The 460,815-nt window shown below is 43.2% G+C and overlaps 6 protein-coding genes, 1 long non-coding RNA gene and 1 other non-coding gene across 11 annotated transcripts; 4 read left to right on the top strand and 4 right to left on the bottom strand.

The window, feature by feature from the left end:
• Positions 1-44,688: 44,688 nt before the first annotated feature.
• On the bottom strand, positions 44,689-88,980 carry LOC123378225 (cytochrome P450 27C1). Of its 2 annotated transcripts, none has more exons than XM_045031776.1 (9): positions 88,534-88,980; positions 79,119-79,309; positions 73,945-74,144; positions 69,690-69,899; positions 66,363-66,526; positions 56,101-56,267; positions 55,024-55,102; positions 47,494-47,697; positions 44,689-46,001 (listed from the first exon to the last, which is right to left on the bottom strand). In XM_045031776.1, the coding sequence occupies exons 1-9, from the start codon at positions 88,882-88,884 to the stop codon at positions 45,885-45,887; spliced, it is 1,683 nt and encodes a 560-aa protein (XP_044887711.1). In that variant the 5' UTR covers positions 88,885-88,980; the 3' UTR covers positions 44,689-45,884. The 2 variants fall into 2 exon arrangements, with proteins under 2 accessions (XP_044887711.1, XP_044887712.1); XM_045031777.1 differs by lacking the exon at positions 88,534-88,980 and adding an exon at positions 85,973-86,610.
• Positions 88,981-110,528: 21,548 nt separating this feature from the next.
• On the bottom strand, positions 110,529-148,949 carry ERCC3 (ERCC excision repair 3, TFIIH core complex helicase subunit). Its single transcript, XM_045032817.1, has 15 exons — positions 148,835-148,949; positions 147,828-148,033; positions 145,109-145,345; positions 143,327-143,376; positions 141,563-141,698; positions 141,211-141,369; positions 139,198-139,402; positions 136,532-136,846; positions 134,903-135,087; positions 132,508-132,710; positions 128,796-128,892; positions 128,483-128,600; positions 122,770-122,888; positions 112,314-112,466; positions 110,529-111,107 (listed from the first exon to the last, which is right to left on the bottom strand). Exons 1-15 carry the CDS (start codon positions 148,851-148,853, stop codon positions 110,973-110,975), a joined length of 2,337 nt encoding a protein of 778 aa, XP_044888752.1. The 5' UTR covers positions 148,854-148,949; the 3' UTR covers positions 110,529-110,972.
• Positions 148,950-151,410: 2,461 nt separating this feature from the next.
• MAP3K2 (mitogen-activated protein kinase kinase kinase 2) lies at positions 151,411-242,623 on the bottom strand. The gene is made up of 17 exons (XM_045032743.1): positions 242,276-242,623; positions 200,933-201,002; positions 194,975-195,114; positions 191,691-191,731; positions 187,828-187,927; positions 185,543-185,656; positions 184,470-184,569; positions 181,872-182,002; positions 180,282-180,361; positions 174,988-175,055; positions 170,501-170,593; positions 169,198-169,404; positions 168,357-168,505; positions 166,167-166,298; positions 163,872-164,001; positions 161,590-161,767; positions 151,411-160,286 (listed from the first exon to the last, which is right to left on the bottom strand). The coding sequence occupies exons 2-17, from the start codon at positions 200,937-200,939 to the stop codon at positions 160,061-160,063; spliced, it is 1,896 nt and encodes a 631-aa protein (XP_044888678.1). The 5' UTR covers positions 200,940-201,002; positions 242,276-242,623; the 3' UTR covers positions 151,411-160,060.
• Positions 242,624-242,805: 182 nt separating this feature from the next.
• On the top strand, positions 242,806-268,489 carry LOC123378633. 3 transcript variants are annotated; one of them, XR_006582683.1, is made up of 4 exons: positions 242,806-242,884; positions 251,125-251,224; positions 251,911-251,999; positions 260,416-260,658. It is a non-coding gene; the product is annotated as an uncharacterized LOC123378633 (long non-coding RNA). The 3 variants fall into 3 exon arrangements; XR_006582684.1 differs by lacking the exons at positions 242,806-242,884; positions 260,416-260,658 and adding exons at positions 249,854-249,914; positions 268,332-268,489; XR_006582682.1 differs by lacking the exon at positions 242,806-242,884 and adding an exon at positions 249,854-249,914.
• Positions 263,042-289,056, bottom strand: PECR (peroxisomal trans-2-enoyl-CoA reductase). The gene is made up of 8 exons (XM_045032680.1): positions 288,916-289,056; positions 285,255-285,388; positions 271,675-271,840; positions 270,460-270,541; positions 267,443-267,539; positions 264,749-264,859; positions 263,943-264,054; positions 263,042-263,808 (listed from the first exon to the last, which is right to left on the bottom strand). The coding sequence occupies exons 1-8, from the start codon at positions 289,043-289,045 to the stop codon at positions 263,720-263,722; spliced, it is 921 nt and encodes a 306-aa protein (XP_044888615.1). The 5' UTR covers positions 289,046-289,056; the 3' UTR covers positions 263,042-263,719.
• LOC123343467 lies at positions 272,290-272,368 on the top strand. The gene has a single exon (XR_006572254.1). It is a non-coding gene; the product is annotated as a small nucleolar RNA SNORD36 (small nucleolar RNA).
• An 816-nt stretch (positions 289,057-289,872) lies between the features above and the next one.
• Positions 289,873-314,515, top strand: TMEM169 (transmembrane protein 169). Its single transcript, XM_045031663.1, has 3 exons — positions 289,873-290,271; positions 305,759-306,194; positions 309,574-314,515. The coding sequence occupies exons 2-3, from the start codon at positions 305,891-305,893 to the stop codon at positions 310,194-310,196; spliced, it is 927 nt and encodes a 308-aa protein (XP_044887598.1). The 5' UTR covers positions 289,873-290,271; positions 305,759-305,890; the 3' UTR covers positions 310,197-314,515.
• Positions 314,516-322,951: 8,436 nt separating this feature from the next.
• Positions 322,952-404,630, top strand: XRCC5 (X-ray repair cross complementing 5). Its single transcript, XM_045032942.1, has 21 exons — positions 322,952-323,053; positions 332,483-332,596; positions 334,306-334,489; positions 336,870-336,918; positions 338,337-338,459; positions 339,436-339,624; positions 343,052-343,166; positions 345,056-345,194; positions 348,688-348,800; positions 355,952-356,014; positions 357,056-357,193; positions 360,106-360,196; positions 361,761-361,894; positions 367,407-367,603; positions 378,200-378,293; positions 380,387-380,456; positions 392,109-392,218; positions 392,727-392,823; positions 394,328-394,395; positions 401,274-401,345; positions 402,231-404,630. Exons 1-21 carry the CDS (start codon positions 323,033-323,035, stop codon positions 402,243-402,245), a joined length of 2,196 nt encoding a protein of 731 aa, XP_044888877.1. The 5' UTR covers positions 322,952-323,032; the 3' UTR covers positions 402,246-404,630.
• Positions 404,631-460,815: the final 56,185 nt, after the last annotated feature.

Genomic DNA, 460,815 nt, shown 5'->3' with positions numbered 1-460,815 from the left:
GATTCCACCACCTCCCTAGGGAACCCATTCCAGTGCTTCACCACCCTCCTGGTGAAAAAGTTTTTCGTAATATCCAACCTAAACCTCCCCCACTGCAACTTGAGACCATTATTCCTTGTTCTGTTATCTGGTACCACTGAGAATGGGAGGGCAGAGGCAAAGATGACCCCAAGGTTGTGTTCTTGGGCTTGGGGGAGGATGGGGGTGTTATCCACAGCAATGAAGACTGAGAATGGAGATGGCGGGGACCACAAGGGATGAGAGGAAAGATCAGGACTCTCCTCTCATCACACTATAATACCCGCGTGACTCCACTGATGTCAATGGGGTTACCCAGATATAAGCGAGAGGATGATCAGGTTTAAGCCATGTTGGCTAATAAAGTTCTGTCGTCGTAAAATGAACGGCAATTTTGTCTGCTCAGCATGTGTCCTGCATATTTGCATAACAATATATATGGAATAATACTGTAGGGCTGCTGTCACCTACGGTCCCTTACGAAAACGAGATGTGCATCCCATAGCCTACACCAGGGAGCCAACATTTTAAAATAAATAAATGAGAAATATTATTTAGAGCTGCCTGCTGAGGGCTCCAGTCACCTTAATTTCAGTTGAGTTGTGATTTATGGTTAAAGGTTTTATGCTGAAAAATAGAACAACCAAACCCTCATTCTTAGACATTGTCAAGGATACAGCTCTGCAGACGTCTCTCAGCTGGCATGGCAATTTGTCATTCTTATTAATTTTCAAAGGCTTCGACAACTAATTGCAACTAACTGCTATTGTTGATCTCTAATATTTATAAAGAATTGCATCCTGCTGCTTTTCAAATTATTGCTTGACACCTGCAATTAGAAAGTGACACACCATAGAAAACTGTATTTGACTGAACCAAAAGTCAAATTTTGCAAAGTGAATTGAGAGTTTTAAAATAGATGTGATTAAATACCTACACTGGGTGAAAGTATACCCCATACTAAAGGGCTCTTCAATCTAGTGAAGCAAAACATAAAGAACCAGTGGCTGGAAGTTAAATCCAGGCAAATTCAAATGAAAAATAAGGCACAAGGGTTGGGGGTTCCCCTGGGAGGGGAGACCCAGAGCGAGAGGGTACTGTGATGAGCAGAACCCCTGGGCAAAGGGCACCGGGGTCTGGTAGAGACACAGGGGCCAGCGGCAGGTAAGCCACCGGCCTGCAGAGGGCGCTCTGGGCTGGAAAGAGCTAATTCCCGAGATGACCAGCAGGAGGCACCATGCCAGTGAGTCATTGCCCTGCCACAGCCCCTTTAAAATCTATGAAGTTTAGCACAGTATATCACAGACCTTTTATCATTTTCTTCTTTAGTTACTTCTTTTAGTATAAATTACCCGGTTACTGGTAGCTGATTGGCTAACCTAAGCTATGGGTCTGTGCTACCAGCCTTTCAGTCTGTGGTTAACCAGTCTGTGGTCACTGAAATGGTGATGACAGCCAAAATAATTTCCAGGGGGCCACATGCAGTATCTATAGAAAGCTGAACAGGAGCTTGTTCCTGGCTGTGTTCAACTTCCAAATTCCCTGGAGCAGAAGTCTAAAGATTCTACTTGAAAAGACGGATTGTTGTCACATTGGAATCCAGCCCCTCAGACCCAGGCCCTTCTGGTGGTAGGTGGGTACGGTGGAGGTGGAAGGGAGGAGAGGGAGACCTTCTTTCAGCCTCATATCACAGTTTTCCATCTAAAACAACACCAATTTCACTGGGGGTTGGGAAGATGGAAATATTCTACGTGATACCATAAAACAAAGTCTGATATTTGGCCTTGGCATTAATTATTATTGCTGCTATTATTATCAAAGAGAGAGCTAGTGCACTAACTTTGTATGGCACTTCACAGAGATTAGAAAGACATGGGCCTGAAGAATCCATACTCACCAAAGAACAAACTGATAACAGGCTCAGGAGGTGGGTAATTAATGTAAACCAGCTCTATCAAGTGAATCAGTTCTGCAGTAAAACAAACTGTCCTAGCTACCATCCCGCCACCCATTCCCCCTTCAAGTCCCCTCCTCAAAATGCACTTCCTCCAGGACACGTACAAATCCTAGTGCTTACCTCATACAATCGTTCATTTAGAAAAAACACACACACAAAATAAAAACAAGCAATTAACAAGGCACATACCAAACTCCTCCACTCCGTCTCTTGTTCTTTGTTGTATTCCACCTCCTGTCCTTTGTCTATATGTTGCCTTTTTGGGGTTCAATCCTGAAAGCACTAAGGAATGTGGCCCAATGGGACTACTCACAGTAGTAAGCATTACACTTAGTAGTAAGTGTCTGCAGAACTGGATCTCTAATTGTAAACTCCTTGGGACAGGACATGTGTTCCCTTATTTGGCTATAAAGTGACTAGCACACATTTGGTGCTATAGAAATAATAATGAATAACGTGTCTGGCATGGGAACTCTGCAGAATCTTTTTAAAAGATAGTTTAAGTCCTGGATGGTGAGTGCGGGAGAACTAACCTTTGCTGAGGTGCTTGGGTCATTCTTCCCCCAGAAGCAGAGAGATGAGGTGGGTGAGGTAATATCTTTTATTGAACCAACTTCTGTTGGTGAGAGACAAGCTTCTGAGCTTGCGCAGAGCTCTTCCGCAGGTCTGAGAAATGTACTCTGAGAATCACAGCTAAATACAAGGTGGAACAGATAGTTTAGCATAAGCAGTTCACTCATTTTCAAGGTGAGGTGGCCTGTTAACACCTCTCCAGTCATTGAAGGGAGGAGGAGGAGGAGAAAAAAAAATTGGAGGGGCCAGCCCAGCTACAGCATCACTACATATGCCCAGAATTAGTCACTTTAAAGAATGTGGCAAATCTCGTGCAGTCTTCTCTTCTGTACTTTGGAGCACCTGGCTCTTAATTTCACAACAGTCCATAAAACAAATCTTCCCGAAAGACAGACAGTTTTCTTCACGAGAGGGAGAATCTACCACTCCCCTTAGTAGTTTGTTCCTTGAGGTTAAATATTAGTGCCTTATTTCTCATTTAAATGGGTATGGCTTTGACTTCCACCCACTGGTTCTTGTGTTGCCTTTCGCTGCTAGATTAAAGAGCCATTTGGTACCCAGTGTTTTCTGCCGGTGGAGGTACTTATACACAGTAATAAATCCTCTTTTTGATAAGTGTCTCCAGTGTCTCACTATACAGCTTTTTTTTTCCAGCCCTCAGATCATTTTTATGGCTCTTCCCTGCATCATCTCCAAGTTTTTGACAGAATTTGGACTTAATGTGACTTACCTTTTCTTAATTCACCTTGTTACTCCTCGCTACATCTTCCTTGAGCCATAATAAACCATTCCTCTCCTGCATTGGTATTTATACCCTTAAATGGATGGTTTTCATATCCTCCCTTGGGGGCCTGAACCTGTAAACACTCAATACCATGCACAGTGCTTGCATTAGGTGTTGCCCCATTGACTTCCAGGAGGAAGCTCTACTGTCAGTAGGGTTGGCAGGAACACGCTCTTTGAGTTTCAGCCTGCTCCCAATGGGTATGTCTACACCGCAGCTGGGAGTAAGCCTCACAGCCCTGGTAATCTGGACTCATGCTAGTTTAGCTCAAGATAACACACTAAAAAATAGCAGTGTGGACGTTGCCGTTCCAGCTGAGACTTGGGCTAGCCACCTGAGCTCAGACCGGGGAGCTGGGTGAGTTTGAGAGCCTGAGCTGCCTGCCAAGCCCAATGTCCACAGTAAAAACAATGAGGAGTCCTTCTGGCACCTTAGAGACTTAGGGTATGTCTACACTTACCATTTAAAGCACAAAAAGTCCCTTTTTTGTGCTAAAACCGCAGGAGCGTCTACACTTGTTAATGACTTTTTGCGGTAAAACTCAGAAGTTTCACCGCAAAAAGAAAACCACCTTCATGGGAGGCATACAGCTCTTACTGCTGTTTGTTTGGTTTTTTTGCACTGCTGTGAAAGTGAAGACATGTTCTAGCAGACACCTTTTGGCATCCGCAGGATATCCCACAGCTCCAAAAGCAACCGCTCTGGCCAGCATATCCGCAGCGCTGACGCACGGACGTCCACCCCTCCCCGTGTAAGCCCCGGGAAGTTTGAAGCTCCCTTTCCCTTTGTGTGTAGATGTGGCGGGGAAAGCAGGCAGACAGCAGGAAGTTTTTCTAAAAATGCCACGGAAGAAATAAGGAAGTAACGGGGCTCCTGAGACATGAAGCAGGGAGGCACGGGGCACTGAGCAGGGACCCAGAATGCCTTCCACTCACCACCACCCCTTCCCACAAGACCTACCGAGAGAGCTGCACTGTGGGGTAGCTGACCTACAGAGCTGCTCTCATCGGGTATAAACACTCTCTGACGCCGGAGGAACTGAGTGAGTACCCAAAGCAGCACTTTTCTTTCACCAGTTCCCTATCACCAGTGAAACTTATAGTGCAAAAACCCTGTAAGGGTAGACATACGCTTAGGCCTTCTCTACACTACCAAGTTCTGTCACCAAAAACTGCCTTTTGGCGACAAAACAGCAAGAGCGCACACACTACCATGGGACTTTTGTCGTGAAAAACGCCCAGTTTTGGCAGCCAAAAACGTCCACCCCATGAGGGACTTTTCTCTTTTCCCCTCCCTTTATTGTTGACAAAGAGCCAGTGTAGACATTGCTGATTGTTTTGTCGACAGAACTGGCTTCCGCCAGTATCCCACAATGCCTGCCCTGATTGCTCTGCTCAGTGTTTTGGTCTCTGCTGCCCCGCAGGCATGCACCCCTCCCCTTTCAAAGCTCCGGGAAGTATCTGTGTGCTGCTCCCTTTGGGGAACAAAGAGTAAATCACTGGAGTGCTCCGGTTCCGTCCAGCACTAGGGACCCAGCAGCAGGCAGACTGCTGCTGCAGGGGGAGGGGGACAGGCTGCCGTTCCTCAGCATGGAGAGCTCACAGAGCTGCTCATGATGCTGCTCTTGGCAGCGGAGGGGGCTGTGGGAGAACTCGGAGAGAATCCCAAGATGCGCAATGATCAGCTCGTCCTTCCCACAACACTGCACTGTGGGATACATCCCCATGGTGCATTGCTCACCCTGTCAATGATGGTGTCCTCAGTGTGGACATGATCGGTCGACAGAGGGAGCAAGCGTGAACCCCCTTTGGCAATTTTTGTTTTGTCAACTTTTGGGTGTCGACCTAAGTTTTGTCAACTAAACTTGGTGGTGTGGACAAGCCCTAACAAATTTATTTGGGCATAAGCTTCCATGGGCGATAACCCACGTCATCCGATGCATGCAGTGGAAAATCCAGTAGGCAGGTATATGCCCAAATAAAACCTTATGCCCAAATAAATGTGTGAGTCTCTAAGGTGCCACAAGGACTCCTCGTTGATTGTTTTTGCTGATACAGACTAACGGCTGCCCCTCTGAAACAGTGTCCACAGTGCTATTTTCAGCGAGTTAGCACAAGTCTGTCGACCCGGGCTGGGAGGCTTGCGCCCAGCTGCAGCGTAAGCATCTCCATTGAGGTCAATGGCAAAACTCCCATTGATTTCAGTGGAGCAGGATCAAGCCCTGAGTCACCATTTAGGCAGCCTCGGCATAGCTAGCTCTTTTACTACAGAAGGGGTGTGGGATGGAGGCTTGAGCGTATATACAGCAGAGAGTCTGAGCTGAGAGCCTTCCCCGGTGAGTCAACGGCAAAACGCCTGTTGACTTCAGCAGGGCGGAATTTCATCCCTGAATTTTATGCCAGCTTAATTATTGACTAGCTGTTGTTGGGCCACAGATAAATCCATTCACCTCAGCACCTCTGTCTGCAAACTGGGGATAATAATGCTATGACCCTGCCTCATAGGGATGTTATGAAGATTAATTAGTGAATGTTTGTACGGTGCTTTGAACATGGCACAGGAGTTACCCTTAAAGCACTCCAGTTGCACCTTATATAAGGTTATCTCAGTGTTTGCCATATCAAGAACCGGAATACTGTAGATCCCGAGCTAACATTATCTAATTAGCTAAGGCAACTGAAAAGTTTTAAGGGTCATCACTGGAAGGGGAGGCTATTCTGGATCTTTCCTCATATGGTTAACACATTTTGTTCCTATTTTCTGCTTTCCCTCCACATGATTTCTGTTATTTCTGCTGTTGCAGTAACTGGAATAAAATACAGTATTCCAGGTATGGCCCCTTGAAGCCGTTTACAGAGAATCTCTCAGCAATGCCTCTGCTCTGCAATGCCTCTGCACGTGTTGCCCATAGCTGCAACAGCGTTTTATTTTTTGTGACCTAGCAAAGCACCTAAACACATGGTCAAATTTAAGCATGTTAGTAATAATGCCCTTCCTATTCAGTAAAACACTTCAGCACATGCTTAATTCATCCACATACATGACCTGTTATCACATGGGAATAAAGCACACACTTAAAATTAATCATGTGAATAAGTGCATTGCTGAATCAGGGCCATACTGCATGGTATCCTTATAAATAGCACTGCAGCATTCTACAGTAATGATCCAAAGTACGACAGCTGATAATAAAGATGCTGCCAGGGGCAGCTCTACCTTTTTGGCCGCCCCAAGCAGTCATGCACGAGAGGCGCCCCGGAGCCGCAGACCTCCCGCGGGCATGACTGCGGAGGGTCCGCTGGTCGCGCGGCTCGGCTGGACCTCCCGCAGCTGCGGACGATTCGCAGGTCCGGCGGCTCCGCTTGAGCTGCCGCAGTGATGCCTGCGGGAGGTCCAGCCGAGCCGCAGGACCAGCGAACCCTCCGTAGTCATGCCTGCGGGAGGTCCACTGGAGCCGGGGGACGAGCGCCCCCTCCGCAGTCATGTCTGCGGCAGGTCCGGTCATCCCGGGGCTCTGGTGGACCTCCCGCAGGCATGACTGCGGCAGGTCCGCCAGCCCAGCCTGCCGCCCCCCCGGGAAAGGGCCGCCCCACGCGCGTGCTTGCCGCGCTGGGGTCTGGAGCCGGCCCTGGATGCTGCAATGGTTCTGGCTATCAGTGTAGAATACAGGAGTATATTTTTATAAGGCCACTCATCTAAAATCATGGATTGTCTCAGGGTAGATAGCACAATCTTTAAAAAGTTGGTTCCTTTTACACGTTTTCTTTTCTTAAAAAAAACAAAACAACCCACCCTAAACCCCAAATTTTAAGGGACAGCATCAATTTAAAATCACATCTCGCTGAACATGTTTTGTCTACTCTTATTATAAGTAATATCTAAAACCACTAAAACTTATTAGAAAGGAAAAAAACATTTTTTTCTGTTGGTTTAATTTGTGTATTCGACAACATTTTGTGTCTGGGGAGTGTCACAGTTTCCTTACTATGAGAGTCTGAAGCTGCAAACACACAGGAGAGTAACTTTACTCACAAATAGCCTCATTGAAGTCAGTGCGACTACTCATGTGAATAAGACTTGATGTTGCAATATGGGGTCAAAGGGAGAATATGGAGCTCATTTATGATCAGGCCCTCAGCTGGTTTTCCCTGTAGTTTGGATGAATCATTCACACAAACCACAGGGCGAAGAAAAACATTTTAAAAACAGGCAAACATGATGGTAAAACCACAAATACTGGCAGAGGGTACCTGAAACCATTTGTTTTTAACTGACTAGATTTCGAGTTGGTGTCTCTTTAGGTCCCAATCCAGCAAATCACTTAAGTATGTGCTTAATTTTAAGCACATGAGTAGTCTCATTAAAGTCATTGGAACTACTCACCTGTTTAAAGTTAAGCATGTGGTTAAGTGCTTTGCTAGACTGAGGTCTGTATCATCATCTATATTCTGTACAAAGCAACAAAGAGGTGCCACAGGACTCTGTCGCTTTTTACAGATCCAGACTAACACGGCTCCCCCTCTGACACTTGACATCTGTATTCTGCAATCCTCAAACAATTTTATTCCCTTCATTGCACAAACTATTTTTGTATTTCTCTTTTTGGGTATGTGCAAAGTTTGTCCTGGGCACAAGATATTGTTTTCTAGTTTGAACTGCTTCAAAACATCTTATTTTTAAATAGTGATCTCAGACACACACCCAAGTGACATATATTTATCTTTTCTGGCTTCAAGTTTTTTATTACAGCTTGCTACATTTTGAGCTCCAAACGGTGAGAATGAAAATGTAGCTTTTTTCCCCCTGTGGTGGCGAAAGTCTGTGTAAAACCCTTGTATTAAAAAAAAAAAAGACAATGGTAGCGGTTGCTAACATTCACACTCTTGGAATGGTGACATTCCCTGCTGTAGTTGAGATTAATACACAGTAGTGCTGAGATATCTGTATTGTTTCACTGAACAAAGATGTCTGGCTTTGTTCTCTCTCTCTCTATATATATATATATACACACACACACACATATATACACACACAGTTTTTTAAAGTTACAGGTTGTTAAATAAAGATGGTTATTCGTATATAATTATTAGAATTTAAAAAATGCAAACATTCATACTGAATATTATTCTCAAGGAATAATTCACCCAGCTCTAAAAATCAGTCATGAAGTTTAAAAACACTTAAATCAAACATACTCAGTGATGTCACTATGGAGATGGGCTTAAGCCCTAATATTTGGATTTGGACCTGTGTCTGGGTTTCAGATTTCTGCAAAGTTGAAGGGTGTTCAGATCTGGAGTGTTGGTTGAAGTCCATATCTAGCCATAACATTGTAAGAGAATGGGCCAAACTCCTCTCTGGTTTAACTCCATTGTCTTACTTATGTTACACCATGAATCTAGCTCAATAAAACTAACATCTAGGAAACAAACAAACTTGGAGTCTATATCATACATTAAGTACTAAAACCAAATTAAATTCTGATTCCAAGTTTGTTTTAAACAGACTCCAATAGTGGTTATGTGTTCCACATGCTCTATAGTGACCCTCCTCAGATAGTGCATTTTTCCTGGACAATATCCCGTATGGATTGGCCATATTGAGTCTTACCCTTCCCTTCAGCCTTGGATGGTTATTTCTTTCAGGCAAGGAGGGTGTCTGCTTCCCCCTTATCTGGTTTATTTTAACATTCCTTTCTAATCCAGTTTGGCGGGGGAGGAGGTAGCATTTCACAATAACCCATTGGCCCTTATCTTTCCAGAGATTATTCCTTGGCTGGCAGCATTCCTGAGAAGAATTATGTGGTGTCAGTCAGACACCTCATTAGCATCTCAAACTTTTGGAAGGAATTTTCATTACATTTCTGATCCTAGCTAAAAAGTGGTGTCATAACCCATCCATTCATGTCTTGGAGCCTAGATTCAATAGCATGTCACTGATGTACATTTTTTTGCTCCTTATCCTTAATTAACTTCACAGCTATCAGGAAAGCACCAGCCACCCCACGCTGCATGACTCCCCCTCTTTAGCTCTGAAGTTTTAAGTGCAAGACTTATTTGTACCATTTGAAAAAGGGATAGTGCCCTAATTTCCCATAGAAACTAAACATGGGGAAAGTATATCAGGTTATCCAATCCATCCCATGGCCACTGCAGGATTCTTCCCTATTTTCTAGTTCTTTGTCCAGCAAGGAGTGATGGACTCACAATGGACAGTTTCTCTGGGAAGACAAGCAGCCACATTCTACACACCCTGAAGCCTCTTAATTGCTTCCACCTTCAGCCTTAGCAACAGTGAATTACCGTAATCCATAGCCAGAGAGTTTAAGGCCAGGAGAACTGACAGATCACCGAGATCATCCACTCTGGTTGGTGACAGCTTTAGCGTCATTGGCATCTTGTTGGTAGTGGATCCTCTGATATCTCACTACTTGTCTGATGTCGATGTTGAAGAGGAGGGGAGTACAGCATGTATCCTTGTAGGTCTCTGGAGGTGAGGGCCTATCAGGAAAAGGAAAGGTTGCCCATTGCCACTCTGTGGGTTCTGATGGAGAAGAATGATTGGAGCCAATGGAATGCTGTGCTGTCTATTCCAGCTATTTCATGCAGGCAGGACTTTTATACCCTGTGATCCACTGGGTCAGATGATGCTGAGAGGTTAAGTAGTACAAGCAGTGACATATGTCCTGTACTGATTGCCATGAGGAGGTTATCCAGCAGTTCTACAAGGGCTCACTCTGTGTTACTTCCCTCTCTGAAGTTTGATTGTGAAGCAACCAGGATGTCAGCAGGGATCATAAGTTGTTGGAGCTTAGTTTTAACCACTTTCTAAATGATTTTTAAGCATTTTGTTATTTATTATTAATTGTTGTTGTTATTATGGATTGGGAAGTTGGAGATCGGGGAATAGCTGGAGAGATTTTCCAGCTAGAGTGTTGGTTTCTGAGAGTGGGACTCCTGTGCTTTACAGGGAGGTTGGCAGGTTCGCGTTTCTGAAGGAAGCACTGATACGCAGATGCTGCTCACAAATGAATTGGCTTTTTTCACATACTACATCGTTTTCCAAATTGAGTCTCATTTTATTATTTTGTGGCCATATTTCTAACCTCGCTAGAGCCTTTCATTCTGTGTGTCCATCCTTGCTGCTGTTCTTAACACGTCCTCATTTAGTATTGTCTGCAAATGTTAACTCCCTCTTCCAGCTCATTATGAAAAAATGGTGAATAAAACTGGGCCTATCACAGAAAACCTTGACACTAGAAGGCTCATTTTCTCAAACCCTTCTCCAGTTCCCCTTTCACTTTGATTTTCCTAGTCAAGATGGCTCTGACAACAAAGAATCAAGTAAACACATACTAGGACCAGCTAACATACATCCACGTGTTTCAAAATGAACGAATAGGAAAATTAATGAGTCTTTTCAAGAATTCACTAATTCATGATTCATTCATAAAATATGGAAAAAGGGAAAACATAATTCCATTGAGCCTTGTAAAATTCTACTCATTCACTCATCCAGGGCAAGTAATTTTTTAGATAGGCAAATAAAGCATCATGGGGTTTTTTTCATTAGCATCAATCATCCTGGCAAAGGGCAGGTAAGCAACTCTTGTGCTTGGTCTGGTACATTTTCATGACAGTTTTGGGAGGCTGTTTCCACTATTAATTCTATTAATTATGTATTTATTAGTAGTATATAGAGACAAACAATGTGGTCTAGTGGCTTGTGCCCTGGAGTGGGACTCAGGAGATCTGGATTCTAGTCCCAGGTCTGCCCCTAGCCTGCTGGGTGACCTTGGGCAAGTCGCTTCATTTTACATGCCTCAGTTTCCCCATCTGTAAAATAGTGATAATGATACTGAGCTCCTTGTAAAGTGCTTTGAGATCTACTGATGAAAAATGCTTGGTATTATTATTATAATAGAGTGCAACCGGGTTATAAGTATCAGTTATGTGGCAAGCCACTATATATGTGATCTATCTATATTCATGGATATCTAGTGCATGTGTTGTACAATGTACCCTCTGCCCCCCACAGCAGGAGGTCTCAGCACTGACTGAGCTGGGAGCATGTAGCCGGCAAGCAGAGAGGAGGTTTCTGGACTGTAATCCTGTTCTATGTTCTTTACAGAACAAAGCCTTGTTCCTGGTGGTTTGTCTGAGTGGGTCTGACACACAATCCAGAGCGCACAAAGGAGACTCAGGTCCAGTTTCCCAAAGTTGTGTAAAGTCGCAAGGCAGACTTCCCCAATCTTGAACAACCTCATACTGGGCCAGTGAACAGGAGAGGGGGTATCTAGGCAGCAATAGAACAGTTAAGAAAAGTGTCAGTTGTTTAGGAATGGACCATGTCTCTGCTCTTCTCCATAGATTTGTTTGGAGAAGGAACCATCTTGCTAGCTCTTCTTCTGTAGTAGGCTGACCAGGACCAGATAGCAAGTGTCAAACATTGGGACAGGAGGTGGGGGGTAATAGGTGCCTATGTGAGAAAAAGACCCCAAAATCGAGACTGTCCCTATAAAATCGGGACATCTGGTCACCCTATTCTGTAGCCACAGGATAGACCTGGTCAAAAAGATGTGTCTTGTATTGTATTATAAAAGACGTGAGATGCTAGTTCTTCCCAGTTTCCAATGGTGGGAGAACACCTGGACAACTGGAAAGTTATCCTGGCTTCTGGTAGGGGCAGTCATGGTTAAGACAAAGATCAGTCAATGGGGCTCTGTCCATTGACTTCAAAGGGCATTGGATTGAGGCCTCAAAAACCGGCTGGAGTTCTGTGTTCATATCACTGGCATGACAGATAAGTGAAAATCAGCAGATATTGTTGTAATGATGCTGGCTTTGGTGGGACCTAAATGAGGGTGTCAATTGAGGACAAATTGCTTAAAGCAGGGCAGGTACAGCCCAAGGCTTGGGTTTTTCCCAAGGCAAACCAAACAACCAGAGAGGACTTTGGTTTTACCCCACTGGCTAACCACAAGTCACACGAGCAATTCCCTTAGACACTCCAGTTTCCCAGTATCGCCAGCAGTGCCACTCGTTATGGGGATGAATGGTTATGAAAACCAATGTCCCACTAAAAGAAAAAGGGATCTCCTGGTCCCAAAGGACCAAGCCCCAGACCCAGGTCAACATATACAAGATCTTACCCACAAATCACGTTGTTACCAATCCTTTAGAATCTAAAATCTAAAGGTTTATTTATAAAAGGAAAAAGATACAGATGAGAGCTGGAATTGGTTAAATAGAAACAATTACATACAGTAATGGCAAAGTTCTTAGTTCAGGCTTGTAGCAGTAATGGAATAAACTGCAGGTTCAAATTAAGTCTCTGGAGTTCATCCCCTGCTGGGATGGGTCATTTAGTCCTTTGTTCAAAGTTTAGCAGTGTAGCAAAGTCCCTCCAGAGGCAAGAAGCAGGACTGAAGACAAGATGGAGATGAGGCAACAGCCTTTTATAATCTCTTCCAGGTGTAAGAACACCTCTTTTTCCTTACTGTGGAAAATTACAACAAAATGGAGTTTGGAGTCACATGGGCAAGTCACATGTCCATGCATGACTCAGTTTGCAGACCGATGCAATTGTTCACATTAGTTTGAACGTTTCCAGGAAAACTCAGATGTGGATTGGCGTCTCACAAAATCCACTATCAGTTAAGTGTTTCTTGATTGAGCACTTAATTTGCAGAATCAAAATACATTGATATACAAGTTCACAGCCAATATTCATAACTTTAACTACAAAAATTATACACACGCACACACACAGACAGCATAATCATAATTAGCAAATCATAACCTTTCCATAGACACCTTACACGACAACCTTTGTATAATATTTGCTGCAAATATATGACAATAGTCGCAACCATGCTTTATACGGTCACTGGTTATGCCAGTAACGTCACAATTGTATATTAAGAATTTCTTTAGAGCAATTGACAAGGTTTCACATCAGAGATGTCCAGCCCAGGTAAGGAAGTATGGATGTCCATAGCAGGTCCTGCTGGTATTCTGTCATCTCTTCTTTCCTTTACAGGACACTCATAGCTTCATTTTACTTGCTCGGTGACAGAGCAGCAGATGAGCACTTCCTTGGATTTACTCATTATTCAAAACTAGCTAACAAATTGATTTTGTGATTAATTTTTTGGGGCAACTTTTTGGTTTGATTGTGAGCAGTTCTTTGCAAGAGTTCCATATGCATCGTTTACTATGCGAGATGTGTCAGCTAGTTGTGGTTGCTCAGATGAGTCATGTGGTATTGTTTCTATTTCCTAATTGGAGAAGTGCATAAGCCCTTTCAGCACAAATACTTGCATGTCTATATTTAACATCTGGTTTCTGCATAAACGCTTACATGTGACTTTGAAATTCTCATTGGATGAACACTGTGTCAGCACAACTCAAGTGAATGAGCATTCATGGAGAGCAAACACAACAGAAGCACAAGTAAATTTTCCATGACTTCAAGTGAACATGTGTTTATAAAGCACCTGGTCCATAACTAGAGCTGTTAGGCACTACAGTAATACAAATAATAAACAATTATAATAAGGCAGCTTTTTGCGGTATTTACTGAGCTCTAACTAGAAACTTTGATCTCATACTGCAGCATCCAGAATTCTCAAGAAAGAGACCTTGGAGTCATTGTGGATAGTTCTCCGAAAACATCCACTCGATGTGCAGCGGCAGTCAAAAAAGTGAACAGAATGCTGGGAATTATTAAGGAAGGGACAGATAATAGGACAGAAAATATCATGTTGCCTCTATATAAATCTACGGTACGCCCACATCCTGAATACTGTGTGCAGATGTGGTCGCTCCATCGCAAAAAAAATATATTGGAATTGGAAAAGGTCTAGAAAAAGGCAACAAAAATTATTAGGGATATGGCACGGCTTCCGTATGAGGAGAGATTAATAAGACTGGGACTTTTCAGCTTGGAAAAGAGATGGCTAAGGGCAGTGGCGGATTAACAAATTTGGCGCCCCTAGGCCTTCAAAAAATTGCCCCCCCCCCTGCCAGCTCACCTCTGCTCCCCCGTGGTAAGCCTAGGAGGGAGGGGGGAGAAGGGGAATTGTGGTGCGCTTGGGGGATGGCAGCGGTGGCGTGGAGGTGAGCTGGGGCAGAGAGCGGTTCCCTGCCCCCACCCCGACTCACTCCCCGCGCCCGCCGGCCCCAGCTCACCTTTGCTCCGCCTCCTCCGATCGCGCTGCTACTCGCTTCTCCCTCCCTCCCAGCGCTTTCACGCAGCGAGCCTGGGAGGGAGGGGGAGAAGGGAAGGGCGGCCCACCTGGGGAAGGAGGCGGGCCAGGGATTTGGGGAAGGGGCAGAGTTGGGGAGGGGTCACAAGTAAATTTGCCACCCCTGCAAATTTGCCACCCTAGGCCTAGGCCTTGTTGGCCTAGGCAATAATACGCTGCTGGCTAAGGGGAGATATGATTGAGGTCTATAAAATCATGACTGATGTAGATAAAGTAGATAAGGAAGTGTTGTTTACTACTTCTCATAACACAAGAACTAGGAGTCACTGAATTAAATTAATAGGCAGCAGGTTTAAAACAAAAGAAAGTATTTATTCTACACAACGCACAGTCAACCTGTGGAACTCCTTGCCAGTGGATGTTGTGAAGTCCAAGACCATAACAGGGTTCAAAAAAGAACTAGATAAGTTCATGGAGGATAGGTCCATCAGTGGCTATTAGCCAGGATGGGCAGGGATGGTGTCCCTAGTCTCTGTTTGCCAGAAGCTGAGAATGAGCAACAAGGGATTGATCACTTGGTGATTCCCTGTTCTGTTCATTCCCTCTGGGGCACCTGGCACTGTCGGAAGACAGGATACTGGGCTAGATGGACCTTAGGTCTGACCCAGTAGGGTCATTCTTATGTTCTTATGTTCCTGCCTACTATTGGCTAGGGATATTTGTCAACTGTGTTCAGGAATGCCTCCTACCCAATGTGTGTGTGGTATGTCGCTCGGTTACATTTCATTTGTCATGTTAAAGTTTACCATTCTGTTCTTTTTTGCTTTTATATGTTCAAAAAAATGTTTCAATGAGAAATTTTAAAGGTTATAAAGAAGTAACACACACGATGCTAGGAAGAACTCTTCCTTAAGAGCAAGAAACAAGGGGAATCATGGGTGGAAACATTTAATGTTGGAAAGGTGCTAAAAATGCAATGGCCCAGGGTTTTCTCTCTCTTTTGTTCCTAACACTGTTGAGCGGTGTTGAAGTACACTGTTAAAGAATTGCTACTTTGCTACTTTTCACCTCCGGGGTGGTTGAATTTCAGTTGAGGCAAGTGCTCCACATACATAGTAAGGCTTTGACTGTGGTGTTTCTAACCTCACGCGTTCATCTTCAGGTCTAAGTGATCTGTCAGATTATACTCGTAACCCTTCTGCCAGGTGGAGCCAGCAGCAACAAGGGCCAAGTTCAGTATCTGGGGGGTCTTCTTAACAGTATAGCACAGAACAGGCTCAAGCCCCCACCCAGTAATCTGGGAAAATTAACCACCCCCGCATGGTGGCTCTAAGGCCTTGGCTACACTTGAGAGTTACAGCGCTGGTGGTGGCTTTACAGTGCTGTAACTCACTCCCCGTCCACACTGGCAAGGCACACACAGCGCTGTATCTCCCTGGCTACAGCGCTGCTTGTACTCCACCTCAATGAGAGGAATAAAGAGTATAGCGCTGCTCCTGCAGCGCTGGGGTGCCAGTGTAAACAGGGAATAATCTTACTACGCTGTAACTGACCTCCGGAACCTTCCCATAATCCTTTTAAGTAAAGATAACTCTCTTTGTTTTGTTGTGAACTCTGGGCTCCGGGACCTGCTTATCAAAAAAACAAACACAGCTACTGTTTGCTGTGAATGAGTTCCCTTTGGAACGCCCACAGCTAATGTTTGCTTGAAGAGAGGGGGGAAGGAAGGGGCTTGAGGAGAGAAACAGCTCGGCGGGCAGGATGGGGGGGTCCGTTTCGGAGTGGCTGCTTATCTGGTCTGTGAGGAAAAAACAAAGAGGGCTATGTGCTTTCAGTGAGTGAGAGAGGGGTGGGGGAGGGAGTCAGAACTTGCAAGGCAGCTGCTGACAGAGTGTCGGCTCCAAAAATCCACTCTCTCTCTCCCTCACGCTCCCTGTCACACTCCACCCCACACCCCTCTTTTGAAAAAGCACGTTGCAGCCACTTGAAAGCTGGGATAGCTGCCCATAATGCACCGCTCCCAATGCCGCTGCAGATGATGCAAATGTGGCCACGACAGTGCGCTGGTAGCTGTCAGTGTGGCCAGACTGCAGCGCTTTCCCTACTCCGCTGTACGAAGACAGGTTTAACTCCCAGCGTTGTACAGCTGCAAGCGTAGCCAAACCCTAAGAGGCAATACCTCTTCTCTTGCAAGCACTGAGTCAGTGTATAGCAAAGAAAACTTCTAATAATAATAAAAAAGGAACCCAGCATTAATTGGGAAAATGCCACAAAGGTGATTTGCAAGCAAATAACCATGAGCAAAACACCCACCCCAGAGTCCCTTGGGCAGAGTCCTTCACTTCAGCGTCTCACCTTGTGGTGTGAAAGTCTGACAAACAAATGTTCCTTTAACATGCCACTCCCCTCCCCCTCCAAAGACCCAGAGTGCACAGATGCATTTGCATGAGTTCACCTCCCACCCCAGGGCAGGGGGAAGGCATCGAACACAGCCACAGCAGCTGCCACTGCACCCTTCACTCTGTCGCTGCCCGCTCCTGCCGCTGTACCAACGTCCACTTTACCGCTAGCTGCCATGCCATCAATCACTCTGCCGCTGCGCCATCACCCGCTGCGTTATTCAACTCTAGCCTCTGTGATGTCTCGAGGTCCCCCCACGGAACAGGGCTCTCAGTGATTTCAGCAGTTAATGCAGGAGCCTCACTACTAAGGCAGGTTAGCCAATCTTTTTCACTGGAGACATCCCTAGCCCCTGCTTAGTGAGTGCAGTTCAGCTGAGGGTGACCACCCACGATCATGGCATGCCAAACACAGTTCTGTTGGCCTCTACTCACGCAGCAAAGGTAACAACAATTTATTACCCCTGCACCCAGTACCAAAGTGATTTGCAATCCAATACCAGCCAAAGGTGGTCATTTGGGCAAAGCAGCTCCATCGTGCTGCTCACTTAGGCAGAGTGGGTGTGTCTATGCCAGTGGTCACCAGCTCGTCGATTGCGATCGACTGATTGATCCTGGAGACTCTCCCAGTCGATCACGATCTCCGGCCGCAGCGGTGCAGTGGGGCTGCCTGCCCCTGCCCCATGCCGCTCCTGGAAGTGGCCAGCACGCCCCCTTGGCCCTGCGGGGGGCGGGGGGAGGGCGGAAGGGGTCTCCGCATGCTGCTCCTGCCTGTAAGCACTGCCCCCACTGGCCGGGAACAGGGATCTGTGGTCAATGGGTGCTGCAGGGGCGGTGCCTCCAGAGAGGGGCAATGTGCCTGGCCTCCCCGCCCAGGGGCACATTGGCCCCTTCCGAGAGTGGCGTGGCCACGTGGTTCACTACTGGCTGGCGGGGGGTGGCCCGACTCGTAATAGGGAGGAGGTGCCAATGTGCCTGAGTGGGACCGGGTAGGCAGGGAGCCTGCCTTAGCCCTGCTGCGCCGCCGCCCGGGAGCCACCTGAGGTAAGTGCCCCCCAGCTGGACACCACACGCCAACCCCCAGCCCTGAGCTCCCTCCCAGAGCCAGCACCCCATATCCTCTCCTGCACCCCAACCCCCTGCCCCAGCCCAGAGCTCCCTCCCAGAGCCAGCACCCCATATCCTCTCCTGCACCCCAACCCCCTGCCCCAGCCCTGAGCTCCCTCCCAGAGCCAGCACCCCATGCCCCCTCCTGCACCCCAACCCCCTGCCCCAGCCCTGACTCCCCTCCCAGAGCCAGCACCCCATATCCTCTCCTGCACCCCAACCCCCTGCCCCAGCCCTGACTCCCCTCCCAGAGCCAGCACCCCATATCCTCTCCTGCACCCCAACCCCCTGCCCCAGCCCTGACTCCCCTCCCAGAGACAGCACCCCACATCCTCTCCTGCACCCCAACCCCCTGCCCCAGCCCTGAGCTCCCTCCCAGAGCCAGCACCCCATATCCCCTCCTGCACCCCAACCCCCTGCCCCAGCCCTGACTCCCCTCCCAGAGCCAGCACCCCATGCCCCCTCCTGCACCCCAACCCCCTGCCCCAGCCCTGACTCCCCTCCCAGAGCCAGCACCCCATGCCCCCTCCTGCACCCCAACCCCCTGCCCCAGCCCTGAGCTCCCTCCTGCACCCAAACTCTCTCCTAGAGCTTGCACCCCGCACCCCTGGAGCCACCTCCCACACTGTGAACCCCTCGGCCCCAGCCCAGAGCAAGGTATTTACGTGCCAGATATGCTAAACATTCATATGCCCCTTCATGCTTCGGCCACCATTCCAGAAGACATGCTTCCATGCTGGTGATGCTTGTTAAAAAAATAATGTGTTAATTAAATTTGTGACTGAACTCCTTGGAGAAGAATTGTATGTCTCCTGTTCTGTTTTACCCGCATTCTGCCATATATTTCATGTTATAGCAGTCTCGGATGATGACCCAGCACATGTTCGTTTTAAGAACATTTTCACAGCAGATGTGACAAAACGCAAAGAAGGTACCAATGTGAGATTTCTAAGGATAGATACAGCACTCAACCCAAGGTTTAAGAATCTGAAGTGCCATCCAAAATCTGAGAGGGACAAGGGGTGGAGAAGTCTTAAAAGAACAACACTCTGATGTGGAAACTATAGAACCCAAACCACCAAAAAAGAAAAATCAACCTTCTGCTGGTCACATCTGACTCAGATGATGAAAATGAACATGCGTTGGTCCACTCTGCTTTGAACTGTTATCGAGCAAAACCGGTCATCAGCATGGACGCATGTATTCTGGACTGGAATGGTGGTTGAAGCATGAAGGGACACATAAATCTTTAGCGCATCTGGCACGTAAATATCTTGTGATGCCGCCTACAACAGTGCCATGCGAATGCCTGTTCTCATTTTCAGATGACATTGTAAACAAGACATGGGCAGCATTAGCTCCTGCAAATTGTAACCAAACTTGTTTGTCTGAGCGACTGGCTGAAGTAGGACTGAGTGGACGTGTAGGTTCTAAAGTTTTACATTGTTTTATTTTTGAATGCAGTTATTTTTTGTACATAATTCTACATTTGTAAGTTCAACTTTCATTATAAAAAGATTGCACTACAGTACTTGTATGAGGTGAATTGAAAAATACTATTTCTTTTGTTATTTACAATGCAAATATTTGTAATCAACAATAAATATAAAGCGAGCACTGTACACTTTGTATTCTGTGTTGTAATTGAAATCAATATATTTGAAAAATGTAGAAAACATCCAAAAATATTTAAATAAATGCTATTCTATTATTAACATTGTGATTAATCACACGATTAATTGCGGTTAATTTTTTTAATTGCTCGACAGCCCTATTTTAAACTCCTTTACCGTATCTGTTTTGACTGGAATGTGTGTAAGCTCATCCATCTTCATGAGCAGGGTTTATAAACTCTGCTAAACTTATGAAGAAGTTCATCAAAGGCCCCCAAATTTATGAAGCAATGTATAAACCCCAGTGAGATCTCCTTCTCTCTTTTCTCTCTCTCTCTCTATATAGCTTTTCTAAAACGATTGCACTAGTCACACAGAGGGCAAATTAATAAAACGGATTTGGAGTTCCTAGACAAAGTCAATTTTTAAATAACGATGTCCCAAACATTTTTTAAATGTTAAGTGACTTTCAAAACAGAAAAAAACAACATTCATTTTTCAGACTCTCAGATCTCTAAAACATCCTGTCCAATTAGCCAGAGATTTTCTCACATGTGTCCTTCTTGTGCAGGAAACCACACCGAGAAATGTGAGGTGAAAAGAAGAATACACTGAGGAAGTTGGGGCTAGAATTCATAACTGTGAGTTGTAACTTTAACCCTGAAGTCACTGCAGCAGCTCTATAACAGAAGGTGGGGATTCAGGAGGGCACGGTAAAAATCAGAAATTTGGGATTAGGATTAACAAAGAAAGGCAACCAAGATGGCATTGGCCTGTTCTTAAAATGTTTTATATTCTCTGCCCTGTTATGACTCAGCCCCTGGCAAAATTGTTGCCTTCTGAAATTACTCCTATCAAATTGCATATAAACGTTAGTTTATTTCTGTTTGGTTTTACTAAAACTACAAACCTTCTCTCAAAATCAAATGGTTTATATGAGACTCTAATATTGGTGTACTATCCAGAAACCAGATCTAGAATACAAACTAACTCTGTATGAACACTGAAGCATTCCTATTCACACAAGAAAGCGCTGACATTGTGTACCACTGTATCAAATGCTTTTACATCTTGATGTGTCCCTGCCAAATATAACAGATAATATTTACAGAGCCTTAGACACACTTCACTATTTAATCCTTCATGGCCTCATGTATACAGACATAAGGGTCACCAGTGCACTATGATGAATACATTTCTTCTAGATGGATCTCCACTTCATCACTGAGCTCTACGGAACGGAAACAAAAGAATCAGTTTAAGAATAAACCAACGAAAGGTATTTTATGGCAAACAAAGCCTGCCCTACAGGCAACAAGCAAGAGTGCATTGTTGTGTCTTCTTTCTAGTTACGGTGACCTGATAGCAAGTGTGAAAAATCGGGATGGGGTGGAGGGTAATAGGAGCAGGGGGAAGTCTTTGTTTGTGCTCTTTGTTTTGGGGGTTGTTCGCTCTTGGGACTAAGAGGGACCAGACATCAATCCAGGCTCTCCAAATCTTTCTGAATCAGTCTCTCATGTTTCAAACTTGTAAGTAATAGCCAGGCAAGGCGTGTTAGTCTTAATTTTGTTTTCTCAACTTGTAAATGTTCCTTTTTTGCTGAGAGGATTTTATCTCTGTTTGCTGTAACTTTGAACCTAAGGCTAGAGGGGGTTTCTCTGGGCTATAGGAATCTGATTACCCTGTAAAGTATTTTCCATCCTGATTTTACAGAGATAATTTTTACCTTTCTTTCTTTAATTAAAAGCTTTCTTTTTAAGAACCTGATTGATTTTTTCCTTGTGTTAAGATCCAAGGGGATTGGATCTGGACTCACCAGGAATTGGTGGGGGAAGGGAGGGGGGATGGTTAAATTCTCCTTGTGTTAAGATCCAAGGGGTTGGATCGGTGTTCACTAGGAACTTGGTGAAAAAGCCTCTCAAGGCTGCCCAGGGAGGGGAAGGTTTTGGGGGGACAGAAGTGATCCAGACACTGAAATTTCTGGATGGTGGCAGTGTTACCAGATCTAAGCTAGTAATTAAGCTTAGAAGTGTCCATGCAGGTCCCCACATCTGTACCCTAAAGTTCAGAGTGGGGGAGGAACCTTGACAGGAGCCTTTATAAGAAAAAGCCCCAAATATCAGGACTGTCCCTATAAAATCGGGACATCTGATCACCCTATTTCTAGTCCAAGCTTCAAGGGGCAAATTCTCAGAGTTGCCCACTCTCACAACTTGAATGTAATGCTTGCAGTAACTGGCGTTTTCTTAAAGCTCCACTTTTAAGTTATGTGAATATGTGAAAAACTTGGCGCTCTCTCTCTTTTTTTTTTTAAAAAAAAACAGTGTCTAGCCATGAAGTTGTGGAGAACCCCTTGACAATGTGAACCCTAAAGGCTCAAAAATGAGAAAGGAAAAAACAGTACTTTTAAAAAAACAAAAACAAAAAAGAACCTCCGTTTTTAGATCAATCTCATGGATTTTCAGGATCTGACTCATGATTTTCCAGTGGCTGGGCCTGGCCATACTGAAACTGATGACCTGCAAAGAGACAAGGTAGGAGAGAAATCCTTCCCCCAGGCCATGGAGAGGACTAGTCTCAGTGGCACAAGCAACTTCCCCCACTGTGCATGGGGATGGACCCAAGAATCCTCTAGTCTCCATCCCACCAGTACTGGCTTGCCTGCAGCCATTCAAAGACTCCCCCAAATTGCTGGGCCCCATGCTGAGCAGGGTTTGCAAATCCCCTTTGCATCCGCTCTACTGCTTGTGCAGCAGAAACACAAAGGTTTCTTCCACTCCTTTGGCAACATTAACACCTAAGTGCCTTGTGTTCATTCCTATTCCCTCACAGCCGGAATGAGTGGATTATGAGGAATTATATGTTCCATTCGATGAAGTGGGCTGTAGCCCACGAAATCTTATGCTCAAATAAATTTGTTAGTCACTAAGTGCCACAAGTACTCCTGTTCTTTTTGCGGATACAGACTAACTCTGAAAGCTTACATAACCAGCCTCACCAGTTAAAGAGGAGAGACTAGAGCTAGGCAAAGTTTTTTGATCAAAACTTTTTTCCCCCGCAGAAAAAATAATAATGCATATTTGGCAACACCAAAATGTTTTGGGAACTCATGTTGATTTTGCTGAATTGTTTATTTGGCAGGAAAAAACTGTTTCAACATTTGCAACACAAAACGGTGTGATTTTTCAGTTCAAGATGACTTTTTGTTCTTTAATTTTATTCTTTTATTTATTTATTGTTTAAAATTGGAAAGCAAAACATAAAAATGTTTTAAGGCAAAACAAAATATTTTGATTCAGGTCAAATGAAATGTTTAATTATTTTTAACCTTTCGATTGTTGAAAGTTTCATAAACAATATTTTTATCTAGGACAAGTGTCTGAAAAGAAGGCCACTCTGTGGCTAAAGAAATCAAACCCAGAAACATGGAGTTCCTTCCATCCTCTCTGTTACGATTTTCACATTTTACACGTGCAGTCTGTTTGCAGATGCCTCTTAGAACAAAGTATTATTTTGGGGCTGTGCAGAAATTCTAAATGGCTCATTCGGAGAGCTCTGGATTTAACATAAAAAAAACCCCAAACCCAGATTATCTCGCGTCTGATCTTTTGGAATTCCTGGATCCATTTTTACATATTCTGGCTTTAGAGATTTGTAAGGCAATGCTCCCCAGTAGAGTTCAAAACATCCCACTTTGGGTCTGATCCTTCTCTCACTGAAATAAGTGGAAGGCCTCCCACTGCACAGGACTGGACCCTCTGCCAGTAAGTTTAATACAGTCATTACGCTGGTCATATCCAGATCTGAATATGAAAACATAATATACTACAATATGTCCATTCATTTCAGATTCCAGGTTACTGGTAACAAAATATAAACACAAGCAGCAAGTATAACAAAAGAGCAGAATTTCAGGGGCTATGAAACACTCATCAGTTCTAGGACAGGATGAGAAACCAAACTGCATGGACGAGAATGATCTTGCAAAGAATTATCATCAGGGTGTAGATATTCTGACAGGTCTTCTGAGATCACAAATATGTTGTCACCTCTGGGCATGCCAATAAGATTCCACTTTACCAGGGCTTAAGTAGTCAATGTTCAGCAAGGGGACTGACCCCATATTCCCTTTCTGTCTTCTTCTTACCCACCCCACTGAATTTGATCCCTACTTAAATTGTTCAAAAAGCAATAAAACCACCCACAGACATCCAAGGATATTATTTATATAGGCTCAGAGTACATCTGAAAGTGGATCCTCTGCCTAAGGAGCTTTTAACTCAAGCAAGAGATACAACTATGTAGGAGTCAGTTGCAAACCTTACCAATATATAGACTCCCTCTATTCATAGCTCCATAGTGACATGACAAATCTAGAGGTCACGAAGTTGGTACCTACTGAAATTACATACACCTATACAGAAGCCTTTTTTGGGGTGGATGAGGGTTGACCTTGTCATTAATGTACTGCTTCCTCAGGGCTATTTGATTATCCCATCCATGTAATACATGACAGGCAAGCTTGCATTCTCCTGTTCAATTCCACAGGGCTTCTAAAGAATTTTCAAATATTTAAACAAATGTTTATCTATTATTTGTATTATCACAATTCTCAGGAGCCGTACTCACGGACTAGGATCCCCCAAATACAACAAAAAGATGAGGTGACTTTTGTGTGCACATCATGTGGAGTGGAACATTGCCCTAAACGTGACTTGATAAAGCTAAATCACAACAGCTCCTACACATGTTTAACATTCTTAGTGTTGAGTATTTAGAGTTAGGCAAAGTTTCCCTCTCTTCTGGCCTCCATTTCCCTCAAAAAGCAGGATCCTCTGGCCAGATCCTCAGCTGATAGAAATCAGCATAGCTCCATTGACTTTAAAATGAGGATCTGGCCTTCTGTGTCTTGACTGAAGCCCAAACGACCTTCACTTTGTTTCCTTCACACTCAAGACTCAGCTCTGATGCCACCTTCTTTCTAGCTATCCAAAGGCTGGCACTGCTGTCCATTGGTTTGGCTACAGGACGCACTGTTAAGTGACATGCTCCCTTCCCCAGTAAAACAAACACACTGTCCTGACAGTTCTACCAGCTCATGGAGAAAGTAAGATACTAGAACCAGGAATCAAATCTTCCTCTCCTGAACAAAGCAGTGCAAAACTCCACTTCTAGTAGGCCAGAATCATAGAAATTAGCAAAGGAAAGGATCCACTAGGTGCCCTAGTCTAACTGTTCTCAGAGACTATGATCTGCAGAGAATTTGCTGCGGTTGCTACATTGCATTAAGGAAAATAAAAAGTTATTATTTAAATGTATTGTAATGAACTGGCTATTGTGTATATACGTAGGGCTTCTGCTTTGGGGGTTTATTACTTTCATTTTGGGGGATTTATTTTTAGCAATTTTTGAGTTTTATGTCGCTGTCCATACATCAGTGGTTTTGGGAGGCTCTTTTTTGTATATACTGAAATGAATATATCGTGTCTTACACACATACTGTAATACTGTGTATTATATACATTACTCATTTACAATCGTACATACCGTAACGTTCCCTCGTGCCCTTTAATGTAGTTCTGTTTTGAACAGCACCATGTTAAAGTGCACTAAGGAACCTTTCGTGCGCACCAGCAGGGTCTGCATCAGTGGTTCTCAAACTACTGTACTGGTGACCCCTTTCACATAGCAAGCTCTGAGTGCGACCCCCCCTTATAAATTAAAAATACTTCTTTATATATTTAACACCATTATAAATGCTGGAGCCAAAGCAGGGTTTGGGGTGGAGGCTGACAGCTCGTGACCCCCCCTCCCTCCAAGTAGTAACCTCGTGACCCCCCAGTTTGAGAATCCCTGGTCTACATGGACCAATTAATGTGCAACACAGTGCGCTTGAGAAATCACATCTTCATCATCTGCATTTCTTCTCTGTGTAGAGAGGCCCTTAGCTGTGTTACCATGTTCTTAAGTACATACGTAAGCATTTTGAATCACTCTTCACACTCAGGGCTGGCTCCAGGCACCAGCCGAGCAAGCTTGTGCTTGGGGTGGCAGATTCCAAGGGGCGGAATTCTGTCCAATCCTTTTTTTTGGCTTCGCCGCTTCGGCCGCCCCTGCAGGATTTTTTCTTTTTGGTTCGCTGCTCTGGCCGCCCCGTAGGGGGCAGCAGCGCAGAGGAGGGGAGCGCCCTGCTGGGAGCGGTGCCAGGTCTGTAGCAAACCCGGGAGGGCAACCTGCGTCCTTCTCTGCCCACCGACCGGAGCGGCACGGAGCCCTCCCGGCAGGCAGCGTGGCGAGCGCCCTGCTGAAGGAAGCCCTGGCCGCCCCCCTTCTCTCTCTCGCCCCCGCTAGCCAGGACGCGCACTTTGCTGCCCAGTGTACATCTGCAGGGCTGGGAGACCCCTGCACCTGCGCTCCGGCCGCCCCGCAGGGGTTTTTTTGTTTGTTTTTCCCTTCGCCGCTCCGGCCGCCCCGCAGGTTTGGGGTTTGTTTGGTTTTTTCCCCTTCGCTGCTCTGGCCGCCCTGCAGGTTTTTGGGTTTTTTTCTAGTTTGTTTTTGTTTTGTTTTTTTTTGCTTGGGGCAGCAAAAAAGCCAGAGCCAGCCCTGTTCATACTTGTACATAAATACTCTGCACTTATTTGTACTACATACATGTTAAAGGCACTTAAAGCACAAAACCCTTTTTTAATCTGCAAGTATTTTTTTTCAAAATAGGTTTTTGAAACAATCACATCCCTCCTAACCGTCTCACACGCGCCCATGGTGTGGAGTGGAGTGAATACCATGAAGCCTGTCAACCTATGGATTTGGTACAGAATTTTCAAAGTCAAGAACCCAAAAAAATACTGATTGAAAGAATTGAACCAGGGTATGAACTGGAAGGATTCAGGACCGACACCAAACAATATGAGCAACAATATTTTCATAAGTTAGATAAAAGTTTCATACATCTATAACCCAGATCCCAGATGGCTGTTGTAATCACATTTTAAACTACAATACCGAGCAGACAGGAGAGAAGTGAAAAAGCATCGCATACTGACACCCAGCTTACATCTCAAAATAATACTAAGCTCACTAGTGAGTGGTTAATGATTCATTTGTTTCTTGTACAAATGTGGTATTACATATCGAGAGAGAAGATGCCTGTTTTATACAGCTTCTCTGAAAACAATTATAACAACAACAAAACTCTTTTGTGTTACCATAACAATCATGAATTCTTGGATTTGTGACACTGTCATAAGGGTAGCATCTGTAGATATGATAGTGAAGGAGAAAACTATTGAACTATGTTCTAAGTGGGGCTAAAGATAAGTGGTTTGTGATCAGTTTCCACATGTGCTTTTTTTTCGCCCATAACATGCTGTCACTATCTCCTTTTCAACCTGGACACAGCTTCTTTTTGCTGCGTTTAGGGGTTTTGAGGCAAATTCGACTCGCTGCCTTCCTCCATAAGAGACACACGTGAGCCTTCAAAGGCTGCAGCTATTGGCAGTAAAACTGATTTGCTGCAATGACATTTAGAAACTGCTCTTTGTCTACACTTACAGCTAAACCATGGCTAGCACTGATTCAGCTAAACCAGTTGCTGACAGCCAATTGCTGAAAGGTTACTATTTGGTAGCAAAGAAATGCCTGAAGTTGTTCATTGTGATCCTTAAGGCCTTGATTCAGGGCTTGGCTATACTTGCAAGTTAGAGCACATTAAAGCAGCCCCAGGCGCCCTAACTCCCGATGTGTCCACACGGGCAAGGCATGTAGAGCTCCTGGACTCTGCAGCTGGAGCGCGCCTGGTAATCCACCTCCACGAGAAGCATAAAGCTTGCTGTGCCCTGGCTGAAACCCCCCAGGCATCAGTGTGGATGAGGTGTTGCATTACTGCGCTGTGATTGGCCTCCGGAAATGTCCCATAATCCCCTGAAGTCAAGTGGCCATTCTTGCCATTGTTTTGAAATCAGCTACAGGCATGCGGATATCCCCTTTCAAAGCTCCGTTTCTGACAGCCAGCATGCTTATCTGCTCCAGGACAAAGCAAACCATTAGTGTGGAATGCTGCTGTTGTGAGTGGGAGGGGAGGGGGGGTCTGCTGCGGTCTGAACTTACAAGACAGCATGCTGACACACTGGCCCCCAAAACACACTGTCTCTCCCTACACATACACACAACACACTCCCTGTCACACTCCACCCCCCCCATTTGAAAAGCATGTTGCAGCCACTTGCATGCTGGGTTAGCTACCACAATGCACTGCTCTTTGTGGCGTTGCAAGAGCTGCTAATGTGGCCATGCCAGTGCGCTGGTAGCTGACAGTGTAAACACACGGCAGCATTTTCCCTGCTGCAGTCTCCAAAGGCTGGTTTAACTCCAGCACTCTACATCTGCGAGTGTAGCCATGCTCTCAGGAAAGCATTTAAGCAATTTTTTTGAATTGGGATGTTTTCTTGGATCCAGGCTTATAGATTTTTATCCCATTGTGACGCATGGCTAGAAAGGGTTAAGCATCCTGCAGAATAAATAACCCTCAAAAGACATGTGGGGAGATAATGTTTGTGGTTTTGTGTATTTACATCAATGTAACCAACAGTGCCTGTCTACGGTGTATTCTGATAATTCAGAGGTCAAAAGAAATCCTATCATTTAAATGAATTGTAAATAAGGGATATCTCTGTATTCATCTCTCTTTGAAACGTGTAGCAAATAGTCTGTGAATGGTGGAGGAACAAGCAAATGGCCTTACATTAATTCTATAGCTAAGTACCGGTAATGAACCTCCTTCAAAGTCAGGCTAATTACCTTTTGTTCCCAGAGGAACTCCAACTTGTCAAAAAGACATGAAATTGTATAAAAGATCCTTGAGTCCTGATTCTGTCATCTCAGATCTGCTTAGGCTTCATCAGGGGAAGTTTGAGTCACAAGACTGAGGTCCCAGTTATGCTGGTGTGGCTTGAATATGATATTTGGACATTGGACTATAAACTATGAACTATTTCTGAAAGAACTCTTTGCAACTACAAAGCTCATCATCTCTGCTATGAATTTGCACCTCAATGAATTGAACTCATGTCTGTATGTATATCAATCTTTTAACCATACTCTCTCTCTCTTATGTTTTTTAATAAATGTTAGTTTAGCTAATAAGAATTGGCTGTAGCACGTATTTGGGTAAGATCTGAAATGTTCATTACGCGGGGAGGTAACGTGTCCAGTCCTTTGGGATTGGTAGAACCTTTTCTTTTATACGATGAAATAAGATTTACAGAATTTTTCATCATATTTGACGTGGGTACCTGGATGGTGGCCTGAGGCTGGATCTCTTGAAGGGAACTGTGTTGTTTGGACTTCTGAGTAACCAGTAAGGTAATAAAGAAGCTGTTTTATGCTGGCCTGGTGAATCTAAGTATTGGAATATCCACCAGCTTTATGGGGATTGTCTGCTTCATTCTTTGCAGTTCACCCTAATTGAGTGACCACAGCTGGCTCCCCACTAGGAGCCCTGGTCACAGTGGCGTAGTCATGCTTGGATGCACATTACCATGGGTTAATTGGGTTTTTGGATCAGAACCACATGCGTGTCAAAATTTAATTTTGATATTGGAGAGTTTAAAGGTTAAGAGTCAGTTACAGTGAGTGACCCACGATCAAGATCCTGACAGAAAAAGCCTGGACAAATTGTGCTTACAGAGAGGGCTGTATTTTAAGCAGGAGGCCCCAGAACAGGAACTGAAAAATCTGTTAATTGCCAGTGATAAGGAAGCAGACCCCCGTGAAAATGCTTGCAGTGAGAAACCAGCAGCTAGAACTTGAACAAAAGCAAAAAATAACTGAGATGGAAGGAGAAGCTGCTGAAAGAGAACACCTGGGTTTTGAACAGGAACAAAAAATGGCAGATATTCGATTGCAGGAACTAGAAAGAAGCTAAGGCAAAAGTGGACAGACTTAAGCTCCAACTCAAGAGAATAAAGGAACAATAGGAACTGTATCATTCTGGAAAGCCAGCTCCTCTCAACAACAAAGATGGGGCTAGAATCTATCCAGTTTGTAACAATGTTGGTTTGTTGTTTGACTCTAAGCAGTTGTCTGTGTGTAACCAAAATTACCCCAACACTGGCACCTTTTATGTAAATGCTTTTAATGTGGGTTCAGGTGAAGGTAACCCCATAACTTGGGCAGAGAATGTAAAAGTCAATGGTAAAAACTGTTTAGGGCAAATTACAGCTTCTAACATCACTCTTGTTAAAACAGATTTTGTCAAAGAGGAAGGTTATTTACCAAATCAGAGTGTGAATATTGTAAGCCTCTATGAGTTTACTGTACGTGTGGCTTTAGCCAGAATCCATCTTGAATGGAATGGTGTTAAACATGGAGTTATAGCTGGTGTAAGGAAGTTATTGCCTAAGGATCTTTTGATTGGGGACGATATTAAAGCTTTGTTCAGTCAGGTTGACATAAGTCACAGGAAAGAAATAATCCTGAATCTGTGTCTACTAGGGGAAAGGATTTGTCTAGGGAGGGTTTCTCCGAATGTTTGTATGAGGAAGGTAGCTGTTTATCTGTGCAAAGAAGCAGTGCGTACGTGGAAAAAATTCCTAATTGTCTGTCTGGTATCTCAGAAGTGAATCAGGCATTAGATAAGGCTCAGGAAGATGTTTCTCTAGAGCAGATTAAAGTTAGTGATCAGGTTAAAGCCCTAACTGAGGAAGAAAAGGGTAAATTTTTTATGGTGATGGAATGTAGGCTAGTAAAGCTTGGGAAAGTAAGCCCGACTCAGGTAAAAGCGATGTGCTTAAGGTAGCTCTGTGTAATAAGGCACTATTTGTGGGGGGAAAGCAGTGTATCTGTTAAGGGAGGGGAAGGAAATGAACGTTTAGATGAGCATAGGCTGCCTTCTGAACTGATGGATTTGTCTAATCAGCAGTTTTGGAAGGCAAGGTTAGTGAAACATGAGTATCCCTATACCTTACCTGTTACCAGTGTGGAGAATTGTGACAGTGAAGGAAATGTTCCTGTGTCTGTTAGGGGTAATTACTTGCCCATGAAGGGAGCTACTCCAATCTCCAGGCAGCTGTCTGTGAATAGCCATGTGTGCTGCCACAAAGGAAAGGATATCCCAGGCTGTTTGTCTGTTAAGGGGAATGTTTCTCCAGCTCTTTTCTGTCTGTAAAGCAGACAGAAGAAGCCTCTTAGCCTATGATGGTTGAAAATTTATCAGTTGACCCAGAGTTGATTCTGGATACAACTAAAGCCCAGGAAGGAAGTGGTCCTGAATTTGTGTCTGCTAGGGATGATGGCATTGCAACTAGGTTGCATCCAGTTGATGTCATAAATAGCTCCCAGGGACCAAGCGATTCTGGTGCTTCTATTTTGCCTGTTGCTAGTGTGCTGCTGGGTAAAGATATGACAACCTTGTCTGATTGGGGTGATATCACAGCCAGGGCACAAGGAAAGCATGAAGGTGATTGGATGATGTTACCCACTGACAGTGTAGAAACATGTAACAAGGAAGAGAAAGCTTCTAATCTTGTGACTATGAAGTCTAGCGGTTTACCTGAAAGGGGGTTTTGTGAAAATCCTCCCGATGAGCCAGAGGTGGTTCTGGATGTATGTGAAACTCAGAAGGAGTTTGGTGATTTGTCTGTTGTGCCAAAGTTGGTTCTGGACATAAATAAAGCTCAGAAAGAACCTATTGCAGTGCATGACATTGCAGAAGGAAAGGAATTTCTTGGTGAAGTCTTTGAAAGGGAATTGTTTCCATTGACTCTTAATGGGCCATTTTTGATAGTAGTCTCTTTTCTGAGGAAAGTGTGTTGGTGCCTAGTGGCCAAAGTCTTTCAAATGAAAATGAATCCACTGAATTTGTTTTGAAAAAATCCAGTGTGGGTAGCTTTGAGGAGATTTCAGATGGAATAACAATTGTTAGGGAGTTTAGACAGCCCTATAAGCTTAACCAGCTTGTCGGGGAGACAATGGTGTTGGGACAGGACAGTTCATGTAAACAATCTGTATTTCTGGTTCAGAGGGAAGACTGGACAGCTGAATCTGCAGAGCAGGAGGACAGTTGTGCAGTTAACCTCTAGATACATACAGGGGATGGCAGGGAAACTCATCTCTAGATATTTTGGATATGACTTGTAGTCTCTTAGTGGACTTAACATCTGATCCCATGTGGAAGCAGGTTGATAGTGGAAGGACAAAAGAACCTTGAGTCTAACATTCTAGTGAAAATGGATGGTATCTCTTTAAGACAGAGTCCAGCCTTGGAATTGGTAATGCTTGAGTTGATGCAAATTACCTGACTGACTAGAAGAACAGGAGGACTTGTGGCACCTTAGAGACTAACAAATTTATTTCAACATAAGCTTTCTTGTTAGTCTCTAAGGCTATGGCTACACTTGCACTTCAAAGCGCTGCCACAGCAGCGCTTTGAAGCACTAAGTGTGGTCAAAGCGCCAGCGCTGGGAGAGAGCTCTCCCAGCGCTGTCCGTACTCCACCTCCCTGTGGGGAATAACGTACAGCGCTGGGAGCCGCGGCTTTGACCACACTGGCACTTTGCAGCGCCGTAATTTGCAGCGCTGGAGAGGGTGTGTTTTCACACCCTGCTGCAGCGCTGCAAATTTGCAAGTGTAGCCATGGCCTAAGTTCTCCCTTCCTGTACTCCTGTTCTTTTTGCGGATACAGACTAACACGGCTGCTACTCTGAAACCTGACTGACTAGGAGGAGAAAGATTTGCCCATAGCCATTAGCAAAGAGGACACACCCAGCCACTCAATGGATTCTGTTACACAAAAGAGTTCATATTTTGACCCTACTGACAGGGAGGAAGGGAAGGATTAAACCTTGCAAATAAAAGCCACGGGTTAACCCTAAAATACCAAAACCCAAGGAAGTGGTTAAACTGAAAGCCTATGTGAAGGAAGACCCTGAGGTCAAGAGAAAGCTACAAAAATTCAAAAGGGCTATTGAACAAGCTGACCTAAAGAATGATTTGTCTAAACCAAAGGCTTGGCATGACAAAAATAATTATAAATGTACACATGTGACAGAACTGATGTTAATGTTATTGCTAATGATTGTAACTAACTTGTTGCTGAAACCAAGAACTGTAAAAATGTACAACGTGCCTGGTCTTTTGGAAAAGCCCTTGAACATGTTAAGAGTGGTACCTAACAGAAACCCCTATAATTATGTTGTTTGGTTCAACAAGAACACATTTTGCATTAAAAAACCTAATGATGTTGAGGCTTCACAGCTAATGCATAGACACGATTCTAAAACTTTCCACAGCAGAAAAGCCTCTACAAGCTTGAACTGCTGTGCAAAAGGGAAAACTGAGGTACCACGCCTCACAGCCTTCAGGGCTGAAGGCCAAAGTAAGTGCTCTCTGAAGAACATTAATGGCTATGTTAAGTCAACACATAGACCAAACCCTGGAATCACTAAAGTGTTTCACAAAGTATGGACTAAGTTTTTGGCTGGGGCCAAAGCAGGCCTCAATAATTCGGCCTTACAAAGAATTCAATATAAACACAGCCCATATCAATGTTGGAAGGTCCTTAAGGTGTATCCAGAACTCTAATTTCGTCCTTCCACACCAGTCTCATGTTAGCAGTGTGACCCGTGGCTAGAAAGGGTTAAACATCCTGCCGAATAAATAACCCTCAAAAGACATGTGGGGAGATAATGTTTGTGTTTTTGTGCATTTACATATGTATGAATAGGGTCGACAAAATGTAATCAACAGTCCCTGTCTATGCTGTATTCAGATAATTCAGAGGTCAAAAGAACAGACTATCATTTAAATGAATTGTAAACACAGGATATCTCTGTATTCACCTCTCTTTGAAATGTATAGCAAATAGTCTGTGAATGGTGGAGGAACAAGCAAATGGCCTTACATTAATTAATTACCTTTTGTTCCCAGAGGAACTCCAACTTGTCAAAAAGACATGGAATTGTATAAAAGATCCTTGGGTCCTGATTCTGTCATCTCAGATCTGCTTAGGCGACATCAGGGGAAGTTTGAGTCAATTCTGAGGTCCCAATTATGCTGGTGTGCCTTGAATATGATATTTGGACATTGGACTATAAACTATGAACTATTTCTGAAAGAAGTCTTTGCAACTACAAAACTCACCATCTCTGCTATGAATTTGTACCTCAATGAATTGAACTCATGTCTATATGTATATCAATCCTTTAACCATACTCTCTCTCTTTTGTTTTTTAATAAATTTTAGTTTAGTTAAGAATTGGCTGTAGCACATATTTGGGTAAGATCTGAAACATTCAATAACCTGGGAGGTAATGTGTCTGATCCTTTGGGATTGGTAGAACCTTTTCTTTTATATGATGAAATAAGATTTACAGAAATTTTTCATCATATTTGACATGGGTACCTAGATGGAGGAATGAAGCTGGATCTCTTTAGGGGAACTGTGTTGTTTGGATTTCTGAGTAGCCAGTAAGGTAAAAAAGAAGCTGTTTTGTGCTGGCCTGATGAATCTAAGGCCATGGCTACACTTGCAGATTTGCAGCGCTGCAGCAGGGTGTGAAAAAACACCCCCTCCAGCGCTGCAAGTTGCAGCGCTGCAAAGCGCCAGTGTGATCAGAGCCCCAGCTGTACGTTAATCCCCATAGGGAGGTGGAGTACGGACCCCAAACTCGCGCTTCAAAGCGCTGCTGCGGGAGCGCTCCCGCGGCAGCGCTGTGCAGCGCTAAGTGTAGCCATAGCCTAAGGGTATGGCTACACTTGAGAGTTGCAGCACTGGTGGAGGCTTTCCAGCGCTGCAATTAGTAACTGTCCACACCTGCAGGGCACATCCAGCGCTGCAACTCCCTGGCTGCAGTGCTGGCTGTACCCCTGGGTCTGCTTGGGGTATAACGATTGCAGCGCTGGTGCTGCAGCGCTGCTCGTCAAGTGTGGCCACACACCAGCGCTGTTATTGGCCTCCAGGGTATTAGGAGATATCCCAGAATCTTTTAACTAAATTACTCTCTTTGTTTTGTTGTGAGCTCCGGGAGCTGCTTATCTAAAAAACAAACACAGCTCCTGTTTGCTGTGATCAATCTGTAACTGACTGTGAACAATCAAATGAGATAACCCACTACCTTGCTGTGAATGAGGCAGGCAGGGGGATGAGTGTTTGCTTGAGGATAGAAACAGCGGGGTCAGGGAAGAGAAAGGGAGTCCGTTGGAGCAGCTGCTTATCTGGTCTGCAGGCTGTTTGCAGTTAAGAGTACGGGGTCAGGAAAATTTTCTGATTTTGCAAGGCAGGGAGCTGATACACAGTGTCGGCTCCAAAAATCCACTCTCTCTCTCTCCCCCGGTCCCTGTCACACTCCACCCCACTCCCCTCTTTTGAAAAGTATGTTGCTGCCACTTGAACGCTGGGATAGCTGCCCATAATGCATCACTCCCAACAGCGCTGCAAATGCTGCAAATGTGGCCACACTGCAGCGCTGGTAGCTGTGAGTGTGGCCACACACCAGCGCTTGCCCTACACAGCTGTACGACCAGCGCTGTAACTCCCAGCGCTGCAACTCTCAAGTGTAGCCATACCCTAAGTATTGGAATATCCACCAGCTTTATGGGGATTGTCTGCCCCATTCTTTGCAGTTCACCCTAATTGAGTGACCATAGCTGGCTCCCTACTAGGAGCCCGGTCACACCCATCTTGAAACATCATCCACTATAACTTCAGCACTTCATAACACCATAAAACTAATACACTTTATTGGCGTTCTACCTTTTTACTAACTCCTAGCTTTTCTGTATTATCAAGTTCAGTTTCTAAATTTATCTGCTTAGGATAAATGGAACTTTTCTCTGTGAATGAATAATTCTGGATTTGTCTATTTTAATATATGATTTACCTTTAAGACATTCTAGGCTCTAGAAGACATCTGAGAATTCTCTAAGAGCTATGCTGCCTGTGTTTTTGTATGCAAGTATGTGGCATTTACAATGGGCACTTTTTAAAAAATGATTTCATGACTAAGAAAGCTTATAATTCTAATTGTGGTGGAACATCAGCATTTACTACTGGAAATGTTAGTAAGTGATTTTTTTTTAAATTATAACAGTTACTGCCCCTCTATTGGTATTTTATATCTTGCATATGAAAGAAGCACTTTGCATTATGTTTTCCTTAGCTACAGTACTAAATATGTTCCTTGATACAACTTTAGATAATGTTTTCACCTCTTAGCTCATAGAGCCAATACTACCTTATGCTTGTGTCCGGTTTAAAGGTTACAACTCTGCCATTAATGTTAGTTGATTTCCTGCATATCTAGTTTTCTCTTTTTGAACTGATACAGCATGAACTATCTACTCACTCTGTATCTGCTCACTTACAGCCTGAATCAGCATTTCACTAATTTCAACAAGCAAAGGGAAAACCAAACCTTATTTGGTTTGATTTTCCAGTGTTCATTCCCTAAATCCGCTCTCTCCAAGTCAACTGCTCCAGCCTCCCTTATATATCCAAAGCTACCTCAGTGAGTTGGCAGATCCCATTTAACTATTTCACAGCTGGGTCAACACTTGATAGCAGGTTGGGGGGCGTTTCAGGCAAACACTGCCAAGCCTGTCAGAACAGCCTCCATAACCAATTCCGTAACACAGTTTTTCTGCAACACCTGCCAGGGAGCCAATAACAAGGCAGGAACTATCTTTATTTTACATTTTGTACAGCATTAAGGGCCTTGTCAGAGCTTAACAATTAATAGATTCTAATAATGAATACAACATTCTGAGGGACCTAATTTTCTCCAAGCAGCCCCCGCCCGCCCCAGACCTGATGAGAAAAATGTGAAGTCCTGGTGCATCATATTTGCTGCAGCCTCACCCTCTCTCATGTCACTTTATTTATTCAGATGTTGGTCCACCCCCCACCCCACCCCCGCTGCTCAGGCCCCTTCCCTCCTCCCCTTTTTCAGCCCTGTTCCCACACAACTTTGTGCAGAGAGTTGTGTGCTTGTTTTGCATGCATAGTTCTGTATATACTGTGCAAAGCCCCATTTTGTGCACACATGTGGAAAAGTGCGTGTGCAAAGTAGGCACATGGTTGCACACACAATGATGCTTGTGGGCCTGATGTATGAAAATAAGTCCCTGAAATATTTTGTATTCAAAATACAAGGATGCCACAGCAATCTCGTATATTGGAGAACTGAACTCATCTGAAGTACAGAGGTTTAGATCTGGCTACAGAAGGGAAAATAGTATTCGCTACTTTTTTTGGTTTATTTTATGTACGGTTTTTCTTCTTAAGGATATCCTGCATCAATTGAGCAATGGAATACTGTGAGGACAGTGCCACCTAGTGGTACTACAGGACCACACAATGTTATTCCTCAGAAATTACTGAAAAAAAATCTATACTATACCTTTGGAGACAAATTACATTTTGGACAGTTGAGGAAGTTCTCAGATGAAATCCATTTTTTAAAATATCTGCACAACACTTGCATTTATTTTTTCCTTCTTATCCGAAAAGAAGGGGAGGAACAATGGCCCATTGGTTGAGGCACCGGCCTGGGACAGGTGAAACCCAAGTTCAATTGCCTGGTCCGCCACAGACTTTGTGTGTGACCTTGGGCAAGTCACTTAGCCTATCTGTGCCTCAATTTCCCATCTATAAGTGGGGATGATAATGCTTCCTTACCTCAGGGGTCCCAGAGAGGAGGTGACCACCACTGAGATAAAGGTGCCATCCATTGAAACATCCTGAAATGAGTCCCCAATGATTGAATTGGTCATAGGATGCATAGACAAAGACATCCAAATGGAACATAACTAATATATACCAAACAAATGAATCTATACATACACACTCACACGCAAACTTCTTGGGCTGCCTATCATTTTTGTTTGATTAATTAATACTACCGGGAGTAAGAGGGGGGTAAAGAGATAAGAGGAGGCTACGGTATCAGGTTTAACACCTGTGCAAACCTCCTTTCATGTGTATGGATGTAGAATTACACTATTATAGTATATTTATTCCACTACATTTATTTATTGACTTCAATATGGTTGAAATTGGAGCATCACAATCTAAATCTGTAAACCAAGGGTTAGGATTCAAGTGTGTTCTATTTTGGACCAATCTCCTAAAAAATTTTCTCATACAGTTTCCAGCAAGCAATAAGAATGCCTTGCTTGATTATATGCAATCTATAGGACACAGAATCGATATTCAGAAATCAGACCATCAAGTCTAGTGTCCTGGCTCTTTCACTAACCAATACCTAGGAAAAGCTGGACTGATTCTCCAGTCTTGCATCAACATTTACACCTGTTCAAAGAGACGGGAAAGTGGTACCATTCTAATTTTGTAGCATTTTACATCTTCTTTGCATAGGAATAAATGACTAAGCCAGGTGCAGGACAGTAGAGAATAAAGTCCCTTTTGCAAGCTTCCCTTGTGAGCTGTGGGTCCTAAGTGTCTCTGAAAATCAAGCACAAGATGTATCAACTGTTGGGCACCCAAAATTTGAGGCACAATTAGTTAACACTTCAAAAACATGGCTGTATAGCAGTAAATTTATGTTGCATTCAACATCACTTAGTGGGAAAAATTATAAAAAAGTACTTTATAACTGCTTCTGATTCTGCCTTTTGGGCATTTTAACAAGCAGTTATATGATATTTGTACACAATAGTGGTAAATGCAAATAAGGTGCTTACTTGCACACCTAAATTATTTGAAATTCTTGTCCTTAGGTTATTGTTAGTCTTAAAAGATAATAGCCTATTGAAATGAATGCTGTTCAGAGCTGTTGTTTTAGATTGCCTAACCACTATGTTGGGTCATCTTTGAAAAGTTGTCTTTAAAAGGACTAAAAATGCACTTTAAAAAAAAATGCATGCATCCGACGAAGTGGGTATTCACCCACGAAAGCTCATGCTCCAAAACGTCTGTTAGTCTATAAGGTGCCACAAGACTCTTTGCTGCTTTTAAAAAAAAAAGGAAGCTTATAATCTGCAAAATCTGAATCTGATGTAGAATCAGATAAACACAACATTCAGAACAGATGAGCTCATGGGCTGTAAGTACATAAATTAATTACTATATGATCCTTCAGCAAGTTTTCAACTGATGATCAATGTCAGCTCACTACATTAACCAAGCCCACAAAGTTTTGAGTAAAAGTTTGACTTTTCATCTGAAAAGAAAATTATCTATTTACCCTAACTAAAAAGTAAAACTGAAAAATATTGTCTCTACTAATTAATACCTGATGCTTCAGAAGGAGGTGAAAAAGCCTCCCATGTAGCTAGATGCAAACTCTGTTCTTACTTCCATGCATACAAGCAGCCATTTTCTGCATGTCAGTGGAACCTATGCAGTTTGGGGCACTAAGAATGCAGGGTCTGTTAAGTGTCTTTCAGGGGAAGCACATACTCCGCACTGTGCAGAACCCAACTCTGTGGGGATTCCTTCTCTGGCCATGCATGGGGTGAGTTTGAGATCAGAGTAAGAACAGTTCAGAGGATGGGCATGTTGAGGACTGGAGGATCCTTTTGTCCCTTTCCTCCAATCCTTTCCTGCCCTCAATAAAATGATGGGGTAGTGCCATGGGGTGTACACCAGGCATTAGGCTGGGGTAAGTTTCATGGAATGGCTTCACTGTTGGTTCACAGTCTTGTAGGAAGTATTTTTTCTGTCCTCCATAGATCTCCCTAGAGTTCACCCAAAATAATCAGTTAGGATACAACAGACTAGATTTGCTCCTTAGCCCAGTGGACCATGCAATATAAGATAGAATAAAATGCTTTTGTGACCCTTTTTATATTTTTATACCTTAAAGTATGCAGTTTGATAATTCTGTATAATTTAATCTTAAATTATTCACTACAAATTTTATTAATGATTATAAACTCATAATGTCTTTTCTGGACCACTGGTTAGAACTCTAGCTTAGGATTTAGGGAAAACCAGGTTCAATTCCCTGCTCTGCCTGTTGCAGAGTATGCACACCCTGTCTCGTTTTGGGGCAGGTCAGGGTTCTGATACTACCGGGGTTACAGTCTACCCGACTATCCCTGGGCTGAGAGCAGCACGACCCGATGGCCGGAGTCAATATGGCTTCCCTGGGGAGCAGGGCTGTGTGGCCTAATGGCCAGAGTCAATATGGATGCCCTTGGGGTCAGGGCATTGTGGCCCAATGACCAGAATCAGTATGACTGCCCTGGAGATCAGGGCAGAGTCAATATAACTGCCCTTGGGGTTCAGGGCTTTGGGTCCTAATAGCCAGAGTTGGGGGGGGAAGGAGGGACTGATGGCTGGGGTAGGGGGACCCAGGCCCTCCCTGCTCCACTGGATCCCGGCCCAGGGCCCTGTCAGTGTCGAGTATGGTCACCACCCTGTCAGCAGGGATCCTACTGCAACACACTGACCTTCCTCGGGTGGGAGATACCACTCACACGATCTCCCTGGGCCACTTCCTACCATGTCTCCTGAAGCTGGGATCCGTACTTTGTTCGGGGCCTCCAAGCTCCTCAGTATAGATAGCTCCCTGGGATTCTGACTCCAGCTGGTTGGCCATAGGCAATAGGTCTCTGGTCTGGTCCTCAGGATCTCTGGTTCCCGCAGATCTGAAGTGGCTCCTGAGCAGGAGCCTCCACCAAACGTCCTTCCTCCTTGGTGGTCAGCCTAGAATGAGCTGGGCTGCTCCCTTTTATACTGAGGCAGCAGTTGGAACTGCCCATCAGAGAGCGCTGGGCATGCTCTACCGCCCATAGTGTGGGTGTGATGGTACCTCCCATAAGGCTTTATGGAAATATGCTTAGAATGTGTTTTATGCTACATATGCCATATAACATATCTCCGTAAAGGTTATGCTCTACTGACTGTATTAATCCTATTTGCATGCATGGATCATTTTTGTATTCAAAGTTATGAATGTTGGTTGTGTACTGGCTTGATTTCTAAATAACTTTAGTAAAGCATTTGGTCAGTTCCTGGAGAAAGGAATGTTGAAAATAAGTACCTAATCAAGAAACACTTAAAGGACAATGGATCTTGGAATGCTCCAATCCACATAAGTCTACTTGAGGACGTTCAAGGTAGCCTGTAAACAATGGATGCTACCTGTAAAAACTGAGTCATGCATGGACATGTGACTTGCCCAGGTGACTCCTAAACTCCATCTTGGAGCTAGATGTTGCATAGGAGTGAGGAGGGGGTCTCCACCCAGAAGAGAAAGTCTATTTAAACCCCTGGGAGACCCCTCCATTTGGTCTTCAGCTGGCTAAAGAAGGAGCCTCTCCACCCCACAGGATACTTGGAAGAAACTGGAACAAAGGGCAGTGATTGCAAGGGCTGTGAATGATTGCTGGACCCAGGCTAAAAGGAGATTAGTCTGTAAAAGGGAGCATTCTGGAACTGGTGAGGATCTTATCTGTATTCAGTTTGATTAGACATAGATTTGCACGTTTTATTTTATTTTACTTGGTGACTTACTTTGTTCTGTCTGTTACTACTTGGAACCACTTAAATCCTACTTTCTGTATTTAATAAAATCACTTTTTACTTATTAATTAACTCAGGTATGTATTAATAACTGGGAGAGCAAACAATGTGCATCTCTCTCTATCAGTGTTATAGAGGGCGAACAATTTATGAGTTTACCCTGTATAAGCTTTATACAGGGTAAAACGGATTTATTTGGGTTTAGACCCCATTGGGAGGTGGGTATCTGAGTGTTAAAGACAGGAACACTTCTGTGAGCTGCGTTCAGGTAAACCTGCAGCTTTGGGGCAGGTAATCCAGACCCTGGGTCTTTGTTGGAGCAGACTGGAGTGTCTGGCTCAGCAAGACAGGGTGCTGGGGTCTCGAGCTGGCAGGGAAAGCAGGGGCAGAAGTAGTCTTGGCACATCACGTGGCAGCTCCCAAGAGGGTTTCTGTGTTCCAACCCGTCACAATGGGGTTAACCCTTTCTTGCCTAGTGTGAGGTATGCACACACCGTCACACTGCCCTAGACTTCCTGTGTGACCCTGCATGTCACTTAGCCGATCTGTGTCTCAGTTCCCCATCTATAAAATGGAAATTCCCTACCTCTCAGGGGTGTTGAGGGGATAAATACATTAAAGATTATGAGGCAATTGCATACGAGGGAGATGGGAGCCATACGAGTCCCTGCAGAACTGAATTCCACATATTGGCTATGTGAAGAAATATTTTCCTTTGTTACTTCTGTGATTTTGATTGATCCCTCTTTTTAACATTCCAGAACAGCATAAAAAGAAAGCAGTTACCTTGTTCCACTTTACCCTTCCAAATGTCAATACCCGACTTATGCCCTATCACAGAGGGTGCAGTTTTCAAGCTTGCTCTGCTGGCCAAGTATAACCCAACAGGCCACAGCCATAACTACACCCTGTCCTCAAGAGTCTCAGCAATTACTCCACAACCACCTTTTTAAATTAGAAAGCATCCCCTGCTGTAGGTTTATCTATTAATGGTCCGAATAACTCTGCCCACAGCCTTAAAACAAACCGTAGTGTCCCAACTTAAAGTCCTTGGTCAATCTCTTCTTTTCTGTGCCCGGTTCAACAGACATTCTACTCCTGTTTCCTTGGCATGGGCTCCGAGTTCCTTCATAAATGAAGCAGTCAAGCAAAATGATCTCTTTCCAGCCAGCTGTAATCACAGCGTTTTCATATTCCATACTTGCCCTCTCTGGGCCGACTTTCTTTCCAAGTGGTTTCAAGCAGCTTCCCAACTATTCTCTTTTTGACCCCTGTCCTGGTAATCACTACAGGAGCCAACTTCCCTCCTGCAGCTCTATTCAGTGCCTTCCCCATGTCTCCTCTTCCAGCCTGTTTCTGGGATGGCTGTTCTGTATCTTCCTCACTTTTTTAGGTACCTGGGTACAGCTCTTTTCTTATCTTCTAATTCAGGTGTTGCCTGGCCCCTCATTAAGCCCCGCCTACTCATCAGGGGAACTGGACCTGCTGCACTTGAAGGGGCCAGCCACCCTGTGACAAGCCTCCTTTAACATTTATTTTAAGCTAAATAATGCTAGAGTTTATTCTCTCAGCCCACTGTATAAATCCAGCAGACAATATTTAAACTGAAGCAGTTAAACAAAAGAAGTCCTTGAACAATATATGTGGTGGTGTGACTTTGAAAAGAAATAAACTCAAGTTTCTAAGAAAGCATTACAATCAAGAGGAAAAAATTACTTCAGTGTCCTTTAATTTGCCAATGCCCCATTAGCAACAAATTCTTGAATCATGATGCTTATAAGTGATTCATTTTCAAACTCTTTGGCTGCTGGTATCTACTTCAGCCTCTGTGTAGCTTTAAAATGCCAATTTTCTATAGTGATTAGAAAATTAATAACTCAATATTTATTTGTATTTATTCCAGTAACTGTCCAACATATGAAGATGCCATTAATGTGAAAGATCTCTCTTCCACCTCCCTCCAGTATGTTCAAACCTTTAAGATACTAGAAAAAAGTGCCAATGTAAGCAACAATTTGAAATGAGAACAGGAACTCGTACATTCTTTATAAATATTTTACTATATGCAACAGCAAAATTAGACAGATTCTTTATCAAAAACAAATCAAGCTTTTTTAATGAAAAGAAATTATGGAAAAATTTTAATCAGTATTTCTAGAATGCCTCTTCCCTCTTATTCTGTGAAATATTATCTTAGAATTGGCACCATGTAACAAAATTATTAGAATACACCAATCATTGGTCTAGACTGGTGGTGATGTGACAGTGCAAAATGCAGGCCCCAAGAGGAATTCAAATTTGGATCCAGAAATTGGCCCTTTGATCATCAGGTCAACAGATGTTGGGAATGGAATGGAGGCAGCATGCTTAACCCAGTGGGTGAAGAGGTTTTGTGCCTCTGCTAAGCAATTCCTTCTGGATGACACTCAGATACGCGTAGATTGGCTCTGGAGGAAGGTTAGTCCAGTCCTTGTCAGAGAAATGAAGGATCAGTGCAGAACTGGGGTCACTGGAGGTGATGTTGGGAAAGAAAATAAAGGGGCAAAATGGGAAGTCTTAGAAAAAACCTTCCCAAAACAAACAAAACAAAAACCAGCAACCCAACACACAAGACAGGGAAACCTTGCAAAAAGAATTCTAAAGACTGCCTGCAGATCTTATGGTACATAAAATGCCTAAAGCAGCTCAAAGTTCTTCAAGAAAATTAATTGGGCCACTGTGCAAACTTAAAATTCTGACAAGATCAGATTTTTGATCGGTAAGTCCATTTTACATAGTAGATCGATGGAACGGATAAATGTTGCCAAATCCTCACAAACATATAACCAAAACACCCAGGTTAGAACAGTGAGTGTCTCTATCTACAAAGCTCAGAAGTATTATTCAGCAGACAACCAAAAGTAAGAACAACAAAGAATATAATTTTGCTTTTAGCCCATGTTAACCTGCTTTTGATTGTCGGATGGGTGAAGACGAAAAAATGAATCCCGATTTGAAAATTAGCCTCACAATGTTTTCTTGAATTTAATAACTATGTAACATGTAAGAAGGTTTATGAACATAATTAAATAAACTACCTCTGCACAATCTCACATTTTAGTATCAATATTCAGACACGTTTATAGCTAACTATACACATTTTTATATAGTTAATTTGACTATAGAATATATAGGTTTTAGCTCTTTTGCAAAATGGTTTAGCTCAAGGCATAAAATAGTTCCAAGGTAAAAGGTTCTCTCAAATAAGGATATTTTTATAAATGTAAAATTGGTGCCATAATGATCAGAAGCCACATACAAGAGATATTTTCCACTAGCTGTCAAAGATAATGTAACTTTAAAGTATACACTTTTTAGACTGTGCTTTCGTGAGCTAAAGCTCACTTCTTCGGATGCATAGAAAGAAGAAGAAGTGAGCTTTAGCTCACGAAAGCTCATGCTAAAATAAATTTGTTAGTCTTTAAGGTGCCACAAGTACTCCTGTTTTTTTTGTGGATACAGACTAACACGGCTGCTACTCTGAAACCTGTCACTTTTTAGACTGGCCACTAGATAGTCAATTAATCTAAAACCAATAAACCTTGTAGCAGTCACATATCCATCCTACAGAGGGCAGGCACTACATTACAATGAGATTTTCCAGTTCTTACTTTTAAAAAGAGACTATCAGGATAAAAGTTAAATGTGTGTGTTTTTGTTGCCATTTTTTAAAACATCTCTGTTACTAGGAATATTTTAGGTCATAGGAAATGGAAATATGTAAACTAATGTATTTCCATCATTTTTCTTGTTTATTTACTATTTGCATGTTACTCAAATGGAACAGTGAAAATCTGATTTCACTTTCTGTTTTTCATGTGGTAACATAACACTGTTTGGGTTCATAACTCTGCAACATGGTGTTTAAATATGTTTTTAAAAGGGTTTTTTTTTTGTTTTTTTTTTACAAATGCTTTTAATTTTACAGACACATTTACATAAGAACAGCCATACTAGGTCAGACCAATTGTCCATCTAGCTCAGTCTCCTGTCTTCCAACTGTGGCCCATGAAATGCTTCAAAGGTAATGAACAGAATAGGGCAATTATTATTTCTACTCACTTTATGTTTTATAAAAACATTTTTAAAAACAGATCCTAATTGTTAAGTCTAAACAAACCAGCAGCATCTTCCACATATTTTTACAATATCTTTATGTTTCAAACAATTGCATTAATTTTATTTGGATGCATATCAGGTAAATGCTTTTTAAAACTAACTAAAAAGGGAGAATTCAAAAAAGGCATTGAAGACAACAAACAGAAAATGTCAATCAACATATCTATATACAGGTTCGGGAACAGTATATATCACCACACAGACACACAGGAACGCTCGTCTTTCATGACTTAGCAATCTAACAAAAGCACAAGACAATATGCTACGTCTAAACTTGATATTGTTGTTTCAGTGAATCTATTGCTATCATCCAAAACTTACTCCAGGGAAAAGGTAACTCCCAGTGCAAAAAGGAAGTATTTAAGTTTATATTTCCACACAGTTCCATGTGAACTTGTGGAATTTTCTTCTATGAGCGGGATAAAATCTCTTGCATATTTCTAGAAGTAGGTCTGCATCTAAGACTTAATCATTTTGAAGAATGCCCACAAGCCAATGGACAAGAGAACGATCATCATATTTCAATCAGATGCAAGTCAATTTCCAAGAAGAGTACGCTAAAATTTCCTAAACATTTGCATCTCACTTCCTGTCAGCAAATTTCACATTGATGGAGTCTCCAGGAGTCAAAAGTCCATGGGTTTTGGCCCTGACTGGTTTAGTTTTGGGAGAAATTTTGATCTCAAAATTTTGAAGCAGCTGAAAAGAGACATATGTTGATATTAGAAAGTTTATAAATCGACAAATACAATTTTATAATTCTAGAAACAGAAAACCAGTAATACTTCTTAGAGTTCATCACTACCACTAACTTTGCTGTCTGTGCCAGTGAACCTGCTTAACACGATTACTCTGTAGGGAAAATGAAACATGGCTCCAGGATGGAGAACATGGTTGACAACTATGCTCTTCTGGCACAATGGAACTTTCTACAATAAGAGAAAAGCTTATCTGTGCAAGAGACAGAGCTTTTTCGGAGGCTGGCCTAAAACTGTGGAAAGAACTCCCACACGAACTAAGGACTATCCACCTTCTCTGAGTGCAAGGCACATATGATGTCTGACCTTGCCGTCACGAACAAATATATAGCGTGTGTATATAATTAAAAATATTCCAAAACAAAATACTCCACTGCACACACTTCTCCCCCGGGCAGAGGATGGAACAGAACATTACAGATGTTGGTCACATTTCTTAATGCAAGTGCTCAGATAATAAAGTGATGAGCATGATACAAGAACCTAGATAGAACAGAACAACAATAACAGGCTGTCATTCAATCAAGGTGAATCTGCTGATATTAGACCATTGCATTGATGCCGATGATACATCCACTAAAGCAGCATGAGAAACAGCAATGGGAGAGACAGCAACTTTTTTGAAATGCTACAGAGCATTACACAAATGACTGTGGAGCACATCCAAGTAGATCAGTTGTGACTGTGAAGTCATGGTGGTAAAAAGATTGCAAACCCTTGTGTTTTAATTGCTCAATCTGATCCAAATCTTCTGGGTGATTCTTGAAGATGGATACATAAAGTAGGAATTGATGGGAAAGCCTTCTCTACCTCAGGATACAATACAAAATAATCTATATAAGATAGCAAAAGAATACATGCAGAAGCCTGAAAAAGAAGATACAGGAAACAGAGAAAACAGAGATAGTGGGTGTTTGATTTGAATGTTGGTTAGTATGGTCTGCCTCAGTCTCAGGATTACAAACCTATTTCACTTTCTGGTAAATGCTCGTCTGTTCTCAATACAACAATGTTTTAATCAAAATGCTATAACTGAGTAAAGAACCATCCTGCCATATGCCAAGAGAGCCTTTCATTTAAAGGTTGTAATTGACTTATGAAAATCCTTCTATACTAAAGTAATTTATTTCCTTAGTAATCTTACATTGGATGGATTTTGCTTGTACTACAACTGGGATTTACAATATTTATTTCTGCAATGTAGCTTTTTATTGACATGCTTACTTCTAAGCACGTGTATTCTTAATGAAAAAGAATGCAGGATCGGGGCCTAGTTGGCATTCTTTAAACAAAGCTTTTCTTAAATAAAAAGATGTCAAATAAAATATATTTGTCAAATAAAAAGATGTCAAATAAAAAGAGGCAGTTTGCATATTAAAGAGCTGATACTAATATATTTTTATCTCTTTATAACACTGTCACAGATTCCTCACCTGAATCAGTGCAAGGTGAATTTCCAGTTCTGCAATTCTTTTTCCTATACAACTGCGAATGCCATAACCAAATGGGATGGAACCAAAGTTGTCCACTCTGTCCATGTTGTCTTTCCTCAGCCAGCGCTCAGGTCGGAAATCATTTGCCATTGGGAAATTCTCTTCCTCATACGATGTAGCATAATGACAGAGTGCTAACTGGGTCTGAGAAAACAAATGACATCTTATTTTTAATTAATTCTGATACATATAGCAGTAATAATGATAATTGAGTTATAATTTCTGTAACATGAAATATGATAGGTAAAAGATGATGTAAAGAGCAGGTATCTCAAAATTAGATCTCTTTCTCATTGGCTCAAATTAGATCATCTTCAAAAACTTTTAGGCTCAGTAAAAGATTCCTCATGAGCTTGCATAAACAGAAAATACATAGGAGAATGTAATATAATAAACCCACTTATGTACTGTTTTTCTCCTATATGTATTGCCTAACACAATCAAAGGAAAAGAGGAAGAAATGGTTACTCACCCTGTGCAGTAAATGAGGTTCTTTGAGAGGTGCGTCCCTATGGGTGCACCACTGTAGGTGCGGCAGCATCCCCTGCACCTGGGATCTTCACCAGCAGTGCCCGTTAGACCACACGTGCGCACCTCCCCTCTCTCACACTGTGTGCGGGATGTATATATAGTGCTGTGCGGTCTGACCACCCCCAGTTCATTCTCTGCTGCAGAGCTTATATTTTCGTCTCTGAAGTAGAGGGGAGGAGGGCGGGTAGTGGAGCACCCATAGGGACACACATCTTGAAGAATCTCAGTTACTGCACAGGGTGAGTAACCTTTTCTTCTTTGAGTGATGTCCCATGGGTGCTCCACTGTAGGTGACTATAAAGCAGTGACCCTAGTTGGAAGGCTGGGGCTTCAGAGCAACATGTACTGTCGAGGATAGGACAGCATGTCCAAAGAGAGTATCTGCTGCAGCATCATGCGTAATAGCGTAGTGCCAGGAAAAAGTGTCTGTTGATGCCCATGTGGCAAACTTACAAATGTCATCAATGGGGACATTATTAAGAAAGGCCTACGAGGAAGATAATGATCGTGTGGAATGTGTTCTGATTGAGGTAGGAGGTTGTCCATCATGGAGTTCATAAGATAAATGCATACACTGTGAGATCCATTTAGAGAGGCATTGTTTTGATATATCAGTGCCTCCGGATCTTTTGGTGGTGGAGAGGAATAATCATGGCGATTTCCAGAAAGGTTTAGCCCTGTCCAAGTAGAAGGCTCATGTGCGCCTCACGTCTAGGGTTTGTAGAGCTGCCTCCTGTTGATTACTGTGAAGCAAGGGAAGTGTATTGTTGATTGAGATGAAAAGATGTTGGGACCTTAGGTAAGAATCTTGGGTGTGGGCGTAGTTTAATTTTGTCTTTTCACAACACTGTGTATGGTAGGTATACCACGAGGGCTGTGAATTCGCCTTCCTGCCTAGCAGAAATGATGGTGAAAAGAAAGATCATTTTCATTGATAGGTGTATGTAAGAACAGGTTGCCATTGGTTCAAACGGGCACCTAGTCAGAGAACGTAGGACTAGGCAGGGGCCCAGGCTGGGGTCGAGTCTTCTATATGGCGATAGAGATTTTGAATATCCCTCAACAAGCGCTTCATGAGCAGCTGTGTGATCTCAGAGTGGCCATCAATGGGGGAGTGAAAGGTAGTGATTGCCACCAAGTGTAGCCTAATAGAGCTACTGACCAATCCTGGTTGTTTAAGGTGTAGAATGTAGTCAAGAATAAGTGGCAACAGAGAGTGTCAACCTGACGTGAGGTGCATTAGCAGTGAAATCTAGTCCATTTTTGAGTGTAAGTGTGTCTGGTTGTGTCACGCCTGCTATTCAAAAATATCGGTTTGATTTTGTCTGAGCAGGTTATTTCTGGACCCCCAGTACCACAGAGGAGCCAGGCTTTGAGGTGGAGCATCTGTGGATTGGGATGGAGAATGTGTCCTGTGAGAGGAGCCACAGTTTTAGGTAGAAAGAGATCGGTCAGCATATCATCATGCATAGAAGGTAAGTATACCAGACCTGTTGTGGCCACGTTGGAGTTATTAGTATGACATGAGCTTGATACGCCTGTATTTTGTGAAGTACTTGGAATAGGAGAAAGGGAGGGAAGGCATAAAGGAGTGGTGCATCCCAGGTTATGAGGAATGTGTCCCCCAGCAATCCACGCCCCAGTCCTGCTCCGGAACAGAATTGAGGGCAGTGGGAATTGTGTTGAGTGCCCAAGAGATCTATCATGGGACGGCCCCATTGGCTGAATATGAGTTAAAGTGCTCACATATCCGGCTCCCCTCCCACTCATGATCATGCAAGAACATTCTGCTCAATGTGTCTGCGGTTGTGTTCTGGAGTTCTGGGAGGTATGCGGCTGAAATTGAGATGTTATTCTGGATACACCAGTTCCACAATTTGATTGCTTCCGAGCATAAAGAGTGGGACCTTGCTCCACCCTGCCTGTTGATGTAATACATGCAGGTGAGATTGTCCGTCATCACTCTTATGGTATGATGTTTGAGAAGAGGTAGGAAATGTCAGCAGGCATTGCAAACTGTTCATAGCTCTAGGAGAATGATGTCTAAAGTAGATTTGGGACAACCATCTGCCCTGCACTGTGTATTCGTGTAGATGCACTCTCCAATTGATTAGGGAGGAATTGGTGTTTAGTATCATAGTCGGTGATGGTTGTAGGAAAGGAACCCCAACAAAGACATTGCTGGGCCATGTCTATCACAGCGGTGAATCCTTGACTTGCCTCGACATGGATAAAAGTTTGTGAATTATGTGTTTGTGGGGGAGGTATACGATACAGAGCCATGCTTGAAGACATCGCATGTGCAGTCTTGCATGCCTGACCACAAACATGGTCACTGCCATGTGGCCTAGAAATTGGAGGCACATTCATGCAGAGATCTGGGGGCAGACCGGTGCGGCGGATATCAGATCTGTTATAGCCGAGAATCTGTGAGGTGGTAGGAAGGTTCTGGCATGTATGGCATCCAACTGTGCACAGATGAATTCCAGTTCTTGTACTAGCATTAGAATGGACTTTTCTAGGTTCACGAGGAGGCCTAGCTTTGTGAACAGGTCCATTGTTATATGGACAGCTTAGAGTGTTGATTTCAAAAAGGGCCTTGAGGAGACAGTCATCCAAGTATGGAAAAATGACAATTTCTTGTTTCCTTAAGAAGGCCACAACTACTACGAGGACCGTGGCATAGAACCTTGCAGGTTCAAGAAGAGCTTCACTAATCTGTAGTGTGATCTCTGAGGAAGAGGATGTGTGGAGAATGTCCAGCAGTTTATACTGCTGGTCTTTGACTTCCTCCAATGGTATCTGGAGGGAATCCACAATCCTATGGAATAGATCTTGAAAGTGCCTGAAATCATCGGTAGATGTAGGGGGTGGAGGCATAATCGCCTTGTCAAGTGAGAAGGAGGAAAAATGTAAAGTTGGGGGAGCCGCCTCTTCCTGCTCTTCCTCCTGTTCTTCCTCCTCATTTGGTACTGGTGGTGGTTCGACTTCCTGAGGGTGAGAGACTGATGGAGAAGGGAGAGGTTTAGGTCTCTGGCTTTGCTCTCTGGGAGGGTTCCTGAATTGTGCCTGTAGCCCAAGGGTCCCAATATGGCCAGTTTGGTGGGAGTGGCACATGTGGCTGCATCCACAGTGGTCCCTGCCAGGATTGGGGGCCAGAGTGAGGATAAGCCAGTGCAAATTGTCCAGTCGTCGAGGGAACAATGGAGCCCTCCTCCTCCTCCTTCCTGGGGAAGTGAGGTGCTGTCCTCGGCGAAGAGAGGAAGGAATGTTGTGAATTCAGGGAGGAAGACAGAAGTGGGGGGAGATCCCATCAAAGAAGTGGAGACTCGGGAGTGTCAGATATCAGCAGGTCTTTAGAGTATCTGAAGTCTTGTGGAGTGGAAAGGAGCATCATTGGTGCCTTTGTACTACACGATGCTGAAGAGAGGGTGAATGTCCCTGAAATTTCAGAAGATGGCTCCAGAGACTTAGCCGATGACTTGGCCACTGCCGAAGACTTGCCTGGTGCCGAAGATTTCAGTGTCAATGATTTGGTTGGTGTCGGTTACTTGGCTGGTGTCAACGATTTTAATGGTGCTGAGGACTTACTTGGTGCCAAGTGCCAGAAACAGTGTCAGTGCAGTAGCTCCAGCAAGCAGGCTGCCTCAATCCCCAGAGCTGGGAAATGGCATTGAGGTCTGAAGGTCTGGCCGGATAGGGTATTTAAACCGTTTCTTTGAGCCTGTACCAGAGGTACTCAGACAAGCCCTGGAGCTACGTCTCTTATCGGATGAGGCTGAGGCCACCAACCTAGCCAGGGACAGTGTTCTGTCAGGCTGAGCCTCAGAGTGTGAGGAGGAGGAAGCCTGTTTCTTGCCATCTGCACGATCACAGGATGACTCTCTCTTCACAGGGCATGGAGAATGGGGGTCGGCAGAAGACTTGGCAGAGCATGAGGGCCTCTCTGGGGAAGAGTCCGGGCCCGGATCCAATGCTGGATGTAGCAATCTCTCCATGAGGAGAAGTTTCAATCTAATGTCCCTGTCCTTTCTGGCTCTGGGTTTCAGGCAAGGCAGTGTCTCCAGACAGCAGATACGCTGCAGGTGGCTGGCGTCACATGAAGGCGGCCCCACATGAAACGCACTCTTAAACTTTCCAGAGTAGCAGCCGTGTTAGTCTGTATCTGCAAAAAGAACAGAAGTACTTGTGGCACCTTAGAGACTAACAAATTTATTTGGGAGAGACGGGTATAAGGGTGAAGGGAAAAGGCTTCCCGGTTGGGAAAGGTGGGAAGTGAGAAAAACAGAAACCTAAACTATGAGAAGAACTGTAAAGATGAAGTTAAAACCAAAAATATATATATTTTCTTTAGCTAGAAGGAGAAAGAAGAGGAGGAAAATACTAACTACACTATCAGGTAAGGCACTCTCTATGAGGGAATAGGAGAAGCGGGCTCTGCTAGTGGATTCTGTCCCAAACCAAAGGTGGTAGTGAAGGAAGTGGGGGCAGTCAGACTGCACAGTGCTACATATACATCCTGTGCACAGCGCAAAAGAGGGGAGTTGCACATGTGCGGTCCGATGGGCACTGCTGGTGATTAACAGATTAACTCTTAATTCACACCAGTGTAACAGTGGAATTTGGCCTCAGGAGGTGACACAACAGGAGATAGCATGGCAAAGAACATACATCACAACTTATAATATAAAAAGAGCAATGAACAGAAGCCACATGTGTACATCTAAGAGCAGAATTTAGCCATAAGGGTTGACACAACAGGCAGTTGCATCACTCCTTCAGAAACATTATGATCTATTTTGCCAACATATATCAGAATTAAACCAGTGGTTTTAAATACATGATTCATGAACCAAACCCACTCCCAGTGCGATGTATTTTTATGGCTCACATGCCATACTCAGATTCTGCAAAATCTAAGCTTTCATTTTTTTAAAAATTAAATTTTTAACCTAATGATTGTGAAAATAACTTTCCAAACACGAACCAGGTGTAAATCAGTGCAATTCTTGAATCTGCAGACATTGTGAAAAAATAACTTTGAGGGATATAGATTCCGCAGCTCCCTCCTTAACCTCATGGGTTGTTAACATTAAAGTCTATTTATGACATTGTAAAGGTCAGCAGTAATTATTTAACTGGTGTTATTTTAGAGCAGATGGGATGGGGAAGGCACAGAACTGGGAATTGTGTCAGGAAGAGAAATGCAAGATGGAGACGGGAGGAGACAGACACAAAGGCTCATATCCACAAAGGGGGCTGGACCATGGGTCTCCCACCTGCCAGGCGAGTGCTCAGCACACCAGGCTATAAAATTATTCTCACTCTGTCGGGCACTCTGACGAACTATTGATTTAAAGCGCAACAGCTTGAACAAGAGGGATTGAGGGAGCCCCACATCAAAATAACCCATCACTCAGTGGTTAGAGCACTGTCTGAGAGGGGGGGGAGAACCCTTCCCACCTCCTTTCTCCCTATCAGGTAGAGGGGGGAATTCAAACTGGGTCTCCCACATCCTAAGTGAGTGCTCTAACCACTGGGTTATAAGGTTGGCACCACTCTCTCCTCCTCCTCTTCCTCCAGTTGTTTGTGTGGAGTGAGACAGATGCCTAATTCATTCTCACAATAAACGAGGAGGCCTGACTGCAGCAGAGCGGCTCCTGTTTGTGGATCACTAGCAGAGATAGGTGCCTCCCTGCAGCCCAGATTTAAGTGCCTATCTCCATGAAATGGACGGAATTTACGGCATGCCACTCTTGTCAGAATTTCCCATTGGCTAGCTTTAGGCAGCTCCTTGCCTAGTGTGCTGGCTTTTGTGGATCGTATTCTTAGACACCTATCTCTCCCCATTCATTGTATAGGGAGCCTAGGTGCCTAACTCAGATGGGGATCTCATTGTTCCAATGATTTTCCAGGTAACACCTAAGTTCCTTTGTGGATTCAGGCCAAGACAGTGGAAAAGGAGAGAAAGAGAAATGAGAATGTAGAAGAAAGGAAAACAGAGATTAGAAATAGTGGCAGTACTAAAGGTGATCATGTTACCAAGAGAGATGCTGAATGCAAAAATAAATAATAAAGAATGTTAAGAATGCAAGGGTCTGATTCTTTACACTAAGGCCCTTTTACTTTGCTCTGACAATGTAAAAGGGTTTTAAAGAGGGAGCAAATTACATTTACATCCATCTAAAAGGCCACTTAACTCTTCTACAGCAGTGTCAGAGAGCCTTAACGTGAATGAGAATCAGGCCTTCTAAATTTAGTTACTTTGTAAAGGCATATTCTACTCTTCATCTTGTGTAAATCTCCAAATGGTATCAATGAGAGTTCCACTGTGAACTGAGGGTAGTTTGTAGTCCTAATTTTATACCTTGGCTAGGACCATAATTAAAACAGAAATTCATCTCTCCTGACAGAATGAGTCTGATACCCCAAATTACACTAATTTACAAAAATAATAAAATGTGTGCACTAGTTTTGAAACCTAATCACAGAATCCTAATACAAATTTATCAGCAGCCCTCTTTGTTTCTAGGGTACTGAAGAGTAAAGCCAAAACTGAAAGGGTAAGAACCAGTCCTTCTAATAAGGAAAACACTCACATTTACATCAGGATTTAGGTAAAAAACATAGTCAATGATTAATTTTTTTTTTTTCAAATGAGCACTATTATAAATTCCTCTTTCCTGTGCTCCCATCTTTGGTGATATCCTGCAAAGTCACACAAGTGTACTTCTGTCTTAATGGACGACTTTCTATACATAAAGACACACATCTGTCAGGATTGGTCTGGGTATATTTATCCTGCCTCAACATGGTAGGGATATCTCTATAGGAGATAGGGTCAGGGACAGAAGATGATCTCTTGAAGTCCTCTCCAGCCCAACATTTCTATGAAGAAAATCTGTTCCTCTCCCTCCATAAGACCATCACACAACTCACCCCTTTAGGTATCAAGTATCCTCCAACAACCAAGTCTTCTTGTGTCACTCTACCATTTCCTGGCAATACTGGGAATAACCTACAGACAAATGTTAAGGAAGGATTCAGCATCTATAATTTATAAAATTTACAAAGGATCCAGTTTACATACCACTTAACATACACTCAGATTGAAGAGAATTGTAGCAAGTATGGATTTTGTTGGGGACCAAAAGAGTGTGGGGCACCATGGTCTATTGGTTTCTATAAGACTAGTTGCTAGTATCTCTGTAGTTCTAATTTTGGTTCTGCCAGAGAAATAATGAGAGACAAGATGGGTGAGGGTAATATCTTTTACTGGACTAAAGTATCTTTTCCGGACATGAAGAAGAGTTCTGCATAAGCTCTAAAGCTTGTCCTTTTCACCAACAGAAGCTGGTCCAATAAAAGATATCACCTCATCCATCTTGTCTCGATAATATTTTGGGACCAACACAGTTACAACAACATTGCAAACAAAGGTGAAATAATGGGTAGCCTTAACATGATAAATCAAGCTCGCTGCCTCAGTTTCTCCATCTGTGAAATAGGGATAATGATACTTCTGTCATTTTACTTCCATGAGCACAGGGACTGCTCCTGGCTAGCAGAGCTAGCCACCCCTAAAAGGGAGAAGTAGGTTATGCATCCATGGCCTCAAGAATTGTTGCAGTGGCCACACTCTCCCTATACTCTCTGAGGCACAACTTCTCCAGAACTCCTGCTGAGGTAGTGTGGTTTCACAGTCCCTCACAGTGACCAGTGCTCTAATGGCACAGTCAAGCTCTTAATTATCTATCTTACAGGAACATTGTGAGCGTTAATTAGTTAATATTTATACAGCACTTAGAAAACATAAAGCATTATATAGGTGCTATGTATGATATTAAATTGCTCAGAATGCCTAGGTATACTGGTGATACAATGAATAAAAATAGTAGCAGCCACAACCACCAATAGCAGCAACTGAATACATATTTTAGCTTGGACACAAGAGTTACTATAACCAGAAAGAAACTGGCAGACAATTGCAAGTTGATAATTAAAAGTTTCACTTACCTCAGGGTTTCTTTGAGCAGGCCTCTAATCATTGGCAATTTGGGGACATCATCTGAAGTGGGAACTTGATCTTTTCCCAGATTATTGACTATCTCTTCATACACAGATTGCTGAACTTCAGGATGCTTTGCCAACAAGTATGTTGCCCAGGACAAAGTGAAAGAAGTCTAAGAAAGAAACCGCCAACATCATCAGGAAAAAGAAAAAAATAATGAAAGTAGCTACAAATATTTAATTCAATGCCAGGAAAAACAAGCAGGTTTTCAACTAAGGATTCACTATGTACACACACAGTTATAAAACAAAAGGACTATCAGTAACATCTGGGTTTCAGGGCATCGAATCAGTCTACATCATCCTCTACCTCAGCCCTTTTCCACCTGGAAAAACACCAGAACTATCCCTCCTCCATATTTCTACCAGTGAAAGATCAAAAAGCGACAGGAAAAGTAAACTACAAAATGATATATGTAATACAAAAGCTATAAACATGAATGGATGAAATTAATAGCTAGTTCTCAGTTATTGCTGTGCTTTTCCTCCCAACAAAAATATTCTGCAGGAGACAGAATGATAGAATGCTACGCAGACCATTTCCACCCGCTGTCAGCATATGGCATTCTCCTCACAGAATCCTACTAACGATAACATTGATATTACCATTTCTAGGATTATATCTCATCATTTAGTAAGTGATGCTGCAACACTATGCATTTTCCAGCAATTGGAAACTACTGTAGCACTAATATGACATAATTCTACCTCCTATGGAAAGTTTTCCTGTCAACTCTTAAGGGGAATGTGTGTATAAATCAGAGTTTAAAACAACCCAGCATAATTCACCTTTTTACTCTCTTCATGAATAAGCTGTTTCCATTAAAATGGCATATTCAAAGAAAACAAATCACACATTTATGATACTAATGATCATGAAAGACTGTACGGAATTAGGCATTTAAAGAGACACTGGCAGATTAAAAATCATAAATCCCGAATGTGGCTTGCCCTGCATAACCACACAAAGGCAGGGATAGGACATAAGAACAGGAGCCATGGCCCCATCCTTCTCCACACCAGCTAAATGAATGAAGTTGGTGCAGGTGCGTGTGTGCGTGGGAGACCACATGGTACCACATCCAAAAAGAAGATACTGAAGCCTCTTTTGAACCTCCTTCCCTCAGAACTCCTATCCACAGACAGAATACCTCCAAGACTGATTGATTCAGTGTCCCTTGGCAAGCATGGCAGTTTCCTTTTTTATAAACAATACCTTAGATTACTAAAAGTGAAAGAAGATTTAATCTCTAATTTATTTTTCACCATTCATGTGGTCTGAGTTTGCATTTTTCTCTGCTTATATAATGAAAATAGATTATTCAGCTTCATTTTTGTAGATAGTTACCAATCAGTTTTACTTTCAGGTTCTCATGCACTAGCATAATGTTGGAATTTTTGGGTTGCCAATGTTGGTGGCACCAGGCATGGCCCAGTGTTAACAGAAGGGTGGAAAATGACAGTGCCAATGAAGGCTCCCTGTATCAGGCCTCTGCTTGTCCGAACCGCTTCCATGTTTAGACTTTAATTAACCCCACGGGCCAGACGGAAAGAATGGAATGTGTGGCAACTAGTTATCAGTACCAGGAGGCAATTATACAGCCTGCTTGCACCTGGCTGAAGGGAGTGAAACAAAATAACCGGTCGGGAAAAAGTTACTAACGAAATGATGTATTTTCTGCCAAGTATGATTTAACCTGTTTAGAGTAATTGCTACGTTATAATGTATTTGCTGTATGGGAACTAAAAGGGAGGAAGAAAAGGGCGGGGGAAGGGGGAGCTGGGCATTGGGGGGGTAATAGAAATGCTTAGCTAAAATCATGTATAAAGAAAGAGAGCGGCTTGTATGGGGTGTGCTTGATTTGAGACGTGTGTCTCCAAGCATCCTGCTATTTGAGGTCTCAAATAAACCTTTTTTTTGCTTCTCCACCCTGGTGTGTCTATTGGAGTGAGGCACTCCGGGCAACGAACCACTGTTGCTGTCGCCTCGGGCCTTTGTGCCGGCAACAGTTTTGGCGTCCCTGGGTGGGCTCGAGGCAAAATTGTGCCTTGCCCGGACTCCTCCAATGGCCGGTGGACGATGGTCACAGCCGACGCCCAGCGCGCACCGGTGCCTTTACCGGGGGCCTCGGCAGAGACGCGTCAGGCTGACCTTGGAGGACACAACGGTGCAACGCGCTCAGATAGTGGAGAAGCAGCTGCGGGCGACGGTGAGGAACCGGTCCTGTGGATAAGGTAGGAACAGTCCAGTGGTGTGGACTTTTGCCTGAGGCTGGGGACGCCCAGCCGTTGTAATTCCCACTAGACGAGAGAGCGTCCTATAGTGGGTCAAGGGCAAGCCCGTGGTATGGGGCAAGGACAGAGTACAGGCAGGGCACGGTGTACACCCTTAGAATGCATTCTGATGAATTGGAGAGTGTTTGAATCAGATCCATTGACTAAAAGCAAACTGAAAAGGTTTTGTACAGTAGACTGGCCTCAGTATCAGCTAGAGAGCTAGGAAAGGTGGTCACCGGAAGGATCACTTAATTACAACACGATCCTTCAATTACTCCTGTTTTGTCAGCGAACAGGTAGCTTCTGAAGCTGTTTGTATGTAGAGCTCTTGTAAAAATCCCTCATCATATGCCCCAGAGCTGCACTGGGAGGAGAACTGTCCGTGGGAACGTCTGTCTCTGCTGGGCTCATGCCATTTGAATTTATTGACTGTGCAGCAAGATAAAATGCATCGTGGTAATAGGAAATAATGGTCTTGGTGTGTGTGTGTGTGTATACCAGTGTGAGTGTCTCTCCTGTGTAAGTGCCCTGTAGGGAGAGATCCATAGTTTATGTGCCGCTAGCGGGGACAGGGCACCCTCTGTGTGTGTGTAAGTGGAAAATGGGGGAGGGACAGTCTAAACATTTTAACTCACCCCCTAAGGGTACCCCAGTATGTTACATGTACGTACATTATGGTCCTGAAACCTGCAGGTATTTAGAGAATTGGAATTTTTATATCTAAACAATGTCCATTAGAAGGTATCTTCAATCTAGATAAGATCATACATCTCAGAGGAGCTTTTAATCACAAAGAAAAGTCTCTGACACAGTGTGAGCAATTTGTCTAGGAACGGGTTAATTTGAAACTCGGCTAACCCCAGAGATAAGGAGAAAGCTGCTCTGTGTACAAGGTCAAGAATCAGTACAGACTATGTTAAGTACAAAAAAAAAAAAAAAGAAAAAACTGCTTTCAGCCCCAGCTGGTTGTGGAAAATAGAGACAGAGGCAAACCAAAGGCAATACAAGTTACAGAACTGAGATTGCATTTGCAAAGCTTAACGGTTCAGTGAGATCCAACAGTTTTTGCAACTCCGAAGCCGGACAGGCAGCTGACCTGAACTGGAATCTCTGAAAGAGATGCCGCAGGAAAGTCCAGGGTGTAAAAGAACAGCCCTCCCAAGAGCGGAAGCATGTTGGAAATTCTGGGAAAAGCTGTATACAGGATAATCTTCCGTCCACCTATTCCCCTTCTCTGAATGTTATATACAGACATGAACAGTCTGGACATGTGTGAGTATTAAAGTGGCTTAAGGCTTGGGGCATTCATGTTCTTCCTGAGTGATGTGGGAGTGTTCCCAACACTCTCCATTGTTGTTTTATTATTTTTAATGAAGCTTTACAATTTGGTTATATGGTGTGCTTTCTCTATCCACCCTCCCCCCACCGTCCTGCAGTGTCAGTTTGATCACCTGACATGAGGAATTGATTGGTAACAGAAATTTGTCACAGTTTGGTGAGCAATAGAGAATGGGGGAGCCCTGCAGAATTTACACCATCTATCTGTTTTGCCCTTGTTATTTTATGTTTGCTTTGTTTGGTATTGTTGGTGTTATATGTTGAGGATTGTATGATTAAAGGTGTGCCCACTCTCAGCCGCAGTAAGTCTGAGAACTGGAGGGGGGTTTAGCATTCCTCTCTCGACCCTGGTTGACCGGGAAGGGTGGCAGGTGGATCTACCCCCAGTTGTAGCAGGACTGGGCAATAAAGTGGTTGGAGAAAAGGGAGGACCCGGGTAGTCTTGTAAGTAAAAATGTTTTAGGGAAAAGACCAGAAGGGTGGGGGCTAGTTGTGAAGCCCAGCCTCCTAGCTAACTGGTAGTGGAATACGTTGGTACCCATGGAAAGCACGGTTCAGCAAGGAAGGCAGGATCGGGCCCAGGCAGACAGGTAACAGACGGAGAGATTGGAAAACAGGTTGAAAACTTTTCGGGTGTAGTGAAAGAACAGAGTAAGTAAGTATACGCATAGGGGTTCAAATACTCAGAAGAATATTTGGAATGGTGATCTGAGTTGGTAAGTGGCTGTTGAAAGGACAGGCAAGTGATTTAAGGCACAGTGAAAAGTTAACTCTATAGTTGCTGGAGGGAACAGCAGTTGAACTTTGTAAACGTACTAAAGTAAAAAGTTCTTGGTGTCTTTGAAATGTTTGTAAATAAATTCAGGCAAAGAAATTATTAGATTGCAATCATTTGGCTATGAACAATTTTGTTAAATTAGCTGAAGAATGTATACAGTGCTATGTAATTAAAATTGTATTAGGCTCTAAGAGCACTGTGAGTGATGATGTTTTCTTTCAGTGTTTACAAGCAGGAGTTACAAGTACAAAGCGAGCCAGCGAGCATCTGTATTAATGCAAATTATCTAACTAATAAGATAGGAGCCATTAAAACAGGGGCTGCCTATAAAACACATACAAGAAAATATGGGGTAATTCCCTTGTTTTGCCTAAAATCAACAAGAGTATTTGTATCTTTTTAGTAATGATTGCCTGCCCAGAAGGGGTAGACCTCTGTTTTTGTCTTTCAGATAATCAAAGAAAATTAATGCCAGCTGAACAGCATTCAATATACCATGCATTTACTAATGGAGTAAAGAATTAAGTTTTGTGTTCTATGTTCTGTCTTGTGGTGTTTGTCTTGTGGCCAGAATTGTTGTGTTTAATATTTTCATGGGATGGTCTGGTTTAAAATCAAGTGAAAGGGTTGGATTAAAATGCAGATACTTGTTTTGTTCAACTTAGAATACAAAGTGTTTGGATACATCAGGAAAAATGTGATATACTAAAGTCTAGTACATTTCCTTAAGAGAAAGAAAAACTTTATTGGCCAAATCTGTTAATTGAAAGTTTTTTAAATTGATTGTTTAATTAAAGTTATTAAAATTTGCATATTAACAGTCTTTGGAAGCAAGGACATGAAGAGTTAACCCACTCCCCATATTGTGCATGGGATCCTTCTGGCTACCTCAGACTTCTAGCCAGCGGGCTGGGGATGGTGGAAAGCTATTGGACTAGAGGTTATATTAAGTGAACTTCTCAAAGTGGGTGTGCTTGTCCTGGCTTGTTGTTCTAAAGCTCTGTAATAAGGTTAATTTAGTAAAAGGGTATATGTGGCATACATTAAATAATAAGTGTATGTGTTCATTGTTAACAAAAGGTGTATAAATGAAAAGTAAAAGTTTCCTTTGTAGGTTAAAAGAAGCCAAAAAGGGGGGCTTGAATATACCCAAGCACCTGTAAAATCTGCAAAGACACTAATGCAATGTGTTAGGTTTCTTTTCTCACAGGTAAAGAAGCACTATCCGAAGACCCTAGCAGCCCCACTACTCCTTGAAACCAGAAGACCGGATCAATGTAAAAGACCACCAGCGAAAGACTGCTTTGGCTCCATGCTGGAACGGCCCTTATTAAGTCCTGCTGACTACCAACACCGCTGTGATGTGCCAAAGACTGAGTGCTTGGACCCATGATTCTTACTGCAAAAAGACCCCTCCACCTCAGAAAAATTTTCCTACTGATGATTAGCCTATTCCTTTTTCTAGTTCTATTGTGCTTCTGGACAGCAGAGAAAAAGGACAAGGTGACGTGCTGGTTAAACCTCTCCCTTGTCCACGAACAAATCTGCTGTGCCTTTGAATTTTTCTATAAGAAGCAAAACCATTACAGGGTGATGTACTCGTAATCCCTCCCCTGTAGAATGCTGAACTACAACTGTTTGGGGAAAGGAGGAGAAACACTCACTCCACTAACATTGCCAAAGTCCAGGAATTCCTGACCACAAAGGACATTGAGAACTGACCCTGGTGAAGAAACAAAGAATTACACACTGGCAGGAATAAACTTGTGGGACCCATGTTTGGGAATGTGGTATTAATTGGATTTTGGGGTTTATTCTACAGGCTGCGCCCTGTGTTTTGGATAAATCCTTCAGTATGTATTGCCCTCCCTAATTGGATTTTAAATGACATTGCCTTTATTCAGTTTTCAGATAACTTTTACATACCCAGATTGCTCACAAGGGGCTGCCATTAGATTAGCACAACAAAGAGCCTGGGTTATTTCCTCTGAAAAAAGAGGAAATTGGGCAGATCCCTGTGGGCTGGGGCTAACAGTGTAACAGCCATTTGGAATATTCTTAAAGGCCAAGAACATGATAAGAAATTGGGCCAACCAGAAAGGGCCACTAGCCTTATTTCTGAAGTTCAGCTAACCCAAGTATAGGCTGGAGTTGGTGAGTTACATGTCATTTCCACCCTTAGTTCTATAACCCAGAAGTTACTGACACAGATGGTATTGAATATCACTGAGGCTGGGAAGGTATTGCAGTGGGATCTAGTATGTTTAGAAATTCAGGATTTCCTGAATGACCAGCTGATGGCCATTCAGAGTGATCTTGAGCACCAGATTTGACCCACTGCCCTTACAGACATATCAGGAGTACCATCTATCTGTGGTCATGAAGACATACTTGGACACTTTCTGGGTGGAAGTGTGGACATTCACAGTGCTCCTTCCAAGCATATGGACCGGTTAGGGTGGGTGTGGGCTCCCACATACCGAATCCTGCTGGGTCCATGGGGAGCATGCATATGGGACTGAATTATTCACCGAGACATCTGGGAAATTAAACCACTTGGTATACCTACCTGATTTATAGTCAGTGCCCCAATCCCTTAGTTGTTAAATGAACATTCCACTCTTTTGTCCATGCGTTCATTCTTGGGTTGGGGTGACTAAGCTCAAAAGAGCAGTTGTACATATTTCTGCAAAGCTTCATTGTTTTTTTGTCTTTAAAGTTTGAGAAGACTCAGCCAAAAGTTTGTTGAGTATTCTCAAAGGGGGGAATTGTTGGTGGCACCAGGCATGGCCCAGTGTTAACAGAAGGGTGGAAAATGACAGTGCCAATGAAGGCTCCCTGTATCAGGCCTCTGCTTGTCCGAACCGCTTCCATGTTTAGACTTTAATTAACCCCACGGGCCAGACGGAAAGAATGGAATGTGTGGCAACTAGTTATCAGTACCAGGAGGCAATTATACAGCCTGCTTGCACCTGGCTGAAGGGAGTGAAACAAAATAACCGGTCGGGAAAAAGTTACTAACGAAATGATGTATTTTCTGCCAAGTATGATTTAACCTGTTTAGAGTAATTGCTACGTTATAATGTATTTGCTGTATGGGAACTAAAAGGGAGGAAGAAAAGGGCGGGGGAAGGGGGAGCTGGGCATTGGGGGGGTAATAGAAATGCTTAGCTAAAATCATGTATAAAGAAAGAGAGCGGCTTGTATGGGGTGTGCTTGATTTGAGACGTGTGTCTCCAAGCATCCTGCTATTTGAGGTCTCAAATAAACCTTTTTTTTGCTTCTCCACCCTGGTGTGTCTATTGGAGCGAGGCACTCCGGGCAACGAACCACTGTTGCTGTCGCCTCGGGCCTTTGTGCCGGCAACACCAACAATATACTGGTAAAAACAAATTTATGAAAATATTTCTGTTGGTATAACTCTACAAAATTGGAATCAGAGAGCAAATTTGACATGACAGTGACCTTTTCAGCTTGTGTTTATTTGCAAAAATAGGACACAATGCTGAAAATCCTGTCCCCAAATGTGTCTACTCTGCAATGTAAGCCCAGGGTTAGTAGAACTTGAGTTAGCAGACAATGGGTTTGTTTACCTAGGGCTTGAGCATCGATACTCATTTGTAACCCCAAGTTAGGAATTGTTGAAACCTGGATCCCAACCTGGGGCTCCAGTGTCTATACTGCATTATGTAAGCCCAAAACCAACCACCCATATCCCTGACTTCCTTGAGCCCTCCCAAAATGTGTACACTCTAGCCCTTTGTTCATAGTGCAGTGTGGGAACACCGGACTGGCCACCAAAAGACTGTCAGGTGGACAAAAAGCGTTGGCTGGTCGGATTGTGTAATACTTTTTGCGGACTCCCTGGGCATAAGTTCAGGGGGGCTGCATCTACACTTGAACCATCAGACCCAGCTTGACTCAGGTTCAGACACTCTGCCCCAGGGGTGCCCCTGGGTCATAGCCCTGGGTTAATGCGATTTGTGTGTAGATGGAAGGGAGACAAGGCTTCAGCCAGAGTTCAAATCCTGGGCTTACATTTCAGGGTAGAAATAACCCAAGAATCCTCCTTTTAGCCTTCCGTCCCTATAACATCCTTCACTACAGCTCAGTTCTGGGCTGCTCCTCTCTGAAGAGGCTGATAGCTGTGCCAAACTACATACAGGCGTTATTGTGATATAAACAGTGTCTCCTTTCAGGTTCCCAGCTCCTTCAAATCCTCTTCAAAACTGGCTCTGTGCTACAACAGCCAAAATGCTTGGAAACCAAATAACAGCTTTACAAATGTATTCAAAATTTTTAATAATCCTTGTGAGCTCTTTCAGTTTCCATCATGTAACAAAACCTGAAATGCCAGCAGTGGGGAAACAGGGCTCCCTCCATTTCTATCATGTACCAGAAGTGGGGGGAGCCAGAAGCACAGATTTCTCATATAAAGTAATCACTGTCAGTTGAGAAAGCTGTATAAATGCAAACACAAAGTCTGTTGTCATGAACTAGTACACTGCCCTTTTGGTTTAATGAAAACTCTCTCAGCCTAAAAGTGGAAAATTAGGGCTTTGAAGGTCTGGAAAACTAATGGGATGAATCAATTGTGTTTTATTTAAATAAACAACAATAAAAAGCTCACCAAGCTCATAAGCCTCTGGAAAACTTAATCAATGAAGTAATTCTCAATACAGAAATAAGCCCTTACATATGCTTTTTGTTCTGAGGCTAATAAAGTTTCTTTTTTTCCCAGCCATCCTGAATCCCTCCAGACCGCTCTCACACCCAGAGAAAGCTGAATCCAATTAGCAATAAATGAGCTGGATTTTTATTTCAAGCTTACTGGCAAACAAGCGTGTATAGGGTTGTATATCTTCATCAAACCCTTCTAGGCTTGATCCAAAAAGCTTGCTTAATTACAGTCTCCAGCGCATGGCTCATTTATATCTCTGTGGATGAACCCAATCCTAGAATGCAATTCTCAGCTGTGTTGAGCCCATGCTGTGGGGCAGAGAAGGCATAGGTGGCTCTAAAACCACCTTTATGCCACCCCAATCTCTAATCCATGGGGATGTTCTAACTTGGACTGTCAAGAATGGTTCCTTAGGCATTCTGTGTATCATACTCTAGCCTCGCCGCCCCCCTCCCCAGGCTCCATCATGCCCCGCCCCTGCCTTGGAATGCCCCCCCCACACCCCATCATGCCCCCTATACCAGGAGAGTTGGCAGAAAGATGGCACAGAGGTCAGGCTTCCTCCATGCTAGTGACTTCACATCATCCCCTTACGGTTGGTCTAAGGTCCCCTTGATATCAGGCTAGTGGCGCAAAGGGACTTTAAGAAGGCCACATATCTTATCTATAATGTCTCTCAATGATTAATTGTACATATACCAAAATCCATTAGCAAGTTCTAAATATACCTTTTTTTTTAAATAGAGACCCTCAATAGAGTTGCCTATTTCAGTTTTTCTGACAGGCCATTAAATATTTATTCCATCCCCAAACTAGAAAAGGGAATTGAAGAAAAACTAACAAATACATATATTTCTATTAGACTGTGAAGTAGTGTCCTATAGGAAATGGTGGAAGCCCCATCACTTACAAAGTTCAAAATCAAATTACACTGTAGAGAGTACATTTTGGCTTCAGTGGCCGGACTATATGAACTAGTATGTATTTTCCATTACTACTATGATTCCATGATTCATACATGCAATTTATGATGCACAAAAACCCTTACATAGCACTAGCACTAGGTTGCAAATGGAGTGGATTTATACAGCAATAAAATTGTCCAAACAGAAAATGATATAATAATAAGCTTACTGTGTCCACTCCTGCCAGAAGCATTTCAGTCATATTGGCATAGATCTCTTCCACCGTAAGCTCTTTACTCAGTAGGAGATAAGTGAGTAGCCCACCTTTTACTTCTTCTCCTTGGTCCAACTGGGACTGAATATCCTTTATCTTGTTGTCAACGTGGATTTGACCTTTTAAATTACAGAAAATTTTAAAAAAATCCCCTAATCATTGTTCAGCCCCTTTTCTTCCCTCCCTTCTTTCCGATTTATACTTCGATGATTACAAACATGGCACCTCAGGTGTAGAGATGGGTGATGCTAAAGATGAGGTCATACCACAATGCTTAAACCACCCCACAGATTGGTCAGATGCTGACTTCATAGAAAAAAGAACCATAATTGGCATATTCTTGTATGAAGACCGCACATACATACATACATACATACACACACACACACACACACACAAAACAGGTGAGATAGTCAATAATCTGGGAAAAGATCAAGTTGTTTGGTTTTGGAGGTGGGTGTTCCACAAGGAGAAATGGTAGAAACCCCATCAAATGAATTCTTTAAAGCAATCAAAAATGTATTATAGGGAATAATTTTATATGCGTAGGGGTATGGACTTGATTTCCTGATAGATCTTGTGAATCTTTAATTTTAGTCCGGGGGAAATTCTGTGGGAACCACCCTCCTCACAGAATGCCCGTGCTTTGCATGGGTGGGGGGATGATGACCATGGGTGCAGTTGGGGGGAGGGCTCCCCCCACCCAAACAGAGGTGAGGCATGGGGGAAGCACACGGGGTTACCTGCCACTGCCCCCTGCCCCTCATTTCTGCAACTGCAGAGCTACCCAGCTGAAGGAGGCTGCGTATGGGTTCCGCGGACTCTGCAGTTGAATGCCGCCTCTTGGATCCTAATGCCAGTCGTGCTCCCCTTCTGTGTGCTGAGAGCCTTCTTGTTTTCTGTGCAACAGTGAGTGACCATGGTGGGACAGGGTGAAGGGGGGCTGAGGGGAAGAGGCAGTGGGGAAGGAAGAGGAGGTGGAATAGGGAGGCGGAAGGGAATGTGGGAGTGAGGAGAGTGGGATAGGGCATGGGGCAATCAGGGAGGGGGATGAGATGGGGAATCACAGAGGGAAGCAGGAGCCCGGCATGTGGCATCCCCTTGGCTGCATCTGGGGCTTCCCTGTTAAGCAGGCACATGGAACCCTCACCCTGACAAGCCCTAACCCCCTACACCTAGACCCCTCTGCTGAGCCCTTCACACCCAGACTCCCACCCCACTGAGCCGCAACCAGCTGCACCTGGATCTCCACCCCATCAAACCCCACTCTCCCAGCAACTGGACCCTCTCACTGAACCCCCAACACTCAGACCTCCTCCGCCAAGCACCATCTCCCCATACCCGGACCCCACCGCCGCCTCCACTGAGCCCCCTACATTCAGAATTTTAAAATCATATTAAAATAATTTTGGGGGGGTGAATAATTTTTAATTTATTGGTGCATAATTAGCTCAGGAGTAATTACTATAGGTCAATACAGCTGCAGCCATATGACAGATTTATATCATTAATAATCTGAAAGAACCTCAAATCTTCTCTCAAAAAGTATACATTTGGGGGAATGTAGAAAAAGAAGATTCTGCTACAATATGAATGAAATAATATGCAGTCACATGCAGTTTCTAGCAGGGTGAAAAGATTAGAGGGTTTTTGATACCCCTACATTTTAAATGAGAAACATGAAAACAGAACTCCACTTCTTCAGAGTGATTATAGGCTGCTGAAATGCTTGTAAATAGAATGTTTCAAACCATATGCCATACTTTCCCTTACTTTTCTTCCCTCATTTTTTTAAGTAGTAGGTATGTTTGCATGAAATGCACTCAGTATTTCTTAAGATCTTATGAACTGATTCCTCATTTTGTTCACAGTCAGTTGAAGAGATGATGGTTTTGTCACAGAGCTCCTGTTCCAAAACTCACTGAAGTCAATGGGAAAAAAACTTCCATTAAATTGAATAGGTTTTGAAAAAGTGCTTAACAGATTATTCTAACTTCAAGTGAGGAAGAAGCAACAGAACAGATGAAAATAAATAATGAACCAGTAATGTAAAATAAGGGACTAGCTAGACCATATTGGCAAAATTGTTTCCAAATGGAATATTTTTCAAACTTTTACGTAAGAACATAAGAAGGCCATAAGAAGAGTGCAGTGACAATACCAGCCCGGCATATCTCAGTAAACGAGATCTGCCATTGCTTCTGTGGTGCTATCTACAGAGCAGCCTGCACAGCCACCCCATGCGGTTGCCACCCAGTCTACATCCCCTCTCTCTACGAGGAGAGCGCTGCCTTGCTCGAGCAGTATGAGGCATCTGGTGACCCAGATGTTGCTGACCCTCTGATCGAATCATTGGACACTGCTCGCTGAGCCAGATGGGAGGAGATGACTGAGAGGATGAGCTTTACCCGCTCCAGCCACAAGTGTTGGAGTCTGCTCTGATGCCTTGGAGCAGCACAGCAGCCACCTGCACTCTACCGACCCTCAGTGACACCCAACCAAGTAGCTGGACACCTACTTAAAGTGGCTAGAGCACCTTTGGAGAAACAGGTGCAAAGACAAGTGAGGAACAAATGATGTGTGTTTAAACATGTACACCAGATCAGAAGCTGCCCAGAACCATTCACTGTAACAGAGCTGGAACAGACACTGGATAGCATCAAGTGTGGAACAGCTGCAGGCTATGATAACATATCTCTAGAATTCCTGAAAAATCTAGGCCCCCATGCTCAGCTTTGGCTTGTGAAATGAAACAGGTGAACAAGACAAACAAGGTGGATGGGTAAATGGGGTAATAAAACAAATAAGCTTTAGCAAAAAAACAAATGTCAGAATATCTTTAACCTCTGGATAATAAGCACAATTTCACAGAAACACAGCAGATAGAGATGGAAAAGATCTATTGGGCTGAACAGTCCATCACTTGGCCAATAAAGGATTGTTTCCTAGAATACTTTTCCTAGTTTTCTGTTCAGTCTACTTTCAATTATCTAAATTAGTGAGGCTTCCACCACTCCTCTTAAAAGATTACTGCACCACAACCTAGTAGATCTCATTGTGAAGAAGTTCTTTCTGATACGTATCCCAAATGTTCATCTAGTTTCTCTTACTGTACCACCCTAAATAATCCTTTAATACTTCTCACTGTAGTTTATTCCTACTTTTCTTCCTCTTCCCCAGTTTCTTACTATAATTTTAGGGTACAAATGCAACAAGCTCTGTTCAAATACAGTGACAGCAGCTACAGAGACAAAGTTGAACTTTTCTATTATTAAATCTTACTAAATTTGAAGAGTCCATCCCAGGATCTGCAGAACTCTCTCCAGGGTTTTGGAATAAATGGACGAAGCCATTTGGGAATTGCCCCTGCATACATAGTTGTCTTAAACATGCTAAACATCAACTCCAGAGCCTCAATGTATTCCACAGTCTTCTCTGGGATGTTGTTTTCCAGGCAGCCCAATCGGGATTCATACAGAATAGTTGCCACACCTGCACAGGAGAAAAGTCACAGAATTTACAGTCCCTTCATTTTTTTTTCTTTATTTATGGTACAGAATTAAAAGGTAAAAGGAACATAACCAAGTTTGCAAAAACATGGTTAATTAGTTTGACTAGCACTTACTGGAGATGGTTTAGGGATAAAACAGTCCCTTACAGAGGGTAGATTAAATGACCTCCTTATGTGTCCTTTCTATGATAAAGGAAATAACTTTAACATCTCCTTTATCTCCTTTTTAATAGATGGGTCCCTTATTTGACCCATGTTTATATTTTCCTTACTTTCTTTAAACAAAACTAAAACAAAACCAAACACCTACACACATCACTTTTCTGTAGACTCATAACTAGAGCTTTCAAGAAACATCACAAATTATTATAACAAAATTCATACTCAATATTGAATAGATTGCTCCAGAATGTAAGCTTTCATTTTAAAAAAAAGTTTCTCATTGTGAAGAAAACGTGGAAGATCTGAACTAAGTATAACTAAGTATAACCAATGAAGGGTTGTTTTACTGAGTTTCCAGACGGACGGAAATAATAGCTGTGAGCGGCATGAATTGTCCCATTCATCTCAGTCAGGATGTTATTCTGTGACCTAAGAATGGCTGTTCATTTTTTTAACTGTCACTCTCAACCAACTGACCTCCTTATCTGGATGTTTCTGCTAAAATGATCAGCAGTGAAACAATATTGACAAAAATATTTAATATCTTAAATGCACATTTTTAGGTGAGTTAAATTCTAGGTCTAAATTATTTCACAATGTAAATCATTGATATTATTGACTTTATATCCAAGGTAAGAAAGTGCAGGGTAGAGGAAAGGATGAAAATTCAAAGGAACTTAAGAGAATTTAACTCACTGATCAATTAGAGGGAGTCTGTAGCTCAAAAGGTTAAATTGCTTTAAGACAGCTGGCACTCACCTGATGCTACTATTCAGATATTATCTAGTTAGCATAGACCCAGATTATCTTACCAAGTAGTCAGCTGTTTGAGACAGTGGCTTCATAGGTCAGCAATGCTGGAAGTGGTTACAAATCTCAATGAGTCAGCTAGTTCTCAGCAAAGAGTGCCAACACTTTAAGCATCAGGCAGTCACACAGTGCTTTATTATGCATATGAGAGAGAAATGGGATTTTCTTAAGATGGGTGTTACGTGATGTAATATTTTGTATTATTTATAAGACTAGCTCATGCAGAACTCAAAGACAACCACACCACAATTTATCCAGGAATTTAAGGATATCATCAAATCCTTCCCTAAACAACTCCAAGAGCATAGGCACCGACTCCGTGAGGACTCCAGCCCTGGAGCACCCACAGAAAAAAAATATTGGGTACTTAATACCCACTGGCAGCCAGCTGGCCCTTTGCCCCCCAGCAACTCCCGTCCAATGGCAGCCCCGCCAATCAACTCCTCCCCCTCCCTCCCAGTGCCTCCCACCCACTGCAATCAGCTGTTCCACAGCATGCAGGAGGCGCTGGAGGTAGGGGGGAGGAGCAGGGACGGGCGCACTCAGGGAAGGGGGCAGAACTGGGCAGGAAGAGGTGGGGCGGGATGTAGACTTGGGGAAAGGGGTCTGGTGGGGGTGGGATCTGGGGCAGAGTGGGGGGGGGTTGAGCACACCCCAGGCCCTGAGGAAGCCGGCGTCTGTGTCCAAGAAAAACTCTACAATTTCATCCCCCACAAACCAACTCCAGGGACCTTCTACATGCTTCCCAAGATTCGCAAACAAGGGAATCCAAGCGGACCCATCATATCTGGCCATGGCACTCTTACTAAAAGAACATCAGGACTCATAGAAACATCCTTAAACCATTCATCACACAAAGGCCCAGCTTCCTCTAGGACACAACTGACTTCCTCCACAAACTCTGCAGTATTAACAACCTCTCTCAGAACACCATCCTTGCCACTATTGATGTCACCTCCCTATATACTAACATCCCTCACAATGACAGCATAGCTATCTGCCCCAAATATTTACAAGACATTGGACAAACCTTATATATCTACCCCAAACACATCGCCAAACTCATACATTTTATCCTCACCCATAACCATTTTTACATTCAACAACAAACACCTCGTCCAAACCATGGGAATAGCTCTGGGTACTAGGATGGCTCCCCAATACACCAACTTCTTCATGGGCCACCTTGAAGAATTATTTCTGGACAGATGAACTACGAAAACCAATGATATACCAAAGAGACATCAATGATATTTTCATTCTCTGGACAGATGACTTAAACTCCCTTATAGACTTCCACCACAACTTCAGCGACCACCACCTATCCATTAAACTCTATCTGGAATACTCCCATATCAGCATCAACTTCCTGCATACCGCAATCAGCTTCAATTCAATAATGGAACCCTACACACAACTATATACTGATCACCACACCTACCTTCATAGATCCAGTAACCACCCCAAACACACCAAGAAATCTGTTACTTACAACCAGCACTCAGATACCACAGAATATGCTCTGAGGAGAAAGTCTGGGATACACACCTTAACACACACAAAACTGCTTTCAACAAACAAGGACACTCCACCAGAAAAGGAGATTGTATCATAGAACAGGCCACCCAAATACCCTGAGAGAACCTCTTTCAATACAGAAATAAAACCGCCTCTGACCACACACCCCTACTTGTCACTAGCGCCCCAAATTGGAACCCATATGGGGTGTCATCAAACAACTACACCCATACTCAATGGGGACCCATCCTGAAAGAAATCTTTTCTGAACCCCCTCTTCTAGCCTTCCAACAACCCCCAACCTCTCCAAGCTCATCAGAAGCAAGCTCCCCACAGGCCAGGGACACACCATCTCAAAGTAGCACCAGATCCTGCCAGAACAACAGATTCAAAACCTGCAGACATACCTCCACTGCTACAATGATCGACACCCCCGACATACACCTTTCAAGATCCATGGGTCCTACTCATGCCTATAACAACATGTAGTGTACTTCATCCAGTGCACTCAATGCCCCAACAGAAACTGTGTGTGAAACCAGACAATCATTACACTCTCCAATGAACTCACACAGGAAAATGATAAAAAATAAAAACACCCTATCACCTAAGGGTGAACACTTTTCATAAAGCGATCACTCTGTATCTAACCTATCAGTCTTCAACCTCAAAGGGAACCTGCACAACATTTCAAAAGATGAGCCTGGGAGCTTAAGTTCATAACTTTGCTAGACACTAAAAATCATGGATTGAATTGAGACACAGGATTTATGGCTTATTACAACAATCTATAACCCACTAACAATGCCTTCTCAGTTGCTTCCCACCACCACTTTCTTTCCTCCCTATGACTGGAGGGGTGTCAACAGGCCACTTCACTTTGAAGGATCCCTGGAAATATGTGTTTACTGCTTACGCTAAACAATCTGTTCCATCTTGTATTTAGCTGTGACATTCTAAGTTTCCCAGATCTGAAGAAAAGCTCTGTGTAAACTCAAAAGTTTGTCTCTCTCACCAACAGAAGTTTGTCCAATAAAAGATATTACCTCACTCTCCTTGTCTCTCTAGTTCATGCAGTGTTAGTTAAAGAACCACATGAAACTTTAAAACAAAAACGAATAATTCAACCACTGCTGAAAATCGGATATTTGGGAAAGGAATAAAACAAATGTTTAAATGCATAAAAACAATGCTACATAACAGTTACATAAGAACATAGGAATCGCTATATTTGATTGGACTGGAGATCCATCTAGTCAAGTATCTGTCTCCACCAGTAGCCAGATGCTTCTGAAGAAAGTGCAAGAACTCCACAGTTAGGCAGATGTAGGCACTGAAGAAAAATACTTTTCCCTGTTGAAACTGCAGACAGAATTTAGATAGGCGCTGGTTAAGTGAAGCATTTGTAGGATCAAGCCCTCTGACTGTTTTAAATTAGCTTGAGTGTGGAAGTGGCAGTTTATGATAAAAATGCCTAACTGTAATCACATGGTTTAGAATTAATTTTCTTTCCAGATATTATATGGTCTGTCTCACCTTCCATGGAATACTTGAAGAAAAGGTTGTTAACATTGGTCACTGTTTCCCCATCTTCCTCTTCACTCCTGAGTGTGTGGATTCTCTTAATTAAATCTGTGATGACTTCATTGACTCCTTCAGAGAAAACAGCCACATCCTTGGGTTTCAGGACCTTCTGTCTTAGTACACTCCTCATTTTTAGCCATTGTTCCCCTTCCCTAGGAGAAATAATTTGAAATATCTATATATAATTCTTCCTGACAATCATTAGCTGGGCAGGAAGTTCATGAATTAAATAAGAGTCTCTCATTAGCAAGTGATAAACAAATTCATTGGTAAAACTGAAATCACTACTGGAAAGGAGTATAGTGGACACTGGTCTGTCAAGTAATATGTTCTTATGTTTCTCATTCTATATTTACTGAAGGTGGCAAGTCATTCCGTTGTCTAATTCACCTCACTGTTACAGTACACAATCAAGTTTGTAAGTTAATTAATGTGTACTGGTTAGAGCTTTAGGACTTTATCTCAGTATTCTGGAAGTGCCTTCAGATAATTGTTAGTCACACCTGCTAAATACATAGAGTACCTGACTAACAAAACAGAGATTCTGGTTTGCAGAAGTATCACACATATTCTCATTAAAATTAACTTTTAAATATATATTTATCTTTGCTAATTTGTTTTCTTTTATACAGATTTGGTGCTTTTCTCCCAAAAACATCCAGCATAACCAGATTTCATGGACCACTGGTCTGATTTAATATACCAAATCCTGTTATTGGCATATCAAGCCAGTTATGTTTATTCCAAATCTAGGGGAAGTTTTCTGAGAGAAAAGTTTACTTTCTGTGAGAAATGGTACTTTTTGAGATCTAACAACCTATAGTATGAGAAGTTCAAGACAGACCATTAATACATTAAGAATAACATAATTTAGAACAGTAGTTCTCAACCAGGGAATACGCAGACATCTATCAATTCATCTAGATATTTGCCTAGTTTTACAACAGGCTACATAAAAAGCACTAGTAAAGTCAGTACAAACTACAATTTCATACAGACAATGACTTGTTTATACTGTTCTATATACTATACACAGAAATGTAAGTACAGTATTTATATTCCAATTGATTTATTTTATAATTATATGGTAAAAATGAGAAAGTCTGTAATTTTTCAATAATAGTGTGCAGTGACACTTTTGTATTTTTATGTCTGATTTTTTAAGCAAGTTGTTTTGAAGTGAGGTGAAACGAAGTACACAAGACAAATCAGACTCCTGAAAAGGGTACAGTAGTCTGGAAAGGTTGAGAACCACTGACTTAGAGTATGTGAGCTGAACAGGCTCATGCCAGGCTCAAGTCAATGTGTCTGTATAACGTCTGTAATGTGTATAACAGCGCTTCTCAACCAGGGGTCTGCGACCCCCCACGGGTCTGCGAGCCCTTTCCGTGGGGCCGCAGGGCCCCATGGCTGTAATCTGGTGCCCCAAATCCCAGCGCCCCCCATGGGGCTGAAACTGAAACTGCGCCCTCCTTGGGACTGAAGTGTCCGTCACACCCGCCCCACATTCCCCCAGAAGCAGCTGTGGCTTTCCCGTCTGCTGCTGGAGCCTGGGTTTGCAGCTGCTCCTCAGCTCATTCTGACTGCACATGCAGCCGGTAAGAACCACCTGGGTAGGGGGACCCAGTTTTGGGGCTCGCAGAGCCCTTGGGGAGCAGGCACCGCAGGAGGAGCCCTCCTGGCATACAACTCCTAGCTAACCTCCCTGCAACCTGAGCTAGCTCCCTGCCTGCACACAGCCCCTAGCTACCCCTGCATGCACCCTGAGCGGTTTTCAAACTTTTTGAGCTGAGTCCCCGCTTTGACTTATATTTTTTGGTTGTGGCCCCCCACAACCCAGACAGACTGGGTGGCCTGCTGAGGTGAGTCACGAGGTGGAGGTGGCACTCCCCCTGTGCGGAGCTGGCCTGAGCTCTGCCAGCCCTTGCCCCCTTCCTGCCCCAAAATAGAAGTCAAACTATGCCTATGCCCAAGGGTCCCCCGCTGGGCCCTGGAGTTTTTATAGCATGTTGAGGGGGCCCTCAGCAAGAAAAAGCTTGCATGCACTGTCATTTGGCCTTTCCATGACTTCCAGTCCACCAGCATTGATGACTTCTCATCTACTCTTTCTTCCCTTTCCTCCATTGATATGGTTGTTGATTCACTCCATTCCTCTCTCTCCTCCACCCTTGATTCTTTTGCCCCCCTTTCCCATTAATCTCACCCGCAATCCCAGTTGTCTTTTCACCACTTTTACTCATTCCTCAAACTCTCATCTTCCTGCCTCCACTTCTCTCTTTGCAGAATATCTTGCTGATTTCTATCAGGAAAAAAATGATAAAATATGATGTGACCTTTCCCGACTCCTCAACTTGCCTTCCTTTCCTCCTCCTTCAACTCTCCTCCTTCTCTCTCTGTCACAGATGCACAAATTCTTTTCTGATCTCCTCATCCAATCCCTCCACTTGCCCAGTGACATCATCCTATCCCATCTCCTGATCTCCCTTGCGCCCACTTTCATCCCCTACCTGACTCATCTCCGTAACTGCTCACTATCCTCCATCTCTTTGCCTTGTCAGCTGCCTTTGATACAGATGACTATGTTTTTTTTCTTGAAGTTTTATCCTCCCTTGGCTTCTGTGACTCTGTCCGCTCCTAGTTCTCCTCCTACCTCTCTAATCATTCCTTCAGCATGTCCTTCGGAGGCTCCTGATCATCCCCCTTCCAGTTTTCTGTGAGGGTTCCACAGAGTTCTGGTCTCCTTCTCATCTCCCTCTATATCTTATCTCCAGATAATCTCATCCACAAACACACATCCAACTATGCTAATGATTCATAGATCTCTCTCTCTAGTCCAAACCTGTCTCTATTCAAATTAAAATCTCAGCCTGTCTCTCTGACATCTCCTTATGGATGTCCAGCTGTCAGTTCAAATTCAACATGGCTAAAATAAAGCTCTTAATCTCCCCCGCCCCAAACCCTTTCCACACTACTTCCTTTCTCGATCACAGTGGACTAACACCACCATTCTGTCTATCACTCTGGCCCATAACCTGGGTATCATCTTCAACTGAGACCTCTTTCTAGGTCCTCACATTCAGGTTATGTCTAAGTCTTGCAAATTCTTTCTGCATAACATCTCTAAAATACAGCCCTCCTATCCATCCACACAACTAAGACTTTTGTTCCAACTCTCATCTCACCTCTCCATTACTGTAATATTGTTTTTTCTGGCCCTGATATATGCAATTTTGCCTCCTTTATATTCATTCAGAATTCTGCAAAGATCATTTTCCAAGCCTGTTGCTTTGACTATGTCATTCCTCTCTAGAAAGCCCTTCACTGGCTCCCTCTTCTTTATCATATCAAACATTAGCTGTTTATCTTCACTTTCGAGGCCCTTCACGACCTATCATCATCCTACCTATTTTCTCTCATTCAGCATCGAAAGGCTGACTCCCACCTCCAACTGACCATTAAAGGCAGCTTCTGTTGCCTATTTGCTAAATTTTCAATCTTCATGCTGCCCCTCATACCTGGGATAAGCTCCCTATAGACATCTACAAAACTAATTCATTATCCTTCTTTCAAACCCTCCTTAAAACTCTCCTTTCCTGTAAGGTCTACAAAGACATTTACAACAGTTAGGCTGCTGGTGTGCTGAGACCACAGCCTACTTACCATGCTGACCATATTATCTCATTGTTTCCTTGTACTCCTTCATTTGTCTGTATCTACTCTTGTCTTATAGTTAGATTGTCAGCTCTTTTGGGGTAGGGACTGTCTTTTTGTTTTGTGTTTGCACAGCGCCTAGCATAATGAGGTGCTGGTCCATGACTGGGACTCTGACGTGCTATGATAATGGAAATAAATAATAATAATAATTAAGTGGCACCTTCCAAATCTTACATTATGGGCCCACTGTTCAGCAAAACAAAGTAAGAACATAAGAACGGCCATACTGGGCCAGACCAATGGCCCATCTAGCCCAGTATCATGTCTTCCGACAGTGGCCATTACCAAATGCTTCAGAGGGAATGAACAGAACAAGGTAATTATTGAGTGATCCAACCCCTGACATCCAGTCTCAGCTTCTAGCAGAGGTTTAGGGACAACTGGATCATGGGGGCTGTGTCCCTGACCGTCTTGGGTAATAGCCTTTGATGGACCTACCTTCATGATCTTATCTAATTCTTTATGGAACAGAGTTATGCTTTTAGACTTCACAACATTCCCTGGCAATGAGTTCTGCAGGTTGACTGCGCATTATGTGAAGAAGTACTTCCTTTTGTTTTCAAGTTACTGCCTATTAATTTCATTGGGTGACTCCCATTCTTGTGTTACATGAAGGGGTAAAAAACCACTTCCCTATTCAGTTTCTCCCCATCAGTCACGATTTTATAGACCTCTATCATATCCCCCCAGCCCTTACTCAGCTCTTTTTTAAGCTGAACAGTCCCAGTCTTTTTAAATCTCTCCTCGTATGGAAGCTGTTCTATATTCCAGTCATTTTTGTTGCCCTTCTCTTTACCTTTTCCAATTCTTATATACACCTCTACCTCGATATAACGCTGTCCTCGGGAGCCAAAAAATCTTACTGTGTTATAGGTGAAACCGTGTTATATCTAACTTGCTTTGATCCACCAGAGTGCGCAGCCCCCCCTACCCTGGAGCACTGCTTTACCGCGTTATATCCAAATTCGTGTTATATCGGGTCGCGTTATATTGGGGTAGAGGTGTATCAACAAGGAGCCATTATTTTGACTCTGGCCTATATTTTAACCTTGAGATTTTGGTGTAATGTGAGTGTTAAATGCATTATCAGGCTTTCACAATATAAAGCCTTTTGCTACTGCAATTTTATCTCATCAAAGTAAGAGAATGGCCATGACTCACAAAAAGATTGGTTCCCTTTTGCATAAACACATTACATCATTGATTACTGTGAATGCTTCACAAGGACAATTACCCTTATACACCCTCCCACACACAAGCATGTTACATGCAAGCTTTCAGAGGCAGATAACTCTTCTTGAACCAATAATATGCTAAATGAAAAAAACACCAGGCTGATTTATATGGTACTTCAGAAGATTAACATGCTTTGATAATACAAATTAAGAAGGGAAAAAAGTGACTATACTTACGCAGAAATAAGTCCTGTAGCTCTCCCTCTTAAATCCCTGTACTCTTGCCAGGATTCCATGTTAGCTCTTTGTGGAGTTCTACCTTCCGCCCGGAGCACCTGGGCAACCATGTCTCGATCTGCAATAGACACTACAAACTGTGGACCAAAGTGAGACTTGAAGATCTTTCCATACTCCTGGGTGTGTTTTTGCTGCAACATCAACAAATCAGAGAAGAAAAACATTATGAAAAAAAAAAGAAGGCAAAAGAAACGGATACTTTTGTCATAGAACATATCAATTTGCACTGACATAAAATGCCACCTGGTCTACTGAGGGGAGAGTTTGCAGTGGTAGCACTTTAGAAACAGAATAAGTTTTTCAGGAGCAAACCATAGTTCTGAATATCAGCCATCTTCAAAGATACTTCATTACTTGAAAGACAAGAGTTGAAGACCAGCCTGATGATCTAGTGGCAGAACAGTGAGTAGTCATCTGTTGGATCCAGATCTAGGTCCCAAGCTCTTCAATCAAGCAATAGCTGGAAGTGTTACCAGAAATCATCATCACTCTTGAAATACTCACTATGACCAGAAGGGGAGGTCACTGCTGTGCAAGATCTTTGAGGCTGGAAAGACCCCCAGACCTCCACAAGACACAAAGGGCTAGCTACACTGAATATTGAGGAGGTGAAAGGACTTGTGGAGTAGGGAAATGTGAAGCTCATGTCCAAAAGAGTGACACAACATTTTCTTCCCCACATCAACCTGTTGTGCAGTGCTCCATTATAATAATAATATATATAAAAAAAAAAGATCAGCCCTGAAAAGATCAAAACAAAGGATGGAAGTAAAGGGAGGTCAGAAGCATAATCATGAAGTAAATTTGTATTTTTTTATTTTAAAAAGGCTCACTTGTCCCTCGCCAATAAATGAGCCAATTAGTGCGTTTTTTATTCTTTACAAAGTCTACATAATGGCCTTGCCATTAGGGGCTGCCAGCACAACTGCGCTGCATTGAAATCTCCAAATTTTAGAGTAGATTTATTATGACACACATCTCAAAAAAGACATACATTGTCACGTGGTGGAAAAAAAGAGGTGGAGGATATTCTACTTGCCTAGCAAGATATCTCTGCTGAGTGATCCATGAATACTAGCTGGAGGCAAAGAGCAGGCAATTAAGAAAGAGGAATTGAGAAACATTCAACAATTAAAAAAATTACCAAAAAGATTTCCTAGGAGATTATTTTACAGAGCGATGCTCTATCTTTCCCAACAAATAGAAAAAGATTAACAAATTTCATTCAGAGATGGTCTTGAAATGAAGCACCCATCTCTCAGGAATTCATTTTGAATATATCTCAGGACAGATTAGGAACTAAATGTAGGCCAAGGTGAAGCCACAAAACCACTTTAGGAGATAGTAGATATAGATAATAAAAATCCATTAGTAGGAGAGGTGGTGTAGAAGAACCAAGAGTTCTGAAGAAACTCAAATGTGAAATTGCAGGACTACTAACTGTCATCTGTAACCTATCATTTAAATCAGCTTCTATACCAAATGACTGGAGGATAGCTAATGTGACACCAATTTTAAAAAAGGGCTCCAGAGGAAACCCCGGCAATTACAGACCAGTAAGCCTGACTTCAGTACCAGGCAAACTGGTTGAAACTATAATAAAGAACAAAATTGTCAGACACATAGATTAACATAATTTGTTGGGGAATAGTCAACATGGTTTTTGTAAAGGGAAATCATGTCTCACCAATCTACTAGAATTCTTTGAGGGGGTCAACAAGCATGTGGACAAGGGGGATCCAGAGGATAGTGTATTTAGATTTTCAGAAAGCCTTTGACAAGGACCCTCACCAAAGGCTCTTAAGCAAAGTAAGCAGTCATGGGATAAGAGGGAAGGTTCTCTCACGGATTGGTAACTGGTTAAAAGATAGGAAACAAAGGGTAGGAATAAATGGTCAGTTTTCAGACTGGAGAGAGGTAAATAGTGGTGTCCCCAGGGGTCTGTATTGGGCCCAGTCCTATTCAACATATTCATAAATGATATGGAAAAAGGAGTAAACAGTGAGGTGGCAAAATTTGCAGTTGATACAAAACTACTCAAGATAGTTAAGTCCCAAGCAGACTTCGAATAGCTAAAAAAAGATCTCTCAAAACCAGGTGACTGGGCAACAAAATGGATGATGAAATTCAATGTTGATAAATGCAAAGTAATGCACATTGGAAAACATAATCCCAACTACACATATTAAATGATGGGGTCTAAATTAGCTGTTACCACCCAAGAAAGATCTTGGAGTCATTGTGGATAGTTCTCTGAAAACTTCAACTCAATGTGCGGCGGCAGTCAAAAAAGCGAACAGAATGTTGGGAATCATTAAAAAAGGGATAGATAATAAGACTGAAAATATCATATTGCCTCTATATATGTCCATGGTATGCCCACATCTTGAATAATGCGTGCAGATGTGGTCACCCCATCTCAAAAAAGATATACAGTATTGGACTTGGAAAAGGTTCAGAAAAAGGCAACAAAAATGATTAGGAGTATGGAATGGCTGCTGTATGAGGAGAGATGAATAAGACTGGGACTTTTCAGCTTGGAAAAGTGTCGCCTAAGGGGGGATATGATAGAGGTCTATAAAATCATGACTGGTGTGGAGAAAATAAATAAGGAAGTGTTATTTACTCCTCCTCATAACACAAGAACTAGGGGCCACCAAATGAAATGAATATGCAACAGGTTTAAAACAAACAAAAGGAAGTATTTCTTCTACACAACGCATAGTCAACCTGTGGAACTCCTTGCCAGAGGATTTTGTGAAGGCCAAGATTATATCAGGGTTCAAAAAAGAATTAGATAAATTCATGGAGAATAGGTCCACCAATGGCCATTAGCCAGGGGATGGATCACTTGATGGATCACCTGTTCTGTTCATTCCTTCTGGGGCATCTGGCATTGGCCACTGTCAGAAGACAGGATACGTGGCTAGATGGGCCTTTGGTCTGACCCAGCATTGCCGTTCTTATATTAAGAAAATTTACAATTTACAGGACTGGAAAAAATCCACTATCAAGAGAGCAAATTTAATTTGAGTAGTATCCCTTAATCTTCCACTATTGTACTACATTCTTATAACATACGTACATTCAGTTATACTCTTTATGGTGAAATTTATATGCTAGAATTCAATAAAGACAAATTTGGACTAAATTTTGAGGAGTGAAATCTAATGAAATATGTGTTCTTTCCACAAATAATAGAAATAGAAGGTAACTCTTCAGGGCAGGAATCTTGCCTTCCATTGTGACTGTACAGCCTCTAGCTCATCTGGGGACATTACTTGTAAAAAATAATAATAAAATAATAAACAAAATTGTGTTTTGTGCTTTACAGGTATATTGGCGATATGGCTGAAAGGTCTGTTTGATATTTTATGTCACAAACCCTTTAATTCCATTTTTGTTTCTTGTTACAATTATTAAAAATATCCTACCTTGTTTCCCTACTCCCTCATGTCATGCTGTACTTCACACACAACATTTGAATTGTCAGAGTCCAAACCCTACCTCCTCACCTTTGTTTTCCTTCTCTCTGAACCTATGGATGGAACACAACAGCTCCAACTCCACTGAACTCAAAACTCTTTTCCTTTACCCAGAGTTGCTGTAGGCACTGCTGCTCTGGCCAATTAAATTCTGGAATCAGGTTACTGAGAACAGAACCTTCATTGTAAAAAAATGCTTAAGTCCCCCCCCACACCACCCCTTCTGCATATGGAACATTTCTGTGTCTCAAAGAACATAATTTAAGTAGCTGCAATGGTTACCAAGAGGTTTCAGATTAATTCATTCCTGATGTTCACTCTGTTGTTAAATTTAACAGGGTGTTATTAATCCAGTTACAGAGTGTATGCAAACAGGCCATCATGATTTGTAAAGTAAAATGTTTCGTGAGACTCTAAACTGAATAAAAAATACATAAGATATACTGCCCCACACCTTTTTTTGCAGTTTTTCCTTCCACAAATTGTATTGGATTAAGGAGAAAATCCTGTATTGTTTAGTGGTTGTGAAAAGTGTTGAAGCATATAGGCATGTATTACTTAGGATTTTTCCACCTCTAGTTTCTTTGATTGTTATTTTCAAAAATTGTCATAGCACTAATAAATATTTTAGTTGCTAAAATTAAAGCAATATATTGCAGAGCAGGTATAACCCTGTTGTAATTTAATTTTTGTATGTGGCTCAGATGTCTGTCTTGTACGCACACACACACACACACACACTATTTTTTGCTTTGTTTCTTTCAGGGGGAAGTCAGTTGTTTTAAATGGCTAGTACTCCATTCAAGAAATTCAAAAATAGAAGATTAAAGTTCGGCTGCCATTGACCTCACTAAAGATTAAGGAGTCTAACTCTAGTCTATTTTTTAAAATCTTAACGGAAAGAAACGTATAATCTTTACTCTAAAATACAGCAACTTGTTTGAATTTTCCCTTTTTGCCTTTCCTTTCCTTTTCTGGGAATTTTTAGTCCCTCTGCTCCATTCTGATTTTTGTTTCCTTCCATCCTTCACGTTTCTATCCTGATACCTTGTGTTTTCTCAGCAGCTTCCCCTTCCTCTCCCCTCTCTTCCTTTTTTATCTTCTCTGCTCCTTTTCCATCCCCAAGATCACAGCTCTGCTGCTGCTTCTTAGACCTGGTCTACACTTAAAAGCTTTAACTTATGGCACAACTTATGTTGTTAACGGGTGTGACTTTTTACCAACAGTTAAGCCCTAGCATAGGTGCAGCCATAGTGGTATAGAGCCTTTATGCTAGTCTAGTATATTTTGTCCACCAAACTGGAATAAGCTATACTGGTATAAGCACTTTTACTATGGTACAACTGCATCTATATAACAGGGTTTCTGCTGCTTGAATTGAACTATGCCAGCATAGTTAAGGAAGCAAAACTTTTAAGTTTAGACAAGGCCTTATGGGCTAGAGTGCATCTGATCCCTCTACCTATAATGCAAGGAGTTTGGTCACTCCCCACCCAGTTGCTACTGTAAAGCCAGTAATCAAATTTGATAGAAAATGAAGTATATGCTTTTAATTTTGCCTTCTTCAGGGGTGGTATCTTCAGAGGGCACACAAGTCCCTTCCCTACTGCAGTGGTTTCAGTGTCAGTTCACTCTTCTTCCTCCGAAGAGTGCAGAGCTCCTCTCTTCCTCTGAAGTTTCTCAATTCAAGCTTTTCCCTTCTTTCTGCTCCATCCCTTTCTGTTCCCCTTCCCTCAATGTCTAACAACTCCACAACTTTCCTCTGACTGTCTCATGACCCACTGGATTTTGCCCCTTTCAGCTCACCTGCTCCCCATCGTCTTGACTCCACAAGGGAAGGAGGGTACTCATACGACTGTTGCTTCCACCACTGCTTGATGCAGCACACCTTTTCTCCCTTCTCTATATGGTCCCTCACTACAGTCCCCACACAGCCTCTTTCCTCATGTGGCAAGAGCACAGAGCAGGAGCTGATGGAGAAACCAAAGAGAGTGTAACAAGGGATCAACCAGGGAAGAAAAAGAGGAAGTTTCAACTGCTGATCTCTCACCTACCCAGCAATTAAGAGTGAGCAGGAAAGAAACAAAATTCTGAATTCAGAGTGGTAGCCATGTTAGTCTGTATCAGCAAAAAGAATAAGGAGTACTTGTGGTACCTTAGAGACTAACAAATTTATTTGGGCATAAGCTTTCGTGGGCTAAAGCCCAACAGTGGAAAATACAATAGGAAGATTTTTTATATCTAACACACACACACACACACACACACACCCCCCATGAAAAAATGGGTGTTGCCATACCAACTCTAACGAGATTAATCAATTAAGGTGAGCTATTATCTGCAAGAGAAAAAAAACGTTTGTAGTGATAATCAGGATGGCCCATTTCAAACAGCTGACAAGAATGTGTGAGTAACAGTAGGGGGAAAATTAGCCTGGGGAAATAGTTTTTAATTTGTGTAATGACCCATCCACTCCCAGTCCTTATTCAAGCCTAATTTAATGGTTTCCAGTATGCAAATTAATTTCAGTTCTGCAGTTTCTCGCTGAAATCTGTTTTTGAAGTTTTTTGTTGAAGAATTGTGACTTTTAGGTCTGTAACTGAGTGACCAGGGAGGTTCAAGTGTTCTCTGACTGGTTTTGAATGTTATAATTCTTGACGTCTGATTTGTGTCCATTTATTCTTTTGCGTAGAGACTATCCCGTTTGGCCAATGTACATGGCAGAGGGGCATTGGTGGCACATGATGGCATATATCACATTGGTAGATGTGCAGGTGAACGAGCCTCTGATAGTGTGGCCGATGTGATTAGGTCCTATGATGGTGTCCCTTTAATAGATATGTGGACAGAATTGGCAACGGGCTTTGTTGCAAGGATAGGTTCCTGGGTTAGTGTTCTGAATCCTGACCTAGCAAAGCTGGATACAACACTGAAGAGCCCAGAATTGAGATGGAAAGCTATCCTCTGCTCAAAAGCCTGAGGTTAAGTTGTTTTGGGCAGCATGGATTCCTACGGTGGGTGGAACTACAGCAGGAAAATTCAAAACCTATCTACAGTGACATCCCACCCTGTAGTGTATTGTAATGGACCATCCTTATGTGATGCCTAAAGTCAAATGTTATCTAACAAAAGGAAACAATTGATCAGACAGTATTTTTTCAAGCAATAATTACTCTAAAGGGTCAATACCCTGTGTTACAAATGTCTAATTTTGTACTAGGCATGAAAACCCATTAAGTCCTGTCCCTGAAAAAGAAACACACACTTGTATTTTTCATACAGTTATTTTCTTGAAATGCAGGTGCTCACCCTAAATCCACTTGTCCGAGGAAGATGCAGATGGGAGGGAAGGGAGCCCCAGCATAGGAAAGAGTGGCTGCTTAAAAAACAAAGATAGAGGAACTCCCTCTTTTCAAAAACACATTCTAGAGGCTATGTCAGCAGCATGCTCTAATTAGCGCACGTCTCTCCTGCAGCTCCTGGGAACTGTGCAAAGTGGCACGTTGCAGGCTGGGGCCTATCAAACGCGAAGGCGCAGGGCATGGAGATGACAGGTCCCAACCCATAAGGCATTCCATCTTCGCTCTCTGACCCAGACAGACCAAGATGATGGCCCATTGTCCAGGCTGCTTGTCCCACAGGCCAGACTGTAGGAGCCCTGGGACTTCCCTTTAGCCGCCCACTCCAGACACTGGTCCTCTCCCACCCAAATTAAGTATCTGGCATCAGCATGTGGTGCCTCAGCTGCCCTAGCCTATGTCATTGCTTGGCCCACCTCAGAGTGGTTTATCATGTCTGGATGTGGGGCTTTAGCATGCATGCAACTGTGCGCCCAACATGAGTGAGCACACAGGCAAGCTGTGGCCAACGGGCCGCCAAGCCTGGAGTCATTCACTCCCCCTCCCTTCTTAGAAGAATCATAGAAGATTAGGGTTGGAAGGGACCTCAGGAGGTATCTAGTCCAGCCCCCTGCTCAAAGCAGGACCAACACCAACTAAATCATCCCAGCCAGGGCTTTGTCAAGCCGGGCCTTAAAAACCTCTAAGGAAGAGATTCCACCACCTCCCTAGGGAACCCATTCCAGTGCTTCACCACCCTCCTAGGGAAATTGTGTTTCCTAATATCCAACCTAGACCTCCCCCACTGCAACTTGAGACCATTGCTCGTGTTCTGTCATCTGCTACCACTGAAAACAGCCTAGTTCCATCCTCTTTGAAACCCCCCTTCAGGTAGTTGAAGGCTGCTATAAAATCCCCCCTCACTCTTCTCTTCTGCAAACTAAATAACCCCAGTTCCCTCAGCCTCTGCTCCTAAGTCAGGTGCCCCAGCCCCCTAATCATTTTTGTTGCCCTCCGCTGGACTCTCTCCAATTTGTCCACATCCCTTCTGTAGTGGGGGGACCACAACTGGGCACAATACTCCAGCTGTGGCCTCACCAGTGCCGAACAGAGGGGAATAATCACTTCCCCCATCTGCTGGCCGTGCTCCTACTTCTTGCCCACTACAAGGAAGCCTCCTCCCCCCACCACTAGAAGGGGGGCAGCCCCTCCCCTCTACACAACCACCCCATCCCACACATGGGGTCCGTTCCCCCACTGTCTGACAACAGGGGGCGCCAGAGGGAGGGCAGCTGTCTCGGGGACGTGGGGGAGCCGCGCCATTGGCTCGCTTCGGGCAGCGCGAGCCCCTTTGGAACGTTGGGGAGCCGCGAGCCGCGACCGTTGGTTTGGTGACCCCACCCCCATTCCACCTCCAACTTTGGCGCGCGCTGCCAGGCCCTCCGCCCCCCCCAGCCTCAGAAGGGGTGGAGGGAGGGTTTCAAATGGCCCGCCTGCTGCTGAGGGGGATGGCTGTGTAAACAGCGCAGCAGCGGCAGCCCCGCCAGCCCTCACGCCAATACACAGACAGCGCGGACATATGCACACAAACCGGCCCGATACGTGAAGGGTCTGCATGCGCGGGGAGGAGGGGGGAGGTGCGAGCGAGGGATAGTTGAGACAAAATGGTCTCTCTGAGGGAGTTCTGGGGAGATGTAGGTGAAAAAAGCTGAGGGAACAACCGCCCCGCAATGTGCTGTACGAGTGTGCGGCCAAATTCTGCCCACAGAGACATGTGCGCACCCACAGCACAGTGTGGACGCTGCTCCAAGCCTCAGGGAGGTTGCAATTCAAATTTTCATTTCAAGTCACAGAAATTCTGCCTTGTGGTGTTGACACTGTCTCGTCCTGGAAATGAAGAGAGTTGGTTGGTTTTCGGTAAAATCTGAGGGAAAATCCTCTCGTGTTCCTCAAAGGGCGAAAAAAAGCACCCCTTTGCCATATATTATTGTGGCTGGATTTCTTCAGTTCTACGTGTAATGTTAAACAAGTCAATCGTGCCAACTAAAACCCCAACTAAAGTTGAAAAGACGCCCGAAAAAGGGAGGAAGAGGAAGATGCAAAGGAAGTCCCACGAGATGCTGGGTTTGTGGGTGATAGAGAAAGTCCTCATATTAGATGAGAGATTTGAAAAAAACACCACAAGAATCAGCCAGAAATCTGTTCTCACTAAAGCAGATTCTAATGCATTTTTGCAGACTCTGTTGTCTATGGCTGAAAAGCACGTTTTAAATAGTATTCTCTGATGGAAAGAAAGAAGAAAGCAAGGGTTTAAGTCGCCAAACACTTAAAACACTCATTAAATGAAGACTGAATGGGGAGAACAGGGATCTGTAAACAAACACTCAACTCTATCATAACAGCACCAACACGATGTTGTAATGACAAGCAGGATTAACTGGATCAACTCATTAATTAAGCAGCTACTTTATTTTCATTTTCAATGGACATCCCAGAGTAAATCAAAACATGATTATTTTAACTAAATTGTACCTGGATTTCATGAATGCGACCAAAGCCGTCCTTCCAGAAGAACTCAACTAGGTTGGAGAGGGTTTTGGGTCCAGGCATTTCTTGCAGGCTCTTCACGTTGCAGTGGTGGTGTTGAGTGGGTTTCAAGAGTCCCTCTTCCCCCTCTGAAACTGCCACCATCTCCTCCTCTTTGTCCTCTGCTGCTGCTGCTGCTGTTGTAGTGTTATTTTGCACCTCCAAAGTCTGGCTGCTAGAACGTTTGGTCAGTTGGTGAAACCCGCTGACAAAAATCACACGAAAAAAGCAACTCCTTTTCTCAGGCTCAAGCGCCTGTTTGCAACTGCTGTTCAAGACTTTGGTGAAAAGAGACATTGTTTTCTTATATTCAGTAAAAGCTCTATTCTGTTTCTGCAGCCGCTTTTTATTTCATTGCCGTTTCTCTTCTGCTTTAATTTGCGCAAGCAGCAAGTCTCCAATCTCTTAATGCCTGAGCATCAGTTTACACAGACCATTATTAAAGGCTCCCTCCCCTAAAACAGGAAAAGGGGTGGTGGTCTGGAATGAGACTTGAATAAAATGAGCCTATTGTTTTGTTTAATTCAAATCCGATCAATTTACTAATTAAATCTGCTCTGAAGCAATCAAGGTTTAGATTCCACCCTTCCGCCCCCTGTTTTGGCAAAAATCTCTCATGGATTACAGTTTTCTCATTCATTAAAAGGTGGTGTTAAGATTAGTAAATGATTTTTTTTCCTGACAGCTAGCATTTCCACATTTCAGCAAACACTAAGTTCTTTTAATAAAACTTATATAACTACTACTCAATGTGCAATAAAATACAAGAACGTTTTTATTCATATATAAATATCAGTCCTTTTCTACAGCAAATATGTTTGCCAACAATTCCTGTGATGATAATCAGGTTGCCCATATGTTTTCTTTGTTCTTGAATTTATTGCACAAGTGTCTCTCCTCAGTATGCTGTACTTTCCTCCAGAAGTAACTTCTGCATGTTTTTGTAGAACAGTTTCAACAGAACATTATCTTGTAATTGCATGTCATGCTCAGCCACCCTTTGACTCTCAATAAATATGTACACATCTATAATGAATTGTGATTATTTTTTCTGCACAGGGAATTAAAGTTAAAACTGGATAGCAATTTCTTTTGCACAATTTTAAAAAGAATTGAACCAACAAAAGCTTGCTAAAATCAAATAGTGTGTAATAGCTATTTTTTATAGCTACCTTGTCTTAGTTTCTCACATCTCTACTATACAACAACCTGTTACTGAAAAATAATAATAAACTTCCACACTTTATAGCACCAATATTAAGTAGTAACAACACTATTTTTTTCTGCAGTGGAAATACAGTGCTGTCTCTAAAGCAATAATGTTCAAGACTTAATCATTCTATGCCAGTGGTTTTCAACCTTTTTTCATTTGTGGACCCTTAAAACATTTCAAAAGGAGATGCAGACACTTTTGGAAATTCAACCTGTGGTCTGCAGACTCCTACCATAGAAGTCTTAGACTGAAAACAGACTGAACAGAATTCAACTATAAATGTTGAACGTGCTGGGCACAGCATCAGCATTTGAAGTAGAATGAAAAAGGGCGCTAAATGGTGGGCTTCTATGGTAATGACAAAACTTCCGGATTTTGACCTGTAGGTGGGAGTATTCACATACTTTTGATTGATCAGAAAAATGGAATGCGTTTTCTGGCATCTGAAACTTTATTTTCATAGTCACCTTTCATAGACCCCTTAGAGTCTGCTGCCCTCTCCCTGGACCACTTCCTACCCCTGTCTCCTTGAGCTTCCCAGAGTAAACCATTCCAATAAAGTCTCTGACCTGCACACTCTATCCCATTTCTTCCTTGTGGGTTTGCACAGTCTGTATTGTCAGGTAACAAGCAATGAGCTCCTGGGTAGTAGCAGAGAAGCCATCTGCTCCCTTCCACTGCCCTGCCTCTGAACTGCTCTGCTTCCCTTTTAAAGCCCTGCCTCCAGCTTATGCAAGTTTTGCAGGTGTGTCTGGGCAGGGCCACCTGGGCCCAAAGCTGTTCCTTAGCCCCGTTCTCCAGTGTGAGGTTTGTATATCCCAGGGATTGGCAACCTTTGGCAATGTGGCCCATCAGGGAAATCCGTTGGTGGGCCGGGTCAGTTTGTTTACCGGCAGCGTCTGCATGTTCGGACGATCGCAGCTCCCACTGGCCACGGTTCACCATTCCAAGCCAACGGGGACAACGAGAAGCTCAGAAGCAGCGACCAGCACATCCCTCGGGCCGCACTGCTTCCCGCAGCTCCCATTGGCCTGGAATGGTGAATTGCCGCCAGTGGGAGGTTGCTGGAGGTAAACAAACCATCCTGGCCTGCCAGCAGATTTGCCTGATGGGCTGCGTGCCAAAGGTTGCCTATTCCTGGTATACCCTGTCACAGGTAGGCAGAATAGAATTAAGCAATTTTGAATTTGCCTAGAACATTGTGATAAGTATCTACAATAACAGCACGAGAGTATTCAGACTTTACAGCAAATCTTTCTCTTCCCTGTATAGGATAAAGAAATATACCAAATATCATCTGAATATGGCCTCTTAAAATACATAGTGTTCTACAACATGTAAGGGTAAGCCAAAGAAACATTTCCAACTATATAAATCTTATAGATCATTTTATTTACTAAAAAGAGTAACAAAGATCATAAGGTCATTACAGTTTTAGTACACAACGGGAGGGAACATGATATTCTAAGAAAAGTTCTAATTGTAACAAATAAATAAAAAATTAAGAGAAAAATACCCTATAGCAGCACTAGATCTAAAATATTTGGAAATATATTAGTTAAAAAACCTATTAAACTGGATTAGTCTAAATGAAGATAAGCAATTCAAAATAAAATAGGAATTACAGATATTCCAAGGAATAGTTATGTACTTCTCCAAAATTCTTGCCACAAACATCAATAGTAATTACACTACTGAGTTCCTATGCAAACTAAGAAAAAAATGACAAGAAACCATTGCTGAATAAACCTTGAGCTTGCAGCACTTTTTCATCAGAGTACAAAATAGGCATCCTGATTTCCGGGCATTTTAGGTACTAGTTGTAATCTTTTTTCTAATGTGTCACAAGTTGATATCTAGATTGATGCAGCAGGTAGATTGCTGAACACTGAGGGTAGCAAAGTGTTACAGTCTGCCCTCCAATCTTCTAGTGGTGGAGGTGTGCACAATATGTTGGACTGTCAGCATTGCTGCCCCACAATTACTGTGGAGATTGGACTAAATCAATTTTTGGCATTGTGGCAGCCACTCTGGCTGTTCCAGTCAGTAGCCTATTAAGTCTAGTCCAGAGTCTGTGTCCCAAGTTGAAAACAGATGTAAGTTAGGACTTCTGAAGTTCATCAGTTGCTGCCACTCCCCAAGGATATAGCTGTCCTCTCTTATATGCCCATTGATCATCTGAGATTGGCACTGGGTTGGCAGCACTAGACATAAGTGCATGAATGGCCACCACAAAAGAATGTTGTGAAGTCAGTCATGGCAAGTCAGTAGGAACTTTAGGTGCAGATGTTTTCTTCTGGAGGCAGGCAGATCTCATAGGAAGCACGTGTTGCTTATTGGCACCTATTTGAACCATTGTCAGCCTTTTGTGCAGCAGGTTATTTTATCCATTATAGCCCTCCATGCAGTTTTAAGGGAAATAGCATATCATCAAAGTTTTGGGGGAGCTATATGAGCCAAAACATACAAATTGGACATTAATGTTTGCAGAGGCGCAGACTTTCTACTGTGCCAGGGGGTGCTCAACCCCTGCTCTGCCCAAGGCCCTGCCCCACTCCACTCCTTCTCCCAAGACCCCATCCCTGCCCCACCTCTTCCTGCCCCCGCTCCGCTCCCACCCAGAGCACTCTCCACCCTTGCTTCTCCTCCTACCTCCCAGCACCTCCTGCATGCTCTGAAACAGCTGATCCGCAGTGGACGAGAGGTGCTGGGAGTGGTAGGGAGGGGGAGGCGCTGATTGGCGGGGCTGCCATCTGGTGGGAGGGAGAGGGAGGTGCTGATAGAGGGGCTGCAGGTGGGTGCTTAGCACCCACCATTTTTTTTCCTGTGGGTGCTCCAGCCTCAAAGCATCCACGGAGTCGGCACCTATGAATGTGCGTCTAAGGCAACCACTAATGGTATGGTTGGCTGTATTCAGCTCCAAATCAATGAGATGCATATGCTGACTTTTGCTTCAAACTGCTGCACAATATTTTGCTGGATTGAATACCAGAATAATAAAACATTTGCTTTTGCTCCCCCAGGAATTTCTTGCTAACTTCTGGAGGATCAAGGCAATGTAGAAGGTGATCTATTTCCTTAAGTTCTAGATGGGAATGGTATGTTAGACGGTGGCCCAGTTTGATAAATAAGTGACAACTCGCTGGAAGGAAAGTGGACAATCCTCAACACAGACTGTAAGGGGTTGATTGGCCAGGTGACTGTTCAGATGGAAGGTTGTAGCTAACATCTTAAACTCATTTAATGTAAGTTTCCACTGACAAAGGTAAGTGGCCAGAGCATTTATATCCTGGCTGAGTAATCCTCTGATAACGTGTAGATCATTACCCACATCATTAAGACAGACGTCATCCACATGTACATACTTATTGACCTTAGTTGTTGGTAGGTCATAATTATATATGTTGAAAAGGAGAGGCACTAGAATGGGTCTTTGAGGAATCTGAAACTTTGTCTCTAGCTTGCAGGATGAAACTCAGGATGAACCGCACCATGGGTTTACAAGGAATAGTCTGCAACAACTTGGCAGTCAGCTCCACATGCCAGACAGTATCTTATGCAGTTGACAGATCCACCTGAACAGTGCCAACTTTCTTATCTGTCTCGAAGGCATCTTTGATGTCGTGTTATATGAATGACTTGATCTTGGATATACCATCTGTGTCTGAAGCCAACCTGAAAGAAAGGCAATTGTTGTTCAATAACCTTGTTTATATGCATCAAAATCAGTCCATCCATAAATTTGTATGTGACACAAAAGAAAGAGATGGGTAGATAGCACTTCGGATCATCCAGCAGTTTTACTAGACTCGTAATAATGGCTGGTTGTAGTAACTCTAAACAAACCTTTAACTCAGATCTCGCTGAACTGGTGCTGTCCATAATGATTTATCTTCAATATGGAACAGAAGCCACAAGCATTATAGCTGCAGTGTCAGCCACTCTTCTTAACTTCATTACACAATATTTAGTGTCTCACATCTGGATAGGGTGACCAGATGTCCTGATTTTATTGGGACAGTCCCGATATTTGGGGCTTTTTCTTATATAGGCTCCTATTCCTCACCTCCTGTCCTGATTTTTCACACTTGTTCTCTGGTCACCCTACATCTGGATATTATGCCAAAGCCCCTGTTTCCAGGAAAGATGCTGGTCACTGTTGGATACGTGTTTCAGGAGTATCAGCATCATTGTACTTTGTACTACAATTGTTTTGTTAATGAAATAGGATATTATGCCACAAAATGGCTCCATCAGAACAGTACTGCTCTACAGTCACAGTAAACTACTGCAGGGGTAAGCAATACAAGAAGCTAGTTCATGCAATCTATGCCCGTGCAAGGATTTCCTTGGTTAAAGCCTGATCCAATGCCTACTGAAGTCAATAGTCTTTCAGTTGACTTCAATGGGCATTGGGTCAGGCCCTTAGAGTAGGGAGACCATTAGAAAGTTACTACAGACTTACAGAGAGAGCAAAATACTGTCCATGGGAAGTGAGACACAGTAGAGAAACTAAAGGAACTTATGATAACTACTGTTTTTCATTATTTGATTCAAAACAAACTGGTTAAGCTCACTGCTGATGTGTAACAAAGTGGACAGGATGCTACTTCATCACAAGATGGCATTCCAAGTGCTTTTTTCCGCCCCCAGAGTAATGCTTCAGACTAAGTAAAACTGTGCCCACATGGAGAAAGAGATGATCACTACAGTATTTGGTTTTGAAAGGTTTCACCAATATATTTATGGTAAACAACTTGAGATAGAAACTGACCATACATCCTTACGATTATTGTTTTAAAGCCTTTGGGTAAAGTACCCTGTAGAATAACAAAGACCATTGTTCAAATTACAGAGATAACAGTTTAAACTAAGACACTAACCAGGGTTCATTCACCAGAAGAGAAGGGTAGCATGGAACAGGATTTAGAAGCCAAAGTGCACATTCATTGAAAACCTACTGATCAATTAATAAAATACAGGAGTTGATACAGAAAACATATGAAGAGGCAAAATTACAAATTCTCTAAAACAGTGGTGGGCAACCTGCGGCCTGTCAGGGTAATCCGCTGGCCGGCTGCCAGACAGTTTGTTTACACACGCACGGCCGCCTGCAGCTCCCAGTGGCTGCAGTTCGCTGTTCCCGGCCAATGGAAGCTGTGGGAAGCAGCAGCCAGCAAAACCCGCGCCACTTCCCGCAGCTTCCATTGGATGGGAATGGTGAACCGCGGCCACTGGGAGCTGATGGTGGCCGTGCAAATGTAAACAAACTGTCTGGCGGCCTGCCAGCAGATGTGTACCAGCATCAGGGTGTTTAAGGCATAAATATTTAAATAATTAAAAACACGCTGGAGCAAAGGAACAGGAACTAGGCTCTCTCTCTTCCCACTCGTGACCACTGGACTATAGCATCATTCTCACTCTGTCTTTTAACACTAACTAATTGAAACACATTTTAGTGATTACAACAAACATTTCTTCCCATTTCTAGTCTTTCAGCTCTTTTTCATATCAATACATGATGCTACCTTGAGCCTTGAAAACCCATTATCACAGTCTTTTTAACTTAAATAATACACTTTGTCCCACTGTATTTGTCTCCAACTTTTGCTGACTTTCATAAACAATGTTATGTAACAGGCAGAGTTGGACTTCTGTTACCTTGGACAACGCTGGGCATGGCCCTTGGCACAACACTAGTGGCTCAGTCTTGCTTAGCCTTTGATATTTAATGGGATCACAGCACAATCTCATATGGCATACCTCCTTGATTTAAAACCTGGCTTGTATTTAGTTTAGGGCTCCTGGCCTGTCTCCCCAGCCCAGGAAGAACTAATGCCGCACCCAAAATCCTTTCAGGCCTTTTTGTCAGGATACAGTGTATTCTTTGCACACAATAAAACAGTTCAACGTAAGTTCCACATGTTGTTCAAGAAAGCTATGTTGGCCCGGTGGGTGTCCGAGATCAGGATGCCCACACACCTAGAATGGAACGGACATGAGCAGCACATCTCAAAGAACAACAGTTATGAAAGGTAGGTAACCGTTTTTTCCCCAAGGCTGCTGTTGAAGCACACTGGACCTTGGGCTACACCCTTCCCCCACTTATTGAAAAAACGACCTTGTCCCTTTCCTTTTTTTGAGGACCGATAAGTAAATGTCCTGGCCGGTGTGGAACTGGGAAACAACTTTGGGCAGAAAAGCCGGATGCGGGCGCAGCTGGACCTTGTTCTTGTAGAAGACCATATGGGGTGGCTCCGAAGTGAGTGCCCTGATCTCGGACACCCGTCAGGCCGACGTAGCCATCAAGAAGGACATCTTCCAAGAAAGGAGTAGGAAGCTAGGGTTTCAAAAGGAGGGCCCATTAACTTTGAGAGTAGCAGATTCAGGTCCCATGGGGGAACCGGATCTCGGACGTGTGGGTACAGGCGCTCTAGACTTTTCAGGAATTGCGCCATGATGGGATGAGTAAAGACTGACCTGCCCTGATTGATTTATTTTATAATTACATGGTAAAAAGAAGAGAGGAAGCAATTTTTCAGTAATAGTGTGCTGTGACAATTGTATTTTTACGTCTGATTTTGTAAGCAAGTAGTTTTTAAGTGAGGTGAAACTCAGGGGTACGCAAGACAGATCAGACTCCTGAAAGGAGTACAGTAGTCTGGAAAGTTGAGAGCCACTGAGTTAGGGCACTTGCAGCACTTTTTGAGGTGAGTGCAGCTGAGGAAGAACTGCTCTAATCTAGCACTCAAGCCTCAAACTGGTGGATATATCCCAGTAAAAAATGTGTGTAGACATTTACAGAATTAACTTTCCCTCCTTACCTTACTGAGGGAGCCAGGAATATAAATGACCGTTGGCTTTTGAATGATCCATGCTGTCAGAAACAATGCAGAAAAACTAGCTTTCCATGCAGCTGCCCCATGATGGTAGGAATTGAACTTGATTTCCCACTGTATTTTTTGACATCCCTGCAGTTAAAAAGCCACGTGGTTAGAAAGCCCTGCCTTCTGCTTTTTCTGAATGTCCACACACTCCTTCCTGAGAGGAGAATTTTTCAGGCAGTCTATGCAGATGCCTCCATCATGGAGTTCTCGGCATACTTTCCCATTTCGCATGGGTTTGCCTGTTAGTGTTGAATATGAGTATGAGGTGAGAGCAGAGCTTGTATAGTCAGTTATGAAAGCAGCTTTGGTTTAAGAAAAGACTGTTAATATAGATAACCTTTAGGTTTCTGCACCTCGTCATCTATCACATGACAGCCACTAAAGTCTAAACCAAACATTTTAACAAAAGAAGAGACTAAAAAAAAAAAATTGAAGAAAAAGAGGAAAGAAATTCAAGTCCATAGCAGTGGTAGCATTCCATGTGACTATGTTCAGTATTTAATAAAGAACATTAATTGATTGCAACAAGAGAACAAGAGAAAATTCAACTTTGCACATGGATTTTTTGTAACAGGTCTGGAGCCTGACCCTTCCTATGCTTCTTTGTTACTTTTTTCTAATGAAGTATTGGTATTTGAGATATGGAGGGATATAACTCATAGAGAAGACTTTTAACATGTCTACATAGCAGCAGCTTTCTCTGTTCCACTGTGCCCTTCCCTATTTCTCTTCTTTAAGTACAAGTCACATGAATATAAGTAAAGCTATGAATACTGCACAGTAATTAACTAATCAAAGGATTAAAAGGCAAAAATTGGGAGGTTAATGAGCCTGTTCTCCCTTGGAGATATTCCTAACTCCCATTAACAGCAATATGAGTTAAAAACAAACTTTGAAAAAAACAAACTGTTAAAGTCCTAATCCTGCAACCCTTAATCCAGTGGCTCCCGAGGGATGTACTGGCCGCCACTTCCAGCAGCTCCCATTGGCCTGGAGCAGCAAATTGCAGCCACTGGGAGCCGCGATCGGTCGTACCTGCGCATGCGGCAGGTAAACAACCCTGCCAGCCCGCCAGGGGCTTTCCCTGCACAAGCGGCGGAACAAGCTTAGGAACCACTGCCTTAATCACGAGTCCATTTACTTACTCAGTGGAACTACCTGTGTGAATACAGGATTCCTTTTATGAATTGAGGGCATAAAATTGGGGTTATGGACTTGATCCTGCTCTTACTGTAAAGCAATGGCAAAACTCCAACTGATTTCAACAGGATGAAGTTCAGGTCCCCGTATTTGTAAATCAATCACTTTTGTACTATATACTGAAACGTAGGAAACTAAAATATTGCATTTGTCTTGTTCATCTGAGCCCTAATGTACTCTTTACTATGACTATATAGTTTTGTTTTCACAAATCATCGCCCTCAAGTCATATTGAATTCAAAGTTTAGATTTTGTTAAAATGAAACATTAGAAAAATACCTTAAGACCAATACAAATATTTCCATTAATTTGTGCATAAAGCTCCCAAAAGAAGAAGTTATTTTAAGAAAAGTGAACATCCGTAATGTTTGCAACCCAAACATTGCAGCATATTTTCAGAGCTATAAAACCTGTCTATGAACAAAAGTAAAACAGATTTAACTTATTTTCATTGTACACACTGAGAATAATGCAAAAAGTAAACAAACAGCATAAAAAGTGAAAATAAAATTCTTGACTGTATTTGTTATTAGTAACATAAGTAAAAAAGCATTTATTTACAGAATATGATTTTTATTTTAGTGTCCCTTTTAAATAATTTTAACTTTTTATTTTGTGACAAGCCCAAACTTCTAAAAATGTTCTCTATAGTTTGTTTTTTATTACTTTTAGTAAATATGTCTATAAAATTGTAAGATTTGTACATGACAACTATTTTCAAACTCAGTTGTAATTAGCAATATCTGCTGCTCCACTATGGAGAGAGTTTTTATTTAAAGGGAGACTATTAGCTTAAAATATAGTCATTTTTAAATAGTGAATTAAAAGTAATTTCCATTACTACAACTGTTTCTAAAACCCACAGCAGATTTTTGTGGCTTTACAATCTCATTTTCCCATTCCAGTTTGAGGTTGGGAAGGAATTTTCCCTCTGGTCAGATTGGCAGGGACCCTTGTGGGTTTTTTGTTTTCCTCTGCAGCATGGATTGCCTGTAGGAGCATCTAGACACATCTCATCTAGTCAGTCCCCTGACATTGCAGAGGTCTTGGCCATTGGGCATAGGCGCCGACTTCCTCTCCTTCCCCTGGGTGCTCGACCCTCCCGGCCCTGCCCCCACCCCACCCCTTCCACGAGGTCCCACCCCTTCCCCGCCCCCATTCCAACCCCTTCTCCAAAGTCCCTGTCCCAACTCTGCCCCCTCCCTGCCCCTATTCCAACCCCTTCCCCAAATCCCGGCCCCATCTCTTCCCTGCCTCCTCCCCTTAGTGCGCCATGTTCCTGCTCCTCCCCTCCCCTCCGGAGCTTGCTAACGCCACCAAACAGCTGTTTGGCAGCGGCCAGGTGGGAAGTGCTGGGAGGTAGGTGGAAAAGCAGGGACGCGGCGTGCTCAAGATGGGAGGAGGATTTTCCCTATGGGTGCTCCAGCCCCAGAACACCCACGGAGTCTGTGCCTATGATTGGTGGTGACTTAGTTTCTCCTGTTCTCCAGAGTTAAACTAAAGAATTTCAGTCCTCAAGTCACTGAGCTTAATACAGGGATACTTTATGGGCCTGTGACATACAGGAAGTCAAACTAGATAATCTAATGATCCCATCTGGAATTAAACACTAAGAACATTAAGCACTATGAAAATGATGTGCTTTTGAAAATGTTATCCTTTGTGATTACCTTTCTTCTAGCCTTCTATAGAAACAGGATTTTGCTTTTCCTTCAAAGGCTAAAATAAAAGAGAGAGGAGAGAATTTAAGTTATAAAAACTCAACAAACGTCAACAAATAGTTTAATGTGGAAGAACTTGATTTAACTTAGAGAACTCCCTTTATAGGCGTGTGAGGAAGAAAACATGTTTTTTCACAACAGTGATAGTATCTCTTGCCTTAGGTCCCACTCTTCCAGTTTTTGCTCAGGCAAAAGTTTTTTAAATCAATGGGAATTATGCTTGAGTAATGTCTGCAGGATAGAGCCCTTTGTGGATGTTTCCCTAATTTCAGGTCGCTGGTTAAGATCAAAAGAGAAAATGTAAAATAGAAAGTCTGGATTTCATCAACAAGCTGTTCAGCTTTCATTCTTCTCTGGCTAATTGTCTCTCAAGACTCTCAATGTGGTTAAACCAGTGTTAAAAAGAGGAGAAATACCTATTTATTGGTTTTACTTAAAGTTGTAGTCTGTCTCTTAGTAACATTCACTTTTCATGTCTGTGTTTGACAGTCCTGGAGTTTTCATTTTAATTTGATCTCCCTTCCACAGATTTATATTCTACCACCTAGAGTGAATGTACTGAATAGTTCTACAGCTTCCTGTCAAGACTGCATATGGTCCTGTGGCTTTCATTTTAATTAAATGGAAAAAGCTGAACAACGCTAATGTGAGATCATGAAAACATCTGATGGATGGCAGTACATGAATAAAAATTCACAGATGTAAACCTGGAACTGTGAAAGATAAGACAGTTCATATTCAGATACAGTGAGAGCGTTTCGTCATAACATTATAGGAAAGACACTGGAAAAAATGGAAAGTTGCACTAGAGACTTGGGTAAGTTGTTCCAGTCATTAGTTACCTTTGATGTTAAATATTTACATATTATATTTCTAGTCTCATTTTGTCTAGGTTAGGCTTCCAACCATTGAATCTTTAGATTTTGATTGAATGGCTTTTTCTGCTAGACTTAAGAGCAATCTATTATAACAAATCTCTTCACCATGACAATACTGGTAGAGCATGATCAAGTTTCCTTTTAATTTTCTCTTGTTCAATCTATTTAGTTTATTCTTCTTTAGTCTGTCGCTATAAGGCATGTTTTCCAGAACTTGAATAATTCTTGTAGTTTTTTTCTGAACTCTTTCACATTTTTCAACTTTTTTTTTTGAAGTAGGGACAAAAGAACTGGACTCAGTGCTGAAGTAATGCTCTTACTAATTCTGTATACAGAGGTAATACCACCTCCTTACTCCTATTTGATATCTCCCCATTTATACATCCAAGAATGACTCCCACTCTTGTAGCTACAGTATTGCACCGCAGGCTCTTGTTCAATTGGTTATCTAGCACAGCCCTTAGGTCCTTTTCAGAGCCATTGCTTTCTAAAATATAGTCACCCATCTTATAAATGTGACCCATATTCTTTGTCCCTAGATGCATCACCTTGCATTTGTGGTTGTGTTTAAACACCTTATTCAAATGATCCCACCCTTCCAAATGATCTCGATCAGTCTGTAGAACTGTCTGCCCCCATGGTTATTTACCTCTTCACCAATGTTTGTGTCATCTGCAAATTTTATCAGCAATGATTTTATTTTCTTGCAAGTTATTGAAGATACTCAATATCATTGGCCAAGAATGATCCCTGAAACAATCCCACTAGAAATGTCCCCCAGTGAATGACAATTGCCCATTTAAAATTACTTTTTGCAATCTGCCAGTTAACCAGTTTTTAATCTATTTAATATGGGCTATATCGAGTTTGTATAATGCTGTTTTTAATCAGACTATCAGGTGGGACAAAATCAAATGCCTTAAGTACATTACGTCAACACGATTACCTTTATTAACCAAACTTGTGATTTCATCAAAAAACGAGTTTGCTTGACAAAACCTATTTTCCATAAAACCATGTTGATTGGCATTAACTAAGATACCATCTTTTAATTCTTTACCGATTGTGTCTTGTATCAGCCTTTTCATGAACAGTCAGAAATGACTTCTTGGGTTATCCACTCAGCCCTCTCTGCATTTATAGAACCTCTTCCTAAACCATTTATTTAAAATCTTATCTTTTCCATAAATGATAATAAAATATCCTATTTAATCCAAGCCTGATTAGCAGAATGATCCCTTTTACAATCAAACTGACAAACAGCATGAATTTCACAACAAACAAACATATAATTTTTACTGTAAGGACACCAGTTTACAGAAAAGAGCCAGGATAATTAGAAACACTAGGAAACTAGTACACACACAAAAGTTGTGCAGTGAAAAGTATTTATTTGAGGAGTATAGAATGGGAATGGTCTAGCAATTAGAGCAGTTAATGGGAAGTCTGTTCTATCCAATCTGTGTATTTATAATGCTCTCTCATCATTGTCTCATCTAGGTACCAAAATATAAGACAGCAACGCTTCAATCCAAAAGGATTTTTGCTCTTCACCCTTCTGTTGTTTATTTTGCATTCTTAAGAGGTTGTAAGGCTCTGACCCATTCTGATCTTCGGTTGTAAGAAAGTCCATGGCCACTTGGCCAAGAGTTTCACTTTGGGCTCTGACAGCTGCATCTCTCTTGTACGTACCTATCAGACAGTCATGTCCTCTTTACTCTTCTACTTGTCACTATGCTTCTCTAACATTTACAACTCTCTCTCATAGAGCAACCTCTCCAGCTACCTACATTTTTTAAATTTCTGTTCTCCAAAATCCCTTAAATTTGTTGGGAATTTCCTGGTCGTGTAGTGCCCAGAACTGAGATTATTATTCCAGGTGTGGCTTCACTTTCTATTGCTCATTTCCTTCATACAGAAATTCAAAATATAGGCCTCCTCACAAACAGGAGATACAATATTGCATTGCTCTCACCAACATGCCACATGACAAATATTTTAATGATCAAATTAAATTGATCAGATTATTATTAAAATTATCAGATTAAATGTTATCACCAAGGAATGGTCAGATTAACAAGAGTGTTTTGTTTGTTCTTGTTCACAGCTCATTATGACAAATCCTTGAAAAATTGTACTATTTACTAAATTAATACAATTAAATATTCCTACAGCATCCCTAGTAAAACACTCCTGTCCTGAATTTAGACAGGTATTCACCTAGCTATATTTATGCCACACAGATAAACTTGAGTTGCCTGCCAGGACATTACCTTTGCAAGACGGCTTTTGTAAGGACAAAAAGTGCAACATTAATCAACTATTATTTTGTACTGAAGAAAACAGAATGGGCCTTTATTACAAAACAAGCCCATGTGTCACATTAACACTATCTTAAAGTCCAATAGTCTAAAATAGTATATAGCATTATCTTCTATTTCCAGAGCACCAAACTAGTATTATTTCTTATTTTCCTAAATACTGATCTGTTTGGCTCATTATGGAGGTATCAAATTCAGCTCCACAATTAAGGATGAGTTGAATTTTACAATTAAAGCAGAGATTTGACATCTTTATGTATAACCAAATGAACACTTACTGAATATAGAATGAATTTTCTGAAAATTGATAAGTAGATCTAATTAGTTTAGAATTAAAATTAATTTAAAAATAGGTCCTTTAAGAAATTTGGATCCTGCTTGTATCCCAAACGATCTCATCAGAACACCAGACTAGCCTCAAACTTTTCATATAACTTAAACTCACTAATCTTGTGACTAGGCTATATGTGAAGAAGTTTTACAATTAATGGTAATTTTTTCTGTTACTCTGAATAAGAAAAGTTACTTACTTCTACAGCAACTGGAATTCTTTGAGATGTTGTCCATATATATATATATTCCATTTCTGGTGCACATGCATTCAAGCTTGGAGCATTTGGGCCAGCAGTAGTCGTTGGGTCTGCACATGCACCCTGATTGTCCTTGCATTCCCATACTGAAGGAATAAAGGGTAGTGTGGGACCAAGTGCCACTCAGTTCCTTCACCACTCTGAAGTGGGACTCTGAAGCAAAGTGGAATAAAGGCGGGTCATGAAATTTTATATATAATATATATGGACAACATCTCAAAGAACTCCACTTATTGTACAGGTAAGTAACTTTTCTCTCTTCTTTGAGTGCTTGTCCATATATATAAACTCCCCAGCAGAGATTGAACTAAAGTGATGGGGGCCCTGAGTTTCACTTAAAGATAGACTGTAAGAAATAGCTCTGCCAAAGGAAGCATCTGCTCCGGAAGCTGTCACTGGGGTACAATGTCTGATTAAACATATGTATAGAACCCAAAGTGGCTGCTTTACAGAATGCTTCTCAAGGAAGCAGACAAAGCTGCATGTGAGCTAGTGGAATGGACTCTAATATCTGGTGGATCTAATTTAGCTAGTTCATAGCAGAGTGTAATCCACCCTCAAACCCATTTAAATAATCTTTGGGTGGACATAGGATTGACTTTTATCTTCTCAGCAACAGATGAGAACTGTCTAAGAAATGAAGTAAAAGGTATCGTTTGCTGTAGTAAAAAGGCTAAGGCCCTAGACACATCAAAAGGTATGTAATTTAACTGAACATAGAATCATATAACTGGAAGGGACCTCAGGAGTTCATCTAGTCCAGTCCCCTGCACTCAAGGCAGGACTAATTATTATCTAGACCATCCCTGACAGATATTTGTCCAACCTGCTCTTAAAAATCTCCAACGATGGAGATTCCACAACCTCCATAGACAATTTATTTCAGTGCTTAACCACTCTGACAGTGAGGAAGATTTTCCTATGTCCAACCTAAACTGCCCTTGCTGCAATTTAAACCCATTTCTTCTTGCCTACAAGAACTAGGGGTCACCAAATGAAATTAATAGGCAGCAGGTTTAAATCAAATACAAGGAAGTTCTTCTTCACGCAGCGCACAGTCAACTTGTGGAACTCCTTATCTGAGGAGGTTGTGAAGGCTAGGACTATAACAGCGTTTAAAAGAGAACTGGATAAATTCATGGTGCGTAAGTCCATAAATGGCTATTAGCCAGGCTGGGTAAGGAATGGTGTCCCTAGCCTCTGTTTGTCAGAGGATGGAGATGGATGGCAGGAGAGAGATCACTTATGCATGAGAGGGATCCTGGACTCTGTCCCCCTCTGAAGCAGAAAGTACTTGACATTTCTTCTTCCTATCAGTCACAAATAAGACTACTGATTGGATGATCCCATTTCTTGAAAATCAACTGAATAACTGACTAGTGAATTGTCCATTCATGCTCTGATGAAAAGTATCTGCTCAAATCATCCACCAGTGTTCTGCAGCCCCATATGGCGAATTGCTGAGAGAGATATCTGATGCTGAATGCACTAATTCCATAACTGAACTGTTCCTTGGCACAGAGGAGTTAGAGTCCCTCCTTGAGGGTTTGTATAAAACATGGTAGTTGTGTTGTCTGTCATTAACTGACTAGACAGTCCATGTAAGGGCTCCATGAAAGCTTTGCACACTACTGAGTTCTTGAATATTGAGTCTCCATTTGCCTTGTACCTGATTTGTGATCCAAGTGGGGTTCCTCTACCCAGTAACAAAGCATCAGTCACTATGGTCTTGGTTGGGATAGGTGGGAGAAAGGGACTCCCATTCATACCTTCTTATGGTTCTTCTACAATGAAGAGAGTAGAAAACATCTTGTGGCACCATCAGAGGTATGTCTACGTTGTGCTAGCTCAGAATGTGCACTGATTTCAACCAGTCCTGCATGCAACAAAGGTGCAGTCTAGCATGCAGCATGATAAAAATGCAGGAGGCCATGTGACCCAGCAGATTTAGACAAGTTCTTAGTATGGTTTGAGGATTTGTCTGAAACTGGGAGACAAGCATGGCCATAGTCTGGAACCTGCTGTAGGTTAAGCTCTGGCTGTCTTGGGGTCTATAATGGTCCCTATAAATTCTTGCATTGGTGTAATAATGGCCTAAAAGTCAACAGAGAAGTCCAAGGGATATTAATAGCTAAAATATGCTTTGGATGGAGCTCTATTCTTCTGATGAGCCGGTCATCCAGGTATAGAGAGACAGTTATTCTCTGTCTCCTTAGGTGTACTGCTACTACTGCTAAGACTTTTGTGCATACCCTTGGTGCTATAGAAAGGCCAAGGAGAACTCTATATTGGTAGTGGTTTTGATGCAACATATCTCAGGAATTTCTTGTGACCCGATGTATGGCGATATGAAAATAGATGTCCTGCAGGTTGAGAGCCGCAAACCAATTTCCTTCATCTGGAGATGGTATTATGCAGGCTAAGGTGTCCATTCTGAACTTTATTCACCGGATAAAGGTATTAAGTGCTCTCAAATCCAGAATTGGCCCTTATCTCCCTTTCTTCTGGGTATGAGGATATAGTTTGATTAGAAACCTTTCCCTCGGTTGTATAGAAATCTCTTCTATTGCTCTGAGAGACAGGAATGAATCTACTTTCTGGAGTAACAATCTCTCATGAAAGAGGTCTCTGAATAGGGATGGAGAAAGTGGAGAGGAGGCAGGTGTAGAATGATACAGGAATCCCTAAGCGTGAAAAGCATCATCTGTTTTCGTTCTGAACAAATCTGAATCCTCAAACAGAAAATTCTCCACTGTTGATTGCACTTCTCTTGGGATCCCAGAACTTTTCCCAGCATAGATGCATGCAAAACATCCAGCAACTTACGAGGAGCGCTCTATACCTTCTCAAGCAGAATCAAGCGATTGGACTACTCTCATCATCTGTTTCTGGAAGCTTTTATAGTCGTCCAGATGAGACTGCGCTAAAGGGATCACTGTCTCAACCAGAGACAAAGAAGAGTGGTTACTGGTGCCTGAATAGCCTAATTTCGAGGTGGTTGTTCTTCCTTGAGATGCTGAGTATTATGAGGGGATGCTTGAGGTTGTACTATTTCTTGCCTCTGAGTAGCTCTCTGAGACAGTATGCCCATAATAAGGACCCCCGTGGTTCCAATATGGCCATACTGTAGCCAGTGTTGAAATGGTCAGATCCAATAGCTTTCTCTCTACCTAAGAGGAGCCAGCAGCCAGTGCTGACATAGGTGGTGCTGCACACACCTCAGTAGTCTCTGTATTTATTCAAAAATACCTTCAATTAATGGTATTGAACAGTAAGTAATACACTCCCTAGAAGACCCTCTGGTACTCAACTCAGGCTGTGAAATCTCCTTGGATTGGGAATGAAGGGATAATTTTGATCTCTTCTTTACAGAGCTCTCTTGAGAAGAACTACCTCTACTCCTTTCCATCTCAGTGCTCAAGAGGGACAGTCCTACCCAAATCCATGGAAGTCAAAGGAGCCCTGCAGTTAACGGATATTGAGCTTCCAGGGGCACATCTCTTTACCACAAACTGATGTACCAGGTACAAAGGCTGACCCAGGTCTGAGTCAGGCCACATGGAGAAGTTTAGAAGAAACATTTTAAGCCTTGCTCCTCTGGCTTTTAAAGTCCTTTTAGAAAAAGGAACTGAGGACAATGCATTTACTGGGGATAGGGGACTCCCCCAAACAAAACAACCACCGAAAAAAAGATACCTTGTGTGCCCATCAGTGTGACATGTCCTGGTAGCGGGAAGGTTCTGGTCAAAAATATATACAAGGGAAGGAAAGAATTTAAAAAACTTTCCAAAATCTAACTAAAGCTCATCAAAAAGGGGAGTGCCAATGGGCAACTACTCAATCTAAATAACTAAACTAGAAATTAGTGTATCCAGTGAGAGTGTAGCATGGACACTTGGAGCTCTGTCTCAAACCCAAAGGTGGGGAGAAAGAACTGTGTGGCGGTTGGTCCTGCACCACCTTTTATGCCCTTGAGATGGAGCATGAGGGCACTCAGGGCATGTCTGCACAGACCCAGTGGATACTGCTGACCAAAAGATGCAATCTCAAACTCATAGGGTGCATGTGTGCAGAGATTGGAAGGACTATTTTATATATAGAGAGATATATATTATATGGACAAGCACTCAAAGAGCTGAAAGTTTCTTCAACAGAGGCTGAAGAATTATTTTTCTACAGAGAATTCCACCAAGATTCAAAATGGCTGCTATCTCCCATTAATAGGACTGAAGCAACCACGGAGGAAGAAAATGGACATCCTTCAACTTTACAGACCTTTGGACACCAAAGGCTTCCTGAAAGAGAGAGTCTCTACTTAGGATTGAGCACTATCTGATTGTGGTAATGGAGTTTAGAAGAGTTTAGAGTTCACAAGACATTGGTTTGGGAGATGCCAACGTTAACACAGATCACAATATAAAATGTCCTGCCCTCTTCACTTTCGGTTTCACAGAGGCAATGGACACACCCACCAACACAGGGGGACAGACCCAGGACTGGATATATATATATATATTAGCAAGGCAAGAACTATCCTGTTTAGATCACTTCCTTCTTCAGGCAGAGATCAGTACTTCCCCCAGCACATAACAGGAAGCTATCACACCATCGCTCACCACTGGAAACTTGGGGCCCTGCTAAATTCCAAAAATTGCTCACAGAAAATTATTCAATTAAGATCCTTGGGAGAATTAGTAAAACACTGCAACCAAATCCCTGAAAAGAGTCATGGGCATCAAAGCAACCTTCCCACTACATTGCCCCTACACATCTATCCACCCAGATTCTTATATTGACTTCCATCACCTTAGTATCTGAGTTGAGTACACCATTGACATGTGAGTTAAGGGTATTCTGCACCTTACAGGATGGGCCCAGAGCTGAAGCAATTCCACTGTGTTCCGTTCCAGTCTTCTCAAATGAACTGAGCATTTGGGTGCATGGCAGAGAAAACAGGAAAAAAATTAAGATTATCTCCAACTATAGCAGAGAACATTATTCACTTCTTCCAGTGAGCTGTTCATCATGCAGGTCAGCTGAACATCTGAATCAATAAACCAGGTACAATACAGTCCAACCAGCCTTCAGTAACTACCCTATGGACCAGAAAAAGTAGGTTACACAATAAAAGCTGTCTTAAAGGATGAAGGAAATTACACTAGAAACTGCATGGGGATACTTTGAAGTGTTCACTTTAAAATGTGGAAGAGTCACTTGAAGGTGATCTTTTAGTGAAAGTTTTTCTGTACATCAGTAAGTGACCTATGAATAGGCATTCTTCAGACTGTTAGAAACAAGAATTCTGAAAACCTGAAAGCTTTGAGTAATCAGATTTATGGAACATTAGCAGGCTATGAGCCAGATACAGTTATGCACAACTTTAAACAAGGGAACCTATTGTTTATTTTAAAACGTAGCAATGTTCTCTCTAAGCATAGAAGAATACACACTAGCTGTTCACCTCTGAAGACCTAGATTCTACTCTTGAAATGAGTGGCAGTGGTTTGCTTAATTCTTACCACACATGCAGTTGTGCGTACTATTTCTGTGCTGAAAACAGTCTGAACAGCAGAGGTCTCCATGCATAGTGTCATAGCAGGAGGGCTAGATGTCAGGACCAACATGCGTTGTCAAAGCTGCAGAGCACATCTTTTGCTCTAGCCAGTGCTATAAATGCGTCATGAGGATTAATTTAACTAGTAAATTATAGTCATTTTCACATTTGGCATATTACAGCTTTTTCAAAGTTTGTAACAGCAGAAAGTGGTTCTGAAGTGAACCTGGCAGAGATAAGTGTCCCTCTAGGAACATTGACATAATTGTCTGTTTAATGATCAAAACATCCCACTTCATTATTCTGTTCTGCTAAACAAATAATTCAACAGACTGCTTTGTGTAAGGCCCAAGACAAAGAGAGCAGATATGAGGAATGAGCAAATGTTCCAGTGCTGTGCCCTTGCTTATTGTCTGAGGAATTCAAAGGGGAAAGGAATTAGCACTAAGATAGCACACACATTATTCCTATATAGATATCTTAACTCAAGCTATCCAAGCACCACCATGACTGGTTCCAGGCTTGCCACATGGAAGGAAGACACAGCACAGGGGAGGGAGAATTGAGCATTGTGAGATGAAGTTGCGAGGACTAACAATGAAAATAATTTGAATTGAACCTGTTGAGTTCAGTTCTCAGATCTGTCCGGATCTGTGCAGTTATACAGATCCTGGGAATATCTGTGAAACATTAGAAGCATTTGTGTGAATGTGAACAGTTTGCATTCCAAGCACATTAACCAAAAATGGAAACACCAGCATAAATAGGGTTTTGGTGTTTATCTCCCATAAGGAAATAAGTCCATCTCTCCGTTTTATTTCCTCAAAAGAGCCCCCTGCTCTGTAGCTACCTGAAGACTTGGCTCCTAATATACATCCCCCATCCAGCATAGTAAAGCTAATCCTAACCTCAGATCTGTGAACTTGTGGATCAAGGGCAGCGTTACATTATAGGTTGTTTACAAAAATCCTACTCCTACTCACAGAAAGGAGCTAATAAATGCAATATCAAAAGTTTTGGTCTTATATCATTAGTGGGCTGTTTGGTGGGTTTGTATTTAAAACAAATTTCAGGAGTTTCATGATTACATTTGTCAGGCATTTTCACAGTGGTAAAAGCAAATCCATCATTGAATCAAATTAACAAGATTTCTTTGCCAGTATTGCCAAGAATCAAAAATACCTGTGTTTTAAAAAAGGGCTCTCTCCATCGCAACCCAGTTTCCACCTCTCCCTGTAGCAAGTCAAAATGCCACCTTTTTATGCAAAACTAATTTCCATGGTAATACGCCAACGTTAAACAGGGGATTATGTATGGGTGCAGTGTATGATGTATACAAGAGAAGATAAACTGTAGTAAGAACCCCAAAAATACAGGTTAAATGGATTGCTTATTAATTTTTAAATGTTTTTCCCAGGTTTACTCCAGTGACAAAGTCCCACATCAGGTTTTTTCTCTTGAAGCTTCATGACATGTTGAGCTAGTTTGTCATCAATTTAAATTAGGTTAAATTAGGAGTACAAATTACTCAATTCTCCATATGTAAAAAATAAACATAATAATATGTGCACAATGAATGATTTTTATTCAAGTTTTATTGAATCTTTTCCTTCAAGCATTTTAGACTTCTCTATGTTTTTTTCAACTAGAATATTTATGATATAAATAAAATTTTAAACACTGGTACAAACTTGATATACAAAAAAATCACATTTGCAGCATTTGCTTAAAAAGTGGTCTTTAAATTCACTTGATAAAAATAAAGGTTTTATTACCTTGGGAACACCACACAGACATAACCAGGGTTCAGTCCTTCTATAACATCTTTCACTGTGGTGAGAGATAGTTCCTTCAGTTTTTCAGCCTCACCCATTAGCACAGATATATAGATGTATAAATAGTTAGCAATATACCCACACATTAAAGAGTCCTTTAAGGGTCTATAAGATTTATGCTCCATATTCCACTGTATGGAAGGATAAATAAGTCCACAATTTGACAAAATGCATCCACATCTTACATCATTTCCTGAAACGTTTGAAAAGTGGATGGACATGTTTATTTGAAGATGCCTTGCTCCGTGAAGTGTGATATTCCATATAAACTGCGTCATCTGCTCCAGACATAGAGCTCATTGTGCCAAAACGACGGGACACCTAGAGTAAGAGAAATCGCAATTGTTCAGTTTAACTATATACATAATCTCCTTAACCCACTGATGTAGCTAGACACAATGCTGAATGATCAAATTAATATATATATTATTAGGTTATATATATTTTAATTAAATACTAAAACACTGGACACTTAGTGGATGATCAAGAATTCTGCATACCTAAGTGCGTAGGTGAGTATACCCCTGCTTCTGCACCAGGGATGCTCCTCAACCAAAGCACTCACAACACACTACAAGAGTAATGTGCATCTCTAGTTAAAGTTGGTATAACAAAAGCAATGGCTCTATAGAAGAGATACCTCAACAGATTCACAATTCAAAGGGCGTTCCAGCCCAATGCCACCACAGTTAGTGGTCAAGCCTGAAGTCTGAGCTACACTCCTATCATGTCCCCTTAACTCAATGTATTAGCAAGCCTTAGGATTGTCTATGCAGGGATGCTAAGGGAAATTAATCCATATTAATTTTGAAAGTGGATTAGTAAAACCGTATTAAATGTCATTCAGACTAAAGTGGCCTTCATTCAGTTTAACTGAATTAACTTCAGAAGTGAATAACCAAATAAAGGCCGCTTGAATTCTGAGTGAGGGTGTTCATACAGGGATTTAATGTGGTTTTAACTAACCCACTACAAATTCATGTTTGGTTAATTCATATTAATTTTCCTAGATCTCCCTGTGTAGAAAAGCCCTTAGTGTCTAGTGTTTATTTTTAGGGAAATCATGTTTTATTTTCTATGAGAAAAATAAAATAGCATATACAAAGATTGAATATCCTTAACAGTCAGCCCTATTTGAAGTACTATACTCTGGGGATGAAGTCTTGGAGCATGAAACCTTTCAATCAGTGTGACAATACAAATAAACAAACTGCACTAGGCTATTTTAATGTGTATTTCATAAAACTTATCTCCATAAAAGAAATTTGCCATCTGCCACCAATGTCCTAAAAAGTAAAAGGATACTGTAGAGGTCACACCTGTTCAAGTGTCTCATTTCTCTCTACTACCTAAGCTAGCAGTTACTCTTATCGTTAACTAGTGTTATAGGAGCTGAAAGTAAAGAATTCTATTTTTCAATGTTCTGTGTATTGGCACTGTTACGCAGAAGCAAGACTAAGTAGCAAGGGGCCAGTTCTGTAGCATTTGTAGTTCACGATTACCAGAAGCTAAGCGTTCTTCATTTACCTGAGTTGACTTTGAGCCATACTCTCCTGCTACCACCTCTTCCTCAGCATCCAGGTCAGATGCTTGCAGGACTTTCTGAAGAAGCTGCTGCTGCTCTTCTTTAGATGAAAATGAAAGTTGTTCTTCTTCCATTCCTGCAAGCTTTGTGATTACCTAGGAAGCAGAATGTGGTGGAGGATGCATTTTCTCAGTGTTCAGTTTAGGTTTTTTTTTTTTGTTTTTTTTTTAAAGTTAGCGTCTCCCCATTTCCCAAGAAAATCAACTATGCCCCCCAGTGGACCTTACTGCATTTATAGCAGGGGTTGGCAACCTTTCAGAAGTGCTGTGCTGAGTCTTCATTTATTCACTCTAATTTAAGGTTTCGCGTGCCGGTAATACATTTTAATGTTTTTAGAAGGGCTGTTTCTATAAGTCTATAACAGGGGTTGCCAACCTGTGGGTCCGGAGCCACATGCGGCTCTTCAGAAGTTAATACGTGGCTCTTTGTACAGGCAACGACTCCAGGGCTGGAGCTACAGGTGCCAACTTTCCAGTGGGCCAGAGGGTGCTCACTGCTCAACCCCTGGCTCTGCCACAGGCTATGCCCCCACTCCACCCCCTCCCCTTAGCCTGCCATTCCCTCGCTCTTCCTCCCGTTCCCCCCAGAGCCTCCTGCCACAAAACAGCTGATCAGGAGGGGTGGGGAAGGAGGGGGAAGGTGCTGATTCACGGGGCTGCCAGTGGGTGGAAGGTGCTGGGAGTGGGGTTTGGGAGCTGATGGGGGAGCTGCTGACATATTACTGTAGCCATTTGTCAATGTACATTGGTAAATTCTGGCTCCTTCTCAGGCTCAGGTTGGCCACCCCAGGTCTATAATATATAACTAAACTATTGTTGTATGTAAAGTAAATAAGGTTTTTAAAATGTTTAAGAAGCTTCATTTAAAATTAAATTAAAATGCAGAGCCCCCTGGACTAGTGGCCAGAACCTGGGCAGTGAGAGTGCCATTGAAAATCAGCTCGCGTGCCAAAGGCAGCACACATGGCATAGGTTGCCTACCCCTGATTTATAGCATATTAGCAGTCCATCAGCTTTGCTTCACAGCTAGCACAAATATACGTAGGCTTGGAAAGATTACATTTTTAAATTAGTAGATGTCAGTAAACCTCAATTCACCGCACATACAAAGTGACAGAAATATTTCCATCAATGATAATCGAAATTTACAGATGGGCAAGGAAAAAAATGACGTTTCAGAATGTAGAACTTGATTTAAGAATTTTACTTTGTTAAAACACAAACTGTCAATATCATGTGTCAATATATACAGTTATAAAGCTTCTAACTTTTGACTCTCAACATCGACTGTCATTAAATTATTGTCTGACCCCTCCCCTCAATTTTATACAACTGGGAAAATTTAAATTGATAAAAATAGGGAAAAAAAGCTTCAAAATAAACCGAGAATATCCATCAAAATTATTTTTAAAAATCGAATTCTGCCAAGTCTAAATACACATAATACAAGGTGAATGATACCACACACCTGCCTTGTTATATTCTGTGCTAAAGGAACCGAATGTAAAATGTCATTTTGATAAGAGGCTAGAACAAAAGCACATAGCTGAGGATGAAGGCAGGCTTATTTCAGAATGTTCAGCCAAACACTTAACATACCACATTGACAAGGAAACTGAGCAAAGCACGTTTAGCTTAGTAATTATATTTGAATTAATAATAAAGAGCGCAGAAAACTGCTTTTTAGATTACAGTTTCTTCTTATGGACTGACCCACTTTTGTTTATTCCTCTCGCTTTCTTCACTATTCTACATTTTCATGAGGCATAATCCCCAGCTCTCACTATGAGAATTCTGACATGTGCATCCCACCCTGATTTGCCTTCACCACCAAGGGTACGAGTACAGTTTAGCACATATTTTAGTCTCCTATTTAGTCAGATATCTGGGCAAGTACAGTAAATGTGCTATCTGCTGGTAATATATCACCACTCTACTTCAAAGTCCTCCTTTCCTAGAGGACTCCAAAGTCTCCCAGCTTCTGCTTCTTAGTGAAAAGAGAATGTTTACAATATACGACCATTCACTGTAAATTCCATTTCTTTCACAATCACTGCAACATCTCTCCCCTCAGTAGGCCTATCAGACTCAAATACAATCTCTGTTTAAACCCAGAGTAGAAAGGAATCGACATTTTCCCCCCCATTTTGATTACTAATCCAAATTTACTGCTTTAAAAAATTATGCTAGTCCTGGGTGCACTTATGACTTCCCAGAGTTTTCAGCCACGGCAGGCTGCAAGGCAGACCTTCAAATTGGGTCATACGGATTTATCATCTGGCTTTTTCCTCTCTCATTTCAATCTAGATATCCTCTGAACACCTGAGTTCTCTTGAACGTCTACAGTTAAGAGGTTAATGCTTGATACCATTAAGAAGCTAGGACACCAAACTGTGATCATATTTTATAAAGCTTTGGTTTATATAGCTGTTTAGAACATATAATTAATGCCAGTCACCATGGTTTATGGAAAATAGATCTTGTCAAACAACACTATATATACATATTTATGAAATTACAAAGGTATAGTGTTCATGTAATATATTTAGACTTCTATAAAGCATTTTGAATAAGAAACTGGAATGATATAATATCAACATGGAACAAAAATGGATTAAAGACCGGCTAACAGACATATCTCAAAATGTAAACAGAAATGGGGAATCATTATCAAGGGAGTGTATGTTTCTACTGAGGTTCCACAGGGATCGGTTCTTGGCACAGTCGACAAATACTTACATGGGGAACAACACTTTGATAATGGGCTCTTCAATCTAGCAGACAAGGGTATAACAAGGGCCAATGGCTAGAAACTAGACACATTCACACTAGAAATAGGGTGCAAATTTTTAACAGTGAGGGTAATTAACCACTGCACAACTTTTGCAACAGTTGCAGTTGATTTAAAAAACCTCCAGTGAGGGAGAATCAAGATTGAACAATAGAGTCTCTCTTTTAGAAAAAGATCTAAACAGAAATTAATTCAGGGAAGTCCCTATGGCCTCCGTTACACAGGCCTATCTAGATCACAATTGTCCTTTCTGGTCTTACAATCTGTGAATCTATGAAAATGAGCATCTGCTAAGATTGTGTCCAGCTTCTAACAAGAAAAAGTGAAGAAAGAAGAAAAATGATTTTAAGGTGTATTAATCTGTCCCTTGCGATGGTTTAAAAACAAAATGATGTGTACAACTAAAGAGAGACTCTTTGCTTTTCAACAGTATACTATACTTGTTTCAAGCTGGCCTGGTTCATGAAGTGAGCCAAGTTTAGAAGTTATCACTGATTCTTTGGTCTAGCAGGTTTTTCTGCTATTGGTCCAAGATTTAATATAAAAGTCTTACATTTGTAGAGCAATATTTTTCAAAGGGAATATACTTTAATAAGATAAAACATGAGACAAGTGCAGTTAACTCCCTGGGTTCTGAGCAAGGAATCATGACAAGAGGGCTCTATTTAAAAAGCAAGTGCACTATACAAAATAGCAAAAAGATGAAAAAAGCCACAATTTTTTTTTCCATACAGACAGATATAACACATGGAACTATTTAATAAATGGCACATAAAACTATCCATACATAGCAAGTGTTTCCAAAAAACTAATCTTTTTTTTTTTTTTTTTTTATTTCTCACGGTACCAGCCTTCAGTTTGGCACCAACCATTTGGCACTCTCACTGTCCTAGTTATAATGCCAATTTAAGGCTCCTAAAACTAAGGCTTACTTGCAAAAGGAAATCTCTCTGTTTTGGCCTTTTTTAATTAGTTCCATAATCCAAAGCGTTCAAATACAAGTAAAGCGATTTCTTTGAGTCTTTTTGGCTATAACCATGAAGGCCTGTTCGCTATTAGATCAACACTAATTTGCAACTATCTGGGTAAACTTGATACGCCACAAAAAAAGGCTTTCATATGTAAAGACTGCGGTGAAATTATTTCAGTTGTGAGCCCTGTTCTGAAGCAGTCCTCTTAACTCGTCATAGACTATGAAAAAAATGATTCCTCTAGATATTTTATCTGTGTAGATCCCACTCCAGGTTGTGCATATACCTCGTGTGTGCAAGGTCAGAATCTTTCAATAGTAGCGTCCACTGGGCTACACCTACTTCCCTCACCCGAGGACAAAGGGCACAGCAGCCACAACCGTCCCACAGTTCCCTCAATTCTTAATATCAATTAAAGACTGTGAAAAAGCAGGGATGGAGGATGGCTCATGGGCAAAACACTGTGAAGAACCAGAGTTATTGTAAGACAAATATCAGGGGGTAGCCAGGTTAGTCTGTATCCACAAAAACAAACAAGGAGTCGGGTGGCACCTTAAAGACTAACAGATTTATTTGGGCATGAGCTTTCATGGGATGCATGTAACACAAATCATTTTTTCTCCGAGTATTTGATCCCGTTCCAAGGCTCTGCTTATCAGTCACCATCTGGAAGGTGGGACTGAGGAGTCCAAGCTGCCACTAAATCAGGATAACATTCCCCTACCATATTTGGCACCTGATCTTTCCAACAAGTTGAGGGCATAGTATTTAACCAAAGTAAAGGGGTTCTACAAGTGGCTGCCAGGCATATCTCATATGGAGAGGTTTGTAAAATAAGCTTGCGCTCTAGTGGAATGAGCTTTAACGTCTGGAGGAAGTATACCAGCCATGTGATCGCAGGCTGAAATACCCTAAATGGATAACTCAGTATATGTCTATGTTGCAATTCAGAAGTGTGATTGCAACATGTAAACATACCCAAGTGTAAAGGTGCGGGACTCACCCCTGTGGCGCCTCCTGCTGGTTTCCTGGGAATTAGCTCTTTTTCCAGCTCCAGAGCACCCTCTGCAGGCCGGTGTCCCGCTTGCCGCTGGCCCCGTGTCCCTCCCAGGACCCAGTGCCCTTTTACTTGGGGTGCTGCCCCTCCAGGCAATACCTCACAAATCTGGGTCTCCCCTCCACAGGGAAACCCCACCCTCTATCCCCACCTTGCCTCAGCCTATGGGCTACGGCCAGTCACCATCTAGCCCCTTTTCACTGGGGCCAACTGCAGTCTGTATAAGCCAGCCATCATAGGCAAGGAAGGTTTTGACCTGCTGCCTTTCCCTGCAACCCAGTACCTCCAGAGGCCTTGTACAAGGTCCTGCAGCCTGGGGAGTTGCTGGCCCGGAGCTCCCCCACTCCTCTGGCCTTTCCCCAGCCCTGCTTCACTCCAGTACCCTTTAACACTCAGGCAGCTAGGTCCATTTCCCTCCTCAGCTAGAGGGAGACTGCCTGCTCCTGGCCCTCTGCCCTCTTATAAGGGCCAGCTGGACCGTTATTAAGCCCGCTACAGCTGCAGCTGCTTTCCCACTGAGCCCAGCTTTCAGAGCTGCAGCCCTCTCCAGGGTTGCTTGCACCTTTCAGGGCCAGAGCGGAGTGATCACCCCGCTACACCAAGCTAGATCTAAGATAACTAGAATAGCATTATTAGAGAAGATGCAGCACCATGGGTGGTGGCTGCTTGAGTAGATACCTCAAGTCCTGGGTGGGCAGGGCTTCACTGTTGTTATTTGAGCTAGCTATGATCTAACTACATCAAAGTTAGCTCAGGTATGTCTACCACCGCTGCAATTGCACCTCCCAATTGCAGTGTAGACATACACACAGATGTTCTCTGGAAAGAAGGCGTTTGCCTCTTAGAAGCACTATTTATGGCAACAGTTTGGGAGTCTGTCTGAAGGGCTTTGTCCTATTAAATTACTACAGTAAGACCCTAGAAACATTTAAGGTGTTAAGTTTCTTTACCCCTGGAGAGAAATGGGGTTTTGGAAAGAAAACGGGGCGATAAATATTGTTTTAAATGAAAGTCTGACAACTTTGGGGCTAAATGTGGGATGAGCTCTCAATGGAATGTTGTTTAAGGAGGGTCGCCCATGAGAGTTTGGAATTTGCTGACCCTTCTGGCTGATGTCAAAGAGGTGATGGGGAAAAGCCTCTATGAGGCTTGAAAGGACAATATTAAGATCCCACATTACAGGGATGCCTTAATTGGTGGGGAAATATGGAGTAACTCCTTTCAAAATCTAGATACAGTGGGGTAAGAAAACTGACCGTGACTGGAAGAGGGTGTTGTCATGCCAAAAGCACTGCACAGTGGACCTGAGTATTAGTAAGATCCATTGAAATGCCTAAGGGAGACATTGGTCCCACAGTATAAAACGATGTCTTGTAAGGATCCCAGGCTCAACTCTCCTCTAGAGCAAAAGACTGGACAGTATGTTTTCTTTTTGATGTCAAGCAAACCTATAAAGGGATTTCCCCGCTGGTGAAATATCTGTCTGAGAAGGGAACTCTTCAGTGACCGTTTGTGGTTAGTAATGGATTGTCCTCTTAGGAAGCCATCACTGCTGGCTCCTAGGACATGAAAAGCTACTGGGGTTATTCCATGGAGTTGACGTTATGTCCATAACTTGATTGCCTTCAGCCACAGGTGTGATGAGGAGGTACCTCCCTTGGTTGCTTACAGAATACATTGCGGGTGTGTTGCCTGAGAGAATCCATACTATGGAATTTTTTAAAACAGGTTGGAATGCTATGGAAGCTAGTGAGATGACCTGTAATTCTACAGTTATGTATAGATTCATGTCCTTTTGGGACCATACCCCTATTCTATCTAGATCTGTATACCACATTCATCCCCACAGCATCTGAGCACCTTTCAATAGCAGATTAAAAAACATGAATACACATCTCTCATGTGTTTGTTCTCTTATCCTGTCCCCAGAGTGGTAAACGTGCAGTGGAAAGTCCCTGTATCGCGAGGTGGTCCAGGTGTGCACCCAGCCTGTTCCTGACTGATGTCTTATCAGTCTTTGTAAGAGGGGATGGAGAAGGATACCCCCCTTCTGAACTCGCTTGATGTAACTGAACTGGTGGTCACATAACAGATTGTGAACTAGAACCACAAATGTGTGTGGTCATTTGATGTCTTGTGGGGTGATAAACGGACATAGGTGAAATCTGACAAGTGGTGTCAGGTAGGTGCATGCTGACATGTGGCCGCCAAATCTGAGGCAAGTTCTGATTGTGGCTGATGAGTTCACTTTGATGTCTAGAGAGAGTGAAATGTGTCCGTGGGAAAGTAAGCTTCGGGTAACTTGGAATCAGCTAGGGCTCCTATAAACTCTGTGATGGGTTGGGAAAGCCCTGCTGACTACATAGGTGACACAGTTCTAGGCCATGGTGGCTTCTTGATGAGACCAGCCTTTGACCAAACAATTGTCTAAATACGGATAGATGGGAAAGGTTTGTCTCCTTAGTTATGCTGCCGCAACAAGTAGGCATTTTGTGACGACTACTGATGCTATGGAGAGACTGAACAGTAGCATCTTGTATTGGATCACAATATTGAAGTCATGTCTTGGAGATAGACAGCCACAAACCAATCCTGAGCTAAAAGGAAGGGATAATGGCCGCAATCATTTTCAGCTTGAAATGGCATAGATATTTGTTCAGTCTGATCAGGTCTAGGATAGGACAAAAATGCCCTTTTCTCTTCAGAATAAGGATATTTTGGGATCTGAAGCCTCTTGCCCTAAACTCCACAGGTAGCTTCTCAAGGACCCCTAGATGAAGCAGGGAAACTACACCTCTATCCTGATATAACGTGGTCCTATTAGTATTCAGGAAGTGGGCGGGCGAAGCCCGCCCACTGCTAAAGGACCTCCCCCCAGCCTAAGGGGAGGATCCACAGGTCTGGGATACTAACTAAGTACGTGGGACAACCAATGAAAAAAAACCAGGATTGGGAGTGAGGTCACAGGGCTAAACGAAGGGAACCTGCTGGGGACACCGAGCAGAGAACCCCAGACAATGCCCGCTGCTCCCCGAAGGCGTCAAGGGAGCCAGTGGACGCCGCCCAGAGGAACTCTGCCCGGATGCGTGAACGGACAGAGGATCGGAAATAGGCCCCACAGTCACAGGAAATCCCGTCGGCCAACCTCCTCTCCCTGGTTTTGTAGATGGCCAGTTTGGCCAGGGCCAAGAGGAGGTTGACAAGGAGATCCCGCGACTTCGTGGGGCCACAGATGGGGAGTGTATAGATAAACAGGTGAGGGGAAAAGTGCAACCAAAAACGCAATAGGAGATCCAAGAGGAGCCGGATAACGTGGTCATGGGGAGCCAAAAATCCCTATCGCATTATAGGTGAAACCCTGTTATATTGGGGTAGCGGTGGCAGGGCTGCAGCGGTGATTTAAAGAGCCTGGGGCTCTGGCCGCGGGGACCTCCAGGCCCTTTAAATTGCCGGTGAGCCCCGCTGCCGCAGCCCTGGGGTAGCAGCAGCCGGAGCCCTGGACCCTTTAAAGCACTGCCGGAGCCCCCACGCTATATGTGAACCCATGTTATAACGGGTTGTGTTAAAGCGGGGCAGTGGTGTACTTCTTTTAGTTGGCTTTCCTGAGAAGGATTCCTGAAGAGGGATGAGAAGGGATCTGGGGGAGAGGGGGAGGATTTAAATAGGTTCTAGTATTCAGTGGAGACAACTTCCAGACAACTTGTCAATTGTTATTCCAGTTGGGCTTGGTACAAAAGAGAAAGACGGCACCTGAAGGTGGAGTTTGAGGATGACTCTCATCCAGTTTCAGTGTGGTTCTCAACTCCTGCATCAAATCTGCTCTCTGGCAGCAGGTGTAGTCTGAATAGTGACTACGAAAGAGATTTACTTCTTTTGAGAGAGTCGCATCTTCTTCCTAGACGGGTACTCAGAAGGCCATTGTTGAGAGTAGCTGGGTGTCCTTCTGTCTAGTTTGCCTTTTGTATCTGAATAGCTTGCAGTTTAGGGGTGAATGCCCAGTGACCATAGTGAGACTCTGGAGTCCTTTAGGGCATGTAAAGCATCATCAGTACATCATATTAATAAATCTGTACCCAAAACTGAGAAGTCTACTGTATTCTGTTTCTCCCTAGGAATACCAGAGGCATGATGCTCTTTTACATAGTAACTGCAGTGGCCCTATGTCTAGCCATCGTCCTGATGCATCCATGGCTGCCTGTAACTTCTTTGCCATTAGTTTTTTCAGTCATAATAGTTTTTAACTCCACTCTATAGAGTTAGGGCAGAAAGAAAGACATTATGTCCCAGGTTACATCATTCAATTTTACAAACAAAGCTTTAGTTCACTATTTGTAGCTGAAGTGATGCTGATGAATAAGCCTTCCTCCCAAAGAGATCTATTTTCTTTAGGGTTTATTTTTGTCCTTTGATGTACTCTTAGACGGCTTCATTTTTTCATGAACTGCAGAGTCCACTAAAGAATACATTGATGGGAGGGTGCATAATTGCTCAAAACCCTTTTGGCTACTTGGTACTCTTTTTTCCTGCTCTTTTAGCAGTTGGCGGTAATGTTGTTTGCGTTCGCCATAGAATTTTTGCAGTTCTAAAATGCTCTTGTTAACGGGCAATGCTATTAAGAATATATTATGTCAAATTTCCTTAGTCAATGAGATCTCTGTTTCTGGTTCATCAACGATCCAGGCAAACAGCTTCTGGAAGGGTCTAAAGTCAGAAGATGAGTCTTGGGGACAGGATGAAGGATGTTGGTCAGGTGGCTCAAGATCTGTCTGTTGAATGGTGGGGAGAAGGAATCAGAACTGCTTCATTTACAAATTTTTGAGAGCTATCTTTGATAGTAAGGACTCAGAGGTATTATTCTAAGTGTGGATGCTGAAAACAAATCCCGAGAGAAAAGATACCAACCACTGAACCATTAATTTGGGCAATATGGTTTCAGGAAAAAAGGCTGTTCAAACTGCAATTCAATTATGACGCCTTTCATGACAGCATCAAGCAGAACTGATGAAGTGGAGGCAAGGAAAAGGTCACAAATGAAAAAAAAAAAAAAGAGAGAGTAGTGTTCTTAAGATATAACCAGAGGAAGTAAAATATACCAAGATAATCACTGGACTCTGATGTACACTATACACAATATCACCTACAGCAATGAGGACTTTAACCAACTAGGGACACAAAGCTAGTTTACTTGTGTCTCTATTCTCCACACTCTCAAATGGGAGGGCTTCCAAAACTTACATGTTAAGGAAATCCCATTTTTGTGGAATCGGACAATTTTCCCCGTAAGTGTTCTTCCTCTGGCTCCACTCCCCAGTTGTTGCCTGCTATAAAGTCAGAATGCTTTGCCTTGTCAGATGCTGTAATTAATGCTACCTTAACCTGTCCTCTACAGCAGTACAGGTACCACAATATAGTAATGTTACAGCAACAAGAGCTGCCTGTAAGCACCAACTGATTAACTAATTGCACCCTTCATTAACTTCAGGAAGTATATGAGGTACATTAAGACTCCAAGATGTGTGAATTTGACATTATACGCACAAGTCATAAGTGTTCTACATTAAAGGGACAAAATTACTGTACCTTGAAGCTGTAACCTTGATCTACCAAAAATCTTTGTCGTTTGGTTGAATATGCCATTTCCTGAGTATCTTGGGATACAAGGGAATAAAAGAAGGCATTGTATTCCTCCGCAACCGTCCCTAGGAGACAAGAGGTATTGGACAATTAGCCTATATGAGTAAATTGAAGGATAAAAAGAAAACAGCCAGAGCAGGAATGTAAAGTTATTTTTAAAAAATTGCTTTTCTGAACATACTTTAAGTAAGTGATCATCTACATAGCATGGAAATTCTTGTTGAGAAATATCGATAGCTTGAAAAGAATATGGGAAGAGGCAACGGGAACAGGGCCGGCTCTAACATTTTTGCCACCCCAAGCAAAAACCAAAAAAACCCAAAACACACACACACACACAGAAAGGCCACTCGGACTACTGCCCGAACTGCCGAAGCCGCCTCAAGAATGGACGGACTGCCGCCCTTTAGCATGTGTTGCCCCAGGCACCTGCTTCCTCCGCTAGTGCCTGGAGCCAGCCCTGAACGGGAGATATTGGAGACCTAACACTTGGAGGAAAATATTGCTTGTTGAATTGTGTATTCCAAACAAGGTAAGAACAAAAAATTCACAAGGGTGCTATGCAGGATAATCTGAAGAACAACTTAAATTGTGCTTGTGATACAAGTCAGGAAATAGTACAGCAGCAAGACACCAGAGGAAAAGTTTTATAAATGTAAATGTAGAGATTTACACTGACATGGCACAAAACCAGATGAAACAATAAGATATTTAGCTAGGAATTAGTAAGGCTATTCAAAATTCTGAATAACCTAGGCTATATAGCTGTATATGGGTAATAGATTTTATGGCTCAAACAGCACAAAGCAACTATTTGAGAATCCAAGCCCCCCCTACCCCCCACCAGTTAGTACAATAGTGCAAATGTTATATCTGTTTCAGACATTTTCAAATCCATACTGTTCCATCGTGCAATCTAAGCAACAAAGAACCAAATCCTGAGTATACACTAAGACAGGGGTGTCAAACTCAAATGACCACAAAGGCCACACGAGGACTAGTGCATTGACCCGAGGGCTGCACCACTGCCACACACCCCTCGCTGCCTCTGGCCCCGCCCCCACTCCACCCCTTCCATTAGGCCCCGCCCCTTCCCACTCCTTCCCTGCCCCATTCCAACCTCTTCCCTGAAGTCCCCACCCCAACGCTACTCCAGGGGGTGCAGAAAGGGTGCAGGGTGCGGCGGGGGCTCAGGGCAGGGAGTTGGTGTGTGGGGTGCAAGAGAGTGAGGGGTGCGGCTCGGGGTGTGGGGTGCGGCGGGGGCTCAGGGCAGGGAGTGCAGGATGCAGCAGGGGGCTCAGGGCAGAGAGTTGGGGTATGGGAGGGGTTCAAGCACACACCGGGGCCAGGGCAGACTCCCTGCCTGCCCTGGCCCCCGCACCACTCTGTTCCGGGGAGCAGCTGGAACCATGTCCCTGCAGCCCCTGGGGGAGGGGGAAGGGCTGGGTCTCAGGGTTTGGTGCGTCTGCAGCTCTTGCTGCTCCTCCAGGTACCTCCCACGAAGCTCCCATTGGCTGTGGTTCCCTGTTCCCAGCCAATGGGAGCTATGGGGGGGGGGGGGGGCGATGCCTGGAAGAAGGCAATGCAGGAGCCCTCTGCCTCCTTCCCCCTCCCCCCCGGACCGAAAGGGCGTGCTGCCAGCTGCTTCAGCGCCACAGGGGGCAATCCTGCGGGTAGGCAGATGGGCGGGGAGCTTGGCGGGCCACATGCAAGAGCCCCGCAGGCCGTGTGTTTGAGACCTCTGCACTAAGGGCTGCACTTTCTAATTTCAAACAGAAACAGTGCTCCAGGTAACTGCTGTTTAAATACAAGGCACTTTAGGTATGTTTTTCAAAAGCACCTAAGCACTGAGGAAGAGAAGTTCTGTATTCAAAAGCAACCTAGGCACTTAGTCAATGGGACTTAGATGGTTTAAAAAATTAGATATGTGCATTTACAGTAATGCTACAATAATTTATTTGTGGTATATTTTTACTAGGATTATTGGTCAGGAGAGCATTGAGGAATGAAAAACTAAAGGAAAGTGAATTAGAGGGAACTTTACCTGTAGATAAAAATGTGTCTTACTTGGAGTCCACTTGGAAATCAGATACTGAATCTAATAGGGATTACCCAAATGAAAAGTAGCACAAATACATGTAGTATATTTCTTCTAATTTATAAAAATATATGCACCCATCCTATGCTTTGGGTGCTTACACCATGGACTGAAGGGCACCTAATATAAAAGGAATACCCATAAATATGCAACTTGCCCATTTCTCCTCAGTAGCTGGAGGGGAGGGGAGCTTTACAGCATGCCAGAAAGGTTAAGAAACCACACTCTGCAGTCCGGTGTTCAGGAATGAGATCCCAAGTCACTGACCTTCACAGAAATGCCCTGACAGCACCTACAGTTCAACCACCAACAGTGACTTAACTGTGGGCCGGGCAAGGGAAGAAAGGGATCTCAAGTAAGGCTGTCTCCAATTATTTAGGGCCTTGCAAGGCTCAGCCAGTTCCTTGAATTCCACTGGAAGCTTACTGCAAGGCCTGCAGATCCCAGGGCACTAATCTGACATGTTCCCCATGTGCAATTCCATTCACCAGAAAGGACAGCATTTTGCAGTAGCTTCAGCCTCTGACTAGTCCCAAGATGTAGACCCACACCGAGTGCATTACAGCAATCTAGTTTCCAGGTGAAAAAGGCATGGATAATTGTGGCAAGGTCTGCACTGAAGATAAGATCATACTTCTTACATGGTAAGGATGGGAAAAGAAGCACTGTGCACACCACAGTCACTATCCAGGCATCCAAAAGCAGTTCCAGATGTGACAACCATGCTGTTACAAATGGTCGCACTTTCTCAATGAGGGCAGCCAGCAAGTTCTACTAAAATTCTTCTGGCTGCCTCCCCCAGCTAACTAACATTCTCTCTCTCTCTCTTTCTTTTCAGGATTATGTTACAGTTGGCCCCAAGTTCATCTAGGCACAGTGGTACCTTGCAGGAAAGAAACCTTGAAGTAAAGGAAGAGTTGCCTTCAGCTATCTTTATTTTCCCAGAACAATACCAGAGCCATTCAAGAGCAGCTCAACCACTTCTGCGAGGGTCCACAAGTGAATCCAAGTCTTATGCTTCAAACCATCAAAAGGTAGCTTACAGATGTAAGAGAATAAGCATAATGTCTTCATCCACTGATAGGAAATAATCAGCTAATGCAATCAGTGCAGTTTTGGCACCGGACTTGTAACCCAACTGACTTGAGGCCAAGGAAATCTGATCAATCAAGAAACTGAGCACTGCTCCTCTACCACCTTCTCAATGACCTTCCCCAGATGGGCGATGGATACCCAGTCACCGTCAGCCAGAATGTCAGTATCAAGAATTGGTTTCTTGAACTCTGGCCTCAATAGCTGAAGACCACTGGCATCTTTCCCACCACATAGGGACACATCAACAAACACAAGCGAAAATGGACACAGTACTCTCCAGCTGGCCTTCACTTGAAAATGGAAGCACCAAAGCACTCCAGCACCTCTGTAACCTGAGCGGCACCAGCTGTAATCCAAGCAAACATGACAGCATTTCCCCCTGCTGGATGTGGTTCTGTTTCTGCGTCAGCAGACAACTCATTCTGAATCAGAGCAAGTTTGTCTGCAAAACATGAAATTTTTCACATAAGTCAAGCTCAGCCTGGGTGGTTACTGGCTTTACCAAGAGGTTGGTCACTTAAAACAGTTCTGTTGTGATGGAGGGAGAAGAAACCTGTCTTTACTTCCTGCAGAGCCAAAACATACAGTCTTAACGTCTGCACATCATAGTTGGTCAGATTCACATGAGATTTCCACCAGCAATGCTCTAGTTGTCTCTCCTCTTATTTAATTTGTTATGGATCATCAGAACCACAGTGAGCTGTGAGAACACAGTTGGTGAAGTGGATATTTAGGGACCACAGAACCAACAATGGTACACTGTGACCATCTAGGCCAAGCAGTAGTTAGATTCCTCTTCCTTAATTGTGGATGCCTTCATTCCAGAACAGCAGCCAAAACTTAACAAGTTTTTTAATTTACATTTATTTGAAAAGGAAAGCCTTTCAGGTCTGAAATAAACGTTCATTCTGATTTTCAACAGATTAGGTTTGAGGTGCAGAGTGATAAGAAGTGTTAAGCGCTGAGCTGCTCTGAGATCTGCCACTCAGAAATTTCTCAGCTCAAAATCCACAGCTCAGAAAATGGCAATTTCAAGTACTAAGATTATGCAACTACAAAGAATACTTGAAAATATACTCTCGTTGTCTTGCAAACATGTTTATCTGGTTTTTAAAATGTGAAAATTATGCTGGTGGAAGGTACCAGTCAGTCGTCCATCTTGTGGTTGAAGAAGAGAGGATATCTGAAGCACTAAGATCTGGTTCATGAGTTCAGAGGGGGCCTCAAAAGTTATGTTCCATGAATGTGCCATGGTATGGGGAGCCGTGGCTGAGCCCGCAGGTCCTCGTGACATAGTGGCCTTCAGCTTTACTGGGAGCTAATCGGCACCCAGTGCTGCAGTAGATTTAAGCCACCAAAGCATTCTTCCATCAAGTATAAAATGGTAAGAAGCCCAAGATGTGTCAAGAAAAAAAGAGTCAATCCTAAAATTCTCTAAGTAGGAGGGAAGAGATCCATTTGAGACACCCGCATCCCACCCCACCCCATGCCACCCAGAACCACATAGCTTGAAAAAAGCCCTTACCCAAAAGGGAAGAAGAATGAATAGAGGGTCCTACTCAGGAGATGGTGGGGAGGGAGAACAGTATGCCGCCTGGAAGGGAGGCATAAAAGTACATCAAGGGGAAAAAACAGGATTTGTTTGTTAATCATTTTCTGAAGTTTTGGTGGCTCCATGCCCATCCACACCTGTCCTCTACAGAACAGAAAAGCACCAAGCAGCACTAGTGCAAGCTTTCCCACACCACTTTGCCAGTCTCTAACCGCTGCTCTAGAGGGACTATCTAGACAAGTGATAAGATAATTTGGTCTCCACGAGCAGACAAATACTTGACCTCTGCAGATACTTTCAACAATATTATCAATTTGTGCTCATTTTGACAGTGGTATTGGTAATGCTGAGAATTGCCATTAGGAACTGCAATGAGACTCAATCTCCAGAATACTGATTAAATGTGCTTCAAGAGAGCACTCTGCTGCTGCTCAGAATATGCACATGGGGCTTCCTGAAGAAAATGGACCTTAAGTTCTTAAAGGAAAGGAAAGGCAAAACAAAGAAAGACGAGAGAGCCAAGCAGGAACAAGGGGTGATCAAGTGTTCCAACAGGCAGACAGGAAAGGATAAGAGATAAGACCAAAAAAAAATGAAACAGAGAAAGATAAATACATGGCTAAGAACAGGTAAAGGAAGGAAAGAAAAAAACCCAGGATGAGAAGTAGAGAACATGAAAGAAGCAGAAAAGAGATGGTTCCTTAGTGCAGCACACTTTAATAGCTACTCTTCAATTTTCATCTTGCATGTAATCTTGGGTCAAGAGTGGCCACTGCCGACTATGGCAATCTGCCTGCTTAGTTATATGGATGCTTTGTGTTACACCAACATTTGAGTGTTCAACCTAAATTACTAAGCATTCCTAATCTCGTACCAGGACCCAAGACACAGAGCCCAAGAACAACCTCATTTACCTTTTTTGGCTCTCAGCACTCGTCCCAATCTTTGAGCCTCCTGTCTTCGAGACCCACCATGGGACGAAATCTGAATCAGAACATTGGCTTCTGGTAGATCAAATGATGTGTCACCTACCTACAATACAAAAGCAGCCTCTGAGCAATAAGCTGGTTTTCCCACATTAAGAAATGAAGACAATGAAAAATACAACTTTGGTGATGCAATAAGAAGTATGTCGAACGTAAGTTGGCACATGTAACTTACTGCATTTTTAAATTGAATTTGCATCCTTCAACCTGATGCAGTATCACAGTGAATGCCTTCACTTACCTTGGAAATAAAGATAGTGTTGATTTTTGGATTGTGCTTGAAGTTCTGTAGAATCTGCATTCTCTCTCCTTGTGCAGTAGGACCATATATGTAAGGTCTAAGATAGAACGAACATTGAAAGTAATCAGTTCTCAAGGCTTCTCAGAACTATTATCCTTAGGTTAGGATACCACAGAGGGGAGTGCAGTATAACCATTTAAAATTTCAGATCAGTTTAGAAATAGGAGCGTTTTGGGTTTTGTTTAAAAACAAAAAAAGTTGTGCTGCTCATCTTTAATCCTTTGGCTCTTTACTGTAACCCTGCCCAAATGTATACTGAATCACCACCTGGGGCAAACCCAAGCTGTCAGAGGCAGACATCTTTTCACTTTCTGCAGAAATAAATCCTGACAGTGGTAAATGCTTTTCATTTGATGTGCTCTGACTGAACTGTGGATCAGTGGACTGAAAACATTTGCTAATCCTAGATGAAAGGCTGAATGCAGCTGTTAAAATAAAAAGGTGGGTGGTTGGTTTTTTTTGCTCAAATCCAATGAGCCAGCATATGGACAGCTGTGCCCTTCTCACTTCTTCCCACTTGAGTCCTTAAGAATCCAAGTTTCCCTTTTAATTAAATTCTCAGTGTGTCAAGCTGGCTGTTAGGTATTTTATCTGGAAATGATGTCTATGTTTTGAAGTCAACACCTTTCTCCTCTTCTCCAGTTACCCAGTTACGGTTTGTGACCAGAATACAATGTCCACTGGGTTCTATGGAAAAGAGCAGCACAACCCGGGATTTACAATGGTGGAGGAAGCTATGAGACTCTTTGGCATACCTTGCAAGCCGACACTCAAAGATTAAGATATATGTGGTCAATTCTTACTTTTGTCTGCAATTTCAAGATGACAGCAGTGAAGTTCAGACTGTACAGGTTATCTCCTTACAGAGTCCGAAGGGAAAGTGATAATACAGGAAGATTTTGTGGGACTGTTGTACATATCCTGACTTTGTACCTGTACAGCTGGATTTCTCCTGGATCTCCTTTGTTCCACACAGTCTCCCAACTATCTTACATTAGCAGCAGTTTTCCATAACACCGCATATAACTTGACCCCTTGATTGAGTCCCTCCCACTTTAAAGTTAGCTGTGAATCTGCAGTATTTGCTGCAAACTCCAAGGCCTGACTATAAATGCAAGAGAAACCTGCAATAATGTGTAGCTGCTGCTTTTCTATCTCTTCCCCATTCTTTGGAGAAGCTTGTTAACAAGCACCTTCAAAAACCAAGAGAAGCAAGTTTCATAATTCATGTTAAGAAGTTTTTTCCCTATTTTTTTTTAAATAGGCCCAAAAGTTTAGCTTAAGTTTACATACTGCACACATCACCATGGTATCTGAGCACAAGAACCCAACTCATAGTATGCCAAGGCCTTCTACATCCCCTGGGTATTGGCTGTTTTCAGTAAGAGACGGCATTAACGTCATTCTAGTTTTTGTGCTGCCAAATCTCCTCTAATCCAATTCTTCTACTTGGTACATTTTAGTAACAGTCTTTTCCTAGCCAAAGCTGAAGTGGCTCATAGGAATGAGACACAAATTGTTTTAAACAATACTGTTGTTGTACAGCTAGTGAGACCCTGTAATGCTGCTGTAGTTATCAGTCTGCCAGTACTTCTATTTTTAGCCTTCATTTATAATTTCATTTTAGGATGTGAAGGTGATATTCGTCCCAAACAAAATTAACACACAAAACATCTGCTGTTGATTGAACTAAAATTAAAAAACTTGTGAAAACTTCACATGTCCATCAGGTGCTGCTTCCCAAGGCTGTAAACAGAGAGCTTGTCAAGCATTTGCCTCTACTGTTGTAGCTAAACCAAAAAAATGGGATGTTGGGTGTTTAATCTCCCCTTGACTCCCATCAGTTGGGTGTATCGTGATGAACAAGTTATAACACTTCCCTACCCAGAACAAACAAAAAACATCTAATAATAACGTGAAAACCGATCCTTCCTCCAACCAATGGGAAGATAATGAGCCTCAAGGATCAATACCTGTGTCGTCATAATCTGTCTTCTATAAAGCAATGATTTAGATGTATTGACGGCTTTCATATAAACTATACTAGCTCTTGCTCTGGATGACGCACAGAATGATGGTCAAGATGCCAGGATCAGCTCAAGAGACTCCTAATCTCAGCATTTAACATGAGCTTTAAGGAACTCCGCCTTTTCTGCCCTATGCCAATCCCCCATGACTGCCAAGCATTGCAATCCTGCCTTCCCTGTGGTACTGACAGTTGTGTAACCTTGGGCTCCACTCCAGAGCCAAAGAGAGCGATTTGGAAGATGGATTTTTAAAAAAGCAATTCCTCCTCCCCCCCCATCTTCCCGCAACTTAATAACTCTGCCAAAAACCTTCAGTAGTTTTACTTACAATGCTTCTCAAAACATCTTTACCAGTCACTAAGCTACAAGACTGCCCTCTCCCGCCCATCTCTCTTTTATTCTTTACTCAAAGACTCATTATATTTATTATCTTATATGGAACACTGAACACAGTTATTAACATTCCAGAAGCATCATTCTAGCTAATCTCTGTCCAGACAGGTTTAAGAATAATGAAGAAAGAGACCACGAGTTCTGAATTTGGAAGTCATCCAGCACTGTTAGCCCAGCTTATTGTTTGAAGTCACAGTGAGCTGGTGTTGAATGGCTATTGCACTGCCATTCAAAACTCATCACAAATTTGGGAAAAAGAGATAAGGGAGTTTGGTTTTTTTTGTAAGAAATACTGTTGGAAACTCCTGGACAGCTGAAAAAGTTTACAGGGCTAAATGCTCCTCACCATTTCTGCCAAGAAAGGGGAATAGAAAAGCCATGATTTCGACTCATGATTGAAAGGGTAAGGCTGGCTTCTCCACATGCTCCATGGAGGAAACCCTTCCATGAGTATTAGGCAGGGAAGAACCAATCTCCTTTACTATTCCCTCATTAATCCTGCATGCACTTTGATGCTAATCACTTGGCAAGTAAATTTTAATTTTTACCTCTGCTTTTGCAATTGAACCCCGCCTCAAAGAACAATTCCAAGGCAGCGGAGGAGCCCAGAGGAGCTCCTACAGAAGCTGTGCTGCTGTTTAGTAACTGTATTACAGTCGTGCGTGGAAGCACAATGTACTAGGCACTATATAAACATGTTGTAAAAGCCATTGCCTGAAAGAGCTTAAAATCTTAGTTTTAAGACAAGACTGCCACAGGCCTGGAAGGGGGCAGAAAGCAGGGAAGGCCATGGCTTTCTGTGGGCCTTGAAGGATTCAGGGGCTCCCTGGTACAAAATTTCCTTCTCATTTCACATGGGGGCAGGGAGACTAGTCTGTTACATGCACAGATAGTTGACCATCCAAATAGCCCCTTATTTAGTCACTTGCCTACAGTGCTGTTATCCTCAGCTCATTTTACTGTGACTATCAGCTCTCTACATAAGTACTAGTTTAAAATTCCTCTGTAGCCACTACAGAAAATGCACATCTAATCTTATCTTAGAACGTTACACTTGGGAAAATATATTGCAATACACATTGAAATTTACTTGAAATGCTCTTCAATGTTTCCTATCTTTATTAAGTTTAATGTTTATTATAAAAATGCCTGAAGTGACTGAAATTTGTGGAACATTCATTTTCCAGTAAGGAGAAGGAGGAGAGGTGCCCTCCTCATTCACAAATACTTACTTCCCCAGTCTGATTGCATACTCCTTCAATGCAAACACATTGTCAGCAAATACAATGATCTTGTCATTCCTTCGCTCATGAAATTTGATCAGGAACTGGCATGCTCTGAATTTATTTGGGTTCATAGTGTAGAGCAATATCCGCTTCTTTGTTTTGATAGCCACATATTCTCTGTAAAACTCTGGAGACATTGGGCACCAAACCTAGAATTTTTGAAAAAACAAATTATACACAGTAATAATGAGTCATTATTATTTTATGAGATTCCATTTGTAGTAGAAAACAGATATTCATAGATTTTAAGGCCAGAAGGTACCATTATAATCATCTAGTCTGATTTCCAGCATAACCCGGGCCAGAGAATTTTACCCAATAATTCCTGCAACAAGCTCATATATTTTAGACATCCAATCTTGGTATAAAGATAGTCCTCTTCTAGACTTCCCACCACTAGTTGAAATCATCTCTTAAATCACTGTCAGCTGAAAGAGACATTTAGCCTTCATTAGCATATAAGTGTAGCAACTCACCAATCTGTTTTTAACATGTCCATGCCAAGTTCCATTTAATTTTAATTACTATTTTCCAGAGATTTTTTTCACAAGAATCCATCACTTCACTGGTGCACATGTAGATTCTGCAGCTCCTGAACTGCTTGCATCAACTAACACTGCTAGCTCAAATTAGTAGGGTTCTAGAGGCTTTCCCCATTTATGGTCTTTCCTTACAATACATTTTTTAGCATTACATGATTTTATATTTAGTGAGAGACCTTTATTTACTGTCATATTATTGCATATAATTAACTGAATTTGAGGAACTCGCCACAAATGCAGTGGTATTATCTGTACACCATAGTTTAGAGTAGAAGTTCATCTTTTTTTTTCTATTCTACATACCATGCTCATTACCATCGATTCCAAGCACCCAAGAACAGAACACTTGCAAATAAAAGCTAAGAACAGATGATAACTACATTGTAAATGAAAGCATAGTCTATAATCATTGTTTAATAAATCAAGTTTAAAAACAAATCTGCCATTAATTTAAATGAACATTTGCATTATGGCATGGAAACAATATAGGAGACACTACTGAATAATTACGTGCTTCCTTAGTGGTCATTATTTTCTTTTACTCAAATCCCGTCTTCAGTGCACAGATTAAACAAGTGGACTATACAATGGGTTTAGAGGAAGTTTCCCTTCCCACCAGGTTAGAGTCTAACAACGGAACTACTCTGGATTAGGCTTCATAGCTCCTGCACATCACCTACTTGAAAGGGGTAAGAAATTTTACATCAAGGAGTATTTTCAGCTAGGACCAGCAGATGTATGAATTTGCTAGGGGAGAAAGGAGAAGATAGAAATAAAGGCTATTTCTTGGCAACAGAATAATTTAAACCACAGGATTTAGGAATTACTGCCACCGAGTACACAGGATCTTTCCCACTAAGTGACTTATGCACTCGTTCAAGAGTAAAACTAGTAAAAATGCACTTCCATCCCCACTGATCTTTTAATTTTAAAATTTTGCATGGCATGCACTCCAAAGTATAAACCTGGCACAGCATCTGGGGACAAGTTTACTGCAAATCAGAAACCTCTGGAAATAGAGCTAGTGGAAATACTAAAAATATTAGATAGGAGCAGCATTTACCTTTAACATGCTGCAGCTACTACCAATATAATTTTACATTCTGTAACTCACATACTGAAGCAGTGAATGAGCAAGTGATATATGCAGTGAATATGATCTGCTGTATCATTGGGTAGCACTGCCCTCTACTGCCACTTGGAAGATCTCGATTCAGGAGCAACCAGGTTGCTTTCTCAGATCAGAATCGATAAGGCAAGCTATGAAATGACACACTACATGAATGTGAATAAAGTTCATACCGATCACAGATGTTTGTTACTTCCCAGAAACCACCATTACTTTGTTGGTTGGTTGTTGAAATAATGTAGATTCTAAATTAAATGTCAAAAAAATCTAACACTCTCTTGAAGAATATGAACTCACACAAAGCTGCAAGTACCTAAGAAAAGTTCACAACAGGGAACATTCTTTGTGAGTTGTATGACATATGTAATGCACAGGAGGTCAGCCTAGATGATCATGATGGTCCCTTCTGACCTTAAAGTCTATGACAGGGGTGAGCAAACTTTCTGGTCCAAGGGCCACATCTGGGTATGGAAATTGTATGGTGGGCCATGAATGTTCACGAAATTGGGGCTGGGGTGCAGGAGGGGGTGAGGACTCTGGCTGTGAGTGCGGGCTCTGGGGTGGGGCCAGAAATAAGGAGTTCAAGGTGCGGGAGTGGGCTCTAGGCTGGGGCAGGGGTGCAAGAGAATATAGACTCTAGCACTTGTGGTAGTAAAAAGCAGAGCATCACCTCAGCACACTGGACTTTAGCAATGTAGCCATTGTTCTGCAGCTCCATCCAGTTGGCTTCATAGAGTTTTGGTCCAATCAGGAAATTCAAGTCGACAATTTTGTCGTCTTCTCTGACGAGCGTAGCAGTCAGTCCCAGTTTGCAGTGAGCTTGCACAATGGTGAGCACACGTCTGAACATTTTGGCTAAGAAACACAAGATGAGATTTCCTTTTGATTTCATAAATGGGTTAAAAAGACACGCACTGCAAGTGGGTAGATTTTGTTGTATTAGCTATACGCCAGAGATGAGCACCGTATAAATGGTTAAGCAAATACAGGATTCTAATCTAATATTACTCCTACATTAAAACCAAGCACTAGATTGGTTGCAGCTTTTGACTTATACTTAAGCACTTTTACTGCACTGTACAAACCTTAAGTAGTCCTCAGACCACAGTATTATCCAACAGCATAGATCTTCGTTAAAGTGGCTGCCAATGAGCAATGGCTATTTCCGTATTTTACCATTTCTCCCACTTCTGTTAATACGCAAAAATTACATGCCAACCACTTCAGTAAAGGTATAGCAATCAGAGACTAGGTCTACACTGGGGGGGGGGGAGGGGAAGGAGGTCGACGTCGACCTAAGATATGCAAAGTTGACATATCTTAGATCGATTTACCAGGCTGTGAGGATGGCAGCGAGTCGACCGCTGCTGCTCCCCCGTTAACTCCGCTTCCGCCTCTTGCACGCAGTGGAGTTCTGGAGTCAATGGCAGAGTGATCGTGTCTGCTCTAGACGCGATAAATCGATCCCCAATAGATCGATCACTAGCCACTGATCCGGCAGGTAGACATACCCAGAGACTTGGACTGGATTGGTGGGGCATTTCTAACCAGCATTATTTTCTGTAAACTGAAATGCTCCATTCTTTCCTTCCAACACCATATATCCCTATCTGGAAGTCAACACACCAATCTCAACTATCAACAATTATTTCAGAAACAAATAAGCATGGATATATTTCCTCCCAGTAAAATACATACATAGACAAAGGGATCCCTAACTTATTCATAGGGGCCTCACTTCAAGAGATTGTATCAGGACACCTCCCTTCCCACTTCAGAGAATGCAGACCAACTCCTCTCCCACTTGTGGTGATGTAACAGCCACATGGCAACTTTAGCAACTGTTACATGAAAAGTAAATCGGAATTAAGTGTACTTCAGGAATCTTTTTGGTGAAGTTTAAGCAGCTTCAGAAGAAAGCCTGCATCATGTGACCATCCATTCTCTGGACCAAAGCTCTAGAGATGACACTTCTTACTTCTGTAATTAGGAAAAATAAGTACTAACATTACTAGAATGCTTTCCCACTGGTATAAAGAATGGTAACACGTGTACCCTAATGAGTTGAGAGGTCTTTGGAAAGCAGTCTTCATATAAATACTGCAGTACTGAAAAAACTTGTACCAGAGCCTATGATCGTCTACATGTATTAAGCCTCAAATACTAAGCTATGAATTTATTCTAGAACTTCAGAACAACATTATGAGAAAGCCAGAAAGAAACTGCATGGCAACAATAGCGCAGCATTAACAATGGGTCTGGGGGGAGGGGACTATTTAAGAATTTGTACACTCCTTACCAGGTATGGTGTGCACCTCATCAAGTATCATAAGGCCCCACTCTTGACTTTTAAGCCATTCCATTACTCTCTCTGCCTCCCAAGACCTCTTAGTTGTGTGTCCCAACATAGAGTAGGTGCTAATGGCAACAGAGCAGCCGATAGGCTTGTCCTTGGCATCGGACGTGAATCGACAGATTTGGCTGTCATCTATGGTGGACCACATTTTGAACTGGGCTTTCCACTGCTCCACAGAGACAGAAGAGTTGCCAAGTACCAGGCAACGCTTACGGACTGTACATGCAGCTGTAACTCCAACTAAAGACTTGCCAGCACCTGCAGGAGGGGAGGAAAAATAAGAGCAACTGTCACCAGTAATCCACCTGATAGACAGATCCCATCATTCCTTGGATAAAAAGGGGGACGGGAGGAAAACCACTGTGGAATGGTTGGCCAGGAATCGTCCTAGAGGAGGGGAAATTTCTCAGTAGCCACAGCTTTAAGACTATAACAGAAGCAGCAGCCTTTACATATTAGCATATGAAACCACACATCTGTGTTTGCTGCTTGTCATATGCTTATGAAAAAGCTCAGCAAAATCACTGCAATTCATGTTCTCTTTGCAGCAAAATGAACTGCTTCCAATAGTTTCTTTGTTCCAAAGCTCTCCCGTCGGTGTAGAACCATCTTCACTAAAGCACTACAGCTGTACAGTACGGGCCGTACGTGTAGACAAGCCTTTAGATTAGACCAAATGGCTTCAGCAAGCTGCTAGTTACTGACAGGGTCTTTGTTGCTTCTACAGGCTGAGCCCATTGCACACTCCAGGAGCTACTTGCATTCCTCTATTCCCCACCCCTACAAGCACCCTTTCTGCCACCCTCATAAGAGCATAAGAACGGCCAGACTGGATCAGACCAAAGGTCCATCTAGCCCAGTATCCTGTCTTCCGACAGTGGCCAATGCCAGGTGCCCCAGAGGGAATGAACAGAACAGGTAACCATCAAGTGATCCATCCCGTCACCCATTCCCATCCCCTTCTATTGCAGAGACTCCCTGGCAGTTTCCCACCCACCCCCTCCGTCATGCCAGGGCTCTGGGTACTCCCAGACTCTCATGGATCACTAACTGGTTAAAAGATAGGAAAACAAGGAATAAATGGTCAGTTTTCTGACTTGAGAGAGATAAATAGTGGTGTCCCCCTGGGGTCTCTACTGGGCCCATTCCTATTCAACATATTCATAAATGATCTGGAAAAAGTGAGGTGGCAAAATTTGCAGAGGACACAAAATTACTCAAGATAGTTAAGTCCAAAGCAAAGGGTTACAAAAGTATCCCACTAAACTGGGTGACTGGGCAACGAAATGGCAGATGAAATTCAATGTTGATAAATGCAAAGTAATGCACATTGGAAAACATAATCCCAACTATACATATAAAATGATGGGGTCTAACTTAGCTGTTACTACTCAAGAAAGATCAGAGTCATTGTGGATAATTCTCTGAAAACAACTGCTCAATGTGCAGCAGCGGTAGCCAAAAAAAGCTAACAATGTTAGGAACCATTAGGAAAGGGTCAATAATAAGACCGAAAATATCATAGTGCCACTATATAAATCCATGGTACGCATACACCTTGAATAACGTGTGCAGTTCTGGTCACTCCATCTCAAAAAAAAAATATATTAGAAATGGAAAAGGTACAGAGAAGGGCAATGGAAACGATTAAGGGGATGAAACAGCTTCCATAGAAGGAGAGATGAAAAAGACTGGGACTTCTCAGCTTGGAAAAGAGACAACTAAGAGGGGATCTAATTGAGGTCTATAAAATCTTGACTGGTGTGGAAAAAATGAATAAGGAGGAAAAAAATAACACTTTCACATAAACACAAGAACCAGGGGGCACGTGATGAAATGAACAGGCAGCAGGCTTAAAACAAACAAAACGAAATAGTTCTTCACACTACACAGTCAACCTGTGGAATTCATTGCCAAGGGAAATTGTGAAGGTCAAAACTATAGCAGTGTTCAAAAATCAATGAGCTAAGTTCATGGAAGACAGGTCTATCAATGGCTGTTAGCCAAGATGGTCAGAGATACAACTCCATGCTCTAGGTGTTCCTAGCCTCTGACTGCCAGAAGCTGGGAATGGACACGGAATGAATCACTTAATGATTGTTCTGTTCTCTTCCTTCCCCTGGAAGCACCTGGCATTGGCCACTATCAGAAGACAGGATACTGAGCTAGAAGGACCATTGGTCTGACCCAGTATGGCTGGTCTTATGTTTCCTGCTTTGCCATCCTTATTTCTTTTTTGGAAGATAAATCATTCAGGGTGTCAACATTTTAAAACTCTATTGGGACAATCAGTAGAACGGAGTTGGGGGAGGTATTGTTATGCTGGAAGGTGTTAATGGCTGCCAGCGGCTGGCTCTTTGATCTATAGACATGTGCAGACCTAGCTGCTAACCAGATGCCAGGGGCTCTGTGTTGTTCTCCCTCGCCCCCCCACCCCCGTCCCTTTCCTGTTTTTTCCACAAAAATCAACAGGGTTATGCCCAGAACATTCCTTGAAACTCTCTGGAATTGATCAGCTGTAGCAGTCAAAAATTGTGTTACAAACAGAGAAATGCCATCTAGTTGCATGTAAGGCCTTGCTTCAATTCAGGCAAAATCCAACTACTTACCACATGGCAGGACAATAACACCAGACCTAGCACGCCCATTCCCAAACATCTTCCTTAGACTTTTCTCCTGGTAAGGTCTGAGAACAGCTGTGGGCTTTAGGTCTATATTAATATCAGGATTCACTGAATCATTTCTGAAGTCATACTCTGCCAGCAAGGGGTACTCCAAGTGGATGCAACGCTTCTGAAGCTCTTCAATCATTTCCTGGAAAGGAAACAAAGCTTTTAACAGCACATTCTAAATTTCTGAAACCTGCTGAGGAATTTTTTTTAAAAATAGCCAGTTTATATATACGAGCTGTATCCAGGCAAGTTAATTGTTCTTTTACACCCTTTGCTTGCTCTGTAACAGCAGGAGTTAAAACCTATTCCCAGAATTTTGCTGATGATCAAAGAACAAAACAGAACAATTTAAGTATTATTGTATATTAGGGAGGAAATTATTGACAAATGGAAAAAAGTGAGATATTCAAATCTCTGAAAGTGTTATTCTGTAGGGAAAGCGCTTGATAATGTCCTTTATAGGATTGACAAATCAACATTTTGAAGTAGCAAATCCCTTCTTCAAAACACAAAAAATTCAAAATACAGCATATCTGATCACTGTTTTTAACTGAAGAGCCACAAAAGCTACACATCTGGCAACTGAGAAATCTTCGCTCCCCAGTAACAGTTACTCTACCACAACAGCATGTTGCTTTTAATTGCTATCTGAGACATTGAAAAAATGACCCGAATAGCCTGCCGATTTTCTTTAGGTTTCCAATAAGGCAACAAAAGACTTGCCAAGTCTACGATAAAACTATAGAAACTTCACAAAAAAGCTTCGCAAGTAAGTCTGATCTAATACAGTCAATTTATATACAGCACCTGCTACCTGTTAAGCACCGATATGCTCCATTCTGTACATGACAGAAATATAAAAAGCATCTTTGTCCAAAGATTTTATAATCCAAGAGATTTACACAAAACACTGCAAGAAACCCAACAAAATCTGATTCAAACCCCTGCATGATCTCACACCTCACTACTTACACACTCCTGGGATGGGGAAGGCACTTGACAAACAGAAATGTGTCTAACAGAAGAAATAACATTAAAGGTTCCACACCCACAAACAGGAACAGTGAATCTTTTTACATAGACCTGGTTTGCATAAGAAGAAAGAATGGTATTGTAGCTAAGGCACTAGAGTGTAACTCATGAACTCTGTACTTGGGCAAGTCACTTAAGCTCCAGGGACCTCAGCTCTGCACGAGGGAATAAACAACGATCTCTCCTTCACACAAGATTGGGCTTTTTGAGGATTGAGGTTGGGATATTCAAATATGCCCAAGGGAGTTAAGCACACAACTCCCTTTTAACTTCCATAGGCTCCTCTGAAAATCATTGCCAAATTCACTAGTATTTGTGACGTGCTCGGAAATTACAACAGTGAGCACCAAAGGAAAGTCCACAAGATCTTACCAAGCGCCGCAAACATATGGGGTATGTATGCAAGCCACGTTAACCTACACTATTCAGCAACAGCCAACAAGGTAAATTTAAGGACAGTCTCACAGTTGCCAGAAGCTGCTGGGGCTGGAAGGAGACGTGAAGTCACACAAAGCTCCAGGTGGAGTTAGGATCTGTCTTCACACTATATTAATATTTTCAAGTAATTACCTCACTAAGGTTTGGTCAGCATAATAGTCCACGAGGCACCTAACACAGAGGCAGCACATTCAATCCTGCAGAAAGGGAGTCCCCGTTATGCCCTAGCAACTGCCCTGCAGCCTGTCAGCATCACTCACACAGCAGCCAGGGAAGGGGCAGCGTCTAGTCCCTCCCACCAGGCTGGAGAGGAAGAATCTGCAATGTGGGACTTTCGGAAGTGGAGGAAGAAATCTTTGTGGCTCAGAGGGCTCCCCCGATAGAAAAATCTTAGAGCATGGTATTTAGCAACCCCACATCCAATTGCCTGCAGTGGGACTCACTAGGACCATGGGTGCCAAGGGGTTAACAGATATCCACCTGCTTGACTTCAAAAGATACAGTCTGCGTTTCTTCCTCCTCCTCCTCATCTTTGTCCATCTGCTCGTAAAACTCAAATAAGTCAGCCGGGACATCCGATTTATTCTGAGCATCTGTCCCTTGTGATGTTGAAGGACCTCCGTCACTGGATTTTGAAATCTGAAACAGGAATTTAACAGAAGCCATTAGAGATTCTCACTGAGCAATGGCTCATTAATGAAGCACAGAGCACTTGCAACATTTACAACAGAAGGAAGCATGCAATGATCACCACTGCAGATATTCAACAGCATGTACAGCCTCACAAAGAGGAATCCAGCATTTTAGATGGTGACCCTCGATCCCAACGTACTGCTGATTTACTCGTGAACGTCTCCGTGATGAGCTCTGTTTCTTCTCCCTCAGCGTTTCTCAGCCGACACTCTCTGATGACCTGGTCCTGAAGAAGCTGCTGGATGACTTCAGGGTGGGTGCTTTCTACAAAATACCTAGATGGAAAGAACAAACAAGAACTATACAAGCAGCTCCCAACAAGTTTAAAGCACGTTATGCCAATCAACAGAGAATCTGTTGGAGCACCCACCAGAACACTGGCACTGACGTTTCAATCTACCTGACAGTGATTCCAGATGGAGTCACTCAAGCTGTAGCATCTTTGCCATCGCTTGTGTGTGTGAAGGTTAAAACAATTGTTGCTACTACAGAGAACTTTTCACAGACACCCTCACAGCAAATATTTAGCTGCTAAAGATTCCCTTGCTTGAATAATCCATTAAAAAAATTAGATAAGACCAGAAAGACTCCAAAAGCACCATTTGGATAACCTTGAAAATCTCCCCAATTCACAGCCCATCTCTAAAAGGAGGCAATTCTTTTGAAACCTAATGGGGGTGGGGCCAGGAAAGGAATCTGATTACACCCGGTGAGCTGCCTGAGCCCTTAGTATTAAGGCAGAAGCTATGAAAACCTTATGCTGCGAGCCCTAGAAGTGTTCTTCCCCTTGAAGCTTGCCAATAAAGATGCTCGTTGGAGAGTCTCGTTAAAATTTGAGCCTACAGAAGCTGAAAAGAGTTTGAACTGGAGAAGCAGAAGGTGGTTCAGGAAGGCTTCTAAAACTGCTATAAAGAGTTTGCTAGTATTGAACATAAGAACAGCCACACTGGGTCAGACCAAAGGTCCATCTAGCCACGTATCCTGTCTTCTGACAGTGGCCAATGCCAGGTGCCCCAGAAGGAATGAACAGAACAGGCAATCATCGAGTGATCCATCCCTGTCGCCCATTCCTAGCTTCTGGCAAACAGAGCCAGGGACACCATCCCTACCCATCCCGGCTAACAGCCATTGATGGACCTATCCTCCATGAATTTATCTAGTTCTTTTTTGAATCCTGTTATAGTCTTGGCCTACACAACATCCTCTGGCAAAGAGCTCCACAGGTTGGTGGATCTGTGTTTTACCCAAAGGGGCAGGTTAAAAGGGAGGCAACAGGGACAGGGCACTGGGAGTCAGGAGCCCTGGGTTCTATTCCTGGCTCCGCCACTGACATGCTGTAGCATCTCAGGCATGTCACTTCCCCTCTGACCCTTGGTTTCCTCATATGTAGGATAGAGAATAGATTTTAAGGCTAAAAGGGACCATTTAGATCATCTAGCCCAGTGGTGGGTAACCTGCAGCCCGGCTCATCAGTGTAATTAGCTGGCGGGCCGCCAGACAGTTTGTTTACATTTGCACAGCCGCCTGCAGCTCCCAGTGGCCACGGTTCACCGTTCATGGCCAATGGGAGCTGCAGGAAGTGGTAGCCAGCACGTCCCTGCAGCCCACGCTGCTTCCCACGGTAAAACAATCTACCGCAGTAAAATAAACATGGTCAGCTCAGCAGTCTGAGACGACAGATTAACCAATCAATTAATGTAAATCAGCGCTTTTGGTTTGAAGACTCTTTCTAAAAAAACCAAAAGCATAACCATGCTAACACAATGACCACCACTAGAGTGAACATAGAACAGTCAAACTTAAAGCAAATAACTACTATATTAAATCACAGCAAGCAGGGTTAAAAAAAAAATTGATATGCCTCCCACCCCACCCCTCAAAATAAAAGAGAAAAGCTGCTTACCTGTTGTGTTTCAGCACTAGCTTTACCTTTCCATAGCTGACAGTACACAGCTACAAACAGACAAGAACATCCATTAGGAAAAAGCAATTCAGATTCAGCATACTAAAGCAGTGGCTGATTTAGTGACAGCACAGTCTTTGTGTGTATATAGAAATACATACACACACCCCTGGCTGTGATACCAGAATGGTTCACCAAGACTAGTACAGGATCAATAAGAGTCAGAACAAATGCGAAGTATACGGGAGAACTGAAATCAGTCAAACTCTACACGCACAGGATTGCTGAGAGCTGCTGCAAAATTGATGGGTATCAAAGATGAGAGGTCTTCAAGAAATTTCACAGCCTATTATGGATTACTCAAAAAAAACCCCAAAAACAAAAAAACCCACACACACCTGTCTTAGTTACCATCAAGAACTGGATGCTTTGAAAAATCTGAGCAATTCCTCCCCTGGATACAGAAGAGATGGGAACTCATCTATCCCACAATATAGTGTCAGAGACTCCAGGACAACAGTCCCATTGTCAAGTCTGGAATCTTTGGTAATATCTGTCCAAAAAGCAGTTTGGTCACAAATATTTAAGGCTACGCCATGATGTCTTTCACACGCTTCTACACTCTCACAATCCATACCCAGAGAGACCTGGAGGACCCAGACAGGTTATGGCTATTTGCTGATAACGAGACTGGTTACAGCAAGTGCCTGGCAATGCCCACAATAGTTTTTATTTGTATTATCATAGCACTGAGGAATACAATTCAAGGACAAGGACCCTGCTACGCTAGATGTTATCCAAAAACAGAACAAGAAGACAGTCCCTGCTACGTGCTACGGTTGAAAGGCATAATCCTTACTAAGGAGCATGTGCTTTTCTTGGCTTAAAAGAAATTAAATTTTTATCATTTTCAGAGAACTGCCTCCCACCAACCAATGTATATTAACTTCTATTATTATGCAATAACTACAACATGTTTCATTAACGCAAAGCTATGATTGCTCAGTTAAAATAAGATTCTTATAGCAATGTTAACTCTGCCACACTGCACAGCTTGTATATTCTATGGAAGACTTTCTATCAAAAAGACTTAGTTCCTAATTCGTGATTAAAAGTAGTGTAGAAAATACACTCTTATGGTTAAATGCGTAGACTACTATATTTCTGTTAATATAAAAAACACATTCCAAAAAACATACAGGATGTACAACACAGGTGTGTTAATAGATCTGTTGGAACCTTGACTTTGGCATTTCTGACTTTGATTTTAATAGAGCAATCTCAACTATGCATTAACTTACTATTAAATGCAAAAAAAAAAACACCTTAAGCAACTCAGACACTGTTCAATAGTGCAGGTTTGTACCTTTTGACAATGCGAAGTTTTAATGCATATAGCAAGGGTGATTCCAGATTTGGGGCCAGATGCTGCAGCACTTACTGACGCCAATTAAATTATTTACATGAACAATGGTTACAAGATCAGACCTTTACATGAAATTTTCTGTTTGTGGGTCAAACCTATTTATAAGGTATTTTCAGTATTTAGGACATGCATACATGTTGCATGGAGAAATCAATCAGAAAAATGCAATTTTTATGTCCAGTTCCAATCTGTCATAGCCTGAAAGCTATGTTTCTGACACTATCCTAAGGGTAAAGGAAGAAGATAGGATGAAGAGCGTGCTTCCTTGAATTCTGAAACAGAGCAATAGAAGAGAACAGGAGTATTAGAGACATGAAAAGACAACGGAGAATGACTCTCCACTGAAATGGTCTTACCTTGATAAACTGAATTATTCCATCTGGGACACCAGTCTTGCTCAGCTTTTGCAAATATTCAGTGATGTCACTTGTTTGTAAACCAACACTGACAGCAGCATAAAGCGAGTAAGCAGTGAGTTTGTATTCGTGTATATGGGTTGGCCTGCACACAGGTTCAGCAATAGCAACCAGAAAATCCTGAGCATATTTGTAAACAGGAGAAAAGGCTTCCAGGAAAACATGGCCATCAGGAGCCTATAAGACAGCAAAGGAAAAATATGTTAAAGAAATAATGAGGTTGTGTGAAAAAGGTAGAAAGCCCTCTCTACTACTAGGATTAAGGACAACTATGCAAAGAGACCATTGTTATTTAACTGACAGTACATCATGGGGCATCAAAAAAGTGCTGCTGTCTCCGTGTGAGAGCCACATATGGAAGAAACCTAATCTTACATTCAAGATGCAAACAAAAAAAGTCAGCAACAAACTCGAGGCCACCTTGAGGTTCATCTAATCAGTTTCACTATTACCAATTTCCCCATCATAGAGCACCAAGTGAGAGAAAAAAGATGTTTAAAAATAGAAACATGTGGCTGTAACAGGGTGAATAAAACTGATGATTTAAAAAGTCAGATCTTTTAAAATTAAATACAGGCTCATTGTTAAAATAACAAATCTATTTAAAATTAAATTTAAAATTGGCAATTTTTGTTAAGGCCTAAACCTATTATACTCTGTTAAAAACGTTTGCAGATGATACAAAATTACACAATATAGTTAAATCCAAAGCAGACTGCAAAGGGATCTCACTAAACTAGATGACTGAATTTCATCTGCCATTTTGTCACCCAGTGTTGATAAATGCAAAGTAACAAACATTAAAAAACATAATCCCAACTATACATCCAAAATGACTGGGTCCAAATTAGCTGTTACCACTCAAGAGATTTTGGATAGTTTTCTGAAAACATCTGCTCAACATTCAGTGGCAAAGAAGCTAACAGAATATTAGGAACCATTAGGAAAGGAACAGATGATAAAATATCATAATACCACTATATAAATCTATGGTGCACTTTCACCTTGAATTCTAGGTGCAGTTGTGGTCGCCCCATCTCACAAAAGATATATTAGGATTGGAAAAGACCAAAAAAAAAAAAAAGATTAGGGGTATGGAACACCTGCGTATGAGGAGAGATTTAAAAAGACAGAGATTGTTCAGCTTGGAAAAGGGATGACTGATGGGGGACAGGAAACAGGTCTACCAAATCATGAACGGTGTGGATAAAGTAAATAAGGAAGTGTTAGTTACACCTTCACATTATACAAGAACCAGGTGTCACATAATGAAATTAATCGGCAGCAGGTTTAAAACAAATGCAAGGAAGTACTTCTTCACACAACACACAGTCAATCTGTGCCATAAGACACTGTGAAACCCAAAAATCATAACTGGATTCGATAGAGAATTAAATAAGTTAATGAAGGACAGGTCCATCAATGGCTATTAGCGAAGATGGTCATGGAGGCAACCCCATGCTCTGGGTGTCCTGAAACCCCTGACTGCCAGAAGCTTGGACTGCATGACAGGGGATAGCTTACTTGATAAATTGCCCTGTTCCGTTCATTCCCTCTGAAGCATCTGGCACCGGCCACTGTTGGAAGACAGGATACTGGGCTAGATGTACCATTTGTCTGACCCCGTATGGCCATTATTACTTTCTTACTGAGGAAAGCAAACTTGAAGTTTCAGGGCATAAACAGATGGCCTGCAAGAGTTGGTTGGAAGGTTCTCCCATCAAATACCCTTGCACAACTAACCAAAATTGGTCATATTTCTTTGTGTTCCCCTTTACACAGAGGAAACAAGCTGCTGCCAGAGGCAGGGTATCAACTATACTATGCTAATTCTGCTTTATTCCAATATAGGGAATCAAATTACTGTGTCACTTAAAAAAAATCACATTCTATTTGCTTCTATTATCCTAACTTGATTTGTTTCTTCTCTCATTTACACTGAAATGTGCAGACTCTTCCAGAATGCTGCCTTGCTTCACCCATACCTTCTCTTAAAGTGACATTATCAACTCCTTAATTCTACCTACTTCAGAAGTTTTCTATAGGATTCACTCTACAGATCCCTGAAATTACATCCCCCTACACACACATCCTCTCATGCCATTCTAAACTAGGACTGTATCAAACTTTAAAGTTTGCTCAGAAGGTTTTATACAGGCAAACTCACACCAAGGTTTCTATCTACCCGCAGACACAATACGTTTTGTTCCCCCCTGCCCCCATGCCTCTCTACTAGATTGCAGTAAGCAAAGCATATTTTGTAACAGCTACGAATCCTCCTGTATTCCCAGGTTTTCTCTGGGGAAAAATACTGAAGGGACCTTCCAGTTTTAACTTTTTACCTCAAACCTCATTTGTACCATATTACAGAGAAAGGCATTTGTCTAGATAACATGAATCCCTCCTCTAGATCTCCAGTGCATCTTGTCCTATGTCTGTTAGCAATCTAGGGCAGAGACTGTCTCACTGCCTATGTTTTACACAGCATCTGTCCGTATTGCTGGGTCTTAAGCAAAATTTTCCTCCTCACAGTGTCCCTTTCTAAGTCTATCTAATTCAAACTCACACCTAAGCCACCGCACAGTACTACACTTCATTCTCCTTTGTTATTTGCCACAAACAAAAGAAGTCTTTTACAAAGCTGTTTGATGGGACTTACCACCCAGAGTGGACGTGAGCAATGATCAGCCTTTAGAAGCATCTGGAGTCTGTAGTCTTTTGCTCCATACTCATCCACTTTGATCCCAGACTCTTCCACTTGCTTCCCTGCTGCAGATGGAACAGCTTCCTGAGACTCTCTACCAGGAGTTTCGTCTTCATCATCATCGTCATCATCGTAATGACGTTTCTTAGATTTCTTCTTATCTGAAAACAGAGTCACAAAAATTAAAATATAAATTTATCTACACCTTGATCAGTTACAGTCCATCACAGACAGCACAAGGCACTGTCCAGATCTGTAGCCAAGCGAGGCAGACATCTATTAAAAAAACCCAAAACCCTACATTAAGAGATACTTGCTGGGAGCTTATGGATATGGGGTTTGGTCCTGCTTTGAGCAGGGGGGTTGGACTAGATACCTCCTGAGGTCCCTTCCAGCCCTGAGATTCTATGATTCTGTGATAGGCATCATGGAAACTTGGTGGAATGAGGCTAACCAAGGAGACACAGTAATACAAAATATATGGAACGACAGGTCGTGCTGGTGAGGGAGTGGCACTGCACGCGAAAGCAAGCATAGAATCAAGTAAAGTAAAAATCTTAAAATGAATCAAACTGTACCACAGAACGTCTATGGCGAGAAATCCCAGGCTTGAATCAAAGGGCTACAGCAGTAGGTAGATACTACTGACCACCTGGCCAGGGTGGTGATTGAGAAGTTCAGGGAGATGAGAGCTTACAAAGGCAGAAAACGCTGGAAGAATCTGAAGGGCAACTAGCAGGAGACACAAAAACTAACACCAAAAATACTTGTTAAGTACGTGCAGAGCAGGAAGCTGCCAACCAGGCACTGGGGTCCCTGGAGAATCAGGGGCTCAAGGAGCCCTCGAGGCAGACAGGGGAGCGGGGCCGCGCGTGGGGGGGGGGACCTGGGAGGCGGGGCCGCGCGTGGGGGGGGGACCTGGGAGGCGCTCACGGGGAGCGGGGCCGTCAGGGGGGTCTCACCTCGCTCCCGCCGGCCCATCGTCAAGGCCCCGTCACCGCCCGACCGCCGTCATCCCCGCGAGCCCCGCCCATCCGGCGCCTGCCCCTAGCGTCACTTCCGGGACGAGGCGCACCAGGGCCCCGTCACCTAGCAACCCCCGCCCCATATAGCTCCGCCCCCTTATCCCATGCCCAGTCCCTCCCTCACATCCTGACCTTTCAAATACCCCCAATACCTGCCTCCCATCATCCCAGCCCTCATGTCCCCCCCCATTGATCTCCAGGCACCGCCCGTGCAAATCCCAGCAGCCCTCGGCACCCCCACTCCCCAGGGACCCCCCCGTGCAAATCCCAGCAGCCCTCGGCACCCCCACTCCCCAGGGACCCCCCCGTGCAAACCCCAGCAGCCCTCGGCACCCCCACGCCCCTGGCACCCCCCGTGCAAACCCCAGCAGCCCTCGGCACCCCCCCCCCCCCCGTGCAAACCCCAGCAGCCCTCGGCACCTCCACTCCCCAGGGACCCCCCCGTGCAAATCCCAGCAGCCCTCGGTGCAAACCCCAGCAGCCCCTACGCCCCTGGCACTCCCCATACAAACCCCAGCAGCCCTCACTCCCCCACACTCTCTGGGCACCCCCTGTGCAAACCCCAGCAGCCCTCAGCACCCCCCCTCTCCAGGCACCCCTGCAGCCCCTCAACAGGGGACAGCAGACGTCTGTTTTAAAAGCCTTCGAAATGTGTAGGGACCATCCATTGTGCAAATTGTTCACCCCCAGCCCTAGTGATTATTTCCATTATCCTCACCCCCAGCACATTTTGTCAGGCACCAGGGTACTGGAACAATTTGAATGGAAGGGTGGGGGGGTGCTGAGGGGCCATTGAAACAAACTGTAAACCCTGTATATGATGGAAACCATTTCAAGCCCGGGGTGCAGCAGCACCCCCAGCTCCAGCACCTATCTCAGTCATGCTCAGTGCATTCCATTCCATTGAAAGCTCTTCCAGGTAAAGCCCATGTGGCCTTTCATCTTTGTACAGCACCTAGCACCAGAGGGCACTTCCCAGAAACAGCTCTTGTCTGATTTACAGCAGAGCTTTTTAGAAAAATGTCACATCTCGATTTTAAAATGGCCAGCGATGGAGAATCCACCCCCACCGTTGGTAAATTGTTCCAGTTGTTAATTACCCTCAGTGTTAAAAATTCACACGTTTTTTCCAGTCTGAATTTGTCTAACTTCAGCTTTAAACCATTGGATCTTGTATACCTTCGTCTGCTAGATTAAAGGGCCCATTTATAAAATAGATGGATAGACTCGGAGCTTACTCAGCAGATAGCTACTGTTTCTACTGAACTGTGAGGATGTGAAGCATTATATTAGTGAAGATTACTTAAGAGCTCTAGTTTTGCTCTCAATCATTTTTAAAAGTTGCCCCTTTTCCACATTAAAGTTCTAGTTCTGAATGACAGCATACTTTGAGCCAACTCCCTTATTACTTCCTTTAACTTTAAAGAGATGTTACCTCCCCTTGTCTGGTATGGTCATTAAAAATCCCTCGGCATTTTTGCAGAAATAATGGTTCCAGACAAAAAAAAGTTAAATTTAGGTGACAGGTCCCAATCCTGCAATTTACAATGCACAGACATGCTGCTGCAGCCCCATAGAGCCCTGTTGATTTCAATGGGGCTTCATACAAGTGCAGTAGTCTGCCTGTGTGCACTGAAAACTGCAGTACCCTTGCCTTAGAGAATATCAGTTAAAACTAAGTCAAAGTGATATAAACTCACTACATTTTAAAAATACTTTTAGACTTATTGTCAAGCTCTGGGACAATCACGAGGTTGCACAACATCAAGAAGCTGCAGAATATTTGCAATTTCTCTCCTAACAAAGTGACTCTCCTCCCCAATTCTGAATATAGCCTGAATATTCCCTTGTTTGTATAAAGAAATACCCAGAAGTCAAATAAAAACACACATGGTAAAGATGGCTTTCCCCCCATTCTACAACAGGAGTGTGTCCTTGCAGATGGTACACCTCTACCCCGATATAATGCGACCCAATATAACACGAATTCGGATATAACGTGGTAAAGCAGTGCTCCGGTGGGGGTGGGGCTGCGCACTCGGGTGGATCAAAGCAAGTTCGCTTTATAATGCAGTTTCACCTATAACGCAGTAAGATTTTTTGGCTCCCAAGGACAGCGTTATATCGAGGTAGAGGTGCATTTCACATATACATCTATCTCCTGGAATTTACACGTGTCAAACAACCTTTGTTAGGCATGAGCAGGAGTTGAATACTGTGCTCCTGATTCCCATCTCAGCTACACAGGCCGATTTTTACTGTATAACAAAAATCAGAGGCATTTGTTTTACAGTATGAGGGTGATCATTTTTTATTTCAATGATTTTTTGCATTTATAAGAAGACTGCTGTAGATTTAAACATTCTAGCTAATAGATGTTGAGAGATGCTTTCGGTACCATTACTAGCATGTTATATTTTGCTTTACTTAGAACAGAATTGTCTAGTGTTGCAGGCAAATGTAGTATGTGAACTGTGTAAATTTGCTGTCTTGAAAACATAAATGAGAGGAAATAAAATTGGAAATAAATATTTTGTTTTATTAACACTCAAAGTGCCATTATCTATATTGTTCCATAGTTCATAAGGTTACATCCAGTAAACCTCTGCACCATAACCTTTCAAAAATGAATAAAAATTTGGAAGAAAAAGCAATCTTTCATTGTGCTAATTCTTGCAGGTCCTCATGCATGATCAACCTAAACAAAGATGTGTACCAATATACAAATTTCATATAAACAAAGTCATTGGTCAAACACAAAATATAAACATGGCTTCCTTTACATCAGATACAAAAAAACCCAATCCAAACAAAATAAGCCATTTACCAGCAAGAAAATAAAACAGGTAAATACATAAAAAAGTAAAAAAATCAAAAAAGTTTTTTATACATTTTTACAAGCACAATTTTGAGAATGTAACGAAGTCAAAATGTGCATGAAATTGGAAGAAACTACACCGTACCAGGCAATTAGTAGGTCCTTTGTTTGACAGAGTATACTGGCTCTTTTCCTAAACTATGGATTTAGAGACATTCAACAGTGCACTGTATACCTAGCATGAGAATTTTTTCTTGGTATCACTTTAAACATTATACAGGATTTTTATTTTATTTTTTTTAAGCCACAAAAATGTTAATCAAATTGGAAGTCAAAAGTTTGACTGGTATTCTTGAAAGGAGTAAGCCACATTTTTAAAGCATGTTCTTATCTCATGCGCCAATCAATTAGCAATACAGTAACATGCTTTTATCTTTTCTAATACCAGAAAACTAGAAAGGTAAAAGGATAAAGAAAGAGAAGCATTAACATTAAATGTAACACAAGGAACAGGAGATGGAAAAATCTGACTTTTCTAAGATTGATTTTTTCCCCCCATTTTTTCAAGTAGCTCTGAGAATTCAAAGATTGCTTTCCCCTTTTCACAACAGTGTATTTTCTCTATCACTGACACTTTAGCATTTTGGTTTTTTTACAAAATTCTTATAAGAGAAATCACACTGTTGTCCCTCCAGAGTGTTTTAATATACTTCTAAGTACAATTCATGTCCAATTTTGGAAATACAAATACATTTTGAATGATTAAAAACAAAATTAAAAAAATATTTTCTGAACATCAGCCAGCTGAAAATATATTTATCTAGTAAATTATCTCTCAAAGCTTTTATATATTTAATTATTCTAACTAAACATAGTACCCTTAAAAAACAAGTTCATAAAAATGTAGAAATGAAACTGTGGAATAAGACTACTGAGTTTTGTGTGTGTGTGCACGCATGCGCACACACACACACTCAGTTCATACATAGAATTACAAGTATACTTTAAAGTTGGGGTAGTTGTTAGACACATGATGGAACTAGTAAGCAATGCTCAACTCCTGAGTTCCTCACCCAAGATATAACCATAGGCTAATACACTTTTACACAAGATATTCCATTTAAAGCAGCAACAGCAGTGCAGTTACTGATAGCAACATCTCAAAAGTAATTAAAAAAACATACATCCAAACAGTAGTACATTGCACACATACGTGATTCTCATACGCTCATCAACAATTGGTCAGAGTATTAAATCAGTGTACAAATTAAACATTTTCAAAAATGTGCAAAAAAGTCAACATTGATAGAAAAAAACACCTTTGTGTACATACATTACAAACTGTGCCCAGCATTCAACTGAGAGTAAAAACATTTACAGAGAGAAACTGATAGATTAAATATAGAGAATTTAGCGGCTACATAAAAATGTACATTAGATCAAAAGGGCAAATTTACATATTTATTCATAGCATTGTGAAAACTAAAAAGCCAGCTTTCAAACTTATCCAAGTCTCCAACATTTATTTACAATGATATTCCATTAAATGAACTGTGACACGTCTGAGATGGCAGACAAGTTTTAATAAACCATTTACATTTTAGACTGAATGACATCAAGATTTAAACCAGTATTAGGGAAAGATAAATACTGTGAAACTGACAGAAAATGCAATGCTTGTCTTTATATCCTCCTTTATATATTCTTGGGCGAGTGGGAGAGAGAAGATCTATTATTGGGGGGGAAGATGCAAAACTTTCTGAAATATTCCTCACCTTACGTTCAATGTAAACCCATATTATCTTTCTTCTCTCCTCCCCATAAAGAGCCTGGTCCTGCAATCCTTACCAGCAGGAGTTTCACCAGCATAATGATTGAATGATCAGGTCCAAATTTTCACTAATTTGTATCCAGTTTTTCACCCCTTTTAAAAAAACTAATGGAAAAAAAACAAGAGCTAGTCAAAATGAGCTTACTAAATCCAGTCCTTTCAATACATGAGAGGTCAACTGAACTACACCTTTTCTTGCTACAGATTTTTCCCAAGGTGTTGCTAATGGCAGAACTTAAATATGATCCAAAAAAAGGTACTGAAGTAATATCAAAGAAAATTTCAAACATAAACTAAACAGAGGTTAAATGCAAAAGCACTCTTTGTTCCTGATCTGGAGTTTAATGACTTAGAAATCCTATCTTGGGGGAAATTCTGCTCCCTTCAGTGTGCATTCATGGCTCTCCCCTTAAGGGCAGTGTAAGTCCCACGTATCTAGGGGTGAGATTTGGCTCTTAGATTAAAAGGACTGCTTCCCCCAACAATCTCTGAAGTGTCCTTGTTTGCTATGGCACTACGAGCAGTTCAGATCATAAATCTACTTTTCTTCATGGCTTTCCTTAAATGCCCCCAAGCTCAAACTTGGCTATAAAGAATGTCATAGGAAAGGAATTTAATCACCAAGTTTGTGCATTATGTTAGTGATGTCAATAAGATTGTGTAGAGTTTTGTTCCAACTTTTCATTTTAATGCTGGAATGAATTCTGCATCTCAAAACAGCAACAATGAATATCCAAACCTATCCTTAAAAATGGGCAGTGCTGGACATAACTTCTACTAGTACCTGGTCTATTTAGCAACAGCTTACTGGTAGATAAGGATGAGTAACAGTACTAATCTACGAAACATCACTTTTAGCTCTTGTAGAGGGGATAGAAAAGCTTTGGTTTCTTAAGTGATTTGACACTGCATGAATACAAGAGAGAAAGTTCCCAGCAATAAGAAATGGTATGGGCAATAATACCTTTGCTAATCCAAAAAACACCATATGAACTTGCATTCAAGCACACAAAATATGCTTTTTTATATTCATGATAAAGTTTAAAGAACTAGAGGATTAAAAAGCTAACAAATAAATTTAGTCCTAAACAACTGTAAATCTGACCAATTTGCTCAAGTCTCTCAAGCTGCAGTTTGACATTGCTCAATGTTGTCTGAAGGAATGGCTTACTACACTGCACTGTACCTTCTGCTTCTAGCAGGAAAGCTTTCATTCAAGACAATGGCAGGGTTAGGATTATTTAAAAAGAAGAGAACACAGTATCATTGGAAACAAAGGTAGCGTATTTGAACTATCTGCTAATTTGTTAAGAACAAGCCAATACTACCGTACACTTTTCTTAGCCAAACTTCATTTATTATAGTACAGTACCACGTATAGCAAGTGGCATGTCTAAGCCTATGATATTGGGCAAGTTATCTAGCCTGTGTCTCAGTTTTCCAATCTGTAAAATGGGGATAACACTAACATCCTTGCTGGAATGTTTGTACAGTGGGAGAGCACTGTAGGTGCTAAGTATTTTTTTATCATTTAAAAACAACTGTAGTAAAATCTCAACCTAAAACTCTGCTACAGATACTAGTTAAAGTACAACTTTTGATGCAGTTAGTGATTTCTGCCTTGGAACCTTGCATATATTTTTAAAGACTATTTTGGTGGCACTGAATGATTAGACAGCCATATGATTTAAATATGGTGTCTATACATAAACAAAATTAAGGCATACAGATAAAAAGGCACTAGCTGAAGAGACAGCTGTTAAATTATTTTTCAATATTATAACCAAAAGGACAGTTTAACTCAATTAGAAACGTACCCTGAACTATTACACAAAAATTTTGCCTAAAACAAAATGGAAGGAATTATGTATGCAAAAAGTATAGTTTGTGGTTTTAGATTTAACCATACTGCTACTGTAGATGCGCTGCAATTCCATTCACAATTCTTTTTTGTAAAGTAAGGATTTTGTTAAAATTATCAACGGACATCATTTTCCCCTCAGGAGAACCAAAGCACGCTTTTTTTTATTTTTTAAAACAACACTAAATGTTTTTTTTAAAACAACACTGTGCCAGCCAGCAGCTGTTTATATTTTTTTCCATTTCAATCAGATAGAAACCAGCTTATTAAAAAAATACACAGAAAACTGTAGTTTAATTAATAACCTTGTTTCTGACTGGCTGAAGTACAACCCAGCCTATTATGTAAGCTAATAAGAATGCAGCATATCAGAATTATGCAGAGACTAACTCACTGTTAAAACCAATTTACAGATAAGTTGTTAAATATTTATTACTAAACAGGTGTAACAGAAATAAAGTCAGTGTACTAAAAAAATAGTTGCCAGATCAATAGCTCCTGATTTGAAAATAAGCATTTCTACTCTCCCAACAAATCTTAACACTTATTTTCTGTAAGTCCAGTTCTGCTTTGGTATTTACATAGGAGACCATAACCCTGTGACAACATTCTGTCCCACTGACATTTTCTCATAATTGGACTTAGCACTCACAAGTTAATGATTCTAAATTACTGTAATGTTAGTTGGTAGGTTATTCAAAGTGGCACAGAGAAATCTTGCTTCATGACCCTCATCTTCAATGGGATTTTAATCATGCAGCTCCATGCACCTTCGGAATTACAGACATAAAATTTTATTAGTTATAGTGCCAGTGGTGTGCTAGATGCTTTATAGACATGAAGGGACCTACTGTACCATAATTAAAAGCAGATAATGCAAAAACCATTTTACCTCAACATGACTTTACCAAGTTTCCAAAAATGCAACATGCAAAGGAATGAATGTACTGCCTGATTCTCAAAAGGTAGAATTTGACTAGCTTCAATAATTCCTATTTCTAGCTCAAAATATACATTTTTAATTTATATAGTAATTGTTTAAAGGGTTATACATAAGTAGCTTAGGTCAGTTGGGAGGTTCTCCCCAGGGTAAAAAAAAATAAGGACTGAACTGTGAGTCATATGATGAGATCTTAATCATAAACAACAAAACTGGTAAAATTAGTCATCATTAAAGAGGTATTATATTGCCTCAGTAGCTTTCTGATATGTCCAATAATTTACAATCCAGATGGAATTATATTTTAAGGGGAAAGCTATGCCTAAAAGTTTTAAAAAATTTGTATTATTCTGCAAGTTCTCTTTTCCTGATCTCAAACAAATTTACCATTGTCAAGACAGAAAGCACTATCTTTTAAAAAAGGCACAAAAGCAGCAGTCTTATTTTGTTTTTTTTCCCCCAGTCACAGCTAAGAAATGACACTGCAGTATAGAGAAGCCAACTCTGCCTTGCAAACAGGGTATATTTTTAGAAAACTTCAAGCTTCAGAGAGTAGTTTCTTTAATTGATCCAAGAGTCTCTTTAAAATTTCTGAGTGCTGCAGTTAAACCTGATTAATTTTTCCCTTTAAAGTTCATTTTTTGTACTTTTTGGTAATATAACTTTCTTACCCTTTCAGGTACCACTGACTATTATATATGTACATTTTCAGCTTGGTTTTTGGTACCTTCTTAATTCATTTGAAATCAATTTCAGATATATGGTTTGTACATTATGTAAACTATTAGTCTACAGTAGAACCTCAGAGTTACAAACATCTCAGGAATGGGGATTGTTCATAACTCTGAAATGTTCATAACTCTGAACAAAACGTTAAGGTGATTCTTTCCAAAGTTTACAACTGAACATTGACTTAAATACAGTTTTGAACCTTTACTGTGCAGAAGAAAAATGCTGCTTTAACCATCTTAATTTAAATGAAATAAGCACAGACAGTTTCCTTACATTGTCAAATCTTTTAAAAAAACCTTTCCCTTTACTTTTGTAGTAGTTTACATTTAACACAGTACTGTGCTGTACAGTATTTGCTTTTTTTATTTTCCCGTCTCTGCTGCCTGATTACGTACTTCTGGTTAAAAATGAGGTGTGTGGTTCACCAGTCAGTTCGTAACTCTAGTGTTCATAACTCTGAAGTTCTACTGTATTTTAAAGACAGTCTCTACATAACTTTCCCTACTGTCCCCACTGCCACTAAATTTTGCTTATGAAGCAAAGGTCCTCTACAGCACAAAGGTTCATGCAGATTCTTTCCATTGGCTTCTTCCATAGCTTCCATCAAGTGACAAAGAAGCCAAAGAAAGTGAACATAAGTTTACTTTAATTTTGGCCCATGGGTTTTCCCAGACTGAACTCTCATATCATGCATGTAAACCCTGCACTGCTGCTTACCATGACCAACAAAATGACCAACCAGATAAAAGTCACAATAATCACAGAAAACAGACAACTGGAATAGGCCACTTGCCCAAAATATTGCAATAGTGGCCCCAGTAGAAGAACAACTGATCACCTATTACAGGTAAATGGATTAGGATAGACCCAGACTCCTAGTTATGCTGCTGATACAGAACTTAGCAGCTAAATTAGAAAAATTAAAATTCAGAAACCTCAAGAGTCTGTCATGTGAGCCAACACTGTAATTTCTCATTGTAGCACCGATACATTCATTTCTTAATTTTCACCCACCTCAAGCTTTTGATAGTCCTAATAAGGACACAAAGCAGAGTGGACTCTTGGGACCATTATACAAAGCCTTGTCAGAATGGTTTGATGTCCAAAGCATCAACACATTCTGTCTTTACATAACTGGGAGGGAAAGATAGGCAACCAGTGAATCAGCCATACTAGCAAGAATCAAACTTAAGCTATATAGGTCAAAGAATTTATTTCCAAACTCTCTCTCAAATTCTGTATATTGTATACTTTTATAAAGATGGGAAGGTTTGACTTCTTTCTCTAAAGTGAAGTCAGTTAGTAAATGCTTCTCATTAGTACTTTTCAGTGGAGCTGTTCAAGGCCTGAGATTGTGTCTCCGAATTTTACTCTTTCATTGCCCTGTTCTAGAGATGGAAAAGATGAATAAACATTTTATAACTGTCTGAGATCTGGCACAGTTTGATCCTTCTGGATTGCGAAATTACACTCTTACTGTTTAGTTGCTTTGTTCCTTTTACATCTTTGGTCATTTTTAATGTAAAACTCAGCATGACAGTATGCCGCTGCTCTTTGTTTAGTTAGACTTCATTTTCAAAATTCATCTACTATTGCTGTGTCACACAAGCAGCTTTAAAAATATTCCACGTTTTCTGTATGGTCTGTCCCTGATGTTTCTATGTTGATTGCTTTTAAGGCTTTCCCTAGGAAAGAGGCATTTTAAAGTTGTTTTTATTATCATTGCTGCTTGAAAAAATATGACCAAAAAAGTCTTGAAGTGCTTTGTTGTCATTTGACACTAATGGAATTGGACACAAGGAATTAGAATTCATTTTATTTCAGGGACTTTTTCAAACATCCTAATAACTGGATTGTGTTATTAAAACAATCGCATTTAAAACAATTTGAGAAGGATTATTATATTCAGGTGCATGACCTTCAAAAATACATTCCTTCTCAGTCTGACAATTGTTCTGAATCTCTTATTCCTTGCAGTTCATTTTGATAGTCAGATGATGCATAAAGTAGATAAGGATTAATTTTTTTCTTTGCCATTCCTTGGATGGAGAAGGACTTTACCTCACACCGTTTTGTGTCTTACCATCACTTAAGGAAAATGACCCCCCCACCCCTTTAACTTATATGGTAGGCATATCTTTGGCAGCTGCAGGGGGTATTATTTCTATTTAACTGTTGATCTTTTTGGTTATTTTTTGTTTCTTCATTATGGAGACTACCCCCTGAGCTTTGCAGTCTCTAGGAGTTTGGATCTATAATCTTTGATTTACCTGTAATTCTTGTTCTATGAAGGTAATAAAATAACTTTATAACAGCTCCCACCAACTACTGATTTAGAGTTATGTTCCTGCCTTATTTTCTTTTGGTCACAAAGGAAGTGTCAGGCAGGTGTTCTATTATGCAGAGCACTCTCTACTGAGGGTTCTAAGTTCTTTGAGCTTTCTAATTAATTTCCAGAACTGTGGGTTCATGCCTCAAGTGTGATATTCAGAAACTGATTAACAAGCTAAAATATAACTTAAAACCCTCAGCAGCAACTACCTACAGTACAAAGAACAAATCACAGATAATGATTTTCTTCTCCCTGCATACTAGCTGCTTATGTATTTTTCCCTGCATCCTGAGACAGTCAGCGGTGTTAGAAAAAGTTACAGTTCTTGACAGTCCAAGTCATATGTCTGTTTTCCTCTTAGTTAAGGAATGAATATGTACTAAAGTGCTTTATCTTTGTGAACCACATCAGTACATTACAGAAACAAAAGGTTCTAGGTCCTGTTGGAGGGTGAGGGAGAGGAGAAGAGACCCTCATTCTAAATACAAAAATTTAGATTCTTGTTTATAATCTAAGTGAAACAAAGAATCAAGAGAAATATGTTTTCTCTCTTGTCTTTTTTCTCCTTTTTTTGTAAAAAAAATAAAAATAAAAGTGCAGTCAAATAGAAAATAAATGCAGTAGATGCAAGCTGAGTTGAGGCAGGCTGTTAGTGATAATGTGCAAATGTGTGTCTTAGCAGTTCATCTGCAGATGGTCGCAACTTGGCCTCGATAAAAATCCGCTTGAGGAAATCCCGACTATGGTCCGAGACATGAGGTGGCAGCTGTGGATTGGTTGGCTGGGTGGCAATTTTAAAGATGGCAGCCATTGCTTCATACTCTGCCCAAGGGGGTTTCTCAGTGAGCATTTCCACCACCGTACAACCTACACTCCTGAAACAGAGGTGAAAGTAAAAGAGCAAGTTACAGACAGAATCATGTTCTCCCCCTGTGGAAACAAAAGCTACAACATGGAAGCTTACTGAAATGCCACAAATGCAACATTGCAACTCAATTTCAATTGAAAAAACAGACTTATCACGTCTATAATTACGCACTTTATTCGAAGGTCACACTAGCCACTGCAAATCACAACTTATGTCCTGCTCCACATCAGCCAACCTGAATGCAACTACTCCAGTGGCAGATGTTTATGTGACTTGCTCATGTGACCCTGGAATCCATCTTGTGCCTATAATTTTCCACAAACTGAGACTGAGAACTTTGTTTGGACAGTAAAATTCCATCCACACAGGAGAGGGTACAAAAGACCTTTGGAAACATCTCCATTTTGTCTTCATGTCCTGCTTCATTTTTCTGGACTGAATTTCTAACAAGGAAGCTCTAAACAAGGACTGTCGATCCCCAAGCTATTTGGCTAACTTCCAGATAGAATTTTGCAAACTAGCAGTTTATTCCATCACTAGCAGTTTATTCCATCACTTCAAACCTGATGTAAGAACTTATGCATATAATCATTGCAATGATTTCCTCAACCGCTTTAACTACTTCTTTTCTTTTAAAAATAAATATTTAGATTTTAGCCACTAAAGGACTGGCAACAGCGTGATTAGTAGGTAAGATCTGAGTTACATATTGATCTGGCGATGTGGCTGATCTTGAGAGACCAGAAGAACCCTGTTTGATAAAATATGTTGGTGCTTGTATTTTGCTTGATAGCTAAATAAACTCAACATGTAATCCACCCAGTTAACATATAGTAGAGACCTTTAGTATATAAGGAAGCAGAAGGAAGAAACAAAACTAAAACAAATTAGATTCTTCACCTCAACATGGTAGTACTCATGATATGGTTTGGGCAAATACTACTTAGGTAACTTTCATTACTCACTGAACTGAATTAATTGGACATTTTCCAATGCTCGTGTCCCTCTAGTATTTAGAAGTATGCCAGATAGGCCTAATTTAATGTGAGCTTGGTCCAAAGTGTTCTCTTGTGGTCCTAAGTCAGCACAGTCGCTGATAAACAAAGACGCATCTTTTTAGTGTTAACTGATCTTCCCACCCCCAAAATATATTCTTTGTTGCCTACACAGCTTGTTTTTAACTTGGGCAACCAGGAACACATAATGAGAGCGCTCACACTTAGAATAATGAAAATTTAAATTTTGCTGTGAAACCATCTCCTTTGGGGTAATGTGTAGCTTTCTTTCATTAGAATAGCTCTTTGACATACCAGATATCTGCTTTTCTCCCATACCCTTCTCCACTGATAACTTCGGGACTCATCCAATATGGAGTCCCCATGACAGATTTCATTCCCGTGCCAGAGAGACAGATAGTCTGAAGTCGTTTGCTGGCACCGAAATCACCTAGTTTCACATTGCCTGCTGAATCCCGCAGAATATTTGCTCCTGGAAGAAAAAAAAAATCTCTGCTTTATATTCAGTAAAAGCCCATCAAACTGCATGAGAGTGAATGGCATCAACACACACTTCGTTTAACTGATGCATTATAACGACCCAGTATATTACATGGTACAGAACTTGCCCCTGGCCTCAGAATTGTTCTCTAGAATCTGAGCTTTCATTTTAAAAAATATTTCTAGCCCTTATGGTTGCAGGAAAAAAAACAACCCTCAGAAATGTGAACCAAGTGTAACTGATGCAGTGTCAACTACCTGCATCTACAGAGTCTGAAAAATATAGTCCTGAGGCATAACCTGCCCCATTTGTCTCACTCAAGTCTCTGTGGATGCTACAATTCCACAGCTGCATAATTTGGCATATTTCCAAAATGTCATGGAATTCATCATTTTGCTGCAGCCCGGTAACCAACATATTTTTGTGCGTCCCCCTGGGCTGCCTGCACTACCTCTTGCTCTGCAGCTTTGCTCGTAAGGGGAAGTTAATTTAATTGAATTACAGTGCATGCTCCCTGCAGAGTTCGCTGGAGCCAGAGCTAGAGTACAGCTTGCATCTAAGGACCAGGGGAGATGGAAGTGTAGTTTGGTAAGCTAGGAAGCAAGAGAGTAGGACAGCTAAGAAGGTAAACTGCTAAAGCTAGCTGCTTCCAACTTTGACTCTTATGAGAAGGAGGATCTGAGCTGAGTTCTCTGGGCAACATCCTGGGATCTGTTTCAGAGCGGTAGCCGTATTAGTCTGTATCAGCAAAAACAATGAGGAGTCCTTGTGGCACCTTAGAGACTAACAAATTTATTTGTGCATAAGCTTTCGTGGGCTAAAACCCACGGTGCCACAAGGACTCCTCGTTGTTTATCCTGGGATCTGAGGCCCAGGTAGTGGAACTAGGCCACTCGGAGAACATAATAAAATCCCACCACTGACGATCATGAACAAATTTTAGATTAATGACTATTTTCCACTCTGAGCCATAGCTGTGTGTGTACTGGCAGTAGTGGTGGGGATGGGGACAAGAGACTATTTCATTGCCTTAGAATAAAGCGATGTTGCTGCAGAATTTAAGAGAGTTCTTACTGTGGAATATATGGAGCTGGATTCTAATCTTAGATGAAGTCACATTTGAATTAATTTAATGTACAAAAAGCAAGTCAAAATTCAGAGGGCAGAATATTAGGGGCACCTCCGTCATCTGAGAATTTGCGGGTTGTCTCCATGTCCTTCAAAAATTGACCAATTTGGGGGAAAAAAAAGACTGGATTAACTCAGTGCTTCTCAATCTTTTCCATTATCAGAGTGCTCTATGGGTCTTCAGTTCTCTAACCAGGACTACCTATCTCCCCCATTTGGCAACATAATAATTGCCCACAACTCCCTAACACTCATTTGCAACCCCTGGGAATTACGGAGGTCCTTTCTACAGACTTTCTGAGAAAGTTATTGACTTGCCAAATCCATCTTACATTAAGAATGAACAAAAGGGAACTGGGTGGGTAAGAAAGAAGTGAAGTAAGGAAGGAAAGTGCCTAGAGCACTCAGAAAATCTGCATCTTTATATCATGTTCAAACTGAATGACATACTTTTATGTTTGCAAATTTATTTAACTTGGTATAAGCATGATAGATTAAATCTTGTCACCTTGAAATTTACAAAAAATTATATTGAAACATAAACAGGAAAATAATGTAGCAATTTTAGAAGCTATGATACGGTTATGTCCACCAGATTTAATCACGCTCACTAAGGGTTTCAACATTGTGTTCTCTGGATTGTTGCTCATAAACAAACGTTTTGAAAAGTCCTGATATTAAAAAACAGTCATATACCCTTATTAGTATCCTATTACTCACTAAAACATTTTCTCTTAGTTTACAACATTGGCAATTTTCAGATTTGAAAAACATTACGAAGACTGGACTATTGACATAAATCCTGATGAAACTACTTGAAGTTAAACCCATATTCTGGCATCACAAACTTAGCAGTGACCCTTTAATTTTATTGCAATAATTTCCTTTTGGTTTATGAAGTTTCAAATGTTTCAGTGTTGCTTATTTGGATTAAAGAAAGCAGAACTCACATCTCTTCTTTAATTACCTTTAATATCTCTATGTACAATCATATTACTGTGCAAATAGTAAACTCCCTCCAAAATCTGCCGTGTGTATTTTCGGGTCACATTCTCTGTGAGTGCTCCATATGCTTTTAACTGGTCCTTAATGGAACCCTGTGGCCAAAAAGAAAAAGTATTAATAACTACTGCACTTTTAAGAATGATAGAATAATTTATCTTTTAACTATTATTAAAAAAATAACTGGATTGTATGAACTTTGTACCAGAAATTTAAAGATGCAAGGCTCTATAACTTCTTTGGATCAGCTTAATTCACATAAGCAGTTATATCTCCAGCTAAACCAGTGTTTCTCAAACTGGGGTTGCCGCTTGTGTAGAGAAAGCCCCTGGTGGGCCAGGCCGGTTTATTTACCTGCCCCGTCCACAGGTCCGTCCGATCATGGCTCCCACTGGCCGCAGTTCACTGCTCCAGGGCAACGTGAGCTGCGAGAAGTGGCGCAGGCCGAGGGACTTACTGGTCGCTGCTTCCAGCAGCCCCCATTGGCCTGCAGCGGCGAACTGCAGCCAGTGGGAGCCGCAATCGGACGGACCTGTGGACGGGACAGGTAAACAAACCGGCCCGGCCTGCCAGGGGCTTTTCCTACATAAGCGGCGACCCCAGTTTGAGAAACACTGAGCTAAACTAAATGATTCAGCCTTTAACAGGAGCATAATGATACACAGAAATGTTATCAGACAATGAATTTTAAAAATACCAAGTAGTGTAAATGCCGCTGAGCCACTGTACTGGTAATACAGTAGAGTATTTTCATTCTAAGCATGATTTTTTTAGAGATTTACTAGTTACATGATGATGCTGTGTTTGGCACTGTACATGACACAGCCATTGACTGTACCCAATCTATCTTACACTCGGAGAGACAAGAAACGGACAAGAATGCACTGGACAACCCAGAGCATGACATTTATGTTATCTAATAAGTTTTAGGTCTCAATGAAACAACACGCAGAAACTTGGCATAAAAAAGTCTCAGCCTATAACTGATGTTTTTCTAAATATCTTAATACAATTTGGGTTGGCCATTTTAAATTACACACATTTAATGGTTTAAAAAGGAACAGTATCAAGACAAAAACCCAAAACTATACAGGTCTTTAAAACTGCATACTTTGATACTCTGTCCTCCAGATCTCAGAAAATCTTACAAGTCTCTAAAATGAGATCCTCATCTCATCTAAAATCATAATTTTTCTTCTGTGCAGCCTTACAACAACAAACTAGAATGCAGCAATTATTTATGAACATTTAGGGATACATGAAACAACTGCATCTTACTATACTCACGTCTGCTTGTTCTATTTTGTGAACAAGTGAAAATCTGCAGTTTTCAGAAAGCAAAATATTTCCATAAAGGAGCAGGCAGATAGGAGGGACAGTACAACACACGCCTCTGTGCCAACAAAAAGACAGTTGCAAGATCTAATTTTCAACTTATCGCTGGCTATTATTAACTAGTTTTTGCCCTCACAACATCTTTATCTGGCTGACACAGTGACCCAGTAATAGTGCCCAATGCACTAAGAGAGAGACTTAAACCTTAGAACTCGAGCTTGATTGGTCTCTCTCCAAGTGAGCAGGAGTCCTATGTATGGCTATTGTGATACTCCCTGCATAGGCTTGCTAATTGGTTCAAGAGACAGCTGTGTATATCCCTCATCCGTTAAAGCATCTCTAGAACATGGTCAAGCTGGAGGTGGATGCAAACTTAAACAGGAATGTTGAACTTGAGATACATGATTAAAAGTTGTTAAAGAAAAACTCACAAAACTGTTTTTAAAAGACATCTGTTGCAAGAAGTAGTCTGCCAGAAGCATGCAAATAGTGTACTCTTTAAATTATTCTAATTCTGAATTAATAAGCAATTATTACTGTAGGCAAAAGTCAAATGTTATAACGCAGTTGTCTGTCTTTGGTTAACCATTATTATCAGACATTTCCTTTATGTCTGTTTGTGCTCCTGCAAATCTTATCCATTTAGATCATTGGTTCTCAAACTTTTGTATTGGTGACCCCTTTCACACAGCAAGCCTCTCAGTGCGACCCCCCCCTTACAAATTAAAACCACATTTAACACTATTATAAATGCTGAAGGTGAAGTGGGGTTTGGGGGTGGAGCCTGAGAGCTCACAACCCCCCTTCTGCCCATGATAGCCTTGTGACCCCGAGAGGTCATGACCCTCAGTTTGAGAACCCCTGATTTAGACGCTCGGCACACATTCTGTAGAAATGATTGCCTGCAATGAGCTCTCTTGCTTACCCCTGGCATGTATTCCATGAATATAGAGAGTGTTCTTTCAGAGGGATCCCTCAAGCAGCCATAATACTGAACAATTCTTTCATGTAGCAGGTTTTTCAACAGCTGAATCTCACATTCAAGTGCATTTACCTCCTGAAAAGAAAATATTCAGTAAAGCTTACTATAGTTAAGAAACAAATCATCTCTCACAACTTTTAGATTTCTGTTAACAAGACTGACTTTATGGAGAAGCTTTTGGGGAATCTAAATTAAGTAGAGGGTTTACTCTGCAGTTTGTGTAAAGTTAACACATTTTCTTGTTAGAAAACATCAGCATTAGAATGAGGGAGAGCAGATCTACAGCATAATCTGAGAAATGTTTGACTTCTATAAATTCTTTAGGGATATTTTCCAGTTATTTCAGTTTGTTTTGATTTCAAGAATCATTCTCAATCTCTCATACTCAGAAACGAGAACCTGTCAAAAATGTCGAAGAATTCAAGAGCTGTACTGTAATATTATGTTACAAATTTTCAGTTGGATGAAAAATTCTCAAATAAAGTCTTTCTTCAGGTATCACTGGAATTAGTTCTTAAAAGCTTATCTCAAGTTACGCCAGATAAGCAACACATTTATAAATCTAAACTATAGTTCACAATTACATATTTTAGTTTTGTTTTTCCTCCCAGACATATTTTATTTTATTATTTATTTTTATAGTATGGAAGTGGTTAAGGGTGGAAAAGCCTGCTGCAAATTTCCCTATACAAGTTCATTAAAAATAGCTATGATTTAGAATTTTAAGCATTCCAGAGATCCCATGTGGAAGCCTTTCATCAAAACTTGGTATTTATCCATCACAGACCACTTGTAATACTCCAAAATTAGAGGGAGAAAATTGTCTTGATGTTGCCACGGGTGTGTTACAAGAAGTAATGGCAAGCTTGGGTATCTTCTGAAAGGTAACTACTGCAAAAATGGCATCATGTGGTTCTATGTTTACCATCTCTATGACTTCCAGAGCAAATTGGTTATTTTTACAATAATTTGTTTTTAAAGCATCAGCACTAAAAACTATAGCTGCAAGTCAATCTTTCTTCTGTCTAGCTCCTATGCCATCAGCAGTAATAGAGTCTACAGCTGGAAGTCAGCCAGTCAATTCTGCAGATGATGCATGAGCTGGAATGGAATCCAGCCCACTCTCCCCACAACTGTATTGGCTATGGAATCCTAACGAACGAAAAGAAGAATTTATTTTTGTCAGTAAAATTGGCAGCTACAACTTGGAATACAAACAAAATCTGGGCAGTAACATGGTGCCATTTTTACATTGTCTCTTTTCTGACTGTAACTGTATTTAAAGGACAAATTCAGATTAGACATATGGAAACACTCAACAAGAGCACTAAAACAATGCTCTTGGGAGAGCAGTATAGGGGACCAATTATAGTAGGTTCATTGGCGTTGGACTTTACCTATAATGTCAATTTGTACATAACTGCAGTCATATCCATTAAACAGTGTTCATCATTATAACATTCTCTATTGGTTTCATTATAAAACAAAGCTAATGTATGCTAGGTTCCTATACTTTTCACTTTACTACTTGAAGTAATATTTCTGTAGAATGTACCTTCCATGTTAGATTACTGTTTAGCTTTATAGTCTCAGGCTGTGTTGAATTTGATAATACATGTTAGTTTCAAAGAAATATATTCAGGGGCGGCTCTAGGTATTTTGCTGCCCCAAGCACGGCAGGCAGGCTGCCTTCGGCGGCTTGCCTGCGGGAGGTCCCCGGTCCCGCGGATTCAGCGGCACGCCTGTGAGAGGTCCGCCGAAGCCACGGGACCAGCAGACCCTCCGCAGGCATGCCGCCGAAGGCAACCTGCCTGCCACCCTCACGGCGACCAGCAGAGCGCCCCCCGCGGCTTGCCGCCCCAGGTACACGCTTGGCGTGCTGGTGCCTGGAGCCACCCCTGGATATATTTGAAGATGAAATCATGTGCTAGATAACACTATTATTATTAAACTGACTTATTTTCATTAAGATTTTAATGAAACAGAATGTCTTCTTATCGTACAGACTCAGAAGTACACATCCTCAAACATTCATAAAATGAAGTGAAAGCAAAAAGCAACATCAGTTTAGACCATACAGAAAACCATTCTTACAGTGATACCTTTACAAATATTTCTTTCAGGGTCTCTTACCTTGCTCGTCTCTGGACTGTCAGGGTCAAATTGAACTTGTTTAACAGCCAATTCTCTTCCGGTGTCAGCATCATAACAGAGGTATACTCTGCCAAAAGCACCCTGACCCAGCAGTTTGCCAAGTCTCCAGTTAGTTGGCGCTCGTGGTGCTGAAAATATAAGTATGTATTGTTTTTAGAATGAGTTTGTTATTCAGTAGTTCAAGAAAAACTGGAACACAAAAATAAAACTCTTGAAAAAAGACTTTTAATTTTAAATCTCCATGTAAAAAGCATGGATTTATAAAACTTCCTCTAAATAGAAAAAGTGATCCTGTCAGTGACCTAATAACCTATATTATCTATAAAAGTACATCCAAACACATAAGTACAAGATACGCACATCTGAGGTACTTACTAAGTATCTGAAAAGGAGACTAAAATACATTTATTCACCCAAGTATTTTAAGAGTACCCTTTAAAAACAAGTCATGATCTACAGCAACTACAAAGTATACTTATCTAGTATAAACACATACACCCAACCATACTAATTAAGTCCCCCGTTTATCGAAACAAAAAAATTCGACCCATAGCAGCAAGAGTAAATAAAGTTATTTGACTGGTAAGCATCTTACTACTTCAGGTCCAGATGTATACTAACATTATTAAATGTTAAGAAAATCTGTAGTGATTAGTTATAATATAATGTAAGTTATAATTATAATGTAATACTGTAATATTATGGGTATGCCTTTAATAACATGTATTTTAGTAATTTTGTCAGTTCTGATGTATTATATATTTAACAAGATTTTTTTTAAATTTTCCTTTGAAGATTGTAATGTGCCTTTTTAACTTACAGCGGCTAGGTGGGCTGATGTCCATTACTGACAAGGTAGGATTGTCTATGTCACTTCCCCTTCTTCTCATTCGGTTCTCCTCATACTCTGGAGTAAAAGTGCTGCTCCCACTGCTTGTACTCAGGGAGTGATCGGTGGGGCTGAAACTGACTGGAGACCGGAAGCTGTTCCCCTGGGTCCTTCTGGCCCTTGGAAAGGTTTTACGACCTGTAATGATGCACAAAGACTACTTATAATACTGTACCATGAAGAATAAGTACTAAACAATATGTGTATGCATACTGCATGAAGTGTGCACTGAAAACATAACAGTTCAAATCTTCCATAGAATATGATGGAATGATAATGAAAGTTACTGGTTTAGCCTGCTGAGAGGGAAAGTGTGCAGAATGCCTACATGTAGATATCAGACAAACTAGCTTAATGACTTATTCCAAGACTGGCTAGCTGGGAGCAATGCATAAGTAACATCTAAAATTCCTGCAAATAGTTTTGTAATTAAGTGACTCTTCTACTGGTGGTTTGAAGAAAATTGAGACAAGTTCCAAAGGGAACAATACTTCCATCTTTACTGCTATGAGAGGCTATATGTATTCCTGAAAAACAGACCAAAGATACACTAGAGTTCTAATGGTCCATCTAGTGAGGTATCCTCACACAGAGGATGTTTAACTTCAGATGAAGATGAAAGACAGTCCATAATGGACACTATGGGTATCACCTGCCTGTAGAAGTTTCTTCCTAGCTCCCATCAGTTAGTGGTTGACATACCCTGAACCATGGATTCCTTCCCCTCTTTTTTCTCTAATGTAACTCATTATCCAAATGTTTAATCTTGTTTTGAAATACAATACCTTCCAGCAATTAGTTCCACAGGTTAATTATGCATTAAGTAAACAAGTATTTTTGAGTTTTAAATTTATTGCTTTTCAATTTCATGACATATCCTTCTTCTCTTTTATTATTAGAATCAGTAAACAGGAGTGACAACTTAGCTACTCTATGCCATTCCAGATTGAGTAAGAGCGAAGTTTATTCTCGGTAGTAAAGAATCACAATTACTCATGGCATTCATTATATGTTCCGTATAGTTTCTGCATAGGCTTTTGGCAGAGATGGTTTCCATGTTCAGCTGCTCCCATGATTCCCTAATGCTCTAATCTACATCTTCACAGGAGCTGGGGTAGCTCAGAGAACACCTGTTTGCTTCTCTTTTCCACATTTTCTGATTATATTGTTAACTCTTTCAACTTAATTTTTGAAAAAAATAAATATTGAAAATGTTACAGTGTCCCACACTCACCATCATTGTAATCTTGGTGATGATATGAAATATGATACCTTCGGGGATAAGTCCCGCCTTTTCCAAATTTCTCAAATATTGGGATATCATAGTCTATGGGGAACAAAAAGAAAATATTACCATACATTGCAAAATTAAACACATGAGGAAAAATTCATAAAACAAACCAAATTTTAATCGGTCTTGCATCACAAGTTTTTAAAAAAGCAACCCTACACTTCACCCTTAAGTGGACAGTTGTATAAAGAGACTTGTAAACTGGAAGGCTGTGCATATAAAGATAAGCAAATTAACATTCAGCCTACTAATCATGTTGTTTTAGTCCCTATAAATGATAAAACAGTAAAATAATAAAAAGTAAATAAATTTCATTAGATATCACATCCACTCAAATGTGCTACCATCTGTTTCTAAGCAGGCACAAAATTACAATACCATTCGAACAGAAAATTATGTCTTCATATATTTTTTCCTTCAATTGGCAAGTAAGCTTTTTATATAAAACCCTTAGTTAGTAAACTATCTGGAGTGGCAGCATTGTTTATGTGAGAATTTTCTGCAAAAAATGTTAAAAGCAATCTCCTGTTTTTGCTGAATGGAAAAAAGATTCATGGCACTTTCTGTAAAAATATCTATAAGGCATCAACAGACTTTATGTGTATGGAAACACTGCATCTCTATTCATTTAACGTTCAACACATAAGAAGGGTTTGTCCTAGCATCCATGGCTAAACCCCTCCTGCACTGGTGTATCTAGTTGTCTGCCACCCACTAACCCATAGGTCACTGCATGATTCCTATCATAAGCAGGGCTGGTTGCACCACCTATTAAAGTTGTCCAACACTTCCCATTATAAGACCCTTGCTTTTCAGTTTCTTATACGTTGCCAAAAACTTTAACCATTTGGGCTGACATTTTCTATGCTGGTTGTCTGCCTCGGGTTCAATTTGTCTTGAAAATTTCTGCCAAACGGGTTTAGATGTTTCTGAGAATGAGGCTGGGAAAATATATATTGTTTTGACCATGTTAAAAAATTCTGGTGACTTTTTCTTGGAAATGCTCTAACACCTGCATGCTTTGGAACTGGTTTCTGAAATTTGGCAGGGGGTAGGAGTGACCTTTGTTTCAAGGATGTCTTTTTGCCATCTGGTAAAAAGCCACTCAGATCTGGCTAAGTTATAAGCCTTTACAAAAAATTATGGTTTTCACGTACTCGGTTGAGACTTGCTAGCTAGAGCTTTGCAGCTAAAATCTCCAAAGATTCCATTCTCACTGAGCATGCTCCAGCTTCTCAGCTCCTAGCACTGACCAGACTTCACATGCACCATCCTCAGAGATTGACTGAGCATGCTCCAACCCAGAGCTACAAAGGCTCAGAAGGATTTTTCCTGTACTGGGTGCTCTAGGCTGGGTATGGAAACAGAGCAAATAGCTGGTCTCTCATGTGCTCTCAACAACTCTCCTGCCAGAATTCAGGCAGCGTAGAGGATGCAGAAGGGACAAAACCCAGACCATGAGGGAGAGAGAGAAGTAGATTGGAACACGGGGCCTGGTGAGACAGGGATTGGAGATGGAGAAACTGGGAGAAACTGGGATTGGGAGCTGGAGAGGAGACAGACTGGGAATTGGGAGCTGGGACTGAGAGCTGGTGAGGGAAAACGGGAGAGGGTAGAAAGCGGAGCTGGTAGCCAGTTGTCTGAGTAGGGAACACTGAGATTAGACGAGGAGCTGGGGAGACTGGGACATGGAGCCAAGGAGGAGGGGGTGGGGATGGGAGGCTGAAATTGGATGAGGCGCCCAGGGAGAGAGACTGGGAACCAGAGGTGGGACAGGAGAAAGATATAGATTGTATGAAGAGCCAGGGAAGGACAAAGAAGGGGGCTATCTGGGCAATAAGACTGGGGACAAGGAGCTGGGACAGGAAAGGAGGAACCGGAGCTGACCGAGCAAAGAGACTGGCATTAGAAGCCAGGAGTGGGGAAGAGTCAGCACTGGGGCAGGTTGGAGGGAATGAGGCAGAAGGGGTCAAGCTTTGAGGAAGTCGGCCAACAGAGGACACTCCCCTCCAGAGCCTGGAATGGAACCCAAGATTCGCGAGTCTCACTATTTCTGCTGTCAGCAAATACTTGTGAACCCCACTGCCAAAGTATGTCTCATCTTCCGTTGGTGCTGCTCCGCATAGAGGATGACAACCTAATACTACTATCATTTACTCTGTTAGCTCAAGTGGCAGAGATGTGATGATCTAAAGGTTCAATATCACGACACCTGATGGAATTAGTGTGCGTGTTAAGTGTAATTTCATAGGTTTTTAAAAAAACAATCTTTAAAAAAATTCAGATTGCAGAGTCACACATACAAAAGTTAGGAAATGCCAGAATTAAGGTTGCCTGTGCAACCTTAATTAAGCCCCCTTATGTATATGCATTATGACAGTCCTTAATTAATGATCATATACTGGTTTTTCCAGAGGACTCCTGCCTCATTCAGTACACCTGATGGACTTACTCCGGGGACAAATTAGGGATGTGTAACGAAGCAGGCTGTTGGCTGTAGGACTATTGCCTCATTTGTTGCAGAAGTTGGAAGGTCTGCAGTGACTGAGGCAGGAAATAGCAGGAAGAGAAAGGAAGATCCCATGGTTAAGACAGTTGAATGCTGCCCCAGAAAATTTTATTCTATCATTGTCTCTGTCACAGAGTTCCTGTCTGATGCTAACCAAGTCACTTAAAACCAAGCTCTTTTCACAGGTGGCAACTGATTGTGTGTGTTATTTTCTGGGTGTCTGCCTTGAGACTCTGGAGTCTGATTTGCAGAAGTTCTGAACACTCACAACTGCAATTCAAGTCAACTGGAGTTGTGCTTCAGTATAAAAACTACTACATAATACTAGCTACTCTGAAAAATCAGGTCCAAGCACCTCAAATTAGGCACCCAAAATTAGAGAATATTTTTAATCTTAATCCGTGCTTCAGCTCCCTGTGTGTAAAATGGGGATAATACCTTATCACCTCACAGCAGTTTTGTGAAGATAAATTAATAAATGTTGTGAAGCACTTGAATACTATCATGATAAGTGCCAATGAAAAACCTATGACAAAATTAATAATCCTGTCTTCGCAGAAGGGTTTGAATAGTGTGCACTAAGTAAAATCTAAGACTATATACTGAAGAAGATCAAACGAAATATTGAATAGCTGCCCATTAATTGATCATTGTCTAGTCTGTGCATTGAACGAGGCATGGGACATGTGGAAAAAATACTGAAATAAAGGCTCAGACAGGTTAAATAAATCACCCAAGGTTACACACCTATTCACTGGCAAACCGGAACTATGGTCCAGGTCTGACTCCTAGTCCTCTGCCACCTGACAAAGATGTCTCTCTTGCTTTTGGATGAGAGGCAAAAATTATCTGGTTATCCTGTGACCCAGAAATCCTTTGGTGCCAACTGGCAGACAGTATAGAGGGTTGCACAGGGATCCCTTGGGTATTTGCATAATAGTTCACCAAAGGATGGTATGTGAGGTCTCTCTTGAGAGCCAGCAGCCACTGGTCATTACAATCAATGCAAAAATATCTGTACTATTTGGTTAATACTTAAGGAGTTATGCATCTATACTGAAAATTATGTTCTTAAGGTCTTGGAATTAAGGCAGGTCACCAGGTGGTGACACACCTCGGAAATGTTCCTTTCAGGCAGGAGGTAACAGACACTTATCTCCCCATTTGGCCATCTGTGTATTGTATGCCTGAGATGTATGCCTATCCATACACTGAGACAAGTGCCAGTTAAGAGACTGCAAAATCTACAAGAGAAGAAATCGACAAGAAGGAACAAACAGAAGGGGGATATTCTGTTTATGAATAAAGCAAACTGACAGCATTCTTTTCTCTTGTTTCATGAAAGGAGGGGCATAGCCAGTCAGGCTGTAAAGCACTACAAAGATTCTGGGTGAGCAATACTCTACAAAACGTGAGTATCTTGTTAAGTTTAGGCTCTACAATGTGTATTCTGATTTTATTTCATTTGTAATAAATTTGTTTTCAATACTTCTACTTGTTACTACTTGATTTTCTATGCTTTGTTAAATAAACTTATACCTGATTTCACTATAAACAAATCTAAGTGCTATGTATGTGTTAAACACAGCAATGATCTGAGCTGAAACTGGTAAGCTGAGGTGTTTTGATTCTTTGGAAGCAGCGAATCTGGGTGTGCCAACCACTGACCTGTAGAGGGACAGTGGGGCCTGTGAGGTCTAGAGGTGAGTGCTTGTGTGGCCATGGCTGGTAGAGTTGGGGAGCTGAGCCATGACAAACACAAACAAGGTTTCCTCACACTAAGGGAAGGTGACAGCAAGGTGCCGGAAAACCCTGGGTACCCCAAGGAAGCATCACATATACTAGGTACATGCATCCTGAGACATGTTACTTACAGCTGAATGTATCTGATAAGACGAAATGGGCCCAGTAGTTTACCTACCTGAAAACTCCTGGTGGTTATCTGGATAGCTCTGTGCTCGTGGCATCCGAGATTTGGGGCAGCTATCTCTAGAAGTGTAAGACAACATTTCAGATGCTCTGTTACTGGAGAGTCAGTAGTCAGGCAAGCACTTAAGTCTTACTGTTTTATAATTGTTGAATTACACAGCAAAGTATGTGCTATCCCAGTCTCCTGCACTTGTAAACCTGAATGGGACCCAACTTTGAAATACCAAAGCTTGTAGATATCAATTACAATGGATGGATCTTGCTTGGGATAGGGAGGAAACGAATGGCACTGCTCGTAAGTACAGTCTATTAGTAGACACAAAGCAGTGCCAATGAAGCCACACAGGAGCTCGTGCCTTGCACCTTCATGGATAAACAAAATCAAAACATCAGTTACAGGATATTAATTTATCATGAATTTTTGTAGCCTGTTTAAATATTTTTGCCAAAGAAATGCAGAGTCTCTTGCAACTCTTGGATTTCCTTTTTCCTTCTGTGAAGCTCAAGTGATTTCATAAAAAACTTTAAAAGCAATTAAGGGTGTTTCATGTGGTCAAATAATTTCTTACCTAGAAATTTGTCTTTATGTAACTCCCAGCCACCACACAGGAATGGATGGGATTCCAGTCAGACAGAAAAACCAATTGCAGTAGAGCACTTCCATAACCATACCACCCCAGCATCTTCCTTTTCCAGATAAGAATTTCTCTAGTAGGCAACAGAAGCAGAAATGGAGACACAAGCCTAAACCCCTGTTAGGAGTCCTCGAACAAAGTAAGAGGCAAACTAAATGAGGATGACAAGAGGGTCTCTGGATTGGTTGAGGCGAGTCAAAAAAATTCTAAGCAAGAAATGTTTTCATAGGATGCTTTCAGTTTACCAATCAAGGTTACATTTGTTTTCTTAGAAAAAAAATAAAAAATTAGGCAATCATTAAAATAGGGTAAAAACTAAGGCTGTTGAATAATCGTAGTTAACTCATGTGATTAACTCAAAAAAATTAATCGCACTGTTAAACAGAATATCAATTGAAATTTATTAAATATTTCGGGTGTTTTACTACATTTTCAAATATATCGATTTCAATTACAACACAGAATACAAAGTGTACAATGCTCACCTTATATTATTTTTTATTACAAATATTTGCCCTGTATAAAACAATAGTATTTTTCAATTAACCTCATACCAGTATTATAGTGCAATCACTTTATCATGAAACTGCACCTTACAAACGTAGTTTTTTTGGTTACATAACTGCACTAAAAAAAAAAGTGAAACTTTAGAGCCTACAAGTCCACTCAGTACTACTACTTGTTCAGCCAATCGCTAAGAGAAAAAAGTTTAAATTTACAGTATATAATGCTGGTCGCTTCTTGTTTACGTCACCTGAAAGTGAGAAGAGGCGTTCACATGGTACTTCTGTAGCTGCTGTTGCAAGGTATTTACGTGCCAGATATGCTAAACATTCATATGCCCCTTCATGTTTCAGTCACTATTCCGGAGGACATGCTTTCGTGCTGATGACGCTCATTAAAAAAATGTGTCAATTAAATTTGTGACTGAAGTCCTTGGGGGAGAACTGTATGTCTCCTGCTTTGTTTTACCTGCATTCTGCCATATATTTCATGTGATAGCAGTTTCGGATGATGACCGAGCACATGTTGTTCATTTTAAGAATACTTTCACTGCAAATTTGACAAAATGTAAAGAAGATACCAATGTGAAATTTCTAAAGATAGCTACAGCACTCAACCCAAGATTTAAGAATCTGAAGTGCCTTCTAAAATCTGAGAGGGATGAGGCATAGAGATGTTTTCAGAAGTCTTAAAAGAACCCTCTGATGTGGAAATTACAGAACCCAAACCACCAAAAAAGAAAATCAACCTTCTACTGGTGGCATCTGACTCAGATGATGAAAATGAACATGCATCAGTTCGCACTGCTTTGGATCGTTATTGAGCAGAACCCGTCATCAGCATGGATGCATGTCTTCTGGAATGGTGGTTGAAGCATGAAGGGACATATGAATCTTTAGTGCATCTGGCATACAAATATCTTGTGACGCTGGCTACCACAGTGCCATGCAAATGCCAGTTCTCACTTTCAGGTGATACTGTAAACAAGAAGCGGGCAGCATTATCTTCTGCAAATGTAAACAAACTTGTTTGTCTGAGTGATTGGCTGACCAAGAAGGAGGACTGATTGGACTTGTAGGCTCTAAAGTTTTACATCATTTTGTTTTAGAATGCAGGGGTTTTTTTGTACATAATTCTACATTTGTGAGTTCAACTTTCATGACAAAGAGATTGAAACCTCGTACTGATATAAGGTTAATTGAAAAATACTATTTCTTTTGTTTTTTACAGTGCGAATATTTGTAATAAAAAATATAAAGTGAGCACTGTATACTTTTTATTCTATGTTGTAATTGAAATCAATATATTTGAAAATGATTAATTTTTTTAATCGCTTGACAGTCCTAGTAAAAACCCTAAATACCTAAAATCAAGTGCATAACCTTTTACACACCAGCTACAAAGAGGATATTTCAAGCACTGATGGAATCTCTCTATACCATACATAGGTTTTCTTATCTGTAAAATTGAGATAACAATTACTTAACTCAAAGGGGTATTTATGAGACTAAATTAATTAATATTTGCGAAGCACTGATTCTCAGATGAAAAGTTGCTATAGAAGTGCAGAGTATTCAGCAGTAGAAAGCTATTTTCTTCTAAGGAAATTGAGTACACTCTTATTAGAAAACAAACGCTATGAGGGTATGTTTTTGAGGAATGGAGATCTATGGATTCAAGTTTTCCTGAGAAGTCTGTGAAGCTTCTTGAAACATCTTCTTAAACATGGTATAAATAGCCACAGAACATCTAATCTTTCCTTCCACTGGAAAGAATAGTAATCTCTCTCTCCTTCTCTAATTGGATTAGCATAACTAAACAAATTCATCCAGTAAGCAATCTTTTGCCCCTAAGTACTTCCAAGCTTCTGGAAAGTTAAAATCTCAAACGTTTTCAAAGACCCTTTTGTGATACTTTGATGACAATTAGCTTACAATTTCATGTCTTTCCCAAAAAATGGACATGAAGAGATATATGCCTTAACTCTAAAGTCTTTAACTACTATACAGTTTGCAGAATCCAACTACTTAAAGTTTAAACAACGAGGAGTCCTTGTGGCACCTTAGAGACTAACACATTTGTTTGGGCATACGTGGGTTATAACCCACTTCATCGGATGCATATGATGAAGTGGATTATAGCCCACGTAGGCCCAAATAAATGTATTTGTCTCTAAGGTGCCACAAGGACTCCTCATTGTTTTTGCTGATACAGATTAACACAACTACCCCTCTGAAACTTAAAGTTTGCGGTCTAAGATGTATCTGACCTTCAACTCCAAGATAACCATATTCCGTATGCCCCTGATATCAAGCTAGATTTCAGAGTGACTGATATGCCTGTTGCTGTGCCAATATTTTGACTCATGGGACTCCAGTCTAGTTCTGAGTCTACTTAGCATGTGTTCCTGGACACAGCGGTTTTTCCCTACTGGTATAAACATTTGAGAAGCTGAGACAGATCAGAAGCCCCTGTTATTGCCATTCTCTGTCCTATGTTCCATAAGCACAAAACAAGCTTGGAAATGATGTCTTTCCCCACATTTTTTACCCTTTTCTAGCCCTGCATTGCTAGTACAGGAAAGGAGTGCTGTTGATGTTTTGACAGTAAGAACAGCTTAGAGGAAGAAGTTCCTGCAGTGCTTTGGACATGGGAGGTTAGTCTTTTACCACTTTTGGCTCCTGTCAGAGTGGAACAGGAAGACAGCAAGACTTTTGAATGGATATGTATAACTCCATGAGCTCTTCAATCATCAACAGTTAATTACTGGCATGATCACAGAACTCTACAGCAAATCAAAATTAAATTACAAGACAACACAAAGGGAAAGCATGGACATGTTTAATTTCTGATGACAATGCAGAAATTTTGCACCATGTGCTGGGTTGAAGAATTTTATTTATTTGAGTTATCTGATGTCTACCCATACCTTAAACCATCACCACAAAATTTAAGTATATTTTAGGGGGTTTTTAAATGTATCATTACAAAGTTTTGATTCAAACTTCCAATTTCAAATAGATTAATTTTTACTTTCCCACAAAAGAAAATAAACGCCCTCTCCCCAACCATATGGGGAGATCCTCTCAGATCATCCTTCAGTTTCCAGCCCCTCCACATATGGATCCCCAATCAGTTTAAATGCCGGAAAAGATGGACTTTGCAGCATGCGTGGAAGATAAGTCCTTCCACAATGATGTCCTTATCAAATAAGGAAAGGAAGCACAAGGAATTTACCTCAACTATGACTGGCTATTCTCCCAGTCTGACTGGTTCAACATGGGAACAACCATCCATTTCAGGTTGGTGGATCTGTGGTTCATAAATGTGTACTGATAATTTTAATTAAGTACTTAGATATTATAAGAGTGGCACAAAATGACAAAACTTAAGTAAACTTAAAACCAAACCAAGATAACAGTTAATTGTATCTGCTTGTTTCGCCTGTACAATGGATTTCTTTCAGAACAAAAAATATTAAATTAAAAGAATAAAAAAAAATCAGCAAATAAAAACAATCAGTTCATCTGGGAAATGTTCAAATTTTGTTTTATTTATAATATTTGGGCACGTAGGTGGAACTGAAATGTTCAGTAAAATATGTGCGAACAATATAATCCTATGTGCTGAATGGATCTTTATCTGCAATGACTATATACAACTATCACTCACCTTCCCGTTTATGTTTGACTGTATGCACTGATTTATCATCTGTGCAGTAATATTAAGCACAGTGCTGGGTAACCCATTAGTAGAATGGAAGTTTCTTGCAGATTATGTCAATATCTAAAGTGCATGTTTAAGGGAGTAGTTCATGGCTGTGGAATAGACTCAATTTACAAACAAGACAGCAATGGCCAGATTTACAATAAATCTGTGTGCAACAAAAAGCAGCAAGTCCAGAAACTGATGTTTTAAATTTCACACATCTTCAAAAACAACAGGCTGATACGGCACTCTTCTCTTCTGTGCATCAGTAAGCAGTTAAATCCCAGTAAGTTATATTGTTCTTGCTTTTGTGTGAGTGTATGTGCATTTGAAAAAAATACACCTAGAAATTGTTTCTGAAGGTTGAGTTACTATGTTCTGTGGTAGGTACTTTCAAGCAATCCAGCAGAAAGAAGTGCTGAATGTAAGTAGTTCTTACCCATCTAAAGGACTGTCAAGTGAGGGACAGCTTCCTGAGCCCGAGTTTTCAGGACTGCTCAAGGACAATGGATCCAGCATCTAGTAAATAACCATAAGAAAGGGACTGAATCTTTTTTTATGGTTGATGGTTCTTTACATCACATTTTATAGCGCAAAACCCAACATACTGCTCATAAAAATCAGCAGTTATAACTGATGTGGCTGAAGTCATATTGTATGGAGTCCTGCTTGTTGAAAAGCACTCTGGTGCCCTTCTCCCACCTAATACAAACATATTGTTTGTATTTACGTATTTAATTTACAGTGTTTAGGAAATAGTAAATTATAGCAATTATGTTAAAAGAAATGTATGTAGTACACACACAAAGAGAGGGAGTGTTTGCAACACCTATATTAGATTAACAAAATTGCTTGGTCTCTATCTCAGCCTGAAGTTTTTTGGAAAACATGAGCAAAAAAATTAGGCTACTAAAGGATAGTTAGCTGTGGCAATGTTTCAAAAAAATCCTTTTGTTTTTTAAAGAAATGGCTCCAGGAGAAGGAACTTGAAATTTGGAAAGGAGATGGTTATGGGGTCAGAGATGTGTCTTTTGCTGCGTCTGTGACAATCCAGGTTACATGCCCTTTTGAGTGGCTGGTCCAGAGAGGATAACAGTCTACTACTTCTACCAGCTAAGTGAGTTATTCCTATAGCTTAAGTGGTAGAGGCACATGCTATAGAGCTGAAGGTCCTAGGTTTAAACACTACTGATGACTCATGCAGGTGGTTGTTACAATTGCACGTGCTATAAATATTTTACATTTTGGAGTGCCATACATACTATCCTTGGTCTCTAATTCCCTGTGAGCATCTGTGTACTTGAAACGTCTGAAAGGCATCAACTGACTTTGTGCAGGCCAATGGTAATGTTTTTTATTATGTACAGAAATGGGCTGGATCTGATCAGAGGATTGGTAGGCAGTGTTGCCCAGTGGACAGGGCCCTGCACTGAGGGTCAGGAGATACAAGTTCTACCCCCAGTTCAGACACTGACTTGCTGTGCAACTGACAAGTCACTTTCACACTATGTTTTCTCTTCCACCCTCTCTCACCTCATCTCATTGTAAATTCTTCATGGTAAGTACTGACTCTTACTGCTTGTGAGGATAGAATCTACCTGTAGGGGGTCCTGATCCCAAATGGGGCAATGAGGCACCACTGTAATAAGGATAAATAATTATGGCCCAGATTTGAAAGGCACTACATATCCCATTTTCAATCCTCTGAGCTATTCAGACCCCAACCACCTTTTCCATCAGTATCCAGACAGGATACCGATATTCAGAGAGCGGGATTTCTTGTAGATTCTAATAGCTTCATTCTGGTGGAATAGTTGAGTAACAGACAGATCAGAGGGACAGAATGACACGCCCCTGTGCACCTGCCAGAAGAAGGTGGTAATGCTTACTAGGTTTACAGTACTTCACTTTCTTAAACCATTATACAAACATTAACTGAAAAGCTGAGAGGTGGTAATTGGTAGGTCAGTCAGTCACCATGCCCACAGTGACATTTAATCAAGTGGAAATGAAAAAAATATATATTTACTTGATCCATGCTTTCTGGAATAAACTCGCCTTCACTATTGATACTAGTGAATGATCCATTTCGTACCACCTGGTGCAGCTCATCTGGAATGTATCCCGGGGGAGGTGAACTTCTATCATGTGTATTAGAACCTTTAAAAAAAAAGGGCAGTTTATTGGAGAACACTTTGCTTAGACTGGAGATTAAAAACAATCCTCTCCTGCAAAAAAGCTTACTATGGTATTTTCTTTCTTTTTGTAAAGCACCAAGTTTGCTTCTACATCTACCATGATTTATTTCACAATTTTTAAAGCTGACTGTTGCTCTCATGGAGCCGGATACTGCAAGGTACTGAACTCTCAATGGCCAGGGATTAAAAAAAACACAACCCAACTGGGCACCATCAACTAAAACTTTAATGTCATCTCTTAAAATTTAATGTATTTAATGTATTACTTTAAAATGTATTAAGTGACAAAATAAAGCCCCAATCCTGCTCGATGGATGTGGACTCTGCTCGTGCAGAGCAGCTTCCAGGATCAGGGCTGAAGACAACAAATTAAGAACTACTAAACATCATGCGTTAGGACTGCTTAAGAGTCAATCTATATACTGAAGGACTGAAAAAATGTATTGAGATACTTGAGTTTTCCATGATTAAAATTAAAATTTCCATTGTTGCTTATAGCAGAGAACAAGAACAACAGTTCAGTTTGTATTCTGCCCTCTGTATTCTGGAAAGGGTTGCAAAATGATTCTTTGGGATAAAACCCCAAATTAATTGACTTATATTATATGAAAGTGTGTGAAAGGGATGAATCTTAAGGTGCCTTTCGGCCATCTTCCTTTCTCCCCAGAGATTAATATATATTAGTTTATGTTTTCAGTGTTATCTTTAAGGATAGAACTTACTTTAAAAAAAAAATATATGAAATTCTCCTTCACATTCCTCACTAACCCAAAATTAAGGGCAGTCATAGGCTTCCCAGGGCCCAGAGCCAGCTGTGATCACTTTCTCCTTTACAAAACACTCCTAGACCTTTAGTCAATATTCTGTGTTTCTCCCGCAATTTTTGGTGCCCTTAACTTCATTAGAAGAGAGACAATATAATTCTAAACCTGTAATCTGGGAATTGTGTCCATCTACATATCTGTCTCTGGATAAAAATTTGCCTCTGTCAACGTGCAAGTTAATCTGGTGCGTTCTAAATCTTGCATTTAGAATGCCCCATTTTCCGCTGTACAGCACAGGCATATAATTCATTAATTCCCAGCACACCATACGACTGGATCTAGATTTCATCAGAATGGAGTATTTACTGACGCTAACTTTCGTGATTTTATTGATAATCTCATGACGTTTTACTTAAAACCCCAGCTCCTGGTGTCTTATGAGGATGTGAGAATTTCAGCTTTCACTAAAAACAAAAAACAATGTTTTTAACCATCATCGCTGCAGAGAAGAGCTTGAAAACACAAACCCTAAAGACTTAAAATCCAGAAGGCAAATAAAAATAATTCAAAATGTATTATTTATTTAAAAAAAAAACCTCATGATTTTTTGTGTCCTGACTCATTTTAAACCTTGCAGTTGGCACTACTGAATGTTGTAAATAAAAAGCACATTTCAACTGCATCAAACCAGATGTGACAAATTGATACCTAAATACAGGTCTTTATATCACATTAACATTTGTATTTAATATGGTCATATTTAAAATTTTAAAGAAAAGATGGTTCAATATCCAATCCCAAAATAAAGTAAGCATTTAATTAAGCATCCAACTATCTCCTTAACACAGATGAGTTACAGTGCCACACTATTTTCTTTTGTTTGTAATAGTGCTATACACACTGCAAAATATGCTTACATGATGTGCAAAATCAAAATTTAATTTACAATTAAATTGACTGAAACAAATGTTACTTGTTCAATTAATTCTTTAGCCACAGAAGAAGTGAAACCAAGGAATCCACATAATTAAATTTCACACGTTAACCTCACACTTCAAACTGTGCATTGGAGAAAAGGTTAATTAGCCCAATGTAACACAGCTGCTTCTCTTAGAGCTACTTTAAAAGCAGCATGAACAATCTAAATCATCAAACATCATTTTTAAGACTGGAATCTTACAGTCAGGAAAATGCATTGCCATTTACATAAAGATGGCTTTGTTCAGAAGCTCAATCCTGCATGTAATGAAGTCAAAGGGAGTATTGACACTGACTTTAATGGATAGAAGGGATGAGTCTGTAAATGAACAATAAAAAAGAAATCTATAGATGAACATTAGGGAACAAAGAATTAAACCCATTTGCTAATATCCCAAATCTAATTCTATTACTGGGTTCTTTCAACTATGGATTAATTCTTGTTTTGTCAGTGTTTTCTGTACTAAACATTTATACAAATTAAAAAAATTCACCTTTAATTTTTCTTTGATTTTTACAACTAAAAATTATCACCTAGCTCATCAGCATGAATAAACCTCAATAAAAGAAATATAGCATCAACTAATCAAACAGGATTAATAGAGATACTCTCTCAAGTATGAGTCTGCAGACAATTTAAAATGAAAGCTCATACACTTAAAATCACAGGAATATTAATTGCTTTACCTATTACAGACAGCCTGTTTTTCCTCTCTGCCACTCCAAACACTGTATTATCCAAATCTTCCAGTGATGTCAATGGTTCCATGTTACTTAAGACAGGAACCTAAAAATGAAAAAAAAAATATTAAAACAACAAATAAGTTTAATTCTGTAGCCCCGAAAGGAGAAGAAATAAAGAAAAACACGCTACAGATTTCCAAAAATTCTTTATGCTATGAGAAATGTTTCCATGCAATATATCCTTTTTTTTTTTTTAATAATATACGCTGAAGGAAAAGAAGCCAATTTGCTTCAAAGTCCATATATTTCCTATCACTTCAGTAGTTTATTCAAACATTTCTACAATCACGTCTTAAATTACACTGAAATAATAAATTATGTTTGTTATAAGTAGGATTTTTTTCAAACTTGCAATTTTCAGTTTGTGTTAAGAAAAATACACATTCTCTTTTAGCTCATGGGATCTGATGTTTGGATTTCAGCTTGAAAGAATCACTATACAAAATAATTATTTTTATTTATAATGTGGTATAACTCAAATGAGCAAATTATTATCAGGGCCTTATTCTGTTAGTAATGTCCACATAAAGTGGTATTGTGGGACATGACACAAACCTACTATATCTCCACTGTTACCATTTGTTGTGACAGATGCATTTGAACACTTATTTTATTTAAAGAAAATTTGAAATTATTAAATTTAAAAAAGTTTAAATAGCAGTTTCAAATACTGCACTAGCCTCTGAAATTGCATACCAATGTTGGCGATTTTACACATTTTCCTATTTAAAAAAAATATATCTTTTGCTACTGTATGAAAAACCCACACAAAGAGGGTAACTCGAATAATTTAACTCTCCAGGGGAATACAGTGAAACTGACCAAATATGAAATGTTACATGCATAAAGTAAACAAACTGAACAAACAGAAAAACATTCTCTCTAATCTCTGAGTAATCTTAGATGTTACTTGTAACAATAATAGATAAATATTTCACACAGAAGTGTAATTTTTAAGTAGGCAGTGTCCCACTGAACTCTTTAATCTAGAAATTAATAAATATACTAATTCGTACCTGTGAATTTCCATGTATTACAAGCAATATCTTGAGGCTCTTCATGTGAACACTACGATCTAGCAGTTCTACAGCTTTGTCCAAATCATCCTGTGTGGTTAATGGAATCACCAGCTACAGAGGGAGAGAGAAAAAAAAAAGTAATCTTAATAAGGGACACAAATTAGTAGTATTGGTATAAACCCGATACTGTATGTGACTAAGCCACCCCCCCCCAAAACCATTTTTTGTAAATTAATTAACATAAAATACTATGATAATGCAGCATTGAGATGGCTAAGTCAGGCACTGAAGAGAATCAGGAAATGATGTTAAATTTGAATCACAATTTTAACTTTGCCTTCTAGTCTGTAAAGCATTATGAAGCAGGCATTCATTACAAAGTAACAACCATTTCAAAATATATAATGTATAGCATCTTCTAGTATATTTTCTTCCTTCTCTCACACAGAAGTATCATAATAAATCACTGTACCTTCCCCCCACAGAGCTCATATAACTTCTTTTCTACATCATTATGTATTTTGTCATCTCACGTAATATACATTCAAAACACAATTTTTAAAAACAGTGTATAAATGTTGTTTATACACATTCCCCAATGACTTATCTATTAAGTAATTACATTACTCAAGGAAGGGTGCCAGATATGAACATTCCTACATGGGATAAATACAGGCCACACTCGGAAGGCATGAACTGAATTAATTATTTGCCTAGGCCAGGGTCACAAATTGCCAACTAAAATCCACTTAATTTATAATTTAACATTTTTTAAACCATAACCAGATTTTAATCAAATTGGAATGGAAATATCTCCTGTTTATATAAAGAAACTGCACAATACTGGTCTATATCAATGGATTTTCCCTGCCCACAAGTAACTATTGTAATGAAATTTGCGGAATGAAACATTTTGCAAATTTGGTTATCTAGCAATCAATTAATCTCCATGTTACAAAAAGAAAAACACAATCAAATGGGGTGTGGGGGGGGGGGAGGGGAGGACATTTTAGAATAAAACCAGAAATTAAGCTATTAATTAGTATTTGTATTACGTTAGTACCTAAAACCCATAATCAGGGATTGGGACATCATCATAATGGTCACTGTAGAGATATAAATTACAGTAAAGACTGTCCTATCATAGAAGATTAGGGTTGGAAGAGCCCTCAGGAGGTCATCTAGTCCAACCCCCTGCTCAAAGCAGGACCAACACCAACTAAATAATCCCAGCCAGGGCTTTGTCAAACCTCAAGGAGGGAGGTTCCACCACTTCCCTAGGTAACCCATTCCAGTGCTTCACCACCCTCCTAGTGAAATACCTAGTCCTACCTCAAAGATCTTAATTATGATACAAGTAGTGGACAAAACCAAACAAATGGTTAGGGAAGAAAAGGTAAACAGTAGTTTATAATATTTATTTGCTTAACAGTGGTAGGTTGTTTCTAACGCACTTCTCCTTTCTCATTTTAACTCAAGAGGAACAAGAGGAGCAGAAAATTCATTCATATGCCCAGAGGCAAATTATCCTTTTGTGGGGCCCTGGGCCAGAGCAAGTGGGGGCCCTCCCCATTCCTTCCACCAGCAGTAGCTCCCTCTGCTGCCCCCCACCCCCGCGCTCCTACCAGCAGGAGAGCCGGGTGGGTGGGCAGAGCGGGTCGTGGTGCAGGTGCACCCATTTTTCTGAGGTCCCCCAGTTGGCTGTGCTGCCCAGAGGAACTAGGGGGAAGAAAACAATTAAGTCCAGAAATGAGACAGGAGGTCTGGCTCTTTACTCAAATGTCCCAATACTAATAATATTTTACACTTACATAATATTAATTTTTAGATCTCAAAGCACTTTACGGTGAGGGTAAATATCACCCACATTTTACAAAGGAAGAGGAGGCACAAAGAGAGATTAAATGAGTTGCCCAAAGTCACATAGCAGGTCAGTGACAAAGCTGGGAATAAAAATCAAATTCACCCCTCCCACCCCCAGTCTGGTGTCCCATCCATCAGAGCATGCTGCCTCCCTACAAAATCTTGGGCTGTGCCCTCTGCCTTATCCCTGTTTAGACAAATCCCATTCACCTGATGGAATGGTGCAGTGGAGAACCCTGCAAACTCATGACAGAAGTGACTAACCTTGGCCCATCTGCAGCTTTTTATACAGGAGTGCATCAGGCGGCCTTCAGTCATTATGAAAATACGTTGGACTTCAGTTTTGAAATGTTCAGCTGTCAAAACCATTAATACATTAAAATATGAGAAACTGACAATTTAGGAAGGCAGAATATTACCTCATTATTGCTGTAATGCAAGTCCATAGGCTGTCCAAAAGCAACTTTAGCTTTAGATGCAAGATCTTCTAGTTTCACAGGCCTGGGAAATTGTAGAATCCTGTAACACAACAAATAATTTTTGGAGAATTTTTTCACTAATTTGAAAGGGTCATTGTTTATTAATGAATTACCCATGAGCAATCTTATAACAGGAAAAAGAAGAAACAGTTTACAAAATATTTGCTGCCTTTCTGGAACATTAATATGCAGAATAAATTTTAAAAAGCATCTTTTGTGGTAAAAATTAAAGGAACACTCAGACATAAAATTAGGTCCTGCTAGCTGTGCTTTAGTAACTTACATATTGCTCTATTCTGGTGAGCACACACGGCATTAAATATTCCAGAATCCTGCTCCACGTGTTCCAGAATGGAGGATTCTTGTAAATTTCAATAACTTCTGTTTAACAGAATGAAGTAGAACAGTGGAGGCAGCTATCACTGAGGCTTGATCTGCACAACATACTTACTTCGGTATAATTACGCCACTCAGGGATGTGAAAAATCCACACCCCAAATTAAGTAATTATACCGACCTTAACACACACACACACACACACACACACGTAGACAGAGCTATGACGGCAGGATAGCTTCTCCCACTGACATAGCTACTGCCTCTCGCAGAGGTGGAGTTAAGCCAACGAGAGAGCTCTCGTCCATTGGCTCTGAGCATCTTCACCAGATGTGCCGATGTAAATTTGTAGTGTAGACCTGCCCTAAGAAAAACAGGATGTAGGCTAGTAATGAGCTGACCAGCAGGAGAGTTAGAATTACATCAGGGGTAGGCAACCTATGGCACGGGGGCTCTGCATTTTAATTTAATTTTTAATGAAGCTTCTTAAACATTTTAAAAACTGTATTTACTTTACATACAACAATAGTTTAGTTATATATTATAGACTTATAGAAAGAGACCTTCTAAAAATGTTAAAATGTATTACTGGCATGAGAAACCTTAAAATTATAGTGAATAAATGAAGACTCGGCACACCACTTCTGAAAGATTGCCAATCCCTGAATTACATCAATATTACCACCTTCATTTTAACTAGCTAACAAATTTTCTAGAATCAGGAGGAGAGCTTAAAAATACCATCCACCCACCTCCGTTTTTGAAAGATATGATGTAGTTAAATTTCTGAGACCCTCAACACTGAGTGTTTCTTTAGGTAAAATTCTCTTAAAATTTTCTAAAATGTGGGTTAAACTCAAACTAAAGATTTCCTATTAGCTGAATGCCACCAAAACTAAAAGATCCTAAATGTGTGTCACTCTCAGAGCTTCCATTATGTACAAATATCTCTCAAATAGAGGCTATTAAATTATTTCAGCAGAAAGGCCATATAACAGACTTTTGCTTCATCTCTATTCTAAGTTACCGAGGCAGATATTAACCACAAATCCTGAAGAGAAATTCTACTTGAATTTTATGGATATTACACTGGAAAATTAACAATGGCTAATGGTCCCTTTTATCTGGGTCTTCATTAACCAACATACCAGTAAGAACATTGTTTTCTTGGGGAAAGGAGGACAGAAGCTAGGTCATTAAGAAAAGTCTCTTTCCTTTCTCACCTTAGTCAATTGTGCATTCAGCGAGCTTGGAACTTTGCTTACTAGAAGACTTTGGCTATCAGTTTAGAATGGCATATACATTGTCTTAGGAACTCATGAATAGCTTCGGACTCCTCCTTTCTGCCTCCTATTTTACAACAATGTAGAAGCACCATTCAAAATATTTATTTATTGCATAACCCCACTGTTCCACACCATCCTGGTATCTTTGGATCTGCATGTTCTTACACAGAACATCAGAGCTCAACCTGCATATTGGACTTGGTCTGTCCAGTATCACCTGTTTGCAGTTGTAGATATGTTGATCACAGGATATGAGAGGCACAAGGTGGATAAGTTAACATTTTTTTTTAAATTGGCCCCACTGCTGTTGGTGAAAGCTTGTCTCTTTCACCAAAAGAAGTGGGTCCAATAAAAAAATGTTAACTCACCCACCTTCTCTCTCCAATATCACCTGGGCATTAGCTTCAAATCTCTTCTATCTGGCCTGAAATAGTCTTATTTTTAAAGGCAGCTATAAGGATGTATTTTGCATTACATAAAACACTCTTCCATGAATGATGTGCTAATACATTTCAATTACAATTTCAGACACAGTGAAGTCTGGTAATGGCCACTAAGAGTACTTCTATTTTTCTAGTATCAGAGGGGTAGCCGTGTTTGCTGCTTTTACAGATCCAGACTAAGAATCCTGTGGCACCTTATAGACTAACAGACGTTTTGGAGCATGAGCTTTCATGGGTGAGACTTGCATCCGACGAAGTAGGTATTCACCCACGAAAGCTCATGCTCCAAAACGTCTGTTAGTCTATAAGGTGCCACAGGATTCTTTGCTCTATTTTTCTAGCCATTTTAAAAAATGGCCACACTGCATTCTGATTAGCATGGAAGAACTTGCGTTGATAGATTTTACAGGCCACTAATGACTGGTAACCAGTAGCACAGGCTTTAGTGTAATTTTGTTTTTTAAAAAGGAAAAGAGAACTGCTGCATTTGCTATTGTTAAAAATGGGGTTCTCTTTGAAGGAGAGTGGGAGACCTCCACATAGGGGAGATGGAGTCATACATCTTAGCTTTAATTATGCTTTTTAAGCTTTTGAATATATCTCTCTCTGCCCCCAACATGAAGTTGTATTTGAACTGATTGGTTTCTACTAAACTTCAGAACAGCCCAGTTACAAATCTCAGAAGACTTTCCTATAGCAGAATTGCCAGTTAGGATTTTCCCACAAAATAAGTCAGTACAGGAAGGGCAAATCAAAATATTTCCTTTTCTTGCTAATGTAGGGCTTGATCCTGGTGACTTCATTCATGTGAATAAAGTTATTCATCAGAGAGCATTTAAAGAATCAGGTCCATTCTTTGGAATTTACATCTAAGTAAATCATATTTGACAATTCCTTGGCTAATCAAAAGGGTGTAAAGCTAACTATGCAATGAAAAAAAAATCTAAATCCCACTGTTCACTCTTACAAATATATGAACTTAATAAAGCTTAGGGCTGTAGGAAGTCTCCTGATTAGTCTGGCCTTCTGCGGAAGTGCATGAATTGCTCAACTCATTTCTCTGCAAGTTACATTTAGAGTTTGTCTACACATTTCTGGTAATGGTGTTAAAACTGCTCTGGGTCAGTTATTCCTTTGACCTCATGATCAACTTTTTTTTCTTAACATTTAAATCAGACTTGCTCCCTTTTATATATCATTGGTGCTAGTGACTACAACACACAGCATCAGACCCCAGCTAGGATGGCTGGCAAATATGGTAGCCTCAGTAATCCCTATAAAATTCTTTGTACTGATAACAAAATAGCTCTGGTGATCCAGTTTAGATCTGGCACTCACTTCATGTACCATGACCAACCATGCTTCAGCAATTCCTGACCACATATACAAATCTACTTATACATGAGGCAGTTTGTGTAATTAATCTATGCTAGAAAGTTCTATTTTAAAAGCTAAGGTATGAAGGAGATTTGGTAAGACATTTGCTAATAAGATACTTTTTTAGTTAAGTATAGTTTGGGGTCTACATTTAACAGCTTTCAGTTAATTTTGTTTAAATTATACATTTCTATTTTCTGCTTATTTGTGCCGACTAGTCTACTTCTCTTAAGCCATGTGTGTACATCAATTTTTATCCAGTACTTTTAATGGTTTCTTTGGGACACTAGCAGAGAAATAGCAATAGAATTCGTAAACTAGCAACAGAAATGCATTAAAATAGTTTCTTTTCCTGTCTTACCTTTTTTCACCTCGGTGTTCGAATTTGACTCTAACATCATTCTGTAATGAGAGAGATAAATTATACATTTTTTTAAAAAAGGCCATAATAGAAACCATTATAAATTATTAGTTGGTGACAAATTCTTACTCAGAAAACCATAAAAATACATGTAACAGTCTCAGACATTTTGTTTAATCTTTAGAGGGCCCATAAGGTTTAATTACACTATTTTCTTGCTTACTGAACATTTTGGCAGAAACTAACAGATAAGTGGAAGACTATTTCTTCTGCTAAGGTATCAGAGATGATAAGTCCGGAAATCCATGAGGATCAAAAGGATGGTTTTGAACTAAACTAAACATTTGTGTGAGAAAAGAACATACATTGGCCAGGAATGGCGAACCACGGCCACTGGGAGCTGCAGGGGGCCGTGCCGGTGGACAGTCAACGTAAACAAAATGGCTCGTGGACCGCCAGCAGCTTACCCTGATGGGCCGTGTGCTGAAGGCTGCCGACCCAATTTACATTTAGCTGTATTAAAATGCATATGGTTTGTTTGTGCCCACTTTACCGAATGCTCCGAATCAGTGACCTTTGCTCTTCCTTATTTACTGCCCCCCAATTTGTGCGTCATCTGTAAACTTTATCATCAATGCTTTTAGGTCTTCTTCCAGATAATTAACAGAAATATTAAAATAACTGAGAACAGAACCCTGCAGGACCCCAGTAGAAACACACCAGCTCAATGATTCCCAATTCAGTTACTTTTTCAGACTGATCAGTTAGCTAGTTTTTAATTCATTTAACGTGTGCCATTTTTATTTTAGATCTTTCTAGTTTTTTAATCAAAATGTCATGCGGTACCAAGTCAAACACCTTACAGAACCCTAAGGATATTATACCAACACTATTAACTGTATCAACCATAATTGATTTTTTTTTAAAATAAGATTACAAGTTAGTTTAACAGGATCTATTTTCCCTAAACCCATGTGATTTGCATTAATTAGATTATCCTCCTTTTATTATTTATTAAAGGAGTCCCATATCAGCCACTCCACTATATTGCCCAGGATCAATGTCAGTCAGACAAACCTATAATTTACCTGGGTCATCCCATTTACCCTTTTTAAAAACTGGCACAACATTAGTTTTTTTCCAGTCTTCTGGAACTTCCCCAGTGCTCCAAGACTTATTGAAATTCAGCATTAATGGTCCAATCAGCTCCTCAGCAAGCTCTTTTAAAATTTTTGGATGCCTGTTATTTGGGTATGTTCATTTAAAAATGGCCAACTTTCCATTCCACTATTATCTCTGGAGGATGTTAAAGAGTGTTATCATATGATGAGACCATATCATCCTGTTTTTCCCCAAATACGGAACAGAAATATTTATTGAACCACGTCTGCTTTTTCTGCATTATTATTGATAATTCTACCATTTCCATCTAGTATACTTTGTTCCTAATATATTTAAAAAAAACCTTTTTATATCTTAATATATGCACACACTTTACAGCTGCCTTCACTTCCCCTCTAAACCAGGTCAGTTTTTTTTAAGCCACTAAAGCCTTCTTCCTTGATTATAACTCTCTGGGCAGCTAGCAAGATGTTAAATTATTCACAATTATCATTCACATGTTTTCTGATTAATTCTTCCTCCCAGCTGATTTGGCTCATAATTGTTTTCAGCTTTGTGAAACTGGCCTTGTTAAAGCACCAAGTACCCATATTACTGGTTTGGACTTTATTGTGTTTGTATATTAGGATACAAGCTTGTATCTAAGCTACCATTAATTTTTAGTTTTGTAATCAGTTCCTCTTTATCTGTTAGGAAAAGGTCTAAGAAAGAATTACCCCTATATTGGCTGCAACACTTTTTGAGTTAGGAAACTGTCATCTATAATTTTTAGGAATACCAAGGCTGTTTTAATACTGGCAGCACGAGAACTCCAGCATGTCACTCAAACTGAAGTTCCCCATGATCACACAGTTCTTTTCCCTACACACTGTAAATAGGTACATACGGAGGTTGTCATCCTGGTCCCTAGTGTGATTGGGAGGTCTATAGCAGACACCAACTAGTACCCCATCTTGTGCTTTATCTATTAGGATATTGATCCATAAGCATTCAAGATAATTTTCTTCCAAGTTATCAGTGACTCAGAAACAGATAATGTCATTTATGACAGAGTGCCACTCCTCCTCCCTTTTTGCCTGCTGAATCCTTCCTAAATCGGTACTACCATTTTAACATTACAATTGTGTGAATCAATCCATCAGGTTTCAGTAATACCAGCATCAAATTTATGCTCATAAATGGAGAAATCCAATCACAATTCCTTGTTTTGTTACAAGTGGAATATCTATGGCTTTTAAACCATCAATAAGGAATGATCCCCCCCGCCTTCTTCCAAATACTGAAGATAAAATAGACTAATACAAATACATGTAAAAATTCAAATGTCTTGATAGACCACCAATTCAGGGTGCAATCCAATAAACATCCATTTAATTCCATGGGATTATCATCATGAGCAATGCTATTCTCATGCCCTTATACAGAATGTGATCTACTGTATGAATGAGAAAAACTGACTTTTTACTTCTTTATGAAGCTCACAGAAGCCCTGAAATTTTTTAAAATAAATATAAAATTTGAACATTCTGACTAAAAACTCCTCCCCCAACTCAATTGTTCATCTTTATCAATTCTCTATTGCAATATCACCATCTCCACTAGTTCTCCAGCTGCCCATAGTGTCTCTGGGAAAAAACACAGTTCACAAGACCTGGTATTTCGAATGTCAAACGAATGGAAAAAAAAAATCTTTCATACCTTCTCTATGTATTTCCCCCACTGCAAACATCCTTTAATATGACAGTTTAAATACCTGGATAGTCCAATTCAGTTGTATATGACTAAATTCAGTCTAAAGAAACAATTCAAAGAAGGGATGGCAACAAACCTTGTTTTAGGATTTTTATTTTAAAAGCAAGTCAGCAAAAAAGACTGATCCAAACCAAAGTGTGATCTTGACAATTAGTGTAACACTCTGATTATTGACTTTAAAAATTCAATTAGGGAGAAGGAAGGGGATGCTTTACTTTACCAGATACATTTAGTGTGCATGTGTTTAGAATGTGTCCTGAAACACTACTCTTCATTTTTGTAACTAATTTCAAAAATATGCAGCATCCACACTCATTTAACACTGACTTTGGTCTTGCAATTGGAAAATTATAGAAGTCACAGTATGATATACATTGTTCATTGTGTTAGACAAGAATGCTGAAAATTACCTGTTTTTTGGGTGAAGATGATTTTGGTTTTCCTGTTTCTTGTACTGGCAATGCAGGACGACTAGCCTTATGAAGGACAGCCAAATCCTGCATGATTGAATTCAAAGCTTGCTGCTCGATTGAATTCAAAGACTGATCATCTGTTTAAAAAAAAATATATAGGACATTTTAGACGTTCAAATCATTGTTTCACTTGAAAGCTGCATTTAAAAATTGATTAGGAAAATAAACATGTTTCCTAAAAACTTAAGAAATGGCACACATTCATCACAGTTAGCTTAATAAAAAAAATAAATGATGCTGTGGCTAGCATGTTGCAATCACAAACATATTCTTTATTTAATTTGTTTCCTGGAAGTAACATCATAAGCAGGACTTAAGGAAATAAACAACTTTTATTGTTAAAGAACTTAAATTTTATTTTTTTTCAAAAATTTAAAGCAACTTCTCAACAAATTAGGACTAACAATTCAATTCACCTTGATACAACTGCAGACGATAACTAGGAAAAGCGGGTTCAAAGGCTATTTCATGTAAAACTCTTAGAAAAATGTGAGAGAAAAAATTAGATCTTCAACTTGTAAAGATGCACTATTATGGTAGTCCTTTGTTTGTAGCACAGAAAGACCAAAGTTAAGAATTTACTCTGGGTATCATTCTTCCCCAACCTAAACCAGTAGAACTCAGGGACATCGAAAAAGCAACACATTGGAACTCTAATTAGAAGAGACCTTTGCTACTGAACACTTGCTTATTGCTCTCAATGTTGTTTTTACATTAGGTTCACTCTTACATTACAATGTTGTTTTTACATTAGGTTCACAGTTCATTAGGTTACATTAGGTTCACAGTTCAGCACTGCAACTGCAGCATTCTAAGGCAAAGGGGGCAAGCAAGGTTTCAAAGACAAAAGAGGTAACCTCAGTACGTTTGAGATGGGGCGGCTCTAGGAATCCCGCCGCCCCAAGCAGGGTGGCGTGCCGCGGGGCGCGCTCTGGCGGTGCCGGTCCCGCGGCTCCGGGGGACCTCTGCCAGACGTGCCTGCGGAGGTTCCGCTGGTCCCATGGCTCCGGTGGACCTCCCGCAGGCATGACTGCGGAAGGTCCGCCGGAGCCGGCTGCCGCCCTGCCGGCAAAATGCCGCCTCAAGCGCGCGCTTGGCGCACTGGGGTCTGGAGCCGGCCCTGCATTTGAGGGAAGGGACAGTTAGAAGCCAGTCTGGCTGGCAATGGGGCAGTTAGTGAACCTAATGTAAAAACTACATTGAGAGCAATCAGCAAGTGTTCGGTAGCAACCGTCTCTTTTAATTAGAGGTGTCCAAAGTCAGAATTAGTCCTACAGCCACATTTAAGATGGACAAACATTGGACAGTAATGTGTTTGGAGGTTTTGGGCGGTGGTTGGGAAACGTACCCTTCATTACTTCAACTCCACACCACAGTGGTTGCTCCTATGTACACTGGCCTATAGTTTACTCCAAATGGGTCCAAAGATAAATCTACACTTGGAGGTGGTGTAAGGAAAGAAATAATATCCCACTACTCACACAAAAAATTATTAAACGGTGACATAATGAAGAACTCCTCTCTAGATTTTCTTGATGCTGGACTAATTAGCTAGCTTCAGGGCAAATTCTACTGCAACGTTCATGTAGATAGGTAGTGAAGAGCTCCCACTAGAATCTAGAGAACTGCTTAAATGGATTATGTATGCACATGACTTTATATTCCATATAACTAAAGCTATTTGCACAGCAGGGAAAGCCTGGGAGACTGGTAGAAGAGAGAGAACAGTTACATATATTAAAACTTAGTTCTTCTTGGAAACACATGTTAAATGTGCATAACCCTCCTTTGAGGACAATATAAAGTCAAACAATTGTATGAATGACCCCATCAGTCCTTCAAAAGGTGAAACACCTGAGTTTCTAATGTTTTAATAGAATGCCATTCACTGTAGTCAGCCCTGTGGAAGAACTCTATTAGGTTATCAAAGTTAAATATTAATGGCTGCATTGGTCCTATGCATAAATGAATGCCTGGTTCAAAGATTCAATTTTATGATCCTTGACTAGCAGTCTTGTGAAATGCAATTTTGTTATAATGTTAATTTTGCAGAAGTAGGAAGCAAATATGACAAATATGTATGGTGACTCCTCAGTTACAGGGTTTGCAACTGATACCGTTCATTTATGCCAACATCACCTTACACAAGGAAAGGAAGAGCTGTGGATAATAGTGATTCAATGTTCATCTAGCTAACTTCTCTCTTCTTTAAAATAACGGGGATTTACAGCAGCTCAATATTTCACTGTCAGTCTTTTTAAGTTGTGGTTTATGCTGAACACTAAAAAATGGTTGAAAAGAATAAAATACAAACTTTTATAATGTATAAACGACTGTTTAATGTAAACAGTAAATATAATCCAGATTTTTATTTTTTTAAATTATCCAAAGACCTTTGGCCATGAATGCCTAAAATTAGTTAGACAAGGTAAGTAAGGTAATATCTTTTATTGGACCAATTTCTGTTGGTGAAGGGACATATTTTTGAGATTCACAGAGCTCTAAATAAATATTAATTATCTATTATTGCTCATTGATCAAACTGAACTCAAAAATAAAAATCAAGTTATGGTAAATTCACTTATTTAAAGATAAAAACACTGGCAAGTTCAAACATACCATTTCCTGTCTTTAGTACTGCAAGAATTGTAATAAAATATTGGTAACAGTACCATATGAGTGCAGTAACACCACAATTGTAAATGTCTGCACACAACTGAAGATGTTAAAAATGTAGCTATCATTAGCCAATAGCAGTAATGAGCTACCCAAGAGTTTGTGTGGGATGAAGGATGATGGTTCGATACATTTAAATAATTTAAATCTAGTTTACAGTCATTATATCAAAACAGCTACACCTAGAGAAGTCTTCCACTCCTAGAATTAGGAACATTCTAAATCATATTTAAAATGAAAGAAATTAATGAACTCCCACTTTTCAAGGAATCTTCTCTCCCTCGTTTTTGTTAGTAATCACTGACGGATAATAGTTCTGCACTAATAATAATATTTTTCTATTTGCATCACTACAATTTAACAAGGCCATCTCTGAACATCACTACTCCTAACAATTCAAGTATCAGGCTTCCCAAAATGTATCTGTTTTAAAACAGACGAATGCATGTATGCCATACAGAAAGAAGAGCGAGACCAAGCAATCTCTCCTGAACACTCCATTTCTTACAATAGACCAACATATAAAGGAAAACATTGAAACTTATTTTAATACTGAATTTCTAATAAACCCATTTCCATGGTTCTCCCTGGATACAACTATGTTTATCTTAATGGGACACTGTCAAAATAAGTAGGTCCAAAATTTTACTTGGAAGTAACCAATAGAGAAAATCTGCATTCATAATAACGGTATAAAACCTCTAAAATTTTCCTACCAAGGGAAAAATTAAGAGCAGATCTGCTTCTTACTGCAATACTCTCAAGCAAACCAACTGATGCACACTTGCTCTTTACTATGATTTAGGGCAGAGTTTATGATGAGAATCCTGGACGTGGATCAAAGGATTTGAAGCACATCAGCAATGTGCTTCATCAGTTGAAGCAGCAAAGAGTCCTGTGGCACCTTATAGACTAACAGACGTATTGGAGCATGAGCTTTCGTGGGTGAATACCCACTTCATCGGATGCATGATGCTTTTACAGATCCAGACTAACACGGCTACCCCTCTGATACTTCATCAGCTGCTGAACTACCTGAAGTCAGCTTTATCAGGCGATGATGACAATACAATTGTGTGAGATGTCACCTCCTTGTCAGCCCTTGCTTCCTGCTCCTTGAAGGTCTCCTCCAGTGGTTGTGGTTGAGACGGTGGAAGTAGAAGCTGGGGAGAATCTGTCTGCCAATGTGCCTTATGACAGCGATTCAGGGCCCTTGTGAACTATTGGTGATAAAGGGCCTGGGATCCCAACAGGGCTACTGTAGGAGCCCAGAGAGCATAGTAGGAGGCATCCACCATTGATCATATCAGGTGCACAGGGGTCAAGGTAGAAAAATCATGTCTTGGAGGATAAACAGGAGAATGCTTTACTGCAGGGGTAGTCAACCTATGGCACGCATGCCTGATTTTCAGTGGCACTCACACTGCCTGGGTCCTGGCCACCGGTCTGGGGGGCTCTGCATTTTAATTTAATTTTAAATGAAGCTTCTTAAACATTTTAAAAACCTTATTTACTTTACATACAATAGTTTAGTTATATATTATAGACTTATAGAAAGAGACCTTCTAAAAATGTTAAAATGTATTACTGGCATGCGAAATCTTAAATTAGAGTGAATAAATGAAAACTCGGCACACCACTTCTGAAAGGTTGCCTACCCCGGTGTAGCAAGTGGGCCTGGGTTCCCCTACCAGCTACTGAGGAAGTGGCACATCCACGCTGCTATCCGCAAAAATGGTCCAAGGATATATGATGATGTTCGTCCATCGTTTTCGAAGAAGACCTTAACATCTATCAGGTTGTGAGCTGTCCACGGTGCGTCCGCAAATGGCTGGTAAGGCCAATACGGGCACGGAATGTTCTGCCACGTCGGGCAGACATGCGGATATTCATGGATATAAAGCGGATGCCCACGGATTTTCAGGGCTCCATGGGTATGATCTCCCCTTGAGAGTGGCCGTGCAGGGGAAGAAGTAATCCCATCCCTCACCAACCCGGAAAACTAGCAGCTGGAGCCAGGTGAATGGCAGGGGCACTTCCAGCAGCACTGGGGAGATCAGACTCACCTCCAAGAATCTCCCCTGGCTGCAGGAAGCGTTGTGGCTGCTGCCTTCAGAGCCCAGCTCTTAAGGCAATGCAGAAGTGAGGGTGGCAATCCCACAACTGCCGTACATCAGCTTTGTAACCCCCCACAACCCTCTTTTGGGTCAGGAACCTCATGGTTATAATGCCACGAAATTTCCAGATATAAGTATCTGAAAACATGAAATTGACCAATTTTAAAACCTTCTGGCCATGAAATTGATCAAAATGGACTGTGAATTTGGTAGGGGCCCTACTTATGAAGAAGAAGTATGCTAGACTACTGTATTTGATAAAAATAAGAAACAAAGTTTTAACTTGAGGACACTAAATGCAATTTAACATCTAATACATGTTGTAATTTGACAAAATCCCTGTACTTCCAAATTTCAGTGTGTGCAGAAACAGTAGCAGCATGAAAAGCACTATATTCCTTAAACCTTCCTGGCTCATTAATTTTTTTTTTTAAAGTACCAGATTAGGACTAACACTTACACAAAAATCAGTTATATCATAACTCCCAGACAAAGAATACACTAAAATAGAGTTACGATTGAGAGTACATATCAGTATTTTAGGTTAAAATTAGGATGGTGTAATCATTCAAAAAACTAAGCATCATAAACCCCAAAAATTCAGGTTAAATGTAACAAAAAATCCAAACATTTTGAGGTACAGAAATGCATAGTTAGGACACCTAAACAGCCTTAACGCCACCTTGTAGTGAAACTAGGCATCAAACGTGCTTATGATTAAGGCATTTGAGTGTTTGTAGTCTCAGATTAGATTAAAATCATTTTTAAAGAAAGATTTTTGCCCCCCCCGTGGTGTCATTAAAGAGTGAACGCTGTGTATCCTAACAGCACATTTCCATACTTTAACATATTTCTTTTAAATTTATTCTATATCCACAGAGGAACTACTGTAATTTTGTCAACAATTTGCAATTTTTTTTCATATACAAACTGGTTGAATGCCTGCTTTAAATGCAAGCCTCAATTCAAATTTAACTATCAAAGCCATGACATGCACTTCCATAATAAAAAATAATTTTAATTACATAAGTGGTCTTGTTCTTTTCACTAGGAATTAAGCCAAGGTAACAGTTTAATTGGATTCCACTTATAGGTAACTTACCCATCATGGCAGCCAGCCTGAAAACCTGAACTTCAGGGAAATGGCTGTCCCATTAGCATTCATTTATTTTCTAAAGAGAAAAACAATTTAAAAACACGTAAGTACTGAAAACTTAAGAGTACACGTTTAAAGTGTAAAAATATGTACATGTAAAGTATAACTATTTTCACTAATGCCTATATTTTTTGAGAGTTTTAAACCACGTCTGAAACGCGAAGTTTTAATCTAACATAACATCTACAACTACAATTTAAAGACCAAATTATGAATCTTCATTTCAGTTGTTATTTCTACCTCAACATATGGATATGAAAGCTGAAAATCCACTAGAGCAATGACCCCAAACTTTTCACGCTGTGCCCCCACCCCCCTCCTTACCACTGTCCGCACCCATAGCTGGGAGCAAGGTTGTGACCCGGGGGGGGGCGGAAGGGGGGCTAGGGGGATCAGACAGCAAGTGTGAAAAATCAGGACAGGGAGTGGGGGGGTAATAGGAGCCTATATAAGAAAAAGACCCAAAACTCGGGACTGTGCCTATAAAATCGGGACATCTGGTCACCCTGGGGGGGCTTAAGCTGCAGACAGGAGTAAGGGGGCCGAGACTGGGGCTGCAGCTAGGGATGGGAGCAGGAACAGGGCTGAGAGAGAAGCTGCAGCTGGGGGTTGAGGCTGGGGCCAGAAGCAGAGCCACAGCCAGGAGCTGAGGTGGGGGGGGGGGGGGGAGAGCGAGGTTGGGTGGCGTCCCTCCTCATCCCCCATGGGGGCTGGCCTGGGCCCTGCCACACACCCCTGAATGTTCCTCTGTGCCCCCCTAGGGAGGCATGCCCTATAGTTTGGGAATCACTGCACTGGAAGTATAGAAAGCTGTATAAATGCTTATGACAGCAAGTGCCAAAGGAAAATACTAAGTATTAAATGGAGTGAATTGATATCAAATGCCAATATTTGGCAGAAGGTTCAACAACTCATTATCTCCACATTTCTCCAAAAAAGAATTCTTCTGCTGGATTTTCTTCCTCCTGGATCCCCTCCCACAAGAGGGAACAATGTGTTCCTCCACACAGTGTTATAATCAAGACTTTAGACCAAAAAAAAGTCAGGAAATTCAGATTTATTGTTCACCTTAATTTGGTCCCCACTGCACAAATATAATATTTTCACATGTTTACAGTCACAGTCATAATAAAGTATTTGTATTTACATTTCTCAATTTCTTTTAAAGATATTTACACACAATTTATAAGGAAAAAATGCAAATGGATCACTGAATATAGACACATCTAGTCAAAGCACTTGGACAAATGAAGTATGATGGCACTAGAACTTATAGCCAAATCCTAATCCTTGTCACACATGAAGAGGAAATCATCCTAAAAACATAAAGGACTACCTTTGACTCTCAATAGTTGGAAAAATCCCAGGTCAGCTGTTTACATAACTATATGTTCATACATTCAGAATCCCCCAGTCACCTTACAGCCCAAGATAAAAGCTGTAGAGAAAGCCAAGATAGGATAATAGTAATAATGTAAACAATCCAAAAAAGAGTCATGGCAAAGTATGCAGCTTCTGTTTAAAAGTATAATTATCACCATATCTTAAACCACGCTAGGATCAGGAGAAAAATCAGAAAAGCACACTTCCTAATTGATCTGCCAGAGTACCATCTCACGCAACATAGGCAAGGACTGTCTTTTTTATCTATGTCTGTATATCACTTAGCACAACAGTGTCTCATTCTTAGGTGCTCTAGTAGTACAAATAAAACAACAGACTTCAACCCTGGAAACAGAACTGGCAAGCACAAACACTCTTCCACTTGTGGCCTCCCACTGACTTCAATGATGCCATGCACAAGTGCAGTGGTTTATGTTACAGGATCAAGCACATAAAAAGACATCCACACATTTTTCCTTTTAATTTACTAAAGCATCTGGCAACATTTAAGGCACAAAATTTTATTTTCTTTAAATGAAAAGAAAAAACGTTGTTTAACTAGGAAGTTTCTATACAAACTGAAAATAGCTTGCTTTCATACAACTGCCTACTTTTAAATCACTCAGCTTGATGGGATCAGAGTTCAGACGCCAAGAAGAGACTTTGAAACACAGAGGGACTGTGTCCTTTAGGCAATGGGGAAAGTAATTACTCTCTAGGTGCCATTCTCCCTGGCAGCAAAAGACTATGGTCACTGCAAAGAGTGGCGTTAAGGAGTTCTGAAGGGAATAGCCCCTTGACCCTTTCTGTAGAGCAAGTATCACAACGGCATAGGCTCTAGAAGGAGAATGGGGAGTGTAAGTCAGGTCTTTATGAACTATAGAGCTACTGAAATGTACAGGAATCCTGAACAGGAGGATGGTGCCCTGATAGAGCGACCTCTTTTTATAGAGCTGATTAAAAGCCCTGATCTTTTTAACAAGATTAAGTAGACCAGGTATTTAGGAATGTTTGCTGCTGTTGGAGAAATAGGATGTTGCTCTGCCAATAAGGAGAACTTTTCCATTTTGCAGCGTATGTGACCTTTGTAACATCCTTTCCATTTTGTAGGAGAATGTTTTGGATATCTCTAGAACAAGCTCTTTCGATGATTGTCAGCATCCAGAAAGTGTGAAGTAGAGAGGCCAAGTTTGGATGCTAAATGTTCCCATTGTTCAGGAAGATAATGTTTTGACTCACTGGCAATGTTATTGGAGGCTAAATTGAAAGTCTCATGAAGGCTGGGTACCAGAATTGTCTGGGCCAAGCTGGTGCTATCAAGATCATTAGAGTCTTGTTTGAGTTTCCAGGAATGGAATCTATATATGTACAACATATTTCAAAGAATCACAATTACTGTACGGTAAATAACCATATTTTTTTACATGTAACAACTGCACTCAATTTGTCACCTTTTTTGGTATTAAGATTCTCAGCACTTACAGAAGATGGTGTTAAACACAGTCTCTGAATGTAGATATAGCAGCATCTAACAAATGCTGCAACAGCAGAACATGCTCATAGTCATTTTAAAAGCTTATGCTAAAGAAGGGGAAAATATATTCAAAGTTTAACCTGACACTCCTAAAATACAGATCCAGATGAGTCTCGGAGCACATAAACTTGTACTTTCTTGTACCTTCATAGTGGGTGGGAATGTGATAAATTATACCAAAAGAGGAAAAAGACATTTTTATAAATAAGAAATTGTTATAGTAAAACTACAAAAGTTGACATGCTGACTTAACAGCATGTAGAATATTTTAACAAAAATTTAAAGTGGTTTCTAATTGCCAATGTCCCTTTAACAAGAGCTTATCAATCTGAAGCAATGATTAGTTCGATTCTATTCTGGTTTTGACACCATGCCCATCACCCGGACAAGATTTAGGGCTAGTCTACACTGGCAACGCTAAAGCACTGCCATGGCAGCAAATGTGCCACGTGTGGTCGCAGAGCAGCGCTGGGGCACAGTTTACACTGGTGCTTTACAGCGCTGCAACTTGCTGCACTCACAGGGGTGTTTTTTCACACCCCTGAGCGAGAAAGTTGCAGCGCTGTTAATTGCCAATGTAGACAAGCCCTAAGACATAGCCACTATAGGCCCACATCTAGCATTCCAGTGTTATCAAAATCTCAGCTTTCATTTTCTAAAAAAATATGTTGATAGTCCTGATGGTTGTGAAGAAAAGCTTGAAAACATGACTCAAACATAGCAAACACAATGTCTCACATCTACTGACAGTCTAAAACAATAGCTCCAAATTGTGTGAGCTTCCCCATGCACCTCAATGGGATGTTACCTCCAAGACCCACTGCTCTGGGGGGCCCAGACAACACCATTCCAGCAGAGGACTATGTCTGGCAAGAGGGGGAAAAGAGTGCAGCAGTAATGTCCTGGTCCACCCACCCAAGCAGATACACACTAAATACTGGGTGAAGCCCCCGGCTGGCACTCTGCCTCTCCATGGTAGGAGAAGGGACACCTTCTTTAGCCTTTATTTCTAAGGGGAGGAAGTTCTTGGAAGGAGGAGGGGTTCATGCTTCTGCCTCTGGGATATGAAATGGATCACCACCCCCAGTCCACGTGGAGGGGAAGGAACACGGGCATAAATATGGGGTCCTCCTGTCACAAGTTGCCAAGGGGGCCCGGATTGCCTTTATCCAGCTCTACCCCTCGGTATCTGATCACCTTCCAGGAGTTCATTAAGTGACATGACTACCATGTATGGTTCTCTCTTTCTCATCCCTCAGATGGAAAGTAAAATTTGAATGGTGGCTTGACAAAGCCCTGGCTGGGATGATTTAGTTGGGGGTTGGGTCCTGCTTTGAGCAGGGGGTTGGACTAGATACCTCCTGAGGTCCCTTCCAACCCTGAGATTCTATGATTCTAATGTTTTTCAAAAATAATTTTTATGTCTGATATACAATGTGATGTTTGTAGTAATGCTCAGATGCACAGGATTTTGTTCCGCACTTTGGAGGAGTCCCATAAAAGCTCTATCAATTTGTTATACTGTTCTTTAAAATAAAATAAAATAAAAAAAAAAACAACCCCAAAACACCATTTTGCTCACTATTTGTTTCAACTTCCCTGAAATGGAAACTGGGTCCTTTTAATAAATGTCATCTATTTTAATTAGTTGTGTAATTTTATTATAATAAAGCACCAAAAATATGTTCTATACTCGCAGCTGAAATGCTATATTTCCCTGCCAACTGTGCTGCTAAATTAACCCCTCCATACACTTTAAAAAAAAAGAAAAGAAAAGAAAAGATTATATCCCATCTCTTCAACAATGAAAGCATCAAAGGTATTAGCAGGATCTGAAATAGGAAGAACTGGGAGTAAAGAGACACAGGACTGGAAGGAGCATAGGGAGCAAAAGAGAAAGAAAGATGACAAGACCAGAAATGAAGCTGAGATGAGATTATAGCAAAGACTTGATGACAAGGACAGGTAGAGTGATTTGAGACAGAGGATACCCAGGACGGTATTTCAAGGAGAGGGTGTTGTGGTAAGAATGGCAGACAAAGAAGAAAACTAACGACTGCATTTTGGTTATATTGGAAAAGGGTAGAGTATTCATATGCAAGGATGCCAGAACGGAAGCTTACACTGGCCAAGCAAGAGGTGGATAACTAAGGTTTGGAGAAGGACAGTGGCCAGAGTGGTGTAAAAGAGCCTTAATTTAAATGAGATTCAGCTGTTTTATTTACAGCCTATTATTAAATATTTGTTCCCAATGTGGATACTTATAGATTGCAATCAAGTCACCCCTTAGCCTTCTCTTTGTTAAATTAAATAGATGGAGCTCCTTGAGTCTATCACTATAAGGCATGTTTTCTAATTCTTTAATCATTCTCATGGCTCGTCTCTGAACCCTTTCCAGTTGATCAACATCCTGCTTGAATTGTGAACAGACCAGGACACAGTATTCCAGCAGCAGTCATACCAGTGACACACCTAGAGGTAAAATAACCTCTCCACTCCTACTCAAGACTCCCTTATGTATGCATCCAAAGATTACATTAGCCCTTTTGGCCACATCACCACATTAGGAGCTCATGTTCAGTTGCTTACTCATCATGACTCCCAACTCTTTTTCAGAATCACTAATTCCCAGGATACAGTGGCTCATTAAGTATGGCCTACACTAGGGGTGGGCAAACTTTTTAGCCTGAGGGCCATTATCTGGGTATGGAAATTGTATGGCAGGCCATGAATGCTCATGAAATTTGGGGTTGGAATGCAGGAGGGGGTGAGGGCTCCGGCTGGGGATACAGGCTCCAGGGGATGAGGGGTCTGGGGTGCAGGAGGGTGCTCCAGGCTGCGACAGGGGGGTTCAGAGGGAGGGGGATCAGGACTGGGGCAGGGGCACCGGAGGGCGGGGTGCAGCCTCCAGGCAGCGCTTACCTCAACCAGCTCTTGGAAGCAGCGGCATGTCCCCCCTCCAGCTCCTATGCGGAGTCACAGTCAGGTGGCTCTGCATGCTGCCCCATCCACAGGTGCTGCCTCTGCAGCTCCCATTGGCCACAATTCCCAGCCAATGGGAGCTGCAGAGCCAGCGCTTGGGGCAAGGACAGTGTGCAGAGCCCCCCGGCTGCTACGCCCCCTACATGTAAAAGCAGCAAAGAATCCTGTGGCACCTTATAGACTAACAGACGTTTTGCAGCATGAGCTTTCGTGGGTGAATACCCACTTCTTCAGATGCAAGTGGTGGAAATTTCCAGGGGCAGGTTTATAATGCAAGCAAGAAGCAAGCTAGAGATAACGAGGTTAGTTCAATCAGGGAGGATGAGGCCCTGTTCTAGCAGTTGAGTGAAAACCAAGAGAGGAGAAACTGGTTCTGTAGTTGGCAAGCCATTCACAGTCTTTGTTTAATCCTGAGCTGATGGTGTCAAATTTGCAGATGAACTGGAGCTCAGCAGTTTCTCTTTGAAGTCTGGTCCTGAAGTTTTTTTGCTGCAGGACGGCCACCTTAAGATCTGCTATTGTGTGGCCAGGGAGGTTGAAGTGTTCTCCTACAGGTTTTTGTATATTGCCATTCCTAATATCTGATTTGTGTCCATTTATCCTTTTCCTTAGAGACTGTCCAGTTTGGCCGATGTACATAGCAGAGGGGCATTGCTGGCATATGATGGCATATATTACATTGGTGGACGTGCAGGTGAATGAACCGGTGATGGTGTGGCTGATCTGGTTAGGTCCTGTGATGGTGTCGCTGGTGTAGATATGTGGGCAGAGTTGGCATCGAGGTTTGTTGCATGGGTTGGTTCTTGAGCTAGAGTTACTATGGTGCAGGGTGCAGTTACTGGTGAGAATATGATTCAGGTTGGCAGGTTGTCTGTGGGCGAGGACTGGCCTGCCACCCAAGGCCTGTGAAAGTGTGGGATCATTCTCCAGGATGGGTTGTAGATCCCTGATGATGCGCTGGAGGGGTATAAACCTGCCCCTGGAAATTTCCACCACTTGCATCTGAAGAAGTGGGTATTCACCCACGAAAAGCTCATGCTGCAAAACGTCTGTTAGTCTATAAGGTGCCACAGGATTCTTTGCTGCTTTTACAGATCCAGACTAACACGGCTACCCCTCTGATACTTGACACCATGCAAGGCACTGCATTTAGCCGTATGGAGTGGAAATCCATCAACCTCATGAAGAAACTTGCACAAATACAGACAGACATCATCTTCCTTTCCAAATGCAAACGGATGGACATCATACCAAATGGACTAAAGGTAAAAAATCCACTGCTATCTACATACTACACAGACCACAGTGAGAGATTATGCCGTACTCTGTCAAAGAAACTGAGGAACCACCTGATCAGCCTCCTATACAGCAAACAGGAAAACATCAAAAAAGAGCTCTCCAACCTGGAGACTCTCATTAATAACCAAACTTCCATACAAACGGACTTCCTTAAATAAGACAGGAGATCTACATCACTCACTTCACCTCTCTACAAAGGAAAAAGGACTGTAAGCTGTCTAAACTCCTACCTGCCACATGGGGCCACAACCGTGGTACCCCTAACCCACCCAGCAATATCGTCAATCTATCCAACCACACACTCAGCCCAGAAGAAACGTCTGTCCTATCTCGGGGACTCTCTTTCTGCCCTGCCACCCCCACCAACATGATACAGTTCTGCGGCAATCTGGAAGCCTACTTTCGCAGTCTCCGACTCAAAGAATACTTTCAGGACAACACTGAACAGCGCACTGATACACAGTTACCCTCCCACCAACAGCACAAAAAGAAGAACTCCACATGGACTCCTCCTGAGGGTCGAAATGACAGTCTGGACCTATACATTGAATGTTTCCGCCGACGTGCACAGGCAGAAATTGTGGAAAAACAACATCGCTTGCCTCATAACCTAAGTCGTGCAGAACGCAATGCCATCCACAGCCTCAGAAACCATCCTGACATTATAATCAAAGAGGCTGATAAAGGAGGTGCTGTTGTCATCATGAACAGGTCTGACTACCAAAAGGAGGCCGCCAGACAACTCTCTAACACCAAATTCTACAGGCCACTTCCCTCAGATCCCACTGAGGAATACACTAAGAAACTGAACCATCTACTCAGGACACTCCCTACGCTAACACCGGAACAAATCACCATACCCTTAGAGCCCCGACCAGGGCTATTCTATCAACTGCCCAAAATCCACAAACCTGGAAATCCTGGACGCCCCATCATCTCGGGCATTGGAACTCTCACTCTGGATATGTGGACTCTCTGCTCAGACCCTATGCCACCAGCACTCCCAGCTATCTCCGTGACACCACTGATTTCCTGAGGAAACTACAATGCATTGGTGACCTTCCAGAAAACACCATCCTGGCCACCATGGATGTAGAGGCTCTCTACACCAACATCCCACACGCTGATGGAATACAAGCTGTCAGGAACAGTATCCCTTATGATGCCACAGCACAACTGGTTGCTGAGCTCTGTGCCTTTATCCTCAGACACAACTATTTCAAATTTGATGGCAATATATATCTCCAGATCAGTGGCACCGCTATGGGCACCCGCATGGCCCCACAATATGCCAATATTTTTATGGCTGACCTGGAACAACGCTTCCTCAGCTCCCGTCCACTCACGCCCCTTCTCTACCTATGCTACATCGATGACATCTTCATCATCTGGACCCATGGGAAGGAGACTCTGGAAAAATTCCACCACGATTTCAACAGCTTCCACCCCACCATCAACCTCAGCCTGGACCAATCTACACGGGAGGTCCACTTCCTAGACACTACGGTGCAAATTATTGATGGTCACATTAACACCACCCTATACCGAAAACCTACCGACCGCTATGCCTACCTTCATGCCTCCAGCTTCCATCCCGGGCACACCACAAGATCCATTGTCTACAGCCAAGCACTGAGGTACAACTGCATCTGCTCTAACCCCACAGACAGAGACCAACACCTACAAAATCTCCACCAAGCATTCTCAAAACTACAGTACCCGTACGAGGAAATAAGGAGACAGATCAACAGAGCCAGACGTGTACCCAGAAGCCTCCTACTGCAAGACAAACCCAAGAAAGAAACCAACAGGACTCCACTGGCCATCACATACAGTCCCCAGCTAAAACCCCTCCAGCGCATCATCAGGGATCTACAACCCATCCTGGAGAATGATCCCACACTTTCACAGGCCTTGGGTGGCAGGCCAGTCCTCGCCCACAGACAACCTGCCAACCTGAATCATATTCTCACCAGTAACTGCACCCTGCACCATAGTAACTCTAGCTCAAGAACCAACCCATGCAACAAACCTCGATGCCAACTCTGCCCACATATCTACACCAGCGACACCATCACAGGACCTAACCAGATCAGCCACACCATCACCGGTTCATTCACCTGCACGTCCACCAATGTAATATATGCCATCATATGCCAGCAATGCCCCTCTGCTATGTACATCGGCCAAACTGGACAGTCTCTAAGGAAAAGGATAAATGGACACAAATCAGATATTAGGAATGGCAATATACAAAAACCTGTAGGAGAACACTTCAACCTCCCTGGCCACACAATAGCAGATCTTAAGGTGGCCGTCCTGCAGCAAAAAAACTTCAGGACCAGACTTCAAAGAGAAACTGCTGAGCTCCAGTTCATCTGCAAATTTGACACCATCAGCTCAGAATTAAACAAAGACTGTGAATGGCTTGCCAACTACAGAACCAGTTTCTCCTCTCTTGGTTTTCACTCAACTGCTAGAACAGGGCCTCATCCTCCCTGATTGAACTAACCTCGTTATCTCTAGCTTGCTTCTTGCTTGCATATATAAACCTGCCCCTGGAAATTTCCACCACTTGCATCTGAAGAAGTGGGTATTCACCCACGAAAGCTCATGCTGCAAAACGTCTGTTAGTCTATAAGGTGCCACAGGATTCTTTGCTGCTTTTACAGATCCAGACTAACACGGCTACCCCTCTGATACTTGACCCCTACATGTAGGAGCCAGAGCAGGGACATGCCACTGCTTCTGGGAGCCACGCGGAACGGGGCAAGCACCCGACCCTGCTCCTCAGCAGGAGCTCGAGGGCTGAATTAAAAGGCCTGACAGACCAGATGCAGCCTGTGAGCTGTAGTCTGCCCACCACTGGCCTACACTATTTGTTCCTAGCTGTATATAGTTACATTTGGCCATATTAAAATGCATATTCTTTGCCTGCGCTCAGCTTACCAGATGATACTGCCTCTGTGACCTGTTCTCTTCATTATTTACCACTCCCCCAATGTGTGTGTTTGACAAACTTTATCAGTTATTTTGTTTTCTTCCACATCATTAATAAAAATGTTAAATAGCATAGGGCCAAGAACTGATCTATGTGCGACTCCCCTGGAAATACCCGTTTGATTATGATTTTCCCATTTACAATTATATTTTGAGACCTATCTGTACGCCAGCTTTTAATCCATTTACTGTGTGCCAAGTTAATTTTATACCATTCTAGTTTTTTTAATCAAAGGTATTCAATACAAAGTCAAATGTCTAAGTCTATTAGACTAACACTATTACCTTCATCAACCACACTTGGTATCTGTTTTTGATGACATTACAAGCTAGACATGATCTATTTTCCATGAACCCATGTTGGTATGCATACATTATATTACTCTCCTTTAATTCTTTATTAAGTGCCGTATCACCCACTCCATTCTCTTGATTGGGATGATTGGCAGATAGAAAGGCCTATAACAATAGCTTTTTTTCAAATGTGCTGGATCTTCCCGTATCAATTGTCTGATTCATATTCATTCCTATCTACTTCCCCTTTCTTTCATTTGTTATATTTATGTAGCTAGATATAGATATCGTTATATCTGCCTTAAATCAGTTTTTTTTTAAACCAATACACCCTTCCCCATCAACTGTGGCTTTTTGAGCATCTAGCAATATATTCTTAAACAATTCCCAATTATCATTCACATTTTTCTGATTAAGCGCTCCATCCCAGCTGATTTGGCTCATAACTGTTTTCAGCTTTGTGAAATTGGCCCTTTTAAAGCACTAAGTTTATGTATTACTGGTCTGGACTTAATTTTGTTTCCACATTATAAATGTGATCAAGTATGACAAAGTTTGAACTCTAACATTTGTGGCAGAGGTGAGAATGTTTTCATTTACTCTTTACGTTGATTGAATTCGTAATTTTATCAAGTACAAACTAGTCCAACGTTGTTCTTGGCTCTGATTTACAAGCAAGATAACTACATTTCTGTATAAGTACTGCCAGATCTCAGAATACCCTACAGAAAGGAATTCTTACTGTATATCCAAGTATGACATGATCTATTTGTCTGTGTCCACTACTGTCTACAAAACAGACATGTTTCCCATTCAGTTTCTGCAATGGACAACATACTTTTTTTTTTAGTTTGGATTTTTGCTTTCTTAATTTCTGATGCATTTGAAAGTTACCCAACAGCATGCTGATCTCATATTACAGGATCTTAAAGGAAATATTTAATGGGCTTATCTTTATCTTCACTAAAATCGTGCTTGATTACTATGCTAAGATCCATACCCATATATTAAAAGGGGTTTTTGGTTTGTTTGTCCTTTGTTGTTAGTTTTTTCTGGGTTTCGGAGGTGGGGGTGTTTTTTTTGCACTGCTGCTATATTTTTGTTTTTAAAAGGAAGTCTAAACTAAGATGCCATGACCTTCTGGTGATCTTGGAAGGTCTTCTGCTGAAACTTTCACTGGGTGGCACTACTGCCAGTTCTAACTCAATCTTATGGCCGAAGAGTCAATCTATTTTCTTTGGTTTGGTAAACATGAAATAATGAAAGCTCAGTATTTCTGTAGCAGAAGCTTCAGTGCATTAATCTTATTTCTTCAAGAAGCCATAGCTAAGGATGTTGAAAAACAAACATCCTAAGAGTTGTAAGCCATACACCCTGAAGCGTATGTATGTACAAGATATTTCTGTTATTTATATTACAGAAGAACTCAGACACCAGTCAGAACTGAGGTCTAATTACACTATGCTGTACAAAGTGAATACACCTCAACAGTTGTTTCCGGTTTTAGAAGTATTACTGATTGCAACATATTCCCCATTCTTAAAATGAGGCATAGCACTAAAATGGTAACATCTCTAAAGTCAGAATGAACTAAGTTCACCTACTTATTGAAAAGGCAATTCCTGCCCCCAAGGAGCTTATAATCTATGAACATTAATTTGTAAGTAATAAGAATATAAATTAAAATTGAGATCTGACTCCCTATATACATTTAGTGCTACATACAATTAGGACAAAAGGTGTTTCACTACCATAATTTAAGTATGAATAGCTACATTTTGCTCATGGATTGAGACACAGTTTTGACAGCCCACCTCCATATGCACCTGAGTCTCAAGTACAGGGTACACAATTCAATATCCAGTATCTAGAATTTTACAATTATTCTTTTACAATTTATGCTTAAGTTCTATGACCCACGATGGGTTGAAAGTCTACCATTTTGGGGGAGCAAGAAAGCCAGAAATATGAATTCCTTGTACATGCTACCTGTAAAGAATACTTATTGTAGACTATATATTAATTACTGTAGGCTATATTTATTTATTATTCTGACTTTTTAAAAACAAACAAACATTATATGCAGAACGAAGAGAGAAAATTCAACGCAAGTAATTTTTATAATTATACTAAAGATAGCAGTACTAGCTTTTTCAGGACATTCTGGTAATACAAAACAATCTTTCATTAAGCATTTAATCATGTTTCCAGGAAAAACAACATTTTTTATGTCTTGCAATACAGCTAGTTATTAGACCGATACATTATTCTAAACTTGCTTGTGCATTCACATAAAAATCTGATGTAGCAAGAGAACTGTATACTTCCAGTTTTGCTGAATGTGTTTTTGGAATGGGAAGTGTTCTCAAAATAAACTTTGTTAGCTATAGATGTGCCACTATAACAGCTATCACATCCAAATAAATTATGTTAAAAGAGTGTTAAGGTTGCAGAAGTACATACTCAAGTTAGGAAATGTCAAAATTAAGGTTGCCTACAAAACTTTAATGCCTCCTGTATTTGTGATATGATCTTTAAATATATAATCACTTACTATTTTTTCCACAGTACTACTGCCTCAATCAGTGCACAGGTTGGATGATGCTCAGTGAATGGGTAGTTATTCAGAATTTATTTTTAATCCTCTTTCAGAGTGTGGCCCCATGCATCATATACTGCACATCCTTAAAAGCCTGCTCAGAATACAAAATTAAGTGTCCTTATAGGCTTTTCTATGGTGATCTTATTTTAGAATCTTAGTTCTTTACAAACAATTTATCGTCACAACACATCTATGAAGTGATGTGGTATTATCCCCATTTTACATGAGGAATCGAGGCAAAGAGATGCCCAATGTGAGAAGCCTAGGGAAGGCCTGATTTTTCATATTACCTAGCTCTTTTCAGGTTCAGTAGGAGCTGTGCTGACTGACTTCAGTTGCGAATGCTAAGCACTTCTGCAAATCACATCCCAAGTGTCTCAAGTTCCTTAACATTCTGAGAAACACCTGGATCATTTTAGCTGAAACTTTCCAAAACAAATTCAGCTTGAGGCAAACACTTGGCATGGAAAATTTCAGCCTTAACGGTTAAAGTTTGGCAAAGTTATAAGCAACTCAAAACAGGGTCTTAATAATGGGAAGCACTGGACAACTTTTACTATTGGCATCACTACCAGCATCATCAATAATAGAGTCATGCATGAATGTCATGGCCTTTAAACTTACATTAAAAGTGATGTTTATCCTAGATATGTTATCACACAATATTTTACCATTTAACCCAGTTGCAGATTCCAACTTTCACCATCCATCCAAGTTATTAGTACAACACTGAAATTTACTGAATCAGTCTCAGTCAGATGCAAGATTAAAATGGTACTTTTATTATTTTTCTCATTAAAATTACTGTAGTGCCTACAAGCCCGTGTCATGGACCAGAACCCCATTGTGCTAGGCACTGTACAAACAGACCACAAACATTGTCCCTGGCCCCAAAGAGCTTACAACGCAAGTAAAAAACAAGTGTCAACTGCTGGATACAGACAAACTACTCTGCTAAACAACCAATCAACTGAGTACTGAGATGAAGGTGACCTAAATGAAAAAAAATTCTTCCAAGTATTTGTGAACAGGACACGCCTTGACACTGACTATCATGCCCCTAGTTACGGTTAGTAGTGAAGAGCTCAGTGGTTTCTATGGCAGATGCAGGCATAGCAGTTATCTACTACTATAGAGGGCGCACAGAACAATTCCATATTGACAGCCATAGAATGCACACTAATCCCTGACAGTGCATGCCACTAGAGCAGTGGTTCTCAACCTGTGGTCTGCAGACCCCTGGGGATCCACAGACTATGTCTAAGATTTCCAAAGGGGTCCGCACCTCCATTTGAAATGTTTTAGGGGTCTACAAATGAAAAAAGATTGAGAAACAATGCAACAGAGCACAGGTAAACAGAGTGTGGATGGTGCAATGCAAGCCTTCACCCCCTAGGAACAACTCAGACGGGTGTTCAGATGACAGAGGAAAGTTTTATAGTCATGGGCGAGTGGTGAAGCAACAGGTGTGTTGATGCTGGTGGTCAGAGTCACAAATCTGCATTATCAGCAGCTTACGACTCCAATTATAATAGCTTTGTGGAAAGTTAGAACTCTATGCAACAACCCTATCACCAGCCAATCTGAGAGAGGCTCAGCACGTGATGCAACAGAACTGACCAGGTATTGGGTTAACATTGCCAGTGAAACCAGACTCGCTGACAAAGGGCAATTCACAGAGATCAATACAGGGTACACATTCTTCTGCTGAGGTTGTCCATGCTCAGAGCCATGACAATCAAGTAACGGCTTTGCCATTAGCAACTCCACTGCTTTCAAGGTTGAAAGTCTACCTAACGCCATAAGTGATCGGCTTATGGTTCTACAGTTGCCATTGAAACGTAAGTGGTATGTTACCATCATCAGCACTTACGCTCCTACCATGACAAATGCAGATGATGAGAAAGAAAAGTTCTACAGTGATTTAGAAAAAACCCTCATGTCTTCATCGGGTCAGATAAGCGGATTACCATGGGGAACTCTAATGCCAAGGTTGAAAGAAATGTGATAACTTGGCAGCCTGGCATCAGACAGCATGAGACTGGGAAGGAGACTAGCAATGGAACTTTTACTTGGTGTGTCAAGCAGCGATTAGCTATCACAAATACCTTTTTCCAGATACCAGACAAAAAACAAAACATTACAGATGCAAAGATCCAAACATTGGCATCTTATCGACTACATTATCATCTGGCAACGAGAGCTACAGTAGCGTTATTTCATCAGCGGGAAAATTCCATTGTTCTCTTTCGTGGTGAATGAATCTACACAAAGTATCCAGTCTTTTGTTTTAGAGGAAGTACAAGCTTGGGATGTTTACAAGATGTCTTTCTCATACCATGGAATCAAGACCTCATATATGCACTTTCCCTATTCCTCTGATACCCTGGGTGATATGGAAAAAAAATCGTAGAATGAAAGACCATTCGTGATTGATGATGTCTGCTGACAAAAATCTGTCAACTTATTATGGGCTCCTGGGAGATGAAGAGCAATTCAGGTTATCCCATAAGTTGATACCACATCCATAATTTGATTGCTCCTTGGAACATAGGTGACAAACATTCACCTCTCCTGCTCCCCCCCATCACCCCCTACAATACACTGGGGATGTGTTGTCTGTGAGGACACGTATGATGGAACTCCTTTAGCCTGCAAAGCATTTTTGATTACCTTATCTTATTGCCTTGAGTTGCAAGACATTTATATGGAGTCTCATCTCTTCCTGGGACCACATTCTCTGTGTTTGGAAATGGTACAGGTGAGCACCCCCACCTGTATGCATCTGTGATCAGTGTCTTTAGAGGTGCAGGGGTGGAGGAAGAGTACCGTTATCCAAACATTCTGGGAGTCTGTCCACTAGTTTTGCGATGAAAGGATAGGAGCTGGGACTACAATATGCACGTCCATATGAGCTCTCTCAGGGCAATACACGGACCTCAGCTAGCCCTGTAATGGGCGTAGGTGAAGTCTAGCTAGTAAATGCAAGCCAACATATGACCTGTTTGAGATAGAGTCTCAATGTGATGGATTTATCTTGAAGCTCGAGATGATTATCTGGCTCTGCGGCTGAAATTCCTCCTCTGGAAGGTATGCCTTTGCTAATTTGGAGTCCATTATAGCTCCTATGACCTCTATCCTCTGCAAATGGTTGAGCAATAACTTTCTGTAGCTCACTATCAGGCTCAACTCCCTGAACAGGTTGTGAATGGTGTTTAGGGCTGTGGTGATGTCCTCATGAGGCCTGTCTGATCAGCCAATCATCTAGATATAGACAGACATTAATTACTTGCCTCTAAGTGTGTGGCCACCAAGGCTAGGCATTGTGTGAAGACTCTTGGAGCCACAGAGAGCACAAATGGCAGTATCTCATACTGATGATTGGACCTTACTACAAAATGCAGATGCTTCCTGTGGGCTTGATGGATCACGATATGGAAGTATGCATCCTTGAGTCTAGAGACATTAACCAGTCTTGTCTTGAGCCTATAAAGAAGGAATGGTGGAGGCCAGCATTATAATTTATTTTTTGTATTATCGTAGTGCCTAGGAGCCACAGTCATGGACCAGGACCAGTTGTGGTAGGTGCTGTACAAACAGAACAAATCTGAGACGATGTATATAATTCTTCAGTCCTTTCAGATCAAGGACAGGACAAACACCCCATCTCTATTTGGAATAAAAAAATATCACAAGTAGAAACCTTTTCGCCTGACTTCCAGAGATGGTTCCTCTACAGCTCCTAGGCAAAGCCGGGAAGCCACTTTTCAGTTGATTTTTGTGAGAAAGTTCCCTGAAGAACGATGGAGAAGGTGGTGGGTAGGACGCAGGGATTGGAATTGTTGAAAATAGTCTACTCTGTCTAGTCTGAGACTGGAATTTAAAGTGTTTCCATCTCAAGACCAGGGTATTGTTACCTAGTGATATCAGGGTGGCCCTGGAGTCCTTTAGTGGATGCAAAGCCTCATCTGTTCAGTTGCTGAATAGGTCTGTGCACTCAAGGGCAAGTCCTCTATGGTATACTGTACTACTTTTGGTGTACTGGATGCTTGGTGCCACAAACCTTCCTCAGTGTAACTGCCACAACCATGGACCAAGATATGGTGTCAGTGTAGAGATTTTTAAGCTAAGAGTTGATGTTTTAATCCCTCCCTGGCTTCTTGAGGAAGTTTGTTGAAAAATGGGGACCCCTTACCCCATGTAAAGAATTCATACTTATTGACTATAACTTGGTATTTTGCTGTTCATAACTAGAAAGCAGCAGAGAAGTAAGTCTTTCCCCTCACCCCTTCCCACTACCTGGAGAAATTTAGCTTTTTCAGATCTTCAGGAATGGCTATTGGAATATCAAGTTGTCTACTTTCCCTTAGACTATAGATATCACAGGGGCAGTTAGGTATATAACTGTCTGAAGTCCCTCTGGAACACTAGATAACTTTTTTCCACTCTTTTCTCAGTTGGGGCAAAGATAGACGGCGTTTTCCAGAGCTCTTTTGCTGGCTCCAAAATGTCATTCTTAACAGTCATTACTATCCTGGCCAGAGCACAAAAGTGCAAGATATCAAATAATTTATGTGCCTTTTCTTTGATTACTGAATTCTCAATTTCTAAGGCATCAGCAATTCAAGAGAGCAAGTTTTGAAGGCTCTGAAACAGTTAGGTGCTGGTATCAGGGACGATGAAACTATCAAGAGATGATCATGGATTTTTAGAAGAGATTGACGGAAACAGGTCTGGTGGTTCAGGATCTTTCAGTAAATCATTATTTGAGGACTTCAGTAACTCAGCCAGAGGTTATGGGTCTATTACAGGAGTCGAAGGGTGAGGTTCTGTGGCATGAAATGTGCAGGAGGGCAGACTAGATGATCATGATGGTCCATTCTGGCCTTAAAGTCTATGAATCTAAGTCATCTTCCTTCCTATCCTGTTTAATAGGCACTGGCAGAGCCTCAGAAGGATGTCTTGAAATCAAGCCGGTAGGTGAGTGAGACCTTCAAGTTTACAGATAGAATGAAACGGAGACACTCTTCTGGATATTCTTGATGGTGGCCCCCTATAGAACTATATGGCCATGGTGGAAAATAAGGATAGGAAAGTTGGTTGGCTGATCAAGATATGGTGGAGTGGACTGTTGCCATGGCTAAGGATAAGCTGTGGCCCTGAAATGCACCTCCATTTGGTGAGCAAAGAGAAGGTTCTGCACTGGAGGGAGAGGGTGAGAAAAAGTAGACCTCATCTAGAAGTGATGCTGATCTGAGAATGTCAGTACCACTAGTTCAGACATCAGGGCTGGTGCCAATCCAACAGCTCTCGGTATTCATAGAATCATAGAATATCAGGGTTGGAAGGGACGTCAGAAGGACATCTAGTCCAAGCCCCTGCTCAAAGCAGGACCAATCCCCAACTAAATCATCCCAGCCAGGACTTTGTCAAGCCTGACCTTAAAAACCTCTAAGGAAGAGATTCCACCACCTCCCTAGGTAACCCATTCCAGTGCTTCACCACCCTCTCAGTGAAAAAGTTTTTACTAATATCCAACCTAAACCTCCTCCACTGCAACTTGAGACTATTACTCCTTGTTCTGTCATCTGGTACCACTGAGTACAGTCTAGATCCATCCTCTTTGGAACTCTGTTGAGGCCAGTAATGGAGATATAGTGACTTCTGCCAATATTGAATCAGTTGGAATCATTCAGAACCGATGCTCAGAAGAGTTTACAAGTCCTGAAATTGTCTGCGCTATCACTAAGGCTGCGAGTATGTCACGGAAGTCATGGATTCTGTGACTTTCCAGGACCTCTGAGACTTTTGCAGCGGCTGTTGCAACTGACCTCCGGATCGCCTGAGCAGCTCGGGCAGCCCCCAGGCCAGCCACATCAGCCACTGCCAAGGCAGTCCTGGGCCACCCCCTGACCCAGAGCACCCAAGCAATAGGTCTTCATTATTTTTATTCTTGCACACTATATGCAGAAATTCAACAGATTCAGTTTCAAAAAAAATTAAAGGAAAGTTATCTTCTCCTCTCCCTTATAGTTTGCTCTCTCAAGAAAACACATGCCTCACATTTTGCGCACCTAACAGGGTAATAGTGGCTTCCTTTGAATGTGGAAACAGGAAGTGCTTGGGACAGTAGCAAGAAGCATGGGACAAAATGCTTCTCAGTTTCTGCAGAGAAAGAGAAGCACAGAAGATATACACATGAACTTTCTTTTACATTTTACAAGGCTAACAAAGTTCTGCTTCATAAACCTGCAACACCAAAAATATTTTAAAAGGTAATTTAGAGGGGCCGTCAACTTCAAATGTTTACATTTTTAATTAAAAGTAGTTTTAAAGTCTGTTTCTCTTTGCAAATCTTCCTGCCAATTTATTGTTTTACAAACATGTCTTCCTAGTTTTTTAAAAACACATTTGTCTCCCTATTTGGTCCTGCTTTGAGCAAGGGATTGGACTAGATGACCTCCTGAGGTCTCTTCCAACCCTAATATTCTATGATTGCTGCCTGAAAAATCCACATAAACAGGGGAAACTGACTACTGAAAAAAAGAACGAGGAGTACTTGTGGCACCTTAGAGATTAACAAATTTATTTGAGCATAACCTTTCGTGGGCTAAAACCCACTTCATCAGATGCATGCAGTGGAAAATACAGTAGGAAGATATATAGACACAGAGAACATGAAAAAATGGGTGTTTCCATACCAACTGTAATGAGAGTAATTAAGGTGAGCTATTATCAGCAGGAGAAAAAAAACGTTTGTAGTGATAATCAGGCAGCTCTCTAATACCACATTCTACAGGCCTTTACCCTCTGATCCCACTGCAGGTTACCAAAAGAAACTACACCATCTGCTCAAGAAACTCCTTGAAAAAGCACAAGAACAAATCTGCACAGACACGCCCCAAGAACTCTAACCAGGAGTATTCTATCTGCTACCCAAGAGCCATAAACCTGGAAATCCTGTACGCCCCATCATCTCAGGCATGGGCACCCTGACAGCACGATTGTCTGGCTATGTAGACTCTCTCCTCAGGCCCTATGCTACCAGCACTCCAAGGTATCTTCGAGACACCACTGACTTCCTGAGGAAACTACAATCCATTAGTGATCTTCCAGAAAACACCATCCTTGCCACTATGGACGTAGAAGCCCTCTACACCAATATTCCACACAAAGATGGTCTACAAGCCGTCAGGAACAGTATCCCCGATAATGTCACGGCAAACCTGGTGGCTGAACTTTGTGACTTTGTCCTCACCCACAACTATTTCACATTTGGGGACAACGTATATCTTCAAGTCAGCAGCACTGCTATGGGTACCCGCGTGGCCCCACAGTACGTCAACATTTTTATGGCTGACTTAGAACAATGCTTCCTCAGCTCTTGTCCCGTAACACCCCTACTCTACTTGCGCTAGATTGATGACATCATCATCATTTGGACCCATGGAAAAGAAGCCCTTGAGGAATTCCACCATGATTTCAACAATTTCCATCCCACCATCAACCTCAGCCAGTCCACACAAGAGAGCCACTGCCTGGGCATTACAGTGCTAATAAGTGATGGTCACATAACCACCACCCTATACCGGAAACCTACTGACCACTATACTTACCTACATGCCTCCAGCTTTCATCCAGATCACACCACACAATCCATTGTATCTTAGAGCTTGGCTGTAGACAACTGCATTTGCTCCAACTCCTCAGACAGAGACAAACACCTACAAGATCTCTATCAAGCATTCTTACAACTACAATACCCGCTTGCTGAAGTGAAGAAACAGATTGACAGTGCCAGAAGAGTACCCAGAAGTCACCTACTACAGGACAGGCCCAACAGAGTAACAGGATGCCACTAGCCATCACCTTCAGCCCCCAACTAAAACCTCTCCGGCGCATTATCAAGGATCTCCTGAAGGACGATCCCTCACTCTCACAGATCTTGGGAGACAGGCCAGCCATTGCTTACAGAGATCCCTCCAACCTGAAGCAAATACTCACCAGCAACCACACACCACACAACAAAAACACCAACCCAGGAACCTATCCTTGCAACAAAGCCTGTTGCCAACTTTGTCCACATATCTTTTCAGGGGACACCATCATAGGACCTAATCACATCAGCCACACTCTCAGAGGCTCGTTCACCTGCACATCTACCAATGTGATATATGCCATCATGTGCCACCAATGACCCTCTGCCATGTACATTGGCCAAACCGGACAGTCTCTATATAAAAGAATAAATGGGACACAAATCAGATGTCAAGAATTATAACATTCAAAAACCAGTCAGAGAACATTTCAACGTCCCTGGTCACTCAATTACAGATCTCAAAGTCACAATACTCCAACAAACAAACAAAAACTTCAAAAACGGACTCCAACGAGAAACTGCAGAATTGGAATTAATTTGCTAACTAGACACCATTAAATTAGGCTTGAATAAAGACTGGGAGTGGATGGGTCATTACAAAAGTAAAAACTGTTTCCCCATGCTAATTTCCCCCCTACTGTTACTCACACCTTTTTGTCAACTGTTGGAAATGGGCCATCCTGATCATCACTACAAAAGTTTTTTTTCCTCCTGCTGATAATAGCTCACCTAAATTAATTACTCTCATTACAGTTGGTATGGCAACACCCATTTTTTCATGTTCTCTGTGTGTGTGTGTGTGTGTGTATATACATCTCTTCCTACCGTATTTTCAACTGCATTTCCATCTGACGAAGTGGGTTTTAGCCCATGAAAGCTTATGCTCAAATAAATTTGTTAGTCTCTAAGGGTACGTCAACACTACCCGCCGGATTGGCGGGCAGTGATCGATCTATCGGGGATCGATTTATCGCATGTAGTGTGGATGCGATAAATCAATCCCCGATCGCTCTCTCGTAGACTGCTGAACTCCAGCTCGGTGAGAGGTGGAAGCAAAGTCGACGGGGGAGTGGCAGCTGTCGATCCCGCCCCGCGAGGATGCAAAGTGATTCTAAGTCAATCTAAGATACGTCAACTTCAGCTACGCTATTCTTGTAGCTAAAGTTGCGTATCTTAGATTGATCCCGCCCCCCCCAATGTAGACCAGGCCTAAGGTGCCACAAGTATGCCTCGTTCTTTTTGCTGATACAGATTAACACAGCTACCACTCTGAAACCTGACTACTGAAAAGTAGTTGAATTGCATGTCTGTGAAGTGTTCTCTAATGTGAAAAGTCAAGTTGAAAAAGAAAAACGTTTAATCTTTCAATACTAGTAATCTTTAGGTGATACTTGTAACATAAGATTTAAAAAAATAAAGGAGGTCAACTGTTTTTTTTTTCCAGTTAGCTAACACTCAAGTATTAATAATCAGTTTGCATCTGAAGAAGTGGGTATTCACCCACGAAAGCTCATGCTGCAAAACGTCTGTTAGTCTATAAGGTGCCACAGGATTCTTTGCTGCTTCAAGTATTAATACGTGATTATACTCTAAAAATGACATGAGTTCCAAGTTTATTTCCCCAATGATTCAGTACCAAATTGCTTCCAAATTGCTTATCCTGTGATCTAAAAGACAAGTTTTGTTTTGTTTTTTCCTGCTGTATACATTATCAGAAGAAAATCTGCAAGACAAATCCTGCCCTTAGTTACACTGCTTAGATAGGTTTAACAAAGCAGGATTTGACCTTGTAAATGTAACTTTCTGTTGGTGTGAACCAGAAGAAGAATCCATCTCTCTCAGCTGCGTTGGAACTGCAGTGCTAAGAGAAGTTAAAAGCAGTAAAAATTTACTTTGTCAGAGAACCAAGAACCAAATACAAGTATGAAGACAACACATCCTCACTTTGCTTCTTTCACACAATTTCCCACAATCCATCATCTAAAGTCCTAGAGGCAGGTTCCTTGTTTTGGTATTTAGAGACATGTATAAATACACTTTTGGATATTGTTTTAGATATACTTTTTTTCCAATTGATAAAATACAAGAACACTAGATAGGATTAGGAAAAAAATCTATGGGCAAGTTGTCCCATAACTATGCAGTTAAGGCATTATCTGATGCCCTGAAGCAAGAATGTTAAAATCCCTATTCATTTTTATCAATTCTAGTATAATGTAAGCTTTCTGGCTACTGTTCTGATTCCTCACACTGATTCACTATTCCAAAATGATTTTAGCAGCCAATATTCTCATAAAGCCCTAAAGTTAGAAATTCATGCTGCAGCATGCTTTTAGAAGGTATACAATATTGTTCTTGTTCTAACTTATGGGGTCCACTAGAGTGGAAGCTTAGAGTTAGAAAGAAATGCTATATACAATCACAACACTAGCTTCTCAAATTTCAAATGGTGCACAGTATTCGTTTTTCTAGCGCTTGTGGTTCCTGAGATCTCTGGAATGGTCACTAGTCTCTTGGCCCAGAAATATTATTTTGGCACTGGTCCACTACTTCAAGGAAATCCTGGACCAGTGTCATTTTCAATCCATAGTGTGTTTAGAGTTGCATCAGGAACTGTACGATGCATCCATTTTTTACAGAGTTATAAAACCAAGTGAAGACGCATGCTATGGATTAAAACTCTGCAATACATATTTTAAACATTTGTAAATTGGGGTTTAAATTTAATTTCTCATTTGAGAGTTTTATTTGGTGCGCATGAATGGTGCCAAACTGACAGTTCTGGAGTCTCAAGACTTTTATTCACAGAACAGTTACAACACAGGCCATAGCAGTGAATAAAAAACCCTTAACCCTGATGTGAAGGGAGTTCTCGTAAGGGAGATACGGTAGTTCTTAAGAGTTCAAACCTTCACTCTCAAAAAAATATTAACTAGGATGCCAAATGTGGAAATGGTTTGTGAAGTGGACATCAGCCCACTAGGAAGTGGGCCAAGACCACAAACCCATTTTATGCAGGCCAACAAACATCCACCACTATTGCACAACAGACTGGGCTAGATTTTAACCAGGATAAAAGCTGAAACATTCTACATCTGACCACCAATCAATTAAGTATTCAATGCTGCTTTTTTTTTTAAATGTAGTATTTATGTATTAGCAAATAAAATACACTTCAGGATAGTGCATCCAACCCCTCAAAAGCTTGGAAAGAAGAAGCTATGGGAAAAGACTTGTGCATTCCTTTCCACCTTCACATTGCCTACAAAACAGTCACCAACACGCCAATGTTCCATTAGGCTTTCCCAACACATACCTTAAAGCAACACATACCCCCAACTTCAAACTTACATTCCAGTGCAAAATCTTAAGTGCTCACATTTGCTTTTATATCAGTTATATCAACAGATCAGCATGTATGAATGACCCTCACACTTTCTATGTATTTGGAAGTTACTTTGCCTTAACATTGCTGACATTAGCTTGCTGTTCTGGCTAAAAACTAAATAAAATACTTTACTGTCATATACTCCCAACACATCTATGATTCTAGGATTCAGTACGACGAACAATGTGGCCAAAGGACAGGGTCCCAGAGCATTTTAGATTTCTTGCAAAAGTGGTACAAGGAAAAGTGAGATGCTGCAGTGAAAAAAATACCTAAAGGGATGATTTAAAAAGTATTACTCTCTGTATCGATTCATTTTTCATCTAACCATGAAAAATTCAAATTGTGATCAGTTTATTCTATGTTTTGGTTTTTGCCATTTCAATTAGATTTTTACAAAATAAAGGATTAACACTCCTGATAAAAATCAACTCTAACATCATAACACTGCACCATAACAACAGTGACACAGTGACATTAACCTGTCAATAACTGGACAATTAATAGAGTGATTTTTTAAAATCAACCATATTCAAGCAGTCAATCTGCTTTTCAAAAATATGTAGGGTACTAATTCCCCATCACTCTGTGATAAAACATGTCTGTTGCTTTCTTTAGATCCCTGAAGGAGTTGGTAGGGATGTCAACATTTTAATTTCCTTTGTTACTGTGGTTGTCACCAGAGTCAGATGTTCTAATTTTATATTCATTATCTGAGTGTTTGCCAGTTTCCAGCTGCTTTGCTGTAATGTAAAATCTTCACTCCAAGGTGAAATTCTGGCTCCAATTTGCATAGATTTGCCTCCATAGTGCTGAAAACTGTCAGCATTTAGATGGTTTAACCTTTCTTAAATTCTTTCTGCACCAGCAGCCTGTCCAATTGCTTTAGCTTAATCATCATCTACTCTGAGTTAACTCATCATTTGTATCTAAGATGACAAACCTCCTTCCATGCTTTCCTTAATGACCACTGTTGGTATTTGTTTTGTTCTGTTTTTGGACACGATTCTCTATCAGTATTGTCCTCAATCGGCCCCATCAGGACAATTGTCTGACTTCATATCCCTTCCACTAAGGCCAGGTCTACCCTAGAAACTTTTGTTGATATAATAATGTCAGTTAGGAGTGTGATTTTTATGATGCTTTATAATGGCAAAAGCCCTATTCTAGGCACCAACTAAAGGCAAACACGTGTTTTGCTAGTATAGCTTGTTTGCTATACCAGCAAAAGCACATTTTCCCCCAAGAGAACCTGCGTCTATACTAGGAGGGTTTGCCAGTACACCTATATCAGCAAACTTTTCTACTGTAGACTAGACCCAAGTATAGAAGTCCCGGGGACAGGGTGTGTTTGGAAAGGGTTGTGGAATAGCTTCCCACATCATCATCCATTTGTTAACTCACCCAAGTGAGGGAATCCAACTCCTATTGCACCTGTGCTTCTGCAAAGTGGTCCCTTCATAAGCACCAGCAGTTTGAAACAGATTTGAACATCATTATTCAAACCATAGCTGCTATCTAACTATTGTTACTGTGCTTAGCAAGGGAGCATTTATTTGGTGTCCTTTGCTGCTGTGCACACTCGACAGAGATGCAAACTATGAAGGGGGTGCTGGGAAAGAAACACGTGACAAAAGAGACAAAAACCAAGGTCTGCCGGAAGCAAGGCAGTGGCAAGGAGAGAAACAGATCCCCATGTAATTGGACATTAGCATACGTAAAATAATTTCACACTCAGATTTCACACTCAGCTCACGCCAGGAACTAAACAACTTAATCTCTTGGCAAGTACACCTATTTTATAAACATACAATATTTGACAAATGTGAACATGCAATAAGAGACTTCCAACTTATATGCACAAGAGATGAGTTAAGGGTGCATATGCCATCTTAATTTTGACATTTTGTGACTTCAGCGCTTAACTCGTGTATGTGTGTGTTTTGCATTTTCTATCTTTACTGCTGTTTAAAAATAACTGCAAAATGGTTTTCAAAATCCGGAATCTTCTGGCTAGATGCCTCCTTCTGAACAAAGGCGTAGTCTTCCCAATTACTTAGGAAACATACCCCTTAATATACAATTTGTAAATAAAGATTAGGGGACCAGAGATTAGAATATCACACCTGCCTCTAAGCACTGAATTTACCTGATACTAGTTTAATAATGTCCTATTTAGCCAAATGCTCAAGATTGCTGCTGAAACAATTTCCTGTAACTGCTGCTGAAACAGCCATGTAAAAATTCAGTGATTCAGTTGAGTGTAGTTTATATTTACAATTACTAGCCCAACTTCACCAGGCAAATACCTCATGCCCAGGACTAGAACATAGGTCTTTCTTAGTTCCTAGGGCTATTCCTAAACCTCTAGATCACAAAACTTTCCACACAAGTCAACCAACCTCTGTGCATTGGGATTTCTCTAGATTAGGACAATATTTACAAGTATAACTACACTGATATACTTATACCAGTCAGAGCAATCCCTTAATGTGGACATACTGCATTGGTGCAAACACAAAATCAGGTAGTGGGATTTTCAAAAGCACTCCCTATTGTCCTAACCATTGAAGTCAATGGAAGTTTTACCATTGACTTCAGAGAGCAGAGTTAGGCCAGCACTAAATGCTTTTGAAAATTCCACCATAGATTCCTGAAACATCTGTAATGTTGTCCTTATTCATCAGCTGAATTTAAAATCAGAAATATAGGGCTGGAAGGAAACTCAAGAAGTCACCTAGGCTATGGCTACACTACAGCTTATGTCAGCACAACTTATGCCACCCCCTGACTGACATGAATTACTTCAGCCTCTGCAAGAGTCAGTGGCGCTTAAGTCGCTGTAATTTATCAGGCAAGAGTAACTATATTAAGTAGCTTACAATGGTAAAGCCACACCACTGTAAACTCTCTAATGTAGCTGTGTCTGTAGTCCAGCCCCCTGCACCACGGCAGGCCTAAGCAGACCATCTCTGACAGGTGTTTGTCTAACCTGGTCTTAAAAACCTCAAATGATGGGGATTCCAAAACCTCCTCTGGTAACATATTCCAGAGCTTAAATATCCTCATAGTTATAAAGTTATTTCTAATATCTAACCTAAATCTCCCTTGCTGCAGATTAAGCCCATTACCTCTTGTCCTATCTTTAGTGGACATGGAGCCCAACCGATCATTGTCCTCTTTATAACAGCCTTTAAGACTTATCAGTTCCCCTGTCTGTCTTCTTTCCTGAAGACTAAACATTTTTTTTTTAAAACCTCTCCTCACATCATTTTTGTTGCTCTTCTCTGGACTCTTTCCAATACAGCCCCATCTTTCTTTAACTTAGAGAAGTTCAAGATAAAATAAATGTAAATGATCATAGCTATCAAACTGAAACCAGTTTCCTCTGGAATAAGGTTATGAACTACTCTTCAATGGTGAGTCAAAACATCACCATTTTTACTATAATCATACTCAGAAAAAGAATGTTACAATGGTTTCTCTTTCCTCTCAGAAGTTGCTGAACCATTTTATCCTCAGAATTATGAAAAAGAAAAAGAAAAGTTCACGTTAGGGCACAGATGAAGCATGGAAAATTTAAGCCTCAAAGGTGATTACAATGACTAGCTGAAGACAAATTTATGACAAGTCATTTTGCAACAAGAACTATAGACAAAAAGGCATCCTTTAAAAGTGAAAGTTAAATACTACTGAGGAAAGTAGAAAGGAGCATAAACTCTGGCAAATGAAGTGTAAAAATATAAGTAGGAAGGCCAAAAGAGAATTTGAATAGCAAAAAAATTTTTTTAAGTACATCAGAAGCAGAAAGCCTGCTAAACAACCTGTAGGGCCACTGGATGATCGAGATGCTAAAAGAGCACTCAAGGACGATAAGGCCGTTGCTGAATTCTTTGCATCGGTCTTCACTGTTGAGGATGTGAGGGAGATTCCTAAACCTGAGCCATTCTTTTTAGGTGACAACTCTGAGGAACAGTCCCAGATTGAGGTGTCATTAGAGGAAGTTTTGGAACAAACTGATAAACTAAACAGTAATAAGTCACCAGGACCAGATGGTATTCACCCAAGAGTTCTGAAGGAACTCAAATATGAAACTGCAGGACTACTAACTGTAATTTGTAACCTATCACTTAAATCAGCTTCTGTACCAAATGACTGGAAGATAGCTAATGTGACGCCAATTTTTTAAAAGGGCTCCAGAGGTGATCCCGACAATTAAAGGCCGGTAAGCCTGAATTCAGCCCCAGATTTAGTACCAGAATTCAAACTCGCTGAAACTATAGTGAAAAAATAAAATTGTCAGACACATAGATGAACACAGTTTGTTGGGGAATAGTCAACATGGTTTTTGTAAAGGGAAATCATGTCTCACCAATCTACTAGAATTCTTTGAGAGGGTCAACAAGCATGTGAACCAAGGGGATCCAGTGGATATAGTGTACTTAGATTTTCAGAAAGCCTTTAACAAGGACCCTCACCAAAGGCTATTAAGCAAACTAAGTTGTCATGGGACAGAGAGGGAAGGTCTTCTCATGGATTGGTAACTGGTTAAAAGATAGGAAACAAAGGGTATGAATAAATGGTCAGTTTTCAGAATGGAGAGTAGTAAATAGTGGTGTCCCCCTGGGGTCTGTACTGGGACCAGTCCTATTCAACATATTCATAAGTGATCTGGAAAAAGGGGTAAACAGTGAGGTGGCAAAATTTGCAGATGATACAAAACTACTCAAGATAGTTAAGTCCCAAGCAAACTGCGAAGAGCTACAAAAAGATCTCTCAAAACTGGGTGACTGAAATTCATCTGCCATATTGTTGCCCAATGTTGATAAATGCAAAGTAATGCACATTGGAAAACATAATCCCAACTATACATATAAAATGATGGGGTCTAAATTAGCTGTTACCGCTCAAGAAAGAGATCTTGGAGTCATTGTGGATAGTTCTCTGAAAACATCCACTCAATGTGCACCAGCAGTCAAAAAAGCGAACAGAACATTGGGAGTCATTAAGAAAGGGATAGATAATAAGACAGCAAATATATTGCCTCTATATAAATCCATAGTACTCCCACACCTTGAATACTCTGTGCAGATGTGATCGCCCCATCTCAAAAAAGATGTATAGGAATTAGAAGAGGTTCAGAAAAGGGCAACAAAAATTATTAGGGGTATGGAACTGCTGCCATATGAGGAGAGATTAATAAGACTGGGACTCTTTCAGTTTGGAAAAGAGATGACTAAGAGGGGATATGATAGAGGTCTATAAAACCATGACTGGTGTGGAGAAAGTAAATAAGGAAGTGTTATTTACTCCTTCTCATAACACGAGAACTAGGGGCCACCAAATGAAATGAATATGCATCAGGTTTAAAACAAACAAAAGGAAGTATTTTTTCACACAATGCACAGTCAACCTGTGGAACTCCTTACCAGAGGATGTTGTGACCCTCCCCAGGCTGGTGCAAACGAGCGAGTGAGTGAGGTGGGGGAGAGGGAGTGACGGAGGGAGGGGGGGATGGAGTGAGCAGGGTGGGGTCTCGGAGAAAGGGCAGGGCAAGGGTGTTCCGTTTTGTGCGATTAGAAAATTGGACAACCCTATGTGAAGGCCTATACTACATATAACAGGGTTCAAAAAAACTAGGTAAGTTCACGGAGGATAGGTCCATCAATAGCTATTAACCAGGATGGGCAGGGATGGTGTCCCTAGCCTCTGCCAGAAGCTGGGAATGGGCGACAGGGGACGGATCACTTGATGATTCCCTGTTCTGTTCATTCCCTCTGGGGCACTTGGCATTGGCCACTGTCAGAAGACAGGATACTGGGCTAGATGGACCTTTGGTCTGACCCAATACGGCTGTTCTTATGTTCTTATTCACCCATTGCTATAATAAAGTCCAATTGCTTTTGCTCAATTTTTCCAAATTTAAGATATCTAGCACTGAGTGTTAAATATAGTCTATTTAACACACACAGAGTAAATATACCCTTTTATTTGCCCTCCATAAAATAATCTTTTGTTATTGTGTTTTTGGTTTTTTTGTGTGCAAGAAGTTAGAAAAAAGTTACTCTGTTCGAATTTTATTGGTCAGTTTGCAGCATTATACTTTCAATTTAAGAACATAAGTATGGCCATACTGGGTCAGAACAAAGGGCCATCTAGCCCAGTAATCTGTCTTCCAACATACATTACATTTTACAAACAATAATCTTCACCTTCATGATACTGTGTTGAAATGTGATATCACAAATACTACCATTTTGAGTCCAGAGGATGTTCAGTAGTTTACAGACCTGATATGTCAAAACAAGCCCCAGCAAAACACACTGTTACACTTAATTAATAACAGGAAATGTAATCCTATAATGTATAAAAGTCAGCCTATAGTCAAATTTATGTAAAATAATATAACACAGATGAAGATGGTTAACAAATACCACTTGTAACTACTAAATACATGGAACTTCCCTCAAGAGGATTTCTCCAAGCATATGTATCAATACTGCAAAGTTTTCATACCACATCTGACTTGAACCAATTATTTATAAACAGTAGCTGAGGAAAGGTTAACAGAGAAGGAAAACCCAAGAACAGCGCTGGCAACATGCATGAAGGAAATTTACAGAGTGACTGATTTTCTAGCCCCCTAAAGCACAAACGTTACATTTACAATAAAACAAAGCATGCTTCTGTATCTAGCTACAGTCATTTTTAAAGATTCAAAGCTCTAGACTCTGAATAACTTTCCTAGGGGCCACATGAAAGAAGCAGAGATAGAATTATAACCAAATTTTAAAGTCTATTTACCTCACATTTTTACTTTAATAACTACACATCTACATATTTGTACAAATATTATATTAAATTGTGTATATATAAATTCAATGTGTGTTTATGTTAGGTTTTTTCCCTCCACAAGAGCATTAAAATATCTTAAATGAAAACAGCATTATTGCAACATTATATGGTGACAAACTTTAAGTATTGAGGAAGTTCTCTCAAACCTCATTTGTCTCCAAAATATGCACATTTACATGTATGCAGTGTTGTTGTTGCCATGTCAGTCCAAGGATATTAGAGGGAAAAGATGGGTGAGGTACAGTAGAGTCTCAGAGTTACCACGAACACCAGAGTTATGAACTAGCCAACCACACATCTCATTTGGAATCAAAAGTACACAATCACACAGCAGCAGAGACAAAAAGTAATAATAATACAGTACTGTGTTAAATGTAAACTACTAAAAAAAATAAAGGGGAAGTTTAAAAAAAATCGACAAGTTAAAGAAACTGTTTCTGTGCTTGTTTTATTTAAATTAAGATAGTTAAAAGCGTTTTTCTTCTGCATAGTAAAGTTTCAAAGCCATATTTAGTCAATGTTCAGTTGTAAACTTTTGAAATAACAACCATAACATTTTGTTCAGAGTTACGAACATTTCCGAGTTATGAACAACCTCTACTGCCAAGGTGTTCATAACTCTGAGGTTCTACTGTAATATCTTTATTGGACCAACTTCTGGTGGTGAGAGAGACAAGCTTTCGAGTTTACACAGAGCTCTTCTTCAAGCCTGAAAAATTAACTCAGGTATGTCTGCACAGCAAAGAAAAACCTGTGGCTGGCCCATGCCAGCAAACTCAGGCTCACAGGGCTGTTTCACTGCTGCAGAGACCCTGCAAGGGTCTTAGAGCCTGGGCTCCAATCCGAGCCTGGAAGTCTACACAGCAATGAAATAGCCCCCCAGACCAAGCCCCATGAGCCCGAGTCAGCTGGCATGGGCCAGTTGCGGATTTTCTTTGCTGTGTAGACATTGACTCAGAGCATCACTGCTAAATACACCTCTACCTCGATACAACACTGTCCTTGGGAGCCAAAAAAATCTTACCGTGTTATAGGTGAAACCGTGTTATATTGAACTTGCTTTGATCCACCGGAGTGCGCAGCCCTGCCCCCCCAGAGCACTGCTTTACCACGTTATATCCAAATTCGTGTTATATCGAGGTAGCGGTGTACAAGGTGGAACAGACTGTTTGGCATAAGCAGTTAACATATTTCAAGAGACCATTCAAGGTCAAGTGGCCCATTAGCACCCCTCCAGTCACAGGGAGGAAAGGAAGGAGTGCAGGGGAAGCAGCTAGGCAGTGGTTGTTAGTGGGTTACATATTGTTGTAATAAGCCATAAATCCAGTGTGTCTACGCAGTCCAGGGCCATAACTAGGGAGGAGTGAGCGGGGCAGCTGCCCAAGGTGCAAAGCCACAGTGGGGCAGTTCCACAGACACAGCATCACCACACAGAGACTTCTAGTCTCTGTATCCACGCAGCCTGGCAGGCCAGGGGCTGATCACACGCCTGGCTCTACAGCCCCCGCCCCCCCCGAGCCATGTCCCCTCCTGTACAGATCCTGCTCGGCTCTGCCCCTTCCCTCTCATGTAAATTCTGGTCCCACCACTGGCCAAGAGGCCCCACCCCTCTACCTGCTCCTCCTAGGTAGGTGCTGGCCTCCCCTTGTCATACCCCTGCTCCTCCTCAGGTAACTGCCAGCCCCACCTCCTTCTCTCCCCCCACCCAAGACCACACCCCTGGCCAGTTCGGAGGCCAGAAGCCAAAGCCGGGCAGTGCAGGGCAGCTGCTATGCTGGCTAGTGCCATGGTCTGGGTGGCCACAGCACTCCCCCATCTCCTCCTCCTGCTGCGTCTGCTGGTGCCTGGAGCTGTGGATGCATCTGAGCTCCAGGCTGCTCTTCGACTGCTTGCAGCCAGTATGAGCTGCCCAGGCAGGGGGACCCAGCTCCAGGGCCATCAGAGCCCTTGGGGAGTAGTAACCACAAGGTGTAGGGCCCAGAAGCCCAGGCCGGAGTGAGACAGTCTTGGCTGCTGTGGGAAGCCCTGGACCCTCCACCTGCCCTGGGCAGTGCACCCCGGCAGGGACACAGGCTGGGGGCTGCTCTCAGGGACCTTGGCCTCCCTCTGCCCCTCAGCTACTGAAGTGAAAGGACCCCCCCTTCTCAGCAGGCCCTGCCTGGCCATGGGACAGGTGGCAGCTGCCTGGCTACGGTGGGGTGGGTCCCTAGCTTTTCACCCCGCATCACAAATCCGCCTTGAACCTGATCTCTCACTAGGAGCAGCAATGGCCCAATGGCTTGAGCACAGGGACAGAAACAGCCTGGGTGCTGTGCCTAGCTCTCCTATTATTTGCTCGTGACCTTCTGATTACTCGATTTTAATCAAAGTGGATGCTGATTCGGAGTGACCCTGTTTTTTGATGATCACAGAGCCTGATTTTAGAGGTGCTAAATCACCTATAAATGTCACTTTTGGAAGCTGCTGCTGTTCAGTGCAGTGTCTCTGGAAATCAGGCATAAAGTGTCCCAAGTTAGGCATCCAAAATCACTGACCACTCATTAAAGTTTTGCTCTGAAACTCCAGCTCAGTTATCCCATCTATAAAAGGGGAATAATGCTTGAAACTTCTGTCAAGACCTGTGACATCTACTGATGAAAAGTTCTATTTAAGTGCAAGTAATAGTATCATAACTAGGATCCATACACGAAGTAGTTCTTTTTTGAACCATCTTCCAAGGGTCCAGGAAAAAAATAATTTGCCTATTACAGGTGATAGTAGGTATTAGTTAAATTGTTTTCAAACATGCCTATATAGTAGACTACTTATCAGAGGGCCTCTTACAAACACTTCCCATCCCAGACTCCCTTTCCAGATCTCTCACCTCCCATTTCCTACAGAAACTTAGTAATGTTTGGTTACCTGAAGAAGTAATGTAAAGGCATTGTTAAAGATACAGGACAAAAATAAGCTTGCTTTAGTTCTGTAGGTGGGTATGCATGGTTTCTTCCTATCTGCTCTTTAATTTTAAAATGTTTCTAGCCTTTACAGTTATGAAGAGTGTTCTGAACATAAACGTGATGCAGTGGTGTCATGCTGGGTTTGCAGAAAGCTCCACTGCCCCAGCTGCTGCTCAGAACTTTCCCAAGCAGCTGCACAGTGAAACTTGGGAGATTCTGGCTACTGTCACTGATGCTGTATAGAACTCTGTGGGCAGTAATGAAAATGAGCTGCAAGGGAAAGCTATGTGAAACCCTAGCTTTGTATTTGTTAGTACCATATCTTTCCCCACAAACCACCTTAATCTCTCCACGTCATTTTGTGGTCTTGAATCAGTCTTCTTGTGTGTTAGAAAACACGAACTCTTCTTTGAAAATCGTCCATCGGGATCCCCATTCTGAGAATAGTACACTCCCAGAAAGCTCTAGTAAGCAGCAGCTATGGAGGGTGACTAGCGCTTGTTAATCTGCTAAGAAAAAGGATTCACACAGATAATTGTAGGAAGAAAAATAACTTACTCATATGGATCAACCCTCTTTGATTACCTTCCCCATTTTTTAAGTCTCCAGTTAAGGATTGAAGAACTAATGGAGTGAACCTAAACACAAATCAGACCCCTCTTGCTCTCAAAACCAGAGTGAGGGAGAAGGATTGAGAAAGCACAGGGACATAACCAGGGTGGAGTGAGCAGGGCAGCCACCCAGGACGCAAAGCCACAGGGCACAAAAATGACAAAAATGGTAGGAGGTTTGTCGTGGAACCGATACACTCCGTCACCCTTTGGAAATGGGGCAGATGTGCGTTACAGCCCCACCTTTGTGTCAGTAGTACAGCCCTAGCTATCGGGGCAGTGCAGCCTAGTGGCCAGAGGCAGTAGTGCTGGTGAGCTGGGCCACCACCCTGGGAGGGGGCGGTGGCCAGGATAGGAGGACCCAGGCCTGCCCTCTCCACCGGGCAACTTGCCGGGGATCTTACCGAAACACAACCAGCCTGTCTATGGTTCTACAACTGCTTCCCTGCAATGTTTCCCTGGGTCGCTTCCTACCCGTTTCTCTGCAGTTCACTGTCTCCTGGTCTCCACAGTCTCTCCCATCTCTGCGGGATCCCGAGCCTGTGTGTCGGGGTCTGTCTACGTCTAGCTGGCCTACGCTTCCTGGAGTGCAGGCAGTCCTCCCCCAGGAGTCAGCAGTGCACCTCCTTCCTCATCAGCAGTCAGCCCCAAATGAGCTGCTCTGCTGCCTTTTATATCCTGCCTCCGGCTGGAGCACTGCCAGCAGAGCCACGGAGGCGTGGCCTCCTCGGCCTAGAGAGGAGGACTAATCTCTGCTGCATCAATGCAGGGCTGATGCACTCAGTCACAAACCCTCCTCAAGTTGGATCTGGGAGCTGTCTTCCTTTCCCTTCTTCCCCTCCCTTCCAGGAGAAGTCATCTGCATTTGCACTGGCTTTCCCTGGCTGGTACAGCACATGGAAGGCATAAGTTGGAGGGAGAGGTACTACCCCATGATTCGCGCTTTGGTTTCCTTCATACTATGGATCCATCGGAGGGACACATGGTCAGTTACCAAAATAAAGGGGTTCTCTAAGAGGTAATACCTTAAAGTGTTGACCGCACACTTAACGGCGAGGGCCTCTTGTTCTATCGTGGAGTAGTGGGTCTCCCGGGGTAACAACTTGCGGCTGAGGTACAGGATTGGGTGCTCCTCCCCCTCTAGTCCTTGTGACAGCACTGCTCCCAGTCCTACCTCCGAAGGATGAAGGGTTTGGGGAAGTCAGCCAGGGACACCACCAGCTCTCGTAGGGCTTGGAAGGCGGCCTCACAGTCCTCTGACCACTGGACTTTCCGTGATTGGGAGTTTTTTTGGCAAGTCGATCAGTGGAGTGGCGAGCGTGGTGAAGTTGAGCACAAATGGTGGTAGTATGCAGCCAGCCCTAAGAATTGCCCTACTTGTCCCTTTATCGTGGGGATGGGGTAGCCCAGTAAGGCCTGCACCTTTCTTATTAAGAGTCATAGCTTTTCCTTACCCACAGTGTAGCCCAATTAAGTCACCTCCCTCTGGCCTAAATGACACTTGGCCAGGTTCGCGGTGAGGCCTATGACTCCCAGGGCTTGCAGTGCACTGATGAGATGTTGGAGATATTCCTTCCAGCTCATGCTATAGACACCAAATCGTCGATGTACACAGCGGCATACAAATTATGGAGGCTCAGCATTTGGTTCATAAGCCGTTGGAAGGTGGCTGCGGTCCCATGCAACCCAAAAGGCATCACGGTGGACTAGCATAGGCCAAATGGTGTAGGAAAGGCCATCTTCTCTCTGGAGGCTGGTGTCAAAGGGATCTACCAATATCCCTTGGTTAGGTCTAACGTAAAGATAAATTCTGCCTTTCCCAGCCACTTGGGCATATCTCCAACCGGAGAAGGGGTAAGCGTCAAACCAAGAGATTGATTTCAGGAAGGTGAATGCTATGCATAATCGGGCTTGGGGACCAAGACTCTGGGGCTTCGCCACTCACTTCTGGACTCCTCCACCACTCCCAGGGCTAACATTTTCAGTTCCTTCTGCACAACCATCCACATCTTCTTGGGGAGCGGACGGTGTTCTCTCTCTCTTTCTGGCCAGGGGTGGTGGCGATGTGATGGCTTGTCCCATTCATTCTCCCTGGCCAGGCTGACAAAATGGTGGGGAAGGCTGATATTAGCTGTTGTATCTGATCCTGCTGTTTGGGGTTGAGCTACTGGATGATTGCCACCGGCCCTGGTTCAGAGGGTCTGTCGGCCAGCGGCTCCAACTCGGGTTCCAGGGGGGGATACAGTGCAATCATCAGGCTTTCCGGATCCTTCCAGGCCTTGAGGAGGTTCATAGAATCATAGAATCTCAGGGTTGGAAGGGACCTCAAGAGGTCATCTAGTCCAACCCCCCTGCTCAAAGCAGGACCAAACCCAACTAAATCATCCCTTCCAGGGCTTTGTCAAGCCTGACTTTAAAAACCTCTAAGGAAGGAGATTCCACTACCTCCCTAGGTAACCCATTCCAGTTCTTCACCACCATTCTTCTCTTCTGCAGACTAAACAATCCCAGTTCCCTCAGCCTCTCCTCATAAGTTATGTGCTCCAGCCCCCTAATCATTTTTGTTGCCCTCCGCTGGACTCTCTCCAATTTATCCACATCCTTCTTGTAGTGTGGGGCCCAAAACTGGACACAGTACTCCAAATGAGGCCTCACCAGTGCTGAGTAGAGGGGAATGATCACATTCCTTGATCTGCTGGAAATGCCCCTACTTATACAACCCAAAATGCCATTAGCCTTCTTGGCAACAAGGGCACACTGTTGACTCATATTCAGCTTTTCGTCCACCGTAACCCCTAGGTCCTTTTCTGCAGAACTGCTGCCCAGCCATTCGGTCCCTAGTCTGTAGCAGTGCATGGGATTCTTCCGTCCTAAGTGCAGGACTCTGCACTTGTCCTTGTTGAACCTCATCATATTTCTTGTTGAACCTCATCATACTGGTAGACCTGTGTGTCCCCAGTAGCCATATCTCACAGTCGACAGGCCCAACCCGTCTGGTTACCTTGAAGGGGCCCTGACACTGGGCCAGCAGCTTAGACTCTGAGGAGGGTAATAACAACAGGACTTGATCTCCAGGCTCAGAGGTCCTCATCTTCGTTCCCCTGTTGTATTGGTTCTCTTGGGCGCGTTGGGCCCACAACAGGTTCTACCGTGCCCCGGTACCCAGGATAGGGGAACCTGGGCCCGCCCTCTCCACCAGGTCCCAACCACCAGCAGCTCATCAGGGATCCTACCGAAACACGCCAAGCCCATCTATGGTTCTACAACTGCTTCCCTACAACATTTCCCTGGGTTGCTTCCTACTGGATTCTCTGCAGTTTGCCGTCTCTGGGTCTCCACGGTCTCTCCCCTCTCTGCGACATCCCAAGTCTGTGTGTCGGGGTCCATCTGCGTCTCGCTGGCCTACGCTTCCTGGAGTGCAGGCAGTCCTACCCCAAGAGTCAGTAGTGCACCTCCTTCCTCATCAGTGGTCAGCCCTAACTGAGCTGCTCTGCTGCCTTTTATATCCTCTCTCCAGCTGGAGCATACCCAGCAGAGCCGCAAGAGTGTGCCCTCTTCAGCCCAGAGAGAAGGATTAACCTCTGCTGCACCAGTATGGGGCTGATACACCTCATCACAGCGTGCAAACATGCTTACTTGCCCTGGGTGCTAAAATGTCTAGCTATGGCTCTGATGCAATCCATAATTTTTAGTGTCCAGCAAAGTTATGAATTATCGATATGCTAAGGGACTTGAACTTCTGCCCTCACCACAAAACCTAATACGATGCAAACATGTGGAGAACTAAAAGAGTTTTCCCACCAACTCCACCTCAAAGAATACTTTCACAACAATGATGACACTCTACTCACAGTTGCCATGCCCCCACGGATATCATAAGAAAAAAAAATCTAACTGAACACCACAGAGCGGATAAAACCACGCTCTTGATTATTACATTGATTGCTTCAGAAAAAAAACCTGACTGAAATCCTTAATAAACATCACATCAACAACAATCTTTCCAACTCCAAGAGGACAGCTACACAGGCCCTGAAATCTAACCACCAGACAAAAGAGAGCACCACTGTAGTCCTCAACTATGACAACTACATTAATGAGGCCAACCAACAAGTCTCCAACACCACCTTCTACAAAGAACTAAAGGTGACTTCAGACCACAATTTCGCCAGGAATTTAAGGATATCAAATCCTTCCCCAACCCACTCCAAGAGAAACTCTACAAACTCATTTCCCACAAACCTGCTCTGGGGAACTTTTACATGCTTCCTAAGATACACAAACAGGCAGACCCATCAGATCTAACCACAGCACTTTTACTGAAGGAATATCTGGACTGTTAGAAACCATCATCAAACCTCTCATCACTCAAAGGTCCAGCTCCCCCAAGACACAACCGACTTCCTCCATAAACTCCACAACATTAACAACCGTTGTCAGAATACCATTCTTGCCACTATGTACATGTCAGCTCCCTATACATTATGCACTATAAGATTTCTAGATACTTGAACAGTCATTATCTCTAAAACAAATTTCCTTTCGCACTTTCATTTAGTGTCAGAGGGGTAGCCGTGTTAGTCTGGATCTGTAAAAGCAGCGAAATGTCCTGTGGCACCTTGTAGACTAACAGACATATAGGAGCATGAGCTTTCGTGGGTGAATACCCACTTCGTCAGATGCATTTCTCAAACAAGAAATCTCTCAAACAAGCTGAGACAAACCCTATTAAAAAAGTGGATATTTTCTTCACAGTAGCCCTCCATTAATGTCACATAAACCAAAGACGCAAAGAATTTCATGAGACAAACAGGATATACATATTTTCTCCAAATATAAGTCGATTTGTAAAATACCAGCTTGTCATTCTGCTTTATGAAAACCTAGATGGCCCTTTTACTCTGTATTTAGTGACACTAACAACTGACATTACCAGTTTGTTTCAATATGTCCCATGTCCTGGTTGTTACTGAAACAAATGTCTGGGGGGGAAACCAAGTATTAGTTACAAGATGTTCACATTTTTAAATACTGTGTGTGTGTGTCTGTGTGAAGACAGAGAAAGAGAAAAAAAACCTGAACTCCTGTAAGAAACAGTGTATATCAATTTCCCATATTTCTTACTATGTTGCTGTTAACGAGGGAGATTTTTTTTAAGTCTCAGAGAAAAATTCTATCAAAAATTTCATCATTGCAATGTAGCGACCAGTGTCTTTCCTAACAACTTCTTCATTTTCTCCCCCCTCTAATAAAATTAATGAATCACAGAATTTTCTGCTACTTTCCCACCCTTTTCTAACAAGTGCTGCTCCACAAGAGAATCCAAGATGTTTTGCAAGACAAGTATGTAGACATTCATCTTACAAATACTAATCTTTTGCCACATATGTAGCAGTGAATTTCTGAAGGCCTCTTGTACTCAGCAAAATACTGCATTGTTTTAAAGAGAATCTCACAATTTAGGGCTATTTGTGTACAGTATACCATACGCTCCCCTTCTTCCAAAGATGCAAGACAGACTTCCCTTATCCTCTTCAACATTCCCCACAAAATGAGCTTTGATGATACAATATCCATAATTGCTTACCATCTTTCAGGCTTTGATCTTTAAAACCAACAATTTTGTAGAAAACCTTTAAAAATTTGTTTGTCGAGAAAAAGAAAAAGCTAAGGAACTACCTTACATATATTGCAATGCACTTCGCAACTGAGAGGGGAAAAAAGAACCTGATGTTCTCTCTTTTCCGACAAAAATACCTGGTGATTGCCAACCAACATAATCAGCTACAGTGCTGCCACCATCATAGAACACTTAAAGGAAGGAGACTACGTATCTCAATGATAAGCTTTTGACAGTATGCTAAGTGACATAATTAAATATAATTTATTTATTTTTTATAAAAACACCCAATTCCATCAAGGCTCTACAATTATAATGTAAAACTGCTATTATCTCCAATTAACACACACAAAAGCCGCAAACAACTAATGTATTGTGCTATTTCATTTAAACAGCTTTGTTACTTGGGCCTGGGTAGCCCTGTTACTGTTGGTTTGTTTGTTTGTATGTGGTAATTCACAAGATACTGGTCACTTTCCAGGCATTCAGGAAGGAGCAGCTCTGCTGTGAGGAACTCAGCTCATCAAGACCTCCCGCACCACCTGACCCCAACAAGCAATCCCCCCAACTGATGTCTCCAGACTCTCTACTCCTCATTGTCTTCCGCACCCACCTCGACTGCTCAGTGTGGTCCCCCCCAAACCCACCACTACAACTCAGCAGCTCAGGGGCTCCCCCCACCTCGGCAGCTCACGCTCCCCCGCCACACACACTCAGTGTCCCCCCCTCCCCTACCAGCTCAGGCTCTTCCCCCCGCCCCCGACAACTCAGGCTCCCCTCCTGGACAGCTCAGAACCCCCTCCAGCAGCTCAGGGTCCCCTCCCCCACACTCAGGGTCCCCCCGCCCCAGGCAAGCCCCCTCCCGACCTCGGCACCCCCGGCCGTCGCCTCCCCCACACCTACCTGGGTCCCAGCCGAGCCCCGAGTGGGGGTGAGGAAGCCGCTGGTGCCCGAGCCCAGGGAGCCCCCCCACAGCTCCCTGCCCCGCTGCAGGCCCGGGGGACGCGGGGGGGGGAGCAGCCAGGTTTCCGGGCACGGGGGGGGGGGAGGTCGCAGGCAGGACCCTGCAGCCCGCCTGCGCCAGCCCCCCGGCGCTGCGGGACTGGGGGCCTATCGGCGGGGGCGACGGGAGACGAGGCCGGAGCAGGAGACACCCGGGGAAGGCGGGCGGGAGAGAGGCCGGAGCGGGGGGGGAGCCGAAGATGGGGAGCGAGTTGCCGAAGGGGGGGGGCGCCCGCCACCCTCACGCGGATCGAGGGCAGAAGGGGGGGGGCGACCCTTCAACGTGAGGCGCCCGCGACCGCCGCTACCGTCCCCGCTGAAAGCTCCACCTCCTCCACCCAGAAACTCGTGACGTAAACCGCAGGGGCCGTCAAAGCCAGCGCCGACGGGGCGGGGAGAGCTTGAGGAGAACGTCATCCCGCCAGACAAGAGCCGTCGACGCACGCGAGCACGCACAGGACGCCTGCCCGCGCGCTCATCACAGCGCGACCTGAGGACGCTAGAGGAGAGGTAACGCGGCCCCCGGGGGCGCATGCGCAGTGGGAAAGCCACCCGTTGTTCCGATTCCGGCGCATGCGCCTGAAGAGCGGCGCGGCGGGCTTCTCTCGTCGCTTCTTCATATGCAGGGTAGTTGAAAGAACCCGTCTTCGCAGCATCTCGCTGTGCGCATGCGCAAGTGGACTACCTCTGAGGAGGCAGAATGATGCGCTGTGACGCTTGTGGGGGCCGAGCTCTCTCCAGCTGCCCCTGGGCCATCATTGGCCTTAGCCTACTGCTGCCAAACCTCGTGCCCCTGCCCCTAGAACTATCGGGGAATCTCCACGAGCTGTATAGGAGCTCTGACACACAGTGGGGCAAGGCTGCTGCCAGGCACTAGCACTTAGTTGGCATCAGGTTTGGGGGAGGGAGGTGTTCCCCCAAATTGCAGAGACACTCCACAGTGTCAAGTATCAGAGGGGTAGCCGTGTTAGCCTGGATTTGTAAAAGCAGCAAAGAATCCTGTGGCACCTTATAGACTAACAGATGTTTTGCAGCATGAGCTTTCGTGGGTGAATACCCACTTCATTGGATGCAAGTGAGGGGGAGAATAGGAACGTCAGGCTGGAGGAAGAATTCATTCACCTCTGTTTCTCCAGGGTTGTAGGCACTGTTTGCTGGCTGTGCACCATCCTATCTGCCCCCTTCTGTGCCACTGGCTGAGGGGTGCATTGTAATTAGGCTTGGATGGAGGAGATTTTTAAAGGTAAACATCAATTCCACCATACACACATGCTCCAAATGATAAACAAATATTTCCATTGGTAATTTAAATTTACAGCTAGGCAAAATAACTAAAATGCTGCATGAGGACTTATTAGAGTCAAACTCTACTGATTTAGGCTTTTGAATGAGGCTTGTTCCAAATTGACTAGCAAATGAATAGTAAAAACAGGTATGGTTTGTTGATTTAAGAATATTTACTTTGTATATTTTGACATGATGTTAATTTATGTTTTAACAGTTTATAAAGCTTTAATTTTTTGACTCCCAGCAGTTACCGTCGTTAAATTATCTGACCTCCCCAATTTCCCTCAGCTCTGAAAATCTAAATCTATCAAAATTAGAAAATGCTTAAAGCCCATAATGTCATGCAGCTATGAACATTTAAATAGATAAAAGTTTAAAAGAAATGCTTCACCGTTGATACCCATCAAAATTAAAGTTAATTTTTGTTGCCAACCCTAAGCATAATGTAACAAAGAGGCTCAAAGAAGGGAGCTTGTAGGGGGAGCAATTTTTCACCACTAAGTGAGACGGTTGCCAATCACACTGACCAGTACTGTCTCATGGGTGAAGTCCACCTTGATTGCACTGGCCTTGTTAGCACTACACAAGTAATCAACTATTAAGAATAGGCCACTTCCACCTTAATTGAATTGGCCTCGTTAGCACTGACCCCCCAATTGGTAAGGCAACTCCGATCTTTTCATATATATACTGCTTACTGTATTTTTCACTCCATGCATCTGATGAAGTGGGTTTTAGCCCACGAAAGCTTATGCCCAAATAAATTTGTTAGTCTCTAAGGTGTCGCAAGGACTCCTCGTTGTTTTTGCTGATACAGACTAATTGTTTCTTTATACTCCCTATTTCATGACTTGGAGTGTAAGCTCTTTGCAGCAGGGACAGTCTTTTTGTTCTGTTTGTACAGTGCTTAATACAACAGGGTCCTGATCCATGACTGTGGCTCCCAGGAGCCACAATAATACAAACAATAAAAATTAATAAATGCAAACGCCCCCAAATGCAAGGCAGAGTGCACAGAATCTTCCACACAGAGAGCCAGCCAACTTTTCACATTGCTCCTTCACTGTATTTTCTGTATATCTCACAAAGAGATCATTACCAATATAGCTGTACTATCAGACAATACAGGTTTCCCAGTAGAAAAAGAAGGTGATTCAGGTTTAAAGCCATATATTTAAGCAGTAATACCAGTCTATTACACACATCTCACTTTCTTCTTTCAGGCTGGGGGACAGATGTCATTTTGGTCAAGAGTAGCATTTAGTGAGCTAAGAGGTCAACCATCTCTATCCTCTGATGACCAAGAGGCAAATTCAGTTACAGGCAACCTAAGGCCAACAGCAATTTGTTTCTGGACTCCTTGTGTCAAATTGTGCTATCTCGAGAGAGAGAAGATTGTGACAACTGCACATGAAATTACGGGAAGTTTTCAATGACCTCCGAGCAGTGACTTCCTCAAAACCTGTTGTTGAGATTACAAGGCTTCAGCTGGTTATTGCATCATTATTTTGGTGTTTATGTACTGTGTCCCCTGGTGCTTCTGACTTTGCTATAGATTTTTGAAAAGGAGATTAGTTTGTCAGCTCATTGCAGAAGAAAAGTTTTAGAGCAATACTGAACTTTACCTTCTGAAGAGATCTGAGTTATCTAAATTAACTGTTCAGTATGCAGGCCAAGATCCATGAAGGGGGAAAGGTGTAATGATGCTGAGTCTTGCAGCACCTACCTTTTAGGCACTTAGAAAAATCACAGGAACAACAAACACTTCAATACACAAAGCCTAAACTAGGTGCCAAACATGCGGCTCTTTTACAGTTTAAGTGCAGCTCACAGAGCGCCCCCCCCCCCCTACATCCTCCATTCTCTGACTACCAGATTGGACAGGGTGAAGCTCGGGGCTTCTGCCCCGCGGCTGAGTGGTGGGACTAGGGCAGAAGTGGGCAAACTACGGCCTGCAGGCCACATCTGGCATGCAGACCCATCCTGCCCGTCCCTTGAGCTCCCGGGCGGGGAGGCTTGCCCGCTTCCCTGCTGTCCCCCTCCTGCTGGGCAGCGCGGCTGCGAGACTCCAGCCTGCCCCAGTGCTCTACACTGCGTGGCGGCATGGCTGGCTCCAGCCAGGCAGTGCAGCTGCCAGTCCTGGTGCTCTGAGCGGCATGGTAAGGAGGCGGGGAGCGAGGGGAGGTGGGGTGGATAAGGGGAAGGGGGTTCTGGGGGGCAGTCAGGGAACAGGGAGTAATTGGATGGGGCGGAGGTTCGGGGGGGTGTCAATCAGGGGACGGGGGGGTTGGATAGGCGTAGGAGTCTCGGGTGGGGCTGTCAGGGGGCAGGGGTGTGGATAGAGGTCGACGCAATCAGGGAACAGGGAGAAGCGGGGGTTGGATGGGGATGGGTCCTGGGGGGCAGCTAGGGGTGGGGGGTCCCGGGAGGGGGCGGTCAGGGGGCAAGGAGGAGGGGGTGTTGGATGGGTCGTGGGTTCTGAGGGGGGAAGGCTGTTTGGGGAGGCACAGCCTTCCCTATCCGGCCCTCCATACAGTTTCGGAAACCCCGATGTGGTCCTCAGACCAAAAAGTTTGCCCATCCCTGGACTAGGGGCTTCTGCCCTGTGGTGGGGTTTTTCTCCTGAAGGGAGGAGGTCTAAAGGCTTTAGCCCCAGGGGGGCAGGGGAGTTGGGGCACACCCCAGCAGATGCCACCCTGTGGAGCAGTTTGTGTGTGTCTTGCGGCTCTTGAACTTCTGAAGATTATTGCATGCGACTCAGAGGGTCAGTAAGTTTGGCCACTCCTGTTCTATACAACGAAGGGGGAGAGAGAGGTGCCTTAGACTGTGATCCACAAAGGCAGCAAGCTACCCAGGGAGCTGCCTAAGCTAGCCAAGGGGAGACACTGACCAGAGGGATGTGTGCTAAGCCCTGCCCTTTTCTCAGAGGTAGGTGCCAAAGTCCAGCTGTGGGGAGGTGCCTAACACTGCTAGCAATCCATGAACTGGCAGAAGACAAGAGATTTGGCCACCTCAGTTGTGTTCGGGGCCGGAAACAAAATGGCAGGGGAGGGAAGAGGAGGATCTCCCTTATAACCTTTAGCCTCTAGTGGATAGGGTACTCAGCCTGAATGTGGGAGACCTCCTAATTAAGTCCCCCTTCCTCCTGAGAGGGAGAAGGGATTTGAACAGGGATGTGCTACCTGTCAGGCTAACAACTAGGCTCTGGAATATTCTGATGTGGGTCTCCCTCAGTCTTGCTGATTGAAGTTGATCCACTTTAATTAATTAATATTAATTGGGCCATTATAAAAGTTATAATGACTATATGGCCTAGTGGTTAGGGCACTCACATGCACGTTCAAATTCCTTCATCCCCCTGGCCATTTTGTGTGAGCTCACTTAAGGGGCCCGCTCCAGTTAGCAGCCTCTGACCACACCTACCGGATCGGGCCTCCATACATAACTTAGGTGGGTAGGCACCTGATTCCCGGTTTGGGAATCATCCTGGGGCTTAGGCAAGAGATGGGCACTTGGATGCCAGTCATGAGGCAGTACTGCGCATGCTCAGGCAGGAGCAGTGTCTAGAATGAAGCTGCAGTGTGCATGCCCAGAGGCAAAAACTCAGTCGCCGAGTTTTAGGCACCTACAGGGTTTGTTGGTAGCCAAGCAGGAATTTTATGAATCGCAGTGATGCCTAAAAATGGGACTTCAGTGCATAAGTACCTTTGTGGATTGCACGCATCCTTAGATACTATCATGATAGCCATTGTAGAAATCCATATTTATTTTTCATAAACATTTATGTTACTATAACTCCCACGTGGGGCTCTATTGTACTGGGCATTGTATACGCAGATGAGAGACAATTCCTGCCCCAGAGCATTTACAATCTAAAAGACAGGAGGAGACAAAGGATTGAGCAGGGATGGGACAAACAACATATGCACGAACACAAACAACTTTTTTAGTTACATGTGTTATTGTTTCAGTGGGGTTTCCTCATATAAGGGCTACTTGCATGTCTAAGAGGATTACAGGATAAGACCATCTTATTTTTATGTGCTTTGAGATCCTTCAAAGGCAAATGCTGTTGTGAAAGATAATTGAAATAGTTAATACGAATGTCTCTTTAAAAGTGCCAAATAAGTATACAACTGATGAGCATCCAAATGAGAGGCATGAAGCTCTGAATCACACTAATGAATAAGCATCCCATTTAACACTATTTTGTCAGGACCCTGAGAATTAAAGAACAGAGGGTGCACAAGGGTTCTGCCAAGTCAGGCGGCTTCATCCCACAGCAGGCAAAGCGTTGCCAGGCATGTTCCTAGCATGCTGAGATGATGACGATCATTGATCAAAGCTCTGTTCAGAACTCTTAACTAGTCAGTAAGCAAGGTGACCTTTTGCACTAAGTGACAGGAGAAGAGCCAAGAGAAATGCTGACTTGGTGTGATGCTTCTGCACCGTCTCGTACAGTGTTTCTCAGCAACCGCTAGCAGATCAATGAGCCACAGCTGCCTACTGTGCTTTGAAAACACATCCAACATTCCCCCTTTTATTCCTGTTCCAGCCCACAGCCGTTTGTCAGTTTTAAACGTCTTTAGAAAGGAATTTCACTGAAGAGGAAATAATAGCTGGAGGGTGGGGTATTGAAGGTCACTTCTACCATCTTAGAAGAACTCTAGCAAGGTTGGAGAGAGCTCATCATTTCACCTTTTCCCCCTTTATATCTGGCTCAAATCATGCAAACCCTCCAAGCATACAGCAGGTGCCAGTTTTGCTTGTCAGAAGAAATAATCCCAGGAGCTCAGAGTCTGTGGTGCTGGGAGTGGTATAAATACCCAGAACACATCTAGCTCTTTAAAAAAAAAAAAAAAAAAGAGAGAGAGAGAGAACACATCGCCAGCATGGGCTAGCACTTTCAGAATGACTTCACCTATGCCCCAGCAAGCTGGGTCTATTCCAAGATCTCTGCATTAGGTGTGATTATTATTTATTAAACAACTTGTTAGCACAGACTAAGTCTCCTGGACTTCCTCCCTTCAGTGCAACTTCCTGATCTTTGATATGGGGAGCCCCTGATTCAACCCAGGGGTGGCTCATCCTGTAATCAGGGCTGGCTTAGCCACAGGCTCTCCAGCCCCCAGGCAAGCCACCCTATTACAGGTGTATTGACAGGAGTGTCATATCTAAGACACAGGAAGTAATTGTCCAGCTCTATTCAGCGCTGGGGTGGCCCCAGCTGGAGTGATGTGTCCACTTCTGGGCACCAAACTTTCAGAAAGATGTGGAGAAAGTGGACAGGGTCCAGAGGAGAGCAACAAAAATGATAGAAGATTTAGACAATCTGACCTATGAGGAAAGGTTAAAGAACGGGCCATGTTTAGTCCTGAGAAAAGAAGGCTGAGGGAGGACCTGATAGCAGTCTTCAGATATGTGAAGGGCTGTTATAAAGAGGACAGTGATCAGTTGTTCTCCATATCCCTTGAAGATAGCGCAAGAAGTCGTCTTAGCGTATGCGCAACGTGTCTCAGATGGCACATGACCAAGCTTCATCACCAAATTTTAGTCTGCTGGTGGGATCATTCGCTTCCCCAGCCCAGGCCGGGTTCTGATGGGGAGTGCGACGTGAACGCTGATCCATGCCCCCACGGACAAGGAGTAATGGGCTTAATCTGCAACAAGGGAAATTAGGGTTAGATATTAGGAAAAAACTTTCTAATTACAATGATATTTAAGCACTGGAATAGGCTTCCAAGGAGGATTGTAGAATCCTCATCAGTGGAGGTTTTAAATAAAAGGTTAGACAAACACCTGTTAGGGATGGTCCAGGTATACTTGGTCCTGCCTCTGTACAGGGGACTGAACTAGATGACCTTTTGAGGTCTCTTCCATCCCTACATTTCTTTGATTCTGAGCTGGTGCAGTGGACTGGAAAGTCTGCTGAAGCTTTGAATTCTTTGAATGTGAAAATGAATAAAACAATGGACACAGGGCAGCCTGTTATTTAGGTATTAAATTCAACACCTGCAGAGGCATAGGAAGCATTAGGTTAGGGGATTGTAGAATAAGTACTAGCCGTTTCTACAAAAGTAACTGGCAGTGAAATAGTCAGTTTGGCATAAACAGGAGTGGCAGAAGCTGGAGGGGGTGGGGAGGGTTGCCCCTGTGTAAACTCATGCGCACAGGGGTGGGGCTGGAGGCAATAGCAGGACCTGGCAGGGTGTTAAGTTGCTGCCACGGAGCCCAGGATTTGGCCACGGAGCAGGTAAGAACAGCTGGGATCCCCCTTTCCAGCCTGGAGCTGGTTGCCCATCCCTGCCCCACCAGGTCTCTGTAGCTCCCCTCTCTCCTCCTCTCTCTCTGTCCCCCAATTCACAGTGTTTCCTTGCACCAGTTGGTTTCCATTCATGTGGGAGTCTGTGTTGAGATCAGGAGTATGTGACCCTGCCACAGCTAGCACTTCCTTCTGATTCTGGAGGAAACAAACTGCTGATTGGTGATTTCTCGGATCTCTTCATTGGTACTGAAGTCTGTCCAATCAATTCCTGGAATCTTTCATGGGAACTTAGTTTCGTTTTGGTAGAGCGCCAGCTCTCACAGTGGTATGTTAGCACTGAGATTACATTGGAATGGAAAATTCTCAGTTTTGTTCTGATGCTATCCACAACCTCGCCTGCTGCACTTTGTTGTAGCTGCCAGTCCCAAGCCTGGATGAAATGGGGAAGGCTGAGTGCCGAGTAAACCAGCTAGCCTTTTATAAAAAGATTCACTGGCTTCAGAAATTGAACCAGGCTACGATTCTGGTAAAGATGGTTGCTCAGCATAGAGCACTGCTGACCCCTTGTGCTGCATGAAGGTTCCTGGTGAAAACCAGTCAGTGGAAGCCAGAATCCTATAAAGTTTGATTCTGGCAACAAGAAAACACTTGGAAGTGTTTGTGTCTGGCCTCTACTGCATTGTTCTTCATCTCCCACCACAGGACACATGTATTTCTGAGACAGTCTGTACCCTGTGTTCACCCCTTTTTCAAGTCTATGATAAATTTTGTACAAATCATGCCTTGTAAGGTATCATTTGAAAACTCATAATTTGCTGATCATTATTGTTCTGATAAAATATGTGGGGCAACATTGTATGTAAAGTTATAAGATTCTACTGCATAATGTTACTAAGACATATGCCAAATCTGGGGAAGCAGCCACAAACCAGTTCCTCAAAGACAAAAAACAAACTGATGTCTCAGGCAGGTGTCGACAAAATAAAATGGACCATTACCTGCTTAAGTGACCATTCTTTGGCAGGAAAAAAGGTGCGATCAATAAATTCACATCTTGGCAAAGCAACAGCTGGAGATTCCTGTATCCACAGACCTTCCCTCCTGAACCCCAGCTGGAGAGGATTCTCAAAAAAAGAGGAAAAAGTGTAAGAATGGGGAACAGATACCAAGTTATTCCTCCTTTTCTCTCAATCCACAGAAGACACACCCGAGGAACAAAGACGCAGCTTTGGACTGACTGAGGGAGGGATCCTGTCTGAAGGGAATTCAGCCAGTAAGACGGCCGCCTGAAGCATGCGGTGAGAGCGACTTTTGCTTTGGATTCATTTAGGCTTGTTAAGTTTAGCTGCATTTTACCTTTTATTTCTTTGTAACCAATTCTGACTTTATGCCCCATTACTTGTAATCACTTAAAGTCTCTCTTTCTATAGTTAATAAATTTATTTTATCTAAACCAGTGCTTGGATTGAAGTGTTGGGGAAACTCCATTTGAGACAATAGAAAATGATATGCACAAATCCTGTTAATAAAACTATCGACTTTATATGAGCTTGTGACTTTACATGTGTTGTCCAAGAGAAACTGGGCTGTACAAGACGCACATGTCTGGGGGAAAGTCTAGGACTGGAGTTTTGCTAGTGGTGCTCTGCAGTGTAATTCAGGAGTGGCTGGCCATAGCACTCATATTGTTAAGCTTGGCCAGGGACTTTCATAGGTTTACACCCCTGCATCCCACATCTATCATCAGGTGCTTTTACCCCAACAGAGGACCGACAGAACATAAGGTGCAAAACAGATAAAGTTTATTAACAAGGTAAAAACTAAACAAGGTGGGACTCAGGACACCCAATTTAAACAGATAGACATAGAACAATCCCTCGCCTGTTAACTCCCCAACCAGGGCTTGAAGTCCAGGGCCAAAAATATTTACAAGAGGTGGGAATAAGACATGACACGCTGACACAGTACCATCTCTTGTTGACAGGTAGGGCACGTCTCAGCAGCAGAACAGGAGGACTGGCCACACAGATGGAGAACCAGATCCTGGAACTGGGCATGCAAGGACTTCTTCAGGTAAGTAGCTCTTCTTCCTGGTCTTCTCCCCAGCGCTGTCCCTGGGTGAGCTGAAGGTGGATAGCTGATGGACTGCTATCCTGAGTGGAAGTAAGAAACTCCCCCCAATATGCTGCAGATATTACACCAATGGTACAGATACCTGGAGGTAATCCCACCTCTGGACTGGCTACCCCCGCACGGGCTCTGAATGCCACTAGAGCAAACAAATTCTGCTGCCACCTCCAGTACAAACAGCTTTCACTGCTGCCTCTAGGGCGGACAGCTCCGAGTGACTGGATTGTTGGCTTTATATAATCTCCTGTTGCTGGGCAGATTAGCCAGTCACATAACCCCCTATCTGTTCCCAGTATAGCAAAAAAAAAAAAAAAAAAAAGCACCAAAATGAAAAATGGTGCCAAAGCCTGGATGAAGAAAGGGAACCAAGATGGTTGCCAAACAATGACCTAGGCAATTGAAGATGGCCTGATAGGGAATAAAATGATAAAACCAAAAGTTCCCTTACAATCTAGTATAGCTGGGAGTAATTTACATGCTGGAGGCTGGGTGTGAGCAGACCAAGAGTGGTAGCTCTCACAGCGAAGCACCTATTGAATTCCAGGGATGTGTGGGTGGAAGCCCATCCACATCTGAAAGATCTCCCCCAGCCTAAAGGGTGGAGCTACTAGACCAGGATTCAAATGAAAGCAGAGGATAACAAATGATAAAATTGGAGTGAGCATGAGAGTCCTGGGTTCAAAATCAGGGATCTGGAAGGGGCCTCTGAGCAGAGAACCCTGGACAGTGCCCACTGGTCCTCAAAGGTGTTAAGGGAGCCAGCAGAAGCAGCCCAGAGGAACACTGCCCGGATATGTGAGCTAAGGGAGGAGCGGAAATGAGTCCCACAGTCACAGAGCACCTCCCCATTCAGCATCCTCCTCCTGGTTTGGTGGACAGCCACTTTGGCCAATGCCAGGAGACGACTGACAAAGAGATCTTGCAACTTCAGGGGCCATGGACAGGGTGTGCGTAGATCAGGTGGTGCGGAGAGAAGTGCAGCCAGAACCTCAGCAGGAGGTTCGGGAGGAGCCAGAAAAGGGGCTGAAAGCTGCCATACTCCAGGTAGACGTGTGCCAGGGTCTCCCTCACACTGCAGAAAGGACAAGTGTCAGGGATGAAGGTGAATCGTGCCAGGTGAGCACCCAGGCTCACTGCTCAATGGAGGAGCTGCCAGCTCACAGCAAAGCAGTGTAAAAGGCAGCCCAGGTTGGAGAATTGAGGGGACAACAGTCCCCTCAATTCAACAGTCCAGATTGTACCCTGGGGAATGTCACAATTTCTCACTAGCTTCACTTCCTGACACATGCAGAGACAGACCATCCCCTTCAGCTTCCTGACCCACACACCACCCTTCTCCATTCAGTGTTCACCTGCTGAGATTACTGCCCTTGCCCATTGCTCTGACCACATCACATAGGTATCCCCAGGGCTGGTCTTAGGGAAAATGGCACGCTGGGGGAACATGTATTTTGCTGCCCTTTCTTTGAAGGCAGCTGCACGGGGGTTGGGTGGATGGGAGGGCAGTTCCCTGTATGCTGACTCCTCCCCCAGCGGCAGGGGAGCGATTGGGGCAGCCAGGGGAGGTATTCAGCAGTGGATCAGACCCAGACCTGGGAGCGACCCAGACAGGGGAAGAGGAAGTCCTATTCCTGGCCGGGGCTAGCAGCTGGAGTCTGGCACATGGTAAAAGTCCCCGGCCAGAACACCCCCAGCCCTGACCCTCCCCAGCTCTGGACCCAGCACTCGGGTGTGAAAGGGGCCTTGGACTGGCTTTATGTTTGTGGTGGCAATTGACCAGTGTGCCCCCCTGCCCACAGCACCCTGGGTGGTCACCCACAGCAATCGCCCACATTGCCCGCTTATAAGGCTGGCCCTGCATATCCTCTTCTTTGAATCCTTCCATTGGCTCCCCATTTTTCACTGCATCAACTCCTTGTCCTCGTGTCCCTTCACAATTCTCTTCCTTAACAGTTATCTGTTCTCGTCTCGTCACAGTCACCTTCCAGCAGCGATAGCAGCCTGTTTATCTCCTCCTCCAATTATCACCTTTGGGCTTTCTTCCACACCAAAACATCTTCCTTTCACTAGTCCATAAAGGCCCTTCTCTTTCCTTCCGATGCCACTCTCAGAACCCTCTTGTACCCTGACACCTACAAGAAACTGACCAGCACATAATGGAGGGCAGCTGCACAGGTTTGTTTAAATCCTCCCCAAAAAACCCTAACAAGCCATGGCTGTATCATCTCCTGGACCCCTGTGCATGTATGTTGTATCCTCTTCTCCCTTTTTTGTCTTCTTAGATTGTAACATCTTTGCTACATGGATCATCTGTCTGTATACTTACATGACCTTAGTATCTGAGCACGCTCCTGAGGCACAAAGAGGCTAAACGTCTCAGGAAAGCTACCATACTAGTCTTCTGAGGGTCAGTCTAGTGCTTTAACCACAAGAAAATCCTTCCACCTCTTGTCTATAAGTTTATACCAACAGCATAGAACCCACATCCTCACTGGATCCTTTGGACACTATCCCAGCATAGATAAATAATAATGACCCCTGATTTTCTCATTGGCCTAAGATGCTCCCCAGTTATCTGCTGCTCCCATGGGACCATCTCCCTTACAGACAGTTTTCCCCCCACTCCTTTGCCTTTTCCTGCTAAGGCTTAATAAAGTTAACAGGCGCTTGTTTATATAATTGCCCGAGTGAGCTATACAATGTGTGTGTGGGGGGGATCTAGATCCTTACATTACAATAGGAGGGATGAGAGAGACACTAGAAAATCAAGAGCATGATTGTTCCTTTTAAAAAAAGTAAGTTGGGCCAACAAATTCAGCAAGTGACTAGTGATTTTGGGCACTCAAATTGAGGGGCCTCAACTTCCAAAAGGGCTGAGCACCCATCCTTTGAAAGTCAGGCCCCTTTAAAAGTATCTTAAGTTGAGTACCCAAAAATAGAGGCATACAATTATTTTTGTAAAATACTTTTGAAAGTGTTGGCCATTGATCTTATACCAAGTGTTTGAACAAGCAAGGCCAAGAAAGGAGAGAGGTGTGATGGAGATAAATGTAGCAATGGCAGGGCAAGAGATACCTGAAAAAAAGAGAGAGATCAAAGCTTCAAGGCAGCAGAGAGGGAGTTACAACGTAGTAACTGACTATTTATTACTGTGGTAATCAGTACAACTTGTATTTATGGAGGATTCTGCAGTACCATGGCTCTGGGAACTGTATAGTTAATGGTGGAAACAGAACCATGACAACTTAAGACAGTTGAAAGTTAGTGAACCTGTTTCTTTAGCCTAGCCAGGAAGAAAGAAACTCTACATCTCTAATGGCAATAGGCCGAAAGCACAAGAGCTTGGGACACTGGTACAAGAGACCCTACGTACCACTTAAGCTCAGGAGAAACAAAACAAACAAAACAAAAAAATGGCTGATTTAGATTGTAATATTTGGGAGGGAAATAAAGTGATGGGAAATAATGTCATCATTTAGGACCTTGAAAGGGAATTCTTGAGCTATTTCTATGGGGAAAAAAAACACATTGTAAATCAGATCAGGGAGAGGCATCTCAGCTGACAGGTTTGTCTGCTCAAGTCCCATAACGTAAGTTTATGAAGCAGCTCATCTATCTTCAGCCAGAGACTCAGCCATACTCAGCAATCCGGAATGCTGGCAATGTTGATTTTTTTTATTAAGATTATTTTCCTTAATGTCAGCCTGCAGCAAGCTGGCCTAGCTACCTGAGACAGCGCAAGAGTGGATGGTCGTTAGAAGGGGATGAAATTATTCCATTGTGGCACACGCTATGCTCTGCTTCTTTGAGATTATACAGGATGTCCTACTTGTCCATTCAGAGACTAAACACTGCTATAAAAGTTGGTCAAAAGCAGCTATTGCCTCATCATACTCGTTAAAAATTACATACACTGAGGCAGACACTTCACCTTACTGCTGACTTGCATTGAGAACCAGAACATACTCCCTGAAGCAATCATAATGATAATCATTAACCTCTAAAGAATGAAGTTTTTACAACTGGTTCTTCCTTATTGTCTAAATAAGTATGCAAAATACTGATAATTCAGGCTGGTGGAAAAGGTAACTGTCTCTACAGTGTACATCAAGTATGATTAAAATATAGCTATTCATGGAACCATATTAGTTTCAGGGTTGGGTGAAGCACTCCTGCATATTCACACACAATAATAAGAAATATCAGCAAGGAAGTAGTTTATCAGTTTGGTGAAAAGACACTAACTGAATAAATGGATGCTTAACTGGTGTCATGAGGTGGAATAGGTCAAGAGAGAAAAGCAGAGGTAGACTACAAGAGTAAAGAAACATAGGGGAGATCATTTCTAGAGAAGAACGCCAGAGGTAATGTTTACTCTGATGGCATTGCTTTTTACTCACTACAGTTCTATGGCACAAGCAACATTCATAAGCAGCGGCTGGTGCGTGGTCATTTAAACCCAGGGGAGGCTCTAGTAATTTCGCCGCCCCAAGCACGGCAGCATGCCGCGGGGGGCGCTCTGGCGGTCGCCGGTTCCGCGGCTCCAGTGGACCTCCTGCAGACGTGCCTGCGGAGGGTCCGCTGGTCCTGCGGCTCCGGTAGACCTTCCGCAGGTACGCCTGCGGCTGCTCCACCGGACCCGTGGTACCAGCGGACCCTCCGCAGTCATGCCTGCGGGAGGTCTAGTGGTCCCGCGGCTCCGGTGGACCTCCCGCAGGCATGACTGCGGAAGGTCCGCCGGAGCTGCCTGCCGGCAAAATGCCGTCCCACGCGCGCGCTTGGCGCGCTGGGGTCTGGAGCCGGCCCTGTTTAAACCTCAGTAAAAATCTCCCCCTACCATTTTCTGTGGCTGCCTTCACATTCCCTGCCAGGATATGATTAGGTAGCTCCAGAAGAGCTAAGCTAGCCACATACAGGACAGATATTTTCACCATGCACAAATACATTTTCCTTCTCAGTGCCCTTTGACCAAGAGTGACTGTTGCCAGAATTCAGTGTGGTAGCTGTGTTAGTCTGTATCAGCAAAAACAACAAGGAGTCCTTGTGGCACCTTAGAGACTAACACATTTATTTGGGCATAAGCTTTTGTGGGCTAAAACCCACTTCATCAGATGCATGGAGTGGGGAAAAAACAACAACAGTAGGCAGGTATATATACACAGTCCATGAAAAGATGGGAGTTGCCTTACCAAGTGGGGGGTCAGTGCTAATGAGACAATTCAGTGGAAGTGGGCTGTTCTCAACAGTAGAATACCAAGGGAGGAAAAACCACTTTTGTAGTGGTAATGAGGCCAATGTAAACAGGGCGGCCCATTTCAAACAATTGACAAGAAGGTGTGAGTTTTCTCCATACTAATTTCCCCCTACTGTTACTCACACCTTCTTGTCAATTGTCTGAAATGGGCCGCCCTGTTTACATTGGCCTTATTACCACTACGAAAGTGATTTTTTCCTCCTTTGGTATTCTACTGTTGAGAACAGCCCACTTCCACTTTAACTGAAGCTTATTTTAGCCCAAATAAATGTGTTAGTCTCTAACGTGCCACAAGGACTCCTTGTTGGTTTTGTTGCCAGAATGGCATAGCAGCAGATCTGCAGACTGATTTTTAATCTCTGTTTCCGCATCTCCAGCTGGCAATATAGCCAGCAGGCTGCTTCAGCATCCTACTTTCGTAACATGTTTCAAGACCCCCAAATAAAGTTACGTTTTTCTATCCCAGTTGGGAAAGGGAGAGAAATGGCCAAAACACTCAGGTGTGAAGAGTGTTCCTCCACTGAGGAAAGAGGCTCCAACCCCCAAACAGTCAGACCACTAGACTAAAAACAACAGGAAAAGAAGCTACGGTACTGATATAGTGAAGTATGCATGTGCCTGTGTGTTCATGACACTACAAGCTTCAGCATATACCAGATGTCAGATCTAACACTGTTTCTCAAGTACAAAATTGCAAAGGGAATCAATGTTCCCCCTATTTGAGGATGCATTTTAAGTGATGCTAATGTTGTATTCCACCATAATCACATAATATTCCCGCTCCTCTATATGTAGATTCATACAGTGCAGTCAAAAAAATCAATCAGCAGATCCTTTGAGTACAGAGGATAAGGAGTCATTTTATATTATGCAAAGTAAGTTACTTTCTTTTTGGTTTATGGTTGACTCTCTCTGTAGATCAGCAGTTTTCAAACTTCATTGCACCGCGAGCCTCTTCTGACAACAAAAATTACTACATGACCCCAGGAGGGGGGACCGAAGCCTGTGTGTGCCTGAGCCCTGCCACCTCAAGTGTGTGTGTGTGTGTGTGTGTGTGTGGGCAAAGCCTGAGTCCACTACCCTTCATGGGGGGGGTGGAGCAAAGCCAAAGGGCTTCAGCCCAGGTGAGAGGGCTGTAACCTGAGCCCTGCCACCCAGGGCGGAACGGCTTCAACCCCAGGCATTGGGGCTCAGGCTTCAGCTTCAGCCCCAGCAAGTCTAACACCAGCTCTGGGTGACCCCATTAAACGAGGTCCCGACCCAGTTTGAGAACCAGGGCTCTGGGATACTGTATAGGCAAGTGGTTTAGGTTCCTAAAACAAGCTTCAGTTCACTTCCAATCAGCATTCTTTTGTGGATCCTAGAAGTTCAGAAGCCAAACGTATGCGGAGGGGAAATTGCATGAACTCTATACAGGGATCTTGTGTTTAGTTTTAATTTCTTACACAGGAATAAATGAAACGTAGAAATATGGTTATCTTGGCAAGCTAAGAATTGCACTTAAGCAAATGCAGTTGATCACATCACTGGGTTTTAGTCAACTTAATGACCGGATTTTCTTCCAGGAACATTCTCCAATTGTTTACCTTATCTAATACTTACTGTAGGAAGGACACGCCCACACTGGCAGGTTTGAAGGAGATGATTTCATCTCTTTACAGGTCCTTCCTTACTAGTAGATCAATGAGTAACGACTTTCTCAGAAAAACAGTTATCAGTATGAGATTAAATCTAATACAAAAGCTTCTTGGCTTTATATGCTCAAACCCCTCCTCCCGCTCAGAACCAGTATTAATGTTTTTGTAACATTAAGGAACTCAGGAAGTTGTTATATTTTATTACCAAAACCAAGCAGCTTCACTGTGTTGGAGGCAGACAACCGGCAAACAAGTCTTACACAGAATCCAAGATTAAATGTTAACCAAGACCCTTTTGCTTCCATTTCGCACCAACTGCCTGCCTCCAGTTGTGGATTTCTGCTGTCACAAACCAAACAGAACAATCCATCACCTGTTTTAGTTTGGCCATTGTGGCAAATGGTAATAGACATCTTGAGACATTTGTTTTAAACTGAATGCTAACACCACACATATATACCATGTTAGTGTGGTAGATATGGTAAACATGTACTAAAAGTTATGAAATTTTAGATTAAAGTTATCCACTTCACTAATCACGCAGAAATGTGCATTTTTGTGGCATTATAACCCAAATGAATTTATCCCAGCTGAGTTAAGACACTGCTGGAATTATGAAAATGCAGAAAGTGACACTTAAAAGCCTTTCAGTTGATCTTTAACTGGCTAAGAAAATGAGTGCAGACATCAGAGTTTCTCCTGCAACAACTGAAGACATCTCAAGCACCTACACGACAGAACAGTTTCTTAAGCTACCTTATATGCTCGAAGTTACATGTTCTTGCAGGTGAAGATACAGTCCTGAACTCTGGTCACTGCTAGTAAGAACAGGAAGCAATGAGTTTATAAAATAGTTTTAAATAGTTACACACTGCATGCCCAAAACTTACAAGAGTAAGGATTAAAGTGATGAGAGGAGATTCAGGTTTAGAGATGCACTTCTCTTTAACCCACCCTATAGTTCACATTGGTTAGTGCTCCCAGACTCTATTCTAAGCCACTGTGCCTAGTGAAGTTTTCTACCCGTAAATGTCAAAGCTTGGGAAAAGTTTATTGTGACGTACGGCTAGAAAGGGTTATACAGCTTGCAGGCTGAATGACCCAAAGCCCTCCTTTAAAGTCACCTTAGAAAGGTATGTGAATGATAATTGGGGCCATTCATGCTAAATAGGCTAGAACTTTGGAATGCTAACCTATATTGTTAGAAGTAATACCAATTGTGTGTATCTTAGATACTACCCATAAACAGACAGTTTCTGTCTGTCACTATAACTATTGATTCAGAGATCAAAAGGGAATATTAATATTTGGATGAATCTTGGGTAAAATAATGTCATTGTCTATATGTCTCTTTGAAATTTGTAATAGACTGCCTAATGGATAAATTGCCCTATGTTAATTTGTGTAACTAATTACTGGTGGTGTTTAGAAAGCAAATTATTACATCAAAAGCCTATTGTTTAACCAGGACTGTGTGGTCAAGTGGATGCTAGAACACTGTAGAAAAAGGTCCTGGGTCCTGATCCTGTTAATCTCAGATCTGCTTAAGCTTCATCAGGGGAAGTTTGAGTCACAAGACCGAGGTCTCAGTTACGCTGGTAGGCCCTGAATATGATGTTTGGACATTGGACTATAAACTATGAACTATTTCTGAAAGAACTCTTTGCAACTACAAAGCTCACCATTCTCTGCTATGAATCTGCACCTCAATGAATTGAACTCATGTCTGTATGTATATTAATCTTTTAACCATACTCTCTCTCATTTTTTAATACATTTTAGTTTAATGAATAAGAATTGGCTGTAGCATGTATTTGGGTAAGATCTGAAACATTCATTAACCTGGGAGGTAACGTGTCCGATCCTTTGGGATTGATGGAACCTTTTCTTTTATATGATGAAACAAGATTTTCAGAAATCATCATATTCGATTTAGGTACCTCAATGGAGGCCTGAGGATGGATCACTTTAAGGGAACTATGTTGTTTGGACTTCCGAGTAACTAATAAGGTAATAAAGAAGCTGTTTGATGCTGGCTTGGTGAATCTAAGTATTGGAATATCCACCAGCTTTATGGGGTTTGTCTGCCCCACTCTTTGCAGTTCACCCTAATTGAGTGACCATAGTTAGCCCCCACTAGGACCCCGGTAAGATTTATAATTAATTTATTCTATTGTATGGAAGTTGACATACAGAAATCATTCACACTCTGCAATGGTCTTCAAGGGCACTTTAAACTTCTAAGGAGTGTGAGACACACTGGTGCCAACTGGAAAGAATTTACTGTTCTGTATCAGCAAGTGTTAGCAGGCCTGACAAACTCACTCCACAATACACTGCTTTCACAGTATTTATCCATAAATAATATAATGGAAGGTGTAATGGGGTCATCACCTGCCTCTTGCAAGTGCCCTCTTCCCTGGCTGATAGTGCCTGCAATCACAGTTCTTTTGAGCAGGTCTTAAGCAACTCAGCACTCTGAGCCGCATTCACTGTCATCCCCCTGCCCCCCCATTTCCAGGGTATACAGTCTTGGGCTTTTTTCCCACCTCTGGTATGGGGCTGTAGCTCTAAGCTCTTCCTAGAGGTCCTGCCTCCTTCAACAACCTAACCAACGCCCCTCTCAGTACCCACAGCTGGTGTCCTTTCAGCAGTCCTCCTTGGGCTCAGTCTGAAACCAGACCAGCTGGGCCCATCTCAGTGCCCTTGCCTGGTCAGGCCACGTTCTGGGCTCAGTCCACCTGCACTGACCTGCCCACGATCCTGCTGCTCATCCATCCAGCTAGGCACCTAGTCCTCTCTCTTCAAGCTCCAGGCAGGAACTGAACTCTCTGCTCTGCTGCTTGCCTTTTATATGGCCCTTCTGGCCCCTGATTGCTCGCTCCAGCAGCCCCTCTGACTGGTTGCTTCTGTGCAGCCATTCTAGGCTGCCTGGAGGACTTCTCTGCTACTCTATTCTGGGGAGGGGGTGGGGGTGGAAAAGCTGTGAGGCCTCCAGACCTTGTCCACCCCATCACAGGTCTCTAATAAAACCTTATGTCATACTTATCCTTATAATCACTGCATGAGGTATGTACGGATGATATTTAAGGAGTTGTGTATATGTAATAAAAGTATGCTTTTAAGTCTGTCACCGACCAAAGCGAAAACAGTTTTCCTGCAGACAGGGGTTAGGCGGTCTATTCATCTGTCTATCTCAGTTCACACATAAATGAAGCATTGTAAACTAACACAACAGGGGCTCCATTTACATATGAAATCAACAGGGGGATGGGACGACACTGGTGACGAAGTCTCCGGAGTTGTCCTGTTTGTGGGAGGCAAAAAAAGAACTTTGAAGATTACCAAAATATCTCCTGGCATTCTATTTATTGTCATTCAGTGAGGAAACTCACTGTGGGGGGGAGGGGAGGGAAGAGGGGCTTCATGAATGCTTGGATCTTGGTTTGTCTGAAACTAGCTAGCTCTCTAAAAGCCTGAACCTTTGGTGCAAAATCTACCTTATTATATAGGAAAGGTAACCATTGATAAGTGTAGATCCAGATTTGCATTTTATGACTGTTTTAGGGGAAACCATTTCTGTTTTCATTATCCTTCCCCACTAGTTCTTAAATCTTAATCTTCGACAGTGAACTTATTATTGTTTTCATTACAAATATATCTCCGTGCTATGCTGTTCTGTAGGAGTTGCTCCTCAGTTGAATCAAACAAGCTAGTGTATACACTGTCCCCTTGGGGATAGCGACCCTGGTAATTTCTGTGAGTTGTCCACTGACGGGCTGGATACTACAGGAAATGCTTTGGGCTCAGGGGCACCTATTGTTAACCTGCAAGGCAAAGTAAGGGCTGGCAGAGCCCAGAGGAGATTGTTTGGGTAGCTAATAGACTGGTGTCAGGGAACTGGCATCCAGTTAAGCACCCGCACTAGAGGCAGAGGGATGACAAGATGACTCTCAGTCCTGGCCCCCTGAGAAAGTGTCACAGAAAGTACATACACAGAAAGATGTGAAGCATAAATCAATAGTATTAACCAGTGCTGCTCTGTGAGGTGGTTTTGTTGAATTAGATTTGCAGCCAGCACACTCAACATCACCAACTTTGTATGTTTTATTGATTTTGAAAGATACAGAAGTATTGTCTGTATTATCGGGCACAGATAGCATTGCCTCATTCCCAGTGCAGTTCAGCTGTGTGCGCACTTTAATTAACCGTTCTTGGGCAGCCCAGGCTATGAGCTGAGTACCCAGACTGATGCAGCCCAGAATGCTAGTTCCATGCAGAAACTAACATTCCCCAGCGATTCAAACTCCATTCTTTCCAAAGTCATCCACAATAAGGGCTTCAGCTGACATTTCCCACTCATTACAGGCTACGGCTGTTTCTCTTTCAATCACTTCGATACTGCCTACGCTAATATCCTGCCTAAGATGGAGAGTGCCTGCCTCTCCTGGCTTTTTATTCACTAGATTTAGAGCAAGATTTTGGCCACATCTACTGGGGATTCCTCATTGCTTCTTTCATGTGGAAGCTGTTGAATGCTGATGTAATGACGAATCGATCGTTCCCAAACCTTCTGAGGCAGGGGGAGTTTTCAGAGGAGAATATTCACTATATAAGGATTTTATGGGCTAGCTTACAAATAGATGAAGATCAAGGCACTCCAGTGTATTTGCATCACGAGCAGGAAACCCAAATTTACTTAGAATTACAAAGCAAAGGTAAGTGTTAGATTGTCAGCATTTCCATTGGGGATGGGGTGGAGTCTCATGTCTTCACAGCTTTGATGCAGTCTTGCCAGAAAGCATCTTTCTGAGGGCCTTGGAATTGTCTCCTTCTGGTGCTGAAGGCCACCTATTATGATCTGGGAGAAGTGATACCAAAAACAATCAGTTCATCTGAAAAACTAGCCCTCTATTCTTATATCGTCCCACACCCAGTCACCACCCTTCCCAAGTTTCATCACTGGAAGACACTATCCCATCAACCTATTTTTACCTGGTATTTCCCAAGTGGAGGAATATAAGCTTTGACCAGCATCCACCTTCACAGTTTCCCCAGTTATAAAGGACGCAGCATGAGAGAGCAGGAAACACACTGTAGGCGAGACCTAACAATGAAGAATTATGCCATTTACTCACTCAGATTTCTGGGGATTTGTGTCTGTTACAAAGTATGTAATGGCTGATTTAGGTGTGAGACACCTACTGAGGCATACTCATTTTGTGCAGATACCTGGGGATATGGGTCATCAGCAACTTTAAGCCAAGTTCCCAACAGCAGCCATGGCTGCCACTTAAGTAATATGGCTTAATACAACAAAATTTTTAAGTTGAGCAGCAGACTGTCACTCTCTACCTTCCATACTGAAGCCAGAAAAAGATTTAAAGAGGCTTCATTATTTTGTCAAAGAAAAGAGTGTTCTTACTGATCAGCCGTTTGACTGGAAGATGGCTTAATCCCTTATGCTTTTACTTTCTGACTTTACTGTTCAATACTTTCAATTCTTTTCTCATTTAGTCAGCTTCTGTCGTAACTAAGCTGAGAACTTATTTTACCAGGAACAAGTACTTACAATATCTTTTACATTCTCAGAGTATGTTTGGATAAATCTCCTAATGGGATGATTCTTTTTAAGTCTTCAAGCAATTCTTTGCACACTACTGGACCTTTCTCCAAGCTCTCCCTTTTCTAACACCCTCACCACCTCAATATTAATCCTTTATTGTCCTCCATATACTATAATGGTGTCAGGACAGAGGTACAGGAGGTAGAATCAGTGAACATGTTCTGAAATGCATTACCTCCTCAGGAATTCCCAGTCTCTTGGCCGGAATCTTTTGAATGTAGTTTTTAAACATCTCTTCACCAAGTTCTTTATAGTTTGCAACAGCGGTTTCTGAAAATATTACTCCCTATATTGAAAACAAAAAGCATCGTCAGACCAAAGTATTGTTGCATAAATTGAAATTCTGAAAAGTTTAAAACTTTGACACATTTTTACCATCTAAACAGCACTTGGCTGTGAGTTTTTTAAACTGGGCTTGGACAGAATAATGAGACACTTTAGTTATAATACAGGTAGCTACTAGCATCTTCATGATTATAACAGTGTCATTCAAGTCATCAGTTATTGTTACGCTGCTCTTTCCATTCAAAATCCTAGTTTTCCCAAATTTGTAATTAATTCCTCAATCTCAGCTCAACAGCTCCAAACATTGGGTATAAAAATCTGAACCCAAAAGATTCTTTCTGGAATTACAAATATTTAAAATTTGCTTTCATTGGAGGAGAGCAAAATAATCCAAATAGGACGGCCAAAGATTTCTTCTTCTCTTACAGATCCCTACACTGGCTGTGTGTGTTCTGGTACCAAGCAGAGTCCCAGCCAGATTCAGGGCCCCATGTTTTAGGTTCTGTATGGATGTAGAGAAAGACTGTCCCTGCCCTGAAGACTTTCCACTCTAGATTAAGAAGGTTGTAGCAGGCAGAAGGGATGGGGGAGGGAAGATGAAAGTAACAGCAATTGGAACACAGGGTCATATGACCAGCTATGTGCATAATTTGCACGGTTCAAGACTGTTGGTTTTGTAAACAGGAGAAATGTTCTGAATTCCAACCAAAATTTTCCATGTCATTAATCCATAGTGTGGCTATTAAGGTGATAGGAGTCTTAGAGGAATGTGGACCACAGCTTTTGGGGAATTAGGGGAATAGTGTTTAAATGCACAAGCAAGTTATTTCCTTTAGAAACACACTTTGCTTCCCTCACACATGTTTCCTTGGTGCCCCTGCCCAGATTCTGCAGTGAAATGTTCTTGGGGGTTACCGCAGAAGTGGTGCGCCCATACAGGATAGTTGTGCATATCTGTGTGTCTCCTGACTACAATACGGATTTTCATAATTGACACAGTAATGAAACCATTACAGGCTAGCCAGTAAATAACTGTTCTCTAATGTTAATATATAATTTGATATATCTGACAATTATAGTAGTGTGCACTGGGTACATGACGTATTAAAATACAAGCACTGTGTGAATTAAAAAAATATATGTTTACTTATCCTAGATGCTGCTTGGCATATGCAATAATGTATAATTGATATGATTAAATGGATAATTATTAAGTCTTTTTAAAAAGCCAGACATGCATTATGTCTTATTACACACAAGCTATGTTAATTTATTTCCCCAAGAGTTAATAACCTAAGAAACTAGGCAAAAATCTAAACATTTAAGTCGTTCAGTAGTTCTCATTGTAAATATATGATCAATTAAGCTTCACAGGAGCCAGAATGCAGCCTTTACCCAAATGCAGAGACCTCTGAGGAAGCTTGAGTTTTTCTACCTGAATGGAGCTGCACTGTGTGCATCCAATTAAACAGCCCATCTCAATACTAACAATACTGCTTGTTTCTGGATAGGAAGCTTAACTGGACACACGCCACCCCATACAGGCAGAAGAAGGGTCCCCTTCAGGCCTGTTTCCCAACTCTGACTTCTGTAAGGAGAATGCAACATGGATTTTGAATGGGAAAGTACTGGGGAAAATTCTGCTCCTCCCACATCTCTCTCAACAAAAAAATAAATCAAATCTACAGAAACAGACTGTGGTTTAGGATGCAACTTACAAGAACTAGAACTGAAGCAACATCAGCATTCAAAGCTAGGGCTGCCACGTCTCTTAATTCACAGCAGCATGCATTAGGAATAGGCAGTTAGTCTTTCCATAACATAATTTCAACCAATTACTCAATACATAATTAGTTCCCCAGTGATCTGGCAAGCATGTTCTAGCTAGGCTGTACATTGCATTCCTGTCTGTGTGTGTTTCATTGATACGAATCATGAAAGCACCACCACCACCACCACACACTCTTCTATAGTGAATTCTTTTGCACTCTCCAAACATCCACGTTTGCCCCAAATAATTTCCTCATATGTAAAATGGGGTTATTTGGGGCAAAAGAGATTAAGAACCTGTTTGACATCCTAGAGAGAGAGATTGTGTGTCAGAGCTGGGGACAGAAGCCATTTCTCAACTCCCAGTCCCTGCACCATGATCACATAACTGTCCTTTCTATATAGGACATCTCCTCAATCACACACTCGTGTACCCTCCATTGAAATTCTGAGCACTGTGTACGTTTTTGAAAGCCATTTTTCCCCCACTCCCCAAGTATCTTTCCCCTAAAGAAGAAAAGCAAGGGAAGTGCTAACGTAAGCACAGAAGTAGAAGTGATTTTACTGACCCCATGTTCCTGACAGACAGACCATCCAGTCAGTGCAAACAGACTCAGAGGACCCTGAAGATGTTAAGAACCCTTCAGAGTGGTGGTGCTAAATGAAATTGAGAGTTCAAAGCAGACATTGGGATTTAGCCACACAACGTCCACAAATTCTGCATTTCTACCCACCACCCCAGTTGGCTTTGAAAAGTCTTAAACCTGGGACTATACCATTGATAAGTTTGATCATATTGTGTGTTGTTACTTACAGGGGCTACAGAGTTGATTCTCACTCCACTGTGGGCCCACTCTATGGCTAAACTCTTGGTTAGGTTATCCACTGCAGCTCTTGCTGCTCCAGTATGTCTATCACAGAGAAAGAAAGGAAAGAATCAATTTCAACAGGTAACACTGTGTTCTCTCTCACTACCCCACTGAAAAATGCAAGAAAAATGTAAGTAACATAAAACAGTAACCACAGAGTTTATGGCTGGGCCAGTCAGAGTTGCATCTTCCAGCTTACTAAGCAAACTCCAACAAGCTTGTTCTCCTAAGGAACAGCGAAGAGCCAAGAGGAAGCTCTGCTGAAAGACTACAGGTCATAAGATGGGTGTGTGAGATAATTCTATGAGGGAACCCCAGCGAACAAAACAATTACACAGCTGGACAGGTAAATCAAGTGCAACTGAAACCCAGAAGTTAATTTGCCAATAGTTGTGTGAATGTACAGAAGCACAAAACACGATTAACAAGCCAGACAGTGCCCTGATGAAACCTGTTTCCATCTTAGTTTTTACAGTAAATGAGATGGGGCTCAGGCTCTCCAGTTCTGGGTTTATTTCCCAAATGTGGTACTGGTATATTCTCAGTGAGAGCTCACACATCGGTCAATTCCAGAGCAGAGGACTTCAAACTGAAGTGCCTGTCCCACCTTGTGGATCTCTAAGTTATCTTTACTTTGACTTGCCGGATTCCAGCTCTTAGACAGTAAGTGAAAAAAATACAAACAGAAGTATAGCAAGTGCTTTATGTTGGTTTGTCTATGACAAGAGGCTCCAGCAGTGCAGCCTCTGCTGGAGCTGCGTTATGATTGGGAGCTAGCTACCTATGAGCTCTGCGTGTGTGACTTCTACCTATTGTTCATGCTCCCCTCTGCAGAGCCTTGGCATCTGTTGCTGCTGAAAGATGCAACAAGAGAAGGAAAACCGCTGAAAGTAGATACACACGATCTCCTGCTCAAGAGAGAAAGCACAACAGTGAACATAAAAGGAGTCAGCTTGTACCGATCAACCTTACTCTGGTATTCCCACTCAGGATTAGGGGCAGTAACATTCTTGGTCCTGTCTACTCCACAGCTTTCAGCAAATAAAACCCTGATGCTGTACGTGATAAAGTCACTCCAAAACAGATCCACATGGTGGGGATTGGGGAAGGCTGAGTGAGGCTACCTGCGAGACAAGGTCAGAAAATGCTAGGGATGCTCTGTGAGGGGGTGTACCAACCCTGCACTGGGCCACCAGGACATGACCAATCACTGTGGGCCCAGGATGCCATATGCTCCAGGTGGAGGGGACAGATAAAATGAGGCAGCCCAGGTCAGTCTGGGCTGGCTTGGGAGGAGGAAGAATGTGTGCTGCAGGCTCCAGCAGAGGCACCAGCAACTCCCCAAGCAGTGGGAACCGTGGACCCGGACTATGCTGCGGACGACCAGCCAACGGCAGAGACTGACTGGGATGCTGAGCCGCTGCCAGCCGAGGAGATTCCTCAGATGAGCCTTGCAGTAGGAAGTGATCCAGGGAACGTATTAGAAGCCGATGATGCTCCAACCTTTACCCGGGAATTTCCCAGCTTCATAGGGCCTTGGGTTGGAACCCGGTGGAGTGGGGTGGGCCCTTCCTCTCCCCTGCTCTGCGCTTGCCACTGGGTGTGGCTACTGGGGGCTAAAGCCATAGGTTGACTGTTTGCTCAGCCCTGCTCTAGGGCTACAGACTGACTGACTGCTCTGTCCCGCTCTGCCCAGAGTGTCAGAGCCCCTCGACTGTTATTGCCTGCCCCAGCCAGGAGGCTTAGGGGCCTAGGCTATTTGCTTTGCTCTGCCCCGCCCAGGGGTTGCAGACTGATTGTTTGCTCTGCCCTGCCAAGAGGATTAAAGCCCCCCAACAGCTATTGTTTTCCCCAGCCAGCAGGCTTGGGAGACACAGACTGAGTGTTTGCTGGGCCCTGCCAGGGCCCCAAGTCCTCCTCATCGAAACTGCCTGATCCAACAGGGAGTCCCAATGATTGTGTGGCAAGGTGTACCAACCCCACACTGGGCCTAAGGGGGCAGGGCCCCCTGTGACACACTCCTTCCCAACCAACAACCCCCCCACGACCCAAGATCATGCTACAGCTAGAGAACAGGTAAACCAATACATCCACAGTACGGGAGGACGGCAACACTCTCTGCAGAGTAAGACCAGTGCAGAAGTTGCGTACACAGAACTCACAGGCAGCTCTCACCCACATCACAACTTTAACAGAGGCTTCGCTTTGGGGCTACATCTAAACTGCACCACAGTGCAGACTATAGGGCTGTGAACTGCGGAGTGCACCAAAGTGTTGCATGCTAACTGCCCCAGGTGAGTGCTGTTGGTGTGAACTAACACGTACAGAAGCATCCTGTTTATTCAATCCAATAGAGGCTGGGGCCAGGCTGGATAATCAAAAATTCAGATAATCTGGAAAATGGGAAAGTGCGAGGCTGCAGCACCATCTAGTGGCCTGCTTCTGTATGCACGTGCTGGTTGTTCGGTTAATACGGAGAGCTGGATAATGGATGGTCAGTTAAATGAGGTTCTACTGTACCTAGTCCCAGTAACGCAGTCTTCTTTCAAACAACACTACTAATTCGTGCCAGCAGCATCCACATAGGGTAGTTAGCATGCAGCCCTTCCTAGCGTGCTCTGCAATTCACACCTGTGCAGCCCACACTGTGCCACAGTGCAGACAAGCCCCTGGTTTTATATAGTCCAGCTGGTGTGGAACACAGATTCCATCTATTGCTGCAGCTGCTTCTAAACTCATGATAGATCCCTGCACATACAGCAAATACCTACAGAAAGACGTGTGGAAACAGTGTGTCAAGGCAGAGCAATAACCACTCTTCCAAGCCTCCGTTGCTGCCTAGCGCATGAATATTTTCTGTAAGAATAGCCCCTGATCAAAAAGGAGGCCCTGCTGGGGTTGCTCAGCTGAAAGTGGTTAATACTGCTAGGTCAGAAAGGATAGGGAAGGAAAATAATCTTACGACATGCCAGGAAACCCCTTCCACATGTCAGCTACAATGTTGACAATGGCTCCTCCGTGCTCCCGCATCCAAGCATTGTACACTGTATGAGGGGAGGAAAATAACCTACTCAACATCTATCTCTTTTCAAATGATTTTTCCTAATGATTAGAGCACACAAGTGGGAGTCAAGGCTCCTGGGTCTAATCCCAGCTCTGCCACAGACTTCCCGTGAGGCTTTGCACAAATCACCTTGCGTCCCTAAACCACAGTCCCCACATCTTGAAAATGGGAACAACAGGTATGTGAAGTCAAGAGCAATTCATTAGTGTTTGCAAAGAGCTTTGAGAACTTCCGGTGGAAGGACCAGGATCTTGATTCCCATTAAATTACTTTGCAATCATAATTAATAACTTGCACTTCTCTATCCAAGGATCACAGTGTGTGAACTTTACATTTAGCCTCACATCCCTGCTGTGAAAGAAGTATTACTTCTATTTTAAAGACAGGGAAATCAGGCGTTAGAGAGGTTAAGTGACTTGCTAAGGCCACATAAGTCTGTGGCAAAACCGGAAATAGACTTTTTGGCTCCCAGGCCTGGCTTTAGCCATAAGACCATCCTTCCACTCTTTTCATAACAGACATAAAATATATACCGTATATACTCGTTCATTAGCCCATTCGTTTATAAGCCGACCCCCCAAGATGGTTAGGTAAAAATAGCAAAAAAACTGTATGACCCTTTCATAAGCCGACCCTATATTTCAGGAGTTGGCAAACTCTGGCTCCTGGCCGTCAGGATAAGCCGCTGGCGGGTCGGAATGTTTTGTTTACCTGGAGCATCTGCAGGCATGGAGCCCCTCAGCAACCTGTGACCACGCGGTTCACCATTCCCAGCCAATGGCCAGAGGTAGCTGAGGGGCTCCATGCTTGCAGATGCTCCAGGTAAACAAGACAACAATGTACTAGATGTTCAATTCAATGATTCCATAGACTTTAAAATCATCAGATGTTGGTGTAGACCCGTTTATAAGCCACCCCCGCTCTTTGATGTGTCACTTTTTTACCAAACATATTTGGCTTATGAATGAGTATTTACGGTATATTTAGTTTAGGATAAGATTAATGGGAACAGATATCCACGGTGATGCAACTGTGTGTAAAGAGGAGGTTGGGGGGAGAACAACAGGCAGCCTTTTGAACCTACTGGTATTTCTTGCCACATCCAGTCCTCACCTGCCTTGCAGCAGTAGAAGGTCCCACTCAGATTAGTTTCAATGACAGCATTCCAGCCCTTTGAACTGATGGCTTCAGCAGGACTGGGGAACTGGCCCCCTCCATTGTTCACCAGGAAATCGATCCTGCCATGCAGATCCAGCGTGGATTTCACCAAAGCTTCCACCTAATAAAAGCAATTAAAAATAATCTCTCTAAGAGGTCACTGGGTTAGTCTGTCTATCCCATTTTAACAGCGTATGCTCCCCATCTACAAAAAGAATGTGCCAACGCACGGACCGGCCTTCCACAAGTTCTCCTAGGCAACAACCTTGCATTCAGTACAATTCGGTTTCTTACATGTTGTACAGAACATGCATACAAAGTAAGAACAGTAACAATTTCTCTCAGATTCTTCCAAGGTTAGTGTTACTACTTCATGCTGTTTTCTATAATGAACAATGTCTTAACATGCCTTTGCCTGAGCTAGACTCCAAACCTGGCATAGCAAATTAATGCCAGTTATGGATTTACCCTTTCCTAGCTCAATGCAGTTAGAGAGCTCTGTTACTGAACTACTGATACTGCTCCAGACACCCCTAGAAGTCCTGGCTTTTACATAGTGAGGCTTGGGCATTGCAAGGATGTATGAATTTCTTCACCTGAAACTCAACCATGAAGAGTAAACTATACGAGCTTTTTAACCCTGAGCAATTGAATAAAAAAAAAACAACTATACTCAGGCTGTGACAGCTCAACCTGACAGCTCCAGTTAACAAAGGACTGGGCTGTCAGTATTTGGATGGGAGATCTCCCAAGAATAACCCAGGTGCTGGAAGTATTGAAATAAAGGGGAAGCTGTGCAGTTGGAGGTTATGTTTTTTGATAAAATGTAAAAATGAGGCATTCAAAGTTACTAAAATTCCTATGGCACTTTTCCTGGCCAAATTCCACATAAGGTAGTTACTGATGCCTTCCAGTACTTCAATTCACGGCCATTCTGAATGGATACAATATTTTAAATTCACTTTCTGTTCTAGAAGCAGCCATATTGTGTTGCGGGTTATAATGGCTACTGTATCACATCCTCAGAAAGTGTTGCACTTCAGTAGCTGAGGAAGTAATCTTCATAAACATATGTAACTTCGTTGTCTAAAGGACCTTGCTGCTTGCTAAGGGCAGTAATACATCAATCAGCTTTCTCAAGTGAAATAGGAGGCTGTATTGACTACATCCACCACAGACGATCTTCCTGTGTCATGTTGCCTGGTATGGGACACGGCTAAGAATGCCAATCTCAGGTCAGACTGCCAAAATACAGGGCAAGTACCCCAGACTGGTGGTATATTCCAGAAGATTTCACCAAACCAAATAAGCACTTCCAAAATACTATACAAATTATCATGATGCCACAGAGAGCCCCCTGCAGGCACGCTAGCCTCTCATGCACCACTCAGACAAACCAGACGTCTGTGATAAATGATTATTAAACTCATAAATCACATATATTAGGTTCTTCCAGCTCCAGAGAGCTAGCCACTTACCCCAGGTCAAAATATACTTCAAGATTTCACCCTAAAACCATGCTGGTAACCAATCCTTTAGTAAATAAAACTAAAGGTTTATTAATATATAAAAGAAAGCACAAGAGTTGTTAAACGGTTAAAATGAATCATATCCATTACAGCTGATTTCAGAGTTTGTGTATCACGATCGTAGTAGTGATGTTAAATCTGCTAATTTGCAATTAGTCTCTCTGGTTCACCCAAAAGATTAGAGGGTCATCAGTCCATTGTTCAGAGCTCCCCTTTGTTAGAAATCATAGTCCAGAGATGTGGAGCAGGAAAGCACTGATACTGCCGTGCTTGGGGTGGCAAAAAAGCTAGAGCCGCCCCCATGGGCGCGAGGGAGAACAGGGAAAGTACCTTGAACTTGACAGAGTTCAAACAAATGAATACAAAGTCTAACAGGTGATTAGATAAGCTGCTAGTCACTGAATAAAATATTCAGTCTACAGCACATTAAAAAAAAGTTAAAACTCTGTAAGTACCAACTTTTAGCTATTACTATGTACGAGGTGAACATTTTGCCCAAAGAAACTCATCTCTTACTGTTCACCACAGGAATTGTTAACATTATTCGTGATTGTTTCAACTGCTGTTCATCTTCACTGACAGGACAGGAGACTGCGGCGGGAAAAGTGTGAGCAATACAACTGGGTGAGCTTTTTATTCAACAGAATAAAAACAAGGAAGTAAGATGACAATGACAATAAATTTAAGACTAGAGCTTAATGTCCTTACTTAAGTAGGCGCCTAAAATTTCTCAAACTGAAACTGGAGAGTTTCAGTTTGAAATGGGCATCTTCACCTTTTGTCCTGAACTGTGTGTAGTGTTGCCATATACTGTGCAACAGCAGTTATGTTCCTCTTCAGAAGTAGCTGCATTTCAGTAGCAGGTGAAGTGACTCTTGTACACACTTTGGATGACAGGTATTATACAGTTGAAAGTTTATATCCCCAAGTAAAGACTTAAGATTGTAAGTTAATGGCATATTTACATCTGCATTATTAGAGCATTAAAAAGTTTAGAGTCAATTTAGTTATGAACTACAACTTACTAAACATCACAATGAGGGGCATTACTTAATTCAGGTTTCAGAGTAGCAGCCGTGTTAGTCTGTATCTGCAAAAAGAACAGGAGTACTTGTGGCACCTTAGAGAGACACAAATTTATTTGAGCATAAGCTTTCGTGGGCTACAGCCCACTTCATCGGATGCATAGAATGGAACATATATTGAGGAGATATATACACACACATACAGAGAGCATGAAAAGGTGGGAATTGCCCTACCAAATCTAAGAGGCCAATTAAGTAAGGGGGGAAAAAAACCAAAAAAACAAAAAAACACTTTTGAAGTGATAATCAAGATAGCCCAGTACAGACAGTTTGATAAGAAGTGTGAGAATACTTACAAGGGGAGATAGATTTAAATAGGGACTGGGGATGGCTGAGCCATTACAAACATTGAATCTATCTCCCCTTGTAAGTATTCTCACACTTCTTATCAAACTGTCTGTACTGGGCTATCTTGATTATCACTTCAAAAGTGTTTTTTTCCCCCCCTTACTTAATTGGCCTCTTAGAGTTGGTAGGGCAACTCCCACCTTTTCGTGCTCTCTGTATGTGTGTGTGTGTGTATATATCTCTCCTCAATATATGTTCCATTCCATGCATCCGAAGAAGTGGGCTGTAGCCCACGAAAGCTTATGCTCAAATAAATTTGTTAGTTTCTAAGGTGCCACAAGTACTCCTGTTCTTATTACTTAATTCAGATACTAAACAGCAGCCTTCCCCCATTATTAACTAGAACAGACATACAGGAATACCAGTGTGACTGATACCAAGTAACATTGCTCTAATAAGGTGAGCGAAAACTGCTGTAACAACCAATGAGAATGAACTTTGCTGTAGGAAAGGAGATAAACAAAGAAATGACTGAAGTCTGAATTAAATCAAGTTTACTAGTGATTGAAAGCCAACTTGATCTACGCTGTGGGCAAAATGCCACATGCCTAGTGACTGATGCCCCATGTGTTCCACTTTGGTGTGACACACTGGAAATCCTGCAGCAGTTTAGATACATAATCAAAAACTTCTAAGTAAATACATATGATCAGTCCAGTAGCTTGTTATCGAGATACAAAAGGGATGGGAGCTATGCAAAGACCTTATGTAATTTGAGTTTAAGTTCTGTTTCCCAGAGGAGTACCGGAGGCAGATTAGAATAGCAGGATAGACATATTTTTTAGATATTTCTCCTAAAATGGTAAACTATGAAACAGTTATTTTTGACATTTAAATGGTCATGTTTAGGATATCAGAGTAAACATCCCATTGAGCAAAATGGGGTACTTCAGACCTCTCACAGTTATTGTTTCTGGCTGTCACTCTGGAAGAAGGACAAGGTGGGTGAGGTAATATCTTTTATTGGACCAACTTCTGTTGGTGACAGACAAGCTTTCAAGCTTGCACAACACTGCATATTAAGGAAGAAAGCATTTGTACTGGTTACACTAAGAGCTTAACAGTTTAACTAATGGTCTAATTTTTTTCCACTGATACTGTTAAACTGGTGCAAGAGGCAGTTTGAACATTTAGTTTAAGTTCTTTAGCTTTAAGCCAAACCCCAAGTATTCCAGTCATAAACCGATATAAGTGTCTATACATGGTTTTGTACCCATATAGCTAAATCAGTTTAAAAACCAATTTAGGTAAAGAGTGCAACTTTTGTGTTTAGACAGGACCTCAGACTATGTCTTTCAGAGCTAGCTGAAGGGGACTAGAAACGTTATTTGAAAAAATAAAAAACAAAATAGTTTGTAGAACAAAATCCTGCAGCTGTGGAGGGCACTGGGCCCTACTTACAATCCACCTTGCCAGATTCAAGGAGTGGGAATAACTTATTCTAGACAAAGTCATATCCATCCATTACACAAGGTCTTTCATGGAGGAAGAAAGTAATAAAACAGAAGGGGAGAACTGAACATTTTAAAATAAACTATTTAACTCTCCAACACGGACCTTTTGGGGATTTTAACCAAAACAGATCATTCTAGTGTCTACTGCCTCACCATTTTGTCAGCAAAATAAAAAATATAAATAAAATAGTCCTATTTTCTGTGTGCCAGCCTTTGCTCTCTCTGTCTCCAGTCCAGCTCAGAAACTTCCATACTTTCACACTACAGCTGTCCTCTAAATAATTCACCAAATGAAAGCACATTTTGATATCATTGCAGGGTTTCTTCCGGTTACGGTAACCACAGCCAGTGCAGTGAGAGAGAGAGATTTATCAGCAGAACCAGTTACAGCTCACACGGGGGAAAGTAAGAAAGGGTTCTGTATTGATCTTGAATTTGAAATTCTCCCTTTATAGATTTTCAGTGTCCAGCTAATGGAAACTTCTTCTCCAGAAGGAAAAGTAGAGATATACATTGGATTATTCAATCACCTAAGGCAGTGGTGCTCAAATTTTTTCAGACGCACCCCGCCTTTACCAGTAATGGAATCTGTCCATCCTCCCCTCCCCAATCCCTCCAAAGCCAAGCTGGGGGAGAAACTGGGGCTGGGGATGGAGAGGGAATGAAGGCAGCGCCAGGCTGGAGCTGGAACAGGGGGCAGAGTGGAGCAGTGGCTGGCAGCAGAGCTGGTCTGGGGGCAGAGCGGAGCTTCGGCTGGGGGCGGAGAGAGAGTAAGAGCAGAGCTGGGCCTGGAGGTGGAGCTGAACGGGGTTGGGGGAGAAGCTGGTCTGCAGGCAAAGCAGGGCTGGAAGCGTGGTGCTCCCTCCTCATCCCACATGGGGGCTGGCCCCAGCCCCACCGTGGGCCCTCCCGAATGTTCCTCCGTGCCCCCCTTGTGGGGCATGCCCCACAGCTTGGGGACCACTGACCTAAGGGATCAAAAAGAAGAACTAGGAGACCGGGGTTCCAGTCTCTGCTCTGACACTGAATCACTTTGTGACCTTGGACTAACCACGTCACATTGTGGCATGTAGTTTTGTCGTCTGTGAAACGGAGATAATAAACTGACCTACTTCAACAGAGAGGGGCATGTGTGGAGATATGAACATTAGAGAACTCAAGACATATTAAGAAACTCAGTGAGTAATTGATAGATCATAGAAATTAGGGTTGGAGAGACCTCTGGAGGTCATCCAGTCCAACCCCCTGCTCAAAGCAGGACCAACCCCAACTAAATCATCCCAGCCAAGACAGGCCTTAAAAACCTCTAAGGATGGAGATTTCACCACCTCCCCAGGTAACCCATTCCAGTGCTTCACCACGCTCCTAGTGAAATAGTTTTTCCCTAATATCCAACCTAGACCTCCCCCACCGCAACTTGAGACCGTTGCTCCTTGTTCTGTCATCTGCCACCACTGAGAACAGCTTAGCTCTATCCTTTTTGGGACCCCCCTTCAGGTATTTGAAGGCTGCAATCAAATCCTCCCTCACTCTTCTGTAGACTAAATAAGCCCAGTTCCCTCAGCCTCCTAATCATTTGTGTTGCCCTCTGCTCTCCAATTTGTCCACATCCTTTCTGTAGTGGGGGGCCCAAAACTGGACACAATACTCCAGATGTGGCCTCACCAGTGCCAAATAGAGGGGAATAATCACTTCCCTCAATCTGCTGGCAATGCTCCTACTAATGCAGCCCAATATGCCATTAGCATTCTTGGCAACAAGGGCACACTGCTGACCCATATCCAGCTTCTCATCCACCCTAATCCCCAGGTCCTTTTCTGCAGAACTTCTGCTTAGCCAGTCAGTCCCCAGCCTGTAGCAGTGCATGGGATTGTTCCATCCTAAGTGCAGGACTCTGCACTTGTCCTTGTTTGACCTCATCAGATTTTTTTTTTTTGGCCCAATCCTCCAACTTGTCTAGGTGACTCTGGACCCTATCCCTACCCTCCAGCGTACCTACCTCTCCCCCAAGCTTAGTGTCATCTGTGAACTTGCTGAGGGTGCAATCCATCCCATCACCCAGATCATTAATGAAGATGTTGAACAAAACCGGCCCCAGGACTGACCCTTGGGGCACTCCGCTCGATACCGGCTGCCAACTAGACATCGAGCCGTTGATCACTACCCGTTGAGCCCGACGATCTAGCCAGCTTTCTATCCACCTTATAGTCCATTCATCCAATCCATACTTTTTTAACTTGCTGGCAAGAATACTGTGGCTTTCCCCATATCCACAGAGCCAGTTATCTCATCATAGAAGGCCATCAGGTTGGTCAGGCATGACTTGCCCTTGGTGAATCCATGTAGGCTGTTCCTAATCACCTTCCTCTCCTCCAAGTGCTTCAAAATGGATTCCTTAAGAACCTGCTCCATGATTTTTCCAGGGACTGAGGTAATAATAATTGGAGATATACCAATCTCCTAGAACTGGAAGGGACCTTGAAAGGTCATCAAGTCCAGCCCCCTGCCTTCACTAGCAGGACCAATTACTGATTTTTGCCCCAGATCCCTAAGTGGCCCCCTCAGGGATTGAACTCTCAACTCTGGGTTTAGCAGGCCAATGCTCAAACCAACCAGTCTGTATTTCCCTGGATTCTCCTTCTTCCCTTTTTTAAAGATGGGCACTATATTTGCCTTTTTTCAATTGTCCAGAGAGTGCAGAGAATCAAAGATTAGCAATTGTGGTATTTGTGTATCAAGACAACGGGAGGCCCTTTCACCTGAGATGAGGGAAGTACAGTATGTGTTATCAGCTGCTATTTTAAACACAATGGAAATCCCTTACTCACTATTTGTCAAACCACATTCTTTCACTACAGACTCCATGCATGATAGATATGGAGTATTTTTATACCAATGTGGGCTAAATCTAACTGTCAGTGGAGAGAGTTACAGTAAAGCTTGAGGATTTTAGGTCTCTTGGAAAAGGAAGCCATTCCTGAATGCTCAAATGAGCTACAGTGCTCAGCATTACTTCAGTGACAGTACACAACTTCTCCTTCCCAAGGGGCCTTGTCTGTTCAGTATCCAATCAGCGTCTCATTCCCGTTTCCTCATCCACGGAAGTTTTTCCAATCCTGAAGTTGGGGACACTGACACAGTCCTGAGAATGTTAAGAGCACTTGGTTGATCTCAAGCACACCAAGAATCCCAGCTTAGCTATGCTTGGAAGAAAGACCTGGTGGCATTGCAGGTACTAGGATTCTCCCCTTCACCCATGTAGAGGCAGTGGAGAAGCAGGAGCTTGGCAGAGAAGGCCATCCCTCTCCCATGAAGGAAGAGGAGAAAGAAGCCACCAAAACTGTCCTGGCACCTGTACCCTGATTGTGCAGGTGGTAGAGAAGGAGTCTCAACTCCTCCCCTTTTCCACGGCTACACAGGAAATGTGGGGAGGAGGACTCTTCCTCCAAACATCACGCAGACAGGGAAGAGCCTCTTCCCCTCTCAGCAGCCAGAAAGAGGAATCGTGGGGCTCCTCCATCCCTGCGGCCTACAGTCTGGGGTACAAGAGCTAAATAGTGATAGGTTCCTTGGAACTTGGGGAAAGGGGTTTGGCCTGACACAAGGGATACAGAGCCACTTAGTTTGGATCTTGGCCAGCAGAAGCTGAATGCACTCTCCCTCCCCTCCCCCTCGCATCTGAAACAGCAAGTGTGGGATACTGACTAGTATTCAATCCAAATCACTAAGATCACTACTGCCTCATGACCTCAGTGAGCCCATACTGGTCACCACATACGCTCTATTCCAAAGAGAGGCATCAGAGACCCAAATTTGTTGTTCCAGATGAAACGTCCCTTCGCCCATGAAAATACAACAGGGAAACCCAGGTCTTTACACAGGCTCTTTACACAGCCATGTTCCAGAATTCCTTTTCCCAATAGCCTTAACAAAACAGACTTGCTACACTTTACAAAATACTGTATGTAAAACAACTAGAAACAAGACAGTAAAGCAGCAGCATTGTCTTTTTAATTAAAGGAACCTGACAGGTGAGGCACTATTTATGAAAGGCCTTCACCAGCAAGCAGTATTATTTTTTGCATACTTGGTGAAAAGACATCTTAGCTAGAAAGCAAGAAGGCCCCTGAGGATAAAAATTAAAAGAAATATCAAAACTTGCATTCATTAAATTATTCCCCTGACGTCTAGCATAAATCTCCTCCTGCAGCGCTCAATACGGCTTCTTCAGCACTTTGTAGGCTGAAGAGAGCCCTGACAGCCGAAATGCAAGCGCTACATGTGGAGAGATGCAACCTCAAAAGCTTTGTGTGATGCAGTTTCAAACGAGGCAGACAAGATAGAGCGAACACTATGTCATCTTCACACTAGATGTTCTATTAGGAGATTTAGAACAGCAGAATAAGATCTTTTGGCGATTCTGAAAGCAGTTTCATCCTCCTTAGAGCTCCTCTACTCAAGAATCTCTGCTCCAGTTTCTCTGGAGTTACAACTGAGATAAAATTCTTACTTGTCTTTGGAGCCATGAAGGGCTCCAGAAGAGAAGAGATGCCTTATGTGACACTGTATGGAATATGTAGGGCACTTTATGATATTGATACCAATATTATAAAATTGCAAGGAATCTGACCAGATATACTGTGTGAGGTGTCTGCAAAAATGTTATAAATTTCCAAGTATAATGATCCTGTTTATAGGTGTGTATTACCTTCTTTATGAGTTATAGCTACGTATGGTATATCTGTATTTCCAAACTTGTGCTGTATTTCTAGGTGACACCGCCAGATTGGCATCAGCATGGCCTAGCCTGTTCAATGGCCCATCAAGGGTGATCAACTGTACAATAAACGCGTTGAAAAAAAGCCAGAGACTACACCTGCTGAGTCCGCATGCCTATGGTCAAAGAACTCTAAGGCTTTTCCATGTGCTGTGAAGCTTGTGTTTGGGATACAGGAAGTACAAGCCTCATGGCTAAAGAATACAAAAGGCAGCAGCAGCATCTCCATTTTGTCTTCATTTCTGCTTCTTACCTCTGGAGTAACTTTTCTACACACTGAAAAAGCTTTGAACAAAGGACTGAATGACCCATCCAAGCTGTGGATGTGCTCCAGAGGGACTTTCAAACCAGCAAACTCACCAACAGTGCTAAGAACCTGATACATGGACTTTGAATCTCTGTATGCAGTTGAGTGCTTTATCATTTAAAAACTCTCTTCTTGTTCTTTCATTTTTCTTTATAATAAACCTTTAGATTTAGACACTAAAGGATTGGCTGGCAACATGGTATTTTGGGTAAGATCCAACCTAATATTGACCTGACAATGTGGCTGGCCCTTTGGGGCCAGAAAAACGTTTTGTATAGTGAGCAGAGTTTTTTAAATAACATCTCACTGTACTGGATTCTGTGCTGACTGGAAGCCAGAATGCAATACTTTACTGCAGGGGTCCCCAACACAGCGCCCGCGGGGGCATCTAAATGCACCCACGTCCTGGCCGGCGGTGGAGCATCCGCCGAAATGCCACCGAATTTCTGCAGTGTTTCGGCGGTGATGCCTCTCGATGATGTCACTTGTTGGTGGCAAATGACGTCATCGAGAGGCGTCGGCGCCGAAATGCCGCAGAAATTCGGCGGCATTTCGGCCGGTGCTCCACCTCCACCACGGTCCTTCGTCTGGCGCCCGCCAGACGAAAAGGTTGGGGTCACACCTTGCTCCTGTACCTGATTTTTCTGGCTTTTTGTTTTGTGTTTTTAAATAGGAAGGTTTACTTTTCCAAGTGTTTAATCTGAGATATCACAAAGATGATGAGATTGCAGCCAAAAAAAGACACCGGTCTTGTGTTTTTATACTGTAATACAAAATGATACTTAAAACTGCTGTCATGAGTCTTTTATCTCAGTCTCAGCTCTACTCAGGACTAGTCCACAGGGCCACAACCTCTTCCCAAGAATCCTCCATATCTGCACTGGATCCCTCCTCTGACAGCGCCACATCTCAGCCACCATCCTTCAATTCAAGGACAGACAGGACTTCTTTTAGAGCTTAGACAGAGAGATTGCCGGTGAGCACCCCAAAAACCACTTTCACCGCACTCCCTGCAAGGTAGCCAAATGCACTGTAACCAGTATTTACAGTCAGTGTTGGCCTGAGGAAGTACCCTGGTAACCTCCACTCACACAAGTCTGATTTAGAAACTGGAGCAATAGGTTGCTCAAATATCTGTTTGATTTTAGGAAAGAACTAAATGGTGATAATGTAGTAATCCTTGGAAAGTCCAGAGGTAGAGAATGTTAAACACACAACTTAAATGGGAACCCATGAATGCAACCCATGAAGTTAGTTAAGAAGAATTATAGGCTGTACCTAAGGACCATAGGATGAAAGTTTCATTTTCTTATTCAGGACTTCTCGTGGATATCAAAATGTATTTGAAATCAAATTATATGTTAGGGAGGGAAGTACATTTAGTTCTGCTGTCCATAGGTCAAGGAGGATGCTGAGAAGTTAGAGAGGGTCCAGAGAAAAGCTCATTAAAAAAAAAAAAAAAGAGTTCAGAGTGATTTGATCCCAGTCTGCGAGGATCTACATGGGGAGGAGATATCTGATACAGCGTTCTTTAATATGACTCGTTATAACTTTGTATGCTAATGTCTGGAAGTTGCAGCTTGTCATTCATACTAGAAATATAGCACAATTTAACAGTGAAAGTTATTAATCATTAGAATTAAGTATTTTGAACAAGACTGATGCCTTTATGAGAGATGTTCTAATTCAACCAGAAGTTATTGAACTTGATGCAAGAATTTTGCCCTGTAATTCCATGGCCCATGTTATGCCAGATGTCAGGCTAGAGGACCACAAAAAATAAAAACTAGAACTACCTATATCTAATGGTTACTGAATATAGCTGCAAGTAGGGTCTCTGGCATTCTTTTCCTACCTCGATGGATTCACTGTGGCATCTTGGATAAGTCACTTCTCTGTACGTCAATCTTTAAAATGAGGGGAAATAACTATAGTAAGAACTGCTGCTAGAAGAGGGCCTCATCCTCCCTGATTGAGCTAACCTTGTTATCTCTAGACTGATTCTTGCCTGCATATTTATACCTGCCTCTGGTAATTTCCATTACATGCATCTGACAAAGCAGGTATTCACCCATGAAAACTTATGTTCCAATACGTCTGTTAGTCTATAAGGTGCCACAGGACTCTATCGCTTTTTACAGATCCAGACTAACACGGCTACCCCTCTGATACTATTTGACTCTGGTATTTCTATTCCCCCTATTTACATTGCCCTTGTAGCTTCAACTGCTGAAGTTGACTTTTGCCATCTGTCCTAACCTATTACATAGCATTGCTGCTGCTGGTAGATACTGAGCTGAAATTCACTGGCTAGTGAATTGATACACTCTGGATAGCCCCTTAGGGCCCAGCTCTTCTAGTTGAAAGGCACCAGGTACATTGTTATAAATCTCTTATGGCATTAGTAGCTGTTTTATTCTATTCTTTTACGCTGATTGTTTTATGATAGTAAAACTGACCAGATGGGTTTAAAATGTATATAGCTATTGAAGGGGAGGTATGTGCTTTTAAATTTTGTTGCGTTTTGAGGCTTTGAGTGGTTAGGAAAATTCACCAGATGAGTCAAGGATCGCCATCACAGATCAGGAAGTTTAGCTGTTTTCATGAACTCGTTCAAGACTGTGTTAGAATAAAGGTCAGACTCAATCATTACATTTTTTAATGTTTATTTATAAGTGTAACAACAAGCAGGCATTCATTCACCTGCCAGATTTCAGAGAGATCTAGAGACTGGAACACAGTTCATCTTCAGTTCTAAATTACTAAAGCTTTCTCCAATTTTAATTGGATATTAAGGTCAGAATCCTTACAAGAGAAACAGATTACCTGTCTCCGCCCCCCTCTGCTCTCAAGCAGGCTTTATGACATCGTCCAAAGTCTTCAATCTCTTCTTAATTCAAAAGAAATTGGCAATCTAGTATTCAGCCAGTTAGTTAACAGCTAATCAAGCCTGTGTCAGTCACTTTTGGTCTGAGCCCCATGATCTACAAGCATGAAGACCTGCAGCCATGAGAAGCATTTAGGATTTTCAGCAAGTTTTGGGTCACACAGAAGACCATTCAAATTACAAGCATTTTCCTGCTTAAAGAGTCGCCTAAAGGAGGTGACTCTCCTCTTACACAGCTGTACAGTACATATTCCAAGCCCATTATCACAGTGATTTTCCATCAGCCAATGAAGAAAGATTAAATTCCTTTGGCCTACCTAGGAGCAGCATCGGGGTGCTGTCCAGACAGGATGCTGCAGAGCAACAAGAGGCATTCCAATCCCCAGTCCAGGGAGGAGTACACTAGCTCCATGGCTCAACCACTTTGATCACATGTTTCTTTTCCCCTCACCAGGATGGCCCTTTATAAGACTTCTGAAAGAATCAAATATTGCTGTATAGCTCCTGCGGTTTGACAGGTAAAGAGTCTACATTAGCTATTGAACAGAGGCTTACCCAACCGCAACATGCCTGATTTTACCCTGACCTGAGGGGAGTAGTCAATGTTTGACTTCTCTGTCCCATCAGATGTTGGCAGGCCGTCTCATGAGTCAAGAAGACAGCAGCTGACCATAAGAAACTGCAATGGGTATAAGTGGGGCTAGATGTTGAAGTACAGTGATTCTTACTCACAGAGATTGTTAAATAACCATCAAATCCGAGGTCTCAAAGACATTTTTACCAGGGCATATTTGCAAGGGCCACTGTGGGTGTGATGTTCCTCCTCTCCCCACACACATACACACTTCTCTGGAGCACTAAGTAGAACCAACCCATTAAGGATCAGGAGGGCGTATCCAGTATAATAATTTCCTGCAGTAACAGACAACCTCCAGGAAATGGTTAATTTCAGTCCTTTCTATCCTCTCTTCCCCTGCATCTAAATTTTTGTAACAGTAAAATCAAAAAATGCTACAATGCATTTACATGATCTATGGTATTCATTCTTCTGAGCAAGATCAAAGAAGAGCCTTTGAGGATTGAGACAATTTTAATAGCCTCAACACATCTTTAACATTTTAAATACAAGAGGAATTCATCTGGATTACCTCTTCTTCTCTGCGGATGTTGCACTGTATGGGGGTCACTTTGACTGGATTTGAGGAAGAGATTTTAGCAGCCAGCTCTTTCGCAGCAGTTTGTAACCTGTCAAGTTTACGAGAAGCAATAACTACATTGCAACCTGTCAAAACAAAAACAAAAACCCTTTAGACAGAAGTTGTTCAAATAGGATAGTTTTATTAGACATTTAATAAGGTCAGAGATTTCTTGCAAGACTGACAGCTCATTAATAGCTGCCTAGAAGTTAGAGATCAGCAGTCAGTGTAACTTTCTGGTCTCTGTGGGTTCACATTTCTTTCCCTCATGTAAGTTCTGGAGGTAAGAAGGCTCTGCAATCAGAGCCAGGCTTATTTGCAGGGTCACAAAGTGCTAGAGGGAAAGTGATTGAAAATGTGGCTGCAATTTGCTTCCCTCTGCTCCACAACTACTGACGTTATTAGGGTGGCCTGTAAATTGTTGAATCAGCACAGCACCCCCAGTTATTACTTTGTCGTCTGTGCCCAGGGCTGCCCGATCTATGAATTAAGAACCTCAGAATTGTTAATTTAAAAAGTGTTCAAAGGTATTTCAACTCCTTGTACCAAACAAGAGCCGATTTACTGGAGCTCAGTGAGTAGTATGTGAAACTAATGCTCAGAAGAGTTGCTGCGTTATGGCCCTGGAGACCAAACTTCTTTACTAGATAAAGGTACATTATGGAGAGCAGTAGTGCCAGCTTCCCATATGCTGCTCCAGCATCCTTAACACCCTGAGCTGGAGGGAGTGGGAAGAGAAGGGAGCTCAGTCTTCATAGACCATTTAATCCTTGGCTTTCAAAGCTCAATGTGGGGAAGCTCAGTTAGTGCCAACTGTAATGTTATTTTGCTATGTGTGGACACTTGGTCACTAGGATCTAGACTGCTGCAAGCAAATTAGATTCACATAGACTGCTCGAGGATTCAGGGCTACTTTAAATCAGCATTGAAGGTTTCACTCTATGAAGTACTCAAACCAGGCCAAATTCATTCCTGGTGCAACTCCACTGATTTCTGTGGAGTTACACCAGGAATGAATTTGACTTTTCATTATTTCCTGACATCAATACAGAGGGAAGTACGCCAGCAGCATGCCCCTAGAAATGAGCATTTCAGTCACCCGGTGCTATTGTCTTATGTTAGCAGACTTAAAAGTCCTGCTCAGACGCAAGTCTCCTACCTCTTAGCATAAGAGCACCGGTCATGTTCACAATAACCTGATCAAAAGAGTCAAGTTATTCATGAGCTTTTAGTACAGCTTAGAGCAGTAGAGCTCAAAGTCTTGTCATACCAGAAGTGGCACTTCTGATCACCAATTAACAGGTTATACTAATTCAGCAAAGAAGTATAAAAGATGAGCCAATGAACAAGACAACAAAAAATACTAATTCTCTGTATAACAGAACATCTAAATAAAATATGGCATTTATATTTGATATAAACTGCAATACATTCAAAGTAGTGAATAGGAATAATCAGCTAGTTTCTCTTTATGATTTACAAAAGAAAAAAAAATCAATGGTTATGAGTATATAAGACAGTAGATTCTAGCCTGGACCTATGCCAAAGCAGCACAACGGAAGGCCTTGGGCACATATCCTGATTAAAGGCACATATCTTGCCAACTACATGGATTAGAAATGAACAACATTGGAAAAGTTGTTACCCCAAGATTTCGGCTGATGCAAAGCATTAAAAAGGTCCAATCCTACAAATTCTTTACTATCAGGAATTGTGCTAACTACCAAGACTGTACCCACTGAAATCAGTGAATAGACTCATAATAGGTACTATGCCCAGTAGTAAGCATTTCAGGACTAGGCCCTAGATCTCTAACAACAGGCATTGCAAAATATCGGCTGTTGAAATACTGTGGAAATGTGTTGCAAAGGGGCTTGACCATGGACAACTACAAACAGATCAGGGACAAGTACAATCTTCCAAGTAGTGGTCCTGGACCAGTGATTAAAAAAATAAAGTCCATGACCCACCTGTGCCAACAAAATGCATAGTGTAATACCAATACACTTTGGCATGACCATTTACATAAGGCATGCCTTTTCTCCAGGTTTACCGGTGAGGTGTCAGTTCTAAGGCACTCAAGATTTAAAGGCTGTTGCAGCAAACATAGGAAGCTCAGGCCTGGTCTACACTGGGCGGGGGGGAATATCGATCTAAGATACGCAACTTCAGCTACGAGAATAGCATAACTGAGGTCGACGTATCTTAGATCGACTTAGAATCACTTACTTTGCATCCTTGGGGCGCGGGATTGACGGCCGCCACTCCCCCCTTGACTTTGCTTCCGCCACTTGCTGAGCTGGAGTTCAGCAGTTGAGGGGAGTGTGATCAGGGATTGATTTATCGCGTCTACACTACATGCGATAAATCGATATATCGATTGCTACCCGCCGATCCGGCAGGTACTGTAGACGTACCCTCAGAAACTGAGGTATCATCTAGCTACCAAATTTGTACTGATACAACTATACTGATCTTTAAACGGGGTGGACTTGATTTAATCATGGATTTCTACATAGAAATGCATTCTGGAATATGCTGCTCAAACAGTTTCACTTCTGTGTCTACTGTCTGTCCCTCCCTTCTCACACTGATCTCCAGATTTCTTCTTGTCCAGATCTATTCTACCCTCACCAATCTTCTATTCACTGAACTTTTTGAAACTTTGCACTTTTAGAGAGAGGTAAGGGATTGACTCTGTGTACACACATTTGCAGAAGAACAATAGGGTTGAGGTCTGTTATTTCTCACCTCTCTATATTAATTTATTTAAAAACATTTTTGCTGTTAACAAGCATGTTCTTTGGAGATACAAATCCACAGTTTGAGAACTGCAAAACTAAGCATCTCTGATGGTATCTTCTAGACTGGGCACTGAGTCCCATTGGGTAGATAGAAAGATTAACCTAAATCATCTATACAGAAGTCCCTGGAACCCCATAAAATTGGGTCCCTTATCCATGAACTATTAGAATTATTTGCAAAACTTTTCTTAAACATTACATGTCTCCTACTACAGAATAAGAATTTATAATCCCTATTCCATGATGAGATATCTTTGACCTATAATGTATCTTAATTAAAACTATCTTTAGATGGCTTTTTGAGGAAAAAGCCTTTTTATCAAAAACATCCAATTTAAATAAAACATCTTTTTTTAAAAAATCATTGATTTTTATCCACCCTGTTTTTAAATCAATTACCAAATTAAGCTTAGTTAACTTAAGCCAGTTTCAGTGGGTGAATAAAGCCATGCTTGTGCCAAATACAAAGTGGGAGTTTGTTATCTGGAAACAAAAATTGCACCAGTTTCCCCTCCAATCTGTGCAATATAAACCTAAATGACACGTTGAGGAGAGGCAGAATTAGGGTTTGTAAAGCATCTGTGACAAAAGGTGCTTAAGTGGCTTCCTCCCTCTCCCCTCTGGGGATCCCCATTTTCTTCTCCCACAGGGCCCACCTTGTGCACCGACTATTTGGAGGGGTCCCCTATTCTTCTCCCCCACCTCCTCAGTGGAGTGTCCCCCCCCCATGCCAGCTTCCCCACTGCAAGGTCTCCCCCCATTCTTCACCCTCCCTCGCCCACGGAGGGCTCTCGGGCCCCCAGCCCCACCTAGGCCCAGCAGGTCGGCGGTGATGGCCTTGCCGATGCCCGTGCCGCCGCCGGTCACGATGGCCACCTGGTGCCGGAACAGCCCGGCAGCCAGAACCCCGCAGCGCGCGCCGCTGCCCTGCGCCGCCATCTTAGCACAGCGCCCCCCTCCACCCCGCCCTCCCACGTGACCCCGCCCCCCCACGTGACCCCGCCCCCAGACACTGGCCAGGGGCTGAGGGTGGGAGGCTGCTGCGGCGGCAGAAGCATCTTCCTCGGCCAGATCCCCTCCCCCGTCCCGCCCCTAGGCCCTGGCTGGGGACAGCGTCCTCTGTTCCCCGCCCCCCCAGGCAAGCCCAGCGGGGGGAAGGAGTGTCCGGCGCTGGGGGCAGGCGCATCTCCAGCCCTCCCACCCCCCCTGCAGACCGGCTGGGGGCAGGAGCGTCTCCACCCCCCACCACTGCAGATCAGCTGGGGGCAGCAGCATCTCCAGCCCTCCCACCCCTCACTGCAGACCCGCCGGGGGCAGCAGCATCTCCAGCCTTCCCACCCCTCACTGCAGACCCGCCGGGGGCAGGCGCATCTCCAGCCCTCCCACCCCTCACTGCAGACCGGCTGGGGCAGGAGCATCTCCAGCCCTCCCACCCCTCACTGCAGACCCGCCGGGGGCAGGAGCATCTCCAGCCCTCCCACCCCTCACTGCAGACCCGCCGGGGGCAGGAGCATCTCCAGCCCTCCCACCCCTCACTGCAGATCAGCCGGGGGCAGCAGCATCTCCAGCCCTCCCACCCCTCACTGCAGACCCGCCGGGGGCAGCAGCATCTCCAGCCTTCCCACCCCTCACTGCAGACCCGCCGGGGGCAGGCGCATCTCCAGCCCTCCCACCCCTCACTGCAGACCGGCTGGGGCAGGAGCATCTCCAGCCCTCCCACCCCTCACTGCAGAACCGCCGGGGGCAGGAGCATCTCCAGCCCTCCCACCCCTCACTGCAGACCCGCCGGGGGCAGGAGCATCTCCAGCCCTCCCACCCCTCACTGCAGACCAGCTGGGGGCAGGCGCATCTCCAGCCCTCCCACCCCTCACTGCAGACCCGCCGGGGGCAGGAGCATCCAACCCTCCCACCCCTCACTGCAGACCCGCCGGGGGCAGGAGCATCCAACCCTCCCACCCCTCACTGCAGACCAGCCGGGGGCAGGAGCATCTCCAGCCCTCCCACCCCTCACTGCAGACCCGCCGGGGGCAGGAGCATCCAACCTTCCCACCCCTCACTGCAGACCAGCCGGGGGCAGGAGCATCCAACCCTCCCACCCCTCACTGCAGACCCAGTTGGAGACGGAAGCATCCGGCCCCCACGCAGACCCAGCTGCGGGGCAGCAGGTAAGTTTGATTTCGCGTCAGGTAATTTTTGCTATCTCGAAGGTCGTTTTCTCTTCTGCATTTGACTCGGAGTAACTGGCCCGACTATTTACTGCCCGCTCCCTCCCCCGGTTGCACCTTTGAAATTTCCAGGGAGGGGAGGTGCAGCAGCCGAGTTCTGCCCCGTTGTAAGTGCTGCTGCGGTTTTAAATACGGGGGGAAGAGAGAGGGAGAGGCACCACACCTACAAACTCTTCAACAAGCTGCAGTGGGCGATCTTCCCTGCGTGGGAGCAAGGGCGGCACATTCCACCTTGCTCCTTATGAATTGTCTTATCCGCTTGAATTTACAGACAGGAGGTTTATTATTTAAGTCTATGCGGATGAAGTCTATAGAGCATCCCCGCTCTGGGTGGGAGGACTCCAGGCGCGCATTTTGGAGACATGTCACCTTGCCGACTCGTGTATGCCTATGACTACGGGTTCCTTCCATGCGTGCACGTTGGGGAAGGGTTGGTCCTTGCACGTGCGAATGGCTTATGGATCTTGGAGAGAGGGATTTCATCTCCCAGGCACATGTGCATGTGATGGTACCTTGCTGGCATGCACGTTGGAGAAGAGTTCCCCCATTGCATGTGAGAATTCCATGTCTGCACGCAGGTTGCAAAGGGGTTCTCCTTGCAGGCATACTGGCATGTGAGCAAACTTTAGACAGAAGGGCGTTTTTTAGACTGTCCCCCCAAAATAAAAGGGTCTCGCACTTCGAATATAGCAAAATAAATGAAATGGGGCTCAGCAAACCCTGCCCCATTCTCCTGGGCACCCGGGCAGGGCTGTGCAAAGAACTGCAGAAGTCTATTGCTGCCTCTGAAATAAAGGGGATTTATTGCCATGCGTTCGGTGAAAGGCGATATTGACTACGGATTGCATTTGCTCCCTTTTCCAAAATTGTGGTCTTGTCCAGGTCACTCAGACGTTGGGCTTTATTGATTGAGCTGGAGATAGTCGCTTGCTTTATTGAGTGGAATAAAGAGACTTGGTCGGATGGATATAGATATATATATATCCATCCGACCAAGTCTCTTTATTCCACTCAATAAAGCAAGCGACTATCTCCAGCTCAATCAATAATATATTTGTCTTTTGCTCCTAGCAAAAAATAGGTCTCACCCAGCAGCTGAGACTGCAGTTCTCTCAGGCACTAGGACAAACCCACTCAGCCCCCTCCCCCTCTTATTCTGCTGTCTGATCTATTCTTAGCTCCATGTCTCCCCCTTTGAAGCTGGTGGATTCCTGCCCACTCCCTTTGAAGAGGAAATCGTTTTTTAAAAAAGCAAAAGGGGATTATTTTCACATGCATGCATAGTCCCTCTTAAACCAAGGAAAGGTTTTTTTCAGAGGAGAAATCCTGGCAAAACTCTGGGTGTGTGTTTGTTTTGTAAATCTTATTAACCATAAAATAAAATGCATTGCTCTGAAATTGTATTTCTCGGAGCTTTATCCTTAAATGACCTTGTGCTTTTTAACAATTCTTATGAGTTTTGCAAAGCCTTCATCATAAGATATAAAATGCTCACTAAAAATCAGTGCTTGCATTTATGTTGTGTGCTTAAAATAATATTTTATCTCAATTTATCTCATAACTCCTTACTTTCAAGATCATTCATACACATCCCAGCTGAGTTATGCACCTATCAGTCTATAGCTTTCTCCAAGAAAATAGCAGCTCCTTAATGTTGCGTGTTGCTCGAGAGGGAATGATTTTTTAAATTATATTTATCTTGCTGTATCTTCTCAGTTATTTTGCATAGAACTAGAGAAAGGCAGCTTCCAGTTTTCTCTTACTTTGAATTGATTCTCCATTATTTTTGAATGATTCCCTAATTTTGTGTGTTTTAATACATGTCAAGAATGGTATCAGTTTGTAATACCTAAGCCCCATACTCTGAATGGAAAATTTTCTCTTCAGAAACAGCCATTGGAGTGATGAAATCTAAATATTATTGAAAGTGGTATCGTCCGATCCTTTTAAAATGACTCGAACACAGCCCCTTTTGTGCTGAAGAAAAGGCACAGCTCTGGCATTATTAAATAGTTCCCTCAACAAGCCCAATATCAGTTACTCAATTGCTGCAGGGAAAATTCAGCATTATTTTGAGTTTTGCTCAACAAAAAATAAAGGGACAGATCTTTCCCAATCCAGCATAGATCATTTTCATTTTTAACCAGTGTTGGTGTGCCTGGTAGATCCTGTGTGTTGAATAAAGTGCACAGATTGGTTTCTCTAGTCATCCTATTAGATGAGAGCACAAAGATTGAAAACATTAACAATTATCTCTGCCTATTTTTCCCCAATAAGAGGTTACTTGGTAGAAGTCGTATGTACTACTAATTAAAGAAGTATGCCAGCTAATATCTCTGTGCCTCACTTTCCCCATCTGTAAAATAAGGATAACGATTATTTTCCTGGTAGGTGTGGTAAAAATTAACCCTTTAATAATAAAAGCACTTATAGTATAGCACCTTTCATCTGAAGATCATAAACTATAATATGAAAGAGTGTATATATTCCCACTTTCCATATAGGGAAACTGAGGTACTGTGTTTGCAACAATGCCATTGTCATTCAGCAAGTCAGAGACAAGCAGGCTTGGAATAGAACTCCAGCCTTCTGATTCCTAGTCTATGCTGTACCCGTCAGACCATGCTGCCTTCCAGATTCATTAATGTTTCTATAGCATTTTGAAGTTCTAAAACGCTGTATTAAAGAGCTCCGTTCAGGCAAAGTATGGATTGCTGTGGATGGCAGTCTAAGACATTCTTTAATTATCTGCCACATTGCCATGATCTCGAGGCCATATAGAGCCCCATTAATTGCCGGTGGCTGCCGTACATATCCCAAATAGACTATAAAAGACAGATCTCTAATTAATCCCAGGGAGGAACATCTATGTTTGCAAACTAGGTCTTCAGCTTCTGCTTGACTACCAAGCCACAAACCATTGAGTTAAATCTACACACCGCTTGCATGTTAGTTTTATCAGAGTGAAGAATATCAAATGCCTTCCCTCTCCCATCAAGAAAAGTTATTTACTTTTTACTGAGATTTGCAAGAGTTCTTAATCTAATGTTAGAAATGCCATAGTTTAAACGTTTTAAAAAATTACAGCAGTGTTTTGTGAGCATTTGCCTTAACTGTGCCCTGCAGGGACCAGTTCTGTGGGGTAGTGGAGAGCTCCACTCCTTGTTCTCCCTTAGGAGACTGCCATTTATGAAATAGAAATCTACCCACTAAGACCTGGACCAAACCCACCAATGTCTGTTCATGTTGCCACCACAGGTAATGACTTGGGTCACTACCAGTGCGTGTTGTGTTTGAACCAGTGCATCACTGCAGAGATAACTCAGGCTCTTACCCAGGTGTTGCCTCTAATCTGACCACCGTCCACACACAAAAACCTCTCATCTGGGTTTAGAGGTGCTTTAAACCCAGCTAGCTGGTACAGTTAGGCGATATGGGTTTGAGCCTGGGTTCTGCTTTAACCCAGGCTGGTAACACACCCACTTTGCAGTGCCGCTAATCCTCCGGTGCCTTCCCACAGTTCCCACTGGGCCATAGTTTCTTCCCCTCTATGAACACCTTCCTTCTGTACCAGAAGTCACCTTCTAGTTTATGTACATCAGTTTGGCATTTAAACCCCACATTGTATTTAGGCTGCTGTATTTCTACAGCACTTCCACAGTATTTGAACAGTCTTTGGGAAGGAGATAGGGGAACGCACCAGGGAGGATGCAGTGGAGGAACCAGTGTGATCTCCTTAGCAACGTACCATGCTGCCAAGATGCCTTCCACCAGGTCTCGTGCCTTGCATCTGCCTCCTGTTGCCAAAATGAAGGTTGCATTAAAGCCAACAGCTGGATCAGGTCATCATTCACAGTAAACTCTAGACCTCGTCATGGGTTGCAACAGAGGCGGAGGACCGGAAGTTGTTTACATTAGTGAGTTGGCAGGCTAAGAACACTTCCACACAGGTCTGTCCTTCCTGGGCCAAAGTTCTCTTACAATACACTGTGAAAGAATTCAGAGAACTTAGTGCAGTGCTAAGAACCAGGGGATAGCCTCCCAGAAGTCCTAGCCTACCTCCTCAGGTGGATGAGTGCAGCACCAGCATGGATGCAGTCACACAGGTGTGCGACATGTTAAGCTTTTGCAGTAGGGCCTCTCTACCCAGGCTAATATAACCCGGGTACTCAAACCTGGTGACAGTCACCCAAGCTGACTGCAGTGAAGTGATATGCTCTGTGTCCTACTGCAGATCCCCTGAGCCATCCAGTTCCTACCTTTAGAGGTTCTCTCTAAATATCCTAGATGATATTTATTGTGTGACATGTAAGCAGTCCTGGATCACTCCCTGTGGACGCGTCCAGTTCTGTCAGTTTATCCCATGTGGCTGTTCAGTAACTCTTTGTGGGCCAATCCCTGATGCTGCTACTCAGTGGTTACGCAGGCAGAACTCTGAATTGAAGTCAGTGAGCGTATTGGCCTTGTGTAAACATTTTCCAAATAATCCACCTCTACATTTGGTGTTAGACAGCGGTCTCCAATGGACCACACAGCAGTGACCTTTTGCTTTATAATTCAACAAGGAACGTCTTCTTCCTCCATGTACCTTTCCCCCACATGGGTTCTCCCACACCTTGCCTTGTCAAGATAAGGACTTGTAAGTCTCCCACCCCTTCATTCCAATAACCACATTCCAGCCCTTCCCCCTTTTCCAAAGTTTTCTAAGTGGCTACAAATTGTGGCTCATCCTCTGGTTGGGTTAGCAGAAGCCATCATCAAAGTCCATGTTGCATTATGGGTCAGCGAACCCTGGGTACAACAACTGGCCATCAGCAATTCTTTCTCTTACGTATTTGTGCGTGCACATGTACACCATTTCGAGGTGGTTAAGACTTAAAGGTGGGGTGGCTGGGGGGGAAAAACAGCTGCTTCCAAACTCTGCTTCCATGTAATCCAGCAAATAGCATTGCCATTGGGCTGGCAAAGGAAATTCTTTCAAATGAGCACTCAGTGTCTGCTGGGTTAAACATGCAGGACTCAGAGCCCACTGAAGTAGGAAAATGGGGAAGTGTGTGGGTGTAGGGGAATGGGTGGAATTGGGGTGAGGAGAGGAAAACGTGTCTTCAGTTTGTTTCCAGAAGAAGTGTAAGCACAGGTGTTAGGTTGCGATTTTCAAAGCAGTCTAGCACATCTTCTATTAAAATGATTTATATTACCATAGCATCTAGGAGCTCTAGTCATAGACCAGAACTCTATTGTACTGTGAGATGTGTGTCTAAATCTCTTAGATTGCTTTGAAAATCTCAAACTACCCCCCCCAAGGTTATTCTAATATCCAAATCTCAGGTCTCTTCAAAAGCTAATGTACATGTGTCACTCGTTGAAACTTCTGGCACAAGATAATACATGGTAGAAAACCAGTCTCATTCCTGTGGATAAACTTGGAAGCTTTGCATTCTTTGTCTGAAAATGTTTCTTTCTCCTCTCCTACCAAATCTGGACAAAACAACCTCGAGGCTGGGGTTGGAATACACTTCGGTACATACTATCTTTAGAGGTAGACAGACGGTGTTCTGGGATTCTCCATAAGGGAAAGTTTTATGCAAGGGAATTTAACAAGGCATTTTGTTTGGCTTTTTTTAAAAAAAACGTTTCTTGTACAGTGTGTGCCAGAGTTCAATAAGGCTGCTGTGTGCAGCAGCGTTATCCCTTCACATTTGGGAAAGTTATGGAATAATGGAGAAAAAAGAACTAATTCATAAAACAGATATTCTGTAAAGCACCCTCAGTGGAATGACTTAGACAAATCCTTTGAAAATGTCATCCAGAAACAACTGAGTGATACTTTGCAAAACTCCTTTTAAAAACGTTTTGGCTGGAATGTATCCTATAGAATGTTACTAGCAAAGAGTTAAGTCTGTCACAAAAAGGAAGCGCAAAAGAGGCCCAGTTTACCGGTCTGAGGGTATGGCTACCCTTGCAGCTGTACAGCGCTGAGAGTTAAACCTGTCTTCGTACAGCTGAGTAGGGAAAGCGCTGCAGTCTGTCCACACTGACAGCTACCAGCGCACTGTCGTGGCCACATTTGCAGCATCTGCAGCGGCATTGGGAGTGGTGCATTATGGGCCGCTATCCCAGCGTTCAAGTGGCTGCAATGTGCTTTTCAAGAGCGGGGGTAGGGGGGAAGAGAGAGAGTGGATTTTTGGAGCCGACACTGTCAGCACCCTGCCTTGCAAGTTCCGACCCTCTTCCCCACCCCTCTCTCACTCACTGTAAGCAAACAGCTTTTTTTCATCACAGACCAGATAAGCAGCCGCTCCCCGAAACGGACCCCCCCTCCCTCCCACCCACCGCGCTGCTTCTCTCCTCAAGCCCCTTCCTTCCCCGTCTCTTCAAGCAAACACTAGCTGTGGGCGTTCCAAAGGGAGCCCCCCTGCCTCTGCTCATTCACAGCAAGCAGTAGCTGTGTTTGTTTTTTTGATAAGCAGCTCCGGAGCCAACAACAAAACAAAGAGAGGCATCACAACAGAACAAAGAGTAACCTTCACTTAAAAGGATTATGGGAAGCTTCTGGAGGTCAGTCACGGCGTACTAAGATTATTCCCTGTTTACACTGGCACCCCAGCGCTGCAGGAGCAGCGCTATACCCCTTATTCCTCTCGTGGAGGTGGAGTACAAGCAGCGCTGTAGCCACGAATGTGCCTTGCCAGTGTGGACGGGGAGTGAGTTACAGCGTTGAGAGTCGGGAGTTCTGAGCTCTAATCCTAGCACTGTTATTGATTCACTCTGTGGCCTTGAACAAGTCACCTGAGTGTCCTCATGTGCAAAGTGGGGCTAATAACAAGCATCTCTCAGCGGTGTTGGGTGTCTCAATTAAAGAATACCTGTAAAGTGTTCCGTGATTGTCAGCTATCTTACTGCGTTTTCCCCTCTGTTCTGCTCCTTAAACTGATATGTTAAACCATATGCTTTGCTCTTTGAAATTCTGCTACAAGATCAACCTCTCCTGTGATGCCTGCTGGGCGTGGCCAATTAGCAATGGCCCGAGGGAGGGTCAGTGGGATTCCTTATCACTTTGTTTTGAAAAAATATTAAGTTTAAGTGATTTGGAACCATCAAGGTATATACAGAGAGGAAGGATGGTCCAGTGGTGAGAACACTAGCCTGTGACTTCAAAGACCTGTGTTCAATTCCCTGCTCCACTACAGAATTCCCATGTGACCTTGGGCAAGTCACTTAGGGCTTGTGTAAATGAATGTGTAATTCACCACAAGCTTGGGTGTAAGTCCATGTTGCACTTGCCTGTTGGGCGCTCAAGCAGGGGTGCTGGAACAATTTGTATAGTGGGGGAGCTGAAAGCCATTGACCCTAACTGTATATAATGGAAACTACTTCAGGCGAGGGGGTGCAGATGCACCCCAGTTAGGGTTGCAGGCGTCCAGTTTTCGACCAGCACACCCAGACGAAAATAGATCCTGGTGGCTCCTGCTATTAAAAGTCCGGTTGGCGATGCAGCGGGGCTAAGGCAGGCTCCCTGGCTCTGCGCAGCTCCCGGGAAGCAGCCGGCATGTCCGGCCCCCTAGGCACAGGGGCGATCAGGGAAGTGCTGCGTGCTGCCCCAGCGCTGGCTCCGCAGCTCCCATTGGCCGGAAACCCCTGCTTTACCTGTAAAGGGTTAAAAAAAGCCCATAGGTAAAAAGAAGGGAGTGGGCACCTGACCAAAAGAGCCAATGGGAGGGCTAGAACTTTTTAAAATGGGGGCGGGGAAACTTCCCCTTTGTCTGTTGTTGTTGCTCTCCGGAGAGAGGAGATGCAGAGCAGGAATGGGGCTAAACTATGCTGTAGGAAGCTTTGAGCCAGGTATGAAAAACCATCAGATTATACCTAGGGACTACTTATTTGAAATCCCCAAATATGTAAGTAGATCAGGGAATGTCTAGGAAGACGCGATTAGGTTTCTCTCTTTTTTCTTATTGGCTTGTGGACTCCTCTGTGCTAACTCCCAAATGCTTTTGTTTTGCTTGTAACCTTTAAGCTGAACCTCAAAAGAGCTATCTTGATGCTTAATTTTTGTAATTGTTTTTTTTCAGACCTAGCAAAAAGCCTAAGTTCCAAATGTATTTTCTTTCTTTTTGTTTTTAATAAAATTTACCTTTATTAAGAACAAGATTGGTTTTTTTTGTGTGTGTCCTAAGAGGTTTGTGCACATGTTGTTTAATTAGCTGGTGGCAACAGCTGATTTTTTTTCCCACAGCTCTTCCCTGGAAAGCGGGGAGAAGGGGAAGAAAGGACTTGAGGGTACCGCACAGGAAGGAATTCCCAAGTGCTCCTTCTTGGGTTCTCAAAGGGGGTGTGGGTTTTTTTGTTTGTTTGTTTTTTCAGTTGGGTGGTGGTAGGATCTACCCACCCAAGGTCAGAGAAAAGCTGTAACCTTGGAAGTTTGTGTTACTGAATCATCTCCTGGAGGTTTCCGTACGCATTGGAGTCTCTGCGCATCCCCTGCTGTCTGCCTCCTCCGATGAGCATGCCCGCATCTCAAGGGCATGTGTTTGTTGCAGGGCAGGGGGAGGAGCAAAGAATAGCTCAGTGGTTTGAGCATTGGCCTGCTAAACCCAGGGTTGTGAGTTCAATCCTTGAGGGGGGCATTTAGGGATCTGGGGCAAAAATCTGGGGATTGGTCCTGCTTTCAGCAGGGGGTTGGACTAGATGACCTCCTGAGGTCCCTTCCAACCCTGATAGTCTATGATTCTAAATTTAATACCAGCCTGGAGTGGTCAGTATTAATTTTTTAAATCCTGGCAGGCCCCCACCTTCTGCACTCAAAGTGTCAGAGTGTGGAATCAGCCTTGACAGCAGGAGTGGGGTAGGGGGCAGGGCAAGGGTGTTCAGTTTTGTGCAATTAGAAAGTTGGCAACCGTTCCCTTAGCTCCAGCACCTGTGGCACTACGTGTCTGTGTGGACTCTGCTGCTGTGCACTAAATGTTCCCTACTGCACTTTGATCTAGCCTGCTTTGAAAGAGGAGTAAGTCAAGGCATGCTAAGGGACTTTTTAGTGTGCACCAGCCAATGTTGCCATAAGTACTGATGAAAAGGACTTAAGTATAAGTGCCAAGTACACATTGCAGAAGTCCTTATAAGTACAGGGTGTGCTGTGAAAATCATGCTTATGCATTTATAAGTAAAAGTACAAGCAGAAGCACAAGTACTGTCCACTCCCATATTCCCTGCAATTGTCTGGTGAATGTATGGACAACTACCTAAATAATGTGAACACATAGTGGAAGAGAAAGAAGAAGAGTAACAATGAAATGTTATTCATGTACGTGAACAATGGATTAACAATGAAAAAATATCTTCTAAATGTAAATACATTTATTTACACATATACACACACGCCAACGTGAATGTGGGACAGTTGCGAGGGATGTGATTGTTTCAAAAACCTATTTTGAAGAAGCACTTGCAGAGGGGAAAAAAGTTGCTGGTATTTTAAATACCTTTTAAAGTGTACTTAATACAAGCACGAAGTACATAGTATTTAAAATTCTTAAGTACAAGTATGTAGTGTGCTTCAAAACAGGTATATTTGTTCTTGGGTGCATGGGAACACTGGCAGCAGCAGGGTCCACTTAGAGTTTAGACATGAGTGTGGCAGGCTAGTGCAAAGTATATTTACACCCCAGCCTGCCGTGAACTAAGCATTCGTTTAGACAAGCCCAAAATCGCTCTGTGCCTCAGTTCAAAATCATCTGTCAAATGGTGATCCTAGCACTTCCCTACCACATAGGGATGTTGTGAGGATTAATCCAGTAAAGATTGTGATACAGCTACTGTGGTAAACAGGGGCCAGATAAATACCTTAAATAGATAAATAGACCTAGAGCTGGCATATGTAAACACCGGAGCTTATTACTGTTACTGTCTTCCCTCTTATTGTTTTGCATGTTCTTATCTGAACATGTTGCATCTTATCTGAAATTAGACTGTAAATTATTCAGGGCAGAGATCTTATCTTGCTATATGTTTATACAGCATCTAGGAAGGTAGGTTCCTGATTCTGCTTGGGACCTTGGCGTGCTACAAATAAGTACGAAGGATTAGTCCAAGAGGGCTGGAAGCACTTAATATACTGGATGTATTTATCTGCCTTACATTTTCTGCGACTATAAACATAAATAAATACAAAACTGATGCTAGTTAGTGCCCACTGCTCACACTGTCGTCTCACCTCAGCTCTGTTATGAACAATCCCCAAAATGCTATGGCCAGAACAGAACCCTGTTTTTAATGTACCAGGGATCAAAGGATTTTCTTAGCTTTCTGAGAGGCTTTTTCTCACTCTGTTTTCGTGAGCAGAATAATATCTTTTAATAGAAGTAGGATCAAGCCTTTCCATTGACTTAAAATGGTACAGGAGCAAACCTTGAGACTCTTGTGTGATAGAGTCTAATGCTGTCATGACAGCCCTGATCAGCAGTGCTTGCTACTGTGGGGCCCACCCGGGGTTCTTCCGTCTGTGTTCACACGGAGATTAATAACAAATTTCTTGGCTAATAAATTGCTGCAAGCTAGCTCTGAAGCCCTGGCCATTGTCCTCTTCCTTACCACCTGTTGTGGATGATTAGATTCATGCCTGCTCTTGTGCTCCCATGGGGAATGCAGTCTACACTGATATGTGTATGGAAATTATCATGCTCAACCTACACTTTGAGGGATTTATAGACCACGATTAAATCACCTTTAATCTTCCCTTTGATAAGCTAAATAGACTTCAGCAGCCCAATCTATTGTTGTGGCTCACCCTCTCCAATATGTCAGCATCCTTCTTGAAGTGCAGATGCCAGAACTGGACACAGTGTCCCAGCAGCAGTCACGCCAGTGCCAAAAACAGAGGTAGAAATAACCTCCCTACTCCACATTCCCCTGTTTATACATTCAAGGACAACATGAGCCCTTTTTGTCACAGCGTCAGACTGGAAGCTCAGGGTCAGCTGGTTATCCACCGTGACCCCACATCTTTTTTCATCATAACAGCTGAGGGCGCTGCATTGGTTTTTGCCTTCAATTTTTGTGTGCGCTTAACCTAGGTCACAGCTGAATAAACTTAAAAAACAAACCAATCCCTCCTCCCCAAAGCCCGGTCTGTGGTTTTAGGGCTGTTTTTAATTTTTACTGTCAAGTTTTGTGTGGGTTGCTGTTCAAGGGTTAGGAGACTTTCTGTCTCCTCTTTGAGGCAGTGTGTGCTGAAAACAGGCTGAGAACCTGGAACTCCCAGATTTTAATCCCAGTTCAATTTCTTTCTGTCTGTTCAGTTTTTTGGGGGGCGGGTTGCCCCTCACTGTGGTATCTGAGTGGCGCCAGGCCACTGTGCTGCAGTGTTACCCATCCCTAAGTTAATCAGCTGCTCTATGTGCAGTGTCTTTCAGGTGCAGAGCATGATCTAAGCTTTAAGCATTATGACTGGACTTTGCAGGAGAACCTTAGAAGGGTGTATTTGTGTGTCCCAGGCAAGTCTCTGAAGAATAGCACCACCTGTGTGAATTTACTCCCAGCCATTTGTCCCCTCAGTATGCGTTTTTAAAAATGCCTCTTTCAAAATGTAAACAAGTTCCTGTGGACACGGACAGCTGCCGAAGTTAGTACCGGTATGTCGAGAGCTGTCTATTTGCGCTCTCTTTGAAATCAGGGGGTGGTTTGAGCTGGAGGGGAAGAGTATTTCTTTATTCTTGGATAGTCCATTGTTCTTTTATATTGATTAAGGTATGAAGTGTTAACACCTACTTAACTAACTTCCCAAGCACACTACTACTCTATGGGCCGGTCTACACTGTGTGTGGGGGGGTCGATGTAAGATGCGCAACTTCAGCTACGCTATTCCCGTAGCTGAAGTCGACGTATCTTATTCCGACTTACCTCCGACTTACCTCCCGTCCTCACGGCGCGGGATCGACAGCCGCGGCTCCCCCGTCGACTCCGCTTCTGCCGCTCGCCCTGGTGGAGTTCCGGAGTCGACGGGAGCGCATGCGGGGATTGGTTTATCGTGTCTAGATGAGACACAATATATCGATCCCCGATAGATCGATCGCTACCCACCGATCCGGCGGGTAGTGTGGACATACCCTATGTAAATAAGACATTCCACAATGCAGAGAAGCAGCAATGTCCCCAGGAAAGAATCACTCTTTTTTTCTAGATGCTTTGTATTTTTAACCTCCACCCCTCTTTGTTTGTTTGTTTGTTTGTTTGTTTGTTTTATGTGAACCCTCCACAGGCTCTTTCACAAGGCACGGAAGGGGACAGGAGAATTGCTATATGATTTTTCTTTGCCTCTATTTAGGATTGGGCGGTGCTATTATCCCAAACTCTACCTAAAATCAAACTTCACCCACAAAAGACACCACACTAGATTGGGATGCTAGATTGGGGTACCACTCAGAAAAGACTGCACTTCTTCAAAATATTGTCCCTATTCTTTCTTACCTGCTTTAATAAGGATTGAAATGATTTAAATTAACATTGTTAACTATACTAAGGTGTAAGAGTCAACCCCTCCTTGAGATGACATGGGGCATTTCAACACCTCTTGGAGCTCGTGTTTCAGGCTGTCTGTAGACTCAGGCATAGAACATTGCATTGGTTTCACTCTGCTGACAATTTGAAGGTTCTGTTTGCAGCTGTAATGGCCGGAGACTTGTGCCAAGATTTGCAAAAGTCCTGATGATTTTCGGGTGCCTAACATGATGCATCTTTAAGTGCCCTGCTGAGCCTTATTATTGGAATGCCTCTTTACACACTTCCTGATGGCTAATGAAAGTTTATTTTCTATATGTAAAACTTCAGTAATCTTTTGATTTTCAACTTTTCAAGTCACTCAGAGGCAACTGAACACAGTCTTTCCTCAGGTATTCAATTAATACAATTAAAGTTTTACTATAAAGCTCTGTGTATGAGAGAGAAGCATAAATAAAACTTTAGATCATGTATTACAAATTTTAAAATAACCAACCCCACCCCATCCCAACCCAAATCCTCAAAACTTGTGCCTTGTATTTGTGGGAGGGGTGTTTTTTAGACCATATAACTGAGTCTAAAAGTCTTCAACTTTTTCCCAGCATTTGTTTAAATAAAACAATTTCTTCACATTTAATGGGCTGTAAATTATGATGATGTCTTTAAATTCCCGTTGAAGGACTGCTTCATCCGTTAGGCGGGATTTTAATTCACAGTCATGTAGAGTCTTCTAATCATTTAAATGTTCAACCTAGATCTGCCTTGCTGTATTTAGATCTCCACCAAAGTATCTATGCCAGTGCTATCTATCATTTCCTAGATTCGATCTAGTCGAGAATTGCATGGATCCTGTGGATTCAGGATGGATGTATGGATCATCCATTGATTGTTCCAGACAGGGAACAAAGGGTAGGAATAAATGGTAAATTTTCAAAATAGAGAGGGGTAACTAGTGGTGTTCCCCAAGGGTCAGTCCTCGGACCAATCCTATTCAACTTATTCATAAATGATCTGGAGAAAGGGGTAAACAGTGAGGTCGCAAAGTTTGCAGATGATACTAAACTGCTCAAGATAGTTAAGACCAAAGTAGACTGTGAAGAACTTCAAAAAGATCTCACAAAACTAAGTGATTGGGCAACAAAATGGCAAATGAAATTTAATGTGGATAAATGTAAAGTAATGCACATTGGAAAAAATAACCCCAACTATACATACAACATGATGGGGGCTAATTTAGCTACAGCTAATTAGGAAGGAGATCTTGGAGTCATCGTGGATAGTTCTCTGAAGATGTCAAAAAAGCAGTGTGCAGCAGCAGTCAAAAAAGCAAACAGGATGTTAGAAATCATTAAAAAAGGGATCGAGAATAAGACAGAGAATATTTTATTACCCTTATATAAATCCATGGTATGCTCACATCTTGAATACTGCGTACAGATGTTGTCTCCTCATCTCAAAAAAGATATGCTGGCATAGAAAAGGTTCAGAGAAGGGCAATTAAAATTATTAGGGGTTTGGAACGGGTCCCATATGAGGCGAGATTAAAGAGACTAGGACTTTTCATCTTGGAAAAGAGGAGACTAAGGGGAGATATTATAGAGGTGTATAAAATCATGAGTGGTGTGGAGAAAGTGAATAAAGAAAAGTTATTTACTTGTTCCCATAATATAAGAACTAGGGGCCACCAAATGAAATGAATGGGCAGCAGGTTTAAAACAAATAAAAGGAAGTTCTTCACACAGCGCACAGTCAACCTGTGGAACTCCTTGCCTGAGGAGGTTGTGAAGGCTAGGACTATAACAGGGTTTAAAAGAGAACTGGATAAATTCATGGAGGTTAAGTCCATTAATGGCTATTAGCCAGGATGGGTAAGGAATGGTGTCCCTAGCCTCTGTTTGTCAGAGGGTGGAGATGGATGGCAGGAGAGAGATCACTTGATCATTTACCTGTTAGGTTCACTCCCTCTGGGGCACCTGGCATTGGCCACTGTCGGTAGACAGGAGACTGGGCTGGCTGGACCTTTGGTCTGACCCAGTCTGGCTGTTCTTATGTTCTTATCCACCAGGATGCAGCTTACACTGCTTGCATGTTGAGGGCCTGTTCCTGCGTCCTTTACTCAGGCAAAACCCCCATCAAAGTCAATGGCATTTTTTAATATTAATAGTGACTTGATTAATAGGCCCTGAGTTTTTGATGTGGATTGGTAGTAAAAAATTTTCAAGACAACCAAAATACTTCATTGTAATTTTTTATTTTTCATGGCGTCGTCTTGATTTTTTCCTCCCTCAACATAAAAAACTCACATTTAAAAAAATCCTTACACTTGTTACTAATAGAAATGCAGATTATTAAATTGCAGGGTTTTTTAAAATCAGGTTGACTTTTCACCATGTATCACATCATTCAATTACTATTTGCATTAACCTCACCTTGCATAATAAATCTACGGTTTGTCTAGATTAAAGTAATTTGCACCATAGTTTCACTGCTGCAATTGTCCCGTCCAGATCCTAAAATAGTCAGTTTTGTGTATGTTTATTGTCAGTTTCACCTTTTTGTTCTACTGCCAGTGCTTTTGTTTGGTTTTGCTGGCATTGCAGAGGAATGTTAAAATCTCCCAACAAATCATGCTTATTTAGTCCGTTCCTATTAAACACCCAGTCCAATCCTGATGGCTTTTGTTTAAATGTGGAACATACATTTAAGCCTGGTTCATATTAGAAAACTTGTGTTGGTGTAACTAAATCGATTTTAAAATCAATAAATGTAGATTCACACAAGTCAGTTTAAATCATGCTTAAACCAATTTTGCTTAACATGGTAAGTTAGCTGCAAGTGCCTCTTTAAAAATCCGCAGTAACTTGCTCTTATACATGGAGTTAAATGTGACGCTCTATTGATTATTTATTTGTCCTCTTTCTCGCTCTCATTTTAGGTTGGAAATGGAGGATGTCTGTTGGATGCTGTGACTAGGATGCTTTTGCAAGCCAGAGCATCCCTGCTAATCGTTGCCTGATCGATGGCTCAGAAGTGCAGGAGCTGATAGATTTTAAACACCTCCTCAGAGATGCCCGATGAGACGCTTCAAAACAACAGCGGGATGGAGGAAGCAGTGCAGAAGGAGAACAAGGCTGGAACACGCAGCCCGCACCGAGGCTCCCTGCGGAGAGCTGTGGCTACGGCAGTGACCTTTGATGGAGAAGCCACTATGGACAGAAGGAAAAAGAAAAAGAAAGAGTCCCGTCCAGAGTCTATTATAGTTTATCGGTCGGAGAATGAAAATAAGGTGGAGGACGAGCAGGCAGATGAGGAAGGAAGGGAAAGAAGTTCAGAAGAAGGCTCCAAGTTCTTGGGAAATTCCATGACAGATGGTACGTATCCTCAGAAGCTGCAGCTGGCACCCAGATTCCACTAGCCATTGAGCCACTGACCAGTAAAATATATTGATCCATGCGTAAATAGGGGCACTGACTCTTGCTTGTCTTTTTTTTAAAGATATGGGGAAGAATAAAACTTCTGGAAGTGCATCCTCCTGTCTTGTGGATGAGGGCTCTGAACCCCCCAGGGCATCCAGGGGACTTGAGGGCACAAGCCCTTTCTCAGGTGTAGCGTTTATTAGGGTAGATGCTGCGAGTTATTTTTTGGGCTTCTGTACCTTTGTTTTTTTTGAAAATTCAGCATTTTCAATTTACAAAGCGAGGGTTTTTTTTTTAATGGAGTCAGGATGGGTGGGCTGGTGGAGGAGCACAGAAGGAGAATCCTGAACCTTCTTTCCAGCTCCGCTACTGACTTTTGTTGTGACCTTGGGCAAGACACTTCAACTTCTATTCCTCAGTTTTCCCTGTCTCGTAATAGCAGAGAGGGGGTTTGTGAGGCTTCAGACATGAATGCTTGAAAGTGCTTTGAAATCCCAGATTAAAGGCACCAGGGGTTATTTTTTGGTCTGTTTTCTTAGCCACTTATTTGTTTGAATATGCTCCCCATTGGTCCCCCTCTTTTTAAATCTTTTTTTTTTTAATGTAGCTGCTAATTTAGGGCCTGATGCACAGAGATGTTGAGCACCCTCTGCTCCCATTGGCTTTGGGATCAGGCCCTCTTCCCTACTTAGAAAGAACTGCATGTAAAGCAAATGGATGGGAAATCGGGCTCCAGGTTGATCAGTTCTAGAGGCTCTTTCTGGGATAGTGCCATAGGGAGAGGGCACTGGCTGCAGCCTCCTGTTGATACATTCTCAGCATAGCTTCCTCTTTGGGAAGGGACTCCTTGTCACGGTCACCGGTGAGCACTTTCAGAGCTGCTTTCACCAAGAAGGGCGGCTGGAGATCTCTGCACGGGGGCGAGTCCTCGCCAGGTGTTCCAGCCCTACTCATCTATTCAGACTCATAGCTGATTTGGGAGGAGAGTGGTGGTGGGTTTGTGTGTGTGTGTGTGTGTGTGTGTTGGGGGGCAGGGGTTAGTAAATAAGGAAAATTGCTGTTCATGTATATTCCATCCCTTTCCCTGCGCGGAATGCACTATTTGTATTCACAGCCCAGTTAGATCGCTGCATCTCAGACCTACTGTCCTGCTGTGTTTTCAAGCCTAAAAGGGTTGCAGATAGTGGACGCTTCTGTTTTTAAAGTATGTCCCATTGTCCCTTCATTGATGTCATAAATTCGTCTATTCCCACCTCTGCCCATGCCTTCCTCTGACTTGAGCCAACCACTCCTCCTCCGCCCAGTGTCCCACTCAGGCAGTAGCTCTGCTTGGGCTGGTCAAGCCAGCTCACAAGCCCTATATTCTTCCAGGACTGGGCTGGGGATGGGACTTTTTCTGTCCCTCACTGTGGAGCTCCATCTCCGAAGCGCTCTGCCAGACACCCATGTTGGCTGCCTTTAGATTATGCTGCAGGTCCCAGGGACTTCCGTTGTCTCTTTCTTGCCCATATTTGGCCCCTTCCTTTGTTTTTTTGGTATTTCTGTACAACTTCCTGCCCCTTTCTTCCCCTACCTTTTACCCATGTGGACTGGATCCTTTGTGGTGTGACTGGTTTGCCTGGGTCTGTCCATGTGCCACGTTGTTTGATATTGGGCCATATTTGGGCTGATTGACTTTCCCTGTAATTCTTTTAAAACGTCTCTCATATGTTGATGGCCCTTGGAAGGAAGCATTTGCAATAGGTGCCTTACAGAGCAGTGAAATAAATATCTTTAACCGGGACTCCCTTCTCTGTGGCTTCTACAATCCTAGCTCTCCAGCAAGGAGAGATTGCTCCCACCTGCCTTTCCATAGGTCCAGAGAATGTAACCACCACCCCTGTTCTTCAACACTGGATTCCCGTTCACTTCATGAGCTATGTCGGATTAGCCAGACTTGTTTTAAAAACTATCTGTGGACTTGCTGCAGCCTAAGTAACAGACCTAGGGCCAAATTCAGAGTTGATGTGTAAGGGCATATAACTGGGACCCCTGTAACCACTGTGTAAGGCAGGGGTGGGCAAACTGCGGCCTGCAGGACAGATCCGGCCTGCAAGCTCCTGCTGGGAAGCACGATCTGGGGATTGCCCTGCTCCGGCACTCCAGCTGGGCTGCAGGGTCAGGGGCAGCACCACGTGGCTCCTGGTAGCCGCGGCATTGCCCCGCTCCGGCTCTTATGTGCTCCAATGGCCCCCTCCGGCGCTCCAGTGGGAACTGCAGGGGCGGTGCCTGTGGATGGGGCAGCGTACAGAGCCACCTGACCGTGCCTCCATGTAGGAGCCGGAGAAGGGACATGCCTCTGCTTCCGGGAGCCGCTTGAGGTAAGCACCCCTCGGAGCCTGCACCCCTGAGCCTCTCCCCATGCCCCAACCACCTGCCCCAGCCCTGATCCCCCTCCCGCCTTCCAACCCCCTCAATCCCAGCCTGGAGCACCCTCCTGCACCCCAAATATCCCATCCCCAGCCCCACTCCAGACCCCACCCCCCCAGCTGTAGCCTACACCCCTTCCTGCACCGCTGTCCCAGCCCGGAGCCCCCTCCCACACTCTGAACTCCTCATTTCTGGCCCCACGCTGGAGCCCGCACACCCAACCAGAGCCCTCACCCCCTCCCACACCCCAACTCCCATTTCCTGAGCATTCATGGCCTGCCATACAATTTCCATACCCAGATGTGGCCCTCGGGCCAAAATGTTTGCCTACCCCTGCTGTAGGGGGCTCTGAGTTGGTGTAACTTAGAAGGCGTAAGAATGGGGGCTGCTTTAACTTCGTCTTATACCCTTTAGTTTGATCCTTTTCTTGCTACACTGTATCCCTTGTCATGCACATTATACCAACTTAGCCTTTTCCTCCCCCCACCTCTGACTTTGGCCCACTGAGCATATGGTAGTTGGTGTAGCATACATGTTGGGGGGACCAGAAGAGAGAGTACATTGCACCATTTTAGAGTCCCCTCTGAATCCGGCCCATCGTCTCTTTCCTCTACTATCTCCCTTCTCTTCCTTTAGCAGCTGCCTCCAGTTTTTCCTTTTACACAGCCCTCACCAGTACGGAGCCTTCTCTACTCCTGCCATCTCAACCAGCGTCCCTGGGTAGCTCCACATTTTCTTCCATTTTCCTGCGTGATCTGCCTGCCTGCATCTCTTAGCTTCCCTTTCCCTGCCTTTTTTATTATTATTATTTACCATTATTTGAACTCTGACTGTATTGTCTAATGTCTTTGGGGATTTTCATGAAACGTGCTTCAAAAAAAAAAAAGTTATGTTAATGTTGATGAAATTTCTCTCTCATTTGAAGGTGCCTGGAGCATGCCCTTAGACAGCCGATATGTTACTTTAACTGGAACGATCACAAGGGGGAAGAAGAAGGGCCAAATGGTGGACATCCATGTTACGCTAACAGACAAAGAGCTACAGGAGCTGGCAAAGTCAAAGGAGCCTCGAAAAGATGAGACACCGGAAGGGAAGAAGACTTGCCACGTTGGATTGGACAGGGGCCCCCATGTCCTGCTCTGGAGCATCATCTGCCTTCCTGTCATCTTTGTAGTGTCCTTTGTGGTTTCCTTTTACTATGGGACCATCACTTGGTACAACATCTTCTTGGTGTACAACGAAGAGAGGACCTTCTGGCACAAGATCACCTTCTGTCCCTTACTGATTATCTTCTATCCTGTCATAATCATGGTCATGTCTTTCTTCCTAGGCTTGTATACGGCCGTTACCCAGATTGCATGGTCCTTCGGTGGCTGGTGGCATGCCGTGAGAGATATGGAGAAGGGATTCTGTGGCTGGTTGTGTAGCAAGCTGGGCCTAGAAGATTGTTCCCCATACAGCATTGTTGAGCTGCTAGATTCTGATAATATCTCAGGTAGTCTGTCTGGCAAAAGCTCTGCACAGGGTGTTGAGACTTCAACAGTCTGAGGCTTTGTCCTGCCTGACTCTGACTTTCTTGATCACGTGTATTATAAATGGTGCACCAGACAAAGTACTACACTGACTTTATCTTTGAGCACACACGTAGAGAATGAAAACTTGGGAGTTGGTGGAGAGGAGGGGAGGTTAAATGTGCACGGAGCACCAAAATGCCGAATGGGAGTCTAGCATTTGTTGTCAGGTGAAAATGCATGGTTATTTCATAGGGCTGCTTAGCTGGTCTGTTTAATATTTGGTTTTAGCAAATCACAACTGTGTGTAATTGTGAGAAGATCCAGGCGTGTCGGGTTAAGGATGGAAGCTGTATAGGTATGTTGGGATGAGCGGCAAAAGTCCCTCACTTCTGCAAAAGGCAGTTCTAGTTTTAGCGTGGAAAGGATGGACCATATCGTGAATGTAGGCCTAGCTAAAGAAGTCTGTTCTCTGATCAATCCCTGTGCCCAACACCTGCTGAAATGAGGTGCTCATGTGGTGCTAGAGGCTAGATTGCAAAGTGCATGGTGTTACTTAGAAACCGGCATGTTGGGAAAGGTGTTTCACTAGTTCACACAAATGCAACAAACCTTGCAGGTAGTCTGGCTGCTGCAGCCAAGAATGTATAGTGGCTTGAAAGGCAACCTTGATACTGAACATCTGGTTTGGTGTGCAAGCAAAAGCTCAGGTTGTGCCTTTCTTAATCCTAATTATATAGCAGCATAAGAAAGAAGCATCTCCACTGAACAAGAACCAGGAGTTTGTACTTGTGAATGCAGTGTGTGTTTGTGTGGAGCAGTAGCACATGTATTTAGAGCTGCACAGATGATGTGTGCAGAGGGAAAGTCTTTCTACATGGATATGAGGCAACAGAATGGCCTATCTTGCTGTCCTGATACGGCAGTGAATCTGCCCCTTGGGAATGGGAGATCCTGAGCCTGCGTCATTTAGCGTTAATGCAAAATGCATTCGTCTCTCCGGCTGGAAATCCCACCCCCATTTCTTGACTCCATGTCTCCATACAGTTAACTATACTGAGTGGTGATGGACTTTAACCTTCATATTAAGTCTGTCCCCTTCCCCCCGTATTTCATTTTCATGGATGTTTTTCTTCCTCTGCATCACCTCCTGGAGGAACATTTTTAAGGCATTTAAAGACTGGCACAGAAGTTCCCTTCTGATTCCTATCTTGACTGTCCAGTTTTGGACTGGGAAGATGGGTGGTAGTTGAGTTACAGGTGTCCAGAAGATAGTTGTAGTTTATAAGTAGTCTGCACACATATACCTCTACAGCCGTGGTTTTCAACCTTTTTTCATTTCTAGACCTCCTAAAAAATGTTGACTGGAGGTGCAGACCCCTTTGGAAATCTTAGACGTAGTCTGCGGACACCCAGGGGTCCGTGGGCCACAGGTTGAAAACCACTGCTCAACAGCAAAGTTGGTGCTCGTGGAAGACCTGGAGCCTGATCTCTCTACTTCCGCATCCCCAAGGTACAGACGTTAAAGGCAGCAACCGATCAATCTTCTCCTTCACTGCATCACTCCCAGCCTGGAAGGGCCCACCAGTCACATGCATGGAGATAAGTGATTCATAGTCTGTGTGCAATCTATTCAATCAATGTGGCCTTCATGGGTGTATGCACTTTTCACCCCTACCAGAGGGCTTATCTGCTTTCATCATGGGGTTGCTGAAAGCTTGTTTCTCACACAGTGGGTTTAGCTGGGACACTGACCTTCCCAGCATGGCTTGTTTAAAACTGTGTGTGTATTCTTGACCTCTTTCTTCAGCAGCTCACTGCTAGGTGCTGGCGACAGGCCGGATAGGGTGCAAAGCAGCCTGCTTTAGGTACAGCTGTATTTCCACATCTGTGCTTGCTCCAGCTTCACTCTTCTGAATCTGGTGCCCAGAGAAGTAAACAAACGACAGCACATTGGGTGGCGAAACAGCAAAACCAAATGTGTGCCAAAGCGATAGGGAACAAAATCCCTGGAGCAAAGAGATTAAAGCCGGCCACAAGCAGAGCCTCTTGGCTTCCGTGAATAGCATCATATGTTAAAGAGAATCTCCTTGTCTCTTTTCACATCAGACTAATCTCAGTAGACTTTTACTCCTCCTGACACTGATCCCTTTTTCCAGTTAGAGGGGAACTGGGCACTGGTCAAACCCCTGCTTACTTTTATAGTTGTTGTGACAAGGTGTGGGATTCCGACTTGGAATTGTTTCTTGCAGGGTCATGGGAAATGAAGAGAATGCAGTTGGCTCCTTGGACTTTTCTGTACACAAATCTAAACTGCTGGGCACACTTTTGTGCCCAACACCTGGGAAGCCCCTAAACATTTGGGAGATTTCTGAATGTGTAGTGCCAGTGTCTTTTAAATCACGGTGGAATGTTCAGCTCTGAAACGAATGCTCCTTAACTTGGAGAGAGTAGCTGTAATTATGGTAGGGAAGGCAGAAACTCTCGACCAAAGACATTTGAACCAACTCTGGACTGAAGCACAAATTGTCCCAATCTGTTATTCTTCGGCTTTATCCCTTCAGCCAAGGATCTCAAAGCACTGTGAGAACTTCTGTGAATCCTTGCATTGCCATTGCCAGGTGGGGGTGATATGCCTATTTTATAGGTAGGGAACTGTGGTACGTAGGAAGTGAGTGACTTGCTAGAGATCCCCCAGCATCTCACTGCTCTAGCCATGAATGGAACACGTGAGTCCTGACTCCTAGTCTCCTCTAACAGATATGGTCCGTTTGCAATTGTCTCATACCCTAGTCTCACTTTTATTAGCAGCTTCTTAAAGACAGTGGGTCCTCGCTGGTAGGAAACAAACTTTTGAGACAATAGGCAATACCAGAAAATCACAAATCTGTGCAGCATTGGGGCCAATTCAAGCAAAGGTGGTGCCTCCCACAAAGCTGTTCTCCTGGAGTCGTTCTCCTAGGGGCCTGACCTGACGCTTTTTCCTGTCTTCTGACGTCAGTAATAAGAAGTGCAAGAGGTAAGTGGCTGAGCCTTGGCAGTCTGTTTCAGTTGGTCCAGGGCCACTGATCCATTCTGAAATACCCCACAGGTGCACAGCAGTCTGGAGTGGAGGAACAGCTTAAGTTGTACAAAGCTGGGAGAGGGTTAGTCATGTGAACTCTCCCTTATGGGATGCTGCCAGCCTCCTATCCGCCTTACAAGATGCACCAGGCTGATTCAGAAGGCTGTTTTGTTTACTTTGGGGCTGCTGCATATAGTTCGCAGTCAGTGCTGGGGGTGGGAAGGCAGGCAGGCGTCATTGCAGGTGGAGAGGGAAGAGCAGAGCAGTTCATCTACTATTCAAGTCAAACAGTGAGTGCTCAGAGCTGAGTCAGCAGCATAAAGGGCCCTTTAGCTCCCAGAGGGCTTGGATGGTAAATACTAGACACAACACAGCTTTGTACAGTGTCAGTTCTCTGCTCTTGGATTCACCGTAAAGATTGCAAGCAGCCTGCTGGAGAGGAACAGCTGAAATCAAATGTGTGCCTCTTACTGCCACGTAAACCCAAAAGAGGGTCAGACGAACTGTCCTCCCCATACATACATTACAGCTAGGCTGCTGGACATGCTGAAATTGCCCTCTGATGCCTCTTTAATGGGTTATATATGTAATCTGTTTTCTACTTGGGTCTACTTGGGTCCTGTTGTCCTCAGTGGGCTGGTCCACCACTGACTTGATTGGGAGCAAGTTTGGACCCTGGGAGACTTCTGGTGCTATTTGTAGTAGCTTTAGGACTTTTCTAAAACCAAAACACTAGACTGTTTGTTTTTCCTCCCACCTACTTGCCTAATGCTGCAAAGTATAAGCTTAAGAACCTGATGTGATTGGAAAAAAAGCACAACCGCTTGCTGCATTCCTCCCCTCGCTGTTGAAAAGCTCATGAATATTTTTGCTTATGTGCCATTGCCAAACTGCAGGGATCCCCAGGAATCAGTCCCAATGGCTGAATGCGTCTCCGGCTGCCCCTGTTTGGATGTAGGCTTTAATGTAATGGAACAGTCTCTGTTGATTTTTGACTGTGCTTTCCCCGTCCCATCCTGGCTGGCCCGGTGGAGAGTAAAGATGCATCTGGCTTTGGGAGAGTGACACGCTCACCTTCTTGCTTGACTTTGTATTTAAATTAAATAATCACACAATGCTATTGTTTTCTGTGCTGATGAACGATTATAAATTGTCTCTGTCTAGAGTCCAAAATTAATGCTGTGTCTGAAATTATTAACACGTCTTTGCATTGATCCATTCCTGTATGGAACCAAGACAGTCTTTGGGTGCTGACTTCCCCTCAGCTTTTACTTTTTGTTAAACAAAAATGATCACTCTTTGATTTGATTTTTCCTTGCTGGTTATCCACCGGGCTCAGAGCCAGCTTAAGTGCACCTCTCTCCAGTGCTGAGGCGTTCACGTTCATGCTGTAGCCTGCCGCTCCTGCAGGGAGGTGGTGTAAAGCTATTTGTTTCAATGACTCAAAGATGAGTGGCAAAGCACGAAGAAAGCGTGTGCCCTTTACCGCTCCTTTGTGGTGTCTAAAGACGGTGTGGGAGTGGGTGATTCCTCCATTTTGGAGATACCAACTCTGGACTTAGTTCTCTTTGCTGGAGGAAGTGGTAGGAGCCATCAGGTTAAAACTGAGTGGTTTTACTTGAGGAGAGAGGCAATAAGAAGGCACCGATCTTGGGCTACATCTAAGCTGCAAGGGCAAATTTGTTTTGAGAATCCAGTTTAAAAAAACCCTACACGTTTGGCAAAAGTCACACAAAAAAAATCCAAATTATTCCAGAAAAGAAGTCTTCTGGCTGGAAATTGCAAACTTATTCACATTTCCCACCACCATTTTGCACAGCCACACCGGTGATAGTTTTGTGGGTTAGCACTGGATTATATACACAAAGAACAGAATCAAGACAAACTTTGCTTTTGAATCTGAAGCAATTCTGGCAGCAAGTCAAACAATACTGTGTATAGCTCCCCTCAGTTGCATTGCCTAACTCGCTGACTATATAAGGCTTCTTCCAATGCCCAAAACAGAAATAGAAACATATTAGGGTTTATATTGATGAAAGGCTATTTATAATAATTAAAGGCTAAAAAAAGGCCACTCTGGAAGCTGGCCATCATGTCAAGCTGCGTCAGATCCTAAAATATCTTACTTATGGGGTGCACAAACTAGATAGTTGATCCTATAAAAAGTACTTCCCCAACCTTCATCCTTCCAGCATAATTCCAATCAACTGCTAGTAGCTGGAAGACAAGTGGGACTTCCAGAGTGGGTTCATCCATTTAGCTAGGAAGGAGATTTATGCACGGCCTTTACAATGCAGAGGTAGATGAAGAATCTCTCTCCCCCTTCCCTCAGCTGTCTCACTCTGATTTGATGAATGTGGGACAAATTCCTCCTCTGAGGATTAATCTGTGGCCCTAGTGAATGTGTGTATGCCTGCAGGCTCACTGTTGGTGGGGGTGGGGATGGTGGGACTGAGAGGATTTCATTTATGCTGAACCAAATGCAGAAGCTTGATGGCATTAATGATTTTAGCCAGGTTGCACAGAAAGCCACACTGCGCGAAAGCATTTCCTAGGAAAGCAGCAACTGCACCTGGATTGCTAAAGGCAACAAACAATAACCTACTGCATAGACACAGGAATGCAAGAGAGCTACAACTTACCTGGTTGTGAAACAGAGCACACAGAGAATAAGAGGTGTAGGATGGTGCTTCTTCGGAGATAATCTAGTTCTGGGTAACATATAGCACTATTACTGGCCAATGCCTTGCCTCTAGGCAGAATGTAGCCCTGCTGTCCAAATTGCAGTGTACTTTGGCCCCATATTTATTATCTCTTTCTCACCTATTTACCTTGTCTGTTCTCCTTTATTCCAGATTCACCCAATCTATTTGCTATTCTTTTGGAAGGTTTCCACTCCTCCGACCAACCTGGAGCCATGACAGTTGATAAACGAGCCCTCTTGACTTACTGTTTAAGGACCCAGTCCTGCAACCCTATTGAATCCACAGGGGCTACTCATGAATAAATAAAATCAGGTGCCAAATTGGTGGTAGCAATATAAATCATAGTAGCGCAACCATATGTTGGAGCAGATTTAAACATCTAACCCAGCAAAATCTACCTCAAGATGACTTTAATGCCAGGGACAGCTGTCAGGCTGCCACTAGCTTTACAATGAGTAATATTTTGTCTTTTGCAATACTAGAGTAAAAGTGTCTTTCATCATCTCCATTAGAAACTTTTTGTTAATCCAAGGATTTAGAATTTAGTCATAACAACAGTACTCTGAGCAGAAACCCGCTGTATCTGGGCTGTGCCGCAGGGAATCTTTTAAAACCAAATTTTTAAGAAGTAGGAAATCAGGGTAGGGCTGTTGGTTGTGGTTTTTTTTTTTTTTTTAAGTTTTGGGTACTTTTCTGCAGTTGTTGAATTTATAAATCCCTTTGCTAAACTTGGGATCCTACTACAAAAAATGTACTGGCTGGTGAGTATGTTACTAATCCTCTGCACAGGAGAAAATGCTTGATCTGCTTAAATGTGATCATGTTGCCTTCCACGGGCTGGCCTACAAAGAGGAAAAACAACCCAGCATAAGCTACAGTGGCAGCCAAAAAAGCATGTTAAAAGATCTTTAAGGTTGCAAATCAAGAATAAAAAATTTAGGAGATGCCAGGTTTAAGGTCAGGCTCACATCATTATAACTTGGGAGGTGGTCAAGATTTTCTCCCCCATGTATCGTAGTGCCCTGGGCCTGCCATTAGCTGCTTGCTTCACCATGTGAAACCTGGGGCAGACTCCCAGGTCATGTCTTCTGCAGGCCTTTGTAGTTAAAGCTCTGCCCTGTAAGAGGACCCATGCCGGTCTCCTAATATGATCTGATGTAACCTTTCTGTGGAAGGTTATTTATGTCAAAAAAGTTATTGGACTCTGTCCTCCCAGACTTTAACACTCCCCACCCCATTCCCCCCACGCGGAGTTCTGGCTGCAGGAATCCTTAGTCGGGATCTACATTATGTTGTATTGCTCCTGCAGGGAGAAAGGCAGAAGAGCTCTCGCTCTTCTCACACTGAACCCATTCACACTTGTCGAGGGCTGCCAGGCCCAGCTGGGTCACAGCTGCAGCTCACTGGAGAATGCATTCCTTCTTAGAACAAAACAGGGAGGCTATTTTCCTTGCTCCCTTGGAAAGGGGCTGAATGAAGTCAAGCACTGGGCAGCCACCACATAACTACTGCCTTAAGCTGTGTTTATTCAAGCCAGGCCTTGTTTTCCTGGGGTACCAAGAAAGGACCAAAGACAGAAATGAATGAGAGCACCTTCTGTTGAAGGTGACAAGAGAGTAGGATTCCCAGTCCCTTTGTTGCAGGCAGGATTATCTGGATTGCCCTGGCTGCTGCTTCTGTGTAGATTTCACATGTTTATTATTTATATCTAGAGCCTGGCATTCTGTAAAATGAAAATAACCAATTAATCAAGTCTCTTTGGCAGGCATTATAAACAAAAACATTCCAGTTTCAATCCAGGCCAGAAATGCTCTGGCATCCCCAGATGGAGCCTATTAATCAATCCTGATGACTGCCTACAAGGAGGGCTCTGTGTAGACTTGGGGGAGATGAGATGGAGAATTGAAGCTTGATTCAGAAGTGGTTAGAAAGGGTTTATTTGGATGGTGTAAATAGACCCCAGAAGACGTGCAGCGAGGTGGTTTGGGTTAATTGTATATTTCACTGAGATATTTATAAAATCACATGTATGCAAGGATGAAGAGACAGTAACAAACGCCTACTGCAGAAGAAAGAAGATTACAAATGGGGGCAAGATGACATGGTTTCAGCTTTTTAAATTGAGTCAATTTCACCAGCCTTTCAGCACATCTGAGCCAGAGCTCTGGGCCAATGCCTAGAACCAGGGTTCAATCGGGAATGGAAGGAGATGGGTTCTGAGCCAACATCCGGAAGAAGGGTTTTGGCCCAATGCCTGCAGCTAGATTCCTAGGTCAACTCTAGGGTTCGGGGGAATACTCGGGCCCTGGTTCAGAAAAAACACCAGGATATTGAGCAAATGCTGGAATTTCATCCTTTACTCTGGAATAGACTAACTGAAAATCAGGACCTCATTATCCTCTTTCAGATCCCTCCTTCAACCTCTTCTTTGCTGTGAGTCTACAAAAAGCTTGACAATGGTTAAGAGGCTGGTGCACTCAGACCCCTGTGGATCATACGGACCAATATTGTCCCATAGTTTCCTTGTATTTCCCCATCTGTCTGCCTCCATCCGTTGTCTCTTCTCTTACGTTCTCAGGGCGATGAACCTGGGCAGTGAATGAATAAAGAAGGCAGTGTGTTGTTTCCCCCCATGCATTTGTTCCCTGGGTTTTCTCAGCACCTGTGACATTTTCACTACACTGCCTAGCTACCCTGTATCTTTGAACAATGGGAGTGTGCGGGGGTGAGGGAATCCCTTAAGCACCAGCATCCTCAGAGCAGGCTGACACAGGATTGGGGCATTGGTGGGAACTCTGTTCAGAGATCATTGGACAGTAACACAAGGATGCCATATGTGATGGACATGGAATTGCTAAGTATTAATCTACGAATTAGTAACCATTTATGAAGACTGTATATGACCAGGCTAGTGAGGGAAGTGATTGTATATTGGGTTATTAGAATTTCCTTTATGACTGTATTGCTTTAATTTATTAGGGGTCTGTGGAGGGAGCAATACAGCAGATCTAGGTAAGGACACCCCAGAACACAATTGAAAGACCACTGGTCAAGCTGTTAGCTTCAAGAATCTTGTCTCCAGTCCCAAGTCAGCTGCAAGTTTTGTTTTGCTGAAGTTAGGCAGCTAGAGATCAAAAGAACACAAAAGAGCTAAAAAGTCTTTCTCAGGGGGCAAAAGGGGGTTACTTGTCAGCAAGGAGACAGGCAGTGACAGAGACTCTGTGGAGGGCGTCTAAGCAGGGGACCTTCCCAGAGCCAGGGAATCAATTGCTGAAGATGCAGACAGAATGTTTTATCGCTTTTAAGATATGGGTTTTTTTTTCTGAAATGCTTTCGTTCTAAATCAGGGATCCTTTCCCTTAAGGAGGCTGTGTGGTCACCGCTTGCCTCTGTCATTGCCGCAGAGGGGACAGGACAGCAGGGTCTGCACTGAAGTCAGATCTGGTGAGGTCAGTCAGATCTCATACACAGAGAACTGCAGCCCGGGCCCTGGTCTGAGAGTGGGAGACTCACCGGACTTCACTCAGACTCCCTAGAGCACCCCACAGTGGGCGAGGGGACTGAGCTCCTGGGGGCTCAATTTAGGGGCTGGCTCCAGCCCTGGCCCTGCTCCATTTCCCCCTCCCCCTTTCCCTCTACACCTTCCCCCCTCCATTCTCCCCTTCTTCTCTCCCCCTTTCCCTCTACACCAGGGATCGGCAACCTTTCAGAAGTGGTGTGCAAGTCTTCATTTATTCACTCTAATTTAAGGTTTTGCGTGCCAGTAAAACATTGTAATGTTTTTAGAAGGTCTTTTATAAGTCTTTAATATATAACTAAACTGTTGTAGTATGTAAAGTAAATAAAGTTTTTAAAATGTTTAAGAAGCTTCATTTAAAATTAAATTAAAATGCAGAGCCCCCCCAGACCAGTGGGCAGGACCTGGGCAGTGTGAGTGCCACTGAAAATCAGCTCACGTGCTGCCTTCCGCACGCGTGCCATAGATTGCCTACCCCTGTTCTACTCCTTCTCCCCTTCCCTCTACACTGTCCCCCCTCCATTCTCCCCTTCTCCTTTCCCCCTTTCCCTCTACACCTTCCCCCCTCCATTCTCCCCTTCTCCTCTCCCCCTCTACACCTTCCCCCCTCATCTATCCCCTTCTCCTTTCCCTCTTTCCTCTACACCAGGGGTGGGCAACCTGAGGCTGAGAAGGAGTCTGAATTTACCGATGTACATTGCCAAACAGCCACAGTAATATGGCAGCAGCCCCACATCAGCTCCCCCCACCTCTCCCCTGCCCCCGTTCTCAGCACCTCCCACCAACAGCAGCCCCACCAATCAGCGCCTTCCCCTCCCTTCCCGCACCTCCCAATCAGCTGTTTTGTGCAGGAGGCTCTTGGGGGGGGGGGAAGAGCGAGGGCACAGCAGGCTCAGGGGAGGGTACGGAAAGGGGTGCAGGGAGAGCAGAGCCAGGGGTTGAGCAATGAGCACCCCCCAGCACATAGGAAAGTTGGCACCTGTAGCTCCTGAGTCGGTGTCTATACAAGGAGCTGCATATTAACTTCTGAAGAGCCACATGTGGTTCTGGAGCCACAGATTGGCCACCCCTGCTCTACACCTTCCCCCTGTGACGGGTTGGATCACAGAACCCCCCCCCGGGAGCTGCCACCTGATGTGCCAAGATTACCTCTGCTCCTCGTTTCCCTGCCAGCTCAGGACTCCAACACCCTGTCTTGCTGAGCCAGACACTCCCGTTTTCTCCAACAAAGTCCCAGGGTCAGAATTACCTGCCCCAAAGCTGCAGGTTTACCTGAAAGCAGCTCACAGAAGTGTGCCTGTCTTTAACACTCAGATGCCCAACCCCAATGGGATCTAAACCCAAATAAATCCATTTTACCCTGTATAAAGCTTATACAGGGTAAACTCATAAATTGTTTGCCCTCCATAACACTGATAGAGAGATATGCATGGCTGTTTGCTCCCCCAGGTTTTAATACCTACTCTGGGTCAATTAATAAGTAAAAAGTGATTTTATTAAATACAGAAAGTAGGATTGAAGTGGTTCCAGGTTGTAACAGAACAAAGTAAGTCACCAAGCAAAATAAAATAAATTGCGCAAATCTATGTCTAATCAAACTGAATGCAGATAATTTCACCCTCAGAGATGCTTCAGTAAGTTTTTCCTCAGACTGGAAACCTTCCAGGCCTGGGCACAATTTTTTCCCCTGGTACACTCTTGTTCCAGCTCAGGTGGTAGCTAGGGGATTCTTCATGATGGCTCCTCTCCTTCCTTTGTTTTGTTACACACCTTTATAGCTCTTTTGCATAAGGTGGGAATCCTTTGTCCCTCTCTGGGTTCCCACCCCCTCCTTCTCAATGGAAAGACACCAGGTTAAAGATGGATTCCAGTTCAGGTGACATGATCACGGGTCCCTGCAAGACCCCAAGCCTTCATTCCTCCCAGCCTGAGTCACAGGAAAGCCTGCCTGCAAACAGAGCCAGCCAGTCAATTGTCCTGGTTAATGGGAGTCATCAAGATTGCAAACCACCATTAATGGCCCACACTTGGCATAATTACAATAGGCCCTCGGAGTTCTATTTCATATTCATAGTTTCAGATACAAGAGTGTTACATTTATACAAATAGGATGATCACGCTCAGTAGATTATAAGCTTTGTAATGATACCTTACAAGAGACCTTTTGCATGAAGCATATTCCAGTTACATTATATTCACTCATTAGCATATTTTTATAAAATCATATAGGCTGTAACATCATACCCCCCTCCATCCTCCCCGTCTCCTCTCCTCCTTTCCTTCTACACCTTCCCCCATCCATCCATCCCCTTCTCCTCTCCCTCTTTCCCTCTACTCCAGGGTGGGCAAACTACAGCCCGGGCTGCATCTGGCCCTTCAGACATTTTAATGCAGCCCTTGAGCTCCTGCTGGGGAGTGGGGTCCGGGGCTTGCCCTGCTCCGCGCAGCTCCCAGAAGCAGCAGCATGTCCCCTTTCCGGCTCCTAGGCATAGAGGCAGCCAGGGGGCTGCAGATGCTGCCACCACCCCAAGCGCTGCCCCCGTAGCTCCCATTGGCCAGCAACCGTGGGCAATGGGAGCTGCAGGGGTAGTGCCTGCGGACAGGGCAGGGCACAGAGCCGCCTGGCTGCACCTCCGTTTAGGAGCCGGAGAGGGGACATGCTGCTGCTTCTGGGAGCTGCTTGAGGTAAGTGCCGCCTGGAGCCTGCACCCCTAACCCCCTCCCATGCCCCAACCCCCTGCCTCAGCCCTGAGCCCTCTCCTACCCTCTGAACACTTCGATCCCAGCCTAGAGCACCCTCCTGCACCCCAACCCAGAGCCTGTACCCCAGCCGGAGCCCTCATCCCCTCTTGCGCCCCAGCCCTGATCTCCCTCCCACCCTCTCGATCCCAGCCTGGAGTACTCTCCTGCACCTCAACCCCCTCATCCCCAGCCCCACCGCAGAGCCCACACACTGAGACGGTGCCCTCACCCCCTCCTGCACCCGAACCCCCTGCCCCAGCCCTGACCGCCCTCCCACCCTCTGAGCCCCTCAATCCCAGCCTGGGGCACCCTCCTGCACCCCAACCCCCTGCCCCAGCCCTGATCCCCCTCCCATCCTCCGAAGCCCTTGATCCCAGCCTGGGGCACCCTCCTGCACTCCAACCCCCTCATCCCCAACCCCAGAGCCTGTACCCCCAGTCAGAGCCCTCACCCCCCTCCCGTGCCCTAGTCCCAGCCCTGATCATCCTCCCTCGAACCCCTGGTCCCACCCTGCAGAACCCCCACCCCCACTTTCATCAGCATTCAGGGCCCACCCTACAATTTCTATGTGTCCCTCCTTGGGCCAAAAAGTTTGCCCACCCCTGATCTACACCTCCCCCCCCCCATCCATCCCCTTCTCTCAACTTCTCGCCTCCCCTCCCCCCTCTCTCCGCCGCCCAGCCTAGCCCGGCTGCAGCCCGTGCGCGGCGCGCTCGCTAGGTGGCGCTGTCGCGCGGCGGCCGCGGCTTCCCCTCACGCTCGGGCCGGAACGCGAGCGCGGCGGGGCCGGTTGCCGGCCGGACGCGGAGAGACGCGGGACCCACCGGGTCGGTTAGTGGCGCGAGATGGCGCGGGGAGGCGGCAAGGTAAGGGCGGCAGCGGGGGGCCGGGTCCTCCCCGGTCCCATAAGGCTTCGGGCTCCGCTCGGGTGAGGGCGTCTCAGGGGCTCGGGCGCCGCCGCCCGCAGCGCTTCCTCCTCGCTCCGACGGAGGGGGCCGGGCGGTCCCGCTGCGCTTCCCCTGAGCTGGGCCCGACTCCCGCCTCTGCCCGGCCGGTGACCCCCTTCCCCCCCCCAGGAGCCCGCCTCTGCCCGGCCGGTGACCCCCCCCGCCCCCGGGAGCCCGCCTCTGCCCGGCCGGTGACCCCCCCCGCCCCCGGGAGCCCGCCTCTGCCCGGCCGGTGACCCCCCCTCCCCCCGGGAGCCCGCCTCTGCCCGGCCGGTGACCCCTCCCGCCCCCGGGAGCCCGCCTCTGCCCGGCCGGTGACCCCCCCCGCCCCCGGGAGCCCGCCTCTGCCCGGCCGCTGACCCCCCCCCCCCCCCCGGGGGCCCGCCTCTGCCCGGCCGCGGTCCCCCCCCCCCGCCCCCGGGAGCCCGCCTCTGCCCGGCCGCTGACCCCCCCCCCCCGCCCCCGGGAGCCCGCCTCTGCCCGGCCGCTGACCCCCCCCCCGCCCCCGGGAGCCCGCCTCTGCCCGGCCGCTGACCCCCCCCCGCCCCCGGGAGCCCGCCTCTCCCCGGCCGGCCCCCCCCCCCCCCCCCGGGAGCCCGCCTCTGCCCGGCCGCGGACCCCCCCCCCGCCCCCGGGAGCCCGCCTCTGCCCGGCGGGGGACCCCCCCCCCGCCCCCGGGTGCCCGCCTCTGCCCGGCCGCTGTCCCCCCCCCCGCCCCCGGGCTCCCGCCTCTGGCGGGCCGGGGTCCCCCCCCGGCCCCAGGGAGCCCGCCTCTGCCCGGCCGCTGACCCCCCCCCGCCCCCGGGAGCCCGCCTCTGCCCGGCCGCTGACCCCCCCCCGCCCCCGGGAGCCCGCCTCTGCCCGGCCGCTGACCCCCCCCCCGCCCCCGGGAGCCCGCCTCTGCCCGGCCGCTGACCCCCCCCCGCCCCCCCCCGGGGGGAGCCCGCCTCTGCCCGGCCGCTGACCCCCCCCCCCCCCCCCCGGGGAGCCCGCCTCGCCCCGGCCGCGCCCCCCGCCCCGCCCCCCCCCCGGGGGAGCCCGCCTCTGCCCGGCCGCTGACCCCCGCCCGCCCCCCCCCGGGGGGAGCCCGCCTCTGCCCGGCCGCTGACCCCCTCCCGCCCCCCCCCGGGGGGAGCCCGCCTCTGCCCGGCCGCTGACCCCCCCCCGCCCCCCCCCCGGGGGAGCCCGCCTCTGCCCGGCCGCTGACCCCCCCCCCCCCCGCCCCCCCGGGGGAGCCCGCCTCTGCCCGGCCGCTGACCCCCTCCCGCCCCCCCCCCCGCGGGGAGCCCGCCTCTGCCCGGCCGGGGACCCCCTCCCGCCCCCCCCCGGGGGGAGCCCGCCACTGCCCGGCCGGTGACCCCCTCCCGCCCCCCCCCGGGGGGAGCCCGCCTCTGCCCGGCCGGTGACCCCCGCCCGCCCCCCCCCCCCGGGAGCCCGCCTCTGCCCGGCCGGTGACCCCCACCCGCCCCCCCCCCCGGGAGCCCGCCTCTGCCCGGCCGGTGACCCCCGGCCGCCCCCCCCCCCCCGGGAGCCCGCCTCTGCCCGGCGGTGACCCCCTCCCGCCCCCCCCCCCGGGAGCCCGTCTCTGCCCGGCGGGTGACCCCCCCCCGCCCCCCCCCCCCGGGAGCCCGTCTCGGCCCGGCCGGTGACCCCCTTCCCCCCCCCCCCCCGGGAGCCCGTCCTCTGCCCGGCCGGTGACCCCCTCCCCCCCCCCCCCGGGGAGCCCGCCTCTGCCCGGCCGGTGACCCCCTTCCCCCCCCCCCCCGGGAGCCCGCCTCGGCCCGGCCGGGGACCCCCTTCCCCCCCCCCCCCCGGGGAGCCCGCCTCTGCCCGGCCGCCGCCCCCCCCCCCCGCCCCCCGCGGAGCCCGCCTCTGCCCGGCCGGTGACCCCCCCCCCCGCCCCCCGGGGAGCCCGCCTCTGCCCGGCCGGTGACCCCCCTCCCCGCCCCCAGGGGAGCCCGCCTCTGCCCGGCCGGTGACCCCCCTCCCCGCCCCCAGGGGAGCCCGCCTCTGCCCAGCCGGCGACCCCTGTTCTCGCCCCCTCTCCTCCACCCCCCGGGGGTGCTGGCCTCTGCCAGTGTAAGCACTTTTCAAATGTGGCCCCGGGTGAGTGATCCATCCAGTATATCAGAGCGGTAGCCGTGGCACCGTATAGACTAACAGACATACTGGAGCATGAGCTTTCGTGGATGAATACCCAGTTTGTCAGATGCATGTAGTGGAAATTTCCCCTACATGCATCTGACAAAGTGGGTATTTACCCGCTAAAGCTCATGCTCCAGTACCTCTGTTAGTCCATAATATGGTGCCACAGGACTCTTTGCTGCCATCCAGTATAGGAGCCTGTCTCTGACAGTGGCAGCACTAGATAGTGCAGAGGAAGAGTGCACAAAGCTTAGTAATGGGCAGTAAAAAAGAGACAAGGTGGGTGAGGTCATATCTTTTATTGGACCAATTTTTGTTGATGAAAGAGAGCTCTGTGCAAGCTCAAAAGCTTGTCTCGTTCACCAACAGAAGTTGGTTCAGTAAAAGATATGACTTCACCCACCTTGTCTCTCTAATATCTTGGGACCAACAAGGTTAGAACAACACTGCAAATGACACACACAAAAAGAGCATTAAAAGAATTGTCCTTATGCATCTCTGGCAAATTAAATTCCTTAAAGACATGCTATCAGCTTGACTTTTTTTTTAAATAAAGTGTTTGAAAACATAGTTTTCACAGACATCTCCTTTTAAATAGAATGACCTGAATTTTTAAAGAATGTCTTTGGACAAGTAGTAAAAAGGGGGAAGTTTCTTGCTGATACTTAGAGGGGTATTTGGTGTTGCTCTCAGGTCCACGCAAAAGGTGTTTAACTCTCCCCCCCTCCTCCTCCTGCTTTTTCTTTGTGCATGTGCCTCCTTTTCAGTTTTCTTGTTACTTGTACTGGCAAACACCCTCATGCAAGTGAGGTTCCCCTGCAGAGCACTGCACAAGAATAATCTCATGCTGGTGCATGAGGGAGAAAATGCAGGTGACTACACACAAAGTGCTGTTAAGTGCACAAATAAACTGAACAAAAAGGGTTTTTCTTTAATCTTTCACTTTCAGTAAAGTTAAATACAACTTATTACAATAGTAGGTACGAAATGTGGTTTTTCAAGTGTCATTTTATACCTTTTCCATAAAAAAGACAGCAACAGCAAAAGAACATTTCAAAACATTTCTACTGCTTCTTTCTGCTCCACTGTCTCAGAAGCCCCAAAAAGATGAGGATAAAAACTTATTTTTGGCAAACTTAAAGTGAGATCATTTCCCAGCAGTTTTTGGCAGTGTTAGATTTGTTACAATCTCCTCTCATGGAGAAAGTAGATCTAGCTAGTGACAGCTACCAGAGACTAGTGTATGAACCCAGGTAAACAGTGGTACCTGGGTATCTTTGTACTCAAGCTGTAACATAGTTTTATATTAAGTAGACATGACCAAACACGATCCATACGTTTCCTCACCCCACCACTTAACTGCTGCTACAAACGCCAGAAAGTGAAGTCCTGTGGTGTTCTACAGTCTAGGCTGTCTATCAATTTAATAAATCTCTCTAAATGTATAGCGTTTGATTATTTTCTCTATTCTTATTGGCTATAATATTTCAGTGTTACTTAAAATAGTTTTGCAGTATTACCTGGAAATAGAAGCAAAAGATGAGTAATAAAACTTTTCACTTCCAGTGGAGGATCTCAAAGTGCTCTGAAAATGTTAATGAAGTTTTGCAGTATCCCTAAGAGAACCAGGAGTTAAAGTTGATGCCAAAGAATTGACTTAGCCAGGTTAACACAGCAAATCATCAGCAGGTCAGGGACTACGACCCATATCTGTTGACTCTCATCCTGTGCTTTAATACCCAGATCATCCTTCCAATTCCGTTACTTGGCCATTCATTATTATTAATCGTGTTTATTACTGTAGTGCCTACGGGTCAACCAAGAATAGAGCCCCATTCTGCTAAGCATTGTAAAAACACATCGTCCCTGGCCTGAAGAGCTTGCTCTTATGGGTTGGGTTAAGGTATGTTATGGCCAGGAATGCCGCTGCCTTACATTTGGAATAAATGTAAAGAAGCCATTGTAATTAGATGTCTGAAACAATAGCGGTAACACCCCAAAACAGAGGCACATAGAAAAGCTGAGTAAAAGCTGAATCCAAGAGGGTTCAAATGCCAGGACTAGAGCTTTAACTGGTGGAACTATTTTGGTCAGCATATGAGTATCTGTTTGAGAGAGACAGCACAGGGAAAGATACAGAGAGAAACAGAACGAAAGCCAAGCAGATACAGCCTGGAAGCATGGTGGATGGCTCCGGGATAAGGCTAGAGAAAAGTTTTGCATCAGAATGCTGGCTGAAAGAGTTTGATGCTATGAGCAGGGAAGCTGTTTGCTGATTTTTGGTTCCTTCTGTGTTTGGAGAAACAGGACTTACATTATTTGTAAATAAACAAGATTGAATCAAAGGTATCTGAGTCCATCAATTTCTCCTCCCAAGGAGAACAGCATGAAGGGCCCCAAACTTAGATTAGCCGCTTGGGTCAAAAGGGATAACATTACTATCTAAATAGAGCAGGTGGACACAGGGTGGGGGGAAGTGGTATAACAGAAAAGCTGGGTAAACAGTGTGATGGCAGCAGATGTCATGTTAGGTGTACATTCAGATGAACATTCTTTTCAGAAAAAAGATGACCGACGCCAAGCTAGAAAAAGTGCTATTTACCAGCAGCCCAGCAAAACCGAACATTTTTGTTCTAGGCTCTGTAATTTTAATTATATGCTGCCCACCGGACAAGCTATTGATGAACACTTAAAAATCCTTGGTTCAGTCTGTGGCTGAAAATGAAAACTGGCCTTTTGTCACTTTCTTTGCAAATGGCACCTAAGGGCATAACAAATGGATGATTTGCCCATCTAGCTCCTTTGCTGAATTAATCTTCTGGCTTTGTTCATCCAGATGACACAATTATTTAGGTTAATCAAGACAAGTGGAGACTGAGGAACTTCAGAGGGACCTAACAAAGCTAGTTGAATGGGCAACACACTGGCAGATTAAATATTAATAGGTCCAAAGTAATATTTCTTCCAAAACTGGGAAGAATAATTTGATTTGTTCATACACATAGTTGGATTCTAAATTAACCATGTTACCACTCAAGAAACGGATCTGGCATCATTCTGAATAGCTCAATTAAAATGGTTGTTCATTGTGCAAAGATAAATCAGAAGTGCTAACAAGATGAAAAAACCCTTGTGCTTTTGAAAATAGGACCTAGGCCTCCCAAGTCACATAGGTGCTTTTGAAAATTTTACTCAGTATTTTTTAAAAATTTACTCAACATTATTAAAAACAGCTTTCATAAGGGATAATAAACTCATGCTTCATGGTAAGCCAGTTGATAATTGACAGGGTTAGGAAGAAACTTCTCCTATGGGCAGATTATTCTATTACAGTCTGCTTCGGGATTCCGTATACCTTCTGCTGAAGCATCTAGTACTGACCACTCCTTGAGGGTTTGTCTACAGGAACATTTAGTTTGTGGCAAGCCTGGGTATGAATCTACCCCACCTCAACATGAGTCAACAATGCGATGCTGTTGCAAAAAAAGTAAATTCAATTTTGGGTTGCATTAATCAGAGGTATAGCATGCAAGTCATGGGAGGTGATAGTACCACTCTACTCAGCACTAGTTAGGCCTCAGCTGGAGTACTGTGTCCGATTTTGGTAACTGCTGTATGGAAAGGATATAGAGAAACTGGAAAGGATCCAGAGGCGAGCGACAAAGATGATCACAGGGATGGAATGCAAGCCATAGGAGCAACGGTGGAATGAACTTGGTATGTTTAGCTTGGGAAAGAGGAGATTAAGGGGGGACATGATAGTGGTCTTCAAATACTTGAAATGCAGAGAGCAGGACAAGAGGCAATGGGATCAAACTATAGCATAGCAGATTTAGATTAAATCTCAGGAAAAACTTCCTAACTGTAAGAACAGTAGGACAATAGAACAAACTGCCTAGGGAAGTAATGAAATCTTCACTGGAGGTTTGCAAAAAGAGGCTGGATAGCCATCTGTCTTGGATGATTTAGAGGCAACAAATCCTAGGTCTTCATAGATTCTAGGACTGGAAGGGACCTCAAGAGATCATCAAGTCCAGTCCCCTGCCCTCATGGCAGGACCAAATACCGTGTAGGCCATCCTGGATAGACATTTATCTAACCTACTCTTAAATATCTCCAGAGATGGAGATTCCACAACCTCCCTAGGCAATTTATTCCAGTGTTTAACCACCCTGACAGTTAGGAACTTTTTCCTAATGTCCAACCTAAACCTCCCTTGCTGCAGTTTAAGCCCATTGCTTCTTGTTCTGTCCTTAGAGGCTAAGGTGAACAAGTTTTCTCTCTCCTCCTTGTGACACCCCTTTAGATACCTGAAAACTGCTATCATGTCCCCTCTCAGTCTTCTCTTTTCCCAACTAAACAAACCCAATTCTTTCAGCCTTCCCTCATAGGTCATGTTCTCAAGATCTTTAATCATTCTTGTTGCTCTTCTCTGGACCCTCTCCAATTTCTCCACATCTTTTTTGAAATGTGGTGCCCAGAACTGGACACAATACTCCAGTTGAGGCCTAACCACCACAGAGTAGAGCAGAAGAATGACTTCTCATGTCTTGCTCACAACACACCTGTTAACGCATCCCAGAATCATGTTTGCCTTTTTTGCAACAGCATCACACTGTTGCCTCATATTTAGCTTGTGGTCCACTATAACCCCTAGATCCTTTTCTGCCATACTCCTTCCTAGACAGTCTCTTCCCATTCTGTATGTGTGACACTGATTGTTCCTTCCTAAGTGGAGCACTTTGCATTTGTCTTTGTTAAACTTCATCCTGTTTACCTCAGACCATTTCTCCAATTTGTCCAGATCATTTTGAATTATGACCCTATCCTCCAAAGCAGTTGCAATCCCTCCCAGTTTGGTATTATCTGCAAACTTAATAAGCATACTTTCTATGCCAATATCTAAGTCGTTGATGAAGATATTGAACAGAGCTGGTCCCAAAACATACCCCTGTGGAACTCCACTTGTTATACCTTTCCAGCAGGATTGGGAACCATTAATAACTACTCTCTGAGTACGGTTATCCAGCCAGTTATGCATCTACCTTATAGTAGCCCCATCTAAGTTGTATTTGCGTAGTTTATTGATATCATCACGCGAGACTGTATCAAATGCCTTACTAAAGTCTAGGTATACCACATCCACCACTTCTCCCTTATCCACAAGACTCGTTATCCTATCAAAGAAAGCTATCAGATTTGTTTGACATTATTTGTTCTTTACAAATCCATGCTGGCTATTCCCTATCACCTTACCACCTTCCAAGTGTTTGCAGATGATTTCCTTAATTACTTGCTCCATTATCTTCCCTGGCACAGAAGTTAAACTAACTGGTCTGTAGTTTCCTGGGTTGTTTTTATTTCCCTTTTTATAGATAGGCACTATATTTGCTCTTTTCCAGTCTTCTGGAATCTCTCCTGTCTCTCATGATTTCCCAAAGATAATAGCTAGAGGCTCAGATACCTCCTCTATTAGCTCCTTGAGTATTCTAGGATGCATTTCATCAGGCCCTGGTGACTTGCAGGCATCTAACTTTTCTAAGTGATTTTTAACTTGTTCTTTTTTTATTTTTATCTTCTAAACCTACCCCCTTCCCATTAGCATTCACTATGTTAGGCATTCCTTCCGACTTCTCAGTGAAGACCGAAAGAAAGACGTCATTAAGTATCTCTGCCATTTAGAAGTTTCCTGTTACTGTTTCTCCCTCCTCACTGAGCAGTGGGCCTGCCCTGTCCTTGGTCGTCTTCTTGCTGCTAATGTATTGATAAAAAGTCGTCTTGTTTCCCTTTATTCCTGTAGCTAGTTTGAGCTCATTTTGTGCCTTTGTCTTTCAAATCTTGCCCCTGCATTCCGGTGTTGTTTGCCTATATTCATCCTTTGTAATCTGTCCTAGTTTCCATTTTTTATGAGACTCCTTTTTATTTTTAGATCATGCAAGATCGCGTGGTTAAGCCAAGGTGGTCTTTTGCCATATTTTCTGTCTTTCCTACCCAGCGGAATAGCTTCCTTTTGGGCCCTTAATAGTGTCCCTTTGAAAAACTGCCAACTCTCCTCCGTTATTTTTCCCCTCAGTCTTGATTCCCATTGGACCTTACCTATCATCTCTCTGAGCTTACCAAAATCCACATTCCTGAAATCCATTGTCTCTATGATTTCATGATCACTTTCACCCAAGCTGCCTTCTACTTTCAAATTCTCAACGAGTTCCTCCCTATTTGTTAAAATCAAGTCTAGAACAGCTTCCCCCAGTAGCTTTTTCAACCTTCTGAAATAAAAAGTTGTCTACAATGCAGTCCAAGAACTTATTGGATGGTCTGTGCCCCGTGGTGTTATTTTCCCAACATATATCTGGATAGTTGAAGTCCCCCATCACCACCAAATCTTGGGCTTTGGATGATTTTGTTAGTTGTTTAAAAAAAGCCTCATCCACCTCTTCCACCTGGTTAGGTGGCCTGTAGTAGACTCCTAGCATGACATCACCCTTGTTTTTTATCCCTTTTAGCCTAACCCAGAGACTCTCAACATTTCCGTCTCCTATGTCCATCTCCACCTCAGTCCAACTGTGTACATTTTTAATATATAAGGCAACAACTCCTCCCTTTTTCCCCATCTATCCTTCCTGAGCAAGCTGTACCCATCCACACCAGCATTCCAATCGTGTATTATCCCACCAAGTTTCGGTGATGCCAACAATGGCATCTTGGCAGGGAGTTAGACTAAATGACCCTTGTGGTCCCTTCTAACCCTGTGGTTCTATGATTTACACTAGCCTGCTGAGGACGAACTGTCTGTGGACCCTGCTGACGTGTTAACAATTTGTTAATGTACTTTGATCTAGTCCCATTTGAAAGAGGATAGATCAAAGTACATTACCCAAGTGTTAATGCGTGTCAACAGGGTCCACACACAGTTAGTTGGTGCAGGCTAGATTCAAACCCCAGCTTGTCCCAAACTAAAAGTTCATGTAGATAAGCCCTGAGACATAATACTGGACTAAATGGACCACTAGTCTGATCCAGTATGGGAAGTCCTATATTCTTATCCTCTGTACATAAATGTCAAATTAGGAGTTAAAACAACAATAGGGATTAGTAAAGTGAAATGTAAGTTCTATGTTGATCAAGGCGAGAATTAACTCCTTTAAATGACTTCACTTAAGCATGCCCCATCACATTCTAATTCAGTTTGGTTCTTTCTTCCAGGCAGCCATAGTGCTGTGTATGGATGTAGGCTTTGCAATGAGCAATTCTGCTCCTGGAGAGGAGTCTCCATTTGAACAAGCCAAGAAGATGATGACGATGTTTGTGCAGCGACAGGTACGTTTGATTTCCGTTTGAGTATGATACACTTAAAAGGTTAGAAATGAAAGAAGGAAAACAGTGAGGCTTGCTAGATTCTTTTCTTCATCCTTTTTATTTGATTATATTGTGTTTAGCTGGGAAAGTAGTTAGAATTATTCTAATTGACGGTTATATGTGACAGGTTTCAGGGGGGCAGCCGTGTTAGTCTGTATCAGTAAAAACAACGAAGAGTCCTTGTGGCACCTTAGAGACTAACAAATTTATTTGGGCATAAGCTTTCGTGGCATAACCCACTTCATGAGATGCATGGAGTGGAAAATACAGTAAGCAGGAATAAATATACAGCACATGAAAAGATGGGAGTTACCTTATTAAGTGGGGGGTCAGTGCTAACGAGGCCAATTCAGTGAGGGTGGATGTGGCCCATTGACAAGAAGGGGTAAATATCAACCCAGGGAAAATTACTTTTTGTAGTGCTCACGAGGCCAATTCTATCAAAGTGGATGTGGCCCATTCTCAGCAGATGACAAGAAAGTGTGAGTATCAACGGAGGGAAAATTACTTTTTGTAGTGACCCAGCCACTCCCAGTCTTTATTCAGGCCTAATTTGATGGTGTCAAGTTTGCAAATTAATTCCAGTTCTGCAGTTTCTCCTTGAAGTCTGTTTTTGAAGTTTTTTTGTTGAAGAATGGTGACTTTTAAGTCTGTTATTGAGTGTCCATGGGAGATTGAAGTGCTCTCCTACTGGCTTTTGAATGTTACAATTCTTGATGTCTGATCTGTGTCCATTTATTCTTTTGCACAGAGACTGTCCTGTTTGGCCAATGTACATGGCAGAGGGGCATTGCTGGCACATGATGGCATATATCAAATTGGTAGATGTGCAGGTGAACGAGCCCTTGATGGTGTGGCTGATGTGGTTGGATCCTATAATGGTATCCCTTGAATAGATACGTGAACTGAGTTGGCAACGGGGCTTATTGCAGGGGTTGGTTCCTGGGTTAGTGTTTCTGTTGTGTGGTGTGTAGTTGCTGGTGAGTATTTGCTTCAGGTTCGGGGGCTGTCCGTAAGTGAGGACTGGCCTGTCTCCCAAGGTCTGTGAGAGTGAGGGATCATCCTTGGGGATAGGTTTTAGATCCTTGATGATGTGCTGGAGAAGTTTTAGTTGGGGGCTGTAGGTGATGGCTAGTGGTGTTCTGTTACTTTCTTTGTTGGGCCTGTCCTGTAGTAGGTGACTTCTGGGTGACCCAAGTGCTAACCCTATTCAATAACAGAATAGCTGGTTTTACTGTTATATGCGAGAGCAACACTGGCCTTTCTCCCAGCAGATTTTTGTGGACGACAAGTGCACCTAGCTTGATCGCTCCCCTTTTTTAAGCTAGAAGAGGCTTTCATGAGGAAAAGTGCTGTCTTAATAAATGTTTCAGCATTGTTAAAATTTAGCATCATGCAGAATTACTCTAGGAACTGAGTGATCTGATTTTACTCATTTCCCCCATATGTTGATCAGTAATACTCATAGCAGCCTGCTAGTTGAATTTAATTCTAAGTTAATGAGCTCTACGTTTGCATACATTTTGGAAGGGCTGTATATGTGGTAGCATGGAGTCTGCTGTAATTGATACCTAGTTGCAAAATTTGTATAATATGCTTTCTATTTAACATATGTATGTACAACATAGTGTATATTTTTGTAATTTTTTTTGTACCTTCTCCATCTCCAGGTGTTTGCTGAGAGCAAAGATGAAGTCTCTGTAGTTTTGTTTGGCACAGATGGCACGGAGAATACCCTTGCCAGTGGTGATCAGTATCAGAACATTACTGTACAAAGACACCTGATGCTACCAGATTTTGATTTGCTGGAGGACATACAAAACGCGATTCAACCAGGCTCTGAACAAGCAGACTGTATCCTCTTTGGCTGTACAAAATCGCTGAACTAGATAAAGTAGCATGGAGGACTGGGAGCTTATGTTGTGAAATTGTCCCAGAAGTGTTGTTGATGTCATAACTACTATTAAACGTATGTTGTCCTTTTGAATTTAGGAGTTGACAGTTTGCACAAGACCCAGTTTTCCAGATTAACCAATTTTCAAAGTTCTTTATAAGATGTTAGGTGGAGTCTTGGCCCCAGGGAATTGTTTCTAGTATAAAGTACTGAGTTAATTAAGCATTGAGCCCTTCTGGTATCTTCTTCTCCATGAGACGGAGAGAGAAAAAAATACAGCAAAGAGATAATGTCAGATTAGGCTCAAAATATGTGTGTTTGTTTTTAAAGGGACTTACAAAGCCTAATGCAAAATAGGTTTTCATCAAATTAAACCTATGAAAACGTAAAAAAAAATAAATTAACCCTCCCACCAAGGGAAGCCCAACACAGCTGCATGGGCTTAGGCATTTCAGATTGATCAGTCCTCATTTTGCTGTGAAATGCATACATTAAGAAAAGTCACTTTTGTTAGTAACATAGGTGAGAGTTTTTGAAAGTGTTCCTCTAAACATTTCATTTGAAAATTTTTCCCATTTCTCTCTGTTCTCCTTCTCCACCCAAAAAATAATTTTTCATTTGTAGTCAGGTTGGCAGAGCAGCGCCAGAGGAGCCTGCAGCCAGTCAACTGTATGTTGCCACAAACTGAGTCATATTCTCGGTTTGATGGGTATGGAGGTGTGTACATGGATGCGATCTATCAAGGGACTTAGGTGCGTAAGTCCTGGTTTTAGGCACCATTGCGATTCACAAAACTCCAGTTCAGCTGCCACCTAACCTGGAGATGCCTTAACTCACTTGGCACCTAATTTTTTCCCTCTGGGTGTGTACACTGCAGCCTCACTCTAGGTGCCTGGTCACCTATCTCCCACTTGAGCATGCACACTGCTGCCTTGCAATTGGTCATCTGGACACCTATCTCCCATATAAGCCCCAGAGTAATTCACAGACTGGGAAATAAAGGCGTCTGGCTCCCTAAGTTGCATGTGGGGGCATGATCCAGTAGGTGGCCTCTAAACATGGCCGCTGGATCCAGGTCCCTCAGGTTAGTTCACACACAACAGCTGGGGATGGAAGGAGAGGGCTCTCTTGTGACCTTTAGCGCAGTGGATAGGGTACTCACCCAGGATGTTAGAGACTCCCATTTAAATCCTCTGTCCTCCTGAGAGAGAAAAGGGATTTGAACAAGGATCTGCCCCCGGTCAGGCTTACACTAGGCTATGGAATATTCTGATATGGGTCTCCAGTTGAAGTTGTTCCACTTTTATTAAACAATTGAATAATTAAATATTAATTGAACCAGTGAAAAAGTTATAGTAACTCTATAGCCTAGTGGTTAAGGCCCTCATCTGAGAGGTAGCTGATCCCTCAGGAGGAGGTGGGACTTGAACCGGGGGTCTCCCACATCCTGAGTAAGTCTCCTATATCTTAGGCTAAAAGTTATAAGGGAGGTCCGCCACCCCAACCCACCGGGCTGTTTTGTTTCAGGGCTCCACACAAACCTAGGTGGCCTATGCCTGCCTTCCTCGGGTCATGGATTGCTAGCAGTGCTAGGCGACTTCTTGCAGCCTGGACGGAGGAGCCTATCTCTGAGAGAGGGGTGGGACTTAATACCCCCCCTCTGGTTCGCATCTCTCACTGGCTAGCTAAGGCGGCTCCCTGTCTAGTGTGCTGGCTTTGTTGTTTGCAGCCTACAGTGCCTATCTCTCCCCATTTGTTGTCTGGGTAGCTGACAAAAAAGGCTACTCAGGCTTTGTGAATGGCAGTGTTGTGCCTGTGATTTTCTAGGTGCCTAAAAGGTGCCATGATGCTCAGTATTGCAGTGCCTCGATCCCTGAGCACAGAGATAAGAGCACATCCTCAATGAAATTACTTGAGAAAAGAAATGTATCAAGAGATGTAAGAAATAGATGTTTATTAAGAAAAGGGGAATTATAGTGAAAAATGATGTCATGTTTTGAAACTACATGTAGTTTTCATTCATGGATACCAAATAAAGAGATGATGATAATACAAAAAGTCTAGGTGATAAATGTTTTCATTGGGCTCGATCCTGCTCCTATCATACCTTTGCTCTTGACTTCAATAGCAGGATTGGTCCAAGGTAACAGTCTTCCCTTTAAAAGTGCAGGGAAAAGACAGGGTTGTAGGAAAGGCAATAGATAGTTTTAGTAGGTGCCAGTTTGGTTCTCATACACTAAAATGCTTTAACTGTCTCTGCAACCGCTAAAATAAAGATAAAAACATGTATCTTTGTGACACAGTCTTGTTCTAAATGTCTTTTGTCTTTAACTCACTTAGTCCTGGATGCACTTGTCGTGTGCATGGACTTGCTTCAAAAGGAAACAATGTAAGTACTGCAACCTGGGGACATGCATAAGAATTCTGAAATGGAGTTTTGAGAGCTGAGCTGACTCCACTTGAATGCTGCAAGGTTGTGTGACTAGGGAAGATGCTGCTTTTTAAAAAATCACCACAATGAAAAGCTATTCCTAAAAAACCCACTAGAGAGACCCAACCTCCCCAAGCAATTTAAGTCAGTTGAATAAGAGCTTGCCCACTTAGGGAAGTTATACTGGTATAAACTAAGGTGTGAATCTAAACTAATATAATTATACCAATCTAACTCTTTGGGTCGACACTCATATTCTGGTTATGAGAAAGCCTTTTGTTGCTTGGGTGGGGTTTAAGATAACTGAATAAAGCCACTCTTATTCTGGCATAAGAGTGTCTACGTGGGTGTTTATACCAGTATTACTATACTGGTTAACTATTCCAGTATAACTAGTAAAACTTTCTTGCATAGGCAAACCTTAAATAGGTTTTACAATGTGCTCTTCAGGTCAATAAATTTGGACTTGAGTGGACTAATGAGGGAAGTAAACCCTTGAGAATACCTTGTATCCAGCTGCCTTGGGATGAAATCCATATACGTAATTGGAGCATCCGAGCTAATCTTCACTGTCAGGAAGGAGCTTAAGTATACAGAAGTAGCCTCTAAGGGTATCTCTAAACTGCTGGGAGCATGCCTCCCAGCACAGGTGGACTGACATGCGCTAGCTCTGATCGAGCTAGTGTGCTAAAAACAGAAATGTGGCTGTGACAGCAGCTTGGACCCAGGAGGTTGGGTAAAATACATTCTGGCGGCTAGCCTGAGCCAGCTCCCCTGCTGCCTGGGCCCCAGTACTGTGCACTAGCTGGAGGAGTATGTCTACGTGTGCTGGGAATTACACCTCCCAGCTTGCAGTGTAGACAAACCCTAGAGACCTGCCTATATAAAGAGAAATGCTTCTTTCAATTGCGTGAGCTTAACAGGACTGGAAAAAAACTCTTAACACCCAGGTAAACACAGTTTAACACCTTTATAATGATGGTCTTGCAGCCTGGGAGGAAGTAGCCAGCACCTTTAGTAAACACCAAGGACCAGATCTTCAGTGGTATAGACTGGCATAGCTCCATTGACTTCAGCATAGTTAAACTAATTTATGTCAGCTGAGGAGCAGGCTTTCCATTCACGTGGTGGGGGAAAAAAAATCAGAAAAAGGACACAGACTTCCTCTGAATAATAATAAGAAAGAACAAACCATGCTGATTGGATTTATTCTTGTTGTACTTAAGGGCAGCATATCTTGATGTTTACAGACTTCTGTTACAAGAAGTTCTAAACTTTATTAGAGATACAGTTTGACATTTTTTAAAATAAGTGTTCAGCAAATGATGCAACAGGATTTTTTCATTTCAACAAATCTTCTGTTTTTATTGTTTAAGAGGAAAGAAATATGAGAAACGACACATTGAGGTGTTTACAGACCTTAGCAGTCCCTTCAGTGAGGATCAGCTGGAAATCATCATCGCTAACTTGAAGAAAACAGGAATCTCACTGCAATTTTTGTAAGTGTGGAAATAGTGCTAAAGCATCTTCACAGCTCTGTGCCATTTTCCTTACATAATTACAGCCATCCAAAATTGTCTGCTGTTGTGGTAAGTGCTGTGGTGTGGTGTAAAGGGGCCGCTCCCTGTAATATTATTATTATTTGAATTACTGTAGTGCCTAGGAATCACGGAGCAGGACCTCGTTGTGCTAGGCGCTGTAGAAATTCAGAAATAAAAAGATGGCCCCTTCCCCAAAGAGCTGTCAATCTCAGTATAAAACAAGAGACAATAGAGACAGACAGACAAACGAGGGGGGACTACAAGGAAACAATAAGACAGTATTGGTCAGTATGATAGGCAGTGGTCTCAGCACGCCGGCTGCCTAACTATTCTCAGTTTTTTTTGTAGACATCACAGAAAAGGAGGATAATGAGGTAACTTTGTGGATTTTTATGGGGAGCTTCTAAGCACGAGGGGCAGCATGGAAGAAAGCACAAAAGTACCTGTTTGAAAATTAAACAAGTAGGAAATTTAACAGTAGAAAATATACAGGTATTGTCAGGGAGATGGAGTAGATCACCTCGCAGGTCTTTTTCTAGTCAGGCTTCTGTTATTCTTAGATAACTTAATGACATTATTTGGGGTACAGCAAAATATCATTTCATCTAGAGATGCCAGTTAAACTCTAACCCAGACTTGTCGCATATGGGAGAATGTCAGTTTTATTCATGAATTCACCAGCTATTACAGGCTATTAAAATCTCATCCAGAATAACAGTTATTACAGGAATGACTAATTGCACAGCTATAATTAAGGGATTGGGAGGGTATTCTTTGCTGGGGTTTAGAACTGACATTTAAAGGGCATCAGACTGAAGAAAGAATCAATCCAGATCAATTTTGTCTCTTTTTTTTGTTTTTTAGTCATCCAAAATGATTTAGTTGTTTTAGTTAAGTAGCAAAATAAATTAACTGTTTTTAATTGTCTTCTTAGCTTGCCGTTTCCAGTGGATGATGAAGAGGGAAGTGGGGATACAGGTGATGGTCGACATTCTGATATGTACAGAAACTCTTTTCCAAGGAAGGGCTTAACCGAACAGCAGAAAGAAGGCATCTGTATGGTGAGAAAATTGATGTTTGCTTTAGAGGAAGAAGGAGGCCTGGATGAAATTTACACTTTCAGGTAAACTTGAATACTCCCCTTTCAGATGCTGGAAGTTTAGTTTCTAATTTCATCCACAAAAAGCTTTAATGAATGAAGTGGCATTTTGTAGTTGTGTAACTTATCACACATTTCGGTCCTTTAAATCAACTTCTGTGGCTTTGATTCGAAGAACAGATAAGAGACTTATAAGATACAATGGAAAGTGAATTTTCCTTCGTATGGTACTCTGTCTTTATAGAACGTATCCCTTATTCCTCCTCTGTCTTGTGTTCCTCAGAATGTTTTAAGGAGGGTGAGCCTCTAAATGAGACTTCAAAAACATATTGAATATAAGGTATTTAGAAGATGAATGCTATTTTAGAATGTGTGTACAGTGCATGTAAAGCATTTGCACATAATGGTAGCCCTGGTTTCCTGGTCTCAGATTGGTTGCAGATCGACTAGTTTATCAAACTCCCCCAGACAGATTGTGACTGATGGTTGCTTCTTGAAGCCCATGGCTTATTAGCGAACTGGTGTGCCATTGTGTCTAACAGTAGACTGTTTCAGTAGAATTGCTAATGCAAGGATAGAAAGATTGTTTTACATTTTGATGTCTCCACAGTGAAACAATAAAAATGTGTGTGTATCTTAGAAACACTGCAGTTGTTGCTATGCCTGAGACTTCTCCCCGACAGGTGCTTTAGACTGGTAGCTTCCTCCCCTCATCCTGCCCAACTTATCATTTGGTCCCTCTCTCCTTTTGTAGCCATTATATATTTTTCCTCATGGTTGGTTAGAGTATGTTATATGAGAAGGGAAATTTAGACCTTTTATTTGTGAGGAAATATGTCACCACTGCTACATATTTATTTTCTATTTGCCTACAAAGCAGCCTGAGATTTTTCCATGGCAATAAAAACAGGCTTTGTTGCTGCACCCCAAAGCCAAACAAAACAATATATTTTTGATCATGATTATCCTTTCGGATAATCCATGTGCATGAAACTATCAGGTGTTCTAAGTTTCCCTTGCCCCAAAGCCTCCCCCAGCTTCCTTTCTCAGTAATAGCGGACAATACCACTATCCTGCCTGTCACTCAGGCCTGTAACCTGGGCATCAGCTTTGACTTGGACCTTTGTCTCTGGGTCCTCACCTCAGGCTATATCTAAATCTTGCAGATTCTTTTTGCATAACACCTCTTAGCATGTAGCCTTTCTTTTTCAGTCACACACAGCTAAAACTTCAGTGCAGGCTCTCATCGTCCCGTTTCTTAATTACTGCAGCATCCTTTTTTCTGGCCCTGACAAATGCAGTCTTGCCCCACTCATAGCCATTCTGTCTATAGCCATCTGTTATGTTGTCTCTTCTCTTATACATAGATTATATAGGCTCTTTGGGGCAGGGACCGTCTTTCTGTTCTGTGTTTGTACAGCACCTAGCACCGTGGGTCCTGTTCCTTCACTAGAGCTCCTAGGAGCTATTGTAATACAAATAATAAACGTCTCTTTTATCTTTACCTTTCCTATCCTGGGCTATAAATACAGTACAGCTCTGCTTAGTCCTTGGTTTCAGGGGAGGTCTGAAACATTTGGATAAATGGGGGTTTGGCTAACAGATTAAGGCTTTAGTGCTGTTTAAATTGTTTAAGAATAGATGAGGCTCTAGATCAGTTTATTCAGCTTTTATAAAGTAGCCTTGCAAAACTGTCATGAAAATTTACCAACCTAGACACAGTATCTCCTTTTCTCTTTTTACTATGCTACTGATCAAAAATATTTTTACCCCCTATGGAAATAAATAATTTATCCAAGCAGATGGACAAGTAGAATTTTGTAATATAGTTTTAAGGTCTGATATTGATTTAAACTGGGGTGGGGTGGGGGTCAAGAAACACAATGTGGGACCAAGAAGGCTGGCTACAGGGCTAGAGGCATTTATGCTGTCGTTAGGCTTTTTTTAAAATAAAAGTTTATCAGAGTCCACATGTGTGTAGATATAGAGATATGTATTATTCAGTAATCAGTTAACTATTGGCCTATGCTGTCTGCAAGTCTACAAGGGTAAAATTTGCTAATGGACTTGGTCTTCACTGATCGGGGAGAACTGGGAATCTGTTTCTTCTAAGAAACATAGGAAATTAAATCTAAAGAACTCTGTTAATACAGAATTAAGGTAGCACAATTAAGCATTAAAAAGTTAAGAAATGTAAAAGTTAAAGTTGAGTGTTTTACTTTAACTTTGCCCCTTGACTGTATGAATTATAATAGTTTTAATTACTTGGACACAGGTTTTTAAATACACACGTAACTTAGGTTGTACAAAATACTATTGAATTATTTGATATGACTGTGGCTATGTCTTTATTGCCAAAAGGGTGTATTTTTTACAGTGGGCTAACTAACATGTGTTAGGTAGTTAAAACCTAATGGGGACAAAGATACAGGTAGTTTTTACTGCATCGTGGCTAGGTGAGGTCAACATTATACTCCCCAGCTGTGGTTGACCTCTCCTAGCTACATTGCTGTAAAAACTACATAGCCTTGTCTCCATTTTACAGCAAGATAACTACTATCTCACAGTAAAAACATGCCTTTTTTGGTCATGAAGACACGTCTTTGTGATCATACAGAAGATGTAATCTAATAAATATTCCCTGAGTTAAAACTGTATTTTCAATTTTAATTTTCACATTTTCTGACTTTGAGCTGTGCAACCTTATGCAATGTTGTGTTAACAGTTTTGTAATTTTAATGTACAGTCATTTAAAAGAACCTTTTTTTGCCTTATAAGTTTTTTTATCTGCTATTTGGCTTAGAGATATTCAAAGTAGCTGGCTTTATCCTAACTGAGCTGCAAAAAGAACGTGTATTCATTAACAACTTATTAAAAATGTGGGGAGTGTTAATTACCAGACAAACAAAATAATGTTAATTGAAACAGGTTTCTTTATTTTTTCATCTCCAGCCCAGGCAACATCTTACCAGTGAGAGGTGTCTTTTATAATATGGGTTGTTCAGCTAGCTAAATTACTTAATTGGGTTAATGTTAACTAACTGCAAAATGCTTCCTAAACAACTGTGTAATCTCTTCTTCCCCATAAGAACTGACATACTATCTTTCACTTTAATATCATAGAGCTATAGAGATTTTAGATGGAAAACACCTACTAGATCACATTCTCTGCCCTCTTCTTACTATGATCAGGAACAGGAATGTTCTATATAGTTTATTTTCTGGTGCTTTGTGCAATCCAAGCCAAACCGGTTGGACTTCCACCCTTTCCTGAGGAGATTGCATTTTCTGGATTGTTTTATTTCAGTTGCATCCGATGAAGTGGGTATTCACCCACGAAAGCTCATGCTGTAAAACGTCTGTTAGTCTATAAGGTGCCACAGGATTCTTTGCTGCTTTTATTTCAGCGTATCAAAGGATTCATCTCTGTTTTTTTGATTCTTTAATTTAGAGAGAGCCTGGAGCGTCTTTCAATGTTTAAGAAAATCGAAAGAAGACCTATGCCTTGGCCCTGCCAGCTAACTATAGGTTCTAATCTGTCTATAAGGATTGTGGCATACAAATCAGTAAGTTACTAAAATCTCATATTTAAGTATACATTGGCAGGAGCATAGTTAGCTGCACCTTCATTTTTTCCTTAAAGACAAGAAAATTAAATACCTTAAGATAGATGAAGGAAAACATTATGGTGAGATTTTACATGCACAAAACCCAGTAAATCTGAAGTTACAGTTCTCACAGCAACCTTAACTTTGCCATATTAGACATGCATGTTAAAGCATTAAAGTTAACAATATTCAGAAAGAGAAAGTAATTCCTATCCACAATGTGACATTTAACTGTATAAAGTTTACAAACCTGATTTAGGGTGCTGCATTCACGTGGAGCTTTCCAACTGGCTGTCTCTGAAATGCCCAGAAATGAATGAGGCTTAATATTTTCCTTATTTCTTAGGGGAAATTGCACCTTTTTTTTAGAAATAGTAATAAGGATACCCTCAATTTGAAATCACATTTGTGGACATAAATGTTTTACTCACTGTTGTTACAAATCACATGTAAGATTATAATAATTTTAAAAGATTAATGAAAATATTTTCTCTCTTTTTTCAGTGTTTGCTTTGTGCAATTTGACAGGACCTTACATATAGTCAGTTTCACTGTTCAGTCAGTCTGTTTCCCCTATTGTTTGTGTGGGTCTTTCACACAGCAGTAAGAGGAAAAACATTTTAAAAAAGAGGAAAATGTGTAACACCACAGCTGCCTATCATGTAAATAATAGCTAGGCAGCCATGTAGTTCAGTGATACTGAGGTGATTTTGGTGAAATAGAGTTTAACTGGTTCATCACCTGAACCTAAAAATAGGATTCTCTTCAGTTTTCTGTTGCTTCAAGGCAAAATATTCTAATTTACTAATATGCCTGATGTCTAGAAAGTGGATTTATTAGGCCTGGGTAAGGTCTAATCATTATGGGCTTCCCTTGCCAGCTTCCTGTTTCTTCTCATTTATAATAATAATTATTATTATAATTATTTGATTATGGTATTGTGCTAGGGACTGTGCTAAGGCAGAGTAAGAGATAGTCCCTGCCCCAGAGAGTTTACAATTTAAATAGGCAAGGCAAGCAAGGGTTGGAGGGAAATGAGAGCCATTTGTTTAACCTGAAATGAGAATTGTCAATATGAGTAGAGCACTAGTGGTGATTGGAGTAGCAAATGCTGTTTTCAGCAAATGCTGTCAAGTATCAGAGGGGTAGCCGTGTTAGTCTGGATCTGTAAAAAGCAACAAAGAGTCCTGTGGCGCCTTATAGACTAACAAATGTATTGGAGCATAAGCTTTCATGGGTGAATATCCACTTCGTCAGACGCATGTAATGGAAATTTCCAGAGGCAGGTATAAATATGCAGGCAAGAATCAGTCTAGAGATAACGAGGTTAGTTTAATCAGGGAGGATGAGGCCGTCTTCTAGCAGTTGAGGTGTGAACACTAAGAGAGGAGAAACTGCTTTTGTAGTGGGCTAGCCATTCACAGTCTTTGTTTAATCCTGAGATGATGATGTCAAATTTGCAAATGAACTGAAGCTCAGCAGTTTCTCTTTGAAGTCTGGTCCTGAAGTTTTTTTGCTGTAGGATGGCTACCTTTAAATCTGCTATTGTGTGTCCAGGGAGGTTAAAGTGTTCTCCTACAGGTTTTTGTGTATTGCCATTCCTAATATCAATATTCCATTACATATGTCCGATGAAGTGGGTATTCACCCATGAAAGCTTATGCATCAATACATTTGTTAGTCTATAAGGTGCCACAGGACTCTTTGTTGCTTCTTTCAGCAAATGCTGTTTATGACCCAGCACTTGATCAAGAGAAATGATTCTAGGAATTGATTCTCATGTTGTGGTGGGGACCCAGCCCCAAATGAGATTGAAATATTCCTTTTCTTTCAATGTTGACACAAAGTTCACGGAAGAGAAGCTGAAAAAGTCCTGGACTCTTGTGGATGCCAAAACCTTAAAAAAAGAAGATGTGCAAAAAGAGACTGTCTACTGCTTGAACGATGATGATGAAACAGAAGTTCCGAAAGATGATCTTGTTCAAGGTATGGGTTATTCTCTCTGTGCCCTCTTAAAACATTTAGGCTTAAATTTTAGGACTTGTCCTCCTAAGTCACTTAAATGTATTAGAAAATTCCACCCTTAGGTGCCTAAAGATGGATTTAGAAGTCGAACTGTGGCCTTAGACTATAAACTCGTGGGGGTAGGGAGCTTGTCATCTTGTATATCTGTAAAATTCGTATTGTTGCCACAGTAGCTAGAGCTGCATGTTTTTTACAAAGACAAAATAACACAAAATAAAACAACAAAAAATGGATAAAGCAAAATAAAACAAAAAAACCTCATCCAGCAGTTGTGGCTCCTGCTGCACTAGGTTGCAGTGCCACTTCATCGTGACCAGCATATGATGCATGGAGGGATGGCGGGGCCAAATCCGAGCTGTGACCCTGTGCGCCAGGTCCAAATACCTGGAGCAGGAAGCCAGGCCTATCCCTGCAGGACCAGAGCCACCACTGCAGGATGAGTGAGGGGTGGGCTCACTCTCCAATCCCCACCTCGCCCCAGAATTCCCAACACGCCCTACACTCCCCTTCCCCACTATCTCCTGTGTGGATAAAATGTGTCACACGAAATAACACAAAATACCCCCCCCATCCCAAAATTATAAAAAATAAAAAGAATTTCACAGGACTCTAATTATTGCAATAATAATAATGCCAGATAGGAACTGGAAGGCAGTGTAGCAGTTCCCAAGCTGCGCTCTGTGGAGCACTTGTGCTCCATGGTGGATGGGCTGGTGGATGGTGCTGACTCTTCTTGTTTCCAGCTGTTAAATTGCATCAAAATATATCTAAAAATATATCAAATACTTTCCTACTGTTATAGCAGTTGCTTGCATGGAAAAGTATGTGCCACAAGGATATTACACAATTGTGAATGGAAGATGCTGTGGTCTCTGTGATAATGAATAAAAGGAGGTGTCTAGGGGATAATCTTTCTGTTAGATGTGGTTCTCACCATGAAAAGTTTGAGAATTAGCTTTACCATTTAGACTAAAAGGAGGTTTCAGGTGCCAGGGTGACAGAATGCAGGATAGTACTCACAGCATGTAAATTTCTGTTTTGCATAGTTTAGTTTCTCTTTGCATGCAAAGAATTCAGTTTCTTAGATGAATAAAGGCACATCATCAACTTGAAATACAGTCCATTTTCAAAAAATTGAGTTAAAAATTGTTTCAAGTGCTAGATCTGCTTCTCAGTCTCCCTGGGTATGTCTACACAGCAAAGAAAAACCCGCATCTGGCCTGTGCAAGCTGGCTTGGGCTTGTGGGGCTGTTTCATTGCTGTGTAGACTTCCGAACTGGGGCTGGAGCCTGGGCTCTAGGACCTGTGAGGTGGGAGGGTCCCAGAGCTTGGGCTCCAGCGTGAGTCCGGAAGCCCACACGGCAGTGAAACAGAGCCACAAGCCCAAGTCAGCTGGCACTGGCCATCCGCAGGTGTCTAGTTGCTATATTGACACACTATTATCAGTCACATTTTGCTATTTTAAAAAATGTTTCTTTCCCTTGGTGCTGTTCAAAAGTCCTACACAAATGGGGGAAATAGAATAATTATACAGGGGAGACCGTACAAATGACTACAGAAAGTCAAGTGCACAAAGTAAACTGAAAAAATAGAAATATAATTTTTCTCTATCAACTCCTTTAACTGTAGTAATCTTAGGTGTTATTTCTAACAGTAGTAGGTTAAAAATGTTCATACATCTGTGTGATTTTTAAGTTGACTGTCTCTCTTTAAGCAGAGGTGATGTAATTATGAAAAAAGCTAGTAAGTAATATTAACTTAGTGTTCTGTGCATGTTTCATAATTTCAAACTTAAAAAAAAAATCTGCTGACATTATAGGGTAGATTTTAGGAAGGGTTCTCTTCAAATTCCACAGCATCTTTTCCTGCTAAATTATTGCCCTCACTCCAGTTAATTTGGGGACACTTTCTATTTCCTTCAGTATGTTTAAATGTTTCAGATGAGTTTGTAATTGCCCTGACTTCAGTGAGCGGGATTGGGCCTTAAATATGGATCTATCCATGTAGATTTAGTAGAGTGGGGGTACATTTATTTGCCTGTTAGTAGTTGTTCTCTAAGATGGCACTGTCCGTGGATATAAACTAACTCACCTTTTGATAATTTTTATATTTTGTGATTTGATTAATAGACTTTAAGGCCAGAACTGACCATTATGATAATCTAATCTGCCCTCCATCATAACAATGGGATTTTACCCAGCGATTCCTGCACGAAGCCCACATGTTGTGGTTGAGCTACAGCATATTTTAAAAAAGAGGCTAGAAGTTTAAAATGTTGGTAACAAGGCTATGATGTGTTATAATATATTAAAACTCTCTCGATCCTTCCTCACCCCAAAGCTGCTGCCTGCTTCCTCAAGCAGGGTCAGAACATTCTAGAAATTTTTGAGCATTCCTGACCTCCCTCTGCTGAATTCCTGATCTGTGAATGCCTGTCAGATTATTTCTTCAGAGAAAAGCAGTAGTAAATAGTTACAATTTACTTTTGATTCCAATATCAAAGTAAACTAGAGAGACCAAAGATGTCTTCACCCAGTGGCCTGACATTCAACTACAGTTAAAGAGCTCCCGATGTTTCATAGAAATTTTTGAAAAACATTCTGTTTACAGAGTATTCTGCACACTGAGTGTCTTTTTTGAGTTTTGCTTCAATTTCTTTTTCATTTTCTTTTCCAATTCCTAAGGAAGTGTGCATGCAAAAACGTTTTTCATTTTGGGATGTTCATCTGCTTCTGGTGTTTATTCCCCACCTGAAGACATCATCCTCAGGCTCTGACAGCATAATCAGCTAAACAGAAGCTAATTGTGGTATTGCAAGCAGAATATTATAACTTCAGGTTGGGGACTAAGCAGCAAGAACCGGCGATACTCCTAAGAAACAAAATCCTGATTTCATGCAAATATCCCTAGTAATAACAAGCAAAGGAAGCAAAATACAGAAATAAACACTAGATCAACTAGTCTCTGTATAGAAAGGTTTTTGCTTTTCCATGAGGCATCAGTAGGTCTTTAATATCCATTTTAATGACAGCTTGGTCTCTGAATTTTTTGTGGATTCCTTTCTTTGAGTCTCCTGCTGATTTCTGTTATGTTTTTGCTATTTTTATTTGCAAGGAGTGTTCGTGTTCTTTTCACTGAGTATTGTTTTGTGAGTATAAGGTGTTGGGCAGTATGTTAAGTAATTTTTTTTTCTTTTCTAATATCTGCAAAAGTAGGTACATTATGTAAAATGATGCACAAGGAGTGTAACTTTTTTGTGATTTGCAAATTTTGTCTATGGAGTGTGTGATTATTTTGTTAACACGAGAAAGTAATTTGATGTAAATTACAAAGTTAATTGTATGGGGGTATAGCTGTGGGGCGTGCATGCATTGTTAAAATATGCAGAGTGCTAATTTCAGTGTAAGAAATGTAGGCCCTTATGCTTACCAGATGCTCATCTCTTGTTCTCCAGGGTTCCGCTATGGGAGCGATATAGTTCCTTTCTCTAAAGTAGATGAGGAGCAAATGAAATACAAAACCGAAGCAAAGTGTTTTTCTGTATTAGGATTCAGCAGATCATCTCAGGTGCAGTATTGAACTTCTTCCCACTCAGTTACTGGATAACTGTTGAATATAGGTCAGAGCCACTAGGGACAATGATGCTGTGCTATGCTCCAGTGAACAGGTGCATGTTGTGTGGGTGGCTGCTATTAGATGTGCAGAGACAGTTCACGTTTGCCGTGTCCAGTGGATCTGGACTCCACATAGGTCACTATGAAGGTGGCATTTGAGCAAGGTTCATCGTTGTGGCCTCTGGCTCATGATTATAAAGAGCCAGTGGTCACAAATCCTCATGTCGGGGTGGCAGGTGTAGTGCAATCCCTATTTTAGCCCAGGAGCTGAAGTAGTGGATGAAGAATAAGCTTCAGAATTTCCTCTTCCTCTTCCAGTGGCCAGGAAGTGGATTCCTCCTTCCCCAGTCTCTGGTTAGTTCCCTGCACAAAATCCTCTGGCTTTGTCCAAGTCTGTGTGTTCATTCCATCGTACTAGCAATAGAAGCTCACCAATGTTTGAGAACTCTTGGAAGCTAAGTGTCTTAATTCTAATGCTCGTAGGATTAAGTTATGAGCTGTGGTTTTCCTCTTGTTTTCATTAAAGTAACAAAAATTAAATGTCGTGATTGGGTCACAAAATTAGGGCTCAGAAGCAGTAAGTATAGGAAGATGATTATATATATTTTAAAAGTAGATACATACACTATAGAGAGACATTAAAGAGTGTTTGTGGATATATTCTAACTCTTTTTATTGGGAGCATTCATTTTGCCATTCATTGGCATGGCATCTGGGTGCCTTACAAGGCTTAAGATGAGACATTCCTTATCTCAGTAAGAAACCAAACACTTTGCCTTCCTGCTATCTATAACTTCGGCAGTCAGCTAGGAAAGCAGGATTTAATCATGTGGGAAGTCCTGGACAACGAGATATCTTGCCTCATGTTCTAAAAGTGGAATATACACATATGCATACAGATGAGAGCAGAACATTTTAAGCTGGCACTACTCTTCCCTTTCCAGGAGATCCCCGATGGTGGTTATGGGCATCTACGCATCCTCCTGGAGTCTCCCGGGACTGAGTCAAGTTACTTCTTTTATTCACTATCCATGGTGAAGTCCCTGGGGGGGATCATAAGATACTGAGCCTCAGTGCTAGCAGTATGCTGAATGCTCCCAAATCTACTTCTCTGTCTTGTCAAGTCTTCCAGATGTTACAGTGCCTTGGCAAATAGGGACCTGGATGAAACGCAGGATCATTAGCCATCACCACAAAAAACAGAAGTGATGCTGGTCGGCAGAGGGCAATATATAGAGAGCTGTCAAAAACTGCAACCACCCCTCTATTGTCCACAGGTGCATAGCCTCAATCTTGCTAGAGGTGTCCGTGAACTCTGTTATAACAGCAGTGGTCTAAACCATCTTTAACTAGACAGGAGTTTGTGCCATTTCCTTTCACATGAGAATCTAGTTACAACATCCCATCCCTTAATCACCTCTAGACTGGATTATTATAACGTGGTCTGATCATGTGGGCACCCAGAAAGTAAAGCTGCTACTTTAGGCAGCTGCCTTTCTACTAAGCAAGACAGACCAGTGAGAACACACTGCGCTAGCTCTTCACACACTACATTAGTTGCTGATCCAGTTCTGAGCCCAGTTCAAGATTCTGAGTAGCTAAAGTCCCTTATTTGTTATAGAAAGGCCTCATCTTCCATCATCTCCTGATTTGGTGGTCCCGACCATGACTCTGCTCCTGTTCCCCCGCTCTTCCTTTTATCTTCACTCAGAAACTTTCAACTGGCCCACCTCTCCCCTCCTTCTGGACCTCAGAACAAGTGTACATATTCTTGATGTATAATACAAAACAAGCTATACCCATCTATACCAATATTTGAGTCATGAGACTTATCCCACCAAGTCTCTGATGCAAAATAAGTCATAATTTAGCTTATGGACTAATACTTCCAGTTCTTCCAATTCGTTCCCTATACTCCTTGGATTTGTGTATAGACCCTCTTGTAATTTTCCATTTCCACCCCAACATTTAGCCCTCTGTTGAAGTTACCCTTTTTATACCTACTTGTGGACTTTTGTCATCTGCCCCTTTTGAACCTAGTTTAAAGCCCTCCTCATTAAGTTAATGAGTTGTTGTGCAAAGATGCTTTTCCTCTTCTTGGTCAGATGGGTCCCATCTCTTCCCAGCAGTCTTCCTTCCCAGAACAGCATGCTATGATCAAGAAAGCCAAAGCCTTCCCATCAACACTGTCTGTGCAGCCATGCATTCATTTCCAGAATACACATATCCCTGCCTGTGCCCCAGCCAGGTGGATGTACCAGAACACAGCCTGCACCCCCGACTCCTTCACCCCCAGAGCCCTGTAGTCACTGCTGATCTTCTCATGGTCAGACCGGACAAAATCGTTGGTGTCCACACGGATGAGCAGTGTGGGGGTAGCAGTCAGAGGGATAGCTGAGCCTCAGCAACCTTTCTGTAACATCTTAGATGCAGGTTCCAGCAGGCAGCACACCTCCCGGGACATCATGTCCCTCTCAGAAGGGAGTCCCTGGTTTCCAGCACCCTACTCTGCCTCCTCTTTGGTGGAGTGGCCATGAACTTCCCTGCCTTGAGACAGGTGGCTCCTCCTCCTCAGCCATTGGAGTCTGCTCATAGAATCATAGAATCTCAGGGTTGGAAGGGACCTCAGGAGGTCATCTAGTCCAACCCCCTGCTCAAAGCAGGACCAAACCCAACTAAATCATCCCAGCCAGGGCTTTGTCAAGCCTGACCTTAAAAACCTCTAAGGAAGGAGATTCCACTACCTCCCTAGGTAACCCATTCCAGTTCTTCACCACCCTACTAGTGAAAAAGTTTTTCCTAATATCCAGCCTAAACCTCCCCCTCTGCAACTTGAGACCATTACTCCTTGTTCTGTCATCTTCTACCACTGAGAACAGTCTAGATCCATCCTCTTTGGAACCCCCTTTCAGGTAGTTGAAAGCAGCTATCAAATCCCTCCTCATTCTTCTCTTCTGCAGACTAAACAATCCCAGTTCCCTCAGCCTCTCCTCATAAGTCATGTACTCCAGCCCCCTAATCATTTTTGTTGCCCTCCGCTGGACTCTCTCCAATTTATCCACATCCTTCTTGTAGTGTGGGGCCCAAAACTGGACACAGTACTCCAAATGAGGCCTCACCAGTGCTGAGTAGAGGGGAATGATCACATCCCTCGATCTGCTGGAAATGCCCCTACTTATACAACCCAAAATGCCATTAGCCTTCTTGGCAACAAGGGCACACTGTTGACTCATATTCAGCTTTTCGTCCACCGTAACCCCTAGGTCCTCTTCTGCAGAGCTGCTGCCCAGCCATTCGGTCCCTAGTCTGTAGCAGTGCATGGGATTCTTCCGTCCTAAGTGCAGGACTCTGCACTTGTCCTTGTTGAACCTCATCATATTTCTTGTTGAACCTCATCATACTGGTAGACCTGTGTGTCCCCAGTAGCCATATCTCACAGTCGACAGGCCCAACCCGTCTGGTTACCTTGAAGGGGCCCTGACACTGGGCCAGCAGCTTAGACTCTGAGGAGGGTAATAACAACAGGACTTGATCTCCAGGCTCAGAGGTCCTCATCTTCGTTCCCCTGTTGTATTGGTTCTCTTGGGCGCGTTGGGCCCGCAACAGGTTCTACCGTGCCCCGGTACCCAGGATAGGGGAACCTAGGCCCGCCCTCTCCACCAGGTCCCAACCACCAGCAGCTCATCAGGGATCCTACCGAAACGCGCCAAGCCCATCTATGGTTCTACAACTGCTTCCCTGCAACATTTCCCTGGGTTGCTTCCTACTGGATTCTCTGCAGTTTGCCGTCTCTGGGTCTCCACGGTCTCTCCCCTCTCTGCGACATCCCAAGTCTGTGTGTCGGGGTCCATCTGCGTCTCGCTGGACACAGTACTCCAAATGAGGCCTCACCAGTGCTGAGTAGAGGGGAATGATCACATCCCTCGATCTGCTGGAAATGCCCCTACTTATACAACCCAAAATGCCATTAGCCTTCTTGGCAACAAGGGCACACTGTTGACTCATATTCAGCTTTTTGTCCACCGTAACCCCTAGGTCCTCTTCTGCAGAGCTGCTTCCTAGCCATTCGGTCCCTAGTCTGTAGCAGTGCATGGGATTCTTCCGTCCTAAGTGCAGGACTCTGCACTTGTCCTTGTTGAACCTCATCATATTTCTTTTGGCCCAATCCTCTAATTTGTCTAGGTCCCTCTGTATCCTATCCCTACCCTCCAGTGTATCAACCACTCCTCCCAGTTTAGTGTCATCTGCAAACTTGCTAAGGGTGCAGTCCACACCATCCTCCAGATCGTTAATGAAGATATTGAATAAAACCGACCCTTGGGGCACTCCACTTGATACCGGCTGCCAACTAGACATGGAACCATTGATCACTACCCATTGAGCCCGACCATCTAGCCAGTTTTCTATCCACCTTACCGTCCATTCATCCAGCCCATACTTCTTTAACTTGCTGGCAAGAATACTGTGGGAGACTGTATCAAAAGCTTTGCTAAAGTCCAGAAATAGTACATCCACTGCTTTCCCCTCATCCACAGAGCCGGTTATCTCGTCATAGAAGGCAATTAGGTTAGTCAGGCATGACTTGCCCTTGGTGAATCCATGCTGACTGTTCCTGATCACTTCCCCTCCTTTAAGTGGTTCAGGATTGATTCCTTGAGGACCTGTTCCATGATTTTTCCAGGGACTGAGGTGAGACTGACTGGCTTGTAGTTCCCTGGATCTTCCTTCTTCCCTTTTTTAAAGATGGGCACTACATTAGCTTTTTTCCAGTCATCCGGGACCTCCCCCGATCACCATGATTTTTCAAAGATAATGGCCAATGGCTCTGCAATCTCATCGGCCAACTCCTTTAGCACCCTCGGATGCAGCGCATCCGGCCCCATGGACTTGTGCTCGTCCAGCTTTCCTAAATAGCCCCGAACTACTTTCTCCACAGAGAGCTGGTCACCTCCTCCCCATACCGTGCTGCAGAGTGCAGCTGTCTGGGAGCTGACCTTGTCTGTGAAGACAGAGGCAAAAAAAGCATTGAGTACACTAGCTTTCTCCACATCCTCTGTCACTAGGTTCCCTCCCTCATTCAGCAAGGGGCCCACACTTTCCTTGACTTTCTTCCTGTTGCTAACATACCTAAAGAAACCCTTCTTGTTACTCCTAACATCTCTGGCTAGCTGCAACTCCAAGTGTGATTTGGCCTTCCTAATTTCACTCCTGCATGCCTGAACAATACTTTTATACTCCTCCCTGGTTATTTGTCCAATCTTCCACTTCTTGTAAGCTGTTCTTTTGTGTTTAAGATGAGCAAGGATTTCACTGTTAAGCCAAGCTGGTCGCCTGCCATATTTACTTTTCTTCCTACACATCGGGATGGTTTGTTCCTGCAACCTCAATAAGGTTTCTTTGAAATACAGCCAGCTTTCCTCGACTCCTTTCCCCGTCATGTTATTCTCCCAGGGGACCTTGCCCATCAGTTCCCTGAGGGAGTCGAAGTCTGCTTTTCTGAAGTCCAGGGTCTCTGTTCTACTGCTTTCCCTTTTTCCTTGTGTCAGGATCCTGAACTCGACCATCTCATGGTCACTGCCTCCCAGGTTCCCATCCACTATTGCTTCCTCTACTATTTCTTCCCTGTTTGTGAGCAGCAGGTCAAGAAGAGCTTTTCCCCTAGTTGGTTCCTCCAGCACTTGCACCAGGAAATTGTCCCCTACACTTTCCAGAAACTTCCTAGATTGTCTGTGCACTGCTGTATTGCTCTCCCAGCAGATATCGGGGTGATATCCTCTCCTTCCTTTTCCAGTGCAGCATACTGCATACAGCATATTAACCAGAGAAACTGGAGCACTTCCAAATACAGAATTAAAGAGGGAATAAACCCACCTCATATCATTTTCTCAATGTACTGAAGCAGCTTTTTCAATCATTCGCATCCCTGAGGAAAGAAGATCATAAGGCATCTTATTACTGGTTTTTAAACTTTGATTTTTAATTTATAAGCAATACCATGTAAATCAAGAAATCATACAAGACTTTAAAATACACAAAGGAGATGTTAGTTGGCAAACCGAAGAAAATGCAGCGACATATATATCTAGGTACACCTCTACCTCGATAGAACGCTGTCCTCGGGAGCCAAAAAATCTTACCGCGTTATAGGTGAAACCGCGTTATATTGAACTTAATTTGATCCGCCGGAGCACGCAGCCCTGCCCCCCCCCGGACTGCTGCTTTACCGCGTTATATCCAAACTCATGTTATATCGGGTGGCATTATATCGGGGTAGAGGTGTATATGTGATTCTCGACAGCATAGTATTTCAGCTCCTAAAGACAAATAGGAAGGAATAGTAGTGGATACAACAGGTTGACTTCAAGAGCTTCAGGAATGGTGCTGATTTCTGAAGGTCAGATCCCCATCTGGCATAAATTGTCATTGACTTAAATGAGGTTATGACAGTTTACAGCTGCTGAACATCTGTCTCCAAATCTACATCCAGGAGCCTTATCATCCACACGTTCAAAGATTTTTAACAAAAAGAAGAGAAACCAGTACCAGGCATGCTTTAGTCATGTCTGTAACTTTCTAAATAGTAGTATTAAATAACATGTAGACCTGTTCACCCCAAGACAAATGTTTCATGAGTCCAGTATTTAATTTCTGTATTGCCCATTCATAGCTAGCAATGACTGCCACATATCCTGGAATTTGTTAGTCCAAGTCTGATCTCAGCTCTGAGAATTTTGCCAGGTCGTAAAAGCAAAACATGGATGCTGAATCCTATCTGTTCCAGTGAAGTGTAATTTTCCCTTTGGCAAGCACTGCCACTCTCCATACAGACTAAGGCTAGTGCAGCACCTTCCAAATATCATTAGATAGGATGGCGGTTCTCTATGATGAATACTGCAAAATATGAGTAGAGTTTCACATTGTGTGGTAAATGGAAACAGAGCAACGTATAGGTTTTATATCTACTGTACATAGTAATTAAATGCTTTGGCCTTACATGTGGGTATTATGTTTGTTTGTTCTAGTGTAGAATTAATTAGTTGGTACAATTAAAAATGGCATTTGTTTTAGATCAAAACGAATCATTTTAGAAACTTTAATTTATAGATCCAGAGGCATCACTACATGGGCAACCAGGTTCTGAAGGTCTTTGCAGCGAAAGATGATGAGGTGAGATAAATGAATTTTAAGTTGAGTGGCGGCTCACCTTGATTTAATGGTAATGAATCTGGCAATAAAGTTGGTGTAGGGGTCCTTCGGTGTTAATAAAACAAATACGTTCTTCACTATACAACTTACAAAGGTCCAGATCCAGCTCTCATAGAGGTCAGTGGGAGCTGGATTGAGCTCAAAATGAATATCATGTGTCCAATCAGAAATGAGGAATTTGTAAGTTTCACTGTTGTTTAATTATACCTGGGAAGGCTGCAAGTAGGTCATATTTGCCATGTTTGTAAATGGTGGCTTGATTCTGTGTGGATCATTGTATCTCAGACTGTCTCATGGAATGCAAAGCGTGGTTTGTATTTTTTTCAAAGTTTGAAATGTTGCAAGCTGATGTAAAACTCAGCAGAAAAAATACAGAGGCAGTCAGCAAGGTTTCTTTCCCTTCAAGGCCTAAAGATTATGAGGAAAAAGGAAAATAAATTACTATAACCAGAAAAGGAGCCCAAACTCTCCAACTTGGGGTTCAAGCAAGCCTTATGACTTCCTAGCAGCCATTTTATAGTCCTCCCTCTGGACATCTCTACAAAGGGACAGGGAACTTGAACTGAGGTTTAACCTTTTGTTCACTGGTGACTATGTAATGCCCCAGCACTCATTCTCTCTTACATTTAAAATGAAATCTGTCTCTACTGTCAACATTCAAGAAAATAGAAACTTCAAAAACAAAGCCCTGAAACTACCATTTCTTCCTTCCTTTCTATCCTGCAATTTCACGTAGAACCCTTTCCATTTTTGTTTTTAAAAATGGTGATATGTACAGGATCTAAAGATAGTCCCTACTTTTTAATATATCCACTGTTGTGACCAGATTTGAACTGTGCCTATTGCTGTGTCTTTTGGAGGTAAAAGGTGGTGTTTAAGTCAAGCTGCTGACTAAAAGTGGAGACGTCCTTGTCTTTGCAAGTGCTTTTGGATTCAGTGTGAAAGTTGGTCTGAATAGCTTTTAACCAGGGCTTGTGTGAACTTGCAGCTCTTTCTTGACAGGCTGCAGCAGTTGCTTTTTCTGCTCTGATTCATGCTTTGGATGAGTTGGATGTTGTGGCCATAGTACGTTATGCTTATGACAGAAGATCTAATCCTCAGGTTGGCGTAGCCTTTCCATGTATCAAGGATGCATATGAGGTAACATTTTTGACCTTATATAATGCCTTTCTTCAGAGAGTCTTTAAATCCATTCTTTGCAAACGTTAATTAATGAAGCTTCACAGCAAAGCAAATTACATATGAGTTTGCAGTATGATAAGGCAGGAAAAGAGGCCAGTGTGATTTTGGGTTGTACACGGAGACAACAAGACATAGAGCAAGGAGATAATCTCCTCTTACTATAAATCTGTGATGAGACCATATCTGGAATATTGCAGTCGTTTCTGGACATCTAAATACCAACAAAATACTAAGAAATTGGGAATTCTGAGCAGCCAGTTAAAATCATTAAGATGCTGGAAGCAATAATTGTCACTAGAACCAGTAGAACTCTGCTAGAAATGTTAACTTTTGCTGAATTTCTCCTCCCCAGAATCTGTGAAATTTGGGGGAGATTTGCAGGGTTTGGGATTTTTTTTAGCGTGAACTCACTGCAAATGCACATGGTAGAACAAAACAGTATGTTTAAATGTGTGTCTTCATTGTATAGTTTTAATAACGACTTTTATTTTACCCCATTTTATTTTTAAAAGTGTCCCCCCTCACCTCTCTGACATATGTATTCCCCCACAGATCTTTGAATTCCCCTATATCATTTGTTCTCAACCTTTTCCATACCATGAACCTCTTATAACAGAAAAATATTTCGGGACCTGATTGCCATCCTAGCTATAAAGAAAGGGAGCTGGTCATGAACCTGCTAGAACTTGTTCGCAGCCCCTGGTTGAAAACCCATGCTCTAGATCTTCAGTCAGACATTTGATTTTCTTCATAGCAAAGCAGTCAAGAAGGGAGGGGACAAGAAAAAACATTCAGTATTTGTAACTTGAAAAGTTGTGGTCAGATTGTTCACTGATTTATAGTCCATGTAACCCCATAGGATGCATGTTAGTGCAGAATGTGGGCCCAATAACTGTCAAATGGCTTTTCAAATGTATCTTGCTGCACTGAATAAAGCGCGAGTGGGAAGTTTGTGCTAAAGTAATCACCAGTGAAATAGCTGACATTTAATTTTGTTGTCATTAAGTTTTTGATTTGACATCCCATTGAATTGAATGGGGGCTGGACTTGATGACTTGCGTGTCGTAGGTGGTCGATAAATCTATCACCACTGTTCCAGTTTTTAGATTCCACTGGAAGCCAGCCTCAGTGTGACTAGTAATGGCAAGATCCTGGTTGTAGCCACCCCATCCTGATCTGAAACCAGCCTGTTCCTTTGGCAGGATGGCCTCAAAGATGGGGTGAGATGGACCAGTAAGACCCTCTCCATTAACTTGCAAACTGTGGAGAGGAATGCTGTTGGGTAATGGCTGGTGGCATCATTTGTTGGTTTCCCGTGTTTGAGCAGGGTAATGATTACAGCCTTAAACCAGCTTTTTGGGATCTTCATCTTGAACGTAATGCAGGGACTAGGTCTGTGAACGATGTTTATCCATTTGGTCCCAAATTCTTAAGGAATTTGTGGTAAATGTGGTCCTTGCCAGCACCTTTTCCACTTCTAATGGCCATGAGGGCCTTGTTTAGTTCTTCTTTAATATGTGGGAATGATAGCGGTGAAGTGACAGGGCTTTGTGGGACATTTAGAAAGAGTTCTTTCTGACCCTTTTGTCTAGTCAGCTTGTCAGTTCTGGTTTTCAGAAAAGACCTCCCAGAGAGCTCCCAGAGAAGGTGGGAGATGACATTAGCCATTATTTTTTATTAGTGGTATTTTACTAGCTCAGCAGCTCCAAGCTTATGGTGTGCCCGGGCTTTATGACTGGAGTGAGTGAACTCAAGACTCTCCACTGTCTAGTTCCGGGGTCAGCAACCTTCGGCACGCCAGCCCGCGCTGCTTCCCGTAGCTCCCATTGGCTGGGAACGGCAAACTGCAGCCACTGGGAGCTGCGGGTGGCCATGCAAATGTAAACAAACTGTCGCGCGGCCCGCCAGCGGATTGCCCTGACGGGTGGAGGTTGCCCACCAGTGGTCTAGCTAATACTTAGTCCTATCATGAGTGCAGGGGACTGGACTAGATGACCTCTCGAGGTCCCTTCCAATCCTATGATTCTATGACTTCTCAAGGTCCCTCCCAGCCCTACATTTCTCTGATTCTACATTTTCTTTATTTCACACTTCTCAGAGATACTGTTTGAGTTAGTCTGTAGACTCTGGAAGATAGTGCTGGATTGTTTCACATTGCATTTGGGAAGGTTTCCTTCGAAACCGAAAGGGCTAGAAATGTAGTTTTTTAAGAAAATGAATGCTTTACATCACACAAACTGTACAGTATTTCAGAATTTCTGCAGCATATGTTTCCAGTGATCTTACTTGTGAGACACTGTTCAGAGAGCTAAATTATGTATAGGTTGGCTATGCAGTGACTGTGGTGGGGGTGGACATAAGTCTTTGTATTTTTAAAGGGTATAAACATCCAGGATGGAAAAGAATTATTTAGGGTGCCATGAGCTGGAGGAGGTATATGAAAAAAAATTAGGCTGGGAATGTCAAAAACAACTTGCTTGATGATAAGATGCAGTAGGCTATAGAACAGTCTCTCACAGGTAGTGTTGAAAGCTCCATTGCAGGGGATATTTAAAGCTGGTGTGGACAGAGCTCTAGGCAACAATCCTAAACTAGCAGGCTGATGGACCAGGTGATCCAATATGTCTAATAAATGGCTAGAGCATTACTGACACCATTTTTTTTAATCGTCCTGATATTTGTGAAAGTAATTATGTTAAATATTGTACTTAAACTGTAGTACAATATAAATGTTTTAGTAAATCAAACTATTTCAGTTTGTAGTTTCTAGATTTCTGATTTCCTTATACTCCTGCTACCTTTACTTCTGGAACTAACTTTAAATTTTCACTTCAAGTTCACTTGCTTCTCTTTTGTTTCCCCCCCCTCAGTGTCTGATATATGTGCAGTTACCCTACATGGAAGACTTACGACAATACATGTTTTCCTCTTTGAAAAACAATAAAAAGTACACTCCTACAGGTGAGTAGGTCCCTTATTTTCTCACTAATTGACTGCAGCCTAATATCATAATTTTAAGTCACTCTAAAATACATGGAATGTTTGACTTTCCCTTGAAAACATAATCTGATTTGGAAGAAGTCAGTTTGGTCAGCTCATCAGAACTTTGTCTGGTTAGTTGGAGACTGAGTGGCTCTAAGGATTGCACACAGCCTTTCAACACTATACTGTAGGCCAGGGGTTGGCAACCTTTCAAAAGTGGTGTGCCGAGTCTTCATTTATTCACTCTCTAATTTAAGGTTTCATGTGCCAGTAATATATTTTAACATTTTTAGAAGGTCTCTTTCTATAAGTCTATAATATATAACTAAACTATTGTTGTATGTCAAGTAAATAAGGTTTTAAAAACATTTAAGAAGCTTCATTTAAAATTAAATTAAAATGCAGAGCCCCCCCAGACCAGTGGGCAGGACCTGGGCAGTGTGAGTGCCGCTGAAAATCAGCTTGTGTGCCGCCTTCGGCATGCGTGCCATAGGTTGCCTACCCCTGCTGTAGGCTAAAGTCTGGCTCAGGTTAAATGATCACAAGCTGTCATCTGAACCTTTATGATTTTAGGGAGACCTGGTTAATCCCCCATGAACCAGTCAGTCTTTGGCCTCTCTTTTGAAGCTGTCAGCAAAGGGTTTCTATGTGGTGGGGTTCACACTGTAGACCTCTCTGCTTTAGGAACTGCACTGAGAACCATCAGTTCCTTCAGATAGGCCATCTAACAGCCACCTTCCTATGCATACTGTGATGTAATCTAGAAGTGCAGAGCTGGTGTTTAAATTTGTGTGCAAGTATTAGTGCTGAAGAAGTAGGCACACACAGGTGCTGGGATTCAGACAGGAGGCCAACGTGAAACCCCACAGTGTTTGGTTCACTGTCCCAAGAATCTGGAGTAGATTGGATTAATGTGGTAATGTGTAATCCAGACTGTGTTCTGGATGTTCTCCTTTGTTGTAAGGCCCATTCTGAAAAGGAACAAGAATCTGACAGTCAGGACATGTAGGATGCTATGTGATTCCTGATTCGCTTTTGATTTCCTGCCTGTAACAGGCAGTTTGAAAGCAGAAATTTAACAACCCATCTTACCAAGGCAATAATTGACTATAGTGAACTGAGTTAATTTACATTTGTAACTTTTAAAAGTTGCATTACTCCATTTAGTTCTCCAAACCAACTGTTCTCATTTTCCAAGTGGCCTATAAACCTTCTGTTACAAATAAAAACATCTTGGAAAAGAAGAAAAATGGAAGCAGAAAGGCAGCAGTAACTGAGATCTTCACAAAACTGAAAGGCTCTATAACTTTACATTGTAGTCCTTAAACAATGCAGGGTTTTCATTACTGTGTCCATTATCCATGTTCATTATCAGCCTGTCTGCATCCTCAGGGAATATAAAACATAGTGAATTCTGGGGCATTTGATGCCTTTGTTAAAATCTCATATTCTGAAGTGAATCTTTGTGGGTGAATTATTACAAGCAGATCCGTCTGCAAGTGTATTTAATCTTTTTTGTGCATATTTATATTTGTTGGTTTAGAGGATCAGTTATCTGCAGTTGACTCTCTGATTGATTCTATGAGTTTGGTTTATGAAGATGATGATGGGGAGACAACCGAAGACATATTTAAAACTAGCAAAATACCAAACCCTCAGTTTCAGAGGCTATATCAGGTGAGATGATAAACTTTCAGGTTAAAACTTTTCCTGTTTCTATACACCTCTGCCCATCTTTTTCAGAGTTGTATGAAAATACTTGGATTGTGACGGTTGTAATTTAAATGAATTAATCCCTTGATCCTGAGTGGCTACTAGCTTGTGCCTTGCCACGGGCATCAGTTTCAGACCGAATATTTCTAGCTCCCTGCATCATAAGGGTTTGAACAGGCAGTCTAAACAAAGCCTTATCATCTAAAGAAACCCAGGCCAGCCAGGATATGTTGGGCCATTTACAAGTAAGGCATGTGCTTGAGAAACAGCTGCATCTTCTTTCTAGATAAAGAACCGATGTCCCATGTTCTGTTTGCCACTGTAGACCAACTTATGCAGCACTGCCCACACAAACTCTGTCCTTCACTGCCCTTCCACTTGCCTGGTCTAGTGCAACATAATCAGTGCAGTATTCTTTGTTGTTTATTTATTTTACTTGGCAACAAACTCAAAGTGTACGGCCAGCATAAAATATGTTTAGTATCAGATTTTTATACTGATAATGCATAACTGCATGATAGAAATTATTGTTGGGAAACTGGGTAATAGTTGGGGCCTTTGTCCCTCAGGAAGGCAAGTTTGTTTTGTGTTTTGGCAAGGAGGAGGCAGTTGAAGAGGGGATGCCCCCCTCTCCTTCCCCTTTTAGGCAGGGGCAGAGATTGACTTTAAATCTTGGGAGGGTCTTAATTCTTCATTCTCTACCCCCAGCAAACCCTGAAAACATCCACCTGCACCATCTGCTTCTGCATCCAGCAATTATAGATAAGTGTGTTAGCTTGGTGTTTCTGCTAAAATGATCAGCAGTGAAACAGTTAACAGTGTTGACACTTAAAATATCCTCATTGGGCTTCAGAGTTAACACATTTTAGAGATAAATGGAGCAGTTCACACTTGATTCAGAGCTATTGTTTCGAACTATCTGTGTTTTGATTTACATTTGTTTCACATCTGAAGATTTTCTTTGCAACCATGAAGGTGAGAGACTTAATTTTGCCCCAGAATTTAAGGGTTCATTTAAAAAAAAGATGTGACAGATTCAAAAAGATGGGCAATTATGATGCAATTTATGCAACTGCATGGGCATATTATACACAGGGCCATGGATAGAATATTGTAGAATGTGGGTTTCTGCTCTGAAAAGTGACTAAAATGGCACTGTGGGGTCCATCCTTATTGTGTTTCAATGATTTCAGATGAAATTTGTGCATTTTACAAGTTAAAAAATGTTTTTCCTACGTGCCTGCAAATTCAGCCTGGGTTCTGCGAGTCATCCTGAGTTTGTTCTTTTTACTGCATTGTCACCAGAAATAGAAGGTTCTGTGGGCCAAATTTTGTCTTCAGTGACAAAAATGTAATTCCACTGTCTTGAAATTCTATCCTCAATGACCCCTGCAGAACCCAGCATTCAGGTGCTGCCTACCAGAGTGATTGTACAGAATGCAACTGATTGCAAGATTGCTTTGTTACTTGGTGGTGATATTTGAGATGGAAAGACCCCAGCATGAGGCAAGCCCCGGGGGAGTTTGCAGAGCTGGGAGTTAGAAAAAAACAACCCATGGTTTTATTTATAAATGGAACAATGTTGTGATGGAATTTCCTCTGCTTTTTACAGATAACATTTTAAACTCTTGCTTCAATGGACAGTCATGTATTGGAGATCTCTTTCCTTAGTGTGTCATTGACTTCCAAAACAGAATAATGACATTATCCCAGTGACTGATTTGAGAGTGCTGCTGGAGGGTCACTGTGTAACTGTAAACGTTGTTTTTAGAGGAAGATAGAGGGAAAATAGGACTCCCTAGGAGAGGCTGCTATTGGTGGGGCATTAATTTTATTATTTACGCTAGTGGCCAGAGGTCCCAGTCAGGATTGGGGTCTCATTGGGTACGTCTACACAGAAAAGAAAAACCCAGAACTGGCCCATGCCAGCTGACTCGGGCTTGTAGGGCTCAGGCTGTTGGTCTGTTTCATTGCTTTGTAGACTTCCGGGACCCTCCCACCCCGCAGAGTCCTAGAGCCTGGATTCCAGCCGAAGCCCAGAAGTCTACACATCAATGAAACAGCCCTGCAGCCCCAACCCCGTGAGCTGAGTCATCTAGCAACACACCAGCTGTGGGTGTCTAGTTGCTGTGTAAATATACCCAGAGTGCTAGATGATGTACTAACATAAAATAAAATATAGTACCTGCCTCAGAAAGCATACAGTCTAAATAGTAAACCATAATCTAGTCATTCTTTTCTGCCATTTTGTTAGTGTACGTCGGTTTTACTACAGCATGGGTTTCTAGGTAGAATCTTGAGTGTCATATGACTATGCAGCCATATAAATTGCAGCAAAATTACTCTTATTTTTGAATTTGCTGCATAGTTACACTTCAAAAACTAAACTTAATTTAAAAAAAAAAAAGAGATGTACTTATTGCTTTTATGGGTTGCCAAGAAAACCTTTAAAATATGCTGTGAATATATCCAGTACAGCGATATCTGCATGAATCCACACACAGCTTGAGAAAATGCCTTTGAGGGAAACATGAACTGCCCTGTTTGTCTCACTGAGATGTTACCTCATGAAGGTACTTAAAATGATTAGCAGTGAGTGTTGATATTTAAGCAGAAGCATCTAGATAAATTTCATCTCTGGAAGCAGTGGCATATATGAGAGGGTGCAAAGGGATGGTAAATGGCTGTCGGAGTTAGCTGGAGTGGAGGATGAGGAATTCAATCCTCCTTCCCCAATACAAAAGCCTCAACTTCCTCCTAGGTGCCAAAAACCCAAAACCAACTCCTGTATCTTCCTGGGTGGAAAACTGACTCTCCTATTCAGCTATCAAAACCTCCAGCTTCCCTTCAACATTTTCTGTGATGCAATTATTTCTTTTCTATACAGAAATCTGCAGCACTTTGTAAATTTTGGGGCAGCATACAATAAGATAAATTTAATATCAAAATAAAGAAGTAACGAGTTACACTGGACAGATTGTGCTGTACTGGGACAGGGTGAGCAGGAAATTAATGAGAGGAAGAGCTTGGATGAGAAGGTACTGCATAATTTAAGGGTTTCTGCTGTACAATCCAGGTCTAATATCCCACATAGGACATTGCCCCTGTTTATATGTTACATTTAATTTACCCTGATGTAAGCACTGAGCCTGTAGGTGCTCCTGCACTGAGGTTTTTAGGCTGTGCACCCATGGTGGGAGATTTCTCCAAAAAGCTCTATGTGGACATGGCTTTTACTTGATGTAGAAGACAGGTGGCAGATGGGAGCCAAGAGAGGTTGAAACAGCGACTGGGGGCATTCTTATTGGAAATGAGACCGGAATGAATCTTCCAAAAGATTGTATTAAGCCAGTTACAAATATAGCTCTCACCTGAACTTCTAGACACCTGGAGGTTAGCCAGTGTCCTAACACTTGAGTACCAACTGGTTCCTAAGCATTTTGTTGAGGCTGCCTGCCTGCTGCTAGGGAAAGCAAGTTAGGACTCTTCCCTGCAGTCAGTCCGAACTGGCCCTGTCCATCTTACCTATCTAGGAGATCTTCATTCTGTGTGCGTCACTGTGGTCTCTGAGTTCCCTAGGGAGCCCTTTCACTGTGAATTGCCACCTTCTGCCACCAAATCCTGATCCTTCCTTCAGGCTAGGAACGCAAGGCACATCTGGGGTTTAAGCAGAGCAGAGTACATTGCTGACAGCTTACACGAATGGGAGAGTGAGCCTGGAAGCAGGGTAGCAGCATGAAGCTGCCTGGTTGCCAAGGGAAGTGGAAGAGGAATATGAGTCTCAAAGTAAAGGAGAAGCAGAGTGTGTGGGACGGACTGAGATAGAAAATTCAGGATAAATATACAGAGAGTTCTATTTATTCAGCTTAGGTGTTTCCAAGGTGCCTATCATCTCACTGACCTTCTCCTCCACACGGCAGCCAGAAGCCCTCTTCCTTGTGGAACAGTCTCTTATCCTCTTAATCTAAGCTCTAAGAGTTAAAATAACATCAAAAGTCTTGTCACACCCACAAAAGCAGCTGGGTGTAAATAAATACAGGCAGTTCTTGTTTCTCAGTCCACCCTGTTACTGCAGCTGACTCACAGAGGACTTTAGGATACAGTAGCCTACAATACATATTCAAATCAGATTCACAATGTCTTGCTTTTGTGAGTTTAATTCAGTCCCCTAACGCTGTTTTAATATTGTTTTTGCATTACACGAGCCATTGCTACAGCTTCCAGCAACATCTTTATTCTTTTTCAAAATAATTATGCCTTAAATCATTACAAGTGTTTTTCAATCTGTTGTTTTGTGCAACTGCCTCCTTTTGAAAATATATGCTAATGTGGATTGCATTCTGAATGGTGGCATGGAAGAGCATCAGTATTGATGTGTAACATATGATAGGGATTGGTGTTATTGGCACCTCTTCAGCATGAATGTGGAGGGTTTTTTGTTTTGTTTTTCTTTCTTAAATTGAGGTCATGCCTGACAGCCAACAAGGGAGCATAACTCCGTTTGCTTGGCATTTTGAATACTTACCCACACATTTATACATAATATATATTGTACAGTTCATTTCAGTAGCAAATGTTCCTCAGATATACAAACATACATCTGCACTAGCTTCCCACTCATTTCATATCAATTCAAAAGTGCCTGCTTTGTTCTTAAAACTTTCCATGGAAATTCTTCAGCCCACCTCATTGACCTGGTCTCTCTCTGTCCTTCCGTTTATCTAGCACTGGCCTCCTCTTTGTCTACTGTCGTGCCACTGTTGTGAAAGAACCTTCTATTCTGTAGCTCTTGCCATCTTTTCGAGCCTTCATGTGCCTCTGTCAGCCTCATCTGTTCTCTCGCTCTTTTAAAATCTAATCTGAAAAAATATCTATTCTCTTTTACCCCTGCCTTTTCATTTCTCTCTCGTTCTGTTTGCTCATAGGTACATAATGACTTCTGTTGTGAATATCCAGATATGATTGACCCAAGAGGAAATGTTTTCTTTGAGGGACAATAAAGCTTGATGTTTACTGTAGCAGGAAGTCAATGTATATATATATTGTTACCTGTCTTCAGACTGTCTCCATCAGAAATATCTGAAAATCTCTCTCACATGACCCTGAATTTATACAGTCTTTTCCTTTGAAACTAACATTTTAAAGGTAAATTGAAGTTAGGCAGCTGGAAGGAGAAAGCAGTTTAGTTCCTGGGAGTTAAGTAATAGTTTTCACAGAATTTATTGCAGTCAGTGAGGATGCTCTCATTTGCTTGTCTGAGCTGTTTGGTTTATATTGTTATTGACCTCTGAGGAGGTCCTCAGGAAGTTTGTCTCATCACATGACTGTTTTCAGCCAATCTTGAGCCAGGATATTTCTCACCTATGTAGTAATATTCATTGTATAAAACTAGAAGGTGCTTTGCCAAATGCAGGTGAATTGTAAAATACAACCTGAAAACCCTTCTCCTCACCAGCTCCACTCTTTATCCTGACAGTGCCTGCAGCATAAGGCTTTTCATCCTGACAAGCCATTGCCACCCATTGAACAGCACCTTTTAGAAATGTTGGAGACACCTCAAGAGGTGAGAGAAAGATGCCAGGTTCCTCTTGAAAAAATAAAGGCACTTTTCCCCCTGAAAGATGCTGGCAAGAAGAAAGAACAGAAGACTGCTCAAGATGTCTTCAAAGACAAGTAAGTTGAAGGTTTTTATGGATTTTTTAAAATAAATTGTTCTCTAAGCATTTCAGATTGTTTTTGTTGAATATAGCAGGCTTGAAATCTTTTGTACATGAGACCAATCACTTGTGGATAGAATATCTTGTGATGCCTAAGAGTCTGTAGATAGAGTACCTTGTGGTAGTGTGTTCTGCATGACTGCGTAGGATTTTTTGTTTTGTTTTTATTTTTTTGTCCCAGTATCTAGTTCCCAGGGTGCAATGGATTGGGAACTCTGTGGTCTGTGGAAACAACACACAAAGTTTCATGGGAACATCTTTGGGAAATGGAAAGGAGTCTAAAAAAGTCTGGAGAACATGTACAATGTACATTGTTAACGAATGTATGTACTTGTTGTCATATGAGTAGTAATAAATGGTTTGAATAAGGACAACAAAAGGTCTCGTTCAGTTTAAGATCATATGCATTATACCATGGAGATAGATAAATACTTCAGAGCTTTAAACTGGTTGTAAAAGACGTCTTCCATCTTGGGGTGCTGTTTACATTGTTTAGTAGCTTCTATTTGAATGCTAAGTCAAAGGAAAAGCAGCTTGATTTTCATAATAGAGTCTGCTATGTAATATGCGTTAATTTCTTGAGAAGCCAAGTCACTGTGGACTCCTCCAAAGACTTTTATTTGAATCAATGCTTTTTAGAATAGAAATTGTTGCTGCTGCTATTATTAACTATAATGTGTTTGTCTCACTTGTCTTTGTACAGTTAATCCTTTCTCTCACAGCCCCCTGTGGGCTTTGCAGTCTGTCAGCTCTCTGGTTAGCGCAGATAGTCTTTCATCCACTGGTGAAGGGTTCTCTGCAGCCACTTCCCTACATTGTGCAGTAGAGCCCTTTCTGCCTGGCTGTTATGGGAAGACCACATTAAGACTTCTCCTTCCCTGGTATCTAATCCCGGTTCTTCTTTGACCCTGGTCCTCTGCTTTTTCCTGCCTCTGTCTAAGGGATTCTTGTGTCTAATGACTTTAGATCACATGCTTGCTCCTAGTCATATGAGTTACAACTATGACTCCCAATTTTCAATGGCCAGAGTCTGTAACAGATGAATGGATCACCCAAGGATCAGTGCTCTGTTACAGGTATATTTACCTTTAAACTACAGTAAATTTGGGGGTTCCCAGTGAGGCTGATCTTACAATGTGTGTGAGTCTCCAGCTTCTTTCATAAATATCTTGCTCTTCTTGTCCCTAGTTCCTAGTCTTCAAAGTGTAAACTTTCTGGGACAATGTCCCTAGTTGGAACAACCTCTTTCCTTTCCAGCTGCAATAGCAGGACCTACCTTCTGCCTACCATCACTGCCCTGGGAGAGCTGCTTCTGGTGTTGGAAGCCTTAAGAGCTGGTTCCCACAGTTGTCTTATTTTCTCCCTTCCAGGAGATTTGATGGGCAGGTGCCTATTATTGTAAAGCACTGTGAAGATTCTGTCAAAGTGTTAAGTATTATTATTATTCTACAACCGTTATTGGAATCAAATAACTTTATTGACATAATTTAAGGTTCTGACCTAAACCACCTGAAAAGAGGAGATTTGGTCTGAAATCAACAAGATGAAATTCAGTGAAGACAAGTGCATAGTACTTCAGTTAGGAAGGAAAAATCAAATGCACAACTGCAATAAATGCTTAGGTCGTAGTACTGCTGAAAAGGATCTGGAGATAATAGTGGATAGCCCATTGAATATGAGTCAGCATATCCAGAGTTGTGAGAGAGGCTTATATTCTGGGATGTATTAACAGGAGTGGCCTATGTAAGACACAGGAGGTAATTGACTTGTTCTGCTCCAGCTGAGGCCTCACTAAGGCCGAATACTGTGTGCAGTTCTGGGCACCACATTTTAGGAAGGATGTGGATAAACTAGAGAGAGTCCAGAGGAGAACAACAAAAATGATAAAAGCATTAGAAAATCTGACCTATGAGGAAAGATTTAAAAAGTAGGTGTATTTAGTCTTGAGAGAGAAAGACCGATGAGTGACCTGATAATAGTCTTCAAAGATATTCAGAGCTGTTAGAAAGAGGACGATGAGCAGTTGTTCTCAATGTCCATTGAAGGTAGGACAAGAAGTTATGGAGTTAATCTGCAGCAAGGGAGATTTAGGTTAGATATTAGGAAAAACTTTCTAACTATAAGGGTAGTTAAATTTTGGAATGGGTTTCCAAATGGAATCACGTCATTGGAGGTTTTTAAGAACAGGTTGGACAGACACCTGTCAGGGATGGTCTGGGTTTACTTGGTCCTGCCTCAGTGAAGGGGGCTAGATTTGATGACCTCTCAAGGTCCCTTCCCACCCTACATTTCTGTGATTTGTACTTAAAGCTATCCATTGTGTTCCCAACCTCTTAGTGTTTATGGTGCTGTAGGAGTTCTTAACTGAATCTGTCCTGTTCTGTATCATTGTTTGTATTTCAGTGTCTAGGCATAATGGGATGAATTGCACAGTGTGATGACCTTGGTTCTGAATGTCCTTCCTTTTGCCACTTTGAGTTAGTATCTGTAACATTTTTGTTTAGTAATAAATATTGAGAAGTACACCTCTACCCCGATATAATGCTGTTCTCAGGAGCCAAAAAATCTTACCGTGTTATAGGTGAAACCGCATTATATTGAATTTGCTTTGATCCGCCGGAGTGCCCCCCCCCCCCGACCCCCAACACTGCTTTACTGTGTTATATCTGAATTTGTGTTATATCAGGTCATGTTATATCGGGGTAGAGGTGTAATTTTAAAAAATTCTCATTTAGTACTTTGTGCCCTTAATTTTATTTACTCATATTGAATATTCAGTTCCACTGGTCAGTACTGTTCATCACTTCTTGTCCAAACCCAGATTGTTAAATACCTTGCTTTCTATTTCATTCACTGCTTTGTTTGTGCCTGCTTGCTTTTGTGTTAGCAGTATTGACAAGGTTTATTAATTCAGGATTAGTGAATTCTGGTTCTTCCTTCCTGTGTCCCAACCAGTAATATAAATACTTGGTACTTTTAACAGGTCAGTTTCACAAAGCTGAAAATTACAAGCCAAATCAACTGGGAGAACAAATTTAAATGGAAAAATGTGAACAATAATTGGAAACTGTTTAAGAACATTTTACTAGATGCCCAAAAAGCCATAATCCCACAGGTGAAAAAACTGGCCTAGTTTAGAGGGGAAGTAAAAGCAGCCAAGAAAAAAAAATCAATGTATAACAAATAGAAAAAGGGAATGTTGGCAGCAAAGAAAAATCTATTGCAGCAGATTTAAGGACAACAAGAAAGTTTTTAAAATATATCAGAAACAAAAGACATTCTGCTGCTGATCTATTACTAGATGTGTCCAGTTCTTCTCTACTGCTGAGCCACCAGCGGTGGATCCCCTGCTCATTAATTAATTGTTGGTACAATGCATCAAGAGTTGTGGTGGATTCCACATCTCTGGAAATATTTAAATCAGGATTGGATATTTTTCTAAAAGATATGCTCTAGTTGAACCTCAGCTATTAGATTTGAAGCAGGAATTAATTTAGGGAAGTCCTATGGATTGTGTTATGCAGGATGTCAGACTAAATGATCACCATTGGCCTTTTTAGCCTTAAAATTAATGAAGCTGTGAGAGAGATTTCTATTTCAAACTCACTAAAATTCAGAAACCTAAACTCCTGGTATTAAGGAGAAGATGCACAGTGCTATTAAACATTTGGTTTTGATTTGAAAGAAACACTACATTTTTCTTTGATCTAAAGGTAAGTGCTGTTTGTACAGTACTTTGCGTGTTGACTGAGATTATCTCTTATTGTTTATCACTGTCTTTTAAAATAAGGCATTATGTGTCATGTGAATGTCATCAGTACAGTTAGGACATTCCTTGGAGGGAAAAGTCCCAATATTGGCAGTATAGTCCAGTGGACTGGATCCTGGACTTGCAGTCAGGAGACTGGGCTCTGTTCCCGTTTGTATCACTGACTCTGTGGGATCTTGGCCAAGTCATTTCACCTCTTTGCTTTTTAGTGTCTCCACCTGTAAAATAGGGATAATGACACTTGTGCAACTTTGTATGAATCTTTGACACCTACAGATGCGTAATGTTGTTGTTGTTGTTATGAATCACCAATACTATTCATGCAGCTTCTAGGTTTTTTATTTGATGTCTCCCATCCAAATGTTCACCTGATTCACCTCTGCTTAGTTTTTGAGATCTGATGGGATCACAGTATAATGGTGGTATGGACTAGAAGCAAGCTATGTTAATGTAGATTTTAATATTCAGCATTCATTAATCAGTTTCACTTTTGTTGAGTCCTAAATGGTAAGAAGTTCAGTAAAACAGAAATTTTCCTTTTTCTTCCGTGGGTTTGCAATGAAGAGGTAGGAGCCACCCTAACCTCAGTTTGGGAAAAGCTGTTATATAAACTTAGAAGTGGGTATAATATTCCAGCCTTTAAATTAATCTTAAATGTACGCTTCATTAATTTTTCTTAAATATTTTTTACATTTCTAAAATGCAGTTAGCTAATCAATATATTACGAGTAACAGATAAACTTTAAGAAAGACATCTTCAGCTCATGTAAACTGGTATGTGTCCATTGGCTTCAGCTGAACTACACTGATTTACACTAGCTGAGGATCTGGCCCTAAGTTTAAATACAACTTTATTTTCTTCACAGCATCTATCATACCCGTAATATCCCAAAACACTTAACAACATTAAAAATAATGGCAGAGGGACAAAGAAAAAAATGAAGCATTCACAAGGGTAAAAGCATGTTTTCAGAGGAGATTTTAAGAGAACATTGCACTGCTATAGTGCCCTTTCATTCAAGGATCCCAACATTCTTTAATAATTAACTTACCAGTCCATAACCTATGCTGTATTAGGTGAGTATTACTTTCTCCATTTTACAGATGAGTATATGGAGGCAAAGAGTGATTAAGCAGTTTTCCCCAGTGTTGCTTGATATAATATGCGAAACTTTTACAGTGAGTGAGAAGCAAGGCTATGTCAGATGACAGTAGTTGCAAAGGAGAATGATTTTATCCCAACAGTGACAAAATTAAGCAAAGGGACAAAGAAGACCAGTGATAAAATTGAGGGAGAAAAGTAGAGATAGGTGTGGTCTGTGATGTAGGTAGAGGGTGGTAAAGATGAGGGTTGGAAAGTTTCTTTCTAAAATTAGAGCTTTACCTTTCATATTCTTGTAATTTTTAAAGCTAGTTTCCAGTTGCTAAGAATGCAAAACAGTGCCTGGCCTAGTGTCTTTTTCTCATCCTTACCTTTTCAAGCATCTGATTTTCTTTGCTGCAGGTTCAGGATTTTTCAGAATAACACTTTTATTTGATTCTGTTTTGGGTTTCTATGAACAACTATTAACAGTAATTGATGTCTCAGGGTATGCCTACACTATGAAATTAAGTCGAATTTATAGAAGTCGATATTTTAGAAATCCATTTTATACAGTCGATAGTGTGTGTCCCCCACTCCAAGACCATTAAGACCATTAACTCGGTGGAGTGTGTCTACATACCAAGGCTAGCGTCGACTTCCGGAGCATTGCACTGTGGGTAGCTATCCCACAGTTCCCGCAGTCTCTGCCGCTCATTGGAATTCTGGGTTGAGCTCCCAATGCCTGATGGGTCAAAAACATTGTCGCGGGTGGTTCTGGGTATATGTCGTCAGCCCCCATCCCCCCCACCCCTCCCGTGAAAGCAACAGCAGACAATTGTTTCGAGCCTTATTTCCTGGGTTACCAGTGCAGACGCCATAACGCGGCAAGCATGGAGCCCACTCAGCTCACCATCACCGTACGTCTCCTGGGTGCTGGCAGAAGTGGCACTGCATTGCTACACAGCAGCAGCTCATTGCTTTTCGGCAGCAGACGGTGCATTACAACTGGTAGCCATCGTCGTTGTCTCCTGGGTGCTCTTTTAGCCAACCTCGGTGAGGTCTGTCAGGGGCACCTGGACATAAATGGGAGTGACTCCAGGTCATTATTTTTTTAAGTTTTGTCTCATGGAGATTCAGTCCTGCCTGCAGTTGTACTGCACTGTCTTCTGGCGAGTCTGCTGCCAGCCTAAGATGTATAGGAGAGATGGAGTGGATCAAAACAAGAAAGAGACCAGATTTGTTTTGTATTCATTTGTATTCATTTTCTCCCCACTCCCTCCCTCCTTGAATAGTGGGGGGAGAGATAGCTCAGTGGTTTGAGCATTGGCCTGCTAAACCCAGGGTTTTGAGTTCAATCCTTGAGGGGGCCATTCTGTGTGACAGTTGTGTGTGTTTCTCCGTGATGCAAACCCACCCCCTTTGTTGATTTTAATTCCCTGTAAGCCAAGTCGCCCCTCCCTCCGTCAGAGCAATGGCAGACAATTGTTTCATGCCTTTTTTCAACGCAGACACCATAGCATGGCAAGCATGGAGCCCGCTCAGATCACCGCCGCAATTATGAGCACTGTAAACACCACACGCATTATCCTGCAGTATATGCAGAACCAGAACCTACAAAAGCAAAACCAGGCGAAGAGGCGATGGCAGCGCGGTGACAAGAGTGATGAGGACATGGACACAGACTTCTCTCAAAGTACTGGCCCCGGCAACGTGGACATCATGGTGTTAATGGGGCAGGTTCATGCCATGGAATGCTGATTCTGGGCCCGGGAAACAAGCACAGACTGGTGGGACTGCATAGTGTTGCATGTCTGGGACGATTCCCAGTGGCTGCGAAACTTTCGTATGCATAAGGGCACTTTCATGGAACTTTGTGATTTGCTTTCCCCTGCCCTGAAGCGCAAGAACACCAAGATGAGAGTAGCCCTCACAGTTGAGAAGCGAGTGGCGATAGCCCTGTGGAAGCTTGCAATGCCAGACAGCTAACCTGTCAGTTGGGCATCAATTTGGAGTGGGCAAATCTACTGCGGGGACTGCTGTGATCCAAGTAGCCAAAGCAATCAAAGAGCTGCTGATATCAAGGGTAGTGACTCTGGGAAATGTGCAGGTCATAGTGGATGGCTTTGCTGCAATGGGATTCCCTAACTGTGGTGGGGTGATAGAACCCATATCCCTATCTTGGCACTGGAGCACCAAGGCAGCGAATACATAAACCGAAAGGGGAACTTTTCAGTGGTGCTGCAAGTACGGTGGATCACAAGGGACGTTTCACCAACATCAACGTGGGATGGCCGGGAAAGGTACATGACTCTCGCATCTTCAGGAACTCTGGTCTGTTTCAAAAGGTGCAGCAAGGGACTTTCTTCTCAGACCAGAAAATAACTGTTGGGGATGTTGAAATGCCTATAGTTATCCTAGGGGACCCAGCCTACCCCTTAATGCCATGGCTCATGAAGCTGTACACAGGCAACCTGGACAGTAGTCAGGAGCTGTTCAACTATAGGTTGAGCAAGTGCAGAATGGTGATAGAATGTGAAGCGTTGAAAGCCAGTTTCATGACTGGCCAGGCTACGGTTTGAAAGTTCTGTTTGTTTCTCCTAGATGACCCCCCACTCCGGTTCACTCTGCTTCCCTGTAAGCTAATCACCCCCCTCCCCCCTTCGATCACCGCTTGCAGAGGCAATAAAGTCATTGTTGTGTCACATTCATGCATTCTTTATTAATTCATCACACAAATAGGGGGATAACTGCCAAGGTAGCCCGGGAGGGGTGGGGTGGGGAGGAGGGAAGGACAAGGCCACACTGCACTTTAAAACTTATTGAACGCCAGCTTTCTGTTGCTTGGGCAGTCCTCTGGGGTGGAGTGGTTGGATGCCCGGAGGCCCCCTCACCCCGTTCTTGGGTGTCTGGATGAGGAGGCTATGGAACTTGGGGAGGAGAGCGGTTGGTTACACAGGGGCTGTAGTGGCAGTCTGTGGTTATGCTGCCTTTCCTGAACCTCAACCATACGCCGGAACATATCGGTGTTCCTCCAGTAGCCTCAGCATTGCCTCATGCCTTCTGTCACCAAGCTGATGCCACCTATCATCCTCAGCCCACCACTTATTATCTTCAGCTCGCCACCTGTCCTCGCATTCATATTGTGCTTTCCTGGACTCTGACATTGTCTGCCTCCACACATTCTGCTGGGCTCTTTCAGTGTGGGAGGACTGCATGAGCTCAGAGAACATGTCATTGTGAGTGCATTTTTTTCACCTTCTAATCTTCGCTAGCCTCTGGGAAGGAGAAGATAGTGTGAGCGTTGAAACATTTGCAGCTGGTGGAGGACAGATAAGGCTGCCCTGCCCAGAAACCTTCTGCAAAGGCTTTTGGAGTACCTCCAGGAGAGCTTCATGGAGATGTCCCTGGAGGATTTCCGCTCCATCTCCAGACACGTTAACAGACTTTTCCAATAGCTGTACTGGCTGCAAATGCTAGGGCAAATTAATCATTAAACACGCTTGCTTTTAAACCATGTATAATATTTACAAAGGTATACTCACCAGAGGTCCCTTCTCCGCCTGGCAGGTCCGAGAGGCAGCCTTGGGTGGGTTTGTGGGGGTACTGACTCCAGGTCCAGGGTGAGAAACAGTTCCTGGCTGTCGGGGAAAACTGTTTCTCCACTTGCTTGCTGTGAGCTATCTTCAACCTCCTCCTCCTCATCCCCAAAACCCGCATCCCTATTGCGTGCTACTCCAGTGACGGAGTCAAAGCACAGGGGTGGGGTAGTTGTAGGGGCACCTCCTAGAATGGTATGCAGCTCATTATAGAAGCAGCATGTTTGGGGCTCTGACCCGGAGCGGCCATTTGCCTCTCTGGTTTTTTGGTGGGCTTGCCTCAGCTCCTTCAGTTTCATGCAGCACTGTTATAGCCTCTGTCCTTCATGCCCTTTGAGATTTTTTCAAATATTTGGGCATTTCGTCTTTTGGAACAGAGTTCTGATAGCACAGATTCGTCTCCCCGTACAGCAATCAGATCCTGTACTTCCCGTTCGGTCCATGCTGGGACTCCATCATGATCACCTCTGCTGATGAGATCTGCACGCACCTGCAGATTGCCACACTAGCCAAACAGGAAATGAGATTCAAAAGTTCGTGGGCCTTTTCCTGTCTACCTGGCCAGTGCATCTGAGTTGAGAGCGCTGTCCAGAGTGGTCACAATGGAGCACTCTGGGATAGCTCCCAGAGGCCAATACCATCGAATTGCGACCACACTACCCCAAATTCGACCTGGCAAGGTCGATTTCAGCGCTAATCCCCTCGTCGGGGGAGAAGTACAGAAATCGATTTTAAGGGCCCTTTAAGTCGAAAAAACGGCTTCGCCTTGTGGACGGGTGCAGGGTTAAATCGATCTAATGCTGCTAAATTCAACCTAAATTCCTAGTGTAGACCAGGGCTAATTCACAATATTTGTAATCATTCAGTAGCTCTGTCATTCTTACCTCAAATTGGTTTTCCTTTTTCAATAGCCTCATATGTTTATGCTTAAGAGCAAAGAACAGAATTATACACATCTTTGATTTTTCCTGTTATTATTAACTCGATTTTCTTCTCCCATCCCTAAGATGTGCTGTTAAAGTTTGCCATATTATATTAGCTGACAAAATTCATTCTTCTGTTTGAGTCTTCACCTTGGAATCTGTTATCTGAGAGGACAAAGTTAGAAGATGGCCTAAAACCATAATTAATTTAAAAAAATTAAAACTTGTCTTTTGAAAGTATTTTCAGATATAGTTTAAGGTCGTTCTGAGAGAGCTCGCTCCCATACCTAATTGGGGATTGTCTAGTAAGTTTTGACAGCTGAAAGTGGAAGTTGATAAAGCTCTAGAGTACACTGATGGAAAAGATTGGTTATTAGACTCTCAGCTCTCTGTGTACACAGATATCTAATAGCTATCAATTCCATGACAGGAACTAGCAAATAATATTTGAAGAGTAAATGGATTTCTTACTTAAATGTTAAGTTTCCATTACCTGCTCTGGCAATTTCATCTTTAAAAGGAATATGATGTGAATGCTAATGATCACAAATATGCTATAAAATGAAGCTGGGCTGCCTTAGCATGTGGACTTCCACATAATGGGTCTGGCAGTGTCCCACATTCCTGGTGGTGGGAAAAAGTCTTTTGTTCAACCCTAGCATAGTTGGGCACTTAATCCATTGACTTCAGTGAGGGTTGCTCTTGCTTACACAAAGGTTGAATTTGATCCATTGTTTCTGCTGGGGGGTGCTCTCTCCTCCTGTCTGCTGTAGGAAGAATAAGGTAAGGTATGGAGATTTAGGTTAGATATTAGGAAAATCTTTCTAACTATAAGGGTAGTTAAGTTCTGGAATAGGCTTCCAAGGGAGGCTGAGGGATCTCCATCATTGGAGGTTTTTAAGAACAGGTTGGATAAACACCTCCCAGAGATGGTCTAGGTATATTTCGTCATGCCTCAGTACAGGGGGCTGGACTTGATGACCTCTCAACATCCTTTCCTGCCCTACATTTCTATCAGTATATGGTTTGTCCATAGGGTGGAGACAATCATACAACAAAATTGTCATCCTGGTCTTCTCTTTTTATCATATATTGCACAAACACACACACTTGTTGCTCAGGTGGGAGGTTGATTTGTTTTGATTTGCTGCATTTATTTTTTTGTCATCTTCACTTCCAGCAATGAAGATGGACCCAGTACTAAAAAGGCAAATGCTGAAAATGAAGAAGGCAGCTTTAGCATCGCAAACCTTGCTGAAGGCAATGTCACCACTGTAAGCTTTACAAATCCTCTCTTTCATGGGAAAGAATAATTCTAGACCTTCCCTTGGGGACTGTTTTTATATTAATGGAGGGGCATCTCTCATCTGAAATACATTTGATTGAGAATTACTTCCTGCTGGATGTAAAATGAACTGACTAGTCCTGTTCTTGTATATATCTGAATGTAATAGCCAGCTAGCTCTGACTGCTTTTAAGGCAAAATTCTTCCTTCCCAACATGCATGGAACTCCCAAGAGCTATTCCTTAGGTGTAAGATAAATAGAATTTCAGAACTGAGATTCACTGTTAGATACAAGAGCAGAATTTGTTCTTAGTTTTCTCTTGTAACTGCTGCTTTAAAAAGCAAAATAAGGGCTGGTCTAAACTGGGGGGTGGGATCGATCTAAGATACACAACTTCAGCTACACTATTCGCGTAGCTGAAGTCGAAGTATCTTAGTTTGACTTACCTGGCCATCCTCATGGCGGCGAGTCGACTGCGGCGGGTAGTATAGTCGTACCCTAAACCCCTTCATATTCCGCTTTTTCCAAATGTTGCTATGATTTCAGAGCCTATTGTCTGCATTGCTTGGGAATACAAGTCACAAAATTGGTTTATTTCTGCCACCAAAGTTAAAGTTAAATTAGCTTCCTATCTGTTAGGCTTCATTGGCATGCAAGTATGTGTCGGAGCTATGTATCTTCCTTTGCTTGCCTGATTTTGGTATCAGAGAAAAAAATAGTTATTTTATATAAATTAAGATAAAAGATAAAAGAATATCTCAGTTCTTTTCAACACTTGAAATGTATGACATGATTTAAAAAGAAAGAGGGCTGTGCTCATTTCACACCCAACATAAAAATCAGATTTTCTAATAGCATAGCATAGTATACTTTTGAAAAATGAAAAAAAAACAAAAACAAAACCCCAACCCACTAACAGGAAGAAGCAATGTATTAGAAGATGTGTGTGAGAAATGTTTGCTTGTAAAGCATTAAAATATAAAATAAATTTAGAAGAATTTTGACTCACTGTTTAGGGAGAAGAATTTAAATATATCTTTTCCCTGAAGCCAAAATGAGTATGGTGATATAGGGGGAGTTTATATGTAGAATATAGTCCGAAGGATGCAGGAAGCAAGTGGATGGGCTACATAGCCTTTTTCCATTCCCAGATCTTTACTGTGAAAGTTACTTGCAACCTAAAAAATTATATACCTTTTCCTTGCATTCTTTTCAGTTTGCTATTAGAATATTTGTTAGAATACTAGGGTCCAAGTACTTCCCTCAGAGCCACAAGCCAGTACTTAGCAGAAGGCAGAATTTGGCCTTAAAGAAGAATATAATGTGGTGGGTTAGATTGATCAAGTAGGGAACAGAGCCACGAGTATTTCTCCTCTATCTTCAGAACAGTGGAGCCTTTCTCAGAGAAGACTGACTGTATATTTTGTTGTGACTCAGAGTTAACGTGGTACGCTGGAAAAAGGATGCTAAGCAGCATAGATTTGTATGTCTGTAGCTCTTCTGCTCATTTCTGCAGTGAATCTTTCTTTATGCCTGATCTGCTTTTAGTTCCCTTAGATGGTGTGAGGTCTCTGCCCTTACACGCTTTCTCAAAGCAACTGCTCTGAAATGTCAGACTGGACCAGAAAGGGCAGCAGCTAGCTGAATTGAGTATTAGCTTTTCCAGTGTCTTATTGGAGGGCCGAATCAACTACTCTGTACCCGCATTGCTAAGAACTCTCACTCCTAATTAAGCATGGGTTAAGATGAATAAGCTACAAAAAGTCTGGAAGCTGAACTAGCCAACAGCCTGAATTCCTGTACCTCTGACCTCCAACGCCTAGAGAATGTGATCAGTTCATAGGAGGGAAGTATAGTAAGTGTAAGTTCATCTCGTATAGCTGTTCATGTCAAAACTAGCCTCTGATCAGGGTTAACATTTCATCCTAAGAATTGTCCTTTATTTGACCCCATAATAGCAAAAAATGTAGCTTCTCCATCCATATTGAAATAAATTGATTGTAAATATTTCTGTTGATATACAGGAGGAAAGGGGAGCTATGCGTTGGCATGTAGTATAATCATTCCTCGATCTTTTGTAGGTTGGGAGTATTAACCCAGCAGAAAACTTCTGTGTTCTAGTGAGGCAAAAGAATGCTAACTTCAAGGAAGGTAAGTTGCTTTTATCTGCCTTAACTCTGCTTAACAGCAACTTCAGTGTTCACATGGCCATAACAGAAAAATCATCACCACAGTCGGCACTAATTGGCCCTCTTGTTGACAGCCTCAGCTGAGGGCAGGGATTGTGTGAACTGGATAAACTGAACATTCTACTCATTTATGGAGAAGTGGTTTTTCTGGATCAGGATTGAGGCATGTTGGCAGGACAGCATGTGAGAAGTCTGTCCTGCTACTGCTGATTTATCCTGTTCTGTGAAGAAATAAGAATTTAGTCTCTAATAATCTGCATAAATAAATAGGTTTCAGAGTAGCAGCCATGTTAGTCTGTATCTGCAAAAAGAAGAGGAGTACTTGTGGCACCTTAGAGACAAATTTATTTGAGCATAAGCTTCCGATGAAGTGGGTTGTAGCCCACGAAACTTATGCTCAAATAAATTTGTTAGTCTCTAAGGCGCCACAAGTACTCCTATAAATAAATAGGTATCCCCTATTACAGTGGGTCTCTCACTTTTTTACTGGTGATCCCTTTCATATCACAAGCCTCTGAGTGCGACCCCCCTAATAAATTAAACACCCTTCTAAATATATTTAACACCATTATAAATGCTGGAGGCAAGCAGGGTTTGGGGTGGAAGTTGACAGCTCACGACCCCTCATGTATTGACCTCATGACCCCCTGAGGGGTCCCGACCCCCAGTTTGAGAACCCCTGCCCTATTACTCTTGTGAGTGAGTGAATGAGGATAGGTGGATTTAGGGGAGAAGTGAAAGTGAGAGTATGAATAATTAGCTAGTATATGAATGATGGGAGATAGGAAGGCAGCACTTGTATGTATTAAATGTGCACTCAATCAGCCTATTATTCAGCACACAGAAAAGAAAAGAAGGGGGACATTGATGTAGAGGCGAGAGGAAGTGCAGACTGCAGTGACCAATCCATTGACTGTGATATTTTCATGTCCTGATCTTGAAAATCCAAGTACATTTTCCTCTGTGTTTACACCATTTCCCTCTCCTCACCCCCCTGGGGTTGGCCATCATTTTCGCATAATCCCTAGGAATTCTGAAAATATTCATAGAGCACAGTTACAGTGGAATGAGTAAAAGACTTAGAGCTGCAAACGAGACCCAGCCTGGAGTATAATGAGAAGAGTAATCCTGTACCAAGGTGCAGACAGGTGCAGCAGTTTCAGGTCGTGCCTCCCAGAAAATGTTAAAGGGACCCTCTGTCTCAGAAAACCTTGGCTTTCAGGAGTGGGCAGAATGTGTTCAGAATTAGTCTTCTCTTTTTAGTATTTGGGAACCTGCTGTTTTGCATCAAAGCCCCCTTTTGGTGACTGATAGTGATTGCATGTTAGGAACTGTATAAGTGAGAAGGAAACTGCTTTGAAATGCTGGGAAATGAGAGAATCTACTATTTTTAGCGGGAGGGGATTGGGGAAAGATTTTCACTTATATTGGATCATGATTTCCTTCTATGACACCTTGCTTTTCCTTTCCCCCCATTTGTTGGGACTGGCTGTGCTTTTCTTCTGCCCAGGGAACGCAGGGCTCCTACCTTGGTTGCTGCCCCAGTAGGAGGTACTTACTGGATTTGCAGGTGGCCTCTAGGCTGGTGGTGGTCGAAGTGCAGCCCATAGAGTTGTACAAGGAGGCTCATGGTTACCAGCTTTTTTATGGATGTTTGGCTGCTGGAAGCTACGTTCTTGGAATGCATTCATTGTTCCCTCTTGATCCAAGCAGCCTGGTCTCTTTTCTGACCTGGGCAGTCTCCCACAACCCCACCTCCATATTAAGGAAGGCAATTTCAGGCTACTCTGTTTTTTTGAGAAATAAATGCAGCAGTCAATATTAGCAGCGATAAAGCAGAATAGCTACCAAAATGCACGGAATGCCACCGTTAGACGTGCTGATATAAAAGCATATAAGGTCACTGTTAAGATTTTGCATTATAGTGTAAGTTGGATGAAGTTGGGTATGTATTGCTGCCTCTAGGAGATAGAATTGAAAGCCTTATGGAGCGTGTTAACAATAGTGTTGGAGGCAAAATTAAGATGGAAAGGGCTGCACAAGTTTTTCTGCTTATTATTTTCATTCTTTTAAGGTTTTGAGTAGATAAGGTATGTCCTGCCACAACCTATTGCCACTAAATGTAGTGTCTATTTGCTAATCAAAAGGTATCTGCACAGTGTAGTTCATGGGTTTTTCACTCAATTCTTTGCACCTTCGAAACATAGATTGATGTGTATGCTAAGTTGTATATACATTTATGAATACAGTCTGTTAAAGCTTATATCACAGTTTATTGCCCAGAATTTTGATAGTTAAAACTCACTTAAATTATAAACAAATGTCCTGTTTTATTAAAATGTTTTTTAATTCAAGCAAACAGCAGAAATCCCCTCATTCAGAAATTGTATTTGACATCATGCTTCCAAATCTCAGAAACATCAAAATGCAATGGACTATACTGTAGGCCAAAATGGGATCCAAATAAAAACCATAAATAAAATACTCTATTTCAGCAATTAAGTAAATCATACAGGAAAGGGATTTAAGCTACAAATACTAAAATCTGCATAATGGACATACTGAAAACTATTTATATTTAAGGTTATATTTAAACTTGTCCGTTATCCAGTAACTGTCCCTGAAATGGTTGCCATCTGTGTTTGGATGGCTTTTGTCATTTCCAGCAATCTGCCTTTGTTTTGTGTATGATATGGGCTATAATTACAGGATATGGTTATATGGAATGTAGTTCAGATATCCATTAAGGAAGAGAGATGGGAGACGCTGTGTAAATAAAAACATTTTCAGCACATCCATTTTTCTTCTTTAAAGCCCTTAATAGCTTGATATATAAAAAAATTAAAGACATACTTTTTAATGGCTTGATATATTGCTTTCTTGTGGTGTATAATAGTGGATCCTGCCTTAAACCTGCTGAATGGTTTTGGCTTTTTATACTTTTGATATCATACTTCAGGAGGGAAATATTTTTTGTGTGCAGAAAATGTGAAATGTTAAACCCCCTATGCAGAGAAAGATATATTATGTGGCATTCAAATAGTTTATTGAAAAAAGTAACCAGATACCAACCTGCATTTCATTATTTTAAAATTTGACATAAAAACGAGAGAAAAGAGAGTTTGTGCTCTATTTTGCTTCTTTATGCGGTAGAAAGAATGCCTGAGAGTCTTCTATGCTAGGCAGAATCTCAATTTCTAATGAAAAATGGAAGAAAAAAAATGAGGAATAAAAAAAATCCTGTGATGACTGAAGACCTAGTCAAATGACGACTTTGCAAGAGCCAAGAGAGTAAAAGTGAAGCTATTAAGAGGAGAAAGGATTTTTAATCAGACTGCTTTAATATTTTGGAGAAAGAAAGGTTTTTTTTAGAAATTGAAGTTACATAGGTGTTAAAAAAGTCGTATTTTAAAGATCAACCACGCCACCACCTCCTTTCTCCGTTATTAAGATGAGGACTCTAATGATACACATGTTGTACTATCCCCAACAAGTTCTCCAGCAAAACCATTGAAGCCATGTTCCTCGTATTTCCCAGGTTAAAACAACAACAACAAAAAACCCAAGCATGAAAAAAACCCTTCAGAAAGGCTGGACAGGATATTTTTTGTTTTAAAGAAGTGAAGAAGGGTACAAGCTGGTCCTGTGCAGTGACTACACTTGCACTTTAAAGCTATTGCACCTTGCAAGAGTGGGCTGTAGCTTTGTGGTATTCATGGAAGAAAGAAGTGTGCGTGCTAAGTAAACAGAGGGGGCCGTGTGCTGAGTTTCACAGTATACACAATGTAGAAGCCAGCTCATTGAAAGTATATGTATCTATTGGGGATGATTAGAGAATGTCCTGATTTAGACAGGCACAAGAGTTGTCCCGATATCAAAGAGGCAGGGGCAGAAGCGCTTTCTGAGACTGGCACTCCAATTTGTTGCCAAACCATAATCATCTTCACTTTGTAATAGAAGCGTGTGTGGTTTGTCGCTGTACACTGCCACTTGTGGCTGACATGATCTGCTGTATTTGAGGAGGCCGACTTACTAGTGTGATAATTATTGCGGGTGAAGCTGGCATTTTTCATAGTCTGTTTTTTTTTTTCAAATAGCTTCAGTCTCTCGTTTACTGTTCATGGCCACAGAGATGTCATTTTATGCAGGTCTTGCTCAGAGTAGGTTACAAGTGCTCAGTCATCCACAAAGAGCAGTTCCTCTAATAAGAGCTTCTGACAACTTTGTCAGTGCATGCAAATAAAATAAATTAGTTTGTCTGAGTGAAATCTAATCTTTACTCCAGGGATAGATCAGGAATTGCTTCATCTACCATTGCTTCAAAGAAAAGTCTAAAACACAGCGGGGACATTATGCACCCTGCCATCATTATAGTGCCAAAAGGGTTGAACATCATTTTACCTGGATAGACTTTTACAAGCATGCTGTCTATTCTCTAATTGTTGGATAATAGCGGACATCTTATCCTAACGGCCATATTTTCTTATAAGCCCCTAGAGACTAGGATTGCTGACAGACTTGAGTTAGATTGATAAAATAATGTGCATAGGTCTTTTGTTTTGTTCTGTGAATTTTCCTTGCAATTGGTTAGCATCAAAAATCTTATCAGACAGCCAGCGTTGTGGCCAAAACACACAGTGTTTTGATTAGATGTACTTTCAGTATTCTCCTAGTAAAGCGGTATTGCTGCAATTACATATGTGGAATTTATGTTGAAGAGCACTATAGAAATGTCTAGAAAGAATTAGTAATACCACTGTCACCCTTTGAGTCTTTGTGCTTGTTGCAATGTTGTCAATTTTTCTTACTTCCAGACATTGCAGAGAAATGACATTAGACAGTCAATCAGTGCATCACATCCACATGTATAGCTCTCCGCAAGTATCCTATCCTGCCTAGGAGACTCATAGTGTTTCTATTGCTTTGCAAATCTCCTCATAAATAGAAATTATATCCAGATTGTTTTATATCAGATTGTTTCATGGTGGTAAGTGAATTGCTATGATGATAGATTTGCTTTGGAAATTTAGCAAATGTTCACACCAGGGGTGGTACTTTCTTGATAAGCATCTCTGTATATAGAAGTGCAGCAAAGATTATTACGGTTTATTATAAAACACTAGTATTTCTTGTTAGTATATATTTGATTTTAGTTCACCTGCTTGCTTACTACCCCAGGTATCTTTCATACATCAGAGATAGTTTGGACTTTGCTGCCAGATACACCAAAATCTATGACTGATTTGATGAAAATACTTAAGTCATTAGAAGATTTGTGTATTAAATTGCTTGGAAGTTCTCCGTAAATCTGCTTCTTATCTGCAGATTATTGGTCATCCAAAGCAGTCGCTCAGCTACTACCAGTTATATCTTTCATTGTATATAGTCCATTGCTCCTCAATATCTAACTTAGCATTGTTTCTTGTATTGTGTTTTGGCCCAAACACAACACAATACAAGATTATATATGAGTGTTTATTCACTACTGCGTCTTTAAAGCAATGCAGTTCTTACTTCTTGACTACTTGGCTTGAGGACTTTAGAAGTTGAACTTGTATGTATGTTTATTGTCTTGGAACAAAGTAGCTACTGCTTGATTGATTTTGCCTGCTAAGGTGACACTTTACTGAGGTATGGTAGTTGCCTTGTGCAAGAAACTACTTGGAGAGCCACAAACAGGAATTGAGAATGCCTTGAAGGTCAAGTTTGTGGAACCATTACTAAACTAAGGGTATGTCTACAGTACAAAATTAATTCAAACTTATTCTATTAGAATTTTTGGAAGTGATTTTATACATTTGGTGGTGAATTTGGTGGAGTGCATCCACAGTACCGAGGCTAGCATTGAATGTCGGAGCAGTGAACACTGGGAAGCTATCCCACAGTCCTCGCAGTCCCTGCCACCCATTAGAATTGTGGGTTATGCTCCCAGTGCATGATGGGGCAAAAACATTGTCGCGGGTATTTCTGGGTGTGTGCCGTCACTCGCTCCTCCCTCCGTGAAAGCTATGGCAGACGTCATACTGTCAGCAGACGGTGCAATACGGTGCATTGCCTGTCTCCTGGTACTATGAATCCACCTCGCATGTCCTCTTGTCTTTCTATCTACTCTTTTATCTAACCATTTCCTGCCTTTTTTTGGCTACCGTGAACCGAGCAGCACAGCTTCCACCACAAACTCTGCTTTCCCGCTCTTGCATCACTAGCTAATTTTTCCATGTTGTCTGTCCTGGGGTCGCGTGCAAGCTACAGAAGGCAACAATTCCCCGCCGTTTTTCAGCCATCGTGAACTGAGCCACACAGCTTCCGCCACAAACTCCGCTCACGCTTCCGCTGTAAACTCTGTTCTCTTGCTCTTGTAGCTCTAGCGAGCTTCCTGACCCTGTGAAAGCTACAGAAGACAACCATTTACTGCCTTTTATCAGCCACCTGGAACCGAACAGCTCTCCTATGTTTCGCGCCCTTTTTCCAGGATTACCCATGCAGGCGCCATAGCGTGGCAATCACGGAGCCCACTCAGATCTCCGCTGCAGTTTGACCATTGTAAATACCTTGCACATTATCCGGCAGTATGTGCAGTACCTGCAAAACTGAGCGAAGAAGCTAGGACAGTGCTATTACTATTCCGAGGAGGATATGGACACAGACGTTCCTAGAAGCATAGCAAGTGGCGACTGGGAGATCATGGTGGCATTGGGCCAGGTTCATGCCATGGAACGCTGATTCTGGGCCCGGGAAACAAGCACAGACTGGTGGGACCCTAAAGTGTTGGAGGTTTGGGATGATTCCCAGTGGCTGCGAAACTTTTGTATGCGTAGGGCCACTTTCATGATACTTTGTGACATGCTGTCCCCGGCCCGGAAGCGCAAAGACACCAACATGAGAGCAGCCCGCACAGTTGAGAAGCGAGTGGCCATAGCACTGTGGAAGCTTGCAATGCCTGACAATAATCAGTTTGGAGTGGGCAAACCTACTGTAGGGCCTGCTGTGCTGCAAGTAGCCAATGCAGTCATTGACCAGCTGCTCTCAAGGGTAGTGAAATGGGGAAATGTGCAGACTATTGTGGATGGCTTTAATGCGCTGGGGTTCCCTAACTGCGGTGGGGTAATAGACGGATTGCATATCCCTATCTTGGCCCCGGCACACGGGGGCGACCAGTACGTAAACCGCACGGGGTACTTTTCTATGGTGCTGCAAGCACTGGTGGATCACAAGTTGCGTTTCGCCGACATCAATGTGGGATGGCTGGGAATGTTACATGCAAGGACACAAGTGCCCCACAGTCTGAGGACAGACTTGTTTTTGACCAGGCTTTGCCATGATAGTAAAAGACTCTCACTTTAAATTATGGTGCAGCCTCTTCCTCACCTTATAAAGTTGCATCATGACACAATTTGGGTTTTTTTTAAGTCCCTTAGGACAAATCTCATGAAGTAGCAGTCCAAGGTTTCTAGCATGTAAAACTCCATGTTCTGATGCCTGCGAATGCTACAGAAATTTAAAATAAAAAAAAAAAGAAAGAAAGAAAGAAAAAGAAAAAAATGTAAAAGAATAAACAAAGTGTCTGATAATTCTTAGCAGTGTGCAGGAATCATTCTGACAATAAAGACTCGTATTATACTCTCTTAGTGCCTGGGGTTTTAATTTAACACATCAATGAAAAGCCAGCATTTAAAAGGAGAAAAAAAACCCAGCAGGACTTGCTTTTATTAGTGCAATTTGTAAGAAATTAGAACATTTAATGAGAAAATCGTTAAGCATGAAAAAATGGACTGACTTAACTTGTGGAGTTCAATTTAGTTTGTTAGTTACTGGTAAAATAAATAAATAAAAGTATTGTGACCATCCTGTGTAGAGGAGAGGTGAGCCTTTTATGTATTTGAATTCAATTTTTTGTTCCATCAGTCAAGCATTGTACAGAACCATCGTACATTTCTTCCTCTATGGACACCATCGATTCAACAGATACCAAGGAGAGGGTGGGGTGCCTCTTGTTTTACAACCGTTGTCACTATAACTATTGTCCTTTAAACTAAGTTCAGGTGAGTGTTTTGCAGAACATGAAACCAGTGGCTAGGTGTATACATGCTTTAGAGTCTGGAGAAGAGTGAAAGAAGAGTAGAATACAGATTCAACAGTTCTAGAATCTTCTGTATTTCTCTGACCCCAAACTTACCCAGTCCTACGCTTCTTGGCTCTTCCCAGTGCTCTAACTCAGTGGGTCTCAACCAGGGGCCCAGTGACCCTTGGGGGGAAATGAGCAGGTTTCAGGGGGCCACCAAAATAAACCAGAGAGAAGGGCTGGCATTAGACTCTTGGGGCCCAGGGCAGAAAGCTGAAGCCTGAGCCCTGCTGCCCAGGCTGAAGCCAGGGCCTGAGCTGCCGCCACCCAGGCTTGAAGCCGAAGCAACATAGCTTCGTGGGGCCACCTGTGGGATCGGACCCCATGCTGTGGCCCCGCTTGCTGCCCCGGCTTTTAATCTACTGGCTATGCAGAAAACCAGTTGTGGTGACACGGGTGGGCTGTGGAATTTTTAATAGCATGTTGGGAGAGAGGCTCAGAAAGGAAAAGGTTGAGAACCCCTGCTCTGGCTGACCTCAGCACACCTTGGGGTTGGGGTCCACTGCTTTGATGAGATAATGCAATGGAAAATCAGTACCATGTGTTGTCATATAACAAGCTTATGTCTACTGCATGTAAGAGAGTTAGGGGAAAATCCTGTCTTGCCAGAGGGACTGGGGTATGTATCATAAGTAACAAGAGAGAATAATTTATTGGTTATTGTGTGTGGCCAGTAGTTCCCATGGTGTGCTGAGTGCTGTCCAAATAAAGAAGGCATGATGCCTGCCCTGAAGAGCTCACAGTCTAAAGATAGACAAGTAATCAGAATGAAGGGGGAAGAGAGGAGAGAAGCAACTAATATATGTCAAGTATCAGAGGGGTAGCCGTGTTAGTCTGGTTCTGTAGAAGCAGCAAAGAATCCTGTGGCACCTTATAGACTAACAGACGTTTTGCAGCATGAGCTTTCGTGGGTGAATACCCACTTCTTCAGATGCAAGTGGTGGAAATTTCCTGGGGCAGGTATATATAAGCAAGCAAGAAGCAAGCTAGAGATAACGAGGTTAGATCAATCAGGGTGGATGAGGCCCTGTTCTAGCAGTTGAGGTGTGAAAACCAAGGGAGGAGAAACTGGTTCTGTAATTGGCAAGCCATTCACAGTCTTTGTTTAGTCCTGAGCTGATGGTGTCAAATTTGCAGATGAACTGGAGCTCAGCAGTTTCTCTTTGAAGTCTGGTCCTAAAGTTTTTTTGCTGTAGGATGGCCACCTTAAGATCTGCTATTGTGTGGCCAGGGAGGTTGAAGTGTTCTCCTACAGGTTTTTGTATATTGCCATTCCTAATGTCTGATTTGTGTCCATTTATCCTTTTCCTTAGAGACTGTCCAGTTTGGCCGATGTACATAGCAGAGGGGCATTGCTGGCATATGATGGCATATATTACATTGGTGGAAGTGCAGGTGAATGAACCGGTGATGTTGTGGCTGTTCTGGTTTGGTCCTGTGATGGTGTTGCTGGTGTAGATATGTGGGCAGAGTTGGCATCGAGGTTTGTTGCATGGATATACAAAAACCTGTAGGAGAACACTTCAACCTCCCTGGCCACACAATAGCAGATCTTAAGGTGGCCATCCTACAGCAAAAAAACTTTAGGACCAGACTTCAAAGAGAAACTGCTGAGCTCCAGTTCATCTGCAAATTTGACACCATCAGCTCAGGACTAAACAAAGACTGTGAATGGCTTGCCAATTACAGAACCAGTTTCTCCTCCCTTGGTTTTCACACCTCAACTGCTAGAACAGGGCCTCATCCACCCTGATTGATCTAACCTTGTTATCTCTAGCTTGCTTCTTGCTTGCTTATATATACCTGCCCCAGGAAATTTCCACCACTTGCATCTGAAGAAGTGGGTATTCACCCACGAAAGCTCATGCTGCAAAACGTCTGTTAGTCTATAAGGTGCAACTAATATATGATTATTCTAACAAATATATATAGAAATAAGACATGTTAGTTACACTTACTACTTAAATTCTTTTTTAGCCTGACAGTATGCTTGGACTGTGGTTTCCTGAAAGCGCCTGTTAAAATATTTTATGTTGTCAGTTCTAGCAGATTTTGAGTAACTGGTTATGTAATTTGTATGTTATAATGTTATAGTGATGATGGTCTTTATTAGCTATTAATGGAAATTGTAAAAGCATTATCATTTGCTTTAGTTGTTATCCTGAGTTGCAATGGATTGGGACTTGCAAGTATGTGCATATAATGTATGCTTCAGCAGACTGAACAGCACTTATGCTAAACAAGCCTTAAAATACAACATTGCTGAGTAAGTAAGTCAAAGTAGAATGTTTTTTGTGACTTGTTATATATTGTACTTGCGTTTTAGTTTCATAGGTGTTGTAGATGAAATATGAAATGCTTCAGAATTTGAAAACTGAATAACATCTCCTCATCCATCTCTGGTATTTTGTACTTCAAAACATTGTTTATCACTGGGAATCTTATGCATTTAATAGTATTACAGAGTATAAGCTCTGGAGAAGAACTAGAAGAGCAAAACTGTACCTTGATATTTATGCAAAGGGAAATCCTTCATCTGGTCACTAGAGCTGTTGCTTAGCTGGCAGAGTTATCCTGGGTATGTCCCATTGCCCATGTCTGTAGGTAATGAATAGGCATCCTCACCATGACCTCTTTGGGGTGTATGTACACAGCAGATGAAGATGGGCAAATATTTTTCACTAACCATTAAGCAAGTAAAAGAACAAAATGTGGGAGAATACTCAGGACTTCCACTGTCTTTGTTTTTGGCATTTTACTTTTCACATTTTCCAATGTGTTTTACAACTATCTGCCTTTTGAGTCACTCAACAGCGAGGATACTATTGATACTATTACCATTACATGTCTGTCTTGCTCCTTCCCTCTCACACAATTTATGTAAATGTAGCTATATAGACACACATCTTCCCTGGTATTGTTTACACTGTGTTCCACTTTGAAGAATGATTAAGATGATTGTACTGGGGGCTAAAATGTATTCAGAAGGCCCTGGTAATAAGATATCTCTAGTAACATCCACACGTGAGAGTCTAGCAACCAGAGATTATTCTGTTGCTGCAGCTATGACATTATACCACTTACTGAAAACCTAACATTTTCATTGAAATGTCTGTCTTCCATAGATGGTTTAGGCATTATACTTAGTGAAGTAAAAAAAGCCTCTCTCAACTTTCTGATAGTAGGTGCTCCAATTCGACTGTCCACTACGGAAGCAGGGTCAGTGTAAATTCTCCTGCCTCAGCCACATTGGGATTTGTTAGAAATTTTATAGATTAAATGAAGATTATTTTCTGTAGTTTAGAGTAGGGGCTTCATTATTGGGTGAGATGAGCAGCTTGATACAACATTGATATGATTAACTGTTGTTACCAATAGATGTGCTGTAGTTACAGAAGATCAGGCTGCAGGAGAAACAGGGAAAGTACAGCCAGCTAAGGAGAAGGATTTTCTTCCTTCTGAAAACATGCATTCCCTCTTTTTGTCTTCCAGTGAGCCAGCAGCTGGTAAACCGCATTGAACAGTTTTTGGAAACTAAAGGTTTACAGTACTACATGAAGAGCATCAACTGTATTAGAGTTTTCAGAGAAGAGGCCATTAAGGTAATGAAAATATCTGAAAACTACTCTGTGTGAGATGTCAGGGCATAATGTACAGACCTACTATGTTCCTTCAGCGATTATGGCAAGCTAGCAACAGGACAAGATCAACAGAGCTAAGTCAATTATACCACATTGGAAATTTAAAAGAGATTTTGGTCCTTTGGCCTCAACAGAATAAGGACCAGATACTGCTGTGGTTTCTTAATATGAAAAGACAATACTTGTGACCTAGTGGTTGAAAAGGAGAAATGTGCTGTCCTCCAAATATCTTCTTAAACAAAACTAGTCACAAAAGGGTCTGTGCAGCTTTGTGAAATGCAGTTTCTTTTGTGATGCCCTGCACATTAGAAGCTCTGGTTCTAGTGGAGCTAGATGAATGTGCAGTGGTTTGGAATGTCTTTTTTTCTTGTTCCCCATGTTAGATGTTTTTATGATGCATTAAGATTACAGCTCTTTGGTATTAAGCTAACTTTATTTTTCTGTGTTATCTTCGTTGTCATTTTTCCAGCTGTCAGAGGTGCAATGCTTTAATGATTTCCTGCAGGCCCTGAAAGAAAAGGTGGAAGACAAAACCTTAGCTGATTTTTGGGAAATTTTGATACAAGGTATGACGACAATTGACTCTCCCTCTGCATCTCCCACACAATTTTTCTTCAAATGGTAAATTGTGTGAGAGGAATCTACATGTTAGCAGCTAGAAATGAACGCAGACCAGCATTTCTAGTGTAGAGAGTTGTTGCATACCATGTAAAACTTGTCTTTCACTACTATATAGCTTTGTTTTGCACTGGTTTCATATAAACAGTATTTCAAAATGCTGTACCAAGTTAAATTCAGTTACAATGGTAAATTGATAGCACAGTGAGAGAGAAATTAAATGGTATAGGGCAAGGAAGAGACAATATTTCAGGTGCATTTTAAAATAAATGGAGAGCTGATGCACTGGAGAGAGAGAGAGGAAGGCTCTCCCAGATGGCAGAAGCTGCAAAGAAGACTCATACACAAAGTGATCAGTGACATATTTCAGTGATGTAAAAGTGACCTTCAGGAAGGAATACATAGTAACACGACACACTGATGATTAAACTGAGGAGGAAGGCAGCATACTTCTAAAAGATTTGGATGGATTAGGAGCACTAGGCAAATAAGTGAGGATTTTTATGAGCATAAAAAACCTGATGCTCTACAAATTCTTCCCTTTACTTGGCACGAGTGCTTATGAAAATATACTTTAAATGCACAGTAGCCTCTTTTCATTGTACATATGGTAATATATAATTTGTTTTTGCATAGCACCTTTCAGATAGAAGGACTCCAAACTACATATAGAGGTGACTTCACCCATTGCTGAAATTCAGCCATTGCTAGGATAGAACATAGCAGTTGTTCAGCAGTGCACAGCAACAGCTTAGGACATCACACGGAGAATATCATACCCAGTTGAAACTGGGGAGGGAGTGGGGGAGGAAACAGGCTTGGGGAAGTCTAATTAGCCACATAATAAACCTTTGAAAATACTGGGATTTGGACCAACCAAAGTCATGCTGGTATGTTCTGTTGTAATAATTTACAGATGGTACAAACCAGAATTTCCAACAAGATGAACAATTTCTGGAGGAAGAAGAATTTACAAATACAAGCTGCACTATCAGTGATTTGCATATAGGGAATGACTGTTTCACTTTGCTTAGGGGAAGATAAAGTGTTTTATGCATAATCTGTCTAAACATTGGTTTGTGTGGCAGAAGTAAACTTCTCTTGGATGATTAGAAGTTAGAGGGTCTACTGTATGTTGTCTGAAGTGTAATTTTCCCTAGATTTCATATTTGATCTATGATTTCAGTGTCTCAATAATTTATCATAATATATTCAGTTACTTAAATGGATGCCTCCAGTAAAGTATGAATATGCATTAATTGTACTTTTATATCACGATAGTTGACTCACTTGTGAAAACTACCATGTCTTTTTAATTTGAGAAGTAGTTTTATTTTTGTCAGTGATGACACATTTAGAAATTTGAATTTGAAACACTTTCCATTTGGAACATTGAGTGGTTTTCAGGTAAAGCTTTATAATGATATTTTGATATGATTTGATTTTCCTCAGATGGAATTTCTTTGATCACCAAAGATGAAGCAGAAGGTAGTTCAGTGACTAGTGACGAAGCCAAAAAGGTATTGCTTTTACACTCTTACTTATCTATATAAAGCCTTTGGTATTCCAGAGAAGGCATTTTCTTATATGGATGAACCTTTAAGTGAATGAAATAGGGCCTGAATGAACGGAGAATGGAGTCCTTGGACCATAGAAGTTATGGGGCCTCAACTCGGGGACATTTCTCCCTTAATGCACACCATATTATATTGTTTCAGACTGCCTGCAGACAGGGCATGTTATTGTCTAGACATATTTTCCAGAGAAACCACTTCAGGAACTCAGGTTAGTGAAGTGGCATCAGGCTGTCAGTATGCACAGAACTACTGTTGGCTCCTGCTCTTCATTAGAAATGTAATCTAGTTATTAGAGCATGCGTGTGGAAATCAGGAACTCCTGAGATTTAATCCCAGCTCTGACACTGACTTCTGTGGCCTTGACCAAGTCACAACCTTCGTGCCTCAGTTTCCCCTTTTGTAAACATTGCACTATAGCGCACTGGAAACAAAAGGTGTTAAATGTTTGCCGGTATTCCTTATGCATAACAATATTGGCAGCCATGAGGGTGCAAAGCACTGCAGTTAGCATAAGGGACAGAATGGGGCATGCAGGGCAGACTGTTCCAGTGAAGGCAGAAAGATTGAAGGGAAAGTAGATACAGTGGTGGCTGAATCAAGAACTATTTTTGTATTTGTCTTCAAGAAGATGAACTTAAATCCTTATACCCAGCTGGCAGCCATGGTTTAAAGATAGCTTAAGAGGGAGAGGGCTTTTGTGTATAGATTCTACTGTTGAAACCCCTAAACATTTCAGCTGGAACGGTGCTTTCCAGCTGAAAACGAACTGCTTGGAACTGCTCAAGCATCATACTATTAACCAGCAGGGCTTGGTGTAGATTCTTCATGTCTAGCGAATAGATATGAGGCTGTACTCTGGAGACCATTGTCCCTTTTCACGTGAAGCAGCCTCAGAGACATATGTGCACCTTAAGATGACCTTGGCAAGTTCACATCTCGCTTAACATGAGGAAAAACACAGAAAAGTTGATAGAAAGGGGGTCAATGAAATGCTGTGGTACTATAAGGAAATAGGAAAATCCAACACACTGAAGCTAACACATGTACAGATTAGAGTTGTCAGAGCTGTCAAGAAATTGGTTCAGCCAGGAAGGGTCCATGACCTGTTTCTGGTCATACATAACTATGCAAACTATATTTCTCTTCCCAGCAGTAGGTACCAAGAGAGGTGGCATTTAGTTATTAGTTTTATTAGTTTCTTAAATGTTTCACTCCGAAGGAACTTCATTGTCTGGAACAAAACCAACCCTAGTGTCCATAATATATACTACATGAAGTTACCTTTCAGTGCTTAAAGCCCTCTCTATGCTAACAAAGAAAGCACAACAAACCAACCATTGGCTGAAAAACTGAGCTTGCAATGGCTATACAATACATCCATTCACACACAACACAGATGCAAAGCCTGGTAATAGGTCTTTGCTTATGGCTTCCCATCTAAACTAGGGAGAAACCTGTGTAGACTAAACTCAGATCTGGCTGACCTGGTACATTGCAATTTACCATTATCCTACAGTCAGACCTCACAGGTACACTGCATTTTGTAGTACATTCTGCCTTGTAAACAATTTGGGCTCCTTGTCTCACTGCACCACTAAGTGAAACAATATTCTGGAGGAGCAAGAAAGAGGGCTTCTCCCATCAAAATAATCTATTGGACTATGGCTAATAGACCGTGAGTTCAGGTCTCACATCTCCTACTCACTGGTGCATTTCAACCTTTCTAATAAGCCTCATATCCCTACCATAGAAGGCAGGCAATTATCATTAATTTCCCCTAATTTTTTAAGATAAGTTAACTGAGATGTTGCACAATTCTGGCATAGCTAGAAGTAGAACAGAGTTATATAGTATGGCAGACCCAAGTCCCAGCCATACTGTATTTCATAATATAATAATATATAGAGATATACCTATCTCATAGAACTGGAAGGGACCCCAAAAGGTCTTTGAGTCCTGCCCCCTGCCTTCACTAGCAGGACCAAGTACTGATTTTTTGCCCGATTCCTTAGTGGCCCCCTCAAGGATTGAACTCACAACCCTGGGTTTAGCAGGCCAATGCTCAAATCACTGAGTTAGCCCCCCCATTTCAGAATGAATGTGCCAAATCTATTTGCTTGGCTATTTTGTCTGTAACCACTACTGATCACTAGACGACACTCCCTTCCCAAACCAGGAGGAGACTCCTGATTCCCAACATTTTATTGTTCCCCAGATCCAAAGCATCCTATGCAAGGCCCTTTTCCTTAAATCCCCACCTGTAACAAATTGCAAAAACAGTCCATTTGATTCACACACTGAGAAAATATCCTTTGAAATAGATTTTATAGTTAAAATCCACTAGTGTCAGTTATGTCACAACAGGCAACAAAATACAGGTGTTCCATGTTTCAGTAATTTGCCACACATTTTGATTGCTTAAGCAGCAAAGAGTCTTGTGGCACCTTATAGACTAACAGACGTTTTGGAATATGAGCTTTCGTGGGTGAATACCCACTTCGTCGGATGCATGTGACATGCATCCGACGAAGTGGGTATTCACCCACGAAAGCTCATGCTCCAAAACGTCTGTTAGTCTATAAGGTGCCACAAGACTCTTTGCTGCTTTTACAGATCTAGACTAACACGGCTACCCCTCTGATTTTGATTGCTTGTGTCTCGCAGTGGTAAGTTTGAAGGTTGAGAGTAATGCTACCAAGGCAGTGCCTTGTTATAGGCAAGAACACAAAAACCTCTGCTCGGGAGTACTCAATACTATGTGAGTAGCTTCAGAAGTCCCAGAATTCATTAGTACAGCATCAGATATAAGGCACATGCTGTATATGAATGCTGCATGAGGGAGAAAATTAGAGTAGGAGGCTATTCAATACAGTGGCAGCACCTTTGGGGTTCGTTTTCTTTTAGATAAACTATATTGCTCTAGTGTATTTCCTTACTTTCCTTCATTGAGAAAAATGGTCTCATTGTCTAGTCTTTCCTGTAATGATGCAGATGGGAAGTTACTCTTTTTAGAGCATAGAGATGATAGGTTAATAGATCAGACTTGCCAAGTGCCAAGTGCTTTTTCTGGTTGCTTTGGGAAAGATAATGGATTTCAGCACAACTATTTTATATAATTTGCTTCAGCATAAATGCAGAACAGATCTTGTCAGAAGAAATCAATTGCAGATGTTTAGTACTTGATGAAAACTTAAAGCTTCAGTTTATTGCTAAGCAAATCTTCATCTCAGATTTCCTTAGATTGTAAAGTGTTATTTATACCTAATTTAGAGTAAAATGTTAATTCTGAGGACTCTGAACAAATGTGTTATTTTCACAGATCCTGGCTGATGTCAATTAACTATGTAAAATGGGATTTGCGCTGGTGAAAAAACCCTTTCCAAGCTGACAGTATCATTAACTTTAGTTTGATTATATGTGTTCTATGCTACCAGACTCAAACCAGTAGAAAAAGGTGCATCAATGCATAGTGTATTGGCACTGTGCAGTCCTTCCAGCTCTGTAACTTTTTCCTATTTGTGTTGCCTCAGTTACAAAGACAATAAGATGAGTTGAGCAATGTATGTTAAATGTGTTAGGATACAGAATAAAGTTTCTATGCAGTTCTCGGCATCTGCTATTCAAATGTAAAAAAGATCTGATGTTTGGATAGTGAGACAAGTATGGCGGATATTGTATACAAAAATGATAAAAAGTGACATCAAATTTCTTACTTATTCTGGTGGATGTGATACGGGGTGCTTTCCCTCTAAATTAACTTTCTGTATACATTGAAACTGGGAGAGTGAGTCAGAGGAAGAGACCTAAAAAAAATTGCGACCAGCAGATATGCCTCTGGGGGGTGTGTTTTTCCACTCTCCTTGGGGATTTAGAATTAGAGGGTTCAGAGAATGAGGGACTAGATTACTTCCTGGGATGGCAGCAGAGTTCAGCAGATATTAGAAGGCCAGGGTAACTGCTGAAGTGCCTTTTTCCTCCCCTTTCAAGAGCTGTGATTTACATTATTGATGGAACATTTTTGTTTCTTCTGAAGGTATGTCTACCCTGCGGAGAGTTTATCAGCATAGTTGCGTTGCCATAGTTACGCCAGCAGAACCCTGTAGTGTAGACACAGCAGGGAAGGGGTTTACCTGTTGGTGTAGAAACTGCCCCCCCAATGCAAGGGTAGCTTGTTGGGGTTAGGTCAACATAGTTGTTGGTCAGGGATGTTTTTTCCTGATTGATGTGAAAAAACCATATGGGGCACATGACTTATGAGGAGAGGCTGAGGGAACCTTATTTAGTCTGCAGAAGAGAAGAGTGAAGGGGGGGATTTGATAGCAGCCTTCAACTACCTGAAAGGGGGGTTTCAAAGAGGATGGTGCTCGGCTGTTCTCAGTGGTGGCAGATGACAGAACAAGGAGCAATTGAATCAAAGAATATCATTGGAAGGGACCCTTCCAACCATGATATTGGAGGTCATCTAGTCAAACCCCCTGCTCAAAGCTCAATGCTCTCAAGTTGCAGTAGGGGAGGTCTAGGCTGGATATTAGGAAACACTATTTCACTAGGAGGGTGGTGGTGCACTGGAATGGGTTCCCTAGGGAGGTGGTGGAATCTCCTTCCTTAGAGGTTTTTAAGGTCAGGCTTGACAAAGCCCTAGCTGGGATGATTTAGTTGGGGTTGGCCCTGCTTTGAGCAGAGGGCTGGACTAGATACCTCCTGAGATCCCTTCCAACCCTGATATTCTATGATTCGGTGTAGGTATGTCCACCTAGCTTTTAAGTGTAGGCCAGGCTGTCTTAACAGTGATGGATAATGCTCAGTTTGTATAAAAAAGGGGCATTCTACCTCCTCCTCCTATTTTAACTCTCTGATTTGTATCTATTTATTGTTACCCTTATTTACACATCTGATAATGCAGATGAAGGGAGAATGGACATATTTAGCACCATTAATCCCCCACTGTATCTATCTCACCTTCCTACTTACATGATCCCCCTTATTGTAGTATCTGAAGTCCTCAGATAATCAGAGATCTGCTTCAGAAGCCAGCTGTGTTTGTGTAATGAAAACCAGTTAAAAATTTAAACAGCTATTTACAACCCTACTGTTTTAATTCTTTTCAGACAAAAATTTTCCTTTTGCTTCTCATCTAGAGCCGCTGCTGCAGCACCCTTAAATTCCAGAAGACTATGCTGGAAAAAGACCTGTGATATTAGATGGTTTAGTCTATCCCCATTGCCACTTTCTCATCTAGGGCAGGGTAGTTCCCAGCTACATATTCTCAAGTGTTATGTACAGTCTTCTTTTAAGTGACCCAGCTGTGGGGAAAGGGGATTTCCACTTTTTCCATTGGGATAATTGCTAAAATAATATTAACTAATAGTAAGTTCTTAAGACTGTGGCACACAATTCACATAAGTCATGCTCTGTTTTTGTGTTTTCTTTGCTGTTATTGCTGATCACTTCTAGCCCTTATAAAGTAATGGAACAAATAGTAAGAAAGAGAAATAACTTAGATATATAGAGCTAGTTATCTTTACCCTTTTTTATGATATGCTACACTAAGTGGAGGGCATCCAGTGAGTTGCACTGGCTAATGAGAGAGAATGTTTGGGCACATTCATTATGTAAAAATCTATTTGATAAAGAATATCAGTCTAATCACCTACATGTTTGAGGTTTTGTGGATCCAGGTCATTAATTGAGTTTAGTGGAACCAGGATTTGGTCCGTAGATTTTATTTTTATTTAGCAAAAATTTCTAATCTGGAGACTTTCATATGTGTAAATTATGAAGGGGGAAAGTAACTTTTTTGGCTGTTTTTAAGCATTCATAGCTGCAAACATCATTGGTCTGTAGATGTGCGGACTCACCCCTGTGGCCCCTCCTGCTGGTCTTTCAGGGAATTAGCTTGATTCAACCCCGGAGCGCCCTCTGCAGGCTGGTGATCCTCCTGTCCTCTGGCCCCGTGTCCCTCCCTGGACCCGGTGCCCTTTTACATGGGGTGCTGCCCCCTGGCAGTAACCCCTTTTTCTCAGGGTCTCCCCTCCCCGGGAAACCCCCACCCTGTATCCCCACCTCTCCTCAGTATACGGCTACTGCCAGTCATCATCTAGCCCCATGCCCTGGGGCAGACTGCAGTATCAGCCACCCATCACTGGCAAGGAGGGTTTGGACCTGCTGCCTTGGCCTACCTCTGGGCTGCCCTCTGCAACCCCTGGTACCTGTTAGCCCAATGCTAGGCCGCAGCCTGGGGCTTTCCAGGCTGGAGCTCCCCAGCTCCTCTGCCTTTCCCCAGCCCTGCTTCACTCAGGTACCTTGTCTCTAGCTCCCAGCAGCCAGGCCCTTCTCCCTCTATAGACAGAAAGAGACTCCTGCTTTTAGCTTCCCTGGCCGCCTTATAAGGCCCTGTTGCTCAGTTTGGGGATTGGCCCCAGCTGCAGCCACTTCCCCCGATCAGCCAGGGTTTTACCTTGCCCAGCCCCAGCCCTGTGCAGGGCTTTTCCAACCCCTCCAGGGCCGGAGCGGGTGCTCACCACGCTACATGGTCAAAAAATTTTCTTAACTCCCTGTATAGCTGCACCCCTCACCCTTAGTTCTGAGGAAATTTTCTAAGACTTGACTTTAAAGTGCTACAGGTTGGTGATGAGGATGGAAACGCAAACAAAACCTCAGTAGTAATTATTGGAGCCTTTCTATATGGAATTCTCAGCTCATGTGGTTTTTTTGTTTGTTTTCTTTTGATTTTTAACACCTCTCAAAACACTTTCCATTCATTTAATGGAAAGTTGCTGACTTTTGTCTCCAGAACGCAAATGATTTTTTTCCCCCCCCAGTTCTTGGCCCCCAAAGAAAAACCAGCTGAAGCTCCATCAGTGGCTGGTGAAGGTGGTGACGTGGATGATTTAGTAAGTATCGTGAAGACATGATATGGCTTTATGATTAAAGTAGTTGGATTGTTTCAGTGAAAGGGAGAAGCTTTTAAAAGCAACAGGGGTGAGGACTTGCCATTGACTTATGCCCTAGAAAGCACCTAAAGAATTAAGGCACAAAGGAACCCCCATGAAATACTTAGTTGCTATTGTAAATGTAACCAGAAACGTAGTTTCATAATGGCAGGCACTGGGCTGTGTTGTTACACTTTTGCGCTGTTTACATAGATTAATCCTCTCCTTTCCAGTGTTTGGTTTTTTTTTTTATAAAAAGTGCCAATCAGGCTACTCGTTTGATACATTAAATTATAACAATTTGCTAACAACGCTTCGGAAAGCCTGAGCTGCAGATCAGCTATTTGTGTGGGTTGAAAAATAAAAACCATTAAGAAAAACATATTTTAATCTGCTCAATTAACCTAGTACAGACAGGCTTGTGGAAATTCAAGCATTTAATGGGTTTATTATGTATAAACAATTTAGCCTCTTTTTTTTTTCTTTTTCATGCTGAGTCATTACAAATGAAACATATCTGCAAGGCTTCAGCCAGTAATCCATCCAGTCTTAGAACTTTCATGGCTGGAAGCTTTCTTCATTTGTGCTGTGCAGAGTAGCTTAAAAAATCTATAAATTACGTTTGTGACTTTGGGGTAATACAGTTTTGGCTGATTCTCTGCTCAGTCATGAAGACGTATAGAGTACAAGTATTCTACAGACCTTTCATATTTTGTCATAAAGTGTATATCCAAGTTCGTTAGGACATACATACTTCGTTTTCTGATTGCCATCCCTACCCAACCGGTGAGAGCAATAACTTGAAGCCAGTGCCTCTTATTCCAAATTTATCATTTTCTTTTGCAGCTGGACATGATGTAAGTGGCTGGACAATATCTGAGGACTTCTGAAGAACTCTGTTGCAGGGGGCATAAAATAGCCATTGAAGAGAAGATAGATCATCCATTCTTCTGTTGGTAGAAGTTTCTTGAGAGAGAACAGCAGTTTCAAAGGCACTTCTATTTGGTATAAACCTCAGAGCTGAATCAACTGCAGTTAGTACAAGACTTAATGTAGATTATTTCAATCTTCTGTACATTTTTCTGTAGTAAATCTTTTTTCTAAAAAGAAGTTGTTTCACACTCAATATTGTAATGTTGCTATATTTCAGATTCCAGCTAAACACCACTAATTTTAGTGAGGCCCAGTGTTAGTGTCTTACATCATCGGTGTATTGTTTGGAGAGAATGAAGTATGGAGGTCGGTGTGAGATCTCAAGATAATATAGAGGAACTTTTAGTATGAGTAAATCAGTAGCTTCCTAATTCTAAAGGAAGAAAGACATTACTTTTCATGGTCTCTGTCAAATCAGGAAAGGGAGAACAAGTAGGTATTTTGGGCTAAAAAGAGTAACTTAAAAAATGTCCAGTCCACGGATTCATAATGTATTCACTCAAAATATAAAACTGAATCTACAGTACAGCAAAACATTTCCATCATGTTGATTTGTCACAGTATATCCAAATCAGTGATTATTCTCTTGTTTTTCTTGTTTGGATCCTCTCCAGCACGAGACAGTAACAGCGTTGTTTAGAAGTCATCTTTCATTTTACTCTTCAGTCTCTTCCCTTTTCAGTGGGTACCATCACCATTGACCTGTTATGTTCTCTCTTGTTCTGATGTACTTGATGGCGTCATTCTCTGCTTGATGCACCTTCAGGTCCTCCACAGACTTTAACTGCTGCATTTATTTTAGCTATCTCAATGTTAACACAATGAATGAGTCAGTTGTTCCTCTCTTGTGCATTGTAGCTAATTGCTAACAAGCTGCAAAGGAATCTTTTAAAGTTTAAAAAATTAAAAGTACTCAGCACAGATGATTATGGTTCTTCAAAAGACATATTGATACGCACAGTGCTTGCCACAAGCAACCAGAAGAAAGTAAGTGGTTCAGTTAGGATTCAGAAGATACCTGAATTCTGCTTGGAACCAGTTACTTGGTTATGATGTCCTATGATAGACTTATACTGCAAACATTTTTTCTGGGATTAGTTTAACGCCTTATTCCTCGTTAAAACTGGGTCATCTCATTATTGTTAACATAAGCATACTATATGGAAGGGAGCTGAGACGACAGTAATCTCTAAGACCTGGGCTGTGCTTAAAATGAGCTTTGGTTTGGAATGTCTGCCTTTCTTATAGAGTGATTCCAGGTTCAGGTAACACAAGTGTCTCCTCTCCCTTCCTGGCCATGCAGGAATAGTCTCATTGCCCCACGTTTGGGTCATACGTGGAAGATGGCCACCCACACTGAGTTCAGAATGAGTTCTGTGAACATTCTTTGGAGTTGGTTCCCCTGGGGCTGATTGGCAGCAAACAGACTGTTGTTCAAATCACCAGAGCCTTAGTGTCCCCCAGAATATTTTTTCATAATTTTAAATAATATAGATCTGGCTACAAATCCATTCTCTTGAGTGTCTTTTGATGTCAAATTTCCATGTTGTCACTGGCCGGTTTTTCGTTTTCTTATTTAAAAAAATTGGTTAATACAATATTTCAAGGGCTTTTTTTTTTCAACCCATTTTGGCAGTCTTTGGAGCCATATTGGCTAAAATCAGTTCATGATAGACTGTTTCCTACCTTTTTGGAAGAGATATAAATGAATGTTGGGATGGCCCCTTAAGACTGGAGGTTGTCCAATAAAGGTGGTTTCTTATACAGTTTTCATTGTAAACAAAGCTAGCTCTGAACATGAAAAGCCCTGTATAAAGATCAAGTGTGATTCCGTTGTCTGTGTTTTGCAAACATAAATACCCACGACACCCCCATGAGGTAGGTATCCCTGTTTTACAGAGATATTTAAGGGTCTTGGCCGGGCCCACAGGGGGATTTAGAAGTAATTCTGTGAGCCAGGATTAAAAACAAACAGTGAACGTACATAAGTCAATATGATGGTATCCTGCAGGATATCCTGTTGTTTACACAGTACATTTATACTCAGAGTTGCTAGATCTGAAGAAGGTGAACAAGGATTTAAAGGATTTAAGGAAGGCATTAAATGAAACAAAATGGACTCCTAAGAAGTACCTGAGACTCTTTCGTTCATTCTAACCCTCCCATCATTACAATTGTAATAGTTCAAGATTGAAGTTTGAAATGGTCTGTTGTAAATAGGATGAAATTCAATAAGGGCAAATGCAAAATATTCCTCTTAGGAAGGAACAATCAGTTGCACACATACAGAATGGGAAATGACTGCCTAGGAAGGAGTACTGCAGAAAAGGATCTGGTGGTCATAGTGGATCACAAGCTAAATATAAGTGAACAGTATAACACTGTTGCAAAAAAAGTAAACATCGTTTTGTGATGTATTAGGAGGAGTATTGTAAGCAAAACACGAGAAGTCATTCTTCCACTCTACTCTGCACTGATTAGGCCTCAGCTGGAGTATTGTGTCCAGTTCTGGGTGCCACATTTCAGGAAAGATGTGGACAAATTGGAGAACGTCCAGAGAAGAGCAACAAAAATGATGAAAGGTCTAGAAAACATAACCTATGAGGGAAGATTGAAAGAATTTGGTTTGTTTAGTCTGGAGAAGACAAGAGTGAGGGGGAACATGATAACAGTTTTCAAGTACAGTAGACCCCCAGAGTTATGAACCCCTCAGGAGTGGAGGTTTTTCATAACTCTGAAATATTCATAACTTTGATCTGAACGTTATGGTTCTTTCAAATGTTTATAACTGAACATTGACTTAATACAGCTTTGAAACTTTAGTATGTATAAGAAAAATGCTGCTTTTAGCCATCTTCATTTAAATGAAACAAGCACAGAAGTAGTTTCCTTACCTTGTCAAATCTTTATTTTTAAACTTTCCCTTTATTTTTTTAATAGTTCACAGAGTACTGTGCATTTTTGTCTCTGCTGCTGCCTGATTGTGTACTTCTGGTTCCAAATGAGGTGTGTGGTTGACTGGTCAGTTTGTAACTCTGGTGTTTGCAACTCTGAGGTTCTACTGTACATAAAAGGTTGTTATAAGGAGGAAGGAGAAAAATTGTTCATTTTAACCTCTGAGGATAGGACAAGAAGCAATGGGCTAAAATTGCAGCAAGGGCGGTTTAGGTTGGACATTAGGAAAAACTTTGTAACTGTCAGGGTGGTTCAGCACTGGAATAAATTGCCTAGGGAGGTTGTGGAATCTTCATCATTGGAAATTTTTAAGAGCAGGTTAGACAAACACCTGTCAGGGATGGTCTAGATAATTCTTAGTCCCTCCATAGAAGACATATCATAGAGTCATACTACTGCAAAGCTCTTCTGCTAATAATATGGGAAGAACTAACTTTTTTCTGTCTCTGCGTGTTGAAATCTTCCTGATCATGGAGCAGAATACTAAATTTTACCACTTTTCTCTTGGTGCTGGAGATCCCATTACTGTTCCAAACAAGTCAATGGGAATACTACGTTCGCTGCAGTGACTTTTGTAGGGACGTACACCTTTGGTATGGGATGAAGTGGTATAAAACTTGTAGAGATGGGGAGATTACCAGCATTTTATATAAGTGCCTGGAGTTTCTACTTAAGATTATCACCTTTTGGGGCAAGAACTTTTTTTTTCTGTATTTGTACAGTGCCTAGCGCAATGGGGTTTTGGTCTATGACTGGTACTCCTAGGTGCTGCTGTGGCACAAATAACGTATGGGAGGGGAGAAATTCTCTTCTGCTGTCAGCCGGTCATAATCCTGAAGCATGAAGATTGCTAGCTATTGTATATTTTGTTATAAGCACATTAACCTAGCTAGCATAACTGCAGATGTACTAAGTGGCTGATCTTCTTCAGCTAAAATAAGCAGTTATTCATACCCGTTAGTTTATTCCAGAAGAAAACTCATTTTTTCACTGAGGTCTTGGCCTCTATACCCCTTCCCTCCAATCTTCATTCTGCTCCCATTTCTCTCACTTGTACTGCAGCACAGTGCAGACAGACGCTGGAATGACGTATATCCGTAGTGGTGGGAACACATGCCATGAAAAGCACCCCTATGCCCCCAGATCCCATCCCAAATTCTTTGATGAACAAATCACCAAGAAAAGTTAAAGTGCCTTCATTGGAAGGATGACCATAAGCAAGTATGGCATTGACTGCTGCAGAAGAGCATAGTGGGCTTTATAGGTTGTGCGGAATATGTACATAGCATTTTAGAGCACTGTTTAGTAGGCAGAGTGGTGCCATGAAGCATGCCTGCCAGCCAGCCTTGGGAAGAGCATGTTAAAGTTGTAGGCAGTTTGAGTGATTTTGGGCTTTTAGTTATCAAAGCTGAAAGCTTCAGCAGCCTAGGTTGCCTCATGCTAAAGAAAACTACCTTGGCTTTTCTAGTTCTTTCATGCAACAACAACAAAAACGAAGAGCAACTACATTAAATATGAAGCAAAATTGAAATCAAAACTGGAGAGGAAAAACATTAGGCTGAAAGATTGTACATCCTAACAGAAGCTAGAGTTCTCAAAACCTGAAATGCTGGATGTTAAAATTAGCTTTTGAGCATGTTCTGGTTTAATCCTGTATGTTTGAGTGGTTATATTTTTCTATGCGGCAAATTCTGATGGGTTTTGTGGTTGTTACAGTTTTGAAATACTATTTGCAGTTATGAAAATAAAAGATTAGGCAGGTATTGGAAAATATCTTCATTCAGATGGTTTTCTCAGGCCAAGTGAATTCTTAAACACCTTTCATCACAGAAGTACATTCTGTGAACAAATGGCTCCTCCTTCATCCGTCAGACCTGCTCCCTGTGCATATTCACAGTTATATCTGTTCACTTGAGTCACTATGGTAAGTTTTATTGTTTTTTACCCCTGCTAGTCCTGCTGAGCCAACACAGCTAAAAGAGGTTGGAACAGAACATACAGTTCTCTTGATACACAAGAGGGAATAGAATCTAGTCCAATCCCAGTTGCCAAACACGTGCTGAAATCATACTTTGATGACATTGTGGTTGCCCAGGTACCACTGAGAGCTTCATTTGGCCTGTAGAACCTTTATTATTTTTATAATGCACAAGAAAGAAAGGAACCCAGCTCATCGACTGCCACTACAGCATACCAGTTCTTCACCATGATGGACTGGGGCAGTGGGGAGTCCTGGGCGAGAGGTGGAGCACTGTCTTCTGCTCAAGGAGGGCTGCCAGCCAGTCTCCTCCCCATAAAGCAGCAATGCTGCTGTAGTCAGTTAGCATCCTCTAGCCCAGATTTTTCCACATGTCCTATTGATTAAGTCCTTGCACTCCTGGAGGCTATGCAGACGAGCCATCTCCTGCAGCTCTCTTGCCTGCCTTCAGCTCTCCTGCCTGCCTCTCCACCAACAGGCAACTGTCACACTAGGTGATTCCCCCTGCCTGGCTTTCATCGGCAGGGACATGCAGGCAGCAATCCCAGCAAGTCAAGACCAGGTCCAGAGTCAGGACACCTGTTTGGCAGGGGGACCCCAGGGGTGCAGGCAGACGAAGAATTAGCAGTAGTGCTTGTGACATGCCATTTTCCTTCCATTGTGAGTTCTTCCTTTTCAAGCACCTCCTGTAGTAGAGAGAGAAGGAGCCTGGAACACGGCCTGGTGCAAGATTTGAGGCCTGAACCAAAGGCTGTGAACCAGAGTAGACCTGGCCTTGGCAAAATAACAAACAACTAGATATGTAAATACATTTCAGAAGGCTAGTACAGATACACCCCAGTCTAGTACAAGATAAGATGGTTTGACAGAACAATGAATAGGGATGTGTCAGAGATATCAGGAACAAGGGGAGGTAGCAAACATGTCATGAAACACACGGTGGTACGTAAGTTGTTTATCCCAGTAGTTTGTCTCAGTCAATAAATGACGGAGTACCTCGCCTTAATCCTCTGTGCGGCCGAGGGGACAGCAGAAATTCCTGCTCCTAACTAAGCCATTCCTTGCCACTCGTGTTAGTGTACCTGTAGCTCCTATGGGATGATAGTACTGTGCCTTGAGGGCAATAAACTTGGCCAAGTGCCTTTGTCTCCAAACCGTGCCTGTGGTATTTATCACTAACATCGGGGTCTGCTGAATTAGCAGGTTGCATTATCTGCTGTTAGTACTGATAACACTGGAGCTCCAAGGACAGAAGCACTGAGCAGCCTGAACAGCGTTAGCAAGACAGCAACATTCCAACCTTTGACACTTAACAACACTTGCAAGTTAAGGAAAAGAAAAAACACATCCCCTCCCCCTCCCTGCAAAACACGCAACCCAACCTTCCTGCCTTCCTCTGCTGAGGAACTCAGTTGATAATTCCCTTAGTCTCCCAGCTGCCTTCATCTCACCAACCACACGTCTAACCAGCCACTGGGAGCCTTGCATGCTTTTGAAAGCCTGGACCCCACACACAGCTGGAAAGGACAACCCAACCCTTCTCACTCAGCCACGTCTAATCACTGGCTTATCCAATCAAAAACGATGCTGCTCACACTTCAAAGAGCCCTGCTAGAAAATCGGCGCTAACTCAACCTAGTCCAGACAGCAACTAAGCTTCATTCCAAAACATAGCATCCTGCAATGAGCCCAGAGTCCTACCTAACACAAAGGCAAATTCCCAGCAGACACTCACCAGGTGGCTAACTGAAAGTCAATGCAGTTGCACTAGGGATGAATTTGGGCCCGTCTTTACCTAAAAACCTACATAGAAGGCATGCCAGCTTCTACATGGTAGTATGAGGGTGCAGCTCAGGTGTAGAGGGAAATACACTATGTCAATAGCAAGATGTCAGGAGCAACTGTCCACATCTCTGGAGATGCACATTAGCTTTCTCCCAGCTCTCTTTCCATGCTAACATCCCAGGCTCTGGTAAGTGACTATCTTAATATTAGATCTGGATGGATTTTATAAAGGTGCCCAGCTCTGAGAAATCCATCCTTTTGGTATTCACCGCCTACCTTCTATCCTGTAAATATTGGAGACAGCATGGTCGAACGGGTGGGACATTAGACTAAGAGTCAGGAGTAGGGCAAGTCATTTGACTAATGCTCCTAAGTGCTCCAGTAATACAAATAATAAGTATTAATTCACCTCTCTGAGCTTCAGTTTTCCCATCTGTCGAACAGGGACAGTAATACTTACCGCCTTTTATAAACACTGAGATTAAGGATTAAAAGCTACATATCATTGAGCCAGTAGAATTTCACAAAACCTTTTAACTGCAATAAATTACAAACATGATTTCCAAATTCTGGTAAGCTCTGAGCACACAAGAGGCCTCTGGAATACAAAAAGTTTACAAGCTTTCATTAGTTTTACCTTTTGGCTTGGGGCGCTTTTGTTTTCCTCCTTGGGGAGTTTAACAAAATACATAGTTCAGAGCACAGAAAAATACATGTTCAATCATTTAATTTTTTTGGGGGGGAGATATAATTCTTAGGTCCCCTCTTTGTGTCAATGCAGTTAGCGCTCCCTGTTTTCACAGCAGAATGTTGCATTCCTCCTTTTAACTTGCTGATTCCGCTGCAGCTTTCCGCATCTAAAATTAGTTTGTGTGCCAAGTCAAAGGATTTTTCTTGTTTACCCTCCCCCCCAATCCTCCCCTTTCACTTTCTTCTTATTACCAGCTATTATTTCCATCAAATAACTGTCATTTCTCTCTCCTCTGAGAGGGAGTGGATGCTGCAGCTTTCAAGACGTCTCAGAGAATAAGCAGAAATTTCTCCAGCGTGGAGCATAACAAGAAAACGTTTTCTATCGGATGGTGTCTATGGCCAGGAATAAAGAGATCCCAAATCTTTGGGAAGGCGACTGTGCTGCATTCTTCAAGCCCTAGCCAAGTAATATTTTTGCTTGCAGCATATGGATCAGAAATATCTCAGGTAACGTCTGACAAAGTTGAGCTCTCACCAGTTTAATAAAAACATGTAGCCAAATGATCAGTGTTAGCTTCTAATAGGGTGAAATGTATCCCTGGCGCAGAGGACCAGCATAAGCCCTCTGCCTCACCTAAGCTTTGTGGCGGTGGGCAAAGCAGCAAGACCGGGGCAGCCGACCCGTGGACAAAAAAAGGGTCTTTCAACTGGCCCGTTTGGCCAGCATGGAAGGCCATGAGATGGGTGGGTTAGGGAAAGGCCAAATGATTCACGTAGTGGACCCAACACCCCAGGCCAAAGGGATTTAGAGGGATTTCATCTCTTCTGCACTCCCAAACATTCAGACTGATGGGAGAGGAGCAGTTTCACCATTAAGGGGTAAGAGATTGCACAGCACAGGTAAGATAAAGAATAACACAGTCATATTGTCAGCAGTTTGGGATATAATTCCTTCATCCTGGAGGCCTCCAGTATTGTGTGTGTCCTTTTAAAGGGTGTCCCCAATGCTAGTTGTTTGTTTGTACAATGGGACCCTGAGCCCTGGTCTGGATTTTTAGGAACTATAACTGCAATAGAAATAAGAAGAATTTGGCGTCTCTCCGTTTTTGGTGCCCAACTTGAGCCACCTTGAACCTAGTTTTCAGCGGTGGGTGCACAGCAGCTAACAAAACCCCATCTCATCCTGGGCACCAAGCATCAGTGCATGACGTGCTCTTTGAAGCAGGGACCTGGCCCTTCTATTTTTGCTGAGACGACATAGCTTTCCCTTACTGTGAAAACGGGTTCTGTATTTGTGATGCGTTTGAGCCTGGGGCCTCAAAGATGCAATAAAGAAACAGTCCCTGCCTCGAGCAGCTTGCAATCTAGGTGTAGGCGAAGAGGGAAGTGGAGACAGGCAGACGCGGGGGAACACAAGGTAACAATGGGAAGATACTGATGATATGATAAGCAGCGATCTCGGTATCCCACTACCTCTTAAAGATCCCAGTTTTAATATCCATTGTTGTCCTCAGTAGCAGCCCTTGTCAGTTCCTTCTGCTGGACACAGGCGTTGCTAGCTCACCCTGTTCTAGTCTTTCTTGTGCAAAGCTCCAGGCCCTTATCTTTGAGCTGCAGCGTAAGGCTCTGGTTGCCTGTTTTTCCTCACTTAGCAGAGGCAGCGTTTTTCAGGAGAGGGCGCAGATCCTGGGACCCTTCTCAGTCAGCCTGGGAGCAGTTGAGGTTGGAGTGGACGCTTCTGAGTCCTCTGCTGTCCACGGGTTAGAAGGAGAGAGAGGGGCTGATTCCGCTTCCCTCCTGAGGCATAGAATCATAGAAGATCAGGGTTGGAAGGGACCTCAGGAGGTATCTAGTCCAACCCCCTGCTCAAAGCATATGGGCCAGCCTCCCTACACACTGGAAGACAATGAAGCCAGCTTCTCTCAGGGTGGGTGAAGGTTAGGAAGATAAAGGTCTGACACTCCTGCATTTTTTTTGTTATCCCCAGTTTTCTTATACCACTTCCCCCTTATGGCAAACTGACCACTTCCAGGGTCACAGGGACATCTAGGCATTGCCAGGCTGGATCAGACCCCAGGTTTATCTAGCCCAGCAACCTGTCTCTTGAAGTATCCAGTGCAGATTTTCATAGTTTCATAGGGTCCCAGGCCAGAAGGGGACCACTGTGATCATCTAGTCTGACCTTCTGCATAACACAGACTGTAGAAATCCCTGAAAATAATTCCTAGAGCAGATCATTTAGAAAAATCTCCAGTCTTGATTTAAAAATTACCTGTCATGGAGAATCCACCACGACCCTCGGTCAGTTGTTCCAATGCTCGTTCCACATTTGCTGCTGTTGGGTTTTTATACCTTCTTCTGGAGCATCTGGAATCCTGGGAAGCATAAGTAAGGGAGCCTCAAGTAAGAGACAAGAGGTCATTTTACCTCAGTGTTTGGCACTGGTGAGGCCGCTGCTGGAATATTGTGTCCAGTTCTGGCACCTGCAATTCAAGAAGAGTGTGGGTAAATTGGAGAGGATTCAGAGAAGAGCCATGAAAATGATTAAAGGATTAAAAATCCTGCCTTTTAGCAGTAAACGCAGAGTGCTCAATCTCTTTAGCTTAACAAAGAGAAAGCTCAGGGGTGACTTGATTACAGTTACTTACATAGGGAACAAATATTTAATAATGGGGTCTTCAGTCTAGCAGACAAAGGTCTAACCCAGTGGTTTTCAAACTTTTTTTCTGGGAACCCAGTTGAAGAAAATTGTTGATTCCCACAACCTAATGGAACTGGGGATGGGGGGTTTGGAGTGCAGAAGGGGCTCTGGGTTGGGGGGCTCAGGGCTGGGGCAGGGGGTTGGGGTGCAGGAGGGGCTCCGGGTGTGGAGGGGAGCTCAGGGCTAGGGCAGGGGATTGGGGTGCAGGAGGGGGTCAGGGCTCTGGGCTGGGGATGAGGGGGTTGGGGTGCAGGAGGGGCTCTGGGTTGGGGGGCTCAGGGCTGGGGCAGGGGGTTGGGGCACGGGCACGGACTTACCTCCGGCGGCTCAGTGGCGCAGCTGAGGTGCACCGTGGGCCATGCTGTGCCCCAGAAGCGGCCACCAGCAGGTCTCGCTCCTAGGCAGAGGTGCACGACTCTGGCCCACAGGCATCACCACTCCCCTCAGTTCCCATTGGCCGGTTCCCAGCCAATAGGAATGCAGAGCCGGTGCTTGGGGAGGAGGCAGCACATGGAGTCCCATGGCCCCCCTGCCTAGGAGCCAGACCGCTGCTGGCCGCTTCTGGGGCACAGCGCGGTGTCAGAACAGGTAGGCACTAGCCTGCCTTAGCCGGGCAGCATCACCAACAGGACTTTTAATGTCCCGGTCGGCCGTGCTGACCAGAGCAAGGCGACCCAGCACCTTACATGCCACGACCCAGTACTGGGTTGCTGTTGCGTTACAAGCGGGCCGGATAAAGCACAACAACCAATATGATTGCAAGCTGAATCGTTTATTAAGTACAATGCATCATATTATATAGGCTTCTCCATATTAGCAAACGTCAGACACACCAACATCACATTGCTGCTGATTGGTTCTTAGTCCGATACACACGCTTTTCACACGCATGGCCCTTTGCTTACTGATTTCCCATTTCCCATGCAATTCATCTGATTCATGGACTTGTTTATCACCTTGAAACCGATCCCAGCTAGGCCACCTGGCGTCTGCCTCCCTCTGGCAGTTCCCTACTTTCTCACAACAACTTTATCTCACCCCACTGTCCTTGATGTCCGCTGCCGTAACTTTCCACCAAAGCAGCATAGGGATAATGCAATCCCACATCTCCCCCTCTTTTCTTAAAGAGACATCCAATAAACCTCTCCAAACTTCATTGCAAAAGGCATACAAAACAGGGCAAGCAAATAAAAAACAAAAACACAACTCCCAATGCAATTATTCCCATATGGAGAAGAAAAATAACCTAAGTGGGCCAGCCAAGGCCATTAAGCCAATCCCACAAAGGATTATAATCACATGTAAGCTTATACATATTATCCTGCAATTGCTAAAGCAATGCGTACATAAAATGCAAATAATTAAATAAATTTATACAACACATACCTACAAAATTCTTACAACCATATTCTTGCTTTCCAAGACTATTGGTATGCAAATTTTAATAACCATTCTAAAACAAAAGAATTGGCCAATAAAATTTCTCTCTTACTTAAGAAAATGTATTAAACTTTAGCATATCACATTTTTCTTCTGATGTATCCAAACACTTTGTATTCTAAATTAACAGAACCAGTATCTGCATTTCAATTTAACCCTTCAGCTTAATTTCAAATCAAACCATCTCATAAAAATATTAAACACAACAATTCTGGCCACAAAACAAACACCACAAAACAAAACATAAAACACAAAACATAATTTTTACTCTGTTAGTAAATGCATGGTATATTAAATGCTATGCAGCTAGCATTAATTTTCTTTAATTATCTAAAAGACAAAAACAAATCTACCCCTTCTGGGCAATCAATTACTACTTAAAATATACAAATACCCTTATTAATTTTAGGCAAAACAGGGGAACATTAATACAAATGCTTTTTGGCTTGCTCTTTACTTTTAACTTCTGCTTTTAAACACTAAAAAAAACCATCATCACTTACAGTGCCCTTAGAGCCTAATACAATTTTAATTACATAGCACTGTATACATTTTTTAATTAATTTAACAAAATTATTCATAGCCAAACAATTGCAAACTAATTTTTTTGACTAAATTTATTTACAAACATTTCAAAGACACCAAAAACTTTTCTCTTTAGCATCTTTACAAAATTCAACTGCTGTTCCCTCTAGCAACTACAAAGTTAACTTTTTACTCTGCCTTAAATCACTCGCTTATTCTCCAACAACCACTTACCAATTCAAATCACCATTCCAAATATTCTCCTGAGTATTTGAAATCCCCATGCTTGTGCTTAACTACTTTTTCTCTCCACTACACCCTCAAAAGTTTTCCAACCTGCTCTCCAAGCTCTCTGTCTATTGCCTGCCCGCCTGGGCCCGATCCTTTTTCTCACTGAACCGTTCCGTCCATGGACACTAGCTTATTCCACAACCAGTTTAGCTAGGAGGCTGGGCTTCTTAACTAGCCCCCACCCTTCTGGTCTCTTCTGTGAACAGTTATCTGTACTTTCCCACCGTGGGGGCTACATTCTCATGCATATAACTTTAATTACAACATCTACTTTCCGCCTATCTCATTTAGTATAGGCTACATCTAGTATCAAGCAGCCTTACAGCTGCCAGTAATCAGCACATAACACAAAAAATTACAAAAATCTAATAAGGCTAACAGAAGCACTTTACATAAAAGTACTTTGGGTCACATAGGCCCAAAGCCATCCTCCCAAATTACCTAAATTTATGCCTAGTAACACCAACAACTCCTCCCTTTGAGAATACTCAACAAACTTTTGGCTGAGTTTTCTCAAACTTTAAAAACAAAAGCAATTAAACTCTAGGAAGCTGGGGTTAGTAATGAGGGGGTAATTAGTTCCACAATCATCCTCCCCATGGACCCGGCAGGATTCGGTATGTGAGAGCCCTCACCCCCCAACCGGTCCACATGCTGGGGAGGAGCACTGCAAATGTTCACACTTCCACCCAGACAGTGTCCAAGTATGTCTCTACAACCCCAGATCAGATGGTACTCCTGATATATCTGTAAGGGCAGTGGGCCATCCTGGTGCTCAAAATCACTCCGAATGGCCATCAGCTGGTTATTCAGGATTTTGAACGTACTAAATCCCACAGCAATGCTTTCCCAGCCTCAGTAATAGCCCATACCATCTCTGCCAGTAGCCTTTGGATCCTAAAACTAATGGCGGAAATGACATGTAACTCACCAACTCCAGCCTGTACTTGAATTAGCGGAGCTCCAACAATAAAAAACTAAATAAGGGCAATATCATTTACAATCCAATTAGGGAGGGCAATACATGCTAAAAAAAATTTCTCCAGAACACAGGGCGCAGCCTGTAAAATAAACCCCAAGATCCAATCAATACCACATTTCTCAGCAGGAGTCCCAAATTTCTTCCTGCCAGTGTACAATTCTTTGTTTCTTCACCAGGGTCAGTTCTCAATGTCCTTTTAGTCAGGAATTCCTGGACTTTGGCAATGTCAGTGATATGAGTGTTTTTTCTTCTTTTCCACCACCGTCGTGGTTCAGCTTCTACGGGGGAGATTACCAGGACATCATCCTGTAGTGGTTTTGCTTCTTTCAAAAGAATCCAATGACACAATGGGGGCTGCCAGCGGACAAGGGAGAGGTTAACCAGCACGTCACCTTGTCCTTTTTTCCTGCTGTCCAGAAACACAATAAAGCTAAAAAGGGAAATAGGCTAACCATCAGTAGGAGAATTCTTCTGATGTGAAGGAGTCTTTTTGCAGTGAGAATCATGGGTCCAAGCAGTCAGTCTCCTGGTTCCAAGGAGTGGCAGGGCTGCTAGGATCTTTGGGCAGCTCTTCCATACCTGTGAGAAGAGACAGCTAACACATTCCATTAGTGCCTGGTAGGGTTTTTCTGCTCTCATTCTTTCTGGCCTAGTCAAGCCCCCCTTTGTCTGGGCTGTTCGCCAAGTCTTAGCTGTAAGCGGTGTGTCCTTGACTGGGGCGAGAAAAGAATGAGCTTTCTTCGGTTAACTCATTCTGTTCTTTTTCCTTCCCTGCTTGGCTTCTTTTAATCTGTGCATCCTGTGTCAGAACACCCAGCTGTTGCAGCTCATACCGGAGAAGCATAACGGTTTTCCCGGCATTGTCCCAGGCTCAGACCAGCCAGCGTAGGACGCCTTCTCCAGGCTCCTGCCAAAACAACTTACTTGCTTGTAGGTCCGAACGACCTCCGGGGCCACGGCACGAGCCTCTGCCTGTGCCGTGCACTCCAATGTCTTCCCGTCCAGGGCTCGCTTCCAGCGGAGCACCTCCTCGTCCTGGGCCCGAAGGGTGGTTAGGAGGAGCCTCCCCAGCTCCCCCTCTTTTCTTAATAAGTGAGTCAGTGCAGCAGGGGAGATTCTTTCCCCCTGTCGGTTCATGATGTGCAATAAAAGCTTCTGTGTTATCTTTTCTTCAGCTGATACAGCGGTACTCATAACTTAGCCAGCCGTTTACCTATGAGCTCAAACACCTGTGAGCTCAAACGCGCCTCTCTCGGACGCCCAGGAGCCGCTATTCCACGGTACCTCCTGCCGGCTGTAATCCCCGCTTTTCCACTCTCGACGAACGATCCGACTTATTCGAATCGCATCACGTCGGGGTCACCATTTGTTGCGTTACAAGCGGGCCGGATAAAGCACAACAACCAATATGATTGCAAGCTGAATCGTTTATTAAGTACAATGCATCATATTATATAGGCTTCTCCATATTAGCAAATGTCAGACACACCAACATCACATTGCTGCTGATTGGTTCTTAGTCCGATACACACGCTTTTCACACGCATGGCCCTTTGCTTACTGATTTCCCATTTCCCATGCAATTCATCTGATTCATGGACTTGTTTATCACCTTGAAACCGATCCCAGCTAGGCCACCTGGCGTCTGCCTCCCTCTGGCAGTTCCCTACTTTCTCACAACAACTTTATCTCACCCCACTGTCCTTGATGTCCGCTGCCGTAACTTTCCACCAAGGCAGCATAGGGATAAGGCAATCCCACAGGTTGCAACCCACGAATTGAAAAACTCTGGCCTAACCCAATTGAATGGCTGGAAGCTGAAGCTAGACAAATTCAGACTGGAAAATAAGATGTAAAATTTTAACAGGGAGGGTAATTAATCGGTGGAGCAATTTACCAAGAGTTGTGGTGGATCCTCCATCACTGGAAATGTTTATATCAAGACTGGAAGTTTTTCTGAAAGATCTGCTGTAGTTCAACCAGGAATTAATTTGGGGAATTCCTATGGCCTGTGTTATACAGGAGGTCACGGCGATCCCTTCTGGCTTTATAATCTATGAATTACTTTTCATTTATTGACAGTGAACATCATTTGCTGTATTGTTGCCCATCTACCTAGCTTATTGAGGTCTCTCCGAAGTTCCTTATAGTCCTCCCTGGTCCTGATTAACCTAAACAACTTTGTATCATTTGCATGTTTTGCTGCCTCACTACTTGCCTTCCTTTCCATAGCTTTAATAAATGCATTAAGCAATATGAAACCTTGTCTAGAACCTTGAAGTGCTCGCTGTTAATCCTTTTGCCTTGATGAAAATTAACCATTTAATCTTACTCTTTGTTTTGTGTCTCCTAGACAGATTTTGATCTGAGACAATACTTTCCCTACTTAGCTTCTTTTTAGCCTCTTGTGCAGAACCTTGTGGAAGGTCTTTTGAAAGTCTGCATAAATGATGTCAATTCATTCTCCTTTGTCCACTACTTTATTGACAGGTGAAAAGAATTCTAAGAGATTAGCGAGTCACGATTTTCCTGTGCAGAAACTGTTCTGGTTCGATCCTATCCTATCATGATCTTCCTGGTATTTTGTTGTTTTGTTTTTAATGATCTATTCCACCAGTTTGCCAGGTACAGGTATAATATTCCCTGGTCTATAATTCCCCAGATTACCCCCTAAGCCTTTTTTAAATATAGGTATAATAACATTTGCTACCCTCCAATCTTCTGGAACTGTTTTTAAACAGCATAGATCCAGAATTACCTACATGGTATGACTAATTTTGGTCGTGTGACCATGTATGTGTGTAGCTGTGTATATATAACCTTAACCCCAGACCTTTAATGAACTTTCCAATCCTGGTCTAAAAGCTAAACGGCTCCTTCATTTCTTATCCCTTCATGGATGGATGGGCTGCAGTTTATAAGTAGTGTAGGGTATGTGTATAGGGAAATTTATCAAGGTTAACAACAAACAGCAGATAAATCATACCAGCCACAGAGGCGAGGGAGGAAAGGAGGCAGGAGATTTTAGGGAAGAAAACATTTTAAGTGATGTGGCAATTTGCATACGATTGATGCACTTGTCTCTTGCCACATTCGGTCTGTTGAACTACAAGAGCAGGCGATGCTGTCTGTAAATCAGGACTGTGTTTCAATGGGATGCAGCTGTAGGAAACGCAAAATGTACTTATGAAACAGCAAAATCGCCTTGGAATGCATGTGTGTAATATACGAAGGATTTGATCAAATGGCTCCTGGTAGGTTTCTGCTCTAAGCTTCTGATTTTTGCTAGCAAACAAACAAAACTCATGGAGATCTGCATTTGCAAGGACTATGTGCATCAATTATCTGCTTTTTTAAAAAAAGCTTTATATTGCTATGGTGGCATTATAGCCAGAGATGAGAAGAGAGTGGAAGGTCTAATGGACAGAATCTATAGCCAGGCCTTCAAGGAGAGGAGGAAGGAGGCTGTGTTGTAATCATTTCCATGCCTGGCTTGTCGAGGCCAGGGCCTAGAGAGACCCTGTGTGGTGACACTAGGCAGCAAGGCTATATTTAGTCAGTCTAAAAGCTGCAGAGCCAGAGAACCACAGTGTCCCCGTGTGTGTCCAGCAGCTTCAGTAAAGATTTCCCATTGTACTGCTTATAGGTGAGTCTTTTCTCTTCCCTACCTTGAGAGAGAGACTGCGAAAGTCTAATGGTTAACGTAGAGGACTGGTATCAGAGGGGTAGCCGTGTTAGTCTGGTTCTGTAGAAGCAGCAAAGAATCCTGTGGCACCTTATAGACTAACAGAAGTTTTGCAGCATGAGCTTTCGTGGGTGAATACCCACTTCTTCGGATGCAAGCAGCTTGCATCCGAAGAAGTGGGTATTCACCCACGAAAGCTCATGCTGCAAAACTTCTGTGTAGAGGACTGGGAGTCAGGAGGTCTGGGTTTTATTCCTGGCTCTGCCAGAGACTCGTCGTGTGCCCTTGGGCTACTCACTCAACCTTTGTGTCTCTTTTATCCTCCCATTGCAGATGGGGAAACTTTTATTTCCTTACAGTGTCTCACAGGGAAGACAGTCAGTGTAAAAGAGCTTTGAGACACTTGGATGAATTGCCACCATACTGCGTATGTAAGTGCACAAGTTTACTATTAAGGGAGTCATAAAAACTAACTTAAGAAAGGAGCAACATATTTGTGATGCCAGCGGGACTGGAGTAAAACATGGTTGTAAAGGCTTGCGGAGGAGAAGGTGAAATTCCAGTAGTAAGTGTTCCAAAGGCAGCAGCAAAACTTGTGACTAAAAGGGACTGGTGTTCAAAACAGAAAAGACCCAGGAGCTCTGGAAGAAATGCACAATAAATAATTCTACTTAATAATTCTTAAAAGCAAGGAAAGGAGATAGATGATGGTTCTGGAGTCTACACCCACCACCTGGCCTCTTATAATATTGGGAAACTGACTTAGAAGTACATTGTGGTTGATGACCATCCAAAAAGACCACGTTGGCTTTACACAATGAGCATTCACCTACCATTCTTGGGGAAACACTCTGGCATACTTAAAAACCACTCATGCAGATGGTTGCAGAGATACTTTCAGGCGGTGACAAAATCAATGTATAGGAAGAGGGATTTACCCAGCAAGGCAATGTCACCTGAATGGCTTATAGCTTGTCCAGGATAGATTTTTGTCTGCAGGTGACAGTGACAAAAGCTTGAGAATTAATGGAGAATACACCTCTACCCCGATATAACGCCACCTGATATAACACCAATTTGGATATAACGCAGTAAAGCAGTGCTCCGGGGGGGCGGGCTGCGTGCTCCGGTGGATCAAAGCAAGTTCGATATAACGCGGTTTCACCTATAACGCCGTAAGATTTTTTGGCTCCCGAGGACAGCGTTATATCGAGGTAGAGGTGTAACTCTTACCCATCGGATTGTGTTTAATCCCTAGTAACCTAGCAAGGTAGATCAAAGCACACTAACAAATTGTTAGCGCAAGTCAGCAAGTTCCACACAGTTAGAGCATGGCAGGCTAGAGTGGGTAGATTTACACCCTAGCTTGCCACGACATAAACGTTCATGTAGACAAGACTTAAGATACGTGCTCTGCAGTGAGAAAGCGAAAAGGTTTGGATGACAAACACGAAGAGTATAAAAGTGTTGAGGAATCACCATTCTTGACAACAGGTCTGTATAGATGGAAACGTAATAGAAGCACTAGACGTCCATTTACCATGGGGAGCTGGTGCAAATTAATAGACACCAAACCACTGCCTATGTATTACAGGAAAGGAGTGTGCTGGAAGGCACAAGGTCAACTTCAGATTCTAGAGAGCTGCGGATACCTCAAGGGAAAGTTATTTTCAAGCACCTTGTTCTCTGGAAAAGAATCACGGAGCAGAGTCTCACAGCAGCACAAGGAGAATTGAAAAGCAGATACTGGCTGCACAGGCAAGCATGCTTGTGTATTTCAAGGAGAGACGTTGCGCTGCTGTTTGCCACTTTGAATCTCAATGCTGAGGCATCTTTCATTTTGGATTTGCCCTGTTACTGGCTCCATCTAGGCTGGTATCCGGTTTCTGAAAGTGGGCACGTTTTGAAGGTCTGACTCCAGCCCAGATTGAAAATGACCCAAATTTGTCACTAAAACTGGGGGCAAAGTGTCACTGGATTGGATAACTTATTCCTAAGGATCCTGTTTCTGGCCACAGAATTTCCATGTGCAGAATGCAGGTTTCTCAAATGGATTTTTTACACTAAAGAGGCATGAACGCGGCTGAAGGGAATTTGTCTGTGAATGTGCATTCCAATTATTAAACTGTTTTTTGGTAGCATTTACCCAGTTCTGGTTGTTCCCACCCACTGGCTTTTCAGTGACCTGTGTGCCCTGAGTGAGTTGGTGAGTCAGGTGTCGATAATCCCATTACACAATTGTTGTCACAGCCATCACTCATTTCCCCCTGTTTTTGCAGTCTTTGCACAGAGGCCCACAACTGTGAATGGGATATAGTGACAGAACCCAGCCTGTCATGCCTAGAGATGGCCGTTCTGGGTTAGGGTTTGAAACATATTAGTAGGGCAGTGAATGTGGCTGTCCAGGCTACACCTGTTCTGTGTCTGTCAATCCAGCAGCTTTCAACGTGTGCCGTGCACAGAAACGCACACGCGGAGCAAATGGAACTGAGGGAGGGAGGCAGCTGGTTAGACCATACTAATCAGTGACTGATGGAGAAAGTTAGTCCCAGAATGATGTCTGGAGATGAGGAAGGTAAAAGGTGAATGAGTGAGGTAATAACATTTACTAGAAGAGGTGGAGAATAATACAGCATAATAATACTATAGCATTCTTCACCAGTAGATAGCAAAGCACTTTATAAAGGAGGTCAGGATCATTATCCCCATTTTACAGATGGGGAAACTGAGGCATGGGGAAGGGACATGACTTGTCCAAGGTCCCACAGCAGGCCAATGACATTGCCAAGATTAGAACCTAGTTCTCCTGCCCCCAACATGGAAAATAGGAGCAGATTATATTATATATAAATGGAGATATCCTATCCCCTAGAACTGGAAGGGACCTTGCAAGGTTATTGAATCCAGCCCCCTGCCTTCACTAGCAGGACCAAGTACTGGCTTTGCCCCAGATTCCTAAGTGGCCCCCTCAAGGATTGAGCTCACAACCCTGGGTTTAGCAGGCCAATGCTCAAACCACTGAGCTAGCCCCTCCCCCAGTGCAGGTTGCTCCTGCATTAATCAAGCAGATACAGTCAAGCTCTGAGGCCCAAACTATTGAGCAACAGAAAAGTCCTTGGGTTGACATAGTTTCTTCAGTTTTGCGGTGCGACCACAGCCTTCAGTTTCAGGCAATATATCTGTCTCAGGAACTATTTTTCCCATGGTGCAGTATTTTTCTGCCACTACCCTTGGATCCTGTCATTATTTGTAATATAGTCATAGTGCACGTGCATACACATTTACACTCTCTCCGCACATGCACAGAAGTCATGTCCCTGCCCTGTGCCTCAGTTTCCCCATCTGTACAATTTTATAACGTAAAACCTCACTGATCTACATGCCCAGTAGTTTCTCTCCCCTCACTTCTCAGCAAAGATTACCCAGCTGGGACGGTCGTGCTGCGGTGAGGGCATATTGCTAAGGATTCATAACGTACAAGGATATGGAGTCTCTGATGCATCAATCTTTTTACAAAACATTTTAGAGAAAACTGTCTAGCTGAGCAAAGTGCTCCCCATGACACATTATCCCTGGTTTTAGTGTTCACATGGTGTCTAAGGGCATGACTGGTAATTGCCCTAATGCTGCTATAAGAACATAAGAACGGCTACACTGGGTCAGATCAATGGTCCATCTAGCCCAGTGTCCTGTCTTCTGACAGTGGCCAGTGCCAGGTGCCCCAGAGGGAATGAACAGAACAGGGAATTATCAAGTGATCCATCCCCTGTCACCCATTCCCAGCTTCTGCTACGGAGGGCTGTTAAGTGGCACACCTGTCCCCCAACCCTTCTGTCCAGCCTGTCTCGATTGCTGCTCCAGGTCCAAGGGGGAGAACAGCGCTGGTGGGTCACTGCTTGTCCCTGCAAATAGGTGAGGAGAAGGTTGAAAAGTGACAAGATCTATATACTCTCTCTCCTCCCCACCTCTCTCTCAGCTGAGCCAGTGCAAAGGGGGTGGGGGGATGCAGTCTCAAAAGACTACAGGACTTTACTTCCCACCAAGAGCGTGGGGGAAGTGGGGTTGCAACTGATTCTCTGAGTTTTCCTAGGGCTGTTCCTGAGGTGGTGCAGCCATGTGCTGCCCCTCACACAGGTCTAGACATTATGTCTTAATCTAGCCGTAATTCACAACATTCAGAGACAAGGAAAAGGCGCCCCCCTCGTTAACGTGAATGAGCCATGTTTTACTGCAGGGGCGTGTCTGTATGAGGAGAGAAAGTGCAGAAGTGGGTGATACAGAACGTCTTTTTTAGTGTAAATTTCCACTGCTTGCATCCGAAGAAGTGGGTATTCACCCACGAAAGCTCATGCTGCAAAACTTCTGTTAGTCTATAAGGTGCCACAGGATTCTTTGCTGCTTCTACAGAACGTCTTTGTGCACTGCTGTTAGGCCAGTGCCCTGGAGCAGAGCTTTTCTCCGCATTGCGTGTGGCCAGACTTGGTCAATATCTGATGATAGAGAGGCACAATTTCAATTCACTTTGGGGGGAGCCAGCGGAATGCAGAAATTCCCTGTGTGCGCACACGCGTGCATGTGTTTCGAGACGCACTCCCCTCCTTTTGTAGCCCAACATAAAAAAAATGTTGAGGCCTCGGAAATTAATTTCTAAAGCTGTGAAAAAGACCCATTATACACTTCCCCCCTGTTCTCCTGCTGCTGTAGCTTTGGCTAAGAAGCAGCGAGTCGTTTGCTCGGTGCTATAGGCTGAGGGTACTGCTCTGTTCACTGGCACATTGCGAGTTCTGGAGGGTGCTTATTGGCTGGCCAGCTGGCTGTTAACACCCCGAGAGGAAATGCATAATTTATATTTACTAATAGAACCTGGAGATATAGTCCCACTTATCTCCAGCTCAGCAGGCCTTTGGGCACAGAATATGCTTCGGGTACTTTGCCTCCCTTATGTATGGAATAAATGGCAAAAAGCACTTACATTGGATAATATTTTTTTCCGCAACTTTAAAAGAAAGATAATTCGTTATTCGAAATAGCAGCAGCTTTGGTAATTGGTGTTTGAACAACTCAAGTGTTTCATGCTGAACGTCTCAGGCTGTAAAGTGCCTGGCGGGGGCAAATTTCACAGCCATGCGCCATTCTGCATCAGCTGGGCCGCTGTGGAAGTGGGGTGATTCTCCCGAGCCAAGTGCCGAGGTGGCGGTGCTCTCCGGCTCGCTCGCTTGGTTCCCATCTGCCCTGTTTATCTAGTTTATTTTTTGGTAGGCATTTCTACTGCACCCGTTGGCCCGCAAACACCTAGAGTAATGCTGGTCATTTACAGAGCGCTGTGATCCGTGCAGCAGTTTGTACGTGGAGCTGATAGTCAGCGGGGGGCGGTAGTTAAGGATCGTTAGCTCCGTTTTTTACAGATGGAGAAACTCAGGCAGTTTGTGCTTGTGCTTGGAAACACAGCGCTCATTGGCAGAGATTCTCAAAGGTACCACTCGCTACCGTAACAGGTGCAGTCTAAAAACCTAGATACTTAGATTGTCAGCTCTCTGGGGGCAGGGGCTATCTATTTGGTGTGTGTTTGTACTGCACCTTGCACAGGGGTGTTGGTCCGTGGCTAGGGCTCCCAGGCAGTACAGTAATAACTAGATGGACAACGTGAAGCTTCATAGGGCTTGTTGGTTCGTTGCTAGGAGACATCGCTTTGAAGTACGGTGTGCGGGGACCACCTTGACTTTCCCCTTCCTGCTTAGCTGGCTTTCCTGCTGCGCTCTTCTGGCTCACTGGCATGAGCGTTACAGCAGCTGATCACCTCTTAACTCGGCCCAGAGAATCCTGGGCCTCCGCACAGCTGCGTTGCCTCATCTCGCTCCTCGCCCGGCAGTCTCCTTCCGTTCCAGTCTTAGCTCCAGCATCCCCTGGTCTTCTGGACGTGACTCCCCGCTCCTGCCCTCTGTAGTGGCCGGCGGTGCCTCCCGCTGTTCCAGCCGGAGGATTCTTCCAGGCCAAAATGACCCGTTGCAGTGAATGGCAAAGTGGTTTTGTACTTGGCGAATGACCCAAGAGGGCCTCGAATGAGACTCTTCCAGCCCTTTTAACTTGTGACTTGATCAGTATTTCCAGCCTGATCTCTAGAGGTGAGGAGCTGCTGCTGCGCCAAGCCACCTAGCAGCCCTCTTTCTTTAGCAGCATGCCTCGCTCTCCAATTGAGTATTGCATCTCTGCCACGTCAATTTGTCCTCCCCTGTGCTAGTACCGCTCGGTTATGCCGTTCCCTCTTGTTCCTCCTGTACAACTAACCTCTGATCTCCTGAGCGTGTGTCACCACGCTGACCTATAATCACCGCTTCCTGAATCTTCTTGTGATCGCTAGCTCCTGAATGTCAGCCTGGCCAACAGGATGATGCACGTGTGACGTGCATTGCATTGCTGTTATTTAATACTTGACAGTTTTGGTGTTGTACGTGTGCATTTAATTGAATCAGAAACCTCAATAAATAATGGCCTGAGGAGTCTATTTGCCTGGTCTGTTCCGTCTGTTTCTCTTCTCTGTCGTATTTATTACACTGTTTATTTTACCCTCTGGCTTAGCTTTTCCTTTATCAGGAATCTTCAAAAAAAGATTTCAGAAGTATCTGTACATAATTATTAATAACAGAGTCTCCTAAGAGTTCATCATGCTTTACCAGCACAGAACGTCACCAATTCTCCCTCATTAGTGCTCACTTTTCATCCCAGGATTTCCATACACTCTACAAAGGAGAATAAGTGTCGTGTCCCCTATTTTTCAGCTCAATAAACTCAGGCCCAGAGAGGCTAAGGCCTAGAGATATTTAAGTCTTGCTGCGCTCAGCGTTGCAACATCTAATTAATTTTGGAGCCTAAATCTCATTTTCAAAAGTGATTTAGGCACTTAGGTGCCTAAATCCCATCAACAGCAAAAGCAGGAGTATTATGGGGCTTTGGAAAGCGCATCTGCACCATTCCCCATTGGGGGCCCCTGGGATGCTCTAACAGGGCTGTGGAAGCGTTTGAGTTTAAAATTGGTTAAACTGTGTAACAGTGGAGGGGCAGGGGATCATTCCCCCTAGAGCTGCACATGGAGCTTGTCCGCATGTGCCCCTCCCCCCTCCCATGGGCGTGGGTCCTATCCCCCTCCACCCCAGGCCCTGCGCAAGGGTGGGGAGATAGGCCAAGTAAATCAGTCCAGCACTTAGTGGGAACTCTGAAGAAACCTGGCAACCTCACACTTTCTTTTCCCCCACAGGTATTTCCAGGGATGGGGGTGGATGATTTAGGCCCAGGCTTCAGCTTTGCTTTAGTGGCGGGGAGAGGAGCTAGCTCACTTTCTGTGCCTCACACGGCCCTTCTGAATCTCTCACTGGTTTTGAGAGCGCGCCCAGTTCTCAGAGAACAGGGGTCCTCCTAGGATACCGGAAACAAATAAATGCCCTGTGGACCTTGCCATCTAGTGTGAAAGCAGGACAGAACAGATGGTCTAGTGAATAAGGCATCTAATGGGAACTCAGGAGACCTGGATTTGATTCTGGGCTTCCGCCACTGACTCTGAGCATGGTCTTGGTCAAACCACTTAATCTACCCTTGTCTCAATCTCCTATCTGTATAATGGGAACAGTAGTACTTCCCTGCCTCCTCGGGGTACAGTGAGGTGCTCAGGTACCACAGTGATGAGGGCCATATGAGTATATAAACAGATAGAAAGTTGGCTTCTGATCAGGGTTTGGAGCATGTATTTCCCCACAGGTGCTATGAATTCGTTTCCAGTGCTCCCTCTGCCTCAGCACAGCTGCTGCTTGGATCTGAACTCTGCTCCTCCAGCTAACTTGAGTCTGCTAGCTTTGTGCTTTCCGCCGAGCAATAAAGCTGTGATATCATAGTTCAAATAAGATCAAGCCCAGATGATCTTTTAATGAAGTGGTCTTTGTGCCTGATGCTATTAACAGCACACCGAGACACATACACTCGAGCTGAGAAGAGCCCCTGCAGCTACAATTAGATGAATGAGGAGGTTCATATTGATCTGCAGAAGGAAAGGAAAAAGTGACCCATCTAATATTTCCAAAAGCCAAAGCTAATGAAGTTTGCAGTCAAGCAAACCCAGGTCCTGTTCTTAATGTGACATGACCAGCCAGCTCACTTTGCTTTCTCTGGCTTCCACCCGCTTCTCTGCAAAATGAATGTCCTGATGCTAAATTCCTTGAGGTCAGACTCCAGCTGTCAATTAGGCCTTGTCTACACTTAAAATGTAGGATCGGGGCTGTGCCGACTTAACTCCCAGTGTAGATGCAGGTAGATCAGCGGAAGAATGCTTTTGTGGACCTAGCTACCATCACTCGGGGAGGTGGTGTTCCTACAGTGATGGAAAAACCCCTTCAATCGCTGTCGTCTGTGTCTGCACTATGGGGTTACAGCAGCATAGTTACACCATAGCACACGTTGTGTAGACCTGGCCTTAAACTGAGATTGAAGGGACGGTGATCAGTAATGCGACAATGCAGATTCGGAGTGAATCCAGATATACACTGATGTAACCGATCACAATCCGGCCCTGTATATTCAAACTGTACATATACTGAGGCTAAAGTTCCTCTATCACATCACCAAATTCAGGAGTTCTGTAATCTCATCTAATTGAATCCAATCTAATCCCAGCATTTATATCGACTGATCATCCTTGTACTGTCTGAGCACCCTGGCCTGGCCACATAGTGATAAAACTTAGCATTTATGGTGTGCGTTTAAAAGTCCCCAAGTCTTGCCATCTAGCCATGCTAAATATTGGAACCAACTGTGAGAGAGGCAGAAACTACGGCAGGAAAAATGCTGGGTTTTCTAAGCACATATGCTTGTATATCGCACCTTTAATTTTCATAGTACTTTGCACACAACTCCTGGATACTAATAATACCCTGTCGCATCTTTCATCCAGCAATCTCACAGCGCTTCACAAAGGTGGGCAAGTGTTATCTTCCCTTTGCAGAAAAGGAAACTGAGAAACTAGGTGACCTGCCCGGGTCTCACAACAAGCTAGCTGGGTCATCAGGAGTGGAACCCAGAACGCCTGATTTTCAAATCCCATGATCTAACAGCTAGATCACTGCCCCTTTAACAGATCTCTGAGATGGGGATATTTTTACATAGGGAAAACGGAGGCCGAGAGATTAAATGACACAACCAAAGCAAGGATCAGAACAAAGACGTTCCTGGCTCCCAGTGCTGTATTTGAGCCACTAAGTTGCCCCTGCCTCTCAATTTACAGATTCAAACCACTCATGGATTGTGCTGTTATTCAAACCCTCAATGCAATTCCTGCCGTATTCATCCAGATTTTCTCCCTTTGTTCTGGATGCTTTACACTGCTGAGAGACAAGGAGGGTGAGGTTATAGCTTTCATTGGACCAACTTCTGTTGGTGGGAGAGACAGGCTTTCGAGCCACACAGAGCTCTGCTTCAGGTCTGTCTCTCCAGTCTCCTGGGACCAACATAGCTACGACTACACTTACATGGCTATTTATTTATTTGGCATACGCCGTCCGGTCAAGCCAAACCACAGCGTTCTTATCAACGGTGCTCAAGGCACAAAGACCTCCGGGGAGCCGGGTCCTTTTGCAGTCTTCAACAATGTGTGTCATGGTTTGTGGCTGCCTCACTGACATCGTGGACTGTCTCTTCAATGCACTGAAATTCCGCTGCAGAACAGATTCCAGAGCTGGTACGAAACCAGTTCAGAAGGCTCCATTGCCTTCGCGCTCAGTCAAACCCGGGTTGATGCCCAAGACAAACAATATGCGCTACATGTATATTTCCATATTGCTGGATTAATACCATTGTAATGTCGTTGACGTCTCTGGAGATATTCTCAGTTTATGCTGATGTAAGCATGAGTAGAGCTGGGCGATATATTTTGGTGAACAATAACTTTGCCCGAAAGTGCATTTATCAGGGAACTAAACGTTTTGACAGTTTCAAAAAAAAATGGTGTTTCATTTCTAAATTTAGCTCATTAAAACAAGAGGGTGAAAAACATCTAAAAATGAACCAAAATGAAATGAGAAAACAATAACAAAATTGTTTTGGGTTGAATGAAACATTTTGCTCTACTCAGAACAAATTTTTTTTTTAAGTTTTTTTTGTTTCAGCTCCTGAACTGAAAAATCCAGTATTCTCTCAGGTATAGGTATGGGTAGAATCAGGCCCTCTATGCAACCCTCATACCCCCGTTATGCTGGGGAAGCAAAGAGAAGGCTGTGCTATTTCAGAGTGTCAGCCAACCCAATGAAAACATGAGATCGGGGAGATCTTTTTTTTCCAAAGGAAGAATATTTCATTTCTCCTGACTCCTAAAGGCGTAAAAGAGCCTTGTGACACTGAGAATTGAGAATGCAATTATCAAATGTCTAACGTGCGAGTCTGATTATTGCCTCTGTTCCCACGGTGACAGTAACGCTATGTGAAGTGGGGTATCTGCTGGTTTAGGGGAAGGGGATTAGGAAGTGGCATGATTTCTACATTACACTTGCATTATGTCTCTGTAAGGAGAGGCATTGATAGAAATTGGCTGGTGATTTTCTGATTCAATGTGACACATGTTTAGCAGTGTGTCAGGTTGCACTGGGTTCTTTTGCATCACCCTGATCCACACAGTATAGGAAGTTAATGTTAAGGGCCTCTCTTGAACTGATACCAATAGGCAGGAAATTCAAAGTTAAAGCTATGAAACTGTCCTGAATTCACCCCGTGATGGACATAGACCTAAGCACTGCTAATGCATATGCATTTTATTTAAGTTGATTTCTTGGGGGTGGCAGTTTTAACAGTAAAAGTCCAAATGAGAGATAGACCTGAATCAAAACCTCAGATCCAAAGACACTTGATGGATGGGCCTCTGAGCCCAGGTTTAGTTCAGCCTATTATAGAAATAGGGCTTAGAATCCTGGATCAGAACAGCTCTGAAAGTTGGGGAAAGTACACCCATCCATGCTGGCAAAAGGCATCTCATGGCTGTAACATACCATCCATTGGCATGGAAAGGGTTAATTACCAGTTCTGGGCAAACATTGAACGTTCTGACAGTCGGGTTTGGTTTGGAGACTTCGCTGATCCTCAGCTGAAGTATCTCAGTCTCAGTGGTCTATGAGAACCAGCAATTTCCTGAGAACCACTGAAACTAGACCCATTCAGACTGGAAATTGGACTTAAATTTTTAACAGTGAGAATGCTTCACCACAGGAACTATTTACCAAGAATTGTGGTGGATTCTCCATCATTGACAATTTTTATATCACGATCAGATTTTTTTTTCCCTCTAAAAGATTTGCTCTAGGGGTTATTTTGGGGGAGATTCTCCAGCCTGTGTTACATAGGAGGTCAGGCTAGATGATCACAGTGGTTCCTTCTGGTCTTGGAAATCTCTACATCTACAGCTGGGGTTTCCCAAACCTTTCTGCTTCTGCTCAAGCTGGAAATACAGTGAGAATAGCTTCTCTCGTGGTATTCTGGACTTTCTGGCTTTTGGTCCCAGACAGAAACCAGAAATGGAGCGGCGTCCAGCAAACTTGAATAATTATCTGGGGGAGGAGAGTTATACTGATGTCAAACAGGCTGAGAAAACTTTGGTTTGAGTTTGGGTTGAAACTTCTCACTGCTCCTGTTTTCATTTGAACCAGTCTGCCCATCTGCATTAACTGCTGTAAATCCTAACTGCCGCTGAGCGGATAATTCATCATTTCTTCAATTAATTTTGCCTCTTGTTCTGTTTGTGGTTTGTCTTGTATGTAGCGTATGATGTTCCCAGCTGTATTGGAAATTACTGAATTAATAATTCACGGGTTCTGGCTTGTTGCTGTGAGTATTGAGTATTGGAAATCTCAGCAGCGTTGGGGTTTGATGCGACCCACATAGCACGTTTTTATTTTTTGACTAAGCGTAACTCTCCAAATCAGGTTTCTGGAGTGAATACTTAAGTATAAGAAATCAGATGCCACTTTCCATTACTATTCTCCAATATTTGCTAAAAATTCACTGGTCCCCATACTTGTTCACGAGGCTATTCGCAGGCAGTGAGCCCAATGCAGTGCACCAGCCCATTTGAAAATTCATAGACCTGTGGCAGTATTCACCTAGACTTAATCCTGTCCTTCCTGATTGTTCCCCATAATGTATCCTTTACAGATGTACTGTCAGCTCCGTGACAGTGGTGGGAAAATGGGGGTGCTTCCCCAAACGCTCCTCTCTCTCCACTGTCATGTGGAAGTACTTTCAGTGTTCATTTTCTCCAGCTTTTTGGACTAGCAATGAGATTCCCAGGTCCAGGAGCAGTAGAGAGGTTGTTTGACCTCTATATTTTGCACTGGTCTGACTGCTGCTGGAATGCTGCATCCGGTTCTTGTGCCCACAATTCAAGAAGGAGGTTGATAAATTGGAGACGGTTGGGAGAAGAGCCATGAGAATGATTAAAGGATTAGAAACCCTCCCTTATAGGGATAGACTCAAAGAACTTAATCTATTTAGCTTAACAAGGAGAAGGTTAAGGAAGGAGTTGATTATTGACTATAAGTACTCACATAGGGAACAAATATTTAGTAATGGGTTCTTCAATCTGGCAGGAAAAGGTCTAACACAATCCAGTGACTGGAAGTTGAAGCTAGACACATTCAGACTGGAAATAAGACATACATTTTTAACAGGGAGGATAATTAATTGTTGGAACAATTTACCAAGAGTTGTGGTGGATTCTCCATCATGGGCAATTTTTAAATCAAGAGTGGCTGTTTTTCTCAAAGATCTACTCTAGGACTTGTTTTGGGAAGTTCTGTGGCCTGTGTTATGCAGGAGGTCAAATTAGACCTCACAATGGTCTCGTCTGACCTTGGAATCGATGAATCTATGAAATCAAGGTGGGGCGGAGGGCACAAAATTTGAAAAAAACAGTAACAACTGAGCACATTTTTGGAACCCTATTGAATTGGCTTAGATAGAATCAGACGTACAATAGAGTCATGCTTCAGCTTGAGATTTGGTCAGATTCACTTATTCCTTCCAATGTATAGAGCTACCCAACTACCTCGAGCCATTTCCCAGAGAGGGTGTTAAAATAGGCTGGGTAAAAGGTTAGCCTTTCCTCTCCCTTTCTGTCTCCGCGACAGCTGGAGCTCACCTGGATGATGAGGGTTTGTTGAGCGTTTTGGTTACTCTTCAGAAATTCTAATTCCTGGAACATCTGGTTTGTCCCGATGCTGATTTCTTTACCATTCTTCCCCCGGGAAATCTAGGTCTGGGCTTGGCATCTGTCTCTCATTCCCCTTTGGGCACATGAAGACAAAGAGCGATCTCTGTGTTAGCAAATGTCTGCCTCATCTGTTAGAAACTGCCTTCTTACCATCTCACTTTTCAGGCCCATTTGGTTCCTTCACTGACCTCTCCTCCTTCTGTGTGTAACTGGAAAATCAGCCCCTATTTACAGTGTTTGCACTTTAGAAGTTTAAAAGATGCTGCTGGTTGGAGAAATATTCCCTACATTTAAAATGGGGAAACTTTTTAAGTGAACCTACTTTATATTCATCTTTCCACTCTACATCTCCTTTCACTTTTGCTCTCTTCCCTTGCAGTGATTACTGAACAAACGCCTCGGTCATGAGACGTAAAACACAGGACGTGCCTATCCCCGGCACTGTTCACATCTATTTATCTATCATGAACAGGGCTACGATTTTGTCATGGAGGTCACAGAATCCATGACTTGAGCCCCCAGAGCTTGAGAGCTGTAGGGTCCCCCGCCACCCTGGCAGCTGGGAACTGCGGGGGCCTGAGCTCCCAGCCGCAGTGGCAGGCAGCTCCCAGACAGGACAGAGGCAGGGGTGCCGGGAGCTCCGAGGCAGAGGGGAGACCCCAAACTCCTGGCTGCTGTGGGCAGCGGGGCTCCCGGGAAGTCCTAGCTGCTGTGGGCGCCCTGGAGCTTGGAGCCGCCCCGGGCGCCCCGGAGCTCAGAGCCACTGCAGGCGTCCAGGTTGCCCTGGAACTTGGAGCCACTGTGGGCAATGGGGGGGACCCAGCACCTCCAAGCCAGCCCCCCCTCAGTGATGTGGGGAGCCTGCAGCTCCCCATTTTGTCTCGCATATTTTTAGTAAAAGTCATGGACAGGTCATGGGCTTCCGTGAATTTTTCTTTATTGCCTGTAACCTGTCTGTGACTTTCACTAAAAATATGCGTGACAGAATCTTAGCCTTCATCATGAATATTCCCTGTAGTATCTAGGGGATGCAACAGTAGAAGGGCTAATCTTTGTGTCCTGGTCAATTTCCAATATGGGCCATTAGAGTCTGCCTACCTAATATTCAGCCGGTAATGTCCATGAGAAGCCATATTCTGCACTTCTTGTCATCAGTGATTGTGTAGCATTGTGTATCGTTAAGTTGTCATTTTCAACTCAGAGGTGACTGCAATTCACTGGTGGGTTGAATAATAACTGTTTTATGATGAATACTAGCCAATCATTACTAATAAATGTTATCTTGCATTTATGGTAGGTAGCAGCTTTCATCCCGCCGATTTTATTATACAGGGATCACTTCATTCACCTCTGCAATGTACTCACAATGAGCTGTTCATCAGTGCAAAGGAACCATTAGAGCTTAAGTTAAGAGTTGCAGGGAAGACCTCTAAAACCCAGCACCCTGGCTGCAAAATGGCCCCCAAACCAAGCATTAGCTCTGTACTGCCTCTGACAAGAGCACACCATTTGCTAGCACCACTTCACACTGAAGCAAAGTGCTCCTTGGAGGTGTTCCCAGCCGAATCCCCATTCAGCCCAACCACGCTGAGCTTGCAAAATCTGATGGGACAGCAGGAGGAAGCAGGGGGGCTGCAGGCTATGTGTTGTGCACGCTGTATAATTTGAAAGTTGTTGTATGCATCCTTCTGTTGAAAAGTAAATTATCATCAGCATCAGTCTACAAAATGTGTTGCTCTGTTGGTTTATTCTGTTCACGTCTAAATTTTTCAAAGCCAAAAAAGGGATTTTAATCTGCACGTCTCCAGCTTTCCTCAGTGCTAAAACCCAGTGCGCTGCCTGGGAATGTAGGAATGCGTTGTCTCGCTTTACATATGGGTGGTTTAAATCTTTAATTACCAATCGCTTGTCCTTTTCTCGGTGCTTTTTGACCTTGGGTGCCATCTCCTCCCCATCCTCTGCTCTTAGTGATCTGATCATCTGTAGCACAGCCTCATTGTCTGCTGTAACAGGAGACCTTGGGAGAGAGAGACAGGCTGAACAGCCATGATGGATCAAAAGCCATCTTACTTCTGAGAGTCCTGTGTATGCACAAAAAGTTTAATTCCCTCCCTTCTCTTCTCTGCGGCCTGTCATTCTGATCATTAAAGTACCTGTTAGATCCCCTGACCCTAGGAGCTCTGGCAGCCTTTTTGGCCCCCTACGCGGCGGAAGGCCCTGCCCCCAAAATGACGCCCCTGACAGCGGCGGAAGGTCCCGCCCCCGAAATATCGCCAACGACCATGGCGGCTGGATGTTTGGCCGCCATGGTTGCCGCTCCCCCAAATGTCAGCGTCCTAGGCAACCGCCTAGGTCGCCTAATGGGTTGCACCGGCCCTGCCCGACCTTGTCCTCCTGCCAAGTATGGAGTGACTTCCACCACTTCCAGTCTCTGTTCGGCAGTTTGCTCCCTCTCGGATAGGAGGCATCACACTGTGGGTAGAAAGGGCAGCCGCTGAAGAGTCTCGCTCAGATAAAACTGCCATGCGCGTGGTGTAAACCCTGTGAAGGATGAAAGAGGATTAGGGAAGTAAACAATAAACCAGTGGAAATACCATCCAAGGAGCTTGCGCACACCCTGGGTACATTGAGATATTTATTCCCAATTACCCAAGGCCAGGGTGGCTTTTCTGAACCCAAAGGAGTCCCTGTGATTCAAAATCCCCATATTGTGGTGATCCTCCCTTCCACAGATGAGGGTTGGATTGGATTCCCAAGGGAGTCCACCAACACAGCTCCTTGTGGCAGCCAGAGACCTACAGGAGATGTTCCGTCCTCCTCAGCCGGTTAACATGCTGTCTCCTTAGCCAGCCAGGGGAATGAGGAAATGAATGTGGGTTCCCCGTATGCTGGTGTATTGGGATGGCACTTCACTCCCAGCCCCAGTGTGCTGTCAGAGGAGTACAGATGAAAACAGACTAATTCATTCCCTCCCCACCTGGCCAAGGCAGGTTTTCCCCTACGGTAAATTCTCCACTATTCTGTCTGGTCCAGTCATAAATGGACAAGCCGTGGGGCTTCCACCCCTTCCCTCTGGGAGATTGTTCTGCACTCTGTGAGAGCTCACCGTGCGTAAAGAGTCCTTTGCTGCGTTTCTTTTTCTGCGTCTCTTCATTTTGTTTATCTCAGGTTCTGGCTCAGCACTGAGCATCTGTTTGACAATTTCACAGTGGGATTGGATTTGCCATTGCTCCTGGGCAGCTTTAACTTGTCTGTTTATGTGCAAAAAAATCAAGAGAGCTCAGAGGAGCCTTTCCAGGAGAGATGGGCCCAAGCTCCAAACTTCAGAGCCAGATTTCAAAATGCCCCAAGTATGATGTGTGTTTGAAACTGGCATGTTGGTTTGGCTCATGAGAAAGATGGAGCCACTTGTGAATCTGGGAATGGAACTGGGCTGGGGATTTGAACCCACACCTGGAAGTTCAGAGCTTTCATGTCAGAGATGAATGGAGTCCAGTCAGGCTTGTCATGAGGACCAGTACTGACTTGCTCCTCAAACTCACCCATCTGTCAGTATGCATCGCTCCCAAGTGCTACAGTAATGCCAATAATAATAATACTTACCAATCCCCTTACCCATCTGAGTCCATTACTGATCTTTCTGATCACTCAAAGCTCCAGACTCCCCTTCCCTTTGGTTTTGAGAGGTTTTGTTAGTCCTGGCATCTCAATGTTACAATCAAAACATCCTGTTGGGGATATTTTAAACTCCAGAATCAGCCAGGATGGTCTCAATTCTGAGGTTTGCTCTAAGGGGTCTGTTCTGCCAGCTCAGTAAGAGAGACTGGTAGATGTATTGAGGATTCTGCCTATTAATTGCTTTCAGACCTGAGCGCGGTCTCGCTGTCATCTGTCAGAGTCTTAATTAATCAAAGCAGCAGATGGGTAGCACTGGCCCTCGAATGCTGGCATAATTAACTCATTCGTTATCATGGTCTCTCGCTCTATGATGGTTCATAAAGGGCACATTCAGTCTAACTGCCCTTGCCCTGTCATGCGAGCAGGTGCTAAATGATTCTCATTATTCTTTTCCAGAATTACCCTGCCTCCAGGACACTCTTTGGGGAGAATCTCTGATTTTTGGCAATAAATGTTTGGGGCCCTCCTTGGTTTCTGACAGGGAGGAGTGGAGTGTGGCTTGGAACATTAGAGGGGCTGGATGGGTGTTAGGTTAACAATCCCACAGGCTGTCAAGGCACACAACGGTTAGGGCTGTCATTTTCACAGGAAATTCAATGAGTTAAGTGCCACTGCTTTGAATGGCAGTTAGGGCCCATATCCCTCAGAGGCACCTGAGTCCCTTAAGACTTGTGTGAAAATCCCAACCTAAACCAGTACATTGTTTAGCTCTCTGCTCCACATCAGACCAGAAGTGTGATCACCTGTTGAAATATTTCCCCGATGCAAGACGGGATTGGGATGATCATGTTCTTGTGCCCTCAAAACTGGTGCATTTCAGTGGTGCATGGCCCCTGTGTAGTGGGTGGAATTTCACCTCTGATTCCTTGGTCTGACCATCTGGCTTCAGGTTAGCTGGGAAGCCTTTCAGATGCTTCTGTGAATGTGTCCTATCAAAACATTTCGATGTGTAGCCCTTCTTTCTGCCTTTGTGTATCTTCATCGCTCCACAATCATGAATGGATTTTATCCTCACACCACCACTGCGAGGTCAGGGAGTATTGTCCCTCTTACTGAACTGAGACAGAGTAACTCGCCCACGATCACACAGGGAGTTCATGGCAGAGCCAGGAATGAATAGAACCTTGGTCTCGAGTTCTAGTCCTGCGCTCTGGCCACTAGATCATCTCTCTTACCCTACTTCATGTGGCACCAGTGAATTCTCCTCTCTGCATCAGTACCGTGGCTGGCTCAGGAGCCTGGAAATGAAGCAACAAAGCCTTTCACCTGTAGGTGGCTGGTTTGCATCTAGACTAAGTTGGAGGTGGCCAAATGTAGCTTCCAATGGGGAGTCTGTGTGAAAAGAGTTGGTGGATCTTGCCGCATCTCCTAACAGAAGTAGTAAGTCAATGCTGTTTGTTACCATGTGATGGCTGTGTGATGGCCTGTGCGGAAAGAACTGGTGATTCTCAGTTTGTCAGGGTAGTTTCTAGTAGGCAGATGTCCACATTGCAAAAAAAATGTGTTACAATTAGCTCTGTTGACAGAGAAGCCAAAGCAAAGGGACCATGGAGACTCTATCTATCTTATGGTCTTATACTGCTACCCATCAGCATCTGAGCACCTTCCATGTGAAATCAAGTTAGGTTTCTAGTGAACTTCATGGCGTCTTCTCCCATCCCGGAAAGACTCTGCTTGGGTCCTGTGTTTGGCTGGTTGGTTTTAAGGGGTTTTTGCTTGTTTGTGTTATAGGTTTTGGTTTTGCACAGTGGGGACGCTATGCTCAGTAGATGAGGAGCCACCGGAGTGAGCACTGAGGCACGCTGCCCATGCCCTTTTCCGTCCTATCAACCCAGCACCTTTCTCCAGCTCTAAATTCACTCGCAATAATAAGAACAATTCAGCCTCAGCAAAGTGCCAGGTGGGCAAAGCGAAAGATTTCCTTTTTCCCAAGCGGTGATTTGAAGATTTCATTCAGCTGGCTAGGTTTGCAGGGTGTTATCTTTTAAAGTCATTAGCAGGAGCACAAAACCCATTAAAAACAAGAATAAAAAAACCCCCTGGGTTTATTTTTAATGAAAGATGTTGGGGGCAGCATGGGGCTTTTCTTAAGGACCACTCCTCCCCTCCCCCCAGCAGAGTAATTGACCAAGGTTGAATGTTGACCTCTGGCTTCATTAATAATATTGATCCATAAGTTGATGCTTATGGATATTACTGTGATCCTCATTATACAGGAATCCAGCAAATACCAGAGGAGCAGCCTACTGTTTATTAATAGAATTTGGAACAATATGTTTTCAGCTGATTAAATAAAAAATGCTAGATATGAATAAAAACAAACAAACAACCAGTGAAAGAACACAGGCTGGGGGACACGGTGACAGATTCCAGAGATGAGAGACTCCGACAACCTTCCAGCCAAAGCCATGGCTGTATTGTATGTATATACACCTGTCCCATCTCAAGGAAACAACAACTGTTGTGAAAAATGGTGGTGAAGCTCCAAAATGCTGTGAGAGGGCTGGGTATCTCAGAGGATTAGTGCTGGGTTAACACGCCTGGAAGTTGTCACAGCGTGATCGCTGTTGGGTGGCCTGTGTGAAATGCACTGATGATCTGAGTGTTTGGCATCCACACCACCATTATTGCTCTCCGCTTCTTCCCTTTCCCTTGGCAGTCTCATTGCAGGAATCAGCCACAGAAGTGGGGCTGTCTGTAGTAGAAAGCACTGCTACAGACCATGTTCAGTGCATGAGCGGGGGGCTCCTGGGCTGCCTGTCTGACACCTTCACCTGTGCCAAATTCACTTTAAACAAAGGAAAAGGAGTTAGGGAGAAAGGAGAATGGCTGCTGCTGCTCAGATTATAGCAAAATGTTGACCTGTGCCCTTCCAAGCACGCTGGAAAAGATGGGGTAATTCTAGGAAGCCTCATTCACACGTGATGGATGGAGACTGTTGGGAAAAAATATTCTAGAGTGTGCCTCTTTGGTGTGTTGAAGACCAGCCCCTGTCAAGACGACTGTTCATTCCTCATAAGAACGGCCATATGGGGTCAGACCAAAGGTCCATCTTGCCCAGTATCCTGTCTTCCAACAGTGGCCAATGCCAGGTGCTTCTTTTTTGAACCCTCTTATAGTCTTGGCCTTCACAACATCCTCCAGCAAAGAGTTCCACAGGTTGACTGCATTGTATGAAGAAATACTTCCTTTTGTTTTAAACCTGCTGCCTATTCATTTCATTTGGTGACCCCTAGTTCTTGTGTTATGAGAAAGAGTAAATAACACTTCCTCATTTACTTTCTCCACACCAGTCATGATTTTATAGATCTCAATCATATCCCCCCTTAGTCCTCTCTTTTCCAAGTTGAAAAGTCCCAGTCTTATTAATCTCTCCTCATACAGAAGCCATTCCATACCCCTAATCATTTTTGTTTGAACCTTTTCCAATACTAATATATCTTTTTTGAAATGGGGCGATCACCTCTGCATGCAGTATTCAAGATGTGGGAGTGCCATGGATTTATATAGTGGCAATAGATATTTTCTCTCTTATCATCTATCTTTTTCTTAATGATGCCCAACATTCTGTTCGCTTTTTTGACTGCTGCTGCTCATTGAGTGGATGTTTTCAGAGAACTATCCACAATGACTCCAAGATCTCTTTCTTGAGCGGTAACAACTAATTTAGACCCCCATCATTTTATATGTACAGTTGGGATTATGTTTTCCAATGTGCATTACTTTGCATTTATCAACATTGAATTTCATCTGTCATTTTGTTGCCCAGTCACCCAGTTTTGAGAGATCCTTTTGTAGCTCTTCGCAGTCTGCCTGGGACTTAACTATCTTGAGTAGTTTTGTATCGTTTGCAAATTTTGCCACCTCGCTGTTTACCCCGCTTTCCATATCATTGATGAATATGTTGAATAGGACTGGGCCCAGTACAGACCCCTGGGGGACACCACTATTTACCTTTCTCCATTCTGAAAACAGACCATTTTCCTACCCTTCATTTCCTGTCTTTTAACCAGTTACCAATGCATGAGAGGACCCTTCCCTCTTATCTCATGACTGCTTACTTTGCTTAACAGCCTTTGGTGAGGGACCTTGTTGAAGATTTTCTGAAAATCTAAATACACTATATCCACTGAATCCCCCTTGTCCACATGCTTGTTGACCCCCTCAAAGAATTCTAGTAGATTGGTGAGGCATGATTTCACTTTACAAAAACCATGTTGACTCTTCCCCAACAAATTATGTTCATCTACGTGTCTGACAATTTTGTTCTTTACTATAGTTTCAACCAGTTTGCCTGGTACTAAAGTCAGGCTTACTGGTCTGTAATTGCCAGGATCACCTCTGGAGCCCTTTTAAAAAATTGGCGCCACATTAGCTATTCACGTCTTGGACCAGATCCTGTGCGCCACTTAGGACTAAATCAAGAATTGCCTCTCCTCTGGTGGGTTCCAGAACCAGCTGTTCCAAGAAGCAGCCATTTAAGGTGTCAAGAAACTTTATCTCTGCATCCCGTCCTGAGGTGACATGTATCCAGTCAATATGGGAATAGCTGAAATCCCCAATTATTGTTGAGTTTTTTATTTTAATAGCCTCTCTAATATCCGAGTATTTCACAGTCACTATCACCATCCTAGTCAGGTGGTTGGTGATATATCCCTACTGCTATATTCCGTCTACTACTACTCAATCTCACCCTTTATGTTTTTTGCTCTTTTGCTTAGACTGACAGGTATATGCCCTGGTTAAATATTTCCAGCTGATGTTTTCTAAGCGAGAAGCGCACCCTGGTTTGAGACAGCCCTTTTGATCAGAACAACTGGCTCCATGCGCCAGCCATACATGCTCCAATCCTCCTTCAGGAACAGCCTCTCCCTACCCTCTCTTTCCAGTCATGTTAGGAATGTTTTTTGCTGTAGTTTTTAAACAAACGAATGATTCCCCAAAGCTCAGAGAGATTCTTTTGAAGCAAGAAGATGTGTGAGTATCCGAGCTCACCAGGTGCAAATTGGAATGATTATGGAACCTTGCTTCCTCATGGCTAGAAAACAGCTGTCTGTTAGCCTGAGCGCACTAACAGAGAAGGGTTCCTTGGTTTCAAATGGCTGTTTTATACTATGCAGTATTGGTTAGTTAGAAACAGAGAACTCAATTTTCAGAACAGACGAGTGATTTAGGGTGCCCAGCTCAACACACCTATAGGGGGGCTGATTTTCATCGATTCCAAGGCCAGCGGGAACTACTGTGACCATCCAGTTTGACATCCTGCATAACACAGGCCATATAATTTCCCAGGAATAATTCCTGTTTGAACCAGAGCATATCTTTTAGGAAAACATTTTCAGGAAGTGCTAAATCCCTGCCCTCTGAGACTCAGGCCCCTTTAAGGTGACACCGGTTGAGCACTCAAAATCAATGGTCCCCTCTAAAAATTCAGGACATAAGTCACAAATAGAATCACAGAAATACAGGGCTGGAAGGGACCTTGAGAAGGCATCTAGTCCAGTCTCTCATGTTGTGGCAGGACCAAGTAAACCGAGACCATTCCTGACAGGTGTGTGTCTAACCTGTTCTTAAAAACTTCCAGTGATGGGATTCTACAACTGCCCTTGGAAGCCTATTCCACAGCTGAACTACCCTTACGGTTAGCAAGTGTTTCCTAATAGCTCACCTAAATCTCCCTTGCTGTAATTTAAGACCATTACTTCTTGTCCTACCTTCAGTGGGCGTGGGAAACAACTGATCACAGTCCTCTTTACAACAGCCCTTAATGTTTCTGAAGACTTACCAAATCCCGCCTCAGTCTTCTTTTCTCATGATTAAACATTCCCAGTTTTTTTAACCTTTCCTCATGAGTCAGGTTTTCTAAATCTTTTCTCATTTTTGTTGCTCTCCTCTGGATTCTCTCCCGTTTGTCCACATCTTTCCTAAAGTGTGGCACCCAGAATTAGATACAGTACTCCAGGTGAGGCCTCACCAGTGCTGAGTAGAGGAGGACACTATGCCTTGATCTTACATGCAATGCTTCTCTTAATATACCCTAGAATGTGGTTAGTCTTTTTTGCAAGTGCATCACATATTCAATTTGTGATCCACTGTAACCCCCATATCCTTTTCAGCAGTACTACCACCTGGTCAGTTATTGTTCTTTGCGTAGTTGTGCATTTTATTTTTCCTTCGTGAGTGAAGTACTTTGCACTTATCTTTGTTGAATTTCATCTTGTTGAATTGAGACAAGTTCTCCAATTTTTAATTTTGAAACCCCTCCCAGCTTGGTGTCATTTGCACATTTTTATAAGCATATTCTCCACGCCATTATCCAAGCCATTAATGAAAATATAGAATAGTACAAGACCCAGGATGGCACCCCCCCTTTTTTCATGTCCCCCAGCCCCTCCCCAACTCCACCCCTTCTGAACCCCTTCCCCAAATCCCCAGCCCCGCCTCCTCCCCCGGGCGTGCAGCATTTCCCTCCCCATTGCTTCCTGGGGGCCCCCATGACCTCCCACCCTAGCTCACCTCCGCTCCGCCTGCTTCCCCCGGTGTGCCGCCGCTCCGCTTCTCCCGACTCCCTCTCAGGCAAGGGAGGGCGGAGAAGTGAAGCAGCGGCGCTTTCGGGGGAGCAGGCAGAGCAGAGATGAGCTAGGGTGGGGGGAAGCGCAGGAAGTAACGGGGGATAGAGGAACCACTCCCCGCTCCAGCTCACCTCCGCTCCACCACTGCCGCCTCCCCCGAGCGCCCGCCGCTGGGCTTCTCCTCCCTCCCTCCTAGCCTTGCTGCATAAAACAGCTGTTTCCCGCGTGGCAAGCCTGGGAGGGAGGGGAGAGAAGAGAGGTGGCGGCCGTACGCTCGGGGGAGCAGGCGGAGGCGAGCTGGGGCGGCGAGTTGGGGCGGCGGGGGCACTTTTTCCCCATGCCCTGGAGTTGGCACCTATGATAGCCTGCGCCAGAATGCCGCCCCTAGAAATGTGCCGCCCCAAGCACCGGCTTGTTTTGCTGGTGCCTGGAGCCGGCCCTGCTTGTGGGACCCCACTATGCCTCCCTGACAGCAAGCCATTGATAACTACTCTTTGCGTATAGTCTTTCAACCACTCGTGCACCTATCTTACAGTAATTTCATCTAGGCTGCATGGCTCAGGGGACCAGTAATGAGCTGTTCAGCTCTGCACCTCTAGGTCCCTAGTTCAGATCCATTGCAGGACTGTGCTGTTGGTTTGGACTGAAGCTTGGTGGTCGCACACCAGTTCCTACTGGGGGGAGGGGGCAGCCTCACAAAAATAAGGCCCCCTCTGGCAGGATGAGCAGGGAAACCAAGGATTTAACGGACTGTGTGGACCAAACTCTATTCCCACCACTAGTGGTGGTTTGTGGCAATTGAGGCACATCTGAAAGGCAGTATGGCTGTAGCTTGCAGCTGCTAATATAGAGGCATTTCCAGAGCATCCAGGCTGATATCAAGTATCAGAGGGGTAGCCATGTTAGTCTGTATCCACAAAAACAACGAGGAGTCTGGTGGCACCTTAAAGACTAACATTTATTTGGGCATAAGCTTTCGTGGGTAAAAAAACCCACTTATGCTTATGCCCAAATAAATCTGTTAGTCTTTAAGGTACTAGTGGACTCCTCATTGTTTTCATGCTGGTATCTTTCACCAGCATGAAATTCATTCTGAAGGGAAAAACACACATGGACTTATAAATAGGAAAAAGCGGTGCTATATAAGCTCACTCTCTTTCCAACTGTATAGATCGCTGACAATGATCCATTGAGCTCTGACTTGAGCCAGCTCAGCAGGACAATAAGACTTTAATGAAACAATAAAGTTCACTGCATTTTCAAACTACAATGGGCGGTGAGCATTTAAAAAATTAAATGTGTTTTTAGACATTTGCTATTATTTAGTGGATTAAATAATGAGACACTGTTTACATTAGGTAATTGTTGCTTCTAGTGACTTTCCAAATGAGAGGAAGGGTAGCACCTTAATTAGTCTCCATTATAAGATACTTAATGAGGGCCATTCAAATCAGGCATAGATGCATAGGGCTAAAATGTTTTCAGTATTTGAGGTGTAATGAGGAATTATCCCTTGGGACATATAATAATAATTTGAAATACTCATGCATAGATCTCAAAGTGCTTTGCCGAGCTGGGTAAATATCATTACACCCATTTTATCAATGGGGAAACGGAGGCACAGAGCAATTAAGGATCAGCTGTTCGAAAGTGCTAGCTCTTTTTGGCACAAAGATAAACTGCCAGACCTTCAAAAACACTATGCACCTTGGGTGCCAAGTGCATGTGAAAATCCAATGATAGGGGTTGCAGTGGGAGCTGTGGGGTGCTGAAAACTTGGAATATGGCCTCAGTTGTGAGTGCGGATCACTTGGAAATCTGATCCTCAGTGAGTGAGTGGCAAAGCCAAAAATAAAACCCACATCTCCTGATCTGCTGTCCGACCCATGAGACCACATTTCCTCCCTGGGTATCATCCGTGTAGCAGTGGGTACATCCAAGGTGCTCTGCACCTGAGATTGCAAAGGATGGACGGGCAACAAGTGTCAGATTTTCAAAGCTAGGAGTTTACGGATGCTATGGTGATGAGGGTGGTACAAATGATTCCTCAGACAGACAGGCAGACAGTCATGTCCATTCATTTGCATGCACCTGAGGATCCAGTGTAGGCACACATGTCTGGTCCTTGTTCTCGTGCAAGGCGAGTGAGGTATGCCCACTTAGTAAATGAGGTGCCTAACTCACGCATGCATGGTTTAACACGCTTCAATTAGGTTTGTCGAAATGTATGCATCTAGATGTTGCGGCCTGTCTCCTGTTCAGGAAGGCCTACCAGCTCGCACCATGCCAAAGTCTCTTTCAGGCCTTTCCCACAGGGCATGGTTTATTAAGTCAAATAAAATCTTGCAAAGTAACAAAACACGATTCCCCTGAGCTGCACGGGCTACAGAAGCTTTTCACTGCACCTTTCTCATTGCTCCCAGGCCGGCAGCTCACCTCCCCCCTGCTGCCCTCCTTCCAGCTGAGAGCTCTCAGCCCTTGACAGGCCTCACCTAACTGTAAGCGGGGGAATGGTCCCGCTGTTGTGGGGAACTTTCCTGGCTTCTGCACTACCCCGGTGAAATGGGGCAGAGGGAGGATCTGCGTCCTCGCTCCCACTTCCTTTACCCAGAGGTCTCCCTGCCCTTGAGGACTCCCCTTCCACTCTCCTGTCTGGCAGAGTCCTCGTAACCCCAGCAAGGCTGGGCCCAGGGTTCCTGGGGGGCTCGACCCCCAAACCTGCTGTGGTCACCTAGGACAGGGGCTAGGACAGGGGTGGGCAAACTTTTTGGCCTGAGGGCCACATCGGGTTTCCAAAATTGTATGGAGGGCGGGTTAGGGGAGGCTGTGCCTCCCAAACAGCCAGGAATAGCCCAGTCCCCGCTTCCTATCCGATCCCCCAACTTCTCGTCCCCGACTGCTCCCCCAGGACTCCTGCCCCATCCAACCCCCCTGTTCCCTGTCCCCTGATGGCCCCCCGGGACTCCTGCCCCATCCACCACCCCCTGCTCCCTGACCACTCCCAGACTCCTCACACCTGACTGCCCCCTGCCGCCCTATTCACCCCCCCTCATTCATGACTGCCCCCCCCAGGACCCCTGCCCCATCCAACCCCCCTGTTCCCCACCCTCTGACCGCCCCAACCCCTATCCACACCCCTTCCCCCGATCGCTCCCCCAAACTCCCCTGCCCTCTATCCACTCCCCCGCTCCCTGCCCCCTTACCGTGGAGCACAGAGCACCGGTGGCTGGCGGCACTACAGCCACACTGCCCAGAGCACCGGGTCAGGCTGCTGCTCTGCAACTGCGCTGCCTGGCCGCCCAGAGTATTGCGCCAGCAGCGCGCTTAGGCTGTGGGGGTGGAGGGAGAGCAGGGGAGGGGCCGGGGGCTAGCCTCCCGGCCAGGAGCTCAGAGGCCGGGCAGGAGGGTCCCACAGGCTGGATTTGGCCCGCAGGCCATAGTTTGCCCACCTCTGGGCTCGGGTGCAGGGCCAGTTTTGCGCCGATTCTCCCGATTCCCCGGAATTGAGCCCCTCTCCAGGGGTCTTTGGCGGCATTTTGGCGGCAGGGGGTGCTTTGGTGCCGCGTTCCCCCCGCCGCCGAAGTCCCGGACCGTCGCTGAGTACTCTAGTCAGGCCCTGTGGGTCAGGAAGCCGGCGCTGCTAGGGTGTCCCCACTGCGGGGTGCTCTCTCTGCACTGGGCACCTCCCTGACCCACTGATCATTACATACAATTCAAAGCAAGTACAAGTTATTTAATCAACAATTAATTTTAAAAAAGAACAAGGAAAAATGGGAAAGGTTGAAGGAAACATCACCCCGCTCTGAGGCAGGGAACATCACAGACAGTGTCTCTGGACATCAGGGCACTTCACAGGCTGTTCCTTGTAGGTCCCAGGTCTCCTTCTCAGGCCCTGGCTGTGCTGCAGGGATGCTGCGGGTTGGACACTTGCAATGGTGGTGGCCACACTCCTCCGGGCTTTGGGTGATGGGACCCTTCTTCCCAGCGCCAGCCCCCTGTCAGGTTAAGATCCCCGTCCCAGTCTGGCCTGCAAAGACCCTTGGCTGGGGGTGTCTTTCTGCACTGGGCCCTTTGCCCAAGGTCCCCCCTTGGCTGGCCCCAGTTTCTCACCACACCTGGCTCTGTGGCTGCAGCCCTGCTCCCAGCACAGGCTCTGCTCTCCCTGGGCCGTGACTCTGGCTGGCCCAGCCCTGCTCCCAGCACAGGCTCTGCTCTCCCTGGGCCGTGTCTCTGGCTGGCCCAGCCCTGCTCCCAGCACAGGCTCTACTCTCCCTGGGCCGTGTCTGTGGCTGGCCCAGCCCTGCTCCCAGCACAGGGTCTGCTCTGGGGGCTGTTCTGTGACTCTGCTCCCAGCTCTGACCTGCTTCCTGGGCTGCTTTTCTGGCCCTTCTGGATCTGGCCCGGCTCTGCTCCCCAGCTCAGCTTGGGTCCCTGCTTTCTCCTTAGTTCCACCCCACTCTGTCTGACCCAGGCAATTCCAGCTCACACAGAGGACAGGACAGGACCCCCCTGGCCTCCTGACAGGTATTGGAGATTTCTGATCAGGGCCGGCTCCAGGCTCCAGCCGAGCAAGCTGGTGCTTGGGGTGGCAGATTCTAGGGGGTGGCTTCCGTCCAATCCTAGGGCGGCACGGAGAGAAGGACGTGGGCTGCCCTGCCGAGTTTGCTGCAGGGCGCACCCCTCCTCCGCCCCCCTACAGGGCAGCCAGAGCAGCGCAGAGCCCTCCCAGCAGGCGGCGCAGCGGTCAGGGCCGGCCCCCCCCTCTCTCCCCCCCGCTCCCTCCCCTTCCCCCCCAATTAGACCGGGCGCGCACTCGGCAGCACAGGGAGTCCCCTGGCTCCAGCCGCCCTGTAGGGTTTTTTGTTTTGTTTTCCCCTGCTTTGCCGGCTGTGCCATTGTTTCTCCTCCCGCCCTCCCCCGCTTTGCCGCTCCAGCCGCGCCATTTTCCCCCACCCCTGCTTTGCTGCTCTGGTGGCCCCGGCCCCCCTTTTTTTTTTGCTTGGGGCGGCAAAAAAGCCAGAGCCGGCCCTGCCTCCTGACTCCCTGATTAGCCTACCCGCCCTGTCAATCAGGCTGACCTAGAGCATTGGCCTCTCCCCAGTCTTTTAGTGCTGGGCGCTGGCCAACCAAAACAGCCCCACTGAATGTTAGCAAGGGCCCTTTCCATCTGAGTCTGATAGTCAAACAGGGTTGGCTAGCCCCAGGCTCCACGGCCCTTAAAGGCAGACCGCCCTGTTACAGAGGCACTCCCCTCATGTTGAAAAATCTGGATTAGTTTTAATTTGTATCTTCCAGTACTGACCACTTTGGGGGATGGGTGGTTGCAATGGTGGATTCTGCAAAGCTTGTCGTGTGTGACTGACTCAGTCTGACCCTGGCAAAGCGACAGCACTCGTTGATCAGGTAGGTCTCTCCAACAGGTCTTTCCATCTCGCACTACCACGATTCTGTATAAACCAAAGTTGTATGAATTCAACAGGGCTTTGAAACTATAAATGCCAAGACTGTGAGCCCTATCCAAAACCCACTGAAATCAATGGAAATATTCACATTGTCTTCAGTGGGTTTTAGAACAAGCTCTACAAGAACTCTTAAAATTTTTAATCTGGCCTATTTCTTGACCTATTTTGTCAGTAATAATGTAGATCATTGTCAGTCACGTCCTTCAGGGAGTGACATCCTCTGGACACTGGACAGTAGCTTGTCCTATCATGCCAGGAATTACTGCCTGGAGGTTGTAACCTCTGGATCAACGTCAAGTTTTTCTTTTGCTTTGCATCCACAGACCAGAGTATTATTTTTAAGGGAAATACTCACCAGGGTAGATGTCTTTCATCATGTTCACACTGGGCTGAGCTTTGTAAGCAATGGAAATCCCAACTCAGAACTAGAACTGTATATTGCAAATTGTCCTCATCTTTACAATGGTGGAACAAAGCCCGTGGATCTTTGCCTGTCTGAAGCCTGGGATATTCAAAAGCCAGATCTGAGTTTTGCAGCTGGAGCCCAGAGCATGATGGTTTGGCACAACTCTTGTTTCTCTTTCAGGGAACACAGTCTGAAATAACACTCGAACCACCCCATTGTCTTGACAATCCTTTATCTCCTCAGCAGTGAGTCAACATTTTGGATTCTCCAGGCTTCTAAAACCTCCTGAATTTGCAAAGATTGTGGTGTATTGCAGCCTGCAGAAGGAAAGGCCTTCCTGCCTTGTCGGGGAGAAAGCTTGTCTCAGTCCTCATCAGAGGCACAACCAGAATTTTCCTACTGAGGGGGCCCAGGAGGTGCTGACTTTGGAGGAGGAGGGATCATCCTAGGGCTAAGCATGTGACCTGGGGGTAGGTAGGTAGGTAGGTGGGGCTTCTCCTTCTAGGGACCATCTATCTCCTGGAGCCCCATCAGCCCCAAGCTCCTCCCACCTTAGAGCCGGGGTCCCTAGGCTGGATGAGTGGCCTGTATCACTCCAGCAGCTTTGTGCTGCGGACTTGGCCGCCCCAGGAGCCACAGAGGAAGCTTAGCAACCTGGCCTCTCTCAGCAACTCCATGGCGGGGTGGCGCTGCTGTGGCCAGGGCCCGAAGCACACAATCCCCCACACAATGCCTGTGCCACAGAGCTGCCCAGCCATGGGAGCGAGCGGGGGCTGCCGGGGATGCGTATGTTCTCTGCGGGGTGCGGCTCTGGGAGGTTTGAGTCCCAGGCAGGGCTAGGCAGACCCAGCACAGCCTGTGCCCCTAACCCTGATTGGAGTGTATGGCCAAGGGGGGAAGGACCTGGGCACTCTCCCTCATTGTGCCCTGGTCCTAGAGGGATGATATCTCAGTGAAAAAGACATTATAGATATGTCTGCCTGTCTGCAGGGGCTTCCCAAAGTCCAGAGAACCTTATGCTGTGAAAAAAAATCAATTTTTAAAAGGCTTCAGCCCTCTGACGGGGTGCCCGCTCCGCTCCTCGCAGACTCAGGGACACTCCAAGCGGGCAAAACGCCTGTGCTCTTTATTTGTGTTTGTTTCCCACCACCAGTTTCCTACTAAATCCAGGCTATTTACAATGGCTTAGCCTAACACAGGCCTGGTCAGCAACAGCGTAGCAGGCTCCTACCTCTCCCTTAGCCTCCTGGTCTCCGTCTCCCTTTTCACTCACTGCCTCTCAGCCTTATAGCTCCTGCCTAATGAGGCTGGCAGGTGCAGTCAGTGACTAGGCAAACCCAGGATATTTACCCAGCCCCAACCCGTTTCCCCAGTTTGGGGCTGTGGTGGCAGGAGCTGGTTAAGGCTTCCCTAGCAGCACCCCACCTCACACCTCCCCCCCTTAAGCAACCACCGTGGGGGAGACCTGCTCTGGCCCCTTCTCCCCCTGCCCGGGAGGTTGCTCTGGGGAAGCCCACTGGGAGGTCCCTGGGGTCTTCCACAGGGGGTTGGTCCATCCCCCAGCCACAAAAGGCTGTGAGCTTCTGGGCCAAAACTTGGGGCCGCAAACCCCCGTCCACCGGGCTGACTGAAACTTTTGCTGCAGACAGTCCCATCCCAGTCCAGGACTGCCGCCTTCACCGCCTCCTAATCTTTGGCCTGTTCATTACTTAAGGCCATTTGGCCTCCTGCGCCTCTCTGGCCAGATAGGGAGCCAGTTGCAGGGTCCAGGTCGCCTTGTCCCATCCAGCACCCATGGCTACCCACTCAACAGTACACAGGAAGGCGTCGGGGGGGAGTCCCAGCCCTGGCGCACGGTTGCCATCACCTCCCAGGGGACTCACCAACCAGTGCAGGAGCGGCTGTTGTACACTGGCCTGTTCCCGGATGAATTCCTGGAGGGTCTTTTGTTGCTCGGCCTGCCAGGCGAGTAAGGCCTGTCTCTCCACCTAGTAAGACTGCTGGAAAGCCTGCAGGGTCTTCTGCCGCTCCTCCTGCTGCTTAGCGAGCCACAGCACGGTGCCCTCCATTCTCAGATTGCCACTCTGTGGTGATGGCTTCAGATCCTAGACAAGCCCCCCCGTGCAATGGGGTGCACGCCCCGCCCCTGCGTATCCAGCCCCTTGGCCCCGCTCCTCATAGACTCAGGGACACTCCAAGCAGGTGCAACTCCCACCACCAGTTTCCTACTATATCCAGGCTATTTACAATGGCTTAGCCTAACACAGGCCTGGTCAGCAACAGCGTATCTGGCTCCTACCTCTCCCTGAGCCTCCAGGTCTCCGTCCCCCTTTTCACTCCCTGCCTCCCTTATGGCTCCTGCCTAATGAGGCTGGCAGGTGCAGTCAGTGACTAGGCAAACCCAGGATATTTACCAGCCCCAACCCGTTCCCCCCGATTGGGGCTGGAGTGGCAGGTGCTGATTGAGGCTTCTCCAGCAGTGCCCTGTGTCAAGCCCTAGTTGGGCTCTGTGGAACAAGTGGATGGCAAGTAGCCACATGACTGCTGGAGCTGCCAACAGGGGTCAGTGGCAGGGCTTGGGGGGGGGACACGTTGGAGAGGCAGGGTAGGAGACATTTGATTGACTGCTACCTGTGCTCTACCCAACACCTCAGTTCAGAGCCAGGCGCTGTGTGTTTTCACAGCACCTAATACAGTGGGGGACTTGATCCTGACTGGGGCCTTTGGAGCTTACTGACGTAGAAATAAACAGTAGTAAGACCCCCATCCTTGCTGCAGGGGCTCGGTGATGTGCCGTCCCTGTTCTCGATCACTGATCACCAACCCCATCCTCACCGCAAGTACTCCCCTCTCCACTGAGCGCCATCAGGCATTGGCAAGGCTCTTTCTTTCAGTGTCTGAAGAGACACCTGACATGATTGCTGCCATGAACCCAACAGCATCGTTCCACCGGAATCCCCCGCAACCAGGCACCCACATTTCATGTATCCACTATACCCAGCAGCGGCCCACCTTGTCGTCTGCAGGGGACTGTCCTTGAGACCCGTCTTTTTCTCTTAGTATGAATGCCTCACCCTCTCCATTTCCATCCTATCTTTCATTCCTGTCCACTCCAGGTTCTTATCCCTCGCCCCATGACAAATCTCTCTCACGCACTCTGCCTGACTCTTCCTTGGTCAACAACCCCATCTCCAACTTCCTTTCCTCAGCAAGATGCTGGTGACCTTCTCTCCCACCTCATCCCTTTGGGTCAGCCTTTTCCCCTTATACACAACTGTCCCATTCTGGTGGGGGGTGGGGTGGGGGGAACAGCAAAGGATAATGGCCTTCTTCTCTTGGCTCACAGGTCTCTCTGGTCTCTTCCTACTGGGCTGTAACGTGGCTTCCGTTACCACCGCTTGCTCTGGGCTTCTGGAGCGCCTCACACCTGATCTTGGCTCTCCAGCACTGGCTGCTCCTGGTGTTGTTGCTGGAGGTGGAATTACAGCATCTCCTTCTCCTTTCTGCTGTGGAGACTCCCAAGGGCCAGTCTTGTCATCTTCTTTACCACATCATCTCCTCAGCCTATCATTGTCACAGACAATAAAGCCCATTCCTCACCCCTGCTCCATTCCTGCGTCTTCTCAGTCCCCCTTAGTCATGCTCACCTTCCTGTCTGCCCCTCCTTTCCCCTCACTGTACCTGGCCTGCATGGCCGCCTATGTGCACTGTTACCATTTCTCTTTTGAACATCATGGCTCTTTCGTTCCAATCTATTCTTTGGCTTTCACTTGCTCTCTTTTGCTCCATTCAACCCTCCTTTCCACCTCTTGCTTTAAATCGTTTTGTGAGACTTTATTGGGAGGGACTGTGTAGCAGGGTGGACCCTGCTCCTGCCCTGAAGGGGTTAAAAACAGCCCTGGGATAGGGCTCTGGCAGGAGAAGACAGCCTTTAGCCTGGGTGGCTGATTGGGGAAGTGGCTGCAGCTGAGGCCACGCCCCAAACTGAGCCACAGGCTTTATAAGAAGGCAGGGAAGCCAGGAGACAGATAGTCTCTCTCTGCCTTCAGAGAGGGATGGGCCTGGCTGCTTAGCTTGAGGCTGAATACCTGAGTGAAGCAGGGCTGGGGAAAAGGCTGAGGAGCTGGGGAGCTCCAGCCTAGAAAGCCCCAGGCTGCGGCCTAGCAGTGGGCCAAAGGTACTGTGGGTTGCAGAGGGCGGCCCAGGGGTAGGACAAAGCAGCAGGTCCAAACCCTCCTTGCCTGTGATGAATAGGCTGATACTGCAGTCTGCCCCAGGATGTGGGGCTAGACAATGACTGACAGTAGCCATATACTGAGGCAAGGTGGAGATAGAGGGTGGGGGTTCCTTAAGGAGGTGAGACCCTAAGAGAAAGGGGTTACTGCCAGGGGGCAGCACCCCATGTGAAAGGGCACCGGGTCCAGGGAGGGTCACGGGGGCCAGAAGACAGGTGGATCACCAGCCTGCAGAGGGCGCTCCGAACGCTGGAACAGAGCTAATTCCCGGAGTCACCAGCAGGAGGTGCCGCGGGGGTGAGTCCGGCCCGTTTACAGACTGACATAAAAACGAATGCCTTTGTATTGTAGCCTGCTCAGTGGAGAAATGGTCCCCTTCAGTTTCCAGAGATTGACTGAATGGCCGTGTTTGTGAATGCTAAATTCACTTAATGACATACCTCCCCTGGGATGCCCTTGGTCCAATATAAGATATTACCTCACCCACCTTGTCTCTCTAGCCTAGGGACTAATTCTGCTACCTCTTAGTTTAAAAACTCATTGGGGGAGACCACCTCTTTATTCTCCCTGCAGAAGATTCTGCATGCCTACAGTGGATGCTGCTAAGATGTCAGCGTTTACCACACAGTGGAAGCTGAGCTTATCATAGTTCTCCCCCGTATTTCGGAAGTCTCCATGTTATCTCCGTAGCAAAGACTGGCAAATGTGGGCTTTTTAATGGCTTCCAAAGTATGGACTGATTAAACAAATGATAAATCATAGCAGGTAACAATTGTAATAAGGACAATAATGCCTCATCTTTATTTTTTCAAATCCTCTGAATGAATTGTTGACCTCAGTTTGGCATGTGAAGGCAGACGACAAAGGCCACTGGATAAGGTCCCGTGTGAATCATGGAAAGAAATAAAGAGATTTTTATTGACCAGGAATGGCAATAAACAAACAAGGAGGAGGTAAATTTCACAGTGTGTATTACAGGTTAGCAGAGAAGGAGAGGAGAAGATTAACAGAGTCTTCCATTTTCTTTTTTTTTATTATGTATATTTTCATTAGAAAACAACCTTAAACACCTAAGAATAGTTTTCTAATAAAACACCAGCTCATGAAGAGCACTTAGAAGTTTCCATTTGGATTCAGGAGAATGACAGGACAGTAACACAGTCAGAATGGTCATTCCTTGGGGCAAATCTCTCCCTCTTGGCTGAGTTTTAAGCCTAACATTGCAGTTCCCCCTTGGTTCCTGTTAAAAATCAGGGTTCCCAAACACACAGAAGTTTCCATAGAGAGTCTCTAATGAAATGTTTTCATATGGGCACACAGCTTACTTTCATCACTTTGTGGATATCATGATTCATACAGAGCCTTATTAAAGGACTTCAGTGATTCAAGAAGGGACTTGTCACCCCAGGGACAGATCCCTCTTTAGCTGAGGATCAAATTGCAGCCCTCCTGAGGGCCTTCAAAGGGACTAAAGTGTGATTCAGAGCAGGTGCAGAATTAGCCTATTTGTTGTAAATACACATGAACGGGGCTGTTGTGGTGGGGGGCGAGGGAAGCAGATGCCTTTTGCTTTCCCCCCTCTGGCTGCTTCCTTTCTTCCCTCCTCCTTAACTGGGAAAGGAGGAAAGTCCTGAACTGGGTCAGTGTATTGCAATGTGCCTGTCCCTTAGCCGGTGTCTTCACAGCGATAAAAGGGGGAAGTTTTAACCTCAGGGTAACGGTGTAAGCTATCCCAAGGTAAAAACACAGTGATGGCAAAGCACTTTAGTTTGATCATGAGGTAGTTTACCGCACAGTAAAGTGTCTTCTCTTCATTGTGTTTTTACCTCAGGATAGCTTATGTGCATAACCCTGAGGTAGCCCCCGCCCCCGCACACACACACAGTTTATAGCAGTGAAGACAAAGCATAAGAGTGAAGCTGTTCCAAATTGCAAAGCCAGGCCCCGCCAGAGAGAGGTTCTGTTGGACACACCAGTTTAAGGGAAGTGGAGAGATGTTTGTGTCTCCATCAAGGAGAAGGAGGGCTCTCCATACCCCTGGTATCAAAGAGCTACTTTGCCATTCAGTGTCACTGATCCTCACATTGGAGGGGCCAGTGAGGATGAGGATGTGATGGGTGAGAAGAAGGATGGACTAAAACCTTGTAGGATCCAGGGCAAAAATTCTCCAGCCACAGGTTCAGAGAAACCCCCAATTTCTCTCTCTCACGAGATCAAAGGCACAGGCAGTTTTAAGTCAGCTGGAGTTGTGCCCACCGTTCTTGTTCAGTTGAAAACTGACTCTTGAGAGCGGAGCTGGAGTAAGGAGATTTGGTGGGCTACGTAGCTATCGTCTTGGGTGGGCAGGGGAGGAGAAACCAGAGCCACCAGAAAAGGCAACAGAAAATTTACAGGGGAAAAATGAAAAGCTGGGTAATCAGGGGACTGCTGTGCTGAATGGAACTGCTCCTCTTAGAGGTAGCTGTGCTAGCGTCTTTGAACACAAAAAGGGTGGATCACATAGAGGTGATCCTGGCCCCTAAAGGCCTATGATGCTTGTGATGATGATTGGTGTCAGGCACATGCTGTTTGTGGGAATGAATACACTTTCCCATTAGTAGAGCTTTAAGGATCTCTGACAGCACCCCTTACCGCAGTTGGGTGACACCTGGTTTTTGTAGTTACCAGTGTCCCTCTGGTGCCCGAATAAAAATACTTGCTCGACTTTCCTGATACCTTTGAACCACCTTGACATCACTGCAAAGGATGCTGGTGTGACATCATCACAAATGACGTTTTGATATCACCACCCTCCTGCGATGGCACAAGATGAAAGGTGCACTTGCTGGTTTATAAAGCCAGTGAGCGGTGAAAGCAACTGCTGTCATCACTGGTGAAAACACCTCGGATGGACACAGGAACACTGTTGCTGGCTTTGGCCACCCCTCGGAGGAATTCTCTGGTCACTTGGTGGAAATCTGAGCTCTAGGAAGGCTCTGTGGCTTCGGAGGCCACCGTTGCTCAAAGACTGGGCACTGGGCACTGGGCAGGCAGCAAAATAAAAGTAATATCCTTGTTTTGTTCTATACAGAAGGCCTTGGTGTGTAGCAGTAACAAAATGTAGTGAACAGTCTCTCCTTACTCCTTGGCTCCTTTTTTGTTTATTTATTCAGTTCTCTATGCTCTGAATAACATCATCTTTCTCAAGAACATTTGGAAGAGCAGGTTGCTTATAGGGGTAGGTAGTAAACAAGCTGAAAACAACATTGTCAATGTGGCATAGAAAAGAATCTCCCTTATTCTTGCCCCATGTTCACTTCTTGTCAATAAACTTGTGACTTGTATGGTTCCAAGCATTTGTGCTTTCATATCTTTGTGCTTGCTTGAGTATGGCTCAGGTAATTTCAAGGGGCCTTTAGTCTATGATCCACTGCACTTCAAGACCCAAGTATCTCTCTCTCTGTCTCACACACACACTGAGTGAACATTTAATCAAAGATTGGTCAAGAATCCCATGCAAGGATTTATTTTCTCCTTCTGCCTGCCTAGAGTAAGGTCCTGCATTGTTCTATCTACCTAATTCACTTCTGTCAAGACTTTTTTTTTTAGGTTCAATAAATTAAACATTTGTTCATGGTTGTTTTTTTCCCCCTCTCAAGAAGAGTAATAGTTTTGTAAACTTGTAATTCTGTTCTGGAAGAGGAAACTTCATTCTCTCTTCAAAGAAGAAATTCACCCACTGAGTTGGAGGTAAGTGGAATAATGAACCAAGATATTTTTGATGTTTTTGTTAACAGTGCAGAAACTTGATGGTCTTTTCTACTTGTATACAATGTGATAGATGTCAGATCAGACACTGCTCCATCAACTACACTGTGTCAAACTCACATCACTGGAAGCCATCAAATGGTTACTACTGTAAAGGAAACCATTGCTTTAGTCAGTACATCTCCCTTAAGTGTTGAAGTGGAGGGAGATGGTTAATATAGTAGGTTCCTGCACTAGATGTTTATCTCTGGATTCTAATGTGCTTTGGTCACAAGTGCTGGTTTCAAAACACTACAGATATTTATCCATGTTGCACAATCATCCTATAGTTTATGCTGTAGGTATCTCTGCTCATGAGAAGCCGCAGTCTGGGCAGGCAGGGTTTTGCCATAGAGCAAGAGATCTGCACTGGCAAAAGGAATTTGGCAATGCGGGAGTGGAATAGCAGGGAGTGCACCAAGTCATGAGTGGAGTGCTTTGATACTGGGGGTTAGGGTCTCCTGGCAGATGCACTGCTAGTCCCAAGGGATCAGTCCCTCTGGATATTCCAGTGTTTACACTGATTTTCCCTCACTGTGCGTAGCTGTCAAATGCTAAGAGGAACTGCTGGTAACATGCTGGCATTATAATGAAATGGGAAGAGGAATTAGTTGGCTCACTGGCCTTGTGCTCTCAGCTGCAATGCAGGAGTCCTGGGTTTGATTGCTGGTCCCATCTCTCTGGATCCATGTGGTGGCAGTGCTATAGAGGCAGCTTGCTTATCTCCTGAGTGAAGGTGAGCTACCTCCTTGAATACTTTGTCCGCCTGGTCAGAGATGCTGAATCATGGAATTGTGCTCTCGGTGTCGCTCACCATGTGGTGAGATACCAAATGCCCTACAAGACATGTGGCACGTCCCTTGGAAAAAAATCAGGCCTCTCCCTTGACAAGAGGGACAGCTGGCAACTGTACGTGGGCAGCGGCCCTCAAGATGGTCTCCAGTTGATGGCTTTCTCAGCCAGAAGGAAGTTGGCTGTGATATGGTACCTACTGGAGGAATTGAGGTTTGACGGAATCCTCAGGGATCTGGCAAGTCTGAGGAGGTTTGTTCCTGTTTCCCTGAGTGAAAATACAGTTAGTAGCTAATACCTTTACTATTTCTTCCCCATACAAAAGATTGGCATCAGTGTCCCTGATCCAGAATAATGCCAGAAGTATGCACCTCTTGGGACATTTGTGGCAATAGTGATGTGCTCTTCCTCAGGGCCTGGCCACAGGTGCAGGATGATACAGGTGCATCTTCAAGGCCCAGTGTAGAAAAGCACAGGCCTAGCGTTATTAAAGCAAAAGGGAAATTCAGTCATGTGTCTTGAGAGCCAGCCCACCGGTGCTGACATTTGAAGCGGGGAACGGAGTGTTTTATTGGCTTTCTGGGCTTCACGACCAATCTGGTCCTGTGGGAGCTGATTGGCAGCAGGAAACTGTGAGTTTCAAAGTGAATATATATTGACAAAACAAAACACCCCGAGGGCTGTGTGTCCTGACCAGAGGAGGGTCAGAAGAAGCAGAAGCCTCTTAGACCCCTACTACAGTCAAAGTGTGTGCTTGTGCTCTGGTGGAGGAGGTGGGAGGAATGGGCTTGAGGGTGGGTGTTTGGTGGAGAGACTGGAAGAGCAATGGAGGCTTGTGGCCCCCACTGAAATTTTGGGCACAGAGGATAGAACTGAGAGAAGTCCCACAGAGCAAAACCTCTCCAAAAAGGCAGTAAGTGACCCATCAAAGCTGACAGAAAATCAGGAAACGGTAACAAAATGTGAGAATTAGCAGGCCCACGAATCATTTCAGACCCCTCGTCTCTCCGTCAGCCGCCTCTGGCTGTTTCACCGTGCCATGAAGCACAAGAGCACAGGAATGCCTGATGGGAATTTTCCCCCTACCCCACCCCGAGAAACAGCTGTGGAGTTCTTTGCAAACAGCATTATCTGAGGGAAGCAGCATTTGCCGCCTTGTAAGAATCAGGTTAAAAATACAAACAAGAATCTTTGACAACAAGGCAAAGTGAAGAGTACTTGAAAGAGAAGGCAAGACGAGCAGTGACATGAGGGTGGGACAATGCCAGGGAAGGGATGCCTTCTGTAGAACGGCTTTGTTTAGCTCCGTTACCTTGTCCCTTCTGCCCTCTGCAAACCCCCTCCAGTCCACGGTGTGTTTTGCATGGCTCCATTTTTGCAGTTTTTATTGTCCTGGTGGGATGGGGACGGGAGGGAGGAAAGGGAGGAGAGAAGAGCACATTCTGCCATGGAACACAGATGCTCATTGCTATTGGTGCCATCCTCAGAGACGCTCCGAAAAATAATAAAAAACCCCCAAAACGCGCACCCATTGCTCTCAGACCAGCAGCCTAAATGTTCATAAACTCAGCAGCACTTTGCTCAGGCATAAACTGCTCTGAAAACAGAGGTTCCAATCACACCTGGCTTCTAGGAGATTGCGCTGGTGGTGGCAGCTCTCTGAATGAAAGCGAAGCTCCTGAGCGCTAGTTCAAACAGGAATTATTTGGGGGCAGTTCTCCGGCCTGTGTTATACAGGAGGGCAGACTAGATGATCACAGTGGTCCCTTCTGGCCTTGGGAATCTATGAATCTGTGCTTAAGAAAGTGTTATAATTAATTTCCAACTTCCTTTAGCTAACGTCTTATCTATCTAGGTACTTTAAGTGCTCCTTGTCATCATAGTATCTGATGCCCAGTCATTGATGAACTCGGCAAGCCTGCGTGTTCTGTTCATTTGGTTTGGCTATTAAATAGCTGAAATAGGTCTTTGATTCTTAAACCAGTTGTGAAAGGACTCAGAAGGTCACCGGTTCTGAATCTGGGCTCCGTAGCATCGTCACTAAGCCAAACAAGAGGACTTTCCGCCCATGAGGGATGCTGCAGCCACTCAACAGCACAGACCCAGACAGGCCAGTTGTAACTGGAAAATGTATTTCTAAGCACATTGCATGGAAAACAGGTGTATAGAAAATGTTGTAACAAATCCATGACCAAGTAGGACCACGTGGTTGTCACTATGCTGCACATTACAGCCACTCAGAATGTCATGCGACAGTGGTGGTGGGACTCAGACAGAACCCTACCACTTCAGCAAAAGAGGACTCTCTGGTAACAGTATAGGGGCTATGATACACTGAGCTGAGCAGTTTGAAATTTGTCCAGCAAAGGGCAGTGGGTGCTCATTCCTGCTAACCAGCTCATTGCTATCTATTTTACACACACTACCTTATCATGTCAATGGGCTTTGCAAACACTGAGTCCATTGCAAACACCCCTGTGAGGTAGGTAAGTATTCTCATCCCCATTTTTCAGATGGGGAACTGAGCCAGAAAGATTAAGGGACTTGCCCAAGGCTACAAAGAGAGTTGGTGGCAGAGCTGGAGTGAGCTGACTCCATCCTGTGCTCAGCCCACCAGGCCATGCCTCTCTTTCATGGTGAGATGTGCTTCTGACCTTACAAACTCCCAGCCTGCTAACCCCAGTGAAAGGAATTTGGTTTTCCTTATTACATAATGGGAGTTGGAGGGGGATCAGATGATGCTACTTAATATTATGTTTGACAGTCCCCGCCCTTGTCAGAGCATCACAAGTGGCCATCTCTTGTGACAAGAACACTGCCCTTTGGAAAAGCCCCTCGGGCACGAAAAGGCTGCTGTGTTTCCTTGCTTTAACTAGACTTTACCGCAGGAGCAGCCCTGTAGGAGACATGCTCCCGACAACACCTTTCAGAGGTCATCAAAACAGCCCTGACCCCAACCAAAAGCACTCTTTGGTAGACAGTGAGATAGGCCAGCTAGACGGACACTGGCCTCCCAGCAATCATGTTTGTTTGCCTGGCTCCTCATTTCATCAGCTGTCTTGGGATTAAGTCTTATCTCCGGGCAGAGCCCAACTCGGCTGGGGTTTCAGAACCCACACGTCATCTGCCATAAAGACACCTGTTCTGTTGCATTCTGGTATTCAAAGGGACACTGTCAAGTAATGGAGGCCCGAAAATGTGACCTTCCTTAAAATGCTTATCTCGTCTGAGTGCTAAATTGCCTTCAGACCTGAGCGCCCAGAGTTCATCAGCTAAATCCATATGTAGAGGCATGAAT

This window comes from Mauremys mutica, chromosome 10, assembly GCF_020497125.1.
Source record: "Mauremys mutica isolate MM-2020 ecotype Southern chromosome 10, ASM2049712v1, whole genome shotgun sequence".
NCBI lineage: Eukaryota > Metazoa > Chordata > Testudines > Geoemydidae > Mauremys > Mauremys mutica.
The sequence above is the reverse complement of the archived record's forward strand: the minus strand, read 5'-3'. Positions and strand labels throughout refer to the sequence as shown.

What these genes read in the sequence shown, in the direction of transcription:
- LOC123378225 (XM_045031776.1), bottom strand. Translation starts at nt 88,884, where the DNA reads ATGTCTCTTTTCACCAAAGTCTTGAACAGCAGTTGCAAACAGGCGCTT. An exon ending in CTGCTCAAAGAAACCCTGAG is followed by an intron (nt 55,103 to 56,100) that starts GTAAGTGAAACT and finishes ATTTGTCTGTAG; the next exon opens with GTTATTCCCAGTATTGCCAG. An exon ending in TTCACCTTGCACTGATTCAG is followed by an intron (nt 46,002 to 47,493) that starts GTGAGGAATCTG and finishes GTCTCTTTTCAG; the next exon opens with CTGCTTCAAAATTTTGAGAT.
- ERCC3 (XM_045032817.1), bottom strand. An exon ending in CGTTCACGAGTAAATCAGCA is followed by an intron (nt 141,370 to 141,562) that starts GTACGTTGGGAT and finishes TTCCTGTTTCAG; the next exon opens with ATTTCAAAATCCAGTGACGG. An exon ending in TGAGGTGCACACCATACCTG is followed by an intron (nt 135,088 to 136,531) that starts GTAAGGAGTGTA and finishes TGTGTTTCTTAG; the next exon opens with CCAAAATGTTCAGACGTGTG.
- MAP3K2 (XM_045032743.1), bottom strand. An exon ending in TCATGGAATACATGCCAGGG is followed by an intron (nt 164,002 to 166,166) that starts GTAAGCAAGAGA and finishes TTTTGGCCACAG; the next exon opens with GGTTCCATTAAGGACCAGTT. An exon ending in GGGAGAAAAGCAGATATCTG is followed by an intron (nt 160,287 to 161,589) that starts GTATGTCAAAGA and finishes CCTCTGTTTCAG; the next exon opens with GAGTGTAGGTTGTACGGTGG.
- PECR (XM_045032680.1), bottom strand. Translation starts at nt 289,045, where the DNA reads ATGGCGGCGCAGGGCAGCGGCGCGCGCTGCGGGGTTCTGGCTGCCGGG. An exon ending in CGCCGACCTGCTGGGCCTAG is followed by an intron (nt 285,389 to 288,915) that starts GTGGGGCTGGGG and finishes TTGTTTTGACAG; the next exon opens with GTTGCAATGTAGTTATTGCT. An exon ending in CTTCTACTGCTGCAAGGCAG is followed by an intron (nt 270,542 to 271,674) that starts GTGAGGACTGGA and finishes CCCCTCATACAG; the next exon opens with TGTACAATGCTTGGATGCGG.
- TMEM169 (XM_045031663.1), top strand. Translation starts at nt 305,891, where the DNA reads ATGCCCGATGAGACGCTTCAAAACAACAGCGGGATGGAGGAAGCAGTG. An exon ending in GGGAAATTCCATGACAGATG is followed by an intron (nt 306,195 to 309,573) that starts GTACGTATCCTC and finishes TCTCATTTGAAG; the next exon opens with GTGCCTGGAGCATGCCCTTA.
- XRCC5 (XM_045032942.1), top strand. Translation starts at nt 323,033, where the DNA reads ATGGCGCGGGGAGGCGGCAAG. An exon ending in GGATTGTGGCATACAAATCA is followed by an intron (nt 343,167 to 345,055) that starts GTAAGTTACTAA and finishes GTTGACACAAAG; the next exon opens with TTCACGGAAGAGAAGCTGAA. An exon ending in GTATCAAGGATGCATATGAG is followed by an intron (nt 357,194 to 360,105) that starts GTAACATTTTTG and finishes CCCCCCCCTCAG; the next exon opens with TGTCTGATATATGTGCAGTT.